The 515038-nt window shown below is 45.1% G+C and overlaps 3 protein-coding genes and 1 non-coding gene across 7 annotated transcripts; 3 read left to right on the forward strand and 1 right to left on the reverse strand.

Moving 5' to 3' along the window:
• Nucleotides 1–37025: 37025 nt before the first annotated feature.
• On the reverse strand, nt 37026–46572 carry LOC139259533 (clarin-3). The gene is made up of 3 exons (XM_070875021.1): nt 46341–46572; nt 40940–41122; nt 37026–37303 (listed from the first exon to the last, which is right to left on the reverse strand). The coding sequence occupies exons 1-3, from the start codon at nt 46570–46572 to the stop codon at nt 37026–37028; spliced, it is 693 nt and encodes a 230-aa protein (XP_070731122.1).
• A 26130-nt stretch (nt 46573–72702) lies between these two features.
• ptprea (protein tyrosine phosphatase receptor type Ea) lies at nt 72703–419195 on the forward strand. 4 transcript variants are annotated; one of them, XM_070876757.1, is made up of 22 exons: nt 72703–72823; nt 152150–152219; nt 203570–203889; nt 345302–345387; nt 355317–355389; nt 359351–359424; nt 362559–362698; nt 364952–365042; nt 371211–371287; nt 371449–371485; nt 373734–373831; nt 380120–380239; nt 381780–381940; nt 393364–393499; nt 393803–393952; nt 398692–398785; nt 400764–400840; nt 402162–402296; nt 403333–403458; nt 414280–414431; nt 417020–417155; nt 417295–419195. In XM_070876757.1, exons 4-22 carry the CDS (start codon nt 345306–345308, stop codon nt 417367–417369), a joined length of 2034 nt encoding a protein of 677 aa, XP_070732858.1. In that variant the 5' UTR covers nt 72703–72823; nt 152150–152219; nt 203570–203889; nt 345302–345305; the 3' UTR covers nt 417370–419195. The 4 variants fall into 4 exon arrangements, with proteins under 4 accessions (XP_070732858.1, XP_070732860.1, XP_070732859.1 ...); XM_070876759.1 differs by having other exon boundaries at nt 362562–362698; XM_070876758.1 differs by lacking the exon at nt 72703–72823 and adding an exon at nt 73273–73389.
• On the forward strand, nt 205486–205577 carry trnay-gua (transfer RNA tyrosine (anticodon GUA)). The gene is given in 2 exon segments: nt 205486–205522; nt 205542–205577. It is a non-coding gene; the product is annotated as a tRNA-Tyr (tRNA).
• A 66473-nt stretch (nt 419196–485668) lies between the features above and the next one.
• LOC139259535 (progonadoliberin-3-like) lies at nt 485669–497728 on the forward strand. Its single transcript, XM_070875022.1, has 3 exons — nt 485669–485809; nt 494651–494740; nt 497657–497728. Exons 1-3 carry the CDS (start codon nt 485669–485671, stop codon nt 497726–497728), a joined length of 303 nt encoding a protein of 100 aa, XP_070731123.1.
• The last annotated feature ends 17310 nt before the right edge of the window (nt 497729–515038 follow it).

The raw sequence follows: 515038 nt of genomic DNA on the forward strand, positions 1-515038 counted from the left end.
TGGAGAAAATCACCCCCTAAAAATCTCCAACAGCAATTAAGTACCTGTGGGAATGAGACTCCATTGTTCCCTTTCTGGACCGGAGAGATTGAGTGGCACTACAGGAACATAACTCTCATCATTGTGCTGTTATGTACCAGCCCTAACTTTCTGCGGTGAGTTTAATTGGCAGTTCATGTGCAGCAATTTATTGAAACTCACGGGGGAGGTCAAGGGGGAGATGTTGTTTTCACAAGGCTAACGGCAGAGTGGCTTAAATCATCCAGCAACTTGTGGTGATTCACAATTCACAGGGTATCTCTTCCTCTCCACAAGTTGCTGGACGATTTATACATTAATAAAGGAGAGTGCCATTAAACTCGTCACTATTTTGACAGCAAATTCTGGGCCCATGTCTCTCACAGATGGTCACGCTGAGATCAGGGCAAATCATACAGAATTTGTGGGTAAGGATTTGCATCCTATCATTCAGTGACTCAACACTGAAGCATTCTAAATCTCATGTTTTAATTCCTATCTGTTTCCTACTTCATTTAGCTTCATTCTTTCCTTGCTTCTCATTTACTTTCTTCATGCTTTTATTTTCCTACTATTTCTCTTTTATGTGCTTTTTCATTTCAAAGCCTTTAATTTTCAAACATATACTTACTCTTGGTTTTAATTTTTTTCTCTACCCTTCCCTTTCCTCTGTTTTGAAGAACACATAATTCTCAGACAGAAGAACTAAGAAGGTGCGATGAAAGCGTGTGATGACTTCAGAGGTAACAGTCCAGATACTGTGTGAATGATATTATTGTGAAAATGTTCCCACACGTTTTACAAGATTTGTCATCAGAAAATATGCAAAGTCGTGACTGAGCCATGATCGCATCCACTGGAAAGGTTTTCAAACTTGTGAATTTAAATTTCTATAAACAAAATGTAAAAGCCATATTGTAGCAGTTCCTACTGCAACACATAGACAGCTGAAGGTTTGAAGCAACATTTTCAGAGCAGGCTGTTCGAGAAACCTAACTTGCCCTTACATTACCCCAGCTCGACATTTTTGTTACCATCTATCTTTTCATAAGCTTATATGCTGCAGTTTAAAAGATAATGGAAATTCCTGAAATTTCTAGCTGGAGACAAAGGTTCAAGATCCCTGTCTAAAATATACCGTAGTCTGTATCGTTCAATTAGTAAATCTACAGTGGAACAGAAGGCAGAGAGATGATTATCCCAGACGGTGAATAGGATGAAATAAAACCAGAAAATACTGGCAATACTCAGCAGGTCAGGCAGCATCTGTAGAGAGAACTGAAAAATGTTAGAGATGTTACAAGTGTTTAAGCAAGTGTAGGGTCAGGGAAAGGGGGAGGGGAGAATAGAACAAAAGGGAAGGTCTGTATAAGGTGGAAGGCAGAAGAGATTAAGAGACAAAAGGATGACCATAACCCCGGCCCCTATTTTTTTTAAAAATCTGTTTTTTTCTCTCTTTCCCACGGCAGCTGTTGATGATTCTGCCATCTCCATTTACACCCTATCTAGGCTCATCTTTTGTTTCTTAACTTGTCCCATTACCATTTTCTTTTGCCTTGCACCATCATCCCTTTTGTCATTTAATCTCTCCTGCCTTCCACCTTATCACAGACCTTCCCTTTTGTTCTTTCCTCCCTTCTCCCCTTTCTCTGCCCCTACACTTGCTTAAAAACCCGTTACATCTGTAACTTTTTCCACTTCTGACGAAGGGTCAACGACCTGAAACGTTAACTCTGTTTCGCTCTCCACAGATGCTGCCTGGCCTGCTAAGTATTTCCAGCATTTTCTGTTTTTATTTCAGATTCCAGCATCTGCAGTATTTTGCTTTTGTATTGGTGAATAGGGTGAGATCTTCCCTGGAGCTTCAAGATAATCTTTTAGGCTGGCCTAAAGTACTCTCATATAAAAGAGACAAAAACAAAAGACAGAAAAGAGATGAGTAAAAGTGGAGGGCAGAGAAACCAAAGGCAAGAAACAAAAAGGGCTACTGAATATAAAAGGGCTGCAGGAGGGGTAAAAACTAAAAATCATGGTTTAAAAACTAGGATGAAAACACTCTACCTAAATGCACGCAGCATTAGAAATAAAGTAAATGAGTTGACGGCACAAATCATTACAAATGGGTATGATTTGATGGCCATTACAGAGACATGGTTGCAAGGTGGCCAGGACTGGGAATTAAACGTACAGGGGTATCTGACGATTCGGAAAGATAGACAGGAAGGGAAGGGAGGTGGGGTAGCTCTGTTAATAAGGGATGATATCAGGGCAGTTGTGAGGGATGATATTGGCTCCAATGAACAAAATGTTTAATCATTGTGGGTGGAGATTCGAGATAGTAAGGGGAAAAAGTTACTGGTCAGCGTAGTTTATAGGCCCCCAAATAATAACTTCATGGTGGGGCGGGCAATAATCAAGGGAATAATGGAGGCATGTGAAAAAGGAACGGCAGTGGTTATGGAGGATTTTAACCTACATATCGATTGGTCAAATCAAATCGCAGGGGGTAGTCTGGAGGAGGAATTCATAGAATGCATACGGGATTGTTTCTTAGAACAGTATGTAACAGAGCCTACAAGGGAGCAAGCCATTTTGGATCTGGTCCTGTGTAACGAGACAGGAAAAATAAACGATCTTCTCGTAAAAGATCCTCTCGGAATGAGTGATCACAATATGGTTGAATTTGTAATACAGATTGAGGATGAGGAAGTTGTGTCAGAAACGAGCGTACTATGCTTAAACAAAGGGGACTATAGTGGGATGAGGGCAGAGTTGGCTAAAGTAGACTGGAAACAAGGACTAAACGGTGGCACAATTGAGGAACAGTGGAGGACTTTTAAGGAGCTCCTTCATAATGCGCAACAAAAATATATTCCAGTGAAAAAGAAGGGCGGCAAGAGAAGAGATAACCAGCCGTGGATAACCAAGGAAATAAAGGAAAGTATCAAATCAAAGACCAATGCGTATAAGGTGGCCAAGGTTAATGGAAAACTAGAGGATTGGGAAGATTTTAAGCAACAGCAAAGAATGACTAAAAAAGTAATAAAGAAAGGGAAGATAGATTATGAAGGTAAACTTGCGCAAAACATAAAAACAGATAGTAAAAGCTTTTACAGATATATAAAACGGAAAAGAGTGACTAAAGTAAATGTTGGTCCCTTAGAAGATGAAAAGGGGGATTTAATAATGGGAAATGTGGAAATGACTGAGACCTTAAACAATTATTTTGCTTCCGTCTTCACAGTGGAAGACACAAAAACCATGCCAAAAATTGCTGGTCATAGGAATGTGGGAAGGGAGGACCTTGAGATGATCACTATCACTAGGGAGGTAGTGCTGGACAGACTAATGGGACTGAAGGTAGACAAGTCCCCTGGTCCTGATGAAATGCATCCCAGGGTATTAAAAGAGATGGCGGAAGTTATAGCAGATGCATTCGTTATAATCTACCAAAATTCTCTGGACTCTGGGGAGGTACCAGCGGATTGGAGAGCAGCTAATGTAACGCCTCTGTTTAAAAAAGGGGGCAGGCAAAAGGCAGGTAACTATAGGCTGGTTAGTTTAACATCTGTAGTGGGGAAATGCTTGAAACTATCATTAAGGAAGAAATAGCGGGACATCTGGATAGGAATAGTGCAATCAAGCAGACGCAGCATGGATTCATGAAAGGGAAATCATGTTTAACTAACTTACTGGAATTCTTTGAGGATATAACGAGCATGGTGGATAGAGGTGTACCGATGGATGTGGTGTATTTAGATTTCCAAAAGGCATTCGATAAGGTGCCACACAAAAGGTTACTGCAGAAGATAAAGGTACGCGGAGTCAGAGGAAATGTATTAGCATGGATAGAGAATTGGCTGGCAAACAGAAAGCAGAGAGTCGGGATAAATGGGTCCTTTTCCGGTTGGAAATCAGTGGTTAGTGGTGTGCCACAGGGAGCAGTGCTGGGACCACAACTGTTTACAATATACATAGATGACCTAGAGGAGGGGACAGAGTGTAGTGCACCAAAATTTGCAGATGACACTAAGATTAGTGGGAAAGCGGGTTGTGTAGAGGACTCAGAGAGGCTGCAAAGAGATTTGGATAGGTTAAGCGAATGGGCTAAGGTTTGGCAGATGGAATACAATGTCGGAAAGTTTGAGGTCATCCACCTTGGGAAAAAAAACAGTAAAAGGGAATATTATTTGAATGGGGAGAAATTACAACATGCTGTGGTGCAGAGGGACCTGGGGGTCCTTGTGCATGAATCCCAAAAGGTTAGCTTGCAGGTGCAGCAGGTAATCAGGAAGGCAAATGGAATGTTGGCCTTCATTGCGAAAGGGATGGAGTACAAAAGCAGGGAGGTGTTGCTGCAACTGTATAAGGTATTGGTAAGGCCGCACCTGGAGTACTGCGTGCAGTTTTGGTCACCTTACTTAAGGAAGGATATACTAGCTTTGGAAGGGGTACAGAGACGATTCACTAGGCTGATTCGAGAAATGAGAGGGTTACCTTATGATGATAGATTGAGTAGACTGGGTCTTTACTCGTTGGAGTTCAGAAGGATGAGGGGTGATCTTATAGAAACATTTAAAATCATGAAAGGGATAGACAAGATAGAGGCAGAGAGGTTGTTTCCATTGGTGGGGGAGACTAGAACTAGGGGGCATAGCCTCAAAATACGGAGGAGCCAATTTAAAACCGAGTTGAGAAAGAATTTCTTCTCCCAGAGGGTTGTGAATCTGTGGAATTCTCTGCCCAAGGAAGCAGTTGAGGCTGGCTCATTGAATGTTTTCAAGTCAAAGATAGATAGATTTTTAAGCAATAAGGTAATTAAAGGTTACGGGGAGAGGGCGGGTAAGTGGAACTGAGTCCACGACCAGATCAGCCATGATCTTATTGAATGGCGGAGCAGGCTCGAGGGGCTAGATGGCCTACTCTTGTTCCTAATTCTTACGTTCTTATGCTCTTATGTTCTTAAAAGTACAAGAGCAGAACTTAAATGGCAAATTTCGAATTAGCAAGATGGAAATGAGTGTTTGTGGGATTTTCCGATCGTCTCACTGGGAATGCACTATGCAGTCAACTCACCCATCTAAACTTTCAGAAAGTGTGATCCAGAAGCTGTTTTTTTGATTGTTGCAATCTAAATTCTGAATATAGGAATTACTACAGGCGTTTCCTTGTGGCTGTGTTTTGGTGGCAGAAGAAGACAATGAAAAGAGGGATGCAAGGCAGATACACTTGCACCAGATTTGAACGGCCCTTACCCTTACCCATGCAGCCATTTGTACAGATTAAGGCATATTTGCTTCAGAATTGAGGACAATTACCTTCACAGAACTACTTGATTTGGTAGTGACCACAGGGATGACACTGGTAATGGCATTAAAGATCGCCACAACACAAAACTTTTATGCTGCTGGATTCTTCCAAGTTAGCTCAGGGAACATCTGCACAGAGGCATCAAACAGGTTATTGAAGTGTTGTTCAGCAAGGCAAATCCTTTCCCATGGAAAACTGACAACAGAATGAGAGGCCACTACAATTTTTACAGGATGAAAGATACCCTAAAATCTAGGGCATTATTGCTGGCAAGGTTGTGGCCATCTGGGTCTCTACACACTGTGTCATGAGGTTCATAAACTGCAAGAGTTCCACCACCAAAGTCCAGATAATCAGTGACCATCATCACTCAATCATATCGGCCAATGCGTGTTTCCCAGGCAGCAGTAATGATCCCATTATTTTGAGAAAATCCTCTGTGCTGAAGGTAAAGCCAGATTTTAAGGATCTAAGGAGACCTTCTGTTACTTATGATAATTTTGCAATGGCCAGATACACCAGGTGAATACAGGTATAATGATACCCATCACAATCATTATTTGGCATACTATTGGTATCTTGAAGCAGTCCTTCAGATGCCTGGATAGATCAAGGGATTTATTACAGTACAGACCCACCAGGGTATCCAAGTCTATTGTACTCGGCGAGGTACAGAGGAGTGGGAATGTCGGGGCGGATGAGCGGCAAGTGTTTGTGGCGAGATATGGTGAATGTTTATGGCGGAGGAGCGGCGAGAGATTGTGGCTGAGGTGCGACAGATGAGGGTGTGGGGCCCAGAAGAGCCGAGAGCCCAGGGGCAGCACGGGCCAAACCACACTGTGATATGTGTATGCACCAGGTCCTTGCAGCAGAGCAGGTTTCCAGTTGTCTTGGTTAATCCTTGCCACTGGACCAAGACCTAGCTCTGTCAAGCCCGTGTGGTGGCTGGTGTGCAATGGTCACGCACAGGCATCTTCCGCCCCCTCAACTGAAGTTCAGGACTGGAACATCGGATCCTTCATCGAAACACCTGTGAACTCGTGGAAGCAAGTCATCTATGTTTGAGGGACCGCCATGATGCTGACTCTGCTGCATAATCTTTTGATTCAAAAAGCTCTAACTATGGAGAGGGAAGGAGGAAATCCATCCACAGCCAATGAGGAACAGGATACAGGCTGGGACCTTGAAAATATTGCAAATATATTTTTGCAACCAGAGTCACATGCCACCATCTCCGAGACGAGATCTGTGTGCCTAAGCCAGACAATAAATTAGCAGTCCTGTCTACATGTTCACAATGCAATGGTTCAATATACCACCAGCAACATTGTCCTCTGCACTAACTGAACTGCCGTGGATGCTACCTTATTCTACACCATTAGAAGGAATCTCTCTGAACAAAGTTGAAATAAATGTATTCCCATATAAGTGACCTTTGGAGGTATTTTTATTGTTTTATATCCCAGTGCTTCCCCTTGTTGACAATGTACATAAATGTTTTTTCCAGAACTGAACCGATTACTCTTTCTACAACAACAAACAACATAGTGAAACATCCCCAAGGCACTTCATAAGAATGCTATCAATCAAAGTTTGACACCGAGCCATAGAAGGACATATCAGGACAGATGACCAAAAGCTTGGTCCAAGAGGTAGGTTTTAAGGAGCATCATAAAGGAGAAGAGAGAGGTAGAGAGGCGGAGAGGTTTAAGGAGAGAACTCCAGAGCTTAGGGTCAAGATAGCTTAAAGAATGGCCGCCAATGGTGGAGTGATTAAAATCGGAGATGTGCAAGATGCCAGAATTGGAGGAGCACAGAGACCTCGAAGGCTTGTACGTCTCGAGGAGGTTACAGAGATAAGGAGGGATGAGGCTGTGGAGGGATTTGAAAATAAGGATGAGGATTTTAAAATTGAGGCATTGCGGGTCCGGGAGCCAATGTAGGTCAACGAGCACAGGGGTGATAGGTGAACAGAACTTGATGTGATTTAAGATACAGGCAGCAAAGTTTTGGATGAGCTTAAGTTAATGTAGGGTAGAAGATGGGAGACCAGCCAGGAGAGCATTGGAATAATCAAGTCTTAAGGTAACAAAGGCATGGATAAGGTGTTCAGCAGAAGATGAGTTGAGGCAGGGTTGGAGTCGGGCAATGTTACAGAGGTGGAAGTAGACAGTCTTGGTGCTGGAGCGGATATGTGGTCAGGGTCAAAGACAATAACAAGGTTGCGAATGGTCTGGCTCAGCTTCAGACAGTTGCCAGGGAGAGGGATGGAATCGGTGGCCAGAGAACCAAATTTGTGTTGGGAATGAAAGACAATGGCTTTGGTCTTCCCAATATGTAGATGGAAGAAACTTCTGCTCATCCAATACTGGATGTTGGACAAGCAGTGTGACAAATCAGAAACAGTAGAGAGTCAAGAAGGGTGGCGGTGAGGTAGAGCTGGGTGACATCAGCGTACATGTGGAACCTGACATAAGTTCGGATGATGTTGCCAAGGTGCAGCAAGTAGGAGAGAAATAGAAAGGGGCCAAGGATAGATCCTTGGGGAACTCCAGGAGTAATGATGTGAGAGTGGGAAGAGAAGCCAGAAGTGATTCTCCGGCTATGGTTCAATAGATAAGAATGGAGCCAGGCAAGGGCACTCCCACCCAGCTGGACGATGGAGGAGAGGCGTTGGACGAGGATGATGTAGTCAATCATGTCGAAGAATGCAGATAGGTCAAGTAGCATGAAGAGGAATAGTTTACCATGGTCACAGTCATATAGGATGTCATTATTATGGCGGGGGTGGAAAACTGATTGGAGGGAATCAAACATGGAATTGCAGGAAAGCTGGGCATGGATTTGGGAGGCAACAATATGTTCAAAGGACTTTGGAGAGGAAAGGGAAGTTGAAGATGGGGCTGTAGTTTGCAAGGATAGATGGGTCAAGGGTGGATTTTTATAGGAGAGGGCTGATGGTGGCAGAATTGAAGGAGATGAGGACAATACCTGAGGAGCAGGAACCATTAACAACATCAGCTAACATGGGGGCCAGGAAGGGAAGTTGGGTGGTCAACAATATAGTGGGAATAAGGTCGAGGGAGCAGGACGTGGGTCTCATGGACAAGCTGAGCTTGGCGAGAGCACGACGGGAGATGGGATAGTATCTAGAGAAAGATGTGAGTTCAGGGCTAAGACAGCAGGGAACATGAGGGGAAGTTTGGCCCAGTTGGCTTGGGGAAAGGAGGGAACTGGCAGAAACAGCTGAATGGATGGTCTTAATCTTTGTGACATAAAACGTCCATGAGCTCCTCGCACCTTGAAGGTGAGGGTGGAGGAGGCATGGGAGGGTGGTTTAAGAAGACGGTTTGTGGTGGAGAAGAGAAGTTGAGGATGTCTTTGCATTCCAGGGTGATCTTTGAATAATGAGCAGTTTTGGCAAAGGAGAGTCAGACCCAATAGTGCTTTATGTAGTCCAACCAGATGTGATGATGGATGGTTAAGCCAGTTGACCACCACAGACATTCAAGTCTGTGGGCTAGAACCTCCACTTTTGTGCTTATCACCCAAAAATGGGCATTATTTCAGCGTAGGCAGTAAAAAATAGTTTTCAAATCGCCGACTTTTCGCCCATTGTCAAAGCACCTAGTCTCCATTTTTGAAAATGGGTGTTACCGCAAGCAATATGAAATGGGCGGTAGTGTTAAATTCTTTTGACCTCCTGCCGTAAAGTCCTTAGCAATGGCATGGCAACGCTCGATTCCTGCAATTCAGGAGGTCAAGGGTTATCATGACATGCGCAGAAGAGGAGACAGAGAGATAGGGAGCTCAGAGGCACTGAAAGCATGTGTGGCTGTGGTGTGTGCTTGTCTGGCTGTTGTGAGAGGCACGAGGGAGATTCACCAGAAGCAAAAAGCCTACTAAGCACCAAAAACATAGTTGGCATCGAGTTTTTGTCCAACAAAAAAGATATAACATGGAAGGGATGGAGAAGGCCCTGGAGCTGGTAGCCAGGAACACTGGTGGCAGAGGGCTCCCAGTGGTCCCGGAGCATGGCACTGCACTCCAAGGTGCTGCACACCCATTGCCAACCACACATGAGAGCCAGCAGCAACATCTTGCTTCTGGCTCGGAGCACATTCCCACCTCGGGACCGTCCTCTCCCATATCTGTCCAAGCAGCGCTTCGGCTGTCACCCGCCCCCCCTCTCCCCGAATGAAGCATCGCCTAAGGAGCTCCTCAGCCAGGCAGCTTAGAGTCAGGAGGGGAAGGGGAATGGATGGAGGTGGCGGTGGGGGGTGGGTGGCGGGGGGGAAGGGTTGGTTTGCACAGCAATACTGATGATTTCAGACTAATGTTCGGTTTAAATGTTTTTATTTAACAAAACCTTGCAGCGCATTGGCTCAGATAGCTGCACCGTTACACATTAGTGATTCCTTAACATCAAAGGGTATAATTACACTTAACTTCAATCAACTTAAACTTTAACTGTCACCAGGGTGATGCCCACCATTGATGTATCACCTGCACACCCAGCAGTGTGTCAGCCTTATTCAGGCAAAGCGATCATTGATGAGCTCCTGACATAAGGCTCTTGCAGCTATCATGCCACCACTGGCCCTTTCATGTGGTCTACAGGGGGGCAGGGGTATGGCTTCAGCATCAGCCTGATTGTCTGGGCCGATGTCAGCGTCCGCCACCTCGTCCACCTCTTCTTCTCTCTGGTGAGGTGGACTGTCAGACTCATCGGGCAATTCTTGTCCCCTCCTGATAGCCAAGTTGTGCAGCATGGAGCACACCACGAATTTAGCTACCTGCTCAGGGTGATATTGGAGCTCACCTCCTGAGTGGTCCAGGCATGTAAAACGCTGCTTCAGCACTCCAATGGTTTTCTCCACGATATTGCGAGTTGCTCTGTGGCTCTCGTTGTATCGCCTCTCGGCTTCAGTGTGGGTGTCATGCAGGGGGTCATCAGCCAGGTGGCGAAGCCATATCCTTTGTCCCCAAGCATCCAGCATTGACCTTGTGGCTGGTTGTTAAACAAGTCAGATACAGTGCTCTCACGCAGGATGTGAGCATCATGGATGCTGACCGGAAATTGAGCATTTACTGCCAATATAATTTGCTGGTGCTCAACAACCAGTTGGACATTCAGGGAATGGAATCCCTTGCGGTTCGTGAAAACCTCTGCATACTAAAAAGGCGCCCGCATCGCGATGTGCGTATATTCTTGTTGTGTATGTAATAACTGTTAGACTGAGTACTGTTTAACTCCAAGACGTATGACCTTGGCTCTGCTTTATTAAGGTCCAAAGTGACTAATATACAAAATGGCTGGCCTTTTATACTTGGGCTGCACACATGTGCGTGCAACCCAATGGCCTCCAACGGTGATGCCATCTAGTGGCTAGGATCCCAAAAGTACATACATGACAATACCCCCTCTGAGATATTAACACAGTCTTTTACAAATTGAGACAATCCGATGTTTTATGCTCCCGGGTTGACCGTCTCAGTTAAACTCCAGCCTTGGGTGAGTGTTCAGTGTCTGTTGTGACTGGTGGCTGGGTGGCTGACCTGGTGGGAGTGGCAATGGCCATATCAGGGATTGAAAGTCCATTTTCATTGAACATTTCAGTGATTGAAAGTCCTGATTCACTGATGACCACTGAGTCCTCTGATGACTGGGGGTAGGTTGGTCGGTCGTCGCTTGTCTTTCTCCGACTGTTCCGGTTCATCTGTGTGCTGCAGCTTTGTCTGATCCATATGTTTTCTGCATGTTTGCCCATTTTTGAGCTTGACAATAAATACTCTGTTGCCCTCCTTGGCCATGACAGTGCCAGCGATCCACTTGGGACCCTGACCATAATTCAGAACATATACAGGATCATTTACAGAAATATCACATGACACAGCTGCGCAATCGTGATACCCTTGCTGACTTGTCTTCTATATTCAACATGATTATTCAAGTCAGGGTATAAAAGAGATAGCTTGGTCTTAAGATCTCTCTTCATCATTAGTTCAGCAGGCGAGACCCCGGTAAGCGTGTGTGGTCTTGTCCTGCAACTCAGCAGTATGCATGACAGGCGGGTCTGCAGTGACCCTTGGGTTACTCGCTTCATACTCTGCTTTATGATTTGGACAGCACATTCTGCTTGCCCATTTGATGCAAGTTTGACTGGTGCTGACCTTGCATATTTGATACCATTGAGTTTCATGAACTCTTGAAACTCTTGACTGGTGAAGCATGATCCGTTGTCGCTAACAACGATGTCAGGCAGACCATGTGTCGCGAACATGACACTGAGATTCTCAATGGTGTTTGTGGATGTGCTGGATGACATGATTATACACTCTATCCACTATCCACAACTAAAAACACCTTCCCCAGGAAGGGTCCTGCAAAGTCTATGTGGATCCTCGACCATGGTTTGGACAGCCATGACCACAGACTCAGCGGCGATTCCGTTGGTGCTTTGCTGAGCTGCAGGCAAGTGTTGCACTGATGCACACATGATTCCAGCGCAGAGTCAATTCCCGGCCACCATACATGAACCTGGCGATGGCTTTCATCATTACAATGCCGGGATGGGTGCTACGTAGCTCACGTACAAATTTCTCTCCCTTTCTTAGGCATAACAACACGATCGCCCCACAGTATACAATCTGACTGTACAGACAGTTCATCTTTGCGACGAATGTAAGGTTTAGTCTCCCCCCACATTTGCTTGGATATGGCAGACCAATCACCTTTGAGGATGCAGCTCTTCACCACCGATAAAATCGGGTCCTGACTGGTCCAGGTCTTAACTTGTTGAGCCGTGACAGGGGTTCCTTCATTCTCAAAAGCATCCATAACTAACAATAGGTCCACCGATTGTGGCGTTTCCACCTCCAGTATGGGCAACGGCAGATGGCTCAAAGCATCGGCACAATTCTCGGTGCCAGGTCTATGGCAAATGACATAATCATAAGCGGATAATGCCAGCGCCCACCTCTGGATGCGGGATGAAGCATTGGTATTGATACCTTTGTTTTCAGAGAACAGTGAAATGAGCGGCTTGTGATCAGTCTCCAGTTCAAACCGAAGACCAAACAGGTACTGATGCAACGTTTTAACACCACAGGCTAGTGCTTCTTTCTCTACCATGCTGTATGCTCTTTCCACTTTAGACAAACTTTTTGAAGCATGCGCGACTGGTTGAAGTTTACCCGACTCATTAGTTTGTTGGAGTACGCAACCAATTCCATATGACGAAGCATCACAGGCCAATACTAAACGTTTATATGGGTCATAATGTACCAGCAGCTTGATAGAGCAAAGCAGATTAGTGGCTTTCTCAAAAGCTCTGTCTTGAGATGCACCCCACACCAGTTGTCACCTTTTCTTAGCAGAATGTGTAGTGGTTCTAATAAGGTGCTCAATTTAGGAATTTACCGAAGTAGTTGAGTAGACCCAGGAACGAACGCAGCTCTGTCACATTCTGCGGCTTGGGTGCATTCTTGATGGCCTTGGTTTTCGTTCCGTGGGCCTGATGCCGTCAGCAGCAATTTTCCTCCCCAGGAATTCGACCTCTGGTGCCATGAAGACGCACTTCGAGCATTTCAGTCTGAGTTCCATTTTGTCCAGACGATATAGAACCTCTTCCAGGTTGTTCAGATGTTCCTCGAAGTCATGACCTGTGATCAGGATGTCATCTTGGAACACGATGGTTCTGGGAACAGACTTCAGTAGACTCTCCATGTTCTTCTGAAATATTGCTGCAGCCGAGCGAATTCCAAAAGGGCACCTGTGATAAATAAACAGTCCTTTAAGCGTGTGTATTGTGTAGGGTTAATCACATAGGGTTAATTCTGATATTTCGACATTTACAGTGTGTTTCTGCTACATGCCTCGTGGAATGTTGTTGATGCAGAGAGAGAGAGAGAGAGAGAACTTGAGGCGCACACTAGCTTGTTTATGGGACAGTCGGCCTCGTGGAAGAACAGCTGGGGCCTTACAGATTAGGAGTTGGCCATAAGCCACATGCACCCATATTTGTTCAATAGTATAAAAGAACGGAACTGGCCAGTAACTCTTTGAACTTCACCTTGGACAGTGATTCGCGAGTGGTGCCGGGACCCCCAAGGCTCCTGACCCGCCGTCGTTGCGGAGTTCCTGACGGGCTGAAGACCGTGAGCTTTGCTGTATCTTATCATACTTCTCTTTTCTTCGTAAACTTTATTATTATGTTTCTTTTCTCTCAGTAAAAGGTGTTTCATCTTTACTTCATTTGTCTGGTCTCTTATTTAACATTCATCCGGATCCCGAACCTGGGTCTATTATTATCGATCCAAAACATTTTGGCGTCACGAACAGCATCTGGTAAAATGTTTAAGAGAAAAGACAAGAAGCAGTCTCCTCCTGCGGGAGAGAAGTATAGAATACCAGGGTGGAGCACGAGGGATGAGGGTTTTGGCTCTCTTGCCAATGTGCTAGCCCGGTTTGGACCCCTGCCACATTGGGATATGAGCAAGGATAGAACCGTACCCCACGCGGTACTGTCTCTCCTGGAGGAAGTGGGCTTCCCACAGGAGAAAAATAGTCCCCCACAAATGGGATGGATTTTGTTGACAGCATTAAGGGCGATGTGTTTAACTTAAGGAAAGTGAGGCAGAAAACCTACAGTTAAAAACAGCTGCTAAGGTTTTGGAAAGTCAAAACTCGACCCTGACTGAAGCGGTCCGCACTGCACAAGAACGGGCGGACAAGGTCAATGTACAATCAGAAACTTTAACATGCCGTCTGGCGACAGTACAAAATTTTTTTAAAAGCCAGACGACGGAAATTACAGATAGATTGGTCAAAGGTACGTGCATTGGTAGCTGGACCCACTTGGGATCCGGCTCGTTGGGACGGAGACATCTGGTACTCCTCTGACTCAGAATATGAGTGGACAGATGGAGAGGCGGGGGGGGAACGGGAGGAAACTAAAATCCCTCCCCCATATGCTCCGAGCACAAAAGCTAGACCCCTTATGACAAATAAAACGAAACAGCAAGATGGGGAACAGCCGGCAACCACTAGAGGGGTGCGTGACTTCACCACTAGTGAATATAACATAAGAACATAAGAATTAGGAACAGGAGTAGGCCATCTAGCCCCTCGAGCTTGCTCCGCCACTCAACAAGATCATGGCTGATCTGGCCGTGGACTCAGCTCCACTTACCCGCCCGCTCCCCATAACTCTTAATTCCCTTATTGGTTAAAAATCTATCTATCTGTGATTTGAATACATTCAATGAGCTAGCCTTAACTGCTTCCCTGGGCAGAGAATTCCACAGATTCACAACCCTCTGGGAGAAGAAATTCCTTCTCGACTCGGTTTTAAATTGTCTCCCGTATTTTGAGGCTGTGCCCCCTAGTTCTAGTCTCCCCGACCAGTGGAAACAACCTCTCTGCCTGTATCTTGTCTATCCCTTTCATTATTTTAAATGTTTCTATAAGATCACCCCTCATCCTTCTGAACTCCAACGAGTAAAGACCCAGTCTACTCAATCTATCATCATAAGGTAACCCCCTCATCTCCGGAATCAGCCTAGTGAATCGTCTCTGTACCACCTCCAAAGCTAGTATATCCTTCCTTGAGTAAGGTGACCAAAACTGCACACAGGTTACAAAAAATAGGGTCTCGATTTCGCCAAAAACCCAGGGAATCGTTGTCAGAATGGCTAATCCAGATTTGGGACCAGGGAGCATCAGGCGTAATACTTAACCCCGAAGAGTTAACGAAAATGGGGACTATGACTACGGACCACCATATTACAGCAGTGCTACGGAATGTCCAGGGCACAAGTTTGCTATGGGACATGGTTACTATAGGGGTCCGGCAAAAATATCCCTCTGCCGTTGATTGGGAAGGGGAGGTAAAACCTTGGAATACTATGGCGGAGGGTGCGATACAGTTGCGCAACATGACAACACAGGGAGGAATACATCACCAACCATATGGGAGGCCAGATCAGGAGCTCTTTATGGCAGGAATGCGGAGTAGGCTGATGAAGGGTGGCCCTCCTATGATGATGGGTGCGCTACTTGCATTATTGGGACCAGCACAAGCGCAGCGGGTGGGGCACGCTTGCCTATTGTTAGGACAGTTAGAGGATGCAGAAGATAGTGTGCAAGAGTCGAGAACGGCTAATGTAGAGGGGGATCGGGACCAGCGACAAGGTTCGACCTCTGGGAAAGGTACAGGGTCAGGAAAGACAAAAAAAAGAATTACGCGGAGGGACATGTTCGCGGCTTTACTGAAGGCAGGGGTACCCAAGGAAAACATTGATGGAATCCCAACAGGGATTCTATGTGGAAGCAACACTGCGTCCCGGGAACAGGGAAGAGTGAAAGGAGGGAGATAAGGGAGACTAAGTCGGATAGCGATAAGCCTGCGGATGCGGAGAAACCACCTCCCGCTAGCCTATACCCCAACGTAGAAGAGCTGTGGAAGGCTAGTAATCCCCTTGACTAGGGGTGTGGCCGGGATCCGGGAGTACTCCCCGTTAGAACCACATCAACCCAAGCTCCCAGGGATCTGAGGCCACACATTCCGATTACAATACATTGGCGGGGGGGAACATACAAAGAGATGTTGCTTTACTAGACACAGGGGCAGAAGTTACTATTATCCATGGAAATCCAAGGAAACACACAGGGAACCGTATGATGATTAGTGGGTTCGGAGGGGCAGAAACGCCCGCTGTCCGAACAACTATCAGAATGGCGTTGGGAAATGGGCCTCCACTGGGTAATGGTCTTAATATCGGCAGTAAAGGAAAAGTAGGAATCACCCGACTACATGAGCATGTGGCTGAATATCCACAAACAGCTGAGAGTAAACTTACGCAGTCGTCTGTCAGTTTAACCAAAGAGTCACCGATCTCCTGGGGCGTGTCTTTTGAACAGCTAACACCTGAAGAACGTAGCCATGCCTGGTTCACAGATGGCTCAGCGGTCTGGCAAAACAGCCTTCGGCGATGGCGATCCTCTGCCTTCAATCCAAAAACCCAGATAATTGTGCATGATGAGGGCATGTGAGGCTCCAACCAGCTAGCAGAACTAGCAGCTGTAGTCCTTGCGTTAGAAGAGGAACAGCAACAAGTACACATATATACTGAGTCATGGGCAATAGCCAATGGCATGGTGAGCTGGATGCGAAACTGGCATGAACATAACTGGCAAATAACTGGGAAAGACTTGTGGGGAAAGCACCTATGGGAACAAATATGGTCCAAAACCCAGAAGATGAAAATAACTGTATATCATGTGGACACTCACATGAAAAACACTTCAAAGACCTCGGAATATAATAACACCGTTAATAATATAGCCCGGGTACGGGCTGTCAAAGAGGCGGAAGAGGAAGAATATGGCATAGGCAAGTGAGCCCACCACAAATCTGGACATTTGGGCATTCAGGGTACGATACAATGGGCACGAAATAGGGGGTTACATTTGACTACGGACAATGTTAAACAGATCATAAACACCTGTGAAATTTGTCAAAAGGTGAAGCATTTTCCCCTACAACGACAACCCAGTGCCCATATTAAGAGAGGGACTCAACCAGCACAAATATGGCAAGTTGATTATGTAGGACCTTTACCATTGCAACAATGGTTCCAATATTTGCTCACTGCTGTTGATACCTATTCTGGACTTTTGATAGCTTATCCAGTGACTAAAGCGAATCAACAAAGTATGACTAAAGGACTGGAGAATTTAATCACATACTACGGTGAGCCAGCAGAAGTACAGTCCAATAATGGGTCGCACTTCACAGGTCAAACAGTGCAATAGTGGGCGGTAGACAACGGGATCTATTGGATGTTTCACATACCTTACTATCCGCAAGCTGCAGGGTTAATAGAACACATGAATGGACTACTTAAGCAACAGATTAAAATATTAACTCCCACTAACACATTGCAAGGGTGGTTAAAGGTCTTACCACAAGCAGTGCGCAATCTGAATCACCGACCATTGCGGGGGGAACTCCCATAAGCCACATGTTAGGTAAAGTTAGTGTCCCTACTATTGAAAAAGGAAATCAGACTCAGGACACAGTTTATGAAGGAGGAAAAGTGTGGGTGCAGTACCCCCAGAAACCCTTACAAGCAGGGGAAATCTTAACGAAAGGAGAAGGAAACACTTATTGGGTGCTCCTGACTGGTCAAGATATTCCTCTCTGTGTTGACAAGGGTAAATTGACTAAACGGGGCTGAATTAATATACTTATGCTTCCTCCCACAGGAATTCTGCCCAAAATGGCGACTTACTAACTCGTGCTGGCAAGTCTCTGTGTCTCGTTATCTGTGACTGTGCTACTTCCATCCTCAAACACAGCATGGGATGGCTGTATAGGGTGGCGGTTAGCTAACACTGATCATACGCAAGACAATTTTACCTGTCCTTACAGTGAAGGCACCTTGGTCAAAGTTGCGATAACGGTCACTGACCTTACAGTATACCATTGGTGGGACATCTTTTACGGATGGTCCCCAAAAACATCTGCCGCTTTGAAGCTGTTAATACATCCTATCGTTGTTTTACTCGTCGCGTTATTACTGATATTACTGCTTGTATGTATTCTTTGGTGTAGATTGCGGGCGTTGCTTGCGCATACTCAACGTGTAACTGATGCATTACGCCTTCGACTCGATTATATTACTTAGAATGTCTAAATATCAAGGATGGATTGTATTCTATAGGGTTAATCACATAGGGTTAATTATGATATTTTGACATTTACAGTGTGCTTCTGCTACATGCCTCGTGGAATGTTGTTGATGCACAGAGAGAGAGAGAGAGAGAGAGACCTTGAGGCGCACACCAGCTTGTTTATATGACGGTCGGCGCCTCGAGATCTCATGCTTTGTGGAAGAACAGCTGGGGCCTTACAGATTAGGAGTTGGCCGTAAGCCACATGCACCCATGTTTGTTCAATAGTACAAAGGAACGGAACTGTCCAGTAGCTCTTTGAACTTCACCTTGGACCGTGATTCGCGAGCGGTGACGGGACCCTCAAGGCTCCTGACCAGCCGTCGCTGCGGAGTTCCCGACGGGCTGAAGGCCGTGAGCTTTGTTGTATCTTATTATACTTCTCTTTTCTTCGTAAACTGTATTATTATGTTTCTTTTCTCTCAGTAAACGGTGTTTTATCTTTACTTCATTTGTCTTGTCTCTTATTTAACATTCATCCAGGTCCTGAACCTGGGTCTATTATTATCGATCCAAAACAACGTGTTAATGCACATAAGTCTCTTCGACATCTCGACCAGCTCCTGTGTCATGTAGGCCGACATCAAGTCCAGTTTGGGGAATGACTTCCCCCCAGCTAGCATTGCAAACAAGCCATCAGCCTTCGGTAACGGGTACTGATCCTGTTTTGAAATCCTGTTGATCGTAGCCTTGCAGAAGCCACAGATTCTGACTGTGCCATCACTTTTTAGCACAGGAACAATGGGGCTGGCCCATTCATTAAATTCAACCGGTGATATGATCCCTTCATGCTGGAGTCTGTCCAGTTCGATTTCGACCTTCACCCTCATCATATACGGAACTGCCCGAGCTTTATGATGGACAGGTCTTGCATCCGATTCCACGTGGATCTGTACCTTGGCTCTCGTGAAGTTGCCGATGCCTGGTTTGAACAGCGAGGGGAACTTGCTCAGTACTTGGGCACATGTGTCTTTCTCTGACGACAACGTCACATCTGATTTTTTCAAGCCAGTTCCTGCCGAACAGCATTAGGCCATTGCTTGGGACAATCCATAGCGGTAACTCGTGAACTGCACCGTCATACGACACTTTAATTGTGGCACTGCCAATCACCGTTTATGAGTACTTTGGTGTATGTGCGCAACTTGGCATTGACTGGACTTAGCCTGGTCCTCACAGCCTTAGTATCCTACAGCTTGTCGAATGCCCTCTGGCTTAGTATTGATTGACTCGCCTCCGTGTCCAGTTCCATCGATACTGGCACCCCATTAAATTTCATGTTGATCATTATCGGTTTGTTCTGGTATCTCGGATTGCGTATCCGGATCCGCGCTAGTCTGACCATCATCCTCCACGTGGTGTGTCGCAGCACGCTTGCTCATCTGCGGACACTTGTGCTGGAGATGCCCCACTCTCAGACAGCCTTTGCAACTATATTGCTTAAATTGGCACTGCTGGTGCCAGTGATCTCCCCCACCACGCCAACATGGAGAAATCGGATGCATGCCTGTTGGCGGACTTTGGGCAGCCACAGGTTTCGCATATGCAGTCGGGTAGGCCCTGCCATGCGCCGCTCTGCCGAACGCCGAATCAATCATATTTACAGTATTTGCTGAGTTTTGATTTTTCACTGATATCTGCTTTAGACTTCTATCCGTCGTCATGCATGACTGAGCAATCGTGATGGTCTTGTTCAAGTCCAACGTCTCCACTGCCAGTAGTTTACGTAGGATCACCTCATGGTTGATGCCGATTACAAAGAAGTCCCGCAGCATGTCTGCCAACATAGCCCCGTACTTACACGGTCCCACCAGACGTCTCAGGTCAGCAACGAATTCCGCTGCATTCTGGCCCTCTGAGCGAACGTGCATGTAAAATCTGTATCTTGAGATGACGATGCCTTCGTCGGGCTTAAGATGGTCCTGTACCAGTGTACACAATTCTTCATACATCTTCTCTGTTGGATTTACAGGCAGGAGTAGATTCTTTATCAGACCATAAATTTTCGGACCGCAAACCGTGAGGAACACCACCCGGCGCTGATCTGCATCGCTGACCTCCTCCATTTTGTTGGCCACGAAGAACTGGCTCAAACAGCTCACAAAGTCTGCCCAATCTTCTCCTTCCATGAATTGCTCCAACAATCCAATTGTGCTCATTTTTGCATGCAAAGGTTTTGTTGCCTCGTCGCCAAATGTTGTGTATGCAATAACTGTTAGACTGAGTACTGTTTAACTCCAAGAGGTATGACCTTGGCTCTGCTTTATTAAAGCCCAAAGTGACTAATATACAAAATGGCTGGCCTTTTATACTGGCCTCCAACAGTGACGCCATCTAGTGGCTAGTGATCCCAAAAGTACATAAATGACAAGTCTATTGCTCCCTGCACCTTGGGGAAGTTTGCAATTCTGGAGAATCCTAGAGCCCTCTCACTCTGTGCCTCCCTGGTCATAGGGAAGCTGATCAAGTCCCTCCTGCATGCGTACAGGGCTTCAGTGACCTGTCTAATGCAGCGATGTGTGGCATGCTAAGAAAGCCCGCAAATGTCTCCAACTGTGGCCTGAAAAGTACCCAAGGAATAGAACGACAGTGCCGCGTGACTTTGACCTCGACGGACAGTGCAGTACTGATGGTGCTGGTAGGCTGCAGATCTGCCCGTATCAGCTGGCATACCTCAGTGCTAACCTCTTTATGGAAGTGCAGTTTCCGAAGGCAGGTGGTGTCAGGCAAGTCGAGGTAAGAATGCTTCTCCTTGTACTTGCGGGGAGTGTAACGTCTGGTCCTCCTCATCAGTCTGTCATGTCCTACATTGGGCACATAATGCAGTGGAGCATTCCTTCAGCAATGTCGAGTCTGCTGCGTGTAATTGGTCACCAAGAGAGGGTGAGAAAGGACAGGCTCCATTGCAGTAGCTCTCTGTTTTCCACCGCTAGGTCACAAACAAGGAATGTCCCGACGAAGACACCTATTCAATTCCAATTGGTCACAGTATGGTCAAGATGTTTTTAGAGATGTTCACATCAACTCCAACAACCTGCAGAGTACATCCGAACTCCGCCGAGGTTGAAGCACAGCAGCCTTTTAAAGGATGCGACATATGATCTCGAACATGGCATCCATAATGCTGCAATTCTTTCCGGTTAGTTCCATTTTTTCTGGGTGGTTTTTTTGGCGAGCGATATTGTGAGCGATATGTGTGCGAAGTGGCTAATGCTAGGCAATCTCATGGCCGCTAGTTTCAGTAAATATGCTCTTTACAACAAAAAAAAGTGGGCAGGCGTTAGTATTGAATCTCGGCATTAATTCCGTGCGGAAAGTTGGGCGATATTATGAGCGTTGATTTTGCCCATTCTGCTGATTCCGGCCCAAATAAATGGGCGAGCGGTAATATTTTATCCCAGCATTAAGCACATGAGGAAAGTAACGCTCGGCGGTAAGTTTCCTAAAAATGCTCGTCAGTTTCCATTTTGTGCCAAAATGGGCGATATCTGGGCGTTATACGTCACTTCAGCAGTAAAATGGCCATTAAGTGGGAGTTAAGCATGCAAAAAAAGTGAAGGTTGTAACCCCGTGTCCCTTGGACTTAAGGGAGCGTAGATGAGGGCCATATCAGGGGGCATGACTAGGGCATAAGAGAGTAATATTTTAATGAGGACAAAGGTATCAAAGGTGAAGGAGAGGATGTGATTGAACAGATCAGTAGCAGCAGAAATGTCACGATGAATGGAGGCATTTCTAGTTATTTCCTCAGTGGAGGGAATAAGTGAGGCTGGGTTCTAGGTGTAAGTTAGAGACTCTTGGGATTGAACTGGCCCTGTGACTGCTTGTGCTTTTTTACAAGATGCTTTGCAACTCATTCCACCACATTTGCTGTGATCGTTGGCTTATCCTGCCTGCTTTCTGGCACATCTTCTGTCCTTTGAGTAGAAGGCTGGATCGGTTGAATGTGGCATTACCCTGAGAAACAGCAGCCTCATCTGTGCCTTCTCCAGCCATAGCTTTATTGCTGTGAAATCTCTTACTGTTTCCAGTGATCTGCATGGGAGAAGACCTCTAGGCAGCAACGAGGTATGTGATGGCCTGCATAATGGCTTTCTTCATCTAATTTCCCATTGAGGCTGGCAAGAGAGTTTATTGTAACCAGAAGATCAACGTGGATATTAAATTAAGGTCAACCCCAGAGCTCCAGATTCCCACTTAAACAACAACAAAATCAACTTGCAATTCTATAGAAACAATGGTCCTAAGGTACTTAGGAACATCATAGAAATCAGAAAATCTTCCCCAAATATGTTGAAAGGTGAGTTCCCCATATGCCTGGAAGACTTGAGATTTTCAAGTACTGAATAATGGAAATATGTTCTTGCATTGCACTGAGTGAAGCTGTGCTATCATGATTGCTTTGATATTAAGAGCTGAAATCTGTACAAAGTACTTGAAAGATGAAAGGTTAATGCACAATGAGTCACATCAGCAGAATTTATGTGCATGCATCATTGGAAAACTTACATAAACCTTGAAAACTAACTTTTACAACTGTAGTGCTCGTATCTCATCAATGCTTTGCTCTTTCAGGGAAACAGGTTTACTAAATCGTCACTAACATGAGTTCATAAATTTGATGTGGATAAAGTGTTGAAGTTTATTTTTGTTTGGGTTTGCTGAAACCCTTTCAGCAGGGATTTGAAAATAAACTGCAAATCCAGTACTGACATAACCAATAGTCCATCTTTCATTTTGCAAATGCTGATAGGCACACTTTGAGTTTAGGTGTGGACATATTTTGCTTCATAAACTGCGGTCACAAAGTGCAATATTTCCATTAAATTAAAACCTCTGGGCTAGAAATTTGGCAGGTTTGCGCCTGTTTATCGCCATGGCGAAGCTGAAAAGTAATTTTTTGGGGGGCTAAACTAGTCGCACAAAATTTAGCGCCCGGGTGGAAAATTTGGCAGCAGTTTTGCGACGGTGCTAAAGATGATCACCCGCCGTTTTTTTAGTTGTTTTTATAAAGCCAATCGGTGTGCAACGTTGTGCTATCGCTGGGGGTGGAAAATTTGGTGATATTGCCATTTTTACGGCTCACCCCAATACACTTCCGAAAAAAATCAAGTTTTACCAGGTCGGATCCAGGGAGCACACAGTGCTAACGGCGCCATCTTAAAAAAGAAGTTCATTGCATAAAAGGATTTGGAGGGAAGGTTGCGTTTTACACAATAAGCTTTATGTGAGTTTATCATTCGTTTTTAAGGATATTTAAGAATATTTAAAAGAAAGGGGGCTTTTAATATCTCTGCCATTATTCCTGGCTGCTTTTTCTATGCAGCATCGAGCTGGAAAAAGGCTTATTCAAGAGCATTTTGAGTATAATCGAATAGCTCGCTGATGTATGGGGAGGAGGCCTTAACCCCCACCTGTTTACAGGGAACAACAGCAGCTCTCTGAGGCACAGTGCATTCGAAGGCTGTGCTTCTGAAAAGAGGTGGTCACAGAGATATGCCAGCTCATAAAGGTAGACCTACAGCCTACCAGCAACATCAGGACTGCACTGCCCATCGAGATGAAACATAGAAACATAGAAAAAACGTGCAGGAGTAGGCTATTCAGCCCTTTGATCCTGCACTGCCATTCAATAAGATCATGGCTGATCATTCACCTCAGTACCTCTTTCCTGTTTTCTCTCCATACCCCTTGATCCTTTTAGCCGTAAGGGCCATATCTAACTCCCTCTTGAATGTATCCAATGAACTGGCCTCAACAACTCCCTGCGGTAGAGAATTCCACAGGTTAACAACTCTCAGTGAAGACGTTTCTCCTCATCTCAGTCCTAAATGGCTTACCCCTTATCCTTAGACTGTATCCCCTGCTTCTGGACTTCCACAACATCGGGAACATTCTTCCTGCATCTCACCTGTCCAGTCCCATCAGAATTTTATATGTTTCTATAAGATCCCTTCTCATCCTTCTAAACTCCAGTGAATACAGGCCCAGTTGATCCAGTCTCTCCTCATATGTCAGTCCTGCCATCCAGGGAATCAGTCTGGTGAACCTTCGCTGCACTCCCTCAATAGCAAGAACGTCCTTCCTCAGATTAGGAGACCAAAACTGAACACAATATTCCAGGTGAGGCCTCACCAAGGCCCTGTACAACTGCAGTAAGACCTCCCTGCTCCTATACTCAAATCCCCTAGCTATGAAGGCCAACATACCATTTACCTTCGTCACCGCCTGCTGTTCCTGCATGCCCACTTTCAATGACTGATGATGTACCATGACACCCAGGTCTCGTTGCACCTCCCCTTTTCCTGATCTGTCGCCATTCAGATAATATTCTGCCTTTGTGTTTTTGCCACCAAAGTGGATAACCTCACATTTATCCACATTATACTGCATCTGCCATGAATTTGCCCACTAACCTAATCTGTCCAAGTCACCCTGCAGCCTCTTAGCATCCTCCTCAGAGCTCACACCGCCACCCAGCTTAGTGTCATCTGCAAACTTGGAGATATTACATTCAATTCCTTCATCTAAATCATTGATGTACATTGCAAATAGCTGGGGTCCCAGCACTGAGCCCTGTGGCACCCCACTAGTCACTGCCTGCCATTCTGAAAAGGACCCGTTTATCCTGACTCTCTGCTTCCTGTCTGCCAACCATTTCTCTATCCACATCAGTACATTACCCCAATATCATGTGCTTTAATTTTGCACACTAATCTCTTGTTGGGACCTTGTCAAAAGCCTTTTGAAAATCCAAATACACCACATCCACTGGTTCTCCCTTGTCCACTCTACTAGTTACATCCTCAAAAAATTCCAGAAGATTTGTCAAGCATGATTTCCCTTTCATAAATCCATGCTGACTTGGACCGATCCTGTCACTGCTTTCCAAATGTGCTGCTATTTCAGCTTTAATAATTGATTCCAACATTTTCCCCACTACTGATGTCAGGCTACCCGGTCTATAATTACCTGTTTTCTCTATCCCTCCTTTTTTTAAAAGTGGTGTTACATTAGCTATTTTCCAGTCCATAAGAACTGATCCAGAGTTGATAGACTGTTGGAAAATGATCACCAATGCATCCACTATTTCTAGGGCCACTTCCTTAAGTACTCTGGGATGCAGACTATCAGGCCCAGGGGATTTATCGGCCTTCAATCCCATCAATTTCCCTCACACAATTTCCTGACTAATAAGGATTTCCTTCAGTTCCTCCTTCTCACTAAACCCTCGGTCCCCTAGTATTTCCGGAAGGTTATTTGTGTCTTCCTTCGTGAAGACAGAACCAAAGTATTTGTTCAACTGGTCTGCCATTTCTTTGTTCCCCAATATAAATTCCCCTGATTCTGACTGCAAGGGACCTATATTTGTCTTCACTAATCTTTTTCTCTTCATATATCTATAGAAGCTTTTGCAGTCAGTTTTTATGCTCCCAGCAAGCTTCCTCTCATACTTTTTTTCCCCCTTCCTAATTAAACCCTTTGTCCTCCTCTGCTGAATTCTAAATTTCCCCCCAGTCCTCAAGTTTGCTGCTTTTTCAGGCCAATTTATATACCTCTTCCTTGGATTTGACACTGTCCTTAATTTCCCTTGTTAGCCACGATGGAGCCACCTTCCCCGTTTTATTTTTACTCCAGACAGGGATGTACAATTGTTGAAGTTCATCCATGTGATCTTTAAATGTTTGCCATTGCCTATCCACCGTCAACCCTTTAAGTATCATTCGCCAGTCTATTCTAGCCAATTCACGTCTCATACCATCAAAGTTACCTTTCCATAAGTTCAGGACCCTAGTCTCTGAATTAACTGTGTCACTCTCCATCTTAATGAAGAATTCTACCATATTTTGGTCACTCTTCCCCAAGGGGCCTCGCACAACAAGATTGCTAATTAGTCCTTTCTCATTACACCTCACCCAGTCTAATGGCCAGCCCTCGAGTTGGTTCCTCGACATATTGGTCTCGAAAACCATCCATAATACAATCCAGGAAATCCTCCTCCATCGTATTGCTACCAATTTGGTTAGCCCAATCTATATGTAGATTAAAGTCGCCCATGATGACTGCTGTACCTTTATTGCACGCATCCCTAATTTCTTGTTTGATACTGTCCCCAACTTCAATACTACTCTTTGGTGGTCTGTACACAGCTCCCACTAGTGTTTTCTGCCCTTTGGCAGAAGGTGACTGCGACACTTGCCTTCTCTGCCTCCAGCTCCTTTCAGGCATCAGCAGGGGACATATGCTCCATCTCGCAATGCGCTATACATCGCTGCATTTGCCAGGTGACTACTGCACTGTACGCATGCAGGATGGACTTCATAAAGTTCCCAAGGACCAAGGAGGCACAGAATGAGAGGGCTGTAGGTTTTGCACGAATTGCTGGCTTCCCCAAGCCTCAGGCACATCGCCCTGCGAACACCTTTACAGAATCTAGAGGTTTACCGAAACCAAAAGGGATTCCACTCCCTGAACGTAAGATCATCTGCTGCCATATTCAGGTCATCATGGCAGTAAATGCCCGATTTCCAGGGAGTATCCATGATGCTTTCATCTTTTGTGAGAGCACTGTGTTACACTTGTTCGAGCGTCAGCCATAAGACCAGAGCTGGATGCTGGGGGACAAAGGTTACGGCCTCGTCACCTGGCTCATGAACCCCCTCCGGAACCCTCAGACACAAGCCGAAACATCACTATAATGACAGCCGTATAGCCACACGCAACGTCGTTGAAAAGACTATTGGACTGCGCTTCCGATGCCTGGACCACTCTGGAGGCTGCCTACAATACTCCCCTCAGCAGGTCTCTGAGTTCATTGTGGTGTGCTGCATGCTACACAACTTAGTTATCATGAGGGAACAGGATTTTCCTCTGGGGATTGCAGGCCCACCTCAGGAGAGAGGGGAGGAGGATGAGGAGGAGGACAAGGAGGAGGAGAAGGATGAGGAGGAGGACGACGAGCCTGGTGATGAACCCATGCCACCAGCCGCATCACCACCACAGGGGAGCCCTCATGGAGCTTTCGCCACTGCAAAAGCCTTATGTCAGCAGCTAATCATTCATTGGTTTGCTTCAACAGTGAACAACACGTTTGACCATTGCCTGCCCACTTTATCCCACTCTGTTGACTATTCCCCCTCTTATTCTGCAAATGAGACACAGCGCAGGAATGGTTAAGGTGATCAAAATAATTTATTTAACATACAGTAACTTGATAAACATTGCAACTGGAATAAGATTTAACTTGAATAAAATTTAAACATCTCAAAAGTGGAACAAAATTTATTAAACATTATTGTGAATTGGCAAACGTTTATAAAATATCAACAACAACAAAGCAGCAATAAAACAACAACAAAAGAACAACAACCCCTGCAATAAACGTCTTTTACCTGCGGCCCCTCCTCCTCCCTCACCCCGCTACCCCCCCCCCCCCCCACAGCCTAACTCCCCTCCCTTGAGTCATGACCGTACCCAAGTTGCCACCAAGACATCATGCAGCAACACGGCCAGGAGATAGACAATGGAGACGCCATGTGTGGATCCCCTGGAGAAGCTCGGGGTATGGAAGGCCCGGCTTCTGAGTGACAAGGCTCTTGCTTGGCCTCGCCACTCACCGGTGCTGTCGGTCTGGGTGTCATGACACTGGGGACTGCAGTGCCAAAGGTCGAGACCATCAATTGCACGTGGTCATTGACAGCCTCGCGGGTCGCACCGACAATCTGCGACATGCCCTCCCTCATGTCTGTGAATAGTGCCGCAATGCTTGTGGGAAAACCACCCAGGACCTCCAGGAGCTGTTGGCTGGGCTGGATGCTCTCCCTGGACAGTCCCACCATGCCCAGGTGTGCGTCTGCCTGTCTGTCAGCAGACCGGCTTTGCCAACTCACTCTCCAGAGAGACAGCATATGGGATTCAACCCTGGGAGTGCATTGCTGCACGTCACTTGGACCCGGGGCCAAAGCCCAAGAATGTTTAGAACAGAAGAACATAAGAAATAGGAGCAGGAGTAGGCCATACGGCCCCTCGAGCCTGCTCCGCTATTTAATATGATCATGGCTGATCCGATCATGGACTCAGCTGCACTTCCCTGCCCGCTCTCCATAATGCCTTATTCCCTTATTGGTTAAGAAACTGTCTATTTCAGTCTTAAATGTATTCAATGACCCAGCTTCCACAGCTCTCTGAGGCAGCGAATTACACAGATTTGCAACCCTCTGAGAGAAGAAATTCCTCCTCAGCTCAGTTTTAAATGGATGGCCCCTTATTCTAAGATTATACCCCCTAGTTCTACTCTCCCCTAACAGTGGAAACATCCTCTCTGCATCCACCTTGTCAAGCCCCATCATAATCTTATATGTTTCGATAAGATCATCTCTCATTCTTCTGAATTCCAATGAGTAGAGGCCCAACCTACTCAATCTTTCCTCAGAAGTCAACCCCCTCATCTCCGGAATCAACCTAGTGAACCTTCTCTGAACTGCCTCCAAAGCAAGTATATCCTTTCTTAAATATGGAAACCAAAACTGTACACAGTATTCTAGGTGTGGCCTCACTAATACCTTATATATCTGTAGCAAGACTTCCCTGCTTTTATACTCCATCTCTTTTGCAATAAAGGCCAAGATTCCATTGGCCTTCCTGATCACTTGCTGTACCTGCATACTATCCTTTTGTGTTTCATGCACAAGTACCCCCAGGTCCTGCTGTACTGCAGCACTTTGCAATTTTTCTCCATTTAAATAATAACTTGCTCTTTGATTTTTTTCTTCCAAAGTGCATAACCTCACACTTGTCAACATTATATTCCATCTGCCAAATTTTTGCCCACTCACTTAGCTTGTCTATATCCCTTTGCAGATTTTTTGTGCCCTCCTCACTCATTGCTTTTCCTCCCATTTTTGTATCATCAGCAAACTTGACTATGTTACACTCAGTCCCTTCTTCCAAGTCGTTAATATAGATTGTAAATAATAGTTGGGGTCCCAGCACTAGTTACTGATTGCTAACCCGAGAATGAACCATTTATCCCGACTCTGTTTTCTGTTAGTTTTCTTCTATCCATGCTAGTATATTACCCCCAACCCCGTGAACTTTTATCTTGTGCAGTAACCTTTTATGTGGCACCTTGTCAACTGCCTCGTCAGAGCTACTGGCTGCAGATAAAAGAGGTGTCGATTACATTGGCCCCCGTCACCCCCACCCCTCCCAAATAGCCTCATGAGTTTCCTCCTCCCATGGACGTTCCTTGCCCTCGGTATCTTTGTCGTCCCCCTCCTGCACTCCCGCACGATGGGCTGAGGTGGGGACTTCCATTGGCAGATCGGGCGCCTCCTCATCTGGAAATAGAACGCAACAGATGAGTGGTTAGCAGCAGGGGAGGGCACAAGGTGACATGGGGAAGGTCACATAACACAGGCTCATTTGAAGGACCGATGCTACTCCATTATATGTAGTCCACAGACTCTGCAGCTCATTGCCCCAATCCTAGTCCACAGACACTGCATCACATTGCCCCAACCCTAGCCCACTGACACTGCATCACATTGCCCCAACCCAACCCACAGACACTACATCACATTGCCCTATCCCTAGCCCACAGACACTGCATAAAATTACCCCAACGCTAGCCCACAGACACTACATCACATTGCCCTATCCCTAGCCCACAGACACTACATCACATTGCCCTATCCCTAGCCCACAGACACTGCATCACATTGCCCCAACCCTAGCCCACAGACACGACATCACATTGCTCCAACCCTAGCCCACAGACACTGCATCACATTGCCCCAACCCTAGCCCATAGACACTGCATCACATTGCCCCAACCCTAGCCCACAGACACTGCATCACGTTACCCCAACTCAGCCTGGGTATTTTGCAGGATTTACCCTCAGTTTCGAACAAGGGTTCAGCACCTCCACCGGTAGTTGACCTCCCTGAGGATCAGAGCTGCCACTCTCTCCTCGAGGTCCGTTAATGGAAGATTCTGGGGTGGTCCAAAGACGCCAAAAAACCACTGGGAGTGTTTACTGGCACCCCTCCTATTAAAATCCCCCATGTACTTTGCCCAGCTATGATGAGGGCCTCGTTTGCCTCAAAACTAAACTTGTTGGCTCTCTGCCTGCTGAATTCTCCTTCCGTCATGGTTGCTCTGTGAAAAATAGCTGATTCAGCTCTGGATGTACTGTGTATGCGTGGTCGCACCCTGACAACTGACCAGAATCGCGGGAAGAAGAAAAAAAATCGGTGAAATAAAAAGATTTCCGCCTGCGCAGAATGTCCTTTTTTTTAGATCGTAAATTTCGGCTCCAAATTCACTCGTGCAAGGCCGAATTTACCGCTATCACTATTCACCATTTGGCGATACCCCGGTGGTAAAAAAAAATTCTGCCGCGATTATCGCCCAAAAATGGGTGAAATCGCTAAATCCCGAATTTCTAGTCCTTACACTTTAAACAAATATATTTAGCACCAACTTCAATTCTTAATTGGCATTTAAGGTTACACCCAGACCATTCTAAGTAAATGATAATATTGGAACAACAAAAGCAAACTGTAGTTGAGCAGCAATGAATGGATATCCAGTCAGGATTCATAAATATTAGCAGTTTGTAGCCAAATGCTTTTTTATAAGTATCGACAAAACATGCCTCAGAAGGTCAAATATGACGCTCGATATTTTAAAAATCTGTAATTTTTATTTAATAAATTTATTTTACATTTAAGCTTTTAGCTATTTGAAAGTGCATGCTTGGGGACATCTCAGCATTTCTGTGCTTTATCGAACAAAGATTATTCACATTAAATAATAACATTAATATGTAATTCCTCAAAAAGAAATACAAATACATCAATCTCTTACTAAATGTCAAATTGCTAGCAGATTTACATACACAGTTCTGAATATAAATGAATTTTTAGCACCGTATAGTCACACTAAATTTGTAGGAACAACATCCTACATTACATTTGGGGCTATATTTTCTTAACATTTCCCCAGCATCTAGCAGTTTATAAAACATGAAGCATTCAATAATAACTTTCAAAAGAGAACCAGATATATACTTGAAAAGGAAAAAAAATTGCAGGGCTGTGGGGAAAGAGCAGGGGAGTGGAATTATAGGATAACTCTTTCAAAGAGCCAGCAATTTTGGCATGATAGACCAAATGGCCACCTCCTGTGCTGCATGATTCTATGATCTAAGGTTTTACCCTGGTGTAAAATTATGGTGTGCCTGTAGGGAGGTTGTTGTGTTAGAGAAACTCTTAGTAATAGAATGTGGCAATAGTATTGGCCCAGCAATGGCAACAAAATCATTGTTCCTTTATAGGGCAACATCAGTGTATCTTGCCAGTCACTCAGCCATTCAGACCAGGAAAGATTCAGGTTCAAAATCCTATCTATGTTGAATTAGCTGATCTCAGTTAAGGCAGAGGGATGCTCAGCACCGATGGGTTAAAGAGAGAAAATGAGCCAGGAATCCCACTCCTGGTGAAAGTACAGCTGTTTGCATTTTGGATTAAGACAGAATTGATCTTAAGTGTGATGCCTCCTGCATAGTTTGCTGACACTCTGGAGCCCTGCATCACTAATGGCCATCTGAGTGAGGAACTGGGGAGAGACTGACACGTATTGAAACCATATCTCAGCAAGAAATGAATGCCCTCAGGAGAAGAAATGATGAGAAAAATATTAATATATAGAAATAGTTTAGTTATGTATACGTCTCTGTCATTCCTTATCAATACAGCCATCTTGAAGAGACATAAAAGAAAGAAAAACTTGCATTTATATTGCAGCTTTCAGAACCTCAGGACTTTCCAAAGGGCTTTACAGCCAATGATGTACTTTTGAAGTATAGCCACTGTTGTAATGTAGGAAATGCAGCAGCTAATTTGTGTACAGTAAGCTTCCACAAAAAGCAATGTGATAATGACATGATAATCTGTTTTAGTGATGTCCAGGACACTAAGGAAAACTTCCCTGCTCTTCTTCAAATTAGTGTTATGGGATCTTTTACATCCACCTGAGAGATCAGACAATGGTTTAACATCTTATCTGAAAGACAGCACCTGTGACGGTGCAGCACTCCCTCAGTACTGTATTGGTCAGCCTGGATTTTGAGCCCAAGTCGCAGATGTGGGACTTGAACCCACATCCTTCTGACTCAGAGTGCTATCAACTGAGCCATTGCTGACACCATAGCTGCTGGAAACTGAGGTGAAGAAAACTGTCACTTTTATGTTATATCATAAGAATTAGGAGCAGGAGTAGGCCATCTGGCCCTTCGAGCCTGCTCTGCCATTCAACAAGATCATGGCTGATCTTCTACCTCAACTCCACTATATCCCTTAATTCCCTTAGTTCCCAAAAATGTTGTGACCGCTGTCTTGAATATACTCAACGACTGAGCATCCACAGTTCTCTAGGGTAGAGAATTCACCACCCTTTGGCCCCAAGTTTCGCCATGATTTGCTCCTGATTTTTAGGAGCAACTGGTGTAGAATGGAGTATCTTAGAAATCGGAATTCTCGCCATTTAGTTTGCTCCAGTTCTAGTCAGTTAGAACAGCTTCACTTTGGAACAGAATTTTTTTTTCAAAAGGGGGCATGTCCGGCCACTTACGCCTGTTTTCAAAGTTTCGTCAGTGAAAACTTACTCTAAACTAACTTAGAATGGAGTAAGTGAAGATGTTTGTACGCTTGAAAAAACCTTGTCTACACTTTAGAAAATCAGGCGTAGGTTACAAATCAGGCGTAGGGAATGGGGTGGGGGGGGGGGTTTAAAGGGAAGTTTACAAACATTAAACACTTCAGTTTTACAAATAAAGAGCCATCATCAATAATAAATGATTAAAAACATCAATAAATCAACCAATAAATCAATCAAAAAAAATTAATAAGAAATAATTTTTTTTTTAAATCAATAAATAAAACATTTGCTACTGACCGACTGCAGCACCGGGAGCCCTCCAGCTGGGATGCCCCCACCCCAGTGTGCCTCTGTCAGTGTCTCTATCTCTCTGTCTGTCTGTCTGTGTGTGTGTGTCTCTCATTCTCTGTCTGTCAGTGTCTGTGTTTCTGACAACGAGGGGAGGGGGAGGAGGGAGGTAAAGGGAGAGAGTGGGGGAGCAGAGGGAGGGAAGGGGGAGGGATGGGGGAGAAGGGGGAGGGGGGAGGAGGAGAAGGGGGAGGGGGGAGGAGCAGAAGGGGGAGGGGGGGAGGGGGAGGAGGAGAAGGGGGAGGGGGGAGGAGGAGAAGGGGGAGGGGGGAGGAGCAGAAGGGGGAGGGGGGGAGGGGGAGGAGGAGAAGGGGGAGGGGGGAGGAGGAGAAGGGGGAGGGGGAGGAGAAGGGGGAGGGGGAGGAGGTGAAGGGGAGGGGGGAGGAGGAGAAGGGTAGGGGGGAGGAGGAGAAGGGGGAGGGGGGAGGAGGCGAAGAGGAGGAGGGAAGGAGGAGAAGGGGGAGGGGGGAAGGAGGAGAAGGGGAGGGGGAAGGAGGAGAAGGGGAAGGGGGAGGAGGAGAAGGGGGAAGGGGGGAGGAGGAGAAGGGGGAAGGGGGGAGGAGGAGAAGGCGAAAGGGGGGAGGAGGAGAAGGGGGACGGGGGGAAGGGGGAGGAGGAGAAGGGGGAGGGGGAGGAGGAGAAGGGGATGGGGAGGAGGAGAAGGGGGAAGGCAGGGAGGAGGAGGGGGAAGGGGGAAGGGGGGAGGAGGAGAAGGGGAAGGGGGAAGGGGGAGGAGGAGAAGGGGGAAGGGGGGAGGAGGAGAAGGGGGAAGAGGGGGAGGGGGAGGAGGAGAAGGGGAAGGGGGGAGGAGGAGAAGGGGGGAGGAGTAGAAGGGGGAAGGGGGGAGGAGGAGAAGGGGGAAGGGGGGAGGAGGAGAAGGGGGAAGGGGGGAGGAGGAGAAGGGGGAAGGGGGGAGGAGGAGAAGGGGGAAGGGGGGAGGAGGAGAGAAGGGAGGGAGGAGAGGAGAAGGGGGAAGGGGGAGGAGGAGAAGGGGAAGGGGGAAGGGGGGAGGAGGAGAAGGGGGAAGGGGGAGGAGGAGAAGGGGAAGGGGAAGGGAGGGAGGAGGAGAAGGGGGAAGGGGGGAGGTGGAGGAAGGGGGCAGGGGGAGGAGGAGAGGGAGGGGGGGAGGGAGAAGGGGAAGGGGGAGGAGGAGGGAGAAAGAAAAGAGAAGGGGGAAGGGAGGGGGGAGGGGGAAAGGAGTGGGGGGGGAAAGGGAAAGAGAGGCTGAACGGGCGGGCCCGGTTGGGCCGAGACTTCGGGCAGGCCCGTTCCCAGCACCAGGATTTACAGGTAGGGTGCCGTTGGGTCGGGTCGGGATCGCGGGTCGGGTCGGGGGGAGGGAGGGAGAGGGAGGTCAGGTCGGGGGGGGGGAGTCAGGTCGGGTCCAGTCGGGGGGGGTGGCGGGGGGAAGCGGGAGTCGGGTCAGGTCCAGTCCGGGGGGTCGGGTCGGGTCGGGTCCGGGGGCGGGGGGTCGGGGGGGGGGAAGCGGGAGTCGGGTCGGTGTCGGGTCCGGTCCGGAGGCGGGGGGGGGGGGGGGGGGGAAACGGGAGTCGAGTCGGGTCGGGAGGAAGCAGGAGCTGGCCGTGGGAGGAGCCTTATTCACGCAGCCCCAGTGAGGCCATTCGGCCAGGGCTAGGGGCTGCGTGCTTCGGGCCCCTCCCACGCCTTGGGCGCCTGGAGCTACTGCACATGCGCACCCACTGTAGCGCGCAAATGCAGAGGTCCCGGCACTGTTTTCAGCGCAGGGACCTGGCTCCGCCCCCTACTGCTCGTGCTGCGCTGCGCCGAGCTGCAAACGACCTGCAGGGAGCCGGAGAATCTGGAAGTTTTTTTGAGGCGCACTTTGTGGCGCGAAAAACGGGCGTCCAGGTTGGGACTGCGCCGTTCTAGGCGCGACTTGAAACTTGGGCCCTTTGAGTGAAAACAATTTCTCCTCATCTCAGTCCTAAATGGCCAACCCCTTATTCTGAGACTGTGACCCTGTGTTCTAGATTCCCCAGCAGGGGGAAACGTTTTATAGCCCTGATCCCAAGGGGCAGGGATTTATAATTACAGAAGTTTATTTCACGTCAAAGTCCAGGGAGGAACTAGCCTATTAAATGTGTAGTTCTTTTTAAAGTTTATCCTTCGAAACAGTAAAAATTCTGCGTTTCTATAAATTAATTTAAATGAAATGATTCATACTAACTTTACTCTTTTGACCCTGGACTGAGCATTTATAAATATTGTTCCACCAAAGCACTTGGAATTGGTGTTAGAGTTAATGTTATTGTTAGTGTAGACGCAAATAGCACACATTAAGCCCACTGAGTGTATCTATATATTAATATTAGAAGTACAGAACCCATTTTGAAAAATTCCACCATCATAAAGTATTGGTCATAATTCATCTTAGCTCTGATATAGACTTCATTGCATTTTTCATTTAATAATTCAGAGAAAAAGACAGTATATGCCTAAATAAATCAGTTGGATTTTATTAAAACTTTGCAGTGATTAAATAATTAAGTAACATTTTATTATCAAAATATTCCCAAAGCAAATCTGATGCCACATATCACAGGCCTATAAGTGTCTTGTTAACAGTATGCATTACGGGATTATGTCCACCCGTGCTTAACAATAATAAGTGTAAATTTAATAGTCATTATCAAAACACTGACATTTTAACATTTTAATTGATAACGAGTGACACAACTGTCTGCTGCATGGTAAGTAAATATGAGTTGCAAACCAATGGTGTTAGACCAGCATCTCTCCGTTATTGTCTATTATAATACCCGTGTGATCCTCAAAGCAAATATACATCGCTAGATTGTTTCCTCGGTTTATTTAACCGTAACAAAATTTGATAATATTTCCTATGCCATCTGAACCTTTCAATTAATCAAGTTCCTTATAATCATTCCCACTTATTCCATTATCCTCTATAATCACTTGAGTACCTGTTAGCCTTGCAAATAGTGCACATTGTGTGGGGTAGTTTGATTCAGTTTTGAAACAGCTCGTGTGCCAGCAGTAGTAGCTGTCAATAAGTAAGTCAATGCTTTCTGTTTTGTTAATGCAGGATGATGTTCACAATGCAGAATTGATAATTGTGATAAAATTACTGATGTTTAACCAAGGGAAGGTTTTCAGTTGATTATTTGGAAATTCGACTGGCAGTATATATGATAGGAGAATGATGATTATGCAGCAGTAAATACAAACCCATCAAGGAGTTCTGATGGCATTATGGGGCTGAATTTCCTGTGCTATGCAGCCAAGCATAAAGCCGAAGGAAAGGGGGAAAAATCTGTTATGTCAGGTTGTCAACCCATTGCACTTCATTTGCACTCCAGAGCTATCCCAGAGCATGGACCAAGTGCTTCAGCCTTAAATGGGCATTCATACATAAATGATGCAGGAGTGATCAGAATGTTTTCCCCCTGATTCTGTGTGCATACCCATTCCAAGGGCCTTCCTCCACCAGGAATATCATGTACTGTACTAATGACATAGAGCTGTACGAATGACTGAAACCTGTGAATACATGCTAGTTCAGACCCATTCTGGTGGAAATGGAAAAGCAGCCTCCACAAATCTTGATATTAAAGTTTGAGCAGTTTATAATCATTTCCTCAACTTCAAACACCTGGAAATTACCCCCAAGTAATAGTTACTTTTTCTTAATATAATCTGTGATGTTTTTGCAGAATGTTTCATTCCATTTTGGGTCTTTTTTGTTAGCAGTCGGTGGCAAACAGTAACACACACTGTGCTGTGTCCAGAGAATGTTGAACTGAAGGAATAATAATTTTGACATTATCTCTGCAAATTTACCTTATGATTATCACATAGTCTATATGTATTCTACCAGATTACCTAAAACTTCTATCATTTCTATCATATTCGTTTTGCATTTCTCTCCTATGCATCAGTCACTAAACGCTTGTGTATAATCTAGAACTAGTACATCAAAACATCTTTGGGTGCAACTTCAGTTGGTCTTTTCTGTTCTCTTTCTCTGGTGAAATTTGCATGTTGATAAGCATAGACAATTCCAATCGTGGTGATATTAAGAGCCAGAGACAGCAAGATAAGCCAAAATGAGTACTCATAACTATCAGTCTTATGCTTGAATGTAACCAAGGTCTCTTTAATGGAATTTCTCACCAATACTGTGGATAAATTGTTCACTGTTGTATTCACTGCAAACAAAACCATCGCCAGAAATGTCGAAACACCTAAAAGAAACAAGCGTTCTCTTAGTATTTTATATTTAAATAATTACAAATACTAAGTTTAGAAGTTGCTTAATCTTTTGTGCATTGTCAGAGTAATAATGCACATATTAACAATATGTATAATAAAAATCATAGATTGAATTTGATCCTACCAAACTTTGAAAGGAAGTGACCTTTTAAAAAGCAATTACTTAATTTTCATGTACTTTTTCTCCTTCCATTGTGCCAAGCACCACCCTTGACTGAAAGGGCAGGTTATGGTCTGCAGTAAACAAAGTACGCACACCTAATTTCATCAGTTTTATCAGAGGGAGATGCAGAGCAGAGTCTAACCATTTCTCCACAAGGAGAGGTGGAAAATTAGTAAACAAGTATTGATGTCGTACACCTACTGGTGCTTAGCTACTGCATTTCTCTCCACTACAACAGTGACAGGTAGAGTGCTAGGAATCAGTTTCTTGATCATTATTTGCTTGCCTTAGGAATGGTGCAAAGTACAATGAAAGGAAGCTTTAAAATGAGGTTTAAGAAAGAAAGCCTCCCATTTATATAGCGCCTTTCACAACCACTGGATGTCTCAAAGTGCTTTACAGTCAATGAAGTACTTTTGGAGTGTAGTCACTGTTGTAATATGGGAAACATGGCAGTCAATTTGTGCACAGCAAGCTCCCTCAAACAGCAATGTGATATTGACCAGATAATCTGTTTTTGTTATGTTGATTGAGGGATAAATATTGGCCAGGACACCGGGGATAACTCCCCTGCTCTTCTTCGAAAGACTGCCATGGGATTTTTTATGTCCACCTGAAAGGGCAGATGGTTTAATGTCAGTAATCTGTGATGTTTTTGCAGAATGTTTCATTCCATTTTGGGTCTTTTTTGTTAGCAGTAGGTGGCAGACAGTAACACACACTGTGCTGTGTCCAGAGAATGTTGAACTGAAGGAATAATAATTTTGACACTATCTCTGCAAATTTACCTTATGATTATCACATAGTCTATATGTATTCTACCAGATTACCTAAAACTTCTATCATTTCTATCATATTCGTTTTGCATTTCTCCCCTATGCACCAGTCACTAAACGCTTGAAAGACAGCACCTCAGAAAGTGGAGCACTTGAGGGAGTGCTGCACTGTCGGAGGTGCCGTCATTCAAACAAGATGTTAAATGGAGGTCCCATCTGTCTCTCAGGTGGATGGTTAAGCTCCCTTGCCATTACTCAAAGAAGAGTAGAGGGGTTTTCCTATTCTGACCAACATTTATCCCTCAACCAACACGACTAAAAAAAGTTTCATTGGTCATTTATCTCATTGCAAATTAGCTGCTGCATTTCCCTGCATTACAACAGTGACTGCACTTCAAAATAAAAGGTGCTTCATTGGCTGTGAAGCACTTTGGGACATCTTTTGGGTCATTTTCATGTTGTCAGGCTGTTACTAGTGGGGTGCCGCAAGGATTAGTGCTGGGGCCTCAGCTATTTACAATCTCGATAAAGGGACTGACTGTAATGTATCCAAGTTTGCCAACGATACAAAGTTAGGTGGGAAAGTAAGCCGTGAGGAGGACATGTCTGCAAAGGGATACAGACTGGTTAAGTGACTGGCCAAGAAGGTGGCAGCTGGAGTATAATGTGGGGAAATTTGAGATTATTCACTTTTCAGTAATATGTTTATTTGTGTGGGTAACATAATTTATAGCACAATGATGCCATTTGGATCGAAGCTCAAGTCAATCCATGGCTTGCTCTCGCTTCTGAATCAGATGGTCTCGTGTTCAAGTCCCACTCCAGAGACTTGAGAATAGAATCTCAAATGAGACTCGAGTGCAGTGCTGAGGGAGTGCTGCACTGTCTTTCGATGGAGAAAAACAGAATGGTCTGGAATTTGCTGTGGGTAATAATAGGAAAGGAACAGCTTTTCCGAGGTTAAGCATTATTAAAAAGTTAGGCCTTGTTGGATTAGGTATAACTCGAGTTTTAACAGAGTATTGACTGCTAAACAAACATTATGGCCCTGAAAAAGTAATTATAATTTTGTGGAGTGTCAATTTTCTCCATAATGGTGAAAATTACAATTTTTAAGAAACTTAAAAAAAACTATATATTTTAAAAGTTTGCTCATATTTATTACAGGTTTACCTTTTCCCCATGTGAGAGCCCCAATCTTTGTTTTGCTCTCTAACATTTTTTAAAAGTCTGAACAAAAGAAACCTATTCACTTCCTGGTTCCCTGTCTGTAAGAATTCTTCACAGCAGCTCACACTGGAGATCCCCCACTATTCTACACTAATCTGCCTTCCTCGTCGAGAAAGGCAAACACCTCGCCACAGAGATCGCGAGATCTTTGTGGGCAGCTTAATTCAGGGCCTTTGCTTCGCCGCCGCTGACTGCAAATTCTGGGCCAATGTTTTTTAAATGGTGAGAAACTATTAAATGTTGGTGTTCAGAGAGATTTGGATGTTCTTCTACACAAAACACAGAAAGTTAACTTGCAGGTTCAGCAAGCAATTAGGAAGGCAAATGCTTTGTTAGCCTTTATTGCAAGAGAGTTGGAGTACAAGAGTGAGAAAGTCTTGCTGCAATTGTACAGGGCTTTGGTGAGACCATACTTGGAGTACTGTGTATCGTTTTGGTCTCTGTTCCTAAGTAAGGATATACTTCCCTTAGAGGCGATGCATCAAAAGGTTCACTAGACTGATTTCTGAGATGAAAAGGTTGTCCTACGAGGAAAGATTGAATAGAATGGACTTATACTCTCTGAAATTTAGAAGAATGAGAAGTGATCTCATTGAAACATATAACATTTTTAGAGAGTTTGACAGGGTAGATGCTGAGAGGCTTTGTTTCCTCTGGCTAGGGAGTCGAGCACTAGGGGTCACAGTCTCAGGATAAGGGGTCGGCCATTTAGGACTGAGATCAGGAGAAATTTCTTCACTCAAAGGGTAGTGAATCTTTGGAATTCTCTACCCTAGAGGGCTGTGGATGCTCAAGCCTTCAGAATATTCAAGGCTGAGATAGATAGATTTTTGAACTCTAAGGAAATCAAGAGATATGGGGATCAAGCAGAAAAGTGGAGTTCAGGTCAAAGATCAGCCATGATCATATTAAATGGCGGCGCAGGCTCGAGGAGCCGTATGGCCTACTGTTCCTATTTCTTATGTTCTTATCCTGAGGTAGTGAAAAGTGTTACATCAATCCAAGCTCTTTCTTCCATTACCCTTCAAAAATTGTTTCATAAAAACATGTGCTGTGGCAACACAAACTTTCTGGCAGCTAAAATAGTGTTGTCCAGAAGTGTTTTCAGAGAAGTTTCCTCGATGAGCAATGTACTGAGGATGTCTGATTACTCAAAAAAAAACATTAGCCCTTTAATTATTGTTTGAAAAGAACAAGCATACCCTGTTGCAAGTTATGAAAAGCCATCCTGGTGATCATACTATTTCATTACATTTTTCAAGACAAGACAAAATGACAGAATATTAGACTGCATAACTGACTGAGTTAATCACGCAAAATAAAATATCAAAGAAAGGAGCTGTATTTAAGTTTATTTTAAGTAGCAAATAAAAACAATTCAAATACTGTGAATTACAGCTTTCATTCAAATATCAATTCATTCATTCATTCTTACTTACAGCTTATGGAGCTACATGCATAAATACTGATAGGCCCACAGATGTTCTCATATGGATTACTGACGCTATTGTACAAGGTTACGACAGCACTTAGCAGTGAAAACAGTAGTCCAAAAACAAGGAACAGGATAACCAAGATGTGGATAATTCTTGCGGTCTCTGCATTTTTGAAACATTCTAAAACTGAAAGTAAAAAAGGACACAATAAGAGTTAGGATGTTGCATTCCTTTTCATGATGTACAATACCCAAGAAATTCTACAATCACATTGTGTCTGAAAGTGCTAAAGGAGTACAACTTAGAACTTTTACCTTCTAATAATCTTTACTGAAATATTGTAAAATGAAAAGTTTGTGGCTTATTTTGCCTTCTGTTAATGAGTGGCCAAATAAGCCAAACTTTTAAACTTTTAAACTTTTAAACAACTTGGAAACCTTGGAGAAACTTTTAAATAACTTTGGAAACTTTGGAAGAAACTTCTTAAAACATTCCTCGGAACCCCAGTGGACAATTGACCTTCCTAATGCCTGATCCTAAACAAGCCTCGGACCACCCATTAAGGGCGCTACTCGGCGCCAAGCTTGCGGCCAACATCTCGCTGTAGGCAATTAGGCCCGTATAGCAGTGCCTGGTCTCCAGTCGTCTTGGACCCCCTTGCCACTGAACCAAGACTTGCTCAGCTAAGCCCGTGTGGTTACCGGTGTGCAGTGGCCACTCCACGTTAAAAGAACTCACGCACAGGCATCTTCCACTTCGTTAATATGAAGTTCGGGACCTGGAATGTCAGGACCCCCATGGACAATTCCAACAGCAACAGGCCGGAACGCCGCACTGCCATAGTTGCCTGGGAACTCAAATGTTTTGACATCGATGTCGCCGGCCTAAGCGAGACCTGGCGGGCAGGGGAAGGCCAGCTCAAGGAACAAGGTAGAGGTTACACCTTTTTCTGGAAAGGGAAACCAGAGGCAGAACGGCGCCTTCACGGAGTCGGCTTCGCCTTCAAAAACGAACTGGTCAATCTCCTCAAAGACTCCCCCTGCGGGGTTAACGAACGCCTCATGACTCTTCGCCTGATCATATCCCAGAACCAATGTGGCACAGTCATCAGTGCATAAGCCCCAACACTCGACGCAACGGATGAAACCAAAGAGGGTTTTTACTCCAACCTCAAAAAATCCCTGTCCCACATCCCCGTGAGCAACAAATTGATCCTCCTCGGTGACTTCAACGCCAGGGTCAGCAAAGACACAGCCCTCTGGGGAGGCGTGATTGGCAGAGAGGGAGTAGGGAAATTAAACTCCAATGGCACCCTACTCCTGACAAAATGTCTAGAATATGAACTCCTCATCACCAACACCTTGTTCTGCCAGAGGGAAAAATACAAGACATCATGGCAACACACTTGCTCCAAACACTGGCACCTGCTCGACTAGGTCATCGTCCGAGCCAGGGATCGCAAGGATGTGCGCATCATCCGCGCCATGACAGGAGCTGACGAATGCTGGACGGACCACCGCCTAATCCGATCCATCATCAACATTAACAGCCCCAAAGCAGAGGGGACAGCAGAAGCAGTGCTGCAAAAAAACAAATGCCGAGGCACTTAAGGACCCAGCTAAGAGAGCCCTATATAGCCAGCACCTCACAGCCAATCTGGCGTGCCTTGATGACCCTGAGATACTGAATGTCCACAGTGTTTGATCTGCGCTCCAGGCCTCTCTAACCAGTGCCTGTGAAGAGACACTTGGTCACTCAACCAGACAACACCAGGACTGGTTTGATGAAAATGATTAGGAGATCCAAGAACTAATAGATCGCCAAGCGCAGAGCATTTCTGAGCCTCGAGCAACAAACCAACTCGGGAGCTACAAAACAACGTTACAGACGGCTCAAGGCTGAGGTCCAACAAAAAGCCCGGAACCTAAAGAACAGGTGGTGGATGGAGAAAGCACAGGAGATACAACAACTGGCCGACAGCCACGATATGCGAGGATTCTTCATCGCAGTCAAGGCCACTTCTGGTCCAAACACCCAAGGCCCCACCCCACTGCTGGCCAAGAACGGGGAAACACTCATCAAGGATACTGAGGCTGTCAGGGCCCGCTGGAAGGAGCACTTCGAAGATCTCCTCAATCGAGACTCTGCCTTTGACTCGAGTGTTCTCGACTCCATCCTGCAGCATGCGACCTGCCACCACCTCAGTGAAACTCCAACGTTACACGAGGTAGGCAAAGCCATAAAACAGCTCATGAATTACAAGGCTACGGGTGCGGATGGAATCCCTGCTGAGGCGCTAAAGTATGGCGGAGAGGCGCTGTTGGTGCGGATACATGACCTCATCTCTCTCATCTGGAGGGAGGAGAGCATGCCAGGAGATCTCAGAGATGCAGTGATCGTGACCACCTTTAAAAAAGGGGACAAATCCGACTGTGGCAACTACAGGGGAATCTCCCTGCTATCAGCCACTGGGAAAGTTGTCGCTAGTGTCCTCCACAACTGTCTTCTCACTGTGGCCGAGGAGTTCCTCCCAGAATCACAGTGCGTATTTCGTCCCCTACGGACATGATGTTTGCAGCGTGACAGCTGCAGGAAAAATGTACGGAGCAGCGCCAGCCCTTATACATGGCCTTTTTCGATCTTACAAAGGCCTTTGACACAGTCAACCGTGAGGGTCTATGGAGCGTCCTCCTCCGTTTCGGATGTCCCCGAAAGTTTGTCAACATCCTTCGCCTGCTCCACGACAACATTCAGGCCGTGATCCTTACCAACGCATCCATTACAGACCCAATCCACGTCCGGACTGGGGTCAAACAGGGCTGCGTCATCGCTCCAACCCTCTTCTCATTCTTCCTCGCTGCCATGCTCCACCTCACAGTCAACAAGCTCCCCGCTGGAGTGGAACTAAACTACAGAACCAGTGGGAACCTGTTTAACCTACGTCGCCTCCAGGCTAAGTCCAAGATCACCCCAACCTCTGTCGTTGAGCTACAGTTTGCGGACGACGCCTGTGTCTGCGCACATTCTGAGGCTGAACTCCAGGATATATTCGCTGTATTCACCGAGGCATATGAAAGCATGGGCCTTACGCTTAACATCCGTAAGGCAAAGGTCCTCCACCAGCCTGTCCCCGCCGCATAGCACTGCCCCCCAGTCATTAAGATTCACAGCGCGGTCCTCGACAATGTGGACCATTTCCCATACCTCGGGAGCCTCTTATCAACAAAATCAGACATTGATGCGGAGATTCAACACTGCCTCCAGTGCGTCTGTGCAGCCTTCGGCCATCTGAGGAAAAGAGTGTTCGAAGACCAGGCCCTCAAATCTACCACCAAGCTCATGGTCTACAGGGCTGTAGTAATACCCGCCCTCCTGTATGAATCAGAGGCATGGACAATGTACAGAAGACACCTCAAGTCACTGGAGATGTATCACCAACGATGTGTCTGCAAGATCCTACAAATCCCCTGGGAGGACAGGCACACCAACATCAGTGTCCTCGTCCAGGCTAACATCCCCAGCATTGAAGCACTGACCACACTCGATCAGCTTCGCTGGGTAGGCCACATAGTTCGCATGTCAGACACGAGACTCCCTAAGCAAATGCTCTATGCGGAGCTCCTTCATAGCAAACGAGCCAAAGGTGGGCAGTGGAAACGTTACAAGGACACCCTCAAAGCCTCCCTGATAAAGTGAGACATCATCACTGACACCTGGGAGTCCTTGGCCGAAGACCGCCCTAGGTGGAGAAAGTGCATCCAGGAGGGCGTTGAACTCTTCGAATCTCAACGCTGAGAGCGTGAAGAGGTCAAGCGCAGGCAGCGGAAGGAACGTTCGACAAACCAGTCCCACCCACCCCTTCCCTCGGCGAATATCTGTGCCACCTGCGACCGAGTCTGTGGCTCTCGTAATGGATTGTTCAGCCACCAAAGAATTCACTTCAGGAGTGGAAGCAAGTCTTCCTCAATTCCGGGGGACTGCCAATAATGATGATAATGATAATGAGTCTTATTAAAATAATATAAATTAAGCCAATTAAATCTATCTGGGATTTTGAAACACTTTTTGTTACATATATTGCTGCTCTGAGATCTGTTGCATAACTAAAATCTAGTCCAAATTTTGGAAATTTAATTAATTCTTTATCACCAGAAACAAAGTTATAAAACAGAGATTTTAAATTACTAAGACGAAAAGGTAATCTTAAATGTATTTCAACTGAATGAGATGTTGAGGTGTGGTTTTTTTTTATGACTAATCCAGTAGATCATAAGGAAAGAGAAATAGAAGGTATGAGTAACACATTTGTTGCATCCTCGGCCTATGAAATCAATGATTGGGACCCAATTGATTCAACCCTTAACTGTACAATATAACATGATTAAATATAATCTTATTCCAAATTTAAGGGGATGACATCGATGATTTCGCATGGACAATTCAATTATCAAACAATCATATGTTGGAGATAATACAGGCAGATAGACTTGTACCGTCACTTAGAGATAAAGTGGTCACTATGCTTCCGCATGTAAAACCGGTATACAGTGTGAATTTTCCTTGTAATGGTGAAACAGTGGTGGGGTTTGCCACTTTCCTAGATTGGAGTCATTTGTTGTATAGCGTGGTTGGTTCCCAGCGGATCCCTACCTCCAAGCTGGAGTCTGCCGCTTGCAGGGTGCAAAATCCCAGCCTGCTGCAACACCAGAAGAGATGTCTGGGCATTTAAAGGAGCAAAAGAATCCTGAAGAGACATCGGCTGAGACCAAGTTCTAAAAAGGTATATTTATTAGGCCTACACAGAGAAAGCGCAACCCTTTCCTTCATTCCCTTTCCATGAGCAGCGGTATCTGGCCGGGCAGCAAGGAAATGGAACAGAAGGCTGGGCCTCAACCCCTTGCCGGCATTTACATGTGGGGAAGAAGTGGCCAACTGCCGTCCTGGCAGCGAGAGCGGAATCGAGGTGAAGGCGGTGTCATTTCCATCACTATAATAGTGGAGAAAAATTCAGCATAATATCTGTCTGAAAATGCACGTGGTAGAGTCAATACATAGAAAGCGCCAATGCTTGTGAACAGAAAATACATCTTATCCCTCTGTATATGCATGCCACCATTTACAGATAGAGCAATATATTCAGTGGCTCAGAGTAGATTAAATTTAAGTATTCCAAAATGGTCCAGATCACGTCACTACAGGTTTGTAATATATTTCCATCATCCTGGATAAATGCTTTGACGGGGAAAGAAATTGCAGGGGAGTGGAGCTAATTGGATAGCTCTTTCAAAGAGTTGGCCTCCTTCTGTGCTGTATGATTTTATGATCCTCTCTATCGCAGATCCTTAATGTTTAAATTCTCATGTAAATCTCAATATTGTAATGTATTAAAAAATACAACGATTACCTTTGACAGTCCCGTCATCATTGAGGATTGGACAACCAGATTTTGTACGCAAACCAGCAAACAATCCATACTTAAGGTGCATTTCTCCAAATACGGAACCAGTTTTATTCTCGCAGTCTATTACAGTATCAACCCAAGAATCCGTTGCCATTATTGCAGATATTAACATACAAGTTCCCAGAGTGACAGAAAATCCTGCCAAAAACATGCATTTTTTCTTTAGAGATGGCATTTTCTTGACTTATTCTCCTCCTCGGTTATGTACAAAATAATTTAAAAATGAAAAGTGTTTAAATTTAAATGTTTTCTATCACAATTTGTAGTAAAAAAAGTATCAACCTCCGTTTATGCTGTCCAGCTCGGCAGTAGGCTTGCCTTGTGAATGCTGAGCCTTTCCGGAAGTGGTAAAACGAAATGGACCTTGTATCAAGAGTAACAGCAATAAAGTGCTATGATGATTGGACCTTGCCCAGGAGCAAACTGTTACCATAGTTTTATTTAATAACATTAAAGCACAGAAAACAGATGCTCGGTATCGACTCATCTTTGCATGTTATGGACACTTTCTAAATCGATACTGCTCATGGACTGAAAAAATTAATTTAGATTTTGAATACTACATGCTTTTTCTACTCACGTACAATTGTTTCAATTCCGATCAATCAATAAACATCACTGAAAGTTACTAAACAAAACATTTACGGGAGAAAATTCAGTATCGCCCCGTTTGGGGGCGGTAAGAGTCGGGAGGCACGGGACTTTGCATCAGCTGCTGAAGTCTCGCCTCTCTCCAGAGATTCGGGTTACTGCCCCTGAAAGGAAGAAGAGTGCTGAATCAATGGGGCGGACACCTCAGTGGGGCTGCGTACTGGCCACGCTGCACTGCCATGTCCAGGGGCCCTTCCCTCCCTTAAAGGGAAGGACCCACGTTACAGACACTGCAAATTAAAAAGGGTGCTACCTGGACCACCAGGGAGCAGGGATGTCACGCGATCAGCCCGGCACTCGAGCAGGACCCCGTGAAGAAACCGGATCAGGAGTGGGAAAACCAAGATCAGTTTTTTTTGACTCGGCCACCTCGCCTTTGATGTTCACCCCGGTAGCAGCCAGCCGCCCGAGATGCGCCTCCTGCAGCTGTCGGTGCTATCGTACAGGGGGCGGAAGTCCGTTTAGGGGCCGAGGCACTAACGGGGCGATGCGTGCGGCGATGAAATCACAATCTCTGGGCGCAGGAGATGGGGGTGCAAAGCTGTAGCGATGCCGCTAAACCCCTACCCAATATGGCGGGAGTCGTTAACAGCATTGTGCCCGGTCACCCGGGGCCACTAACGGGAGGCACAAATAAGTTGCATTTCTAGCCCTTAGCTTCTTTAATAAATCTTTAGGGGTTGCTATGGAGACCTGACTACCCTGGTGATTGTTAGGGAAGCCTGTGTCACAGAAAACATTTGATCAGTATAGACAATGACACATAAGGGCCAGATGGGTGGTGCAATGTGTTGCCATACTGTCCTTTCATCTGGATTTAAATCTAATCTGGACTGCAGAGGTGAAAGTCTTCTTTCTCTGCTGAGTGTAATGGGTGTGGGCAGTCACAGCCCGGTTCTCAGTATGTCGATAATACCTGTAATTTGACTCGAAAGGATCAATTTTCTATTCCAAGCTAAGTCTAGGCACCTCTACCTCTTTGCTGGTGCAATTTCAGCGCAGTAAGCGGACTGCCCACATATTTCTGTGCTCAGATCATTTAAATAATTATTCATAGCTAGCTGCAGTATTTTGACTTTGTGCTAAGATCTAGCCTAATGAGAGATGTACACAACCTGGCCAGTAGCTCAAATGTAATGGTACCTTACTGCATATCGGGACACATATTGTTTTGCCCATTCTGAAACTTCACGTTGAATTTTAAATATTTGCCAGCCTTTGCCAAGGCTTGGGATGGGTGAACAAGGAGCTAAACTAAAACGTCCTGATCAAAACCTAACATGATCAAGCAGCACAGCACCCAATCCATTATTTGATGTTTGGCGAAACAGATATGCTGCTGCGTGTACTGGTTGAAAAAAGGTTTCTAGCACTCAAGGGCATCCTCCCGATAGCACAGCATTACCATACCTGGCAGCAGCTGGTGACCAGACTCAACACTGTAACACTATCTGCAAGAACTGAGAATACATGCAGAAAGCAACTCATTTTAAGGAATCTGGCAAGGTAAGGCTACCTGACAGTACCATTTATCAGGAAGACACTCCAAGATTGCATACCTCAAAATGCTGCCTATTAGCCTAGACGGTAGGTATTTCCCTTGTCAAGTTCTCACAAAAACCTGTGGGCTAGAAATTCGGTGCATTTACTGCCCGGACGTGACGCTGGCAACGACTCCCGTCATATTGGGCGGGTGTTTAGTGGCAGCGCTACGGCTTTGCGCCCCGATTTTCTGCACTCGGAGATCATGACGTCATCGCTGCGCGCATTGTCCCGAAATTCACTTTCGCCCCCTGTAGCAGCGCAGGCGAAAGCATAGACAGCTGCTGGAGGCGTAGATTGTGAGGTGGCTGTTGGAAATTTAAAGAAAAGATTTACCTTGGTTTTCCACTCCTGCTCCGTTTGCTTCGCGGGATCCTGGCCGTGATCACTCAGCACAGCACTCTGCTTGAGTGCCGGGCTGATGGAGCGGCACCCCCCGCTCCAAGGTAGATCCCTTTTTCATCCACAGCGTATGCAGCGTGAGACCTTCCCTTTAAGTGAGGGAAAGGCCCCTCGGACGCGGAGCGCTGCATGGCCCAGTGTGTGGCACTGCTGAGGCGTCCGCTCCGGTAGCGCTCCAAGAAGGAAGTGGAATGCTTGATTTGAATTTTTTAAGCGGGGCGAGACTTCAGCGCTAAGTCTCGCGCCTCCAGACTGTTATCCTCCTCCCCGCCCAAACGGGTTGATAATGAATTTCACCCCCATAGCTTTTTCCTTGCCTCTCATAGATACCCGCACCTTGGTAGGGCACGTTACTGTTAAGATGCAATGTATAATTGAAGGCCTTTGCCACACACACATCTTCCAAGGGCATGACACCTCAAATTATTGAAAGACAAGCTTGCTGCATGGTGATCAGTCACTTACTGACACCTTAGTTGGCCTACATGTTAAATGTCTGCATCTTGCTGTGCATGTGCTCCTTTAACTTTTAGCATCTCGACTATCTTTCGACTTATACAACAAGACTGCACATCGAGGGCACAATCCAAACCTGGAGGCAGCCTCCCTATTAGACACAAACTGGGGTTATGGTGGGTCTTTTCAGACTGCCTCTGGTGCAAGCAGACCTCCATCTAACTATTCTTCTGTACCTCCTCCTCATCCTCAAGCTCGCTCAGGGCAAGAGGAATTTTCAGAGGAATGTGCATCACAACAATTTAAGATATTTTAAATATATTTTAAACCCCTTGAAATATTTCAATCTGAAAAAAGCACCTAAAAAAAGTAAAGTAAAAGTAAAAAATAAAAGATTAAACAAATGCACTCAAAAATACAAAATAGGACCCAAAAACTTAAAATAAAGGCAATGATATGTGAAACAATCCTGAACCAGCACAAGTCAGCAATATGGGGAAAAAAAGGGACAGAAAAAGCCTCCGATAAAGAACAGGAAAAGCCTCCGATATAGGACAGGAAAAGTCTCCGATAAAGGACAGCAATGGCCCCCAACTGTTGCCATTTTTGGGGAGCCTATAGTGCTGCCTGTTTGTTTCCCAGACAAACCTATGGAAAATGTGAGCTAGGTAAATTTGAATACTTCTTTTTTGACTTAATGAGGTACTCACGTCACCAGTCAGCGTCTCTCGCAATCTCAGTATAACCTGGTCACAATAAACTGGCACAGAGTGGGTGCAAGGCCTACTCCTGGGATGTTTCAATCTGCTATTCTTGCACAGATTTTTAATTAGCATACCTAATTACAAAATTGCCCCTTAAATTGCCAGTCACTTTCATGGGCTAAAGGACTGATATTGGAAAGTCACACTGATGTACAGTAGTAAGGTTTCTGACCTGGGAGCGTTCAATGCTGAAACTCTATACAGGACACAGACCTGCCAAGTATTAGTTATTAGCAGGTGCAGGTACTCGTGATCTATTTTGAAGCTCATCACTCTCAAATTTAAATGCAGCTCATATATGTAGAAAACTGTCATTATTTTTTTCTAGTTTTTCCTTGGTGAATATCAGCTTAAAAATTTAAGTTCAACTGCATCATTGATAGAAACCAGAAGCATATGGAAATGGAACAAATGGCCTTAGAACATCAACTTCATTCTGCAACAATTCCTACAAAGTGAGTTTTGGAATCTATCCCAAACTGTAACTAGCAGGTTGTCCTTTCTCACCCGTTAATGGAAATCATCATAGCTTTCAAACTAATCTGGAGAAGGAAGACAATTTCAGAGAGCTCTCATTGATACAGTTGCCAATAGGATAACTAATAAAATGAGATCACTGAAAACCCATAGGGGCCGAAATTGTTCCCCGCCAAAAACACGGCGCACCTATACCGTATTTCGATTGTTTTTACCGCAGCAGTAGATGTGGTGGCCTCTTGCGTGAAATTACGCTCTGTGGCTTTATTTTTCGAACGGCCCGGAAGTTAAAAATGGGGCAGAAGTGCGATGGTGAGCAGAAGATCAGTAAGTAGAGCGGCAGAAGTGGAGGGCAGGCAGAGTATCCACCGCTATCACTCATCAGCGTAGCGCTGATTACATCATCATGCTGGGGTGTCGCCATGTCTCTCCCCTTCACTTAAAGTGGAGAGCTGCTGCGAGCTCTACGATTCTTTAAGTTAGATCCACTGGGCCACCAGGGAGGGTTTCGGCCGAGCCAATGGCCTGGCATCCAAGATGGGGTGCCAGGCTGCCTGTTGGTGGCTCAGCTGAACCCGGGGGCATAACATGGCAGTGGGTCGACAAACAAAAATAAGATGGCGGTCATGACAATAGGTCCTCCCCTTTAATGGCAGCTGCACCACCATTTTACAAGCACTGCAAGCACAGTGCGCCGACAGAAAAAGCTGTCGGTGGCACCAAGCGGCGGGAGCAAGATTTTCAGCGCAGAATTTTGCGTTCGGAGGGCACATCGGCGGTGCACGCTTTGATGACGCACTTAGGATGGATCGGCAGCAGCGGAGTGGTAGTGGGGTGAGCGGGTCACCGCCGGGATACCGCAGGAGTGGAATTTTCAAAACGGCGGCCATTCCTTGAAAAATCGACGGACATTGCACTCCGCAGCGTGGCCACCGATTTCTGGCAGTAACCGGCCTTAAGGGAAAGGGCAACTTCTGCACTTTACAATTCAAACACTATTGTATGATTGCACTTGATTAAGAACAGAGGATATTTAGGAACATACTATACATGCAATAACTTGGTAATGACTAGAACTTAAACTCCTCCTAGTGGTTCTAATAATTATTTCTAGCCCCAAACAGAAACAGCCGAAAATAAAATTGCAAATAAAAATAATTATCACAGTACAAAACCAGCACTGACAGGGGACTGGATAGCCCGATGGATCAGTACATCTGTTTTTTACCTCTGGACCCTGAATTCAAATTTTGTTCAGTCAGGTGGATGGAAGTGCTCTTCCTCTTCAGTTGTACCAATACAGTTCCTAGCGGAGCCCATTGCAAAAAACATCCATTACTTGGCACTAATTGGTATCAAATTGGCAGTTTCACTCAGGAAGGCAATAAGGATGGGCTGGTGTGGGAAATGAAAACAAATCACACTGATACAATAGGGAAGATTGTTGTATGGCTGGAGCTAAGTAAAGGGAGCTCTAAGCTAGAGGTGATTATAGCCCCCTACCTGGCCGGTGAAGGAGGCTAAAGTCGACTGTACGACTTACCTGCCAACGTCCCGCACTGATCTTGCTGCCTTCAATCTGAACCTGCTCTTCTGAAAAGGTGTCAAGGATACCTGCCTGGAGCTGGTCCTTCTTTAAATATGCAGATCAGATCCGAAAACAGGTGGCCTGAGAGGGAAAGCTGCTATGGGGAGGGGGTGAGAAGCTCCGGGCTTGGGCTACTGAAAATGGTCAGAACCTTTTCTAAAATGTTAGGGATCAGTCCCCTTATATACAGGAGCATAAGGGGACGGAATGCATGGAGTCTCCTGAGAGGATCTGGGCAGCCTCCTTACCCCTGATGGTGGCCAGGTACTGGTGGCTCCAGCAGCAAAAGTCCTGGTGCAGGCACTTACTGAGCTCATCCAAATGAGGTACTCTCCCCTGAACCCACATACTCTGGTGGGGGTCAATGCAGGAGTACACTCTTGTTCCTCCTGGCCCCATAAAAATTATTTTAGACTTACCTTTTTTGGTGTCTCTGCCTGTCGACTGCCAGGTTTTATTGAATGGAGCATCCACTGCACACATAGGCTATGTACATAGAACCTGATTTACATAGATTAATGAGTATACAACTCGACTCAGGCGGGTGCTGGGCCACCCAGTGGAAGGCCCAATTTTAAATGGTGGCGGAGGGGAATAGGCCATTATGATAACAACCTTGATTTTAACTCTGCTACTGCCTCGTTCCGCCAGGCTGAGAGAGTTAAAATTGCCCCTTTAGTGTATCATACAATTGCTTAGATAGTGTAGACCTATTGTGAGGATTAAGAAAGAGAATGAAAGTTTGAAGGACCATAAAAATTGGAGGATACTTACAGGGTGGTAGCAATTTGCTTTCACCATTCATAATTAATGAGAAGAATATCTATCTCAAGAGGTTTGGGAAGGGAAGAACAAAACAAAGCAAAACATTGGTAAATCGTATTCCAAATACTCTTTGGGCTGGATTTTACCAACCTCGGCAGGTCCATGGGGGGCGAGGTCGGTGACAGGCCCGGCCTCATTGCTGCTTCCAGCCCGTTATCCAAAATGATGTTCCTCTGATTGTTAAGCCCTTCCAGTGCGTTTGCTGGCCAATTGAAGAAAGCAGGGCTGATGACATCTTTACCTTTGGCACACTAAAAGACTTCTCAGAGCATGATGATTGGGATGCCTTCACAGAAAGGCTCAAGCAATATTTTGTAGCAAACGGCCTGGCAGGGGAGACGGGCACATTGGCGGAGAAGCGCAAGGCTATACTGCTGACCAGTTGTGAGTCCGAGGTCTACCGCCTCATCAGGGACTTGCTGGCATCCACGAAGGCCAAGGATAAGACATACGATGAGCTAACTGAACTAAGTCGCGACCAACTAAACTCAAACCGAGCATCCTCATGGCCAGGCACAGATTCTACACTCACTGCAGACCTGAGCGCCAGGAGATTGCAAAATATGCAGCTGACCTCAGGATACTTGCAGCACTGTGTGATTTCAGCACGCACCTCAACGAAGCATTGCGAGACATCTTCGTTATGGGAATTGGCCACGAGGGCCTCCTTCACAAGCTATTATCTGCCGACACCACAGTCAACCTGCAAAAAGGCCATCAGCATCAGTCAGGTGTTCATGACCTCGACCTGCAGCACCAGGCAAATCATTCATCGTGTGGACTCAAACCCGGCAAGTACTGTACACAGAATGGTGCCTTTCACAGGCAAAACTGTAGAACATGGCTCTGCCCAGGGCAGAGAGCACAGACCTCAGAGTTCCAGAACTCAGACTCCACCGAGGGGTACTAATCGAGCAGCACCATGTTGGCATTGCGGAGGAAACCATAGAGCTCACCATTGTTGGTTTGCTGAGTACGTATGCAAAGTCTGTAACACGAAGGGCCACCTCCAGCATATGTGTAAAAGAAATATGACTCACTGTCTAGCAGAGGAGTCGGTAGATGACTTTGAATCCAGCGGGGAGTATGATGATTTGGCCAATGAGGCAGCTCAGCCCCAAGATGTGTATGGAGTGTATACCTGCATCACCGATTGTCCTCCATTGAAGATGGAAGTCGAGATAAACGGCGTTCCAGTCTTCATGGAAATGGACACGGGAGCGAGTCAGTCAGTGATAAGCCAGAATGCCTTTGGCTATGGAATGAAAAATGACCCGAGTTGGTTCCAGTACAGGAAAAGTTGCGCACCAACACCAAGGAGCTGATCCCAGTCTTTGGTAGTGCAGATGTAAGTGTAATCCATAATGGTGTGATGCACAAGTTACCTCTGTGGATTGTTGCAGGTGATGGTCCAACGCTACTCTGGAGAAGATGGATGGAGAAGATCCAGTGGAAATGGGAACATCTCTTCACTCCAGCAATCGATGTCCCCCATGCTCAGAGGCAGAGCAAAACCTTACCTTCGCTTGGGCCAGGCAGCAGAGAACAGACCAGCGCAGCACCTGAGGCATCACGACTGCGTGGCAAAGATCCGACCGGAACGACCTAAAAGTACCTTCCCGGCTCCATTGGCAGGACTCCTGGGGAGGAAGATCGAATTCACAGGCACTCTTCCAGCTTTTGTGGCAGAATTGCGGGAGAAAAGGATCAAGGCAGTCGACCTCGAGGACAGAAGCAAGATGATGTCCCTGCTGCAGCGAGGCGCAGCATGGCTGAAAAAAAAGATGGCCTCGGCCATATCACGAGGTGCAAAGCTGAGGGACCAACATGTGGTATCTAACAAAGGATTTGATTGGGGGTAAAGCCAGCAGAGTTCTCTTAAAGGAGACCTGCAACCAACTAAACTTAAGGAGACATTGTATGCATGGCAATCAATGTAACAAACTGATTAAGATTGTGAACAAAATGTTGTTGCGAGATGTCAGGAATCGATTGTCCCCAAAAGTAGCAAGCGAGCGAATTCGGGAGGGTAAAGGCACTGATCCTGATGCCCTGCCCCAGGTGTCCCCACATGTTATAGGCCAGCGACCTCAGGAGGGTGAAGGCACTGATCCTGATACCCTGCCCCAGGTCTATCCCATGCTGCAGGCACCCGATGGCACTATTCACCACGGACCTGGAAACAAAAATGGTGCCAATACACACAGCCAGCCGCCGTTGCCCACCACCCGGGTGGAGACGGTGCAGCCCCCAGACCCAGTCGCTACTTCGGCCATGTCCGGGAGCGAAAGGTCAAAACCAACGAGTTCCCCAAACGGGATCTGGAACAGCCAGGTTCCCAGCACCGTTATAGAGCAGGCAGAAGATTCTGCAGCCCTCAAAGGAGGACAGGCAGGCCACACACATCTGTGGCTCTGCCCACCACTAGGCAATGGCAAAGGCCCTGAGTCCTGGCAAGGTGAGCAAACCAAGCCCACCCCGCTAGCAGGGGGTGCAGTGTCACTATCAGATGACTAGGACCCTGTCCGCTTGCTCTGGAACCTGCTTCCTTGCATACCTCTACTGCTACCTCAGTACTAACCATGACTGAACCATGAATGCAATCTACCCAAAACTGGCGCACGACCGCAAAACGTAACGAATGTAAGTCACTGAACCAAGGTGTCACGATACAAACTGCAACTTCCTTTCTTTGTAATTGCACTGTGTCTGATCCTGTATGTTAATGTAACGGGCCAGCTGCATGATCTTGCCATGGAGGGGGCGGAATGGATGTATGTAGCCATGGACACAGACATGGATCACACCCAGAACCCACTGGAACCTCCACTGCATCATCGAATCATCCAAACTGGTAACCACTACCCAACATTGTGGCAAAAGGAATTGGGGGTTAACAGGGAGAGAGCCAAGCCAAAGCACAGCCAAGGTGCAAGGGCTATTGGCACTTAAGTCTGTGGAGAGCTAAGCCATAGCACATAGTGCAAAGTTAATCGGCACAAAGGACTAGGTGGAGAGTGATGTTATATATGCTCTCTGTGTAGTCACTGGATAGTTGAATAAGGTGGAGACTTGTTACCTGATGTACTATCAATATGGTTTACACTGTGTATACACTATGCTGGTACCACTAGAGGGTGCAACTGGTGGAGTCTGGGGTTTCCTGCCCCTGTGGCAGAGGCTGTTCACCAGAGGGTACTGTGGTGGGAGACCTGCATAGATGTGCAGGGCCCAGTGTAAAAGGCTGCCCACCATGCTTGTGTCTCACTCTGGAGTTACGAATAAAGGACCAAGGTCACCACAGTTTGAGTACAACACATTGCCTTGTGGAGTCATTCATAAGTGCATTACAGACATAACACATTCTGTCTTCCTTACCCTACTCCTGCACATCCTTACTCACACCAACTTACCTTGCACCTCCACCCATCCCTCTCTGTCTACCTTATCACTTCCCTATCTCACTAGCCACCCCTCACACTCACCCTCATCCTAGTGCAATCATACCAACTAATAATACACAAGGGTAGGCACTTGGGTGTTTTATGCAATGTTCGTGTAAAGTTTTGGTTAACGTGCTGTCAAACATTGAAACCTTTATTTTGAACACTTTGTGTTCTTGAACAGATTTGTGTGTACCTTTGGAAGTGACTTAATGAGTTGCAGTTGAATGGTGAGACAATTGTGATGAGTGTGAAAGGAATGGCTTGGGCATTGTAGGGATGGTTTATGGTGTCGGCGTGGGATGGCAGCCAGGGTGTGCAGCATCAAATTAAGTAAATCTGGCCATGATGAGGCCTCCCAGGCAGCAATGTGGTCGGACGCTGATGCCCTATGTCCTGTGCAGCTTTAGTTGATTGCGGAGAAGTTTGGCGCTGTTGTTGGTGTTGCTGGTGTGCCTGATGCTGCTGGTTTTGGGGCTGATCAAGGTAGGTTCTGAGGACCAAGGTGAGAGAGTTTCAGGGTACCCATGCTGATGGAATAGATGGCAACGAAGTAGAGATGACAGAAGTGATTCATCATGTTGGGAGAGATAATGAGGTCAGACTGGATGGAGACTTGTGTAAAGACTTGGAACATTCTGAATCTGCAGTAGAAATGCAGTTTAGAGAAGTTAATGGCTAAGGGAAGATATGTGATTCAGCTGGGAGCTTTGACTTGACATTTGAAGCTGTCAACTCATTAGTTGAAACAATAGCATGTCACGTCCCACCCGACCTGCCACCGATCGTGCTCGCTGACCCACCGGAAAAAATCTGCCCTTTATCTTTCAGCTTGTATCTTTCATTACCAGTAACATGTGTAATATGTGACCTTGTACCAATTATGTGATATATTGCTTCAGTAAATTTGCCGACTTTCGACTGCCGTTAGGCTGCAGTTAACATCAGAAACTGTACTCCAGATTTCAGACTACCTGTGAACAATGGCAGATATACAAGTTTTAATAGTTTACACATCATTACCTTTTGTTTTCCAACCCCTGATAGCTGATCTCTTTTCAATGTAGGTTTTTCCTATTCTGATTAAACGTTAAATTCATAATAGATATAATGATAAATTATTCTCCAAACGTAACATTACACACTAAAATCAAACTGAATATCTTCTGACATTCCCATTGATCTATTGATTTGAAAGCATAGACATTTGAAATCTGGCCTCCAATGCAGTATTACTTAGAGATTGGGACTGAAGTAAAAGGAAAAGCAAAAACATCAAGGCAAACCAATGAAATATTCAGACAATTATTGTCTCATTATGTTACGTACAACAAACAAGTGGCAAGATTTATTTAAATGTTATTACACATATTTCCAATTGTACCTTTCAGAAGTACTGGGGGCGAATTTAACCCTACTCACTCAGCAGAAACCTGGCGGATGGGCAGATAAAATCGCCCTGGTTCTTACCTGTCCGAAAGCCGCCATGATTGCAACATCTGCCATTTTAACTTGCTCTCCTGAGCAGGCAGCAAGGAGCCAACAGGGTCCTTCTTTATATATGCATGTTGTGACCTGATGACATAATTGAGACTCAACTGTAATTTTAACTCAGGCCTCAGCGGAGAATCCACCAACCACATGGGTGTGGGGCAGTAGCTTGTGCTTCTAATTATTTACACCACCAGGCTCAGTTTGTAAAGGAATTGCTAGCTGAATCTTACACTATAAGGTCTTGTGTTTAACTCTTGGTTTATGCTGATCAGAGCAGTGGGGACACTACAATTGTCTCAATGCTGTTGAGCCAGAGATGGGAAAATCAGCCAACATCCTCATTCCTGATTACTGTTCAATGACCCTTACTGGAATGTGAACCAGAGTGGATGTCAGATGAGGACAAGATTGGGCTCATCTGACATGGTCCTCACAGTCATATAGCTTTCCAGTACTCACTGACTAGGTTTGCACTTGAAGAATGGCCACTTGGGGACTGTACCAGACGGTGCTGGCTCTCTGGAACCATATCCCAGCAACAATCATGGAAGGAGGAGAGGAGAAAATAGAAATCAGTAACTGAATAATCTTTTCTTTATATACTGCTCTGTTTCTACAAACGCTCATATGTGTTCCTGTCCTAATCCAATGTTAGCTTTTCCTATTACAGTCTCAATTGAATTTTCCTTTCAAAAAATAGTTTCAATGTGCAGCAATAAAGCTAGGTGTAACTACATATCTTTGAAAACTGCAAGAATTGCATAATTTATCATTTGTATTTCCTGTTGCTTTGGCTGCTTTAAAGCTGAAAAAGATATTAATTGGAAAAAATGGTCATAACTTTTAACAAGAAAAGTTAGCTATAAAATGTGAATGTTCAGCAATCTATTACTTGTTCTTACAAATCTTGAATGCAGAAAGCCTCACTATTAGTCCAGATGAAAGACTTGCATCAACAATTTTGCAAGGCCTAGAAATTGGCCTCTTTAGAGCCTCCCATTCTCGCCTCTGGAAGGTGATACCGGGACGCTAACCACTTTCCAACCGGGAGCGGCGAGACGATCGACTCCCGCTAAATTCGGCGATAGGACATTGTGCCCCGATCTCCTTCGCCAGTAGATCGTGACATCATTGCCGTGTGTGTCACCACAGACCTGAACTTCGATTCCACCCCCTGCCGCATCACTGGGCAAAAACACCGTCAGCTGCAGGAGGCGTTGATCGGGAGGCCGGATGCTTCGGGAGTGAAACTTAAAGGTAGCTGAGGTACGTAATAACATTTCCAAAGTGGTCTTTATCATTTTTTTGCTTCCCTTTCGGCTGCATTCGATCAGCCTGGCACTCTGCTGCAGTGCATCGGACTGATCGGGCAGGATCACGGCTGCTGTCAGAGACCAAGTAAGTCTTTCTATTGCAGAGCCTGCAGCTATGACCCTTCCCTTTAAGGGAGGGAAGGAGCCTCCGAACGGGGCAGCGCTGCACGGCCCACATCTACTGCCATGCCTGCTGGCTCTTGTGTCCTGGAAGGAAGTGAAGAGCTTGATTTAGCACTCCACTTCTTTCCTGGAGTGCAAACCCCAAATTTTTTTAAAAGTTGAAAATCATCAGTGCCTGGCACTAAATTTTTCAACTTTTAAAAGTTAGAGTCCCAAATGGGGCACTCCCGAATTTCTCCGCCCAAGTATCAGCTTGGTTCAGTCATAGCATTGAGTCAGCAGGTTGTGGGTTCAAGCCCGCTGGCTTGAGCACATTTCAGTGTGGTGCTCAGGAAGTGTGGCATTATAGGAAGGGCTGTCATTTAGATGAGATGCTATACCAAGTCTGCCTGTTCAATTTGATATGAAAGATTGAATGGCTCTTCAAAGAAAAACAGTGGAGTTTTCCCAGTGTGCTGGCAATATTTATCCCTCAATCAACACCACCAAAACAGATTAACTGGTCATTTTTCTCATCGCTGTCCTGGGACCTTGCTGTGTGGAAATCAGCTGTTGTATTTGCCTACATAACTGAACATAATGTGTTCGGTTTTGGTCTCCTAATCTGAGGAAGGACATTCTTGCTTTTGAGGGAGTGCAGCGAAGGTTCACGAGACTGATTCCCGGGATGGCTGGACTGACATATGAGGAGAGACTGGATCAACCGGGCCTTTATATACTGGAGTTTAGAAGGATGAGAGGGGATCTCATATAAACATATAAGATTCTGACGGGACTGGACAGGTTAGATGCGGGAAGAATGTTCCCGATGTTGGGGAAGTCCAGAACCAGGGGACAGTCTTAGGATAAGGGTAGGCCATTTAGGACTGAGATGAGGAGAAACTTCTTCACTCAGAGAGTTGTTAACCTGTGGAATTCCCTACCTCAGAGAGTTGTTGATGCCAGTTCATTGGATATATTCAAAAGGGAGTTAGATATGGCCCTTATGGCTAAAAGGATCAAGGGGTATGGAGAGAAAGCAGGAAAGGGGTACTGAGGGAAGGATCAGCCATGATCTTATTGAATGGCGGTGCAGGCTCGAAGGGCCGAATGGCCTACTCCTGCACCTATTTTCTATGTTTCTATATTTCTATGACATTCCTCTGGGGGTCTTCCCGCAGGCACTTGCATCCTCGCTGGATATTTTTTACAAATTTACCTGGTGGTCTAGGAGGCGCCCTGGTTTCCAATGGGGAGGCCTTCTCCTCCCATGCTGCAAAGCGCGCTCCTACCCAAAGGGTTCCGACATAGAAGATGCAGTCACATGTGACTGCTCAGCCAATCAGATAGGTAATTCACAGGTTTCCATTAATAGCACTTAGACTCATGTTAACTACGAGTTCTCAGTGCTATTAATGGGGGAAAAAAACAAACACACACTAATAAAAAAAAACAGACCTCACATAATTAAAATGAATTTAAATTAAAGTTAATAAATGCCTTAGAAATAACAATATATTTCAGATTTTTTTTAAAGTTTTGTAATATGGGTTAAAAATAAACTTACCTTAGTGGGCAGAGTTTTTAACAATACAATGTGTTTATTTTATTTTATTGTGTTAATGTGTGTTTTAAAACACTTGTGCCTGTAAAAGTAGGCTATGCACCTGCTTTTTCAGGCGCAAGATTTTTGAGGACATTTGCCAGGCAAGCTATGCATAAATCCCACAATCTTGCCCGTACAAATGTCCTCGCTCCCGATCTGTCATCCTCGCTCCTGATCTGGCTAAGATTGGAAAAGCTGGTTTTCAGCACATGCGCATTGCGTGCTGAAAACCGGCTTTAATACATTAATAAACTTGCAGGATGGACATATAATTGGCAAATTAATTTCAACATAGATAAGTGTGAGGTATTGTATTTTGGCAAGAAGGTCATATATTTCTTGGAAAATAAAAATCTAAATGGGGTGGAGGAACAAAGTGATCTGGGAGTACAAATACACAAATCACTAAAAGTTACAACGCAGGTCAATAAGGCCATGACAAAAGCAAACCAAGCACTAGTGTTTATTTCTAGAGGGATAGAATTAAAAAGTAGAGAAGTTATACTAAACTTATATCGAACCTTGGTTAGACCAAGTGGCAGAAGGTTAGACCACATTTGCAGTACTGAGAGGGTGCAATAAAGATTTACAAGGATGATACTAAAACTGTGAGGTTATACCTATCTGGAAAGGATGAACAGGCTGGGTCTCTTTTTCCTTGAAAAGAGAAGGATGAGGGGTGACCGAACAGAGGTCTTTAAAATTATGGAAGGTTTTGATAGAGTAGACACAGAGAGAGTGTTTCCACTTGTGGGGAAGAGGCCATCAATATAGTCACTAATAAATCAAATCGGAAATTCAGAAGAAACATCCTACCCAGAGAATGGTGAGAATGCGGAACACGCTACCACAGAAAGTGGTTGAGGTGAATAGTATAGATGCATTCAAGAGAAAGCAGGATAAGCATATAAGGGATAAGTGAATAGAGTTAGATGAGGAAGGGTGGGAGGAGGCTTGAGTGGAGCATAAACACCGACGTAGACTGGTTGGGCCGAATGGCCTGTTTCTGTACTGTCTATTCTATGTAATTCTATGTAATTTCTCAAATCATTGTCATACTTTCTTTGATAACACCCAGGTCCTTGAAAAAAACAAGACTTTCCCAGTTGGATAATTAATATTCTTATATTGCTCCTATCAGACGCTAAAATGATCTTGGAGCTGCGTTCGGTGCATGGGCGGGGGGGAGGAGGAGTTATGGATGTCTTTTGATTTTTTTCTCCAGGTTTCCCACCCGACAGGCTGATTGACAGGCTGACTTCCTGGTGGGAAAGCCTGCAGCAGAAGGATTCTGCAAGCAGCAGGTAGGGGGAGATCGCTGTCAGGGGCCCAATGGGGCGAGGGGGGGAGATCATGGGAGGGGAGATGGTGGTCGAGGGTTTCTGATGTCGGGAGGGGGGAGCAGATCATGGCAGGGGTGAGAGTGGGTTACAGGGAAGCTTGTTGGGCCCAGAGGAAACACTCCTGCTCCTCCTGGCCCACAAGAAGTGCTGTAAAGGCACTTGTCTTATGGATTCGACCTTTCTCGTCTCCTTTTACCTGCCAGGTATCCCGAGGCATGGGAAACTTGACCAGCTGTTAAAAAGGAGGCACACAGCCTCCTTAAAAGGATTCAACGACCAAATCCGTCTCCTGTGAGCGGATTGGTCACCCGTCCCTCGTCCAGTCTCTGCTAAAGCCAGAAGTGAGCGGGTTGGGTTCCTGTTTCAGATTTTTATTTATTTAACCTCCCACCTGAACCAAACCCACCAGTTCTGGGGGTTAAAATTACCCCCTTTAAGTTCCTGGGTGACAACTATACTCAATTGACAATACCCCTTTTTAAGTACACTGACCACCAATTTGTTTATGACTGGATTCCTTCAGGAGTATTAGAATATTGCTGATATATCTGTAGGATAAGTAAAATCATCTGAGAGTTCACCATTTTCAACCAAATCAGAAACACAATTGTGGTTTAACCTGATGAAGCAAAACAATAATGTGCCTAATCCCAACCCCCATAAAAGCACCTCCATCTCGCTTTTAAACCAATATTCACTTCTGAGTATCGGTAAGGACGATGGTGTCTCTGGGGAGTGCAGCCAGAGCCAATTCCAAGGCACTACGGGTGGCTCAGCTGCACAGAGGGGAGGGATGAAGAACAAAAGAGCCCTAGTGATAGGGGATTCCATAGTTAGGGGAACAGACAGGCATTTCTGCGGCCGTAGACGTGACTCCCAAATAATTTTGTGCCTCCCTGGTGCCAGGGTCAAGGATGTCACAGAGCGGACGCAGGGCATCCCTGGGGGGGGGGGGGGGGGTAAACAGCTAAACAGCTAGAGGCCATGGTCCATATCGGGACCAATGACATTGGTAAAATAAGGGATGAAGTCCTACAGGAAGAATTCAGGGAGCTAGGAAGAAAATTAAAGGGTAGAACCTCAAAGGTAGTAATCTCCGGGTTACTACCGGTGCCACATGCTAATGAGTATAAAAATAGAAGGATAGAGAGGATGAACATGTGGCTGGAAAGTTGGTGTAGGAGGGAGGGCTTTAAATTTTTGAGGCATTGGGATCATTTCTGGGGGAAATGGGACCTGTACAAACCAGACGGGTTGCACCTCAACAGCGCCGGAACCAATATCCTCACGGGGAGTTTTGCTAGTGCTGTTGGGGAGAGTTTAAACTAGCTTGGCAGGGGGATGGGAACCTGAGAATGAATTCAAAAGGGAAGGAAGTAAAGCTGAAATTGGATAGCAAGAATCTAGAAAGCGAATCTATAAGACAGAGGAAACAGGATTTAGTATGTAGTAAGCAAGGAGTAGGAGTAAATGGGTACTTTTCAGAATGGCAGGCAGTGACTAGTGGGGTACCGCAAGGTTCTGTGCTTGGGCCCTAGCTGTTTACATTGTACATTAATGATTTAGACGAGGGGATTAAATGTAGTATCTCCAAATTTGCGGATGACACTAAGTTGGGTGGCAGTGTGAGCTGCGAGGAGGATGCTATGAGGCTGCAGAGTGACTTGGATAGGTTGGGTGAGTGGGCAAATGCATGGTAGATGAAGTATAATGTGGATAAATGTGAGGTTATCCACTTTGGTGGTAAAAACAGAGAGACAGACGATTATCTGAATGGTGACAGATTAGGAAAAGGGGAGGGGCAACGAGACCTGGGTGTCATGGTACATCAGTCATTGAAGGTTGGCATGCAGGTACAGCAGGCGGTTAAGAAAGCAAATGGCATGTTGGCCTTCATAGTGAGGGGATTTGAGTACAGGGGCAGGGAGGTGTTACTACAGTTGTACAGGGCCTTGGTGAGGCCACACCTGGAGTATTGTGTACAGTTTTGGTCTCCTAACTTGAGGAAGGACATTCTTGCTATTGAGGGAGTGCAGCGAAGGTTCACCAGACTGATTCCCGGGATGGCGGGACTGACATATCAAGAAAGACTGGATCAACTGGGCTTGTATTCACTGGAGTTCAGAAGAATGAGAGGGGATCTCATAGAAACGTTTAAAATTCTGACGGGTTTAGACAGGGTAGATGCAGGAAGAATGTTCCCAATGTTGGGGAAGTCCAGAACCAGGGGTCACAGCCTAAGGATAAGAGGTAAGCCATTTAGGACCGAGATGAGGAGAAACTTCTTCACCCAGAGTGGTGAACCTGTGGAATTCTCTACCACAGAAAGTTGTTGAGGCCAATTCACTAAATATATTCAAAAAGGAGTTAGATGTAGTCCTTACTACTAGGGGGATCAAGGGGTATGGCGAGAAAGCAGGAATGGGGTACTGAAGTTGCATGTTCAGCCATGAACTCATTGAATGACGGTGCAGGCTCTAAGGGCCGAATGGCCTACTCCTGCACCTATTTTCTATGTTTCTATGTCATCCTGTGCTGAATGGTTTATACTTTAATGCAAGGAGTATAGCGAATAAGGCGGATGAGCTAAGAGCACAGGTAGATACTTGGGAGTATGACATTATAGCCATTACAGAAACATGGCTGAAAGAGGGGCAGGTTTGGCAGATAAATATTCCTGGCTACAGGATTTTTAGACAAGATAGAGGTGGGGGGGGGGGTAAAATGGTGGCGGGGGGGTGCGGGCGGGGGGCAGGTGGGGTTGCGGTACTGATTAAAGAAAATATTACAGCGGTGAGGAGGGATGATATGTTAGAGGGATCATTAAATGAGGCCATATGGGTTGAATTGAAAAATAAAAAAGGGGCGATCACACTGCTGGGCGTGTATTATAGACCCCCAAACAGTGGGGGGGGAGATAGAGGAGCAAAAATGTAGGCAAATTGCTGTGGTCCAAAAACCATAGGGTAGTAATAGTAGGGGACTTTAACTATCCAAATATTGATTGGGACAAATATAGTGTGAAGGGTATAGAGGGTGCAGAATTCTTGAAATGCATTCAAGAGAATTTTTTTAGTCAGTATGTAGCAAGCCCAACACGAGAGGGGGCGATCTTGGATTTAGTTTTGGGGAATGAAGCTGGGCAGGTTGAAGGGGTATTAGCGGGAGAGCACTTCAGTGCCAGTGACGATAATTCAGTCATATTCAAGTTGGTTATGGATAAGGACAAGAATAGGCCTGGAATAAAAGTTCCTAATTGGGAAAAAGCTAATTTTGCTAAGTTGAGGAGTGATTTGGCCATGATGGACTGGAAACAGCTACTTGTGGGTAAATCAGTGTTGGAACAGTGGGAGGCATTTAAGGAGGAGATTCAGGAGGCTCAAGCCAAACATGTGCCCTTTAAGAAAAAGATTGGGAAAAATAATTCTAGAGCCCCCTGGATGTCCAGGGACTTACAGGGGAGGATTAAGAAAAAAAGGGACGCTTATGTCATATATCAACGGCTAAATACTATAGAATCTTTAGAGGAATATAGAAAGTTAAGAGGCAAAATTATAAAGGATATTAGGAATGCTAAGAGAGAGCATGAGAAATTCTTGGCCAGTAAAATTAAGGAAAACCTTAAGATGTTTTATAAATATATTAAGAGTAAGAGGATAACTAAAGAAAGGGTAGGGCCTATTAGAGACCATGAGGGTAATCTTTGTATGGAGGCGGAAGATGTTGGGAGGGTTCTTAACGAATACTTTGCATCTGTTTTCACAAAAGGAAAGGGGCAATGCAGATACTGCTATCGAAGAGGAGTGTGATATTCTGGATTAAATAAATATAATAAGAGAGGAGGTATTAAGAGGTTTAGCAGCTTTGAAAGTAGATAAGTCCCCAGGCCCGGATGAAATGCATCCCAGGCTGTTGAGCAAAGTAAAAGAGGAAATAGCAAAGGCCTTGACCATCATTTTCCAGTCCTCTTTGGATCTGGGCATGGTGCCGGAGGATTAGAGGACTGCTAATGTAGTACCCTTGTTTAAGAAGGGAGAAAGGGACAGGCCGAGTAATTACATGCCTGTCAGCCTAACCTCAGTGGTGGGAAAATTATTGGAAAAAAATCCTGAAAGACAGGATAAATCTGCTTTTGGAAAGGCAAGGATTAATAAGGGACAGTCAGCACGGATTTGTTAAGGGAAGATCGTGTCTGATTAGCCTGATTGAATTTTTTGAGGAGGTAACCAAGGGGGTCGATGAGGGTAGTGCATACGATGTAGTATATATGGACTTTAACAAAGCTTTTGATAAGGTCCCCAAATGGTAGACTGCTCATGAAGGTTAAAGCCCATGGAATACAGGGCAAAGTGTCAAGTTGGATCCAAAATTGGCTTGGAGGAAGGAAGCAAAGGGTAATGATTGATGGATGTTTTTGTGACTGGAAGGGTGTTTCCAGTGGGGTTCTGCAGGGCTCAGTACTGGGAACCTTGCTTTTTGTGGTATATATCAACGATTAAGATTTGAATATAGGGAGTATGATTAAGAAGTTTGCAGATGGCACTAAAATTGGCTGTGTGGTTGATAATGAAGAGAAAAGTCATGGGCTGCAGGAGGATATCAATCTACTGGTCAGGTGGGCAGAGCAGTGGCAAATGGAATTTAATTCAGAGAAGTTTGAGGTGATGCACTTTGGGAGGGCTAATAAGGAAAGGGTATACACATTAAGCGGTAAATGAACAAAGGGACCTTGGAGTGCTTGTCCACAGATCCCTGAATGTAGCAGGTCAGGTGGATAAGGTGGTTAAGAAGGCATACGGAATGCTTGCCTTTATTGGCCAAGGCATAGAATATAAGAGCAGGGAGGTTATGTTTAAATTGTATAATACTTTGGTTAGGCCGCAGCTGGAGTATTGCGTGCAGTTCTGGTCGCCGTATTATAGGAAGGACGTGATTGCACTAGAGAGGGTGCAGAGGAGATTTACTAGGATGCTGCCTGGAATGGAGAATCTTCGTTAACCCTAACCCTAATCCTAAATGCCGAGGACAGATTGGATAGGCTGGGTTTGTTCTCATTGGAACAGAGGTGGTTGAGAGGAGACCTCATTGAGGTGTACAAAATATTGAGGAGCCTGGATATAGTGGATAGTAAGGGTCTATTTCCATTGGTGGAGGGGTCTATTATGAGGGGGCATAGTTTTAAGGTGGTTGGTGAAAGGTTTTGAGGGGATTTAACGGGGGGCCTTCTTTATGCAGAGGGTTGTGGGGATGTGGACCTCTTTGCCTGGAAGAGTGGTGGATGCAGAAACCCTCACTACTTTTAAGAGATGGTTGGATGGGCACTTGAAGTGCCGTAACCTGCAGGGTTAGGGACCTAGAGCTGGCAATTGGGATTAGACTCGACCTTTTGTTGCACGGAGACTGCAGGGAATAGAATACGGCCAGGATGATATCCTGGACTAGTTTCGATCATCTGGATGGGTCGGAGAGGAATTTTCCCAGATTTTTTCTCCCTAAATTGGCCTGGGTTTTTATCTGGTTTTTGCCTTTCCCAGGAGATCACATGGCTCAGGTTTGGGTGGAGTGCAGAATGTTTTAATATAAGGGGCGTCGCAGTTGTGGTGAGGCGGATTGGTTGGGCTGGGTACTCTTTGCCTTTCCGTCATTGTTCATAGGTTTATATGTAACCTTTAGGGCTGCTGACCAAGGGCCGAGAGGCTCTTTTGGACTTTCAAAAGGCTTTTGACAAGGTCCCGCACAAGAGATTGGTGTGCAAAATTAAAGCACATGGTATTGGGGGTAATGTACTGACGTGAATAGAGAACTGGTTGGCAGACAGGAAGCAGAGAGTCGGGATAAACGGGTCCTTTTCAGAATGGCAGGCAGTGACTAGTGGGGTGCTGCAGGGCTCAGTGCTGGGACCCCAGCTATTTACAATATACGTTAATGATTTGGATGAAGGAATTGAGTGTAATATCTCCAAGTTTGCAGATGACACTAAGCTGGGAGGTGGTGTGAGCTGTGAGGAGGACACTAAAAGGCTGCAGGGTGATTGGACAGGTTAGGTGAGTGGGAAAACGCGTGGCAGATGCAGTATAATGTGGATAAATGTGAGGTTATCCACTTTGGTGGCAAAAATACGAAGGCAGAATATTATCTGAATGGCGGCAGATAAGTCATTAATCATTAAAAGTTGGCATGCAGGTACAGCAGTTGGTGAAGAAGGCAAGCGGTATGTTGGCCTTCATAGCTAGGGGTTTTGAGTATAGGAGCAGGGAGGTCTTACTGCAGTTGTACAGGGCCTTGGTGAGGCCCCACCTGGAATATTGTGTTCAGTTTTGGTCTCCTAGTCTGAGGAAGGACGTTCTTGCAATTGAGGGAGTTCAGCGAAGGTTCACCAAACTGATTCCCGGGATGGCAGGACTGACATATGAGGAGAGACTGGATCGACTGGGCCTGTATTCACTGGAGTTTAGAAGGATGAGAGGGGATCTCATAGAAACATATAAAATTCTGATGGGACTGGACAGGTTAGATGCAGGAAGAATATTCCCGATGTTGGGGGAGTCCAGAACCAGGGGACGTAGTCTAAGATTAGGGGTAAGCCATTTAGGACTGAGATGAGGAGAAACTTCTTCATGGAGAATTGTTAACCTGTGGAATTCCCTACCGCAGAGAGTTATTGAAGCCAGTTTATTGGATATATTCAAGAGGAAGTTAGATATGACCCTTACGGCTAAAGGGATTAAGGGGTATGGAGAGAAAGTACGAAAGGGATACTGAGATGAATGATCAGCCATGATCTTATTGAATGGTGGTGCAGGCTCGAAGGGCCGAGTGGTTTACTCCTTCACCTATTTTCTATGTTTCTATGTTTCTTTGTCGATCGGCCCGAACACGATGGGCTGGAATGGCCTCCTTCTGCACTGTAAGTTTTCTTCTATGTTTCTATGTTTCTATTGCACCAGTCTGGTGTTCCCATTTGCCACACCAGTCATCCTAATGCCGTGTCTACATGAGATTGATAATTTAGTGTCAAATTTTGTCCATTGTTAATCTGTGGGCACATACCCACTGGAAACTGGGTCGAGCCTCATTAAACTCGTTTCAATAATTAAGAGCAAGAAGATAACTAGAGAAAGAGTGGGGCCTATTAGAGACCACAAAGGAAATCTGTGTGTGGAGGCAGAAGATGTGGGTATGATTCTTAATGAATACTTTGCATCTGTTTTCACAAAAGCGAGGGGCGATGCAGATTTTGCAATGAGGGAAGAGGAGTGTGAAATAATAGACGAGATAAACATAGTGAGAGAGGAAATATTAAGGGGCTGAGCAGTTTTGAAAGTGGATAAATCCCCAGGCCCGGATGAAATGTATCCCAGGCTGATAAGAGCAGCAAAAGAGGGAATAGTAGAGGCTCTGATCATCATTTTCCATTCCTCTCTGGCTACAGGTGCCAGAGCACTGGAGGAATGCTAATATTGTACCTTTGTTTAAAAAGGGAGAAAGGGATAGACCAAGTAACTACAGGCCAGTCAGCCTAACCTCAGTGGTGGGAAAATTATTGGAAAAAATCCTGAGAGACAGGATAAACCTTCATTTGGAAAGACATGGATTAATCAAAGACAGTCAGCATGGACTTATTAAGGGAATGTCGTGTCTGACTAACTTGATTGAATTTCTTGAGGAGGTAATCAGGAGGGTTGATGAGGGCAGTGCGTATGATGTAGTGTATATGGATTTTAGCAAAGCTTTTGATAAGGTCCCACATGGCAGATCGGTCACGAAAGTAAAAGCCCATGGCATCCAGAGCAAAGTGGCAAGTTGGATCCAAAATTGGCTCAGAGGCAGGAAGCAAAGGGTAATGGTCGATGGGTGTTTTTGTGACTGGAAGGATGTTTCCAGTGGGGTTCCGCAGGACTCAGTACTGGGACCCTTGCTTTTTGTGGTATATATCAATGATTTGGATGCGAATGTTGGTGGTATGATTAAGAAGTTTGCAGACTACACTAAAATAGGCTGAGTGATTGATAATGAAGAAGAAAGCTGCGGATTGCAGGAAGATATCAATGTACTGGTCAGTGGGCGGAACCGTGGCAAATGGAATTCAATCCGGATAAGTGTGAGATAATGCATTTGGGGAGGTCTAACAAGGCAAGGGAATACACATTAAATGGTACAACACTGAAAAGTATAGAGGAACAAAGGGACCTTGGATTGCAGGTCCACAGATCCCTAAAGGTAGCAGACCAGGTAGATAAGGTGGTTAAGAAGGCATATGGAATACTTGCCTTTATTAGTCGAGGCATGGAATACAAGAGCCAGGAGGTTATGCTTGAACTATATAAAACACTGGTTAGGCCGCAGCTGGAGTACTGTGTGCAGTTCTGGTCACCACATTACAGGAAAGATGTGATTGCACTGGAAAGGATGCCGAGGAGATTTCCAAGAATGTTACTGGAGAATTTTGGCTATGATGAAAGATTGGAGATGCTGGGTCTGTTTTCTTTGGAACAGAGGAGGCCGAGGGGAGACCTGATTGAGGTGTATAAAATGATGAGGGGCCTGGATAGAGTGGATAGGAAGGACCTGTTTCCCTTGACAGGGGGGTCAACAACCAAGGGACATAGATTTAAAGTAATTGGGGGGAGGTTTAGAGGAGATATGAGGGAAAATGTCTTCACCCAGAGAGTAATGGGGGTCTGGAACTCACTACCTGAAAGGTTGGTAGAGGCAGAAACCTTCACCACATTTAAAAAATACTTAGATGTGCACTTAAAGTGCTGTAACCTACAAGGTTACAGACCAAGAGCTGGAAAGTGGGATTAGGCTGCATAGCTCTTGATTGGCCAGTGCGGATATGATGAGCCGAAATGTCCTCCTTCCGTGCTGTAAATATCTATGATTCTATGAACATACAGTAGATTTCTTGTTACCATCATACTGGGCTGAATTTGCCCCTGATTCAAAGATGAAAGTTGCACAGAGTGCTTGCCTACTGGCCATCTAGTCCTCAGTATCAATCATTAAATATGCATTTTTTTCCTGAAATGCTTTTGTGAAAGATAAATTTATATTCAAAAAATAATTTTGAATATTGGCACTTCATAGATGTTTATTGCTTATTACTGCTATGTATATGAGAACATCTAATAAACACTGTTCCAGTTGTCTATTATGACAGTGTCCAACAGGCAACCCACAAGCTAAATCCAGGCAACAAGTTGCTTTCATCCAGTCCCAATTCTTCTCACAATAAACGCACAAAGCTCGTTTCAACTATAGTTAGTTTCGTTGGGAGCTAAAACTAAACATAGTTGAAGTTGACGTTATGCCAAGGCCAGATGAACGGCTCAGCTGCAATCCTTTAAAATTCCCAGGCCTAGAGAACTAGAAAGGGCTGCTCCCTGATTGTTGGATTTAGATCAGCCTTTCTTTTTACACCTCTCATGCCTTGAGGTTTAAAGAGCTGCGACTGAATTTTTACAGCTTTCAAGTTTTGGGCTTGCTTTTTTTTATACCTATGGGAGGTGTTTTTATGTGTGAGTGTGCGTACATAGCTTATGAAGTCTCACAAGTTTGGGGTTTTAATTCTTGTGTATTAGGGCTGCATTTCCATGAAACATGTGGTCCAGTCACTGGTTTTAACATGAGTATTTGCATTCCTCAGCTCCAAAAGGTTAGACTTCCTTGGCCTGGTGTGTAAATGCACCACCTGGTTTTCTACTAGGCCACGCAGATCACAAAGCTCCAGGTTTGATTCCTGAACTGAGATAGATGATTTCAACTGGATAGAGGTTGGGAGTGCTACAATTGACTTCAGCACCCATGGGCTAGGAAGGGAATAATCTGCTCCTCATTGTTGCTCAGCGACTTCTCCTGGGAAGAGTGTGTGTAGTCTTGGTGAGAAGACCATGGTGTTTGGCGGCGATGCCCACCACAGTCGAATAGCATGTCGTTGCCATAAACAATGGCTACTTGGCCGGGATGGTAAGGTGTCAGTGGGACTGGAGAGCTGCCAGCGCACAGCCTTGGGGAGAAAACTTTAAAAAAATAAGTCAATAGGATACTGGTAAAATCCAAGTGAGACCATTTCGACAATTATGCACTCGATTTTACAGAGTAAAGAGGTATCTCCAGATTGGGAAGACTAAGAGCCGGATTGCCGACATTTTCCAGGGTCAGTGTAAAGTTAGCTGCAGTCAGCTCTCAGCCAGGAGGGAGGGGAAGCCGGGTGGGTATCGCTGCCGACGCATTGTGCTGCTTGTGGTAATTCCAGCTTCCCGCAGCAGGCGGCTGTCTGAGCGGAAGAGATGGAGGTGTAGAGCCGGGATGCAAGCGAACACTTTCCCTGTTTATCAGCAGTTGTGCTCAGGGAAGGGGACCTGTTGTCGAGCTTCACTGTCAACTGCGGCCGGCGGAGAGCAGCGCCTTCCTCCCGGTGAGTTTCCCCGATCCCTTGCACGCTTCTTATTGAGAATAGAGTAACCCCGGGTCTAACCCGGCTCAGAGACAGCAGTAACTGAATCTACCCGGCTCAGTGACAGGCGAGTACCGGGGTCTACCCCGGCTCAGTGACAGCAGTAACCCGGGTCTACCCCGGCTCAGTGACAGCAGTAACCCGGGTCTACCCCGGCTCAGTGACAGCAGTAACCCGGGTCTACCCCGGCTCAGTGACAGCAGTAACCCGGGTCTACCCCGGCTCAGTGACAGCAGTAACCCGGGTTTAACCCGGCTCAGTGACTGCACTAGCTTGGGTCTACCCGGTTCACTGACCCACGAGTCTGGGTCTATCCGGTTCACTGACTGTACTCGCTTGGGTCTATCCGGTTCACTGACTGTATTAACCTGGGTCTGCCCGGTTCAGTGACTGCTCTAGCCTGGCTTTAGCTTTGTATTTGAATCCTGTTACTGGCTGTAGGCTAATTGACCGGAGTCTGACCACATTGGGACTTACACTTAGCCCGTGTGTTAACATGAAACCAAAGCGAACTCCAGTGACTGCAGGTTAGAAGTGTTGGGAGAAAGTTAACGGAGACTGACCGGGGATAACCGACCACGAGGAGGCGGACGGGTTGGGGAAACGGCGTGGTTACAAATAAAGTGCATTTGTCAGAGATGTCTGGCTGTATAATTGGGATGCTGAATGTATGAGTTGTAATATTGCGGTACAATGGATCACTTAAATATGTTGAGGGCGGGTGTAGATATAACCCCGTGCAGTACAATAGAAAGAGGAAGTTTCTTCAGTTGTTCAGTTGCACAACGGTTTTGCCCGATGAGGAAGTGCCCGTAAACTGGATGCCTTGAATCTACCACTTTTACACGAGTCTCCGTAACGTGGATCGAATTCAGTTTGTTCTTTGAAAACATGCTGCACGAATTTTGTCTTATTAGAGTTTTCAACACTGGTTATCATTATTAGTAAATCACAGTACAGAGCTATGTACATCACAGCGTTCCAGGTGAATCATACAGGATATATACACATCCCTCATTGATTTCTATTTATCCGGTGTAGACTTGTATCCTGCACACAACGGGTCGACATGATCTGTGCTGTCCTTTGCATACCGATTACTGGAATAAATATTTATACACTGCCTGTTTTATTAGCACTATATGAAGAAACAAGCTGGTCCATTTACTGTATTGTAGGCGGTGACGCACCTTTTTGGCAGTTATGTGACCCTGCATCAATAGTTGACAAGTTTCATTTGATTGTTGGGACATTTGTCGCTGTAATGAATCCTCAGGCATGTGTTTGCATGTGCAGTAGGCCGATAGACTCTGGTTATATTGGTATTCAGTTTTGTTGCATTTTGTTTAGTAGCAAGGTGTGGCTCCCCAAGACATGAGCGTGCAACAAACATCAGCACAATGACACGCATGATCAATCAATATAAAAACAGAAAATGCTGGAAACACTCAGCAGTTCAGGCAGCATCTGTGGAGAGAGAAACGGTAAATTTTTCTCGCAATTGGAAAAAGTTAGAGATGAAACAGCTTCCAAGCAAGTACAGATGCATGGAAAATGTGGGTGTGGAGAGGGAGGAGGAGGAAAGAACAAAAGGGAAGATGTGTGATGGGGTGGAAGGCAAAAGGTATTTTTTCTAATTTTATTTGTTCACGGGATGTGGGTGTCACTGGCAAGGCCAGCATTATTGCCCATCCCTAATTGCTCTTGAGAAGAGCCATCGTCTTGAACTGCTGCAGTCCTTGTGGTGATGGTACTCCCACAGTGCTGACTTTGTTGTAGCAGTTTGTTGCAAGGTTATTTCAGAGTGTAGTTAAGAGTCAACCACATTGCTGTGGGCCTGGAGTCACATATAGGCCAGACCAGGTAAGGATGGTAGATTTCATTGGATGTTAGTGAACTAGTTGGGTTCTTCTTCATGGTCACCATTATTGATACTAGCTTTTTAATTCCAAATTTATTTAATTAACTGAATTTAAATTTCCCAGCTGCAATGGTGAGATTTGAACTCATGGCCTCTGGATTACTAGTCCACTATGCTACTGTACCTCCCATTGTCGCTGTAATGAATCCTCAGACTTGTGTTTGCATGTGCAGTGGACCGGCAAACTCTGGTTATATTGGCTTTGTTGAACTTTGTTTAGTAATAAGAATGCTAGGTGTGGGTCCCCAAGACATGAGTGTACAACAAACATCAGCACGGTAATGGGACAAGTAACAAGAAACAAAAGATCATTCATGTGTGTATGCAGAAGTCATCCAAGTGTCCAGTGTAGAGTGTCCAGCTCTACACCTGGAATCCAGTAGGCCAGTGTTATACTGCAGTCTGCATTCTGGGAGGAAAAACAGGTGTGAAATGCCTGGCTGGAGGGTGTTTCATCCCTGCTTTAATGTGTTCAGAAGTCAGATTGTCAATTTGAATTTTGAGTTATGCTGCCAATTTTGCATTCCTGTAAAGTGGAATCACTTGGCCAAAGCACAAAAAGTGGTTATTTAACTGCATCTCAAGAGCCAGGAGTAGCCTGCTGTGAAAGCTGAGCAGAATGTCTTTTGTTACTGAAGCAGATTTGTACTTATGCCCGTGGATTATTTCATGTAGTTCTATAGTTGGATGTGTGTAAATGCCAGTCGTACTGCGATGGTCATTGCCCCTCGCTACAGGAAGACACCGCTAATATTTTCAGTCAACAAGTGCCTCTCCAGGAAGGCTGGAGGGAAAACTAAGCAAACTGAAATTTTAGGATTTAATAACAAAAGCTGTAACAGCTTAAATTACAGTGTTCAGGTCAAATGTAATGATGCAACCCACATCTTTTGATGCCCATCAAGGGATCTAGTGAATTGACAAACTGGAGCTCGCCACCACAGCACATAGAACAGTGCAGTACTCCAATGAGAGTACTGAGTGGTGACGGTTAGCTCCGTCAGTGCTGCAGAGTGATGGTCTAGATTTTCTGTTTTAAGTTTTAGATTGGGGATTGAGCCCATAACTTTCTGACACAACAGCTAGAGTATAACCTATTCAGCTAAGCTGATTTTGCTAGATTTTGTTAAACCCATACACAATTAAGAATAAATATAAGGGTACTTCATTAAATATCATGATTATCAACAGATTGACCTGCCATATTATGAGTGCATAGAGATTAATTAGTTTATAATCAGGGATTCACATTTTTTTCTGGAAGGCTCATTTTAAAGGAAGATCCTACTCTGTTACCCCAAAGGTGCTGACACTTGCCACAGTTTACTTCCATGAGCATTTTCAGGCCCTTTGTACCTTGCCCAGGTGGCCATTCTTCATGTGTTTATAAGCAACATCAGCATCACAGATTCGGTTGAACTTGTTTTTTTTCCAACGCCACTTCCCCTTTAATGAGCGCCCCTCAAGTGGCCTACAGTCTGGTACGCGCCCCCTGAAGCTGTCGCTGTCATCGCCCGGCGCAGCTTCCGGGGGTGCTCCGGGGCGAAAATGGGTCGCTGAGCACGGTGATGACGTCATCGCTGGCGCAGTGGAGTGGGCTGCTACCGATTACCACCACCCCTAATCTCCCGTGGAATTTAGCGGGAGTCATTGGTGCCGTTGCGCCCAGGCAAAAAGTCATTTGCGCCCCAGGGGCGCCAACGGAATGAGTACGCAACCTGAATTTCTCTGCCCCCACCACCCCCACCACCCCCCCCTCACACCCCTCACACCCCTCACACCCCTCACACCCCTCACACCCCTCACACCCCTCACACCCCTCACACCCCTCACACCCCTCACACCCCTCACACCCCCGGTCTCGGAATAAGTAAAACTGCGCTTTCAAGTGGCATACAAATAATGCACAACTACAAACTATTAAAAATTAAGATAAAACTTAGTTTACCAACATAGAACTACACTAGTGGCATTCCACCCCAATGTATTGTTATTTTGTTAACCTGGGGAGAAATAGTTCCATTTCCCTCTAATGGTCAGATAAAGTTTTGATGTGTTGATGTATAAGTGTGTATGGCATCTATAACTAAATGAGATCATGCATATTTACTCAGTGGCATGGAGCACCGCTTTGTACCATATGTTTGATCGTGTCATAATTTCTGAAAACTTAGCCCAAATAAAATGTATTGAATTACTAGCTGTGGTGTTGTCCACAGATGTCTGGAGCACAGTTGTGATGTTTAGTTGCTATGGATGGGCTAAGTTTAACATGCTTAACCTGCCTGTCACCTTACGGTTACTGTTCAGGTATGACTTGTGGGGAAATGGTGTAAATTGGCATATCGTGAAGTCAATGAGAGGGAAATTTCTGCAGATTTGGCAGTTATTGTAAATCCCGAGCTCCAGCCCATGGGGACAGACCGCGTTATCAAAGTCAGAAGAGTAAACAGCAGGCAAATACCTGGCTTTTTATTTTTTTATTTTATACTTTGAAATGTGATAGACTTATGCTAAACACACAATTTTTCTCACTTGTGGATCTCCAACGCATTGTTCACAGGTCTGGAGAATGGTTGCAATGTGTACCCTTTAACCTGGCATGTGCCTTCAAGGCCTCTGCTCTTAAGTCGGCAAAACCAAGTCATTATAGCTACTTGTAAATGCTGAGGTCAATCAGAGAGCAGTTGTAACTGCTTGTAACTTTCAGTCTGCAGGTCAATGACGTGTTTTCTTTTAAGATTCTTCTCTATTCATAAACAAAGTATGACAGACTTGCATTAGACACGAGACTTATTTATACGATATCTGAACTATGCATAATGGGTAGAGGGTCTTAACTTCCATTCACTATTGCATGAACTAATTTCAAAATGAAATGGTTGTTCTTGCTGAGGGCAAAGCTAGTGACTAGATGGAAGCTTTAGTGACAATATGCAATAGCTGATTATGATGTAATTCTGCATTGCTGATATCAGGAGGCTCCTCTAAAAATGAACCATTAACTGGTTGATTAACAAATATGTTCTAAATGTATGATTAATTAAAAATAAAGTAGCAATTTTGAACATACGAGACCACCAACATAAACAAGCACACAAGTAAAAAAAAAATCTAAAAATTACTAGATTTCAAACTGATTATGCTTCAAATAGACAATTATTTTAATGTAGAGCAGTAAATCCCATCAATGATCTGTTTAACGATCATCACACAACCATTCAGCTTCAGCTGAAGTATAAGTTTTGAAAAAATTAGAGCTCATTTTTTTAAGTAAAGCAATTTTTACAATGTCATAACTGGAACTTTGATTTATTTGCTGAATTGGGGAGTGGGTGATATAGTGGCTTAGAATAGTTTGTTTTCATCTTTTGGGACCCAAGGTTCAAAATTAGTTAAAGTCAAAGTAGTGAAAAGAGAAATGTCTGCCTTTGCTAGAATAGTCATCTTTTTTCTAAGAAATATTGCAGGAACAAGCCAATTTTGTAGTACTGTGTCATGTTCTTTAGCGAGGAGGGGGGGGGGGGATTTACATATGGGTCAGTGTCCCGTTAAGGTGTTTTGTGATATTATAGGCATCGCATGTGACTCTTCACACTTATTACATTATAATAGTGAGTACATTTCAAATGTACTTTATTGTCCATAAATTGCTTTTGAGACATCTTGAGGTTGTGAAAGGCGCTATATAAATGCAAGTTCTTTTCTTTCTCTTACTGCACTCCATAGCGGCTTTTATATTGATCTTCAGTCATATAACATGACACTCACACAGGTGATGGTTAGGGGAAGGTGAAACTGCTGCATTCTGTTATTTGGCAGCCAAGGAGATTTTTTTTTTGCTGAGTCTTAATGCCTGACACCAATCTTACTATCGCCACTATCAATACTGCATTGACAGCTGCTCATTCTGGAAGGATTTTTGGAATGTCTCCTTATGACTGTCACAATGACATTCTGACATAACTCATTTTAATAAACTGAACATTTTGTGATGTTACATGGCAATTATATTGTGCAGCTGCAATGGACAATTTGTCATGGTCACTTTGTGCATGTACAACCAATAATAGTGTGTGCAAATTGGCTAACAACTTGTAGCGAGGAAGAGATACCGTGCGAATTGCCAATCACCACAAGTTGCTGGCCAGTTTGCGCCGCTCTGCCATTAGCTTCGTGAAAATGGCATCTCACATTTAACCTACCTGTGAGTTTCCTGAAGTTGCTACATTTGCACATTAATTGCCCATTAAACTCCCCACAGAGTTAATTAAGTGTCAGTACCCTTTTAATAATGTAATCATTGTTAATGACTGTCAATCAACCTCTCGTGCCCAGAAAGTGAACAATTATACGTGTGCAGTCTCATGCCTTCCGATTGTGAATTGTTTTAGGAGATTTTAAAAATGTCTAATTTTAAAAAAAATTATTTATTTTCCTTTGTCTTTTTTTCTCTCATAATCCAATTTTTGTAGTACAGGCAACTCTCGATTATCCGCACATGGATCCAATGGGAAACCATTGTAACGGGATTTAAAATTTCGGCCCGGGAAGGCATCGGGTTTTAACTTTATAATCTCAATCGCTCCAACGGAGAAATCGTTTACCTGGCATAAGCCAATCCCCGAGGGACCTGGATAATCGAGAGTTGCCTGTACTTGCGTATGTGTACGATGTTCTCTGTCCAGCCCAATTAACATTTTTTTCTGAAGCCAAGCATCTGTGCTGATGGTCGCAGACATAGTCTATATTTTCAGTCTACATTGTAGTTATAATCAACATATTGCATAATAATATTCAAAAATATTTTTACAGGAGCATAATATATGTAAAGTACATTGTGTGACAGGGTTAATGCCAAAACACCAAATGCTCCAACTTTCTGAGCAATGTTATGTAAGATCTACTAATGTGAAATAATAAAACAGCTACATGCCCTGTGTCAAATTTCTAAGAAGGCTTAAAAGTTGACCAGGCATATTGCAGCTATTAGAATAAAGAACATTTCTCACCAATAAAGTATTTTCCAGACATTCTTTATCTGAAATGACATTCATAAAACTCACTTGCAGTTCTTCATATTTTCTATCATTAGGAAGTTACACGTTGTATTTCATTTGACTCAAATTAAAACACCCAACTCATTGCTTAACCACTGGCAGTATTTATTCCTAATGACTATCCTCTACACAAACTGTTGCAATGCAATATTAATGCAAGCAAAGCAAAACCTGTAAGCACTGGAATATATTTTGTGTGGAAATTATTTGAATCGGTATTTAAACTGTTCTACAGCTCGTGTCCGAGAATCATACTGACACAGAAAAACTTCCTTGTGTACAAACCTGTATCAGCTTTGTAGTTTTATGCTGTGACCCAGAGTTTAAAAATCTAGATGCCTGCAAACTTAACACCATGAACAATAGTGATTGGAAATATCCCTGCTATAAGAAAAAGGTTTCATTTAAAAATATTGCCAAAACATAATCAAATTATGAGCTTTGTTGATTTGTATCTACAAATAAAGATAAATAAATTGGGTTTCTGAGGTTGGAAGAAGCCAACATTTGTACTCAAATTGTTGACTAAAGGGCATCACTTCTTTGTGCACTGAATGTGTTAAATGAGAGTTATATTTTACTTCCTTTAAGTGCATTGGCAGTTCTGCTTCACTTTAGTCCTTGGAAGTTTTTGCGAGGTTGGATGCATTATAACTAATACACAACTGAGCAGCCAATTTGAGTGCACCTGCAAGCCGCGTACTATAGAGGCTCATATTATACTTCTAACTATGCACGTTTCCGGAGTTAATGGCCCAGAATTTGAGCTCAAACTTGCAAAAATTATCTAATACTCCAATGTAGTACACATACATCTAGTACTACATGTTCCAATTGGTTTAGGTACATAAGATAAAATGTATAGCACTCGGAGATCTTTTGTGGTTCACCTAGCCAGCCTCACAGTTTCAAAAATACCTTTCACTATCTCTTGTAGTTCTCAATCATTGTCTCTGCAAAATGTCTACCCAGTTCCCTCTTGACTTAAGAACATAAGAAATAGGAGCAGGAGTAGGCCATTTGGCCCCTCGAGCCTGCTCCGCCATTCAATAAGATCATGGCTGATCTGATCGTGGATTCAGCTCCATTTCCCTGCCCGCTCCCCATAATCCTTTATTCCCTTATCACTCAAAAATCTGTCTATCTCCGCCTTAAATATATTCAATGACCTAGCCTCCACAGCTTGCTGGGGCAGAGAATTCCATAGATTTACCACCCTCTGAGAGAAGAAATTTCTCCTCGTCTCAGTTGTAAATGGGCGGCCCCTTATTCTAAGATTATGTCCCCTAGTTTTAGTTTCCCCTATGAGTGGAAATATCCTCTCTGCATCCACCTTGTCGAGCCCCCTCATTATCTTGTAAGTTTCATTAAGATCATCTCTCATTCTTCTGAACTCCAATGTGTATAGGCCCAACCTACTCAACCTATCTTCATAGGTCAACCCCCTCATCTCCAGAATCAACCTAGTGAACCTTCTCTGAACAGCCTCCAATGCAAGTATATCCTTCCTTAAATACGGAGACCAAAACTGTACGCAGTACTCCAGGTGTGGCCTCACCAATACCCTGTACAGTGTAGCAGGACTTCTCTGCTTTTATACTCCATCCCCCTTGCAATAAAGGTCAACATTCCATTTGCCTTCCTGATTACTTGCTGTACCTGCATACTAACTGTTTGTGTTTAATGCACAAAAACTCCCAGGTCTCTCTCCTGCAGCATTTTGCAATTTTTCTCCATTTAAATTATAATTTGCTTTTCTATTATTTCTGATAACCTCATATTTCGGATAACCTCGCATTTTCCCACATTATACTCCATCTGCCAAATTATTTCCCATTCACTTAGCCTGTCTATATCCTTTCGCAGTTTTATTGTGTCATAGAAAAGATAGAAACATAGAAATTTACAGTGCAGAAGGAGGCCACTTCGGCCCATCATGTCCGCGCCGGCCAACAAAGAGCCGCACGGCCCTCGGTCAGCAGCCCTGAAGATTACATATAAACCTATGTACAATGAATAATGGCGGAAAGGTAAAGAACATCCAGCCCAACCAGTCTGTCCCACACAACAGCCACAACCCTTACACTGAAATATTTTACACTCCGCCCCAACCGGAGCCATGTGTCCTCCTCACAATTTGCTTTCCCACCCATTTTTGTATCATCAGCAAACTTGGCTACATTACACTCTGTCCCATCATCCAAGTCATTAATATAGATTGTAAATAGCTGAGGACCCAGCACCGATCCCTGCGGCACCCCACTAGTCACTGTTCGGCAATTCGAAAATTACCCATTTATCCCGACTCTCTGTTTTCTGTTAGTTAGCCAATCCTCTATCCATGCTAATGTATTACCCCCAACCCCGTGAGCTTTTATCTTGTGCAGTAACCTCTTATGTGGCACCTTATCGAATGCCTTCTGGAAATTCAAATACACCACATCCACTGGTTCCCCCTTATCTAGCCTGCTCGTTACATCCTCAAAGAGCTTCAGCAAATTTATCAAACATGATTTCCCTTTCATAAAACCATGCTGACTCTGCTTGATTGAATCACACTTTTCTAAATGTCCTGCTACTGCTTCCTTAATAATGGACTCCAGCATTTTCCCAACGACAGATGTTAGGCTAACTGGTCTATAGTTTCCTGCTTTTTGTCTGCCTCCTTTTTTAAATAGGGGCGTTACATTTACAGTTTTCCAATCTGCTGGGACCGCCCCAGAATCCAAGGAATTTTGGTAGATTACAACCAATGCATCCGCTATCTCTGCAGCCACTTCTCTTAAGACCCTAGGATGTAAGGCTTCAGACCCAGGGGACTTGTCCTCCTTTAGTCCCATTATTTTACCAAGTACTACTTCATTAGTGATTGTATTAAGTTCCTCCCTCCCTATAGCCCCTTGATAGCCACTAGTTTGTCTGTCTTGAGATCCGCCTCCACCTTCTCTCCATGCTATCAGTTCTAAATATTTAGCTTTTATTTTCTGAGTTGGAGTCTGTCGCCTTACTTTAAAGTTTGAGATTGTTTGTTTGGGATGATTAGGGTTTTGTTTATCTATACCCGTTGGAATCTTGAATATCTCAATAAGATTTCCCTGCGACGACTTATCTGCAATATAAACATTCCAGTTTCTGTTGCTTCTCTTTATAACTCGAGTGTCGAATCCAATATATCAATTTTGTTGCCCTTTGCTGTACCTTCACCAGTAGCAGGATGTTTGTAGTATGGCAACCAGAAGTGCACAAAGTTCTCTAGGGGTATGCTTCCACAAGCTCATTATCATTCCTTGGAACTCCTGTTCTGTCTGCCTAGCTACATACCCCGAGATTCTGTTTGCTTTATTTATTGTTACCCACATGGTAGATGGTTTTGCTGTACTATCCACGATTACCCCCAGATCCTCGTGATGTGTCTTGCATGTTAGTTTATACTCCCATTAATTATTCCCTTTCTTCAGATTCATTATTTTGCATTTGTCCAGTTACTTGTGTACTCAGCTTGTTCTTCTAGCCAAATCCTCCTGTATTCACTCTACTTGTTTCAAGTTGTTTGCAGTCCCCTAGTTTGGCATGATCTTCCTCCTATAAAGTAATGTGATTCCTTCTCATTATTTCATATTTCTCCAGTTGTAACATTAATCCCATCTTAAGGATGCCTTTTAATGTGTTACCTAATATAAATGTCAGGTTCACTGGCCTGTGGTTCCCGGAGTTAATGGCCCAGAATTTGCGGTCAGTTATGAAGTGACAGCGCAAGCCGCTAACCTCGAAAAAAAGCTGGTCACAAAGATATAGCGATCACTGACGTCAATTTCAGCTGTCCCAACCTTTCTTTGATTCTGGTACCAAATCAAACAAAGCCTAAGTGTCTAGCAATAGTGATGTCATCAAACTGGCCAAGTAGCCGATCACATTGAAGAATTCTCACTGACAGCAAACCAGGAAATAAAATGCACAGATTCTAATTTACGGTTTATAAATGTTCCAGAGAACGAAATAAAGATTGGGACATACACATATGATTAAGGTAGAAGCTGAAATTTCACAAACAAACTTAAAAAATATATAATTATATTAAACACTTATAATTCTTAATCATATGGAAAAATTCCACAAATATAAAATTAGTTTTTCAAGGCCAGAATTGTTGTTCAGCAGTCAGTATAACAACCCAGTTACAACAGGCTTAAAATGTTCATTTTTTTTTTGTTGCAGCATTATTCCATCATAAAAGGGGAAGGATTTGTCCTGATGTGTGACCTTAATTGGTTGTCAGCTCTGGGGAGTTTCACAGTGCAACCTGCGGTGAAGCATTGAATGACTGACAGCAACTTCAAGATTCCCGTGTTTATCTGCGCATGTGCTAAATCTTGAAGTGGCTGACAGTTTCGCCATCATTACCACCGCAAAATCTGAGCCGTTGTTATGTCCCTTGTTTATAAGCTGGTATTACGCTCGCCTTGCTCCATTCCTCAGGCATCTCTCCCAATTGGGTCTGGTAAAAATGTGGGTTTATATAGTCTGCAGGCTCTGCATTAGCTTGAGCTTTTTAACTTGTAAAAAATAGATACCTGTGCTGAAGTAATGAATTGCAGCAGCACTACTTGCTGATCTTTACATGTATTTTTTTGTCAGCTAAGGTAAATGTATGCATCAATTCATGAAACATGTTAAAACTGAGCGTGAAATCATGTGGCATACCTCAATAAGAGGCATGTGTTAGGAGTACCGCACATAAAATAAAATCCAATGGCATTTTTAATAGGAAACAACTGCAGGTGTTGGAAATCTGAAATAATAGCAGAGTGTCTTGCAAATCATCACCATGATTGTACCTGAAAAGATGGGTTCATGTTTCTGAACTATTGAACAGTCTCCGCCCAAAATGGTAACCTATCTTTTCTCTTTTCAGATGCTGACAGAACTTCCGTGTATTTATCAAATGTTTTACTTTTATTAACTTTGTTCTAGAATTTTTTTCGGTGTGACTCGGGATTAAATTACGATGCTTTTATGAACATTAGTCCAATCCCAAAAAGGCTTGAAATATTTCAGGCGTGTCTTCAGAGTTTCCGGAGATCCTCATGAATTGGTAAGTTCAGGTTGGCCATGGTTTCATAGAATCATAGAATGGTTACATCATAGAAGAAGGCCATTCAGCTCGTCGAGCCCATGCCGGCTCTCTGCAAGAGCACTCAACTAGTCCCACTCCCCGGCCCTTTCTCCGTAACCCTGTAATTTTTTTTCTTTCAGGTACTTATCCAACTCCCTTTTGAAAGCAATGGTTGAGTCTGCCTCCATCACCCTTTCAGGCAGTGCATTCCAGATCCTAACCATTCGCTGTGTAAAATAAGTTTTCCCTCATGTCACCTTTGCTTCTGCCAATCACCTTAAATCTGTGTCCTCTGGTTCTCGACCCTTCTGCCAATAAGAACAGTTTCTCTCTATCTACTCTGTCCAGACCCCTCATGATTTTGAACACCTCTATCAAATCTCCTCTCAATATTCTCTGCTCTAAGGAAAACAACCCCAGCTTCCCCAGTCTATCCATGGAACTGAAATCCCTCATCCCTGGAATAATTCTCATAAATCTTTTCTGCACCCTCTCTAAGGCCTTCACATCCTTCCTAAAGTGCGGTGCCAGAATTGGACACAATACTGCAGTTGAGGCTGGATCAGTGTTTGATACAGGTATATCATCATGTCCATGCTTTTGTACTCTATACATCTATTCATGAAGCCCAGAATCCTGTAAGCTTTTTTTAACCACTTTCTCAACAAGCACTGCCACCTTCAATGATTTGTGCACATATACCCCTAGGTCTCTCTGGAATGCTTTGTGAATGATTATGTATGCAAGTGCATTACATTACTAACAGAACGATCTAAATTCTTTGGGAATATTAGCATGGCATATGAAGCATACAATGCTTTTATGAGCATTAGTCTGATCCCAAAAAGGCTTGAATGATTTCAGGTGTTGTCTTCAGAGGTTTCTGGAGGATTAATGCATAGAGGAAATTAACTCCCTGGCTATCTAGGAATTATTTTATCTTTATTATATCGTAAATTCACATGTTATGCTGCATCTTTTTATTGTGAGTGAAACTGTACTAAAAGCAATGACAAAGAGTAATGGAGATGGTCATGGGCATGAGCAATGAAAATTGGGGAAATTCCAAGTTTTTCTTATCCTTGAAATGATGATTAGACAGTACTAACTTAGGGATGCCAAAGCACAACAAACAAAACAATTTGAATACTTTAAAACATCAAGCAACATCTGTCTTTGGCACTAAGCCTGTTGGTTTGTAGTTCCAATTTACTACTTTCTTTATGCTTGGAGACTTAGAAGCTAGGATTTTTTTGAGGAGATGATTTGAGTGCTGACCCCTCTATAGTTTTCATGGTTAGCACAATTTGTAGAATTTGGGAATGCTCGGGGGTGGGAAATTGTGTGCTGCTGCAGCATTTAAATGCCTGCTGCAGCATAAAGGAGCCACAGTGCAAAACTTCATTTGTATGCACCCAACAGATTTCTTTATCTAAAAGTGGTTGGAGGTGATTGCTGCAGAGCACAGAGCCCTTTTCATTGTCCTCATTCTAGTATGCTTGCTGCTACATGGGTTTTACTGCATTTGGTTGCTCATGTCAAAGTGCTTCAAAAGGTAAGGCCGAGGAGGAAGCCCCTCTTTGGAATGGACAAAAGGAAGCCGCAGGAGAGTGGCATCAGATAAGTGGAAGGAGGTGACCAAGCACTTGGTGCCAAAATCCATATTCTGTGCATGATCACTCAATGTAACAAAGGTTTAATGACCTTATCAGGCCAAGCAAGATAAGAGGAGCCAGCCACACATTACAAGAGCTACATGCAAACATCTCCCCTCACTATTTAAATGTTTGAACAATTTTCCATCAATGCCTTTTAAGTTGTACAGTCCCTTTTACATTTCCTAGTCTTTAGCTGAAAGTGTTCCTTCACTCACATCATTACATGTATTCACCCCACAAATATCTAGTGTAGAGTTATGGTCTACCGGCTATACCTGGGCTTTACTGAAACAAAAGGTAATTCACAGTTTTTGCAGGTGGACTAGTGCTGCCTGACCAGCCTGACACCTTCTGTTGCTCCTCCTCCTTCCCCATCAAAAAAACGCAAAGATACAAGGGATTTCCCACAGGAAACCTATTGTGTCCTCTGTGCAACTGGATGAGGGAAGGATAAATTGCACAGGGGTTGGTTGACGGTAGAGATGTTCTTGGCAGCAAAAGAAAAATCATCAACATTGCTTGAGAAATTCTGAGATTCCTTAGAGAGTCCATCCTGGGTTCTTTAATCCACTTCCAATTTTCCTGTAATACTGAGCACCTGTTTCATATGGGTATAATTATGATTGAGAAGATGGTTGTTAAATGGGATATGTAATGTCATTAATGTGGTCTGCTGGAAATAACAATGGAAAATGGGGTGAGAATGAAATTTGACAAGATCTGGTGTAACAGATCCCTGCCGCATTTCCTGCCCCCAATTAGGCAATGCACCATGGAAAATCCAGGCTAAAGAATCTTGCACGCCAGTCTGTGGGGATACCATTTATTTGTTGTTTGCGAATAAAGCCATCGCTTAATTAGGTTATCTATCTAACATTGCTGGTATCCTTACTTTGTTGACCAATAGTCTGATGATTTGCTTTCCATTTTTATTCTTAGAGAGAGTAACATGATATCATACATGGAGGGAGTGGCATGTGCAAGGAAGTATGCAGTGGAGAAAGTAGATGAAGGCGGCAAATTAGAGTGTGCATACTTTACAAAGGACTGAAAAGCTGTGGCTGGGTTATTGGTCCTTCCTAAACCATGGCATTTGAAACCCTGAAATACAATCACTTAAAAACAATTAAAATCAGCACTCTAATACTGCATCATAGTTATGGCTGCTTCATGCACTCCAAAAAAAGCACATTGTTTTATTATAAGTTGATTTAGTGTTGGAGCAGAGATTACTATTTGCTATTTCAAAAATGACTGTTTAAAGTGCTTGTTTGAAAAATGATTGTTTTGCAATACATATGATGGTGTTTGATTTGACTCTTTTTATAATGCTATTTGAAATTTGAAATGAATACAAATCTTCAGTTGTCTCGCACTAATGGTTCTGAACTCCAAACTGCCTAGTTTTGCTGATTTTGCTGTTCTCAGTCAGAAGAATTATGAGAACACAAATATGTAGTGCAGTCCAGATATAAAGAGTTAAAAGTTGAGTAAGCAATATACTTAATTATTTGGTGGCTTGTTCTCCATCTCTCCTCTGTCAGTGTATGATTGTAGGGTGATGTTCACATAGGTATATTCCTGTATGGTTGTTATGACCAGCTACAGCTTTTGTTAAAGGTCTTCAAAAGAGCAGCTAACTCATTAACACAAGTGACCGAATAGCTGCTATATTGTAGTTGTCAAGCATATGGAGACATTTATCACGTGTGAATGCTGACCATAACAGTACAACACTGCAACAATGTAACATTTTTAAAAATAATTGAGTATTTCAGTCATTTTGAAAACCCAAGAAAATTATTTAAAGTGGCTTTGTGACAAATGCTCTGCTACAACTGGAAATATGAATTTTATATTCAATCATATTTTACCCTAAGGAATATTATACTCATGTATATTTTTGCAGTTATGGCCATTCATAAGGGTCAATTCAGTGAGCAACACTCCCCACCCAGAGGCTTATTTAATGGGATCTGAGGATAGAAGATTCAAGTGTGGATGTCAGAGGACCTGGCAACCAGAAAATTGAGGACAGCACAATTTGTCCCTGTGCCCAATTATCTAACCCACACTCTTGTCGGGCAAAGCTGCCCAGCGGGATTGTAGTCTTGTTGAGTTGAACTTAATGTATTGTCATTTGATAAATAACTCTAATGTGAGAAGGCCTGAAAATATGTGTGTGTGTATATATATATATACAAGATATTCACTGCTTGCACACAGCAGCATGTGATAAATGCTTATTTTCTCATCAATATGAAAATGATTCCACATTTTTGAGCTAACCAGTCAGTATTTTTCCATTTGCTGCTGGAAGTTTGAAAATCAAAAGACTGCACACTCTCTACCTGTATGCAAATGCTAACTGTAACCATGGAAACTTCCTTGCAGTGTTGCCCCCTTAACATTGTAGAGTGTTACTGTAAATTGGTTGACTGATCTCCCACAAACACCGCCTAAATAGGCTTGAATTAAGGTGATATCCTAATAACCTGCTTATTATACTCAATGTGTTTTCTTCAATCATCAAACAGGAATTCTTGATTTCCAAAGTGATGCAACAACTGTCCAGGGGCATTCTGGGCTGGTAATACATAGCAGTCTGCACAGGGCAGTGAGGGAAAGGTCACTGTATTGGAGAAACTCCACTCAATGCTTTATTTTGTAACGTGTAACTTAAAGATTTTGCATATACATCCTATAAATAGAATACTATTTTGCATATATATCCTAGAAATAGAATACTATTTTGCATATACATCCTAGAAATAGCTATTGAATGATGATGTTTATTCCATTTTTGAAAGAGAGTGGTTAAATCACTTCTGACTTTGTGTAATACCTTCCTTAGTGGAATAAAGGTGTGTGTGTATTTCTGTTTCCTGATGCATGACATTGTTCCCATTCCCTGTGTGACTCTCAAAACTCAAAACAACCCATAATTTGTGAGGGTCAGAGAGACTCAGAGTAAATGTCACGGCAGTCAGACTAAAATAAAGAAACTTTTCAATGAAGGACCACCCACATTAAAAAAGGCAGCCCTGTTTATTCTTGGGTTTTTCTTATTCTGTTAGATTTTCTTAAGCTCTTCAGTTGTCAATTTTTTTATCTGATTTTTCCCATTAAACTGTTTTCTTCTCCAACCATTTCTTACTTACTGGTTATTGGCTTTGCTACTTTTTTCATTAACATTGGCTTGGTAAAACATTGGATATGAGAAGATCTTCAAGTCATATCTCCTTTAGACGGTGGGGTTTTGCCATCTGACTGTTAAATGGGAAATACTGTTGATATTTATTGTACATTTGATGTGACCAAAAAAGTCAGTAGCAACAAAAGTTGCCTTCTCTGGATTTTACAGGGAATAGCAAGCCCTGATTATAATGCAATAGACTTTTAGCACCAAACCAGCTCTTATCCACTACGTAAAACACAGTGATAATTTTATTTCTTTGCAATGATGTGATTATTCTAAAATACAAACATGATAACTGAAATAATATGCCAAAAGAAGGATATTGATATCACAGTTAGACTGGTCTCTGCTTTTCTTGTGATGCCATGCTTATGATTTTTACACTGCTTGTTGAAAGCATAGAAAGACATGGCTACATTTATAATGCAGTCTGAGACCCACAGCAGCAGTTTGGGTTCCAGGAAGACTCCCATTTAGATTGCTTGACTGGAACTTAACCTGTCCTGTTTAGAAGAGAGATTGGCACTGGCCTGGATACAAGCCTGCTCTGAAGAGTCTCTCAAAAGTTAGAAATGTTAACATTTAGAGAGTGGGAAGGGGGAATCCCTGGTCTATAAACATTTAAATTAAGATTTCAGTAGATTTAGAGTGTTCAGTGGGTCCAATGGATCCCCTGTGTACTTTGCATACCAGGTTTGACACCACATTTGAATTACATTCTGTGTACTGTCAAACAGATGCATTGTGAGATTGTCCCTCTCTGGAACCGTGATCCACTTTACGTCAGGGTCATACTGAACCTTAACTCTGAAATTGCACTGCTGGTTTATAATTGGTGCATAAATACACCCCTGCAGAATTATCCTGGGACCCTGGGACACAATGACAAGGCTTTGCCTTAATTATAAATGGTGTATCTATCTTTTTTTAGTTGGATTTTAGATAGGCGATATATCTTTCAGCAAAGGTGTAATCCTTATGACCTTGGTTCTATCATCGGCAACTTTCCACCCTCAACCTCCAACCGCCCCCCCTCACTGTCTAAACTTCCCCTAGCCCTAATAACCCTAATAGGCGGTCTAAAGCATTTAAATCTCTACTCTAAACCCAATCCTGCGAATCCCACGTTCGGGCCTACCTCAGGCTTCCCACCACACCACCCGTTGGCGACGGCGACTGGGCCTCCCGACTGGGCCTCCTGCGACGACTGGGTGACTGGGCCTCCTGCGACGACTGGGTGACTGGGCCTCCCGACTGGGCCTTCTGCGGCGACTGGGTCTCCCGACTGGGCCTCCTGTGGCGACTGGGCCTCCCGACTGGGCCTCCTGCGATGACTGGGTGACTGGGCCTCCTGCGACGACTGGGTGACTGGGCCCCTCAACTGGGCCTTCTGCGGCGACTGGGTCTCCCGACTGGGCCTCCTGCGGCGACTGGGTCTCCCGACTGGGCCTCCTGCGGCGACTGGGTCTCCCGACTGGGCCTCCTGTGGCGACTGGGTCTCCCGACTGGGCCTCCTGTGGCGACTGGGTCTCCCGACTGGGCCTCCTGTGGCGACTGGGTCTCCCGACTGGGCCTCCTGTGGCGATTGGGTCTCCCGACTGGGCCTCCTGTGGCAACTGGGTCTCCCGACTGGGCCTCCTGTGGCGACTGGGTCTCCCGACTGGGCCTCCTGCGGTGACTGGGTCTCCCGACTGGGCCTCCTGTGGCGACTGGGTCTCCCGACTGGGCCTCCTGTGGCGACTGGTTCTCCCGACTGGGCCTCCTGTGGCGACTGGGTCTCCCGACTGGGCCTCCTGCGGTGACTGGGTCTCCCGACTGGGCCTCCTGTGGCGACTGGGTCTCCCGACTGGGCCTCCTGTGGCGACTGGGTCTCCCGACTGGGCCTCCTGCGGTGACTGAGTCTCCTGACTGGGCCTCCTGTGGCGACTGGCACTCACGATTGGGCCTTCTGCGGCGACTGGGTCTCCCGACTGGGCCTCCTGTGGCGACTGGGTCTCCTGTGGCGACTGGGTCTCCCGACTGGGCCTCCTGTGGCGACTGGGTCTCCCGACTGGGCATCCAGCGGCGACTGGCACTCACGACTGGGCCTTCTGCGGCAACTGGGTCTCCTGTGGCGACTGGGCCTCCTGCGGCAATGACCTCGACCTGGCTATCGGGCCTCCACCCCCCCCCTCCAGCGGCGATCAGAACACCTGTGGCAAATGGGCCTCTCCTCCACGACGGAGTCTGGGCCTCCTCGATGATGGCTGGACCTCCTGCCGCGACAGGCGACCTTCTCCTCAATGGTGACCAAGTTTCCTCTTCTACAACAGCGGCTGGCCTCCCTTCTCCCACCCCCCACCCCCCTTCAGTGACGACTGCAACTCTCCTTCCCCACTGGAGACCTGGCCTCCTCTCCTCCTCCAGCACATGGTGACCCCCCTGACCTTCCACTCTGAACCCCAGTGGGCCACTGACCCTCCCAATGCCTGCCCCCAACCAAGCCTCGGATCACCTACCTTCAAGGGTGCTACCCAGAGCCGAGCCTGCGGCCAACACCTCACCGTAGGTAACTAAACCCATAAAGCAGTGCCTGGTCTCCAGTCGTCTTGGACCCCCTTGCCACTGGATCAAGACCTCGCTCAGCTAAGCCCGTGTGGTAGCCGGTATGCAACGATTACCCCACGTTAAAAGAACTCACGCACAGGCATCTCCTACTATGTTAACATGAAGTTCGGGACCTGGAACGTCAGGATCCTCATGGACAACTCCAACAGCGACAGCCGGAACGCCGCACCGCCGGGAACTTGGACGCTTTGATATCGACATTGTCGCCCTAAGTGAGACCCGGTGGGCAGGGGAAGGCCAGCTCAAGGAACAAGGTGGAGGTTACACCTTCTTCTGGAAAGGGAAACCAGAGGAAGAACGCCGCCTCCACAGAGTTGGCTTCGCCATCAAAAACGAGCTGGTCGACAGCCTCAAAGACTCCCCCTGCGGGGCTAACGAATGCCTCATGACTTTTCGACTCACCCTATCGTGGAACCAGTGCGCCACAGTCATCAGTGCGTACGTCCCAACACTCGATGCAACAGATGAGGCCAAAGAGGAGTTTTACTCCAAATTCGAAAAATCCCTGTCCTGTGTCCCCGCAGGTGACAAACTGATCCTCCTCGGTGACTTCAACGCCAGAGTTGGCAAGGACACAGCCCTCTGGGGAGGCGTGATTGGCAGAGAGAGGGTAGGGAAAGCCAATGCCAGTGCTACTCTACTCCTGACAAAATGTCTAGAACATGAACTTGTCATCACCAACACCTTGTTCCGCCAGAGGGACAAATACAAGGCATCGTGGCAACACCCTCGCTCCAAACACTGCCACTTGCTCGACTATGACATCATCCAAGCCAGGGATCGTAAGGATGTGCGCATCACCCGCACCATGACAGGAGCTGACAACTGCTGGACGGACCACCCCCTAATCTGATCCATCATTGACATCACCATAGCCCCAAAGCGGAAGGGGCAACAGAAGCAGTGCCGCAAAAAAGCAAATGCTGGGGCACTTAAGGAGCCAGCAAAGAGAGCCCTATACAGCCAGTGCCTCACAGCTAACCGTGCCTTGATGACCCTGAGACGCTGAATGCCCACAGCGCTTGGTCTGCCCTCCAGGCCTCCATAACCAGTGCCTGCAAAGAGACGCTCGGTCACTGAACCAGGAAGCACCAGGACTGATTTGATGAGAATGATCAGGAGATCCAAGAGTTAATAGATCGCAAGCGCAGGGCATTTCTGAGCCTTAAACAGCAACCGAACTCTGGAGCAGCAAAGCAGCATTACAGACGGTTCAAGGCTGAGATCCAACAAAAAACCTGGGACTTAAAAAAACAGGTGGTGGATGGAGAAAGCACAGGAGATACAGCAGCTGACCGACAGCCATGATGTGTGAGGATTCTTCATCGTGGTCAAGGCCATCTACGGTCCAAACACCCAAGGCCCCACCCCACAGCTGACCAAGAACGGGGAAACACTCATCAAGGACACCGAGGCAGTCAGGGCCCGCTGGAAGGAACACTTAGAAGATCTCCTCAATCAAGACTCTGCCTTTGACTCGAGTGTTCTCGACTCCATCCTGCAGCATGCTACCCGCCACCACCTCAGTAAGACCCCAACACTGCACGGAGTAGAAAAAGCCATAAGACAACTAAAAAAACAACAAGGCTACGTGTGTGGATGGAATCCCTGCTGAGGCATTGAAGTATGGTGGAGAGGCACTGTTGGCGCAAATACATGCCCTCATCTCTATCATCTGGAGGGAGGAGAGCATGCCGGGAGATCTCAGAGATGCAGTGATCGTGACCATCTTTAAAAAAGGGGACAAGTCTGACTGCGGTAACTAGAGGAATCTCCCTACTGGGAAAGTCATCGCTAGAGTCCTCCTCAACCGACTTCTCCCTGTGGCCGAGGAGCTCCTCCTGGAGTCACAGTGCGGATTTCGTCCCCTACGGGGCACAACAGACATGATTTTTGCAGTGCGACAGCTGCAGGGAGCAGCGCCAGCCCTTATACATGGCCTTCTTCGACTTTACAAAGGCCTTTGACACTGTCAACCTCGAGGGTCTATGGAGCGTCCTCCTCCGTTTCGGATGCCCCCAAAAGTATGTCACCATCCTCCGCCTGCTCCACGTTGACGTGTAGGCCGTGATCCTTACCAATGGATTATCACACACCTAATCCACCTCTGAACTGGGGTCAAACAGGGCTGCGTCATCGCCCCAACCCTCTTCTCAATCTTCCTCATTGCCATGCTCCACCTGACAGTCAACAAGCTCCCCGCTGGAGTAGAGCTAAACTACAGAACCAGTGGGAACCTGTTCAACCTTCGCCATCTCCAGGCCAGGTCCAAGACCACTCCAACCTCTGTCATTGAGCTACAGTATGCGGACTGTGGTGTATGTAGCACACAAATCACTGACTCCACACGGTCTGGTGTAAATCTAACTGCTGTGACCTTCGTCCTTTATTGTTCAGCTCCAGAGTGCCTCTCAGGTGTGGTGGTCAGCCTTATAAAGTGCCTGTTCAAGGTACTTCCAGGTTTCCCACCACAGCACCCTCTGTGGTGTGGCATAGTGCTTACATTACATTTAAGGTACTGGGATGATACACCCATCATTACATAACATCACCTTCCCCCCCCCCACCCCCCACCAGGACGCAGGACGACGATACATACATCAATACATAACATCACACTTGTCCAACGGAAGGCAGGTAGGCATGGACAGTGCGTTAGTATGGTACATATTATCTGGTACATTAACTAGTTATTGACTGGTAACGGATCCCTGATTTCCTTGTTAGCCCTTATCATTCATTGTACTTAATATCCATTATTTTACACACATTCAGCATTAAAAAATTAATTCTTATTATAAATTCGCCATCTCACATTAACATAGCTCATTTTAGACTCGCTCTTCCTTACAGAAGTCCTTTGTGGGGACCACCTCTTGGTAAGGCCCTTTTTAAGACTCCCGGGTGCATTTCCTTTTTAAGGTGCCATCTTTGATGCAGGAGGATTCCATGAGGCTTCTCCTTGGGCGCCGCCATCTTTGATGCTCTGCTGCTCTAGATGCCCTCTGCCGTCGCAGCCTCTGCTCCCCTCCGCTGCCACCCGACTTGCCGCCTCTCCTGCGCCCGTCGTCGTCATTTCTCCGTCGGCCACTGTAACCGCCTCCCCTGCGGCCATCGTGGCCTCTCCAGCGGCCGCACTTGCCGCCTCCCCCGCGGCCTCCGTAGCGGCCTCCTATGCGGCCGCTGTGGCCGCCGACCTCCAGCTGCTGCCGCCGCCCGACGCTAAAAGCTCCTCGGCGGGGCCCACCCAATGGCACCTTCCTCTGCAGGGCCCGCCCAACGGCAACTTCCTCGGCGGGGCTCTTATGATCCGCCGGCCATCCTGGATCCCCCCCCCTGCTAGGCCTCTGCAGGGCTGCTTGCCTGTGGGGGCTAAGGCTGCAGGATCTCTGTGTGAGGTCCGGGCCTGGGACTTGCCTGTGGGTGGATTGAGGCTGCAGCTCCAGCTCGGTCGGCGCTGCTCTCTGGGGACCCGGGGCACAGCAGCATCCCGGGGAACAGCAGCCTGTGGAGTGGTGAAGTCTTCCCAGCTCCCACGGACCGTCCCCATCCACCTCCGGCTGAGGAGTGTCGACCCATCGCCTGCAACGACCCACAAAGGTAAACCGTGCGTCTCGTCCCCGTGGGATACCTGCACCTCTGCTCTGCCAAGAACAGGTATCAGTTCCCTGGTGTAGGTACGCAGCTTCGCAGTGACCGGGACCAGCTTGGGTCGTGAGCTGGGTTAGTCCACAGTTTATCAAAAGTTCTCCGACTCATCAACGACGGACCCGAGCCCGTGTCCACTTCCATACTCACAGGGACTCCGTTGATTTTTACTTCCTTTATCACTGGGGGCGAATCGTCGGTATACGTGTGCAGTCCAAACACCTCATCATCTTCTACCTGCTCCTCGCTGAACAGTAGATCATCCCCCAACTCCTCAGCCACATGGTGAGTCCGATTTCTTTTACACATACGCTGAAGGTGGCCTTTCGTGTGGCAGGTATTGCACGTGTACTCCGCAAACCTGCATCGGTGAGCCCCATGGCTTCCTCCACAACGCCAGCATGGTGCTGCTTGATTGGCCCCCCTCAGCGGAGTCTGAGTTCCAGGACCCCGAGGTCCATGCTCTCTGCCCCGGGCAGAGCCACGTTCTGCAGTTTTGTCCGTGGTGGGCGCTATCCTGTGGACAGTGCCTGCTGGGTTCGAGACTGTGTGGATTATTTGCTTGGTGCTGCAAGTCGAGGTCATATGTGCCCGACTGATGGCGATGGCCTTTGTCAGAGTGACTGGGTTCCGTAGCTAACAGCTTGTGAAGGAGACCCTCATGGCCAATCCCCATAACGAAAACGTCCCGCAAAGCCTCGTCAAGGTGTGCGCCAAAATCACGTGGCGCCGCGAGTCTCCTGAGGTCCGCAGCATATTTGTGACATCCTGGCCCTCAGGTCTGCAGTGACGGTAAAATTTGTATCTGGCCGTGAGGATGCTCTCCTTCGGTTTCAACTGGTCACGAATGAGTTCAGTCAACTCCTCGTGTGACTTGTCCCTGGCGCTCCCGGGTGCCAGCAAATCCCTGACGAGACAGTAAACCTCATCTCCACAACTGGAGAGCAATATCGCCTTACGCTTATCTCTCATTGCATCCGTGTGCACCGTTGGGTCATTTGCTGTCAAGTAGTACTCGAGCCTTTCCCAATCATTGCCCACGGTAAAATCCTTTAGCGTGCTCAGAGTAGCCATGGTTGCGTGGAGTTCGTCCGCTTCCTCGTTGCCAATGTGATGTATGTAGCACACAAATCACTGACTCCACACGGTCTGGTGTAAGTCTAACTGCTGTGACCTTCGTCCTTTATTGTTCAGCTCCAGAGTGCCTCTCAGGTGTGGTGGTCAGCCTTATATAGTGCCTGTTCTAGGTACTTCCAGGTTTCCCACCACAGCGCCCTCTGTGGTGTGGCATAGTGCTTACATTACATTTAAGGTACTGGGACGATACACACATCATTACATAACACGGACAACGCCTGCATCTGCGCACATACAGAGGCTGAACTCCAGGACATAGCCGACATATTTACTGAGGCTACGAAAGCATGGGTGTTACGCTAAACATCAGTGGACAAAGGTCCTCCACCGGCCTGTCCACACCACACAGCACTGTCCCTCAGTCATGCAGATCGACGGTATCGCCCTAGACAACGTGGACCACTTCCCATATCTTCGGAGCCTCCCATCAACAAGAGCAAGCATCGACGATGAGATCCAACACCGCCTCCAGTGCGCAAGTGCAGCCTTCGGCCGCCTGAGGAAAAGAGTGTTTGAAGACCAGACCCTTAAAACTGCCATCAAGCTCATGGTCTACAGGGCTGTAGTAATAGCCACCCTCCTGTATGGCTCAGAAACATGGACCGTGTACAGTAGACACCTCAAGTCGCTGGAGAAGTACCACGAGCGATATCTCCGCAGGATCCTACAAATCCCCTGGGAGGTCAGACACACCAACGTTAGCGTCCTCGACCAGGCCAACATCCCTAGCATTGAAGTACTGACCACACTTGATCAACTCCGCTGGGCAGGCCACACAGTTTGCATGCCAGACACGAGACTCCCAAAGCAAGCGCTCTACTCAGAACTCCTTCACGGCAAACAAGTCAAAGGTGGGCAGCGGAAACTTTACAAGGACACCCTCAAAGCTTCCCTGATAAAGTGCAACATCCCCATTGACACCGGGAGTCCCTGGCCAAAGACCGCCCTAAGTGGAGGATGTGCATCCGAGAGGGCGCTGAGCACCTCGAGTCTCGTCGCCAAGAGCATGCAAAAATCAAACGCAGGTAGCGGAAGGAGCTTGCGGCAAACCAGTCCCACCCATCCCTTCCCCCAATGACTCCTTGTCCTATCTGTGACCGGTGTGGTTCTCGTATTGGACTGTACAGCCACCTAAGAACTCATGTTAAGAGTGGAAGCAAGTCTTCCTCGATTCCGAGGGAGTGCCAATGATGTTCAAAAATTGAGAGTTTACTGAAGTTTTGCATACAACGGATATGATACTGGGGTGGGGCGGGGGAAGAGTTTCACAGGCAGAAGAGTGGGTGTGCGAAAGATTGTTGCTGGTATTCTTTTAGAATTTTCGCCTAAATTTTTCAGGTTAGGGTTACTTTAATACTGGCATTAACCCATTGAAAATAAATTAGTTAACCTGCTGTTAAAATAATGCCAACTGGAAAATCTAGGCCTATGCACACTTTTGAGGTGCAGCTTCTGATCGAAACATGGAGATGCAAGTTAAGCACTATCCGCTCCTTGACTGCTTCAGTCACAGTCTTGGAGAGAACTAGCAGCCCAACCACATCGCCATGATATTATAACCTGGACTCTGATGTAGAGCAGCTCATTTTCATCACATCAACGGCTTTGGACTACACTGAGCAAAGAATGGTTCCATCTGTGCATCGGCAGCGATTATGTAGATCACGAGGGAACTGCTTTTTTGTTTGTCATCAATTGAATTAGTAACTATTACAGAAGAGAGCTGGACAACAACAACAACAACTTGTATACCGCCTTTAACGCAGTGAAATGACTCCAGGCGCTTAACTGGTGTATTATGAGGTTTTAAAATTTTGACACCGAGCCGTATAAGTAGAAATTAGTGTAGGTGACTAAAAGTTTGGTCAAAGAGATATGTTTTAAGGAGCGCCTTTAAGGAGGAAAGTGAGGTAGAGAGGCGGAGAGGTTTAGGCAGGGAATTCCAGAGCTTGGGGTCTAGGCAACAGAAGGCACGGCCACCTATGGTTGAGCGATTATAATCAGGGATACTCAAAGGGCAGAATTAGAGGAACACAGACATCTCGCGGCAGGGGGTGGGGGGGGGGGTGGTGGGGCGGGGGTTGTGGGGCTGGAGAAGATTACGGAGATAGGAGGGGCGAGGCCACGGAGGGATTTGAGAATAAGGATGAGAATTTTGAAATTAAGGCATTGCTTAACCGGGAGCCAATGTAGGTCAGCGAGCACAGGGCTGATGGTGCGAGTTAGGACACAGGTAGCTGAATTTTGGATCACCTCTAGTTTACGTAGGGTAGAATGTGGGAGGCCAGCCAGGAGTGCATTGGAATAGTCAAGACTTGAGGTAACACGGCATGGTTGAAGGCTTCAGCAGCAGATGAGCTGAGGTAAGGACAGAGACGGAGAGGTGGAAATAAGTGATCTTAGTTATGCTGCGGATATGTGGTCACAAGCTCATTTCAGGGTCAAATATGACACCAAGGTTGCGAACAGTCTGATTCAGCCTCAGGCAGAAGTTGGGGAAAGGGATGGGGTCAGTAGCTAGGGAAAGGAGTTTATGGTGGGGACTGAAAACAATAGGGCCGACATTCAGCCTCCCGATGAGGCCTATTACCGCCGGAAATCGGTGGCCACGTGGCGGTGTCGAATGGCCGCTGATTTTTTTATCGAATGGCCGCCGCTCGCGAAATTCTCCTCGGTTTTTACGGCGGTCCCCACTTCTGCCCTACTGCTGCTGAACCCTCCTAAGTGCGTCATCAAAGCGCGCACCGTCGATCTCCAGCCCCGCAAGCAAAATTCACAAAATAAAATCTTGTGGCCACCGCACGATGCCCCCAGCGGTTTTTCTATCGGTGCACAGTGTTTGCGGAATGCGATGTGGCCGCCATTAAAGGGGAGGGCCCACTGCCGCGGCCGCCATTAAAGGGGTGGGCCCACTGCCGCAGCCGCCATCTTATTTTTTTTTGTCAGCATCCTGCCAGGTCGGCCCGATAATAAGAGTCCCCTGGTTTGGCCGGGCCGCTAACAGGGCAGCCTGGCACCTCCTCTTGGGTGCCAGGCCGTTGGCTCAGCCGAAACCCTCCCTGGTGGCTCAGTGGACCGAACTAAAATAATCGCAGAGCTCGCAGCGGCCCTCCCCTTTAAGTGAAGGGGTGAGATGTGGTGACGCGCCAGCGCGATGACGTCATCAGCGAGTGACAGCGGCGGAGAGTCCATCCAGCCTCCACTTCCGTCCCTCTTATGACGGACACTCGGCTTCTGCCCCCACTATGACCGACTTCGGCCCCACTTGGAAAAAAAAGACAGAGCGGAATTTCACGCAAGAGGCCACCGCATCCACTGCACTGTTGAAAACACGGGAAAACGGTAGATGTGACCCATTTCTGGCGGGGATGAATTTCAGCCCCAATGGCTTCGGTCTTCTCTCTATTTAATTGAAGAAAATTTCTGCTCATCCAGAATCGGATGTTGGACAAGCAGTCTGACAATTTAGAGACTGTGGAGGGGTCGAGAGAAGTGGTAGTGAGTTAGAGCTGGGTGTCAACAGCGTACATGTGCACTCCCCGAAGCTGATGGGCAATTTTTGCAATAAGATCATCAAATCAATAACTTAGTCAAGAAAGATTAGTATTTAATTGCTGACTCATTTTCTACTTCTATTCAAAAGATATAGACAAATTGGACTTTAGTCAGACAATGATGATATCACCTTGATTCAGTTGCCTTGAGTCTTTCAGATATGGATTATTAAGTGATGTTTACTTTGCTAATTACATAATTTATGAGGCTATCCATCAGCATAGAAACAGAGTGGGCCAACCATACTTTCCTGAAAGATCCCAGTTACAGGTGTTATGATGACAACTTTGTCATGACCTGGTGTTTTTGTTGTATCAAAAAGTCACACTAGTTCAGCAATGTACCAGTTAGACCTGAAGAGGCCAAATTCTTGAAGAGGCTGGAATACTAGGGTGATTCATGAGCTGGCACACCCAGTGAGGAGCAGTGCAGCTTGGTAACTCACAGGAATATGCCCTGCCATTTTCTGATAACGGGCTCTGCTCCCACCGTTTCCAGTGATTCACTATCTATATGCACCACTTCCCACTGGCAGTGCTAGATCATGGAATCAGACCCATAACACCCTCTTAAAGATTCTAGAGATGTTGAGAACTGTGAATAATTGTGTGCTTACCTGAAAATCCAATTTGGGGGGATTTCAAGAGAAAAATTCTGGATATACATCTTCATGTAGCTAGTTCAAATCCTTGACTTTGGAAACTCTGTATTTATATTTTGTTAATATTTTATCAGTGCTGGCATACATCTACTGCAAACTGATGGAAATATGGATACCCTCCCTGTTTCAGTTCCTTCCTGTACTGCTGATTTGAGATTGTACTTGCGAGTCCCGAGGAGTCAGAGGTAACATTAACTAAGAATATTAACACTACCTCTGAGACAAAAGTATATGGCTTCTGGATCATTAACTGCAAACAAAAAGTATATACAATAGTGATGTTGATAGAGATGTTAAAAATATTATCTAAAAGAGTAAATTATGTGAGGTCCCGCGCTTCTGGCAGAGCTTGTGATATAACCGGTGCATATGATAATTGTGGATAAGCTGTCTGTGATTTTCTGTCTATTGATGATAATGGACAGAATATTGCGGGCAGTGTACACAGAATTATCTGAGATGTGCTGGCCGTGTATGAAGTCATACCTACACTATAGTTTTACTGTGAGGGTTTATAAGAGTGCAATAAAACATGAGCTTTTTTACGTCACTACATGTGATGTTGATTACATGTTGAACGCATTCAGCTAGACAGGTAATACATTGCCAATAAAATTTAGAATACAATTTAAATACTGCTCTCCAGGAACTGTCTTTGGCATATAAGCTATGCAATTATAAATCTGGAATCATACACACAGCATAAAGTGTAATATTATTTTTGTAAAAAGCACACTTATGCAAATAATCAAATAATCCTGCAGGATAAGAGATATAACAATCATGTTGTTTCTTCTGTGTTCTTTAGTGTGTGTGTGTGTGTGACCAGAACAGCTACATATCCAAGAGGCCTAATGCAGGAGATGTCAACTTTTGCAAAGATGTTATGCTGTAAAACTTTGTTGATTTAACTTTTATGAATATGCCCTCAAAGCTATGATGCTTCTTTCCACTCATTAAGTTGAATAACAGTAGGCCTGAGCTGGAGTGAAATACGCACAGCCCCTCCACCTTACCCCCTCCCCAGTAATTCTGGTTGAGTGTCAGCTGTTGCTCAGTGGGTTGCACATTTGCCTCTGAGTCAGAAGATTGTGGGTTCAAGTCCCACTCCAGGAACTTGAGCACATACAAAAATCTAGGCTGACACTTAAGTGCAGTGCTGAGGGAGTGCTGCACTGTCGGAGGTGCCGTCTTTCGGATGAGACATTAAACCGAAGTCCTGTTCTCTCGGCTGGACGTAAAAGATCCCATGGCACTATTCTAAAGAAGAGTAGGGGAGTTATCCTTGGTGTCCTGGCCAATATTTTTCCCTCAATCAACATAAAAGAAAAAACAGATTATCTGGTCATTATCACATTGCTGTTTATCGGAGTTTGTGCGCAAGTTGGCTGCCACATTTTCCACATTACACTCCAAAAGTACTTCATTGGCTGTAAAGTGCTTTGCGAAGACCGGTGGTCGTGAAAGGCGCTATATAAATGCAAGTCTTTTTTTTCTTTCTTTGTTTCTTTTTGATCGGCCTTTAACAAGCAAAACACAACGGCTTGGATTTTGTGGTCAGTGGTGAATGAATGGTGCTCGCCATTCATTATGCGTACAGCTCCTCACAGACTTTCCGTGGGCTTTTGAGCGGCAACTTACTGTCATCAAGAGTCCAATCTGGGACCTGTGTGAACAGGACAAGCAACAGCCTGCTTCTTTAGCCAATCAAATTGAAGAATCCTTACTGAGATATGCAGAGTCTAAACCAAGAAGTGTAAGTTAGAATAATTAATTCAATGTAAAATCATGTACAGAAGTTGAAATAGAGAGGGAAAGAAGGACGGGATTAAGAAAACGAAATAAGAGACTAAAAGAAAAAGTAAGAAAAATATATATTTAATGTGTTTTTAAAAAAAATCTCCGACATTAATTAAAATCTGAAAGAATGAGACTCCATACTTGTAAAAGTAAAGTTTCAGTGCCAGAGAGGTCGTTTGGCAGTAATTAAGACTTATTATGCCGTTAGAAATTCACTTACACTTGAATGAACAAGTCCTAACTTTTTCAGGTGTGTTTAGTGGGTAAGTACCAAAACTTCACACCCTTCATGTATTTCAATGTCGAATCTCTTGGTGAGATACCGGTGTAGTGAAGCTTGTGGAGGAGCAGTGCAAATGGGACAGCAACTTACTGATTTCTATGTTTGTTTAACTGCGCATGTGCGGACACCGAATGTTGCTGTCCAATTTACTCCATAATAACTATGTATGCTGTTTGCCTCACCATTATTCTTAATGCAAAATCCAGACCATTGTCTTGTTCTGTTAATTTTTGACCCCCTTTTTGGTGAAAGTAATACTTGGTAAAGAGGTGCAACTTTATATAGTTTTTTTTTAATAGTGTCCTAACAATCTTATACCCTGTTCTATTGATCTGGTACCCTGTGATAAGCTTAGGGTCTTGTCTTAGATATTCTCTTGGGTACAGTGGTACCAGTTAGTCCTGTAAATAGTCTGAGCATCTTATGGTTAGGTGTGTGCCCATACTCCCCATGAGCATCTATCCGATAGCCTAGTCCAGCAGTATAACAGTGGTATCCCCTTGTGACCTGAACCGGATATCTGTGCCTTTTACACGTCTGCTTCTACAATCTCTTCAAAGGTGGATCGAGGAAACATTTTTGGTGAGATGAAGCCAACTATGAATTGTTAACTTGTTTTATTTTACAGCAAGAGAACATACAGAACAATGGTTATGATCAGATTCACTTAGCTCAATCAGTACAGCATGTCTTTGCGTAATAATACAAAATAATGTATACACTTGTGCTTCCCCACATCAGTGGGTCACTTTGCTTGACTTAAAACAAAATAACTTTCACAACCATGCTGTTTCTCCATCTGAATCTGACCATAGTTTCCCTCCTAGCTTTCTGGATCCGACTGTACTTACAGCGCTCTGCTTTTTTTAAAGGAGTGACTGCCTATGGCCTCTGTTTCTATTTTCATCTCCCACTATTTACAACCATAACAACAACAACAACAACAACTTGTATTTATATAGCGCCTTTAACATAGTGAAACGTCCCAAGGCGCATCACAGGAGTATTATGAGATAAAAAATGTGACACTGAGCTGCATAAGGAGAAATTAGGGCAGGTGACCAAAAGCTTGGTAAAAAGAGGTAGGTTTTAAGGAGCATCTTCAAGAAGGAAAGAGAGGCAGAGAGGTTTAGGCAGGGAATTCCAGAGCTTAAGGCCTGGGCAACAGAAGGCAGGGCCACCAATGGTTGAGCGATTATAATCAAGGATGCTCAAGAGGGCAGAATTAGAGGAGCGTAGACATCCCGGGGGCTTGTGGGGCTGGAGGAGATTACATAAATAAGGAGGGGCGAGACCATGGAGGGATTTGAAAACAATGATGAGAATTTTGAAATCGAGGTGGTGCTTAACCGGGAGCCAATATAAGTCAGCGAGCACACGGGTGATGGGTGATGGGTGATGGGTGAGCGGGACTTGGTGCGAGTTAGGACACGAGCAGCCGAGTTTTGGATCACCTCTAGTTTACGTAAGGTACAATGTGGGAGGCCAGCCAGGAGTGCGTTGGAATAGTTATGTCTAGAGGTAACAAAGGTATGGATGAGGACTGGGGCAAGGGCGGAGACGGGCGATGTTACGGAGGTGGAAATAGGCGGTCTTAGTTACGCTGTGGATATGTGGTCGAGAGCTCATTTCAGGGTCAAATATGATCCCAACAACCATAAGTCCCTGCTGAGTGCCCAGGACCAGATATTTCCCAACACAATGGGAGTGAAGTGTTTATCAATTATCAAGACGAGCTAACAAATTGCTATTGCTTAGTCTTTAGGGGAAAAAAACTACTTAGCATATTAACCATTTATTGTGTAGATGTTTTTTTCACTAAGCTTGTGTAAATACATTTTGCGTTAAAAAGGCAACATTTAAAAAGCCAACATTTAAAAATAACACTTTTCCTCGATATGTTTTGGTGGGAAAATGGTCAAAATATCCTAAAACACGACTGACCTCTATTTACTCATTTCTATTTTCTCATAAAAACTAATGCACAAAGGAAAATATGGCCCTTCTAATATCTGAAATGATCATAATTTGTATAAGTGGTGTGGATATGAAGGAATGAAGTGGAAACTGCATATTATGGCATACTGGGATTGGGAGTTTCTCCCCCCTCTGGATGTCTGCTCTTTCAAGTGGAAATAAAGATAATTTCTATTTTGAGCAAGTAGTTTTTGCAATTGGTACATGCAATTGCACAATGCATACTTGAACACAGATTAATGGTCCCATTCCTGGCTTTGAAAATATTTAATCTTTTAAATTTACTCATTAAGATGAAGAACTAACATCTGCAGTCATTACCCACTAGAGTCTTGCTGATGTATATCTCTGACTAAATGCTTTAAATGTTTTGAATGGCTACTGTTCTAAATATAAAATAGCCATTTTCTGAAATTGCATTGATAATTCTCTCTTACTCTGATGAAGCCTCTTATAGAAAACATAATTAATGCACTAATCCATGATTTAATCAAGAATACGTCAACATTTCTCTTATTCTGTAATAAGATCATTGCAATATGCATAATTATATGGTTGCCAACGACTCTGTTCTACTTTTGTATATATACTAAATCATGCTTTGAATGTTGGTCAAACCAACATTCAAACCTGAATGTAGTATCATGAATAAATAAGTCCTCAACGATCGCTCAAAAACTAGGTTGCGGGGGATGGGAAGGAGGGGATGGAAAAAAGCACATCTGAGCAGATCTCCTAAATTAAAACCTGGGGTGACCTTGGTAGTCGATTTGTGCAAAATTCAATATTCTGTTGAGCGATAACAACACTGTAGCGTTAGGCTGAAAACATTATTGTCATACAGGAAAATCAATCACCTTTAAAAATAGAAAACTGGCTTTGAAGGCGTAATCTGCCACTCGTGTAATTTTTTTTAATGCAGTTTTAGTTCTTATTTTTTTTAACTTTTGAAATCGTACCAATATTTTTTAAACTAGGAGAAATATTACATCCAAGGGCAGGATTTTGTGTGAGGGAGGGAAGAGACTTTGCAACAACAAAAATAGCTGAAAAATAGTTTTTCAAAGAGCTGCGAAGTTCATTTATAATTGGTAAATAACACTTTTGTGCAACTTTTCTGTGTTCTGCTACTGACAATACAGATGGAACTTCATATAAAATCGGGCCGATGTTGCCTCAATGTGAGGATTATTCGGAATAAGATGGACGAATTAACTGCGCAGATAGCAGTTAACGGATATGATTAATTGGCATCACGGAGACATGGCTCCAGGGTGACCAAGGCTGGGAACTCAACATCCAGGGTTATTCAACATTCAGGAAGGATAGACAGAAAGGAAAAGGAGGCGGGGTGGAATTGCTGCTTAAAGAGGAAATTAATGCAATAATAAGAAAGGACATTAGCTTGGATGATGTGGAATCAGTATGGGTGGAGCTGCGGGATACCAAGGGGCAGAAAACGCTAGTGGGAATTGTGTACAGCCCACCAAACAGTAGTAGTAAGGTTGGGGACAGCATCAAACAAGAAATTAGAGATGCATGTAATAAAGGTACATCAGTTATCATGGGTGACTTTAATCTACATATAGATTGGGCTAACCAAACTGGTAACAATGCAGTGGAGGAGGATTTCCTGGAGTGTATTAGGGATGGTTTTCTCGACCAATATGTCGAGGAACCAACTAGAGAGCTGGCCATCCTAGACTGGGTGGCGTGTAATGAGAAAGGACTAATTAGCAATCTTGTTGTGCGAGACCCCTTGGGGAAGAGTGACCATAACATGGTAGAATTCTTTATAACATGGAGAGTGACAGTTAATTCAGAAACTAGGGTCCTGAACTTAAGGAAAGGTAACTTTGATGGTTTGAGGCATGAATTGGCTAGAATAGACTGGCAAATGATACTTAAAGGGTTGACGGTGGATAGGCAATGGCAAACATTTAACGATCACATGGATGAACTTCAGCAATTGTACATCCCTGTCTGGAGTAAAAATAAAACTGGGAAGGTGGCTCAACCGTGGCTAACAAGGGAAATTAAGGATAGTATTAAATCCAAGGAAGAGGCATATAAATTGGCCAGAAAAAGCAGCAAACCTGAGGACTGGGAGAAATTTAGAATTCAACAGAGGAGGACAAAGGGTTTAATTAAGAGGGGGAAAATAGAGTACGAGAAGAAGCTTGCCAGGAACATAAAAACTGACTGCAAAAGCTTCTATAGATATGTGAGGAGAAAAAGATTAGTGAAGACAAATGTAGGTCCCTTGCAGTCAGATTCAGGTGAATTTATAATGGGGAACAAAGATGCAAAAGCTATGAATGTTCATGCTGCATAAAGGTCATAAATTGACCTTAACAAAAGCAACAATTTCTATTGATGTAGTCATCACGTAGTCCATGCAAAGACAAAGTCTCATCTTCAGAGTGAGGATACCCTCCATACAATGTGGCACTGCTATCATGCCTGAGATAGACTAAGGACAGATCTAACTACTCAAAACCGTGCTCCATAAGATACTGTGGGCCATCAGTGGCAGAAGCAGCAACAACTCATTAAGCTTTTTTAACCACACCTCGAAGCCCCACATCCTCTACCACCAAGAAGGACACCATCACCTCCAAGTTCTTCTCCAAATTGCACACCATCCTGTCTTGCACATGCATCGTAGATCCTTCTCCACCACTGGCTCAAAATCCTAGAAATCCCTGTATAACTATCACCAGAGGCACAACAGCTTTTCAAGAAGGCAGCCCACCATCACCACCTCTGGCAACTAGGGATGGGCAATAAATGTTGCCTTCCGGTGTCGCTTAACTGATGCTAGTTGAAATTGCGCAGCTTAGAGGGTTGCAATTCTTATCTCAGCAGTTTTGGACAAATGCATGATAGAACTTCACAGAGATATTTTCTGTGATGCCTGTACGGTATTCACAAATGAGGAAAGATATCCTTGCATAGTTAGGCTGGCTCGCTCTTGAGCCATTTTTGTCACTGAACTTTTAAGTTTGTAATGATGCAAAAGAATTGCAGGACTGTCAGCTCTTTTCTTTCTTTAACTATTTCACTGGCAGCTGGTGAGCAGAGCCTTCTACATGCATCTACTTTGTTATAGAGCAATGCAAGTGAGCAGCACCATCCACCTGCAGCACTCTTTTAAAAATAGCATAGTGTCTAACCCACAACTACAGCATAGCTACGTTCTTGTGCTGTAAACACAAAAGACAAGGACTGTGGTGAAAGACAAGCCAAGCAAAAGGCCACAAGATTTTGCAAATTGTTCCATAGTCAGTGATTTTTGCAAAAGTGGAGTAGGTTTTCCAATCTGACATGAGTCAGGTAATGTACGAGACTATGTCGGACTATGTTTGGACTATGACGGAGGACAAAAATGTCAGTGGCTTCTACAAATTTTGAATGTGTATTTAAAGCTTTGTAAAAGCTGTTTAGGTAGAATAAAATAGCTGGAACAATAAATGTGGAGGTCGGAAATCAAGTCTATGGCCAACTGAGCGTCACAGCACTCGAAACCCCTGTTTGATGGCGGACAAAGAGGAAGTGGTAGTGTGGAGCCAGGCCTTGTTTAACATTCCAGGGTACTCTGCCCAGGGCACAGTACTGCAGCTTGTCTGGAGAAGGCAGACAAAGAGAATTTGCGAATGTTAGCTGACGAGTGTGAACTCTGTGCTGTGAGTTAGCTGCAGATTTCCTTGCAACAGATAGCAGTTTTACATCTGGTTCTTTGCCGTTCTGGAGCATGTTCAGCCAGTTCCTCATGTTAGTTGTCAGGTAGGTTTGTCTCTGTCGTGGGAGATTTTGTTTTTACATTAAAGGCACTATATAAATGCAAGTTGTTGGCTGTAGATGTTAGTAAGGGAAGGTGGGCAATCTGCCTCTGATGCATCTTAACCTGGCTGCCATCCCTGCATTGTTTCACCCATTTGGTAACCCATTGTTTCAATATCACGGGCACATCAAAAACGTGGCTTTGCCTCAACACTTGGCACAAAGCAATCTTTCCAACTGATAGGAAGTAGGAAAGAAATAATAAAGCTAGAAAAATTGTTCAAAAATGGCCTCAAAATGTTGCTACAGGGCTTTTTATAATTGTCTTTAAATGCACTTCTTTAAACAGCACAGTCCCTAGCAGAGCCTAAGACACCCACATATATATATTTTTTATATATAAAAATATATATACATACATACATACATATATACAAGCAGGTAGATGATCAAGTGAATTGTGTGAATGTATATATGAGGTCAGAAGGGTCCAATTTTAATATGGCTAACTGCCAGACACTTCTAATGGCAGTACAAAACCTGACCATAAACCTGCACGAGGCACTAAATGGCTGGAAGTCCAGTGTAACAAACTCCCACTTATTTCCAATGCTTTATGCCTATTTATCAGACACAACTGATTGGAATAGCTAGCCTTTCTTCAGCTCATAATCTAGGCTGACACTTCCGTGCAGTGCTGAGAGGGTGCTGCACTGTGGACCATATACAGTAGACACCTCAAATCACTGGAGAAATATCACCAACGATGTCTCCACAAGATCATGCAAATCCCCTGGGAGGACAGATGCACCAACGTTAGCGTCCTCGATCAGGCCAACATCCCCAGCATCGAAGCACTGACCACACTCGACCAGCTCCGTTGGGCAGGCCACATTGTTCACATACCTGACACAAGACTCCCAAAGCTAGCGCTCTACTCGGAACTCCTATATGGCGGGCATGCCCCAGATGGGCAGAGGAGACATTTCGGGGACACCCTTGATAAGGTGTGGCATCCACATCGGCACCTGGGAGTCCCTGGCCAAAGACAGCCCTAAGTGGAGGAAGAGCATCCAGGAGGGCATTGAGCACCTCGAGTCTTGTCGCCGAGAGCGTGCAGAAAACAAGCGCAGGCAGTGGAAGGAGCGTGCGGCAATCCAGACTCCCCACCCACCCTTTCCTCCAATGACTGTCTGTCCCACCTGTGAGAGAGACTGTAATTCCCGTATTGGACTGTTCAGTCACCTAAGAACTCACTTTTGGAATGGAAGCAACCATAACCCTCGATTTTGAGGGACTGCCTATGATGATGATGATGATGCACTGTCAGAGGTGCCTTTCTTTCGGATGAAACGTTAAACCGAGGCCCCGTCTGCTTGCTCAGGTGGACGTAAGAGATCCCACGGCACAATTTTGAAGAAGAGCAGGGGAGGTATCCTCGGTGTCCTGGACAATATCTATCCCACAATTAACATGACAAAAAAAACAGATTTTCTGGTCATTATCACATTGCTTGTTGTGTGCAAATTAGCTGCCGCGTATCTCACATTGCAACAGTGACTACACTTCAAAAATATCTAATTGTAAAGCGCAGTGTCGTGAAAGGTGCTATATAATTGCAAGTCTGTCTTTTTTCAGAACCAGCTATAGAAATTTGAGTAAATTGATCACTCAGTTAAGGCAGTGCTTCAGTAGTTTATCGCTTTCTTTATTTTGGTTTTCAAACAGTAGCCTTCGACGTTTGGTTTAAAATCCCACTATAAATTTGCTCAGGCTACAATTTGACAAATTTTAGAACATTCACATGTAACACTTTTTGTACCTAATTTCCAAATGCTGAATGTGAATACTGGATGTTCTTGATAACTATCAAATATTCACACAGTTTGTTCCATGTAACATCTACAAAACTAACTGTCAACTTTAAGAACATATCCCAGTGTTGAACAAAAAAAGCCATTAGCTCCATCAAGTTTGCCTGCTCCTTCCATATGTTCCTTATGCTCTTTTCCACGATGCATGGCTTGTATTGCCTGAGTTACCACTACTATAGAGATGGACAATTCTAGTTCGTTTTTTTTTGCAGTCTTGCTTGGGTGGCAAAATAGTGGTTTAGCCAAGAATTTCTCCACCTGACCAGTGTGGGAGATGGCATAATCTGAAGAAAAGAAAAATCGCATACTCCCTCAAACTGAATCAGCAGAAATTCTTCAAGATTTTCTCTCCACTTCTTGGCCCACTGCCAAGAACAGATAACTACTTTAGCTGCCCTTCCAACACAAGTACAAAGATTAAACTGGAATGACACATGACAACTCTTCCAACTAAAAGAAATCAGCAGGAATGATTAAACAACCCTTCCAATAATATATTTTCAACTCTCTCTGACTTCCCCCAAGCAAGCCACAGGAAATATCAGCTGTCAGGGTTGTCCACACACTACCTGTAATTATGTTCTGCTTGTCAAATTCTCTCATGTATTATAATAATGTATACAGTATTAGCAATCCAACACAGCATGTATACAATATGTACCAAATGGTAGAACATTTTCAAGCTGTGAATGCAGAGACACTTGAGCAGTTATGAAATGTTAACTCCATTTTACACCAAGCTGATCACATCTCATTCTTTGCTCCCCTGCATTAATTTTACATTTAAATTACCCAATGATCATGGACTGATTATAATCAGACTTAATCACTGAAACAAGCTGAAAGTGATTGTCATAAGGAATCCAGCAGCAACTCTGATCCTTTGTTAAAACTACTTGCAATCCAATTATTAAAGTATATATGAGGTGATGTTCAGGAAAGCCCAGATATTTTGAAATGGGTTCAGTGCTTTTAACTCTAAGGTTAAGATGGAGGATCGGTGCAGGTCATGGTACAGTCGTAAGGTACAGATGCATGTGGCAGAACATCTGGAAAGGATAACAGTAAAACCAGGAGAGTGACAGGATGAAGAAAAAAAAGAAATTGCATTTATATGGCGCCTTTCAAAACTCCAGGACATCTCAAAGCGCTTTACAGCCAATTAAGTACTTTTGAAGTGTAGTTACTGTTGTAATCTGGAAAAATGCGGCAGCCAAATTGCACACAGCAAGGTCCCATTAACAGCAATGTGATGATCAAATAATTGTTTATTAGGTGTTGGTTGTGGGATTAATATTGGCTAGGACACCAGGGAGAATTTCTCTGCTCTTCTTCGAAATAATACTATGAGATCTTTTACATCCACCAGAGAGAGCAGATGATGCCTCGGTTTAATGCCTCATCCAAAAGACGGCACCTCAAAATGCAGCACTCCCTCACTGGAGCGTAAGCCAAGATTTTGTGCTCTAGTCCCTGGAGTGGGACTTGGACCCACAACCTTCTGACACAGAGGTGAGTGTGCTACCCACTGAGCTACGACGAACACCGCTGAAGAAGAGGAGCAATGTAGGGGGTTCAGGCACCATAAGGCAGCTTCTGGAACCCACCCACACGGTTCATATTGCAACCTCAGCAATGAGTGTTGCATAAGAAGGCTGCGCTTCCCTCTGAGGCTGTACAGGAGTTGTGCCACCTGATTGCATTGGACTTGAATCCCACCTCTACCAGAGGTAACACATTGACAGCGTCCATGGAAGTCATCACAGCCCTTAACATCTATGCCAGCTGTCTCAGCAAATAGTTGCAACGTCTGCCAATCAGTTGTCCACTGATCCATTATTTTCTCAAGTTGCCCAGTTCATATATTCCTATGGATCTAATGTATCAGAGTTGAGAGGGCTGTGAAGTGGATTTCCTCAGGTGAAATCGATGGCACCAATGGGGCTTTTCCAGAATATTATCAACTTTCACAACAGGAAACGTTTTTATTCTAATTGTACAGCTGGTAAGCAATCATAACAACTTAAAAATGCATGTTTGCTATCAAAGAAACTGAACATGAGTCTTCTATTTTAAGAGTCCATGATACCACCAAAGTTCGCAGCTGAAAAGCAGGTTACCCTCTGCAGCATTGGTTGAATACCTTGGTTAGGATCTATAGCAGCTCTGCTGAGCATTGATATAACGAAGCTTATGCTGTTACCAAGATTCTAATTAAGTAAGCCATTGGTATTCTGAAGGCATGCTTCAGGAACATTGATATCTCTGCGGAAGCTCTCCAATACATTCCAGCAATGCTATCTCAAATTGCTGATGTTTTCTTTATGCCATATAATCTTTGAACTTCTAAAGGACTCCTGATAATTGCCCCAGAGAAGAAGGCAGACCACCAGGCCAGTATTGTAAGCATGCAGCTGAGGCCCTGCTTCAGGACAAGGTTGGACGAGAGAACCCTTTGCCCACTGTACAAAGTCTTCAAACAGATCTTTTCCACAAACATCAAATCGTTACTACTCAGACATTTAGCTGCCATCTACAACTACCATGGGCTTCCATTTTGGAAGCATTTTGTAACTCATTCGCAAGGCATTCCCCACAATCCATCGGCACATAAAACATCAGTGCTCACAATTCTTAATCAACAGAGTAATTACATTCAAGCTGAGGCTTTCATTACTTCAAGTTAGGCTGTGGATGAAGGTGCATGGTTACATATATGCACGCCAAATATGATTTGATGGATGATTAATGAAAAAGAATGGTTCATTTCCTGTAGCTAGGTTTAATAGTAAGTATTTTCAGATTTTGCAAGGATTGTTGATTAGAAATGATCTGCAAGTAAGCTTGTGGTTGTTAGACCAACAACTGTATGTCTCAACATTCATTCCACAAACCAATTCATCCTGTCTCTGGTTTTTCCCATTCGTCAACTGAAGAAAAGCTCAGTGGTCCAACAGATGCTTTCAAACATGTCTCACAAGTCACATCATCAGGACTTCCTGACTTCACTCTAGATAAGATCTAATAACCTGCTGGTGCTTTCTATAAATGGAATTGTGCTTGCTGTATTAAGAAAATACAGTGCAAGTATTGATTTTCATTTTTTTATTCACTAACTTGAGCATTGTAGTATTGCTACATAAATACAGTTACAATATATATTTATATTAAGCTAGCACGGATTGGGAAGGGAAAAGGAGGCAAAAGAAGCTTGTTATTTTTGTCCAAGCAACACAATAATGTGTTTCAGTTCAATTTACAACACCTTGATGTGGATTTGTAGACAAAGAATAAAGATTGCCAATGGCTCACTTTTGAATTCAGTGCTCCTTTAAAGAAGGTACAGTATATGTCTTAAATATTGCCTGATGAGGGGATCATTACTTTGCAGCAGCAATAACTTGTAGGTCCTTTAATGCAAAGAAATGTTCCAAAGCACTTTGCAAATAGTCATAAGTAATTAACCCTATAGTCTCTATAAAGAATTGGCTTAAGTGCACAATAGCTTTACCTCATTTCATGCATTTGTATGTTCTCAAGAAGCCTAAACATCCAGCAGAATGGCAGCTTATCCAATCACGGTTCCTGGAGACCTAATGATATGGACTCCCATTATGATATGTAAAGGCAGCTTTAGTTTCACAAGAAAATGTAAATTTGCAAGTTATAAAGGTCAAAAACGGGCACCCAGACAATGGACCGTTGTTCATCACAAAATTGTAGAATGTGCTTGTAAAGAGTTGTGTTGAAAGCTGTCCTCAATAGATTTTGTGGGTGGTTCAATTCAGGAGTTGCAGAGGGCAGATTTTCAATTATAAAAAAATCCTTCCAGGACCAGGAGGAGTAGGAGCGCTGCTCTAGGCCCCACAAGGAAATCTTATGCCTCCCGTGTCACGATCTCGCCTGAGGATTGGAAGCAGTTTAGAATTCAGCAAAAAAGGACCAAGAGATTGATTAAGAGGGGAAAAATAGAGTATGACAGCAAATTTGCAAGGAACATAAAAACCGACTGCAAAAGTTTCTACAAGTACGTAAAAAGAAATTGATTAATGAAGACAAATGTAGGTCCTTTACAGACAGAAATGGGAGAATTTGTAATGGGGAACAAGGAAATGGCAGAACAATTTAAATAAAAACTTCGGTTCTGTCTTCACGGAAGAGGACACACATAATGTCCCAGAAATTCTAGGGAACCAAGGGTCTAGTGAGCAAGAGGAATTAAAGGAAATGATTATTAGTAAGAAAATAGTGCTGGAGAAATTCATGAGACTGAAGACCGATAAATCCCCAGGGCCTGATGATCTGCATCCCAGAGTACTAAAAGAGGTAGCCATGGAAATAGTAGATGCATTGGTTGTCATCTTCCAAAATTCTATAGATTATGGAACAGTTCCTGCAGATTGGAGGGTAGCAAATGTAACGCCACTATTTAAAAAAGGAGGGATAGAGAAAACAGGGAACTATAGACCGGTTAGCCTAACATAAGTAGTTGGGAAAATGCTAGAGTCTGTTATAAAAGATGTGATAACGGCACACTTAGATAATATCAATAGGATTAAACAAAGTCAACATGAATTTATGAAAGATTTATGAAAGGAGAATCAAACCTACTGGAGTTTTTTGAAGATGTAACTGATAGAATAGATAAGGGAGAACCAGTGGATGTAGTGTATTTGGATTTTCAGAAGACCTTTGATAAATTCCCACATAAGAGGTTAGTGTGCAAAATTAAAGCACATAGAATGGGGGGTAATGTATTGGCATAGATTGAAAATTGGTTATCTGACAAGAAACAGAGAGCAGGAATAAATGGATCTTTTTTGGGGTGGTGGGCAGTGACTAGTGGGGTAGCATAGGGATCAGTGGTTGGGCCCCAGCTATTCACAATATATATAAATGATTTGGATGAGGGAACCAAATGTAATATTTCCAAGTTTGCTGATGACACAAAACTAGGTGGAATTGTGAGTTGTGAGGAGGATGCAAAGACACTGCAAGGCGATTTAGATAGGTTAAGTGAGGGCAAACACATGGCAGAAGCAGTATAATGTAGATAAATGTGAATTTATCCACTTTGGTAGGAAAAACATAAGGACAAAGTACTATTTAAATGGTGATGGCTTGGGAAGTGTTGATGTACAGAGGGACCTGGGTGTCCTTGTACACCAGTCATTGGGCCCAAGTTTTGAATGTTAATTAGAACAGCGCACCTCCATCGGTTAAGTCTGCTGTTTACGAGAAAAAGCGCGCCAAAATCCTACCTTGGAATTCTCGGCTCCTCCAAGACCTTGGCGTGGCGCATCAGAGGCTGAGGGGGGCGGTGCAAGTAGTATCACAGCCAGCGCGGGGTGGGGGGGGGGGGGCGCTAGGGCCCAGCGTCGTTTTCAATGTCGGCAACCTTGCCATTTAAAGGGAGAACATGGCACTCTGTTAAAGCGAGCTGTGTGATTTTTGGGTGCAGGAAAAGTCTTTAAGTGATTCTTGGAGTGCAAAGGAGTGCTGCACACGTGCTTGCAAGGAAAGGACTGTGTGCTTTTAAAAATCACTGAGTGTAAATCCAGTACAGCAATGCAAGAAAGTGCAGCGAGAACCAAGATCTTCTTACTTGAAGAAGTGGAGACACTAGTTAATGTCATTGAGAGGAGATGGCAGGAACTGGACACCAGCAACAGAGGCCGCACAAGGGTGGTACCCAAAGAAATCAAGAAACGCTGGGAGTAGTTGCAGCCAAATACTGTGGAGTGGTGAATACCAGGAGATCTGGGAGCCAGTGTAAAAAGAAATGGCAGGACCTTGGTCAAGTCGTTAGTGTAAGTAATATCTTCCTTTTCTCAATGGAATTGCAATTGTAAATGTGACCAGCTGTATATGTCCCACCCAGCAGAAAGGCACCCTCTCTTTAAAAAGTTATATTTTCATCTTTGCAGAAGAAATTGGCTCACAACGAAAGGAAAAGAACACGAACAGGAGGAGGCCCGCCAAATCTGCACCAATTACACCCTTGGAACAGAGGGTCACTGCCATGATGAGTCGTGCCTGGAGAAAAGCAATCAGTACAGCACAAGCTGGGCCCACACGCTTGGGAGAGGGTAAGTCCTGAAAATGTATCGTGACCTTCAAATCAACCTGCTGCCTCGCCTGCTATGTGCGAGACTACCCATGTCACCCATCCTGCCCACTCCTGTGCTGCTAACCATTTGACTGTTCGGTTATATTTTGCAGAACATGATGCCAATCCAGAAGATTCAGATGCGTGCGATCAAGACCAAGGCGGTGGGGGGAGGAGGAGGGCATGGATATGTGTTCAGGTGAGAATGTTGATCATAATATAGATCAGTCCATAGTGCAGGGCCTTGCACTCCCAGACGATACCCTGAGTTCTCATCCAACATTCCACTCTTTCATCCACCCCCCATCCTTGCGTAGTGCTTTAAGTTCTGATGCAGCATGCCATCGTCTCCTCATGTACCCATCCGCGCTTAGTGATGCAAGTTCTGGTCAGACATTCCATGGTTTCACATCTTCCGAGGTTGCGGGTCCCAGTGGTGGAGGTGGAATGCAGCGTGGAACACCCAGGGCCCCACTGTCAGAGGAAGCAGGTCCCAGTGTTGGTGGTGGTGGTGGAATACAGCGTGGAATGCCCAGGGTCCCACCCTGCACCTCGCAGAGCCGGGGCGAGAGGAAGGAGAATACGAAAAGGCTCTCCTGAGATGCAGCGTTCAACAGATGTGCTTGAGGTTATTGCATTGGGTGTGGAGGGCAATAACCTTACCGGTTCACTCGAGGGCACCATCAGAGGCGTTGGTGATGAGTTAACAGCACTGGCTGGACAAATAACAGTTATGCCACGTGAACTGAGTGCGGGAATCTCTGGAGCAGCGCAAACGCTGGCAGAGGCCGTCAGGCAGTTAGCTGCTGCAATAAGCGCACGCATCCCGGCCAATCAAATGCCACTCCCACTGCAATCCCAGTATCAGCCTCTGTAGAGACCCAAGCTGGGACCCCACCTCTCTCTATACCCCCGCACCCCCCGCCATGAGGCAGTGCACATTCACCGAGTTGTGGATGAAAGCTGGGTGCAGTCTTTTTTTGCTGCTGGTGTTGATGTTGTAGTTGTAACTGTTTGCAAATTGAAATTGTTTACTAACTTTTGTAACTTTACAAGTATGTAAGTGATCTTAGAGTTTTTAAGTGATCTTAAAGTGTAAATGTTCTCATATTTAATAAATTGTTTAAATTTACTGCGTTAAAAGTTATCTTAAAGTTTTTCAGTGATCTTGTTCAAAACATTTAAATTGTTTACTAAGTTTTGTAACTTTAAAACGTTATAAGTATTTGGAGTTTTTAAGTGATCGGAAAGAGTCATATCAAATTAAATTTTGATACAAGAATGATTTTATTGCACTAAAGTAAAGTACATTGTAAAGATTTCAATAAAGTTTATTACTTAACATTAAAACTGAATCATGGTCCATTATCATATCAACACACAACATTTAGGAACACCTGCAAAAGGTAGACATCCCTCACCCCTTCAGTCATGCCTGCCTCCCGCACCTAGCCATGACCGAGGGGCGTGCTGGTGTGGCGTGTCGTGGCTCGGAGATATCTCCTGCAGTGGGATGGATGTCTGTGGGCCAAGGAAGCCAGCGACTGATTGCCCTACAATATCTGAGACGCACAGATCGGTCCTGCTACTGACTGCAAGGGGTTGGGTTGGGGGTGGGGGGCGGGGGGGAGAAAAGAGTGGTGTTGGGGGTGTAGGAGTGAGGAGGGACACACGGAGCGAAAGGTTGGGGGAGGGGGTGAAGAATGATGTTGCATCCAACAAGAAATTAGGGATGTGTGCAATAAAGGTACAGCAATTATCATGGGCGACTTTCATCTACATATTGACTGGGCTAACCAAACTGATAGCAATGCGGTGGAGGAGGATTTCCTGGAGTGTATTAGGGATGGTTTACGTGAAGAGAAAAAGATTAGTGAAAACAAACGTAGGTCCCTTGCAGTCAGATTCAGGTGAATTTATAATGGGGAAAAAAGAAATGGCAGAGCAGTTAAACAAATACTTTGGCTCTGTTTTCACGAAGGAAGACACAACTAACCTTCTGGAAATACTAGGGCACGAGGGTCTAGTGAGAAGGAGGAACTGAAGGAAATCCTTATAAAGCAGGAAATTGTGTTAGGGAAATTAAGGGATTGAAGGCCGATAAATCCCTGGGGCCTGATAGTCTGCATCCCAGAGTATTTAAGGAAGTGGCCATAGAAATAGTGGATGCATTGGTGATCATTTTCCAACAGTCTGTTGACTCTGGATCAGTTTCTATGGACTGGAGGGTAGCTAATGTAACAGCACTGTTTAAAAAAGGAGGGAGAGAGAAAACGGGAAATTAGCCTGACATCAGTAATGGGGAAAATGTTGGAATCAATTACTAAAGGTGAAATAGTAGCACATTTGGAAAGCAGTGACAGGATTGGTTCAAGTCAGCATGGATTTATGAAAGGGAAATCATGCTTAACAAATCTTCTGGAATTTTTTGAGGATGTAACTAGTAGAGTGGACAAGGGAGAACCAGTGGATGTGGTGTATTTGGACTTTCAAAAGGCTTTTGACAAGGTCCCACACAAGAGATTGGTGTGCAAAATCAAAGCATATGGTATTGGGGGTAATGTACTGACGTGAATAGATAACTGGTTGGCAGACAGGAAGCAGAGAGTCAGGATAAATGGGTCCTTTTCAGAATGGCAGGCAGTGACTAATGGAGTACCGCAGGGCTCAGTGCTGGGACCCCAGCTCTTTACAATATACATTAATGATTTAGTTGAAGGAATTGAGTGTAATATCTCCAAGTTTGCCGACGACACTAATCTGGGTGGCGATGTGAGCTGTGAGGAGGATGCTCAAAGGCTGCAGGGTGACTTGGACAGGTTAGGTGAGTGGGCAAATTCATGGCAAATGCAGTATAATGTGGATAAATGTGAGGTTATCCACTTTGGGGGCAAAAACATGAAGGCAGATTATCTGAATGGCGGCAGACTAGGAAAGGGGGAGGTGCAACAAGACCTGAGTGTCATGGGTCATCAGTCGTTGAAAGTGGGCATGCAGGTACAGCAGGCGGTGAAGCAGGCAAATGGTATGTTGGCCTTCATAGCTAGGGGATTTGAGTATAGGAGCAGGGAGGTCTTACTGCAGTTGTACAGGGCCTTAGGGAGGCCTCACCTGGAATATTGTGTTCAATTTTGGTCTCCTAATCTGAGGAAGGACGTTCTTGCTATTGAGGGAGTGCAGCGAAGGTTCACCAGACTAGTTCCCGGGATGGCTGGACTGTCATGTGAGGGAAGACTGGATCAACTGGGCCTTTATTCACTGGAGTTTAGAAGGATGAGAGAGGATCTCATCGAAATGTATAAGATTCTGACGGGACTGGATAGGTTAGATGCGGGAAGAATGTTTCCGTTGTTGGGGAAGTCCAGAACCAGGGGACATAGTCTTAGGATAAGGGGTAGGCCATTTAGGACTGATTTGAGGAGAAACTTCTTCACGCAGAGAGTTGTTAACCTGTGGAATTCCCTGCCGCAGAGAGTTGTTGATGCCAGTTCATTGGTATATTCAAGAGGGAGTTAGATATGGCCCTTACGGCTAAGGGGATCAAGAGAAAGCAGGAAAGAGGTACTGAGGGAATGATCAGCCATAATCTTATTGAATGGTGGTGCAGGCTCGAAGGGCCGAATGGCCTACTCCTGCACATATTTTCTATGTTTCTATGACACACCCCCTTTTGGAAAAAAAAACTGAACTAAAACGAAATTAAGTTAACTCACTAGAACTGGCGCAAACTAAATGCCGAGAATTGCGATTTCTAATATACTCCAAACTAAACTAGTTGCAACTCTACCGAAAACTTGGGCATTGAAAGCAAATATGTAGGTGCAGCAAGCAGTTAAAAAGGCAAATGGTACGTTGGCCTTCATTGCAAGAGGATTTGAGTACAGGTGCAAGGATGGCTTACTACAGTTGTACAGGGCCTTGGTGAGACTGTACCTGGAGTACTGTGTGCAGTTTTGGTCTCCTTACCTAAGAAAGGATATACTTGCCATAGTGCAGCGATGGTTCATCAGACTGATTCCTGGGATGGCAGGACTGTCGTATGAGGAGAGATTAGGTCGACTAGGCCTATATTCACTAGAGTTTAGAAGAATGAGAGAGGATCTCATTGAAATGTATAAAATTCTGACTGGGTTGGATAGACTGGATGCGGGGAGGAAGTTTCCCCTTGCTGGGAAGTCTAGAATAAAGGGATCACAGTCTCAGGATACGGGGTAGGAAATTTAGGACCGAGATGAGGAAAAAATGTTTCACTCAGAGGGTGGTGAACCTGTGAAATTCTCTACCACAAAAGGCTGTGGAGGGCAAGTCACTGAATATATTTAAAAGGGAGTTAGATAGATTTTTAGAATCAAGGGGTATCGGAAAAAAGCGGGAATATGGTGTTGAGATAGAGGATCAGCCATGATCATATTGAATGGCCTACTACTGCTCCTATTTTCTATGTTTCACATCCAATTTGGGGTAAAACTTCATGGGATGGAGTAGCAGTCGATTCCCCAGGTTTACCTGCTCACTGGATCCGTACATTTGTACCACTTCCTGTCGAGAACAGTTGAGAAGCCATCGGTGGCATTTAATTGAAGTCTGTGGTGTTAAAATACCAAAATACACTGGCCTCTTTTATCCAGAATGAATGTGTTTTGAAAACTAGCCCCCTGTTAAAATCGGGGTCACAGAATTTTGCAGTGTGGCATCACTTTTGAATTGTAAATACGGTTTAGAAAAACAAAAAGAGCATCACCATCAATACAACCTTTGAAAAATTAATATCAAATGGTTGCAAAGAATAAATGACATTTTATACTTTTTAAGGATTGTTTTAAAGAGTGAATGCTGATGATTTCATCAATTTAATCTGCCGGGGCAATTTCTTTGTTCCCTTATGTGAAGGGGCTGAATTAAAAGTATACCTCCTTTCTTTAATAAGTGTTCATTTGGGTCTATAGCAGATTCAATGGCATCGATCACTCTCCGAATGGATCTCATGTCTTCTAGACAGCATCTTTACTGCCCATTATCTAATCTAGTGCCCAATATCTAATTAAGTGTTAGCGTGCCTCAGGGATCATAACAGTAAGAGTTCTCGGGGTAGAACTTGATAGTGTGAAACGGGTGATAGGAAGTCGGTAGCCCATTGAACATCTCGCCCGATGTTTATTTTCATTCGCTTCAACAGTACTGAATACTATCTTTCAAAAGGCAGAGTGAAATGCACTATGGTGAGACTAGGTCACTATTTTTATTTATTCTCAGCCTGTGGGACGACTGCATTTATTGCCACCCCTGATTACCCTGAGAAGGTGGAGGTGGTCTTCCTTGAACCACTCTGGTCGTTGTTCTAACGATGCTCCACAATGATGTTCTTCATGGAATTCAAGGATTTTGCTCCAGCGACGTAGTGATGGGGTAGAGTTAGGATTGCGTGCCTTTCTCCATGCCTGGATCAAGGTTGTGACAAGAGCTGGAACTGAGTGATTATGGCCGAATCCTAACAGAGTTGGCAAGCAGGTTATTGGTGATTAGTTGATTGGTATTATTGATGACTCCTTCCATCACCTTACTGATGATTAGGAGGAGGCCAGTGTGGCAGTAATTGCTCGGTTTAGATTTATTCGGCTTTTTGTGGATAGGGCACATGAGAGCAATGTTTCACATTGTCGAGTAATGCTTATGTCATTGCTGCACTGGAACAGATTGACTTGAGGGCAGCTAGTTTTGATGTGCATGTCTTCAGGGCTACAGCGTCCATAGCCTTTACTGTGCGTCTAGTGCGATCTTCTGCTTCTTAATATCACTGCACATCCATATTCATGCGAGTCCAGCATATAGACAGTGGAGTTCTTGGGGTGTAGAGAAAAAAGAATTCATTCAATTTGTGTGGATCACATAAGCAAGGAACACACACAATACATTTTTCTACCAGCATGAATCTACCATTCACAGCAAGGGTTTAATGTAGCCTAAAGGTGTGATGTCATTGGATACTGGAACATTTTGCTTGCAAGTGAGATTGGAGTTGGCTTAATGTCACCTGAAGGCAGTGCAGTGTGAGGTGACAGTGCGGGGCGAGGGCAGTGCGGGGCTGAGGGCAGTGCGGGGTCACAGTGCGGGGTGAATGCAGTGCGGGGCTGAGGGCAGTGGGGGCTGAGGGCAGTGCGGGGTGAAGGCAGTGGGGGGCTGAGGGCAGTGCGGGGTCACAGTGCGGGGTGAAGGCAGTGCGGGGCTGAGGGCAGTGCGGGGCTGAGGGCAGTGCGGGGTCACAGTGCGAGGTGAAGGCAGTGCGGGGTCACAGTGCGGGGCTGAGGACAGTGCGGGGTGAAGGCAGTGCGGGGCTGAGGGCAGTGCGGGGCTGAGGGCAGTGCGGGGTCACAGTGCGAGGTGAAGGCAGTGCGGGGTCACAGTGCGGGGCTGAGGGCAGTGCGGGGCTGAGGGCAGTGCGGGGTCACAGTGCGGGGCTGAGGGCAGTGCGGGGTGAAGGCAGTGCGGGGCTGAGGGCAGTGCGGGGTTACAGTGCGGGGCTGAGGGCAGTGCGGGGTGAAGGCAGTGCGGGGCTGAGGGCAGTGCGGGGTCACAGTGCGGGGCTGAGGGCAGTGCGGGGTGAAGGCAGTGCGGGGCTGAGGGCAGTGCGGGGTCACAGTGCGGGGCTGAGGGCAGTGCGGGGTCGCAGTGCGGGGCTGAGGGCAGTGTGGGGCTGAGGGCAGTGCGGGGTCACAGTGCGGGGTGAAGGCAGTGCGGGGCTAAGGGCAGTGCGGGGTGAAGGCATTGCGGGGCTGAGGGCAGTGCGGGGTCACAGTGCGGGGCTGAGGGCAGTGCGGGGTCGCAGTGCGGGGTGAAGGCAGTGCGGGGGTGAAGGCAGTGCAGGGTCACAGTGCGGGGTGAGGGCAGTGCGGGGTGAAGGCAGTGCAGGGTCACAGTGCGGGGTGAGGGCAGTGCGGGGTGAAGGCAGTGCGGGGTCACAGTGCGGGGTGAAGGCAGTGCGGGGCTGAGGGCAGTGCGGGGTGAAGGCAGTGCAGGGTCACAGTGCGGGGTGAGGGCAGTGTAGGGTCACAGTGCGGGGTGAAGGCAGTGCAGGGTCACAGTGCGGGGTGAAGGCAGTGCAGGGTCGCAGTGCGGGGTGAAGGCAGTGTAGGGTCGCAGTGCGGGGTGAAGGCAGTGCAGGGTCGCAGTGCGGGGTGAAGGCAGTGCAGGGTCGCAGTGCGGGGTGAAGGCAGTGCAGGGTCGCAGTGCGGGGTGAAGGCAGTGCAGGGTCACAGTGCAGGGTGAGGGCAGTGTAGGGTCACAGTGCGGGGTGAAGGCAGTGCGGGGTGAAGGCAGTGCAGGGTCGCAGTGCGGGGTGAAGGCAGTGTAGGGTCGCAGTGCGGGGTGAAGGCAGTGTAGGGTGGCAGTGCGGGGTGAAGGCAGTGCAGGGTCGCAGTGCGGGGTGAAGGCAGTGCAGGGTCGCAGTGCGGGGTGAAGGCAGTGTAGGGTCGCAGTGCGGGGTGAAGGCAGTGCAGGGTCGCAGTGCGGGGTGAAGGCAGTGCAGGGTCGCAGTGCGGGGTGAAGGCAGTGCAGGGTCGCAGTGCGGGGTGAAGGCAGTGTAGGGTCACAGTGCGGGGTGAAGGCAGTGCGGGGTGAAGGCAATGTAGGGTCGCAGTGCGGGGTGAAGGCAGTGTAGGGTCGCAGTGCGGGGTGAAGGCAGTGTAGGGTCTCAGTGCGGGGTGAAGGCAGTGTAGGGTCGCAGTGCGGGGTGAAGGCAGTGTAGGGTCACAGTGCGGGGTGAAGGCAGTGCGGGGTGAGGGCAGTGCGGGGTGAGGGCAGTGCGGGGTGAGGGCAGTGCGGGGTGAAGGCAGTGTAGGGTCACAGTGCGGGGTGAAGGCAGTGTAGGGTCACAGTGCGGGGTGAAGGCAGTGTAGGGTCGCAGTGCGGGGTGAAGGCAGTGTAGGGTCACAGTGCGGGGTGAAGGCAGTATAGGGTCGCAGTGCGGGGTGAAGGCAGTGTAGGGTCGCAGTGCGGGGTGAAGGCAATGTAGGGTCGCAGTGCGGGGTGAAGGCAGTGTAGGGTCACAGTGCGGGGTGAAGGCAGTGTAGGGTCGCAGTGCGGGGTGAAGGCAGTGTAGGGTCACAGTGCGGGGTGAGGGCAGTGCGGGGTGAAGGCAATGTAGGGTCGCAGTGCGGGGTGAAGGCAGTGTAGGGTCGCAGTGCGGGGTGAAGGCAGTGTAGGGTCACAGTGCGGGGTGAAGGCAGTGTAGGGTCACAGTGCGGGGTGAAGGCAGTGTAGGGTCACAGTGCGGGGTGAGGGCAGTGCGGGGTGAAGGCAATGTAGGGTCGCAGTGCGGGGTGAAGGCAGTGCAGGGTCGCAGTGCGGGGTGAAGGCAGTGCAGGGTCGCAGTGCGGGGTGAAGGCAGTGCAGGGTCGCAGTGCGGGGTGAAGGCAGTGTAGGGTCACAGTGCGGTGTGAAGGCAGTGCAGGGTCACAGTGCGGGGTGAGGGCAGTGTAGGGTCACAGTGCGGGGTGAAGGCAGTGCGGGGTGAAGGCAGTGCAGGGTCACAGTGCGGGGTGAAGGCAGTGCAGGGTCGCAGTGCGGGGTGAAGGCAGTGTAGGGTCGCAGTGCGGGGTGAAGGCAGTGCAGGGTCGCAGTGCGGGGTGAAGGCAGTGCAGGGTCGCAGTGCGGGGTGAAGGCAGTGTAGGGCCGCAGTGCGGGGTGAAGGCAGTGCAGGGTCGCAGTGCGGGGTGAAGGCAGTGCAGGGTCGCAGTGCGGAGTGAAGGCAGTGTAGGGTCGCAGTGCGGGGTGAAGGCAGTGTAGGGTCGCAGTGCGGGGTGAAGGCAGTGTAGGGTCGCAGTGCGGGGTGAAGGCAGTGCGGGGTGAGGGCAGTGCGGGGTGAGGGCAGTGCGGGGTGAAGGCAGTGTAGGGTCACAGTGCGGGGTGAAGGCAGTGTAGGGTCGCAGTGCGGGGTGAAGGCAGTGTAGGTTCACAGTGCGGGGTGAAGGCAGTGCGGGGTGAAGGCAATGTAGGGTCGCAGTGCGGGGTGAAGGCAGTGTAGGGTCACAGTGCGGGGTGAAGGCAGTGTAGGGTCACAGTGCGGGGTGAAGGCAGTGTAGGGTCACAGTGCGGGGTGAGGGCAGTGCGGGGTGAAGGCAATGTAGGGTCGCAGTGCGGGGTGAAGGCAGTGTAGGGTCACAGTGCGGGGTGAGGGCAGTGCGGGGTGAAGGCAATGTAGGGTCGCAGTGCGGGGTGAAGGCAGTGTAGGGTCGCAGTGCGGGGTGAAGGCAGTGCGGGGTGAGGGCAATGCGGGGTGAGGGCAGTGTAGGGTCACAGTGCGGGGTGAAGGCAATGTAGGGTCGCAGTGCGGGGTGAAGGCAGTGTAGGGTCGCAGTGCGGGGTGAAGGCAGTGTAGGGTCACAGTGCGGGGTGAAGGCAGTGCAGGGTCACAGTGCGGGGTGAAGGCAGTGCAGGGTCGCAGTGCGGGGTGAAGGCAGTGTAGGGTCACAGTGCGGGGTGAAGGCAGTGCGGGGTGAAGGCAGTGTAGGGTCGCAGTGCGGGGTGAAGGCAGTGTAGGGTCGCAGTGCGGGGTGAAGGCAGTGTAGGGTCGCAGTGCGGGGTGAAGGCAGTGTAGGGTCGCAGTGCGGGGTGAAGGCAGTGTAGGGTCGCAGTGCGGGGTGAAGGCAGTGTAGGGTCGCAGTGCGGGGTGAAGGCAGTGTAGGGTCGCAGTGCGGGGTGAGGGCAGTGCGGGGTGAGGGCAGTGCGGGGTGAGGGCAGTGCGGGATGAGGGCAGTGCGGGGTGAGGGCAGTGCGGGGTGAAGGCAATGTAGGGTCACAGTGCGGGGTGAAGGCAATGTAGGGTCACAGTGCGGGGTGAAGGCAGTGTAGGGTCACAGTGCGGGGTGAAGGCAGTGCGGGGTGAAGGCAGTGTAGGGTCACAGTGCGGGGTGAAGGCAGTGTAGGGTCACAGTGCGGGGTGAAGGCAGTGTAGGGTCACAGTGCGGGGTGAGGGCAGTGCGGGGTGAAGGCAATGTAGGGTCGCAGTGCGGGGTGAGGGCAGTGCGGGGTGAGGGCAGTGTAGGGTCACAGTGCGGGGTGAAGGCAATGTAGGGTCGCAGTGCGGGGTGAAGGCAGTGTAGGGTCACAGTGCGGGGTAAAGGCAATGTAGGGTCGCAGTGCGGGGTGAAGGCAGTGCAGGGTCGCAGTGCGGGGTGAAGGCAGTGTAGGGTCGCAGTGCGGGGTGAGGGCAGTGCGGGGTGAGGGCAGTGTAGGGTCACAGTGCGGGGTGAAGGCAATGTAGGGTCGCAGTGCGGGGTGAAGGCAGTGTAGGGTCGCAGTGCGGGGTGAAGGCAGTGTAGGGTCACAGTGCGGGGTGAAGGCAGTGCGGGGTCACAGTGCGGGGTGAAGGCAGCGCAGTGTCGCAGTGCGGGGTGAAGGCAGTGTAGGGTCACAGTGCGGGGTGAAGGCAGTGCGGGGTCACAGTGCGGGGTGAAGGCAGTGCGGGGCACAGTGCGGGGTGAGGGCAGTGCAGAGGTCACGGTGAGGGCAGTGTAGGGTCACGGTGCGGGGTGAGGGCAGTGCAGGGGTCACGGTGAGGGCAGTGTAGGGTCACAGTGCGGGTGAGGGCAGTGCGTGGTCACAGTGCGGGTGAGGGCAGTGCGGGTAAGGGCAGTGCGGGGTCACAGTGCGGGTAAGGGCAGTGCGGGGTCACAGTGCAGGTGAGGGCAGTGCGGGGTCACAGTGCGGTGAGGGCAGTGCGGGGTCACAGTGCGGGTGAGGGCAGTGCGGGGTCACAGTGTGGGTGAGGGCAGTGTGGGGTCACAGTGCGGGTGAGGGCAGTGCGGGGTCACAGTGCGGGGTCACAGTGCGGGTGAGGGCAGTGCGGGGTCACAGTGCGGGTGAGGGCAGTGCGGGGTCACAGTGCGGGTGAGGGCAGTGCGGGATCACAATGCGGGTGAGGGCAGTGCGGGGTCACAGTGCGGGTGAGGGCAGTGCGGGGTCACAGTGCGGGTGAGGGCAGTGCGGGGTCACAGTGCGGGTGAGGGCAGTGCGGGATCACAGTGCGGGTGAGGGCAATGCGGGGTCACAGTGTGGGTGAGGGCAGTGCGGGGTCACAGTGCGGGGTCACAGTGCGGGTGAGGGCAGTGCGGGGTCACAGTGCGGGTGAGGGCAGTGCGGGGTCACAGTGTGGGTGAGGGCAGTGCGGAGTCACAGTGCGGGTGAGGGCAGTGCGGGGTCACAGTGCGGCTGAGGGCAGTGCGGGGTCACAGTGCGGGTGAGGGCAGTGCGGGGTCACAGTGCGGGTGAGGGCAGTGCGGGATCACAGTGCGGGTGAGGGCAGTGCGGGGTCACAGTGTGGGTGAGGGCAGTGCGGGGTCACAGTGCTTGGTCACAGTGCGGGTGAGGGCAGTGCGGGGTCACAGTGCGGGTGAGGGCAGTGCGGGGTCACAGTGTGGGTGAGGGCAGTGCGGGGTCACAGTGCGGGGTCACAGTGCGGGTGAGGGCAGTGCTGAGTCACAGTGTGGGTGAGGGAAGTGCGGGGTCACAGTGCGGGTGAGGGCAGTGCGGGGTCACAGTGCGGGTGAGGGCAGTGCGGGGTCACAGTGTGGGTGAGGGCAGTGCGGGGTCACAGTGTGGGTGAGGGCAGTGTGGGGCCACAGTGCGGGTGAGGGCAGTGCGGGGTCACAGTGCGTGTGAGGGCAGTGCGGGGTCACAGTGCGTGTGAGGTCAGTGCGGGGTCACAGTGCGTGTGAGGGCAGTGCGGGGTCACATGCGTGTGAGGGCAGTGCGGGGTCACAGTGCGGGTGAGGGCAGTGCGGGGTCACAGTGCGGGTGAGGGCAGTGCGGGTGAGGGCAGTGCGGGGTCACAGTGCGGGTGAGGGCAGTGCAGGGTCACAGTGCGGGGTCACAGTGTGGGTGAGGGCAGTGCGGGGTCACAGTGTGGGTGAGGGCAGTGCGGGATCACAGTGTGGGTGAGGGCAGTGCGGGTGAGGGCAGTGCGGGGTCACAGTGTGGGTGAGGGCAGTGCGGGGTCACAGTGCGGGTGAGGGCAGTGCGGGTGAGGGCAGTGCGGGTGAGGGCAGTGCGGGGTCACAGTGCGGGGTCACAGTGTGGGTGAGGGCAGTGCGGGGTCACAGTGCGGGTGAGGGCAGTGCGGGGTCACAGTGCGGGTGAGGGCAGTGCGGGGTCATAGTGCGGGTGAGGGCAGTGCGGGTGAGGGCAGTGCCTGGTCACAGTGCGGGGTCACAGTGCGGGTGAGGGCAGTGCGGGGTCACAGTGTGGGTGAGGGCAGTGCGGGGTCACAGTGTGGGTGAGGGCAGTGCGGGGTCACAGTGTGGGTGAGGGCAGTGCGGGGTCACAGTGTGGGTGAGGGCAGTGCGGGGTCACTGTGGGCAAGGGCAGTGCGGTGTCACAGTGTGGGTGAGGGCAGTGCGGGGTCACAGTGCGGGTGAGGGCTGTGCGGGGTCACAGTGTGGGTGAGGGCAGTGCGAGGTCACAGTGCGGGTGAGGGCAGTGCGGGGTCACAGTGCGGGGTCACAGTGCGGGTGAGGGCAATGCGGGGTCACAGTGCGGGTGAGGGCAGCACAACTAAACTAGATTGAAATTTGGCTGCTCTTTACTTTAGAGGTCGTGCTGAATTTATTACTCATATAAGAATAATGCTCGAGCTGCACCACGTCTTTGTGGGTTTTAACAGCACAAACCCACATTCTATGCTGACTTTATAAATACTGTTGCTCCATTTGATGTCAGCGGCACCAACACCTTCGAAGACTCCCAGTACAACATTCTACGATTGATGGCAATAAGACATGCAATTAGATTAGTTCCAGTGACTAAACTAAATCTCATTTACTTCAGTGGCCAGATTATATGATCAGCTAAATGCTGGAATAGTAAATTTGCTGGTTTGTTTTTACACATGTTTCAATCTTGTTTTTGGTTTTCTCATGTATTATTCCCCGGTGTGTTTGTTTTTCCATCGACTGGTAGCTTGGAGGAATAATGCTATAGGTCAACAAGCAAGTTAGATAGTTTGTCTACATTGATTCCTGAGGTATTTTTATAGTTCAGCAGTTAAACAAATAGAATTGTGTTTGGAGGAGTTGAACTGAGGACTACAATTTTATCAAGGGCCAGCCGTGGTAGCACTCACACCTCTGAGTCAGAACACTGTGGGTTCAAGTCCCACTCCAGAAATATGAGCACGAAATCTAGGCTAACACTACAGTGCAGTGCTGAGGGAGTGCTGCACTGTCAGAGGTGCAGCACTTTTGGATGAAGCATTAATCTGCTCTCTCAGGTGGATGTAAAAGTTCCCATGATGCTATTTCGAAGAAGAGCAGGGAAGTTATCCCCCGTGTCCTGGCCAATGTTTATCCCTCAACCAACATCACTAAAAAACAGATTATCTGGTCATTATCACATTGCTGTTTGTGGGAGCTTGCTGTGCCCAAATTGGCTGCTAGGTTTCCTACATTACAACAGTGATTTCACTTCCTAAGTACTTCATTGGCTGTAAAGCACTTCGGGACGTTCTGAGGTCATGAAAGGTGCGAGAGAAATGCTAGTCTTTTTCTTTTAAACGGTGCCCCTCTAAAGTCTCATTTTTTGTTTTTCTTCTTCTTTAAAGTAACAGAATTAGCTACTTTCAGTGAGTTCAGTTCATTAAATTTAGTTCATGTGGAGCTGACCCATACAGGCCAGGCAAGTCCCAAGATAAATCTTTACTCTAATACTGAGGTATCTGATCTTAGTGAGGCCACTGGGAGAAGCACTATGTTTTATCTCAGAGCCTCTGGGTTGGGGAGGAGAAAATCAGCCAGGTCTCCATGCTTGTTTCCTATCCAGTGACTCCGGCTGAAAGTGTTTGTTTGTGTGCAGATGTTGGGTGGGGATGTGATGCCCTTTAGTCAAATAGTTTGTCAACACTCACTGTCAAGGTTCACACATGTATAATGATGACTTGGATGAAGTACCAACAGCTGAGGGGGAGAAAGCTGACAAGAGCAAATAAAAAGTTAAAAAGTCAGTAGATTTTAATTGAACGATAGAGATATCAATTTATAATTAACTATACGTTAATTACACAGCCTGAGGCCTTCAGCTACTTTGAAGCACCATTTCCCAGAATTTGGAATCAATAAATTTAGATGCAGTTCCATGTGTCACCATTTACAGCACTTTGTAAGGTAGCTCACATCATGTAAATTTACATTTTTGCAAGAATCAAGCTGCTATATTTGAGTCACAGCAAGTAGGTGATTTTTTTTTCCCCCCAAGTGTTTTTTTTAATGTTTCACTCCTGCTCTCCTGAAGTCATTGAATCCTTGTTGAGCTATGGTACTATGGATGCCAGTGCCTACCAGTACCTCACCAAAGTGCTTACTCTTTATGTGTGAGCCTTTAAGTGAATGTCATCAGGCTGATCAACTATGGAACATAGCCTTTTCCCAGTGGTAATACTCTTGCCTTTGAGTCAGAAGGTTGTGGGTTCAAGTCCCACTCCAGAGATTTGAACACATAATCTCAGCTGAGACTTCAATACAGTACCGAGGGTGTGCTGCAATACCAGAGGTGCTATCTTTCAGATGAGATGTTAAACTGAGGCCCTGTCGCCCTCTCAGATGGGTGTAAAAGATTCCATGGCACTGTTTGAACCCGCCCACATCACTAAAACCATTATCTCATTGCTGTCTGTGCGCAAAATTGGCTGCCGCGTTTACAACAGTGACTATAGTTCAAAAATGCTTATTGGCATAAAGCGCTTTGGGACATCCTGAGGTTGTGAAAGGTGTTATATAAATGCAAGGTCTTTCTTCATGGAAGTGACATAGCTAAGCCTGATCTTGAGCTAATGTTCACATGGTGGAACTTCCAGCAATTGGGACCGGAAACCCTAGCTCATTTTCTTCCTCCTATTTGCATACCCTTTGGTGCAGTCATTGGTGTAAAACCCGTATAAAGCAGGTGTAAGCCATTGAACTACATGGAAACTGTTCGCCCTGCACTCTTCAGCAGCAGACATGGGGACAACCAAGTAAGAGAACAGTCCTTGGCTCACTCACATCGTTCTCAAATACCTTCATGCCTTATCAATATTTTTATCACCCTTGTGTAGAATAATGACCACTCAAGCACCATCTGTACCCAGAGAGCAGCAGGGCAGGGTCAATTTCCCAGAAGAATGTGCAACTTTACAGATGCAAACCTCTAATTTGTCCCTTGAGTGAATTAAAGGCAGGTAGCACAGACCTCCTGAGTATGGCCGGCACCAAGCCTGATAGGAGTGTAACTCGTGTGGCTGAGTGGGAGGTGGTACTGCCTCGGGATGCCAACTCCTTCACCCCAGGACTGCAGAGCAGGCTGCAATTAGGTCTGGCCAGGTTGCACGCAGGACACTCTCCACTCTCTTCTTTTCTTCCTTCTCCATCCTGAGCACCAGCGCACTTTTTGCCCTATTAAAGCAACACTTAGACAACAAATCCTTCCGTCGGGGAACCACCGGAATTTCTGCCCCTCCTCCGCTCCCCCCCACACTCCCCCTCCCCCCAAACCCCGGTGAGCTGTTTAGCGGCTCCATTGAACAAGTCAGGCCGGGCCCTCAAACTGGCTCGATTCTTTCACCAGTGACTTTGAATAGGCAACCTGATCACGCCAGCCATGGATTGCCTGAAACATACCCACGAAAAATATGCTTCCCCCAGTCTGTACCTGCACCACTGCTACTGCTGAATGGCTGAACAGTGGCATAGGCCAATTTGCTTTTTCTTTAATTGTTCAATTTCCTTTTCAGGAGCTCTAGCTGTGAATGTGAACTCGGCCTGTAGGAAGTTAAATGGAAGAACCACAACATTTGTCATTTGGGCAGTGGTGTACCACCTGTAATTTTAGTTGTATTTATTTTGTGAGCGGCATTGTCAGATTATGGGATAGTTTTGAGACAGGTTCACCTCCCAGAAACTGTTTCACGGCATTTTATCCCACTGGCCTGTACATTCAGCCAAAACATGTTCCATTAAAAGTTTAGTAAATTACTGTACATTCCCTATAAAAATCAGACCACAGTGGTTTATTGCTAATTCATTTTTGGAAAGCGGATGCAATCAATAATTGCATTATTACACATTTCTAATTAGAAAACATGACACTCATTTTAACAAGAGAATAGTGTCCCTTTAAGGAACCTCCTGGCTAATTAGCTTGCATCACAGTGACAGTTGTGATTAAGTCGCATGACCAAGAGGAAACCGACACGAGGTTTATTTAAAGGGTGTAGTGACGATAACGTAGTACTGTATCAGGAAATGAAAAGGATAAAAATATGCAAGAATTTTTTCCTTTGCATTGTGGTACTGGAATATTTCATTAAAAAATAAAATGTGTGCCTCTTGTAGCAAACTTCGAAGTGCAGACTTCTAATAGGGAGCTGCTGATGGTTTAACTACACAGTTGGAGTACTGTTTGAGTTAGAAATTTATTTACCACAATTTCTGCACCACGTGAGCTTTTCCTAGTTGATATTATCTGGTGCAACTACTGTATACTGTTACTTTTTTACCAAATGTGTGTGTGTGTTCCCTGCAAGGTCTTAAAGCACAGTATTGTTACTTGATGCGTTACTGTAGTATGCAGCGACGTTAAACATTGGTACAATTCTTGGAACACTGAGGTCATGTCAGGAAACATAGTTTCAGTTTTTGCTTATAATGCCGTGCTGTATTCACGGGAGAAATGAATACCAGTTATGTCCGTGCGAATGGAGGCGAGTTCACTGGCATGGCCACAGGTCAACCTCAGTCAACTCATTGGAAAATGTTTCTGATTTTGAAGGTTTCAGGCACATTGCGTTACAGGGAAAGACTTTCAAATCGCAGAAAATATTACATTGTTGAGATTTTTAAACGATTTGCAGTTTAGTTTCAATGTGCGGCAATCTGGCCTCAAATAAACATATTGTACTAATACAGTGGTTTTCACACTTTTTGGCTGAAGGACCCCTTTTCAAATGGGTTAGTAATCACGGACCGTCCATCTAAATTATTGTTACCCCCTTCTACTGATACTCTACCAGGATTTTCTGACAATGAATTGCAATATAGCTATGGGTGACATTTAATAAAACAGGAATCCCTCAAGTACGTGTGTACAAAATGAGAGTGATTTTAAAGCATTGATTTTTTGAAAATTACAAATGCATTGGTTCTTCAGTGTGTTCAAGTACTCCCCAGATTATTAGGTCAGATTTGCTCCTTGGCCAGCCCTTGACCAGATCTAATGTAATGTATGTCCGACTTACGGGGCTTGTTCTCTTTGGCCGTATTCTGGACAGATAGTCGGTTCCTCTCCGAACAGCTGGCTTTGCGTTTTTCCGCCTCCAACTCCGTTGCTGCCGGTGGCATCGTGGCCACTGCTGGTCCGCAGTCTTTTTCCCTCCCTCTTTTTTTTTTACATTAAGAGGAATTTTACTGTTTTCATAAATACATAGATCGTCTAGCAGAATGGGCAGACAAGTGGCAGATGGAATTTAATACAGAGAAGTGTGAGGTGATGCATTTTGGCAGATGGGATAGGGAGAGGCAATATCGACAATGGCACAGTTCCAAAGAGTGTGCAGGGACAGAGGGACCTGGGGGTTCAAGTGCATAAATCTTTGAAGGTGGCAGGACATATTGAGAGAATAGTTAGCAAAGCATATGGGATCTTGGGCTTCATAAATAGAGGTATTGAGTACTAAAGCAGGGAAGTTATGCTGAACCTTTATAAAGCTCTGGTTAGGCCACAACTAGAGTATTGTGTCCAGTTCTGGTCACCATACTTTAGGAAGGCTGTGAAGGTCCTTGAGCGGGTGCAGAGAAGATTTACAAGAATGGTTCCAGGAATGAGGGATTTTAGCTACACGCTTGGGTTGGAGAAGTTGGGGTTGTTCTCTTTGGAGCAAAGGAGGTTGATGGGAGATTTGATAAAGATGTACAAGATTATGGCGGGTTTGGCTAAGGTAGACAGAGAAAGGCTATTCCCATTAGCTGATGGTACAAGAACTAGATTTAGATTTAAGGATTTGGGCAAGAGATACAGGGGAACTCGCTGCCGACGAAGGAGACGATCAATGATTTCAAAAGGAAATTGGATAGGCACTTGAGGGAAATAAATTTGCAAGGCTACGGGGATAGAGTGGGGGGAATGGGATTGACTGGATTGCCCTACAAAGAGCCGGTATGGACTCAGTGGGCCGAATGGCCGCCTTCTGTGCCATAATGACTCTAACTCTATGACAATGACTGTACATCATGAGCACTGAGTATTTAACGCTGCATTGTGTGTTGTTTGTCACTCCCGCCACTTTAGCCTCTTTGGAGCCAAATCTTCACAAAAAACAAGTTGTTTACAGTTACCTCATAAAGTAAGCTACAGTCTCAGAGAGATGCAGTTTTTTTTTTTACAAATGTCACCCATGGCCCCTGGTGTTAACAGAGAACATTTTGTGGCTTCAGCTCTCTGTAGGTGACTTTCTCTGCAAGTGAACTGGCAAGGCCTCGTGCCTCAGGTCCCTTTAGGCTGGATTTCATTTTTGCGTTTCTCCTTCTGACCCAGCAAGTGATAGATTTCCTTGAGAGCTTATTTTTGCCTCTTGGCATTATCCTCTTGCTGTTTGTTTCTCTGTGTGAGAAACCCGTTGCGCTGCTGATAAGAGAGGAGTGCAGGGCTGAGGACTTTCTCTTGTGTGTGCATTTTATAATGGCGACCCACTGCCTGTCCCACAGTGCACTGGCCAGCCACTGCCATGGTAACCACTCACCACCCCGGGTTGTTCAGCAGCGCCCGGCCACTCTGCACCTGCTTGGGGTTTTTCATGAATCTCCTGGGAAGACTACCGACCCCCAGGAGTCTTCGGACCGCAATTTGAGAACCACCGTACCAACAGGCATGATTTATTGTGGAAAAAGAATACATTTGTTGGCTCGCTTTTTAAAACTTTCCAACATAAATTGAAAATCTTATGCACCATAACTGTTAAATCCATGGTGTCAGATCGTGAATTACATGGGATGGTGTTTCTGCAACTTGCTTTAGACACCTACAAGAGGTCTTTAAAATTATGAAAGGTTTTGATAGAGTGGATACAGAGAGAATGTTTCCACTTGTGGGGAAGAGCATAACTAGAGGCCATCAATATAAGATAGTCACCAAGAAATCCAATGGGGAATTCAGAAGAACCTTCTTTACCCAAAGAGTGTTGAGAATGTGGCACTCGCTACCACAGGAAATGGTTGAAGCAAATAATATTAAGGGGAGGCTAGACAAGCATTTGAGGGAGAAGGGAATAGAGGGTTATGCTGATAGAGTTAGATGAGGAAAGACAAGAGGAGGCTCATATGGAGCATAAATGCCGACATGGACTGGTTGGGCCGAATGGCCTGTTTCTGTGCCGTATATCCTATGTAATAAATCCTACAAGGATTTTTAGTTGAAATTCCTCCCTTCCTTGTCTCCTCAACCATGATCTTATAGAGTGGCGGAAGAGACTCGAGGGGCTGAATGGTCTCCTGTTCCTATGTTCCTCTGTCTCACCTGTTGAACTACACCTTGAACTTTGCTTTTCTTCACCCCCAAATCTCTTAATTCCTCAGCTTTGCATCCAGTTTTCTCCACTACTCACTCTTACCTGCCTCTCCATCACCTCACAAAGTGTTGAGGGTTTCTCCGATTGTGGAGCAAGTGACAATGACTTGCATTTTATATAACAACATTAACATAGAGAAACCTCCCAAAGTGCTTCACAGAGGCATAATCAAAAGATGGATGCCAAGCCAAAGAAAGGGATATTAAATTGAGTGACAGGAAGCTTCATCAAGGAGTTGGGGTTTTAAGGAGGGGCTTAATGGAGGAAAGGGAGACCACGGGTTTAGGGAGGAAATTCCAGAGCATGGTGAATGCACGGCTTCCAGTGGTGTGAGGTGAAGAACGAGGCAGGTTCATTAGAGGCCAAAATCAGTGGAACAGAGTTCTGTGGGGGAGGGCATTTTTAGGGCTGGGGTAGGTGACAGAAATGGAGAAGGATTAGACCATGACGAGATGTAAACCAAAGCTTTAAAAAACTGTGGTGTTGGGGGACTGGGTGCCAATGTAGGTCCCAAAGACAGGAGTGATGGGAAAAACTTCACAAACTAACAGCAGATATGCTGAATATTTCTAGCATGCAAGATGTGTTTTTTTTTACAGAATTGCCTCAAAAATCAAATGTTGTTCGTAATATTATATTCTGCAAATGCTAATAACTTATTCACTCAATTGGTAGCACCTCCACCTTGGCGTTCTATTCCAGCACATAAGCTAGTCCAGTACTGAGGGAGTGGTACATTGTCAGAGATACCATCCAGTGACTCAGGTGGAAAGGTCCAATGGTTCATTTCAGAAAGGACCATTTCCTCCCAGTGTCCTGGCCAACATTCCTCCCTCAACCAACATCCTGATCAACTGGGGATTCATCTCATTGTTGTTTGTTGAGAACTTGCTGTGTACAAAACAGTGTGTTTTCATAGTTGAACAGAGGTAATTGTGTGCGTGAAGTGCTCTAAAATATTAGAGAAAAACATGGAACTATTCTATTCATTCTGTTCCTTTTTGTTCTTTCTATGAAAGCAGGTAATGCATTGCATTTTGTGGTTTTGTAGATAAGTAACATTATTAGTTACAGAGCTCTTCTTAGGATAAAGTTTTTTTAGTACAGTAAAGTTTTTTTGCCCCACGTTACAACAGTGACTACACTTCAAAAAGTACTTCATTGAGACGTCCGGTGGTCATGAAAGGCACAATATAAATGTAGTCTTTTGGGTTGGAAATTCGCCGACCATCTTTTTGGTGCTATTTCACCATATTTGGCGAAAAACCGGTCGACGGGATCCTGGTCTGCTAACTAAGTTAACTGGTCACAGCTGCAATCCCAGTAGAGATGTTACTGGGGAAGGGGGCCCTAATTATTATCTAGTGACCTGTGCAGGTTTGGGTTAGGCTGCAATACATCTCACTACTAAGTATCTTGCCAGCACTCGCTGTCTAGGCTTATGCGTGAAGTGTAGCCACTTGGGTGAGGTGTCAAAGGGCACTCAGGATCTGTATTCCACCAAGTGTCAAAGGCCTAGAAATTGGTGCATGCTCATCTGCCAGTACCAACTGGGCACAGGGAATGATTCCTGCGGCGTAACAAGTAAGCCCAAGGCCCACCCAATATTGGGTTACATGAGACCGATGAGCCGCAGAGATCTGCTGGCTGTCCCCAGGCAAAGAGGATTTAAATTTCGGGCCACTGCATCACTGGTAGCTGCGTCAGGTCAGTCCTGGGAGAGGGAAGTAAACGATCGGGAGGGGCCAAGTGGAGGCCAGCAATGGACTGGATCCTCTTTCTCCTGGTTTCACATTCAATTACGTATTGTTTTTAAAAGCTTCCCTTTTTGGCAGCCTCCAGCAGTCCCATTAAGGTCAATATGTAGACCAGCTTTAGACCAGGGCAGCCCAATTTGCAAAAGGGGCCTCAAACAGGCATTTGGCCTCCTATTAGCATATGCTAAGAGCCTAACACCTGCCCTGGACTCCTCTTTATCTGCCTTTACCAATGTGGCGGGCGACGCACGTCTGATGCATGCCCCACCCCACCTGCCACACCGGATGCTCAGGCACCCATTTCGCTCCTGAAAAATGGGAGTAAAGTGAACGTGACGAATTTCTAGAGAGAGGGGAAGTAACGTGAGGATATCTGGCAAAAAAAATATAACAATGACAGCAGAATCACTATTCCACTTGCTGCTGAGTTCAAACTAAAATTCCTGCTGCTTTAATAAATATTTTGACAGAACAATTCCCAGCAGTGAACACGCCTAAGCTGGATGGAGTCGACTTGTGGAGGAGGTTTGATCTTTTGTACCATACCAGCAGCTCACTCATTCACAAAATATGCACAAAATACAGAAGGGCATTGTGTGTTTAATTACCTCAATGACATTACCTATCGTGATAGCAGGATATTGGCACAACATTAGGTCATTTTTTAATTTTTCTTTTTGCAGTGTGGTGAAATATTTAAATGGTCTACCTCATGAACTAGGAATCCTTCAAACACAAATAATTGGTTTAACCTGCAGGAAAGGAAAATCATATCTACAGCGGAGTGCTATTTCTGTTGTTAAAAATCCGAACTAAGCTATTTTATCTCGGGCTGGGTCAAATGGATGCACACCCACATTTGAAAATGTGATAAGATATTCTTTCACTTCAGCTAAAGTTTATTATTTATATTGTTAACTTGAATGTTTGGTTGCAGCAGCAAATTCCTGCTGTTAATTGGACCCAGGCACGTTCAGACGATCACAGTTGCACTCACTGAAAGGTCAGTTTGGTGGTGGGAAGGTCTGTTCAGATACCCTGGGCTTGTGCACTGAGTACATGTAACATTACCCATCTCCCTCCATCAGATGGAAAATCCTTTTGACCCCAGTACGAGTTTAATTGCTTTGCTTTAAATCGAAGATTACCACGTTTATAAATATCTCCACCACCATCATTAGGAACACTTCAGGTCATCCATAACATTCTGAATACATTTCAGTAATTAGTACATCGAGGTGCTTATCAGAATGACAAAGAACAATCCAATTATAATTTTGCGATTTACAGAGTGTAAAGGCCCTTTTCGAGGAGACGTTAATCAAATGATTGTAATAAACAGATTACTATTCCAGGGCTATTTATCGTGAACATCTAAAAAATATAATGTTTCAGAAGCAATATTTCATCAATTTTGAGAAGAAATGACAAGTAATTGAATCTACCAGACAATTTTAAGCAGCGTGTGTACATCTCTGTGTAGCAAGCTACCTTCCACATGAAGCTATAGTTAAGGTAATTTTCCCCCCATGTTTGACACTGAGGAGGTCGTAATAACAACTTCCAGGCCCTTAATTTGATGTTGCATTGATAGCAGGATTGGCAGCATGGTTTCAGGAGCAATTTTCCATCCAATGCTGCATTAAGAGAAGCCATTTAATGCATTATTTCAATTGAATCAGATACTTTTCTTCAATTCTAAAATCATTGTATATAGTGTGTCAGTGAGTGGTATTTGTTGTGGAAATGAAGTAGGTAATTCTGGATTAAACAAATTTAAAGTGTAGCACTGGTCATGTGATGGTACTTAAGATCTTTCTTGTTTTTCATCATCCAAATATCAATAATATTTGTATAAATTAGTTAATTATTTGAGTACTGAATATCCTTTGCAGCTTTGAAAGTCCTACCATTTAATCCAACTTTCTGTTGTGTTTAAATAGTGCCAGATTAAAGACCTCAATTTCTTTTAAATCTAGTAGGCTAGAGGGCAAATAAACTCAGTAGATTCAAGTTTAAACATATAGCCAAGGAGTGGTGTTTGTTTCCCATCATCTGCAAATGTTTCTCAAATAAAGAAGAACTTTGCACTTTAGCACAAACATTTAGGAAGAACAGGAAGCGATAAATCGAAGTGCTATAAACCAGTAAGTACTCACGTTCACAAATTTATAAGTCAACTATGAATGTCAAACAACAATTAAATTATTTCACTGCTCCCCAATGATGGTATTTTATCTAGTTTTGACAAGTTACAAGTGCCCAGGCCACTGTAATTGTCTTCTGCACATTGTCTCTCACCTCTCATTCCTCACTTCTCCAGGCACCACTCTTACCATCTTGAATATTGCATAATATCTATACGATTAAAAATAAACAGACCTTTGTGTGAATGCAGAGTCAAATGTCACAGATTCCCTTCAATCCATCAATCAGATTGCAGAACCAGCAACTAAAACCAGTGAACACCTTCCCAGATCTATTGTCTTTTCAACCAGTCCCCTTAACTAGACTTTAAAAAAAATATTAATTCCGGGATGTGGGCGTCGCTGGCAGGGCGAGCATTTATTGCCCATCCCTAATTGCCCTTGAGAAGGTGATGGTGAGCTGCCTTCTTGAACTGCTGCAGTCCTTGTGGTGAAGATAATCCACAGTGCTGTTAGGGAGGGAGTTCCAGGATTTTGACTCAGCGACGATGAAGGAAAGGCGATATATTTCCAAGTCAGGATGGTGTGTAACTTGGAGAGTAACGCAAGTGATGGTGCTCCCATGCACCTGCCCCTTGTCCTTATAGGTGGTAGAAGTCATGGATTTGGAAGGTGCTGCCGAAGAAGCCATGGTGAGTTGCTGCAATGCATCTTATAGATGGTACACACTGCAGCCACGGTACACCAGTGGTGAAGGGAGTGAATGTTGAAGGTGATGGATGGGATGTCAATCAAGCGAGCTGCTTTGTCCTGGGTGGTGTCGACCTTTTTGAGTGTGGTTGGAGCTGCAAGTGCAGTGTATTCCATCATGCTCCTGACTTGTGCCTTGTAGATGGTGGAAAGGCTTTGGGGAGGCAGGAGGTGAGACACTCGCTGCAGAATATCCAGCCTCTGACCCATTCCTGTTGCTACAGTATTTATGCAGCTGGTCCAGTTACGTTTATGGTCAATGGTGACCTCTAGGATGTTGATGGTGGGGGATTCAGCGATGGTAATGCCGTTGAATATCAAGGGGAGGTGGTTTGACTCTCGCTTGTTGGCGATAATCATTGCCTGGCACTTGTGTGGCATGAATGTTACTTGCCACTATCAGCCCAAGCCTGAATGTTGTCCATGTCTTGCTGCAGGCGGGCATGGACTGCTTCATTTTCTGATTTCTGACCTTATGATGGAGGGAAGGTCATTGATGAAGTAGCTCGAGATGGCTGGGCCTAGGACACTGCCCTGAGGAACTCCTGCAGTGGTGCCCTAGTTTGGGATGATGGACCTCCAACAACCATAACCATCTTCCATTGTGCTAGGTATGACTCTCAGCTAGTGGACAATTTCCCCCCTGATTCTTATTGACTTCAGTTTTACTAGGGCTCCTTGATGCCACACTCGGTCAAATGCTGGCTTAATGTCAAGGGCAGTCACTCTCACCTCACCTCTGGAATTCAGCTCTTCTTTCCATGTTTGGACCAAGGCTGTAATGAGCTCTGGAGCCGAGTGGTCCTGGTGGAACTCAAACTGAGTATCGGTGAGCAGGTTATTGGTAAGCAAGTGCCACTTGACAGCATTGTCGATGATACCTTCCATCACTTTGCTGATGATTGAGAGTAGACTGATGGGATGGTAATTGGTCAGATTGGATTTGTCCTGCTTTTTGCGGACATGACAAACCTGGGCTGTTTTCCACATTGTCGGGTAGATGCCAGTGTTGTAGCTGTACTGGAACAGCTTGGCTAGAGGTATGGCTAGTTCTGGAGCACAAGTCTTCAGCACTCAGCCAGGATGTTTTCTGGATATTAACCTTTTCTGTATCCAGTGCGCTCAGCGGCTTCTTGATATCATGTGGAGTGAATCAAATTGGCTGAAGACTGGTTTCTGTGATGATGGGGACCTCAGGAAGATGTTGATATGGATCATCCACTCGGCACTTTTGGCTGAAGATGGTTGCAAATGCTTCAGTATTGTCTTTTGCACTTGCATACTAGGCTCCGCCATCATTGAAGATGGGGATATTCATGGAGCCTCTTCCTTCCATTAGATGTTTAATTTTCCACCACCATTCACGAGTGGATGTTGCAAGACTGCTGGGCTTTGATCTGATCCGTCGATTGTGGGATCGCTTAGCTCTGTTTATTTCATGCTGCTTCCGCTGCTTAGCATACATGTAGTCCTGTGTTGCAGCTTCCCCAGGTTGGTACCTCATTTTTAGTTACACCTGGTACTGCTCCTGGCATGCTCTTCTACACTCTTCATTGACGCAGGGTTGGTTCCCTGGTTTGATGGTAAGGGATATACCGAGCCATTGTGGTGAAATACAATTCTGCTGCTGCTGATGGCTCTCAGTGCCTCATGGATGCCCAGTTTTGGGCTGCTAGACCTGTTCTGAATCTATCCCATTTAGCACAGTGGTAGTGCCACACAACATGATGGAGGGTTGTCTCCACAATGACAGTGTGGTGTTCAATGCTCCCAATGCTGTCATTGACAGATGCATCTGCGACAGGTAGATTGATGAGGACGAGGTCAAGTAAGCACTACCAGACAGCACCAAATACTGCTTCCTTCACCATCTGCCGCAGGCCCAGTCTGACAGTTATGTCCTTCAGGACTCGGCCAGCTCGGTCAGTAGTGATGCTACTGAGTCACTCTTGGCGATGAACATTGAAGTCTACCACCGAGAGTACATTCAGTGCCCTTGCTACCCTCAGTGCTTCTTCCAAATGGTGTTCAACATGGAAGAGTACGGATTCATCAGCTGAGGGAGGGCGGTAGGTGGTAATCAGCAGGACGTTTGCTTGTGCATGCTTCACCTGAAGTCATGAGACTTCATGTGGTCTGGACTCAATTTTGAGGACTCCGAGGGCCACTCCCTCCTGACTGTATACCACTGTGCCTCCACCTCAGGTGGATCTGTCCTGCCGGTGTGACAGGATATATCCAGGGATGGTGATGGAAGATTCTGGGACATTGGCTGAAAGGTATGATTCTGTGAGTGTGACTATGTCAGGCTGCTGCTTGACTAGTCTGTGGGACAGCTCTCCCAATGTTGGCACCTGTCCACAGATGTTAGTGAGGACTTTTCAGGGTTGACTGGGCTGGGTGTGCCTTTGTCATGTCCGAAGCTGGTGCCGAGATCGATGCCGTGTGGTCCATCCAGTTTTATTCTTATTATTGTTTCTTGTAGCGGTTTGTTACAACTGAGTGGCTTGCTAGACCATTTCAGAGGGTAGGTAAGAGTCCACTACATTGCTGTGGGTTTGGAGTCACATATAAGCCAGACCCGGTAAGGACGGCAGATTTGCTTCCACAAAGGACATTAGTGAACCAGACGGGTTTTTACGACAGTCCAGTCGTTTCATGGTCACCATTACTGATACTAGTTTTTTAATTCCAGATTTATTTAATTAACTGAATGTAAATTCCACAGCTGCAGTGGTGGGATTTGAACTCGCGTCCAGACCTCTGGATTACTACCAGGATACAATGAGATCCCAAAGCAATCTCTGAAGTATCTGGCTCAGTAATAAAAATGACAAATCATATTTTACCCCCAAAATATTCTCTCGTACACAACCGCATGACAATTAAAAACAAATCGTTCTCCGACTGTGGGTATTGCTGGCAAGGTTGGTGTTGCCCTGAGAAGGTGGTGGTGGCACACCTACAACTGAGTGGCTTGCGAGTAAATCATATTGGTGTGGGACTGGAGTCACTTATAGGATAGTCCAGGTAAAGACAGCAAGTTTCTTTCCCTAAAGGACATCAGTGAACCAGTTTGTTTTTACAATTATTAGTTTGATGGTCACCTTTTTTGCTGATACCAACTTTATATTTCCAGACTTTTTTGACTGAATTGAAATTCTCAAATTGCCATGTTGTGAGTTGAACTCTCATTCTCTGGATTACTAGTCCACTAACATAACCGCCACACTACCATGCCCAGAATATGGCAATTCCATACCTTTTTCAAACAATCTAAACCTACACAATTTGGAATTGAATAAACATATAAAAAATATCACGTATAAATTTCCCATTCCACATTTAAATTGTTTTGATACCTTGTCCCTCCTGCACTACCAGACAGCACCAAAACCCATAACTCCAGTGTCCAATCCTCGGGTTGACATCCTCCGGCCCAACACGAAAAAAACATGCACAACAGGCCAAAAGCTAATGGCTCCATTAGATTTCTGCTCCATTTTGTGGCTCTCTGCTTGGTGCCCGATGCTCATGTAGCCACATCCTGCATACAGTAGGTTGTTTATGGCCTTTCATTCTGAACCCACCAACTCCCTTGTTGTACTTCGACCCAGTAGCTCCTGAGCCCTGCATCTAGCTCAGTCTGACATAGCCTATTGCCCCTTGACTCAGACTAGGATTCATTCCTGGCCCAATTCTCACTAACTGTATAATGTGCCATTGAAAATATAATGAATACTGTATGTTAACATAATTACAGAGACTCAAGTGCCAATAGAATTATTTAAATCATTTGTTGCCCTCATCAAGGTGAGGGTACAAGTCCTGGGAAATCTCTGTCAAGCACTGCTAGGTCAAGTATAGCGAGATGCAGAGTATAGCTCCCTCTGTTCTGGCCCAGCAACTTGCTTCAGCGCCAATCTCCGAAGGGAACACCACACTGCAAGTGTTACAGTTCTGCCATTACCCACACCAACGATCCTGTGCTTTCACTGAGTGTGATTTACTAATTAGTGGTGCGTTCGGGAGAGTTTTATTGCTTATAGGCTATGCCCACTAAGAACTTGATTGAGACTGCACAAACTTATTTTACCCTTATAACCAAGTGATGAGGGAAACTTTCACCCCTTCACCTAGGCCTGGATTTGAACCTCTGTTCTGGAATTGAAAGGCTAGTGTTTAACCCATTCACATTCAGGTCCTCACAATTTAAACATTTATAACCTGTTATATTGGTCAAACCTGTGGCCTATAAAATAAAACATTGTAGAGGTTATTTTGGTGAAAGGGTGAAAACAGGCGCTAAATAGGTGCTGTGCTAATAAAACACACCTGTTTGAAAGTCTGGTTTTAGCACGTAATTTTGGTCCTAATTGCTGATTACCATAATTTGAACTTGCCCAGAGATGCTAAAACAGATACTTGCAGCTTTAGCATGCGAGCGCTGATTAGACGCAATTTTCGTGGAGCAGTATATGTGGGCTCCAAGCAGCCACTTCCATTGAGGGACCAAGGGAGAGGGCGGTACTGGAGGACCTAGTGGAGGAAGTCCAGAGGAAGAGGGTAGTCCTGTACCAGCAGGGGGAAGGAGCCCACCTCGCTCTCCTGTCCCTTTCTCCTGCTACAGCTGGTGCTGCTATGTTTGGCCCCATGTCCTCCTCCCATTCCTCCTGCAGAACAAGGGAGACATCTAGCAAGATGCAGATGACCAAGCACGCCGTTTCGCCTGGTAGGTGCTGTAAGGTGGAGTAGCACAGCACACAGTCTTTTTAGATGAAGTCCTCAGATAATTTCTGGAATAAATGTTGATAGAGTGTTGGTGAAGTCTTGACAAAGTGTCCCAGAAAGTCTCCCGATGTGTTTCAAAAGTCCTATTCAAACCACCAGTAGCAAGTGAACAGTAAAAGGTAATATACCTTTGAGTAGCGCTTGAAATCCTCTGCAATGACTAGTTTACTCCCAATCAGCTGGTCGCTGTTAGGAGATGGCATTAGTTCAATTGTTAGCCACCAAAATGCCGTGCAGCCTCCTTAATGAATGCTAGCAGGCAATTTAAGTAACAATCAGCCCCTTAATGATCCCATAGGTGGCCGTTCCTAGCACAAGCTTCAACTTCTTTACCAGATGATGTCTTGTGCTAAATGCGGGCTAAACCGGTATTTCAGCTTACATAGAAACATAGAAAGTAGGTGCAGGAGTAGGCCATTCGGCCCTTTGAGCCTGCACCACCATTCAGTAAGATCATGGCTGATCATTCACCTCAGTACCCCTTTCTATTTTCTATGTTTCTATAGCAGGAAAGGGGTACTGAGGGAATGATCAGCCATGATCTTATTGAATGGTGGTGCAGGCTCGAAGGGCCAAATGGCCTACTCCTTCACCTATTTTCTATGTTTCTCCATACCCCTTGATCCCTTTAGCCGTAAGGGCCATATCTAACTCCCTCTTGAATACATCCAATGAACTGGCATCAACAACTCTGCAGCAGGGAATTCCACAGGTTAACAACTCTCTGAGTGAAGAAGTTTCTCCTCATCTCAGTCCTAAATGGCTTACCCTTTATCCTTAGACTATGACCCCTGGTTCTGGACTTCCCCAACATCGGGAACATTCTTCCTGCATCTAACCTGTCCAGTACCATCAGAATTTTATATGTTTCTATGAGATCGCCTCTCACTCTTCTAAACTCCAGTGAGTACAGGCCCAGTTGATCCAGTCTCTCCTCATATGCCAGTCCTGCCATCCCGGGAATCAGTCTTGTGAACCTTCGCTGCACTCCCTCAATAGCAAGAACTATTGAAAAACTATTTAAAAAAAAAATACAACCCCACCTTGGCCACCTCAGACGGTCTTTAGCTTCTGGGGAAAATCACCCTCTGTAAGCTTAACATGCAATTTTTATTCCGAGGATAAAAATAATACTAATAACTTATCAAATTCCAATTTTGTGATATTACTATGTTGAAGGAAACAACTAAATGACAGTGACAACGATACCGCGAAAAATCTAGAGTACAAATGTGGGCAGAAAGCCTTCATTAAGTTCCTGCCAATGCTAAGCCTGACCTGGTTGCTACGAGAGAATCATCCAAGATGGCTGCTCTGCACTCCCAACTAAAATGTGGTGTTCACTATCTTTCCCAAGCAGCATAGCCTTGACCAGGGACTCACCACTTGGGCAATTGAAGTGGCCTAAAACTCCACGGTAGAGTGAGTTGGTGACACAAAGATTAGTGGGAAAGCGGGTTGTGTAGAGGACACAGAGAGGCTGCAAAGAGATTTGGATAGGTTAAGCGAATGGGCTAAGGTTTGGCAGATGGAATACAATGTCAGAAAATGTGAGGTCATCCACCTTGGGAGAAAAAAAAAACAGTAAAAGGGAATTTGAATGGGGAGAAATTACAACATGCTGCGGTGCAGAGGGCCCAAAAAGTTAGTTTGCAGGTGCAGCAGGTAATCAGGAAGGCGAATGGAATGTTGGCCTTCATTGCGAGAGGGATGGAGTACAAAAGCAGGGAGGTCCTGCTGCAACTGTACAGGGTATTGGTGAGGCCGCACCTGGAGTACTGCGTGCAGTTTTGGTCACCTTACTTAAGGAAGGATATACTAGCTTTGGAGGGGGTACAGACACGATTCACTCGGCTGATTCCGGAGATGAGGGGGTTACCTTATGATGATAGATTGAGTAGACTGGGTCTTTACTCGTTGGAGTTCAGAAGGATGAGGGGTGATCTTATAGAAACATTTAAAATAATGAAAGGGACAGACAAGATAGAGGCAGAGAGGTTGTTTCCACTGGTCAGGGAGACTAGAACTAGGGGGCACAGCCTCAAAATATGGGGGAGCCAATTTAAAACCGAGTTGAGAAGGAATTTCTTCTCCCAGAGGGTTGTGAATCTGTGGAATTCTCTGCCCAGGGAAACAGTTGAGGCTAGCTCATTGAATGTATTTAAATCACAGATAGATAGATTTTTAACCAATAAGGGAATTAAGGGTTATGGGGAGCGGGCGGGTAAGTGGAGCTGAGTCCACGGCCAGATCAGCCATGATCTTGTTGAGTGGCGGAGCAGGCTCGAGGGGCTAGATGGCCTACTCCTGTTCCTAATTCTTATATTCTTATGTTCTTATACCAGGAAATGTTTTTATTAATGGCTGAATATTTTATTAATGTACCCATTATTTGGCAGCTGTGAGTAAACTTATTTCCTTGTTAAATAACTATAAGAAGGGTTGACATTATAAAATGTGTGAAGTGCTTTTGCAGATCTGTGTATTTGGAGTGGTTTGTAACTGGATTGGTTTGTCTCTTCTCAACCTTCCCTCTTAGCTCAGCAGAACATGCCGCTTCTTCACAAGAACTGCTTTTGCATTTCTAATGCTAGCAATAAAAAAGCATTGGAGCTAGAATTCCAACCATACCCTCATTCTCTGTAGAAGTTTTTGAACATAGTACTGCTGTTGTTAAAGGTGTAGATGCAACAGGTTTAACATAATCCGCAACAAACACCTAACAGTCTCTGTTCTGTTTGGTGTATGAAGGTGCCCCTTTCTTTCAGCTTCTGGTAAACTATAGATGAAAAGGAAGGGTGATGTCATGTTAATGAATGTCAAGCACCATCAGCTGTATTCATTGATATTGAGCTTTTCTGATCCACTTGGTGTTTTCAGTGCTGATGTATAATACTTTGGTTAGCATGATTGAAGCAGTGAATCACTTGGTGCTATTGAACACAAAAAATAGGTCTCCAATAATAAACAACCCTCATTTGATTAACATAATTTGAATATTCAGAAAAACTGATGCCCTAAAATTTTGTAACTGTTTTATGTGGTACATTGTTTCCATTTGCATAATATCCTTGAGCTCAGCTGCAACACTGTGATATGGAATGGGTCTTATGACAAATTGCAACTAGTTTGTGATAACAGAGGGCATCAGGACAGACGACAAGCAAGACACTATTGAACACTACATGACCACCTTCACTGGTTCAGTTAAATGATTAGAGACTAATTTGAGGGATTTTTGTTGTTGTTGATTTTCTCCTTTTCTCTCCTGACCATGCAGGAAAACAAGTTCTGTCATCTTGCCCAAGTGGCCATTCTCTAATAGTACAGAGGTAGCATTGTCTGGCTTTACGGATCGATATGAATTAAAAGAATTAACCTCATAATTTCTTAATTGTAGTATTTTCTTCAGGTAGAATTCTCTGTATCCCACGGCACTACTGAACAAATAAATTACCCCATTCCTGAAACAAGTGTTGGTGCCACTGCAGGCACAGCCATGGCAAGGAACTAATAAATCAACATGACCCTCCTGCAAGCATCGGGTGCAACTGTTGTGTGAAATGGCTTCACAAGAACACGTCTCTGTGTGCAAACAGTTGAAAATTCAATAAAGAGAAAAAGTGTTACCTTCTTCCATGATAAGGCAGTTTAACAGCTGACGTGCTGATTTTGACAGCCTGACCACCATCTGTTAAACTTAACACCTTTGCCAGTGATACAGTTCTTGAATCTTCCTGAACTGCATATACTGCACACACCAGCTATAGATTGCATCTGCTTGAAAACTGCACCTTAGAATCACCTTAATCCATGGTTTGCAGATCGCCAAGATCTGTGTAAAAGTTTATAATTTACATGCTGGATCTTTTTGTTTGGGTTTTAAACAGTGCTTCCCTTTCTCACTCCAAATATAGATTCCTATCTCATCGCTACGAAGCATTGAATTATTTCCACTGCATTTCCTTGTCCTCATGCAAATTAACATTGTATTTGCTGTATTAGCATTGGCAACTGTATGAGAAAGTATTTAAAAATAGAATTAAAAATAGATAGATTCCAGATGCACTGTGCCATTGGTTATCTTCCTAATTGCAAATCATTCAGAAATACTAAGAGGGCGAAATTGCCCTTTTCCTAAAGCTCCGTTAGGAGGTGCTAATGAATTATCGCTCGGGGGTGAGCAGCGGAAGCGACCCACCTGGAATTGCCCCCGGGAGGCCGAGGGTGAAAATGGATTCATCCTGGGCAGGGGCGCACACAGCAATTATGTCATCGTCGTGCGTGCCGAGCCCTTCACCCTGCGGGGAAAATTGCCCTGTGGGATGCGAGATTGGCACGGGGCAATGCCAATGACAGCTTCACGGCCGGCATAATTTTTTTTGTTGGCTTACTTTGCAGTCGGCCCAACAATGGCGGCCGCTGGCCCAGCCGAAACCCTCCCTGGTGGCCCAGTGGGTGCCAGGAAACCGACTGCAGAGTTTGCAGCGTCCCTCCCCTTTAAAAGAAGGGGAGGGAAGTTGTGATGCATCAACGCGACATGGCACGTCCGCGTCATGCTAACGTCATCAGAGCCGTGCCGTGCTTCTGTCCTGTTACTGCCCCACGTTGCAAATTAGGCCTCCAATACCACCCCGTAGATTTTTTTTGATTCAAAGACCCCAATTCCAGGACGTTTGGCTGCCCATCTCGCCGGGTGCTAAATTGTCATTTAATTCAAATTATGGGGCACAGGGTAATTTCACCTCCTCTGTGTATAACTTAGGAGCTCAAAACATCCTGTCAACTTTGGTGGCAGTGAGGCTGTAAAGTCAGTGAGGCATTGGTGCTCCTTCTGGAGGTGTTGAGACCACTTAAATAGGTACTTTTACCTTGATATAAACAGCATTGCAAATGCTGCCTCCAACAGAACTGGCTGCTTGTCTTCTAGCATCAGATAAGATGAGTGCACAAGCTATCCATACAGACAAGTGACTAGTGATGCAACTTTCCTATTGCAGGCCTGTACAAATCTCCTGCACCCATCAGGGAACATTCAGACAGAAAGTAGTGAATTCTGACTTTCAAACAGCTTATGCATACAAGTTGCTTGTCTGTTACTGTTGATGCTATGCAGCATGCCCCACAATATTAATGGGGCAGATTGCACAACAGCTGAAGCCAAGACTATTACAGAGCCACTTTGTTTGAAGCAGTTGTGTCACATAAACACAACATAAGTTATGCAAAGCCAGATTCTTGTGTTTCTTTGCATAAACCGCTGAACCCAACTTCCATTTATATAGCGCCTTTAACATAATGTTCCAAGGCTTCATCGATGTGAAGATGGAAAGTCGATGGCAAGTCAGGAAAGGTGTGATTAGGGGGGTTAAGGGGCTTTTCATAGAATCATAGAATGATACAGCACAGAAGGCCATTTGGCCCACTGTGTCTGTGCTGGCTCTTTGAAAGAGCATTCCAATTAGACCCACTATTCTGCCCTTTCCCCACAGCCCTGTAAATTGTTCCCCTTCAAGTATTTATTTTTAAAAGGGAAGAGAGATAAAGCGGTGGAGTGTTATACACATGGAATCCATTTGTGGAGCTTGTTTATATCATAAGTTACATGATTTTGGAGCTTAAACTGTGTAAAACTAAATCTATTTTCTGTCTATTTATTGTGCTATTTCAGAATTGATTTATTTACAGAGGATGGTGATTGAATGATATAATACTGGTTTGATGTTAGATGAAGTGTCCACACAATCCTTTATTGCGCCTCAAGGCTGCTAATCCGTATATACCAACACACATCAATGATGCTGGTATTTTTATTCTTAGTCAATTTCCATGCTGTCATCCAGAAAACTAATTTTACAAACATTTCTGCACATAGATTAATTAAGAAGATCATTGTTGATGTGAAAGGGAAACAAGCAGAAGAAAGAATGATGGAAACAGATGAGGTGAGTGGTGTTCAAAAACATGTGATTATGCAGGCAGTTTTGTCAAATTTAACTAGGAGGTTGAACTTCAGCATGTGAAAGGCCAAGACGTGACCGGGTGTGGGCAAAGAATGAGGAAACTCCACTACCCATTTTCTTGGAAATAGTACAGATTAAGAAATAAATGACCACTTCTGTGATCAGAGCTTTTTTTTCCAACTTTCTTACTGTTCCTGCAATTAAATGGCTTTGAGATCCCAGAGGGTGTGTGCCCCTGTTTTTTAAGGCACTAATGTACCCAGATAAGTCTCCCAGCAGCTACTGGAGTTCCATGTATCCATGCATAATGATGAGATTAGTACACTGGTTCTTTATCTTGGGATGTTTTTCTATGTTGAAGCACTACATGAATGCAAGTTGTTGTTGCTGCTGAGAGACAGGTTATTGTTAGTCAAATGACTAAACAACAAAGAGTGATTTGTGCCTCAAAATGAATGATCGTTGGAATGTTTGAACCAAGATGCTGGCTGCTTACTAACTGACCAATGTAAATGCAGAATTTAGAATTCACGATCACATTTTTGGGCAAAATGGTTATATTAAAAAAAAATCTAATTTTATGTTAGCACTGCATAAATTTTGCTTAACGGCATTCATGGGACAAATGAATGCATTCCCAGTGACGCAGGTGGCACATGAACCGCCCAGTGTGAATCTTGAGTGATAGACAGGAAGGTTCCAAGGTAGCTGATGGGAAGAGCCAGCTTGTTCCTGGTGTCTTGTGTGCAGGAGAGGACTTCAATATTAAAAGATCCCCTTCAGGAGTGCAATCCTGCACCCTGCAAATTTTAAAGTTTCTTAAATGCTAGCTCTTCGCATCAGCTACCCCAGAACCAGGCCTGCTCTGTTCGAAACGTCTGTAACCTACAAGCGGTGACTTTCCACTGCTCTCCCCGAAGTGGGAATCCCGCTGGGAGCCTGACAAAAGGATGGTGGTTATCCTGACCCCAGAAAATCTGACGGGATCAGCGTTGGCCAAGTTAGAGGGGCACACAACTTTAGCCTGCCTTTCTACGAATGTGGAAAACCCTGTTCAGTATTTACAGCAGTGTTTTAAATACAGATAAATATACCTCAGCATTTAACAGATCCAAACGCCTTGAATGATCCACGAGACAGGTCCCTAACCAAAGACAATGGCAGCAATCTCTCAAGCTCTCACCCTAAGGTGTGCATATCAGGCAGTCTTGGATGTGCATTTTGTACAGCTAGCTGCAACACATTTTAACTCTGTGTGTACTGTGGCTCACAGGAAAGAATTTGATAACATATTTCTTTATAGGCAAAAATGCTTGTCACACCTGGCTTTCCTAGGGAAAAAGAAATTTACATGGATGGTCCCGAGACTGACCTGCTATTTCCCCTTAGAGTAAAGTCTGGGATATTATGATGCTAGTAATTACATTAAGCCATAACTATAATACTCAAATGAGGCAATGCAATGGAACATGAATTGTCATTTTTGCATTCCTGATAAAGAAATGGCAATTACGTTATATAAACATTGACACAACATAAGAACATAAGAAAAAGGAGCAGGAGTAGGCCATATGGCCCCTCGAGCCTGCTCCGTCATTTAATACGATCATTGTTGATCCGATCATGGACTCAGGTCCACTTCCCTGCCCGCTCCCCATAACCCCTTAATCCCTTAATCCCTTATCGGTTAAGAAGCTGTCTGTCTCTGTCTTAAATTTATTCAATGTCCTGGCTTCCACAGCTATCTGAGGCAGCAAATTCCACAGATTTATAACCCTCTGAGAGAAGAAATTCCTCCTCAGCTCAGTTTTAAATGGGCAGCCCCTTATTCTAAGATTATGCCCCCTAGTTCTAGTCTCCCCTATCAGTGGAAACATCCTCTCTGCATCCACCTTGTCAAGCCCCCTCATAATCCTATACGTTTCAAGAAGATCACCTCTCATTCTTCTGAATTCCAGTGAGTAGAGGCCCAACCTCCTCAGCCTTTCCTCATAAGTCAATCCCCTCATCTCCGGAATCAACCTAGTGAACCTTCTCTGAACTGCCTCCAAAGCAAGTATATCCTTTCTTAAATATGGAAACCAAAACTGTACGCAGTATTCCAGGTGTGGCCTCATCAATACCTTGTATAGCTGTATCAAGACTTCCCTGCTTTTATACTCCATCCCCTTTGCAGTAAAGGCCAAGATTCCATTGGCCTTCCTGATGATCACTTGATGTACCTGCATACTAACCTTTTGTGTTTCATGCACTAGGACCCCCAGGTCCCGCTGTACTGCAGCACTTTGCAATTTTTCTTCATTTAAATAATAACTTGCTCTTTGATTTTTTCTGCTAAAGTGCATGACCTCACACTTTCCAACATTATACTCCATCTGCCAAAATTTTGCCCACTCACTTAGCCTGTCTATGTCCTTTTGCAGAATTTTTGTGTCCTCCTCACACATTGCTTTTCCTCCCATCTTTGTATCGTCAGCAAACTTGCCGATGTTACACTCGATCTCTTCTTCCAAGACGTTAATATAGATTGTTAATAGTTGGGGTCCCAGCACTGATCCCTGCGGCACCCCACTAGTTATTGATTGCCAACTCGAGAATGAACCATTTATCCCGACTCTCTGTTTTCTGTTAGTTAGCCAATCCTCTATCCATGCTAATATATTACCCCCAACCCCATGAACTTTTATCTTGTGCAGTAACCTTTTATGCAGTTAGAGAAGCAGCTCCAATACCTTGAGATACATGGCTCTGGTTTTGTGCTGTTGTGCTTTCAACTTCAGCTTTCTCCAAATAACTAAAGACAAGAACTTAAAATGGAAGTAATGTGGGGCAATGGCTTCCTCTGCAAGCACTCTGAGCTAAATGGGATTTCCAGTTGACAGCAATAGTGGATGGGTATAAGATTGAAGTATAACATCGACTTCATAACTCCCATTTATGACTTCATGTGAGACACTTATGGTCTAGCAAGCAGAAACAAAGCCACGTACTCCTCAATACTGTTCATAATGATGATTCGACAGGCTTGCTGATAAGCTCAAATTGAATGCGAAAGATTATTTAAGCAGTAGTTACGGTAATTATTTTCAGAGATTAAAATACTTCAAACATCTTTTCAAAAAATTGAAATGCAGTCATTTACTATCTGTAACTTCCTGTCATATGTAATCTCTTTTTTCTTTATATTCATTTTAAATTTATGGCCCAAGATTTGCGGTCGGAGACTTCCCGCGGGCGGATGCCTCTTGTTATGTTCAGAATAAATCCACAGGACTGTATTGCAAGCTCTCAAGCTGTTTTGTCCTTGGTTTCTTTATTCAGACTCCAGAGTGGCGAGGCAGCATGGTGAATCTCCTTTTATACCTACTTGCACAGGTGGCCCTTAGGTCTCCCACAGGTGTGCCCCCTAGTGGCAAGTCTTACATTTTGGTGAGATTTACATACATACATAACATCACTCCTCCCCCAAAGTCTTATGTGCAAGTTATTTGCAAGTTGAGGCGATCTGGCGCCCCACGTCCCCTAGTCAATCGCCTGGGTTGAAGTCCTGATGTGGTGGGTTCATCCTCGGGTTGACGGCGAGGTGGATTGTGTTAGTGGGTCGCTGGGTGCCAGGTCCAGGGAGTCTACCGTGACACAGTGGTTCCTGGTTATCTGTAGTTCGCAGTTTGGTCTAGTCCAAATGCTTTGCGCATTAGCCCAGTAGATGGTTTCACAATCAAATGCTCCGTTTTCATCACATACACTCCATTCCCTCCCCTTAGCTAATACAGTGCTAGCGGCCCAACTGGGGCCCTGAACATGGTCTACATCATTTATTCTGATGTCGCGTGGAGGGGCCATGCAATCATGGTGCATTCTCTGCTGATGACATGTGGAAGGCTCGGTTCTGAGCGATTCTGTCTGGTGACTGCGTAGTACCCGGGATAGCCGGGTCTGTAGGGAGTCTACCGTGACACGTGTGGTGCTTGGTTTAGTGATTTGGGCTGCCTGCTGTGGGCTATTGTCGCTGACCCTGAGGTCTAGCAAGCCCAAGATGGCCGCAATGGCCTTGAGACTTTTGGTAGTGATGGGAGGCCGAGTGGTCCCCGTGGACCTTGGGCCGCAGTATGGGGGCCCAGACCACTGACTGTGTGTAGCCGCCCTGCCTTACTTTGCAACGTTGGGATGGGCCTTTCGTCTCTGCGATGGATAGGTTGCCTCATCCCGTCTAGCAGTTCACCTTTGGCAGGCGGTAACGTGGGATCCTGGCTGGTCCAGGTCCTAAGCTGGGGGGCTGTTACAGTTGACCTCTCGCTTTCTAGCACTTCCATGACCGCGAGTGGGTCTGCAGGCTGCACCGTTTCCACCCCGGTGCTGGGCAACGGTGGCCAACTGAGAGCATTAGTGCCACTTTCAGTGCCTGGCCCGTGGTGGATCATGTTACAGTGCACAGACAGTGTTAGACAATCTCGAAACAACGCATCGATAATGGTGCCTTTGCTCTCCCAAACTTGTGGGATGAGCAGCTTGTCTGACTTGAGCACATATTGGGACACTCTTTGGTAAGTCTCTTTAGTCCCGTGAATACAGGCTGCTGCCTTGGTTAACTCATTGCATACATGTTCACTAGTTTGGGGCTCGCCCGCTACTTTTGCTTGCTGCACAACACTCCTGACCCCGTGCAGTAACATCTCACTTGCTACGAATACGTTGTTAGATACATATACGACCGGTTGGTGTTCACCTGCTACTTTGGCTTGTTATAAGGTCCCTCCAACCCCATATAATGGTACATCATTGGCCGCGAAAGACTGCTCACATGGGTTACATAGTGCAAACAACTTATTGGAACGTAGTGGGTTCCTGGCCTTCTCAGCAGCCGCCCCTTTACCTTTGCCCCAAACCCAGTCATCTTCCTTGCTGGGCGACGCATTCCTCCGTTCCATTGCGGCGACCTCCCGTAGTCTGGACGCTCTCTCGTCGCGTGGTCTGGACGCTCTCTCGTCGCGTGGTCTGGACGCACCTTCGTCCCAAGGTCTGGACGCACCTTCGTCACGTGGTCTGGACGCTCTCTTGTCGCGTGGCCTGGACGCTCTCTCACCCCGTGGTCTGGACGCACCTTCGTCCCGTGGTCTGGACTCGCTCTCGTCCCGTGGTCTGGACGCCCTCTCGTCCGTGTCCATGATGCCGACTGCTGCGATCTTCCTCCCCAGGGATTTGGCCTCTGGCGTTGGGGAGAAGCATTCGGATCGTTTCGGCCAGAGTCTTACTCCGCATGGTCGACCTGGAGCCTCTTCCATCATCACGAAGCGGTCGTCGGCTTCGGGTGGTGGGTATCGCGCCTGTACCGCTGCTCAGTTGAACTTTACCTCCTCATGGTCATGATGAGCAGCCTGTGCCTCGGGGATCTGCGAATGGATCTGCACTTCGATGCCTGGTTCAGTTGAAGGTGGGGGTTTGCTCAGCTTTTGAGCATGGGAGACGTCGTTTGCTGGAGAAGGTATGCAGAGGTCTTCCCAGTTCCATCGAATCGTCCCCATCCACCTCCTACCAAGCAGTTTTGGCCCATCACCTGAAACAATCCACAGTGGTAAATCATGCACTGCTCCCTCATGGAATATTCTTATGTCCACACTACCAATAACTGGTATCAGTTCCTTGGTGTAGGTGCGCAGCTTTGCCTGAATCAGGATCAGCTTGGGTCGCTGTGCTTCGTCGCTCCACAGCCTCTCAAATGCCTTCTGACTCATAACTGATCGACTCGCCCCCGTGTCTAGTTCCATGGAGACTGGAATGCCGTTAAGTTCAACTTTTAACATTATTGGAGGGCTTTTGGTGGTGAAGGTGTGTATCCCCTTCATCCTCAGGTTCAGTTGCCTCTCCTGCTCGTTCATCGTGATCCTCGCTGGATCGGTCGTCCTCTCCTGACTCTGCCACGTGGTGAGTCACAGGTTGTTTGCACATTCGCTGGAGGTGCCTCATTGTTCCACAGCCCTTGCACACATAGGGATTGAATCGACATTGATGAGCTCTATGGCTGCCCCCGCAGCGCCAACATGTTGCTAATGGATACGCATTCACGCTCCACGGCGGACTCTGAGTCACTCTAGGCCTAGGCCTGGCCTCTGCAGTTGTGTTGGCCCTGCCCTGTACCGTTCTGCCTGCTGAAAACATTATTTTATGCACAGTACTTGCCGGTGAGCTTCGATTCTGTGAAGATATCTGTTTCGTGTTATCGCTCTGGATATGAAGGCTTGAGCTATCGTGATGGCCTTGCTCAGATCGAGGGATTTGGCAGACAGCAGTTTGCAAAGTATGACCTCGTGGCCAATTCCAAGCACGAAAAAGTCCCACAACATTTCCCCCAAGGATCCTGCAAAGTCGCACTGCCCCGCAAGGCGTCTTAGGTCGGCGACAAAACTCGCCATGTTCTGGCCCTCGGGGTGATGGTGCGTGTAAAAGCGATACCTGGCCATCAAGATGCTCTCCTTTGGCTTGAGGTGTTCCCTAACCAGCGACAGAGTTCTGTGCAAGTCTTGTCCGTTGGTTTGACAGGTGCCAGCAAATTTTTGAGGAGGCCATATGTCGAAGACCCACATACGGTGAGGAGAATCGCCGTGCGCTTGATCGCCTTCTCAGCCTTGTCCAATTTGTTGGCCACGAAGTACTAGTCGAGGCACTCCAACGAAGGTTTCCCAATCATCACCCTCAACAAATCTCTCAAGAATACCAAAGGCAGCCATTACTATGTGAAAGTTCGTGATCCGTTACTTGTCGCCAATTTGTTATGTTCAGAATAAATCCACAGGACTGTATTGCAAGCTGAAACTGTTGTGACCTTGGTCTCTTTATTAAGACTCCAGAGTAGCGAGGCAGCATGGTGAATCACCTTTTATACCTGCTTGCCACAGGGTGCACAGGTGACCCTTAGGTGACCCCTAGTGGCAAGTCTTAAATTTTGGTGAGGTTTACATACATACATAACACCTCTGACTGCAAAAAATTTATGAATTGACCTGGTGGTCCGGGAGATTTGGTGACTTGCACTCCTGGGCCTCTACATGTAGGCCTGCATAGAGACCCACGTATCTTGGGGGCGCATATGGTGTGAGGAGCGCATGGACTTCTTTGTCTCAAAGATTGAGACCATCCGATCAGCTGCCTCTGCCACTTCCCTTCCTTCCCTGAGCCCACTGGGCCAAACTTCCTCTAAGGTTCCCCCCTGCCCTATCCCTGATTCACATCTTTCTCCAGTTTCTCTATGCTATCCCCTCTTGACCTCTCCATGCTCATCCTTTCCGTTTCCTGCTCCCTTGACCTATTCTAACGAAACTACTGACCACCTAATTTTCTTTTCTGGCTTCCATGTTAGCTAACATTGTTAACGAATCTCTCTCCTCAGGTACTGTCTCCTTCAAATCTTCCGTCATCACTCCTCTCCTCAAAAAAACAACCCCTGACCCCACTGGGCTTGCAAACTACCGCCCCATCTCCAACCTCCCTTTCCTCTCCAAAGTCCTTCAATGTGTTGTCACCTCCCAAATCCGTGCCCATCGTTCCTGGAACTCCCACGTTTGAATCCCTCTTTGTTTCTGCCCCTGCCACAGTACCGAAATGGCTCTCATCAAAGTCACAAATAACATCCTTTGTGACTGTGACAAAAGTTATCTATCTCTCCTCATCCTTCTCGACCTGTCTGCAGCCTTTGACACGGTTGACCACTCCATCCTCCTCCAACGCCTCTCCACTGTCGTCCAGCTGGGTGGGACTGGCCTTGCCTGGTTTCATTTTTATCTATCTAATCATAGCCAGAAAATCAGCTGCAATGGTTCTCCTCCCAGTCCTGCATCGTTCCCTCTGGTGTCTCCCAAGGATCTATCCTTAGCCCCCTCCTCTTTCTCATCGATATGCTGCCCCTTGGCGACATCATCCGAAAACATGGCATCAGTTTCCATATGTACGCTGATGACACCCAGCTCTACCTCACCACCACTTCACTCGATCCCTCCATGGTCTCTAAATTGTCAGATTACGTAAGAACATAAGAATTAGGAACAGGAGTAGGCCATCTAGCCCCTCGAGCCTGCTCCGCCATTCAACAAGATCATGGCTGATCTGGCCGTGGACTCAGCTCCACTTACCTGCCCGCTCCCCATAACCCTTAATTCCCTTATTGGTTAAAAATCTATCTATCTGTGACTTGAATGCATTCAATGAGCTAGCCTCAACTGCTTCCTTGGGCAGAGAATTCCACAGATTCACAACCCTCTGGGAGAAGAAATTCCTTCTCAACTCTGTTTTAAATTGGCTCCCCCGTATTTTGAGGCTGTGCCCCCTAGTTCTAGTCTCCCCGACCAGTGGAAACAACCTCTCTGCCTCTATCTTGTCTATCCCTTTCATTATTTTAAATGCTTCTATAAGATCGCCCCTCATCCTTCTGAACTCCAACGAGTAAAGACCCAGTCTACTCAATCTATCATCATAAGGTAACCCCCTCATCTCCAGAATCAGCCGAGTGAATCGTCTCTGTACCCACTCCAAAGCTAGTATATCCTTCCTTAAGTAAGGTGACCAAAACTGCACGCAGTACTCCAGGTGCGGCCTCACCAATACCCTATACAGTTGCAGAAGGACCTCCCTGCTTTTGTACTCCATCCCTCTCGCAATGAAGGCCAACATTCCATTCGCCTTCCTGATTACCTGTTGCACCTGCAAACTAACTTTTTGGGATTCATGCACAAGGACCCCCAGGTCCCTCTGCACCGCAGCATGTTGTAATTTCTCCCCATTCAAATAATATTCCCTTTTACTGTTTTTTTTTTCCCAAGGTGGATGACCTCACATTTTCCGACATTGTATTCCATCTGCCAAACCTTAGCCCATTTGCTTAACCTATCTAAATCTCTTTGCAGCCTCTCTGTGTCCTCTACACAACCCGCTTTCCTACTAATTTTTGTGTCATCTGCAAATTTTGTTACACTACACTCTGTCCCCTCTTCCAGGTCATCTATGTGTATTGTAAACGGTTTTGGTCCCAGCACCGATCCCTGTGGCACACCACTAACCACCGATTTCCAACCCGAAAAGGACCCATTTATCCCGACTCTCTGCTTTCTGTTCGCCAGCCAATTCTCTATCCATGCAAATACATTTCCACTCACTCCGCGTACCTTTATCTTCTGCAGTAACCTTTTGTGTGGCACCTTATCGAATGTCTTTTGGAAATCTAAATACACCACATCCATCGGTACACCTCTATCCACCATGCTCGTTATATCCTCAAAGAATTCCAGTAAATTAGTTAAACATCATTTCCCCTTCATGAATCCATGCTGCGTCTGCTTGATTGCACTATTCCTTTCTAGATGTCCCGCTATTTCTTCCTTAATGATAGTTTCAAGCATTTTCCCCACTACAGATGTTAAACTAACCGGCCTATAGTTACCTGCCTTTTGTCTGCCCCCTTTTTTAAACAGAGGCGTTACATTAGCTGCTTTCCAATCCGCTGGTACCTCCCCAGAGTCCAGAGAATTTTGGTCGATTATATTTGCTATAACTTCCACCATCTCTTTTAATACCCTGGGATGCATTTCATCAGGACCAGGGGACTTGTCTACTTTGAGTCCCATTAGCCTGTCCAGCACTACCCCCCGAGTGATAGTGATTGTCTCAAGGTCCTCCCTTCCCACATTCCTGTGACCAGCAATTTCTGGCATGGTTTCTGTGTCATTCACTGTGAAGACCGAAGCAAAATAATTGTTTAAGGTCTCAGCCATTTCCACATTTCCCATTATTAAATCCACCTTCTCATCTTCTAAGGGACCAACATTTACTTTAGTCACTCTTTTCCGTTTTATATATCTGTAAAAGCTTTTACTATCTGTTTTTATGTTTTGCGCAAGTTTACCTTCGTAATCTATCTTTCCTTTCTTTATTGCTTTCTTAGTCATTCTTTGCTGTCGTTTAAAATTTTCCCAATCTTCTAGTTTCCCACTAACCTTGGCCACTTTATACGCATTGGTTTTTAATTTGATACTCTCCTTTATTTCCTTAGTTATCCACAGCTGGTTATCCCTTCTCTTACCGCCCTTCTTTTTCACTGGAATATATTTTTGTTCAGCACTATGAAAGAGCTCCTTAAAAGTCCTCCACTGTTCCTCAATTGTGCCACCATTTAGTCTGTGTTCCCAGTCTACTTTAGCCAACTCTGCCCTCATCCCACTGTAGTCCCCTTTGTTTAAGCATAGTACGCTCATTTGAGACACTATTTCCTCACCCTCAATCTGTATTACAAATTCAGCCATACTGTGATCACTCATTCCGAGAGGATCTTTTACTCGGAGATCGTTTATTATTCCTGTCTCATTACACAGGACCAGATCTAAGATAGCTGGTCTCATACCCAGTACTGGATGAGCAGATTTTTTTCTCCAATTAAATATTGGGAAGATCGAAGCCATTGCCTTTGGTCCCCGCCGCAACTCTGTTCCCTAGCCACTGATTCCATCCCTCTCCCTAGCATCTGACTGAGGCTGTTCACAGCTTGTTGTCATATTTGTCTCTGAAATGAGTTTCTGAACACATATCTGCGGCATAACTAAAACCGCCTATTTCCACCTCCGTAACATTGGTACCCGTCTCCACCGCTGCCTCAGCTCATCTGCTGCTGAAACCCTCATCCATGCCTTTGTTACCTCTAGACTTGACTACTCCAACGCAATCCTGGCTGGCCTCCCACATTCTACCCCACATAAATTTGAGCTCATCCAGAACTTGGCAGCCCTTGTGCTAACTCGCACCAAATCCTGCTCACCCATCACCCCTGTGCTCGCTGACCTACATTCGCTCCCGATTAAACAACGCCTCGACTTCAAAATTCTCATCCTTGTTTACAAATCCCTCCATGGTCTCGCCCCTCCCTATCTCTATAATCATCTTCAGCCTCACAACCCCCCCAAGATATCTGCGCACCTCAAATTCTGCCCTCTTAAGAATTCCTAATTATAACTGCTCAAACATCAGTGGCCGTGCCTTTAGCTGCCTAGGCCCTAAGCTCTGGAACTCCCTCCCTAACCCTCTCTGCATCTCGACCTCTCATTCCTCCTTCAAGACGCTCCTTAAAACCTACTCTTTGACCATCATCTCCCGTAATTTCTTCTTATCTGGCTCAGTGTCAAATTAATTTTTTTGGTCTTATAACATTCCTGTGAAGCGCCTTGGGATGTTTTGCTATGTTAAAGGCACTATATAGATACAAGTTGTTGTTATTAGAGTGCTAAAGAGAGTGAGAGGGGTGGTAGCAGCAGAGCACTGTTCAGTGCAGCACTGCCGTCTGTACAGGCTCCTTCCCTCCCTTAAAGGGCAGGGTCAATACTGTGATGAATGAGTGTTCATGCTGTCTGTGTTGGGCCATGGCATCTCATGCTACGTGCATAGCAGCCCCAAACATTGAGAGTGCAGGACTGAGCAATCGCGGGAGCTAAGGAAATCAGGAGGTACCAGAATCGGGAGATTAATAATTTTGCCCTACCTGACTACCACTGCCTTTCATTAGCGCTCCCCAAGCGGCCAGCCGAGGTGTCAGCGCCTCCTGCAACTGCCGTTGTTGACGTCTGACGATGCTGCAGAGCGAATATTGCATCCGGGGCAGTAATGAGCGCTGCACACAGGATGATGTCACGATCTCCAGGGCGCAAGAGAGCAAGGCAGTAAGTGTTAGCGCCAGCGCCAACCCTCCAGGGAAGTTCGCAGGCGTCGGTGATTTTGCTGCACTCGGTCGGTAACCCCTTAGCGTCCCGTTACCGCCCCCCGCAGGCGCTAACAGGAGGGGCAAACCAGGCCAATTTCTCCCCCTATCTTTCTTCCTGTTTCATCACTTCTCTTAGTTTAAATTGATCTCCTGCCTTCTCATTGTTCTTCCTCCATGCTTTCTGAGAAGTACCTGCGTTTGTTATAACATACTGTTTCGGTCTCCACTCCCTGAGCTGGCTACAACCTGGCCCCATTCACAATATCTGTTTGTCCCTGCAAATTTGTGGCCCTTTTTACAGAGCTCATCTCTTTATTGCACTTCACCTACATGCTCAGCTGCCCTGGAAAAACCTCCACCATTTTCCCAATATGCCACCAGCATTGTCCCAACATGCCTCCTTTGTCACTGCTACTGTAATTACCCTTTGAGCATAATTGCAAATATATGCTCATACTACTAGGCTACTGAATTTAATCTCATTCAAATGGCCATTGATCCTCACTCTCCAAGTCCTGAATATTTCACTAAATAAATCCTGAATTAATTCAACAAATAAGCTTACATGTGCAATGAATATACAATAACATCTGACCATCTGAATGATAGTCCTTTAAAGCTAGCAATAAAATATAAATGGAACACCGCTCAAGGTTATTTATTTCCCATGCTTATTATTTGAATAGCAGACTGGGACAATATAATCATTTCTTTCCCAATTGAAAAAATTCAAGAGCACACTTCTTCTAAACACTGCACTCTGGCACTGCTTTTCCAGCATCATCTATCTTTCGAGGAAAAACAGATACCTGTACGACAATATGTGGCATTAGCCAGCTGACGATTCCAAAATATAAGACAATGCAGTGACAAAAACAAACTTTCATGAAAGCAATTCTTGTTGGAGACATTTTATTTTGCATTGATACCAAGTATTTTCAAACATAAAAGAATATTTTATGTAAAAACAATAGGTACGATTGTATCTTACTCCTAAACTGCATGTTGGCAGTTGAAGGAGGCGTCGACTTGTTGATTCCTATTGGGAAGCGTGCGTTAACAGGCTCTTAGGTCGGGGGTGGGTGAGTAGACACTAACTGCATTGTTGATAACAGAACTCCAAGAGCTATTTTTTCTCTAGCCGATCTTCACTGATATTTAATATCAAATTTCTTCAACAAGCTGTTGAAAGTGAATACATTTTCTTAAATTAAATAATATATTACATTTTGTTAATCCTACAGTATAGTAGATTGATGACTGGTGTTCTAGGCAAGCAAAGGTATCTGATCTCCATTATAGAGAGGATACCATACAGGTCCTGGTATGAAAGTGCGTTTCACCAATACGTGAACCTAGCTGCACAGTCCCTTGTAGCCAGTTGGATTCACAAATAAAAGTTGAATCTACCTATTGATGTGCACCTTACAGGAGCAATATGGCAGCTGTATGCTGTGATTATGTGAATCCCTGGCATTGTGATCTGTGAGTCATCAGATCGTAATAAAGTGCAAAAATTGGGTCTACATATCCTCAGGTTCACTGCACCGGCTCCACTGTTGATCTCCGCTTCTGACCTCACTGATGTATCTGAGGTCAGAGCAGGGTCATTTGATTTAATTATCTTCGGCGGGCATCTGTGTCAATATAGATGCATCTTGGACATTTATTGGAGCGATCTGGAAGATTTGGCCTTGGATAACTGCATGGTGGTGCCACTGACATACCGCCCCTTGACCCAACAAGTTGCAGCTCTCCAGGTCATTCAATAAGGGGCTGCCCATTTAAAACTGAGATGAGGAGCAATATCTTCTCTCAGAGGGTTGTAAATCTATGGAATTCTCTGCCCCAGAGAGCTGTGGAGGCTGGGTCATTGAATATATTTAAGGCAGAGATAGACAGAACTTTGAGCGATAAGGGAATAAAGTGTTATGGGGAGCGGGCGGGGAAGTGAAGCTGAGTCCATGATCAGATCAGCCATGATCTTATTAAATGGCGGAGCAGGCTCGAGGGGCCAAATATCCTACTCCTGTTCCTATTTCTTATGTTTCTTGTGTACTTATGTTCATCCCTTTGGTTAGAGGGCTGCTGGGGAAGACAAAATCAGGAGTTGTAATGTATTTGGTTCATGAGTTCTTGCTTAAGAATTCATAGCAACACATTGCTATTAAGAACTAGTTGGTTTATTAACAAAGGTTTAACAATCACACTACACATTACCAGTTCATCCACTAGGCTCACATCTGCATACCTCATCGTGGATGAGCTAGACCCAACTGACTGGGGTGTTATTGTGAACATCACGTGACTGATGAAACCACTCACAATGCAACAGCTCTACAACTATTTTAGATAGAACTTTAAATCAAGTACCCCCTTTTAGTAAGGGCACTAGAATCCAAATCCTTGCCAAATCAAATTAAAATTCTGTTGCCAGGAGTGATGATGCACGCCAGTCCCTTCGGTGCCCACCTCTCAGGCCGTGAGCTACATCTCCAGGGACACCCTGACATGAATGTAGCCGCGGAGGAGAGTCAGGCAGTCGGGCTGAACGACCCACTCAGCCGCCCGCTGCCTTGACCGGTTAATGGCCACCTAGGCCAGGCCCAGGAGTAGTTCTACGAGGAGGCCGTCTGACCTGCCCGCTCCCCTCCACACCGCGTGCCCAAACATCAGGAGTGTGGGACGGAAGTGGAGCCAAAAATCAAGGAGCAGCCCCTTCAATGGAAGAGGGGCTGCAACCTCACACACTGTACTCAACAGCTCTACAACTATTTCTGTAGAAAACAATAAATCAAGTGCCCCCTGATTAAAGGCGGGGGGGCGGGGGAACACTCCAATCACTTTTCATATGCTCTTTTTTTTAGGGCACTAAGAATACAAATTATAAAAAGTGCCCCTTGCTAAAAGAACATAAGAACATAAGAACATAACATAAGAACAGGAGTAGGCCATCCAGCCCCTCGAGCCTGCTCTGCCATTCAACAAGATGATGGCTGATCTGGCCGTGGACTCAGCTCCACTTACCCGCCCGCTCCCCATAACCGTTAATTTCCTTATTGGTTAAAAATCTATCTATCTGTGACTTGAATACATTCAATGAGCTAGCCTCAATTGCTTCCTTGGGCAGAGAATTCCACAGATTCACAACCCTCTGGGAGAAGAAATTCCTTCTCAACTCGGTTTTAAATTGGCTCCCCCGTATTTTGAGGCTGTGCCCCCTAGTTCTAGTCTCCCCGACCAGTGGAAACAACATCTCTGCCTCTATCTTGTCTATCCCTTTCATTATTTTAAATGTTTTATAAGATCACCCCTCATCCTTCTGAACTCCAACGAGTAAAGACCCAGTCTACTCAATCTATCATCATAAGGTAACCCCCTCATCGCCGGAATCAGCCTAGTGAATCGTCTCTGTACCCCCTCCAAAGCTAGTATTCCTATCTAGATGTCCCGCTATTTCTTCCTTAATGATAGCTTCAAGCATTTTCCCCACTACAGATGTTAAACTAACCGGCCTATAGTTACCTGCCTTTTGTCTGCCCCCTTTTTTAAACAGAGGCGTTACATTAGCTGCTTTCCAATCCGCTGGTACCTCCCCAGAGTCCAGAGAATTTTGGTAGATTATAACGAATGCATCTGCTATAACTTCCGCCATCTCTTTTAATACCATGGGATGCATTTTATCATGACCAGGGGACTTGTCTACCTTGAGTCCCATTAGCCTGTCCAGCACTACCCGCCTAGTGATAGTGATTGTTTCAAGGTCCTCCCTTCCCACATTCCCGTGACCAGCAATTTTCGGCATGGTTTTTGTGTCTTCCACTGTGAAGACCGAAGCAAAATAATTGTTTAAGGTCTCAGCCATTTCCACATTTCCCATTATTAAATCCACCTTCTCATCTTCCAAGGGACCAACATTTACTTTAGTCACTCTTTTCCGTTTTATATATCTGTAAAAGCTTTTACTATCTGTTTTTATGTTTTGTGCAAGTTTACTTTCGTAATCTATCTTTCCTTTCTTTATTGCTTTCTTAGTCATTCTTTGCTGTTGTTTAAAATTTTCCCAATCTTCTGGTTTCCCACTAACCTTGGCCACCTTATACGCATTGGTTTTTAATTTGATACTCTCTTTTATTTCCTTGATTATCCATAGCTGGTTATTACTTCTCTGACCGCCCTTCTTTTTCACTGGAATATATTTTGTTGAGCCCTATGAAAGAGCTCCTTAAAAGTCCTCCACTGTTCCTCAATTGTGCCACCATTTAGTCTGTGTTTCCAGTCTACTTTAGCCAACTCTGCCCTCATCCCACTGCAGTCCCCTTTGTTTAAGCATAGTATTCTCGTTTGAGACACTACTTCCTCACCCTCAATCTGTATTACAAATTCAACCATACTGTGATCACTCATTCCGAGAGGATCTTTTACTCAGAGATCGTTTATTATTCCTGTCTCATTACACAGGACCAGATCTAAGATAGCTTGCTCCCTTTTAGGTTCTGTAACATACTGGTCTAAGAAACAATCCCGTATGCATTCTATGAATTCCTCCTCCAGGCTACCCCATGTGATTTGATTTGACCAATCGATATGTAGGTTAAAATCCTCCATGATTACTGCCGTTCCTTTTTCACATGCCTCCATTATTCCCTTGATTATTGCCCGCCCCACCTTGAAGTTATTATTTGGGGGCCTATAAACTACGCCCACCAGTGACTTTTTCCCCTTACTGTCTCTAATCTCCACCCACAATGATTCAACATTTTGTTCATTCACGCCAATATTGTCTCTCACAACTGCCCTGATATCATCCTTTATTAACAGAGCTACCCCACCTCCTTTCACTTCTTGTCTATCTTTCCGAATTGTCAGATACCCCTGTATGTTTAATTCCCAGTCTTGGCTACCCTGCAACCACGTTTCTGTAATGGCTACCAAATCATACCCATTTGTAATGATTTGTGCCGTCAACTCATTTACTTTATTTTGAATGCTGCGTGCGTTTAGGTAAAGTGTTTTAATATTCGTTTTTAATCCATGATTTTTAGTTTTGACCCCTCCTGCAGCCCCTTTATATTCAGTGGCCATTTTTGTTTTTTGCCTTGGGTTTCTCTGCCCTCCACTTTTACTCATCCCCTTTCTGTCTTTTGCTTTTGTCTCCTTTTTGTTTTTCTCTGTCTCCCTGCATTGGTTCCCATCCCCCTGCCATATTAGTTTAACTCCTCCCCAACAGCACGAGCAAACACTCCCCCTGGGACATTGGTTCCGGTCCTGCCCAGATGCAGACCATCCGGTTTGTACTGGTCCCACCTCCCCCAGAACCGGTTCCAATGCCCCAGGAATTTGAATCCTTCCCTGCTGCACCACTGCTCAAGCCACGTATTCATCTGAGCTATCCTGCGATTCCTACTCTGACTAGCACGTGGCACTGGTAGCAATCCTGAGATTACTACTTTTGAGGTCCTACGTTTTAATTTCGCTCCCAGCTCCTTAAATTCGTCTCGTAGGACCTCATCCATTTTTTTACCTATATCGTTGGTACCAATGTGCACCATGACAACTGGCTGTTCACCCTCCCTTTTCAGAATGTCCTGCACCCGCTCCGAGACATCCTTGACCCTTGCACCAGGGAGGCAACATACCATCCTGGAGTCTCGGTTGCGGCCGCAGAAACGCCTATCTATTCCCCTTACAATCGAATCCCCTATCACTATCGCTCTCCCACTCTTTTTCCTGCCCTCCTGTGCAGCAGAGCCAGCCATGGTGCCATGAACTTGGCTGCTGCTGCCCTCCCCTGATGAGTCATCCCCCTCAACAGTACTCAAAACGGTGTATCTGTTTTGCATGGGGATGACCGCAGGGGACCCCTGCACTACCTTCCTTGCACTGCTCTTCCTGCTGGTCTTCCATTCCCTAGCTGGCTGTGTACCCTTCACCTGCGGTAAGACCAACTCACTAAACGTGCTACTCACGTCATTCTCAGCATCGTGGATGCTCCAGAGTGAATCCACCCTCAGCTCCAATTCCGCAACGCGGACCGTCAGGAGCTGGAGGCGGATACACTTCCCGTACACGTAGTCGTCAGGGACACCGGAAGTGTCCCTGAGTTCCCACATGGTACAGGAGGAGCATATCACGTGACCGAGCTCTCCTGCCATGACTTAACCCTTAGATACACTTAAATTGGCAACAACAATGCTAAAGTTTACTCACTGTTATAGAAGAGAGAAAAGAAAAACTACTCACCAATCCAGCCAATCACTTACCCCCTTGGCTGTGACGTCACCTTTCTGTTTCTTTCTATTTCTTTTTTGCCTTCTCCCTGTAGCTGCACAAGTACGCCTCTCGCCGACCCCGGACTCACGCTGCTCCTGGTCTCACTGGCCTTTTGTAGGCCTCTCCGATCCCCGGAACTCCCGCCTCTCGCCAAACTCCGAAAAGGGGGTGGGGTGGGGGGGAAGGGGGGAGGCACTAAAACTCGGCACAGTAAATAAAATAAACTTTAAAACATATAAAATCAAATTAAAATTTGGTTGCCGGGAGTGATGATGCACTCCAGTCCCTCTGGCACCTACCTCTCACGGAAGACCGCAAGCTTACCGGTGGACACCTTGTGCTCCATCTCCAGTGACACTCTGGCTTGGATGTAACCATGGAAGAGAGGCAGGCAATCGAGTTGAACGACCCCCTCGACCGCCCGCTGCCTGGACCGGCTGATGGCCCCCTTGGCCGTGCGCAGGAGCAGTCCTACGAGGAGGCCCTCAGACCTACCCGCTCCCCTCCACAAGGCTGCCCAAAGATCAGGAATGTGGAACTGAAGAGGAGCCAAAAATCAAGGAGCAGCCCCTTCAATTGAAGAGGGACTGCAACCTCACACACTGTACTCAACAGCTCTACAAATCTGTGAGCATACTCACAGGTGCATACATTACAGGAGTCATTTCTGGGGTACTTCTATCAAGATCACTGTGTGGAAAGGAGATTGGAGCCATGGGAATTCTGGTGGGAGAAACCACCCTAACATATATCCCATCCCCGTCGCACCCTTATAATGTTGGAGGACTTGTATGGGATGCATGGAACTTCTGCCCAGCCCCCGCCACCCCACCCCCCTCAACACACCGCCAAAGCTCCTCTGGGCAAGGACCTGGCATTTCCAGGGTTCTGCCTAGTTTTACTCACTTACCAGGCCTCTTGTGCCCATTTTACCCAACTCTCCCATCTCCAACCAGAACCCAAGCCCTGAGGAAATTCAGGGTCATTGTTTAAGTTCATTGTTGCTGTGCGTTTTATTTTATGATTTGTTTAGTGAATTTACTTGTCGCCTTTTTGAATTAAATTTGAACACAGAAGAGAGTTCATAGCACTGTGATATCTGGTCAGATGCTGCCCTTTGCAGTGGTTGAAAGTAATCCCATGAAAACGTATCATAGTGTTCTGAGCTCACCCCTGGAGCATACAAACTGTCTCTCATTGGATCCATAGAAAGCATTGTTATTTTAAAGGTTAACTGGTGATTTACTGGCTGTTTCCCACTGTATAATAGACCTAAAACTAGAGGGATGTGTTGTTCTCTCTGACCTTCTGCATTCTCAGAATAATGGAATGTCACAAAATCTATTGTTTATTTTGAATTTTCTATCACAAAAAAGTTTTTAATCAACTAAAATATTAATTTTAATTTCACTTTTAAAATTGAAACCAATGGTTGTGATTAAATAAAAGTAAATTTTGTCTAAAATGACTAAGTATTGATACCCTTCAAATAGAGTACTAAGCTGTTTTAAAGTAACTTTCATTTGTTCACCTGCAATTTTTTTTAAAGTTTGGAAAATGTTAAAGATTTAGGGAAATGAACCTTTAACTCCCATTGGTTCTTTCCTAAAACAAATCAAAAACTGAGATGAGATGTGGAGATGCTGAAGTCTCCCGAGCCAGATTTACGATCAAATGAGGTAATGAGTAATTTGCTGTTGTAACTGTACCTGACCCAGCAAAGTGTGGAGGGAGGTGGGACTGGTTATTTTACAGATGCACTAACATGCTATTACACCTCCTAATTGCAGTCACAGCTGATTAAGGGGATTACTACTACTCCTTTTCCATGACTATCCCAGTGTTTTGGAGAGAGCCCACATTTATCATATAGACTGTAAACTGCAAACTCGTGAGTAAACAAGCAAGCTTTGTCACTTCCAGATCCACTTCGTAATCCTGTCTAGTCCCTGTCTAGTGCAGCAACAGCAATTTCAAAGCTTGTATTTTTCTGTTGTTTGGCTGGAAATATACCCATAGTTTCCATTTAAAGAAAGAAAGACTTGAATTTATATAGCGCTTTTCACAACCACCGGACGTCTCAAAGCGCTTTACAGCCAATGAAGAACTTTTTGAGTGTAGTCACTGTTGTACTGTGGGAATACCAACCACAAAGTGACTTAACCATTGGATAACTGTAAACCAGGGAGGAGCTTCTAATAATAAAGAATGTTCATAAGCACTACATTTTACTAACTCTTCTAAGCAGCTTTTATTCTCCTTATTAGAAATGCATACATTCTTGTTCTTTCAACATTGATCCTATAGGAGCTGTTTTTATTGCATAGTGCATTCCTCGGAATGGCAGGCAGACTACAATAAAAAGAGTAGAAGAAAAAAAAGTGCCTCTTGTCTCCCCTCCTCTGCTCTTCTGAAGGCATTGAATCCTTGTTGGGATATGGTTTGATAACAGCTAGTTGCCCTCCAACACCACCTTAATGTATCCATCTATGCTTGTGATCACAAGTGCTGCCAGGATATTTGATTAAAGGGCGCTTCACAGTCTAGTCCAATCCTGTTCCCACATGAGCATTAAAATCAGTGGCCACTGGATAACAAGCAGGAGTGGGAAATCTGGCAGTATCCAGGGATACTGAGGCCAATTATAACACCCTTGCTTCGGCCCCAACTGAAATACAACAAGCTTGGCACAGACTGGAGAATGAACCTGAGATGTTTCTGGTCTGTATGACTTCAGTATTCATGGGATATATCCATTGAGCCAAAAGGGGTAAAATGCTACTTGCAATCAGCAATTTATCTCCTTATTTGTGCTCAAATCCCACTCCAGGGACTTGAGCACAAAAAAATCTAGGCTGACACTCCAGTGCAGTGCTAAAGGAGTGCTGCACTGTTGGAGGTGCCGTCTTTCGGATGAGACGTTAAACCAAGGCTCCCATCTGCTCTCTCAAGTGGACATAAAAGATCCCATGGCACTATTTTGAAGAAGAGCTGGGGAATTATCCCTGATGTCCTGGCCAATATTTATTCCTCAATCAACATAACAAAAACAGATTATCTGGTCATTATCACATTGCTGTTTGTGGGAGCTTGCTGTGCGCAAACTGGCTGCTGCGTTTCCCACATTACAACAGTGACTACACCGCAAAAGTACTTCATTAGCTGTAAAGCACTTTGAGACATTTATTTTCTTTTTATTTATCTATTATTTTTGAATAATGATACCGAGAAGGCAAATATGTAAACTAATCTCCCTCACGCTGTCAGGCTTTTTCAATCCAATACTCCCAATCATGGTCCCAGCAGCCGCTCTTTTAAACAATATAACAAATTGACAGATTAGATGGCCGTTCGAATTAGAGATACTTATCACAGTTGAATTTTAAAAGGTTTGAGATGGTTAAACTCTGTTGAATTTACAACTGGACGGCCTTATGTCACTTTCTCAAGAATCTGCACGATTGTCGGGAAAATTGGTTATATTTTTGATCCACAGCACAAGAACAAAATGAGTAATAATAGATCACAGCTAGTGTACCGTTTCCTCTTCGGTTATCTCAAAATGATTACATCATTGCTCCATTTTCAGAGCTTAGGAAACAGAAGCCTTGAGCTCTCATGAAACAGTTCTGCTTTTGTGAAGATGGTTTGGAGTTCCTCTCCCAACAGCAGAACTCAGTCAGTGAAGTCTGTAATTATGTAACCAAATGAAAAGTACAAAACGTCAGCATTCAATGGCTCCATCCATGACAACAGTTCCCTGCAAACTGTGTTAACATAGACACAAAAATAAATGAATCAATGGAATGATGATTTACCCAGAACTATGAACGTAAATATTTCACCTCTATTATATTGCTGTAGCAATAATACCCTCATGGCTCACTATACGTGTCCTAGTCCACGTCCCACAACAAAATACATTAAAAAACATATCATGCAAGTGCTATAAATCAAATATTCCCAGAAGATTTGTAATAATAGGATTTTTTTCTTCCACTTAAGAAGATACAGACTGTAACTTACTTACTTACGGTGCATAAAAAGTTCTATAAAGGCTTCCTTTATGAAAATAAAAGTCCCTAATTCAATGGGGATCTGCATGCTACCTTCAGCATCGTACACTCACTGGGAAAGATACAACCAATGGTGACATTATTTATGAGATTGAAAGGAAGTGGATGAAACAAAGTTGGAGAAGTCCATGAGAAAAAGAAGTACAAGTGTCAAAGAGTCAGCATGGTTTTATGAAAGGGAAGTCATGTTTGACAAATTTGCTAGAATTCTTTGAGGATGTAACGAACAGGGTGGATGTGGTGTATTTGGACTTCCAGAAGGCATTTGACAAGGTGCCACAGAAAAGGTTACTGCACAAGATAAAAGTTCATGGGGTTGGGGGTAATATATTAGCATGGATAGAGGATTAGTTAATTAACAGAAAGTCAGGATAAATGGTTCATTCTCGGGTTTGCAATCAGTAACTAGTGGGGTGCCGCAGGGATCAGTGCTAGGATGCCCAACTATTTACAATCTATATTAGCAACTTGGAAGAAGGGACTGAGTGTAACGTAGCCAAGTTTGCTGACGATACAAAGATGGGAGGAAAAGCAATGTGTGAGGACGACACAAAAAACATGAAAAAGGACATAGACTGGCTAAGTGATTGGGCAAAAATTTGGCAGATGGATATAATGTTGGAAAGTGTGAGGTTATGCACTTTGGCAGAAAAAATCGAAGAGCAAGTTATTATTTAAATGGAGAAAGATTGCAAAGTGCTGCAGTACAGCGGGACCTGGGGGTCCTGGTGCATGAAACACAAAAGGTTAGTATGCAGGTACATCAAGTGATCAGGAAGGCCAATGGAATCTTGGCATTTATTGCAAAAGGGATGGAGTATAAAAGCAGGGCAGTCTTGCTACAGCTATACAGGGTATTGGTGAGGCCACACCTGGAATACTACGTGCAGTTTTGTTTTCCATATTTAAGAAAGGATATACTTGCTTTGGAGGCAGTTCAGAGAAGGTTCATGAGGTTGATTCCGGGGATGAGGGGGTTGACTTATGAGGAAAGGTTGAGGAGGTTGAGCCTCTGCTCATTGGAATTCAGAAGAATGAGAGGTGATCATATCAAAATGTATAAGATTATGAGGGGGCTTGACAAGGTGGATGCAGAGAGGATGTTTCCACTGATAGGGGAGACTAGAATTAGGGGGCATGATCTTAGAATAAGGAGCCGCCCATTTAAAACTGAGATGAGAAGGGATTTCTTCTCTGAGGGTTGTAAGTCTCTGGAATTCACTGCCTCAGAGAGCTATGGAAGCTGGGTCATTGAATAAATTTAAGACAGAGATAGACAGTTTCCTAACCGGAAAGGGAATAAGGGGTTATGTGAAGCGGGCAGGGAAGTGGACGTGAGTCCATGATCGGGTCAGCCATGAAGGCAAATGTAGATCCCTTGCAGTCGGATTCAGGTGAATTTATAATGGGGAACAAAGAAATAGCAGACCAATTGAACAAATACTTCGGTTCTGTCTTCACGAAGGAAGACACAAATAACCTTCCGAATGTACTAGGGGACAGTGGATCCAGTGAGAAGGAGGAACTGAAGGATATCCTTATTAGGCGGGAAATTGTGTTCGGGAAATTGGTGGGATTGAAGGCCGATAAATCCCTGGAGCCTGATAGTCTGCATCCCAGAGTACTTAAGGAAGTGGCCCTAGAAATAGTGGATGCATTGGTGATCATTTTCCAACAGTCTATCGACTCTGGATCAGTTCCTATGGACTGGAGGGTAATTAATGTAACACCACTTTTTAAAAAAGGAGGGAGAGAGAAAAAGGGTAATTATAGACCGGGTAGCCTAACATCAGTAGTGGGGAAAATGTTGGAATCAATCATTAAGGATAAAATAGCAGCGCATTTGGAAAGCAGTGACAGGATCGGTCCAAGTCAGCATGGATTTATGAAAGGGAAATCATGCTTGACGAATCTTCTGGAATTTTTTGAGGATGTAACTAGCAGAGTGGACAAAGGCGAACCAGTGGATGTGGTGTATTTGGACTTTCAAAAGGCTTTTGACAAGGTTCCACACAAGAGATTGGTGTGCAAAATCAAAGCGCATGGTATTGGGGATAATGTTCTGACGTGGATAGAGAACTGGTTGGCAGACAGGAAGCAGAGAGTCGGGATAAACGGGTCCTTTTCAGAATGGCCGGCAGTGACTAGTGGAGTGCCGCAGGGCTCAGTGCTGGGACCCCAGCTCTTTACAATATACATTAACGATTTGGATGAAGGAATTGAGTGTAATATCTCCAAGTTTGCAGATGACACTAAACTGGGTGGTGGTGTGAGCTGTGAGGGGGACGCTAAGAGGCTGCAGGGTGACTTGGACAAGTGAGGTGAGTGGGCAAATGCATGGCAGATGCAGTATAATGTGGATAAGTGTGAGGTTATCCATTTTGGGAGCAAAAACACGAAGGCAGGATATTATCCGAATGGCGGCAGATTAGGAAAAGGGGAGGTGCAACGAGACCTGAGTGTCATGGTTCATCAGTCATTGAAGGTTGGCATGCAGGTACAACAGGCGGTGAAGAAGGCAGATGGTATGTTGGCCTTCATAGCTAGGGGATTTGAGTATAGGAGCTGGGAGATCTTACTGCAGTTGTACAGGGCCTTAGTGAGGCCTCACTTGGAATATTGTGTTCAGTTTTGGTCTCCTAATCTAAGGAAGGATGTTCTTGCTATTGAGGGAGTGCAGCGAAGGTTCACCAGACTAGTTCCAGGGATGGCTGGACTGTCATATGAGGAGAGTCTGGATCAACTGGGCCTTTATTCACTGGAGTTTAGAAGGATGAGAGGGGATCTCATAGAAATGTATAAGATTCTGATGGGACGGGACAGGTTAGATGCAGGAAGAATGTTCCCGATGTTGGGGAAGTCCAGAACCAGGGGACATAGTCTTAGGGTAAGGGGTCGGCCATTTAGGACTGAGATGAGGAGAAACTTCTTCACTCAGAGAGTTGTTAACCTGTGGAATTCCCTGCCGCAGAGAGTTGTTGATGCCAGTTCATTGGATATATTCAAGAGGGAGTTAGATATGGCCCTTACGGCTAAGGGGATCAAGGGGTATGAAGAGAAAGCAGGAAAGGGGTACTGAGGGAATGATCAGCCATGATCTTATTGAATGGTGGTGCAGGCTCGAAGGGCCGAACGGCCTACTCCTGCACCTATTTTCTATGTTTCTATGATCATATTAGATGGTGGAGCAGGCTCGAGGGGCCGTATGGCCTACTCCTGCTCTTATTTCTTATGTTTTTATGTTGTGTTTAAAGATGTGAGATACCAAAACAGAAATTGCAAGAGGACAAATTGGGTGAGATGGAAGGGAAAAAGGGATGATAGAAGAAAAAACAAAGAATAAAACATGACACAAAGGAAGAACTTGCAATTATATAGTGCCGTTCATATCCTCGGGATATTCTAAAGAGCCTCTCAACCAATGAAGTTATTTTGAAGTGCTGTCACTGTTGTAATGTAGGCAAAAAGGGGAGCCAATTTGCACACAAACGGCAATAAAATAAAACAATTTGTTTTGATGGTGATGGTTGAGGATAAATGTTGACCATGACATTGGGAGAACTGAGTGTCATGGGACCTTTTACATTCACCTGAGAGGGCAATCTAGGTCTCTGTTTAACATTTCATCTGAGAGGCAGCACCTTTAGTAGTTACTACCTCAGCATTGCACTGACATGTCCGCCCCATAACCAATGGCTCATCTGATAAAAGTGCTATCAATGAGTCAAGACTGACACATGAAGAAGAGGGACAAGTTGGCAATAGAATGGAACATAGCTCTCCTCTTTTCAAACAGTGGGCTCTGGCTCCTAGCTGGACCTGTTTAGTTCCCCAGCCCAACATTTGCCTGGTTAATTTGTGATGGATCAATCCAGGAACTGATTTCACAAAATATTCTTTGTATACCTCAGTGTTGCTACCTTAAAATGCCTTTTATTGTTTTTGGAGGAAACGATGGAATAAAATATTCTTCCCATTATTCTCGGTCAGGGTGACATCTCCCACCCGTATTCATATTGCCCTCCTTGGCTGGGAGAACAGGATACTCCAGCGAACAGATGCTGTTAATGTTTTTCTTTAGCTGTGCCTTGGTAGTGCAGGAAATGAACAATCACACCGTCAAGGATTTGCACTTCCAAACCTCTGTTTTCACACAACTGCTGATTTTGTGCAATACAAAATATCAACTTGTGAGTTCACTTCCAGTGAGGTCTTTCCAGAGAGATTGTTTACTTTGTAACTTTGATATGAACTTGGTAACTTCCAGAATTGAAGTATTGTGGGGTTGAAATTCAGTTGCTACCACCAGGCGACAATGAGGCGTAAACAGCTGGGTGCCGGCGTTAGGCGGTGGTGCCACGCTTGATGGGATATTCGGCTCTGCTTTTTCAAGGGTGCAAAGAATTGCCGCCTCTCCGACTACCGCCTTGGAAATCCTGACGTCAGTACGCGTGCAACGCCTCCTTGGCGCGGTCTTGCCAAATTCACTTTTGCCGCCTCGCTTACCGGTTGGCAGGGTACATACCACAAAATGTTGGCATTCGCAAGTCGAGGTAAAGATTCTGTGGCGGTATTTAAAGGCAGTTGCAGCCGGGCCACAGATGTTGTGGTCAGTGTTGCATTCTCTCCTCGCAGAGTGCGTAGGTGTTGGTGTGCTGCGCCTACTCACAACTAGCATTTTGCAAATATTAGTAGCTTTCAGGTTGGATTCATTGGCGACGAGCATATCGCAGCCACCTTCTGCAACTTAATGTGGGCAATGATGGCACACCACGTCTTCCTGCGGTGAAGACTTCAAAGGTGCTGGCAACAGAGACGGCGTCAGGCCATGTGGGTCCATGCCAGAGGAGTGGCCCCAGACCTCGGGGCAGGAGGCCATACAGACGCAGGGTTTATTGTGCTCACTACGCTTACCTTGATATGTCCGGGCAGCAGTACATAAGAAGGCTGCAGTTCCGCAAGGAGGTGGCCACCGAGCTCTGCCGCCTTAAGCAGACATACCTCAACGCTGTTATCGGCACCAGGACCTTGCTGACAGTGGCAGTGAGTGACAGTTGCCCTCAACTTCTGTGCTACTAGCTCCTTCCAGTCTCCTGTAGGCGATATATGCAACATCTTGCAGTTTGCAGTAAATTGCTGTATTCGCCAGGTGACTGACGCTCTCTACAGCCAATGAATGGACGACATAAAGTTCAGCATGTCCAGGGAGAGCTAGGATGAGAGCTCCCCTGACTTTGCCAGGATAGCGGGCTTCCCCATAGTTCAGGGGGCCATTGATTGTACGCATGTGGTATTGCTGGCCCCGCCCACAATGGGGAGGTGTTTCACAATCCAAAGGGCTACTACTCCCTCAACATTCAGCTGGTTGGCGATCACAGGCAGATTATCCTCGCCGTCGATGCCCGCTATCCTGGCAGCTGCCACGATGCCTTTAACCTGCGGGAGAGCGGTGTGCCACGACTGTTCTAGCCACCCCATGAAAGGCGTAGCTGGCTCATCGGTGACAAAGGATATGGTGTGGCCACCTGGATGATGCATAACGTGGCCATCATGAGGGGCCAGCCATTACCAGCAGGGATGGATGATCCACCTCAGGAGGATGGCGACGAGGACCTTCAGCCAAGGCGGAGGTAGCCTGACACTGCTGCGACTGCTCGTCAGAGACTCATCGTGCATCGATTCCAGTGAATGACACAAGATGTGCTGAATGGCCAGCCTATTCACCCGGCGATCGCGCCCCACCCTCCAAGCCTCCGTGTTTATAAATGGCAAGACAAGAATTTGACAGATTAAAATAATTTTTATTTACAATTAAAACCATATTGTGCTCTAAAGAAGCACAAAATGATGCCATCATCCACAGCAAAGAATAATGGAAACAAGATCCCTTGTAAACATTCTCACCTACATCCATGTGTAACTATTTACATGAGTTCATATTCGAGCACGGTCACCATCTCTGGCTACTATCACACACATGTTTAATGGGTCTTTGAGAGCTTTCCCACCCTTTCACTTCACCCCCCTCCCACGCCTACTGCTCCTCCTCAATGGGGTCTCAGTGCCTGCAGCAAGACTGGTAGCAGGTCGCTCTGTTGGAGCAGCTGCCACAGCTGATGGCCAGCAGGACGTTTCCCACCAGCTCAGGCCCTGGAAGGCCCGGCTGCGGACAGCATCACTTCAGCATAGGCAGTAGCACTCTGTGGTGGGTGGGTTGTAGAGAGCAGCAGGGGCAAGGGCCGAATGTTGGCGTCCTGAGAGAGGACATCACGTTCCAACAGGCCCGACACACTGCTACTCCTCCGGGGCAGAGCCTCAGCATTTGGAGCAATCTGGTGAGCACAGGTTACTGCCATGCTTCGACAATATTAGGTCTCCGGTGAACTGATGGGGCCCCAGACATGATGGCAGCGGTCAGTGCCTGTGTGGCATCAAGTTGGCTCTGCATGAGCACAGACTGCAACTGCAGCACACCACAGAGCTGATGATGCCACCACGCACTGACGACATGACAGTCTGCAGGCCTAGCATAGCATCAGCCTGGTGCTCAATGGCTACTGCCACGTCAGCCATAGCCCATGCCACCAATGTTCACTTGTCGTATCCAACATTCGTTGGTATCTGCCAAGGATGGGCTCCACGGGCTGCTGAGAAGCATGAGCAACAGTTGAGGTGGACTCCTCCATCCTCACAGCCAATAGATCGAGACTCTCGGTCATCCTTACCAATGCACTCAGCAGATAGCTGTGCATCGCAATGACTGTCTTGCGATATCTTCTAATTTGGGCTCATCGTCAGAATGTTGCTGAGCATTACTCAGGCACACACTCACCCTCCGGGGAGCCGGCCCCCTGGTTTGCCCTCCCTGTGGTGTTGCTGCAGGCTACTGGGTCCCGGAGCATCACCCACCTCCATGTCGCTGACCACGCCTTCCGCCAAAAAGCTGCTGGCCCCGTTCTCTGAGGCGGCTGGATCCTTTGTCACGTCCAAAAAGGTGTCCGCTGCCTCCTCCTCCTTCTCCTCTCCAGCGTCATCTGCAGTGGAAGGCTGAGATGCAGGCCCCTGGCTGTCTTGAGGCATTATCTGAAAGCACAAAGCCAGAGAAGAGGGGTTAACTGCTGGGAGGGGGCCAGGACTAGGAAAGGCGTTTGGAAATGCCAGTCTCATGGAAAGTGGTGAAGGATTGTGGTGGCAGGTCTAAGTGGCCTGCTAGAGACTGCAAAGGAACTCAACATACCGTCACTGTCCTGAGGGGGATCGGCCTGACCCACTGCTATCGCACCCACTGTGTGCCCATCAGGGCCGAGACGCATTCCTCTACAGCAGTTAGAGGTTGCAGCTCAGAGTCCCTTGCTCTGCATCTGCTCTCTTCGATTGTGTGCGAGCTTGGCCTGCAAGATTAAAGAGAATGTCAGAGTTAGTGCCCTTCTATCCGTCTGTCCGAAGTGCCTTACGTAGTTCAGAACATACTAGTATGAGAGACTTTAAAGGTTGATGTAACTTCGATGAGCTGCAAGTACTTGCGGAAAGGCTTAAATGAGGATGCGAGGACATAACAGTAACGGTAAGGATAGCTTCTTCCAGATGTATATGAAGACTGCGGATGTTATAAGATGAGGGGTGGGTCTCCACAACGGAGTAGGAAGGTTAACAGCGCATGTCGGCCCTTGGAGTGGGTGAGGCTGCAAATGCGAAGCATGCATCTGGCCTAACCCACGTATAGCATGGGGTCAGACACATTCACATTGAGGAGTGACAGCACATTGAGCTCAGTGCATGGCATGCTCAGGTTAATGTAAAATATTCTCACCCTCACCAACAGAGTCATGTCCGTCCACTTCTGCCGACATTGGGTCGCTGTCCTGGACACCATGTCAGTCTCTGATACTATTTCAGCGACTTCCCAACAGAGCCTTCGAGATGTTTGGGGCTGTGGCCTCCTTCCAACCTCCGGGCTGAGTCATTCTTGACACCTCTCCAGGGCATCAAGCAGAGCATCGAGAGCGGCGTCCGAGGAGCGGCGAGCACGCTGGCAAGCTACTGCTGCATCGGCCATCTTCACCCACGAGGCAGTGCCGCGCCCAGTCACCGCCTCAATTGAATCCAGGTGGCAGCAGCATGTCTGTGGCGCAGTTACAAGTGATCATTGCCGCCTCACTTGCCACCTCACTTGCCGCCCCACTTACCACCGTTTACCAGCTCCAGAGTAGCGTACAACGCCTGATTTAATGCTGCAATCCCCTCTTCAGGTGGCAAAACTGAATTTAGCATTTGGTGGCGGTAAAATTCAGACGGTGACACGGCCTCAAAAACAGCGGGACTGAATTTCGACCCTTGTATGTTCATTTATCAGACTTAAGTCACTTGATTTAAATACTTAGCAAAAGCCATTGGGATAATGGTTCATAATGTGTCATCAGCTGACCTACAGTTAAAGGATTGCCCTTACCTGTATTTAATAGCAATAAAAATATTTCTGAGAATTTGTAATCATGTAAGATTTAATAAACAAATCTAATTAAATTTCATTTGCTATAATTTTTCCCAGCGAACTGTGTAAAATTTGCACCACAGTGTATGGCAGTAAATGCGTGTAGTGTGTGCTGTGGCTTTTGTGTCCAAAAATAGCATTATTTGGGCAGATGGACGATAGCTCAGGGAGGAACTGCATGATTGCAGGAAATGATTGTACTATCTTGATCTCGAGTCCGCCTTTAACAAATATTTAGCAGTACCTATTAATGCAGTGATGTTGCCAAGCAGAATAGGTGGGTTTATGATATTTTGGAAATTGTCTATTCAGATTTATGGTTTGTTTGAGTGTTTAAAGTGTAATGTGTATGTTACAGTATAAATTACAGCTCCAACTTGCCTCGGTCACAGTGATGATGTGTAGTTTACTATAATGTAGTTCTTGAGGGAAGGGTCATACGGTGAGTTGTTTTTAGGCAATCTGCATCAATGTATTTAGTGATTAATAATTTTCCTGCTGACTAAAAGTGCTTTAAATATAGTTCATTAAATAAAGGAATGAACAGTTTCAAGGTATTGAGTAAGATATAAGTGTTAAAGTCTTGTAAACCACTGCAAAGAATCATATACAGTATAAAAATAGATGCCGTTTTATTCATAAAGTTGTTTAAACCTTTCACCTCTAAACTATTGTAAATTGCAAATAATTGCCTCCCAACAATTCACTGCGCAAGGCCAGCAGTTGATTTCAGGAAGTCTTTGAAGACGATGGTTCAAGAGACTGCCTCAGATGAATTACTGAGTCCAAAGGTGCAAAGGTCCTAAATGAAGGCACTGTAAGAGGCTAAGCAAACAAACACAGTTCAAATGGCAATAGTGAGTACAGGTCCTCCCAGCCAGTTTCCCTGATCAACATTCAATTGCTCAAACAAATAATTCTGAAATTCAAAATGATATTAGAAATACTTTTTTTCACAATTGAATTGTAAAAAGTGGTACTAATGTTGATGCTTGCTTTTTAATGTGATTTAAGTTTAGCCCAAGCCTTGGTGAGATCTAAAGATATCATCAATGAGGTCTAAGAATAATACAGTCAGCTAAGGTAGGAAATGAGCCAACGTTTTCTAAATATTGACTGCTTCGGCCTTTTCAACAATGTTTTCAACTCCAACTCATGTGCTATGGACGATCAGAAACTCTGATAATCTATGTAGGAGTTAAAAGCATACTACAAATAAGAAAAATGAGAATAGGTATGTTTATAGTTGCAGCTAATTTAATGTTAAATACATTTAGAGCTCAATCAAAACTACAATTTGATATAATCCTTTTATTATAGTCAGCCTTTTGTCTGGTTCTGCCGAGAGCTCGATGTGCTCAGCAGCTGATCTCAAATCCCAGTGAGACGCAGCACCTGATAAAATTACTTTGTCTAGTTTAGAAATCTCTTAAGTTTAGTTTGCCTTACAACACACATTTAACATTGGTGTGAAAGAAAGAAGGCATGTGAGAATCTCAGGACACTGCATGGAACGTCACTGAGTGAGGCATCACGGGGATTAGAAAGTGTCTACTGAACACTTTTTAAGGCCACCTCCAATTAATTTAAATCTTTAGACAATGCAGCCCATGCTGTCCAAGTGTTTAGAATGCTAATGCTGAGAGAAGAGTTCTGAACGTGCCTGTAAGCATGCATGGGCAAAACTGTCTCCTGCACAACATAATTCATCTTTCAGCCAAGCAATGTGATTGACTGAAATCCAAACTACAACTACCAGTCTAGCTGCAAGGGAAGTTCACCATTAGTTTCCAAAGTTTAGTAAGCTTGTACGTGATAGGCTGTTGCAAGTCAGACATTTAAAACGCTGTTCTGTGTTGAAATGGCCCATTGGCCATTTCTGTAAGTGAGCCTCATCCATTATGATCTGATATCTGTGCCTTCCACTTTCTGCCCTTTCAGAGATAATGTAGCTCATGTCTAATAATTAACCCTGCTTGCAGTAAATTGGAATTTAACCCAGCATCCTCAATGTGTTGGATGACAGAGAATATCACACACAAAACCAGATTTGTATAAGCTAAAGCAATTAATCCATTTCAGTTGCACTTAAATAAGTGAAGATATTAAACATAGGGGCCGAAATTGCCCCTTTACACAAGGCCTGTTAGCTCCCCCACCCGGCGCTAATGGAGCAGTAATGAGTTAGCGGGCGGGCGCAGTGGCCACAACGTCCCACGTGGAATTGCCCACCTCTTCGCCGACGGCGCAACAGCTTAGCGCTGTGCTCCGGCAATGCTCACGCCGCTCCTCTACGCACGCCGAAGATGACGTCATCACCATGCGCATCGCCTCGTGCCTGCTCCGGAAGTTAAATTTCCCCCGCAGCCCTCTACCTAACCCTTGCCGATGCCAACGACAGCTTTTGCTGTCGATATCAAGTCGGGAAGCTGCAGCGCTAGCGATATTTAGAGGTGCGCTGTTGGAGACCTGCACTGGGAGAAGGCCCATGGAGAGGACCATGCACCGAGGATCAGCGAGATGAACAGGGAGAGGGACAAACACAGGCAGAGGGAAAGGTAGAGGGAGAGGCAAAGGGAACAAGAGCAGCAAGCAGAGACACACCAACAGGAGGATGCCAAGGGAGAGGAACAGCAAGATGAAGATGAAGAGGTTCACGAGGATGTGAGCAGAAAAAGACGCTGACACAGACGTGACAAAGAAAGGCCCGCACCTAGGGTGTTTCACCAACTGTTCTCCTACGTGCACTTCACTAAAGAGCAGTGTGTCTGAAGGCTGCGATTTAGGAAAGGTGTGGTGACGGAGCTGTGCCATTAGCTGCTGCCAGACCTTGAGCCTCAAACAAGGGTCAGGACGGCTCTCTCAGTGGCAGTGAAGGTCACCATCGCCCTCCATTTCTATGCCACTGGATCTTTCCAGGGAGCCACAGCAGGCATCGCGAACATCTCCCAGTTTGCCACCCATTGCTCCATTGTGACATCACAGATGCTCTGTACAGAAGGAGGATGGAATACATCTCATTTCCCATGACCAGACACAAGCAGCTGCACGGTTAACTGGCTGTGTCAGGCTAGCGGGCTTCCCCATGGTGCAGGGTGCCATAGACTGCACACACGTCACCTTGAGTGCACCATATCACAATCCTGAGATCTTTCACAACTGAAAAGGATACCACTCGCTCAATGTGCAGTTGGTGTGTGCCCACACACGCATAATAATGGCCATTAATGCCCGTTATTCTGGCAGCAACCACGCTGCCTTCATCCTGTGCCAGTTCTGTTCCAGCCACCTAATGCAGCTCACGACTGGCTCCTTGGAGACAAGGGCTACCCACTATGCACCTGGCTCATGAGTCCCCTCCACAACCCAACCACTTCTGCCCAGCACTCTTACAATGATAGCCATGCCGCCACCAGGAGCATCATTGAGCAGACCATTGGAGTGCTGAAGCAACGGTTCCGCTGCCTTGACCACTCAGGAGGAGTCCCACATTACTTGCCTGACCGGGTCTCCCCATTCGTCGTCATCTGCTGCATGCTTCACAACCTGGCAATCATGAGGGCACAGCCATTGCCTGTAGACATAGCCATTGTAGCTCAGGAGGAGGAGGAGCTGCAGGACCAGGAGGAGGAGCTGCAGGACATCTCATAAGGTCTCGGTTCTAATAAGGACCTCGCCACTTACCGCTTCCTTTCTGCCTCCCCATAAACACATCAATGAGCCCTTCCTTCCATACCACATGGCCAACAATGAAATGAGAGACAAGACAAACAGTAAAGATGAGAATCAACATTTATATATAAAAAATGCAACATTCACAAACCATATATCATTCACCCTTGTGCATCTCCTTATATCCCCTTTTACGTAAACTTCTCTACTACTATGCCATAGTGTGTCCCCTGTAGCTGCAGCATGGCTGGTGGATGGCTGCTGTGTTTCTGGCCAGAGACTACCGATGGTCTTTGAGGATGCCCTTGACCAGCTCTGAACCTGGAAGGGCTGGCTGCAGACTGAAGCAGCTCAGGCTGGGCGGAGGCAGTCTGGGCTGGCTGGGTGGCAGCCATGAATAGTTGCAATGACAGAGTGGCAGTAGTGGGATCAGAAATGCTGTCGTCCTGAGAGAGGACAGCAGGTTCCTGCTCCACTGACCCAGCGCCACTCCCCCGAGGCAGCACCTCAGCCTCCACACAGATTGCTGAGTTGCTGTGGGCACCGTGTGATCCCTGGTGGACCGTGATGGACCCAGCAGCGATGGCAGCAGTCAAGGCTTGCGGACATGCAGCTGGGCCTGCATGACATCACAAAGACGTTGCGCGGCATCACACTGAGACCGCATGAGAGCAGTCTGAGCATCCATGCGAGCAACCATTGACCCTATTGCAGAACCATGATGTTGCGTTGCTTCCGCCTGTGCCCCAATGGAAGCTGCCACATCGCCCATGACATGCGATGAGGTCTGGATCCGCACGGTCTGTCTGGGAGTCCACCATCATCTGCACACTGGCAATGACGGGATCCATGGTGCACTCAGAGCTGTCTACACTGTGGGAGGTGGACTCCTCCACACTCCTTACTACTTGCGACAGGCTCTCGGACACAATTGCCATTGCCCCTATCATGTCGGAGTGCAAGGCCATCACCCTTTCTTCAAACGCCTCCCCAATGAGGTGCTTATCTGGCTCCTGTGGAGCCGAACTCGCGCGCAACCCCACCCTCCAGGGAGCTGGCTCCTGAGCTTGCCTTGCCCCTTGACCCTGCTGCAACCCACTAGGCCCCAGTGCATCACCCAGTGCAAACCACGCTCCTAAGCTCAACTGCAACCACTGCGCACTCCCAGTATCTGAGCTGGTGCGTGCGAGTGTGAGAAGCAGTGAAGGGGTGCTTGCATTGTCCTCCTCCTCCTCCCTCTCCTCCTCCTCCCCCCTTTCTTCTCCCTGCAGGTTGTGGGGGGGGGGCTCAGGCACAGGCTGGGCCCCGGGTGGGGCATTGTCTGAAAACACAAATGGCACAAGAGTTGCGTTAAGGTGAGGGAAGGGGGGCATGCAGGAAGAAAGGTGGTCAGAATGTGAAGTGGCTAAATGATAAGGCCTTCTGCTTTAAATGGAAGGTGGGATGAGAGGAAGGCTTTCACTGACCAATGTTGACCTCAGCGTACTTGGCAGTCCTCACTGCCATGGGGATGGCCACCTGCGGGCCCATAAGACGAAGTACAGGTGCAGCGTCGAAAATCTGGAATCCGGACTCAGGACCGATTGGTGGCAGGGTCGTCCGGAATCTGTAAAATGTTCCGGAATCTGGACCCGCCAACTCTGCCAACCTCGGGGCCCCGCACAGCTCCTCCGCGACGGGGCCGGCCGGCCCGAACAGCTCCTCCGCGGAGCCCCATCTGAACACCTCCCCAGCGGTGGGGCCCGCCCGAACACCACCTCCTCGGCGAGGAGTACCCCCCCGCCAGCTTTTCTGACATTCAGAAATCCAGAAATACCCGAACCTGGGCTCGGGTGTTTCCGGATTCGTGACATCAGAAAGACGATTGAAAGTCGGGAAAAGCCCGGAATGCGGAACGGCCTCGGTGCTGAGGATTACGGATTCTCACACTGCACCTGTATTCATTCTGCCAGGTCTGTGAGCTGGTGCAGTTCAGGCTCCCCCTGCAGCCTCCTCTCTGTTTCGAAGAGGATACCATTGCTCTCGAACAGAACCTTCCAAACATGGTGTCGAATCTAAACTCATTCGAGGCTCATCCTGAGGAACGTTTACCTCCACGGAATTTCCTTGATTTTCATTTGCACTCACTCTAACTTCAGGCTCTTTGTTTTCCTAACTCGGACTCAGACTTCCATTCTGATTCTCTCCTGGATTTGTTTCCAGTACATTGGATTTAGGATTTGCTCCTGGTGTATCAAAATTATCTGATGAGTCAGAAATAATTGAATCATTCCCACCTTCAACTCCTTCCATGTCTGTAGGTAAAATATGATCAATATGGACAAACCTAACCTGTCCATTATCAAACATCTTTACCAAATATGTGCGAGGACCACATATCTTCACTACTCTTCCTGGTAACCACTTTAACCATTTATGGTGATGGTTCTTCACTCTCACCTTCTGGTTTAATTTCACACTTCTCTCTTTTACACTACCTCTATCCTGAATCTCTTTCTGTCTTAATTGTGTCTCTTCTACGGACTGTGCCAAATTTGGCTTTAACAACGAGATTCTGGTTCGTGGCTGTCGTTTGAGAAACAACTCTGCTGGTGTTCTACCAGTAGTTGTATGAGGAGTATTTCGATATGTAATCAAAAAATTAGCCAATTTGTGATCCAATGACAACTGTCGTTTCCTTGGATTAGGATCTAACATTTGTTTTATGAGGACACGTTTTACAATTTGTGCAGTGTGCTCTGCTGCACCATTCGAAGCAGGATGGTATGGTGGAACCTTGGTATGTTTCACACCATTTTTGTTCGTGAATTGTGCAAATACTTCTGAACAAAATTGTGGTCCATTATCCTAAACAATTTCTTCAGGGAGGCCAAATGAAGAAAATAATTTTCGTAAAATGTCCAATGTTTTACTTGTTATTTTCCACATTGGAAGCACCTCAACCCACTTCGAATGGCTATCAATCACAATGAACAATTGTTGTCCTAACTCAGCAAAATCAATATGTAGCCTTTGCCACACCCTGGGAGGCCATTTCCATGGCTGTAATGGTACTGGTGGTGTTTGCTTGCTTACCGATTGATATGTCGTACACTGACTCACGATGTACTCTATATCTTTATCAAGACCTGGCCACCATAAATAACTGCGTGCAAAACTCTTGGTCAAGCACATTCCCAGGTGCTGGTCATGGAGGTCTCCTAATAATTTGGACCTGAATTTATTTGGTATAACCACTCTTGCACCCCATATGATACAATCTTTATCGACTGATAATTTATTCCTACGAATGAAGAATGGATGTGTATCTTTGCCTGTTACCTGGTTTGGCCATCCATTTGCAATATACTCATACACCTTTGACATCACTGGGTCACGGTTGGTTGCTCTACCAATCTCTTCAGCTGTGACTGGCAGTTCATCAATGTATGAAAAATAAAACACTTCTTCCCTATCGGGTGTAACTTGTGATGGGGAAGGCAATCTCGGCATTGCATGAGCATTACTGTGATCAGCTGATCATCTGTATTCAATATCATATGTATATGCTGACAAAATCAAAGCCCATCTCTGCATTCGGGCTGCAGCTAATGTTGGAACTGGGGACTTTGGATGGAGGATTGCTTTTAGGGGCTTATGGTCCGTAACGATGGTAAACTTATGACCATACAAGTATTTGTGAAACTTCTTGACCCCAAAAATTAATGCCAAAACTTCCCTTTCAATTTGCGCATAATTACTCTCACTGGCACTGAGAGTGCGTGAAGCAAAAGCAATTGGTCTCTCCTCCCCACTACTTAATACATGAGCGATTACTGCCCCAACTCCATATGGAGAGGCATCACATGCTGGCTTAATCTCCTTAGATATGTCATAGTGAACTAACATGGTGCTCTCTACCAATTTACTTTTACACTCCTTGAATGCTGTATCGCATTCTTTTGGCCACTTCCAATGGACCCGTTTTTTCAAAAGTTCATTCAGTGGATGTAATACTGTAACCAAATTTGGTAGGAACTTCCCATAATAGTTCAAAAGACCCAAGAATGAACGAAGTTCAGTGACATTCCTGGGAGTGGGTGCATTTCTAATTGCATCCAATTTTTCCATGGTTGAATGTAAGCCATCTTTGTCTACTCTGTACCCTAAGTACTCCACTAAGTTTTTAAATAACTCACACTTATGAGCAGACACTCGTACTCTGTGCTTCTCTAGCCGTTTGAGGACTTCATTCAATATGTTATTATGAATTTGCCTATTTGGTACTGAAATTAGTATGTCATCCAAATAACATACTACCCCTTCAATACCTTGCAAAATCTGGTTCATCACCCCTTGGAATATGGCAGGGGCGGAAGACACTCCAAACGGTAGCCTATTAAATTGATACAGGCCTAGATGAGTATTTATAGTCAAACATGACTTGGACTCCTCATCTAGTTCAAGCTGTAAGTAGGCATTCGTAAGATCCAGTTTTGAGAAGATCTGACCACCTGTCAATATTGTGAACAAATCTTCTATATTCGGCAATGTATTGGGGACATTACCCTCTAGAACCTGGTTTACGGTTACTTTATAATCACCACACAATCTTACCTTACCATCGGACTTAGGTACAACAACAATGGGTGTAGCCCAATTACATCGATTTATCTTAGAAATAATGTTCTCAGTCTCTAGTCTTTTGAGTTCTTGCTCAACTTTCTCCTTGAGTGCATATGGTACGGAATGTGGCTTGTAGTAAACCGATCTAGAGTCCTCCTGTACCCTGACACTCGCCTTGAAGCCTTGGATTGGACTGCCCGATTCACAAAACATCTTCAGATACTTCTTGATAACCTCATCCGTTGATGAAAATCTCGCTTTCACACAGAAAATCTTAGTCCAATCTAGCTTCAGTTAGCTCAACTAATTTCTTCCTAGTAAGGCAGACTTGTCTCCTTTCACTACTATTAGAGGCAAGTTCTGAAATTGACCTTTCTATTTCACCGGTACGATGATACGACCTACCACAAGAATTTTCTCTCCCGAGTAGCCTCGCAGCTCTATCTTGGATTTCTCTTAAAATCACGCAATTTGTCGCGGTATAGTGACTCCGGTACTACACTCACGGATGCACCCGTGTCAATTTCCATTGGTATCTTGAATCCCGCAACATCTATGTGGATTTTGATGCTTTCCAAATCGCTGTCCGTTAACCTCGTGCTCCTGATGACGGGTAATTCTAACATCTCCTTGTCCTGTTGTTGTTCTTCCAAGCTATGTTGTCTCTTTGGATTTCTACTTGTCATGTTTGTAACTACAATGTAACACCACTGTATTACTGTTTACACTCAACTCAGATACACACCTTGACCACAGGGGGTGAACTTGTGGGAGACACTCCTTACCTGATCACACAGGTATATAAAGGGAGGTCCCACGCAGGGTCATCACTTCTGGAGTCCTGTAATAAAGAGTTAAGAGTGGCCTTGTCCCTGGAAGGTGCGTCGTGTGGTTTCATGCTGTAGAGTAAGGACTTTACATTGGCGACGAGAAACAGGAATTCACGACCCACGAGAATTGCCACCGGTAGCACAGAGGAACGGTACTGTGTTGGGGAAGACCGGGACAATTTTGTCGCAAGGCTTCAGCAAAGCTTCGTTATTAAAGACTGGCTGGGGGATGCAGCAGCCAACAAGCGACGGGCTCATCTCCTGACCAGCTGCGGGCCAAAGACTTATAGAAACATAGAAAATAGGTGCCGAAGTAGGCCATTCGAGCCTGCACCACCATTCAATGAGTTCATGGCTGAACATGCAAATTCAGTACCCCATTCCTGCTTTCTCGCCATACCCCTTGATCCCCCTAGTAGTGCGCTCATGAAGGACTTACTCGCACCCGAAAAGACGTCGGACAAAACCTTTGAAGAGCTTAGCAAATTAATCGGAGAGTACCTCAAACCGGCGAGCAGCATACACATGGCTCGACACAGATTCTACACCCACCGATGTCATGAAGGACAGAAATATACCGGACTTTGTAGCGGACCTCCGGCATTTGGCCAGCCTTGGTCACAGACGCCTGCAGGGGGGAGATGCTAAGGGACTTCTTTATCAAAAGTATTGGTCATGCGGGAATTTTTTACAAGTTATTTGAGACCAAGGACTTGACGTTGGAAGCGGCAGCGTTGTTTGCTCAAACTTTCATGGCGGGGGAGGAAGAGATGAAAATGATTTACGCGCGCAATTCTGCCTCTAACACGGAGATGGATCTGGGAGTCAACACCATCAATGCTACTCAGAGCCCCGCAGGCAGGCAGGGGCAGTCCGACATTTACCAGGCAGCAAGAGACCCCAGAGCAGGACCTCAACAGGGACAATGGCAGGCTGAACGGATGTTCACGCCATCACAGTGGACAATGTGGCCCGGGATGGGGCCATTGACACCCATTAATAGGGTACTTAAGAGCAGTCAAAGGGACAGTCAGCGCGGAATTCCTGGCCATGGTCCCTTTGTCCCCAACAATGGAAACTTTAACTCATGCTGGAGGTGTAGGGGAAAACACTCAGCCAGATCTTGCAGATTCCAACAGTTTGTCTGCAGAAACTGCAATCTCAGTGGCCAATTAGCTCAAATGTGCAGAAAACCTGCAACCAGACTAATATATGAGGCAGATGGACCACAAGAGGGTTCTGTGAGGCAGGTTGACTTTTGGGGCAAATCGATGGACGCCGAGGTTCAGCGGGTTCATGCGGCGAATATTCACAGTTCATATACCAAAACGCCACCAATGATGATGAGGGTTTTGTTGAATGGTATCCCAGTATGCATGGAACTGGACACTGGGGCCAGTCAGTCAATCATGGGCGTTCAGCAATTTGACAAGCTATGGCCGCTCAAAGCCAGTGGACCCAAATTAGAACGTATTGAGACACAATTACGGACTTACACTAAATAAATCATTCCGGTGCTAGGCAGTGCAATGATGGCTGTCACACACAATGGGTTAGTGAACTGGCTGCCACTCTGGATTGTCCCGGGCAATGGTCCCGCACTGTTGGGGAGGAGCTGGTTAGCCGAGATGAACTGGAAATGGGGGGATGTTCACGCAATATTCTCGGTGGAGCGAAGTTCGTGCTCACAATTCCAACCGGGCATCGGGACTTTCAAAGGCACTAAAGTAGTGATACACATCACCCCGGACACCAGGCCAGTGCATCACAAAGCCAGAGCGGTGCCGTATGTAATGCGGGGAAAAAATCGAGAGCGAATTGGACCGGCTGTTGTGAGAGGGCATCAGCTCCCTGTTGAATTCAGTGACTGGGCGAGCCCCATCGTTCCCGTTCTAAAAGCGGATGGCTCTGTCAGGATCTGTGGCGACTACAAGGCCACTATCAATCGGGTGTCCCTACAAGACCAATACCCGCTCCCAAGAGCGGAGGATCTCTTCGCCACGCTGGCAGGCGGCAAGCTGTTCACCAAGTTGGACTTCACTTCAGCCTAAATGACCCAGGAACTGGCCGACGAATCCAAACTACTGACCACCATCACCACGTACAAGGGACTGTTTGCGTATAACAGGTGCCCGTTTGGCATTCAATCAGCGGCCACGATTTTTCAACGTAACATGGAAAGCCTGCTTAAATCCATTCTGGGAACGATCGTATTCCAGGATGACATCCTCATCACAGGTCGAGACACCGAGGAACACCTCCACAACCTGGAGGAGGTGCTGGGCTGACTGGACCGGGTAGGCCTGCGACTCAAGAAGTCTAAATGCATGTTCTTAGCTCCCGAGGTTGAGTTTCTGGGCAGGAGGGTTGCTGCAGATGGGATTCGGCCCACCGTATCCAAAACAGAGGCGATTCGACGAGCACCCTGGCCCTGCAACACATCGGAGCTGCGTTCATTCCTGGGACTGTTGATCTATTTCGGGAACTTTCTGCCGAACTTGAGCACGTTGTTGGAGCCGCTACACGTGCTCCTGCGTAAGGGTTGCGATTGGTTTTGGGGGGATTGTCAGGAACGGGCTTTTGATCGGGCGCAAAACCTACTTTGTTCAAACAAGTTGTTGACCTTGTACGACCCCTGTAAACATTTAGTTCTGACATGTGATGCATCGTCCTATGGGGTTGGGTGCGTGTTGCAGCAGGGTAATGCTGAGGGTCAGCTACAGCCTGTGGCTTATGCCTCCAGGTCGCTCTCTCAAGCTAATGGTCGAGAAGGAAGCGCTTGCATGTGTCTATGGTGTAAAAAAAAAATGCATCAGTTCCTCTTTGGTAGGAAGCTTGAATTAGAGATGGACCACAAGCCACTCACATCCCTGTTGTCAGACAGCAAGGCTGTCAATGTCAACGCATCAGCTTGTATACAGCAGTGGGCTCTCACGCTAGCTGCTTATGACTACTCCATCCGGACTGGCCCAGCACTGAAAACTGCGCTGACGCGCTCAGCAGGCTCCCACTGGCCACCACTGAGGGGGCAGCTGAGCAAAGCGCTGAGATGGTCATGGCTGTCGATGCCTTTGACAGTGCAGGCTCCCCCGCCAAATCAAAATCTGGACATGCAGAGATTCCCTCCTATCTTTGATTAAGAAATGTGTCCTGACTGGGGATTGGGCGCCCGCACACAGAGCATGCCCTGAGGAGATCAGACCGTTCCACAGGCGGATGGATGAGCTCTCCATCCAAGCCGACTGTCTACTATGGGGCAGCCGGGTAGTCATGCCCCAGAAGGGCAGGGAGGCATTCATCAGGGAACTCCACAGCGAGCACCCAGGCATTGTGATGATGAAGGCCATTGCCCAGTCACACGTTTGGTGGCCTGGAATTGATTCAGACCTGGAACACTGTGTTCGCAGGTGCACGACCTGTGCCCAGCTGGGTAATGCCCCCAGGGAGGCCCCACTCAGCCCGTGGCCCTGGCCTACCAAACCATGGTCACGCATTCACGTTGACTACGCATGGGGAAGATGTTCCTCATTGTAGTAAATGCGTACTCGAAATGGATCGAGTGCATCATCCTGAATTCATGCATGTCATCCACCACCGTGGAAAGCCTACATGCGATCTTTGCAACCCATGGCTTGCCAGACATCCTGGTTAGTGATAATTGCCCGTGTTTCACGAGCTATGAATTCCGGGAGTTTATGTCGGGCAATGGCATTAACCACGTCAGGACTGCGCCATTCAAGCCGGCCTCCAATGGCCAGGCAGAGCGTGCGGTCCAAATCATTAAGCAAGGTATGCTCAGAATTCAAGGCCCCTCCCTACAATGCCGCCTATCGCGCCTCCTGCTGGCCTATAGATCCTGCCCGCACTCGCTCACGGGGATCCCGTCCGCAGAGCTACTCATGAAACGGACACTCAAAACTTGGTTGTCCCTCATCTACCCAGTCCTGACCGACATAGTTGAGGGCAAGTGCAAGTCACAAAACGAGTACCATGACTGTAATTCAAGGGGGAGATGTATAGAAATAAATGATCCTGTATTCGTTCTCAATCATGTCATGGGGCCCAAATGGCTTGAGGGTACTGTAATTGACAAAGAGGGGAATAGGGTCATCGTGGTAAAACTCAACAATGGTCAGATATGCCGTAAGCATCTGGACCAAGTTTAAAAAAAAAGGTTCAGCATGGACACTGAGGAACCTGAAGAAGACCATGAGATGGAGTTCACACTACCGCCAGCGAATGTGCAACAAGAGCAATCAGAAAAATGCCCAGTCCCTGAGGTCAGCCCGGACAGGCCGGAATCACCACAGGTGACAGACACATCAGCATCCAACAACCAGAGCCTCAACTGCGGCGCTCCACGAGGGAGCGTAGACCACCTGAAAGACTAAACCTATGATCCCAGTAAGACTTTTGGGGGGGGGGGGGGTAATGTGATGTCATGTTTTTAACTACAATATAACACCACTCAACTCAGATGCACACCTTGACCACAGGGGGTGAACTTGTGGGAGACATTCCTTACCTGATCACACAGGTATATAAAGGGACGTCCCACGCAGGGTCATCACTTCTGGAGTCCTGTAATAAAGAGTTAAGGTCACAGAGTGGCCTTGTCCCTGGAATGTGCCTCGTGTGGTTTCATGCTGTAGAGTAAGGACTTTACACTACTCATAGCTTTGAACGCTGATTTACCCTTCAGTCGGCATGCCTTCGCAAGATGCCCAGTCTTTCTGCAGAAGAAACACTCTGCCTTCACATATGGACAACTTTGAGCAATGTGTTGTCCCAGGCACCTATAGCACGACTTCGACACTCTGTTAGAATTTCCAGTTTCTGAGACTTCTGGTCATGCCCGTCTTTTACTTTGAACGTGCAGGTGATTTACCTTGGTTGACTGATGACCATAATTATTATTTAATTCTCGGGAATATTGTTCGGCCATGCCCATCGACCTCGCTGTCTGACGAGCAACCTCAAAAGTCAAGTCATCCGTCGTCAATAACTTCCTTCTGATCGCATCATTTTTCACCCCACAAACAAAATGATCCCGTAATGCTCGGTATTGAAAGTTTCCAAAATTACAGTGCATCGATAGCTTTTTTTAATGCAATGATGTAATCACTGATAATTTCATCAGTCTTTCGATTCCGAATCCCGAAACGATAGCTTTCAGCAATTTCTAATGGTTTGGGGTTATAGTGCTGCTCCAGCTTGGTTAAAATCTCTTTAAGCGGCGTGTCCTTTGGCTCGTCAGGCACAAGCAGATTTACAAGGGTGTCGTATAATGCTGGACCTGCCTCCGATAAGAAGATCGCTTTCTTACCTTCCAACACAGCCCAGTTCTGGACTGCATTGTCTGGAACTTCGATTATGTTATTTGCAATGAAATACAATTCTAGCCGATCCACGTACACTTTAAAACATTTCCGGTCGTGTCTATATTCACCCAAATGTCCCAATACACCTGGTATTTTAATCTCCAGCTGTTCACACCGAGTGCTTCATTTTACCTCGGATTTTGTAGCTTTTTTCCAAAGACAGAAACTTCCAAAGTCTCTCTGTCGGCTGGCTGAATCCTTCACTAACAAAAATTCAGCTTTAAATCATCCGAAAAATCCCATTTTAATTTGTGACAACAATCAGAACTCACATTCCTATCAGACTTCAAAGCATAACTACTTATAAACAGTTGCCCTAGTTTCGCACTATATCTGGAATGCTGAATTGGGTGGAGTGCTCCACAAATTAACAGAAGGAGCAAAGCGAGCTAATCCTCTCTAAAGGAAGGAAAGGACAGTTACTTTTCTTTCCCTTCTTTGGAAAACAGCACTGGATGTACTTTTTAATAAACCATCAAATAAATCATCACAATTATAGGGAAACATCTCTATATACGTATCTGTCTATGTCGTGTTTAAGGATTCTTTGTCATTTTTCCATGGAAAGGATCCAGCTATGAGGTACGTTAAAATGTGTAATCTTGTGAGTTTAAAGGAAAAGATGTGTCCAGATGAAAGGTGGTTAATATGCTAAACAGGAAGTTTGTTTCTCCCCGAGACTGAACAATAGGCGATTCATTAGCTTCTCCAGTTATTCAGATAGACCGCAAATATAATGCTATTGGAAAACTCTCTCTTGCTCTATGAGAAAGGTTTTTAAAATCATAACACAGGCGCCAGCCTGGCCTTTGTTAACAGGATTGCACAGTCAGCCAGGTAGTAAAGTGTTGTGGCAAGGTGAAGAAGGGCAGGAGGCTGCAGAGACGGAGGTCAGTCTTGGGCTGTCGAACAGGATGCAGAGGGATTATTCTGTAAATAAGATGATCCACTGAAGTGGGATAGCATTGCATGTTCTTTATTTTGTAGCATTACATGCATATAGGTTATACTGAGTAAACTGAGTGGGGTAGAAATTCATTAGCTTCGCGCCCCTGGAAAGGGTAGAACAGGGGCACTAAAGGGGTTGGAGCCGCGTGTGCCGGCATTCATGCCGCCCGGCACATTCAGTGTGCCGGTGCTGGCGGCACTGACCAGTACCGCCCGCGAGTGTTGATGCGGTGTGCAACACCCCCGGTTTTGACAGCATGATGATTTTTGTTTTGTGCTGACCCTGCAGCACCCCGTTGTGTGCCATAGTGGGACCGCCTGGGACAGCGGGCGGTCCGAGCTGTTCCGGTGGTGGTGAGGGAAGGAATGCCTAAGTGAGGTCAGTGTGATTGATTTTTAAAAAATTTTTGCGATTTATCTTGATGTCGGGTGAGCAAGGAATTTTTGGTGATTTTTTTTCAGGGAATCCTTTCTTAGGGCACTTCGAGGCTGGCTCTTTAACAATGGATTTTCAGTTGCTCAGCCGGCCTAGCGTCCGAAGAGAGGTGTGGAAAGCCTCCCTTAGTGCTCCACTCCACACTCGGGGCCCAGTTGTTGAATTTTGCTGCTGTAGATGCAAAACATTTCCTGGTGCAAAATTTACCGTCCTGCTGCCTTTAGTGCCCTAATTTGCCTTCAACCGAATTTCCACCCCAGATTGGGCCCAAAATTGGTGGAGGTACCGCCGGTGTACCCGCCCAAAAGTCAATTTTCGTAAAAAAACATCAGCATACCGCCCGGCGGAAAATTTATCAGTGACATACCGCTGGGCGGTATGCACACCGCCTGCCCATGCAGGCCACCAACGTACCACCGGAGCTGCATACCGTCCTGGAGAAGGTGCTTTAAAGTCGATCTTAAGTGGACGGTATGTACACAGAGCTGACAGGGTTGTTTGACCTTTATAGTTCCCCACAATCGAATGTATTTTTAAATGGATAGTACAGCAATAATATAAATGTTTCAATAAAGCCTTATTTACTCGTTTAACATTTTTATTATAGTTAATTAATAGTGTCTCTCAACCCCAAGTCTCTCCCACACCCAGTCTCTCTCACCCCCACCCCCCCCCAACCAGGCTCTCTCTCTTCCCCCCCCCCCCCCCACCCCACACAGCGGTCTCTCTCCATCCCCCCCCCCCACAGCGATCTCTCCCCCCCCCCTCCCCGTAGCGATCTCTCCCCGCCCCCTTCCCACAGCGATTTCCCCCCCCCCCACAGCATTCTCTCTCCCCCGCCGCCCACAGAGATCTCTCCTTCCCCCCACAGCGATCTCTCCCTACCCCCACAGCGATCTCTCCCTACCCCCCTCCCCAAAGCAATCTATCCCCCACCTCTCCCCGCGGCGATCTCGCTCCTCCCCACACAGCGATCTCTCCTCGCTCCCCTCCACAGCGATCCCTCCCCCTCTCCCCACAGCGATCTCTTCCCCCACCCCCATAGCGATCTGGCCCCCCCCTCCCATGGCGATCTCTCTGCCCACCTCCCTGCGCCGAACTCGCACCCCACCCCACCCCCGCAGTGATCTCGTGCCCCCCCCGCACCGCAGCGATCTCTCGCGCCCTCCCCCCCCCCACCGCAGCGATCTCTCCCCTCCCCACAGCGATCTCGCTCCCCCCCCCACCCCCGCAACAATCTCTTCTCCCACCACCAATAGTGATCTCTCTTCCACCCCCCCATAATGATCTCTCCTCCCCACTGCCCATGGCGATATCTCGCCGCCCCCCGCAGCAATCTGCCCTGCACGCCCCCCCCCCCCCCCCCCACAGCGATTTTTTTTTTTTTTTTTCCCCCTCCCATAGTGATATCTCACTTCCCCCCCCCCCGCCCCGCACGGCAATCTCTCTCCCCCCAACCCCCACAGCAATTTCTCCACCCCCCCTCCCCGCAGCGATTTCTCTCTTTCCCCCCCCCCGCCCCACAGCGATCTCTCTTCCCCCCACCCCACCCCCCCCCCCCCCCCACAGCGTTCTTAATCATAATCATAATAATGTAATTTCCTGTATGACCAAGTGAATTTTGATGAGGTTACAACTGTCCGCAGGTTAGTAGTAGCAGCATCTTTTATCCCCTCCTTGGTTTCTTAAATTTTCTTATTGCAATTATTGGCATTAAGCCAACTCTATTTGCTGGCCTTGAGCAATATTTAATTACCAATGTATTTTCATAAGTGCTGTGATAGAACAGCAGTGCTGTGAGGTTTCCATCATAAATTCTCATTGCAAAGACCTCTGTTATTTATATTGTGTTGTTCTACGCCAACCAACCTAACCTGAGCTAGTCATTTAAAAAAAACATCCTTTCTTCTTCTGCTTCAATCTAATCTAATCCATCAATACCTTTCTGTAGTTTAAACAGTTCAGTGCAGGATCAATACAAAAGTACATGGTAATAGTGTTTTTTGTATATTGCTTTAATTTATACTTTCTGTATGCACATTAGTCTTTAATTTAAATACTGTTTATTAATAATAGTATTCCATTTCTTGAAACATGCCTATTCAAAATGACTGTGTTATAAAATGAGCACACAATCTAGGTTGATACACCAGTGCAGCACTGAAGGAGTGCTGTGCTTTTGGAGTGCCAACTTTTGGATGAGATGTTAAACTGAGGCCCAGTCTGCTCTCTCAAGTGGACGTAAAAGGTACCATGGCACGATTTCGAAGAAGAGTAGGGGACTTATCTGTGATGTCCTGGCCAGATTAACCGGTCATTATCACATTGCTGTTTCTGGGGCTGTGCTGTGCACAAACTGGCTGCCACGTTTCCTACAATTCAGAAGTACTTAATTAGCTGTAAAATGCTGTGGCACGTCCTGAGGTCATGAAAAGTGCCATATAAAGGCAAGATCTTCCTTCCCTTCCCTTCCTTCCCTTCCTTCCCTTCCTTCCCTTCCCCTCCTTTCCTTCCTTTCCCCCCCTCGCTCCCTTTCTCCCCTCGCTCCCTTCCTTTCCCCCCTCGCTCCCTTTCCCCCCTCGCTCCCTTCCTTTCCCCCCTTCCTCCCTTTCCCCCCCTCCCTCTCCCTTCCCCTTCCTTCCCTTCCCCTCTCTCCCTCCCTCCTTTAGAAAGTTCCTTTCTCTGTATGTTGTACCTTACCTGGGAGTATCCGATACAGACAGTTGTTGCAAAAAGTAGAATCATTCCCCTATATTGATTTTTCTCATCTTGTCTTGATCATAAAATTCTTTCAAAAAAGCTGGTTCAATTGTTCCAGCTCCTGATTGTTAACCAACTACTGAAAAGTGAAGATATCAGGACGTTGGCTGACGACTGATTCAGGGCAAGCTGTGATACACCCCCACCATGGTCGAATGCAGATATTCCCCATCCATGTGTAAACATGAAGAATGTAGGGGTCGAAATTTGTCTCAGGTATCAGATCAGCTGCCCGTTATACGCAGCGCCCTAATAGTCAGTTCCGTTGCAGTCAATGGAACTGAATATCAGGCTCTATGTATAATGGGCGGCTCGTTTGGCTCCACCGTCCGAGATGAGTTTCTATCCCGAACACGTGGTGAGGCATCACGGGGCGGCCAACATCCACAACATTGTTCCTGAGTATGAGTCACTATCTTTAAGAGGAAAGGAGAAAAAACTAGAGCAAAAAAATCCACTCTATAAGGTGTGTGTGTGTGTGTGTGTGTGGGGCGGGGGGTGGCGGGGCGGCTGGAAGGCAGTGGGTTAATGGCAAATTTAAACCACTCAACAGGTTGCAGTCTCAATTGGGAAGCCATCTTACGATTACATTTTTAAACTTACTTTTGAAACATTGGGGGTTCTATTGACTTCAATGGAAAGGAAAATCGTGCAGGTTGTATAACAGACAGCCAACCTGCTCCACCTATTTTGAAATCCTGTCAAATTTGAATTTCAACCCATTTGTAAAGTGTTTTTCATACAACTTTCAGTTTTATCTTGAAACACTCTTTTGAAACAAATTGACTTGAAGCAAAACAGGAATAGACCATTATGAGGATGTGCTTGTTTGAGGAAGGGGGAGCAATATCGATTTGCCTATTAATAATGGCAGATGAATACTTTTCACGTTTCTGGTGATCCATGCTTCTTTCATATTCTACTCTGCTTCCTCCTATTAAAATAAATTATACTGATATTTGTGAAATGTTAGATAGATTTGGTCCTTAACAGTTTGAAAATTCGAAATTGAAGAAATGATTGACCACTTTGAGTCTTGCAATCTGACTAAATGTAATGTCCTGCTGTGTTGTGTATGAGTTAAGTGAGGAAAAACGATGGTTTTGCAGCTTGAACAAGGAACAGTGGTTGATGAAGTGAATGATGGTTTTAAATCACCACTTCTCTGAAATCTCATTACCACTGTGGAGAGGACCAAAATAACAGTCACTATAGTGCAGCATCACCATGGAAACTGTTGGTAATATTTAGGTCTCAAACTGGCTATATTTCTGAATTCTCCTTGTTTGTTTTCAGCTGATTGAGGTTTACTGATTTTTCTCCATGTTGTCTAACCTTGCATAGATTCACCAACATTGATTTCTCTGTATGAGTCTATGGGATGAATTTTCAGGCCGCCCGCCTGGTGACAACATGGTGGTAGGGCCAAGTATATCCCGGCCAAAGACCTACCACTCTCTTTCCGTTGAAGGTGCCGACAGTGCTATTTTCCTGGGATCCTTAGATTAGATGGCCCTAGTGGCTGCCTGAACCCAATGGCAGCCGAATAATATTCGGTTAATCTGGGTCCTGCAACATCAATAGAACCCGGATGCTATTTTAGGAATGAACTGAGTGGATTGTGCTGTGCACGCACTTCCCAGTATCTGCTGACAGCTGGGGTGAAGAGGAGTCCTTCCCCCCCCTTCAACTCAGGGTCTACGAAACCACCTTAGGTCGCTGCCTCCCCAGATTCTCATCCCTGTCCAAATTAGAGACCCTCCACAGACCTAGCTTCTTTCAGCCTGGAGGCCGGCCGGACCGCTCAAGCAGCGGGCTGCCTTGAGGTGTTCACTTTGGGCCAGCAACCCACTGGCCTGTGCTGATGAGGCCCTCAAAATGGAGCAGGCCTTTTCTGCCGAGTCCATCAGAGAGCCGGCTGGTGTGTTCCATCAGCCACCGCCCGAAGTCTGCTCGGGGCGAAAATCTACCCCTTTGTTTCAGCAGGTGGCTTTGATTGTACGGGCAAATTAACCGTGCAGAGTGCAAAAAACAAACAGTTATAGCTAGCATTGATCGAATTGATTGGATTTATTTTCTCCCCGAATTCATTTTGATCTGATCAATCCTCACTGATTTTTATCTTTCAGGTGGAATTCAGGATCAATTAGATGCTTCCATTAATTTCAGAATCATTAGCTGCTTTGGAGTAATAAACAAAACACTGGCTTTTCCAGTATTGAACTTGGCCTGAGAGTGAGATGTGCTGATGATGCTACATTCTTCATAATGAAGATGCAAACCGGAGTATCTGTTTTAGCCGAACTTCCGTCTTCTCTCACAAAGGATTGCTGAGAATGCAAAATGCGCCTGTGTAGTGGAAAAAAAGATCTGGAAAAGAAGATTTCTTAACTATGAATTTAAAAGAAGCCTTTGTTTGAGTCTCATGATCTGCAACCCACAGCTACTTGTGAGTATTTTTAATTAAAGCCTCAATTATTTTCTATTTTGGGATGCTTAGTGATCGTTTAATTGCAACACATTTTGATGGAAATGTGGTAATACATTGGAAATATCACATGCGGTATGTGATACTGAACATTATTTAGAGTTAAGCTCTGTTTTGTATATATGCAAAACTGTATAATCCAACAGAACAGTGGTTCTTTATTTCTTGGAGCTACCTTATGAATTTTAGAAAACTGAAGGCGTTACAAATTTTGATGGTTAAATGCAACGTGTAGCGAAATGTAAATCATCCCTTATTCATGGGAAAATCGGAAGACAGAATCTGTTACTTTTATGAGATAGCGAGCTAAATGGTGAATTCAAGTGATAGTAATATGTTCATTCATCCTGCGTACTGAACTCATGTAAATTTAGAAGCCAAGACTCTTTTATTCAGATCCCTCTCTTTGATTTAAAGTATTGTAGATGTTTGAAGGGCTCTGCTCTGCTAAACACAGGCGCAGCAATAGGAAGTGTTATTTAGCTGTTAAATCAATCTGCTAGGTGAATGACGAATGCTCCCTAAGTCAAACATTATTTAATATTTACTGTACAAATCTTTTCTTCAAGATGTGTTGCTGACAAGATTCAGCAGGGGTTGAAATTTGACTTGGGCAGTAGTGCAAAAGCAGCCAATCGTGAATCGGCAGCCCATTTTAGTCCCCGCCCGACCTTCTGTTCTGTGGCAGTCGAGTGGGGTGTAAAAGAGGTTGCAATTTGCTATCGTCCATTTTGCACGACTACCCAAGTTAAATTGCACCCCCAGCCGCTTTACTGCTTTGGTTGACGATTACCAAGAATCCTAATTTTGTTATTTTTCAAAAATTATAAGTAGAACATAAGAACATAAGAGTTAGGAACAGGAGTAGGCCATCTAGCCCCTCGAGCCTGCTCCGCCACTCAACCAGATCATGGCTGATCTGGCCGTGGACTCAGCTCCACTTACCCGCCCGCTCCCCATAACCCTTAATTCCCTTATTGGTTAAAAATCTATCTATCTGTGATTTGAATACATTCAATGAGCTTAGCCTCAACTGCTTCCCTGGGCAGAGAATTCCACAGATTCACAACCCTCTGGGAGAAGAAATTCCTACTCAACTCGGTTTTAAATTGGCTCCTCCGTATTTTGAGACTGTGCCCCCTAGATCTAGTCTCCCCAACCAGTGGAAACAACCTCTCTGCCTCTATCTTGTCTGTCCCTTTCATTATTTTAAATGTTTCTATAAGATCACCCCTCATCCTTCTGAACTCCAACGAGTAAAGACCCAGTCTACTCAATCTATTATCATAAGGTAACCCCCTTATCTCCGGAATCAGCCGAGTGAATCGTCTCTGTACCCCCTCCAAAGCTAGTATATCCTTTCTTAAGTAAGATGACCAAAACTGCACGCAGTACTCCAGGTTCGGCCTCACTAATACCCTGTACAGTTGCAGCAGGACCTCCCTGCTTTTGTACTCCAGCCCTCTCGCAATGAAGGCCAACATTCCATTCGCCTTCCTGATTACCTGCTGCACCTGCAAACTAACTTTTTGGAATTCATGCACAAGGAGGCGTTTCCCTTCAATAGCTCAGTTGGTAGAGCGGAGATCTGTAGTGGAATACTCAGCAAAGTCATCCTTAGGTCGCTGGTTCAATTCCAGCTCGAAGGAGCTAGTGTACTTTTCCAAAAAGAGTTTCATGCGCAAGGACCCCCAGGTCCCTCTGCACCGCAGCATGTTGTAATTTCTCCCCATTCAAATAATATTCCCTTTTACTGTTTTTTTTTCCAAGGTGGATGACCTCACATTTTCCGACATTGTATTCCATCTGCCAAACCTTAGCCCATTCGCTTAACCTATCTAAATCTCTTTGCAGCCTCTCTGTGTCCTCTACAGAATTCGCTTTCCCACTAATCTTTGTGTCATCTGCAAATTTTGTTACACTACACTCTGTCCCCTCTTCCAGGTCATCTATGTGTATTGTAAACAGTTGTGGTTCCAGCACCGATCCCTATGGCACACCACTAACCACTGATTTCCAACCCGAAAAGGACCCATTTATCCCGACTCTCTGCTTTCTGTTCGCCAGCCAATTCTCTATCCATGCTAATACATTTCCTCTGATTCCGCGTACCTTTATCTTCTGCAGTAACCTTTTGTGTGGCACCTTATCGAATGCCTTTTGGAAATCTAAATACACCACATCCATCGGTACACCTCTATCCACCATGCTCGTTATATCCTCAAAGAAGTCCAGTAAATTAGTTAAACATGATTTCCCCTTCATGAATCCATGTTGCATCTGCTTGATTGCACTATTCCTATCTAGATGTCCCGCTATTTCTTCCTTAATGATAACTTCAAGCATTTTCCCCACTACAGATGTTAAACTAACCGGCCTATTGTCTGCCCCCTTTTTTAAACAGAGGCGTTACATTGGCTGCTTTCCAATCCGATGGTACCTCCCCAGAGTCCAGAGAATTTTGGTAGATTATAACGAATGCATCTGCCATAACTTCCGCCATCTCTTTTAATACCCTGGAATGCATTTCATCAGGACCAGGGGACTTGTCTACCTTGAGGTCCATTAGCCTGTCCATCACTATCTCCCTAGTGATAGTGATTGTCTCAAGGTCCTCCCTTCCCACATTCCCGTGACCAGCAATTTTTGGCATGGTTTTTGTGACTTCCACTGTGAAGACCGAAGCAAAATAATTGTTTACGGTCTCAGCCTTGTTCTATACATGTATCCTTCAATGACACCAGGGCAAGCTTTTTTAGTTTTTGTAGCAAGCACAATATAAGGTGCAATTTTCCTATAGCAAAGCAATTATTTTAGTGACTTTCAGATTCAGAGCTGAAACTGATATTGGAAGAATACAACAGAGCATACTTCTTACTGTGCATTGCTGTTCCATTGTCATTTATAGTTCAAAAATCAGAAGATAAACACTGTTAAGGGAGGCTGTCCTTGGCTTAGCCTTTAAGAAAGATGCATTACATTTTCCCTCCCGCCACATCGTCTAACTGTATTTTGATTTTAAGCATTTTTCCAACGCTACCTTACCTGGAAGATCATTCCAAGTCTATGAAGAAATTCGTATTGACATTGATCCTAAATTATCCTGTCGCCAGTTTTAGCTTATGTTGCTTTGTTGTCATATCTTGTCTTATCTGGAAGTAATGCTTGAACTTGCCTTTTCTCTATCAATTGACGTGCTTCCTTTCATAGAAACATAGAAAATAGGTGCAGGAGCAGGCCATTCAGCCCTTCGAGCTTGCACCACCATTCAGTATGATCATGGCTGATCGTGCAACTTCAGTACCCCACTCCTGCCTTCTCTCCATACCGCCTGATCCCTTTAGCTGTAAGGGCCACATCTAATTCCCTTTTGAATATATCCAATGAATTGGACTCAACAACTTTCTGTGGTAGAGAATTCACAGGTTCACAATTCTCTGGGTGAAAAAGTTTCTCCTCATCTCGGTCCTAGATGGTTTATCCTTAGACTGTGACTCCTGGTTCTGGACTTCCCCAACATCGGAAACATTCTTCCTGCATCTAACCTGTCCAATCCCATCAGAATGTGATATGCTTCTATGAGGTCCCCTCTCATTCTTCTAAATTCCAGTGAATATAAGCCTAGTTGATCCAGTCTTTCTTCATTTGTCAGTCCTGCCATCTCGGGAATCAGCCTGGTGAACCTTCGCTGCACCCCCTCAATAGCAAGAATGTCCTTCCTCAGATTAGGATACCAAAACTGCACGCAATACTCAAGGTGTGGTCTCGCCAAGGCCCTGTACAACTGCAGTAAGACTTCCCTGCTGCTATACTCAAATCATCTCGCTATGAAGGCCAACATGCCATTTGCTTTCTTTACTGCCTGCTTGTACCTGCATGCCTACTTTCAATGACTGATGTATCATGAATCCCAGGTCTCCTCTTTTACTAATCTGTTGCCAATCAGATAATAATCTGCCTTCCTGTTTTGCCACCAAAGTGGATAACCTCACATTTATCCACATTATACTGCATCTGCCATGCATTTGTCCACTCACCTAACCTGTCCAAATCACCCTGCAGCTTCTTTGCATCCTCCTCACAGCTCACACTGCCACCCAGCTTAGTGTCATCTGCAAACTTGGAGATATTACATTCAATTCCTTTGTCTAAATCATGAATATATATTGTAAATAGCTGGGGTCCCAGCACTGAACCTTGCAGTACCCAACTAGTCACTGCCTGCCATTCTGAAAAGGACCCGTTTATTCCCACTCTTTGCTTCCTGTCTGCCAACCAGTTCTCTATCCATGTCAATACATTACCCCCAATCCCATGTGCCTTAATTTTGATCACTAATCTCTTGTGTGGGACCTTGTCAAAGCCTTTTGAAAGTCCAAATACACCATATCCACTGGTTCTCCTTTATCCACTCTACTAGTTACATCCTCAAAAAATTCTAGAAGATTTATCAAGCATGATTTCCCTTTCATAAATCCATGCTGACTTGGACCGATCCTGTCACTGCTTTCCAAATGCGCTGCTATTACTTCTTTAACAATTGATTCCAACATTTTCCCCACTACCGATGTCAGGCTAACCGGTCTATAATTCTGTTTTCTCTCTCCCTCCTTTTTTAAAAAGTGGGGTTACATTAGCTACCCTCCAATCCATAGGAACTGATCCAGAGTCCATCCACTATTTCTAGGGCCACTTCCTTAAGTACTCTGGGATGCAGACTATCAGGCCCTGGGGATTTATCGGCCTTCAATCCCATCAATTTCCCTAGCACCATTTCCTGACTAATAAGGATTTCCCTCAGTTCCTCCTTCTCACTTGATCCTCGGTCTCCAATATTTCCGGAAGGTTATTCGTGTCTTCCTTCATGAAGACAGAACCAAAATATTTGTTCAATTGGTCTGCCATTTCCTTGTTCCCCATTATGAATTCACCTGATTCTGACTGTAAGGAACCTACATTAGTCTTCAGTAATCTTTTTATCTTCACATATCTATAGATACTGAAGAGCTCCAGTTTATCCAGTCTTTCCTCATGTGTGTTGATGCCAAGAGACAGCATCATGGCTTTTCTCTGTACTGCCTCCGTTAGATTTTTAAAAAATAAGTAAACCCACCCCCCATGAGAGAAACTCAAATGCATTCCTCACTGTTGACGTGACATCCAATGGCATTGCGGTCAATTGAATATCAGGCTCTGCATATAATTGGCTGCCAATCCAATACCCCTTGTTTTGCACAACCGCCTGAGACGAATTTCCATTAATTCTCCATTAATGTAAACAAGTAAAATTGTTTAAATGCATAAAGCTTTAAATATATATATTTGTGCAGAAGTAAGTCCAGTTCTCGACTGGTCTCATCTTTGTTATGACTGTTTCATTCAGCAAGTGAAGAAATTCCGTGTTGGAGTAAAAGCTCCCACCCTCTACACAGCTGTAACACAGCTCCTGTTGTTCAGGCTGGTAAGGATTGATGTTGCATTGTTCTGTTTTCTGTTTGCATCAGTAATAAGGAAAACATTCCTTTAATCCAACACAAACACTTGTATAACAGATTGAAATGTGGGGCCAGGGAGAGGTTTTAGCCTTGAAATTATATTGTGGTTATCAGCGTTTGAGATAGGGACATTTACTATGTTTAAACGCACGATGTACTTCACAAAGTAAAAAAGATGGAGAACAATAATGAGAGAGTTAGAAGAGATGATTAAAAGCATGATTAAAGAGATAAGTTTTGAGGAGGCTTTGAAGATGAAGAGAGAGGTAGCAAGACAGGTTTCATTTAGACAACTAGTTAATGCTTCTACTAAAAATGCTAAAGGTGAATTCCAGACAAACTCGTGAAGTGTTCGTACCCAGGTATGGCATAATTTCATACAAATTGGGGATTATTTTCTCTATTGGACAGTAAATAGAGCTATAAAGAAGTTTGTTCTTCTGGAATTTAAGGTAAAGCAAGTGCAAAGGGAGTTTCCTGTAGAGAATGTAAATGGTGTTATAGAATCCCCATGTAGCAGGGATCTGACCCAGCACCAGCAAATATTGGAAAGTTCCAATTAAATCCAAGGCTGACTAACCTCAGACAGTGCCCGAGTGCACGTTAGCAATGAGTGCGGCTCCCTGCCACGGGGAAAATAAACTCTCCACTATTATTTGAAACTAGGAATGAAGAACTGATCAGAGTGGACTGGACCATAGTTTCTGTACTGTATCTATGTTAGGTTTTATCAATGGCGGGCAAGAACATTTTGCTTTTGTGCATTTATACCACAATTCTGAAACAAATTGGCAGCAACTTATCAGATTGTTTCAAACCTAACAAGTTGAGATTTAAAAAAAATGTAATAGTCCACCAATTCCAAATAAAATCTGATGGAAATGTAATTTCTCCGGCACAGGCTTGATTCTAGAATTCTATGAAATTTTCCCTTCAGTAGACTATAACGGGTACATTTTCTGATTGGCAGAGTTCCCTTATGAATGCTTAATATGCTTGTACTACATTTCCCTGCAATATTTTTAGACTGGCATTTACCCATTTAAAATAAATGGGATTGCACCTGCTTAAAACGTGTAGAGAAACATTTAGTGTGAGTATGTGAAGCGTTAGTACATGAATGTCACCAATCAGAAAATATACCTCTTAATTTCCACGCTTCCACACATCAGAGTGCAGTGCACTATCTGCATTTCAGGAGGTAACTTTAAAAGCTCAATCCACTGGAATATGGTGGCACATATTGCTGATAAGTGGCAAGTAACATTCGTGCCACACAAGTGCCAGGCAATGACCATCTCTAACAAGCGAGAGTTTAACACTGCTCCTTGACATTCAACGGCATAACCATCACCACTATCAACATCCTGGGGGTCACCATTGACCGGAAAATTAACTGGGTTAGCCACATAAATACTGTGGCTAGAAGTGCAGGTCAGAGGCTGGGTATTATGCGGTGAGTGTCTCAACTCCTGACTCCTCAAAGCCTTTCCACCATCTACAAGACGCAAGCCAGGAGTGTGATGGAATGCTCTCCACTTACTTGGATGAGTGAAGATATCCAACAATACTCAAGAAGGTCGACATCATCCAGGACAAAGCAGCCTGCTTGATTGGCACCCCATCCACCACCTTAAACATTTACTCCCTCCACCACCGGTGCACCATGGCTGCAGTGTAAATCAGCTACAAGGTGCACTGCAGCAACTTGCCAAGGCTTCTTCGGCAGCACCTCGCAAACTTGCGACCTTCACCAACTAGAAGGACAAGGGCAACAGGCGCATGGGAACACCATCGCCTCCAATTCCCCTCCAAGTCACACACCATCCTGGCTTGACAATATATTGCTGTTCCTCCATTGTCACTGGCTCAAAATCCTGGTCTTCACTCCCTAACAGCACTGTGATGGTACCGTCAATGCACGGACTGCAATGATTCAAGAAGGTGGCTCATCACCATCTTCTCAAGGGCAATTAGCCTTTGAATAGTCAATGAAACTGTGGAATACCCTTTAAGGAAAATATTGTGGACATGATTTATATGAAGTATTTTCTTTTGGGATTTAGAATTTAATGCTTTGTTGATCTTTTGTAGAATTTAAAGTCTAGCAATATATTCTAACCAGAACTATTTACTTATTGTTTAAATGAGTCTAAGTAGAAAGCAATTGCAACAATGGTTATCAAACTGTAGTCCCTTAGGGACTGAGAAGTGTTTTGTGGGGATCAGAAAGGTCATAATGTGAAATCTGGATTTTTGCTGGTGCCTTCGTGATTTGTCAGATCGGTGTTCTGCGCATAGCCCACTTGATCCAAGAGGAACTACACAACAATAATGAAAACACAACTGTTCATTTAACTCAACAAAAATGAGTTGAAGGTGCCAGTTCACTAGTCGCATGTTGTTTCACTCTTTCAGCTTAATTGAATTTCGAACAACAATAACAACCAATAATAGCACACATAGGGCTGGAAATTCACTGGGATACCGCCCCTTACGAAGGGCGGAACAGGTGCGCTAAAGGGTTGGCAGCCACGAGTGCTGGCATTCGCGCTGCTCGGCAATTTCAGTATCCCAGTACCGGCGGCACAAAGGAGTACTGCCTGGGAGCATCGCGCCGGTGTACAACGCCCCCGGTATCGACCCGCTGTCAAAATGTGTTTCGCACTGAACCTGTAGCGCCCCATAGTGACCCCGCCAGAGAAAGCTGGCCTGATGGTGGTGAGGGAAGGAGTGATGGCATGAGGTAAGTGTGATTGTTTCTTTTTGCTTTTTGCGATTTAAGTTTATTTGGGTGCGAAATATATAGGGAATGTCTTTTGTGTTTTTTGTTCCGATTTTTTCGTTGTTGCATGGAGGCCTCTCTTAGGGCACTACGAAGCCAGCTCTTTGGCAATGGATATTCAGTTGTTCACATGGCCTAGCGCCCTAAGATATGTGTGGAACATCTCCCTTAGCGCTCCGCTCCATTGTCAGGGCGCAGCTGCTGAATTTTCTGTCTGCCAACACAAACCATTTCCCGGCGCTAAATTTATCTGTTATATATGTATACTTGTATTTACTCTGTACAGCCACCAGAGGGCTTATCCCCTGGAGTCCCAAGGGATCACATAATCCCTTGGGAGCACAGGTATTTAAGGAGGCTTAACAGGTTGGAGAGGCACTCTGGAGACCTGCAATAAAAGACAAAGGTCACACTTTACTTTGAGCTCACAGTGTTCAGTCTGACTCTTTCTCCACACACATTATCCACCACCTGACATTAACACCTCAAAACCATCAACCTAATTTCCAGCCCCTAGTTTCTTAAAATGTGTAGGTAGTGATGAACAAATAAAAAAATCATTTGTTAGGAGGGGTCGCCGCTACCGGAAAAGATCAGGCAGCAAGAGCATTACCCACACCACAGGCCTATCTGTTGACAGACTCTTTTGGAAGTTTTCAGATAATTTGTCTGCGAGTGTGTTCCCCCACACAGGAAAGTTTAGAAACCACTTAATTCGAGTATCTATGATGGAAACTGTATAAAACACTATACCGACTGATTTCATAGTATATGCTTTAGTTGGCGCTATGTTCAATCATTTTATCGTGTGAAATGTTGTCCTGGTAATAAGCTAAATCATTCACTACAGGCAGTAACTCTGTAGTGGCTATTTCATATACTTGGTGTTAGCCAGCCTCGAACATCTTTGCTTTACCCCCTCCCTGCCCCCTCCCCATTTTAAGATGACACTCTATTTATGTCATCATGCCTTCTCATTTGTGTTTTCTGAGGTTGTGTTCATTCAAATTAAGTGAAAAGTAAGTGTTGTAATAGAATAACTGCTTACTGTATCTTTAAATGCTTCTGCAGGATAATGGTAGCCTTACCGCACTATATGTTCTGAACTACGGGCTGTATTAAGAACATACAAAATATGGGCAAGAGTAGGCCATACTGCTCCGCTATTCAATAAGATCATGGCTGACCGACATCAACTCCACTTTCCCGCCCTATCCCCATATCCCTTGATTCCCTTAGTGCCAAAAATCTATTGATCTTAGTCTTGAATATGTTCAATGACTGAGCATCCAAAGTCCTCTGGGTAGAGAATTCCAAAGATTTGCTACCCTCTGAATGAAGAAATTTCTCATCATCTCAGTCCTAATCCTGAGACTGTGCCAGCTAGTTCTAGACACTCCAGCCAGAGGAAATAGGCTCTCAGCAACGATCCTGTCAAGCCCTCTCAGAATTTTATGCATTTCTTTGAGATCACTTCTCATTCTTCTCAACCCCAGAGAATATAGGCCCATTCTACTCAATCTCTCCTCATAGGACAGCCTCTCATCCCAGGAATCAATCTAGTGAACCTTTATTGCACACCCTCTAAGGCAAGTATATCCTTACTTGGGTAAGGAGACCAAAACTGTACACGGTCCTCCAGTTGTTATCTAATAATTGCAGTATGACTTCCTTACTCTTGTACTCCAAACCCTTGCAATACAAGTTAACATATCATTTACCTTCCTAATTGCTTGCTGTACCTGCATGTTAACTTTCTGTGATTCGTGTATAAGAACACCTAAATCCCACATACTTCTCACTATGTGTTACTTGGAATAAAAACAACAACAACTTGTATTTATATAGCGCCTTTAACGTAGTAAAACTAAAAACAGTAGAATTGAGGAAACAACTGCATATGACTGATCAAAAAATAACTTTTCTTTCATTTTCACTGCGACTTTGAGTATTCCTGTCATGCTAAAATGTGTTAACCAAAATTTGTCAGACGAGTTCCTTGAAAGGACTGTTAAAGCTTTATTGAAGGTCCGTTATGACTAACTTCACTGAGTCAGTCACCAAGACACAGGACTTTCATTCCATTTGTCTGAGTTCAAGTTGAACCCAGATCTCAGGGGTGTTTCAACAACATATATGAACCACATTAGAGGTTTTCAAATGTGTGTTGGAGGGACCTATTGCAAAAACTTGACACACCTGGGGGACACAATCCTAACTACTGAAAGACAATGCTACCTATCAGTGCAGAAAACATTTTTATTCGTATATAACAGAATTAATCTATAATAATAATAGTCAGGTTTTGTCTGTCCTGGGATGGGGTGGGGCCGGGGGCTGGGAGCATGTAGTCTGGACTGAGTGACAGTGGCACTGGCCAATGAGTGATCAGGGCCCGCCCGGCCTCGCAACCAATCAGGGCGGGGAGCGATGTCGTGAATTTTTAAAGCTTAATTGTCAATGGGTCTGCTCCAATGAGGAGGCAGCACTGGATGCAGCGGGGCCAATGGGCGCGGGCACGTTGGAGTGAGGCCTCCCCAGGCATTGTTGAGCTGAGAGGAGCGCGTGGAGGGATGAGGAGAGAGGGAGGGGAGGGAGGGGATAGAGATAGGAAGGGAACACATTAGCAATGATTCTATAGACGAACAGTCAAAACAAGTACTGTTTTGACTGCAAATGTTTTGCGGGTCTCTGCTAGTATATTAATAAGCCACAACTACAAAAAGAATTTGGAACATGAAATTCTGAAGATACTGCTAATGTCATGGTGGTACCTTGGGCCCCAGGCACTTGATCTCATGGGTCCATATGATCTCTGTTTGAAGAGTGCCATTACAATTTACATTAGCAAGTAGATTTTGATCAAATAGTTCTTTTCTCAAAGGCTCAGTGAATTTAGCCAATCTTACAGGGTGTAAAAAACTGTACCAATATTGCAGTTATTCCAACACTCATTTTAACAATGTTTGCTTCTCTAAATGTTATGTTTTAAAAGAAAAATATAACAATTAATTAGTAACAACATATAAACTAGTGTACAATTTTCTCTTGTATTAATGAAAAGGTCTGTATTCCTTTTAGACTTTCATTGGTTGCTGCCCACTTGAAGAGCATGACTTTGCCATTTGATTTGTATGTCTGCCTGTTTGCTATCTCCTTTGACTTTGAGGATTAAATTCTACTGGGATAGCGAAAGAAGCCTAATAGCCCATAATTAACAGCTAATTATTTTTCACATGGCATAAAAAAATTACAAGGGTCTGATTCATAGACCTGCATGTACTTTCCGTGCTTGAAATAGAAGGATTATAAATACGGATAATTCTCAGATTGCTACACAATTGTATTTCTCCACTGGAAAGATAGAAAACGCTATAACAGCATTTTCCAGCATCTTTTAGTAGACCCGTTTTCTTCTCTAAGACCCCTCCCCTCTAAGATGGCCTTTTGTTCTTCCATGTATCGACAACATTATGCTTTAGAGTTCTGAGAGGTTAATTGCTTACAATGACATTTCTGAATGTCAATGGCAGTTTTATAGGCTTTCTCATTGTCAAGTTCAGGATTTTTCTGTGGATTCTTCTCTTGTTACTAGACTTAGGTAATTGTGCTTTTTTCAGAGATTGAAAACACATTTTAAAATGAATGTATTATTAAGTACTGATCTGAATGTTTCATTAAGACATTTATATATATTAATGAAAGCAGATGCGTGTATACATAATGTATATATCCTACAGGCGCCACAGTACTTCAATCGGCCGAGATTGGCCCTCTTCTTGTTTACCTCTCGCCTCCCGGGACTTTTCTGAGGTGCTCTGGCAAGGCAAGTGGCCCAAAATTCAATCCTCCTGAAGGATGAGCTACCTGACGACAGCTTGCCCGGAGTTGTTAAGTTTTGGGCGGGCCTCAGGCTTCTTGGTTCGGGTGCACACTGCCGGCGCAATGCCGAGTCCAGGCCCGGAAATGGACCCAGCTGAATTTCTCCCTTGTTGGAGTCCTCAGACCAGCACTAAACACAAGTGAATCGTCTATTAGTTCATTCCACTGATCTTGCAGCACTTTTTACATGTCTGCTCTTTCTGTTCCGTTAGTGAAGGTAAGAATATCAGCCCCTATGTAGCTGTTGGCCCGCTCATGCACAAATAAAATACTAAAGTTAAATGCCCTACCCGTGGCATTATTCAGTGCTGATGTCTGTTATTCTCACATCCACTCAATATTCGCCCTTCTCTAAGATTAAATAAACATTGGCATTCAGTGTGAAATGTTGTTGGTTGGCAAAGGCAGATGTGCTGCAAGTTGCAATCTACATATGTGCCACTCTCCCAGTATGTAAAACCATGTGAAAATGGGACTTTGCATCTGCCTTGATATTTTACAACAAATGTCAGCCTAGTGCCATTATAACCAATGCAAATCAGAGCATTGATGTGAGACAAAACTCATTTTGCAGACTTCTGCACTGAAAGCTAATGAGCAGCATTTAATTTAATTACTTCTGCTCTCTGTCTTTATATTTCTCTGGTGTCTGAGTAGAGAGGTATAATCTAACACATGCAAGTGAGGAATACTGGTCCGGATTTAAATAACTTCTAACTTCTTTTATTAATTTCTGTGCTACACTAAAGATGCAGGCCCAGAATCTGGTGAACAAAATAAGAATGTGAACGACACAAGCCGTTACTAATGTGCGAATCTGCCAGCGGCAAGGAAGAGATACCCCACGAATTGTGAATCAGCACAAGTTGCTGAATGATTTGCGTCACTCCACCGTTAGCTTTGCAAAAATGCCATCTTGCCTTCAACCTCCCCATGATTTTCATGAAGTTTCTGCATTTGCACATTAATTGCCCATTAAACTCGCCACAGAAAGTTAAGTCTCGTACCCTTTTAACAACGTGATAATTGTTAATGACTACCAATCAACCTCTGCAATCAGCCACTCTCTGGTCCAGAAAGTGAACAATTAGAGGTGTGCAGTTTCATTTCTTCAAGTAGTGAATTGTTGTTAGTGAATTTTTAAATGTCAAATTTGAAAATGTTTTTCTTACTTTTCCATTCTGTCTCTTTCTTCTCCCTTAATCCAATCTTCATTTGCCTCTCTTTATTTCTCTTTCTGTACATGATTTGACTCTAATTCACCATCCTTCTCAGTCCCTCCTCTGTTTATTTCTCAATCCTTAAATCTCATTGCTTAATGAGATGCACTGTTGGTCCTGTCATTCACCAAGGTATCCTAGATACCCCATTATCCTTGCAGCGTCATTATCAGCTAACACTCCCAGCAACTTTATGGGCAAAAAATGTTTGAGCTGAACGGTACAGCAACAAGTCTAACTAACAGGGCATGGCGTAAGCAGCCCGCTCCTGCTGATTCTGGGCCATATTCTTTCACTTTGTCATGCACCCTGCTGTGTGATTGTTTCTTAGTGATTCTGCCGCTCACCCAACTATTGTGTCTCAATATAGGCAACTATGCAATCATGCATATTTTTCTACAGATTTGTTGTGTAGTAATGAAATAGAAAATACTCTTCTGCCCTACATGGTAAGTTGGAATATTTTCATAAGTTTTAACATAGTTGGTTCATCAGTTATTCTTTTGAAAAATTGGTAAGTTTAGTTGATTGAGTTCCAGCAAAGGCCCCTTCGAAGCAAATTTTAAATTCCAATCTTAATTTCATTAAGTAAATGCTCAGTCACATTCAAGTAGAAAAACAAAGGCCATTCCGGCACAAGTCAACCAATTAAAGTGGAATTTGATTACTTTTTTAAATGTAGAACATAAGTAGAGCTGTTGACTTAATCTCCAACATCTTTCTAGCTGAGCACAGATTTTGCTGAGAAAGTTGTCTGTTTAAAAATGCTATAAAGAGCATTTTAATATATTATAGTTGCTGTTTGACTTCAGTTATTCAGTACCATGTGCATCTGTGCATGTCCAAAGTGTACACACCCTGCTGCTCCGTCTGGTCTTACTAGTATTTCTGACTTACATGTTGTGTGTTGAATAACAGCAAGAACCCATTACATATTCATGGCAACCAGTTACACAGTTTTCTTCCATGTGGTGCTGTGGCAGACTGTTGTACAATTACAGATACAGCATATTGGAAGAAGCCCCACACTGATAAAAAAAAGATCTGCATGGTCTAGAAGTTTCATTCTATAGTAGTTGAGGCCAATATTTCAATTGCTTTATCCTGTGAATTACAAATGGGAATGTCCCTGTTCGATCTTAAAAAAAAATAAGGAGTGACATAAACAAACAGTGGTCTCTATCTAGATCCAGCTCATGTGCAGACTATGTAAACGCCAGGAAGAAAATAATTTTAACAGGAAGAACTTGATTTTTCAGATTTGGATAGGCCCAACACTCAAGTTAGTACGAGAATGGTTCTCAAACTGGTCCACCTTTTTTGAGCAACTAGCATCTGGTTCAATTCCTTTTCTGTTTCCAAAATAGGAGTAGAGTCTTCAGAAGCTCACTGTGTTTCCCTCCTGTTTACTGTCCTTCGGTTTATTAGATGTAAAGGCTGCCTTTTCCACCATCAATGTCAGCAATTGAAGTTGCTTTGCCATGACCCCCTTAATAGCAGCCATCTTGTGTTTATGTTGTACCATCTCTGCTTGTGATGTTTTTATTTTTATTGCACTTTCTCGGAGTGCTCCTGTTTTCCTACTCCCACACTCACTCTGTAGACGTTGCCAGGAGCTAAAGATTTAAATAAGATCAATAGGTCTTCTATAGCCTTGGAGAGATAGGATTGAAACATATCAATCAAATTGATCCATCACCTTGCTCAGCATCATGTAATTGTCTCCTACACTTACTGAGCAAACATTACCAGAAGCTAAACACTTAAGGCTGATGGATCTCTGTCTTGGAAAAAAGCAATATAACAGACTTGAAGAATATCAGTCAACCTGCTCCACCACATGTTGCAACTCTCGACTGTTTTAAGTTGCCAGCTACCTGGCTTGGAAATCTTGATAAGGAAAAGTACAGACATGATCTTTTAAAAAAACTATTCTTTATTTAATATAATAAAAATAACAAAGTGGATATATCAATCAGTACTGTGCAACTACATCTTCCGATGAAAATACAGAGCTGAATTTCACTATTTGGCACCATCCCATAGCTGGAGTCTATCAGGCTGAAAGTTCTTTCACTCTAGGTACATTATCAGACTCTTATGATTTGTTCTCTGGCTGAGGTTATTAAGTTGTTATACCTTGATTATGGTGAAGTTCTTAACCAGTATTATAATAAAGCTATACATTTCCAATGGTGGTTAGAATCTCATACTACATCTCAAGCTGTCGCTAGCTCGTCTGTTTTTGCTATTGCCTATCCTGCTGCAATTATTTTGCTCAATTTTTGATTTTATCCCTTGAATATTAACTGAGAAAATCTAAACTTTTGCTTTCTAATTTGGGTCCATAATATTACTCCTTCTGAAATCCAGTGCTAAATGGTTTTACTTATACAACCCATGTTAGTGGTGGTATGAAATTTGAATGTTTTATCGAGAGGAGGGTTAGAGCAGGTTAGCTTTCTTTAATGTGCACATAAAGCACTATCAACAGTGACTCTGTTTGTGTTGCCACATAGACTTTAGCTTGTCGAGTCTCATAACATCACCGACCTTATGTTCCACCAGAATTTGGGGAAAGGCATAAGCATGATTGTATCTTCCTCCACCTTGTTGAATAGGTTTCAGACTAGTTCATCTTGAGTTTTTCTTCTATTCCACGGGCAAAGTGATAAATGTGCTGCCCTTGGCAAACAACACTTCAGTTATCTGATTGATGCATCATGTGTGGACAACTGACTGATCTGACCATAAAAGTTCAATACGGTGCTGACTTTTGACTGTCACTGGCAGGGCTTTCCTTTTTGAGTATATTGTCTGAAAGTCGAACTCTCCTAGTTTTATCACCTGCTGAATCCAAAGGCAGATCTCTTCGATGTGTCCATGTAGCTGTGCCTGGGTGGTAATTCCTGGGCTGCCTGCAGGTGGGTATCAGATGCATGTTGTGCCAGTGCACCAGCCTTTCCTCTCTCTGCAGGAATTACACTGCCTCTTCCAAATGCAGCACAGCCATTGGCAGGTCCAATGGAAGGCCCCCTCTGAGCTGTTAAGCTTGCAGCTGTGGAGAGCAACTGGTGGCAGCAAGCTTGCCAAAAAAGTACTGAATTAATTTTTTTAAAGCAGCAGAAAAAAACCCATAAATGTGCTAGCTCTAATTCACCGTTCATCAAGTCCAACAGAGCAGTCCAACGGCAACTCTCTCAAATATGGCCTCATAGCTTTAAATAGTGAAGTACTGGAGAGAATAGGTTGCAGGGCTCCTGGCACCCAGTGAATTAAGAGCAGCATTGCAGAATAGCAGGGGGAATTTATTGTTGGATTAATTTATATTCTTCAAAATAATTTTGTGGGTCTATCTAGGCCTGTATGAGCACACAGCACCCTCTCAAAAATGTTGCCTCCACAAAGTCAGTTCAGTGTTGCGTGCACTGAAGCCTACCTGTGGGCCTCGCGCACTGCTGATGATGAACTACTCCCTGAGTGCAACATCAGGGAATTGGCACTGCTGCCAAGAACGGCTGTTGGAGTTTGAGAAATAAATTCTGCATGTCAGAATCAGTAGCTAAGATGCAACATTAAAAGAATTCAATATACTTTAAACGATACAGAACATTGTACACTTCTATCCCAGAGAGCACCACTACTACATTTTGTACAGTAGCTATCCTTGGATAACTGCAGGCATTTGGGATGAAAGGAGCCAATAAGCAATCTGTCAGGTGTGTACATCTGCACTAAACTATAATTTTGCATGCAAACATCTGTTATGAATACGATAATGTAAAGTTTTCCTTGTTCATCTCACGGATACAAGCTAATGTTAACCACAACAGTTCTGGTGGGGGAGGGGTGTTCTGCATCCTTTTGCTTTCCCTTACAGGAGTGACATACCCACTGTGTGGGCTTCCAGCAGTTCACACTTTGTTTTAACCTGCACTTGCAGCCTTTACCTGTGTTTTTCTCATTTGCTAGCCTGTTGCCTTGAAAAAGGCTTAGTTCACTAATTGCAGCTCTTTTGTTTTGATATCTTTCAACTGCCTCATATTTCCTGAATTTCCTTTTAGCAGCTTACAAGTCATCCAATCCATTAACTTCCTCTCTGTCATTGGAGTACAGTATCTGTTGTTTTTGTTGTTTTTTTGTTTCCCTCACCTTTTTTTCTGATTCCATTAAAATGCTTGTTTATCCTTCATTTTTCAATTCTGAAGAAGAATTCTACCCCAAATATTAACTGGTCTTTTCTCTCTATCAATGCTGACTGATCTACTGTGTATTGTCAGCACTTTTGTGTTTACTTCAGATTTCTACGATTTGAGGTTTTTACTTTTAAAAAGTATTTGTGGTTCTCTGAAGCCAAACTATATATATCATAAATATTTGACATTTAATTCCAAACCGTGACCATATCTATGCACAATTTTCCAATGCTATTGTTGATTATCAAAAAGTAATCACACAAGGACAAAAGTGATTTTATTGTATTCTAAAACAAATTTCATGGGGTCCACTCCAATGGAGCAAATGTGGCGGAGTGGAACCCACACCTGCCCTAGCCCCAAGCCAGAGTCCTTAATCCTGGGGACCGGGTCATTTGTGTGCTTGAGGTGGACACGTTGTACCAGCAAGGACACATCAGCAGCATCTGCCTTGAACTGCTGGCCACAGTGTCGACAGCGGTGAGGCAAGCTTGTTCTTTGCCTCTTCAGCTCCCAGCAGTGTTCCGCGCACATCTATGGAGACCATAAAAGGCAGAATTCCCGGTATAGCCTGGGAAATCCCCACGGAATTTATTAGAATTTAAAGGATCAGTCTAAATGGGTTGGCATTTTGGCATAACTTGGCTCCATGCCAAATTCCTGCCTTCCCACAACTATCCCGGATAGAAGTTAGGTTCACCACGCTCTCTGGCCCTGTGAATTTCAATGTTTATACTGATGCAAGAACAGTATCCCTGGGATGTCTCATCTATAACTAGACAGCTTTGTACTTGAGGCAACAACAGTGACTACTGTAATTCACCAATTCTCTTCTCTCCTTGACTGAAGGCTTTGACTTCTTGTTGAAGTAGAATTCTACAGGCACCAGTTATCCTCTGGTACTGCTCTCATATAGTCTCCATGTCTTTGTTATCTCTAGACTTAACTATTTCAATGCTCTCCTGGCTGGCCTCCCATCTTCCATCCTCCATAAACTTGAATTCATCCAAAACTGGGCTGCCTGTATTCATTCAACTATCACCCCTGTAATCACTGACCTACATTATCTCCCGGTCTGACAACGCCTTGATTTAAAAATTCTCATCCTTGTTTTCAAATCCCTCCATGGCCTTGCTCCTCCCTATCTTTGTAAGCTCTTCCAAGATCTCAGCGCTCCTCAAATTCTGGCCTCTTGCACATCACCGATTTTAATTGCTCCACCATTGGCCACTGTGCCTTCAGTTGCCTGGGCCCTAAGCTCTAGAATTATACCTAAGCCTCTCCGCCTCTCTACCTCGCTCATTTCCTTTAAGATGCTCCTTAAAACTCACTTCTTTGGCCAACCTATCCTACTATCTCCTTATGTGGCTCATTGTCAAATTTTGTTTGATAACACTCCTATGAAGCGCATTGGGACATTTTACTATGTTAAAGGCTTTATATAAATGCAAGTTGTTGTTGTTGTTTATGTGTGACGCCTTGAAGGTATCAGCAGGCTAATAGTTGAAATCCCTGCTGAAACTGCTGAAAGATAGTTTGCCAAATCCATTCTTAGTTGCACAGCTGAGAACAGAATTTTCTGATTGTTTAAACTTTGTAGACATTCAATGCCTGTGAACTCAACCACTCTCTGCTTTGACACGCATGCAGATAACTTATGCCTCTTTCCTACAAGATCAACTTAAGTCAAATGCAATTCTGGTGTAAGTGGTGGAATTGCTGAGGCAACAGATTTGGCCTTCATTATCCTGCCATTTGCACATATGCATCACTCTGGGGGAAGATGTATCTTCTGCCTGTAGCTAATGCTACTGGAATTTAGCGCAGATATAACTCTAGTGTATCTGCCTTATGCCCAATAATTCTGGTCCCATACAATAGAATCATAGCATTTTTGCACCAATAGGAATCGGAATTTTGATTATATTAATGGAAAACATTTACACGGTTTAACATTAAGCCTTTTTACGACTGTAAATGCTAAACTGTGTTTATGAATTGATAGATTTTTATTTTAAACAAAGTTCATTTAAAAAAAAATGCTTAGTTCTCATCCCATTTCTTCTTTTCTCCATTGATCTACAAAGCAAAGTGCCCTTAAAGAATATCTGAAAATGTTGATATGGATGCTATTTTTTATCAGTGAACAATATGATAAATTTGGCATGTTCCTCAAACATCGGGGGATATTTAACGGCGACCTTGCTTGGTTACATATGCTTTGCGACATTACTTCCCTGAAAAAAGTATTAGCGTTTGAGAGTGTTTTTAATAAAAGTCCATCCCAAGTGAACAGTAAAATGTAAAGGGATTGGCATTTCTGCAAGCCTTAAATCCTTTTTTAAGTTTGATTTAATTACATTTTTATCTCTTTCCCCTAAGGGGAGAGCTGGTCCTGTCAGTCACCAAATAAAAACAGCTTTATAAACCTGTTCAATTTTTTTTTTCAGTACTTGTATTATTTAGCACCTTTAACTTGATGGAATGCATTTCATAGTGTGAGGATTGAACCTGAGTGAGAGTAGGGAGAGGAATTACAGTAGGTCGATACAGGTTTAGTCAAGGAGGTAGATTTTGAGGCGGCTTTTGAGGAGAGAGGGAGAAAAACAGAGAAACATAGAAAATAGGTGCAGGAGTAGGCCATTCAGCCCTTCGAGCCTGCACCACCATTCAATACGATCATGGCTGATCATGCAACTTCAGTATCCCATTCCTGCTTTCTCTCCATACCCCTTGATCCCTTTAGCCATAAGGGCACATCTAACTCCCTTTTGAATATATCTAACAAACTGGCCTCAACAGCTTTCTGTGGTAGAGAATTCCAGAGGTTCACAATTCTCTGAGTGAAGAAGTTTCTCCTCATCTCAGTCCTAAATGGCTTATCCCTTATCCTTATTCTGTGACCCCTGGTTCTGGACTTCCCCAACATTGGGAATATTCTTCCTGCATCTAACCTGTCCAATCCCGTCAGAATTTTATATGTTTCTATGAGATCCCCTCTCATTCTTCTAACTTCCAGTGAATATAAGCCTAGTCGATCCAGTCTTTCTTCATATGTCAGTCCTGCCATCCTGGGAATCAGTCTGGTGAACCTTCGCTGCATTCCCTCAATAGCAAGAATGTCCTTCCTCAGATTAGGAGACCAAAACGGTACACAATATTCAAGGTGTGGCCTCACCAAGGCCCTGTACAACTGCAGTAAGATCTCCCTGCTCCTATACTCAAATCCTCTTGCTATGAAGGCCAATATGCCATTTGCCGCCTTCACCACCTGCTGTACCTGCATGCCAACTTTCAATGACTGATGTACCATGACACACAGGTCTTATTGCACCTGTTGTGTATGGAGAAAGAGTCAGACTGAACACTGTGAGCTCAAAGTAAAGTATGACCATAGTCTTTTATTACAGGTCCTCAGAGTGCTTCTCCAACCTGTGAAGCCTCCTTAAATACCTGTGCTCCCAAGGGATTATGGGATCCCTTGGGACTCCAGGGGATGAGTCCTCTGGTGGCTGTGCAGAGTAAATACAAGTATACATATATAGCAGCACTTCCCCTTTTCCTAATCTGTCACCATTCAGATAATATTCTACCTTCCTGTTTTTGCCACCAAAGCAGATAACCTCACATTTATCTACATTATCATGCATTTGCCTACTCACCTAATCCTGCAGCCTCTTAGCATCCTCCTCACAGCTCACACTGCCACCCAGCTTAGTGTCATCTGCAAACTTGGAGATATTATATTCAATTCCTTCATCCAAATCATTAATGTATATTGTAAGTAGCTGGGGTCCCAACACTGAGCCCTGCGGTACCCCACTAGTCACTGCCTGCCATTCTGAAAAGGACCCGTTTATTCCCCCTCTTTGCTTCCTGTCTTCCAACCAGTTCTCTATCCACGTCAATACATTACCCCCAATACCATGTGTTTTAATTTTGCACACTAGTCTCTTGTGTGGGACCTTGTCAAAAGCCTTATGAAAATCCAAATACACCGCATCCACTGGTTCTCCCTTGTCCACTCTACTAGTTACATCCTTAAAAAATTCTAGAAGATTTGTCAAGCATGATTTCCCTTTCATAAATCCATGCTGACTTGGACCGATCTGGTCACTGCTTTCCAAATGCGCTGCTATTTCACCTTTAATAATTGATTCCAACATTTTCCCGACTACCGATGTCAGGCAAGCTTTAGGAAATATTCCCAATTGTGCGGGTCAAATGGTTGAAGGCTCTGCCTCCAATAGTGGAGTGGAGGGAGGGAGCGAGGGCAAAATAGTAAACAGGAGTCAGGAAGACTGGAGGGGCATGAGTTAGGGGAGGTTGCAGAATTTGAGTGTTATCACCATTGAGAAATTCAGCATGCAGATAAGGGTTTCTAACGAGCCAGCTGCCAAAAGGCCAGGGTTTGCAGCAAGGCCCTGAGGGTGAGGGGTGGGGGCAGGGGGGGATACGGAGGAAGGAGGTTGGAAGGATGGCTGGTGTAAGCGGTGCAAGGAGAGCCAACAGGTTCACTGACATGGAGCTGGAGACACTGATGGACGGTGTGGAGGACAGAAGAAGAATACTGTTTCCTGAAGTGGGAGACCTGGCACATAATGCATGGAGGGAGATTGCAGGGGAGGAGTCAGGCACCTCCATATATGTGAGGACACACCCGCCAAAGAGGGTGCTGGCCAGTCTGCAGGGTGGTGATGGGTCGATACCACCTCGCTCAGGGGTGACGAGGATCCTCCTCCTCCTCCTCCTGCTGCGCCTCCTCCTCCTCAGGTGGTACTGCTGGCTCAGCCGCCAGCGGCTGTCCCCTCATGATGGGCAGGTTGTGCAGCATGCAGCAGACCACGACGATTATGGAGACCCGTTGAGGAGAGTACTGCAAGGTGCCACCAGAGCGGTCCAGGCACCGGAACCTCTGTTTAAGGATGCCTCTGCATTGCTCGATGATGCACCTGGTGGCACAATGAGCGTCGTTGTGTTCATGCTCTGGCGCTGTCCTGGGGTTCCGCAGTGGAGTGAGCAGCCAAGTGGACAGGGGCTATCCCTTGTCCCCAAGCAGCCAACCCCAATCCTGATTCGGGCCGGTCAAGACGGTGGGCACACCGGTCTGGCGCAGAATGAATGAATCATGGCTGCTGCCTCCCTTGCCCGCAGCGCCTCTGCATGGTGCTGATGGCAATGGCGTCTCCTGCGTGCCACCCTGCTTCTGAGCAGGTGTACCAGGTGTCGCCCTCCCAACACTCCTCCCATCCTCAGGGTGAACCCTGCCAGGCAGGTCTCTGCAGCCCACAGGCCTCTAAAGAGTCAGAGCTGAGAAAGTTGTACAAAAGTACAGGGGTATGTGCAAACCTCTGAGCAGCACTCAGCAGGTTTAATGGAGTCAAAACAATTCATAAAACTATATGAAAAGGTAAATATTGCGGATGATGGAATCTGAAATAAAAACACTAAAATTAACAAAACTATTTGCCTACCAAAGCGCCCCGATCGCGGCAAAACTCCAGCAGTGTCGTGTTTGAGCACTGACTCGACTACCTCACTGCCTGAAGAAGTCCAACCTTTTTGTGGGTGAATTTTCCTGTCCTGGCCGCTTTTCAGCAGCCCACATGCTGCAGAGCTCAATGCTGGAAACCTACCTTTACAGCGACTTCAACCTGCCGTTTCCGGCAGAAGTGCGCACCGCCAAAGTTGAATATGGCTCGGGGAAGGAAAATCACCCGACCATGATTTTTTCGATCGACCGCCCAAACCTGCGGTGAATTTTGGCCTCGGTCGGCTTCTTTCGTATGGTAGTCGCAAAGCAAATCAAATGTCAATATATAAGTTGGATATCCAAGCCAAAGCTTCCGGTATAACAGCGTGGATATCTTGTAAGCTGCTGAGAATTTCCTCAGAGGGCAGTGCTCAATGATGTGCTCCAGGGTCTGATTAGGAGCTCCACAGTCGCATGATGGGGATGCTTTAATCTTCCATTTATGGAGAAGGTGGTAGCATCTACCATGACCAGTTCTGAGGCGGTTGATGGTTGTCTACTGTTTGCGAGGAAGGTTGTTCTTTCAGGTTGTGGGGCCCTCTATAAGGAATCCATTCTGTATATCCCAGTTCTTCCAAGCATTTCGCCGTTGGTCATCAAGGCTGAAGGAGATCTCTGAAGGGTTTCGGCGACGGTCCAAAATAGCCTTCTAGGTTTCAGATGGGTTGGTGATAGGTTGTTCAAGTCGGCCTGGATCGACATGTCTTTGCTGGTGTAGCGGATGTATTCTCTGGAGACTGCATAGTCACTGTGTAGATGTGGTGGTGCGATGTTTGCAAGCACGGGCAGCCAAGGTGTTGGTGTCGATAAAAGCATATTGGTGATAATTCTCAAAGTAAAATTCAGCTGAATATCAACAGATTTGACATGCGGACTGGATAGCCATGCCACATCCACTGTAGAGTACACCAGGGCGCGTGAGTGAGGAGATCCTTACAAATTTTGAGTCTGTCATCGATACTTTCTCGCGTCCAGTAGTGTCAGTTGTTTCCGTAAGCAGATACCATGTCCTTTAAGTCCTGGAGTTTATCACACTGTACAATAGCTACTTATAAAACAAGTTAACCCAGAAGATGAAACAATTTGTTCCCCCTTGATATATGATCCAACACCATCAGCTCGCAAATGCTCCCATGCGTGCCTCTCCAATCTAGTGATAGGTGTAACAGGTGAACACTCTGTAAAACGAGGTTGGTGACAATCATGTAGTTGGTTTATTTTGTACGACCGAACAACAATAGCAATTACAGATTTTTAAAATCTTTAAAGCTGCCAAAAGGATCAGTGAAACTTGTGCCAAGTGCATTAACAGTGGATAGGGAGTGTAATGCGCTAAATGCAAGATTCCTCCATTTTTTTAGCACAATAATGGTGTAATAATAGCTTAAAGTACTGAAGATAGTGAAGAAATTCAGGGCCTATACCTCTCGAGTGCTCTGCTTCCGACTTATCTATTTCCCATGTTCCACCTTGCATTCCTGTGGGGTTTTCTTTAATTAGAAGTCTTTTGTGTGAAATTTTGACATTCTGAAAGTCTAAATATCGTAAGGAATGTCACCATCTAGTTTATGTGTCGCATCTGCAAGAGTATTATTCCGGCATCGCAGAACCCCGCAACTCACCCCACTGAAATTCGTGGGGACAGGGAGAGGAGGCTTCATGAGTGAGAGGATTTACGGCAGTGTGGAGTCCATCTGTGGTGCACCCCACCCTGCCGATGGCCTCAGAAGTTCAAAAGGAAGTTGGCTAGACTGTGGGAGGGCTGTTGGGTACCCCCCCCTCCTCCCCCCTCACCTCCCCACACCCCACCAAAGGTAAAGGATCGTGGTCTTCTGTGGGGAAGAGTTCTGCCCCAATCTTCAAGAGTCACAACCTGAATCTGCCGGCTGAGGCCCACTCGTGCCATTCAGGAAGCTGGTATATCTCACCTTGCTGGACGTACCGGCCTGGTCACATGGTTTTCTATCTCTTGAAATTTCACTGGGTTCTTGCATAAGTGTCATACCAAAGCTCAAGCTTGACAGTAGGGGAAGCTTTTGGTTTCACCTTCATTGATGTTTCTGTAATTCTGTTTGAACAGAATGCAAAACCCTTAACACATTCAGAAACACAATGGGTCTCAATGGGCCTCTGTGTTAGCCTGACTGAGATAATGCTGATTTCTACAGAAGAAACTGATAATATGGATATTACACTCAATAGACAGCAGACTCAATCAGTTTTATCATCTATACATATGGTGTGCTCCATCATGCCCAATCTATTTGTAGACTTGTTATTGGTGAGAAAGATACGTTAAAGATAATAGACACTTCAAAAGTACTACATTGACTGTAAAGCGCTTTGGTACTCCCTGAGGTCCTGAAAGGTGCTATATAAATACAAGCCTTTTTCTTTTTACATTGGAACGATAGGATAGAACAGTTCCACATTTACTTTTAAACATTTTCTGAGTTAATATATCCTCAATCCAGAGGATAGTGCTAACTGCAGCTAAAGTGAGCATCATCATAGGAAGTCCCTCGAAACGAGGATGGCTTACTTCCACACCAAAAAAGGATGAGTTCACAGGTGTTTCAATGAAGGACCTAATATTACAGGTCCTGAACTACATGTTGAAGGGTGGAAGATACCTGTGTGTGGACTTTTTTAACGTGTGGTGACCGTTGCACACCAGACAGAGCTAGGTCTTGGTCCAGTGGCAAGGGTTATCCAAGACAACTGGAGATCAGCTCTGCTGCATGCACCTAGTGTGAGGCTGGCCCGTGCTGCCCTTGGGCCCCTGGCCCTGAACTCACACTTCTCCTGGGCCCCGATCACATCCCTCCAGTCTCTCACCGCTCCTGCTGTATCTGCCCATGCTCCAATCACCGACCTGGACCTTGATGACATCACTCTTCGCTGCCATCACTCGTGCTGTTCCCTGAAGTAGTATTCCTCCACACTACTCCCAAGGCCGCTCATTGCTCCTTTTATGGCCCCGACCTGCTGCTGATATTCTCACGCAGGTCGAGGCCTCCGCATTGCTCCCAGGCCTCTGTTGTGGATACAACGTCCACTAGACTGTGCCCTGAATCTGATTATAATCCTTATTGAATGAGGTCCTCTTTTTATTCGTGGGGCTGTGCTGGATAGTCATTTATTTACAGCAGTTTTTCAAGACTCACTTGATAGTTTTTATACCCGTGTGCAAATTCAAGCAATAAGAATGGTCTCGAAATGCTTCTACAATACCCCCTACCCTGCAAGAAATTCATTCCATTCTTAGTGTCACTGCTCCTGTTGAAGATACGAAGGTTTCTGTGGTGATACTTTGAATTCTGTTTCTCAGGAAGATCAGACTCGCATCCTTCTATCGAACTGTTTACTGGGGATCATTTATCAGCTGTCCTACTACCATATACCTCATCGTCCCCAGAGTCTGCACAAGTGTAGATGAACCTCCTAGTACAGGAAATAAGGCTGAGACGAGGAAAATATAAGAGAATATATCATGTAAATGATTGCCGCAGATCATTTTAAAACTCTACATATCAATCGTGGCTGTTTTGTTGGTTTTGAACCAAATAAAATATTGTCACATGAAAGACTTGTTAATTAAATAGTTCAATAGATACTGGCCCACAACATAGACACCAATCTGCCCTCAAAATGTGAAAAGATAATGAATAAAAGTCTCTGAATCTGAATCAAAAGATTGGGAAAACAAATATAAATTTTAAACTAAGAGGTGCTTCACTGATCTCACTCAAGTTGGAATTAATGCCCCCATATCAAAAATGAATATGGCTACAATTTTAAAAAAAAATATTTGATTATATTTAATCAATTATGAAGATAAATAGAATTTAAAAAGGTGAATGTTTATCAGAAACGGTGTGTATTATTGGATCATATAACCCTAACTCTTCTTTAAAGGTTTAACCTGTAACCTTGCTCCTACATCTTCATTATGAATTTTTTTTAAAGCAGTGCGATCTCTCTTTGAACCATTAATCCTATGGCTTGTAGAAGTGACGTCTGGTGCATGGCATGTCACAAAAAGCTGGCAGGAGTTTCGAGGTGTGCATTGTAGAACCACCTCTAATCATTGTAGGAATCTGACATTCACAGCTTGTCTAAGCTCCACCTGAACCCTTTCACACAAGCTAATGTGCTTCATTTTATTTGTTTGCCTGAGCTCTTTGGGTTTAGTATTGATGTCATTAACCATGGTTACAGACATAATCCTTGTCATCCAAAAGCAATTGACTAATAAAAGGGCATCATTCATTCAATACAAAAGAAACTCATTGGCCAACTTCCTTGCAAAGCACCAAAGACAACTCTATTTAAATACCGCGATTTGCCAATTCAACCATGTGCCGCCTTGTTAAATGGGCACAACCACTCGGACCTGTAAATTAACAAAAAAACATTAAAGGAACCTTAATAAATCAAATTAAATGTTGTTCCTGGTTGTGATGATGCACTCCAGTCCCTCCGATGCCCACTGGTCGCAGAAGGCCTCAAGCGTGCCGGTGGACACCGCGTGCTCCATCTCCAGGGACACGCGGGCGTGAACATAGCCGAAGAAGAGAGGCAGGCAGTCGAGCCGAACGACCCCCTTGACTGCTCGCTGCCTGGACCTGTTCATGGCCACCTTGGCCAGGCCCAGGAGGTCCTCCACTCCCCCCCCGCACCGGGTGCCCAAAGATCAGGAGCGTGGGACTGAAGTGCAACCAAAAATCGAGGAGCAGTCCCTTCAAATAGTGGAAGAGGGACTGCAACCTCTCACACTCTACGTAAATATAGAGCACGGACTCCTCCAGGCTGCAGAAAATGAAGGCGGCCTGAGAGTCGTTGAACCGACAAAAACATATTGCACGGGACTGCCCCATACAACACCCTCCAGGCCAAGTCCCCAATAGATAAAGGGAGGTTTCCCGCATAGAGAGCCCTCCATAGGAAACCCTCCCTTCCCCTCCCCTCCCCCGGACAGCAAGATGGTAAAGCCTATTGTACCTGGTATTTGCAGGTGGTCCCCCTTCCAAGTATTAACCAGGCCTGACTCTCTGCTTTCTTTCCGAGCTCAGGCTTGCTCATAGTAGTTTGGCCGTAAACATCAGCACAAGCATCAAAGATAGAAAGATAGGCTTTAAAATAAAATTCATCAATTGTGTTCCTGATTAATCAATAACTCTGAGTGTTTCCATGATGGTGCAACATTTCATCATACATTGAAAGACTGAAGTTATTCCCCTGTTATTTAATTAACATGTTTGCCTTTGAAGGTGTGAGCACTTCAAACATGCACCCAGGACTTTAGGAAATTCAGCCGTACTATAGTCTGTGGTTACTGTTCAGTCATTTTTAGTATCCAGACAAATGAAACTGCTGTGTCCTCTGGTTCTCGAGCCTTCTGCCAACGGGAATAGTTTCTCTCTCTCTACTCTGCCTAAACCCCTCATAATTTTGAACACCTCTTTCAAGTTTCCTCTCAACCTTCACTGCTGTAAGGAGAACAACCCTAGCTTCTCCAGTCTATCCACATAACCAAAGTCCCTCATCTCTGGAACTATTCTCGAAAATATTTTCTGCGCCATCTCGAAGGCCTTCACATCCTTCCTAAAGTGTAGTGCCCAGATTTGGACACAATACTCCAGTTGAGGCCGAACCAATGTTTTATACAGGAATGGAAGTGAGAATCGTGAGAAATGTGTAACGGGCAGCTGATCCTTTCTCACTCATTTTACACTATCGCCCAAAGTCAAAATGATCCCCTTTGACTATCCCTCTGATAGCACGCTTGGGTCCAACCTTATTCAATTTTTTCCCGATTGACAAGACTTTGAGCCTGATGTTGAGCCGACCAAAGCAGATTTTAAATAGGCAGCCCTGACAACAAAAATGGGCAATTGGGTGGGTGAGGGCAAAGGAAAACAGGCTAGTAAATATAGTCAGAAAAATAAATGATAGAACATGAAGCACAAAATAAATAAATAGTCAAACAAAAACATAGAGAATAGGGAAGAAAGATCAAAAATAAGAGTAATTAATTTAGAAATATTTTTATTTAGGATTTTTTTAATGTGAAGTAATAAAGCTACTAATGTCATAGCTTTATTACAATAATATTGGCCCATAATTTGCTGTCAAAATAACGGAGAGGCTAATAGTACTCTGTTATTTAGGAGCAAATGCTACAGGAACTTCAGGTGAGGGCAGATACGTGGTTAATCGTGGAAATCCAAAAGTTGCTGTCCGAGAAGCGCCGCTCCGCAATTAACTTTGTGAAAACGACATCTCGCTATCTGGCTTACCACTGAAATGCATTGAACAGCCTGAAGTTGCTGTACTTGCATGGTAGATCTGAATTAACCCGCCACAGAAAGTTAGAGCTGGTCTGAAGTGATGCAAGGAGCCTGTTTTGGAGCCATTTAAGGTCCACGTGTATTTAATTAAACCTGGATTAGCTATCCGATTTTCTTTTAACGATGTGCTAAGTGTTAATTACTGCCAATGAACCACTCTGGCACTGCAAATTAACTATTACAAATGTGGAGTCTCATTTTAGTTTTAATAATTGGATATTTAAAAAATGTAAAAGTTAAAATGTAAACACTTTTACTTTTCCTTCTTGTCTCTTTTTTTTCTCTCTCTCAATCCAATCTTTCTTCCCCCTCTTTTTTGTATCTGATTTGGCATTGAATGCACCCACTCTAATTTCCACTTCCTTCTCAGTCCTTACACTGTTTATTTCATAATCTTACGATCTGATAAGTCGGTTGCCCTGTTCACTCAGGTCCCAGATTTTCAGCAACTTGAGGCACAAAATATTGTCGCGATTGAACGGGCAGGGCAAGTCTAACTAATAGCGGATGCTGTTCATTGTCCTGACCACAGCAAATTATGAGCCACTGTGTAATTTCTGAGCCTCACTGTGTCATGTATTCAACTATCGTTGTAACCCATGTATAAGCTGACCTAAGTTGTACACCTTGAGAACATTGACCACAAGAGGCGAACTTGTGGGAGACACTCCTAACCTGGACTTTCAGGTATAAAAGGGGAAGCTCCACCCACCTTCATCACTTGAGGTCTTGGTAATAAAGGTAACTGGTCACAGAGTGACCTTCTCTCAAGTATGGGCCTCGTGTGCATTTATACTGTATAGTAAGGACATATCATTGGCGATGAGAAGCTTGGATTTAAACCACGCGAGCACGGTCACAAGCAGCACAGATGAGAGGTACTGTGTTGGTGATGATTGGGACGATTTTATTGAGAGACTACAGCAAAGTTTTGTCACTAAGGAATGGTTGGGACAGGATTCGGCCGACAAACGCAGGGCTCATCTCCTGACGGTTTGTGGATCCAGAACGTACTCCCTGATGAAGGACCTTCTAGCGCCAGAGAAGCCGGCGGACAAGACGTTCGAAGAGCTCAGTAAGTTGATCGGGGAACACCTTAAACCAGCGAGCAGCATGCACATGGCGAGACACCGGTTTTACACGCACCGGCGGCAAGAAGGGCAAAGCGTTCCTGACTTCGTGGCAGACCTCCGGCGACTGGCGAGCCTATGTAAGTTCCCAGATGCATGCAGAGCAGAGATGCTGCGAGACTATTTTATTGAGGGCATCGGGCACGCTGGGGTTTTCAGGAAACTGATTGAGACCAAAGACATGACCTTGGAAGCGGCGGCTCTGATAGCCCAGACATTTATCTCACGGGAGGAAGAGACCAGAATGATGTATGACAAAAATCTTGGCCCAAATGTGGCAAACGACCAGGGAGTCAACATTGTTATCGTGGCACACAGTTCTCTAGGCAGACAAAGGCAATCGGACATGCCCGAGCATGTAGTCGAACCCAAAGGGGGAATTCAACAGAGACAATGGCTAGCTGAACGGCGATTCATGCCATTACAATGGACAATGCGGCCAGTAATGGGGCCATCAACACCTGTTAATGGTGCGCTTAAGGACAGTTACAGAGACAGTCAGAGATGATCAACTGGTAATGGACCTTTTGTTTCCAACAACGGGGCCTCCAGCTTATGCTGGAGGTATGGAGGCAAACACCCAGCCAGAGCTTGCAGGTATCAGCAATATACCTGCAGAAACTGCAATGTCAGCGGTCACTTGGCGCAGGAAGCCTGCAGCCAGGTTGATGTATGAGGAGGTCGGGCCCGATGTAAGCCCTACGAGTCCAAATGAAGACTGGGGGAAATCGCTGGAAGCTGAAGTTCAGCGAGTTCATGTGGAGCACATATACAGTTCATATACCAGGACGCCACCGATAATCATGGAAGTGCTCCTCAATGGCGTCCCAGTATTAATGGAGCTAGACACGGGGGCCAGCCAGTTCCTGTTGAGTATCAAACAGTTCGAAAGGTTGTGGGTGTCCAAGGCCAGGAGGTCAAAATTATTGCCGATTGATGAACAGCTACAGACATATACAAAAGAGCTCATTCCGGTGCTCGGCAGCGCCATGGTAGTCATGACCCACAAGAGTCGCAGAACAGGTTGCCACTCTGGATTGACCCGGGGGACGGTCCCGCACTACTGAGGAGGAGTTGGCTTGCTGTCATGAACTGGAAATGGGGTGATGTCAATGCAATTTCTTCTGTGGAGCGAGTATCATGCTCACAGGTCCTGGACAAATTTGACTCATTATTTCAACCCGGCATCGGCACTTTCATGGGGGCCAAGGCAGTGATTCACATAAACCCGGACGCCAGGCCAGTACACCACAAGGCCAGAGCGGTGCCGTACGTGATGCGGGAAAAGATAGAAGGCGAATTGGACCGCCTGCTGAGGGAAGGCATCATCATTCAGTGACTGGGCGAGCCCGATTGTGCCGGTGCTCAAGGCGGATGGATCTGTCAGGATATGTGGCGATTACAAGGCCACCATCAATCGGGTGTCACTCCAAGACCAGTACCCACTACCGAGAGCGGAGGACCTCTTTGCGACGCTATCCGGTGGCAAACTTTTTTCAAAATTGGATCTGAACTCAGCTTACATGACCCAGGAGCTGGCGAGTGAGTCGAAGAAGCAGACCACCATCACGACACACAAGGGGTTGTTTGAGTATAACAGATGTCCGTTCAGGATTCGTTCGGCTGCCGCGATCTTTCAGAGAAATATGGAAAGCCTCCTCAACTCGATTCCAAGGACGGTGGTTTTTCATGACGACATCCTCATCACTGGTCGCGATACTGAAGAACATTTCCACAACCTGGAGGAGGTGCTACGCAGACTGGACCGGGTAGGGCTGCAACTGAAAAAGGCGAAGTGCATCTTCTTAGCTCCAGAGGTAGAATTCCTGAGGAGGAGGGTAGCAGCAGACAGGATCAGACCTAATGTGTCCAAAACGGAGGCGATTCAGAGAGCACCCAGATCCCGTAACATGACACAGCTGCTACACGTGCTCCTATGCAAAAATCGCGATTAAATCTAAAAAAACAGCCAGGAAAGGGCTTTTGATAGAGCACGCAATTTGTTGTGCTCCAACGAACTGTTAACGTTATATGACCCGTGTAAGAAACTTGTTTTAACGTGCGATGCGTCGTCCTATGGGGTCAGGTGTGTGTTGCAGCATGTGAATGCCAATGGTCAGCTACAGCCGGTAGTTTATGCCTCCAGAAGTCTGTCCCAGGCAGAAAGGGGCTACTGGATGGTAGAAAAGGAAGTGCTAGCATCTGTATATGCAGTAAAAAAAATGCACCAGTACCTGTTTGGCAGGAAATTTGAGCTGGAGACAGATCACAAACCCCTAAGGTCCCTTTTGGCCGACAACAAGGCCATAAATGTGAATGCATCAGCCCGCATAAGTGGGCACTTACATTAGCCGCCTATGATTACACAATTCGGCACAGACCAGGCACTGAAAACTGCACTGATGCATTCAGCAGGCTCCCACTAGCCACTACTGAGGGGGCAACTGAGCATGATGCTGAGATGGTCATGGCTGTTGAAGCTTTCGAAAGCGAAGGCTCATCTGTGACAGCCCGTCAGATTAAAGTCTGGACAAATAAAGACCCGCTCCTGTTTTTAGTTAAGAAATGTGTCCTGAATGGGGACTGGGCAGCCACGTACGAGGCATGCCCTGAGGAATTTAAACCGTTTCATTGGCGCAAGGATGAACTCTCGATTCAGGCCGATTGCCTACTATGGGGAAACCGAGAAGTCATGCCGAGATGGGCAGAGAGGTGTTTATCAGAGAACTTCACAATGAGTACCCGAGCATTGTCATGATGAAGGCAATTGCCAGGTAACACTTTTGGTGGCCAGGGGTAGACATAGACCTGGAACTTTGTGTTCGCAGGTGCAACACGAGTGCTCAGCTGGGCAACGCACCCAGGGAAGCCCCCCTTAGCCCCTGGTCCTGGCCCGCCAAACCATGGTCACGCATCCTTGTGGACTACGCAGGTCCTTTCATGGGAAAAATGTTTTTGGTTGTAGTAGACGCCTACTCCAAATGGATTGAGTATGTCATTTTAAATTCAAGCACATCCTCTGCCACGGTAGAAAGTCTACGGGCAATGTTCACCGTCGATGGTCTATCAGATGTCTTGGTCAGCGACAATGGCCCGTGCTTCACAAGCACTGAATTCCAGGACTTCATGGCAGGCAATGGAATCAACCATGTCAGAATGGTACCGTTCAAGCCAGCCTCAAATGGCCAGGCGGAACGAGCAGTGCAGATAATCAAACAGTGATGCTCAGAATCCAAGGGGGTTCCCTACAAAGCCGCTTATCACGCCTCCTGTTGGCCAATAGATCCCGACCACACTCGCTCACAGGGGTTCCACCCGCAGAGCTGCTAATGAAAAGGACGCTCAAAACCAGGTTATCCCTTATACACCCTACTATGAAAGAAATTGTTGAGAGCAGGCGTCAGTCACAATGTGACTACCATGACAGGAATGCGAGGGCGCGATGTATTGATGTCAATGATCCTGTTTTTGTCCTTAATTACACTGCAGGGCCCAAATGGCTTGCAGGCACTGTGATTGCCAAAGAGGGGAATAGAGTTTTGGTAGTTAAACTTACCAATGGACAAATCTGCCACAAACACGTGGATCAAACTAAAAGGAGGTTCAGCAACCCCATAGAAGAAGCAGAGGAAGAACACGACGTAGAATTTACTCCATCACAGGTGACCGAACACCGGAACCAAGTGGAGGAGAGCCCAGTCACTGTGGGCAGTCCGAACAGGCCTGAGGCACCGCAAACAGCAGACACTCAGGCCAGCGCCCAACAACCGGAGCCCCAACTCAGGCGCTCTACAAGGGAGTGTAAATCACCGGAGAGACTTAACCTGTGATCCCAATAAGACTTTGGGGGGGGAGGTGATGTCATGTATTCAACTATCATTGTAACTCATGTATAAGCTGACCTAAGTTGTACACCTTGAGAACATTGACCACAAGGGGCGAACTTGTGGGAGACACTCCTAATGTGTACTTTCAGGTATAAAAGGGGAAGCTCCACCCACTTTCATCACTTGAGGTCTTGATAATAAAGGTAACTGGTCACAGAGTGACCTTCTCTCAAGTATGGGCCTCGTGTGCATTTATACTGTATAGTAAGGACGTATCACACTGCATGTGAGGCAAATTGTTTAAAATGACCAGCACAGATATTCCAGAAGCTTTGGAGGTGCTGGCACTGTAAGATAATATCAGGAAGAATTATTCATTTGCATCTGAAAATGGACAATAAATTTCAATGTGTGGCACAAGTATTGCTGTTTTTCACCATTTGAAATAATTATTGAGACCCAAAAAGGCATTGGTGTAAAAAGAATGTGTCATCATATGAAACTAATATTAAAGTAAGGTGTGACACGAGTATTGCAGTTAACCTGATTAGTTGCCACAAATTATGACAAAAAGATATTTATTGTTCTGGCTTAATAGCTATATAATAGGTTTAAAATGAAACTTAGTCTGGGAATGAACAGTGTCATTGAGCTCCCCTAGTCGATTACTGCTCCATCTAGTGGGCTACCGATGTACTGCATCTACTGATGTAAATAATAAAGGATCATGTGGCAAGGTCACTTTATACAGTCCTTCAGCTGCTGAAAAGAGAAAAGATGATTGGAACCTCAAACTCTTGTTCCATGTGCGATGGTGATATCCATGTACTTTCTTCAATCTAGAGTCATGTATTCATCTCTTATGGTTCTTCCGCCTCTCTAATTGGAAACCAAACACCGATTGGGTGACTGCTTTGCTGGACACCTCTTTTCTGTCCACAAGCATAACCATTACCCTGTTTGTGGCTCGCTGCATTGTCTTCATCCCCACCGCCCTCGCACCCCTCACCTCACCTCTCCTCTGCTGTTCTCTTTTAGATCTTCACTGCCAACAATGCTTTAACCAACCTTACTGGGCGTTCTCCTCTTTGTTGCCTCAGTTCTACAAAGTGACTCTAGTTTTCCTCTGCTTTCTGACAAAGAGTACCACCTGATGTTTTTATTCAGCATTTTATATTTTCAGGTTGCATTTTTTTATCACAAGATTTTAAAGCTTTCTTCTGCAAGAAATGGAATGTTTATACCAAATTCTTAAAAAAAACATTAACAGCTGATGAAATTCTCGAATATGCTCTGTGGGAGTCAGAAAGGCTGCTGCCAGTTCAGGTCACAAATAACTGGAACTGTTTTCATTCTTTCAGTTTGTTGGATGTGTTGATAGTGATCTTGATTCTTTTGTTGATTAGGGTAAAACTCCCTTTTTTATGTATTTGTCTCCTTTACAGCTGCCTCCACAACTTCCTGCTCCAGATCTTGGCCATTACCACTCACCAATTCACCACACACACACACACACGAGAGTGACCTAACAATCTGATTTCCAGGCCCTGCCCCACTCCCTTGAGACGTTGTGTCTGGTCTCTCTTGTGGTTTTTTTTCCACAGTAGTGTTGTCAAGATTGTGAGGTTGGCATGTAGGTGAAAGTAGAAGCCTGTGTCTCACCACTCCACTGTCCAGGAGACCCAAAGGGAGAGTGCCACCTTACTATCTCGATGATCTTTATTCTGCAACTCCGAAGTTAATTTTCTGCTTTATAAAAAAGTGTTGCCACCTACTATTTGGAGGGAACAGGCAGGTGTTTAGGCATTGCCAGATTTCGAGCCCATCCTTATAAACCTATGTGCTCTGCTACAAGCAACGTCTCTGCTTCCTTAAAGCCATCATCATCATCATCATCATCATCACCTTCGCCCGTCCCTCGAAACGAGGATGACTTGCTTCCACGCCAAAAAAAAGGATGCGTTCACAGGTGTTTCGAAAGAAAAACCCGAACTACATCAAGGGTGGAAGATGCCTGTGCGTGGATTTTTTTAACGTGTGGTGGCCGTTGCACACCAAGCCACCACATGGGCTTGACAGAGCTAGGTCTTGGTCCAGTGGCAAGGATTAACCAAGACAACTGGAGATCTGCTCTGCTGAACGGACCCAGTGTGCATACATATTCGCAGTGTGGGTTGGCCCGTGCTGCCCCTGGGCCCCTGGGCCCCTGGCCCCGAACTCATGCCTCCCCTGGGCCCCGATCACATCCCTCTACAGTCTCTCTCTGCTCCTTCGCCCCGACCTCGCCGCTCCTGCTGTACCTGCCTACGCTCCAATCACCGACCTGCACCTTGACGCCACTCTTCGCTGCCGTCGCCCTCCTGCACCAGCTCGTGCTGCACCTTGTAATAGCCTCCACGCTGTCCATGGCCACCGCTCGCCACTCCATTTATGGCCCCGACCTGCCGCTGATGGTCTCTCACAGGTCGGGGCCTCCACGCTGCTCCCAGGCCACCGCTCGCTGCTCCTTTTATGGCCCCGACCTGTGAGAGAAAAAGTCTAGAGAGGGTGCAAAAAAGATTTACAAGGATGATATCACAACTGCGAGGATATACCTATCAGCAAATGAACAGGCTGGATCTCTTTTCTCTTGAAAAGATAAGGCTGAGAGGTGACCTAACAGAGGTCTTTACAACTATGAAAGGTTTTGATCGAGAAGACACAGAGTGTTTCCACACTTCTGCTGTGTCCCTGCTACCATCCACAACCCTGCCCTATCAGCATAACCTTCTATTCCCTTCTCCCTCACATGCTTATCTAGCCTCCTCTTAAATGCATCTATACTATTTGCTTCAACTACTCCCTGTGGTAGCAAGTTCCACATTTTCACCACTCGCTAGGTAAAAAGGTTTCTTCTGAATTGCCTATTTGATTTCTTGGTGACTATCTTATACTGATGGCCTCTAGTTTAGCTCTCTCTCAAGTGGAACTGTTCCTTAAAGCAATGCACTTGTGATTGTCACTACTGTATTGTCCCTCTTTTCTTCATTTAAAAAGACATTCTCAATAGCATGAGTGGTTTGGCTTGAGATTTAAACATTTATATTGGAAAGCATGAGTATAGCCTAATGGGTGATTCTCACATTTGATGCATGAAATTTGACAGTTTTAGATCTTGCTGTCTCGCAAGTAGCCTGATGTATTGTGAGAGAAACATCAGCCAACATGAAGACAGATACTGGTATAATCCCTGAAGGAGAAAAGGGGCTATTGCTAATGGTGTAAGATGTATTGTGGAAGCTACTGTGGATTATAAAGGCTGCTGCAATAACAGAATCTGCTTACATCGTGACTTCTTTATTTGTTACTTTATCTTTGACTGCAGGAATCACAAAAATAACTCTTGGGTAACTGAGTATTCACAGGAATAGCAGAAGATCAGCAATTTTTCAAAGGAAGGCACAGCAGTGTAGCATGATATGGGTGATGTTGCTGCAGTCATTCAGTCTCGTATTTTCCTCTTTTGAGTAAATGGCCTGTATCTCCTATGCTTTGAACAGAAGAATTCCAAGAAAGCACAAGTACATCACTATTTGCCTCATTTCGCTCTTTTAAGCTTGGAAGGAAACAGTAAGCAATGGTTCAAAACACAAGAATGGTTCATTTGCACTGACTCCAACTTCCTTACCCGTTTACTCCTTTTGATTCTCCCTCTGTCTTTTTCCTCTCTTCTTTCAGATGGGAAGTGGTGAGAGGTATAGATCTTATGGTAGACCCATTGTTTCAGCATGTTCTTGCCTCACAGAACTTACTTCTTCCTATCCCAACTCTTTTTTTTTTCACCCCTTGTCGAGTCTCTTCCCACCAATGTCTGCGACGCTTCCGACTCCCTCCGCCACTTCTAACAGTTTCCTATCCCAAACCACGGACATCCAGTCCCTCCAAACCTCTATCCCTCACCAGGCCCGCCTGAGGGCTCTCCGCTTCTTCCTTGAACAGAGGCCCAATTGGTCTCCATCCACCCTCACCCTCCTCTGCCTTGCTAAACCTGTCCTTACTTTGAACAATTCCTTTAACTCCACTCATTTCTTCCAAATAAAAGCCTTTTCTATGGGAACCCATATGGGTCCTAGCTATGCCTGCCTTTTCGTGGGATACATAGAACATTCTTTGTTCCAGTCCTACTCAGGTCCCCTCCCTCACCTCTTTTTCCGGTAAATTGATGACTGTATCAGTGCTGTTTCCTGCTCTCGTCCTGAACTGGAAAATGTCACCAAATTTGCATCCAATTTCCACCTTCACGTGGTCCATCTCCGACTCTTCCCTTCTCTTCCTTGACTTCTCTATCTCCATTTCTGGGCTGTCGAACAATGTCCACCATAAGCTCACTGACTGCCACAGCTACCTTGATTACACTTCCTCCCTTCCCGCTTCCTGTAAGGACTCTATGCCATTCTACCAGTTTCTCTGTTCGTGTCACATCTGTTCTGACGATGCCACCTTCTATGCCAGCGCTTTCAATACGTCTTCTTTTTTCCTCAGCCGAAGATTCCCCTCCACCGTGGTTGATAGGGTCCTCAGCTGTGTCCATCCCATTTCCTGCACTTCTTCTCTTAACTCTTCCCTTCCCTCCCAGAATCACGATAGGGTTCTATTGTGTTCCTAACACAGATGAGGCTGCACACAGGGAGGTTAAAGTAACAGTGACCTCAGTCTTTAATAAGACACTCCAGAGTGAGGATTAGGCCTTAGGGGCCGGCTTATATACAGTGCTCCCAAGGGATGCTGGGATCCCTTGGGACTTCAGGAGATGAGCTCCCTGGTGGCGGAACATGGGAGTGCATGCTTTACAGATACACAACAGGTTCCCCTTGTCCTCACCTTCCCCCAGCCTCCACATTCAACAGATTATCTTCCGCCATTTCCACCATCTCCAGCGTGGTGCCACCACCAAACACGTCTTCCCTTCCCCTCTCCTTTCAGTATTTTAAAGGGACCATTCCCACTGCAACAGTTTGGTTCACTCTTTATTCAGCCCCAACACCCCCTCCCCTTCCCACAGCACCTTCCCATATAAGCGCAGGAGGTGCAACACCTGCCCTTTTACCTCCTCCCTTCTCACCATCCAGGGCCCCAAATACTTCTTCCAGCTCCAGGTGAAACAGCGATTTACTTGTACTTCCTTCAGTTTAGTATACGGTATTCGCCACTCACAATGTGGTCTCCTCTACATTGAGGAGATCAAACACCGATTGGGTGACCGTTTTGCGAAACACCTCCGTTCAGTCCGCAAGCCTGGCCCTGAGCTTCTGGTTGCTTGTCAGTTTAATTCTCTGGACCCCTCCCACCCTGAATTCTCTGCCCTCGGCTCTCTTTACTGCCAATGAAGCTGAACTGAAGCTCGAGGAACAGTACCTCATCTTCTAATTAGGCACTTTACAGCTTTCTGGACTCAACATTGAGTTCAAACATTTCAGAATATAACCACTGCTCCCATTTTTTCAGTTGCTGGTAATTAATTTGCTTTTGTCATTTTCAGCCCCTTCAAACCCATATTTTGTTTCTTCTATTGTGCCATTACCTCCCCCTTTTGCCTTGCAACATTATCCCTTTTGGCATTTAGTCTCTCCTGCCTTGCACCCTATCTGAAACCTTCCCTTTTTTTTCTTTCCTCCCCTCCCCCCTCCCCCCCCCCCATCCGCTACCCTGCCTCTGTACATGTTTAAGATCTGTTACATCTCTAACTTTTTCAGTTCTGATGAAACATCATCAACCTGAAACGTTAACTCTGTTTCTCTCACTACAGATGCTACCTGAACTGCTGAGTATTTCTAGCATTTTCTGTTGTTATTTCAGATTTCCAGCATCCGCGGTATTGTGCTTTAGTATGAGCATGTTGTAATGTAGCAAGGCCAGGAGCCAGCAGCGCTGCAGGCTGCATTGGGGGAGGGGGGGAGGGGTTGCATGGAAAATATGTCCTTCAGCTGCACACTTCCTCACCTCTTTCCCAATCACTTATACTTTCCTTACCTGCTCACCTTCTTGTTTTCCACACTAGTTTACTCATGTCTTTGCCCATGTTTTTCTCTCTCAATTTAAGTCAATGTCTCAAACATCTTAGTCTTAATTCATCCAGCCAGAGAGTTCGAAAGTTTTCCCATTGTGGCACCCAGTTGTTTCTTAAATGATTCCAAAGTTCTTGCCTCTATTTCTCTATTGGGACACATTGATTACTCTTTGTATGTCGAAGAATTTGCTGATCTCAGTCCTGAAATTATCTCTTACTATTTTGAACTCCCAGTTCTACTCCTGGAGTTTAATTTAAATTAATATTCTGGGTTCACTCATTTTCTATCTCTAAAAATCCTATATACCTCTATCAGATCACCTCACAGACACTTTCTTACCAGTCTGAAAAGTCCATACCTGTCTAGTCTTCCCTTGTAACTCAGGCCCTTGATACTGGGAATTAGCCACCTGGCTCTTTACTTCACAGCGATTTACTTGTACTCCTTTCAATTTAGTATATTGTATTCACTGCTCACGATGTGGTCTCCTCTACATTAGGGAGACCAAATGCAGATTGGGTGACCACTTTGTGGAACACCTCCGTTCAGTCCGCAAGTGTGACCCCCGAAATTCCGGTCGACACTTACTCCGTTCTAAGTTAGTTTGGAGTAACCTTTTGCTGCCTATACTTGCAAAACAGGCGTAAGCAGCTGGTAACGCCCCCTTTTGAAAAAAAAAACTGAACTAAAACGAAACAAAACTAACTCGCTAGAACAGGAGCAAACTAAATGCCGAGAATTATGATTTCTAAGATACCACAAACTAAACTAGTTGCTCCAAAAAAATAGGAGCAACTCCACCCGAAACTTGGGCCCTAAATTTTGTGAAACTCGCGTTTTTGCATCGCGAATCCTCGTGCAACGCCCCCTTACCGAGACATAAAATCCGAAAGTTCGGCCTAAAAACGGCAGCGCAGCAGAAACGTTAAGTTTCACGTATCGCTACTGTTTTCGCCGAAAAACCCCAAAAGCCGAAAATCTGGCCCTTAAGTCTTTTGGATGGGACGTTAAACTGAGGTCGTGTCTGTTCTCTCAAGTGGATGTAAAAGATCCCATGGCACTATTTCAGAGAAGAGCAGTGTGCAAATTGGCTGCTGCTTCTCCTACATTACATCAGTAGTAACTACACTCCAAAAGTACTTCATTGGCTGTAAAGTGCTTTGGGACGTCCAGTGGTCGTGAAAGGCACTATATAAATCCGAATCTTTCTTTCTTTCTAAAGTAAGATCAGATATTGTAAACCCAGTTCCTAGTAGTGGGAATGGGAGAAAAATGTTAGCTAAAGTTAGAAATCTTATTCAGAGATGCCGCAAAGATGGTTGATGTGGAAAATAGGAAAAAATATTGCACTGGTGTATTGGAAGATGGGGGTAGTCTTCTGATGTTGAGAATAGCATTACTCTGCACCTGGCAATGCTGTATTTGAAGACTGCTTTTTGCTGACACTGGTTGAATGTGCCCAAATGAGTGTTCTTTGCCATTGTACTCTCATCTTAACGACCATCAAAATGACTGTAATTAAACATAATGATGAACCAAAAATCTACAATATCCCAGAAAAAGTGAGAACGATTTAAAAATGTTCCTGTCCATCATCATAGGCAGTCCCTCGAAATCAAGGAAGACTTGCTTCCATTCTAAAAGTGAGTTCTTAGGTGATTGTACAGTCCAATACGGGAATTACAGTCTTTGTCACAGGTGGGACAGACAGTCGCTGAAGGAAAGGGTGGGTGGGGAGCTTGGTTTGCCACACGTTCCTTCCGCTGTCTGCGCTTGTTTTCTGCATGCTCTCAGCGACGAGACTCAAGGTGCTCAGCACCTTCCCGGATGCGCTTCCTCCACTTAGGGCGGTCTTTGGCCAGGGACTCCCAGGTGTCGGTGGGGATGTTGCACTTTATCAGGGAGGCTTTGAGGGTGTCCTTGAAACATTTCCTCTGCCCATCTGGGGACCGCTTGCTGTGTAGGAATTCCGAGCAGAGCACTTGCTTTGGGAATCTTGTGTCGAGCGTGCGGACGATGTGATCCACCCAACGGAGCTGGTTGCATGTGGTCAGTGCTTCAATGCTGGGGATGTTGGCCTGATCGAGAACACTGATGTTAGTGCGTTTATCCTCCCAGGGGGATTTGCAGGATTTTGCGGAGACAGCGTTGGTGGTATTTCTCCAGCGATTTGAGGTGTCTACTATATATGGTCCACGTCTCTGAGCCATATAGGACGGTGGGGGGAGGGGGGGGGGATATATTACAGCCCTGTAGACTATAAGCTTGATGCCAGATTTGAGGTCCTGGTCTTCGAACACTCTCTTCCTCAGGCGACCGAAGGCTGCGCTGGCACACTGGAAGCAGTGTTGGACCTCGTCGTCGATGTCTGCCCTTGTTGCTAGTAGGCTCCCGAGGTATGAAAAGTGGTCCACGTTGTCCAAGGCCGTGCCATGGATTTTGATGACCGAGGGGCAGTGCTGTGTGGCGGGGTCAGGTTGGTGGAGGACCTTTGTCTTACGGATGTTTAGTGTAAGGCCCATGCTTTTGTACACCTCAGAAAAATTAGAACTATTTTAAAATGTTCCTGTAGAAATGCATCAGTAATATGAACTGAACAAGTGGAATTGCTTTAGTAATTGCCTGAGTCTTGGGCTGGACAGCAAGCTGATTTATCTCTGTGTAGCTCTTGAAAGTGCATCATAGATTGATTTGCTGACAAATGCAGTGCTAAAGGTTAAAGAGGTCACAGATGATCTGTCGATCAGAGGCACACCTTCTTTTATCCTTTGTCAGCTGTGGTTTATTACTGAGTCTGCTGGGATATGTGTTGCAGTTGACTGTTAATGCGAGAGCAAGTTAAAATGAAAGTTAGGATTTCCTGCTTTTGAAGGATTCTTCCACCTGATTTCACCTGTTCAAATCAGACGCTGTAAAGAAAGAAACGCTTTTCCAAGGTGGATGCTAATACGGCATTCACATGAGAATTGCACCGTTGTTTTAAGACGTGGCAGCTTGCCAGAAAATTCTAACAAATGTCAGTTGGTTTTTACTGCATCGTGCTGGTCCAGCATGTCCATATTGAAAATCAGTCTCCTACCATTAAATCTGCTGCCTTCCTTACCCACAGGATATCTGATCTTAAAATAAGGACACACCGCAGGCAACTCACAATGTCAAACCCTCATCTTTTGAATGTTGGTAATGGTAAGCAACAGATTACAAATATAAGACTAGAATGTTGCTGATATTGGTGAGTAACTGCTTGATGTGTTTACATGGCATTCTTCTATCTGCTATTTTAGCAGAGTTGTTAACTCATTTAAACTACATGGGTTGCTGTAAGCATTAAAATAGCAGAGAAGGGAATGCCACAGAAATGCTTTAAACCGTCAACTGCTAATATTATCAAAAGTAATTACTAGCCCATAATGTTTAATTTGTCACTGGCGAGTGTTGGGCACACAGCAACAACGCCCAATGTTCCATTTTACCCACAGCAACCAGGGCAGGAAGGAAAGAAAGATTTGGATTTATATAGTGCCTTTCACGACCACCAGACATCTCAAAGCACTTTACAGCCAATGAAGTATTTTTGGAGTGTAGTCACTGTTGTAATGTAGGAAACGCGGCAGCCAATTTGTGCACAGCAAGCTCCCACAAACAGCAGTGTGATAATGACCAGATAAGGCAAGCCGCTACCATTTGCTAAAGGGCAGTGACTCATGCTGAAGTCTTCTCAGGCAGTCCCCCGGAGTGGAGGATGACTTGCTTGAGTTCTAAGGTGACTGATGAGACCAACGTGGGGTCTACAGTCTCTGTCACAGGTGGGGCAGACGGTGGCTGGAGGGACGGGTGGGTGGGGTGCTTGATTTGTCGTACGCTCCTTCCGCTGTTTGTGCTTGGCTTCCGCGTGCTCCCGGCGAAGAGACTTGAAGTGTTTGGCGCCTTCTCGGATGCTCCTCCTCCACTTTGAGCGGTCGAGGGCCAGGGATTCCCAAGAGTTGGTGGGGATGTTGCATTTTTTCAAGGAGGCTTTGAGGGTGTCCTTGTAGCGTTTTCTCTGCCCTCCTGGGCCTCGCTTGGTGTAACGTAGGTTGGAGTAGCGTGCTTGTTTCAGGAGTCTAACATCGGGCATGTGGACAATGTGGCCTGTCCACCAGAGCTGGTCGAGCGTGGTCAGTGCCTCGTTGCTGGGGATGTTGGCCTGAGAGAGATCTCTGACATTGGTGCGCCTAGCCTGCCAATGAATTTGCAGGATTTTGTGGAGGCAGCGTTAGTGGTGCTTCTCCAGTCCTTCTCCAGTGCCTGCTGTACATAGTCTATGTCTCTGAAGCATATAGGAGGGTGGGTATCACTACTGCCCTGTAGACCATGAGTTTGGTGCCAGGTTTGAGATCCTGGTCTTCGAACACTCTTTTCCTAAGGCGGCCGAAGGCTGCGTTGGCACACTGAAGGTACTGTTGGACCTCGTCATCGATGAAGTATGCATCTGTGAGTGCCCATGATCCTCTGGCACCTTACCCAAGCACCCACTCTTCACATGAGCATAGGCAGGGAGTGCTGGAAAATAATCATTAATGAAGGGTGTTGCAACTGAGTTTAATTCAATCTCACCCACTGACTAGATGCACCCACTTTCACTGGATGGCAATCAGGTGCAGGAAGCCAGCCTGATGTAGTTTTCTTTTGCCCTGTGGCCAGCTCTAGGTGTCCACTGCCAAGGTGGTCAAGTTCAGATAGCTCTGAATAGACCAAGGATTGAAGTTGGGACCGTCCTGGTTAACATAGCTCAGCATCACAGCACATAGTGCTGTTTGCCTGCTGAGGCTTCAATACAAATGAGCCAGGGTTCAATGACAGCTGACTGAGCATCACTTTGAAACATATAGTAGCACAGCCAAAAATCTTTACAATTTATGGAAATGGAGAAACATGGGACAAATACGCTGTCATCTAAGGTATCCTTTATAAAGCTATTAGTCTGACTCTTAAACTTTTTTTGTTAATTTATGTAATTCACTGGAAACCTAATCACAATCTACAGCACCCACAAAAGATACAGGCCTAGAAATGACTCTGTTTAGTGCTGGCCATTAAGCCCAGCTTTGTTGAAAAAATGGCAGCCTCCGCCCACTTCCGATACGAGATACGGCGGCCGCCATTTTAGTGAGGGCCATCATCATCATCATAGGCAGTCCCTCGGAATCGAGGAAGACTTGCTTCCACTCTTTTAAAATTAGTTCTTAGGTGGCTGAATAGTCCAATTCGAGAACCACAGTCTCTGTCACAGGTGGGACAGATAGGCGTTGAGGGAAAGGGTGGGTGGGACTGGTTTGCTGCACGCTCTTTCCGCTGCCTGCGCTTGATTTCTGCATGCTCTCGACGATGAGACTCGGAGGTGCTCAGCGCCCTCCCGGATGCACTTCCTCACTTAGGGCGGTCTTTGGCCAGGGGCTCCCAGGTGTCAGTGGGGATGTTGCACTTTATCAGGGAGGCTTTGACGGTGTCCTTGTAACGTTTCCGCTGCCCACCTTTGGCTCGTTTGCCGTGTAGGAGTTCCGAGTAGAGCGCTTGCTTTGGGAGTCTTGTGTATGGCATGCGAACAATGTGGCCTGCCCAGCAGAGCTGATCAAGTGTGGTCAGTGCTTCAATGCTGGGGATGTTGGCCTGGTCGTGGACACTAATGTTGGTGCATCTGTCCTCCCAGGGGATTTGTAAGATCTTGTGGAGACATCGTTGGTGGTATTTCTCCAGCGACTTGAGCTGTCCGCTGTAGATGGTTGACAGCGCTGGCCTCTCAAATTTAAATAAACAGATTGTGACGTCAATCGGTGTGTAATGCCTGATTTGACACCATGACAGCTAATTTGGACGTTCTCGCCTTCCATAACGCATGTCCTGAATACACACGGAAAACCGTGCATGAAGCAGGCCTGTAGAGAAACTGTCAGTGCTTCTTAAAAGGACACACACATTTTTCAGGCAAGTTTGGATTTCAGCCTATGGACTGTTTTTTAAATATTTTATTGAAGTAGTGGTTAGGTGCAATAGATTTTAAAAGTTGTTAAAGTGTGAAGTGACTGCTGCTGGACCCTAGCAAGGCTTTGGAAGGTAAAGGAAGGCCTCTGCAAAAAAAAAATGATGGAAATACTGAGCAGGTCAAGCAGCATCTGTGGAGAGAGAAAGAGTTAATGTTTCAGATTGAGATGCTACCTGACCTGCTGAGTATTTCCAGCATTTTCTGCTTTTATTTCAGATTTCCAGCATCTGCAGTATTTTGCCTTTGAGAAGACCACTTGCTCACTATCCTGGGGGGCACATGAAGATGAGGCAGAGTGCAGCAATGGGGATGAGCTACTCTCAGAGGGAAGAGGAAGGGGCAGAAGAGGAGGAAGTGGAAGGAAGGATGCAATTCAGACAGCCCCTTTCTGGCCAGGATATCTGGGATGGAATCATTGCCTGTGGTATCAGTGACCACAACACCAAATCCCTTTTCGACATTTGTCCCACACTTTACCTTCTCTCTATTACTGACCATCACAGCATCCTCTTGGCCACAATACTGAAATAAAAGCCACCACAAAGCAACCTTTCCAATCCAACTTTATCCATATATGCATCCACTACGACATCAAGAAATCAACGAATCACCCTTGTGCATTCCCTCAGTAACTACCTTGTGTGCCATTACCTATCCTAGTTACGCAGTGCTACCCCAGTGCCTGCAGCATGGCTGGTGGAAGGCTGCTGACTTTCAGTGGGGGAGACTGCAGATGGTGTTGCAGGATGACCTTGAGAAGCTGGTGACTGGGAATGTGAACTCGAGTGACAGTGTTTCTTTTACTTCTCCTTCACTGTCTTCTCCCACTTCTTGGTCAACCACTGGCTGGACAGACTGGATTTCTTCAGTGTCTGAAATCAGGAAGGCACAAAGGTAGTGTTGTGGTGAGGGGAGGGCAGGAAAGCAAGAGCTGCATGCTTACACCATTCCCATCTTGTAAATCAGAAGATATTGTGGAATGAGGGGAAGTGGGATGTGAGAAAGAGGATAGAGTATGAGGATACCAGTATCTTGCATTCTTTCAGCCCCGCTGCTGGCCTAGGGCTCAGCCATGTCCCTGCCAACACCATTTCCTCCAAGTTGGTGAGGTGATGCAAGGAATAAGAACATAAGAACATAAGAATTAGGAGCAGGAGTAGGCCATTTGGCTCCTCGAGCCTGCTCTGCCATTCAGTAAGATCATGGCTGATCATCTACCTTTCTTGCACTATCCCCATATCCCTTGATTCCCTTAATATTCAAAAATCTATCGATCTCTGTCTTGAATATACTCAACAACTGAGCCTCCACAGCCCTCTGGGATAGAGAATTGCACAGGTTCACCACCATCTGAGTGACAAAATTTCTCCTCATCTCAGTCCTAAATGGCCGACCCCTTATTTTGAGACTGTGATCCCTGGTTCTAGACTCCCCAGCCAGGGGAAACATTCTCCCTGCATCTACCCTGTCAAGCTCTAAGAATTTTGTATGTTTCAATGAGATCATCTCTCATTCTTCTAAACTCTAGAGAATATAAGCCTAGTCAATCAATCTCTCCTCATAGAACAATCCCCCATCCCAGGAATCAGTCTGCATCAACCTTTGTTGCACTCTATGACAAGTATATCCTTCCTTAGGTAAGGACACCAAAACTGTATACGATACTCCAGGTGCGGTCTCATCAGGGCCCTATATAATTGCAGAAAGATATCTTTACTCATACTCAAATTCTCGTGTAATAAAGACCAACATACCATTTTCTTTCTTAATTGCTTGCTGTACCTGCATGTTAGCTTTCAGTGATTCATGTACAAGGTCACCCAGGTCCCTCTGAACACCAACATTTCCCAATCCTCTTACCGTTTAAAAAATACTCTGCTTTTCTATTTTTCCTACCAAAATGGATAACTTTACACTTCTGCACATTATATTCCATTTGCCATGTTCTTACCCACTAACTTAGCCTGTCTATATCCCCTTGAAGCCTCTTTGCATGCATCCTCCTCACAGCTTACATTCCCACCTAGCTCTGTACCATCAGCAAACTTGGATATATTACATTTGGTCCCCTCACCCAAATCATTGATATAGATTGTGAATAGCTGAGGCCCAAGCACTGATCCTTGCGTTACCTCACTAGTTACAGCCTGCCAACCTAAAAATGACCCGTTTTTTTCCTACTCTGTTTTCTGTCCGTTAATCAATCCTCAATCCATGCTAGTATATTACCCCTAATCCCAGGAGCCCTAATTTTGTTTAATAACTTCTTGTGTGGCACCTTATCGAATGCCTTCTGAAAATCCAAATACACCACTTCCACTGGATCTCTCTTATCTATTCTGCTAGTTATTACCTCAAAAAACTCAACAAATTTGTCAAACATCATTTTCCTTTCATAAATCTGTGTTGACTCTGCCCAATCCTATTATTATTTTCTAAGTGCCCTGTTACCATGTCCTTAATAATAAATTCTAACATTTTCCCCACTACTGTGAGGTGTGCCTTGGGTTTGGTACAGATTTTTGGTAGGTGAGTGATGGGAGGGCTGGATGGTGTGGGGGGGGGGGGGGGGTGGAGTCATGCATTGAGCAGTGTGTGAGGCCAGTGGTGCAATTGGTAGTTGACAGCTTTTGAAGATGTATTCACTGACCTTGATCACTGGTCTGAAGCCATGAAGCTTCTTTGGGCACTGCAGCCAGGTCGTGGGGACAACACTGCTGGCAGTGATGACCTTGGCATTCTGGTCACACGTCCTTCTTTCTGGAGGTCCTCCTGGCCCCTGTGGGTGGAGGACCTCAATTATAATGTTGATCCCCAGCACAAAGCTGGAATGCTACGAGTGAGACCCGGGTGCCCTTTCCCTGGCTTGTTGAGCCATTTGTGCATTTTCCCATTTTTTTACGTGCAGTAGAAAGTTCAGCTTGAAGAGCTGAAGGCTCACATTTTGGAATTATTTTTTATATATTTTTTTCCAGATGGCAGTTGAGCTCTAAGGGCTAAAGAGTGCCTATTTTTATTTTGTTCATTTTAGAAGACAGAACCCCTTAAGGGCTCATGACTGCTTTCTAAAACAACAGACTAACTTTAAGACAACGCTGCCTTGCTCCAGGGACATTATGGCTAGCTTTCACAAAGTCACACTTTGTGACTTATTGTGACTGGAAACACTTCTAACCAAACATTGATATCCTAATTGAATAGGTTTTAAATCTGGAATTTAGATTTTTACTTCATATTTTCATTTTCACAATCTTCTCCTTGGTATCATGCCAAATCCTGTTACCTTCAAGTGATGTTGACAAATCTATTGCACTGTTGGTATAGATCCTGAGCTAATCATTTAATTTTGAATGATGCGTGAAACAATGAAAATCGACATTGTGTCTGAGTATTAATGTAAAGTAACTGGATGCCCGACCTAATCCCTGCATTGAGATCTCAGCATGAGATGTAAACCCTAGATTTCAGGTGGAACTGTGTCAGGCCTCCTCCGACGTGAGTTGGAGAAGATCTTCAATAATTCCGAATTCGAAACAATGAGATTGTTGCTGCATCACTGGTTGAGGAATGGAATTAAAAAACTGGAAAGGATGAAATTCTCAGGCTGCTGCTTTATACCACAGGCCATACCATTTGACAGAACTGACCCATGGCTCTGTGTAGCTGATTTTCACTGGTACCAGCAATGCTCGGACATGTGACATGCTGACATATTTCAACTGTTAGTTTGTCTATCGTGCGATGAGCTCTCTGCAGAATTTATTTTCTGCCAAGTTGTTCAGGTGAGTGCTGATTAGGAATTAGCTACAATATCATCCTCTTTGTGAAGGTGGAACGGTGCATTCCACTCCCTTCCCCCGCTCCTTACTGTCCTTTTGGGAACAGAAAGTATTTTAATATCTAGAATTTGTAGTTTTTCTATTTTTGCATAGGTGCCACTGGTTTCCATCAGGTTTACCTAAATGTATGCTGTATATGGAAACCTGATGCTAACTTAGAAAAACGTCATGCATCTAGGATAAAATTTTAGATAGAGTGATATTTGCTTTTATCCTAGAGCTGATTTTAGAGATGATCTGTTCTTTTTAAAAATGGATTCTCGGGTATGGGCATCGCTAACATGCCAGCATTTATTGCCCATCACTAGTTGCCCTTGAGAAGGTGGTGGTGAGCCGCCTTCTTGAACTGCTGCAGTTGTGTGATGAAGGTACTCCTACAGTGCTGTTGTGGAGGGAGATTCGAGGATTTTGACCCAACAACGATGAAGAAATGGCAATATATGTCCAAGTCGGGATGGCGTGTGACTTAGACAGGAATTTGGAGGCGGTGGTGTTCCCGTGTGCTTGCTGCCCTTGTCCTCCTAGATGGTGGAGTTCACGGGTTTGAGAGATGCTGTTGAAGAAGCCTTGGTGAATTGGTACAGTTCATCCTGTAGACAGTAAACACTGTGCAGTGGTAGTGGTGGATGGGCAGTGGTAGTGGTGGATGGGCAGAATGCATAGTAAAAGAAATAAATCTTTTCCCACTGCTGGGACAGAGGAAACTTTACTCTGTTGATAGCTGTGCTTTATCTAACCTGATATTGGGTGCCTGAAATGAAAAATTGTTCCAATCTTCAGCATTAATAGCACAAACTTTCACCACAAATTTGATAAGAAAGGATCTGTTTATGGGAGAAAAAGAAAGACTTGCATTTATATAATGCCTTTCATGGCCTCAGAATGTCCCAAAGCGCTTTACAGCTAATGAAGTAATTTTGACGAGTAATCACTGTTAAAATGTAGGAAAGGTGGCAGCCAATTTGTGCGTAGCAAGCTGCTACAAACAGCAATATGATAATAACCGAATACTCTGGTTTTTTTTTAATGTTGATTAAGGGATAAATATTGGCTAGAACACCAGGGATAACTCCCCTGCTCTTCTTCGAAATAGTGCTAAGGGATCTTTTATGTCCTGAGAGAGCAGACGAGGGCCTTTGTTTAACATCTCTGAAAGATGGAACCTCAGTGATGTACCCCCTCAGCACTACACTGGAACGTCAGCCTAGATTTTTGTGCTCAAGTCTTTGGAGTGAGACTATGAACCTACAACCTTCTGATTTTGAGGCATGAGTGCTACCAACTGAGCCACGGCTGATGGTGCATAATTCACCATCTGTACTTGCTCACAAAATTCCATCTGTGCCTCTTTTCTTGTGCAATTCCATTACTGTACAGTCGAAGCCACTTAATGTAACCAGGAATACTTTTCTTGATTGTACTCATGCAAGCTGTGATTTATGTGGAAGGATCAACAAAACAAAGCTTCATAATTAACAGAAAATGTCAGACAAATTTGCTTGTGATGTTTATCCTGCTTTCCCTACATTCTGCAGTCCAGATCTACAACTTATATTTACCTTTTGGAGTTTAGATGTTGATCACTTGATGAATCTATGCTGTATGCTCTCTCTGGCTTTGATGTCCTTTCTGTAAGGAGTTGTCCAAAACTGCACTGTACTTTAACTGTGGCCTAATCAATGTTTTGCACAGACTAGTTATTACTTCTTTACTCTTGTACTCTATGGGAGAGAAATTCAGTATCGCCCCATTTGGGGGCAGTAACAGTTGAGAGGCGCGAGACTTGGCGTCAGACGCTGAAGTCTTGCCCCTTCAGAAATTCGGGTTACCGGCCCCGGAAGGAAATGGAGCACTAAATTAAGCACTCCACTTCCTTCCTGGGGTAATAACGGGGAGGACTGAGCCGTGCAGCACTGCCACGTCCAAGGGGCCCTTCCCTCACTTAAAGGAAAGGTCCCACGCTGCCGACTCTTCAGAAGAAAAAGGGACCTACCTGGACCAATGGGGAGCGGGAATGCCGCATGATGTGCCCGACACTCGAGCAGAGTGCTGTGCTGAGCGACCGCGGCCAGGACCCCGCGAAGAAACCGGATCAGGAGCTGCAACAAGAAGGTATCTTTTTATTTTACTTGGCCACCTCGCCTTTAATTTTTGCCCCAGTAACGTCCGGCCGGCCAAGACGCGCCTCCTGCGGCTGTCAGTGTTAACACTCGTGCTGCTGCAGGGGGTGAAAGTCAATTTCGGGGCTGGGTTGCTAGCGTGACGATGACGCCATGACTTCCAGGCGCAGGCGATCAGGGCGCAAAGCTGCAGCACCGCCGCTAAACTCCAGCCCAATATGACGGGAGTCGTTAACAGTACCGTGCCCAGTCATTAACTCATTTGCGCCCGTTAGTGATCCCGGGGGACGGTAACCAGGTTGTGCAAATGCGTCCAATTTCTCCCCCTATGCCTCTATTTATATATCCTAAATATCAGTTAGAAATGTAAATTATTGATTTAATTAGAACTTGTTTTTGTTTCTAGTTGTGTTCGTTTTCTGCAAACTTTGTGTTTCTTTTTAGTCAAGCACTAACTTGTTCTCTGATTCGCAAAGCTGTTATTTGTTCCTGAGCTAGCTGCCATCTGTTGGGACTCTGCAACTGGCTTCAGCATCCTTGGATTAGGGAAAGAGAAAAGTGCTCCCGCTCCCGATTGCCTTCCAGTCACTCCTGTTGGAAGGTACATGTGTGTGGACTTTGACGGGGACATAATTGGGATTTGGCTGCAATTATCTCTCTCAAATAATCTGCTGATATTGTAGATACAAGCAGCCACCTGGCAGCTGTGGTATCATACCCCAGCAAGAGTCAGTGCCTGCAGGAAAGAAGGAGAGAAAATTAGCAACAAAAGCAGTTGTAAAGCGTTAAAACAGTTTTAGGCAAATTTTGTGATCCCATGCTGGCAGCAGGAAGCTGCACTCACACGAAGCCAACTCTGAGATAGGTGTTGAGATTGTGTACTAAATGAGACGCTGTAAATGATATATTATTTTGTGCTGCCAAGGGCTAATGGGATGGAACACAAAGACTGAAGTAAATGTAAATCCTAATTATGAGTTGTGCAGCCAAAATCTAAAGCATACTCAGCAGCAGTACTGAAACCAGGAATCATACAGAGATCTTACAGACAATATTCACCCGGCACTGGCACCATATAAGCTTCCTGTTGCAGAGTATAATTAAGATTCTTAAAAGCCTCCAGAGTTCAGTTTGGTATTCAGAGCGCTACTCTTAATTTGCATTTTTATTTTATTCAGTACGTGCGCTATGTCCTGTTAGTCGCCTACAAAATAATAAACACCATTCTCACTGTCACTGTACCACATCCAGCTACACCGATGGGAAAGTGTTTCCTTGGTAACAAGATGCCCAGTTAGTCCCTTATGTCATTGCTGCAAGGCTGTAATTGCCAGTGTTATTACTTCACCTGCAATTGAAAATGGTCCATTATTTGGTTTGTAAACTGAAGATAACTTAATTAGATATCGACAATTATTCACTGGTGAAACTGCAGAATGCAACAATTTATACTATTGAGGAAAAGATAAAATATTACTTGTGAATAGATTTAACACATCATTCTGAAGCATTGGTTACGTGCTTGGGTCTTTAATGAGAGATTATCGCTGCATATCACGGGACATATTTTAACAGGTCCTAGGTGTCTTTCTCCAGGGTGCACGATAGTTGAAGAGAAAACTTAATGTTAAGTGAAGCTTGATCAGGAATTTAATGCCTGAGATTAGATGTAAAAAGGATTCCACAAACAGGTCATATTTCAGTTTAAGAGAAGTGATTCATATTACAGTAGACGTGAGTATAATGGGTATCCTTGATGACTCAGCAGGTTTATTAAGTGCCCTGTGAATAGCTGAGCCATGCAGACTAAGAAGGTCTCGGGTTCCCTCTCCAGTCTGTGTTAGCTGATCTCAACCTTGGTAATCAAAGCACTGGAATTGGCCATAAAGTTCCTGAGTTAGGGAGAGGAAAATCTGCCAGGTTTTCTGCTTCTGATCACTACACAACATTTGCTGGATGTGTGCGAGTGTCAATGCTAGGATACGATCAGGCTCAGCTGCAATGTCCTGTACTTTCCAATAGCTTGCTGCCACTCACTGTCAAGGCTTACACGTGGACAATAACCAGTTGTCGTCGGCAATTAGGGAACTGTATCTGAGCAATAAGTTAATGCCTTAGGGCAGAAAATTGGCAAGAAAGAAAGGATGTAAGTACATGTATAATGAGGTAATATCAGATAGTTTGGTGAAATAATGTTTTGTGCATTAATCTTCTGGTTCAATACAACGGTAAGGTGAGGAAAGAGTGTTCAAAGATCAGGATCTCAAACCCTGCACCAAGCTCATGGCCTACAGAGCAGTAGTGATACCTGCCCTTCTGTATGCTTCAGAGACATGGACAATGTACAACAGGCATGCCAAAGTACTGGAGAAGTACCACCAATGCTGCCTCCGCAAGATCCTGCAAATCCATTGACAGAATAGGCGCACTAACATCAGTGTTCTTGCTCAGGCCAACATCCCCAGCATCGAAGCATTGACCACACTCGATCAGCTCCGATGGACGGGCCACATTGTCCGCATGCCCGATACAAGACTCCAATAACAAAGGCTCTATTGGAGCTTCGACACGGCAAGCGAGCCACAGGTGGACAGAGGAAACACTTCAAGGACACCCTCAAAGTTTCCTTGAAAAAGTGCAACATCCCCACCGCTACCTGGGAATCTCTGGCCCAAGATTGCTCAAATTGGAGGAGAAGCATCCGGGAAGATGCCGAACACCTCGAGTCTCTTCGCCGGGAGCAAGCGCAAACAGCGGAAGGAGCGCACGCCAACCCAAGCACTCTACCCACTCGTTCCTTTAACCACCGTCTAGTATAGTATTAGGCAGTCCCTCGTGTCGAGGATGACCCACTTCCATACCAAAAAAGATGAGCTCATAGGTGTCTCAATGAGCTACATCTTGAAGGGTGATAGATGCCTTTGCATGAATTCTTTTAACGTGGAGTGGCTGTTGCACACCAGCTACCACACGGGCTTGACAGAGCAAGGGTTGACCAAGATGACTGGAGACCAATCTCTGATGTGCCATCTCCTGGGCCCTGATCCCGCTATTGTTGTATGTTGCGCCCACTCCTGGGCCACGACCCCGCTGTTGTTATATGCTGCGCTGCCCCTAGGCCACAATCCTGCCGCTCCTGGGCCATGACCCCATCGATCCTCCACTGCTCACCGCCTCCGATCGCCGCTCCCCACTGGGCTTAATCTCCGCTCTGTGCTGTACTCGATCGCCGCCTCGAAGGCCACCTCCCGCTGACCTCGAAGGCCACCTCCCGCTGACCTCGAAGGCCGCCGCCTCCCGCTGACCTCGAAGGCCGCCTCCCGCTGACCTCGAAGGCCGCCTCCCACAAGACCTCGAACGCCGCCTCCCGCTGACCTCGAACGCCGCCTCCCGCTGACCTCGATCTCCAGGCCTTGCTGCTCCTCCTCCACCAGGGTCTCGACCCAGCCACTGGTCTTGTTCCACTCCAGTGGGCTGCCTGGACTCCGATGATGTTAGTCCATTCACCCTCCTCGAAGCCGTCACACTCCTGGACCAGCTGGTGCTGCTCCCTGCAGTGGCTAGCTCTGATACTTCGACCCTGCCTGCCGCCGATGATGTCTTCACACAGGTCTGCCCCACCTGTGACAGAGACTGTCGGTCCCGCATTGGACTCATCAGTCACCTGAGAACTCATTTTTAGTGTGGAAGCAAGTCATCCTCGCCTCCGAGGGACTACCTAAAAAGAAGTTAATGACCAGATAATCAGTTTTAGTGATGTTGATTGAGGGATAAATATTGGCCAGGACAATGAGGATAACTCCCCTGCTCATCTTTGAAGTAGTGCCAAAGGGATCTTTTACTTCCAGCTGAGAGGGTAGACGAGGCCTCAGTTTAACATCTCATCTGAAAGATGGCACCTCCGACAGTGCAGCACTCCCTCAGCACTGCACTTTGAGTGTCAGCTTGTTTTTTGCGTTCACGTCTCTGGAGTGGGATTGTGAATCCACAACCTTCTGACTTGGAGGCGAGCATGCTACCCACTGAGCCACCATATTGGTGCAGATGGGCCCCTCAACTCAGTGTAGTCATCACTTGCCTCTGCAAAATTGATATGAGAAAAATAAATCACACTAAGCTGGAGCAAGCCAGCCCATTGCTAGTGCAAATGTTAGAGCCTCTCATCTACATGTTTCAATCCATGATATTGTAATACTGGTGTTAATCCATCTATTTTAAATCTGGGCTTGCGGGTCCAATACACCGAGAACTTAAGGGTGCGCAAATCTGAGGAGGCTCTTTCAGACTCGCTGCCAACACACTTGCTGCTTCTATTGGAGATACACTTAGTGTAGCTTACAAGGCAGTTATATCAGAGGCATTTCATGATTCACAAGGGGACAGCACTGCAGTACATCATGAAAATCCAAATAACTATATGCATCACGACAGAAATAACATATTAACAAAGAGTAATCCTTTCCTTTATTCATAGTCATGTAGAGAGAATATAACAGTGCTATGGCAGAACAGATATTTTACATTGTGTAGAAGATACTAATCAGGTACTATGTAGAGTTGAGTACTTAATCATAGAAATTTCAGCACAGAAGGAAGCTATTCGAATCATTGTCCCCATGTAATTGCTAGTTTTACATCCAAGCTATCTAGGGACATGTATGTTTCTCAACTAAAATTGTTGCCAATTAAAGCTTCACAGACCAGCCAGCATTGTTGCACTAGGCTTCCTGCTGTTGGTGGCTCTAAGGCAGAATCCTTCTCTGCCAATGTATTCTGTCCAGCTCCTCAAAGTCTTTCAAAGTGAGACCTTTATTATGGAGAATAATGTTTCACACTATCTGGGTATAAGAAAGAAAGACATGGATTTATATAGCACCTTTTATGACCACCGGATATCTCAGGGCTTTACAGCCAATGAAGTACTTTTTGGAGTGTGGTCACTGTTGTAATGTGGGAAACACGGCAGCCAACTTGCGCACACCAAGCTCCCACAAACAGCAATGTGATAATAATCAGATAATCTGCTTATAGTGATGTTGATTGAGGGATAAATATTGGCCAGGAAACCGGGAAAAACTCCCCTGCTCTTTTAAATAGTGCCAAGGGATCTTTTATGTCCACCTGAGAAACCGAGGCCCTGTCTGCTCTAACACTTCATCCAAAAGACAGCACCTCGACAGTGCAGCACTCTCTCAGTACTGGAGTGTCTGCCTAGATCTATCTGTTCAAGTTCTTGAAGTGGGACTTGAACCCACAACCTTCTGGCTCAGAGGTGAGTGTGCTACCCACTGAGCCACAGCTGACACTGCAATGCTTGTCTCCCCAAACGAGTCTAAAGATTTGAAATGTTGTTGTCCTGTAGGTGTAGGTTTGGCACAGTAAAGTCAGAAACCATGGATGGAGGGAAAGTAATAGATCTCTCAGAAGGTAACAACCTAATATTCTTATCTCATCTTTGGACAATTGTGGAAATTCTGATTTCCTAAGCGCATCAGTATCACATGCTCCCAGTGAATCTTCCAGTAATATACATGATTTTATGGAAGTGGTCACACAGCATTAGTACACACATGGAGTAAAATCTCTTCCTGGTGATGTACATCATAAGCTAGAATCTCCCATCATTATGCCCAGTAGCACCTGAGAAACTTAGGGGCCAAAATTCACTTTATAAATCTGCCCGTTAGCACTTGTGCTAGGCGGGTAACGGGCGGCAAAGGCCTACCTTTGACGGTAAGCGGCGTCGACGCCTCGTCCTAAATTCAGTCAGCTCTTTGGCAGAGGCAACGTTGCACCAGCTAACGCATGGTGATGTCATCCCGTGTACAACGCTTCTTTGACGCCTCTGTCGCGATATTTGCTTTGTACGGCAGCCGTACAAACAGGCGACCATACAGCCTGGAAAAAGTGGTCGGAAAAGAGCGGATCTCGGGCGCAATTGCCCAGAAAGGTAGGGAAGTTTTTCTTTATATTTATTTCTGCATGTTTTCATTAGTTTTAAGAGTGGGGGGTGTGTGGATCGGAGAAGTTTTAGTTTTTTTTTCTCTTCACGGTTTTTTTCTAGCATGGCGGCAGCCTCCCGACGGGAAATTCAGTCGGCCTCCTGAGCTCCTGCCCGAGGATGAGTGCAACATCACCTTTTAGCGCTGCTCTCTCATCTTTGGGCATGAAAGCTGAATTTAGGACTTTGAAGCTGCGCCGAACGCCCGATGCTACGATCAACACTCAGTCGGTGACACCATCTCAAAAATGGCCATAACCAATTTCAACTCCTTAGCATAATAATAGCAATTTGTTTGTTTATTCTTCTGCTTACTGTGATAGAGAAAGAGGGTATGGTATGGTAAACTGGCTCATGCCAGGGATATCACCAGCAGGTGACTGGAAAGTCATACAGTTTAGTACCCTGGTCATTCTAACTGTCACTAAACGTGTAAGGCTGGTGTCAGACTATCTTAAGGTCTGATTGTCACAGACAACAGAGCTCTGTCAATACCTCCCAGCTGAAACGGAGTCTTCTAAATAATAGAAACATAGAAAATAGGTGCAGGAGTAGGCCTTTCGGCCCTTCGAGCCTGCACCACCATGCAATATGATCATGGTTGATCATGCAACTTCAGTACCCCATTCCTGCTTTCTCTCCATATCCCTTGATCCCTTTAGCCGTAAGGGCCACATCAAACTCCCTTTTGAATATATCTAATGACCTGGCCTCAATAACTTTCTGTGGCAGAGAATTCCACAAGTTCACAATTCTCTGAGTGAAGAAGTTTCTCCTCATCTCAGTCCTAAATGGCTTACCCCTTATCTTTAGACTGTGACCCCTGGTTCTGGACTTCCCCAACATCGGGAACATTCTTCCTGCACCTAACCTGTTCAATTCCGTCAAAATTTTATATGTTTCTATGAAATCCCCTCTCATTCTTCTAAATTCCAGTGAATATAAGCCTAGTCGATCCAGTCTTTCTTCATATGTCAGCCCTGCCATCCCGGGAATCAGTCTGGTGAACCTTCGCTGCACACCCTCAATAGCAAGAATGTCCTTCCTCAGATCAGGAGACCAAAACCGTACGCAATACTCAAGGTGCGGTCTCACCAAGGACCTGTACAACTGCAGCAAGACCTCCCTGCTCCTATACTCAAATCCTCTCACTATGAAGGCCAACATGCCATTTGCCGCCTTCACCTGCTGTACCTGCATGCCAACTTTCAATGACTGATGTACCATGACACCCAGGTCTCGTTGCACCTCCCCTTTTCATAATCTGTCACCATTCAGATAATAGTCTGTCTATCTGTTTTTACCACCAAAGCGGATAACCTCACATTTATCCACATTATACTGCATCTGCCGTGCATTTTCCCATTCACTTAACCTGTCCAAGTCACCCTGCAGCCTCTTAGCATCCTCCTCACAGCTCACACTGCCACCCAGCTTAGTGTCATCTGCAAACTTGGAGATATTACATTCAATTCCTTTGTCCAAATCATTAATGTATATTGTAAATATCTGGGGTCCCAGAATGTTGTATATATTGTTCAGTCCACTCCACATAGCTGTTTCTAGCATGTTACTCACGTTCCATGAGGTACCTGTTGCTTGTAACAAGTTAGTTATCGTTTTCTGAATTTAGGCCACTCCATCTTGCTGCAAAACATACAAAAACGACAGACAGGAAAAGACCAACTGGTCCATCAATCAACTTATGTATACCATGACCCCATTCTCTCTACAACCCACTTCTACTGGCCACACAAACTCCTGAAAGAAAGGAAGAAAAGTAGAAAAAGCAACATTAGGATAAATAGCAACAGCTTTAATTTTCATCTTTGTGCCAGTACCACTGATATCCCATGACCTTTGACATGATGCATGTTGAGCATGGCTTCCTCGTTAATACAGGGACTACAAATCTTCTACAGCATGCCTCTCGCTGGAGTGTACAACTCCAAAGGACAAGAAGGCATGCTGCATTTAGATATTTGCCAAAGTACTAAAAATGGGATTTAAATTTTGAGTCCAATTCATATTTTGTTCACAGCTGAAGATTTTTGTAAACTGTTTTATAATAATTGTACCTTCATCCATGTGGCAACTGAATCTAAATTGAACTTGCTTTATTGTTACACAATCTAATCTTGCGTGTGATGTTATTAGAGTGTGAACAAGATTGGAATGTGCTGTACTGACACTGTAGTATTGTGAAACAGACAAATATCAACTATTTGGGAAGATTATACTACTGGAGCAGCATTATACATTTAATGGTTGGGGCTGGATCAGCAATTCTGTGTAATGGGAGTGACTGGGAAATGATTTGAGTATGTTGGACTTCTGTGCTCGGATAAGATCTGTACTTTTATCTGGAGTCATCTGTACATGAAAACAACAAAATAGTTTAATTTTTAACACGGAGGTTTTTGCTGTCTGTGAGCTTGTGCTGCATCAAAGCTGGGATCTAAATTACATTGGTGGGGCTGGCCAGAGTAATTAGGCAGTAATTTCAGTGCAGAATGTCACAGTAGGATTAGAATGAATGTCATTGTCTTATTAGAACCTTAAATGCTAATAGTTTATTGTTCCTTTGAGCTAGCTGGCACAAATTCTGCCGCACATTAAGAGCATATATCTGGAAGCTGTCTTCTGATTATGTAACTGATGCTTTTGCTGAGTTCTGTCAATTTGTACAGTGATCAGCAGAGGATCGGAACACCACCCTAATGAGTTAAAATGTTTGTATAATGAGACAGGAGCAGTCTGGGATTTCTGTCATTATCACTGACTCACTATAATGAGCTATTTTTTTTCTCATTTCTTGCAGACTCTTAACTGAGTCCTTTATAATCGCCATCAGTAAATGCCTATAAAGGCAGAGCCTTCTGATAATCCAGCGCGTGTAACTATTCTATGTTACTTTAATAAGTTAGCTACCTGGATCGAGAACTATTTCAATAACTAACTATCACAACTCAAGTAACGTCATGTATACTTATAGTTGTGACACGAAGCTGAGTTTAGAAGGTTGAGGGCTGATCTAATCGAGGTGTTTGAAATGATAAAGAGATTCGATAGGGTAGCTACAGATAAACTATTTCCGCTAGTGAGGAATTTAGAACAAGGGGCATGATTTTAAAGTGAGAGCTCGGTCATTTGTGAAATCAGGAAGCACTATTTTCACACAAAGGGTAGTGGAAATCTGGATTACTCTTCTCCCAAAAGGCTGTGGATGCTAGGTCAGTTGAAATTTACAAGAATGAGATTGGTAAAAATTTTGTTTGGTAAGGGCATCAAGGGATATGGAACAAAAGTGGGTAAATGGAGTTGAGGTACAGATTAGCCATGATCTAATTGAATGACGGAGCAGGCTCGAGGGGCTAATTTGAATTTTTCATGTCAAGCTTACTTCCAATCCTAAAATTTTGGCTCCTGGCACCAGTCGCCCTCCACTAACTTGCGACAAAGCTGAAGTGTGAGCCCAGACATTGAGCGTTACTGAACTACTGGGTGTGGTGAATGCGGGGAAAGAGTTGTGATCACATTAAGCGCAAAGCTGCACTCACCTGTTGTCTGCAAATGTGCACTTCCAGCAGAAGTAACCGGAAAACAAGCAGGAGCATCAATCGTTCCCTAATCAATCATTCCCTAGTCGGGGAGCACTGCGGCCTATTACTGCGGCTTCTATATTGGCTAAGTCAGCACAATTCGAAGACCAAACTTGGGACTATGTGCACTCAGTTACTTTCTGGATAAATTTGCTGAGCAATCAGGGAAGCCTTCTGGTGTATCCACTGGGCATGAGCATGGTGGGCAGAGGAAATGCTTCAAGGACACCCTCAAAGTCTCCCTGAGAAACATAGAAACATAGAAAATAGGTGCAGGAGTAGGCCATTCGGCCCTTCTAGCCTGCACCGCCAGTCAATGAGTTCATGGCTGAACATGCAACTTCAGGACCCCATTCCTGCTTTCTCGCCATACCCCTTGATCCCCCTAGTAGTAAGGACTTCATCTAACTCCTTTTTGAATATATTTAGTGAATTGGCCTCAACAACTTTCTGTGGTAGAGAATTCCACAGGTTCACCACTCTCTGGGTGAAGAAGTTTCTCCTCATCTCGGTCCTAAATGGCTTAGCCCTTATCCTTCGACTGTGTCCCCTGGTTCTGGACTTCCCCAACATTGGGAACATTCTTCCTCATCTAACCTGTCTAACCCCGTCAGAATTTTAAACGTTTCTATGAGGTCCCCTCTCATTCTTCTGAACTCGTGAATACAAGCCCAGTTGATCCAGTCTTTCTTGATAGGTCAGTCCCGCCATCCCGGGAATCAGTCTGGTGAACCTTCGCTGCACTCCCTCAATAGCAAGAATGTCCTTCCTCAGGTTAGGAGACCAAAATTGTACACAATACTCCAGGTGTGGCCTCACCAAGGCCCTGTACAACTGTAGCAACACCTCCCTGCCCCTGTACTCAAATCCCCTCGCTATGAAGGCCAACATGCCATTTGCTTTCTTAACCGCCTGCTGTACCTGCATGCCAACCTTCAATGACTGATGTACCATGACACCCAGGTCTCGTTGCATCTCCCCTTTTCCTAATCTGTGACCATTCAGATAATAGTCTGTCTCTCTGTTTTTACCACCAAAGTGGATAACCTCACATTTATCCACATTATACTTCATCTGCCATGCATTTGCCCACTCACCTAACCTATCCAAGTCGCTCTGCAGCCTCAGCATCCTCCTCGCAGCTCACACTGCCACCCAACTTAGTGTCATCCGCAAATTTGGAGATACTACATTTAATCCCCTCGTATAAATCATTAATGTACAGTGTAAACAGCTGGGGCCCCAGCACAAAACCTTGCGGTACCCCACTAGTCACTGCCTGCCATTCTGAAAAGTACCCATTTACTCCTACTCTTTGCTTCCTGTCTGACAACCAGTTCTCAATCCACATCAGCACACTACCCCCAATCCCATGTGCTTTAACTTTGCACATTAATCTCTTGTGTGGGACCTTGTCGAAAGCCTTCTGAAAGTCCAAATATACCACATCAACTGGTTCTCCCTTGTCCACTCTACTGGAAACATCCTCAAAAAATTCCAGAAGATTTGTCCAGCATGATTTCCCTTTCACAAATCCATACTGACTTGGACCTATCATGTCACCTCTTTCCAAATGCACTGCTATGACATCCTTAATAATTGATTCCATCATTTTACCCACTACCGATGTCAGGCTGACCGGTCTATAATTCCCTGTTTTCTCTCTCCCTCCTTTTTTAAAAAGTGGGGTTACATTGGCTACCTTCCACTCCATAGGAACTGATCCAGAGTCAATGGAAAGTGCAACATCCCCACCGACACCTGGGAATCTCTGGCCCAAGACCGCTCAAAGTGGAGAAAAAGCATCCGGGAAGGTGCTGAACACCTTGAGTCTCGTCGCCGAGAGCAAGCTGAAGCCAAGCGTTGACAGCAGAAGGAGCACACAGCAACCCAAGCACCCCATCCACCTGTTCCTTCAACCACCGTTTGCCCTACCTCTGACGGCGACTATAGGTCCCGCATTGGACTCATCAGTCACCTGAGAACTCATTTTTAGTGTGGAAGCAAGTCATCCTCGACTCCGAGGAACTGCCCAAGAAGACTACTGCCTTAAATGTTTATGTCTCTGCCTCCTTAAACAGTGGATATCTGTCAAACAAATCAGCATGCATTGCACCACTGGATCCAACAGATTAATGAGGCATTGATTCAAAGGACAAACAAAGGAACAGCAGCAGCAGGAGAGGGCTCAGTATCTTTACAGAGTGGCTGGAATTCCACAAGTTCAAGGACTCATCAATGTTATTCATGTGGCCATCGGGTTCCTTACACCAATGCAACTGGATTCATCAAAAGGAAGGGGTTCCACTCAATAAATGTCCAGATTGTCTCCATCTATAGGCATTTCATCATGCACATAGGTGCCAGATATCCAGGCAGAAGCCAAATTACCTTTATCTTGTCCACAGCACCACCCTAGTGTCAGGAGCAGTTGTTCCTTAATAGACAGCTTCTGGGAGACCAGGGATACCTGCTGGCTACTGATACCTGTCTGCAGCCTGTGAACAGCAGCCAAAGGGAGGTACAGTGAGACCCATTCTGCCACCAGGGCCCCCCCAAAAAGCACACAATAGGGCTGCTGAAACAAAAGTTCTGTTGCCAGGATTAGTTGAAGAGAAACCTGCTATACAGCCCACAGAGGTCGACAAAATTATCACAGTCTGCTGAATGCTTCTTAATTTTACAGTTCAAGAGCATAACTCTGTAGGAGGGGGCTCAGAGCGGGACTGTAGATAAGGTAGAACAAAAGGCATCACCTGCGGATTTAACGCCATCCCTTGCACAGCAACATGGTCATGGCATGAGACAAAGATTAATCTTCAACTAGTTAAAAGGTCATAGCTTCTTGGATGAGGTTCCCCTGACCTGACACACAACCCAATACATGAGGAGCACCCACCATGAATGCACAAGCTGGTCATACACTCCTTCATAAAAGGCAAAGAAAACGCCAACAATTCTTGCAACCAGGTCCAACTAATTGTGCATCTTGTGTTGCCTACTTTTCTGTCCTGGGGGCTTCCCCTTGATGACAGTGGATATTAAGGCGTTAATGTTGATCTTGGCCGGTAGCGCACAATGGCCGATAGCTCATCAGTGGCCTATTTTACACTCCACTCGATTTTTCTCCTCCGGTGAAGTCAATGGCTGCCCATGCACTATCACCCATTTTGCCCAATTGCCCAAGGCCAATTTAACGCCCAGTGTGTCTTGTACTAAGCTCGTGCTCTTTCTAATGAGAGAAGGAAGTGAGGTTGTCACTTGCTGCCTTTCCCCAAGTAGTGTGAAGCCTCAGTCCTCTTGAGTTTTGGCCCTTCAGGCGACGCTATGGAAACACAATAGGAAAAGCATCAATTGGAATCTGCAAATACTCCTTGGAAGTACACATTCAACAGCACCCAATATGTACCTAGTAAGCTGGCTAATGGCAGACTATGTAGGTGAAAGAAACATCCCTTGGGAGAAGAAAAAGTGGGCAGAATGGCTACTAGCCTGCATTTTCAGTTCTGTCACATGGATGCCCTGTCCAGTGGGGACCACAGAGTGACAATTCACTATGTCCAGGGTGAATTCTTAGAGCCCTGTCAACATCTGGCAATCCAGTTTTCAGGTTCTTCTTCAGAAGACACGAATAAAATGCAGCCTGTGCCTGAGGCCCAGAGCTAAGCAATTGGTTTCTGTGCATCCCTAGACAGGAGCACAGAAATAAGCAGCATGCAAATGGATACTACGGGAGTCTTAAATGATGTTATTCATCATCAATAAAAACGGTTCTTGGAAAGGTGAAACATGTGTCAAGAATGAATGTGGGTTGCCTTGGGCTAAACATCGAGAGAGCCAAGGGATGTCTAAAGATAAGAAAGCATCAAATGTCATTATGCAGCTGTCTGAAAGGCAAGTGTGTGTATTTATTATGCAGCCATTGTATACGACTGGAAATTGATAACTAGAGGACTCGCTTGTTTTGGCAAATTTCTCGAGTGTGTTGAATTTCCTCCTCTTCTGGAAGGATGACCTCTTTACTGCAGACACTGCATTCACCTTCTCAGCAACCTTTTCCCAGGTCACCATCGCTACAACTTGCTGGGGAGAATGTTCCTCATTTCCTAAAATGGCACACCTTCTTGCCCAGGGCCTCCCTTGACATCACCTCCAGGGCCCTCGCTCTCGAAATGCACCCTCCCCCTTGGGAAATGTTGGACTTCTGGCTCATTTCCTGAAGAATAGCAGGAATAACAGGGTGGGATATCCTGCACTTTGAAAGCTCTGCGCAGGATATCCCACCCTCCCAACCACTGCGCTCCTCGCACATGGCATAAATCACACTGGCAATGGACCTGCAATACGTTAATAAGGAGCCTTTGAAAAACCCAGGGAGGTAGCCTCTGCTGGCAAGGGGCTGGAGTGTTATTGGAGTCCCCAGGTTCCTCAAGCCCTTTGAAATCTGCACTGCACTATAAAAGAGTCCTTGCACAAGTTAAGTATGAGTCAACTCAAGCATGAGACAATGCAAGTCATTTGAAAATTTGCTTCAAGGTCAATGGATACTTACAAAATATATTGGATTCTTACGGTGCAATTTCTTAAGAAATTAAAGTTTTTTTTGATATACTAAAAAATATTCTTAATTTAGGGAATGTAGTCCTACTTTTTAATATGTGGAACAGGCAGGAAACCTAAAAGAGCACTAATTATAAATACTGTTGGGAATGCCGTGTACAGCAGATGTGATTTTAAATAGTTTTGAAATATGGGCTATGTATTGTAGGTAAAAATAAATGAAAGTCCTGAAGCATTGACCTTTTCACCAGATGGCTGTTCTTATTGAAACTGGCAGCAAGTTCAGGGTGGTCTGCAGAGTTACCCAGAAACATAATTGATCCAGAAACTCCAGTGCTCTTACTATAATTAATGCAATTGCTGCTACGTGAAACTAGGTAAAGTTGGGATAAAAATAAATGACACCTTAAATTATGTTCCTCGGCTGTAGTGCTTGCGGTTGAATAGTCTGCCGGTAATAACTATGTAGGGTCACGAATGCAGAATGGCCCTGTAGATTAGGCATTGGAAAGCAGCCGGCAGCAAACCGAACATCTTAAACAACAACAACAACAACTTTATATAGTGCCATTAAAGTAGTGAAGCATCCCAAGGCACGTCACAGGAGCGTACTTGTGACACCAAGCCACATATGGAGATATTAGGATAGATGACCAAAAGCTTGGTCAAAGAGGTAGGTTTTAAAGAGCATCTTACAGGAGGGGAGTAAGCTGGAGAGGCAGGAGAAGTTTAGAGAGGGAATTCCAGAGCTTAGGGTCGAGGCAACTGAAGACATGGTCGCTAATAAAGGAGTGAAGGAAATCGGGGATGCTCAAGAGGCCAGAATTGGAGGAACACAGAGTTCTTGGAGGGTTGTAGGGCAGGAGGAGGTTACAGAGATAGGGAGGGGCGAGGCAATGGAGGGATTTGAATTTTATAGCTGAGGCAGTGCTGGACAGGAATTAATGTAGGTCAGCAAGCACAGGGGTGATCAGTGAACGGGACCTGACCCGAGTCAGGACATGGGCACACTGGTTTGGCTGAGCTGAAGCTTACAGAGGATGGAAAATGGGAAGCCGGCCAGGAAAGCATTGGAATAGTCAAGCCTAGAGGTAACAAAGCATGGATGAGGAGTTGCATTAAAAATCAGTGAAACCTATAGGGACATATACCAGTATTTGCATGACTATCTGGAAGGAAAGTTCATCCCGCTAATGGAGACACATTTGTTGCACATTACAGGGATCCTTTTCCCTGTTCCAGCTATAACATAGACATGGTGGGACACAAATTCAAATCAAAGTGTATTGCATGGAGAGGCTTTTGATTGCATTGCACATTCAACATAAATAGATCAATACTTATTGAGAAGGAGGATTGAGAGTTATATAGAGATATTAATATCATTGCTTGATTTTTTTTCAGGGAACTAGGACAAGGAACTTAGTGTTCTTTTCAAGTAAGGGGATCATTAGATGGTATGGGAGGGACGCCCATGATAGATTAATCAGACAAAGGTTTTAGTTGAGACGGGCTTGAAGAGCTGGGTGGCCATTTCTCACTCTGAATTTTGTATTCTTAAAATCAACTTCTTTGCACTGTTGCATACAAGTTTGCCTGTAGCATCAGCAGTTGTGCAGAAACTATTAGTAATTTTATAGACATGAACATTTTATAGACATTTTATAGAAATTGGACCCACGACCAAAATGGGTGACAATTCAGCAGAGCAGTCACTCCGCGCACCAGCCTATGCCGGAGTGAGGCCCCTGCCATTTAATTAGCAAGTTGCAGGTGCCAATAGGACATCCAAAAGCGGCTCGCTGGTACCAACGACAGCGATCGGAGCCACTGTGGGTGTCAACAGCGACCCTCGGGTATGTCCTGTGAGGGTGGGGGAGGTCGGAACAAGCTGGGGGTGGGGGGGGGGGGGGTGAGGGGGAACGTGCTGGAGCGGGGAGAGCCTAGGCCAGCAGCAAACCTCGGGTATTTCCAGTGAGGGTCGGGGAGGGGGGACGAGCTGGGGGGGAGGAGGGGGCTGAGCGGGGAGAGCCTGGGCAAGCAGCAACCCTTGGGTATGTTCAGTGAGGTTGGGGGTGGAGGGCTGAGTGGGGAGAACCTGGGTCAGCAGCGGCCCACCGCTGTTTTGTGAAGGTAGGGCGAGCATTTCTGCTCCTTCCAACTCCACAAAATAAAAAAGGGGCTGAAATTGCCTCTTTTTTAAGAGCAGTTACAGCTCAAAGAGGCGGTAACGGGGTGGAAATTTCCACCCAGTCAGGGTGGAAATCGTCTCCGACGATCGGGACATTGCTCTCTCGATTTTTTGAGGCACAGAACCTGACTGCCCCGCTCCTGTGCGGTAGTGACGTTATAAGAGCGCGCATCGCCTGGTACCCGCCCGGAAGTGACATTGCCCTCAAATAAATTGAACGACCGCTTGTCGTTGCCCCCGACAGCTTTGGCAGCAGGAACTGAAAGGGGAGGGCGCACCGCCGCAGCCGCCATTTTATTTAGATTGTCGGCTGACTCTGCGATCAGCCCGACAATGGAGGCCACAGGTTCGGCCAGGTCACCAACAGTCAGCCCGGCACCCGGGTGCCAGCCCGCTGGCCTGGCCAAAGCCCTCCCTGGTGGCCAGTGGGCACCAAGTAGGCCTCACAGCGTCGCTGATGACACCACCCGCCTACCGCCCCACTCTCGACTTGCTTCCACCCCTCTGCTGCCCCAAACACTGCTGCAATGATTTTTCCGAAGAAAAGAGGGCAATTTCCCTCTATTCCCCAATCACCATATAATTCTAATTATCTGCCCCAAATGGAGCGGAGGGCAATTTTGGACCCAAAATGTTTGAGTCTCTTTTCAGCATGACTCATCCTCTGATTCACACGTATCAACATACGTGATACGTGTGAATCAGAGGATGAGTCATGTTTATCCACTCAAAAGGGTGATGGAAATATGGGCCTAAATACAGGCTCATTCTGCCCTCATGTTAAAGTCTCTTTTTGTAGGTTCATGCTGAAGCAAGCATGAAAGAAAGTGACAGTAATGATTAACAGCATGGATGTTTGTAATAAAATCCTGCCGTCCTGGTTTTTGATTCAATAAAAGAGGCTGGATGGAATAGCTTTTGATTTTTGTCCAATTGAACATTTACACGGGATTCAATTGCCAGTCCAAATTTGCCCTTTGTGATGTAACTTCTGTGGAAGTGCATACTCGCATTGACATGCCTGTGCCTTATCTAATGAGCAGTGAATAAATGAATTACGAAGGCAGGTCACCAACCGATGTGCTCGGCCAAGAGTGGCAACATTTAAGGAGATACGCATGACATAGGGGAGCAGCAGGAAGATACTAAACCCTCGTCTGTGTTTGCATTTTGAAAACGTATCCATTGACGATTAGCCTTGCCTGGAACAAATAGTCTTGGTTTGTTTTGCATTCCGTGAAATGTTGTTTTACTTTATTCCACATGTTTGCTGTGGTAAGTACTCATTATTCTGTTTTAATTTGAAATGTTTTTTTTAAATTCAAGTAAGTGATGCTGTTTGGTTTCTGGAAACCCTTAATTATATAGTTAAAAAGCTCAAGAATTTGTAAATGAAATTTTTGGAAAACTGTCACCTGTCTAAATGACTTGTACACAGCAGAAATAGCTCCAAATTTATATGGAACATTTGTTTCGACAGGGTTTAAAATAAACCCATGTTTTACTCTTGCCATAGTAGCACCCAGCATGTAATGATAAAAAGAAAGCTGAGAGCTTCTATTGGATATTATAGATCGAGATGAACAGTTTAGTTGTGCAGGATTTTCTCTTTGTGTAATATTTTGAAAAGCTTCACTCTGAAAATGTTGACTATTAAATTGGAATGGTTTGTTCTACTCGAGATAACTCCTTGACTCTGTGTGTGATATCCCAACTATTCCTAATTATTTACAATGATTGCTCTCTTGCGGTTTATCATACAGTTTATTCAGGGCAGAAATTGAGGATTACTTTCCTTGGCAGCAAACTCAGTGAGGATATCAAAAGGTTTCCAGATATGATACGTGTATGGAAAGTGTGGACTTCGGGTGAGAAGTAATGTTCTCTTCCGTAATCTGCTGCTGCTCATTGTCTTTTTAAAAATGCATTCATGGGATGTGGGCATCACTGATAAGGCCAGCATTTATTGTCCATTCCTAACTGCCTTTGAGAAGATGGTGGTGAGCCGCCTTCTTGAACCACTGCAGTCCGTGTGGTGATGGTACTCCCACAGTGCTGTTAGGGAGGGAGTTCCAGGATTATGATGATGAAGGAATGGAGTTATACTTCCAAGTCAGGTAGGGTACTTTGCGGTAGTAGTGCTCCCATGCGCCTTTGCCTTGTCCTTCTAGGTGGTAGAGGTCGCGGGTTTAGGAGGTGCTGTCGAAGAAGCCATGGCAAGTTGCTGCAGTGCATCTTGTAAATGGTACACACTGCAGTCATGTTGCATCAGTGATGGAGGGATTGAATGGTTATGGTGGTGCATGGGGGTGTCAATCAAGCAGGCTTATTGAGTGTTGTTGGAGTTACACTCATCCAAGCAAGTGGAGAGTATTCCATTGCACTCCTGACTTGTGCCTTGTAGATGGTGGAAAGGTTTTGGGGAGTCAGGAGGCGAGACACTTGCCACAGAATACCCAGCCTCTGACCTGCTCTTGTAGTATTTATGTGGCTGGTTCAGTTAAGTTTCTAGTCAATGGGGATCCCCAGGATGTTGAAGGTGGGGGATTCGGCGATGGTACTGCAATTGAATGTAAAAAGGAAAGGGTTAGACTTTCTCTTGTTGGAGATGGTCATTGCCTGGCACTTATGTGGTGCAAATGCTACCTGCCACTCATCAGCCCAAGCCTGGATGTTATCCAGGTCTTGCTGCATGCTGGCATGGACTGCTTCATTATCTGAGCAATTGCAAATAGAACTAAACACTGTGCAATCATCAGTGAACATCCCCACTTCTGACCTTATGATGGAGAGAAGGTCATTGATGAAGCAGCTGAAGATGGTTGGGCCCAGGACACTGCCCTGAGGAACTCCTGCAGCGATGTCCTGGGATGTTTGGCCTCCAACAACCGCAACTATTTTAGTTTGTGCTAGGTTTGACTCCTGCCAGTGGAGAGTTTCTCCCCTGATTCCCATTGACTTCAATTTTACTTGGGCTCCTTGATACCACATTCGGTCAAATGCTGCCTTGATGTCAACGGCAGTCACTCTCACCTCATCTCTGAGATTCAGCTCTTTTATCTATGTTTGAACCAAGGTTGTAATGAGGTCTGGAGCCAAATGGTCCTGGTGGAAACCAAACTGAGCATCGCTGAGCAGATTATTGGTGAGTAAGTGCTGTTTGATAGCACTGCTGATGACACCTTCCATCACTTTGCTGTATTGACAGTAGGCTGATGGGGTGGTATTTGGCTGGATTGGATTCGTCCTGTTTTTTGTGGATAGGACATACCTGGACAATTTTCCACTTTGTCAGATAGATGCCAGTTATGTAGCTGTACTGGAACAGCTTGGCTAGAAGCACGGCTAGTTCTGAAGCACATGTCGTCAGCACTACAGCCGGGGTGTTGTCGGGGCCATAGCCTTTGATGTATCTAGCTAGTATGCTCATCCATTTCTTGATATCACGTGGAGTAAATCGAATTGTCGAAAGACAATCTGTGATGGTGGGGAACTTGGGAAGAGGCCGAGATGGATCATATACTTGGCACTTCTGGATCACCCGGCATCGAGTTAGGCATCGGATTCGGACACGACAAAGATACGCCCAGCCCAGTTGACCCTGCAAAGTCCTCATCACTGGGGACTTGTGCCAAAATTGGGAGAGCTGTCCCACAGACTAGTCAAGCAACAGCCTGACATAGTCATACTCACAGAACCATACCTACTTGCGAACTCGAATGCCTTGCCATTTGCACTCTAGTGCTGGGCTCCACTATCGTTATGGATGGGGATGTTCATAGAACCTCCTCCTTCCATTAGAGATGTAAGGAAAGAGCGTGTGGCAAATCAGTCCCACCCACCCTTTCCTTCAATGACTCTCTGTCCCACCTGTGACAGAGACTGTAATTCCCATATTGGACTGTTCAGCCACCTAAAGACTCATTTTTAGAGTGGAAGCAAGTCTTCCTCGATTCCGAGACTGCCTATGATGATGATGAATTGAGCATCTCTTTTCATGACTATGTGGCAGGACTGCAGAGCTTTGATTTGATCTGTTTGTTGTGGGATCACTTGGTCTCTGCTGTTTAGCATGTACCAGGTTGGCACCCAATTTTTCGGTACACCTGGTGTTGTTCCTGACATGCTCTTCTACACTCCTCATTGAATCAGGGTTGGTCCCCTGGCTTTATGGTAATGTTAGAGTGAAGGATATGCGGACCATGAGTTTACAGATTGCGGTGGAATACAATTCTGCTGCTGCTGATGGCCCACAGCGCCTCATGGATGCCCAGTTTTGAGCTGTTGGATCTGTTCTGAATCTATTCCATTTAGCACAGTGGTAGTGCCACACAATACGATGGAAGTGTGAAGATGGGACTTTGTCTCCACAAGGTCTGTGCAGTGGTCTGTGACATTGGCTGATAGGTATGATTCTGTGAGTATGACTAAGTCAGGCTGTAGTCTGTCGGACAGCTCTCCCAATTTTGGTACAAGTCCTCAGATGTTAGTGAGGAGGACTTTGCAGGGTCTACAAGGCTGGGTGTGCCTTTGTCGTGTCCAAATCCAATGTCTAAGTTGATGATGGGCGGTCTGTCCAGTTTGATACAACTGAGTGGCTTGCTAGACCATTTCCGAGAGCAATTTAGAGAGAACATTGCTGTGAGTCTGGAGTCACATATAGACCAGACAAGGATGGCAGGTATCCATCCCTAAAGGACGTTAGTGAACCAGTTGGGTTTTTAACGACAATCCGATAGCTTCATGGTCACCATTACTAATATTAGCTTTTTATTCCAAAGTTATTTAATTAACTGAATTCAAATTCACAAACTGCCATGGTGTGATATGAACTCACATCTACGGAATATTAGTCCGGTAACATAACCACTATACTACTGTACCCACTATGCTCATGTGAAATGCTCATGTCAAATTCTTATCTCATAATACTCATGTGAAGCATCTTGGGACATTTCACTACATTAAAGGCGCTGTAAAAATACAAGTTGTTGTTGTTGTTGAAGAATGGCCTTGTGGGTGCGGGTGTGGGGGACTTTAACCCAGCCAGGAGAGGAGCGGTTTGGGAGGGTGGGTTCGAATCCAATTATGTGTTACTACACCTGTAGTTATATTTTGAATACAAAACAAGGGGTCCTGAAGTTTTTCTGGAGTTCCAGTGATCTCCCATTTACTCCAGTGGGAGGCTGGCGGAACTCTCACTGAAATGGGGGAAACCCAGTTCCATCGGATCCCCACTGTTTCTGGCAGTTTCTGTATTGACTTGAAAGGTAAATGACGGGCTGGGACCGGGACCATGGACAGGGACTCCCTAACCCAGTCCTGGCCGTGGAACGGGGGGAGGGGAAGTGTAGTAGTGGCAGTCAGTTCGCCAGTTCAAGTGAGATGCACTGGCCTCCATAAAGTCTGCATGTATGCTCCACACAGGCCTGGAAACAACCTGAACCCCTGATCAGGAGAATTGTAAAAAGAAAATAATTGCTGGATCAGATTAGCAGTGGGGGGGGGGGGGGCATGGAGGGGAATGGTAATGGCACGCAACCACCTCCCCACAGCTAACGGGTGACCCAGTTTCCAGGCGTATGCGACAGGTAGGCTCAAAAGATGCACCCAAAGTGACTTTTGAGCTGACCAGCCCCATACAAATGAGGTGCACTCCCAGCAAATTCTGGCAACGGTCAATGGCAAGCTCCATCCCAGTGCAACTACCGAACTCATCGCCCATGGAATTTCAGGAACAGGCTAGTTTTTTTTACACTGCAATAAATGAACAAGTTTGGAAGTTAGCAAAAAGAAAGAAAGACTTGGCTTTATATCATGCCTTTCATGACCACCGGACATCTCAAAGCACTTTACAGCCAATGAAGTACTTTTGGAGTGCAGTCACTGTTGTAATTTGGGAAACGCGGCAGCCAATTTGCACACAACAAACTCTCACAAACTGCAATGTGTTAATAACCAGATAATCTGTTTTTCTTATGTTGATTGAGAGATAAATATTGGCCAGGTCACCGGGATAACTCCCCTGCTCTTCGAAATAGTGCCATGGGATTTTTACGTCCGCACTTAGAGAGCAGACGGGGCCTCGGTTTAATGTCTCATCTGAAAGACAGCACCTCCGACAGTGCAGCAGTTCCTTAGCACTGCGCTGCACTGTCGGGCTAGATTTATGGTGCTTAAGGGCCCAAATTTGGCCCTCCAGTTTTTTCGGCACACCTCCGAGCCCCCCGCCGACATTTTACATCAGAAGCAGCGGCAAAAAAATCTGTGCGATCATGGCCGATTCTCGGGCCGTCTGTGGAGCTGGCATGGCGCAGAGTAAAGAGGGGGGGATGGAGCTAGGTCCCAGCGCTGAAAACAGTGCCGGGACCTCTGTACATGCACGCTAGAGTCTGCGCACATGTGCAGTACTTCCTGGCAGGCCGTTTTGGCAAACGCACGCTGCAGGCAGTGTGGGAGGGGCCCGAAGCACGCCGTCCCTAGCTCTGGCCGAATGGGCTCCCTCATCGGCGGCCTGCTGTGTTCCCTAAGGTAGGACTTTTATTTTTTATTTGTTATTTACTGATTGATTTTGTTTCTTTAGGTGCAGGGAACCTTCTATTTTATTTGTTAATTAATTGCTTATTACTTTTTGTGCTTTGTTTGGTGCTTTAAACGTAGTTACTTGCGCCGATTCCTTAACTGTAAGTAAGGCCTTTCTGTCAGACAACAGTGGACACATACGCTGCCCTAAGTTAGTTTAGTACAACTTTTTTCTGGCCAAATTGGCATAAATGATGTAAGTGGCTGGGAACGCCCCTTTTGGAAAAAAAAACTGACCTAACAAAAAACCTAACTAACTCACTTACACTGGTGCAAATTAAATGGCCATATTTGCAACTAAAAAGGTACACCAGAAAAATCAAGTTACACCAAAAAAAACAGTGCAACTCATGGGGAAATTTGGGCCCTAAGCCCCTGGAGTGGGACTTGAACCCACAACCTTCTGATTCAGAGGCGTGAGTGCTACCTATTAAGCCACAGCTGACAATATGTCAGCAGGTACAGTCTGCATTTGTGTCCCTTGCACCAAATAGAATCCTGTGCAGTTTCACGTGCCATACCCTTTAATATGTGGGGCATTGATTCACTAACTAGCGCAAATTAAAAAGTGTTCACTGAGATTAATAACATGAGCCACCTTCATTCTGATTTTCCCTGTATTGAATCAAGCCTCTAATCACCAATTCAACAATGCAATCTAAATTAGCATCAGTAAATTAAAATGTTTAAATTAGTCTCACTGCCTAATTAAATCTGAAATTGCCTGAAGTCACCTTGTCTCATTGGACCTGTTTGCTCCAAGCTAATTTCCTGACACCTTCAATGGCTCAGCGAATTTATTCAGTGTGTAACTGAGCCGTACACCCCAGAAAGATCCACGGTTTGATCCCAAGGGGGTGCTGAGTCTGCTGATCCCAGCCGAACACTGGGTGAGGGTGCAACAATTGGCTTCAGTGTCCATGAGCTAAGTGAAATTCAGCCGGGCTTTGCACCCCTGAATGCTATGTGGTGACCTATGCTGGAAGTGTCTTGGTTCCCACACAATGAGTGGCCTCTGAACAAGGCACCAGAAGCTGCACAAACACTGGGGGATGATAACCCCAACAAAGAGCCAAAGCCTTCATAAAAGTGGAGGAGAAAATAATCAGAATAACTAAATAGCACACCTTTCTGATCACTCTGATCAGTCTTTACTTAAGATGTGTTGTCCTTCATCTTCCCACAAAGCCATATGCCCTCATCACATCCCCTCAACAACTTGCATTTATATAGCGTCTTTAATGTAGGGAAATGTGTCAAGGCGTTTCACAGGAGTATTACGAGATAAAGAATTTGACACCGAGCCGCATAAGTAGAAATTAGCGCAGGTGACCAAAGTCATGGTCAAAGAGGTAGGTTTTAAGGAGCTCTTGAAGGAGGAAAGAGAGGTAGAGAGGCGGAGAGGTTTAGGCAGGGAGTTCCAGATCTTGGGGCCTAGGCAACTGAAGGCGTGGCCACCAATGGTTGAGCGATTAGACTCAGGGATACTCAAGAGTGCGGAACTCGAGGAGCGCAGACATCTCGGGGGGGGGGGGTTGTGGGGCTGGAGGAGATTATAGTGATAGAGAGGGGAGAGGCCACGGAGGGATTTGAAAATGAGAGATTTAAATGACCCTGTCGGGTCCTCCAGCCTGGGCCAAATGCCTCTGTGAGCATCAGACGAGGGGGGTGGCTTTTCCCATGCCGTCGTGATTTTGTCCATAGCTAGCTGCTGGGGAATCCGTGGCAGCAGGAGCTCAATAGGGACACAGCATTTGATTTTCAGTGTCGCCTGAGCAGAGGCCTAGGGATAGATTTTGGATGTCACCAGGCATATAACTGGTGCTGTAGATCAACCGAATGATTTTCATTTCCATTGGGTTCACTGAAATTACAAACTTGGGCAGTTTCTGTCAGTTTCTAACCCTTAAAGCCAAGTTGCAATTCCATCCCCTAGCCTCTCCTTACTACTTCTATATTTCACCGCCATGAGAGGAGACTAGCTTGCAAGTCCCTCTGCTCTGCCATACTGCGCACTGGTGTTCCTTTGTAGAATATCTCCACTTTTTTTTGTCTAAAGTTATATTTGACTTGATGTCTTAAGCTGCTGTTCAAAAACTTGAACATATTTAAACAACGAACTTAAGAAATGAAAATTGATGGCACAGAAGAAGCGATTATTTTGACTATTCAAGCGCATTGGCTCAAACATACCAGCCAAACTGAGTGGTACAGTCCAGGAGAAGCTATTAATTTTCAGTCTATTTATTAATACACAAGGGAGTCTACTAAAGATATGTGTTATTCTACTGATATTGCAGTACAGTGTGGAAGTCCAAGCTTCAAAATACTGGCCGCTGAAGATATTTGATAGCAAGTACCTGTGTCTGGAACCTTCTGTCACTGGTGAGATTTTTTTTTTAAATTATAGGAATGAACGCTCACGGAAATCTTTGCATGACCTTTAAGTAAACTCTAGAGCACTGAGGTGGTTAACATCCATTAAATCATACAGCAATTCACAAATATGGTTGTGACTTTTACTTTTTAACTCATTTAAATGTCACTCTCCTGACCAATGAAAATATTTTTCAGCACCCATACAGCTGAAATTGTTAATCTGTGATGACACTATTTTGGTGTACTGATTCACGGCAGTTCAATTATAATTAAGATACCGCATTGAGTAACATTTTAATGGTCTGCATTATGCATTATGTTCTAGATTACTTTTAAAATTAACAAAATAATTGGTGGCTGTGTATTATAGGCATTATTTAACAGTTAAACAAATTTGGCATGAGTGAAATAAGTATCTTTCATGGTCGTGTAAAAGCAGTGGTGATGTCTCATTGTCAATTCAATATCCTGTGCTTGGCAGTGACCAGAAAATGAAACTTTCTATCAAGTTATGCTTATCTAAAATGTTTCTCTTCATGAAAATGTTGCCAAATATTTATGGTTCTCATAAATATTGCCCTGAATTACCTTTTTCCCCAATGGCATATTGATAAATAAACTGCATTTTAATATATCTTCATTGGGAGAGCAGTTGTTTGTGTTGCCCCACATTATGTGCCCAATTTTGGCCATGACTTGCATCAATTTTTTTGGAGTAAGTTGTTTTTTCTGGCGTAAGTTTAAAAAGTGCCATTTTCCCCCCAAAATTTGCTCCAGAGTAAGTACGATTTTTTTTTAGGTCAGTTTTTTTTTTCAAAGGGGGCGTTCCCAGACACTTATGCCAGTTTTGCCCATTTATGCCACTTTGGTCAGCAAAAACTTACTCCAAATCCACTTAGGTCAGCATATGTGGCCAGCTCTGAAAAACCTTGCGGGCAGTGAAGAAAAAACATCGCACATCCAGCAGACATTAGGGCAGGGATAGGGGAGGGAAGGGAACTGGTGAGGACCTCAACAACCAAGCACCAAACATTGCAAACAATTAAAATACTAATAAAAATGAAGTAAATCCTACCGGAGAAATGCGAGCTGCTGGCCACGATATCACGGGATGGGGGCGGGCGGGGGGGTGAGGTGGTGGGGTAGCCAGAGAGAGCGAGAGAAATGCTGGTATACAAAAGACTCTTCCTTTTCCCACACCACCCCCCCCACTGCCCAAAACTCTCATCCTCCCTCCCCCCCAAAACTCTCCTCCCTCCCCCCAAAACTCTCCTCCTCACCACCTTCCCGCCAATCAAAACTTTCAAGCACACACAACCACTAAATAAAAAATAGAACCGAAGTTCTACCTCAATTCAGCCAGCCGGCTGGCCGGCACCCGGTGCGGGAGGCCACTCGGCCGCTGATGGGGTGCGGCGAGATCGGGCGTCCCTTCGGCCGGGGATAGGGGCTGTGAGCATCGGGTCCTGCTCACAGCCCACATGACGCACTGGGAGGGCAGGAGCATGCACGCAGCCCTCACTGAGCATGCGCGCAGATGCCGGCAGTGCTTTCTGCGCTGGCCTGTTGCTCTGCACCCCCCTTCAGACTGCACGCCATGCCACGACTCCGGGGACTCCGAAGAGCGGCCAGGATGGGGCCCCTTTTTTCTGGCGCCCTTTCCAGTGCGCAAAGTCGCCGCGCTTCAGGTCAGTACGCTGAAAAAACGGCTTGGGCAATGTTGGGCCCTATATATCCAGCAGGTATTAAGCGGTACATTGCCATACTTATTCTCATAGGATTTACTACAGACCTTTTGATACCACAATATGGTAGCAGCCCATGGGAACAGGAGAACTGCACTTTGAACTGAACTAGCAGGGACTAGATGAAAAAGCAGTGGAACTGTTAACCAATTAGGCTTTAGTCTTTGACTTAGTTATCACTTCAGAGGAAATTAGATTCCTGCCATCGTACAGTGCTTGCTGAGAGACAAAGGTGGTAATTAAGTTAAAATTTAGCGTCTGAGGAGAGATATTAACTTGAGATGTATTAAATTCATAGCCAATGCCTGCAAAGGCCTGAGGGCCCAGGGCTGAGGATCTGGACAACTGAAATACATTATAGCATTATACATTAGGGTCTGTAAAAATGACACTTGTAATCGTATTTGAAACTAGCTTCACAGTGGAACTAGAAATGCAGGCATAGTTTAAACTACTGCACTTACAAATCTTCTGCAGATATTGCATTCATCATTCAGAATCTTTTAATTCATTTAAGCCTGGGAAAAGCTGTTATTGATGTTATTGTACAAGCACTTAATGCGCTGTATCAAATCCCTCTCTGTTATTTTAATGGAGGTGTTAAGCCATTTATTTTATTTTAATACGGTTGTTGGAAATTGATTGGACAAATAAAGTCTTCGCTGTCAGTGAAACATCAATTTGTTATTTCTCAACATTTATGTGACCTTGTGTTATGTGTGAGGAGTGAATCAACAGGGGTAATTTTAATACCCAAAACAGGTGGGTTTGGGTCAGTGGAATGCTAAACTTTTAATAATCTCAAACCCGAACCCAAGCCAGCTCCAACCCGTCCACTTCCGGTTTTAACGGAGGCGAGATGGGCTATGGTCAACCAACTCGCACCTAAGAGGCGGGTTGGTCATTTAAATATTATTATGAGGCTGGGTGCTTCATATTTAACCGATCTTCCAGGTTTAACCTCAGACCTCGGGAAACATGGCAGCTAAAGGGAGCTGAGGACTGCTTCGTGGAAAAGGTAAGTGTCTTTATAGCACTGTTTGTGTGCCAGGAGAAGCACAAGTGGTTTTAGCCCAGCCCGCCAAGCTTACCTGCTTCCCTCTCCGCCATCGGACCCTCTCTCCATGGGATCCAAAGAACCCCTATTCCCCCTGCGATCGAACCCTTGGGAACGAGGATTGGACCCCCAAGATTTGGAGATCAGACCCATCCCCAGGATCGGAGATTTGATGCCCCCATGATCAGATCTCCCCACCCAGGATCCATGACCACCAACACCCCCCCCACCCCCGGGATCGACAACCACCACAGCCCATCTCCCCAGATCCAGACCACCTCCCACGCTACCACTAACCCAGCTGCAGGCTCCTGGCCTGCGACCTCCTCTGGAGCCTTCCCTGCCCCACAAGGAGCCAAGCATGTCAATCAGGCTGGCTTCTGGGCAGGGAGTCTGCTGGAAAAAAAAGCCACATGCTGTGGCGCTAAACCTGCATAGTGTGGCCAGAGAAAACCCTTCTCCCCACTCACAAAATCTGGCCCATTAAATATCAGGGCCAACATTGCTGACATTTTTTAAAACAGAATTTAGAAAAAAATCCATAAAATACTAGAACAAAAATATGGAAAGCAGAAATCTATATTTTGACTAAATTTTTTTCCAACACCAAGACTAAAAATTTTTATTAAAACACAAATGGACTAAATACTATAAATAAAAAGAACAAGGTTCAGACATAAGACTAAAATTAAAATTAAAATTGATTCTCGAACTAAAACAATAGTGACTGGTAACTCTCTTTTAAATAAAAAAAATCAGATAAATATCTGGTTAAGAATGGGATTAAAAAAAACAATCAAGTACTTCAGGAGGAATGTTTCAAATATCACTGAGACCATTGGTAAGTCATTTGTGCGATGCAACTGTGTGTTGTAAGCTAAGATTGCTAGCCTGAGCTCTGTTACCTTCAGGAATTAGAGACTGATTTCACATCACGTTATCTTCTTGGAGGATTTATCCGAAGTCAGTCCATTCCTTCAGGAGATGGGCTAAATGGCCTTTTCTCACTCCATGTTTTTTATGTTCTCATCATGTTGTGCAATTCGCATAACTGCATAGAACATTACTGCTTATTAAGGCAATAATTAAAGATTTTGATGTTTACAGGTAATACTCCTGTGAAGCACTTTGGGACATTTTTACTTTATTAAAGGCGCTATATAAATGCAAATAGTTGTTGTTATGGAATGATGGGATATTTGGGGGAGAGGTTATTTGTTATGTATGACTGGAGTTGATTTGGGTGAGGGACCTGGCTGTGGAACTGGGATGAAGTGAACTCCATTGTCAGAGTTAAATGAACGAGCTTTCTTTCTACATGGCCATTTTGTAATGTTCGTGCTCCCAGGTCAGGGTTTGGTGCTCCCTCGACCATGTCCCATCAAGCACCTCCTTAACAGGAAGAATATAAAAGCATTGGAAAAGGTATAGCTTAGATTCACAAGGATGTTGCTTGGAATGAGGGCCGTAATAATGACCAGAAACTTGAGAAGTTGGGGTTTTTGTCACTGGAGCTGACCTGAAAGGTTGTGATGACATAAATAGCGATAATTCAATTGTTCAACGAGACAGCACGAAGAGGACACAACTGCAAACTAATCACAAGAAGAATTAAAGGGGAGGTTAGAAATACAAATATACAAAGGGTGGCTCGAATGTGGAATTCTCTGCCAAAATCTATTGAAACAGAATCCATAAATTATTTTAAAAAGGAGTTAGATAGTTGTTTCAAAAGGAGGAAAAGAAAGAAAGACTTGCATCTATAGCGCCTTTCACGACCACCAGACGTCTCGAAGCACTTTACAGCCAATGAAGTACTTTTGGAGTGTCGCCACTGTTGTAATGTGGGAAACGTTGGCAGCCAACTTGTGCATAGCAAGCTCCCACAAACAGCAATATGATAATGACCAGATAATCTGTTTTTTTTATGTTGATTGACAGATAAATATTGGCCAGGACACTGGGAAGAACTCCTCTGCTCTTCTTCAAAATAGTGCCATGGGATCTTTTCCATCAACCTGAGAGAGCAGATGGGACCTCAGTTTAACATCCGAAAGACGGCACCTCTGACAGTGCAGCACTCCCTCAGCACTGCACTGGAATGTCAGCCTAGATTTATGTGCTCAAGTTCCTGGAGTGGGAGTTGAATCCACAACCTTCTGACTCAGAGGTGAGGGTGCTGCCCACTGAGCCAAAATTAAAGTATATGGGAGTGAGTAAAGTTAGATTAGACTATGTGGCTCCTGTGAAGTAAAACACTGGTGCAGAATTAGTGCTGTAACATTCTACGAATCATTTTATTTCCCCCCAGCATATACTAGTTTTATATGGTGAGAACAGCAGGTGGATGAGTCCTGGAAAATAACACATAAGATTTTCTGCATCTACTGTGGCTTGCTGTCCTTGCATTTTGCATAAAAAAACCCTGAAACAGTCAAATCACAGATTCCGAGCAAATCTGAATGCTAACAAATCACTTAACGTCTGAGGTAGTAATATGGCCACAGCCGATGGGGATTCAGAGAGAACTGAAGGTAAAGTGTAGGAAGGGGAAGCTGTGTGTGTCTGTACGGATGGAATGTATATACCATTCCCAAAGCACTCTTAAAGGAGATGATGAATGGATTCCCTTCGAGAAGGTTGTGGATTGAAGCTGTTGCAGGGCAACAGTGTTGACCCACTTTTTATGGAGAACACTTCATATTATTTTCACATCCTTTTGAATAAATTAGAACGCATTATTGCATTATTACTTTGGTTGATAATATTGCTACATTTAAGTAAAATGTCAGTAAACACCAATAGTTTTGAGTGAATTGTTCCCAAAAAAGTACTTCAGGAACATAATTCCAAAAAGTTCCTCTCTTCCCAATGTGTGTTCACAAACCTGAGCACCAGCACACATTTCTTGACACCAATGTATAATGATGTGTCATTTTAAATGGCTTTCCCATTAATCCTCAGTTATTATCCTTATTAAGTCGTAAAATACATCAATCTTATATTAACTATCCACTATGAGCTTCATTGCCCACTGTGATCTCTGTTGCCTCCATCTCCCACTGCAATCTCCATCGTCTTCACCACCTACTGTGATCTCCATTGCCTACTGTGATTGCTGCAGCTTTTGCCTCTGTGATCTTCCATGCTATTGTCCGAAGAGATTTCTTTGAAAGTTGATGAGGATTGACGAAAGCTGCTTTCTGATCGGTGAATAAAAGCTGTTTCCTCATTGGCCTAAATCCACCAATCTAGGTGGAGTCTTTTCCCATGGGTTTTTCCAGGGGTTCAAAAACCTGACACGAGATGAAGAATTGTGTGCACAAACCAAATAAAAAATACAAAACTATACTGTAAGGAAGGTATCAGAAATGGAACATTTACAAGAGTGTAAAACATATTTAATAGGGAGATTTTCTCTCATATTTGCACGCTCAGACTCTAGTCAAGTTCTGAAGACGCGTCTTTCCAACTTCAGTATGTTAATGCCTGAGCTAGAGTGTTGTACGTAATTATATAACATAGATACATATGTAATCCAGGCTTTGCCGCTGGGTCTGGTTTCAAAGGCGTACTAATTTATTCACTGGTTATAGTTTAACAAATTATTTCTAAGTAAACTTTAATACATATGAACAAAAAGCAGTTAAAGATATTTACAGAGCTTCCCTCTTTGGTCTGCTAGATAAAGGTACTTCTTCTTCTAAGGCGGTCCCACGAATAGAGGATGACTTGCTTCCATGCCAAAAAGGGATGAGTTCGATGAGTTCACAGGTGTTTCAATGAAGGACCTAATATTCCAGATCCCGAACTACATATTGAAGGGTGGAAGATGCCTGTGCATGGATTTTTTTAACATGTGGCGGGCCGTTGCACACCAGCCACCACACGGGCTTGACAGAGCTAGGTCTTGGGTCCAGTGGCAAGAGTTAACCAAGACGACTGGAGACCAGCTCTGCTGCATGGACTTAGTGTGGGCTGGCCCGTGCTGCCCCTGGGCCCATGCCTCTTCTGGGCCCCAAACTGTAAAGATACTATAGCATTACTGGTACAGCATTGAACCATATAGAATAGAATGTTCCACGTTCAATTCCTGCTCTGCACTGAGTGAGCTGATCTCAGCTGCGGCAGCAGTTGAAGTGCCTAACTTGAGACGGTGCCCTTGAGAAGGGGGGGAAAAGCCAGCGTTTCCACCTGATTGCTACCCTAAGATGGCTGACCACGGCTGTGATAACCTCCACAGTCTAATAGCTTCCAATATGCATGTCTAGGCTCATAGGGGAGGAATGGCTACTTGGTGAGCTGCAAGCATTTGTGGAACTGTACCCCAGCAAGAGCCTGTATTTTCAGCAGATAGTGGGGGCGGGGGAGGGGGAAGAGATATTTCATACTGTCAAACTTAACTTTAGTTCGCTTGCAAACTTTTACATTTTAAGGTTGTTTCATAATTTGTATGTAGCCAACATCATGAATGTAAAAAGAAAGATTTGCATTTATATAGGGTTTTTATCATGTCACTCAAAAAAGTCTTAGATCACTTCAACACAATTAATTACTTTCAAATTAGTCATTGTTGCATGAATTATATTTATAGATTTATACTGCTGTTAAAGTAGACTTAATTGACTGGCAAATGTTACCAGAATGCAGTAACAAAACAAATGTATGTGTTTTAGTGAATGACAGATTGTGTGTGTGTCTCTTTCTCTCTCCTACCTATATACGTTTGCATATCTAGTTTATACAAGTTTATTAATCCATTTATAGCACAGAACTTGTACATGCCTGCAGCATGAGGTTTGTGAACTATCAATTTTGTGGAATGACAGATGAAGCATTCAGTTTGATTGTGGTCAATGTCCCTCTCATATTGTTTTGATTCTCTAGTTACCAATGTTTCATATCACTGAAACTACTGAGTGTGTCACTATTCAGTGCCTTCTGAGACTCGACTCAGACCAATGACCAGCTGCACTCATTGGTTTTTTATGCTGCAGTTTTGTATTTCCTCTCTTCCTCTTCTGTTGTTGCTGAATCATACAGTTCCACAGGCACCAGCTGCCCTTTGCTACCTCACTCACAATGTGTTTGAACAGAGATCGACTGAGCTGAGCCCCTATTTTAGTTTAGTTGTCATGGACATTTTAGTTGTCTTGGATCAAGACCATCTTCAGAACGAACACAAACTGAAGTTATTCTGAGTGCTTATACCAGGGTTTTACAATCCTGCCACTCACAGTGTTGGTATTCCTCCACAAGTGATCATCTGAACATTTTGAAAATGACTTCTCAAGCACAATATTTATTCTAAAACTTGTTACCATGCTTAAGTATTTCTATGGCCACTTGACCACCAAAAATTGACAATGCTTCTTATTTTTGTTTAATTCATTGCACATTCTTGACAACATATTTTCAATCTTATGCCTTCTAAATCAATAATTGTAAAACAGAAAGCAAATATTTATAAAAGCTGTAATAACTTTTGATGCAATTTTGGCTTCTTTCTGAATTTGAGAAAAAAGTCATTATCTTAGGTCTCTTCAACACTAATGCTGCTGTGTATCCAAACCCTAGCATGTGCTTGAGAGCCACATTGGTGAATCGTTCTTCCAATTTCCTTTCCTCCCTGATCATATAAAGATCCCACTCCTTTCCACTGTGACTGCCCAGCAAAAATCAAAATGTGCCATTGGTTCCAACCTGTGCTCCAAAATGTTGCTCATCATCTGCCATGGCATCACAAATGAACATAGGAACAGGAGTAGGCCATTCAGCCCTTCAAGCTTGCACCGCCATTCAATTAGATCATGGGTGATCTGTACCTCAACTCACAAACAAAGCATATATGTGCATTGAATTAAGAGTGTAGGAAGAAAATAATACACTTCAAGAATTTTCAAAGTTGCCCACAGTCAACCCTTAATCAATGGCCAGCTACAGAGAGAGTGCCCATCTCTCTTTCATTGCCCCAGTGTCAGGAGTTTGGAATTCCTCTGGATGGGAGAAGGGATGCAATAATTTCACACCGGACTTCTGATTTTCCAGCAATTTTGGTCCCCATATCACAGATGGAGGACTGGAGCCCACTTAAGTTGAGTCTCTTGCTCAAGTGAGTTACTTGTGGGGGCTTTCAAGCATGGAGGAAGTTTCAAAATGGAGAATACCTGACAATTGACCCACACAAACCCTTTGTATGGTAGCTGCTGGATTTACAAAATGCAATTCTCTCATAGTGAAAATAGAAATGGCAATCAGGATAGAGGACTCACTAACCTCCTATTTAAACTGTGGGTAGAGTTTTCACTTCTTTCCGTTAGTAGTACCAGCGTAATCTGGGCGGAATCATTCAAACCGGTGCAAAAGTTAGGGGAATTTATGGTTGTTTTTTCCACGATCTTTTACACTGGTTCAAGATTCAATTCGCCCTGAGCTGCCGCCGTTCACAGAACTGGCCACGTCCCCCGGTCCAGATTGGGAGATTCCGCCGATTGCGCTGGTTTGGGAAGGCTCTTCAGATTGCGTTCATTTTCTTAGATGCACAGGTAGGCACCTTTTTCATAGCAAGAAATTGTTAACGTACTAAGGAATTGATTAGTGTCCACTATTGAAACTATTAAGTGATTCAATAATTTTTGAAGTCATTTCCAGTGATTTATAATCAGGTTACTCACAGGTGGAGGACTGGACACCCTTACTAAAAAAATGGTCATTTTTGCTGATAAATCCATTTTCAGCTCTATTAATAAAACTGCACCAGGTTACCACTCTTAAATACATCAAGTAATACATTTTATTGGCAAGAATACAAAAGTAATGATTACATTCTATTATTGCTGCTGGTTTATGCAGGTTCATGGAAGATTTTAAGTTTGTGATTATACAAATGAATTTTAGTGGAAACTTGAACAATAACCTAACCAGCGCAATTTCAAGTGCATTTTTGGTGCAATTTCCCAATTGTGCCCAAAGCAGAAACTCTAACCCTGTATGTTTTGAGACCTTACACTGAAATGAGCAGTTGGAATAAGATAGCAGACTGTATACCACTTCTTATTTGTGAAGCAGTGCTCTGTTTTCTATTTGTTTCTCTGTTTTTATTGCAGTGCAGGGTTCTCACTGTTACAGCGCAGAGAGCCTTTACTACCACAGAAGCCTCTCTGTGCATTGCCAACATTGGCATACCCCCAACATCTATTAACAGCTTCCCTCCTTACTGGGCTTTTGGTTTCCTCTTCTTTGACCACTCTACTTCCCAACTTGGCACTCACCAGAAGGATCACAGCAATGCATATCCCTAATATTGCACGTTAAGAATATAATATAAAATGGATGAGGAGAGAGGGTTTATGGTAAATTAAATCACGTCAACCAGTGCAATCCACATTACTTTAACATCACCTTGTAAGTTATGTCTTTGTAAACCATAGCTATTCGTAATTCACACTCTGAAAAGAAGTGACAAGACGCCTAGGCTGGAAAACGGAAAAGGACACAAGGTGAAAAGGAAATAAAAAGGAATCATAGAATGCTGTATTAGAAAGATGACAGAAACTTACGTTTCGTTAAACTGCAGTGGGTTAAACACCAGTATCAAAAGACATGTTCCTGCCTGGAACACAACAAAAAGTGCTAACAGAATAAAATAGGGTTGTAAACAATTCTCAAGGAAGAAGTGATTTCTCACAGAGAAGGTGGGAGAGGTTGGAAGAAACAGACAAACAAAGTGCTTGTTCATTATGTTCGAGCAATCTGCTTGCTATATTTTCATCTCTTTTGGAAATAGAGGGTTCATTACCCATTTCATGTAGATGTTAACTACCCTAAGTTAAATTGACAATGAGCGATGTTATGTTCTCAAAGGCCACACTGAAATGATCTTCATGAGCTAAAGTGCAACTAGGAAATCAAACGAGGTGTTGTTAAACTCCCCCTGCCTCCTCCAAGTACAGTTAAAATAATCGCATTTCCTTCTACTGTGCAATTTGGTTAAATAAGGGTTTGTTAGAGGGCATGATCAAAAAATGAGCCAATCAAAGTTCTATTTTAATAAAACCCCTTTCATATATAAGAATAATGCAGCTGTGGGGTAGTTAGTGATGGAGACAATCTCAATTTTCCCCAAAGTCCTGTATGTAGTAGGAATCCCAGTAGAAAATTTCTGTTGGCTTGTGAAGAATTGTAAACGGAGAATAGTAAAATACAGCCACTAATATGACATGATCCCTCCACCACCATGAGAAACAATGATTGTTTTTGAAAAATGATATGCACAGATTGAGAAGAGGGTTGGGGCGATGACTCAACCCTGTTTGACCCCGGTCCAGACATGGATTGGGTCTGTGGTGGATCCGTTGGTAAGGATCACGGCCTGCATGTCGTCATGGAGCAGGTGGAGGATGGTGACGAACTTTTGGGGGCATCCGAAATGGAGGAGGACACTCCATAGACCCTCGCGGTTGACAGTGTCAAAGGCCTTTGTAATGTCGAAGAAGGCCATGTATAAGGGCTGGCACTGTTCCCTGCATTTTTCCTGTAGCTGTCGCGCTGCAAAAATCATGTCCGTTGTGCCCCGAAGGGGACAAAATCCGCACTGTGACTCCGGGAGGAGCTCCTTGACCGCGGGAAGAAGACGGTTGAGGAGGACTCTAGCGACAACTTTCCCAGTGGCTGATAGCAGGGAGATTCCTCTGTGGTTGCCGCAGTCAGACTTGTCCCCTTTTTTAAAGATGGTCACGATTACTGCATCTCTGAGATCCCCAGGCATGCTCTCCTCCCTCCAGATGAGAGAGATGAGGTTGTGCCTCTCCGCCAGCAGTGCCTCTCCGCCATACTTCAATGTCTCAGCTGGGATTCCGTCCGCACCCATAGCTTGTTGTTTTTAAGCTGTCTATGGCTTTTTCTACCTCGTGCAGCGTTGGGGTCTCACTGAGGTGTCGGCGGATAGCATGCTGCGGGATGGAGTTGAGAACACTCGAGTCAAAGGTAGAGCCTCGATTGAGGAGATCTTCGAAGTGTTCCTTTCAGTGGGCCTTGACTGCCTCGGTGTCCTTGATGAGTGTTTCCCCATTCTTGGCCAACAGTGGGGTGGGACTTTAGATGTTTGGCCCGTAGGTGGCCTTGACTGCGATGAAGAATCCTCGCACGTGATGGCCAGCTGCTGTATCTCCTGTGCTTTCTCTATCCACCATCTGTTCTTTAGGTCCAGGGTTTTTTTCGCCGCCATGCTCCACCTCACAGTCAACAAGCTCCCCGCTGGAGTGGAACTAAACTACAGAACCAGTGGGAACCTGTTCAATCTTCGTCGTCTACAGGCCAGATCCAAGACCACCCCAACCTCTGTCGTCAAGCTACAGTATGCGGACGATGCCTGCGTCTGCACACATACAGAGGCTGAACTCCAGGACATAGTCGACGTATTTACTGAGGCGTACGAAAGCACGGGCCTTATGCTAAGGATCCGTAAGACAAAGGTCCTCCACCAGCCTGTCCTCACCGCATAGCACTACCCTCCAGTCATCAAGATCCACGGCGCAGCCCTGGATACCGTGGACCACTTCCCATATCTCGGGAGCCTCCTATCAACAAGAGCAGGCATCGACGACGAGATCCAACACCGCCTCCAGTACGCCAGTGCAGCCTTCGGCCGCCTGAGGAAAAGTGTTTGAAGACCAGGCCCTCAAAACTGCCACCAAGCTCATGGTCTACAGGGCTGTAGTAATACTTGCCCTCCCGTATGGCTCACAGACATGGACCATGTACAGTAGACACCTCGTTGCTGGAGAAATATCACCAACGATGTCTCCGCAAGATCCTACAAATCCCCTGGGAGGTCAGGCGCACCAACATCAGCGTCCTCATTCAGGCTAACATCCCCAGCATTGAAGCACTGACCACACTCGATCAGCTTCGCTGGGCAGGCCACACAGTTTGCATGCCAGACACGAGACTCCCAAAACAAGCGCTCTACTCGGAGCTCCTTCACGGCAAACGAGCCAAAGGTGGGCAGCAGAAACTCTACAAGGACACCCTCAAAGCCTCTCTGAAAAAGTGCGACATCCCCACTGACACCTGGGAGTCCTTGGCCCAAGATCGCCCTAAGTAGAGGAAGTGCATCCGAGAGGGCGCTGAGCACCTCGAGTCTCAACGCCAAGAACATGCAGAAATCAAGCGCAGGCAGCGGAAAGAGCGTGCGGCAAACCTTCCCTCAATGACTATCTGTCCCACCTGTGACACAGTCTGTGGCTCTCATATTGGACTGTTCAGCCACCAAAGAACTCACTTCAGGAGTGGAAGCAAGTCTTTCTTGATTCTGAGGGACTGCCTATGATGATGATGATGATATGCACAGAGGCAAAAGATTAAACATTTCTTCCAACCATGCTGATAGTAGGTAGACAACTGAGTCCAAACCTAAAATCAACTTTAAATTCTCTAATAGTTCAATGGAATATGCCAAAAACCATGGCATTTTTCCCCTTTCTCCAATTTAGTTGACTGAAGACTCTCATCATCATCATCATAGGTGGTCCCTCGTATCAAGGATGACTTGCTTCCACGCCAAAAAGGGATGAATTTATAGGTGTTTCAATGAAGGACCTAATGTTCCAGGTCCTGAACTATATATTGAAGGGTGGAAGATGCCTGTGCATGGATTTTATTAACGTGTGGTGGCTGTTGCACACCAGCCACCACACGGGCTTAACAGAGCTAGGTCTTGTTCCAGTGGCAAGGATTAACCAAGACGACTGGAGACCAGCTCTGCTGCATGAACCTAGTGCGCACACATCGCATTGTGGAATAGCCCATGCTGTCCCTGGCCCTCGCCTCTTCTGGGCCCCGAACTCACACCTCTCCTGGGCCCCGGTCATGTCGCTCCACGATCTCTCGCTGCTCCTGCTGTACTTGCCCACGCTCCAATCAGTGACCTGGACCTTGGTGACGTCCAATCCAGTGGCCCTCTTCACAGCCGTCACCCTCCTGAACCGGCTCGCGCTGTACCTTGAAGTGGTATGCTCCACCTGGAGACACTACAGGAGACACAAAGTCTGAACTTCCAGCTGTGACCAGGGGCAATGTGAACTTGGAATACTGGGATGCTGATTAGCACTGGGATTTCCTGCTGACCCTCATGGAGAGGGCAGGTGTCAGGCACTACTGCAAGCCTTTTATTGGATGCTATGAAGATCTTTCGGGGAAGTTACTGTGCTGCATTGGCCTTAAAGGCAGTGGCAGTGTTAAAGAGGAGGTCAATGGAAGCCCCAGACAGCCTTGAAGAACCACATTTTCTTGAAGGTAATGGGGCATGATTTTTATGGTACCAGCTTTTGATGAAATGTGGTCTGTTTGTAGTTTAATTTGTGTGTGTTAAAAGCTGCGTCACTAATCTCCACGTGGAGCAGTGGGGACAGCTGTGACATAGCTAAGATAGCAGCAGCGCCACAACCAGCAGTCTGAGCAGTTCTCCAGCCTATCCCAGGGAGCTGGTACGAGGTTGGCACTATTATGCCCAGCAGGAGTTGGAGAAACAGGGTAAACAAATGTTGGTACGGCGAATAATGAAGCAGGAATCATAGGAAGGTGCTGGCTTGACAGCGAGGCTTCACATTGGATTCCAGCTGGCATGGAGCAGGTATAATGTAAAGGAGAGGTGAGGAGGATTGCTACTCTGTCATCGGGAAACAGTTGTTAGTCACTCAGGAAAGGCCCAGCAAAGTGATTTCAGCAGTTATCAAGGGGACTTGCGGTTTTTCCTCTCATCTGCCTCTAAATAAGCCATATCACAAACGGACTGTGGCCTCCATCCCTCAGTGTAAGGCACAAACAATATTCTGCAACAATACTGAAGCAGGAATAATATTTTTTATTCAAAAAGCCGAAAATAAAGACCTTTCTTGACAATACCAGCATTTCCCTTAAGACAGATATCATCAAACTAGCAGGTCCAGAATCAGTAGAGCCAGGTTTTTCCAGGAGCAGATTGCCCTGAAATGCAGCTGGCACCATTAGAGGAAATGAGAGTGCAGAGGTCTCTGATGCTCGTTTGCCCATAAATTACATTGCTGCACCCTCCTCAGTCCGGTGCAAATACCAGAAAAGCAATCGATGAAGTCCATTTGAAGGGCTCTTTGGAAGCAGAATGGGAGTAAGGCACCAAAAGAAATGACCATATAATATCTTCTGATTTTTTTCACTGTGTCTGGACCTTGGATTTTGACCTGAGTGAGGTCTGAATGGAATGACGGACAACTTCTGTTTCTATCTCCATTAGGAATTGGGTGTCCATTTCTGATGATCCAGATAATAGTGGAGTCTGCATTGGATTCTGAGCATGTTGGATGGGCAGGAAGGTTATTGAAAATATGGACTACCCCATTGAACTGCAAAACAACTAAGGAGGAAGAAAGTAGAATGAGAACAACATTGAACCCAATTATCCGGTATGGATGGAGCAAGCACTCAGGGGAGGCATGGGGAATCCAAAATCCACATTAACCTAATACATAGATTCTATCTTCCCTGACCATAATTACCTGGTCTACCTGTGACACTAGCCAAAAAGCTCAGAACAGGAAATGTTATTTTATTTTGCAGCACATTAATAGGTGGATTTTCATACAGTGAGTGTATATTACAGCCAAAAGTCTTTGTGACATTTTTGACAGCTCCAATAAAATAAATATCTTATTGTGGTGTAAATTTAGAAAGTTTTCAGATAAGGCTTGTGGAGATAACAAGTAGTAAAGTAACTTCTCACAGTGGTCGGAGAAGCAGCTAGTTCTCACTAGTTTAGCTGGTTCAATATTACTATTTTTTCATAGAAACATAGAAACATAGAAAATAGGTGCAGGAGCAGGCCATTCAGCCCTTCTAGCCTGCACCGCCATTCAATGAGTTCATGGCTGAACATGAAACTTCAGTACCCACTTCCTGCTTTCACGCCATACCCCTTGATCCCCCGAGTAGTAAGGACTTCATCTAACTCCCTTTTGAATATATTTAGTGAATTGGCCTCAACTACTTCCTGTGGTAGAGAATTCCACAGGTTCACCACTCTCTGGGTGAAGAAGTTTCTCCTTATCTCAGTCCGAAATGGCTTACCCCTTATCCTTAGACTGTGACCCCTGGTTCTGGACTTCCCCAACATTGGGAACATTCTTCCTGCATCCAACCTGTCCAAACCCGTCAGAATTTTAAACGTTTCTATGAGGTCCCCTCTCACTCTTCTGAACTCCAGTGAATACAAGCCCAGTTGATCCAGTCTTTCTTGATAGGTCAGTCCCACCATCCCGGGAATCAGTCTGGTGAATCTTCGCTGCACTCCCTCAATAGCAAGAATGTCCTTCCTCAAGTTAGGAGACCAAAACTGTACACAATACTCCAGGTGTGGCCTCACCAAGGCCCTGTACAACTGTAGCAACACCTCCCTGCCCCTGTACTCAAATCCCCTCGCTATGAAGGCCAACATGCCATTTGCTTTCTTAACCGCCTGCTGTACCTGCATGCCAACCTTCAATGACTGATGTACCATGACACCCAGGTCTCGTTGCACCTTCCCTTTTCCTAATCTGTCACCATTCAGATAATAGTCTGTCTCTCTGTTTTTACCACCAAAGTGGATAACCTCACATTTATCCACATTATACTTCATCTGCCACGCATTTGCCCACTCACCTAACCTATCCAAGTCACTCTGTAGCCTCATAGCATCCTCCTCGCAGCTCACACTGCCACCCAACTTAGTGTCATCCGCAAATTTGGAGATACTACATTTAATCCCCTCGTCTAAATCATTAATGTACAATGTAAACAGCTGGGGCCCCAGCACAGAACCCTGCGGTACCCCACTAGTCACTGCCTGCCATTCCGAAAAGTACCCATTTACTCCTACTCTTTGCTTCCTGTCTGACAACCAGTTCTCAATCCACGTCAGCACACTACCCCCAATCCCATGTGCTTTAACTTTGCACATTAATCTCCTGTGTGGGATCTTGTCGAAAGCCTTCTGAAAGTCCAAATATATCACATCAACTGGTACTCCTTTGTCCACTTTATTGGAAACATCCTCAAAAAATTCCAGAAGATTTGTCAAGCATGATCTCCCTTTCACAAATCCATGCTGACTTGGACCTATCATGTCACCATTTTCCAAATACGCTGCTATGACATCCTTAATAATTGATTCCATCATTTTACCCACTACTGAGGTCAGGCTGACCGGTCTATAATTCCCTGCTTTCTCTCTCCCTCCTTTTTTAAAAAGTGGGGTTACATTGGCTACCCTCCACTCGATAGGAACTGATCCAGAGTCAATAGAATGTTGGAAAATGACTGTCAATGCATCCGCTATTTCCAAGGCCACCTCCTTAAGTACTCTGGGATGCAGTCCATCAGGCCCTGGGGATTTATCGGCCTTCAATCCCATCAATTTCCCCAACACAATTTCATAAAAGCCAATGCAGTTTTTTTTCTTTGTTTTTTTTTAAAATTGGGGGCCAGAGGCAGAGCAGGAAAATGAATTGAGATTATTTTAACTCTGTACTTGGAGGAGAGAAGGGGAGTTCAACAACACTCATTTGATTTCCGACTTGCACTTTAGCACATGAAGATCAGTTCAGTGTGTCCTTTGAGAATCAAGCTCGACCCCGTTGTGTTTGTTCAACATTTGCTGGCAGTTGTCGAAAACAAAGAACAAGAGATGTATTTTCTGATCAGTTTTTTTTTGGTATACTGTTTAAACCTTTACTGACTTGTTATCCCCTCGACCCATGAACAAACAAGCTGCTAGATTTCCTCCAATAGCAGCCCAGTGGTATAACCAATCAGATGGCAGCAGCTGGACCCCCTCCTCCACCCCATCTCCTGGACACCTCATTCAATCAATGTTGGTTAAATCATAATAGCCCAATTTGAAAAGGAACATGTATTCATTGAGGCTGAAACAGGAAAAATTCTCAAAAATGTGCTGTCCATTTCTGGCATGCTGCCAAAGATCAACACCGCTTGCTACAGAACCAAGAAATAGTATCAATCCACTCAGCTGAAGAGAAATCTGATAAAGATATGATAATGTGGTCAAACTTCACCAAACATCACGACAGTATGAAATTGTAGCAGGTTAGCTGAAAACAAAGCATTAAAAAAATTGTATTTAGTGGCTTTAATCCCAAATAAGTCACATCCTAAATATAAGATGACCCTTGTGAAATCAGGTTACAAATAAAACATACCTATCATTTTGATATCATACCATATGTAGATCGTAAATATATTTGAAATACTGTAATGTTGAATTTCTTCATCCATTTTTCCATTTCATGAAATATTTTAGTCCCATTCTTATTCCCAATTTCAAAGTACCTACCTTCCTTCAATGTGCTGAGATAACTATTTAATTGCTTGATTAATATTTAGGAATATATGTTCACGATAAATATAGATATTGGAATGTTCATTCCTTTCTGCTTTTTAATCTTCTGTCAGTGTTAAACTGGTGCAAACCCTTTTCAGTAAACTTGAAGCAAAAGAAAAATAATGCTGCACTTGTAGTGTTGAGCTGTGTGACTCCTTTAAAATTATTCATTCCTGGATGTGGGCGTCGCTGGCAAGGCCAGCATTTATTGCCCATTCCTAATTACCTTTGAGAAGATGGCAGTGAGCCACCTTCTTGAACTGCTGCAGTCCATGTGGTGAAGGTACTCCCATAGTGCTGACAGGGAGGGAGTTCCAGGATTTTGACCCAGCGACGATGATATATTATCAGATCAGGATGATGTGTGACTTGGAGGGGAACCTGCAGGTGATGGTGTTCCTGTACACCTGCTGCCCTTGTCCTTCTAGGTTGTAGAGATTGCGGGTTTGGGAGGTGCTGCCGAAAATGCCGTGGTGAGTTGTTGCAGTGCATCTTATACATGGTACACACTACAGCTATGGTGCGCTGGTGGTTGAGGGAGTGAATGTTGAAGATGGTGGGTGAGGTGCCAATCAAGTGTGCTGCTTTGTCCTGGATGGTGACGAGCTTCCTGAGTGTTGTTGGAGCTGCACTCATCCAAGCAAGTAGAGTATTACATCACACTCCTTGCAGATGGTGGAAAAGCTTTGGAGAGTCAGGAAGTGAGACACTTGCAGCAGAATACCCAGCCTCTGACCCGCTCTTGTTGCCACAGCATTTATGAGACTGGTCTAGTTAAGTTTCTGGCAAAGTTGATGGTGAGGGATTCACCGATAGTAATGCCATTGAATATCAAGGGGAGGTGGTTGGAGATGATCATTGTCTGGCACTTGTGTGGCACGAATATTACTTGCCACTTATTAGCCCAAAGCTGACTCATCTAGGTCTTGCTGCATGCAGGCATGGACTGCTTCATTTTCTGAGGAGTTGCCAATGGAACTGTACACTATGCAACCATTAGTGAACATCCCCACTTCTGATCTTATGTTGGAGAAAAGGTCATTGATGAAGCAGCTAAAGGTGGTTGGGCCTAGGACACTGCCCCGAGGAACTCCTGCAGCGATGTTCTGGGACTGGGATGATTGACCTCCAACAACCACAACCATCTTCCTTTGTACTAGGTATGATTCCAGCCAGTGGAGAGGTTTGTCCCTGATTCCCGTTGACTTCTTGATGCCACATTCGCTCAAATGCTGCCTTGATGTCAAGGGCAGTCACTCTCACCTCACCTCTGGAATTCATGTTTGTCCATGTTTGGACCTAAGGCTGTAATGAGGTCTGGAGCCGAGTGGTCCTGGCAGAACCCAAACAGAGCATCGGTGAGCAGGTTATTGGTGAGTAAGTGCCGCTTGATAGCACTGCCGACGACACCTTCCATCAGCTTGCTGATGATTGAGAGTAGACTGATGGGGCATTAATTGGCTGGATTGGATTTGTCCTGCTTTTTGTGGACAGGATATATCTGGGCAGTTTTCCACATTGTTGGCAGATGCCAGTGTTGTACTGGAACAGCTTGGCTAGGGGCGAGGCAAGGCTAGTTCTAGAGCACAAGTCTTCAGCACAACAGCCAGGATATTGTCAGGTCCTGTAGCCTTTGCTGTATCTAGTGTACTCAGCTGTTTCTTGATATCACGTGGAGTGAATCGAGTTAGCTGAAGACTGGCTTCTGTGCTGGTGGGGACCTCAGGAGGAAGCCGATATGGATCATCCATTCGGCACTTCTGACTGAAGATTGTTGAAAACGCATCAGCCATGTGTGCTGGGCTCTGCCATCATTGAGGATGGTAATATTCATGGAGCTTCCTTCTCCTGTTAGTTGTTTAATTGTCCACCACCATTCACGACTGGATGTGGCAGGACTGCAGAACTTTGATTTGATCCAATGATTGTGGGATCGCTTAGCTCTGTTTATAGCATGCTGCTTCCACTGTTTAGCTTGCATCTAGTCCTGTGCTGCAGCTTCTCCAGGTTGGTACCTAATTTTTAGGTATGCCTGGTGCTGTTACTGGCATGTTCTTCTGCACTCCTCATTGAACCAGGGTTGGTCCCCAGGCTCGAGGGGCTAGATGGCCTACTCCTGTTCCTAATTCTTATGTAAAAATTCTTACTGGTAGAGTGAGGGATATGCCGGGCCATGAGGTTACAGATTGTGGTAGAATACAATTCTGCTGCTGATGATGGCCCACAGCGTCTCATGGATGCCCAGTTTTGAGCTGCTAGATCTGTTCTGAAGACGGGACTTCGTCTGCACAAGGACAGTGCAGTGATCACTGCTGCCAATGCTGTCATGGACAGATGCATCTGCGACATGTAGATTGGTGAGGATGCAGTCAAGTAGTTTTTTTCCCTCATGTTGGTTCTTTCACTACCTGCTGCAGGCCCAGGCTGGCAGCTATGTCCTTCAGGACTTAGCTGGCTTGATCAGTAGTGGTGCTACTGAGCCACTCTTGGTGATGAAGTCCCCCTCATTCTGTGCCCATGCTACTCTCAGTGCTTCTTCCAAATGGTGTTCAACATGGAGGAGTACTGATTCATTAGCTGAGGGAGGGCGTTAGGTGGTAATCAGCAGGATCTTTCCTTGCCCATGCTTGACCTGAAGCCATGAGACTTCATGGGATCCAGAGTCAATGTTGAGGACTCCTAGGGCCATTCCCTCCCGACTGTATACCACTGTGCCACTAGCTCGGGTATGTCTGGTCTGCTGGTGGTGCAGGACATACCCAGAGATGGTGATGGAGGAGTCTGGGATATTGGCGGAAAGGTATGATTCTGTGAGTATGAATTTGTCAGGCTGTTGGTCTGTGGGACAACTCTCCCAATTTTGGCACAAGTCGCCAGATGTTAGTGAGGAGGACTTTGCAGGGTCGACTGGGCTAGGTCTGCCGTTGTCATGTCCGAAGCCAGTGCCGACATCGATGCCGAGTGGTCCGTCCGTTTTTTTTATTCTTATTGTTTCTTGTAGCAGTTTGTTACAACTGAATTGCATGCTCGGCCATTTCAGAGGGCAGTTAAGAGTCAACCACATTGCTGTGGGTCTGGAGTCACATATAGGCCAGACCAGGTAAGGACGCAGATTTCCATCCCTAAAGAACTTTAGTGAAACAGATGGTTTTTAACGACAATAGTTTCATAGCCGCCATTTTTTTTTTAAGTTTTAATTCCAGCTTTATTTAATTAACTGAATTCAAATTCCCACAGCCACCATGGTAGGATTTGAACTCGCATCTCCAGATTATTAGTCCAGGCCTCTGGATTATTAGTCCCGTACTTTAACCACTATGGTACCATTCCTGTTATTTTAGCTTAAAGTTAATGCTGCTTCTCACAATAAGGGGTCATTGTTTGCACAATGAATCTGTGACTGGAGCAGTCTTGTAATTCTAATCTACCACACTGATAATTTAAAGAGTAAAGCTTTATACATTGTGACTGAGGATAAAGGACAATATCAACTACAGGTTGAACGTCTCTTATCCAGGACTGTCTTATCCGGCACCATCCCTCGTCCGGCACCATTCCTGGCCGCCGAATGGCGCATGTGCAGCAGATAATTTTTTTTCATACTCACCAATATTCTCTGCTCTCCTGAAGGCGGAGACTCCTTCCTCGGTCCGATTCTGAAGGCACTGATTGCCTAAGTGGCCTTGAGTCAGGGCGCGGGTTGGGGGGCGAAGGGGGGAGGTGGCGAGGGAGAGAGGTTCAACCTGTAATACTAATAATTATATTTTGAATTCAATTATAAATAAAATCTTGATAAGTTATTTTTTTTATGCACTGAGTCCCATCGACCTGCCTCCTGCGTCCTGAGCTGGCCACTCCTCCCCTCCCCGCTGCCGTCGGCGCTCCCTCTGGGGTCAGGCCGGCGGGCGGTGTCCTCGGGCTGGCCGCTCTTCCCCTCCTCTCCCCGCTGCCCTCGGCGCTCCGCAAAACAAAAAAAAAACGGTTCATTATTTTCAGTGAGTCTTGGAGAATGTGGGGCGGGGGCTGGGGGTGGGGTGGATCGCAGGGTCGGAGATATCTGTTTTGGGACTGGCTGGCTGGGGCTGGTGGCTGACAGTTGTGAAAGACGGTAGAACCCGTGACCTTCACTTGTCCGGCAAAATCTCTTATCCGGCACAGGCCTGATCCCCAGGGTGCCGGATAAGGGAATTTTAACCTGTACGACTAAGCTAATCATGTCAGTCATGTATATATCAGTGGGTCATTAGTAAAGAATATAATTACTTGCTTCAATGCATTGTAAAATGTCATTTTGGCAATGTTTCTTGCTAATTATCAATCATTTCCTGCACTGGTGAAATGCAAATTAAATGTAAACTTTTATGGAAAACTGTACTACAGTAACAGAGAGCGACACTGTTCTTGAAATATTACAGCAGCACATTAACTGATGCAGGGCTGAGAGATTGAGGAGGAACTGAGCCAGGAGATGAAACCATGAGAGAAAACATTATCTGTAGAGTCAGGCTTCATTGGACACAGGCTGGTCCAGCGTGTTGTATAGTGTTTGGTGAGGATTGACAGTGTAGAGTACTACCATTATACTGAGGTGTCTGACATTCCATAGATCAGCCTCACATTCTGTAGATAGGACTAGTTCAGCCTGAACCATAGCATTAGAAGAGCTCCCTCTGTTGAAATAAGTGAAGAGTGTCCAGACTTAAAGACACACGACAGCCTTTGCACACCCTAGATTTAAATGGATAGTATACTCCTCCCATGTTTAAACTTTCTCAATTCATTTTTTAATTTTTCAACTGCACTTGGAAAACATTTTTAAAGTGAATGATTTTTCATTAACTGAAAGTAAGTGAAAAGCATTCACTTGAAACTTAAAAAAACCTTTTAGCAGTAGACCATGATGTTACATTACTTTAATTTTTTTTAAAGTATGGCAAAGTTTTCATGCAGGGATTCCTCAGATAACTAGTCTAGTGACACTCGGACTTTGTCCTGCATCCGGTGTAATAACAGATGGCAGCTCATTGTCTCTGCCCTTGTACCACATACATTCAGGGAATCGGCTCACTCAGCAGAGGCTAGGCATGTATGACTACACAATCCTTTCTGACACTGCCCTAAAATGTGCAGTTTCGTATCTAAATTCTGGCCATCATAATTGCAAAAAACATAGTGGTTTTGGAGAAATAATTCAAAGAAAGTTAACAAATCCCAGATCAGCGCGGTATTAAGGAACTCGAGTAAGCAACACAAGAGGGACATTGTAGATGCAGCAGTATTTTGGAGTTTAAGGAACCAGTTATTTCTAATCACTTCTATTTGACAGCAGTACCCTGCCCCAAGTTAATTCTTGTTCACTGCAGCCATCCTGTTTCCCGAAGTACGTCCCCCAGATAGTACTCATGACAATTGGAGATCAGTTTTGAACTACCGTTCCCAGAACTACTAGAGTGACTAGCATTGATAATCTTACTTGTTCCTGACTGGCGACAAATTTGGAGAGGAATATAGAAAGATAGTAGGTAGCATTACACTGAGGATACAGCCTCAGTACATGGTACTGCAAGAGTGGGCCAAAGTAACAAAGCAACGAGGATCAAAGACTAGAAAAGGGGAAGTGAATAAGTAGGAATATTTATATTTCTCATTGTTGGATTAGTATCAATTCTGCTATTGTTTATCTTTTGTAGTTAGTAAAAGATACTTTCTGGGACCTCATTCCAATGTATTCCAATGGCTGTGACTGATGGCACACTAAATGCCCTGATCGATACTGTGCCAGTGATATGTTAAGTATATTTAACCTGTTGGACTGAATGGCCTGTTTCAGTGCTGTAAACTCGATGTAATTTATATATACCTACTAGCTGATCTGTGTCATTGCTTATGAGTGGTTTGTAGTCTGCAAGAATAATGGTTGTTTTATTCCTTCCTCGTGACTGGAGGAACAGTGTTGTGTACCTTGCAGCAGTCTTTAACTGAGGTTGCATATAATGATAGAAATGCTGCCTTAAGTTTTCTTCCTTCTCCTAACAGATACTTCAGGAAATATTAGGAAGTTGCGTATCCAAAGCCGTGACCTTCTGCCCACTAATTTTAATGGGTCAAGCATCACAGGCTACCGAAGGCAGATTCCCTTTCCATGCCCCAGTGCAGTGAGGACGGGAAATGTGGAAAGTTTCCTCCCAAATATCCACTGTTGTAATATTTGGTTATTCAATCACGCCCACAAAATTCTCTGAAATTTGAGTGGAGAATTATGCCTTCAATTTTCCTTCCTCTGGTATTTGTTATTTTGGTAATAAATGAAGCCTTTAAGAATTGAGTCATTAGTACTAAATGGGTAATGTCACCCTGAAGCCCAGTGTGGCTAGTGGAAATGGTGCAATAGGGAGTGCTTATTCTGAGGTTGGGAGCAGATTTCCTCTTTTTGCAGAGTTTAGGAATATTGTAAGTATGTTGTTTATAAACAGGGTTCTGATTTTGCTATATTTAGTGCACAGAGGAAATCTTCCCCCACTGTTGGGAAAGAGGGAACTTTACTCTGTTGATAGCTGTGCTTTGTCTGACCTGGCATTGCGCGCCTGAAATGAAAAATGGTTCCATTCTCCAGCATTAATACCACAAATGTTCACCACAAATTTGTTGAGAAAGAAGCCTCCCGTATGAAACCACAGAATTGCTAGAGGTGTGGAACAGATCATATATCTGTATCTTCTTACCCAGGATGCTCGGTGCTACAAGAAAACCCATGAGCGAGTACAAGGGAGAAAATTTAAAAATCCCTTTAATCTTTATGCCTTTATGGCTTTTGCCTTTTGAGGTGTTTTTTTATGAATTCACAACATAAACATTGGGCAAAAACATTGGGTAAATATGTTTCTTTTGGATTTAAAATATATTTTAAAAGTTTGTAGTTGTAAAGCTTTGACTTAGGTTGGGAGATCTCAAGTCAAAAACACTTGGGCATGAAATTCTAGGGCCAGGGAGGGGGGCTAAAGCAGCGCACTCTCAGTGAGATAGCCACAATCCACCCTGCATAATTTGCCTTGGAAATCTTGATCGGCATGGAGGGGTGATGGGCGCGATTCTCATTCCCTTTTCTCCAACGTATACCCATGCTTTGGGGTTGTCTCTCGGGGTGTTTCAAGGCTAGCCCAGACACTCCAAGCATTTATGCTTTGTTTAGGCCAAGCCACATCAGCTGAAAGTTGGTGTGGGACTGTACAGGAATTCCAAATGACTCAAAAATGCAACCTAGAATTAATTGATTGGCTTTAGACGGCAGGCCTGGTCTCCTTTTGGGCAAATAAATATTGCAAAGACCTCTTCAGACCAATCCGGGCTGCTGGCTCTGACATCCATGGAGCAGGTTTCCATCAGATTGTTAGGGTGGGAAACTCTGTTGCAATTGTAGAGACACAGGCCAACACTTCACCTCCAATAGTTAAATGATCCGAACCTTGAGAATAAGAATAGGGTACACGTAGGCTTGCCAATCCTCTAGGATTGTCCTGGGGTCTCCAATAATTGATGGTTAATCTCCAGGGCACTGCTGTGAGCAAGCCTTGGAAAAAATCATCAGGACATTGAAAAAAATTGCGTGCTTTTTAAAATGTTCTTCCCTTTCACTTACTAGTTATAAAAGATCACTGGAGATGAGAAAAAATGATGTTAGATTGAAGTTGACAATCACCCATCGGGTAATGAAGAGCGGCGAGAGATTGTAGAGCGATGTGATTGCGACCCAGGAGAGGCGTGAGTTCAGGGCCAGAAGAGGCAAGGGCCCAGGGGCATCACTGTGGCTCAACTGTGGCTTACAAGGGAAATTAGGGATAGTGTTAAATCCAAGGAAGAGGCATGTAAAATGGTCAAAAAAAGCAGCAAATCTGAGGACTGGGAGAAATTTAGAATTCAGCAGAGGAGGACAAAAGGTTTAATTAGGAGGGGGAAAATAGAATATGAGAGTAAGCTTGCAGGAAACATAAAAACTGACTGCAAAAGCTTCTGCAGATACATGAAGACAAAAAGATTAGTGAAGGCAAATGTAGGTCCCTTACAGTCAGAATCAGGTGAAGTGATAATGTGGAACAAAGAAATGGCAGGCCAATTGAACAAATACTTTGGTTCTGTCTTCACTAAGGAAGACACATAGAAACATAGAAAATAGGTGCAGGAGTAGGCCATTCGGCCCTTCGAGCCTGCACCGCCATTCAATGAGTTCATGGCTGATCATGCAACCTCAGTACCCCATTCCTGCTTTCTCGCCATACCCCTTGATCCCCCTAGTAGTAAGGACTACCTCTAACTCCTTTTTGAATATATTTAGAGAATTGGCCTCAACAACTTTCTGTGGTAGAGAATTCCACAGGTTCACCACTCTCTGGGTGAAGAATTTTCTCCTCATCTCGGTCCTAAATGGCTTACCCCTTAGACTGTGACCCCTGGTTGTGGACTTCCCCAACATTGGGAACATTCTTCCTGCATCTAACCTGTCTAAACCCGTCAGAATTTTAAATGTTTCGATGAGATCCCCTCTCATTCTTCTGAACTCCAGTAAATACAAGCCCAGTTGATCCAGTCTTTCTTGATATGTGAGTCCCGCCATCCCGGGAATCAGTCTGGTGAACCTTCGCTGCACTCCCTCAATAGCAAGAATGTCCTTCCTCAAGTTAGGAGATCAAAACTGTACACAATACTCCAGGTGTGGCCTCACCAAGGCCCTGTACAACTGTAGTAACACCTCCCTTCCCCTGTACTCAAATCCCCTCGCTATGAAGGCCAACATGTCATTTGCTTTCTTAACTGCCTGCTGTACTTGCATGCCAACCTTCAATGACTGATGTACCATGACACCCAGGTCTCATTGCACCTCTCCTTTTTCCTAATCTGTCACCATTCAGATAATAGTCTGTCTCTCTGTTTTTACAACCAAAGTGGATAACCTCACATTTATCCACATTATACTTCATCTGCCATGCATTTGCCCACTCACCTAACCTATCCAAGTCATTCTGCAGCCTCATAGCATCCTCCTCGCAACTCTCACTGCCACCCAACTTAGTGTCATCCGTAAATTTGGAGATACTACATTTAATCCCCTCGTCTAAATCATTAATGTACAATGTAAACAGCTTGGGTCCCAGCACAGAACCTTGCGGTACCCCACTAGTCACTGCCTGCCATTCTGAAAAGTACCCATTTACTCCTACTCTTTGCTTCCTGTCTGCCAACCAGTTCTCAATCCACGTCAGCACACTACCCCCAATCCCATGTGCTTTAACTTTGCACATTAATCTCTTGTGTGGGACCTTGTCGAAAGCCTTCTGAAAGTCCAAATACACCACATCAACTGGTTTCCCCTTGTCCACTCTACTGGAAACAAGCTCAAAAAATTCCAGAAGATTTGTCAAGCATGATTTCCCTTTCACAAATCCATGCTGACTTGGACCTATCATGTCACCTCTTTCCAAATGCGCTGCTATGACATCCTTAATAATTGATTCCATCATTTTACCCACTGCTGATGTCAGGCTGACCGGTCTATAATTCCCTGTTTTCTCTCTCCCTCCTTTTTTAAAAAGTGGGGTTACATTGGCTACCCTCCACTCCATAGGAACTGATCCAGAGTCTATGGAATGTTGGAAAATGACTGTCAATGCATCCGCTATTTCCAAGGCCACCTCCTTAAGTACTCTGGGATGCAGACCATCAGGTCCTAGGGATTTATCGGCCTTCAATCCCATCAATTTCCCCAACACAATTTCCCGACTAATAAGGATTTCCCTCAGTTCCTCCTTCTTACTAGACCCTCTGATCCCTTTTATATCTGAAAGGTTGTTTGTTTCCTCCTTAGTGAATACCGAACCAAAGTACTTGTTCAATTGGTCTGCCATTTCTTTGTTCCCAGTTATGACTTCCCTTGATTCTGACTGCAGGGGACCTACGTTTGTCTTTACTAACCTTTTTCTCTTTACATATCTATCGAAGCTTTTGCAGTCCATTTTAATGTTCCCTGCAAGCTTCCTCTCGTATTCTATTTTCCCTGCCCGAATCAAACCCTTTGTCCTCCTCTGCTGAGTTCTAAATTTCTCCCAGTCTCCGGGTTCGCTGCTACTTCTGGCCAATTTGTATGCCACTTCCTTGGCTTTAATACTATCCCTGATTTCCCTTGAGCCACCTTCCCTTTTTTATTTTTATGCCAGACAGGAATGTACAATTGTTGTAGTTCATCCATGCGGTCTCTAAATATTTGCCATTGCCCATCCACTGTCAACCCCTTGAGTATCATTCACCAATCTATCCTAGCCAATTCACACCTCATACCTTCAAAGTTACCCTTCTTTAAGTTCTGGGCCATGGTCTCTGAATTAACGGTTTCGTTCTCCATCCTAATGTAGAATTCCACCATATTATGGCCACTCTTCCCCAAGGGGCCTCGCACAACGAGATTGCTAATTAATCCTCTCTCATTACACAACACCCAGTCTAAGATGGCCTCCCCCCTAGTTGGTTCCTTGACATATTGGTCTAGAAAACCATCCCTTATGCACACCAGGAAATCCTCCTCCACCGTATTGTTTCCAGTTTGGTTAGCCCAATCTATATGCATATTAAAGTCACCCATTATAACTGCTGCACCTTTATTGCATGCACCCCTAATTTCCTGTTTGATGCCCTTCCCAACATCACTACTACTGTTTGGAGGTCTGTACACAACTCTCACTAGCGCTTTCTGCCCTTTGGTATTCCGTAGCTCCACCCATTCCGATTCCACATCATCCAAGCGAATGTCTTTCCTTACAATTGCATTAATTTCCTCTTTAACCAGCAATGCCACCCCACGTTTTTTCCTTTCTGTCTATCCTTCCTAAATGTTGAATACCCTTGGATGTTGAGTTCCCAGCCTTGGTCACCCTGGAGCCATGTCTCCATGATGCCAACCACATTGTATCCGTTAACTGCTATCTGCACAGTTAATTCGTCCACCTTATTCCGAATACTCCACGCACTGAGGCACAGAGCCTTCAGGCTTGCCTTTTTAACACACTTTGACCCTTTAGAATTTTGCTGGAAAGTGGCCCTTTTTGCGATTTGTCTTGGGTTTCTCAGCCCTCCACTTTTACCCATCTCCTTTCTGTCTTTTGCTTCTGTCTCCATTTTGTGACCCTCTGTCTCCCTGCATTGGTCCCCATTCCCCTGCCATATTAGTTTAGCTCCTCCCCAACAGCACGAGCAAACACTCCTCCTAGGACATTGGTTCCGGTCCTGCCTAGGTGCAGACTGTCAGGTTTGTACTGGTCCTACCTCCCCCAGAACCGGTTCCAATGCCCCAGGAATTTGAATCCCTCCCTGCTGCACCACTGCTCAAGCCATGTATTCTGAGCTATCCTGCAATTCCTACCCTGACTCGCACGTGGCACTGGTAGCAATCCCGAGATTACTACTTTTGAGGTCCTACTTTTTAATTTAGCTCCTAGCTCCTTAAATCCATCTCATAGGACCTCATCCCATTTTTTACCTGTATCGTTGGTACCAATGTGCACCACGACAACTGGCTGTTCACCCTCCCTTTTCAGAATGTCCTGTACCCGCTCCGAGACATCCTTGACCCTTGCACCAGGGAGGCAACATACCATCCTGGAGTCTCGGTTGCAGCTGCAGAAACACTTATCTATTCCCCTTACAATTGAATCCCTATCAGTATAGCTCTCCCACTCTTTTTCCTGCCCTCCTGTGCAGCAGAGCCAGCCACGGTGCCATGAACTTGGCTGCTGCTGCCCTCCCCTGATGAGTCATCCCCCTCAACAGTACTCAAAGTGGTGTATCTGTTTTTCAGGGCGATGACCGCAGGGGACCTCTGCACTACTTTCCTTGCACTGCTCTTCCTGTTGGTCTTCCATTCCCTATCTGGCTGTGGACCCTTTACCTGCGGTAAGACCAATTCGCTACACATGCTAATCACGTCATTCTCAGCATCATGGATGCTCCAGAGTGAATTCACCTTCAGCTCCAATTCTGCAACGCGGTCCATCAGGAGCTGGAGGCGGATACACTTCCCGCAGATGTAGTCGTCAGGGACATAGTACAGGAGGAGCATATCACGTGTTCGAGCTCTCGTGCCATGACTTAACCCTTAGTGTAAAGTCCTGTCCCCTCAGTACAGATTCTCACGAGGCATGTAGTGAAGTCAAGGTCACTCTGGACCTGCACCTTTATTTCACAGCTCTGGAATGCTGCACTTGCCTGAGACATGTCCTTATATACCTGTCTCTTGCAAGTGCACCCCTGGTGGTAAGGTATGCTGGTGGTTACAGGTCATATCTTATTACAGTCATGTATAGCATGTTAGGATACAGTTAAATATAATAATGTAAGATACATTACACTTAGATACACTTAATTTGGCGACAACAATGTTAACAGGTTACTTACTGGTATAAAAAGAAAAAGAAAAGCCAATCACTTACCCCTTTGGCTGTGACGTCACCTTTTGATTTCTTTCTACTTTTTTGCTTTCTCTCCCCGCTGAAGCTGCACAAGCACGCCTTTATAGGCCTCACTCACGCTGCTCCCAGCTCTTGTCAACTGCCGCCGCCTCTCGACCTCCCACTGGGCCTTTATAGGCCTCACTCACGCTGCTCCCGGCTCTCGCCGACTGCACTACACTATGTACAGTGTACAGTGGTTACATGAAGGTTACAGTTACATGAAGGTTACAGTTGTGTGATGGTTACATACATGACATCACCTCCCCCCCTCACGTCTTTTTGTGTCAAAGGTCAAGTCTCTCTCGTGGAGCGCCGCAGTTGGGGCTCTGGTGGCTGAGCCTTGGCATGCGTCTCTGTCACCTGAGGTGATTCTGGTCTGTCCGGGTTGGTCGCAGGGACTGTGCATGCTGGTGAATGTCCTTGTTGCTCGTCCACTGGCAGTGGTGTGGGTGACATCTCTTCCTCGGGTTCCTCAGTGTCTATGCTGAACCTTTTCTTTACTTGGTCCAAATGTTTGCGGCATATCTGCCCGTTGTTGAGTCTGACCACTATGACCCTATTCCCCTCTTTGCCAATTACAGTGCCCTCAAGCCACTTGGGTCCCAAAGCATGGTTAAGAACAAATACCGGGTCATCCATTTCTATGCACCTCTCCCTTGAGTTTTGATCATGGCACTCAGTTTGGGCCTGGTGCTTGCCCTCAACAATGTCTGCCAGGGCTGGGTGAATGAGGGACAGCCGCGTTTTAAGCGTGTGTTTCATGAGGAGTTCCGCTGAGCGAGTGTGGGCAGGACCTATAGGTCAGCAGGAGGCGCGATAGGCAGTACTGAAGGGAGGGTCCTTGGATACGGAGCATGCCTTGTTTTATGACTTGGACCGCACGTTCCGCCTGGCCATTGGAAGCCGGCTTGAACGGAGCTGTCCGGACATGTTTGATGCCAGTACTTGACATAAACTCCTGGAATTCATGGCTGGTGAAGCACAGGCCATTGTCGCTGACCAGAATGTCTGGCAAGCCGTGGGTTGCAAAGACCGCCGCAGACTCTCCACGGTGATGGATGTCGTGCACGAGTTTAATATGATGCACTCGATCCATTTCGAGTATGCATCGACAACAATCAGGAACATTTTTCCCATGAACGGGCCCGCGTAGTCTACGTGAATACGTGACCATGGCCTGGTGGGCCAGGGCCACGGGCTGAGTGGGGCCTCCGTGGGGGCATTGCCCAGCTGGGCACATGTCGTGCACCTGCGAACCCAGTGTTCTAGGTCTGAGTCAATTCCCGGCCACCATACATGTGACCGGGCAATGGCCTTCATTAGCACGATGCCTGGGTGCTCGCTGTGGAGTTCCCTGATGAATGCTTCCCTTCCTTTCTGGGGCATGAATACCCGGCTGCCCCAAAGCAGACAGTGGGCTTGGATGGAGAACTCATCCATCCGTCTGTGAAACGATCTGACCTCTTCGGGGCATGCCCCATGTGCTGGCGCCCAATCCCCAGTCAGGACACATTTCTTTATCATGGACAGAAGGGGGTCTCTGTTGGTCCAGATTTTGATCTGGCGGGCTGTGGTGGGGGAGCCTGTGCTGTCAAAAGGCTCAACGGCCATGACCATCTCAGGGCTTTGCTCCGGTGCCCCCTCCGTGGTGGCCAGTGGGAGCCTGCTGAGCATGTCAATGCAATTTTCGATGCCTGGCCGGTGCCGTATGGTGTAGTCATATACAGCCAGCATGAGAGCCCATCGCTGTATGCAAGCTGACGCATTGGCATTGACAGCCTTACTGTCAGACAACAGGGATGTTAACGGCTCGTGTTCCGTTTCGAACTCGAACCATCTACCGGAAAGGTACTGGTGCATCTTTTTCACCCCATAAACACAAGCGAGTGCTTCCTTTTCGACCATGCCGTATCCACACTCTGCCTGGGAGAGCGACCTGGAGGCATAAGCCACCGGTTGGAGTCGGCCTTCATCATTACCCTGCTGCAACACGCACCCAACCCCGTAGGATGATGCATCACACGTTAAAACCAGTTTTTTACAGGGGTTGCACAAGGTCAACAGCTTGTTAGAACAAAGCAGGTTCATCGCACTTTTGAAAGCCCGTTCTTGACAGTCCCCCCAAAATCATTCACAACCTTTTCGCAAGAGCACGTGTAACGGCTCCAACAATGTGCTTAAGTTCGGCAGAAAGTTCACGAAATAGTTCAAAAATCCCAGGAATGATCGCAACTCTGATGTGTTGCCGGTCCTGGCGCACGACGGATCACCTCCGTTTTAGATTCGGTGGGCTGGATCCCGTCTGCGGCAACCCTCCTGCCCAAAAACTCGACCTCTGGGGCCAAAAACAGACACTTGGCTTTTTTCAGCCGCAAGCCTACCCGGTCCAGTCGGCGTAGCACCTCCTCCAGGTTGTGGAGGTGTTCCTTGGTGTCTCGTCCCGTTATTAGAATGTCGTCTTGGAATACGATTGTTCCAGGAATGGGTTTGAGCAAGCTTTCCATGTTCCTCTGAAAGATCGCAGCCGCCGAACGAATGCCAAACAGACACCTGTTGTTGATAAATAATCCCTTGTGCATCGTGATGGTGGTCAGAAGCTTGGATTCTTCAGCCAGTTCCTGAGTCATGTAGGCCGAAGTGAGGTCCAACTTAGTGAACAGCTTGCCACCTGCCAGCATGGCAAAAAGATCCTCTGCTCTCGGGAGGGGGTATTGCTCTTGCAGCGGCACTCGGTTGATGTTGGCCTTGTAGTCGCCACAAATCCTGACCGAGCCATCCGCTTTAAGACATGAACGATGGGGTTGCCCAGTCACTGAATTCCACGGGCGAAATTATGCCCTCTCTGACCAGCCTGTCCAATTCACTTTCAATTTTCTTATGCATCACAAATGGCACCGCTTTGTCTTTGTGGTGCACTGGTCTGGCGTCCGGGGTGATGCGTATCACTACTTTGGTGCCCTTGAAAGTTCCGACAAAGGGTTGAATCAGTGACCCGAATTTTTGTAGGACCTGTGAGCATGAACTTCGCTCCACAGATGAAATGGCGTGCACATCCCCCCCATTTCCAGTTCATCTCGGCTCGCCAGCTCCTCCCCAAAAGCACGGGGCCATTTCCCGGGACAATCCAGAGTGACAGCCGGTTCTGTGATCCATTATGTGTTACCACCAATTTTCCGCTGCCCAGCACTGGGATGATCTCTTTGGTGTACGTCCGCAGCTGCGTGTCAATGCGTTCCAGTTTGGGCCTGCTAGCTCTGTGTGGCCATAGTCTCTCAAATTGTTGGGCGCTCATCAGTGACTGGCTGGCTCCTGTCCAGCTCCATGGATGCCATTTAATAAAACTTTCATCATCATGGGTGGCGTTTTGTTGTATGAGCTGTGGACATCAGCCACATGAACCCGCTGAACCTCAGCATCGATGGTTTTGCCCCAAGTATCATCCTGCATTGCAGACCCCTCGTCTGGTTCCTCTGCCTCGTAGATTAGCCTCGCTACAGCCTTTCTGCACATTCTGGCCAAATGTCCACTGACGTTACAATTCCTACAGATAAATTGCTGGAACTTGCAGCTTTTCGCAGTATGTCTACCCCCGCACCTCCAGCATGAACTGAGATTGTTGTCAACAAAAGGACTGTTACCAGACATTCCTCTCTCATTGTCCCTTTGGTTGTTTCTAAGCACTTTGGTAGTGGGTGTCAATGGTCCCATCATGGGACGCATTGTTCCTCGTGATGGAGTGAATTGCCAATCCCCTTTCCATTGTCCCTGTTGCAGGCCCACCCTAGAGCCTGTTGCTGCCTGGGCGGTTTCGAAATACCGTTGCCTGCCTGCAGGGTCCTGAGTCACGTTCACCATGTTTACTCCCTAGTCCATCGCCACGTTGGAACCAGGGCTGCGCACGTAAATTAGCTTGGTCTCCTCTTCCCTGCCATGAAGGTCTGAGCTATCAACACCGCCCTTTCTAAGTCAAGTCCTTGGTCTCTATGAATTTCCTGAAAATCCCGGCATGACTAATGCTCTCAATGAAGAAATCCCTTAACATTTCCCCGCTGCAGGCGTCTGTGAACTTACAGAGGCTGGCCAAGCGCCGCAGGTCCGCAACGAAGTCCGAGATGTTTTGTCCCTCCCGACGTCGGTGTGTATAGAACCGGTGCCGGGCCATGTGTACGCTACTCGCTGGTTTGAGATGCTCACTGATCAGCTGGCTGAGCTCTTCAAAGGACTTGTCCACCGGCTTCTGGGGTGCGAGCAGGTCTTTCATCAGCGCATACATCTTTGCTCCACAGCTAGTCAGTAGATGCGCCCTCCGCTTGTCAGCCGCTGCTGCTCCCAGCCAGTCCTTCGTGACAAAGCTCTGCTGGAGTCTCTCCATGAAATCGGCCCAGTCCTCACCCACACAGTAACGTTCCTCTGTGCTACCAGTGGCCATCCTCGTGGTTCGATGATTCCCGTTTCTCATCGCCAAATGTGGTGTCCCTGCACCTTGCTACAAAATCACACGAGGCATGTACTGCAGACACAGTCACTACGTGACCTTAACCTTTATTCCCAGGACCAAGAAGTGATGACCCTGCGTGGGACCTCCCATTAAATACCTGAATGCCCAGGTGAGGAGTGTCTCCCACAAGTTCACCTGTGGTCAATGTTTGCATTTCTAGGATATATGTACGGTGTACAGTGGTTACATGAAGGTTACAGTTGTGTGATGGTTCCATACATGACAATCACCTCAGTACCCCTTCCCTGCTTTCTCTCCATACCCCTTGATCCCTTTAGCCATAAGGGCCATATCTAACTCCCTCTTGAATATATCCAACAAACTGGCATCAACAACTCTCCCTGGCAGAGAATTCCACGGGTTAACAACTCTCTGTGTGAAGAAGTTTCTCCTCATCTTGGTCCTAAATGGCTTACCCCTTATCCTTAGACTGTGTCCCCTGGTTCTGGACTTCCCCAACATCGGGAACTTTTTCCTGCATCGAACCTGTACAGTCCCGTCAGTATTTTATATCTTTCTATGAGATCCTCTCTCATTCTTCTAAACTCCAGTGAATACAGGCCCAGTCGATCCTCTCTCTTCTCATGTGTCAGTCCTGGCATCCCGGAAATCAGTCTGGTGAACCTTTGCTGCACTGCCTCAACAGCAAGAATGTCCTTCGTCAGATTAGGAGACCAAAATTGAACACACTATTCCAGGTGAGGCCTCACCAAGGCACTGTACAACTGCAGTAAGACCTCCCTGATCCTATACTCAAACCCCCTAGCCATGAAGGCCAACATGCCATTTGCCGCCTTCACCAGCTGCTGTACCTGCATGCCAGCTTTCAATGACTGATGTACCATGACACCCAGGTCTCGTTGCACCTCCCCTTTTCCTAATCTGCCACCATTCGGAAAATATTCTGCCTTCGTGTTTTTGCCCCCAAAGTGGATAACCTCACATTTATCCACATTATACTGCATCTGCCATGCATTTTCCCATTCACCTAACCTGTCCAAGTCACCCTGCAGCCTCTTAGCATCCTCTTTGCAGCTCACACTGCCACCCAGCTTAGTGTCATCAGCAAACTTGGAGATATTACATTCAATTCCTTCACCTAAATCATTGATGTATATTGTAAATAGCTGGGCTCCCAGCACTGAGCCCTGCAGCACCCCACCAGTCACTGCCTGCCATTCTGAAAAGGACCCATTTATCCCGACTCTCTGCTTCCAGTTCTCTATCCATGTCAAAATGTTACCCCCAACACCATGTGCTTTAATTTTGCACACCAATCTCTTGTGTGGGACCTTGTCAAAAGCCTTTTGAAAGTCCAAATACACCACATCTACTGGTTCTCCCCTGTCCACTCTACTAGTTACATCCTCAAAAAAATTCTAGAAGATTTGTCAAGCATGATTTCCCTTTCATAAATCCATGCTGACTTGGACCGATCCTGTCACTGCTTTCTAAATGCGCTGTTATTTCATCTTTAATAATTGATTCCAATATTTTCTCCACTACTGATGTCTATAATTCCCTGTTTTCTCTCTCCCTCCTTTCTTAAAAAGTGGTGTTACATTAGCTACCCTCCATTCCATAGGAACTGATCCAGAGTCGATAGACTGCTGGAAAATGATCACCAATGCATCCACTATTTCTTAGTATGCATCCCAGAGTACTTATCAGGCACCAGGGATTTATCGGCCTTCAATCCCGTCAATTTCCCTAACACAATTTCCCGCCTAATAAGGATTTCTTTCCGTTCCTCCTTTTCCCTAGACCCTCTGTTCCCTAGTATTTCTGAAAGGTTATTTGTGTCTTCCTCCGTGAAGACAGAACCAAAGTATTTGTTCAATTGGTCTGCCATTTCTTTGCTCCCCATTATAAATTCACCTGATTCTGATGGCAAGGGATCTACGTTTGTCTTCATTAATCTTTTTCTCTTCACATATCTATAGAAGCTTTTGCAGTCAGTTTTTATGGTCCCAGCAAGCTTCCTCTCATACTCTATTTTCCCCCTCCTAATTAAACCTTTTGTCCTCCTCTGCTGAATTCTAAATTTCTCCCAGTCCTCAAGTTTGCTGCTTTTTCTGGCCTCTTCCTTGGAATTAACACTATCCTTAATTTCCCTTGTTAGCCACGGTTGAACCACCTTCCCCATTTTATTTTTACTCGAGACCGGGATGTACAATTGTTGAAGTAACCTTCCAGAAATACTCCGGGAACGAGGATCTAGCGAGAATGAGGAACGAAAGGAAATCCATATTAGTCAGCAAATTGTGTTAGGGAAATTGATAGGATTGAAGGCCGATAAATCCCCAGAGCTGATAGTCTGCATCCCAGAGTACTTAAGGAAGTGGCCCTAGAAATAATGGATGCATTGGTGGTCATTTTCCAACATTCTATAAACTCTGGATCAGTTCCTAAGGACCGGAGGGTAGCTAATGTAACCCCACTTTTAAAAAAAGATGGGAGAGAGAAAACAGGGAATTATAGACCGGTCAGCCTGACATCGGTAGTGGGGAAAATGTTGGAATCAATTATTAAAGATGTAATAAATCATGCCTGACAAATCTTCGACAATTTTTTGAGAATGTTACTAGTAGAGTGGACAAGGGGGAGCCAGTGGGTGTGGTCTACTAGTAACATTCTCAAAAAATTCGAGAAGATTTGTCAGGCATGATTTCCCTTTCATAAATCCATGCTGAATTGGGCCGATCCTGTTAATGCTTTCCAAATGCGCTGCTATTACATCTTTAATAATTGATTCCAACATTTTCCCCACTACCGATGTCAGGCTGACCGGTCTATAATTCCCTGTTTTCTCTCTCCCTCCTTTTTTAAAAAGTGGGGTGGTGTAACGAGACCTGGGTGTCATGGTACATCAGTCATTGAAGGTTGGCATGCAGGTGCAGCAGGTGGTGAAGAAGGCAAATGGCATGTTGACCTTCATAGTGAGAGGATTCGAGTATAGGAGCAGGGAGGTCTTGCTACAGTTGTACACCTTGAATATTGTGTGCAGTTTTGGTCTCCTAATCTGAGGAAGGACATTCTTGCTATTGAGGGAGTGCAGTGAAGGTTCACCAGACTGATTCCCGGGATGACAGGACTGACATATGAAGAAAGACTGGATCGACTAGGCTTGTATTCAATGGAATTTAGAAGAATGAGAGGGGATCTCATAGAAACATATAAAGTTCTGATGGGATTGGACAGGTTAGATGCAAGAAAGAATGTTCCCGATGTTGGGGAAGTCCAAAACCAGGAGTCACAGTCCAAGGATAAGGGGTAAGCCATTTAGGACCGAGATGAGGAGAAACTTCTTCACTCAGAGAATTGTGAACCTGTGGAATTCTCTACCACAGAAAGTTGTTGGGGCCAGTTCATTAGATATATTCAAAAGGGAGTTAGATGTGGCCTTCACAGCTAAAGGGATCAAGGGGTATGGAGAGAAAGCAGGAATGGGATACTGAAATGCATGATCAGCCATGATCATATTGAATGGTGGTGCAGGCTCGAAAGGCCGAATGGCCTATTCCTGCACCTATTTTTTATGTTTCTATGTAGCACGGGCCAGCCCACACTGCGATATGTGTGCACACTAGGTCTGTGCAGCAGAGCAGGTCTCCAGTCGTCTTGATTAACCCTAGCCATTGGACCAAGTCCTAGCTCTGTCAAGCCCATGTGGTAGCTGGTGTGTAATGGCCAACACACGTTAAAAAAATCCACGCACCAGGCATCTTCCACCCTTCAATATGTAGATCAAAACCTGGAATGTTTCGAGGGACTGCCTATGATGATGATGATGATGATGATGATGAATGAGGAGTCTGTTCACTTCCCAATAGTCTGTGGGAAGGCAGTGTGTCGCGAGAATGGACATGTTGGTAGACCAATGGTGGAGCTGGGGCAGTGGAACACAGGAGGTCTTGTGATGAAACGTCCAGGAATACATCCAACCAGAGTTGGCAACCCTAGGTACACACCCACTCCTGCAGGTAGCCTGGAATCGGTGGAGCTGGGTCACTGGAATTTCAGACCCAGTACGTTTCAGTGCGGCAGCTGATCTTGAATTGTATCAACTTTTGCAAAGGGAGAAATTTTCCAAGTGATGTGGGGTTTCATCATTCTATTCATTCATGGCATGGAGGGTGGAGTCCTTTTATTTTAAGACTTTATTGGGCTTGAGGTTTTAAGGGCAGATTTTCCTGAATCTCCCGAGACTGGATAGGAGCAATTCCCCTGGCAGGATCTCGTGCTCGTGGAAGGGCCAGGAAATCAAGGCTTGGTTGCAGGCCTCTAATTCCATCTGAAGCTCCCAAGAGATTTCTGAAATTTTAAAAATAGACCTATTAGAGAATGTTTGGCTCGCCTTCGGACTCTTGTGAACCAGCAGGACTTCAGGGATGGCCACAGTGCCATATTCTTTCGGTGCCAAAAGCCAAGCCAACATACCAGGAAATGAGACTGGAACACCCCCAGCCCCTCATGCCTCAGACAGATCTGCTTCAGGCCAAGCTCCACCCTCCCCTCCTCCCAGAAAACTCCCACAAAATCCCAAGGCAATGTAAAAGGGATAGAAACCCAGATTGCTGGATCTCCACTTCTTTTATCCTGACCTTGACACCCAGAGAAATGAGCATTCTCCAAGCTCAAAGATCAGGAAAATGCACCCTTTAAGGTTTTATCGGCTTTCACCCTAATTTTGAATTCATCTCTCACGAGATGATAATCAGAATTAAGCCTTAAAATGAGAAAGGCCCATAATTTACATAGTGATCATGGTATATATTTACTGCTTCTCTGTTTTTTCTCATTCTCTCTTTCCATTAGTGTTTCTTCTTGAGGTAAATTGGTAGGTTTTCTTATTTTATATCTTGTTTGCCTTTTCTTTAAACCTAGCCAAAAGAATAGATACATAGCCTGATCCCAGATTGCTGCAATTACTCCTTTAGTTGGCTACAAGGAGGGAGTACCTTGTCTTTGATCTTCCTCCCCTTCCTGGAATATCACACAGTTTGTGACTTACATTTCCCTGCTGGACACAGCACAGATCAGGAGCTGCACAGAGTGGCACTCTGCTCTGGCACTAACACTGCACCACTCCAATTGTTCAATCTTCCTGTTTCTGCCTTTAATTCCTGTATCTGCGCTCCACATCCTCACCCTCTCACACATCTACCTCCAGTTCCTCCCTCCCTCGAGAGATAACAACAACAACAACAACTTTATATAGCACCTTTAACATAGTAAAAATGTCCCAAGGTGCTTCACAGGAGTATTATGACAAAAATTTTTGACACCGAGCCACATAAGAAGAAATTAGGGCAGGTTGTAGGTTTTAAGGAGCGTCTTAAAGGAGGAGAGAGAGGCAGAGAGGTTTAGGCAGGAAATTCCAGAGCTTAGGATGCCTTCAGTTTCTCCCTAACCCACTGTCTGCCCCAACTCTCAATCTCCCATATGTTTGACTGCATTCCCTACCCAGCTTTGCAATGTTAATGGGTTGATGGGATTAAAAAGCAAGCCCTCAAAGGGAGTAATCTCCAGGTTACCACCGGTGCCACATGTTAGTGAGTACAGAAATAGGAGGATGGAGAAGATGAATGTGTGGCTGGAGAGATGGTGCAGCGGGAGGGCTTTAGATTCCTGAGGCATTGGGACTGTTTCTGGGGAGGTGGGACCTGTACAAGCCGGACAGGTTGCACCTCAACAGAGCCGGGACCAGTATTCTCATGGGAGGGTTCGCTAGTGCTGTTGGGGAGGGTTTAAACTAGCTTGGCAGGGGGATGGGAAGCAGAGAATAGATTCAGTGGGGAGAGAAACAAAGCTGGAATTGGGTAGCAGAAAAGTAGAAAGTGAATTTGGAAGACACAAGAAACAAGGACTGGAAAATAGACAACAGGGGAGTTTATCACCACTAAATGGTGACTGCTTCAATGCAAGGGGTATAGGGAATAAGGCAGATGAGCTGAGAGCACAGATAGACACTTGGCAGTGTGATATTATAGCCATTAGTGAGACATGGCTGAAAGAAGATAGTTATGGCAGCTCAACATTCGTGGTTACAGGGTTTTCAGACGGGATAGAGAGAGAGGTAAAAAAGGAGGGGGGGGGTCGCAGTATTAATTGAAGAAACAGTTACAGCTGTGAGAAGCTGATGAGTTAGAGGGGTCATCAAAAGAGGCCATATGGGTTGAATTGAAGAACAAAAAAGAGGCGACCCCCAAACAGTCAGAGGGAGATAGACGAACAAATATGTGGACAAATTGCTGCAAAGTAATAGTGGGGGAATTTAACTACCCTAATATTAACTGGGAAAAAGGCAGTGTGAATGATAGAGGTGCGGAATTCCTAAAATGCATTCCGGGGATCTTCTTTAGCCAGTATGTAACAAGCCCAACAAGGGAAGGGACGGTTCTGGACTTGGTTTTGGGGAATGAAGGGGGGCAGGTGGAAGAGCATGTTGGTGCTAGTGATCATAATTCAGTTAGATTTAGGGTAGTTATGGAAAAGGACAAAGGTGGACCAGGAAAAACAGTTCTCAATTGGGGTAAAGCCAATTTTGCTGAGCTGAGATGGGATTTGATGGTAAATCAGCGTCAGAGCAGTGGGAAGCATACCTGAGGGTACAAAGCAAGTATGTGCCCTTAATAAAAAGGTGGGGCTAACAAATCTAGAGCCCCCTGGATGTCAAGGGACATACAGGGTAAGATAAAGAAAAAAAGGGAAGCTTATGACAGATTCCAAGAACTCAACACTGCAGAGACTCTAGAGGAGTATAAGTAGTGCAGGTGTGCAATTAAAAAAGATATCAGGAAAGCAAAGAGAGAGCATGAAAGAATGTTGGCAAGTAAAATCAGGGAAAACCCAAAGATCTTTTATAAATACATTAAGAGCAAAAGGATAACTAGAGAAAGAGTGGCGCCTATTAGAGACCACAGCGGAAATCTGTGTGTGAAGGCAGAAGATGTGGGTATGATTCTTAATGAATACTTTGCATGTGTTTTCAAAAAGAGAGGGGCGATGCAGACTTTGCAATGAGGGAGCAGGAGTGTGAAATATTAGGCAAGATAAACATAATAAGAGAGGAAGCATTAAGGGGCTTAGCAGCTTTGAAAGTGGATAAAACCCCAGGCCCGGAAGAAATGTATCCCAGGCTGTTAAGAGAAGCAAAAGAGGAAATAGCAGAGGCTCTGACTATCATTTTCGATTCCTCTCTGGCTACAGGTGTGGTGCCAGAGGACTGGAGGACTGCTAATGTTGTACCTTTGTTTAAAAAGGGAGAAAGGGATAGACTGAGTAATTACAGGCCAGTCAGCCTAACCTCAGTGATGGGAAAATTATTGGAAAAACTCCTGAGGGACAGTATATATCTTCATTTGGAAAGACATGATTAATCATGGACAGTCAGCATGGATTTGTTAAGGGAAGGTTGTGTCTGACAACTTGATTGAATTTTTCGAGGATGTAACCAGGATGGTCGATGAGGGCAGTGCGTATATGTACTTGGATTTTAGCAAAGCTTTTGATAAGGTTCCACATGGCAGACTAGTCACGAAAGTAAAAGCCCATGGCATCCAGGGCAAAGTGGCAAATTGGATCCAAAATTGGCTCAGATGCAGGAAGCAAAGGGTAATAGTTGATGGGTGTTTTTGTGACTAGAAGGCTGTATCCAATTGGGTTCTGCAGGATTCAGTGCTGGGTCCCTTGCTTTTTGTGGTATATATCAATGACTTGGACTTGAATGTTGGGGGTATGATTAAGAAGTTTGCAGACTACACGAAAATAGGCTGCGTGATTGATAATGAAGAAGAAAGCTGCGGATTGCAGGAAGATATCAATGTACTGGTCAGGTGGGCAGAACAGTGGCAAATGGAATTCACTCCGGATAAGTGTGAGGTAATGCATTTGGGGAGGCCTAACAAGGCAAGGAAACACTCATTAAATGGTAGGACATTGAGAAGTGTAGAGGAACAAAGGGACCTTGGAGTGCAGATCCACAGATCCCTAACGGTAGCAGGCCAGGTAGATACGATGGTTAAGAAAGCATGTGGAATACTCGTCTTTATTAGTAGAGCCATGGAATACAAGAGCAAGGGAGTTATGCTTGAACTGTATAAAACACTGGTAAGGCCGCAGCTGGAGTACTGTGTGCAGTTCTGGTCACCACATTACAAGAAAAATGTGATTACACTGGAAAGGGTGCAGAGGAGATTTACAAGAATGTTGCCTGGACTGGAGAATTTTGGCTATGAGGAAAGATTGGAGATGCTGGGAAGGCTTTCTTTGGAACAGAAGAGGCTGAGGGGAGACCTGATAGAGGTGTATAAAATTATGAAAGTTATGTTGGAGTGGATAGGAAGGACCTGTTCCCCTTGGCAGAGGGGTCAACAACCAGGGTACATAGATTTAAAGTAATTGGGGGGAGGTTTAGAGGAGATATGAGGGGAAATGTTTTCAGCCAGAGGGTAGTGGGGGTCCGGAACTCATTGCCTGAGAGTGGTAGAGGCAGAAACCCTCACCACATTTATACAATACTTGAATGTGCACTTAAAGTGCCATAACCTACAGGGCAATGGACCAACTGGAAAGTCGGATGAGGCTGCATAGCTCTTGGTCGGCCGGCGCGGACACGATGGGCCGAAATGGCCTCCTTCCGTGCTGTAAATTTCTATGATTCTATTTTGCCAAACATCAGCATATTATTAATGCTCTCTTAATACTTTGATTTCCACTGGAGCAGCTGGGACAGCTTTATCTTCTTTTAATACTCTCTTGCTCCATCTCACGGTGAGAAGGAGTAATGCTGAATCCTGGAAACATCATACAGCTAAGAAACCAGGGAAGAGATCCATGGAATTTGTCAGGATGGATAAAGAAGACACAAGGTAGTAAATCCAAATCACTGCAAGCTGTGAAGGGGTGTGGTTTATCCTGATTGTGAAACATGTTTGGAGGAAAGAACCCCTATCTTGCCTAGTTTACATGATCTCAGCATTTATTTAATAAAATTACTCCCTTCCCCAATATCACAAGTATTTGGTGCTACATTACATAGAAACATAGAAAATAGGTGGAGGAGTAGGTCATTCGGCCCTTCGAGCCTGCACCACCATTCAATATGATCATGGATGATCGTGTAACTTCAGTACCCCTTTCCTGCTTTCTCTCCATACCCCTTGATCCCTTTAGCCGTAAGGGCCACATCTAACTCCCTTTTGAACATATCTAATGAAGTGGCCTCAACAACTTTCTGTGGTAGAGAATTCCACAGGTTCACAATTCTCTGAGTGAAGTTCTCCTCATCTCGGTCCTAAATGGCTTGCCCCTTATCCTTAGACTGTGACCCTTGGTCCTGGACTTCCCCAACATCGGGAACATTCTTCCTGCATCTAACCTGTTCAAAACCGTCAGAATTTTATATGTTTCTATAAGATCCCCTCTCATTCTTCTAACTTCCAGTGAATATAAGCCTAGTCGATCCAGTCTTTCTTCATATGTCAGTCCTGCCATCCCGGGAATCAGTCTGGTGAATCTTTATTCCACTTCCTCAATAGCAAGAATGTCCTTCCTCAGATTAGGAGACCAAAACTGTACACAATATTCAAGGTGTGGCCTCACCAAGGCCATGTACAACTGCAGTAAGACCTCCCTGCTCCTATACTCAAATCCTCGCTATGAAGACTATTGTGTTCCTAACACAGATGAGACTGCACACACGGAGGTTAAAGTAACAGTGACCTCAGTCTTTATTAAGACACTCAAGAGTGAGTAACAGGCCTTAGGGGCCGGCTTATACACAGTGCTCCCAAGGTATGCTGGGATCCCTTGGGACTTCAGGGGATGAGCTCCCTGGTGGTGGAACATGGGAGTGCATGCTTTACAGATACACAACATCACTCCCCCCCCCCCAAAGTCAAAGTGAAAACTATTTAAAAGTGAGGCGGTCGGGAGCCTTTCTTTCCCTGGTGGACCACCTTGGTACAAATGTCTGTTCTGGTGTGTTAGCTGTGCCCTCGCTGGGCTGACGTGTTGTTGGCCCTGCAGGGTTGCTGTGTGAGCCTGGCCTTGCTGGGCTGTTGGGTGTGATGGGTTCGATTTCCTGGTCCGGGGTGGTGTCGTTGATCCTTTGGGTGTGTGTTGTGGGCTCGAAAAAGGTGGTGTCTGCTGTGGGTTGTTCAGGGCAATCTGTGAACCGCAGCCTCGTTTGGTCCAGGTGCTTTCTGCAAATTTGTCCATTTTCTAGTTTGACTACAAACACCCTATTCCCTTCTTTAGCTATCGCCATGCCTGCGATCCACTTGGGACCATGACCATAATTTAGCACATACACAGGATCATTCAGATCAATTTCCCATGACACAGTGGCGCGATCATCGTTTACATTTTGTTGCTGCCCCCTGCTCTCTACCTGATCATGCAGGTTGGGGTGAACCAGCGAGAGTCTGGTTTTAAGTGTCCTTTTCATGAGTAGCTCAGCCGGGGGCACCCCTGTGAGCGAGTGGGGTCTCGTGCGGTAGCTGAGCAGTACTCGGGACAGGCGGATTAGGAGTGAGCCTTCTGTGACTCGTTTAAGGCTCTGTTTGATAGTTTGTACTGCCCGCTCTGCCTGCCCATTGGAGGCTGGTTTAAACGGGGCCAAGGTGACATGTTTGATTGCGGGTCATGAATTCTTTAAATTCGGCACTGGTGAAACATGGCCCGTTGTCACTGACCAGTATGTCAGGCAGGCCGTGGTTGGCAAACATGGCCCTCAGGATTTCAGTAGTGGCAGTGCTTAGCAACATTATTTCATGTTCAATCCATTTTGAAAAAGCATCCACCACCACCAGGAACATTTTACCAAGAAACGGGCCCGCATAGTAGACATGGATCCTCGACCATGGTCTGGAGGGCCAGGACCACAAACTTAGTGGTGCCTCTCTGGGCGCGTTGCTCAATTGAGCACACGCTGCATTGCCGAACACAGGACTCTAAGTCAGAGTCAATACCGGGCCACCACACGTGGGATCTGGCTATTGCTTTCATCATTACTATACCCGGGTGTGTGCTGTGGAGATCCGAAATGAACATCTCCCTGCCCTTTTGGGTAGCACTACGCAGTTACCCCACAACAGTCAGTCTGCCTGAATGGACAGCTCATCCTTTCGCCTCAGGAGCGGCTTGATTAGCTCTTGCATTTCAATGGGGATGCTGGCCCAGCTCCCATGCAGTACACAGTTTTTTACTAGGGACAGCAGAGGACCTTGTCTGGTCCAAGTTCTAATCTGGCGGGCCGTGACAGGTAATTTATCATTTTCAAACGCTTCCATGACCATCAACAAATCTGCGGGCAGCGCCACCATCAACAAGTTTGCAGGCTGCGCCATTTCCAACCCCATGATGGGCAATGGTAGCCGACTGAGAGCATCCGCACAGTTCTTGGTACCTGGCCTGTGGTGGATGGTATAGTTATACGCTGATAGCGCAAGTGCCCACCTTTGTATGCGGGCTGAGGCATTAGTATTTATCAGCGAACGGGGATATGAGGGGCTTGTGATCGGTTTCCAGCCCAAATTTGAGGCCAAACAGGTAGTGATGCATTTTCTTTACCCCGAACACACACGCTAATGCCTCTTTCTCAATCATGCTGTAGGCACTCTCGGCCTTGGACAAGCTCCTGGAAGCATAGGCGACAGGTTGCAACTTCCCCGCAATGATAGCTTGTTGTAATACACACCCGACTCCGTACGACGACGCATCACATGCTAGCATGAGTCTTTTACATGGGTTATACAATACAAGCAGCTTGTTGGAGCAGAAAATGTTTCTGGCTTTCTCAAAAGCAATTACTTGATGTTTTTCCCCATACCCAGTTCTCACCTTTATGCAATAACACATGTAGGGGCTCTAAGAGGGTGCTTAACCCCGGTAGGAAGTTACCAAAATAATTGAGGAGTCCCAGGAACGACCGCAGCTCCATGATGTTCTGTGGGCTGGGCACATTCATGATCGCCTCTGTTTTGGCGTCTGTGGGCCGAATGCCATCTGCCGCAATTTTTCTTCCCAAAAACTCCACTTCTGTTGCCATGAAGAGGCATTTCGACCTCTTCAGCCCCAGCCCTACGCAATCCAGTCGCTGGAGGACCTCCTCCAGGTTTTGTAGGTGCTCGAGGGTGTCCCGACCCATGACCAATATGTCGTCCTGAAAAATCACCATGCCTGGTACCGACTTGCGTAGGCTCTCCATGTTTCTCTGGAAGATCGCTGCAGCCGACCGAATTCCAAACGGGCATCTGTTATAGATGAACAATCCCTTGTGTGTGTTGATGCAGGTGAGGCCCTTCGAAGACTCTTCCAGCTCCTGCATCATGTAGGCCGAAGTTAGGTCGAGCTTTGTGAGCGTCTTGCCTCCTGCCTGCGCCGCAAATAGGTCGTCTGCCTTAGGTAGCGGGTATTGGTCCTGTAGCGAGAAACGACTAAGTTACTTTATAATCGCCAGAAATCCTGACCATGCCATCACTTTTGAGTACTGGAACAATCGGGCTGGCCCACTTGCTGAATTCCACTGGGGAGATGATGCCCTCGCGTTGCAGCCTGTCCAGCTTGATTTCCACTCTCTCCCTCATCATGTGAGGTACCACTCGCGCCTTATGGTGAATGGGTCATGCTTCTGGGACCAAGTGGATCCGATCCTTCGCCCCGGAAAAGTTTCCAATGCCTGGCTCAAAAAGGAAAGGAAATTTGTTAAAAACCTGGGTACATGAGACCTCATTGACATGTGATAGCGCTCGGATATCATCCCAGTTCCAGCGGATTTTGCCTAGCCAGCTCCTTCCAAGCAGTGTGGGGCCATCGCCCGGGACAATCCAGAGTGGCAGTTCGTGCACCATGCCCTCGTAGGTGACCTTGACCATGGCGCTGCCCAGGACAGTGATAAGCTCTTTGGTGTACATTCTCAGTTTCGTGTGGATGGGGCTCAGGGCTGGTCTGGATGCCTTGTTGTACCACAGTCTCTCAAACATCTTTTTACTCATGATGGATTGGCTAGCGCCAGTGTCCAGTTCCATGGCTACAGGTAAGCCATTCAATTTTACGTTTAGCATTATAGGTGGACATTTCATCGAAAATGTGTGCACCCCGTGTACTTCAGCAACTGCCTCCTCTCTCTGAGGCTCGAAATTGCTTTGATCCACCATGGACCGATCTTCCTCTGCCATGCGGTGGTTAGCAGGTTTTTCAGAGCTTGCAGCTCGTCTGCAAGCTCATTGGAGGTGCCCCATTGTTCCACAGCTCTTGCAAACATACCCTTTGAAGCGGCATCAATAGGCTGAATAGAAGCCTCCACAACACCAACAAGGTGTGAATTGCCTTGCATTCATCCTTTGTTGCGGACTCTGAGTCATCTGGGTCACCTGAGGCCTGCTGGCAGTTGCAGACTCGTGGTTTCTGCCCTGTACATTTCTGCTCATAAACACAGTTCCAGTTAATTTATGAACATTGCTAGCACTTGTGTGCTGAGAGATTTGTTTGGTGTTATCACTGGTGGACATAAATGCCTGTGCTATCGCAATGGCCTTACTGAGGGTCGGTGTCTCTACAGTTAGAAGTTTTCGTAGGGTGGTCTCGTGGCCAATGCCCAGTACAAAAAAGTCTCTGAGCATTTGCTCCAGGTAGCCATCAAACTTACATTGTCCTGCAAGTCGCCTTAGCTCGGCAACGTAGCTCACCATTTCCTGATCTTCAGATCGCTGGTACGTATAGAACCGATACCTCGCCATCAGCACGCTCTCCCTCGGGTTAAGATGCTCCCGAACCAGTGTACACAGTTCCTCATACGACTTTTCTGTAGGTTTCACTGGAGCCGGAAGATTCTTCATGAGGCTGCAGGTCGGTGCCCCGCAGACTGTGAGGAGGACCGCTCTCCTTTTAGCAGCGCTTCCTTCTCCATCCAGCTCATTGGCTACAAAGTACTGGTCTAGCCATTCAACATAGGCTTCCCAGTCCTCACCCTCCGAGAACTTCTCCAGGATGCCCGCAGTTTGCTGCATCTTTGCGTTGGATTCGTGTACTCGTCGCCAGTTATTGTGTTCCTAACACAGATGAGACTGCACACAGGGAGGTTAAAGTAACAGTGACCTCAGTCTTTATTATGACACTCCAGAGTGAGTAACAGGCCTTAGGAGCCGGCTTATATACAGTGCTCCCAAGGGATGCTGGGATACCTTGGGACTTCAGGGGATGTGCTCCCTGGTGGCAGAACATGGGAGTGCATGCTTTACAGGTGCACAACAAAGACCAAATGCCATTTGCCGCCTTCACCGCCTGCTGTACCTGTATGCCAACTTTTAATGACTGATTTACCATGACATCCAGGTCTCGTTGCACCTCCCCTTTTCCTAATCTGTCACCATTCAGATAATATTCTGTCTTCCTGTTTTTGCCACCAAAGTGGATAATCTCACATTTATCTACATTATACTGTATCTGCCATGCATTTGCCCACTCACCTAACATGTCCAAGTCACCCTGCAGCCTCCTCACAGCTCACACTGCCACCCAGCTTAGTGTGATCTGCAAACTCGGAGATATTACATTCAATTCCTTCGTCCAAATCATTAATGTATATTGTAAATAGCTAGGGTAACAGCACTGAAACTGGCTCTTCCCCACTAGTCACTGCCTGCCATTCTGAAAAGGACCTATTTGTTCCTACTCTTTGCTTCCTGTCTGCCAACCAGTTCTCTATCCACGTCAATACATTACCGCCAATACCATGTGCTTTAATTTTGCACACTAATCTCTTGTGTACAACAGTGACCACACTCCAAAAGTACTTCATTGGCTGTAATGCACTTTGAGATGTCCAGTGGCCGTGAAAGGTACTAAGTATTATCTACCTACCTACCTTTTTTCCTTTTATCCTTTTTTTTCCTTTTTCTTTCCAATCCTCTGATTAGCAATCATTTAAATCTGGTCTTTTTGTCTCCTTCTTTCCCTTACCTCCAGTTGCCCATTCCCCTCCCTCATCACTGCCAATGCTCAGAGTTGCTGTGATCAGGATGAGGATTTTCTGTTTGTTCCGGTGGTTTGGAGATTCACAGTTGCTTACTTTGCTTTTGGGAGGGTGGCAATCACCCTGTCGCCAGGGGCTCGAGGGTTGCCAGAAATGCTCAGAGTAACACAACTCTCACTGCTAGCTGAGAAAAAAAATCTAATTTGCTGCTATGGCGATGCCATATCCCATCACCACTGCCATCACAAACATGTTGATTAATTATTTGTGGGATACTTACCACTCCGAGCATTTGATATACAACCTCCACTAGACCTGGGTCAGCACTAAGCAGTTTGGACCCCCAATCCAGGAGACTCTAACAACAAAGACCCCCTATCAATCCCACTGCACATCCCCACAGAGGGAGGCACAGGCTGATGCAAACCCGAAGATAGAAGCACAGTTGCATCTGTTTCCAGATGCACAAGAGAAGTGACCCAGTCCAACAACGTCTCGAGAAGGAATAGGATAGCAGAAACCCTCTCTCTACCTGTGCCTCACACTTACCTATATGACCATGCTCCTTTCTTGTATGTTCCCTGCATACAATGAAGAAGATGGCTGGCTGGCCAATTGACTTTACCAGTTCCTGGAAACTGAATTTTGATTTAATAATATTTCTCAGGATGTCTTAACCAATTTTGTTGCAGGATTTTTATAACCCCTTATTGAATAAAGATGTGCTAAATTTGTAATTTTGAAAACTTCACAACAAAATATTCAACATTAGTTCTATTTCCTCCAGTTCACCCTGGTCTGAATCACATGATTATTGGTTGTGGTCCTCACTATCTCGGAGTTTCTCACTTGTGGTTTTCAACAGAGTCCTTCATTGAACTCAGTGGCTCTTCAGATTTGACTTTTGTTTCAGTGTTTTTCCTTTTCTGCCCATCACCAACATTGTGGGCTAGATATTTAGTTCTCAGTGAAAACAGTATTCTTTTGCCAAAATTACCGTTTTCGCTTCGCTATCGCTATCGCTATCAGGCCGGAAATTTAAACTTTAATTTGCGCAGCGGTAAAAATCGGCATTGCACGAAGATTCGCGGCGCAACTTTAGTCCGAGGCCAATACCGCTGCAAGTTGGGCCTTGGGAGGGCGGAAAAGTACCTAAAAAGTCAATTGGAAAAAAACAAACAAAAAAATTCACAAAACATTTACAAGACACTTATCTATCGAATCGCGGAAAAAGAATTAAAAAATAAAAACTTTAACTTACCTTTTTGCAGGTCTTCATACTTACTGCTGCTGGCAGGGCTGCTACAACAGGATTTTCCCTGTCGGTATTCTGAGTGCAGAATACGAGTGTGGAGAGAGCCAAATTTTTGATGAAAATGCTATTTCCGGTGTTGCACGACGCTCCTCTGCCCAGCGGTATATGGAAAGCACAGCCCCAAAAGTTACCAAATTTCCTGCCGACCGGGTTTTCGCCAAAAAGGGTGAAATAGCACCAAAAACCCGATCGCAAAATCGCCGAATTTCTATCCCTTGATGTCACTTGGCTTTGTTCCTTATACAAAAATGCCAAATGACTTAATACCTTAGGTTCTTGCTTCCTGTTTTTTTAAAATGTTACTATTCTTTGTTTGTTTTCCATTTTATCTTGGTAACAGTGTGTCGTATCTACTCAGCTTATAAGGAGGTTGCTTGTTTTCCTCCCTTCTATTTTCCAACAATCTTCTTCCTTCCCCTCCTTCTCTCCTGAAGGCATTGACGTCTTGCTGGGCAGAGTTCCATGGGTTGAGCAACACTGTCTCAGTTGGGATTCAGTGCTGCTTCCTCTCCTAATCTTGCTGTCCAGGCAAAGGAATAGATTATGGCGGTATCCTGCAGTACTATCCTAACTTCACACAGCAAATAAAAGAATTCTACTAAAACGGAGTCCTTGCCCCTATAAACTTAGACATTTGTTTGTGTTATTTTACTGCCAGCAACCACAGAATAGTTTAGTGCCAGTGTTAAAGTAATGCCAATGGGAAAATCTGGGCTTTGTTCCTGTGGGGTGATGGCTTGTCTCCATTTGGCAGCTGCCTATGGTGGCCTGGTTGGAATCAGGAGTTCACTGGGACAGTGCAGATGCAGACTTGTGTCCCATCACTCCTGAAACGCAACCTCAAGCAATACAATCGACAGGCTGACTTTCAAAAAGAAAGCTTTATTGCACTGCCCATTATCCACCATTAGATGTCATCTGTGCACTTTGTAACTTCTATACTGTACAGTGGAACACTAATCGATGGATCGGAGTCATTTGTTGTGGATCAGGGCTCTATATACATTAAAAGTGAAGAGAAATTATTCACATATTCTGTGCAGACACACACTTACCAAGTTACATCTGTACTATTTGACACCAGTAATATAGCTAGAGATCTTGTGTGGCAGTGAAGGATATTGCATGAACATGTGTGTTTTTTACACTGAATCACTGTGTAATTGAAGTCCTCAATAACTGTAGATTAAGGGCCTACTTTTTTTCTCCAGTTGGGGAATGTTATCAATTTATAATTGATTGTGCTGTTGCATTTCCCACAGGCTGAATCAGCAAAGGTCTGCAAAATGGGTGCAAAGGCTTTATGAGATACTGCAGAGAGACTGTGTGGGATAGAATTGGAATGGTGTGGTTCAGTCGGCCAGAATACTGACCTTTCACCTATCCAGTCGTGAGAGAGGATATAAATCTTTGGGATCCTCAGGCAGTGTCACTGGTGAGAGGTGATAACTTTGACTAATGTGGAAATTTAAGTTTTATAAGGAATCGTTAATGCTGACGCATCTGACACAGCGGGAAAAAGTCCTATTTCTCATTTATGTTGTCCTCGATGTTGATGCACTCTAATTTCACCCTAATCCATTCCCTGTGAAAGAGGAATACAGTGGATGGTGATTGTGTGGTGATGTGGTGTAAGGCATACGAAAGCATGGGCCTTAGGCTAAACATCCGTAAGACAAAGATCCTCCACCAGCCTCTCCTCGCCGTACAGCATTGCACCCCAGTCATCAAGGTCCATGCAACCCTGGACAACGTGGACCATTTCCCATACCTCGGGAGCCTCTTATCAACAAGAGCAGACATTGATGAGGAGATCCAACACTGCCTCCAGGGCGCCAGTGCAGCCTTCGGCAGCCTTCGGAAAAGAGTGTTTGAAGACCAGGCCCTCAAAACTGCCACCAAGCTCATGGTCTACAGGGCTGTAGTGATACCTGCCCGGCTGTAGTGATACCTGCCCTCCTGTATGGCTCAGAGACATGGACCATGTACAGTAGGCACCTCAAGTCGCTGGAGAAATACCACCAATGATGCCTCCGCAAGATCCTACAAATCCCTAGGGAAGACAGACGCACCAACATTAGCGTCCCCGACCAGGCCAACATCCCCAACTTGAAGCACTGACCACACTTGATCAGCTCCGTTAGGCAGGCCACATCGTTTGCATGCCATACACGAGACTCCCAAAGCAAGTGCTCTACTCGGAACTCCTTCACGGCAAACGATCCAAAGGTGGGCAGAGGAAACGTTACAGGGACACCCTGAAAGCCTCCCTGAAAAAGTGCAACATCCCCACTGACACCTGGGAGTCCCTGGCCAAAGGCCACCATAAGTGGAGGAAGTACATCCAGGAGGGTGCTGAGCATCTCAAGTCTCATCGCCGAGAGCGTGCAGAAATCAAGTGCAGGCAGCGGAAAGAAACATAGAAACATAGAAAATAGGCGCAGGAGTAGGCCATTCGGCCCTTCGAGCCTGCACCACCATTCAATAAGATCATGGCTGATCATTCACCTCAGCACCCCTTTCCCGCTTTCTTAGCCGTAAGGGCCATATCTAACTCCCTCTTGAATATATCCAATGAACTGGCATCAGCAACACTCTGCGGTAGGGAATTCCACAGGTTAACAACTCTCTGAGTGAAGAAGTTTCTCCTCATATCAGTCCTAAATGGCTTACCCCTTATCCTTAGACTGTGTACTCTGGTTCTGGACCTCCCCAACATTGGGAACATTCTTCCTGCATCTCACCTGTCCAGTCCCGTCAGAATTTTATATGTTTCTATGAGATCCCCTCTCATCCTTCTAAACTCCAGTGTATACAGGCCCAGTCGATCCATTCTCTCCTCACATGTCAGTCCTGGCATCCCTGGAATCAGTCTGGTGAACATTCACTGCACTCCCTCAATAGCAAAAACGTCCTTCCTCAGATTAGGAGACCAAAACTGAACACAATATTCCAGGTGAGGCCTCACCAAGGCCCTGCACAACTGCAGTAAGACCTCCCTGCTCCTATACTCAAATCCCCTAGCTATGAAGGCCAACATACCATTTGCCTTCTTCACCGCCTGCTGTACCTGTATGCCAACTTTCAATGACTGATGTACCATGACACCCAGGTCTCGTTGCACCTCCCCTTTTCCTAATCTGCCGCCATTTAGATAATATTCTGCCTTCGTGTTTTTGCTCCCAAAGTGGATAACCTCACATTTATCCACATTAAACTGCATCTGCCATGCATTTGCCCACTCACCTAATCTGTCCAAGTCACCCTGTAGCCTCTTAGCGTCCTCCTCACAGCTCACACTGCCAGCCAGCTTAGTGTCATCTGCAAACTTGGAGATATTACACTCAATTCCTTCATCTAAATCATTAATATATATTGTAAATAGCTGGGGTCCTAGCACTGAGCCCTGCGACACCCCACCAGTCACTGCCTGCCATTCTGAAAAGGACCCGTTTATCCCAACTTTCTGCTTCCTGTCTGCCAACCAGTTCTCTATCCACTTCAGTACATTACCCCCAATACTTTAATTCTGCACACCAATCTCTTATGTGGGACCTTGTCAAAAGCCTTTTGAAAGTCCAAATACACCAAATCCATTTGTCCACTCTACTAGTTACATCCTCAAAAAATTCCAGAAGATTTGTCAAGCATGATTTCCCTTTCATAAATCCATGCTGATTTGGACCGATCCTGTCACTGATTTCCAAATGTGCTGCTATTTCATCTTTAATAATTAATTCTAACATTTTCCCCACTACTAATGTCAGGCTAACCGGTCTATAATTACCCGTTTTCCCTCTCCCTCCTTTTTTAAAAAGTGGTGTTACATTAGCTACCCTCCAGTCCATAGGAACTGATCCAGAGTCGATAGTCTGTTGGAAAAAGATCACCAATGCATCCACTATTTCGAGGGCCACTTCCTTAAGCACACTGGGATGCAGACTATCAGGCCCCGGGGATTTATTGGCCTTCAATCCCATCAATTTCCCACCTAATAAGGATTCCCTTCAGTTAGAAACATAGAAACATAGAAAATAGGTGCAGGAGTAGGCCATTCGGCCCTTCTAGCCTGCACCACCATTCAATGAGTTCATGGCTGAACATGCAACTTCAGTACCCCATTTCTGCTTTCTCACCATACCCCTTGATCCCCCTAGTAGTAAGGACTTCATCTAATTCCTTTTTGAATATATTTAGTGAATTGTTCCTCCTCCTCACTAGACCCTCGGTCCCCTAGTATTTCCGGAAGGTTATTTGTGTCTTCCTTCATGAAGACAGAACCAAAGAGTGTGCGGCAAACCTGTCACACCCACCCTTTCCCTCAACGACTATCTGTCTCACCTGAGACAGGGACAGTGGTTCTCGTATTGGACTGTTCCGCCATCTAAGGACTCATTGTTAAGAGTGGAAGCAAGTCTTCCTTGATTCCGAGGGACTGCCTATGATCGACCATTTAGGACTGAGATGAGGAGAAACTTCTTTACTCAGAGAGTTGTTAACCTGTGGAATTCCCTGCCGCAGAGAGTTATTGATGCCAGTTCATTGGATATATTCAAGAGGGAGTTAGATATGGCCCTTACGGCTAAAGGGATCAAGGGGTATGGAGAGAAAGCGGGAAAGGGATACTGAGGTGATGATCAGCCATGATCTTATTGAATGGTGGTGCAGGCTCGAAGGGCCGAATAGCCTACTCCTGCCCCTATTTTCTATGTTTCTATGAAGATAATGGTGTGAATAGATTGTTGGTTTGTTATTCAACATCTCAGATTTTTTTAAATGGTGATAATGTTTTTCGTACATCAATAGCAAGTAATCTAATTAAAACAAATCCCACCGAAAATGATATCATAAACAAAGACTAAAACAGTGATATAAAGAAGTTATTGAAAGGTTATAGATCTGGCACAGGCAGACATTTTGAATTACTGTAATGTTACCTCTGTTGTTCTGGTAATTTGTGTTTTCTCACTTACTGACCTATTTTTTAATCCTGTCACCTGATTGCAAAGCATCATAGTATTTATCTTCAATTGTGTATGGCCAGAGGGAGAGTGGCTCCTAGTCTGTAATTATATTTAACTGTTTGTGTGATGGCCATAATTGAGATATGTAATTTGCCAGATATTTGGCTGCTTTGATTTCTTTAAAAGTTATTTTGCACTCTTGAGAAGGTGCTGCTATTTTTTCCTGAAATGTGTGTAGAATGTTCCCAAGTGTAATGTATGCACCTGTGAATAGGCTCACAGGTTTGTAGAGCCGTTGACCTCGTAGGACTGCTCCTGGGCACGGCCAAGGGTGCCATCAGCCGGTCCAGGCAGCGGGCGGTCGAGGGGGTCGTTCAGCCTGACTGCCTGCCTCTCTTCCGCGCCTACATCCGGACCAGGGTGTCCTTAGAGATGGAGCACGCGGTGTCCACCGGTACGCTCGCGGCCTTCCACGAGAGATGGGCGCCGGAGGGACTGGAGTGCATCATTACCCCCGGCAACCAAATTTTAATTTGATTTTATATGTTCTAAACTCTAATTTATTTCCAATGCCGGTTTTAGTGTCCCCCTCCACTTTTATAGGGGGCACTTGAAAAATTATGATTTTAGTGCCCAAAAAAACAAAAAACCCCACAAAAATCACCCAAAAAAACACCCCCCAAAAAAACCAAAAAAGGGCACGTGAAAAGTGTTTGGAGTGTCCCCCAGATTGGGGGGCACTTGATTTAATGTTTAATTTTGTTTACCCCAAAAGAGTTGTAGAGCTGTTGACCTCGTAGGACTGCTCCTGGGCACAGCCAAGGGGGCCATCTGCCGGTCCAGGCAGCGGGCGGTCGAGGGGGTTGTTCAGCCTGACTGCCTGCCTCTCTTCCACGCTTACATCCAGGCCAGGGTGTCCCTAGAGATGGAGCACACGGTGTCCACCGGTACGCTCGCGGCCTTCCGCAAGAGGTGGACGCCGGAGCGACTGGAGTGAATTGTTACCCCCGGCAACCAAATTTTAATTTGATTTTATATGTTTTAAAGTTTAATTTGTTTTAATTGCCGGTTTTAGTGTCCCCCTCCCCTTTTATAGGAGGCACTTGTAAATTTATGGTTTTAGTGCCCAAAGAAAACACAAAAAAACACAACAAAAAAAAGGGCACTTGTTTGAAAGTGTTTGGAGTGTCCCCCAGATCAGGGGGCACTTGAGTTAATGTTTATTTTTCTCCAATCAAAAGAGTTGTAGAGCTGTTGCCAACAAAAGAGTTGTAGAGCTGTTGAACTGCCTGCCTCTCTTCTGCGGTTACATCCGAGCCAGGGTATCCCTGGAGATGGAGCACGCGGTGTCCACCGGTACGTTCATGGCCTTCCGCGAGAGGTGGGCACCAGAGGGACTGGAGTACATCATCACCCCTGGCAACTAAATTTTAATTTGATCATTAATGTTTAAAGTTTAATTTGTCTATGTTTGTTGATTTTAGTTTCTTCCCCCCCCCCCCCCCCCACCTTTTAGCCAGGGGGCACTCATATAATTTGTGTTTTTAGTGCCCTCAAAAAAAAACAAGGGGGCACTTGTTTGAAAGTGTTTGGAGTGTGCCTCCCCGCCACCTTAACCAGGAGGCACTTGATTAAAGTGCACAACTAAAATAGTTGTAGAGCTGTTGAGTTGGGGGTGGTTTAGCCAGTCACATGATGTTCACAAGACTCAATAAAACCCCAGCCAGTTGGGTTCAGGGGATCCATGTGGTTGTGAGCCTGGTGAATGAACTGGTAATGTATAGTGTGATTGTTAAACCTTTGCTAATAAACCAACTAGTTCTTAATAGCAATGTGTTGCTCTGAATTCTTAAGCAAAGAACCCATGAAGCAAATACATTGCACCAAGGATCTTATAATCTAACCTAATGAGAATTAGCTGCCCATCTCTAGTCATGTACTGATGCCTTTGCATTATGACACTCAATTTGTACATAGATATTACTATTATTAGATTTGGATTGTAACTGTCTGTGGTTCAGAGAATGTCATATCATAAGGATGTTCAACATTTGGAGCTGGGTACACATGTCAAAACTAATGAGTAGGCTGCGTATGACTGTACAGAGAGATGAGCCTCAACAGAGAAAATTTCAATCCCTATATTTAAAAAAATGACCAACTAATCTGAGGATGTGAAAGGCTTTATACAAATGCACACGCTTTTTCCTTCATTTCTTTCTCGACACAAAAAAATGGAGACACCGAACATAAAGATGCTAGAACCTGCCTGCATATATAAAAAGGTGTGACTACCCATCCACCAAAAATGGAAGATCCCATACATAAAATTGTGAAAATCCCTTGTACACACAAACTCCCATTCCACTCGGTCATCCAAGCATCTGCCGTTTTTCTGATGCTATTTCTGAACTCGTGGATAAGATGGAAATGGTGATGTGGGAACAGGAGTAGGTCATTCAGCCTCTCTGCCATTCAATGAGATCATGGCTGATTTGTATCCGAACTCCATTTACCCGCCTTTGCTCCATATCCCTCAATACCTTTGACTAGCAAAATCTATCGATCTCAAATTTCAAATTATTAATTGAACTAGCATTTACTGCTTTTTGTGGGAGAGAGTTCCACACTTCTACCACCCTTTGTGTGAAGAAGTGTATCCTAACTTCTCTCCTGAATGGCCTAGCTCTGATTTTAAGGTTATGCTACCTTGTCCTGGGCTCCCACCAGTGGAACAGTTTTCTCGCAGCAAGCTGTGAGAAGGCCCAAAGCTTTGTTTGGGTGGTGGAATGTCTTTGACATAAGGAGCAAAAGTAGGCTAAGAACAGAGCCCTGGAAACTCCTGCCATTGGGCAAAACCGAGTAGCGATTGCACTGCCAACTCTAATAACAATTGTGTACCCTGCCTGAAAATTCAATGCCCTGGAATCAACTGACGGGTGATGTAAAGCTACAAGATGGCGTATGGCATCCCATTTTGTCAAATCTTGTCAAAAGCCTTTTCCACAATCAGGAACACCATCAATGTCCACTCTTCCTGTTAAAGGTTTGGTAGATGTGCACCGAACATCATAGCAAGTTGTCACTGGTACTTCCTGCCCTGAATCCTGCTTGGTCTGTCGAAGTCAATCCCCTCAAGGTGATATTGGAGATGTTATCTGATAACTTTCTCCATCAGCTTTCCCATATAGCCTAGTTTGTGGACCATTGTAACCATAGCTGATTTTCACCATCTTGGGAAGTAGCAGAGCACTAACGACTTGATGAAGATCTTGCAATGAGCATATATTTAGTGATGTCATCTTCTCATGGGGCTTTTTCTTGCATGCTTTTTAACCTCAACCAGATTTCAGCAGCAGTAATTGACAAGGCAAGGTCAGTTGTATTGTTCTTCAGTGTATGTCTTCTCTTTTACTTGCAGGGGTGGTACTGAAAGATTGAAACATTTCTGCTTCTATATGGGTATAATGGTTCATTTCCCTTTCCCAGATATTGTCGAATTCCTTGTGACTTGGTTTCGTGTGGACAGTGCAGAGATAATTATGAGAGTTGGAATAAGGAAATTGCTGGTTACATTGGAAGCTTGCTTAGAATGGCCCAGAAGTTGTAGCAATCAGTGTGTGGATTCCAGTGTCACGCAGTTGAACGCTGCCCCATAATCCTCTCTGTGACTGAATCTTGCTAAGGTCTGCCATCTGCTGCAGGCCCACAGTGTGGATTTTGTCCTTGTCCTTCTTTCAGTTGTGACAATGACAATTTAGTCTTTGCCTTGGACGAGTACATCTGCTGGAGTCTCATAAACCTTTATTCTATTGTTTAGAATCAGCTATTTAAATTCCTTGAATCTGGAGAACTGATGACGGCCAATTGCTGATTCGAGCAAAAAGACTGGTCCTTGATTAGTCTAAATCCACCAATCAACAACAACAACTTGTAATTATATAGCACCTTTAACGTAGTAAAACATCCCAAGGTGCTTCACAGGAGTATTATAAGACAAAATATTTGACACCGAGGCACATAAGGAGAAATTAGGGCAGGTGGCCAAAAGCTTGGTCATAAAGGTAGGTTTTAAGGAGCAACTTAAAGGAGGAAAGAGAGGCGGAGAGGTTTAGGTCAGCAATTCCAGTGTTTTGGGCCTAGGCAACAGAAGGCAAGGCCACCAATGGTTGCAAGATAATAATCAGAGATGCTCAAGAGGGCAGAATTAGAGGAGCGCAGATATCTCAGGGGGGGGGGGGGGGTGGGCGGGGTGAGTGTGGGTTGTGGGGCTGGAGGGGATTACAGAGATATGAAGGGGAAAGGTCCTGGAGTGATTTGAAAACAAGGATGAGACTTTTGATATTGAGATGTTCCTTAACCGGCGAGCGCAGGGCTGATGGGTTAATGGGACTTGGTGCGAGTTAGGCCACGGGCAGCTGAGTTTTGGATGACCTCAAGTTTACTTAGGGTAGAATGTGGGAGACCAGCCAGGGGTGCATTGGAATAGTCAAGTCTAGAGATAACAAAGACATGGATGTGGGTTTCAGCAGCAGATGAGCTGAGGCAAGGGTGGAGGCGGGCAATGTTTCGGAGGTGGAAATAGGCGGTCTGAGTTATGCAGTGGTTATGCGGCCAGACGCTCATTTCAGGGTCAAATATGACACCAAGGTTGCGAACAGTGTGGTTCAGCCTCAAACAGATCAGGGAGCTCCCGCTTCTCCTACTCCAAGCTTGAAATATTTATAAAGCTGAAGCTGAGCCAAGATTGAAATTAGTTTTGTGTACATGTGTGTAAAAATGAAAGAACTGGCAGAGGCTTCATAGGCCAGATTAAAAGGAGCCTATCAGCTGAATCAGTCCCACAGGCTGTGTGTTGGAAGCTCCTATTATAAAACATGTGTGACTAGTTTGCGAACTATTCCTGAATCCTGAGATTACAGAGCTGCTTGTAGCTCACTCCAACTGTTAATGCAACCACTGTAAATATTGTCATGGAATTAACCAGAGTCCATAAGTATCACTTGATTGAATTTCTTGTTATATATAAATTACCTGGTTTTGGGTATAATGAGTCAAATTTCAAAGTTTGCGAATGATACAAAACTTGGCAACGTAATAAATAGTGAGGAGGATGGTAGCTGACTTCAGGAGGGTTAAATGGGCAGACACATGGCAGGTGCAATTTAATGTGGATAAGTGTGAAGTCATGCACTTTGGGAGGAACAACATGGAGAGGCATGGAATATAATCTTAAAGCTAAAATTTTCAGGGGGTGCAAGAGCAGAGGGAACCGGGGGTGCCCATTCACAAATATTTGAACATGGCAGGGCAAGGTGAAAAGGTGGTTAAGAAAGAGTATAGGATACTTGGTTTTATAAATGCAATTAAGTCATGCTAAACCTTTACAAATCACTGGTTAGGCCTCAGGTAGAGTATTGTGTATAGGTCTGGGCACCACACTTTAAGAAGGTTGTCAAGGAGAGTGATACACTCATAATAAAGGATGAAACTGAGTATTGTGAGCAATGAGTAAGTGTGACCTTAGCTCCTTTAATAGAACTCCAGAGTGCAGGTACTGCGTGGGTGGCTTGCTTATATACAGTGCTCCCAAGGGATGCTGGGCTCCCTTGGGATTCCAACAGGTAGGCCCTCTGGTAGTGGTGTGATACAGGTTGCCAAGGGTTAAATACATAACAGAGAGGATACAGAGGCGGTTTACCAGGATGATACCAGGGATGAGGGACTTCAGTTATGTGGAGAGATTGGAGAAGCTGGGATTGTTCTCCTTAGAGCAGAGTAGGTTAAAGTGAGACCTAATATAGGTATTCAAAATTATGAGGGATGTTGATAGAGCAAGTCAGGAGAAACTGTTTCCTCTGGCAAGTGGGTTGGTAACCAGAGGTCATAGATTTAAAATAATTGGCAAAAGAACTAGAGGGCGAATCAGGAGAAATGTTTTCACACAGAGGGTTGTTAAGGTCTTGGGGCCAAAATTGCCCTTTTTTTTTTTAAGGCCCGTTACCGCCTCTAACCCCTTGTCGGCTGCACGCTGACTCTTTACTGCTCGGCGGCGACTCCTTTTCAGCCCCGCAGGGGTAATTGCCCCGCGAGGCGGGAAGCTGGCCTTGGGGGGGCGGGCGGGGGCGGCCGTGCACCACCACTGCCGCCATTTTGTTTTAATTGTCAGCCAACTCCTGAGTTGGCCCGACAATGGCGGCCGCTAGTTCGGCCGAGCCGCCAACAGGCAGCATGGCACCCGCTCTTGGCCAAATCCCTCCTTAGTACCTCAGTGGGCTCCGTGGAGGTCTCACTAGGCCTCGCAGCGTCCCTCCCCTTTAAGTGAAGGGGAGGGACGTTGCGACGCATCGTGCTGACATTACCGCCACTGCGCTAACTTGACCCCGATACCGCCTCCAACAGTGACCGAAAGCGCTGGGAGGCGGTTTCTTGAACTAACAGCCGAATTTCCCACCTCTTCACTCCGACTCCCACCGGGCACTAAATTTCCAGCTAATTCAAAGTGCTGTCCCCAATTTCTTGCTGAGGGCGATTTCAGACCCCTGGAACACACTACCTGAAAGGGTGGTGGAATCAGATTCTGTAGGAAATTTCAAAAGGCAGTTCGACATGTACTTGAAGAGAACTCATTTTCAGGGTTATGGGGAAAAAGCTGGGGTGTGGGGCTAAATTGGACAGCTCCTTCAAAGAGCCGGCACAGCCACGATGGGCTGAATGACCTTCATGCTGTAAGATTCTATGATTGCTTGAGGTAGGGTGCCTACTGTTTTCCAAGTCTAAATTCCACATAGGGCAGGGAAGGTGGTGAAATTCGGAAGAGAGTTCTCGTGTTTGCTTTGCTGATGATAAAACTTTATTAAAGACCTTAATAACTAACATGTCCTCATAAAGTACAGCAAAAAATATACTTGTGTTTTAATCTGGGCCAAGGAGGTACAGCAGTTATATCATATCAGATGATACTAACGCAGGTTTGCTGCTGTGACCTGGAAATTACATGGCCACTGTAGCTGAGCTACTCATAATTTACTCAGTTAATAAAATCATGCCCTAGTCACATAAATGTAACTCTGCATTTGTTGATCAGACAATTTCCAATGAGGTTCTCTCTATGTTGGTTAACTCTTTTCTGCTCTTGCTCTTGCAGTGCCATGATGAGTAATACATCTGAAGATATAAGTTCACATTTGTCAACACCCATAAACTCAACAAAATCACCTGCTAACTCTAACCGTAAGTAATGTGGTTCTGATGGTGTCCATGCTTACAGAAGTGACATTAATGATAGGATCATTAAAATCTGTTGTTTGAAGCCATGAGCTAGAAATTGCATAGCGCCCCATTTAAGACGATAACTTTTCAGGGAGCGCAAAAGTATCACCGGGCGGTAAAGATCTGATTCTGCCAGGAACTTCCGCTTTCCCTCCAAGAGGGAAGTGGAGCACTAAATCAAGTGCAACCACTTCCCTGAGAGCACTAAAGGGAATGACAGGGGGGGTATTGGCAGAGCGCTGAGCATAGAAACATAGAAAATAGGTGCAGGAGTAGGCCATTCGGCCCTTCGAGCCTTCACCACCATTCAATATGATCATGGCTTCAGTACCCCATTCCTGCTTTCTCTCCATACCCCTTGATCCCTTTAGCCATAAGGGCCACATCTAACTCCCTTTTGAATATATCCAATGAACTGGCCTCAACAACTTTCTGTGGTAGAGAATTCCACAGGTTCAAAATTCTCTGAGTGAAGAAGTTTCTCCTCATCTCGGTCCTAAATGGCTTACCCCTTATCCTTAGATTGTGACCCCTGGTTCTGGACTTCCCCAACATCGGGAACATTCTTCCTGCATCTAACCTGTCTGATCCCGTCAGAATTTTATATGTTTCCATGAGATCCCCTCTCATTCTTCTAAATTCTAGTGAATATAAGTCTAGTCGATCCAGTCTTTCTTCATATGTCAGTCCTGCCATCCCGGGAATCAGTCTGGTGAACCTTCGCTGCACTCCCTCAATAGCAAGAATGTTCTTCCTCAGATTAGGAGACCAAAACTGTACAACAATATTCAAGGTGTGGCCTCACCAAGGCCCTGCACAACTGTAGTAAGACCTCCCTGCTCATATACTCAAATCCTCTCGCTATGAAGACCAACATGACATTTGCCTTCTTCAATGCCTGCTGTATCTGCATGCAAACTTTCAATAACGGATGTACCATGACCCCCAGGTCTCGTTGCACCTCCCCTTTTCTTAATCTGTCACCATTCAGATAATATTCTGCATGTGCTTTAATTTTGCACTGTAATCTCTTGTGTGGGACCTTGTCAAAAGCATTTTGCAAGTCCAAATACACCACATCCACTGGTTCTCCCTTGTCCACTCTACTAGTTACATCCTCAAAAAATTCTAGAAGATTTGTCAAGCATGATTTCCCTTTCATAAATCCATGCTGACTTGGACCAATCCTGTCACTTCTTTCCAAATGCGCTGCTATTACATCTTTAATAATTGATTCCAACATTTTTCCCACTACCGATGTTAGGCTAACCGGTCTATAATTCCCTGTTTTCTCTCTCCCTCCTTTTTTAAAAAGTGGGGTTACATTAGCTACCCTCCAATCCATAGGAACTGATCCAGAGTCTATAGAATGTTGGAAAATGATCACCAATGCATCCACTATTTTTAGCGCCACTTCCTTAAGTACTCTGGTCTTCAATCCCATCAATTTCCCTAACACAATTTCCTGACTAATAAGGATTTCCTTCAGTTCCTCCTTCTCACTAGACCCTCGGTCCCCTAGTATTTCCGGAAGGTTATTTGTGTCTTCCTTAGTGATTACAGAACCAAAGTATTTGTTCAATTGGTCTGCCATTTCTTTGTTCCCCATTATATATTCACCTGATTCTGACTGCAAGGGACCTACATTTGTCTTCGCTAATCTTTTTCTCTTCACATATCTATAGAAGCTTTTGCAGTCAGTTTTTATGCTCCCTGCAAGCTTCCTCTCATACTCTATTTTCCCCCTCCTAATTAAACCCTTTGTCCTCCTCTGCTGAATTCTAAATTTCTCCCAGTCCTCGGGTTTGCTGCTCTTTCTGGCCAATTTATATGCCCCAATGGGCAACGCTGCCGTCTTTATATGTTCCATCCCTCCCTTAAAGGGAAGGGTGACAGCACCTGCACTACGTGCATTGCAACCTCAGTCTAAGTGAGTGCAGGGCTGAGCAATTGCAGGAGCAAAAAAAAGCAGGAGGCACCAGAATGGGGACATAACTGACCACCACTGCCTTTAAGTAGCGCTTCCCAAGCAGCCAGCCGAGGTGACAACGCCTCCTGTAGCTGCAGTTGTTGACGCCTGGCGATGCTGCAGGGGGGGCGGGAGCAAATATTGGATCCGAGGCGCTGCGCAACGGATGACATCACGATCTCCAGGGCACAAGAATGCAAGGCAACAAGTCTTAGTGCCAGGGTAGTTTGCGGGTGTTGGTGATTTCGCCACACCCGGTCAGTAACCCCCTTAGCATCCCATTACCGCCCCCCGCAGGCGCTAACAGGGCACACAGACCAGGTTAATTTCTCCCCCTCACTGTGCATAACAAGCCTTTTATAGGGACATAAAGAAAATGTTTGGATAAAGACAAGAGCCAGAATAGCAGTGTTATTTTAATTATAATGGCCACGTATCAGTGATATTTCAAAGTGATTTATGTTATCTGGTGTGTTTTTAAACTAATCAAAACAGGTTTTCCAAATACATCTTAATGAATACACTGGCTGTTTAACAGGAAAATTAATCCAGACTCTTTCACTGTGTTGTAAGTCTCACGATTTAATGCTCCCAGCACAGAGCTCCATGCAATGTTCACAAATGGATAGTCATGTGGGCCGTGACAACATCAGCACTTGAATTTGTGCCATGCCCTCCCACCATGGGGCTAAAATCTACCCATAACTCACCATGAACACATTATCAGATCATTTAACCCACAGGGATAGCGGAGAATAAATCAAACATATTAAAGGATAACTGACACTTCACTGCCAGTCTCTGCCTAAGGTGGAAACTTACACTTCCAATTTATTTCAATACAAATGCATTTACTTTTCACTTCCACAATTTGACGGTGTTGAATTGACAATATAGAGAACAACCAGCTGTCAAAAAAAAATTGACGTGACCCATTGTCTTAACCCACCATATTAGGTAAGGACAAACAAGAGGTGTCCTTTACCCATGCCTGATCTGGGCATTAGGCAGTTTGCATATGCAAATAAGAGGCCAAACACCTGCTCCAGGTCTCCACAGCAATACTGATTTTCCCTGACGCAGCCACCGCCAGTGCAGGCTGCATTTCGTGAAACCAACCCTAAACACTACCCAATAAAAAGTTAAGTACCTTACATGCAAAGCACCATCCCGATCACTGCCACACCCAGCCCCGAGTTCCCTGACCCACAACCTACAAGACAAGGCCCTAGTCACCAATCTCCCTCCCCACTGACCTCCCAACCTCCCTCCCTCCCCCCACCCCCGACATACGACCTCCAGGACCCAGCCGTGGCTACCGATAGCCCACCCCCGACCTCCTTCCCCCACCCCCGACATACGACCTCCAGGACCCAGCCCTAGCCACCGATATCCCTCCCCCGACCTTCAGGACCTGGCCCTGTCCACCGATCTCATTTCCGCCCCCCCGCAGACCCGATCTCCCTGACCCCTGATTGCAGCCTCCCCCGCTCCCCCCTTGCCACTGATCAGTCCCACCCCTGAGCCCCACGATCCCAACCCTGGCTACCGATCACTTACCCGTGGGCCGTTCCAGCCCTAACCTGCGGGGCCTGCTCCAACAGAGTCTTCTCTATGTCACTGAGGTTCAAGGCCCAAATCGGGGCTCCTCAAACCTCAATATTTATGCATGTTTCTGGGCTTTAGATTATACCTTAAACAATAATTAATAATTAAAAATGATAATAACTCACTCAAACTCACTCATGTTGAATGCTGCGATTACTTTCGTTTGTGTATTCTAATAACTAAAGTAAGCACATTTGGAGTTCCCGCAACTTTATGCTTTACACTGACATATTCATGTTTGAGGGCTTTTGTTACGCCACCATTTTGAATGCTTTTTGAATAAGTTCAATAACCATTGCTATTGCTTGTTTGTCTGGGGGAAAGCATCACTGTTTTGCTAGTTTAATATTTAGAGGGTACAATTTTTTTTTTTTCAAATTCATTTTGCTTGATTCTGAGCTTTATATTTTACTGGAAATAAATTATTCTAATCAACATTTTTTCAAAGCTAGCAGGAATTTTCCAAGTAAACAACATTGCTGTTGATTGAAATTGCTGTTGTGAGAATGTCATCTTTTCACTGCCGTTCTTTGAGCCCAAAGAAATAGCGAATAGAACAAGCTGCTCTTTGACCAGCCAGCCTGTTGGAGCAGCCTCTTTATCATTTGCATTTGTGGCAAGCAACACAAACTCGTGAATGGATAACAAGATACAACTTTGATTAATAAAATAAGGAGTTAATATTGTACAAAATAAACATGCCTGATCTAACAGTCCTTCAGTCTGTAAGGGACATAAAATAAGTCCATATTGGCCCTCTGAATGTAACTACTAGGTACTATACAGCGTAAGGTTCCTTATAGTAGATGCCAGTGCTTATGATTGCTCCATATTTAGTGTACAACAACAATGTGTAAACAATAGACAAAGATTCTGGGTCCTCCACAAGGGAGATTAGAAACTGAAGGTTGTGCCTGCAACTGGCCCAAGCCTGCTGTACAGCTACACTCTATGAATGCTGATCCAGCGTGTCCTGGCATGTCGTTTCATTATCTATCAAGCAGATGCTTAGTGATGGCATGTGAGCTATTTATGTCAACAATATTACTCAATACAACTGGAGGTGGCCAAAACACTCAGAAATGCTCGCGCTAAAAGAAAACGCACACAGTCAGCTGTACAAAGTTGTTTGATAACTTTATTTGGTAAATATATTATAAAACAGGAAGTTGTTGGAAACAAACATTGTTCAGGAAATAATGTTTAAAAATAATTGAATTTACAATGTACAGCAAGTTAACAAAATTATCCTTCTGGCTCTTCTTGGGTTCTTGTAATTTTGGTTTGTTAGAATTTGTGATGGAGAAATAATAAAGTCCTATTTATGCAATTTTTCATTTCAACGACTCCCATCCTGAACCAACTCTGATATTCTAATCTGAGCAATCAAGCTCACAATTCCATTTCTAAAGGATTGTGGTATACTATAACTAATTGCTCTTAGTATATGAAACATTTCCTTCTATTCTGTTTATCACTATTATATTTCCTTTTCAGTGAACATGTTGCTATATGCACTATATACATTCCACTGCATGCTTCAGTACCGCCCCCAAACCAGGATATTGTTGTTCTCCTCTGAGAATTTGTTCCTACAATATTCATTTATATTTCTTGGTGTTCATATTCAAATTGGGACATTAAGAGGGTAGAGTACTGTAGTGTTGTGCTCTCATTAATCAGCGCAAATAATTAAGTTTTGTCCTCTGTGAATGGCAGTAATATTTGTGCACTGGATACAAAGGGAGTTTGTATTGTCTTTCTTATTTTCATCAGTATATGAGGAGCATATCACATAACAGAATGCTTTACGTTTGTTTCAAAACTGCTTTCCAAAACTTGTTACAAATATATTCCTTTACAATATAAAACGCTCATAAATCAAAGGTTTGTTGACTCCAGAAATGTGGTACATAATCCATAGAAACATAGAAACATAGAAAATAGGTGCAGGAGCAGGCCATTCAGCCCTTCTAGCCTGCACCGCCATTCAATGAGTTCATGGCTGAACATGAAACTTCAGTACCCCCTTCCTGCTTTCTCGCCATAACCCTTGATCCCCCGAGTAGTAAGGACTTCATCTAACTCCCTTTTGAATATATTTAGTGAATTGGCCTCAACTACTTTCTGTGGTAGAGAATTCCACAGGTTCACCACTCTCTGGGTGAAGAAGTTTCTCCTCATCTCGGTCCTAAATGGCTTACCCCTTATCCTCAGACTGTGACCCCTGGTTCTGGACTTCCCCAACATTGGGAACATTCTTTCTGCATCTAACCTGTCTAAACCCGTCAGAATTTTAAACGTTTCTATGAGGTCCCCTCTCATTCTTCTGAACTCCAGTGAATACAATCCCAATTGATCCAATCTTTCTTGATAGGTCAGTCCCGCCATCCCGGGAATCAGTCTGGTGAACCTTCGCTGCACTCCCTCAATAGCAAGAATGTCCTTCCTCAAGTTAGGAGACCAAAACTGTACACAATACTCCAGGTGTGGCCTCACCAAGGCCCTGTACAACTGCAGCAACACCTCCCTGCCCCTGTATTCAAATCCCCTCGCTATGAAGGCCAACATGCCATTTGCTTTCTTAACCGCCTGCTGTACCTGCATGCCAACCTTCAATGACTGATGTACCATGACACCCAGGTCTCGTTGCACCTTCCCTTTTCCTAATCTGTCACCATTCAGATAATAGTCTGTCTCTCTGTTTTTACCACCAAAGTGGATAACCTCACATTTATCCACATTATACTTCATCTGCCATGCATTTGCCCACTCACCTAACCTATCCAAGTCACTCTGCAGCCTAATAGCATCCTCCTCGCAGCTCACACTGCCACCCAACTTAGTATCATCCGCAAATTTGGAGATACTGCATTTAATCCCCTCGTCTAAATCATTAATGTACAAATAAACAAAATCCACTGACTACTCTGATAGCACAGTGGGCAAATGCACCATAAAGTCATGGGGTGATTTTCGATTTGGCAGACATGAGGTGGGGCGATCACACTACCTATCTGATGTTGCCGGTGGGATAACCAATAGATTTTGGTGATTGGCTTCATTATAATAAAAACAGCAAGTTGCCAGTGTTAAACGAACGCTGATAAGCAGCTCGCCGAATGGGAGAGGGCAGGTATTCTGGAGGCCCCTTGGGAAGGAGATGGGGCACAGGCAATATCTTTTGGAGGGGCTGTGGAGGGACCAGCAGCAGACACAATGATTATTGCTCCTCCTGGATCCCCAAATTCATTCAACAGACACATGTTAAGGACTACTGGTTAGGTCGTTCTATGTTCAGTTCCACTGCGCGGAGTGTGCGCTGTGCACACGCGGCCCATTGGAAGACCAAAATTGCATTGAGGTCCTTAAAAATGTTACAGGGCCCCAGTTTAAATGTATTAATGAGACTCCCGGTGTTTTGAGTGGTCTCCTGTCTTAAGGCCCCATGGAAAACCACATCGAGTATAAAAATGACGGAAAGTTGGCAGTAAATCTTTTTGGGGGATTTTTGGCTTACTACCATCCCATTCCCACTGAAAAATGGAAATCCCCCCCACCAATGTTTCCCCTAAGGTGCGCGGCTGCAGTCGGGAGGTCCTGTAGGACCTGCTCACCTGCTGCTGCCACTGGAAGCTACCACGCATGCATGGCCGCGCAGCAAATTTAAAGGGACCGCGGAAAGAAAATTAGAGGCAACATTGAACCCCACTACCCCCGCCCAAGTTCGCCCCGCGTCTGAGCTACATTAGCTGATCTCAACCAGGGAAGGAGCAGGGATACTATAAGTGGTCTCAGTGTCCACAGACCAGGGGGGAAAAATATACGGCAGGGTTCCTGTTCCTGATTGCTATCTGATGATCTCTGCTGCAGTGCATGCATTTATGAACAGGACAAGATGAGAGCCAACTATGCTACCCTCCGCAACCAAATTAGGGATGGGCAATAAATGCTGGCCTTGCCAGCAATGCCCACATCCCTTAAATGAATTTAAAATAAACCTGCCAACACCCACCATCTGAACTCACATAGGATTACATAGGATGTATGGCACAGAAACAGGCCATTCGGCGCAACCAGTCCATGCCGGCATTTATGCTCCATTCCACCCTCCTCCTGTCTTTCCTCATCTAAATCTATCAGCACAACCCTCTATTCCCTTCTCTCTCATATGCTTGTCTAGCCTTCCCTTAAGTGCATCTATCATCATCATCATATCAGTCCCTCGTATCGAGGATGACTTGATTCCACGCCAAAAAGGGATGAGTTTACAAGTGTTTCAATGAAGGACCTAATATTCCAGGTCCCAAACTACATGTTGAAGGGTGGAAGATGCCTGTGTGTGGATTTTTTTTTAACGTGTGATGCCCGTTGCACACCAGCCACCACACGGGCTTGACAGAGCTAGGTCTTGGTCCAGTGGCAAGGATTAACCAAGGTGACTGGAGACCAGCTCTGCTGCACGGACCTAGTGCGCACACATATCGCAGTATGGGCTGGCCCGTGCTGCCTCTGAGCCCCATAACTCATGCCTCTCCTGGGCCCCGATCACGTCACTCTGCAATCTCTCGCTGCTCCTCTGCCCCTACCTCGCCGCTCCTGCTGTACCTGTCCATGCTCTAATCACCAAGCTGGGTTATGGTGACGTCCAATCCAGTTGCCCTCTTCACAGCCATCATCCTCCTGAACCGGCTCACGCTGCACAGTAAAGTGGTCTGCTCCACGCTGCTCCTTTGAAGGCCCCAACCTGCTAATGGTCCTTGCAGGCCGGGGTCGCCATGCCGAATGCCGGGTCGGGCTTCACGCTGCTCCTTTGAAGGCCTCGACCACTATACTATTCACTTCAACCACTCCCTGTGGTAGTGAGTTCCACATTCTCTCTGCTCTTTAACATAGAAACATAGAAAATAGGTGCAGGAGTAGGCCATTCGGTAAAGAAGTTTCTTCTGAATTCCCTATTGGATTTCTTGGTGACTATCTTATATTGATGGCCTCTAATTATGCTCTTTCCCACAAGTGGAAGCATTCTCTCTGTATCCACTCTATCAAAACCTTTCATAATTTTAAAGACATCTATTAGGTCACTCCCCGGCCCTTTTTCAAGAGAAAAGAGACTCAGCCTAATCATCCTTTCCTGATATGTATATCCTTGCATTTCTGATATCATCTTTGTAAATCTTCTCGGCACCGTCTCCAGTGCCTCCATATCCTTTTTATAATAGAGCGACCAGAACTGTACGCGGTACTCTCAGTGTGGTCTAACCAAGGTTCGAATAAGGTTTAGCATAACTTCCGTACTTTTCAAATCTATGTCGTGCTAACCTGTGTCGCAACTTTTAATAATTTGTGCATTTGAACTCCGAGATCCCTTTGTTCCTCAACCCCACCTAGACGCGCGCCGTCCAAGTAATAAGTGACCTCCCTATTCTTCCTACCAAAATTTAATAACTCACATTTATCTGTGTTGAATTTCATTTGCTAATTATATGCCCATTCTGCAAGTTTATTAATGTCCTCCTGTAACTTGTTAGTCTTCCTCAGTATTAGCTATCCTCCACCCCCTACCCTGTCACCCCCTACCCTGTCCCCCCCCACCCCCACCAACCCCCCCACTATGGTGTCATCAGCAAATTTAGAAATTGTGTTTTTGATTCCAAAGTCTAAATTGTTAATATAAATTGTGAACAACAGTGATCCCAGCACTGATCCTTGTGAAACACCATTAGCCACCTTCTGCCACTGTGAATACCTACCCTTTACCCCTACTCTCTGCTTTCTGTCTTGAAGCCAGCCAGCTATCCATTCTGCTACTTGTTCTCTAACCTTGTTCATCAGTCTATTATAGGGTACCTTATCGAAGGCCTTTTGAAAATCTAGATAAATACGTCTACTGCATTATCATTGTCTACTCTCTCTGTTACCTCTTCAAAAAATTCAATGAGGTTGATCAAGCAAGACTTTCCCTCTTGAAATCCATGCTGACTATTCATTTTTGGTTTATAGATGTTCTTCTATTTTCTCCTTTTGTAGGGATTCCATTATTTTTCCTACGCCCAATGTTAAGCTGACTGCTCTCTAATCCTCACACATGAGGAATAGTCAGGTGACCATGGCACCAGAGGGTTCCTGTAGTCCAGTGGCAATTGGTGTCTTTTGGAGAGGAACAAATTAGGAAAAGATAAACAAACAATCGCACTAACTTCAAACCACAAAGTCTGGACCATGTTCAAATGTCTGCAGTTATTGAAAACTCAGTGTATGGTTTTAATGAGTCTGTGCTTGTTTTCAAAATTATTTTCTCTACTTTATTCAGATCTGTATATTCCCGTATATGTAATCGTGCCACTGGTGATTGTGGTTTGTATTGCAGTTGTTGTTTATTTCAGGTAAGGCTTCAGATTTTTTTTAATGTTTTTTAAATTATAATTTCTGTAAATATGTTTCTGACAGAAAATATTTTGCATCTTACAGGCTAAGAGATTTTGTATGTAATCCAAATGTAATCACATGTAACATGACTTGTGTAATGCTCATACAAAGCATCCCATTGTAAAGCATTAATGAGTTGTTTTTGAGATTTATGAAGTATACGGTGAAGGCAATTTGCTCGCAGTCATCTGCAAATCATTTTCTAATAGCCCTGCAGTAGTGACAAAGGAGTTTAATATTTCTGTTTACATCATCTGGCATTCTCCTGTGCTTGAAGATCCAGCAAAAAAATTTAACTTTTTGTCCAAATGGACCAACATTTTAATTAAAATTCTATACTATTCTAAAGGGGGTGCATGAACAGAGAGACCTGGGGGTATATGTGTACAAATCATTGAAGGTGGCAGGGCAGGTTGAGAAAGCAGTTTTTAAAAAAGCATACAGGATCCTGGGCTTCATAAATAGAAGCATAGAGTACAAAAGCAGGGAAATTATGATAAACCTTTATAAAACATTGGTTTGGCCTCAACTGGAGTATTGTTTCCAATTGTGGGCACTGCACTTTAGGAAGGATGTGAAGGCCTTAGAGAAGGTACAGAAAAGATTTACAAGAATGGTTCCAAGGATGAAGAACTTCGGCTAAGTGAATAGACTGGAGAAGCTGGGGTTGTTTTCCTTGGAGCAGAGAAGGTTGAGAGGAGATTTGATAGAGGTGTTCAAAATCATGATGGGCCTAGACAGAGTAGATAGAGAGAAACTGTCCCCATTGGCAGAAGGATCGAGAACCAGAGGACACAGATTTAAGGTGATTGGCGGAAGAACCAAAGGCAGCCTGAGGAAAAACTATTTTACGCAGCGAGTGGTTAAGATCTGGAATGCACTGCCGGAAAGGGGTGTGGAGGCATATTCAATCGTGGCTTTCAAAGGGAATTGGATAAGTTCCTAAAGGTAAAAAAATTACAGGGCTATGGGGAAAGGGCGGAGGAGTGGAACTAGCTGAAGTGCTCTTGCAGAGAGCCGACATAGGCTCAACAGGCCGAATAGCCTCCTTCTGTGCTGTAACCATTCTATGATTCCAGGATTCTAAAATAATTATCAGAGAATGAAATCATGCCAAGTTACTCCATGGTGCTTCATGACCCACACACTAAAAGTCTCACAATTCCATGCCAGGATAATCTAGATTTATCGCAGAATTTGGAGACATGAGACAAATGTTTCTGAAGCCTTTGGAGGCTCAGAGTAACACAAAGATTTGACTCTCCAAGTTTGTCCAACAAAACAATTTTGCAGTCATTTGAAAGGGCTCTTAAAACCAATTTGTTCTGAAGTTAATTGATGGGTGTAAAATAACCATAACAAAGCAGAATCTAGTGTTCTTACACAAGGCAGGTAAAGAAGGTTGGGCAACGATTAGATGAACAACAGCAAGAATAACTGGCATTTATTTAGCACTGCCTTTAAAATAGAAAAAGGTGTTTCACACAGGCGTAAGGAAAAAATGAACGCTGATCCAAAGTAGGAGAGATAACCAACAGCTTGGTCAAAGAGGTGGGTTTTAAAAGGGCTCTTAAAGGGGGAGAAGGAGCTGGAGAGCCAGCAGGGGTTAGGGAGGGAATTCAGGTGTGGAAAGTTGTAGAGGTTACAGAGCTAGGGAGTGATAAGGCTATGAAGGGATTTAAAGACAAAGATGAGAATATTACTTTTGAGGCATTTCAGGAACGGGAGGCAATATAGGTCAGCAAGGACAGGGGAGATGGGATTTGGTGCAAATTAGGATATAAACAGAAGAGCTTTGGATGAATTTAAATGTATAGATTATGGAGGATTGAAGATCATCCAGGAGAGAACTGGAATAGTCGAACCCAGAGGTGACAAAGGCAAGGGCCAGGGTTTCAGCAACAGATGGGCTGAGGCGGGGGCAAATATTTTAGTTAACAACCCCAATCTATTTTCCTTTCTGCATATAAGTGCCACTCTCCTTGCTACCACCTCATACAGCTCTGCCTCCACTCAACAAACAAAGGGTCAGATGCTCAACTGCTCCATCACTAGTCAGAAAGCAATATTTTGGGGCCGAAATTGCCCCGTGCTGGGTTTGGGGCGGTCATTTTGCTGATGAAGATTAGTTTGCGCCAGAGCGGGATCTGGCGGCCCCGATGTTGATTTTGGCTCTTTGTGCAAAATAAATGCTGACTGCACTAACCCTGGCGTTCCCCCGGCATTTGCGGAGCACGACTCTCAGTTCCGCGCTCAGCACATCAGTGCGTCGTTAACGTGCCACGTCGCAATGTCCCTCCCCTTCTCTTAAAAGGGGAGGGATGCTGTGATCTGAGCAGCACATTCAGCGTTGCCCACTCGGCCACCAAGAGGGGGTGCCAGCCTGTCTGTTGGCGGCCCAGCCAAATCAGCGGCCGCCATTGCCGGGCTGACTGAAAAGTCGGCCGACACAAAAAAGCTGTCAGTGGCATCGTCCCGCGCAGACCTCGCTCCCGTGGGGCGTGCACAAACCACTTTTCGCCAGCGGAGCCTAGGTGGCAAATTGGCACAGGTCGATGTGGCCGCCACATCCGCGCACTAATGTATCAGCGCTCCAGTAGCGCTGGCCGATAGTGCTAACTGGCCCTGCGCAAAGAGGCAATTTTGGCCCCCTTGTGTCTTTGCTTCGACTTTCCTTTCATTTCCTACCTCTCTGCCTCTTTAGCATTAGCAAATGCTGCCAGTGGCTTGAAATGGCTTCTGAGCCTTTCCAAAGGCTGCCAGACTCCACCTCTCTTCCCCACCCCCGCCCCAGTCTACCGTTTCCCCTTAAGTGCCTTCACCTGAATGTCAATTGCCTAGTCCCCCCCCACTAGGCCACCTCTATGCACATGTACAAAGCTACATCAGGAGCTATTAATCATTTTGATACTGAGTTGGCCACAGGAAAGTTCAGCCGATCGACATTCGGCACTAAACTGCACCCAGACCAGACTAATGTCTCACTGACGGAATGCTTTTTGGGGCACGTTGAGCGAAGGGCTTTTTCATTTGCTTTGTGACAAAAACATGCTTGCACAGCTTTTCCACGGTTGCTGCAGATTCCCTGTGCACTGTAGTTTTTAAAATTCTTTTTGCCTTTCTGTGCCTAGACAAACAAAAAAAAATCCACTTGTACAGAACCTCCATCTTTAACAAGTCCACAACCAATCACAGGCATAGCAAAGGATAGATCAAAACCTCCACCAGTCAATAGGTGGAGCAGTTCTTGTCTAAAGCCACAGGAAGGTAGCTACAGAATAGGAAATGCAAGAACTCTTGCCCCACCCGCCAATTCAAATATTGATGCTGCTGATAAGGTCCCAGGAGAGTGCATTGAAACAGTCTGGAGGAATCTAGCTTTTACAACACCGAAGACAGAAATATTTTGTACGTAACATACCAGAAATCCAGGCTGGGTGCTGCTTCTGTCACGGGGGTAGCTTAAGTGTTAATGCAGCTAGTTCTAAGCTACTTGTGGTGACTTGCTTCCGATCTCAACTCAGTTACTCATTTCCTTTTCTGCAGGTTCTACCTCATATAGGCCTAACGGCCACATTTCTAACTTTCTTTCTTAAGCATGTATCTTAGAATAACCGGGTTAATTCTGTCAATCTGTTTCCATCTATCTATTTGTAAGTGTACAATTTACATTTACTAACTTCCTGATCTAACCTTGTGCTTTAAAATCATGCTGTAATAATGGATGTTCTATACCTAGTCACCACATCATACGGCTTAAGTTTAACTAGTTTAAGTGTCTGAATTTAAAGAATGTATTACAAAGTAACTTGTGTTAAACCTGGTTCAAGGCAAATGCTTTAATTGAAAGTAGGAAACCTGCCAATATCTGGGAGGTTTCTACCTGCACATATGTTTATGTTTTATGTTTTTCTTAAGATTAAGAAAAAGGAAAAAGGACGTTGTCATTGGGGGCGAGAAGAAGATTCCAAATGGTATTTTAGAAGAACAAGGTAATTTGAGTTTGTTTGTGCTGGAAATCTGAAATAAAAATAGTAAACGCTGGTAATGCACAGCATCCGAACAGAAGAAAATATAGGTTTATGTTTTAGGAAGAGGCCCTTTGCCCTTTCTGTCCTGATGAAGCATCTTCAACCAAAATGGTACCCATTTTTCATATCTATATATACACGTGTGCGAGCTGATCGCTGTGTATTTCCAGCATTTTTTGTTTTTATTTGCATTTGTTTGTATGTGTGAGTTCTGTTCTCAACATGCAATGAGGAGTTAAAAGATACAATTTGAATCGCACACAACTGGGCTTATGTAGGTTATGTTCTACATAATCCATGAGCTGTAAAGCCACAAGTGAGTGGCTTATGACCATATTCAGCAAACCTTCGTACATTTCCTGTTCTACAGGTTAATCGAATAAGCCACATGAATCAGAGGCAAATGTTGCATTTATATGCAAATGATATTGCTTTTTGAATTTCATTCTGTTTCGAAACATGCATCTGAGAAACTTAAAACGATCATGAATCTTAATTCATGAACTTTAACTGCTTCATGCAGAAAAAGACTGAATTTGTACATTGTGATCCCGACATTAACTAGGACGAACAAAGCTCTATTTTCTCCCAATGTATTTAATGTAAAATTGCTCATAGCATACTTTTTGTAATAGTTATATTTCATATAATAGATGTCAGTGAATATACTGTATACATGTGGCCAGGATCATCTTAGCACTCTATTACACACTTTATAGACTTGTGACAAAAATTAAACCTTTCAGAGAAAAAGATGATGAAATCATCATATCTATAATAATGAAATCTTTCATTTTACTTCCTTGTTCTGTCTCTTGGGGGAGATATAAAAGTCTAATTTACACTACCAAGCTCAGATTCATTCTTTATGCTCTTTTGATGGCAAAATTAACTATCTCACTAAATTAGGAATTCTGTGAAGAGCCCACTTTTACAGTTAAGGTTGTAATATTAATTAGATGTTGCTAGGGATGAGCTCTGAAATCATTTCGACCTGATTTTGACCTCTCTGATTGTCCCTGAATTTTCTATGTTTTGATCTATTCAGACAGCACATATGAAATAAATGCAGCCACAGTTTTTAAAAATGTCTTCCCTTCATGTTCAAATTTACTTGACACCCAACCCATCCAATAGTTCCCCAGCTAGACAGTCAGTGCTTCTGTCTATGGCACTCACGAGTCGATCTCTGGGAGACACGTGTAGATAGCTTGGGACTTCACCTGCTTGACTCCCTGGCCTCCGTTTTCCTCCTTCTCTGAAAGCATAGCACAACTTGGAGCTCACCACATGCAGATCTGCTTCGTGTGAACCAGTCTGTAGCACAGCGTGTTCAGGTGCCTGCACACCATGTTAGCACATCACCAGCAACAGCAGAACTCATTTCCTACAAATCCATTGGCTTAGATTCATATATTTTTTTGTTTAAATTGACTTGCTGAAGTATGTTGTAAGGATGATTCTGGCATAGAGAAATCTGTTCCTAACCTGGTCAGTTAAGCTACAACTAGTCCTGTTGTATCCAGGGATTTTGTTTTTTTGCAACTTTAGTCCATCCGAGTCTCTTGCATAGTGTAGCAGGGGGCCACTGTTCGCACTATATAAGAACATAAGAAATAGGAGCAGAAGTAGGCCATTCAGCCCCTTGAGCCTGCTCAGCCATGGCTGACCTTCTACCTCAACTCCACTTTCCTGCACTAGTCCCATATCCTTTGATTCCCTTAATATCCAAAAGTCGATCGATCTCTGTCTTGAATATACTTAACTTTCCTCTTGGGTAGAGAATCCCTAAGATTCACCACCCTCTGAGTGAAGAAATTTCTCCTCATCTCAGTCCTAAATGGCCGAGCCCTTATTCTGAAACTGTGACCCTGGTTCTAGACTCCCCAGCCAGGAGAACATCCTCCCTGCATCTAACCTGTCAAGCCCTGTAAGAATTTTGTGTGTTTCAATGAGATTACCTCTCATTCTTCTAAACTTCAGAGAATATAGGCCTAGTCTACTCAATCTCTCCTCATAGGACAATCCCCCCCATCGCAGGAATCATCTGGTGAACCTCTATTGTGTTATGGGTCAATTGATTAATTATCCAAACACAGAGCATGTTACCCTTTTTACTCTTACATTGCCACAACTTGATATGAAGTAAAAAGGGAGATTCTGTTTTCCTAATTTTCTATCGCCCTCCCCCAGCTCCTAACCTGAAGATGCTGACCCTGGTTGGGATGCGGTTGCATGGGGGCAACTCACTCTGTATACCTTTCAAAAATGGCATTCTTCCTGCATGAGATGAGATGGTGAGTTTTGGCAGACCATTTGATTGTGAAGGACTTCACTGCCGAGTCTGCTCACCCAACACCTGTGCACATGCCCTTTCTAGCAGCAATCATTGGTTAGAGATCAGGAGCAGGATTTCTTTTCCCCTTCCGTAGGCCAGAGGTACAAAGATCAATTGCAGCACCCAAGCAGGGACACACTAACTTGGCACAGAACCAGGGATCTAATCTGAGTCTCTCTGATCTGTATTGCTCAGTGCCAAACCGGGTGATGACTTCACCCACTGAGCTTATTAGGGGACCTAAAATTGAGCAATCTAACAGGTACCACTATGAATGTGAGATGCGCACCATCAAGTACATACACAATCACTAAGCATTGCACTGAGCATCACTTAATGCAATGTACAGAGATTCAGAATTCTACATATGGGAGGGAATGTGTGTGAAGTGATTGGGAATGGTCGAATTCTGGACTTGGATCAGGTAAGGATTTTTTTCTGATTTTGGACTCTGCTGGGAATCCTTGCCCATCAGCAATGCATATTGAAAGTCCGGGCATGCACTGCTCAATTTTCCAACCATTATGTTAAATGATGTGAAAATCTGATGCAGTGCACAGTCAAATTTATACTATGCACTCCTGGAGGAGCGCACAGTCAAAAATCTACCCTTAATGTGTTATTGATTCTTGTCCTCGTCATTTATTCTGTTTCTACTGGCGATAAAAATGAACTTAGATTTATACAATAATACACAAATGTCTTTCACTTGTGTTGGTTGGCTTTTATTGAACTCTTAAATCAATTTCTGGTCAAGCAGAGCAACAGACAGTGATGCTGCTCACCAGATCTCCCACAGTTTCAAAGAGGTACCCCCCCATTCAAATGGAAGCTTTGGAACATGAAGTTCAGAAACGCTCAGCTGATGAGGGCAAATTATTTCGGGAGGAGTTCAATGTGAGTTTTTAAATTTCCTTTTATGTGATTCTATGGCAATATGAAGGAACTGCAGACTCAGTGGGTCTTAGTGCTAGTCTGGAACACAATAAGCGTAAAGGTCATCTTTATCTTTGTATAACTTGTTTCCTTAGTTGGCAGTAAGCTTTGTTGCTTAAAGTTGATCTACCACCTAGAATAATAATTCGTACAAATACAATTAATTTCCAAGTGGTGAAATATGATTCTGCAACAAAATGTTTTCTTAAGAGCAAATTCTTTACTGCTGGGGTGATGACATATTGAATTGATTGCACCAAAGCTCTGTCGTGGAGAGTAGAATGTGAGTTAGTAGCCACAATTTTTCATGTGACAAGTTTCTAATCATGCTTCATTGTCAGGGTGGAAGCACAAAGTGAAGTCGAGCTATTTGTCCAAAGACAAGGAGGGAAATTCACTGAGTGAACCCTGACCATTCACACACCTCCCAGTATCCAACTGAGTAGGACTGTTTGCAGAACCTTGGGGAGCAGGCTGTCTACATAGCCTCAAAACGTAATAAAGAAAATAGTAAAAACAACAATCTAATTTAATTCATTTTTTTCTAAGAAATCATTTCCTTTTAATTAAGAATTTGTCTTCCCAAAGTTTTTGATCCACATACTGGTAGATAAGAGATAATGGCCCCAATATTACACCATGTTCCCTTTTACCCAGGCATTAGACAGGCAGAGCACACTGCAAACAGGGGTTAGAACATAGGCACAGCTGCAGGCCTCAAAGCCTTCCGACTGCTGTTGGAGAATAACAGTCAGAAATAGCCAAGGCCTGAAGATCTGCTAGGTCTCTGCAAGAAGAAGGTAAGACTTAGCGTTTTGGCCCACTTTATCTTGCTGCGGGTCACCTCAGAACCCACTGATCTGACAGGGTCCCAGACACAAGGCCCATCGCCAGCTTCTTGGGGCATCACTGAAAACGTGCGCCCTTATCTCAAGAATGGAAATTGAGGTGGGAGATTCGGGAGAGCCCCTCCCATCTCATTCCCATGGGTACCCTGAGCCTGCACCTATTGCTAGTGCACGCACAGGTCCAGCCATTTGTGGAAGCCCTGGAAATCGCGGAGCAATGTAAAAGGGACAATTACCTGATGTGACAGGTCTTCATGTGTATCCTCTTTGTAGTGCCTGGGACATGAGCGTTCCCCAGGTGCTACTGAGAGCAATATCAGGGTCCATTAAGCAAGAGGAATGCTAAGAGAGAGGAAAAAGTACTTTCTAAAATAACTTTTGTGGCAGTTTCTGTTAGTATTCATCAAAAAACTGCATTATATGGACTAATCCACATATGCCACTTAGAACATGTGATGCATGTCCTCTGCTTAGATAGGAAAAGTATCATGCTGTCTGAATCCCTTCCTAGGGGTCCACACAAGTCCCCTATCACCAACCACCACAACACACCACTGCACAGGAAACGTTGGCTGATGCCAGAGAGAAGCATCCTCCGCCAAGTACACAAGAACAGCGAGTTAGCACAACAAAGCCCCAGGATATGTAATGTGTGTACATGTATCTGATTATTTACTCCATGTTCATGGCCTTTTGATCCTGAATCATATAAAACTATTGCTTATACTTTAACTGTTAATTATTAATTTGTTTTCACTGTTAAATAATGAGTAATTGAATGAAAAAGTGGTATCAATTGATCCTGGGCTAAATTAGCTATCCTCAACCGAAATGGTGAGGGTGAGAAAATCATTAATTTACATGCCTGGCCTAGGGTGGGTAAAAAACGGCCAGGGTTTCTAGGTGTACTTGCCATAAAAGTGCCATAAGTTGGGCCAATAAAGGGAGATTGATTGTTGTTAAAAATCAGTAAAGGAAGAGATCACAAATAAAATGTGCTTCGTTGGCTGCTTTGGGCAGGCCAGACCAATCTTGGCTTCTCGAAATACCAGTGCCCCCACAAGGGGCGTACCTCAGAAGCACAGTGAATGGCACAGGAGCCTGCCCCTTTGGTTTGAAAGTGATCTGGTCTGCAGGGAGAGCCCCACCCTGCCAAACTTGCAGCAGTGCAGCTCCCATACCACAACCCTTGGTGATTTGGTCAGCTACTAAAAGTTCATCACTGTTGGTTCAAAACAAAGTACAAAGAGAATAATATTTTGCAGCATTTAAAGTGTAACTGGCTTCTTGCTTTACGATAACTTTGCAGTACAACCGATCTCGGCTCCCCACTGATCAGTTCTAATCTTTGCCCATTTTCCTACAGTCTCTGCCAATTGGAACGTCAGTAGGATGCTGTGAAGCAGCAAATAGAGAGGAGAACAAGAACAAAAACCGATATCCCAACATCCTGCCAGGTAAAGTCATCTTCATAGTTACTCTCACCGATTTCCATTTCCTCAGATTATAGTTCAGTGCCATCTTACACTCTGTCGCATACATTTGCAAACCATGTTGTGAAGGTTTGTGCTGTATAACTTTCTTCACTCAGAGGGTTGCAAACCTTTGGAATTCTCTACCCCTGTAGATGCTGAATCTTTCAGTATCTTCAAGGCTGAGATTGATAGATCTTTGGCCTCTAGGGGAATCAAGGGATATGGGGATCAGGCGGGAAAGTGGAGTTGAGGTATTAGATCAGCCATGATCTTATTGAATGGCGTGGAAAGGCTCGAGGGTCTGTATGGCCTACTCCTGCTCCTATTTCTTATGTTCTTATATGGACATGATTTATGTTGAAATGTTTTTAAGTATTTTTATGGTACGAGCAGAAATGGGAGAAGCCTGATTATTAAGTGACTCGTGTTGGTACAATTTGCATTTGTGTTTAAGGTGAAATCACAGCAATAATCATTAAGATCTAACTTAAGGGTTAAAAATATTTGAAGAGTATACCGTACGCTGTTCATGTTTATATCTGGAATCATTTTGGTAGGGCTCATTGTAGACACTGCATAATATCTGATTGTTAACATTGCTACGTGCATTAGATATGCTGAACAGCACTCCAGATACTGTCTTTCACCCATGCTGCCTTGAGATGTTTTACATCTCTGTCATCGCATACTTCAAGAGAGACTGCAGACACCGGATAGAAAACCAACAGCTCAGGAAGTTAGAATGTTTTTGTTCTGGCTCTACTCTGATGTGTGGGCTTTATTACAAGCTTCACCTGGAGTAGAACCTGCAGTGAGTTTACCCCAGGACAAAAGATGTAGGAGTAAATGCACCAACCCGCGCTCCTGGAAGGAAGCTACCATTGAAAGGAGCAAGGCTCGGAGATTTAGGGCTGCAACACTTTAACCCTATCTCCAGTCTATACTCCCTTCAAGTGCAATACCTGGTTGGAATCACAATACCGGTAGTGTAAAACTTCTGATGCAATGACAACGCTGCCAGTGGCTGCACATCAAACTCTGATGGCACGCTTGTACTGTAAATGAGAGGACGCTGCTAACAGCAGCAGCACAGAGGATGCTGGACTATTTTTGCTCTGTGGGCCTGTACGGACCTTCTCCAGATAACGGAGACAGTCTGTGGGCAGGAAATGAGTTGTGGTTTTGAACCCATTTTGTGCATTCACAGTTGCTGTCAGTGGTACTGTGGAATCCAGCTCACTGTGTAAACGGGCAGATTCCACAGCATCAACAGCCAAGTAAACAACTGTAATTAGTTCTGGATCATATCAAGGGGGCACGAGATAAGGATTTTGCATCTGCTAAAGCAATGGTAGATGGAAATCTGAAATCATGAATTTCCCCTTGTGCAATAACAATGAGGGGAAATTGTGTCAACGAGCAATGAATCATACCTTCACATATATCTGTTGCCACATTTCTATTGATTAGACAGTTGGGGTGTAGAAATGCGGTCGCCTAGTGCCCCTGGAAAGGGTCATAACAGGGGCGCGAAAGGGGTCGGAGCCACGAGCGCGGCATTCACACCGCTCGGCACATTCAGTGTGCTGGTGCCGGCGGCACTGACCAGTACCGCCCAGGAGCATCGAGCCGGTGTGCAACACCCCCAGTTCCAACAGCATTTCGATATTAGGTTGTAACAGCACCTGTAGCGTTCTGTGATGGCAGCGCCTTTGAAAGCTGGCGTGCAGAGCTGTCCCGGGGCGCTACAAGAAGGAATGATTGGAAAAGGTAAGTTAAATTAATATTTCTCTGAAGTATTTTTGTGATTCAGCTGTATTTTGGGGCAGTAATTTATCGGGAATGTAGTTTGTGTTTTTTGTCCCGATTTTTTTTTCCCCCAGGGAGGCCTCGCTTCGGGCACTATGAGGCCGGCTCTTTAGCAACGGATTTTCGGTTGCTCAACTGGCCTAGCGCCCTAACACAGGTGTGGAACGCCTCCTTTAGTGCTCCACTCCACTCTCAGGTGCAGCAACCAAATTTTTTGGCTGTCGTCGCAAACTTTTTTCCGGCACAAAATTTACCATCCCGCCGCCATTAGCACCCTAAGAAACCGGTTCAACGTTGGTGCCAGAATCCCTTCAGCCAGGTTCAACGCAGGTTCCGGAGTCCCTTCGGCCAGTTCAACATTGACCCTGGAGTCCCTTCGGCCAGTTCAACGCCGGCCCTAGAGTCTCTTTGGCCAGTTCAATGCCGGCCCCGGTGTCCCTTCGGCCGGCGGCCCAATCTGCGGAGGTGAAAGCAGCTGGAGGAGTTGCGGTGGAGCCACTGACGGACACGTGGCGCGGGTAATGGCAGCGGCCACTCTGACTCCTCTTGCGACCCCTTGAGAACCTAAAATGGAACAGGGCCCCAGAGTCCCTCATCCCCACCCCTCATCACACCTCAGATCTCCCACCACCTCTCCTTAAAGTGCTGCCCAGTACCGAGCTTACGGCTCACATGCCACCATAGGCAACTAGGCCCATAGAGCCCGGTCTCCAGCCGTCTCAGACTCCCTTGCTCTGCTAAACCCATGTGGTAGCCCCACGCACAGGTATCTTCCACCCTTCAAAATGAAGTTCTGGACCTGGAACGTCATGACCCTCATGGACAACCCCAAAAGCGACAGACCGGACGGCGCACTACTATCGTTGCCCGAGAGCTCAGATGCTTCGACATAGACATCGCTGTCCTAAGCGAGACCCGACAGGCAGATGACAGCCAGCTCAAAGAACAAGGTGGTGGTTATACCTTCTGGAAAGGCAAACCAGAAGAAGAACGGCACCTTCATGGAGTTGGCTTCGCCATCAAGATTGAGCTGGTGGGCCATCTCAGAGACTCCCTCTGTGGGATAAACGAACGCCTCATGACTCTCTGACTCACCCTATCCCGGAACCAGTGCACCACAGTCATCAACACGTACGCCCCAACACTGGACCCAACAGATGTGACTAAAGAGGAATTCCAATCCAGCCTCGAACAATCCCTGTCCCGCATCCCTACGGATGACAAGCTAATCCTCTTTGGTGATTTCAACACCAGAATCGGTAAGGACACAGACCTCTGGGAAGGCCTGATCGACAGAGAGGGGGTAGGGAAAACCAACACCAGCGGTACCCTGCTCCTGACAAAACGCCTAGAACATGACCTTGTCATCACCAATACCTTGTTCTGTCAGAGGGACAAGTACAAGGCATCATGGCAACACCCTCGCTCCAAGCACTGGTATTTGCTCGACTGCATCATCATCCGAACGAGGGACCGCAAGGATGTGCGCATCACCCGCGCCATGACAGGAGCCGATGACTGCTGGATGGAACACTGCCTAATCCGCTCTGTCATCACCATCAATATAGCCCCAAAAGAGTGACAGCAACAGAAGCAATGTCGCAGAAAAATCAATGCTGGGACACTCAAAGACCCAGGTAAGAAAGCCCTATACAGCCAGTGCCTCACTGCCAATCTGGCAACCCTCGATGACCCTGAGACACAGAGTGTCCACAGTGCCTGGGCTGCCCTCAAGGCCTCCATAACCAGCGCCAGTGAAGAGATGCTTGGTCACTCAACCAGGAAACACCAAGATGGGTTAGATCCAGGAGCTAATAAGCCATAAGCGCAAGGCATTTCTGAACATAAAGCAGCAACCCAATTCAGAGCAGCAGAGCAGCTCTACAGGCGGCTGAAGGCCGAGGTCCAACAAAAAACCGCGACCTAAAGAATAGCTAGTGGGTGAAGAAAGCACAGGAGATCCAGCAGCTGGCCGACAGCCACAATGTGCGAGGTTTCATCAACGCAGTCAAGTCCACCGATGGCCCAAGCACCCAAGGCCCCACTCCACTGCTGGCCAAGAATGGAGAGGCACTCATTAAGGTTACCAAGGCAGTCAGGGCCCGCTGGAAGGAACACTTCGAAGATCTCCTGAACCGAGACTCTAACTTTGACAAGAGTGTCCTCGACTCCATCCCGCAGCATGCTACCCGCCACCATCTCAGAAAAACCCCAGTCCTGCACGAGGTAGAAAAGGCCATCCCATCCATCAGCTCAAGAACAACAAGGTATCAGGAGCAGATGGAATCCCCACCGAGGCACTAAAATATGGCGGAGAAGCACTATTGGCACAAATGCATGATGTCATCTCTCTTATCTGGAAGGAGGAGAGCATTCCAGGAGATCTCAGAGATGTCGTAATTGTGACCATCTTCAAAAAAGGGGACAAGTCCGACTGCAGTAACTACAGAGGAATCTCCCTACTGTTGGCCACTGGGAAAGTCATTGTAAGAATCCTTCTCAATCGTCTTCTCCCCGTGGCTGAAGAGCTCCTCCCAGAGCTGCAATGTGGATTCCGTCCACTAAGAGGTACAACGGACATGATCATCACCACACGACACCTACAAGAGAAATGCAGGGAAGAACATCAACTCCTATACATGGCCTTCTTTGACCTCACAAAGGCATTTGATACTGTCAATCGTGAAGGACTATGGAGCGTCCTTCTCCGTTTCGGCTGCCCCCAAAAGTTTTTCACCAACCTCCGCCTGCTTCATGATGACATGCAAGCCGTGATCCTGACCAACAGAACACCACAGACCTAATCCACATCCGGACCGGGGTCAAGCAGGGCTGCGACATCGCACCAACGCTTTTCTCGATCTTCCTCGCTGCAATGCTCCACCTCACACTCAACAAGCTCCCCGCTGGAGTGGAACTAAACTATAGAACCAATGGGAACCTGTTCAACCTCCACCACCTTCAGGCTAAATCCAAGGTCATCCCATCCTCTGTCATCGAACTACAGTATGCGGAATACACTTGCATCTGCGCACACTCAGAGGCCGAACTCCAAGCCATCATCAACACCTTCACCGAGGCGTACGAATGCATGGGCCTTACACTAAACATCCGTAAGACAAAGGTCCTCCACCAACCTGACCCCGCCACACAACACTGCCCCCCCCCGGTCATCAAAATCCATGGTGCGGCCTTGGACAATGTGGACCATTTTCCATAGCTCGGGAGCCTACTATCAGCAAGGGCAGACATCGCCTCCAGTGTGCCAGTGCAACCTTCGGTCACCTGAGAGTGTGTTTGAAGAACAGGACCTCAAATCTGGCATCATACTTATAGTCTGCAGGGCAGTAGTGATACCCGCTCTCCTATATGGCTGAGACGTAGACCATATACAGCAGACATCTCAAAGCACTGGAGAAGTACCACCAATGCTGCCTCCACAAGATCCGACAAATCCACTGGGAGGATAGACGCACCAACGTCAGTGTTCTCGCTCAGGCAAACATCCCCAGCACAGAGCACACTCGACCAGCTCTGTTGGGCAGGCCACATCGTCTGCATGCCCGACACAAGACTCCCATAACAAGCGCTCTACTCGGAACTCCTACAAGGCAAGCGAGCCCCAGGTGGACAGAGGAAATGTTTCAAGGACACCCTCATAGCCTCCTTGATAAAGTGCAACATCCCCACCAGCATCTGGGAATCCCTGGCCCAGACCGCCCAAAATGGAGGAAGAAAATCCGGGAGGGTACTGAGCACCTCGAGTCTCGTCGCTGAGAGCATGCAGAAATCAAGCGCAGACAGCAGAAGGAGCGTGCGGCAAACCAGGCTCCCCACCCACCCTTTCCTTCAACCACTGTCTGTCCCACCTGTGACAGAGACTGGAATTCCTACATTGGACTGTACAGCCACCTGAGAACTCACTTTTAGAGTGGCAGAAAGTCTTCCTCGATAACGAGGGACTGCCTATGATGATGAAGAAGCCTCCAACCTAATTTCCACCTCTTGGCCTTTCACAGCTCATTGATTCTATTAGTGGATTTAAACACAGGCCCTCAACTTTGTATTCCCATTAGGAGCAGAAGTCGTAAGTCACATGGCTTTGCTTTCCAACCAAACCATTCCAGTATTCATTGCATTGGAATAGGAGAGATAAGTACATGCTGTAGCCCACATGTGTGTTGTAGACAGGGCATCTGAGGCACTGTTTGTTGTTGTATTTTGTAGAGAAATGGCTTTATATTAACATGTTTGGTGATTCTTTGTTTGTTGTACCATAATAATATATATTTTTTTTGTCAGTATACTATCAAATTTATTGACTTGTAAACTTTCTTTCAGATGACAATTTCAGAGTGACTTTGACAGCTATAGATGGGGTGCCAGGCTCAGATTACATTAATGCCTCATACGTTGATGTAGGTGCTCATTCATTTTATTAAACCATTTGCAATGCCTTTAGATCTAATCAGCATATTGGCCAAAAAAATTCTGTATAAAAGGTGCCGAAAAGTAACGTGATGTGTGTACATGGCAGGCTGCAGTATCTTGATCACGAATACTGCATTTTTCCCCTTAGGGTTTTAAAGTGAAGAATAAATTCATAGCAGCTCAAGGTAAGCTTCAATTATACCACCTGTCATTTCTTTTTTGTATTATTCATTGATAGAAACTGTAATCGGAGAGTAATAAATGTTAGATGATTTGCAAAAATTGCTTTCAGTAACATTGGCATGATAAGCACAATGGATTCAATGTTTGGCACTGTAATCGCTTCCATTCACGAGGAATCAGTATTTTATTTCTATTTGTATTGCATCTCAATACAAATTTCATTACAATGTGGCTTTTAATGCCATGTAATAGTGAAGTTGACATTATGATTAATGGTCAATGGGTTAATAGCTACTCACATTGGCGGTAAACCATGGGGTCAACCCCATCGCTCCTATCCATTCGTGTTCATACAAAAGAAGAAAAATCAATGATATAAATATAGATTTTTTGTACAAATGGAGGCAGAAGTGCTGCTTTCCAAAATAAAAATTATTCGAATGAACATTATTTCAAGAATTCGCTTGTAACACTGGCAAGGCCATGTCAGTCTTGGTCTAGACTAAATAGAATTCAATACCTGTGTTTTTCAGCACTGACTTGGGAAAATTTAGCCAGCCCGATATCTAACTTGGGGTACAGGACCCAGAAGCATGTATACGGGTTGCTAATTGAAGCTACTGATAAATCTGCACTCACCTGTAGGGTTTCTGTTTGCCCAGTATCGAGTGCACTCATTCTTCCCAGAGGTATTCATACACTTACTAAAGTTCAAAGCGTTTAGATGCAGAAAAGAAACATGACTTAGAGATCTCCAAAGTATTCACAGAGATACTGTTACAATTTAACCAGCTAAACTCCTGTAGTTTACCAGAGCTAGTACCATCACCCCCACCCCTGAACCCCCTCAAAGCTGCTTGTCCAGCTAGGAACACCCATTGGTTTCCAAGTTATCTGGAGCTGAGTAAAAAGAATCTCAGATCCCAGTGACGGATTCCACTAGTGAGCCAGGCTGATTGGTCCACCATTAACAGTGCCATGGAGTACTTCCGATCTTCCTCGTTCAAGTATCAGATTACCGACTCTACTACTGAGATCTGACTTGTTGATAAGCTTCCACCACCAAGGGTGTCACCTTTGACTCACCTGAATCCTAAAGAGATCTTGATTACCTACCTCTGCCCCAGGAGGATAGTCAATTGGTTGACCATCCTGACAAGCCCAGGTTTGAACCCATGCTAGGTGGGCAAAATGTGTCATGAGTTCCTCAGCAGTGGCATGGTGAGAGCACAACTCACCTTAATATGTGCAGATACATTGTCACTATTCTCCTAATCACAGAATGGACACCCACTATATCCCATTCAATGGTGGTTCCACAAGTTGGTGAAGCAGAGCTTCATCAACATCTATTTGCCTCTCAGCACCTCAATGCTGTAGGTGTAAGTCCTGGATGCATAAGCACATGATCTCATACCTGCAGTCCTAATGCCTTCCAGCAGCTGCCATTCCAAATCTCCGAATTTCCTCATCGGCTATACAGTTGACCTCTGCTTTCTGTGTGCTACACAGAGTAGTTTTCTTCATACTAGTCATCTTGATGATCTAGACAGCTAAATCTAGTGCTGCGTACCAAACTTACTGATCACCAACTGCTTATCATCATCATGGGCAGTCCCTCAAAATGAGGATGACTTGCTTCCACGCCAAAAAGGGATGAATTCACAGATGTTTCAATGAAGGACCTCATATTCCAGATCCCGAACTACATCTTGAAAGGTGGAAGATGCCTGTGCGTGGATTTTTTAACGTGTGGTGTCCGTTGCATTGCTTAATTCAGGTCCTAATGTGAGTGGCTTTGATAAAAGAGGAGTTGCCACGGTGAAGCTGTTTCACCCGCAGGTTGCTCAGTGATGAGTCGGTAAACGCATCCCAATCCCTCCCTCCCTGCAGCTGCTTCTCCTTTTGTCACAGTTCCAGCCCGCTGCTTGGTTCTGGATCTTGCACGAAGGAGAACTGTCGGCAGCTTTAGTACTTCACACTCCGGCCCGTGAACACCGCCGCAGATGTATCCCATGGGCACACTGTCTGCAGCGGTCCAAGCAAACGCAATCAAATAATTATCACAAAATATTGCACAACCACACAAACAGGTTTTAGCATTAAGTTGAATAAATACAAAGCCCATATCATTTGCAAACGAGAATAATATAAAAATAATACCATACAAGGAGTGAGGTTTTGTTCCTGTATCTTTTATTCCAAATGATTTCTGAAGCAGGCACTCACTTCTATCGCTATTCCCACAAGGTCCCAAAGAAGAGACTGTCTCAGATTACTGGCGAATGATATGGGAACAGAAATCTGCTACCATTGTTATGCTAACAAATGTAAAAGAAAAAAAGGAGGTGAGTACGTGAATATACAAAAATTATGTTTTCATCTGTAATGGGACAAATTCTATTATTTTCAATACCCTTTGCTGAAAGGAATAATCACCATAGGTTGAGATTGAGATTATTTTTTTAATATTTTCACTGATAAATTATCTTTTTTAATTATTCCTAATCAGTTTTGATTGATTTTTCTCACAAAATTGATAAGTTTCCAACTGGTCAGATTTTCTGAAATCATGGATATTTCTGAGCCCTGCAATATTCACTCTGCCCGGCAACGGTATAGCAACCAGTACATCATCAGAAATTTTGGGCCCAAATTTCCCCAACCTCTTTTTCCGGCGCACTAACCCGAGATGCGCCGACTTTGTACGTTCAAAACGGCACCAAAAAACTTACTCACGATTCTGGCTGCTCTGCTGTGTGTCCCGGGTCATGGCGCGGCGTATATAGTGCAGTGGGGGGCGGAGCTACAGCCCTGCGCCGAAAACAGTGCCGGCAACTGTCCACATGCGTGGTGGAGTCGGCGTGCATGCGTGGTGGAGTCTGCGTGCATGCGCAGTAGTTCCTCGCCCTCCCAGCACATCCTGCAGGCTGTGAGCGAGACCCGATGCTCCCCGCCCCTATCCCTGGCCGAAGGAACGACCCAATGTTCGCCGCCCCTATCCCTGGCCAAATGCTCTCCCGCACCGGCCCGCGAGCTATTGAACAGATGGAAACCTGCTGTGCTAACTTGTTTCTGGCAAAAATATGGGGAAGTTGTTTTTATTTTACATATCTTTTGGGAGTATCTCGGCATACAGCCTTTGGAGCCAATTACTTAGAGAATGGAAACATCGCTCGGCTTAATTTGTTTTAGGGAGACCCCTGTACAGGTAAAAAAATAATTGTGAAGGAGACCTGTAAAAATGTGCAAAGTAATGAGTGACATGAAAAAAGCCCTGTACATGTAAATAGCTGCTTGTGTTGTTTAAACTACTGTGATTGTGTGTTTGCAGAGTTCCTTTATTTTCTTTTCATCTTTCCTTAAAACTTCATAAGTCTTGGTGCTTTAGGTGCAGGTCTTCTCCGTTTCCTACTATTTTTTATTTGTTATTGAATGCTTTTTGTGCTTTGTTCAGTGCTTTGTAAGTCTTAGTGCTTTAGAATGTACTAACCTGCGCTGATTTCTTAATTCTCCGCAACGGTTTTCTGTGCGGCCACAAGTGGCCACATACGCTGGCCTAAGTTAGTTTGGAGCAACTATTAGCTGTCCAAACTGGTTTAAAGGGACAAAACGGCTGGTAATGCCCCCTTTTGAAAAAATCCTCACTAACTCACTTACACTGGCGCAAATTAAATGTGCAGAATGGGGATTTTTAAGATACCCCAGAGAAATCAAGTTGCTCTTTAAAAAAAAAAGGAGCAACTCCTGGGTAAATTTGGGCCCATAAAACCATTTGTATTACTTAGATAAGAAATTAAAATAAAATACCAGCAAAAGAAGCCTGTTTGTTAGGCAAGAGAATTAGGTATGACAGGCCGTAACCATGGGCTACCAAAGGGCCTAACATTTAGCAACTAGCTGTCAAAATAGGTGCAAACTAATGCATTCTGGGACCAAATGTGGCTTCACTGTGACAGCTGTGCCTGAAGGAGTTAAACAGGAAATAGATTTACAAGTAACAGCAGGCTGTTCATTAAAATCACCAACAATCTGAGGTAGCAACTAGTAATGCCTGCATAAAGTGTTCAGCCAGGTCCATAGAGGAAGTAATGATTTCACAAAAAGTTTTGTTCCGGCTTCATTTAGAATATTGTTCTTCCCTCCACTCTTCAAAAAGGGAACTTGAATGCCATGAAGGATAATGCTTAGGTTACTGTGCTAGGAGAACAGATTGAAGGAACACAGGCCATTTATTGAGAAAACAGATAATTATTCATTTCAAGTTCAAAGATCTACATGTGTGTAGGAACCTCCTCTGATAGCTGAGTAGGTAAATGTACTACATGATAAGGTACTAAAGTTCACCGGTGGTATACTGGACTCCTTTCAACGTGTTATGAAAGAACCAATCGGTCAGTCTGCTTTTTGATAAATTTCTACCTCCAAGCAGAGCTTTGTAATTCCACAGTTTGAGCTGTGCAAGTTGGACAGTATACATTTGTGCTACCAGTCCAGACTACTCTTTGAACAGATTTTGCTCTTAAACTTTACCTGCGGTAGAACTGCAGCATAATCTTGTAATGACCCCACTTTGGGGGCAAAAACGCAAAGGAGAATATTATCTGAATGGCGGCAGATTAGGAAAAGGGGAGGTGCAATGAGACCTGGGTGTCATGGTTCATCAGTCATTGAAAGTGGGCATGCAGGTACAGCAGGCGGTGAAGAAGGCAAATGGCATGTTGGCCTTCATAGCTAGGGGATTCGAGTATAGGAGCAGGGAGGTCTTACTGCAGTTGTACAAGGCCTTGGTGAGACCTCACCTGGAATATTGTGTGCAGTTTTGGTCTCCTAATCTGAGGAAGGACGTTCTTGCTATTGAGAGAGGCACTAAAGGTTCACCAGACTGATTCCCGGGATGGCAGGACTGACCTATGAAGAGAGACTGGATCAACTGGGCCTTTATACACTGGAGTTTAGAAGGATGAGAGGGGATCTCATAGAAACATATAAGATTCTGACCGGACTGGACAGGTTAGATGCGGGAAGAATGTTCCCGAATTTGGGGAAGTCCAGAACCAGGGGCCACAGTTTTAGGATAAGGGGTAGGCCATTTAGGACTGAGATGAGGAGAAACTTCTTCACTCAGAGAGTTGTTAACCTGTGGAATTCCCTACCGCAGAGAGTTATTGATGCCAGTTCATTGGATATATTCAAGAGGGAGTTAGATATGGCCTTTACGGCTAATGGGATCAAGGGGTATGGAGAGAAAGCAGGAAAGGGGTACTGAGGGAATGATCAGCCATGATCTTATTGAATGGTAGTGCAGGCTCCAAGGGCCAAATGACCTACTCCTGCACCTATTTTCTATGTTTCTATGTTTCTATCCCAGTGGATCTTCTGCAGCATTGCTCACAGTAAGTCAAAGGATAGAGTGGGGGTGGGGATGTTCCATTTTGCTTTGGGCTGCAATTTAAGGAGACAGAGCTGAGCAGAGTACACAGTGTATGGCGGGGTGCTAACACTGGGACAAGGGGAAAGAGGGGTTGGTTAGGAAGCAGATGAGGGCTTGGAACTGGGAGGGGTGTATGGGGCTAAAACTGGGGTTTGAAGGGGGGGGCCAGGATTTTAAAAATAAATTGAGGCACAATTCGGGAGCAGGAATATGTTCCAGGGGTGAGACTGGGGCTTGGACCAAGAGTGGGGTCGGTGGATTGAGGAGGGAGGAGGCTACAGGTGCTCAGGCTGCATTTTGGAATGGGAGTGGAGGAAGGCCTGGGGTTGTAAATTGTGTCAGCTACAAACAGGACGAGACTTGAAGACAAAGACCTAGAAATTGGCCTCCTTTTGCGCTTCCCATTATCGCCTCCGGGGGGGGGGTGGGGAGCGGGGGTGGGGGGGTGGGGAGCGGTGGGATAACGGGCCGCTAACGACTTACTGACCGGTCCTGGCGAGATGAATGACTCCTGCTAACTTCGGCGGGAGGTTTGCATAGGCGGTGGGATGTTGTGCCCCGATCTCCTTTGCCCAGAGATTGTGCGCCATCGCTGGGCGCATCGCCCCGGTAGCGCCCCGGACCCCGAACTTCGGCAGCATCGCCGGGCGAAAACACTGGCAGCTGCAGGAGGCGTTGATCGGGAGGCCGGGCACTTCAAGAGTGAAAGTTAAAGGGGACATGGCCAAGGTAAGTACAATATTTGAAAAATGGTGCTTTTCAATTTTGTGGATTCCTCTTCGGCCGCAATCGATCACCCCAGAACTCTGCTGGAGTGCTTGAGCTGATTGGGTCGCATCACAACTGCCGTCGGGGACCAGCTCACTGGTCCCAATGGAAGGCGCTTTGGAACACGGCAGCACTGCATGGCCCGTTATATAGCGCTGTACCACTGCCGCCCCGCCCGCGTCCTGTAGCGCTCCAGGAAGGAAGTGGAATGCTTGATTTAGCACTCCAGTTCCTGCAGGACTGCAAACAGCAAATCTTTTGAAAGCTGAAAAACACTTGCGCCTGACGTTGGGCGGTAGGGGTGCAGTGCTGTATAATGGGCAGTGCAGCGCTGCCGTGTTCCGAGGCTCCTTCCCTCTCTTAAAGGGAAGGGCCATCACTGCAGCCTCTGCATTGGGACCAGTGAGCTGCTCCACGATCCGGCCCAACCAGCCCCTTGCCCTCCAGCAGAGTGCTGGGCGGATCGACCGCGGCCAAAGGGGAATCAACAAAATTGAAAAGCACCAAACGGGGCACTCCCAAAATTCTCCCTCAAAGAGTCATGGCCAGGAAAAGGCTGAAGAATGGAAAGGGAATTGTAAGAAAAAAATGACATAGTGTGTGAAGCCTAGACTGGGAGAAGTGCCAAGAATGTAAAAAGAAATATTTGGAGAGTGGGGCCAGTCAAAAGGCTCAGGGCTGTAACTGGCTGTGGAGTAGTGCCTGAAGCCGCAGGAATGGAAAGAAGTTGAAGAGCAAGTGCGTAATTTTTTCAAAATTGCCGAGAAAGTGGGGCCAGGGAATAACAACGGGGAAGGCCAGGGTGAGTGCAGCAACACATGTCAGAAGTATAACATTAAAATTTAAGGGGCCGATATTGCCCTCCATTTGGGGCAGATAATTTGAATTAAGTGATGATTCTCCACACGAATCGATGGAGCAGAGAATCAATCGAAATTTCCCTCTTTTTAAAAAAAAAAATGATCGAGGTGGTGTTTGGGGTGGCTGAGGGGTGGAAATGCACGGGAGTGGGGCGGAAGGCAGGCGGTGTCATCAGCGCAGTTCTGAGCATGCCAGTGTGATATGGTTGCGCCGCGTTGTGCGTAGGGGAGGGTCGCTGCGAGCTCTGCAGCCACTTTAGTGGCACCCGCTGGGCCATCCGAGAAGGTTTGGCCAGACCAGCAGCCCAGGCACCCAAGAGGGGGTGGCGGGCTTCCTGTTGCCGGCCCGGCCGAACCCGTGGCCGCCATTGTCGGGCCGACTGCAGATTCGGCCGCCAATTAAAATAAAATGGCGGCCGCGGCGGTGCGCCCTCCTATTTCAGGGCGGATGCACCGCCCAGCCACTGGCAGCTTCCCGCCAGGAAAAGCTGTCGGGGGCACTGACCGGTGGCGGCTCCGCAACCGCGGGGCACTTTCCCTCGCGGAGCGGAAAGAGGTCACCTCCAGGTGGTAAGCGGTCGGCGCGTGCCCAATTGGGCAGGAACACGGGGCGCGGCAGAAAATTGTTTCCGACCCGTGGGCAATTTCGGATTGGTCGAACCATCCGTCTGCCCCTGGTCAGAAAGGGCTTACCACCCCATTACCACCTGTTAGAGGCGGTAATGGACCTTAAAGAGGGGGGGCAATTTCGGCCTCTAAATATATTAATTAAAAAGTAAAACAAATACGAAAACTTACCTTAAAAAAGATTCAGCTGCGAAAATTTGAAACGTACAGCGAGCACCATCACTGGTGGTGAAGTTGGGATATGCAGGCAGAGGCGTCATCATCATATCATCACCAGTGCTGGAGGGCTTGCTGAACATTTTGAGTGATTTGTGGTGTTCTATTATTTGAGATGATAAAGTGCAACATCCCCACCGACACCTGGGAGTCCCTGGCCAAAGACCGCCCAAAGTGGAGGAAGTGCATCTGGGAGGACGCTGAGCGCCTCGAGTCTCATTGCTGAGTGCATGCAGAAAACAAGCGCAGGCAGCGGAAAGAACGTGCGGCAAACCAGTCCCACCCACCATCTCCCTCAACGACTGTCTGTCCCGCCTGTGACAGGGACTGTGGCTCTCATATTGGACTGTTCAGCCTCCTAAGGACTCATTCTAAAAGTGGAAGCAAGTCTTCCTCGATTCCGAGGGACTGACTATGATGATGGTATTTGATATCCTATTAGAGCACCCCCACCTACTGGCATTACAGGGAAACATCACAGAAAATGTCAAGTTATTACAAACATACAGACACCAATTGGCCAATCACAAATTCACATTAAAAATGTGTAATTCTTCTTCATCAAATTATGATGTTGTCACATTGTTGCGAGCTTAGTAAGCACTTGTTCTATCTAGAAGTGGAAAACACTCTCTATAACATGCTTCTAGCTACCAAATAAAGTATTATTGAAAGGATTTGAATTTATTTTAGTATTCCAATTATCATTAAATATATACATATTCCTGTAGGAAAAGTGTTATAAGTACTGGCCTGACCAGGGATTGTGGACATATGGAGCAATTCGGGTATCAGTAGAAGATGTCACAGTGCTTGTGGACTATACCATACGCAAATTCACCATACAGAATGCAAGTATTTGCTGGTTTTACCTCTATTTTGTGAATTAAATCATTTGCTTCTTGGCACAAAAATGTGTCGATTAATTATTGAATTTTAAAAAGTAATTGATCTTTATTTTCTATGTGATAGATATTGTTACCACCTTCAGGAATGTTTGTCAGTTTTCAGTTTACTTTAATAGCCATCAATAGATTTTAGTTCTCAGAAAGAAATACCTTTGTAAATACATTTTTACTTTATTACTATATTAAAATGAAATGTAAAAATACATGTTCATTGTCAACCTGCATGATATTCTTAGAATTAGTAGGAGTATGTTTGTTTAAATTTTCCTGTGAGTATATGTTTACCACAACCTTTTTTCATAGCCCTAACATTGCTGCAAAATGATGTGCCTCAGCCTCCAACCTCATTACAGCAAGCCCCACCTCCCCGCCTCCAGTGACCAGTCCGTATGACATTTTTCACATCATCTATCTGCATGGCCTATATGAGTTTGATTACAAAATTAGTTACAGATTAAGGACAGTAGATCCACTGGGACCTGGACTGTTAAATCTCCCAACTCGCTTCAGCCAACTTTTAGCAACAATTGACTCAGATGTCCTCCTTTCTCTAGGCCTGTTCTGAAAATATTCCAATAAATGCATCACCAGACCTGCGATAGATATAAAATATGTACCTTCAAATTTAAATTGAAATGCTGTAATAAAAAAGTAAGCATAATTAAAACTCCATTATATTCTCTAGATCCTGTTTTCTCTCCCAGTGTTCCCGCACCCCCCCTCTATTGAAGGTGTTGACTCTTGTTGGAATATAGGTCATATATAGCAACAGTCTACAGTACCTAACCTAAGTGGCCATTTTTCATATGCGAGACTGAACAGTGAGTGTCAACAGGCCATTAAACCATGGAAAAGCATAACAGTCACCCCCTGGATGGCAATCTGTAGCCACAAACCTGACTGATTTTTTTCACTTTCTAGTCCAGCCACACTGAGATGAACTACAGATACCTACTGCCACCCTGGATAAGTTAAGCTAACTCAGCACACACCAGAGGTTGAACCCTTCTGGTCTGCATTCACTTTGTCACATCCTCTCCATTGAGTCAATAGGTGCCACTCAATCACTGCATGTTTAAAACAGACTTGTCAAATGTATTTTTAATTTCAATCATTGGATTTTCTGAGACCAGTTTTGGCATGCTGTTTTTCCCTGAAGGAATCGGAGGTTGAGCCACATTGTAGGATTCGATTTAATTTAGTTAACCTGCCCCAATTTTAGTAACTCATGTTTCATTTGAACGCATGACAACATCTTTTAGTGTATTTTTCAAACTAGACATGATTAACTTTATCTAATCTAAACCATAATGTCTTCCCAAAGTAAAATGTTAATATGTGTGCTGTCCCTTTGTCTTCATGTTGGCTAAGGAGAGAATGACTGGTGTTGGTTAATTGCTGGATTCATTTAGATGTTCTTGTGCCTTTCTTAATACATGAAAATGGTAAGATGATTGTCATGATTTCTTTGCATTTGTTACAGCAAACAGTTGGCAGCAAAGCTCCAAGACTAGTAACACAGCTTCACTTTACAAGCTGGCCTGATTTTGGCGTGCCGTTTGCACCCATCGGTATGCTCAAATTTCTAAAGAAGGTTAAAACGGTGAATCCTTCCTATTCAGGACCTATCGTGGTTCACTGCAGGTAATTGCAGAGTTTACTTTACATCATTCTACAGTAACAGGTGCAAAATGTTTAATTTGCGTTATAATTCCAAACAAACTATATTTAGTTTAGTTGGCTCTACCAAAAAATGTATTACTGCCTAGAAATTTTGTAAACAGAGAACTTGTCTCTACTTGATGCCTAATTCTCGTATAATAATAGCACGGTGCCACATTATGGGCCCAAGTTTCGGGACGCGCCTAAAACGGCGCAGCCCGGACCTGGACGCCCGTTTTTCACGCCAGAAAGTGCGCCTAAAAAAAAAAACTCACCTATTTTCCGGCTCCCTGCAGGTCCTCTAGAACTGGGCGCGGCGCAGCACTAGCTGTGGGGGGTGGAGCCAGGTCCCTGCGCTGAAAACAGTGCCGTGACCTCTGCACATGCGCTCTACAGTGGGTTCCAGGGGCCCAAAACTGTGGGAGGAGCCCGAAGCACGCAGCCCCTAGCCCTGGCCGAATGGCCTCACTGGGGCTGCGTGGATAAGGCTCACCTTCTACCCGACCCAACCCAACTTGACTCCCACTCCCCGGACCCGACCCCTGACCCCTGACCCCCGCTCTCCCCCCCCCCCCCCCCCTCCCCCTGCGCCGGCAACCCGACTCTCCGCTCTCCTCCCCCCCCCCCCCACCCTCACTCCGGGCGACCCGACCTCCGCTTCCCCCCCACACCCCCGCGGCGACCTGACCTCCGCTCCCCCCTCCGCGACTCTCCCCCCGGCAACCTGACATCCGCGACTCCCGACCTCTGCGACTCTCCCCCCAGCGACCCAACCTCCGTTTCCCCCCCCCCCCCCCAGCGACCCGACCTCCGCTCCATCCCCCCCGACCTCCGCGACTCCTGACCTCCGTGACCCCCCCCCGCCCCGGACCCGAGACCCGACGCCACCTACCTGTAAATCCAGCCCGAAGTCTTGGGCCCGGCCGTTCAGTCTCCTTCTCTTCTCTCCCCTCCCTCTCCCCCTCCCCTCTCCCCCTCCCCCCTTCCCCCTCTCCCTTCCCCCTCCCCTCCCCCCTCCCCCTTCTCCTCCTCCCACCCCACTCCTCCTCCCACCCCACTCCTCCTCCCACCCCCCTCTACCTCCCTCCTCCTTCTACCTCCCACCTCCTTCCCCCCCCCCTCTCCCACCCACCCCCCTCTCCCACCCCCCTTCTCCCCTTCCCTTCGCTGTCAGAAACACAGACACTGACAGACAGAGTGAGAGAGACACACACACACACACACAGAGAGATAGAGACACTGACAGAGACACACTGGGGGGATTGTCCCAGCACGCTGTTGGAGGACTCCCGGTGCTGCAGTCAGTAAGTAGAAAATGTTTTATTTATTGATTTTTAAAATTTTTTTTTTTTGATTGATTTATTGGTTGATTTATTGATGTATTTATCATTTATTATTGATGATGGCTCTTTATTTGTAAAACTAAAGTGTTTAATGTTTGTAAGCTTCCCTTTAAACTGCCCCCCCCCCCCATTCCCTATGCCTAATTTGTAACCTACGCCTGATTTTCTAGGTTGTACAAAAATCTACACTTACTCCATTCTAAGTTAGTTTGGAGTATGTTTTCACTGCCTAAAGTTTCAAAGCGGGCGTAAGTGGCCGGACACGCCCCCTTTTGAAAAAAAAAATCTGTTCCAAACTGAAACTGTTCTAACTGACTAGAACTGGAGCAAACTAAATGCCGAGAATTGCAATTTCTAAGATACTCCATTCTAAACCAGTTGCTCCAAAAAAACAGGAGCAACTCAGGCCGATGTAGTGTCTTGAACTCGAACACATTGTCTGGGGTTTTTCAGCCTACAATTTCCTGTCTATTCATGAGCTGGAAAATGCAAAAGCAGGAAACTCCCCGGCCATTATTTAGTGCATTAAACTAGAGAAAAAGTACTGGCTATTGAGAGACACAATTTAGTCAATAGTCATTTCTAGATAATACCACATATTTTCAGGATAAAGTTGCCATAGAATGTTCTGAACTCTGTCTTGTGCTCAACTGCCTCTGGTACCCCATTAGTTAATGTTTTTCTTCTAGTTAATACATATGGTATAAGTGGACTGCCTATGAGTTATCCTTGTGAATTATTCAGACCTCCTAAACTGTGACAGCAAAGCTATAATGAACCTAAGCTAATAATTTACCGACTTTGCTCACTTCCAGGCGAATTGCTCTTTTGGTACTTTGTTTCACTTCTCTCTCTCTCACTTTATGTCGCATGAGAAGCATGGGGAGAGTTGTTTGCAGGCCCAATGCCAGTCTGTGGCTGTCCACTCAATTCTTCCCCTCCCTCATGAGAAAGTACTTGCCCTCCAGGTGACTCTTCCCCAAGGTGGCACAGTTAAGAATGGGAACTCACCTTGTTTCGGAGCAAGAACACTAACTGATTTTCCCCCTAACCTATCCTGAGGAACTCAGGGTAATTGTAGCACCTCCAATTGATACCCTTGTTGAGAATAGTTAATTTTACACAATTTGGGAATAAAACTGGAGCCTTCTGCTGCTTATGATTTAGCACTATGAACATACAAAAAAGTATAGCAAAAGATCAATTGGTTTACATAGCCTGTCCCATCCCCACACACCATCACCGCAAACTCACTCCCACTGTGCAGTTATGGAATCTCCTGGGAGAGGCAAGAAAAGGCAAAAACCTTGGGCCAATTTAGGAAAAACCTTCTCTCCGACTCCCGACGGGAATCAAGCAAGCTCCAGAAAATCAGAGTGACTGGATGACCCACCTACCTTCTGTATGAAGTTATGCTGGTTACTCTTTCAGCCCTTGCCAAAGCTGAATGGTGCCCATCATGGAGCTTTCAAAGTCTTCTTAAATTAGGATATATATTTATTTAAGTACCTTTATTCTGATACATAATACTTAAGTGTCTAATTTACTTTGGTGTATTTACACTGGATCTGTGTGAGGTTGTAGTATAAATCCAGAGTCAGTGCCTAACCTGGAAAAGGGAATCTCATTTCACTTTGCTTCAGGATCAGGTTGGGGCGTGACTCCAGATTTAAACTACAATTTCTTCACATTGCTACAAAATGTAACCCATTTTGCACTGATGCCATGATTCAAGAAGCTTCTGATTCTTGGAACCAAGCATATTGTCCAGGAGCCTTCAAGTCCAATAAACTGCTGCACTTCCACAACAAACAGCAGCTCTAAAGCAGAACATCTTGAGTAGTTTGACTGGCACACACCTGCCTTTTTCTTTCTCTCCACTGATGTTTACAGTGGTCTGTGCTGCAGTAAAAGGGGAGGCAGATTTGAAGGAGAGGAGAGCACATTGGACTAACATTGACAATTAAATATATTCCTCAAAAAGGAAAAATTCAAAGCCTTTGTGTAATTCAAATAATTCACTTAGGCGACAGTTATAAACTTCAGACGTGTGGCACCACCATGAGAAAAGATACTGAGGTATTGAGATCCCACATCCAAGGAAATAACTGTAAATCATTCTGTTACACTACACAGTAATATTTCTGAGCAGGATTTGCTATCCTAATATCATCTTCAAGTCACATTTCCTTGTTAAATTGTACTGGAAGTTTTAGCAGTTCATTCTGATGAATTAATCACATTGCTGCCACTCTCTCTCTTTTCTCGTGTTCCTTCTCTGTCCTCCCTCTCGTTTACCTCCCCAGTCTCTTCGTCTATTGCTCCTCTATCTATCTCTCCGCAGTATGCCTACCTTCTTTCTCACTGATCCTTTTCCCAGCTGATTAAATCCTAACATCCGAACATCTGCATTTTGTTCACCAGCCGCATGTTCAAACCACAACAGAGGACCTGATAGTGATAAGTACATGCCGTGAGATTACAATAATACTCTCACAAGCTGTCAACATCCTAATATCACCTTCAAGTCACATTACAGACCCCTCAATACCTGAAATTTCCACCCCTCACCTTTCTCTCTCACTATGTGGGAAGTCCAGCGAGAACAACCAAAAAACCACTGGAACTGCACGTGAGCAACTATCATTGAGAAGCAGTCACGTCCTTCCTAAAAAGCGGAATGATGTGTGCAATTTTCCAATCTAAAGGAATGATTCCAGAATCGAGAGAACATTGGAAGATTATAGATAGGGATTTTCAATGTTCTCACCTACTTCCTTTAAAACCTTGGGATGGAAACATCTGGTCCTGGGGATTTGTCACTCTTTAGTGCCATTATTTTCTTCACTACTCTTATTTTGCTTGCGTTAATTTTCATGAGTCCCTGTCCCTGATTCAATATTCGTTTTCTTGCGATGTCCGGCATGCCATCCTCTTCCATCTACTGTAAATACTGATGCAAAGTAATTGTTCAACATGTCCACCATTTCTTTATTTTCATTTACAGTATCACCGTTAGCAGTTTTCAGGGGGTCCACATTGCTCTTTTCCCTAATATCATTATAAAATCTTTTTGTGTTGATTTTGATATCCCTTGCGAGTTTCTTTTCATACATCCTTTTTGTAGCTCTTACCTGTTTTGTCACCTTTTGTTGCCCTTTGCAACACTCCCAGTCGCCAGGATCTGTGCTATTTTTTTGCCTTTTTATATGCTTTTTCTTTTAGTTTTATGTTGCCCCTTACCGTGTTAGCAATTTGACTTTGGCAATTAGAGCTTTTGGCCTTTAGGGGTATAAACTGGTTCTGTATCACATTACATTATTTTTTTGCACACCTCCCACTGATCTTCTGTCTTTTTACTCATTGATAGATTTGCCCAGTTTACTGTGGACAGTCTCTGTCTCATTGTACTGAAGTCAGCCTTACCGAAATCTAGAATCCTAGCAGCTGTTTTGTGTTTTTCCCTTTCAAACACTACATTGATTTCAATCACATTATGATTGTTATTAGATAAATGTTCATGCACCGTTCAACTGTTAACTAAATATGCCTCATTACTCATTACTAAATATAATTTCGGCTGCCCCCTTGTTGGTTCTAGGACATATTGTTGCAGAAAACTATCCTGAACACACTCAAGAAATTCACTACATTTCTGACATGAGTTAGTCTGCTTATGCTAATCTATATAAAAGTTAAAATCCTCCATTAAAACCACTCTGACTTTGCTACATGCTTGTACAATCTCTGCATTTATACATTCTACCACTTCACAGCTGCTACCAGTGTGCCTATATACAACTGCCACTACAGTCTTAAATCTTTTTCTATTTCTTAATTCTATCTATAAAATCTCCAATGCCTGCTTACCTCTCGTTATATCCTCTCATCATTTAAGTGATTTCATCCTTAGTCACTAAGGCTACTCCTTCCCCCTCTACCATTTTTCATATCTTTCCGGTAGACCTTATAACCTGATATATTTAATTCCCAGTCCTGACCATCTTGCAGCCATGTCTCAGTAATAGCTACCATGTCATATCCTCCAAGTTGAATTAGTGCCTGCAATTCAAACAATTTGTTCCTTATAATTCATTTGTATATATAAAAAACACTTATTTGGGCCACACACCCTAACCTGTCCTTCTGCTCGAATATTTTACTGAGACAATTTCTTATTTCTCGCCCCTGGTTAAATTACTTTACATCTTTTAGTTGCCCCTTTACCTGTAGTGCCTAAAGCACAATTCCTGACTATTACTTTACTCTCTTCCATTTTATTTATTTATTTATATTACCTTTTCCACAGAACCCTCCCCTACTTATTAGTTTAAAGTCCTTGTGACCGCCTTATTAATCTTTTCCGCTAGGACCCTGGTCCCAGCCCAGTTCAGGTGGAGCCTGTCCCAACAGTACAGTTCCTTCCTGTCCCAATACTGGTGTCAGTGTCCCATGAAATGGAACCCCTCTTTCCCATATCACTCCTTCAGCCACATGTTCACCTCATTAAGCTGCTTATCTCTATGCTAATTTGCATGTGGCTTGGGTAATAATAGAGATTATAACCCTTGTGGTCCTGTTCTTTAATTTATCTCCTAGCTCCTGTTACTCCCCAAACAGGACCTCTTGCCTACTCTTCCCTATGTTGTTGGTCCCAACATGGACCACAACAATTGGATCCTCCCCCCTCTCCAATATCCTTTCAAACCAATTCGAGATGTTCCTCACCCTGGCACCAGATAGGCAGCATACTATGTGGGATGCTCGATCCTGCTTACAAAGGATGCTATTAGTCTCCCAAATGATTGAATCCCTTACAACCACCACATACTCTTTGGACAGCCTCCTGCTCCAAGGTGCCATGGTCAGCGATCTCGCTGTCCTTCCGATAGTCTTCATCCTTATCCTCACAGGTAGCAAGTACCTGTTGGATAGGATCGGTTTGTGCAGATCCTCTTTCTCTATCTCACTTGGGTTCCCCTTATTCTGTACACTATCAGCCACACCAACCCCATTCTGATCCTGCACATCTCTACGAGGTGTGACTGAGTTCTGGAGCAAACTGGCCAGATAATCCTTCCCCTCTCATGTGTCAGAACATCTCCAACTCGTACTCCAGCTCATTTCAAAACTAACTTCAGTATCCCCTTTTGAAAGGTGTAGAATCCAGCTCCATTAAAGTTTACAACGTAGCTATATCTGCTTTTACACATTCTCCTTGAAGGAAAATCCGCTGCTGAATATCCTTTCATCTTTACCTTCATGAGGAGAGTTTGGATATGCCGAATTTCTATGCTTCTGCTAATCCCACCATGGGTTTTGAACCTTTGTTTTACACAACCTTATATATTAATTCTGTGAACTGTTCTGCTCATGTATTATGAAGTTTCTTAGAAATCAATACTGGTTGCAGTGCTGGTATTTGTAAGCAGAGCGCATCAACTACAAGCTCTCATGGAGGCAGTTCTTTCCCCGTTGCATAATGCAAGGTTGTGCTAGCTTTAATCCAAACCCCAAATCTTTCCAATTGTTTCAGAAGACAATTCCTTAATCTCTTCATGCCCCTTACTTGTCCTTTAGAAGTGGAGCAGAGGTTTCACTGCGGAGATGTGCAATGCTCTTTATACTGCTGTACTCAGGGAACCCAGGCAATTGTGTTTTTCCCTTGAAATCTTTTCCAAAGAAAGCTACTGTCAAAGACTGGTCCAGGAGCTAGTATAATTATGTTGCATTATTACCAGCCCACAAGATAACAGTCTATCGTGAAAGGTCAGGCCACCTGTGCCGGCGGAACCTCAAAAGCTTGTTTTGAGAAAATGTCTCCAAGATATATGTAACATCTAAAGAAAATATCAGCTAAACATCAGTCATTTAATTTACCCTCAGGAAACAAACTTTTACAGCGTCCCACAAATATCACCACCAGATCAGGCACCTACTTTATTAGATTAATAATATCATAATGGATGAAAACTAAATGATTAAAATGGACAATTGTGGTAGGATCTCATTGGTTCTTCGAATAATGTTATCCTCCACATTCCTAATTCCTATCTGATCAAACTTGTAAGTTGTTTTGGGAATTAATGTTTATATAAAAGCTTTGAAACTCCATATTCTGCCTCATCTGGGCGAAATAAAAGGTTGATATATGTAGCCTAAGATAGAGCAAGGTATAGCTGTAAAGGAATAAACTTGACACAAAATGCTTCAAATGAACAGAGCCCCTGTGGTACTGGCCTGCTCCCCATGATACTACAGTAACTTTATCCTGCACATATATTTGAAGAAAGGCAGAACATCTATCTCCATAATTTTGTCCAAAGTAGATAAGTGACATCCTGCAAGCAGAATGTGGCACTTCTGTGGCTGAAATATTGCTCTTTGAGTGATATGATTAGCACACATACACTCAATCCCAATGTGAGCAGTGCAGAATAACATAAAGTATATGATAGAATCATAGAATACAGCACAGAAGAAGACCATTCGGCCCATCGAGCCTGTGTCGGCTCTCTGCAAGAGCACTTCAGCTAGTCCCATTCACCTGTCCTTTCCCCATAGCCCTGCAATTTTTTTCCTTCAGGTACTTATCCAATTCCCTTTGAAAGCCATAATTGAATCTGCCTCCACCACCCTTTCAGGCAGTGCATTCCAGATCTTAACCTCTCACTGCGTAAAAAATGTTGCCTTTGGTTCTTCTGCCAATCACCTTAAATCTGTGTCCTCTGGTTCTCACCCCTTCCATCATGGAAACAGTTTCTCTCGATCTACTCTGTCCAGACCCCTAATGATTTTGAACACCTCTATCAGATCTCCTCTCAACCTTCTCTGCTCTAAGGAGTATAACCTCAGCTTCTCCAGTCTATCCATTTGCGTAAATCTTTTCTGCGCACACTCTAAGGCCTTCACATCCTTCCTAAAGTGCCCAGAATTGGAGACAATACTCCAGTTGAAGCCGAACCAGTGTTTTCTACAGTTTCGTTATAACTTCCTTGCTTTTGTACTCTATGCCTCTATTTATGAAGGCCAGGATCCCGTTTGCTTTTTTTAACTGCTTTCTTAACCTGCCCTGCCACCTTCAATGATTTGTGCACATATACCCCCAGGTCTCTCTGTTCCTGCACCCCCTTTAGAATTGTACCCTTTAGTTTATATTGCTTCTCCTTCTTCCAACCAAAATGTATTATTTCGCACTTTTCTGCATTAAATTCCATCTGTCATGTGTCTGCACATTTCACCAGCCTGTCTATGTCCTCTTGAAGTCTATCACTATCCTCCTCACTGTTCACTATACTTCTAAGTTTTGTATCATCTGCAAATTTTGAAATAGTGTCTTGTACACTCAAGTCCAAGTCATTAATATATATCAAGAAAAGCAGTGGTCCTAGTACCAAGCCCTGGGGAACATCACTGTAGACCTTCCTCCAGTCCAAAAAAACAATTGTGCACCACTACTCTCTGTTTCCTCTCACTTAGCCAATTTTTGTATCCATGCTGCCACTGTCCCTTTTATTCTATGGGCTTCAACTTTGCTGGCATTTTATCAAATGCCTTTTGGAAGTCCATGCACAATACATCAACCGCATTTCCCTCATCAACCTCCATTACCTCATCAAAAAACATCGAGCAAGTTGTTTAAACACAATTTGCCTTTAACAAATCCGTGCTGGCTTTCCTTAATGAATCCACACTTGTCCAAGTGACTGTTAATTTTGCCCCTGATTATTGTTTCTAAAAGCTTTCCCATTGCCGAGGTTAAACTGATGGTCTGTAGTTGCTGGATTTAGCCTTGCATCCTTTTTTGAACAAGGGTGTAACATTTGCAATTCTCCAGTCCACTTGCACCACTCCCATATCTGAGGAGGATTGGAAGATTATAGACAGTACCTTCACAATTTCCACCCTTACCTCCCTCAGCATCCTAGGATGCACCCCATCCGGGCCTGGTGACTTATCTACTTTAAGTGCAGCCAGCCTTTCTAGTACCTCCTCTTTATCAATTGTTATCCTATCCAGTATCTCAATTACCTCCTCTTTCGCCCCTCTTGTTTCTGTTTTCAATTCCCCTCAGAACTTTCTATATACAGCTTGGTCAGTCACAAACAAACAGGTTTCCTCAACAAGCAAAGCAATAATTTTTGAATTAATCGCAATATGAAAAATTAATTTTAGCCTGAATGTGTTACCATTTGCAAGGATGGGGGAGCCTTCCAGAGACTCTTGGGGGCCAAAATTGCCCCCCTCCTTAAGATCCTCTAAGATACGGTAAAGAGGCGATTAGGCCTTCCGACCAGGGAAAGCAGCTGGGCTGACCCATCAGAAATTGCCCCCGGGCCGTGAGCGGCAAAAATGGGTTTCCACCCCACCCATGTTCGCACCCCGTTGGGCATGCCCGGACCCCTTTATATCCCGCGAGGGAAATTACCCCACGGGAGTGGAGCGGCTGCCGGTCGGTGCCCCCGACAGCTTTTCTTGGCGGGAAGCTGCCAGTGGCTGGGTCTCGCATCCACCTTTAAAGGAGAAGGCACTCCGCCACGGCAGCCATATTTTCAATTGTCGGCTGACTTTGAAGTCGGCCCGACAATGGCGGCCATGGGTTCGACCGGGCTGCCAACAGGAAGCCCGACACACCCTCTTGGCCGCTGACATGGCCAAAACCCTCCCTGGTGATCCAGAGAATGCCACTAAAGTGGCTGCAGAGCTCGCAGCAGCCTTCCCCTTTAGCTGAAGGGGAGGGACGTTGCTACTCGTTAGCGTGACGTGGAACGTCCGAGTTGCGCTGAAGACACTGCTCCCCTTCCGCCCCGCTCCTGACCCACTTCTGCCCATCAGTCAACCCAAACACCGCCCAGACAAATTGAAACATTTAAAGAGGCCAATTTCCCGCTTTTCTCCGCTCAGTGGATTGGGGCGGAGAATAATAATTTATTTTGAAATGTGCGCCCCGTTTGGGGCGGAGGGCAATTTCAGCCCCTTGCGCTCTGGCAAAGAAGCAAACCGGCAGTAATACTGGTGCTAGCATGTGTACAAACCTATAGCCGCCAGTAAAAATGACAGAGAGCAGGAAAGACAAAATGAAAGAGACAGGGAAAGAGGAAATCAAGAGAAAGGGAATGAGAGAAAGGAAAATAAAGATACAGTGAAAGAGAGGCAGAGAAAGAGAATGAGAGCAAGATAACGAATGATAGAAATTGGTGTTTTTAATTCCCATGTGCATCCTTATTAGTGCCACTGTTAATCCAATTGCATAATTTCAAGCCTCCACTATGTTAAAAAAGATATCAATCTGTTTAACATTGGTGGCTGTTTGTCAGTGTACAATTTGTCATTCTGGTTAGAACGGATGTGTCACGCCTGTTTAATTTGGAATTATCATTTCAAAATCCATGATTTATTCTAGTGGTAGGAAGAATTGCTCAGTACATTCTAGGTCTATTCAACTTAAAGGTGTAGTTACCTGCATGGGCTACACCTGGAATAGTTTTGTACAAAGGGAGTAAGAGTTCCTTTCATGAAATTATGTAAATGAAATTCTGAAAATCTTGAAAAGTCCACTGAACGTTTGAGTGTGTACACTTTAGCACCAGATTGAGGTAGGACATGCAGAATCACTTCTCTGGATCTAATGCGACATCAATTGTTGGAAAATAACGTAAACTTGGAGCCTGGTGGCACGTAAGTGTAGCAATGCACTGAATGAGAGAAGAATGGTACTTGGATAAACAGTTGTGATTCCACATCTGTAAGTTCCTAATCTCAGCTAGGGGATCTGAAGGGTGTGGCAATCAGAGGAGAGGTGATCTCTTCCAGAAAAGTAAGCAACATTCATTTATTGGCCTAACCTGCCCCCTTCTAAAACCTAAAAAGGACAAAAGCATGGGTTATGTCTTCTGTCTACCCATAGCCATGAAATGGTGCATGGAGCATGAAGGATTTGAAAAGAAAGGGAAACAACTGAAAATGGATTTTATTATTTCGAATGATACATGGCCAATTGCAGGATTCCTGAAGCATGCAAGACAGTGGAAAAATACCTCTACTATTCTTTTTAAATTGCAGTGCTGGTGTAGGCCGAACTGGAACATTCATAGTTATTGATGCTATGATTGATATGATGTATGCAGAGCAGAAAGTGGATGTCTTTGGTTTTGTATCAAGAATTCGCAATCAGCGCTCACAGTTAGTTCAAACTGACGTAAGTATTAATCTGTTTGTATCAGGTTTTCCAGTTAGGTTGGAGTGTTACCAATGCTTTAAAGGAAAAAAAAAGACCAGTCTTGTCTTCTATAAAGATTTTCTCTCAAGCTGTTGTTTGCCCCTGTTTATTTAATTTATTTTCATGACTGTGCATGTAGCTAGCGCGTGAACACAGCTCTGTTGGTGTCTCAGGAACTGTAGTCTGGTTCGAATGGACTTCTGTATAATTTATGAAATTGTAAAAATGTGCTACAGATCTCGGTATCAACGTGGTTTTGATTCACTTTATTGTTCCTTGCAGATGCAGTACTCCTTCATTTATCAGGCCCTGCTTGAACATTACTTGTACGGTGACACAGAGCTGGATGTGAGCTCTTTGGAGAAGCATATACAGAAGCTCCACAGTAAAGCAGGGCAATTTGACATCACCGGTTTAGAAGAAGAGTTTAATGTGAGTCAGTAAGTTAGTAACCAAAGAAGGGCTAGCCATTTAACATTAAACCAGATACAAATATTATTCTTTGGACTGTAATACAAAGTAAATTTGCCATTGATTAAAACACTACATTCCAACACTCTGGCCCCAAGTTTTGACATGATTTGCTCCTGATTTTTAGGAGCAACTGGTGTAGAACGGAGTATCTTAGAAATCGGAATTCTCGCCATTTAGTTTGCTCCAGTTCTAGTCAGTTAGAACAGTTTCACTTTGGAACAGAATTTTTTTTTCAAAAGGGGGCGTGTCCGGCCACTTACGCCTGTTTTCAAAATTTTGTCAGTGAAAACTTACTCCAAACTAACTTAGAATGGAGTAAGTGAAGATATTTGTACGCTCGAAAAAACCTTGTCTACACTTTAGAAAATCAGGCGTAGTTTACAAATCAGGCGTAGGGAATGCGGGGTGGGGGGGTGGTGGGGTTTAAAGGGAAGTTTTCAAACATTAAACACTTCAGTTTTACAAATAAAGAGCCAGCATCAATAATAAATGATAAACATCAATAAATCAACCAATAAATCAATCAAAAAAAATTAATAAGAAATATATTTTTTTTTAAATCAATAAATAAAACATTTTCTATTTACCGACTGCAGCACCGGGAGCCCTCCAACAGCGTGCTGGGATGCCCCCCCCCCCCAATGTGGGGGGGGAAGGAGATGCGGGGGGGGGAAAGAGATGCAGGGGGGGAGAAGGAGATGCGGGGGGGGTAGGAGATGCGGGGGGAGGGAAGGGAGAGAGAATGGGAAGGGAGAGGGGATGGGAAGGGAGAGGGGGTGGGAAGGGAGAGGGGCGGGGGGAAAAGAGATGGGGGGGAAGGGGGAGGGAAGCTGAACGGGCCCGGCCCGGCCGGGCCCAAGACTTCGGGCAGGGCCCGTCCCCAGCACCAGATTTACAGGTAGGTGGCGTTGGGTCGGGTCGGGGATAGCGTGGGTCGGGGGGGTGGTGGGAGGGAGGTCGGTTCGGTTCGGGGGGAGGGAGGGGGAGGGAGGTCAGGTCGGAGGGAGGTCAGGTCGGAGGGAGGTCAGGTCGGATCCAGTCCGGGGGCGGGATGGAGGGGTGGGGGGAAGCGGGAGTCGGGTCTGTGTTGGTGTCGGGTCCGGTCCAGAGGCGGGGGGGGGAATCGGGAGTCGGGTTGGTGTCGGGTCTGGTCCGGAGGCAGGGGGGCGGGGGGAAGCGGAAGTCAGGTCGGGTCCAGTCTGGGGGGGTTCGGGTCCGGTCCGGGGGCGGGGGGGGGAGGTGTGGGAGTCGGGTCGGGGTCGGATCCGGTCCGGAGGTGGGGGGGGGGAACGGGAGTTGGGTCGGGTCCAGTCCGGGGGGTCGGGTCAGGTCCAGGGGCGGGGGGGGGGTGGGGGGGAGGAGCGGGAGTTGGGTCTGGTCCGGGGGCAGGGGGGGTGGGGAGCGGGAGTCGGATCGGGTCCGGTCCGGCAGCGGGGGGCGGGGTTGGGGAGAGCGGGAAGCGGGAGTCGGGTCGGGTCCGGTCCGGAGGCGGGAAGCGGGAGTTGAGTCGGATCGGGAGGAAGCAGGAGCTGGGCGTGGGAGGAGCCTTATTCACGCAGCCCCGGTGAGGCCATTGGGCCAGGGCTAGGGGCTGCGTGCTTCGGCCCCTCCCACACAGTTTTGGGTGCCTGGAGCTACTGCACATGCGCGCCCACTGTAGCGCGCATGTGCAGAGGTCCCGGCACTGTTTTCAGTGCAGGGACCTGGCTCCGCCCCCTACTGCTTGTGCTGCGCTGCGCCGAGCTGCAAATGACCTGCAGGGAGCTGGAGAATCTGGAGGCTTTTTTTAGGCGCACTTTGTGGCGCGAAAAACAGGCGTCCAGGTTGGGACTGCGCCGTTCTAGGCGCGGCTCGAAACTTGGGCTCTCTAACTTACAGATTTATTTTTACGCATATTCAATGCCAACTGTAGAACATTGAGTGCAGTGAATAACCAAATAGATAAATAACTCATGATTCTGCTCACAAAAAACTTTAAATCCTCTTGGGTAGTAGTGACATTGTACACTATGCTTTTATAAGGCTTATTAAAATCATGGAATACTTAGGAACAGGTAAAGGCCATTTGGCTCAAGACATCTTCCCATATCGCTCAGTCCCTTCCTTCTCCAGAAACTGTTGTATTTTGAAATCATTTATGGAGTTTGCTTCAATTCCCTCCCTTGGTGACATTTTTTTTAATTGTCAGAATGTGGATGGCACTGATAAGGCTGCTTTATTGCCCATCCCTAGTTGCCCTGAGAAAGTGGTAGTGGAGTACAGATTTAAATCCACCACTCTGCTGAATTCTTGATTTCACCTATCTGGTGGTGGGGAGGGAAGGGAGAAGTGTATGCCAAGCACTTTTCCACTAGGAGTGAAAGGAAATTGGTCGCAGAATTAATCCAGATGATATTGTACTTCTAACACTGACGACTGCATAGCAACATTGGAGGAAGATTGCGAGCAGATTATGGGGCCGAAATTCACTTCCGCAAGAAAGCTGGTGCACCTACCCTTTTTTGAAAGTTTTTTCTGCTAGGATCGTCGAGGAAGCCTCTCCGTTGATTTTGAGCACTTAGGTTTTTTTTTGACGTTGGACCAGAAGTCAGTCATAGTGGGGGCGGGAGATCGACTGAAAGGTAAGTTGAGGGGCTGAATTTGGGTCGGGACCGGGACTCTGTCGCGGTCAATCACTGGTGGAGTAGTGGTGATGTCCCGGAAAAAATAATTACATGGCGGCCACGGCAGTGGACCTTCCACTTGAAGGGCCACCACACTGCCGGGCCGCACACACTCCGGGGGCACCGCGCGGCAGGGCATCGATTTTTTTTTAGCTAAATTTTGCTCTGTGTCTTTTTCAGGTGAGGGAGAGCTGTGGTGCGCATTCTGATGACACGCTTGCGGCGTCATCAGCATTGGGGCAGAATCAGGTCCAGGCCGAAAAATCCCCGACCTGAATTTGGGCGGGTCGGCCAGCTGACCACAAAACGGCGACCACGTGATTCTGCCGCATCGCCACCGCAAACAGGCAATAACGGGTCTTTCTGAGACACTGAATTTCGGTCCCTATGTTTCTGCCCTTGCCTGCAATTTGTGTATGGCTGAAGGAGAAAATTAATTAAAGTCTTTGGGGGGGTTATTTTTTTGAAATGACAAAAACAAGTGCCAACTGGGTGCTGTATTAACAAGACATACCTTTCTGAAAGTCAGATTTTAATATGCAATTTTGGGCCTATTTGCTGATTACCATAATTTGAACTTGCTTGGAGCTGCTAAAACAGACACCTGCAGGTGTGGCACTCAACTGCTGATTAGAAGCAATTTTCATGGAGCAGTATATGTGGGCTTCAATAAATTCATGGCTGATCATTCCTTCAGTACCCCTTTCCTGCTTTCTCTCCATACCCCTTGATCCCCTTAACTGTAAGAGCCATATCTAACTCCCTCTTGAATATATCCAGTGAACTGGCATCAACAACTCTCTGCGGCAGGGAATTCCACAGGTTAACAACTCTCTGAGTGAAGAAGTTTCTCCTCATCTCAGTCCTAACTGGCCTACCCCTTATCCCCTGTGTCCCCTGGTTCTGGACTTCCCCAACATCGGGAACACTCTTCCCGCATCTAACCTGTCCAGTCCCGTCTGAATCTTATATGTTTCTATGAGATCCCCTCTCATCCTTCTAAACTCCAGTGAATAAAGGCTCAGTTGATCCAGTCTCTCCTCATATGACAGCCCAGCCATCCCTGGAATCAGTCTGGTGAACCTTCGCTGCACTCCCTCAATAGCAGGTTTCAGGATGACTCAGGGACCAAGGGAGAGTGCGCACATTTTCTCCGATGTGGCACTGGAGGTCTTGGTGGAGGAGGTCCAGAGGAGGAGGGATATCCTGTACCCACAGAGAGGAAGGATGCCACGATGCCCTCCTCACTTTCCTGTCCCTCTCTCCTGCAGCAGCTGGTGCTGCTCTGCCTGGCCTCATATCTTCCTCCCATTCCTCCTGCAGACCAAGGGGAACCCCTAGCAAGATACCAATGACCAAGCATGCCCTTTCTCCTGGTGACTCCTATAAGGTATCCAATAAGGTGAAGTAGCACAATGCTTACTCTTTTTAGGTGAAGTCCTCAGAAAATTTCCAGAATAAATGTCGATATAATGCTGGTGAAGTCTTGACAAAGTGTCCCAGAAAGTTTCATGATGTGTTTCAAAAGGCCTCTTCAAGCAACCAACAGCAAGAGAATAATAAAAAGTGCATATGCATTTAAGTAGCATTCAAAATCCTCAGCAACAACTTGTTTACTCCTATTCAGCTGGTTGCTGTTCGGAGAGGGTGTTGGGTCAAGCACTATTCAATAAAATGCCGTGTAGCCCTTTTAATGAACGCTAGCAGGTAATTAAAGTGACAATCAGCCCCTTAACAATCATCTGGGTGACTTAAACTCCTTTCTCAAATGGTGCCTTGCGCTCAGTGGGGGCTAAACCGGTGTTTCTGCTCAAGACCCCATCTTGGCCACCTCGGAGGCTCTTTAGCGCCTAAAGCAACCAGCAAAAATCACCCTATTAATTTTTTTTTAATCCTTCTAGTTTTAGGTGTTTTTTATTTTGCTTCATTTTCATTTCAGTTTACAAGCTGTAGCATTAATATCATGTGTTAAAAGTTTCTATTTTTTAATTATTGTATTGTCTTGACCATTTCCATTCTATATTGTTACTACAGAAATTAACTACAGTCCGAATAAGGAAGGACAATATGAGAACAGGGAATAAGCCAGTAAACATGAAAAAAGCCAGAGTCCTTCAGATCATTCCCTGTAAGTGATTTAACATATAAAATTAATGAACTACTTTTCATCATTTATACAACAACAACAACTTGTATTTATATAGCGCCTTTAACGTAGTGAAATGTCCCAAGGCACTTCACAGGAGAATTATGAGACAAAAACATTTGACACCGAGTCATATAAGGAGAAATTAGAGCAGGTGACCAAAAGCTTGGTCAAAGAGGTAGGTTTTAAGGAGTGACTTAAAGGAGGAAAGAGAGGCAAAGAGGTTTAGGCAGGGAATTCCAGAGCTTAGGGCCTTGGCAACAGAAGGTACAGCCACCAATGGTCGAGCGATTATAATCAGGGATGCTTAAGTGGGCAGAATTAGAGGAGCGCAGACATCTTGGGGGTTGTGCGGTTGCTGGAGATTATAGAGATAGGGAGGGGCGAGGCCATGGAGGGATTTGAAAACAAGGATGCGAATTTTGAAATCGAGGCGTTGCTTAACCGGGAGCTAATGTAGGTCAGCGAGCACAGGGGTGATGGGTGAACGGGTCTTGGTGCAAGTTAGGACACGGGCAGCTGAGTTTTGGATCACCTCAAGTTTACACAGGGTGGACTGTGGGAGGCCAGCCAGGAGTGGGTTGGAATAGCCAAGTCTAGAGGTAATGAAGGCATGGATGAGAGTTTCAGCAGTGGATGGGCTGAGTCAAGGCAGAGACGGGGGTGAAAATAGGCAGTCTTAGTTATGCTGCGGATATGTGGATATTTTTTCAACTTCCACATATATTGAAATCATCGCCATTATCCATCAGGAGAAAGTCACCTAGGGACACTTTCCTTCAAAGTTACCTCATAAGTTCCCACTGTTACTTCAGTTCCCGTTTGTGACCACACTGTCAGAGGGAGGCAGCAAGCAAAGCAAGGCGCTTTCACCAAAGGGAGAGTGGGAAAGTACCAATGAATTCTACCAAGGCCGTTTGCATTGCTCATCCCAGAGAGAGTTAGAAAGTGGCATTGCTGGAGACTTTGGAACAATTTTCCTGCCTGCTGTCTCACCTAAGGACTGGCATGGGGCAAGGGAAATAAATAAAACAAGGAATATAACTCAAAGCAGTACCACCGGTTTAAACTTAAGACTTTTTGCAATTGATTGTGTTTACATTGAAATGTATTTTCCTAATATGAATGAAACGATTAAGTGCTCGAAGAGCTGCTAAACTGTGTTTCCATGCTGCTAGATACTGTGGAAGTGATCGTAGGGATTGGTTGGGTGCGAAGGGGGCCCATGCTGTTCGGCCATGCATTAAATTATCATCTGTGTAATATTGCCCTTTGAGAATATGGCTTAAGATTGTAAAAAATCAGCTCAAACTCATTTCTACTAATTTTATTTTTAAGTAGGTGAATACACAGTGGAATAGCACATTATGTACACACTTGAATAGGAGTTAGCTTTAAATTGGTGGCACTCTTTATATTAATATGGAGAAATCTGAGGTACTTATCCCTTTGCATGTACTGTCAGTGCCTTGGTACAGATTTCTCCTGCGTATTAGTACAGGTAAGTGTGTGTGTCCCTGCTGAATTAAGGAAGCATGCCTCATCAATGCAATTTTAATCGTTGATTGACGGGATCTAATTTCTAACCTATCCAGATCTAAAGTTCATACCCACCTTTATAAACCTGGTATTTCACTGTTCCACTTGGTGCATCCCTTTTATTGGATAACAGCACATACTTTTTTCTTGCATTATTCTTAGTACAGCAAATAGGATTAAAAATATAATAATTTTCTCTTCCCAAAAGAACGAGCACCATTAAAGAGCTAAGATTAGACTCCTTGCTCCTCCCCACCTGGTATGTTCCCCCCTTATAGTCGGCCAAAGAACTAGAACTATTTTCATTATATTTATTACCTTGTGGAGCACAGTCTCTCTTTGACATGTATTTCTGTCAAACTGTTAACAAGACAAACTCAATTGGTATTAGGCTGAATGTAATTTATTTTATATTTTTAAGATGATTTCAACAGAGTCGTTCTGCCCAGGAAAAGGGGGCAAGAATTCTCAGACTATATCAATGCTTCATACATAGATGTAAGTATACTTACCATGGTTTTATTTTTTGGTGTTTACATGTATTCTTATCATAAGTCCCAAAAATATGACTAGTTTGCTTGGTTCAGGAATTTCATAAACTTCAGGTAAAAATGGCCCAGGAATTTCATAAACTTCAGGTAATATGTCTTGTAGCTCAATTGCCCATCCAATTGTCAATTCAATGGACTAAAACAGAATAAAATCACATTTTAAAACATAGTGATTAAACTTGTAAAATATTCTATAGTCTCTATGTGAAACTTGGCAGCAAGCAGCTTACATTTAGTGAGCTGCGCTTTCAAAAGTGAATAGTTGTTTCACAGCTTATAGTTGCAACATGATTTTGTATACAAATGCTTGGACCAGGAATTCTACACGATGGGGGTAATGAAGAGACAGTTTACTATCTTATAATTTTGTGCTTGGCTCAGGTTTTTGTCTTTACCTCGAGTTGACTATCATGTGTATGATGTCAGCTCAGTGATTATTTTCAGAAAGAAACGGTCTCAGTCTTATTTCAGTAACATGCCGCAAAGTCTTGCTAATGGAAATGAAATAGCTGAAAATTAACCCTGTTTAGCAGCAATGCTAATGTACTAAAATGTAGCTCAGTAATCACATAAGAAATAGGAGCAGGAGTAGCCAATTCGGCCCCTTGAGCCTGCTCCGCCATTCAATAAGATCATGACTGACCTGCTACCACAACTCCACTTTCCTGCACTATCCAATTATCCCTTGATTCCCTTAATATCCAAAAATCTATCGATCTCTGCCTTGAATATAACTCAACAACTGAGCTTCCCCAGCCCTCTGGGGTGGAGAATTCCAAAGATTCACCACCCTCTGAATGAAGAAATTTCTCCTCCATCTCAGTCTTATTCTGAGACTGTGACCTCTGGTTCTAGACTCCCCAGCCAGGGGAAACATCCTCCCTGCGTCTAGCCTATCAAACCCTGTAAGAATTTTGTATATTTCAATGAGATCACCTCTCATTCTTCTAAACTCTGGAGAATATCGGCCTAGTCTGCTCAATCTCTCCTCACAGGACAATCCCTCCATCCCAAGATCAGTCGAGTGAACTTTTGTTGCACTCCCTCTATAGCAAGTATACCTATCCTTGGGTAAGGAGACCAAAACTGTACACAATACTCCAGCTGTGATCTCACCAGGGCCTATATAATTGCAGTAAGACATCTTTACTCGTATACTCAAATCCTTTTGTAATAAAGGCCACCATACCATTTACTTTCCTAATTACTTGCTGTATCGGCATAGTTGCATACGTGCCTTTGATTGTCACTGAACATCTTTATTACAGGGTTATCGGCTGAAGGATTATTTTGTTGCTACTCAAGGTCCTGTTCCTCATACAGTCGAGGATTTTTGGAGAATGGTTTGGGATTGCAAGTCCCACACCATCGTGATGCTCACGGAACTCAGAGAACGAGAGCAGGTATATCATAGAATCACACTTAACGCCTCAGGCACACGTAGATTTAAGTATTTTCAGTGCAAACAATAACAACTCATCGCCTCTGCCTCCCCAAACATTACATGTCAGAAAATGTGTCTGTCTTGATCTATCAGCACTCAAAAGATATATTAGAATAAATAGTCAGGAAGAGGCAGAACAATTTTTAAATGTTTTCAAATGTTGATTTAGTAAATAAGCCATGCAATTTAATCATTTATAATGAAAAAATATTATGGATTAATATGAAAAAATTTCCAAAACATTAATAGAAGTGGAAATACCACATTTAGCTTATTTGTATGCCAATCATGTGTTCACCAATAACTTGCATAAAAATAGGACACATTCCTGTGCTGTGTCTAAAATCAGCACTTAATAGGATGGTTCAGCACGTTACCAAGCTACAGTCATGATTGGGGGATAATAAGTCCCTCTGCCCAGTTTCCGTGAGTTAAAATTGAGCAGCTCTTGCCTGCTCCAATATCACTCCGGGGCGATTTTAACCCCGAGCAGTTGAGGCGGACGCCTCCTTAATATATGCTAATTAAAGTGGAGTGTTCAGATAGGACCCCAAGGCAATTTAAAAAACCTATTGGCCAGAGCGACTGCCAGTGACACCGACCACTGAAACCTGCCGGACACCCAGCGGAGTCCCCAAAAATAAAAACTTTTCAATGTGGGTACCAACATTCCCCGCCCAAATTGTCTGAGTGCCGATGGGCGGCTTCCGGTCTGCCTGATCCTCGCCTGCCAGCAGATGGCCAGCTACCTCTTTATGCTGCTTCGAGCAGTCAGCAGGCCGGCAGGATGTTAATGAGGCACAGCCGTTAAAATCTGCCAGGCATCCCACAGAGACTCTCGGGCACGAATTTCAGTGTCTCTCTCTGTGTACACTGTTAATAGTAGCCAAAATTTAAAATGTGCTACCGCTTCCTAACGTGATAAAGCAACTTTTTATCGAGGAGTTCTGCTATGATTTAAAAACAATGCTGTAACTTGTGCATTCTTCCTGCAGGAAAAATGTTCCCAGTATTGGCCATCAGAGGGCTCTGTGACATATGGAGCCTACACAATAGAAATGAAGAATGAACATATTTCTGATGCTTTCAGTGTCAGAGACCTCACTCTCACAAACACTGCTGTATGTATTACTTCAGATTGTATTGTAATTAGATGAATATTTCTAGAATAATAAGTTATAAATGATGGACAGTTATTTTATTTTCAAACTAATGACACATCATCCCATGGGGCCGAAATTTACCTCCATCCACTCCTGAAGTGTTTTTCTCGCCGCGTCGGATGAGGTCACCTCTTTCGGTAAATTCAGCTCTTTGTCGGTTTTTTTTAAGCGGACCGGAAGTTCGTCATAATGGGGGTGGAAGTGGGGTGGTAAGTACTCCCGAGGGGAGGAAGTGGAGGCGGATGAAGTCTCCGCCGCTGTCAGTCAACAGCAGAGAGGAGATGACGTCATTATGCGTGTGCGTCACCACGTCTCTCCCCTTCAATTAAATGACTTCGGCATTTTGAAACTTCAGTCTACTTGGGCGCCAGGGAGGGTTTCGGCCGGGTCAGCGGTCTGGCACCCAAGAGGGGGTGTCAGGCTGCCTGTTGCCGGTCTGGCCGAACCCGGAGGCATAATTGTTGGCCCGACCTGACAAAAAAAAAAACATGGCAGCCGCAGCAGTGCGCCTTCCCCTCGAAGGGCCACCCCACTGCCATGGCTCACAGATTGAAAGCAAGATGCACCAACAGAAAAAGCAGTCGGGGGCAGCGTGCGGCGGGTTAAAGATTTTTGGAGCTAAATTTCGCGGGAGGTGCGATGGAGGTGTGGGAGATCGGCAGTGCACCCTTTAATGACACACTTAGCATGGTTGGCAGCAGCGGGTCGCAAGTGGGGACCGCCAGAAAAATCCCCGAGCTAAATTTCGCTGGCAGCGGCCATTGGACTGGAAGTCGGCAGCCGCTCAACTCCGCTGCCTGGCCGCCGCTTTCTGGCGGTAAGAGGCCTTTTTGGGGAGCTGAATTTCGGCCCCCATATCTCTTGGTAATATGGTGGAGATGGGTGTTTCAGTAGTATAAACAGCAAAGTATTTCCCTCCCAGTCAGAAAGCCCAGGGTCTGCCCCAGTGATGCCTGTTACTAGGTGAGTTTTGTCAGGTTACACACAAGCTGTTTCATTTTGAGGGGACTAACATTGTTTCTTGTCCTGCTTGATTTCTGATGATCATGTAATACTGAGGATAAAACCTTTAAAATAAAGAAAGGACTTGCATTTATATAGCCCCTTACTTACCACATCTCTCAGAAAACTCTCAAAGCACTTCACTTTTGAAGTGCAGTGACTCTTATGTAGACAACAATAGAATCCATTCTGCACACATCATGTTCTCACATGCAGCAATGAGATGACTAACCAGTTGTGATATATTCACAGAGCACAGCACACACAGCTTCCGAACATGGCAGGCAGATCTCTCGCAAGTCTCCGGAAATCTGCCGAGTTCTGTTTATTATTAACCCTGCACTTGCAGTACACAATACGTCCGCATCCACAGTGTGGAGCTACAAACATTACAAGCTTACAGACATTACCCTTCTCCCTCCTTAATGAAGAAGCCATCATAACAAACATCATACATAACTTTCATGTTTATACATAACACAGGATATAAACTTTTTTTTTCCATATTTACAAATTTAACTTTACCACTTGTTTTCTGTTTCGAAGAGGATATCGTCGCTCTTGAACAGAACCTTCCAAACATGGTCTCGAATCTAAACTCATTCGAGGTTCATCCTGAGGAACATTTTCCTCCATAGAATTTCCTTGATTTTCATTTGAAGTCACTCTAACTTCAGGCTCTTTGTTTTCCTGACTCGGACTCAGACTTTCATTTTCATTCTCTCCTGGATTTGTTTGGTATAACCACTCTTGCACCCCACATGATACAATCTTTCCCGACTGATAATTCATTCCTACGAATGAAGAATGGATGTGTATCTTTGTCTGTTACCTGGCTTGGCCATCCATTTGCAATATACTCATACACCTTTAACATCACGTGGTCACGTTTGGTTGCTCTACCAATCTCTTCAGCTATGACTGGCAGTTCATCAATGCATGAAAAATAAAACACTTCTTCCCTATCGGGTGTAACTTGTGATGGGGAAGGCAATCTAGACATTGCATCAGCATTACTGTGATCAGCTGATCATCTGTATTCAATATCATATGTATATGCTGACAAAATCAAAGCCCATCTCTGCATTCGGGCTGCAGCTAATGTTGGAACTGGGGACTTTGGATGGAGGATTGCTGTTAGGGGCTTATGGTCTGTAACGATGGTAAACTTACGACCATACAAGTATTTGTGAAACTTCTTGACCCCCAAAATTAATGCCAAAGCTTCCCTTTCAATTTGCATATAATTACTCTCACTGGCACTGAGAGTGCGTGAAGCAAAAGCAATTGGTCTCTCCTCCCCACTACTTAATACATGAGAGATTACTGCCCAACTCCATACGGAGAGGCATCACATGCTAGCTTAATCTCCTTAGATATGTCACAGTGAACTAACATGGTGCTCTCTACCAATTTGCTTTTACACTCCTTGAATGCTGTATCGCATTCTTTTGACCACTTCCAATGGATCTGTTTTTTCAAAAGTTCATTCAGTGGATGTAATACTGTAGCCAAATTTGGTATAAACTTCCCATAATAGTTCAAAAGACCCAAGAATGAACGAAGTTCAGTGACATTCCTGGGAGTGGGTGCATTTCTAATTGCATCCAATTTTTCCATGGTTGGATGTAAACCATCTTTGTCTACTCTGTACCCGAAGTACTCCACTGACTTTTTAAATAACTCACACTTACGAGCAGACACTCGTACTCTGTGCTTCTCTAGCCGTTTGAGGACTTCATTGAATATGTTGTTATGAATTTGCCTATTTGGTGCTGAAATTAGTATGTCATCTAAATAACATACTACCCCTTCAATACCTTGCAAAATCTGGTTCATCACCCCTTAGAATATGGCAAAGGTGGAAGACACTCCAAACGGTAGCCTATTAAATTGATACAGGCCTAGATGAGTATTTATAGTCAAACATGACTTGGACTCCTCATCTAGTTCAAGCTGTAAGTCGGCATTCGTAAGATACAGTTTTGAGAAGATCTGACCACCTGTCAGTGTTGTGAACAAATCTTCTATATTTGACAATGTATTGGGGACACTACCCTCTAGAACCTGGTTTACGGTTACTTTATAATCACCACACAATCTTACCTTACCATCAGACTTAGGTAAAACAACAATGGGTGTAGCCCAATTACATTGATCTATCTTACATGTAATGTTCTCAGTCTCTAGTCTTTTGAGTTCTTGCTCAACTTTCTCCTTGAGTGCATATGGTACGGAACGTGGCTTGTAGTAAACCGATCTAGCGTCCTTCTGTACCCTGACACTCGCCTTGAAGCCTTGGATCGGACTGCCCATTTCGCAGAACACCTTCGGATACTTCTTGATAACCTCATCCGTTGATGAAAATCTCGCTTCCACACAGAAAATCTTACTCCAATCCAGCTTCAGTGAACTCAACCAATTTCTTCCTAGTAAAGCAGTCTTGTCTCCTTTCACTATTATTAGAGGCAAGTTCTGAAATTGATCTTTATATTTCACCGGTACGGTGATACGATCGACCACAGGAATTTTCTCTCCCGAGTAGCCTCGCAGCTCTATCTTGGATTTCTCCAGTTGGAAATCACGCAGTTTGTCCCGATATAGTGACTCCGATACTACACTCACGGATGCACCCGTGTCAATTTCCATTGGTATCTTCAATCCCGCAACATCTATGTGGATTTTGATGCTTTCCGAATCGCTGTCCGTTAACCTCGTGCTCCTGATGATGTGTAACTCTAACATCTCCTCGTCCTGTTGTTGTTCTTCCGTGCTATGTAGTCTCTTGGGATTTCTACTCATAGCTTTGAATGCTGGACTCATAACTTTGGAAGCTGGTTTACCCTTCAGTCGGCATGCCTTCGCCAGATGCCCAGTCTTTCTGCAGAAGAAACACTCTGCCTTCACGTATGGTCAACTTTGAGCAATGTGTTGTCCCAGGCACCTATAGCACGACTTTGACGCTCTGGTAGAATTTCCAGTTTCTGAGACTTTCGGCCATGGCCGTCTTTTACTTTGAACCTGCAGGTGATTTACCGCGGTTGACTGACGACCGTAATCATTATTTAAATCTCGGGAATATTGTTCGGCCATGCTCATTGACCTCGCTGTCTGACAAGCAATCTCAAAAGTCAAGTCATCCGTCGTCATTAACTTCCTTCTGATCGCATCATTTTTCACCCCACAAACAAAACGATCCCGTAATGCTCGGTTTTGAAAGTTTCCAAAATTACAGTGCATCGCTAGCTTTTTTAATGCTACAATGTAATCACTGATACTTTCATCCGCCTTTTGATTCTGAATCCCGAAACGATAGCTTTCAGCAATGTCTAACGGTTTGGGGTTATAGTGCTGCTCCAGCTTCGTTAAAATCTCTTTAAGCATTGTGTCCTTTGGCTCGTCAGGCACAAGCAAATTTACAAGGGTTTCGTACAAAGCCGGATGCACCTCCAATAAGAAGATCACTTTCTTACGTTCCAACACAGCCCGGTTCTGGACTGTATTGGCTGGAACTTCGATTATGTTATTTTCAGTGAAATACATTTCTAGCCGATCCACATACACTTTGAAACATTCCTGGTCGTGTCTATATTCTCCCAAATGTCCCAATAAACCTGCCATTTTAAACTCTAGCTGTTCACACCGCGTGCTATATTTAACCTTGGATTGTTGTAGCTTTTTTCCAAAGACAGAAACTTCCAAAGTCTCTCTGTCGGCTGGCTGAATCCTTCACCAACAAAATTTGAGCTTTATATCATCCGAAAAATCCCATCTTCTGTCGCCAAATGTGATATATTCACAGAGCACAGCACACACAGATTCCTAACATGGCAGGCAGCTCTCTCGGAAGTCTCCGGAAATCTGCCTAGTTCTGTTTACCTTCACTTGCGGTCCACAATACATCCACATCCACAGTGTGGAGCTACAAACATTACAAGCTTGCAGATATTACACCAGTTAATCTGGTTTTGGTGGCTTTATTAGAAGGAGTAATGTTGCCTTGAACACTGAATAAAAACTCCCTGCTGTTACGAACATACGATCAGGTAAAGACCCTCTGGTCCATCCAGCATGCTCCACACAATTGTGATGCCTTGTGTATCACAATATATACACACCCATCCAATCCAAAACCATGTGATCTCCAGGGAGAGGTGAAAGACCAGAATAAAACACAGGCCAATTTAGTTGGAAAAAACTGGGAAATTCCTCCCTGACCCAGCTAGGCGATCGAAACTAGTCCAGGAGATAGAAACATAGAAACATAGAAAATAGGTGCAGGAGTAGGCCATTCGGCCCTTCGAGCCTGCACCACCATTCAATAAAATCATGGCTGATCATTTACCTCAGTACCCCTTTCCTGCTTTCTCTCCATACCCCTTGATCCCTTTAGCCATAAGGGCCATATCTAACTCCCTCTTGAATATACCCAATGAACTGGCATCAACAACTCTCTGCGGTAGGGAATTCCCTGGATTAACAACTCTCTGAGTGAAGAAGTTTCTCCTCATCTCTGTCCTAAATGGCTTACCCTTTATCCTTAGACTGTCTCCCCTGGTTCTGGACTTGCCCAACATCGGGAACATTCTTCCTGCATCTAATCTGTACAGTCCCGTCAGAATTTTATATGTTTCTATGAGATCCCCTCTCATCCTTCTAAACTCCAATGTATAAAGGCCCAGTCGATCCAGTCTCTCCTCATATGTCAGTCCAGCCATCCCGGGAATCAGTCTGGTGAACCTTCACTGCTCTCTCTCAAGAGCAAGAACGTCCTTCCTCAAATTAGGAAACCAAAACTGAACACAATATTCCAGGTGAGGCCTCACCAAGGCCCTGTACAACTGCAGTAAGACCGCCCTGCTCCGATACTCAAATTCCCTCGCTATGAAGACCAACATACCATTTGCCTTCTTCACCGCTTGCTGTACCTGTATGCCAACTTTCAATGACTGATGTACCATGACACCCAGGTCTCGTTGCACCTCCCTTTTTCCTAATCTGCCTCCATTCAGATAATATTGTGCCTTCGTGTTTTTGCCCCCAAAGTGGATAACCTCACATTTATCCACATTATCTGCCATGGATTTGCCCATTCACCTAACCTGTCCAAGTCACCTGCAGCCTCTTAGCGTGCTCCTCACAGCTCACACTGCCACCCATTTTGTATCACCTGCAAACTTGGAGATATTACACTCAATTCCTTCATCTAAATCATTAATGTATATTGTAAATAGCTGGGATCCCAGTACTGAGCCCTGCGGCATCCCACTAGTCACTGCCTGCCATTCTGAAAAGGACCCGTTTATCCCGACTCTCTGCTTCCTGTCTGCCAACCAGTTCTCTATCCACGTCAGTACATTATCCCCAATACCATGTGCTTTAATTTTGCACACCAATCTCTTGTATGAGACCTTGTCAAAAGCCTTTTGAAAGTCCAAATACACCACATCCACTGGTTCTCCCTTGTCCACTCTACTAGTTACATCCTCAAAAAATTCCAGAAGATTTCTCAAGCATGATTTCACTTTCATAAATCCATGCTGACTTGGACCGATCCTGTCACTGCTTTCCAAATGCACTGTTATTTCATCTTTAATAATTGATTCCAACATTTTCCCCACTACCGATGTCAGGCTAACTGGTCTATAATTACCCGTTTTCTCTCTCCCTCCTTTCTTAAAAAGTGGTGTTACATTAGCTACCCTCCAGTCCATACGAACTGATCCAGAGTCGATAGACTGTTGGAAAATGGTCACCAATGCATCCACTATTTCTAGGGCCACTTAAGTACTCTGGGATGCAGACTATCAGGCCCCGTGGATTTATCAGCCTTCAATCCCATCAATTTCCCGCCTAATAAGGATCTCCTTCCATTCCTCCTTCTCACTAGACCCTCGGTCCTCTAGAACTACTGGAAGATTATTTGTGCCTTCCTTCGTGAAGACAGAATCAAAGTATTTGTTCAACTGGTCTGCCATTTCTTTGTTCCCATTATAAATTCATCTGAATCTGACTGTAAGTGACCTATGTTTGTCTTCACTAATCTTTTTCTCTTCACATATCTATAGAAGCTTTTGCAGTCAGTTTTTATGTTCCCGGCAAGCTTCCTCTCATACTCTATTTCCCCCCTCCTAATTAAACCCTTTGTCCTCTTCTGCTGAATTCTAAATTTCTCCCAGTCATCAGGTTTGCTGCTTTTTCTGGCCAATTTATATGCCTCTTCCTTGGATTTAACACTACCCTTAATTTTTCTTGTTAGCCACGGTTGAGCCACATTCCCCATTTTATTTTTACTCCAGACAAGGATGTACATGTGATCTTTAAATGTTTGCCATTGCCTATCCACCGTCAACCCTTTAAGTATCATTCGCCAGTCTATTCTAGCCAATTCACGTCTCATACCATCGAAGTTACCTTTCCTTAAGTTCAGGACCCTAGTTTCTGAATTAACTGTGTCACTCTCCATCTTAATAAAGGATTCTACCATATTATGGTCACTCTTCCCCAAGGGTCCTCGCACAACAAGATTGCTAATTAGTCCTTTCTCATTACACATCACCCAGTCAAGGATGGCCAGCCCGCTAGTTGGTTCCTTGACATATTGGTCCAGAAAACCATCCCTAATATGTTCCAGGAAATCCTCCTCCACTGCATTGCTACCAGTTTGGTTAGCCCAATCTATATGTAGATTAAAGTCGCCCATGATAACTGCTGTACCTTTATTGCACGCATCCCTAATTTCTTGTTTGATGCTGTCCCCAACCTCACTACTACTGTTTGGTGGTCTGTACACAACGCCCATTAGCGTTTTCTGCCCTTTGGTATTCCGCAGCTCCACCCATACAGATTCCACATCATCCAAGCTACTGTTCTTCTTTACTGTTGCGTTAATTTCCTCTTCAACCAGAAACGCTACCCCACCTCCTTTTCCTTTCTGTCTATCCTTCCTGAATGTTGAATACCCCTGGATGTTGAGTTCCAAGCCTTGGTCACCCTGGAGCCATGTCTCTGTAATGCCAATTATATCATATTCATTAATTGATGCCTGTGCAGTTAATTTGTCTATTACGAATACTCCTCATATTGAGGCATAGAGCTTTCAGGCTTGTCTTTTTAACACAATTTGCTCTTTTAGAATTTTGCTGCAATATGGCCCTTTTTGATTTTTGCCTTGGGTTTCTCTGCCCTCCACTTTTATTTTTCTTCTTTCTATCTTTTGCTTCTGCCCCTATTTTACTTCCCTTTGTCTCCCTGCATACGTTCCCATCCCCCTGCCATATTAGTTTAACCCCTCCCCAACAGCACTCGCAAACATTTGTTCCGGTCCTGCCCAGGTGCAGACCGTCTGGTTTGTACTGGTCCCGCCTCCCCCAGAACCGGTTCCACTGTCCCAGAAATTTGAATCCTTCCCTTCTGCACCACTTCTCAAGCCACATTTTCATCTGAGTTACGCTACGATTCCTACTCTGACTAGCACGTGGCACTGGTTGCAATCCTGAGATTACTACCTTTGAGGTCCTACTTTTTAATTTAACTCTTAGCTCCCTACATTCAGCTTGTAGGACCTCATCCCGTTTTTTACCTATATCGTTGGTGCCTATATGCACCACGACAACTGGCTGTTCACCTTCCCCTTTCAAAATGTCCTGCACCCACTCCGAGACATTCTTGACCCTTGCACCAGGGAGGTAACATACCGTCCTGGAGTCTCAGTTGCGGCCGCAGAAACGTCTATTTATTCCCCTTACAATAGAATCCCCTACCACTATAGCTCTCCCTCTCTTTTTCCTGCCCTCCTGTGCAGCAGAGCCACCCACGGTGCCATGAACTTGGCTGCTGCTGCTCTCCCCTGATGAGTCAGCACCTTCAACAATACCCAAAGCGCTGTATCTGTTTTGCAGGGGGATGACTGCAGGGGACCCCTGCACTACCTTCCTTCCACTACTCTTCCTGTTGGTCACCCATCCTCTATCTGGCTGTGTACCCTTTACCTACAGTGTGGCCAACTCACTAAACGTGCTATTCATGACATCCTCAGCGTCGCGGATGCTCCAGAGTAAATCCACCCGCAGCTCCAGTGCCGCAATGCGGTCTGTCAGGTGCTGCAGACACCTGTTAGGATACACTTCACTCTGGCCCTGAATTCCTCGAGGTACCTACCTTTTGTAAGAGGTGATGTCTGCCCCAACCAGAAGCAAGCTCTCACTTCACGGAATTCAGTGAGTCGGCGTCCACCGTATGAGATGGCGCCTGTTCCAGAGGCCCACTATTCTCTGGGAAAAGAACCACCTCTTGACATCTAACCTAGATCTGGCCTTACACAACTTAAAATTGTGACCCCTAGTCATCCTGAACCTATTTAATTGGAACAATCTGTCAACTGGAACACAATCTATTCCCTTCATCATTTTTAATAAGATCACCCTTAAGTATTCGCTTCCCTAAAGTGTAGAGTCCCAACTCTTTGTACTTATCTTGATGAGCAAGATGCTTTATACTGGGAATTAGTCTAGTGGCCCTGCTCTGCACCCTTTCCAAAGCCTCTATATCGCCCACCATGTGAGGAGACCAAAACTGGACACAGTTATTGTTGTTTCAATAGTGTCATGGGATTTTTAACATCTGTCTGAACGATTAGAACAAATAGATGAGCCACCTCTGACGACACAGCATACCCACAGCATTGTACAGGGGTGTCAACCTAGATTATGTTGAAGAATTGAAATCCTGCTGCTCAATATTACTAATAAGTGCGTTAACAGATTCACGTGAAAAACCTGTCTACTGTTTTAAGGAAAGTATTTGCCCTTCATTAACATAATAGACAAAGGAATTTCATACAAACACATTCATGTGTTCATTGTTTTACTGCACATCAAACCATATTGATTTGGGTGACAAAAAAGTCTTTCATTTTGGAGATATTTTTCTGGAAAATAACAGTAATTTGTTCAGTCTTCCCAGGAGCAAAATGGCCACTATATTTGTAATATACACATTTTCCAGAATGTTCATGAAATTTTGACAAGCCAAAGAGAAAGTGCACTGCAAATTGGTTTAAATAAACATGTGAATAGTTAGTGAAACTGAATTTCATAGATAAAACTATCTTGAGTGATTGAAAGAAATAGCACATTTTTATAGATGCCAGCTTTCATTTAAGACTTCCAGCTAAATTTCTTTAAAGGATGTTGAGATGTTGTAGCACTGCAACAGCTACTGCTGTCTTTGTAATCTCTTCGTGCATCTTACATTAGCACCAATTACATCAATAAATATTATGATATGATATAATAAATATAATCCACTAAACTGATGCTTTCTTTTCATTGCACAGATCCGTTATCAAACATAGAAATTAAAGCACAAACAGGCCATTCGGCCCAATAGATCTATGCTGGAGTTTATCCTCCACACGAGCCTCTTCCCACATGAGCCTCATCTCACCCTATCAGAATATCCTTCAATTCCTTTCTCCCTCATGTACTTGTCTAGCTTCCCCTTAATAATTTATAAAACAGTTTTTCTAATAGGTATATTCAACAAGTCACAAAACTATTTATTGCACAAAGTATATGAGGACCTATGTTAATATATTATTGCGTGTTACCAAACAGGAATTATATTACACGTGAGGTTGACCATAAACTTAACATACAGCACAAAGGTGTCTGCAGTGGGGTATTTTATATTTCTAGGTTTTGTTAAGATATTATGCTGATGCAATGGATGGCCAATACTTTTAATTAAAAAAATAATATTGCAATTGAAATGCAGGAAAGCAAGAGCAGAACAGTTCGACAGTTCCACTTTCATGGCTGGCCTGAAATCGGCATTCCAGTCGAAGGTAAAGGGATGATAGACCTCATCGCGGCAGTCCAGAGACAGCAACAACAGTCCGGCAATCATCCAATCATAGTGCACTGCAGGTACTTCATGATGCAATATACAACCAATGCTAGCCGATGATACCAGCCTTTCTAATGCAGTCTTGACTCAGAAGGGCCGATTTTGCGAGTTTGTGCTGCTGGCTGGAAGCATCTATCAGGAAATCAGACGAGCTTAATGGGTAGAAAATAGTGTGCTGCACTGCTGCGATTTCCTGCTATGTGTGGCTGGAGGTTGAGGCTCCCTTTGTCAGCAGCACAAAGTCGGAGGTTCCTCCCCCTCCGGACAGTGAATGCTCTGTGTGGCACGGTACCAGGCCTTGCAGCCCAGCAGGGTTCCATTTTCAATTGCTGGCCAATTGGCTGATCCGAGTTGAAGTGGAACCATAGTTGGCCTCAGCAAAACTGGGCTCGGAAGCGGAGAACTTAATTGAGGTTTCCACTTCTCACTGAATGCAGGGATCGATGCTGAAAAGTGCACATCTGCAGATGATGTAAGGATAGGATTAGGCTGAGCAGTGATGCCCCTTCCATGATTGAATAACCCGTCGGCACTCATTATCTAGGCTTAGACATGAAGAATGACCATGAGGGCAAAGTTCTGGTGGGCTGCTGCTGCCTGTATAACCGTACTCCAGTATGAATCATGCCTTCGGGAGAAGAGGCTATAATTTCGTACCTGCAGCCCTGCAGTTGATTGCAATAGATTTTTGATACTTTAATTTTAAATTCACCTCCTCCCCCCAACCAAACATAGTAACATTGAACAACAGGGATAGATGGGCATAAATTGGGTGATATATTTTCATCATTTGCATATCTTTACAATACACCCTTTACACAGAATGGAATAACAGAACACAATTTGACTTTAATTGTTGAGGGGATAAGTAGTGATGTTGCATGTAGGCAACAAGAGCTAATTCTGCAAGAAATCTAGACATCGATTTCCATTATACTGCCCCCCAAATCAGTGCCAGTATTGGAATGGAGCTAAGATTGAAGGATTGGCAGAGGGATCAAAGTTTAGGTTTGGCCAACTTGGTACAACAGTCAAGCTCCCGTCCTCCAGTGCCATGTTGCTGTTCACATCAGACTCAAAACAGCAAAGCAATCTCAATTGGGAATTTAAAGGTTAAGTGAGTAAATTATTTGCAGTCAGTTTTGGCCGAGTCTTGATAGACAAAATTAGCATACCTCAAAGTGACTGTCGGGGGCCGGAGGGGTGGGGGTGGGGGGGGGGGGGTGCGGGGGCTGATGGTCATGACTCCCACTGGCTCCACCACTGGTCAATATGAAACCTGCTCGACAGGTAAGTTTACTTGGGGCTAGAATTGATTCAAAGTGCAGAAATTGTACACTGCACAATGTGTTGGATGGATTTCAGGAGATATTGGGTCTATTCTGACCTCCAATTGACAGCACAAGTATTGGAGTAAGCCACTGTTAATTTACTGTGGAGTTGTTCCCCCACGGGATTAATTTACTAAATGCTAGGATTGAGAATCAATTAGTACAAGACAAATGTGGACTCTAATATTGTGTAAAGCATTCTTTAATCCACTAAATCCATATTTTCCACTGGGTCAGCAGCAGGAAAAAACACTGTTAACACCCATTACTTATTCATTCTAGAAAATCGAGTGGCATTTAAAGTTTTACTGAGTCAAGTGGGAATACTTCCTCTCATGTTTGCTTTAAAAGGATTTAGCTTTCTCTAAATCACTTTGGTAGATGGCGAAATATGGCTACAAGCACAATAGTGTTGTAATTTTTATATTCTCCTCATTTCTGTGTGCATGTATAATTTCCTTTTCAACTGTCATCTTTTGTAAAAAAAAAATCTTTTAAACTTTTTTTTCACTTTGCACCGCATTCAAGTCAAACTATACAATGTTAAAGCCAATGACGTTTATCTTAAAGATATAATGCACAAATTCTCTAATCTGTCAAAAACTTGAACTCATAATTTGCATTGTTTTAGCTTGAGCCAGGGGAACGGAGGCCACGACTCCTGCTCCTCATGGTCCCACAAAGGAAAGATTCCCAATTAGCTTGCGGGGTCCCTTCATCCTCCCGACCTGCCTTCATCTAGTGGAAAAACCACGGCAACTTCCCTGCTGAGGCCACAGTTAAAATTCCATCTGGGTCTCATTTTGCATGAATGAATGAGGCTCCCACTAGGTGGGGGTGGCTTCAAATCCCTCCTTTATTTTGAACTATATAATGCTGACAGCTCCATGAAAGTAGTGGAGAAAGCAATTTCAGACGTGCTCGTTTGTCATAAACTTAATTTTCAAACTCTTAAAGGTGCTCAGCCCTCCCCCTCTCCCCGCCCCACAAACTCATCGAAATCTGAAGAACTGTTGGGGTCAAAACTTTAAAAAACGCTGTTTTTCCACCAAAGGTCACTTGGGCAGTTTTCCAATTGCTCTCTGAGTTTTGAAGCTGTGGAAGTTTAGTCCTTGCTGCTTTTAACATTAATCTTCTGACATTATACAGCAAACTAGAATGTGCATTATATTCATTAGATTATTCAAAACAAGATTAAGAAAAGTTGACAAGAACGATGTAGAATCCAATCAAGGTGGTTTACTATTTAAATGAGACATGAATCTATTATTTTGCAGTGCCGGTGCTGGCAGGACAGGTACATTTATTGCATTGAGTAACATCCTGGAGCGAGTGAAAGCTGAAGGCCTTCTAGATGTGTTCCAGACTGTTAAGAGCTTACGAATGCAACGACCACATATGGTGCAGACATTGGTATGACATTTTCAGTATTGGATTTCCGGAAGCATAAAAGAATTTGAGGCAAAACATAATGCTGATCGTTTAAAAAAATATAAAGATCATCAACGATATTTTAATTTCTTTAAGAAAGTGTTTTTCTTTTTCTTTGCAGGAGCAGTACGATTTCTGCTACAAGGTGGTACAAGATTTTCTAGACATACACTCCGATTATGCCAACTTCAAATAAATATGTTTGCCTTACAGATTTTTTTTACCTTTAAAATTGTTAGCTGACAGGCCAGTAAAGCATCTTTTGTACATTAAATTATCAAGAATTTATTTTGTATTTTGCTATGCACTTATTGTCTAGAAGAATATTACTAATAATTTGAAGATCTTTCCTTTATTGTCGTGTAACTGTGCTTTTGAAGTATTTAGGTTACAGTAATTGGGGAGTCATGCTTCTGTTAGGAGTCATTCGATATTTTTAACTGAATGAGTAAACAGAGTACATTTACTGTCTCTCTCGCACTCCTAAAAGAGCATTATTTAAACAGAAATCTTTTATATGTCATTATCAGTTACATTTTATTTTGAATCTTGAATGTACAGAAGATTGAATCCGATCTACTGAAAAAAATATTTTATTTGCTTTGTGAAAATACCATCAATGTTTGACCCCCTCAAAGTGTTACATAATGTGAATTTATACTGTGCATTGGAGTTTGCATTATTTTCAAAAGGTTGGGTGTGATGCATATATAATAGATATATTTTTATATGAAAAGTTTACAGTGTTATAATGTTAGTTGCATATCATGCGTTTTGACATTGTTTTGGCTTACTTAAAAAGTCTGTTCTTAAACATGTTTACTGACGATACACTGTTGTCCAGAAGTTACTCTTTTTATATATTTATTTTTTAAATGACTCCTGCTCCTCCGTGCCCCACAGAAATAACCTGGGCCACTGCCATCCAGGACTGCCCCACCCCCTCCACCTCCTTGCTGTCAGCTGGGACAGCCTAATATTGGCCAAACTTAATCTGGCGAGCTGCATTAAGACACCTGTTTGGCATCCCACATCACGCTGGTCTGATGCTGGGGCATCAAACGGGTGGCCAATCGGCATACTCCACCGATCAACCTCCCAAAATTTGAAATCCATCCCCTGGTCGTTATGGACCATTGTCACACCACCACTACACACAGAAGTTAGGGCAAGTTTTAAATAAATATAAAACTCTCTATAACCCATAGACTTCGTCAATTCATTAAAATGGTATTGCTGTAACTTTTGTTTTGTTAAAATATGCCCATTTTATCCACAGTTCCATACTTTCTTATAGAATGATAATCCTTCCCAGTAGAAAATGTGAAAAACGCAGCAAGTTGATGAGCATCTGAAAGAGGATGATTAACACTGGGTGTGACATTTCTTCAGAAATGTTTATATCTAATAAATAAAATAACTATTATGAGCAGTTTCAGTATTAAATGGGAGTTTATTGAACAGTCACAATCATTTTCAGTGTTAGGAAGGAGTGAAAGAATAATTTGGTGATATATTTATAGTCAATGAGAGATGCCAATTTAAAGAATGAGAAGCGCAATTGCCAATTATTTTGAATCAAGTCAAACGATAACTGATATGGGTAGTGCTGGATTTCATTTAGGTCCTGTGCCAATAAACTCAGGAAATAAGATGAAGATAAAATTGAAATGAAATGAAGATAATATTGAAATTAAATGAGGTATTCTGCTTTTTGTTGGACTGCCAGAACTGTGGACAAAATTCTGAACTACAGAAACAAAGCAAAATTTTAGAAAATTGAGAGAAAAAGTGAAGTTGTTTTTCACTGGTGCATTTCATCACCAAATTCTTCAGAGTGTCACTGGATCTCTTGTTGCCATCATAGAACATTACAGTATAGAGACAGGCCATATGATCCATGAGGTCTGTGCCGATGTTTCTTCACAGGAGCTACCAAGTCTAATTCCACTCTCATGCTCCTTCTCGCTCTTAAATATTCCTCTTTGCAAACAACTTTCTAATTCCCTTCTAAAAGAACTTATGGACTCTGCTTTAGAAACACTTTGTGACAGAAAATTCCACACCATCTGTGTAATTATTTTTCTCATGTCCCTTTCATTTTCCTAATTTGTCTCTAAATTCTTTTTTATCTTTGTGATTATCTTAAATGTGTCTCCTCTTGTTATCAACCACTGCAAACAACCAATATTTAACTTATAATTATTCATGATTTTAACCTTTTCAGCTCCAGCAATAGAAAAGCCCTAACTTCTCAAGTCTGTAACTCCTCACCCCTGGTAACATCCTAGTGAATCTACCCAATCCATTGCTTTTCCATCCTTCCTGTAATGGGATTTCCAAAGCTCAATGCAATACTCCAACTGCAGTATGGTTAAAGAGGGGATTTGAACTCTACCTGCTCGATAGGAAAGGACTGGTGGAGCAGTGAAAATAGAGTGGCTGCAGTTCCCGCTCCGGTCCTGCCCATATCCGATTTTAACGCCGTTGGTTTTGGTGGCAGACAAGGTGCCCACTGGACATGGATAGGAGCTTCGTGCATAAATGCAAATCAGGGTCCTATGACATCAAGAGTCACCTGTGGCATTTTAACTGCACACTGATCTGGTCTGTAGGCAGCAGAGACCTTCCAAGAGTGCTCCTCTGTGCTCCAAGATGTAAGTCTGCATCCCTGCTTTCCTGCCAAACATCCCTCTCGTAATTTACATGTGTGCTGGAGAGCCTTCCTGTACTGCCATCAGGTGGCCTCTAGGTCACCAGAACATCCTCACCCGCATGCCCGAAAAGGGTGAAAAGCAGCAGCTAACTGGCATGCGGGTGAGGGTGTTCTGGTGATCTAGAGGCCACCTGATGGCATATAGATAAACCTGAGAGTTAAAATATCCTTTGCCTGAAATTGATGCCAGTGGGTATGTGTCGCACTCGCCCCATCCACCCGAAACCCACGTCCGGTTAAACTGCACCCCAAAGCCTTGTACGTGTTAAACATTACCTCTTTGCTTCTGTATTCTGTGCCTCTGGATGCAAAACCAAGGATTACATTTGCCTTTTTATGGCCTTACCTACTTGCACTGATACCTTTAATGACCTATGCATTTGCACGCCAAGGTTTTCTGCTTGTATACTTCATTTAAGAGCTTACAATTTAAGGTGTATTTCCTTTCCCTACCCTTACTTCCAAAATGTATTACTTCACATTTTTCTACATTGAACTGCATCTGCCACCTATCTGCTCATTCTGCTAACGTCTGTCCTCCTGTAATCTTTCACAATCCTTGTCACAATTTGCCACACAATTTAGTGTTATCTGCAAATTCCAATATTGTTCCCTCAATCACTATCCATAATATTTATGTATATTGTAAATAACAATGACTCTATTACAGAACCCCATTGACTATATCTTTTCAGTTGGGGAAGTTATTTGTTATTCCTACTCTTTGCTTTCTGCTCGCCAACCATCACTATCTACGTGGCCACATTTCCCCTTAATTCCATGTGCCATTATCTTTGTCAAGAGTCTGCTATGTGGAATCTTATCAAATACTTTTTGAAAATCCATATAAACTACATCCATTGCATTTAGTTTGCCTATCCTCTCTGTAATTTATTTAAAGCAATCGATAAGGTTAGTCAAGCATTACCTGCCTTTACAAAATCTGTGCTGCTTGGCTTTGGTTAGCACATGTTTCTCCAAATGTTAGTCTCCAATCCTTTTAGTTTGCTAAGGTGCAACCTATACATGAAAATGATCAGCAGTTCAAGCTTCTGGCTGTTTGCACTTGGAATCTTCTACAAATATAGCCAAAGCATTTCCCAATAGTACACAGGAACTGATAAATAAAAAATAGTTTCTACAATTGATATTTTGGCGGCCTAGAAGATTACATTTAAAAAATTTAAATGTTTGTTGGATAAAAATTAAGCAAATCTTTCAATATCCTTGATTTTCAAAATGGTACATAGACATTAGAAAAAGAAGAATTTTAACATCTCAATGTAAATCTATCATTAAAATACAATGTTCTGATTGTTTTTGAATAAATTAAAAGGCTATTGATTTTGTTGGGCATATTTAAGATACTACAGAATGTTCAGTTCAAATGATGTTTTACAGTACTTTAGCAACACATCCAGTTCATGGGTCTATTCAAAAACCTTATGAATTTGTTCAGAAATAGTTCTTCACGCATTATCATCTACAGATGTGGATCTTCATAAACTGTGGAGTTACAGAAAGGAACGTACCATTCATTACATTTTGCTGACTTGCAAATTCCAATCGTATCTGTAGTCGGTGTACCCCATGCTCCATTGTTACTGATTTGGTTTCTTCGGTGATTGCTTTAATTTGATTTCGAGCTTTGTTCTTATTTGCTTTAGCTCTTCCCATCACTGCTCACCAACTCTCACTGAGAAGTGGTTTGCTAAAGCCACTTGGCTTGACTCACCACCTTTCCTATCCCTTTTCTTCTTCTTTGTCCCAAAATAAGGAACTCACCAAGTCGGTAATCAAAATGTAATTCTTTCAACTATTTCTCTTTCCTCAATGTCCTTATTATAGTGAGATGAAACATGATCGTCAAGGTGAGAGATGTTCGGTCAGGGTGGGGGAGTGGGGTTGGGGGGGGGTATTGTGGGCTGAAATCCATTCACTTTCAGGCACCTAGGGTGGAAATGTTTTGGTGCCAGATTTCAGCCGTGAAGGCGGCAATGCACCACAATGCATGCCCGAACCAGGAGGCCCAGGGCCAGCCTGAAATTAGGCATCATATAATTAATGCGGGTGAGCTGCTGGTGCCTGTCATTCCTCCACAGGCAGCTCGCCATCTGCTGGTTCGAATTGCAGACTGCCTGCCGACAGCAAACCCTCAGGTGCCCGCCGGGGTGTCGGGGGGGTTGGTGGCGGAGGGTGAGAGGGGGTGTGGCAGAAGGAGAAAAGCAGGGGGGTGGATCGCATGCCGACAGCAGCCCTCAAGAGGGGTGTGGAGCTAGGAGGGGCACTCCTGCTCCATTGGAACATTTTTCAAACTCGTCTTTCTTTGATAGCTGCTGCTTAAGCCGCAGCGGCCATTGAAGTATTCTGAGCGGGGCAGGCTCGACTCTTGCCCCACTCATTGCAGAATAATTTTGGTGAGGGGACCTATTGTATACATTAGTACTCTCATTTACATATATAAGGGACCTAATAGCTGTTTAAGGCAACCTCCAGGGACGACTGAAAAATAGCCTGTCTAACTTCAGTGATGTGCGGTCCTGTAAAGGGCAAGCAGACTGGAAACTCTAGTGTAAGTCTGGAGTCCAGCAGAGTTTGCAGCCGTTCAACCAGAATGGCCAATGTATTTAGATGAGAATCTATTTAACCATAATATTAGTTTAACATGGGGTCCTGAAGACTCATTATCAAATGTACCTTTCCTTATAGTTTCTTACACTCTAATTTTAAAATACTTTGAGATAATGTAAATTTGTACTGTATTGGATAAATTCTATTTAAAAATAGACATACTAGCCTACAAAATTAATTGGCAATCTATAACCCTCATCCACAATACATGTGACTTTTTAAATTATGATCTGCAAATTACTATACTGAGGGAATTGAAAAGCCACCACCAAATTTCTTTATATGTAAATAAGCACATCTGACTCGAAAACAATCTATTTTTAAAAATATTTTCAAGAGGATAGAGAGAATCAATATTTCATATTAATACTAAAACACATACAATTCTTTCTTCTGACAATTTTAGTTTGTATGGTTTTGATACCTTAGTGTGTGCATTAGGTTTTCTCTTGCAGATCATTATATAGTGAGCAATCTCTTATAATGGGTTGGACATTTCCACCCTTTGATGTTCCCCTTTTCTGGTATCAAGCATAAAGCATCAAATTCATGCACACACAGCTATACCTATTCATTGCACTTGCTTTTCAACTAAATTGGCCACTTGAACAAAATGCCTAGGTTACTTATTTCAACTTTTGTTTTTACTTGGCATGGCTGAGAATTACTTAGTGCATTTATATCAACTTCCGCTGTGCCACAGTTGCCTAGGGAAGTAGGCATGAATTAATTAAGCATGAATGTGATTTAACAATGAAAAGTAAATGCGTTGCCATATTTTTAATAAACTGTGGGAACTGTTACACCCAACCTTTAAGAGAAGCTACAGGCAAACAAGCTTGTAAATCTGAAAGCACACGACTATGAGTATACTGCCATTTATTACTGTTCGTCTACCCAGTGAACCGCTTATCCTTCTGTGCAATATACAACTGAATAACTCGTCTGTAGGATGTATACAGTTAAATCAATGATAACAAATACAGATGTAATGTGGAATGCTTTATTGTGCTCATATTGTGTTTATAAAGTGCTAATGTATTTTTCAATTTTTTAAATACTTTTCAGATGAGTTTTCTTTGCTTTATATTAAGGTGCATAAGACAGTACCTATAAAAGGCCAAATAGCGATGAGAAGAAAGTTCTGATCATTTCATCTAGATCAGTCACTAAGTGACTAAAGCTATTTGAAAGATGCAGCTCCCCATCTGCCCCTGTTCTGCATCAACTTCTATTGCAAGCTGAATCTAGTAGTGTTTCATTGGCCACGGGTGACACCCACTGTACTTTGTGAAATTCTCAAGTGCTAATGCTGATCATCATCATAGGCAGTCCCTCGGAATCGAGGAAGACTTGCTTCCACTTTCAAAGTGAGTTCTTTGATGGCTGAACAGTCCGATACGAGAGCCACAGACCCTGTTACAGGTGGGACAGACATTCGTCGAGGGAAGGGGTCGGTGGGGCTGGTTTGCCGCGCACTCCTTCTGCTGCCTGCACTTGGCCTCTTCATGCTCTTTGCGTTGGGACTCAAAGAGCTCGACGCCCTCCCGGATGTACTTTCTCCACCTCGGGCAGTCTTTGGCCAGGGTCTCCTAGGTGTCAGTGGTGATGTCGCACTTTACCAGGGAGGCTTTGAGGGTGTCCTTATAATGTTTCCGCTGTCCTCCTTTGGCTCGTTTACCATGATACCCCAATATTTTCCTCTGTGCAAATTAGCAAGTACGTTTGTAAATATGTTTACAAATTTGTTAACATAAATGCACAGATGAAAATATTGGGGTTAGTAATGTGGTAATCAGAGTGATGAAATCAGCACAATGCAACACCTAGGTTCATTCGGACTTGGAAACCTATCCATTTTAGTCCAAAGGCAATGTAGGAAAGTCAGTACGTATGGGAAATATGGCCACCTCCTGCCCTGACTGTACCTATCCTCCAATAGCCATCGCCCCCCTGTGCAGAAGGTTATTTTTTTCCGATTACACTGACTATTATATACTGACAATCTGGAAAAAAGACATATATTACCTGATCAAGCACAGTATTTATCCTAATTATTTTTAAACACCTCTTCTGTGTTTTTCCCCTCTTAAAAATGTTCAACCCCCTCAGACAGTTTCCTGCACAGTGGCCAAAATAAATATGGGAGTTGGCTACAGGAGAGCAGGAGCAGTTGGAGAAGGTGACGACATTTTTTGGATGCGAATAATTCAGTACAGGAGCCCGTGTGTCTCTCTTCATTGTGACAAGGCCTCCAAAGCATTTCAAGCCATTAACCAAGATCTGTGGTTTGTCTCGAGCAATTCTGGAGTCCAGCCAGGCTTTCAGAATACAGCAAGTTTTAGCAGAGTTTAAAACATCTAGGGGCCGAAATTGATGGCCTTACCGCCCACTGCCAGCGACTGCCGCCGAGATCCACCGACATTCCTCTCCGGTTGCGCCCACTGCCAGTTTGCACTTGGGCTGGAGCAGGCGGGAGGGGAGAACCGCCGGGAACCGCCCGCTGACCTCAGCAGATGGCCAAGTGGTGCCAGTGACCTTCCGCCTGCCGAGATGCCAGGTTGGTGTGGGCGGGAGTCGGCATCAGCAGGGGGCAGGACCACCACGAGGAGGCTGGTCTAACCCCCAAGGTAAGTTTTAAAAAAATGAAAAAAAAGGTTAGTGAACTTTAAAAAACAATTTTTCACAGCTACTTACCTTAATGGGTTCCCCTGAAGATTTTCCAGTTAATTTTTTCCCGCCCAAAGTGCCGCCCGGTCTCTCGGCGGCCTTTTGGGCGGCACTTGAGCGGCACTTGGCCTTCACCAAGTTCGGCCCCCTAATCTTCGAAACAGATGTTGGCTTTATCAAAACTAGAATGTGAATCTGATGTCCAGCTTGGAGTATTATATCGGTATGAAGTAGCAATATTGGCATTTGTCATTCTTGATTGGCACCAGTTATTAAAGCTACAGGACAGACACAGCCTGTTATCTGTCCTCTCAGCTGTCCAACTGTGAGACTCTAATATATCTCAGTCTAAGTACCCAGAGTAAGCTCCAGTGGAGTGACTCTGCCCATTCATTTAAATTGGGTTTTACGAAAGAATATATGATATCAGGAGTATTGCACTGTTTTAACAAATGTAAATATGTAGTGGGTGAAGGTGTTTATTGCAGCAGTTTTTTTCACTATATTTTGTTGTACTGCTTTGGAAATTTCAAAACTGGCAGAACTAGACAAAACTTTTGTGTCTTTCCACAATAATGTATATCAGGTTACATTTATAGACATTTGGTCTGATGAGACCGAGTGTAAAGAAAAGGGGAAATTTCTGGTACTTAAATTACAGACTTCCTTTCGTTTGGCCTTTTATAAGTCTATATAGTACTTTTAGTCAAATAAAAGATGAGATTCTGTGGATTTCTGTTTGAAGTTATGTAATTAGGTATTTGATCCTGAGACCTTTCTCATTGCACTAATCTACTGACTGTTGTGCTTCAAAACTGCACAGAATACATAAAGATCACTGTTTTGATTTTGAATATGTGAAATTAGCCTGAAATTAAAACATATGTATGCAAAAACAGATCCTGCAGCTTTAATTTGCAAGATGTATTGCATAGGGATGCCATATTTTTTGATGGTATAACAATAATCATTTTAAAAAGTGTTCATGTACAGATGATATTTTGGAATAGCATTACTCTGGTTATTTGTCCTTGAAAATCTATTCATCTTTGTAAAAAGGCTTTGTTATGGTTATCAAAAATATTTGTTTGATATATCTTATCAAGATTATAAGAAATATAATCAAATAGGGGAAGAATAATTGTCATTTTTCAGATTACAATATATTAGCCCCAATATTATGCCATCCCTAAAATGATCCATGAATACTGTTTTAAGTGTTTCTTTTTGTTGAAATATAATTATGTATTACAACACAGTTATTAATGTATTGCAAAATCTGTGTTAAGTTGCAATTTATGCATTTTTATAAGCTAGCATGCTCATGTTTTGTTCATGGTGGCTAACTGCCATCGTAATGTTATTTATCCAGTTTTGCTAAATGATATTTTTGCAGTTCGAATCCATTAATAAATGGCAAACAAGAATCTTAATAATGTATCTGTGTGTGTGTTTATTTTACTATATTAATCTATTTTTACACATGATGTGTGCTCCATTTAAAAACTGGTATGTAAACATTTCCTTTGGGAATTTAAATGTACCAGAGTTACACTTGCCTGTTGGTCTGGAATTTCCTGCATCAGTGATTTAGGCGATGAGCGGCATAAGTTACACCGTTGTGCATCCTGATCCTCCAGAGATGAATATATGCCAAAATTTGCTGGAAAACTGATTAGAATATCCCACAGTGAGCATAGCAATGAATCAAAAGCCAGTGGCCAATGTAACAACCCATTGCAATGTATGTGATGCTACTCAGTATTTGTTAGATGAAACTCTCTGCTACGGTTCTGGACCAGTGTATCAGCTCGCAACAATGCGATGCTATTGCCAGACAGTTATCTCAGTAAATGGTAAGATGGGCATAGAATAAAGAGTATAGTTTGAACCTCTTTTCAAGTTCTCCAGATAAGGCTATTGTCCTCTGTGATGAAAATGTGTATACTTTTACGACCATAATATAAAAGTGAGTTATTAGAAAACAAAGTACAAAATAAGTTACAAAGGCAAAGTACAGCAGATGCTAGAAATCTGAAATATAAAAATAAAATGCTGGAAATACTCAGCGGGTCAGACAGCATCCGTGGAGAGAGAAACAGAGTTAACGTTTCAGGCCAATGATCTTTTGTCAGAACTGGAAAATATTACAGATGTAGCAGGTTTTAAGCAAGTCAGAGTCAGAGAAAGGATGGGGAAGGGGAGGGAAGGGATGTAATAGGGTGGTAGGCAGAAGTGATTAAATGACGAAAGGGATCATGGTACAAGGTAAAAGCAGGTTGTAATGGGACAAGTAAAATAACAAAAAATGGGGCTGAAATTCACACCCACCAGAAACGGGTGGTACCCACCGGTTCTCCTGTGTTTTCATCGCAGTGGATGTGGTGGCCTCTTGCACAAAATTCAGATCTTTGTCTTTTTTTTTTCGAGCGGAGTGGAAGTCGGTCATAATGGGGGCAGAAGTGAGGGCGGGCGGAGTGTCTGCCGCTATCAGTCATCAGCGTATCATGCTGGCGTGTCACCATGTCTCTCGCCTTCACTTAAAGGGGAGAGCCGCTGCAAGCTCTGCGATTAGTTTAGTGAGAACCAATGGGCCACCAGGAAGGGTTTTGGCCGGGCCAGCAGCCTGGCACCCAAGAGTGGGAGCAAGGCTGCCTGTTGGCGGTCCAGCCGAACCTGGGGGCATAATTGTCGGGCTGACCTGGCAGTCAGCCGACAAAAAAAATAAGATGGTGGTTGTGGCAGTGCGCCCTCCCCTTTAATGGCTGCTGCACCACCATTTTACACACACTGCAAACACAGTGCACCGACAGAAAAAACTGTCAGGGCACCGCGTGGCAGCCGCGAGATTTTTTTTTAGGTGACTTTGGCTTGCGGAGTGGGAGATCAGCGGGGATGACGCATTTAGGAGAGTTCGGCAACAGTGGGGTGGAAGTGGAGACCGCCGGAAGAACTACCGAGGAGAAGTTCACGAGCAATGGCCATTCGACTAAAAATCGGCGGCCATTCAACCCCGCAACATAGCCGCTGCTTTCCGGCAGTAACAGGCCTCATTGGAAGGCTGAATTTTGGCCCCAATGCGTCTGGAGGAGCTGTAAATGGCAACAACAGAATCATTACCAACATCTGCTGTCTGAAAAAATGGGAGCAGTCGTTATGATCTGAAATTGTTGAACTTGATGTTGAGTCCAGTAGGTTGAAAAGTGCCCAATCAAAAGATGAGGTGCTGTTCCTCAAGCTTCCACTGAGCTTCATTGGAACACTGTAGAATGCTAAGGTCAGAGGTTAGAGGCGGAGTGGAGTGGAGAATCAAAGTTACAGACAATCAGAAGCTCAAGGTCACACTTGTGGACTGAATGAAAATGTTCAGCAAAGCGTCACCCAATCTACGCTGGATCTCCCCAATGTAGAGGATATCGCATTGTGAGCAGTGAACACAGTATACTAAATTGCAAGAAGTACAAGTAAATCACTCTTTCACCTGGAAGGAGTATTTGGGGCCCTGGGCGGTAAGAAGGGAGGAGGTGAAAGGGCAGATGTTGCATCTCCTGCACTTAGATGGAAAGGTGCCGTGGTATGGGGAGGGGCTTTTGGGGGTGTTGAAGAGTGGACCAGGGTGTTGAAGAGTGGACCAGGGTGTCGTGGAAGGAATGGTCCCTTCAGAATGCTGAAATGGGAGGGGAGGGGAAGATGTGTTTGGCGGTGGCATCGTGCTGGTGGTGGTGGAAATGGCAGAGGATGATCCGTTGTATGTGGAGGCTCGTGGGGTGGGAGGTGAGGACAAGGGGAATGTTATTGTGGTTCTGGGAGGGGGGTGAAAGGGGCGAGGGCAGAAAATGGGATGGACACGTTCGAGGGCCCTGACAACCATGGTGGAGGAAAAAGGAAGACATCTTGGAAGCACTGGTGTGGAAGGTAGTATCTTCAGAACAGATGAGACAAAGAAATTGGGAAAATGGAATAGAGTATTTAAAGGAAACAAAGTTGATGACATTTTCCACTTTGAGGTGAGAGCAGGAAGTGTACAGGCAAAAGAGGTGAGTAGGACGTCAACAAAGAATGTTCCATGTTGTTATGTCTGTAATGGACTTATGAATGACTCCACGAGGCAATGTGTTGTACTCAAACTGTAGTGACCTTGGTCCTTTATTCATAACTCCAGAGTGAGGCACAAGCATGGTGGGCAGCCTTTTATACTGGGCCCTCCACACCTATGCAGTTGACCCTCAGGTCTCTCACCATCGTGTCCTCTGGTGGACAGCCTCTGCCACAGGGGCAGGAAACCCCAGTCTCTACCAGTTGCACCCTCTACTGGTGCCAGCATAGTGTATACACAGTGTAAGCTTTATTGATAGTACATCAGGTAACAAGTCTCCTTCTTATGCAACTATACAGTGACTACACAGGGTGTATATCCATAGTCTGCATATATAACGCATGTATCCCATGAATAGGCAGACAAAGCTAGGACCCATAAGGGTTCCCATAGCAACACCTTTTATTTGGAGGAAATGGGTGAAGTCAAAGGAGAAGTTGTTCAATGTAAGAACAAGTTCAGCCAAGCGGTGGATGGGGACTGGTTAGGAAGAAGCAGAGGTCCCTTAGACTGTTCTGATGGGGGATGGAGTGCAGAGGGACTGGATGTCCATAGTGAAAAGGAAGTTAGGGCCTGGAAACTGTTAGAAGTGGCATCGGAAAGGGAATCGGAAAAGTTACGGATGTAGGTTGGAAGAGACTGTACAAGGGGGGAAAAATAGAATTGAGATAGGAAGAAATAAGTTCCATGGGGCAAGAACAGGCGGAAACAATGGGTCTACCAGGGCAGTCCTGTTTGCAGATCTTTCGAAGGAAGTAGAAGCAGGCTATGCGGGGATGGGGTTGGAAGCCATGGGGCGAAGATCTCCAGAGGAGATGAGGTCAGTGATTGTCTCAGAGATTATGGCTTGATTTTCAGTGATGGGGTCATGGTTAAGGGGGAGGTAAGAGAAGGTGTCAGAGAGTTGGCATTCAGCCTCTGTAAGGTAGAGGTCTGTTCACAACAACAAAAGCACTGCCCTTGTCAGCAGGTTTAATGACAATATTAGAGTTGGAACTGAGAGAATGGAGTGCTGCATGTTTAGAGGGAGGTAGGTTGGAGTGAGTGAAGGGACTGGAGAAATTGAGACAGCTGATGTCACGCCACCAGTTTCCAATGAAAAGATCTCGAGAGGATAAGAGGCCATAGGAAGGGGTCCAAGTGGAAGGAGAATTCTGAAAACAGAAGAAAAGGTCTGCTGTGTAGGGAGGAAGTATTGTGTATGTATAATATAAATATACTCCCTGTACACTCAATGTACAGTTACATGAGACTACTGGATGTATCTTCACACTGTATACACTATGCTTGTACCACCAGAGGGTGCAACTGGTGGAGACCTAGGGGTCACCTGTACACGACAGGTAACCAGGTATAAAAGGGAGCTCACTATGCTGTACCCTCACTCAGGAGCTATAATAAATGGACTAAGGTCATCACAGTTCAAGTACAATACCTTGCCTCATGGAGTAATTACTAGAGTGCTTACAGACACAATAACTGGCGACGAGATTATGAATTTCCATGTGAAAAATGGCTAACCTTGGCACATTTCAACAAATCGCCGATGGGGAAGATTGGGATTGCGAACGACCTGGCGGAAGACACACCAACCTCACTGGCTGATAAGCGCAGAGCTATCCCGCTCAGCAGTTGTGGGCCCACCGTCTATGGCCTCGTCAGGGACTTGCTAGGCCCAGGGAAGACAACAACGAAAACATACGCAGAGCTCGTAATGATGATACAGGAACAGCTCAAACCTAAAGAGAGCATCCTCACAGCCAGACATCGGTTCTACGCCCACCGGCGGCCTGAAGGCCAAGAAATCGCAAAATATGCTGCAGACCTCAGACGATTGGCTGCACCGTGTGATTTTGACGACCACCTCACCGAAGTGCTGTGGGACATCTTCGTTATTGGAATCGGCCACGAAGGCCTCCTCCACAGGCTGCTCTGTACAGACACCACGGTCACCCTGCAGAAGGCAGTTAACGTGAACCAGTTGTTCATGGTCTCGGCCTGGGATTCCAAGCGGATGACTCACCCCCAGGACTCTAACTCGGCAAGTACAGTGAACCAACTGGTGTCTTTTAGAGGCAAGGCTGCTGAACGCAGTCTCCCTCAAGGTAGAGAGAACAGAACCCCGAGTCCCGCAACCTATGTAGCAACGATCCACAAAGGTAATTTGGGGCGAACCGACCAGCCGCATTCTGGCACTGTGGAGGAAATCACAGGGCCCCATCAGTGCCGATACAAAGACTATACTTGCAAAGGCTGTAACACGAAGGGCCACCTCCAGCGAATGTGCAAGAGAAATTGTACTCACCGAGTCGATGAAGAGTTGGCCGATCATCTGGGCTCCAGCGACGACGAAAAGAGAGTCCATAAGGCAGTTCAGCCCCATGATGAGGTGTACGGAGTGTTTACCTGCACCACCGAGAGCTCTTTGTTGAAACTGGAAGTTGAAATCAACGATGTTCCAGTCACGATGGACGTGGACACAGGGGCGAGCCAATCGCTGATGAATCAGGCGGCCTTTGAGAAACTCTGGGACAATCCAATCGAACAACATAAAATGATCCCAATCCATGTGAAGCTGCTCACCTACACAAACGACACCATCCCAGTTGACAGCGTGGATGTCCAGGTGTCCCATGGCGGCACGATGCACAAGTTACCTTTGTGGATCGTTGTTGGTGATGGTCCAACACTGCTAGGAAGAAGATGGATGAAACAAATCCATTGGAGCTGGGAAAACCTCCAGCCTCTGGCGATCGACGTCCTACGCGGCCCCGAATTTGGATCCAGCACAACACCTGAAAAACCAGCCGCTCAACTCGACTGCGTGGAGACGACACAGACCGCTCAACCCAGCGGCGAGATGATCCAGCCCAAACGACCCAACCTCACCTTACAGGCTCCAGTGGCAGGACTCCAGAGGAAGAAAATCAGCAGAAGACAACTTCCCTGCTTCCATGGCAGAACCTGAGGTCGAAAAGGATCACCGCAACCTACCTCGTGGAGAGAAAGAAGGTGGCGCCCGCACCACGAGGTGAAGCACCTGAAGTAAAAATGGCGGCGGCGGCCAGAGCACGAGGGGCAGCGTTGATGGAGCAACACGTGATGCCGAGCAGCAAACTGGATTGGAGTAAAGATTGCAAGACCCTCTTAAAGGAGACCGGCAACCCATCACAATTAAAGGGACAGTTCCACTCTTTGTACAGCGATGCCGGTAATACACATGTAAAAGATATAATTAACAAATGCAAGCATGTAAATTAACTAACTGTGTCGAGTCGGGCGATTGCGGTCGGAGCCAATGTATTATGACAGTAAATGAAGAAATCATGTGCGATGCCGGGTTCTACCTGTGCGCCGACAAAACCAAAGGCAACCTCCTGTCGGAAGCACACAGGTCCAGTGGGCTACCCGATCATGTAGCCTGTGCCTCTGGGACCAATGTGATGCTACAGGGAGCGTGGCCACACACAGAGGTAGCATACCAGCTGCAGGGCCAACGATCAGAGAACGGCAAAGGCACCGCTCTTGGTACCCTGCCCCAGATCGGCTCTACCTCTCTGGCCACCAGGGCCAGTACCGGGAGCAAGAGGCTAGCACCCTCCAGCTCTCCCAACGGGACCTGGGATGACCAGGCTCCCACTACCGCTGAAGAGCAGCAGGGAGACATTGCAGCCCTCAAAGGAGGACAGGGAGGCCACACATTCCTGTGGCTCTGCCCACCACTAGGCAACGGCAAAGGCCCTGAGGCTCAGCCAGGTGAGCGATTTGAGCCCACCTAGCTGGCAGGGGGCACAGCGCCACCATCTGACAACCTGGACACAGTCCGATCACTCTGGAACTAATGTCCTCACCCACCTGCACCTACACAACCCAGGGGCAAGACTGTGATATCACGTATGTACCTTACCTGTAAAGTGTACTTGTTCCACTACTGCAGAACCCAAACAGTGATGTAATTAATCCTATGTTTTTTTTGTTCTTTCTTCATGTACATGTATGCACATGCAGGTGTTGAGCCACAAACATGGTCTATGTTGGGGGTGGTGGGGGGGAAATGGATGTATGTAGCCATGGACACACATGGATCACACCAAGAACCTACTCAACCCCCACTGCAACCTCTAACCATCCACTGCTGACCATTTCCCAATGTTGTGGCAATAAGGATTTGGGGGTCAACAGGGAGAGAGCCAAGCCAAAGCATAGACAAGGTGCAAGGGCTTTGGGCGCTCAAGTCTAGGGCCAGAGCACACAGTGCAAAGGCCAGTGGCACAAGACGTAGGGGAGAGTGATGTTGTGCATGTATAATATAAATATACTCCCTGTACACTCAATGTACAGTTACATAAGACTAGTGAATGTATCTTCACACTGTATACACTATGCTTGTACCACTAGGGGTCACCTGTACACGACAGGTAACCAGGTATAAAAGGGAGCTCACTATGCTGTACCCTCACTCAGGAGCTGTAATAAATGAACTAAGGTCACCACAGTTCAAGTACAATACCTTGCCCCGTGGAGTCATTACGAGAGTGCTTACAGACACAATAGGAAGACTTCTGGCCAAAGAGGTGGGCATGAAGCAAATGGAAGAAGAGTTCGGCATTGTGCCGAGCTTGAAATTCATTGAGGTAGGTGTTATAATAAAGTAATGTAACTGAGTACTGTAGACATGAGTAAGTGTGACCTTAGCTCCTTTATTCAAACTCCAGAGTGCCGGTACAGCATGGGAGGCCTGCTTATATACAGTGCTCCCAAGGGATGCTGGGATCCCTTGGGACTCCAACATGTATACCCTCTGGTGGCAGTGTATGATACAGGTTACCTCGGGTTGTATACATAACATCACTCCCTCCCAAAGTCAATAGTACACTTGATTACAGGGTGAGACGATCTGGGGCTTTTCGTTCCCTTGTCGATCGTCTCGGTACAAATGCAGCTGTGGGTGAGTTGGTTGTTTCTTCACTGGCCTGCTGGGCAGCTGGCCTTGCTGGGCTGCTGGGGATGGTGAGTTCAGCTTCATGGTCAACTGTGATGTTGGTTGTCACTTGTGTATCTGTTGGAGGGTTGAAGTTGGTGGTGTCCTCTTCAGGTTGCTTGTGGCTGTTTATGAATCACAGTTTGGTTTGGTTCAAATGCTTTCTGCAAGTTAGTCCATTAGCAAATTTGACCTGAAACACCCTACTCCCTTCTTTGGCTATGACGGTGCCAGCAAGCCATTTGGGACCATGTCCATAGTTGAGTGCAAATACAGGGTCACTGACTTCAATATCGCATAACAAGTTTGCGCGATCATGGTACATGCTTTGTTGATGCCGCCTGCCCACGACGTGATCATGGAGATCAGGGTGGACAAGTGAGAGCCTCATTTTGAGTGCCCTTTTCATGAGCAGCTCGGCTGGGGAAACCCTGGTGAGTGAGTGATTTCCCTTGCGTAGCAGCACATATAGGGGTTCTAACAAGGTGCTTAACCCGGGTAGGAAATTACCAAAATAGTTGAGGAGTCCCAGGAACAACCGCAGCTCCGTCACGTTCTGTGGTCTCGGCGCATTCTTGATGGCCTCCATCTTGGCGTCGGTGGGTCTGATGTCATCTGCTGCGATTCTTCTCCCTAAGAACTCGACCTCTGGTGCCAGGAAAACACACTTCGAGTGTTTCAACCTGAGTCCCATGCGATCTAGCCAACTTAGAACCTCTTCCAGGTTCTTCAAGTATTCAATGGTGTCCCGATCTGTGACCAGTATGTTGTCCTGGAAAATCACGGTGCGCAGAACCGACTTTAGCAGGTTCTCCATGCTCCTTTGAAAAATTGCCGCGGCCGATTGAATCCCAAACGGGCATCTATTGTAGATGAACAGACCTTTGTGCGTGTTGATACAGGTGAGGCATTTCGAAGATTCCACCAGCTCCTGCGTCATGTAGGCCGAGGTCAGGTCCAACTTGGTGAAAGTCTTTCCTCCAGCCAGGGTCACAAATAGGTCATCTGCCTTGGGTAGCGGGTACTGGTCCTGCAGCGAAAAATGATTAATCGTTACTTTACAGTCCCCACAAATTCTGACCGTGCCATAGCCTTTGAGAACCGGAACGATCAGGCTGGCCCACTTGTTGAACTCCACTGGCGCGATGATGTTTTCTCGCTGCAGCCTATCCAGCTCAATTTCCACTCTCTCTCGCATCATATATGGCACCGCCCTTGCCTTGTGGTGGATGGGTCGTGTGCCGGGAACCAAGTGGATCTGCACCTTCGCCCCAGAGAAACTTCCGATGCCTGGCTCAAACAACGACTGGAACTTGCTCAGGACCTGGGCACATGAGGCATCGTCGATGGACGAAAGCGCTCGGAAGTCGTCCCAGTTCCAGCGGATTTTTCCCAGTCAACTTCTGCCGAACAGTGTGGGCCCATCTCCTGGTACAATTCATGGTGTGAGTTCGTGCACTGCTCCATCATAGACTTTTACTGCTGCGCTGCCATAACAGGGATCAGCTCTTTAGTGTAAGTTCTTAGCTTGGTATGAATGGGTGTAAGCTTGGGCCTGTGTGCCTTGTTGCACCACAGCCTGTCAAAGGCCTTTTTGCTCTTGATAGACTGACTCGCACCCTTGTCCAGTTCCATGGATACTGGAATTCCGTCCAGTTCGACTTTTAGCATGATCAGTGGACATTTCGTGGTGAAGGTGTGTACCCCATACACTTCTGCCTCCTCGGTTCGAGTCTCTAGTTCAGCTTGATCCGCCATGGATCGATCATCCCCTACAGCGTGGTGATTTACAGCTCGTCTGCACATTCGCTGGAGGTGTCCCATTGTTCCACAGCCTTTGCATGCATAGTGTTTGAAGCGGCATTGATGGGCTCGATGATCATCTCCACAGCACCAACAAGGTGTTAACTACCTTGCATTAACGTTTGATAGCGGACTCTGGGTCATCTGAGGTGCAGCTGCAGGCGTATACTTTCTGCCATATGCATTCCTGCCTGAAAATGACGTTACTTTGTGTACAGTACTTGCCGAAATCTCTTTATGCTGCGAAATTTGTTTGGTGTTATTGCTGGTGGACATAAATGCCTGGGCTATCGTTATGGCTTTGCTCAGGTTCGGAGTTTCAACAGTCAATAGTTTATGAAGGATAACCTCATGGCCAATGCCAAGCACAAAGAAGTCTCTTAGCATTTGCTCAAGGAATCCATCGAATTCACAATGTCCTGCAAGGCGCCTTAGTTCGGCAATGTAGCTCACCACTTCCTGGCCTTCAGACCGGTGAAACGTTTAAAATCGATACCTTGCCATCAGAACGCTTTCCTTCGGATTTAGTTGCTCCCGGACCAGTATACACAGTTCTTCATAAGATTTGGTTGTTGGTTTCACTGGAGCTAGACAAATCTTCATGAGGTCACAGGTAGTTGCCCCACAGACAGTGAGGAGGATCACCCTTCAGTTGGCAGCATTCTCATTCCCTTCCAGCTCGTTGGCCACAAAGGACTGGTCAAGTCACTCCACGAAGGCCTCCCAATCTTCCCCTCCGAGAATTTCTCCAGCATACTAACAGTCCTCTGCATTTTCACGTGATTGTTCGTTATCTCGTAGCCAATTGTTATGCTCACAATAAAGTAATGTAATTCAGTACTGTAGACCTGAGTATGTGTGACCTTACAGCATGGAAGGCCTGCATATATACAGTGCTCCCAAGGGTTGCTGGGATCCCTTGGGACACCAACAGGTATGTCCTCTGGTGGCAGTGTATATTACAGGTTACCTAGGGTTACATACATAAGAGGGTGCAGCTGAGGCCTTTGCTGAGGACTGATCATTCGGAATCAGAGAGGGGAAGGTCAAAGGGGATAGTGAAAACACGGCAAGAGGTGAGATTAAAAGGAGGGATGGGATCAGAGGAAAGTGAAGGGGAAGAAATTGGTATCTAAGAGTTGTTGACACTTGCGGTCCTTGATAGCTGAAAGAAGGAAAAAATGTTTTTAGTAAAGCGCCAGAAGAGGAGAAGGATGAAATGGAGCGGCAGACCAGGACAACTCTGAAAGAGATTGAGTCGGTGCTGCTGAAGAGAGATGTCAAGAGTGTGTATGTGGCGGCACATGGTGTTCTCAGGAGCCGGAGTGAACAATGGTTAAAGGAACGCTGAATATCACAGAGATATCTGTAACCATGGGTGGATCCGAAGCAAAATAAGATATTTATTTTCTGACAATGGTGTCAGAATATTTTGCTTGAATTAGATGCAACTATGTTAAAAATAAGCATCAATAACAACTGTCTTCATTTTAACAATACAGTACAATTATGCCACCAATACAAAATCTCTCGTCTGATTAATGTTTTCACTTTTGACCCGAGCTCCCAATTGTTCAACTAGCCGCTGTCTAGTTAGACAGAAAGGATAGACAGAAAGGAAAAGGAGGTGGGGTAGCGTTGCTGGTTAAAGAAGAAATTAACGCAATAGTAAGGAAGGACATTAGCCTAGATGATGTGGAATTTGTATGGGTGGAGCTGCAGAATACCAAAGGGCAGAAAACGCTAGTGGGAGTTGTGTACAGACCACCAAACAGTAGTAGTGAGGTTGGGGACAGCATCAAACAAGAAATTAGGGATGCGTGCAATAAAGGTACAGCAGTTAACATGGGTGACTTTAATCTACATATTGATTGGGCTTACCAAACTGGTAGCAATATGGTGGAGGAGGATTTCCTCGAGTGTATTAGGGATGGTTTTCTAGACCAATATGTCGAGGAACCAACTAGCGGGCTGGCCATCCTAGACTGGGTGATGTGTAATGAGAAAGGACTAATTAGCAATCTTGTTATGCGAGGCCCCTTGGGGAATAGTGACCATAATATGGTAGAATTCTTTATTAAGATGGCGAGTGACACAGTTAATTCAGAGATTAGGGTCCTGAACTTAGAGAAAGGTAACTTCGATGGCATGAGACGTGAATTGGCTAGAATAGACTGGCGAATGATACTTAAAGGGTTGACGGTGGATAGGCAATGGCAAACATTTAAAGATCACGTGGATGAACTTCAACAATTGTATATCCCTGTCTGGCGTAAAAATAAAACGGGGAATGTGGCTCAACTGTGGCTAATAAGAGAAATTAAGGATAGTGTTCAATCCAAGGAAGAGGCATATAAATTGGCCAGAAAAAGCAGCAAACCTGAGGACTGGGAGAAATTTAGAATTCAGCAGAGGAGGACAAAGGGTTTAATTAGGAGGGGGAAAATAGAGTATGAGAGGAAGCTTGCTGGGAACATAAAAACTGACTGCAAAAGCTTCTATAGATATGTGAAGAGAAAAAGATTAGTGAAGACAAACATAGGTCCCTTACAGTCAGATTAAGGTGAATTTATAATGGGGAATAAAGAAATGGCAGAACAGTTGAACATATATTTTGGTTCTGTCTTCACGAAGGAAAACATAAATAACCTTCTGGAAATACTAGCGGACCAAGGGTCGAGAGAGAAGGAGGAACTGAAGGAAATCCTTATTGGGTGGGAAATTGTGTTAGGGAAATTGATGGGACTGAAGGCCGATAAATTCCCAGGGCCTGATAGTCTGCATCCCAGAGTACTTAAGGAAGTGGCCCTAGAAATAGTGGATGCATTGGTAATCATTTTCCAACAGTCTATCGACTCTGGATCAGTTCCTATGGACTGGAGGGTAACTAATGTAACACCACTTTTTTTTAAAAAGGAGGGAGAGAGAAAACGGGGAATTATAGACCACTTAGCCTGACATCAGTAGTGGGGAAAATGTTGGAATCAATTATTAGAGATGAAATAGCAGCGCATTTGGAAAGCAGTGACAGGAGCGATCCAAGTCAGCATGGATTTATGAAAGGGAAATCATGCTTGACAAACCTCCTGGAATTTTTTGAGGATGCAACTAGTAGAATGGACAAGGGAGAACCAGTAGATGTGGTGTAATTGGACTTTCAAAAGGCTTTTGACATGGTCCAACACAAGAGATTGGTGTGCAAAATTAAAGCACAAGGTATTGGGGGTAATGTACTGATGTGATTAGAGAACTGGTTGGCAGACAGGAAGCAGAGGGTCGGGATAAACGGGTCCTTTTCAGAATGGCAGGCAGTGACTAGTGGGGTGCCACAGGGCTCAGTGCTGGGACCCCAGCTATTTACAATATATATTAATGATTTAGATGAAGGAATTGAGTGTAATATCTCCAAGTTTGCAGATGACACTAAGCTGGGTGGCAGTGTGAGCTGTGAGGAGGATGCTAAGAGGCTGCAGTGTGACTTGGACAGGTTAGGTGAGTGGGCAAATGCATGGCAGATGCAGTATAATGTGGATAAATGTGAGGTTATCCACTTTCGGGCAAAAACACGAAGGCAGAATATTATCTGAATGGCAGCAGATTAGGAAAAGGGGAGGTGCAACGAGACCTGGGTGTCATGGTACATCAGTCATTGAAAGTTGGCATGCAGGTACAGTAGGCAGTGAAGAAGGAAAATGGTATGTTGGCCTTCATAGCTATGGGATTTGAGTATAGGAGCAGGGAGGTCTTACTGCAGTTGTACAGGGCCTTGGCGAGGCCTCACCTGGAATATTGTGTTCAGTTTTGGTCTCCTAATCTGAGGAAGGGCATTCTTGCTGTTGAGGGAGTGCAACGAAGGTTCACCAGACTGATTCGCGGGATAGCAGGACTGACATATGAGGAGAGACTGGATCGTCTGGGTTCGTATTCACTGGAGTTTAGAAGGATGAGAGGCGATCTCATAGAAACATATAAAATTCTGACGGGACTGGACAGGTTAGATGCAGGAAGAATGTTCCCAATGTTGGGGAAGTCCAGAACCAGGGGTCACAGTCTAAGGATAAGGGGTAAGCCATTTAGGACTGAGATGAGGAGAAACTTCTTCACTCAGAGAGTTGTTGATCTGAGGAATTCTCTATCGCAGAGAATTATTGATGCCAGTTCATTGGATATATTCAAGCGGGAGTTAGATATGACCCTGACGGCTAAAAGGATCAAGGGGTATGGAGAGAAAGCAGGAAAGGGATACTGGGGTGAATGATCAGCCATGATCTTATTGAATGGTGGTGCAGGCTCGAAGGACCGAATGACCTACTCCTGCACCTATTTTCTATGTTTCTATGTTTCTATGTTTCTTAAAATATCATGATAGAGCAATACCACAGGAGATTTTTGTCTTCTTTAATCTAAACCATGGCCATTGATGAGAATGCTTACACTGCTGGTTAAACTATTTAATTCTGTGTAAGGATCATGGGGAATGGAGTACAAGCAATTTTAATTGAAGGTAGCTGTAGCTATTTTCCCAAAGTACAAGAAATATTTGTGCTCCTTGCAAATATGTTCTTTGTGGATAATTCAAACAAATACAGAACCGTCATGTGTCCTAAAAGTTCCATGAACAGTTTTTGAAAGCATTTTTGCCATCAAATACAGTTTAATTTATTTCAGGGCAATGTCATTAACCTGTTATGTTTAAAATTCTAGGTAAGAATCGGAAAGTATTGGATTAAAGTAACGAAAACAGTTTGCCTTAATAGTAAAACTGTTCACCATTTATATAAATGATTTAGACTGTGGAATCAGATGTACAATTTCAAAATGATCAGAACACACAAAATTGGGAATGTAGTTAATACAGTGGAGGATACCAACAAAATACAGGAAGACATTAATACACTTGCAGAATGGGTGTGTAATTAGCATGAACTTCAATATAGATAAGTATGAGGTGTTATATTTTGTTAGGAAGAATAAGGAGGCATTGGAAAATAGTATCTAAATGGAGTAGAGGGACCTAGGGGTACAGATACACAAGTCAGTAAAATTAGTGATGCAGGTTAATAGCGCCATAAAAAAGTAAACAAATTACTGGGGTTCATTTCTCGAGGAATAGAATTGAAAAGAAGATAAGTTATGTTAAACTTGTATAGAACCTTGGTTAGACCATGCTTGGAGTAATTTGAACAGTTCTGGTCTCCATATTATAAAAAGGATATGGAGGAACTGAAGAAGATGCAAAATAGATTTGTTAGAATGATACCTGAACTGAGAGGTTATACCTATCAAGAAAGATTGAACCGGCAAATTGGGCCCAAAATTCCAAATGGACATTTTTTGGCGCGGTTATAGAGGTACGTCCGATTATTTAGTGGCCCGACTGCCGCGAAAAATAATGTTCCAAGTTTCACCGGCATAACATTTCCTTTTGGAGCGGCGTAGATGTCCTTAAGTTCTGTGAGTGGAGCTTAAGGTCTGTGGCGAAAAACTGATTTTGCCAGGGTAATGAGGGACACACTGAAGGGCTGAGGCACAAATAAAGCATTTCCCCTTTGTAAAATAAATCTCTGGGACAACAGACTGAAATCTCAATATATGAAACAATATAAAATTCCTTTATTCCTTTTTAGCATTTATAGATTTTTTTCACTCTACAGTGCCGGTGCCACTGCAATCCCAGGCCGCAGCAACCAGGGAGCAGGCTAACTTAGATCTGGTAACGTGTAATGAGACAGAATTAATAAACAATCTCTTAGTAAAGGATCCTCCAGGAATGAGTGATCATAACATGGTTGAATTTCAAATTCAGTTGGAGGGTGAGAAAGTTGGATCTCAAACCAGTGTCCTAAGCTTAAATAAAAGAAACTACAAAGGTATGAAGGCAGAGTTGGCTAAAGTGGACTGGGAGAATAGATTAAAGTATGGGACAGTTGAAGAGCAGTGGCAGACATTTAAGGAGATATTTCATAACTCGCAACAAAAATATATCCCAGTGAGAAGGAAAGACTGTCAGAGAAGGGATAACCAACCGTGGCTAACTAAGGAAATAAGAGATAGTATCAAATTGAAAACAAGGGCATACAATGTGGCCAAGACTAGTGGGAGGCCAGAGGATTGGGAAACTTTTAAAAGCCAGCAAAGAATGACTAAAACAATAATAAAGAGAGGGAAGATAGATTATGAAAGTAAACTAGCACGAAATATAAAAACAGATAGTAAGAGTTTCTACAGGTACATAAAAAGGAAAAGAGTGGCTAAAGTAAATGTTGGTCCCCTAAAGGATGAGATTGGGGAATTAATAATGGGGAACAGGGAAACGGCAGAGATGTTGAACAAATATTTTGTATCGGTCTTCACGGTAGAAGACACTAAAAACATCCCACTGGTGGATAATCAAGGGATTATAGGAAGGGAGGAATTTAATACAATCACTATCACGAAAGAAGTAGTACTCTGTAAAAGAATGGGACTAAAGGCGGACTGATGGCTTACATCCCATGGTCTTAAAAAAGTGGCTGCAGAGATAGTGGATGCATTGGATGTAATCTACAAAAATTCCCTGGACTCTGGAGAGGTCCTAGCGGATTGGAAAACTGCAAATGTAACGCCCCTATTTAAAAAAGGAGGTAGACAAAAAGCAGTAAACTATAGACCAGTTAGCTTAATATCTGTTGTTGGGAAAATGCTGGAGTCCATTATTAAGGAAGCAATAGTGGGACATTTGGAAAAGCATAATTCAATCAAGCAGAGTCAGCATGGTTTTATGAAAGGGAAATCATGTTTGACAAATTTGCTGGAGTTCTTTGAGGATGTAATAAGCAGGGTGGAAAAGGGGTAACCAATGGATGTGGTGTATTTGGATATCCAAAAGGCATTTGATAAGGGGCCACATGAAAGGTTACTGCACAAGATAAAAGTTCATGGGGTTGGGAGTAATATATTAGCATGGATAGAGCATTGGCTAACTAACAGAAAAGAGAGTCGGGATAAATGGGTAATTTTCCGGTTGGAAAACAGTAACTAGTGGAGTTCCGCAGGGATTGGTGCTGGGGCCTTAACTATTTACAATCTATATTAATGACTTGGATGAAGGGACCGAGTGTAATGTAGCCAAGTTTGCTGATGATACAAACATGGGTGGGAAAGCAAATTGTGAGGAGGACACAAAAAACCTGCAAAGGGAAATAGTCAGGCTAAGTGAGTGGGCAAAGATTTGGCAGATGGAGTATAATGTGGGAAACTGTGAGGTTATCCACTTTGGCAGAAAAAATACAAAGCAAATTATAATTTAAATGGAGAAAAATTGCAAAGTGCTGCAGTACTGAGGGACCTGGAGGTCCTTGTGCATGAAACACAAAAAGTTAGTATGCAGGTACAACAAGTAATCAGGAACGCAAATGGAATGTTGTCCTTTATTGCAAGGGGGTTAGAGTATAAAAGCAGAGAAGTCCTGCTACAACTGTACAGGGTATTGGTGAGGCCTAGGGCCTGAAATTGGTCAACATACCGCCCGCGTACCGCCAACATACCGCCCAAAATCACATTTATCAAAAAACACCGACATACGCCCACATACCAGCTGGCGGAAAATTCATCAATGACATACCACTGGGCGGTATGCATACCACCTGCCCATGCAGACCGCCGACATACCGCTGAAAATTATAAAATTCGTCACTTATCACCGACATACCGCCGGAGCTGCAGACCGCCCTGGAAAAGGTGGTTTTAAATCAATCTTCAATCGGCGGTATGCATCTTTAGCTATAATAAACATTTGGTCTCTCACCCCCCCCCCCAGTCTCTCCCACCCCCTAGTCTCTTCCCCCCCCCCCCACAACAATCTCTTTCCCCCCCCCACAGCGATCTCTTCTCTCTCCCCTACCGCCGCCCCCCCCCCTTCACCGATCTCCCCCACCGCCCCACACAGCGATCTCAGGCCGGCCCACAGCGCTCTCAGGCCTGCAGTCTCTGTGGACGGTCATCGGTGGCTCTTGGGGGGGGCAGAGCTTGAGAGCCGCAACTCGGGAGCCGAAGATTCCTGAGTGAAAAGGCCTCACTGCCGCACACCGCCGGCTGCGCTGCACTCGGCTTACCACCGAGAAAAAATTGAGCAAAATCTCACATATTCGGTCCCAGCGGCACCGGGTGGTTAAAAATGACGCACCACCCATGTACCATGGAAAAACAGGTGGACCATCTGTTCCAACAATTTTGGCCCCCTAGAGTACTTCGTACAGTTTTGGTCTCCGTATTTAAGGAAGGCTGTTCAGAGAAGGTTCACTAGGGTGATTCCAGAGATGAGGGGACTGACATATGAAGATAGGTTGAGTAGGTTGGGCCTTTACTCATTGGAGTTCAGAAGAATGAGAGGTGATCTTATCGATATATATTAGATAATGAGGGTGCTCGGCAAGATGGATGCAGAGAGGATATTTCCATATATGGTAAACTTAAACTAGGGGACAATGGGCTAGAACCTCCACTTTTTTTGCATGCTTAACACCCACTTCACGTCCATTTTACCGCTGAAATGACATATGTCGCCCAGATATTGCCCATTTAGCCACAAAATGGAAACTGACGCCCATTTTTAGGAAACTTATCGGCAAGCGTTACTTTCCTCATGCTTAACACCGGGAAAAAATATTACCGCCCGCCCACTTTTTCTGGGCGGAATCATCAGAATGGGCGAAATCAACACCCATAATATCGCCCAGCGTTAATTTCTGCACAGATTTAACACCAAAATTCAATAATACCGCCTGCCCACTTTTTTTTGTCGTAAAGAGCATATTTACCGAAACTAGCGACCATGAGATCGGCCAGCGTCAATTTCACCACCTCGCACACATATCGGCCACAATTTCGCTCGCCCATTTTATATCACTCACGGTAAAGCCCATTTTCAAAAGTGGAGACTAGGTGCTTTGAGAATGGGCGAGGGGCTGGCGATCTGAAAACCCTTTTTTAATGCCCATGCCGGAAATATCGCCCAAATCACAAAAGTGGAGGTTCTAGCCCATAGTCTCAGAATAAGGGACCGCCCTTTTAAAACTGAGATGAGGAGGAATTTCTTTTCTCACAGGGTTGAAAATCTCTGGAATTCTCTGCCCCGGAGAGCTGTGGAGACTTGGTCATTGAATATATTTAAGGCGGAGATAGACAGATTTTTGAGCGATAAGGGAATAAAGTGTTATTGGGAGCGGGCAGGGAAGTGGAGCTGAGTCCATGATCAGATCAGCCATGATCTTATTAAATGGCGGAGCAGGCTCGAGGGGCCAAATGGTCTACTCCTGCTCTTATTTGTTATGTTCTTATGTTCTTATGTAACGCCGATTTCGATTGCACTACGACTTGATAAGGCAAGGTTTTAAAAAGTTGTCCTTAGCGCTGTCCTTAAAAAAAAATACTTATTGGCAAAACTCACAAAAACGGACATTATGGGTGGGTTTGATCCCGAGTGACATCAGAAAAACGGTATTTTTTAAAAATGGTCGTTATCTATTAAGGACGACGATATACCATTGGCGAAACTAGCAAAATCGCCTTAAATTAAGTTTGCTTCAAAAAACACTGTTAGCTCAAAAAAAATGGAGCTAAATGGTGGCGAATTTTGGGCACTAGCTAGAGTGATGTCTTAATTCGTGAGTATATCCATCTGTTGTTTATCTGAAATAAAGTTGGAGCATTTTGGGGAAACTAATCCATTGAATTTTCTAATTCTGTCTATACCTACCTTCCATTATTTTAGCACCTTTATTAGGAGCAGCATATTTCTGGCGCTTGTAGATCATTCATCGTTCATATTATTTAAACTTAAAAGGATGATTTGAAATGGAATTGCTTTTGAAACAGTTGATAAATTAATTTTCCATTAATGATAATTATTCACTTGTTAACTTCCATTTAGCTGTTAATGTGACTTTGAGTAATTGAATATCAATTGAATAATATGTTTAAAGGAAAGTGATCTTGGAGCAATAAATCACAGCACTGCCAGGTTACTAAGAGCTGCGCAACATCTATTTTACAGTCTAAGTGGCAGCAGCGATGAAATTGGTGTTAAATCAACTAATATGCAGTCGATGTTTGTTTTAATTGGGGGCGGAGCTATGTTCATTGACTCTTCACTATTTCAGCAAGTGAACTGGAGGAACGACGTAAAAGTCCCAGGAAATGTTAGAGTGGCATCAGTCATTTACATTATAATTAACTTGCACTTCTGTAAAACTGGCTCCACGATCTAGATGTGCCATTACAATGGTGCAGGCCTGCAAGAAATTCTAGGCAGTTATCTTTCCCTTTAATGGTGCTCTTATAGAATTTTCTATGTCAATCTTATGACTTTCCGGTCACAGCATAGTCAGAGGGATAGACACTGTTCTCTGCAGTTGTGGTTGTGAGTTCCAGAAGTTGTGTTGCCTGCCTGGTGCCAGGGTTAAAGACATCTCCTGGACAAGAACTTGGAGTGGAGGGGGAGGATCCATTTGTCATGAGCCACATAGGAACCAACAACATAGGTAAAACTAGGAATGAGGTTCTGCTGAGAGAGTTTGAGGAGTTAGAGTCCAAATTAAAAAGTAGAACCTCAAAGTTAATAATCTCTGGATGATTACCTGAGCCACGCGCCAATTGGTATAAGGATAAGCAGATTAGAAGGTTAAATGTGTGGCACAAAGAGTGGTGTGGGAGGCAGAGGTTTTGCTTCATGGGGCACTGGCACCAGTACTGGGGAAAGAGGGAGCTGTTCCGTTGGAATGGGCTCCACTAAAACTGGGCTGGAACCAGTGTCCTGGCAAATCAAATAACTAGGGCAGTAGACAGGGCTTTAAGCTAATGAAGGGAGTGGGGTGGGAAGGGGGCGAGGATGATTCAGGAAAGAGTAAATTTAAAGGAGCAAGAGAAATGTCAAGGCCCTGGAGCAGAGCAGGGTTTTGGGTAAAAATAAGCAGAGTGAGACAGGAAGGGACAGAAAGAGTAACAAAGGTAATAGAGCATCAGTGACTAAGGTGACATCAGGGAAAAATAGAAAAAAGTCAAAGCATTATATCTGGCTGCATGAAGCATTCGCAACAAAATAGGATGAATTAAAAGCACAGATAGAAATGAATACATTTGATCTCATAGCCATTATCGAGACATGGTTGCAAAGTGGCCAAGGTTGGGAACTAAATATTCCAGGATACTTAACTTTTAGAAGAGATAGGAAAAATGGAAAAGGAGGAGGGTTAGATTTGATAATAAAGTATGGGATAAGGACAGTAGAGTAAAAGGATCTTAACTCCGAAAATCAAGAAGTAGAATCAGTTTGAGTGGAGCTAAGAAACAGCAAGGGGCAGAAACAGGCCCCCAAACAGTAATTGTAATGTAGGGCAGAGTATAAATCAGGAAATTAGAGGCGCTTGTAACAAGGGTAATACATTAATCATGGAGGACTTTAATCGACATATAGACTGGGCAACCCACATTTGCAGTAATAGTGTGGAGGAATGTATACAAGATTGTTTTCTACATCAGTATGTTGAGGAACCAACTAGGGAACAGGACGTTTTAGATCTAGCATTTTGCAATGAGAAAGGGTGAATTAATAACCAGTAAAGAGGCCCTTGCAGAAAAGTGACCAGAATGATAGAATTTTCTGTTAAGTTTGAAAGTGATTCAGTTAAATCTGAAAGTAGGGTCTTAAATCTAAACAAAGCAAACTACATAGGTATTAGGGGTGAGATGGCTAAGGTAGATTGGGAAATTATATTGACATATATGATGGTAGAAAAGCAATCAGTAACATTTCAAGATTTCATAAATAATTTGCAATAAATATACATTCCTTTAAGGCACAAACACCCCACAGAAAAAGTGGTCCAACTGAGGATAACTAGAGAAATTAAAGATAGTATTAGATCAAATGAAGAGGTTTATAATGTTGCCAAAAAGGAGCAGTAAGTCTGAGGATTGGGAGGATTTCAGAATTCAGCAAAGGAGGACCAATAAATTGATAAAGAAAGGAAAAATAGAATATGAGAGTTAACTAGCGAAAGACATACAAACAGACTGTAAAAGCTTCTATAGGTATGTAAAATGGAAAAGATTAGTGAAAGTAAATGTGGGTCCCTTACAGACTGAGACAGGAGAAATTTTAAATAGGAAATAAGGAAATGGCAGAAAAATTAAACAAATACTTTGTGCCCGTCTTCACGGAAAATTACGCAAGAAAACTCCCAGAAATAGTGGAGCACCAAGGGTATAGCGAGAATGAGAAACTGAAAGAAATTATTATTAGTAAAAAAATAATACTGAAGAAATTAATGGGACTGAACGCTGATAAATCCCCTTGACCTGATGGCCTGATGGCTATAGAGATAGTGGATGAAATGGTTGTCATCTTCCAAAATTCCATAGATTCTAGAACGGTTCCCATGGATTGGAAGGTAGCAAATGTAACCCCACTATTTAAGACTGGAGGGAAAGTGAAAATGTGGAACCACAGACCAGTTAGCCTGACATCAGCAGTAGGGCAAATGCTAGAATCTATTATTAAGGATGTGGTAACAGGACACTTAGAAAATAATAATAGGATTGAGCAGATTCAACACGGATTGATGAAAGGGAAATCATGTTTGACAAATCTGTTTTGAGTTTTTGAGGTTTTAACAAGCAGAATAGATAAGGGAGAACCAGTGGATGTGGTGTGTTTTGGATTTTCTGAAGGCATTTGGTAAGTTGCCACATAAGACGTTATTAAACAAAATTAGAGCTCATGAGATTGGGGGTAATATACTAACATGGATTGAGGATTGGTTAATGGACAGAAAACAGAGAGTAGGAATAAATGGGTAATTTTCGGGTTAGCAGGTTGTAATTAGTGAGGTACCCCAAGGATCAGTGCTTGAGCCTCAACTATTCACAATCTATATCAATGATTTGGATGAGGGGACCAAATTTAATATATTCAAGATGCTGATGATACAAAGCCAGGTGGGAATGTAAGTTGTGAGGAGGATGCAAAGAGGCGTCAAGGGGATATAGACAGGCTAAGTGAATGGGCAAAAGAACATGGCAAATGGAATATAATGTGGAGAAATGTGAAGTTATTCACTTTGGTAGGAAAAATAGAGAAGCAGAGTATTTTTTAAATAGTGAGAGATTGGGGAATGTTGGTGGTCAGAGGTACCTGGGTGTCCTTGTACACAAATCATGTACATACAGCATGCAATTAAGAAAGAAAATGGTTTGTTGGCCTTTATTACAAGAGGATTTGAGTATGAGAAAATTCGTCTTACTGCAATTATATAGGGCCCTGGTGTACAGTTTGGGTCTCCTTGCCTAAGGAAAGATATACTTGCCATCGAGGGAGTGCAACATAGAAACATAGGCCCCAGGTTTCCAGCCGCGCCGAAAACGGCGAAGCCCCGAGCTGCACGCCTGTTCTTCGCGCCTAAAAGTGCGCATGAAAAAAACTGCGACATTCTCCGGCTCCTCGGAGCTCGATCTCTGCTTGGCGCGGCGCGCTCTTCACAGCGGGGGGCGGAGCCAAACACTCGCGCCGATTCTGTCAGCAGTGGGGGGGCGGGTCTAATTTAAATGAGCCAATGTCATGCCGGCAACCCTGCGCGTGCGCGTTGGAGCACGCGCAGTGTCAAACAAACATTGGCACTCGACCATTTTTAAAGGGACTGGAGAAAAAATGAAGATTTGTCTCTTGGACCCCTGGAAAGGCTTGTAATTTAATTTTTGTGATATTTTTGTGTGTGAGGGAGTGCTTTTAGCAGCACTGTTGAATAAATCACCTGCTGAAATCAGTGAGTTCAGCTTTTCACTGCTAAACTTGCAGAACCGGTGCTGCATTGGTGCATGCAAATTAAGGACTGTGTGTTTTGAGAAATAAGAGTGCCAATTCAACTTTGCAATGGATCAACATCCACCAAGAACAAAGAATTTCTTCCATGAGGAATTAGAGATATTAGTCAACGTAATTGAGCAGAGATGGCAGGAGCTAGATACCAGCAACAGAGGTCGCATAAAAGTGCCACCAAAAGAAATGAAGAAACGCTGGAACCAAGTTGCAGAAGATTACTTGACCAAGTGGTGCATACCAGGAGATCTGGAAGCCAGTGTAAAAAGAAATGGCACGACCTTGGTCAAGTAGTTAGTGTAAGTATTATTTCCTATTTTTAATTTAATCGTAATTGTAACCTGGCTATCTGTATGTCACACCTTGCAGACTGACACACTCTGTAAAAAGTTATATTTTACTCTTTGCAGAATAAATTGGCCCACAACAAAAGGGAGGCAACTCGGACAGGAGGAGGCATGCCCAATCTGCATCCACTGACACCCTTGGAACAGAGGGTAGCTGCTATGATGAGTCGTACATGGAGAAAAGCAATCAGTACAGCACAAGCTGGGCCCGCATGCGAGGAAGAGGGTAAGTCCTGAAAATGCATCGTGGCCCTTTAAATCAACCTGCTGCCTAACCTGCTATGTGTGAGAGTACTCATGCCACCCATCCAGCCCCCTCCCTTGCTGTTAAACATTTGACTGTTCTGATGTATTTTGCAGAACATGATGATGATGATGATGATGACGATGCTGCTGCTGCCAACCCTGAGGATCCTGAGGGTACAGAACAAGAACCAGTACAACCAGCTGCGGACGATCCAGACTGGATGATGGCAGCGATGACTGAAATGTCTGCAGGGGAGAGCTTCCAAATTAATATTTATGAGCCCCCATCAAGGGGCATCAGAGTTTCAACCCCGAGCATAGGTCTTGGTTCCACCTTCCATGCTTTCGCTTCCGATGTTGCGGGTCCCAGTGGTGCTGCTGGTATAATGCAGCATTCTACAGTCAGTGCACTACCGTCCCAGCCTGCGCCTCCCTCTCGCATAGGTTCTGGTTCCACCTACTATGGTTTTGATTCCAAAGCTGCAGGTCCCAGTGCTGCTGCTGATATCATGGAGCAGTTTACATCCATTCGTCCAACATCCCAGCCCACGGCTCGCACTCGAGTGCTGTCGTCTGGAACACTGAGCGCCCCACCATCCCAGCTCGAGCCTCTCTCTCTAGTACTGCCGTCTGCAACACAGAGCGTCCTACCATTCCAGCCCGAGCCTCTCCCTCTAGTTCTGCTGTCTGCAACACAGAGCATCCCACCGTTCCAGCCCGAGCCTCTCCCTCGAGTTCTGCCGTCTGCAACACAGAACATCCCACCGTTCCAGCCCGAGCCTCTCCCTCCAGTTCTGCCGTCTGGAACACAGAGCGTCCCACAGTCCCAGCCCGCGCCTCCCTGTGTAGTGGTGCCGCTTACAACACCGAGTGTCCCACCATCCGTGCCCGCGCCTCCCAGTGTAGTGGTGCCACGAGGCAGACCCAGGCAGAGGAGGAGACTGGAGACACGCTCTCCTGAGATGCAATGTGCAACAGATGCAACTCAGGTTGTGGCATTGGGTATGGAGACCAACGAGCTTACCCGATCACTCATCGGTGGCGTCAGTGCAGTGGTTGAAGAGTTGACGGTCCTGACGGGAGAAATAGCAGTAATGACACGGGAACTTAGGGAGGGAATGTCCGAGGGAGTGCAATCGACGGCACAGACCGTCAGGGAAGGCCTGGTTGAGGTAACTGCTGCAATAAGGGCACACAGCCCGGCCACTCAAATGACACCCCCATGAGGAAGTGAACATTCACTGAGATATGGATGAGACATGGTTGCAGCCTTTCTTTGCTGCTTTTGTTCTTGTTCTTGGTGTAGCTGTAGTAGCGTTTTTCATATTGAAATTGTTTTGTAAGTTTTGTAACTTTACAACTTATAAGGGATCTTATGGTTTTTAAGTGACCTTATAGTGTAAATGCTCTCACATTTTTTTGTATCTTATTTAATTTTGCATCGAAAAAGTGATCCTGAAGTTTAAGTTTTCTTCAGAGTGTAAAATTTTTCACATAAAAATTGTTTTGTAACTTTTGTAACTTTACAAGTTTATAATTGATCTTAAAGTTTTTAAGTGATCTTCAAGAGTCATATTAAAAAGTATAGTTTGATACAACAAATATTTTATTACAGTGACGTTAACTTTTCAATGAAATATTTTTTCATTAAAACTGTTTCATGTTCCATTAACACAACACAACGTAGGAACAACTGCAAAGAATAAACATGTCCATGCGCAAAAGTGGTCACAGAGCCCTCAGGCATCAGTAGTTGAAGCGTTCATAGATGAGCTGCTGGCGCAAGGCTCGAGCAATCGTTAAAGGGGCACGATGGACGGCCCTCCTCCGACCTCGTGCTTCATAGAAACATAGAAAATAGGTGCAGGAGTAGGCCATTCGGCCCTTCTAGCCTGCACCGCCATTCAATGAGTTCATGGCTGAACATTCAACTTCAGTACCCCATTCCTGCTTTCTCGCCATACCCCTTGATCCCCCTAGTAGTAAGGACCTCATCTAACTCCTTTTTCAATATATTTAGTGAATTGGCCTCAACAACTTTCTGTGGTAGAGAATTCCACAGGTTCACCACTCTCTGGGTGAAGAAGTTCCTCCGCATCTCGGTCCTAAATGGCTTACCCCTTATTCTTAGACTGTGACCTCTGGTTCTGGACTTCCCCAATATTGGGAACATTCTTCCTGCATCTAACCTGTCTAACCCCGTCAGAATTTTAAATGTTTCTATGAGGTCCCCTCTCATTCTTCTGAACTCCAGTGAATACAAGCCCAGTTGATCCAGTCTTTCTTGATAGGTCAGTCCCGCCATCCCGGGAATCAGTCTGGTGAACCTTCGCTGCACTCCCTCAATAGCAAGAATGTCCTTCCTCAGGTTAGGAGACCAAAACTGTACACAATACTCCAGGTGTGGCCTCACCAATGCCCTGTACAACTGTAGCAACACCTCCCTGCCCCTGTACTCAAATCCCCTTGCTATGAAGGCCAACATGCCATTTGCTTTCTTAACCGCCTGCTGCACCTGCATGCCAACCTTCAATGACTGATGTACCACGACACCCAGATCTCTTTGCACCTCCCCTTTTCCTAATCTGTCACCATTCAGATAATAGTCTGTCTCTCTGTTTTTACCACCAAAGTGGATAACCTCACATTTATCCACATTATACTTCATCTGCCATGCATTTGCCCACTCACCTAACCTATCCAAATCGCTCTGCGGCCTCACAGCATCCTCCTCGCAGCTCACACTGCCACCCAACTTAGTGTCATCCACAAATTTGGAGATACTACATTTAATCCCCTCATCTAAATCATTAATGTACAGTGTAAACAGCTGGAGCCCCAGCACAGAACCTTGCGGTACCCCACTAGTCACTGCCTGCCATTCTGAAAAGTACCCATTTACTCCTACTCTTTGCTTCCTGTCTGACAACCAGTTCTCAATCCATGTCAGCACACTACCCCCAATCCCATGTGCTCTAACTTTGCACATCAATCTCTTGTGTGGGACCTTGTCGAACGCCTTCTTAAAGTCCAAATATACTACATCAACTGGTTCTCCCTTGTCCACTCTACTGGAAACATCCTCAAAAAATTCCAGAAGATTTGTCAAGCATGATTTCCCTTTCACAAATCCATGCTGACTTGGACCTATCATGTCACCTCTTTCCAAATGCACTGCTATGATATCCTTAATAATTGATTCCATCATTTTACCCACTACCGATGTCAGGCTGACCGGTCTTTAATTCCCTGTTTTCTCTCTCCCTCCTTTTTTAAAAAGTGGGGTTACATTGGCTACCCTCCACTCTATAGGAACTGATCCAGAGTCAATGGAATGTTGGAAAATGACTGTCAATGCATCCACTATTTCCAAGGCCACCTCCTTAAGTACTCTGGGATGCAGTCCATCAGGCCCTGGGGATTTATCGGCCTTCAATCCCATCAATTTCCCCAACACAATTTCCCGGCTAATAAGGATTTCCCTCAGTTCCTCCTCCTTACTAGACCCCCCGACCCCTTTTATAACCGGAAGGTTGTTTGTGTCCTCCTTCGTGAATACTGAACCAAAGTACTTGTTCAATTGGTCTGCAATTTCTTTGTTCCCCGTTATGACTTCCCCTGATTCTGACTGCAGGGGACCTATGTTTGTCTTTACTAACCTTTTTCTCTTTACATATCTATAGAAACTTTTGCAATCCGTCTTAATGTTCCCTGCAAGCTTCTTCTCATACTCCATTTTCCCTGCCCTAATCAAACCCTTTGTCCTCCTTTGCTGAGTTCTAAATTTCTCCCAGTCCCCAGGTTCGCTACTATTTCTGGCCAATTTGTATGCCACTTCCTTGGCTTTAATACGATCCCTGATTTCCCTTGATAGCCACGGTTGAGCCACCTTCCCTTTTTTATTTTTATGCCAGACAGGAATGTACAATTGGTGTAGTTCATCCATGCGGTCTCTAAATGTCTGCCATTGCCCATCCACAGTCAACCCCTTAAGTATCATTCGCCAATCCATCCCAGCCAATTCACGCCTCACACCTTCAAAGTTAGCCTTCTTTAAGTTCTGGACCATGGTCTCTGAATTAACTATTTCATTCTCCATCCTAATGCAGAATTCCACCATATTATGGTCACTCTTCCCCAAGGGGCTTTGCACAACGAGATTGCTAATTAATCCTCTCTCATTACATAACACCCAGTCTAAGATGGCCTCCCCCCTAGTTGGTTCCTCGACATATTGGTCTAAAAAACCATCCCTTATGCACTCCAGGAAATCCTCCTCCACCGTATTGCTTCCAGTTTGGTTAGCCCAATCTATGTGCATATTAAAGTCACCCATTATAACTGCTGCACCTTTATTGCATGCACCCCTAATTTCCTGTTTGATGCCCTCCCGAACATCACTACTACTGTTTGGAGGTCTGTACACAACTCCCACTAACGTTTTTTGCCCTTTGGTGTTCTGTAGCTCTACCCATGTAGATTCCACATCATCCAAGCTAATGTCCTTCCTAACTATTGCCTTAATCTCCTCCTTAACCAGCAATGCTACCCCACCTCCTTTTCCCTTTATTCTATCCTTCCTGAATGTCGAATACCCCTGGATGTTGAGTTCCCAGCCCTGATCATCCTGGAGCCACGTCTCCGCAATCCCAATCACATCATATTTGTTAACATCTATTTGCACAGTTAATTCATCCACCTTATTGCGGATACTCCTTGGATTAAGACACAAAGCCTTTAGGCTTGTTTTTTTAACACCCTCTGTCCTTTTAGAATTTTGCTGTACAATGGCCCTTTTTGTTCTTTGCCTTGGGTTTCTCTGCCCTCCACTTTTCTTCATCTCCTTTCTGTCTTTTGCTTTTGCCTCCTTTTTGTTTCCCTCTATCTCCCTGCATTGGTTCCCATCCCCCTGCCATATTAGTTTAACTCCTCCCCAACAGCACTAGCAAACACTCCCCCGAGGACATTGGTTCCGATTCTGCCCAGGTGCAGACCGTCCGGATTGTACTTGTCCCACCTCCCCCAGAACCGGTTCCAATGCCCCAGGAATTTGAATCCCTCCCTGCTGCACCATTGCTCAAGCCACGTATTCATCTGAGCTATCCTGCGATTCCTACTCTGACTAGCACGTGGCACTGGTAGCAATCCCGAAATTACTACTTTTGAGGTCCTACTTTTTAATTTAGCTCCTAGCTCCTTAAATTCATTTCGTAGGACCTCATCCCTTTTTTTTACCTATGTCGTTGGTACCAACGTGCACCACGACAACTGGCTGTTCTCCCTCCCTTTTTAGAATGTCCTGCACCCGCTCCGAGACATCCTTGACCCTTGCACCAGGGAGGCAACATATCATCCTGGAGTCTCGGTTGCGGCCGCAGAAACGCCTATCTATTCCCCTTACAATTGAATCCCCTATCACTATCGCTCCCCCACTCTTTTTCCTGCCCTCCTGTGCAACAGAGCCAGCCACGGTGCCATGAACTTGGCTGCTGCTGCCCTCTCCTGATGAGTCATCCCCCTCAACAGTACTCAAAGCAGTGTATCTGTTTTGCAGTGGGATGACCACAGGGGGACCCCTGCACTACCTTCCTTGCACTACTCTTCCTGCTGGTCTTCCATTCCCTCGCTGGCTGTGGACCCTTCTCCTGCGGTAAGACCAACTCGCTCCACGTGCTACTCACGTCATTCTCAGCATCGTGGATGCTCCAGAGTGAATCCACCTTCAGCTCCAACTCCGCAACACGGACCGTCAGGAGCCGGAGGTGGATACACTTCCCGCACATGTAGTCGTCAGGGACACTGGTGTTGTCCCCGAGTTCCCACATGGTACAGGAGGAGCATATCACGTGACCGAGCTGTCCTGCCATGACTTAACCCTTAGATACACTTAAGTTGGCGACAACAATGTTAAAAGTTACTGACTAATAAAGAAAAAGAAAAACTACTCACCAATCAGCAGCCAATCACTTACCACGTTGGCTGTGACGTCACCTTTTGATTTCTTTCTACTTTTTTGCCTTCTCTCCCAGCTGGAGCTGCACCGGTACGCCTCTCTCGACTCCCGCCTCTCTCGACGCTCCCCGGACTGCTGAGCCTTTTATAGGCCGCTGCCTCTCTCGACTCCCGCCTCTCTCGACGCTCCCCGGACTGCTGAGCCTTTTATAGGCCGCTGCCTCTCTCGACTCCCGCCTTCGGCATCAGACACTTGCATGCTTTCCTGATCGTCGTTGTCACCCACGTCCTGCTCTTCCGTAATACTATCATCATGCACTGGACCCTCACGTAGATCTTCTGGTTCCACTACCAGCTCCTGCTGCCTCATGATGGCTAAGTTATGAAGCATGCAGCACACAACAGTGAAGTGACCGACAATCTGAGGAGAGTATAGCAACTGTCCTCCGGAATGGTCCAGGCATCGGAAACGCTGTTTCAATATGCCAATGGTCCTCTCAATGATGCTGCGCGTCGCAATGTGCGCCATGTTGTATTGACGGTCAGCTTCTGCCCGTGTCACGCGTAGGGGCGTCATGAGCCAGATGGTCAGGCCGTACCCTTTGTCTCCCTCTGCCCTTCTGGCTGCTGCTGAAACATGTCAGATATAACATAAGAACATAACATAAAAATTAGGAACAGGAGTAGGCCATCTAGCCCCTCGAGCCTGCTCCGCCATTCAACAAGATCATGGCTGATCTGGCCGTGGACTCAGCTCCACTTATCCGCCCGCTCCCCGTAACCCTTAATTACCTTATTGGTTAAAAATCTATCTATCTGTGACTTGAATACATTCAATGAGCTAGCCTCAACTGCTTCCTTGGGCAGAGAATTCCACAGATTCACAACCCTCTGGGAGAAGAAATTCCTTCTCGACTCGGTTTTAAATTGGCTCCCCCGTATTTTGAGGCTGTGCCCCCTAGTTCTAGTCTCCCCGACCAGTGGAAACAACCTCTCTCTGCCTCTATCTTGTCTATCCCTTTCATTATTTTAAATATTTCTATAAGATCACCCCTCATCCTTCTGAACTCCAACGAGTAAAGACCCAGTCTACTCAATCTATCATCATAAGGTAACCCCCTCATCTCCAGAATCAGCCGAGTGAATCGTCTCTGTACCCCCTCCAGAGCTAATATATCCTTCCTTAAGTAAGGTGACCAAAACTGCACGCAGTAATCCAGGTGCGGCCTCACCAATACCCTATACAGTTGCAGAAGGACCTCCCTGCTTTTGTACTCCATCCCTCTCGCAATGAAGGCCAACATTCCATTCGCCTTCCTGATTACCTGCTGCACCTGCAAACTAACATTTTGGGATTCATGCACAAGGACCCCCAGGTCCCTCTGCACCGCAGCATGTTGTAATTTCTCCCCATTCAAATAATATTCCCTTTAACTGGTTTTTTTCCCAAGGTGGATGACCTCACACTTTCCGACATTGTATTCCATCTGCCAAACCTTAGCCCATTCGCTTAACCTATCTAAATCTCTTTGCAGCCTCTCTGTGTCCTCTACACAACCCGCTTTCCCACTAATCTTTGTGTCATCTGTAAATTTTGTTACACTACACTCTATCCCCTCTTCCAGGCCATCTATGTATATTGTAAACAGTTGTGGTCCCAGCACTGATCCCTGTGGCACACCACTAAGCACCGGTTTCCAACCCGAAAAGGCCCCATTTATCCCGACTCTCTGCTTTCTGTTAGCCAGCCAATTCTCGATCCAGGCTAATACATTTCCTCTGACTCCGCGTACCTCTATCTTCTGCAGTAACCTTTTGTGTGGCACCTTATCGAATGCCTTTTGGAAATCTAAATACACCACATCCATCGGTACACCTCTATCCACCATGCTCGTTATATCCTCAAAGAATTCCAGTAAATTAGTTAAACATGATTTCCTCTTCATGAATCCATGCTGCGTCTGCTTGATTGCACTATTCCTATCTAGATGTCCCACTATTTCTTCCTTTATGATAGTTTCAAGCATTTTCCCCACTACAGATGTTAAACTAACCGGCCTATAGTTACCTGCCTTTTGTCTGCCCCCTTTTTTAAACAGAGGCATTACATTAGCTGCTTTCCAATCCGCTGGTACCTCTCCAGAGTCCAGACAATTTTGGTAGATTATAACGAATGCATCTGCTATAACTTCCGCCATCCCTTTTAATACCCTGGGATGCATTTCATCAGGACCAAGGGACTTGTCTATCTTCAGTCCCATTAGCCTGTCCAGCACTACCCCGCTAGTGATAGTGATTGTCTCAAGGTCCTCCCTTCCCACATTCCTGTGACCAACAATTTTTGGCACGGTTTTTGTGTCTTCCACTGTGAAGACCGAAGCAAAATAATTGTTTAAGGTCTCAGCCATTTCCACATTTCTCATTATTAAATCCCCCTTCTCATCTTCTAAGGGACCAACATTTACTTTAGTCACTCTTTTCCATTTTATATATCTGTAAAAGCTTTTACTATCTGTTTTTATGTTTTGCGCAAATTTACCTTCGTAATCTATCTTTCCTTTCTTTATTGCTTTCTTAGTCATTCTTTGCTGTCGTTTAAAATGTTCCCAATCTTCTAGTTTCCCACTAACCTTGGCCACCTTATACGCATTGGTTTTTAATTTATAATTTATAATTTAATAATAGAATGCTGTCGCGTAGGATGAATGCATCGTGGGTGCTGCCAGGGTATCTCGCATTGACTGACATGATGCGCTGCTTGTCGTCACACACGAGCTGCACGTTGATAGCGTGGAAACCTTTCCTATTTCGGTACTGCTCAAAATCCTCCACAGGTGCTCGCAAGGCGATGTGGGGACAATCAATGCAGCCCTGTACCTTTGGGAAGCCGGCAATCCTGAAGAAGCCCACAGCCCTCTCATGGATCGCTTGTGCGGTCATTGGGAAATTGATTACGTCATTCCTTCGCGCATACAGTGCAGCCGTGACCTGGTAAATGCACGCATGTATTGCACGTTGAGAGATGGCGCACACATCTCCAGTTGTAGCCTGAAACGATCCCGAGGCATAGAAAGAAAGTCAGCTGTTACCTTCACTGCAACAGACAGGGCAGTTGGCGTTCTGCTTCTGGGCTGCAAATCTGCTCTCACCATATCACAGATCTCAGTGACAACTTCTCTGCGAAAACAATCAGCCTCGCTCATGTCCAGATACGAGCGCCTGGCTCTATATTGTCGACGTGGGTAAGGTCTCCTGTCCATCAACCTACGGGCTACGACGTTCCTGGTACGGTGAGCTCTAATCAATTCTCTCCTATGCAGTGAATTGATGGCGACCCATTGTATAATATGTGGTGTTGACAATGCAGCACCCATTCTGCAAATTTAAGTATGAAACTGTTTATGTGGCTGCCTCTCGCTGTCCAAATGGACTCAGTCCCCCTCACAGCTCGAAGGCTGCTGCTGTATTTTCGGCTGCCGTAGAGCCACTGAGGCCGCCCCTAAAGCGTGGCCGAATGGCCTCAAGCACCTTAAAGAGCTGCGTGCGTCCGGTGTTGATTCTTCGGCTGCCTGCCGGCCAGCCACTGACACCACTGCTATCCCATGGCCGAATTATCCCACGTCGGTCCGGTGTTGATTCTTCGGCTGCCGGCCAGCCACTGACGCCGCTGCTATCCCATGGCCGAATGGCCTCACGTCGGTCCTGCGTTGATTCTTCGGCTGCCGGCCAGCCACTGACGCCGCTGCTATCCCATGGCCGAATGGCCTCACGTCGGTCCGGTGTTGGTTCTTCGGCTGCCGGCCAGCCACTGATGCCTCTGCTATCTCATGGCTGAATGGCCTCACAGCCGTCCGGTGTTGATTCTTCGCGGCCAGCCACTAAGAGAATGACGGCCTGCCTGAAGCACCGCAGCTCAGCTCGAAGGCTGCTTGCTGCCGCTGTCGGGGCTGCCGTCGAGACACTGACGCCACACCCCTGCCTGTCTCCAACATGAAAGGCCTGCCTGAAGCACTTTCACACAGGTAGGAACATGGCTTATTTAATCTTTTCTTTGCTTATAATTGTTTATTCAGGTTGGATTTATTTGTATAATATTTGTATAAGTATAACTAAGGATTGATTGTAGAATTTAATGACTTCCCTTACCGCCCCGCCCCCTCCCCACCCTTGTTCCCTACGGCTAATTTGTAACCTACGCCTGATTTTCTAAAGTGTAGACAAGGTTTTTTCGAACGTACAAAAATCTTCACTTACTCCATTCTAAGTCAGTTCGGAGTAAGTTTTCACTGCCTAAACTTTGAAAACAGGCGTAAATGGCCGGACACGCCCCCTTTTGAAAAAAAAATTCTGTTCTAAAGTGAAACTGTTCTAACTGACTAGAACTGGAGCAAACTAAATGCCGTGAATTCAAATTTCTAAGATACTCCGTTCTAAACCAGTTGCTCCAAAAAAACAGGAGCAACTCAGGCCGAAACTTAGCCCCATAGAAACATAGAAAATAGGTGCAGGAGTTGGCCATTCGGTTCTTCGAGCCTGCACTGCCATTCAATAAGGTCATGGCTGATCATTCCCTCAGTACCCCTTTCCTGCTTTCTCTCCATACCCCTTGATCCCCTTAGCCGTAATGCCATATCTAACTCCCTCTTGAATATATCCAATGAACTGGCATCAACAACTCTGCGGCAGGGAATTCCACAGGTTAACAACTCTCTGAGTGAAGAAGTTTCTCCTCATCTCAGTCCTAAATGGTCAACCCCTTATCCTAAGACTATGTCCCCTGGTTCTGGACTTCCCCAACATCGGGAACATTCTTCCCGCATCTAACCTGTCCAGTCCTGTCAGAATCTTCTACGTTTCTATGAGATCCCCTCTCATCCTTCTAAACTCCAGTGAATAACGGCCCAGTTGATCCAGTCTCTCCTCATATGACATCTAGCCATCCCTGGAATCAGTCTGATGAACCTTCGCTGCTCTCCCTCAATAGCAAGAACGTTCTTCCTCAGATTAGGAGACCAAAACTGAACACAATATTCCAGGTGAGGCCTCACCAAGGCCCTGTACAACTGCAGTAAGACCTCCTTGCTCCTTTACTCAAATCCCCTAGCTATGAAAGCCAACATACCATTTGCCTTCTTCACCGCCTGCTGTACCTGCATGCCCACTTTCAGTGACTGAAGAACCATGACACCCAGGTCTTGTTGCACCTCTCCTTTTCCTAATCTGCCTCCATTCAGATAATATTTTGCCTTTGTGTTTTTGCCCCCAAAATGGATAACCTCACATTTATCCACATTATACTGCATCTGCCATGCATTTGCCCACTCACCTAACCTGTCCAAGTCACCCTGCAGCCTCTTAGCATCCACCTCACAGCTCACACCGCCACCCAGCTTAGTGTCATCTGCAAACTTGAAGATATTACACTCAATTCCTTCATCTAAATCGTTAATGTATATTGTAAAGAGCTGGGGTCCCAGCACTGAGCCCTGCGGCACTCCACTAGTCACTGCCTGCCATTCTGAAAAGGACCCGTTTATCCTGACTCTCTGCTTCCTGTCTGCCAACTAGTTCTCTAACCACGTCAGGACATTACCCCCAATACCATGTGCTTTGATTTTGCACACCAATCTCTTGTGCGGGACCTTGTCAAAAGCCTTTTGAAAGTCCAAATACACCACATCCACTGGTTCTCCCTTGTCCACTCTGCTAGTTACATCCTCAAAAAATTCCAGAAGATTTGTCAAGCATGATTTCCCTTTGATAAATCCATGCTGACTTGTTCCGATCCTGTCACTGCTTTCCAAATGCGCTGCTATTTCATCCTTAATGATTGATTCCAATATTTTCCGCACTACTGATGTCAGGCTAACCGATCTATAATTACCCGCTTTCTCTCTCCCTCCCTTTTTAAAAAGTGCTGTTATATTAATTACCCTCCAGTCCATAGGAACTGATCCAGAGTCGATAGACTGTTGGAAAATGATCACCAATGCATCCACTATTTCTAGGGCCACTTCCTTAAGTACTCTGGGATGCAGACTATGAGGCCCTGGGGATTTATCGGCCTTCAATCCCATCAATTTTCCAAACACAATTTCCCGCCTAATAAGGATATCCTTCAGTCCCTCCTTCTCACTAGACCTACTGTCCCCTAGTACAATCGGAAGGTTATTTGTGTCTTCCTTCGTGAAGACAAAAGCAAAGTATTTGTTCAATTAGTCTGCCATTTCTTTCTTGTGGTGACTGAAGATTCATGAGACTGATTTCTGGGATGGAGGCATTATCCTACGAGGAGAGATTGAGTAAACTAGGACTATATTCTCTGGAGCTGAGAAGAATGAGAGATGATCTCATTGAAACATACAAAATTCTTACAGGGCTTGACAGGGTAGATACAGGGAGGATGTTTCTCCTGGCTGGGGATTCTAGAAACAAAATAAGGACTGAGATGAGGAGAATTTTCTTCACTCAAAGGGTGGTGAACCTTTGGAATTCTCTACCCGAGAGGGCTGTGGATGCTCAGCCATTCACGATATTAAAGGCAGAGATTGATTGAATTTTGAATATTAAGGGAGTCAAGGGATAGTGCAGGAAAGTTGAGTTGTGGTAGAAGGTCAGCCAAGATCTTATTGAATGGTGGAGCAGGCTCGAGGGGCCAAATGGCCTGCTCCTGCTCCTATATCTTATGTTCTTATGTTCCCTGCAACACCATTATGTGGTGTTGTATTATCTTTTCCCATTAGTCACTCAAAAGTTCTTCTTGTAAAAAAAACATTTATCCATCTTTTACCTCAAAATAATGAAATGGCTATGTCGCCCCAAAACAGGTTTTAAAAGAAAATTATAAATTCAAAAATGTTTATATTTTACATTAACATGATTAAATGTAATTGTTTGGGCTAGAAATTCATAGGCAGTCTCTCGAAATCGAGGAAGACTTGCTTCCACTCTAAAAATGAGTTCTTAGGTGACTGAACAGTCCAATATGGCAATTACAGTCTCTGCCACAGGTGGGACAGACAGTCGTTGAAGGAAAGGGTGGGTGGGACTAGTTTGCTGTACGCTCCTTCCGCTGCCTGCGCTTGGTTTCTGCATGCTCTTGGCGATGAGACTCAAGGTGCTCAGCGCCCTCCCAGATGCACTTCCTCCACTTGGGGCAGTCTTTGGCCAGGGACTCCCAGGTGTTGGTGGGGATGTTGCATTTTATCAAGGAGGTTTTGAGGGTGTCCTTGAAACGTTTCCTCTGCCCACCTTGGGCTCACTTGCCGTGTAGGAGTTCCGAGTAGAGTGCTTGCTTTGGGAGTCTTTTGTCAGGTATGCAAACAATGTGGCTCGCCCAGCGGAGCTGGTCGAGTGTGGTCAGTGTCTTGATGCTGGAGATGTTGGCCTGGTCGAGGTCACTAACGTTGGTGCATCTGTCCTCCCAGGGGATTTGCAGGATCTTGCGGAGACAGCGTTGGTGGTATTTCTCCAGCGATTTGAGAAGTCTACTGTATATGGTCCACGTCTCTGAGCCATACAGGGGAGCGGGTATCACAACAGTTCTGTAGGCCATGAGCTTGGTGGCAGATTTGAGGGCCTGACCTTCGAACACTCTTTTCATTAGGCGGCCGAAGGCTGCGCTGGCACACTGGAGGCGGTGTTGAATCTCGTTGTCGATGTCTGCCCTTGTTGATAATAAACTCCCAAGATATGCAAAGTGGTCCACGTTGTCCAGGGCAGCGCAGGACTGGGGGGTAGTGCTGTGTGGCGGGGTCAGGCTAGTATAGGACATTTGTCTTATGGATGTTTAGTGTAAGGCCCATGCTTTCGTACGCCTCAGTGAAGGTGTTGACTATGACTTGGAGTTCAGACTCTGAATGTGCGTAGACACATGCATTGTCCGCATACTATAGCTCGACGACAGAGGTTGGGATGGTCTTGGATCTGGCCTGGAGGTGACGAAGGTTGCACAGGTTCCCATTGGTTCTGTATTTTAGTTCCACTCCAGCGGGGAGCTTGTTGAGTGTGAGGTGGAGCATTGCAATGAGAAAGATTGAGAAGAGGGTTGGCGCGATGACATAGCCTGACTTGACCCTGGTCCGGACATGGATTGGGTCTGTATTGGATCTGTTGGTCAGGATCACAGCTTGCATGTCATCGAGGAGCAGGCAGAGAATGATGACGAACTTTTGGGGGCAGCCGAAACAGAGGAGGACGCTCCATTGCCCCTCACGGTTGACAGTGTCAAAGGCATTTGTAAGGTCAAAAAATAAATTAGCCAGCTGTTAGTAACACACGTTTTAATGCGATTTTTTTGCGTTAAAATGTTTTTTGGGCGTTAAAAGAAACCTAACAAAATTCCCCAAAGGTTTTGAAATATTACCAAAAAGCAGATCGCCATACGTAAAAAATAGGACTGCCTAAATTTAGCCGTTTGGTGAACCGGTACTCGGGTAAAAAATCAACGCATGAGAAAAGCAGGCCTCAGAAACTTCAGTAAGTAGGAAGACCTACAAAAAAGGTAAGTTGAAGTTCTTTTTTAAATTCTTTTTTGCGATTGATTGTTTAAGGGTATTGTTAATGTCTTCTGATTTTTAATTTTTTAATTTTTAAAATTTTTTTTGTGTTTTCTCCCCTGTATTTTTGGTGAAATTGGCCTCGCTGTAAAGTTAGCGAGGACAGCGGTTTCCAACACAAATCCTCCAGCAACTCCGATTTTTATCGACAGGCGTATTTTTTGGTCAAATTTACCCCGTTAAAAATGGCGACATTTTTATTGTTATTTTTTTCACAAAAATGACGTTAAAAAACAAATATCAACAGGCTGGCAAATTTCTAGCCCTTTGTATTTTAATGCCTTCAGTAACTGTACGTGAAGGACTCGGGGTCTCTCGAAAGACAAGACATACAGTTGATACTTTTGTCCAGAGCTGTAACTGTGCTAGCTGAATTCATTCTGTGTAGTCTGTACCTTTGGTGTGTCCCATTTCCCAGGATGCGTCAGTACCATTTAGTAAGCTGAACTGCTAAATATCTTTCTTCAGCTTCCAGCAGTTTCTGCTTATTTTTCTGTATAATTTGAAGAAAATCTAGAGGACATATTTCAAACATTAATTTCAGGTGAAAATTTATATTTGAGCATATTTTAAATAGAGGTTGTGTGTGTAAATGAGAGAGGAAGAAAAAAATTGACCAGCGAAGTGCCCTGGCTGTTTGGCCAGTACAGATTTCTGGCGCACTCACCAGAGGTGCACCACTTCTCTGGAACAAATAGGGTGCCAAAAATCTTCAAGCTGAGTTTGGCCGTTCCCCAGCCTCTCCTCGATGATGACGCAGTATGGCAACTGGATTCAGGGGCGGAACCAGGTCACGGCGCTGAAAACAGTGCCGGGACCTTGCACATGCGCGCTAGAGTGTGCGCGCATGTGCAGTAGCTCCTCGCAGCCCAAATCTCTGCGACGCTCTGCAGGCTGTGTGGGAGGGGCCCGAAATATAGCACCCTTATCCCGGGCCGAGTGGCCTGCCGCACAGGCCGGCCGCTGCCTTCCCGCGCTCACTTAGGCCTGCCCAGGGGAGCTGGAGCTGGAGCAGCCCGGGGGAGCAGGAGCAGGAGCTGGAGCAGCCCGGGGGAGCAGGAGCTGGAGCAGCCCGGGGGAGCTGGAGCTGGAGCTGGAGCAGCCTGGGGGAGCAGGAACAGGAGCTGGAGCAGCCCGGGGGAGCAGGAGCTGGAGCTGGAAGAGCCCAGGGGAGCAAGAGCTGGAGCTGGAAGAGCCCAGGGGAGCAAGAGCTGGAGCTGGAGGAGCCCGGGGGTAGCAGGAGCTGGAGCTGGAGGAGCCCGGGGGAGCAGGAGCGAGCCTCCCGCTGCAGTCGGCGAGGTAGGACTTTTTATTTTTTAGGAATTGATTTATTTTTCATTTATTATTGATGATGTTGTGAAGATGTTGTGATGAAGATGCTATGATGTTGTGAAAGTGATTAGTGCATTTCAGAATCCTCTCACTTCCCTCCCCCCACCTATCTCTGGCTACCTGCGCTGATTTCTTATTTCACCGCAAGGTTTTTCAGAGTGGACACAAGTGGTCTCATACGCTGGCCTCAGTTAGTTTGGAGTAACTTTTAGCTGGCCAAACTTGCTTAAATGGCCAAAACAGGCGTAAGTGCCTGGTAACGCCCCCTTTTGAAAAAAAAACTAAACTTAAAAAAAAACCTAACTAACTCACTTACACTGGAGCAGATTAAATGGGGAGAATTGCGATTTTTAAGTTACTCCAAAAAAATCTAGTTGCTCCAAAAAAAACGGAGCAACTCCTGAGGAAATTTGGGCCCTGAGCTGCATGAGCTGCATACCCCACTGGACATCCCTTTGCAGCTCACCAGCTTTGAGTGCAACACCTGGCAGCTCGGATGTAGCACTGGCTGGCAGAAAGATATGTGCAGCACACGCCTGGGTTGCCCAGCAAAGGCCCTGAGTTAAAATGGCGATGGAGCAGGAATAGGCAAGTAACACGATCATCTTGCTTTTAATTCTGCTACCACCTAGGATTGTCCTGGGGTCTCCAGGAATTAAAGATTAATTTCCCAGATAGTGCTGCAAGCAACCTTGGAGAAAAATCATAGTGGCATTAATAAAATTATGCGTTTATTAATTATAAAAATATTGGAGATGGTGGGGAGGAGGCTGTTTGACTAACAGTCAAAAATCATAGAGTCTGGTAACAAAGGCCTCAATATTTACTAGGGCAGGATTTCCAAGTGCGGGGAGGAGTTCTGAGCGGGAAAAACAGAATTTTGTGTTTCCCTGGATGCTGTGGAGTTTTTTTTAACAAGTTCCTTGCCCGGAAACCAGTCTGATTGACAGGCTCGGCTCCCTGCTGGATAGGGAATGCTCCAGAGAGGCTGCAACCCAGGAATAGGCAGGTTTCCTGCTGCTTGGGGTTGAGATCATGAGAGGAGCGGGGTTGGATACAGTGTGGTTTGGAGTGTTGGGGGATGATTGACGAGGGATCAGAAAAAGATTGGGGGCAGAGATGATGGTCAGGGGTGTTGGTGATCATTGAGGAGTGGGTCGATGCTCGTGGGGCTGGGCCAATTGGGGTGTCCAATATGGCGGAGGATAGGGGATAACGGATAATGGTAATCGGGCAGTGGGGAGGGGGAGGTCAGATCCAGGGTTGGGGCGGTCCGATCACATGGAGTGGGAAACAGGTTAGCTTGATGGGCCGGGGAAGCATTCCTGCTCCTCATGGACCACCTGCAGTGCTGGAAAAGCACTTACCTCTTCCATGCAGCATCATTGCCTCCCTTTAGCTGCCGGGTTTCCGAAGGCCCAGGAAACCCAGCCAGCCAATGTTAGAGCTGGAAGAGAAATAAAATCAGGGATATGCAACCTCATTAAAATATTTAAACGAGCGACCCGCCTCCTGGGAGCGAGTCGGTTGCCTGCCACCCCCCCCACCCCCCCCCACCCCCACCCCTGTTAAAACTGGAAGTGGGTGGGTTCGAGGCAGGTTGGGTTTGGGTTAAAGATTTTTTACATTTTAACATCCCACCCAACCCAAACTCACCCATTGTGGGAATTAAAATTACCCCCAAAAGGTCTGTTCATTTTCCAATTAATGTGGGAAGGAGGTGCGCCATCAGAAGGGACATTTGGGCGACCAATAGCAGGAGTGTGAGGCAAGGCATTTAGAGGCAGGATGTCATGTGATAAAACCTCCAGGAATATGTCCAACCAGAACTGGAAATACTATTGCCAGCCCATTTCCACCAGGCACAGGGAATTAAAATCATGCCTTCAGTGTCATTCCTCACCCTAATTTCTTTTGTCAAAAAAAATGCAAGTTGATAAAAAGCAGGAGAGGAAAAAATCAGGAGAGGAATCTCAAACAAACATATCAAGCATTCATTTTCTAGTAATGCACAGCATAACTTCAAGGCTTATATGTTTGATAGAATTAGATGTTATAACTATGTAACAAACTAAGCTGGTTGAAGAGGTTGACATAACCACACCAGACAAAACAAGATGTAAGAATTTTGTAAAATTGAAAAATCCAGCCAACAAAATGGGTTAGCACAACAACCTGACGATTAGGTGACAGAACTATGCACGAATTGTTCAACAGAACTGTCAGAATAGATAAGAGAACAAGGTGATACAATGACTTAATAACATTATTTTCTCCACTTTGTACAAAACATGCCTCATTTGATTTGATGCCAATCACTTGTCCAGTTCTGTATGGAAGTTCTGTTACAGAGTGAGCTTGTTTTCCAGCTCTGGCAGTTGTTTCCATTAAAAGTATGTTACCTATCATAATAGTTAGTCAAGTTCTATAGATTATTTCTAAAATATTAGTCTGTCAATTCGTTTTTATATTTATTTTATATTTCTGGTATTTATGCAGGGTTTTTCATAATTTCCTAATTTAATTTTTTTTAAATCTGGATAATTTTTGTCTTTGTCACTTCACTTTTCTTTGAATTTCCAAGAATTCTTTTCAACAAATTCCAGGCTAGATTGATTTTTAGTTAAATAAAATAAATGCACATGAAAAAGGACAGTATCAACTTATCCTTGAAGACCCAAATGGAAAATACTTTGTTTGATGTTCAGTGGTCTCTTCTGGTCCTGTACCTTCCTCTGGGGCAGATTTTCCATTCATAGAATAGGATCATAGTGCCCAAATTTCCCCAACCCCTTTTTCTGCCACACTAACCCGAGATGCGCCGACTTTGTGCGCTCAAAACGGCAGCTCCGCTGTGTGTCCTGGGTCCTGGCGCGGCATTTATAGTGCAGTGGGGGGGGCGGAGCTACAACCCTGCGCCAAAAAAAGTGCCGGCAGCTGTCCGCATGTGTGGTGGAGTCTGCCCGCATGCGCAGTAGCTCCTCGTCCTCTCAGCACGTCCTGCAGGCTATGAGCGGGACCCGATGCTCGCCGCCCCTATCCCTGGCCGAAGGGACGATCCGATGTTCCCGCCTCTATCCCTAGCCGAGTGGCCTGTCGCATCGGCCAGCCGCTGCCTTCCTTGGGGAGAAGTCCAGTTCCTCGGAGAGATGTCCAGTCCCTCGGAGAGATGTCCAGTCCCTCGGAGAAATGAAGTCCCTCGGAGAAGTGAAATCCCTCGGAGAGAACTCAAGTCCCTCGGAGAGAAGTCCAGTCCCTCAGAGAGAAGTCCAGTCCCTCGGAGAGAAGTCAAATTCCTCGGAGAGAAGCTAAGTCCCTCGGAGAAGTCCAGTCCCTCGGAGAAGTCCAGTCCCTCGGTGAGAAGTCAAGTCCCTAGGAGAAATCCAATCCCTCAGAGAGAAATCAAGTTGCTTGGAGAGAAGTCCAGTCCCTCAGAGAAGTCAAGTCCCTCGGTGAGATGTCCAGTCCCTCAGAGAGAAGTCCAGTCCCTCGGAGAAGTGAAGTCCCTCAGAGAAGTCCAGTCCTTCGGAGAAGTCTAATCCCCCGGAGAGAAGTCAAGTCCCTCAGAGAGAAGTCAAGTCCCTCGGAGAGAAGTCAAGTCCCTCGGAGAGAAGTCCAGTCCTTCAGAGAAGTGAAGTCCCTCGAAAAAAAAGTCCAGTCCCTCGGAGAGAAGTCCAGTCCCTCGGAGAGAAGTCAAATCTCTCGGAGAGAAGTCAAGTCCCTCGGAGAGAAGTTAAGTCCCTCGGAGAAGTCTAGTACCTCAGAGAGAAGTCAAGTCCCTCGGTTTAATGTCTGTAAGCTTGTAATGCTTGTAGCTTCACACTGTGGATGTGGACGTATTGTGTACTGCAGCTGCATAGTTAATCATTAAATAACAGGCAGCTTTCTGGAGAGTTCTGAAAGAACAGCCTGCATGTTAGGAAGCTGTGTGTGCTGTGCTCTGTGAAGATATCACATTTGGCGACCGAGGATGGGATTTTTCGGATGTTTAAAGCTTAAATTTTGTTGGTGAAGGATTCAGCCAGCCGACAGAAGACTTTGAAAGTTTCTGTCTTTGAAAAGAAAAGCTACAAAATCCGAGGTAAAAAACAGCGCACGGCGTAAACAGCTAGAGATTAAAAATGGCAGGTGTAATCGGATATTTGGGTGAATATAGACACGACCAGGAACATTTTAAAATGTATGTGGATCGGCTAGAAATGTATTTCACTGCAAATAACATAATCGAAGTTCCAGACAATGTAGTCCAGAATCAGGCTGTGTTGGAAAGTAAGAAAGCGACCTTCTTATCAGTGGCAGGTCTGGCATTATATGAAACCCTTGTAAATCTGCTTGTATCTGACGCTCCAAAGGACACAATGATTAAAGAGATTTTAATTAAGCTGGAGCAGCACTATAACCCCAAACCGTTAGAAATTGCTGAATGCTATCGTTTCGGGATTCGGAATCAAAAGGCGGGTGAAAGTATCGCTGATTACATCATAACATTAAAAAAGTTATCGATGCACAGTAATTTTGGAAACTTTCAAAACCGAGCATTACGGGATCGTTTTGTTTGTGGGGTGAAAAATGAAGCGATTAGAAGGAAGTTATTGATGACAGATAACTTAACTTTTGAGATTGCTTGTCAGATAGCGAGGTCGATGAGCATGGCTGAACAATATTCCCGAGAATTAAATAATGATTACGGTTGTCAGTCAACCGAGGTAAATCGCCTGCAGGTTCAAAGTAAAAGATGGCCATGGCCAAAAGTATCAGAAACTGCAAATTCTACCAGAGCATCGAAGTCATGCTTTGGTGCCTGGGACAACACATTGCTCAAAGTTGTCCATATGTGAAGGAAGAGTGTTTCTTCTGCAGAAAGACGGGGCATCTTGCGAAGGCATGCCAACTGAAGGGTAAGCCAGTTTTTAAAGCTATGAGTCCAGCGTTCAAAGCTATGAGTAGAAATCCAAAGAAATTTCATAGCATGGAAGAACAACAACAGGACGAGGAGATGTTAGAGTTACACATCATCAGGAGCACGAGGTTAACGGACAGCGATTCGGAAAGCATCAAAATCCACATAGATGTTGCGGGATTCAAGATACCAAAGGAAATTGACACGGGTGCCTCCGAGAGTGTAATACCGGAGTCACTGTACTGCGAAAAAATTGCGTGATTTTCAACTGGAGAAATCCAAGATAGAGCTGCGTGGCTATGCGGGAGAGAAAATTCCTGTAGTAGGCCGTATCACCGTACCGGTGAAATATAAAGATCAATTTCAGAACTTGCCTCTAATGGTAGTGAAAGGAGACAAGTCTGCCTTACTAGGAAGAAATTGGTTGAGCTCACTGAAGCTGGATTGGAGTAAGATTTTCTTTGTGGAAGTGAGATTTTCATCAACGAATGAGGATATCAAGCAGTATCCAAAGGTGTTCTGCGAAACGGGCAGTCCGATCCAAGGCTTCAAGGCGAGTGTCAGGGTACAGAAGGACGCTAGATTGGTTTACTACAAGCCACGTTCCATACCATATGCATTCAAGGGGAAAATTGAGCAAGAAATCAAAAGATTAGAGACTGAGAACATTATTTCTAAGATAGATCGATGTAATTGGGCGACACCCATTGTTGTTGTACCTAAGTCTGATGGTAAAGTAAGATTGTGTGATGGTTATAAGATAACCGTAAACCAGGTTCTAGAGGGTAATGTCCCCAATACATTGCGGAATATAGAAGATTTGTTCACAACACTGACAGGTGGTCAGATCTTCTCAAACCTGGATCTTACGAATGCCTACTTACAGCTTGAACTAAATGAGGAGTCCAAGTCATGTTTGACTATAAATACTCATCTAGGCCTATATCAATTTAATAGGCTACTGTTTGGAGTGTCTTCCTCCCCTGCCATATTCCAAGGGGTGATGAACCAGATTTTGCAAGGTATTGAAGGGGTAGTATGTTATTTGTATAACATACTAATTACAGCACCAAATAGGCAAATTCATAATAACATTTTGAATGAAGTCCTCAAACAGCTAGAGAAGCACAGAGTACGAGTATCTGCTCATAAGTGTGAATTATTTAAAAAGTCAGTGGAGTACTTCGGGTACAGAGTAGACAAAGATGGTTTACATCCAACCATGGAAAAATTGGATACAATTAGAAATGCACCCACTCCCAGGAATGTCACTGAACGTCGTTCATTCTTGGGTCTTTTGAACTATTATGGGAAGTTCCTACCAAATTTGGCAACAGTATTACATCAACTGAATGAACTTTTGAAAAAACAGGTCCAGTGGAAGTGGTCAAAAGAATGCGAAAGAAAAGAGTGTAAAAATAAATTGGTAGAGAGCAGCATGTTAGTTCACAATGACATATCTAAGGAGATTAAGCTAGCATGTAATGCCTCTCCGTATGGAGTTGGGGCAGTAATCTCTCATGTATTAAGTAGTGGGGAGGAGAGACCAATTGCTTTTGCTTCACGCACTCTCAGTGCCAGTGAGAAAAATTATGCGCAAATTGAAAGGGAAGCTTTGGCATTAATTTTTGGGGTCAAGAAGTTTCACAAATACTTGTATGGTCATAAATTTACCATCGTTACGGACCATAAGTCCCTAACAGCAATCCTCCATCCAAAGTCCGCAGTTCCAACATTAGCTGCAGCCCGAATGCAGAGATGGGCTTTGATTTTGTCAGCATATACATATGATATTGAATACAGATGATCAGCTGATCACAGTAATGTTCATGCAATGCCGAGATTGCCTTCCCCATCACAGGTTACACCCGATAGGGAAGAAGTGTTTTATTTTTCATACATTGATGAACTGCCAGTCATAGCTGAAGAGATTGGTAGAGCAACTAAACGTGACCCAGTGATGTCAAAGGTGTATGAGTATATTGCAAATGGATGGCCAAGCCAGGTAACAGACAAAGATACACATCCATTCTTCATTCGTAGGAATGAATTATTAGTCGATAAAGATTGTATCATATGGGGTGCAAGAGTGGTTATACCAAATAAATTCAGGTCCAAATTATTTGGAGACCTCCATGACCAGCACCTGGGAATGTGCTTGACCAAGAGTTTTGCACGCAGTTATTTATGGTGGCCAGGTCTTGATAAAGATATAGAGTACATCATGAGTCAATGTACGACATGTCAATCGGTAAGCAAGCAACCACCACCATTGCAGCCATGGAAATGGCCTCCCAGGGTGTGGCAAAGGCTACATATTGATGTTGCTGAGTTAGATGGACAAGAATTGTTCATTGTAATTGATAGCCATTTAAAGTGGGTTGAGGTGGTTCCAATGTGGAAAATAACAACAAGTAAAACATTGGAAATTTTACGAAAATTATTTTCTGCATTTGGCCTCCCTGAAGAAATTGTTTCGGATAATGGACCACAATTTCGTTCAAAAGAATTTGCACAATTCACAAGCAAAAATGGTGTGAAACATACCAAGGTTCCACCATACCACCCTGCTTCGAATGGTGCAGCAGAGCGTACTGTACAAATTGTCAAATGTGCCCTCATAAAACAAATGTTAGATCCAAATCCAAGGAAACGACAGTTGTCATTGGATCACAAATTGGCTAATTATTTGATTACATATTGAAATACTCCTCATACAACTACTGGTAGAACACCAGCAGAGTTGTTTCTCAAACGACAGCCACGAACCAGATTCTCATTGTTAAAGCCAAATTTGGCACAGTCTGTAGAAGAGACACAATTAAGACAAAAAGAGAATCACGATACAGGGAGAGTAAAAGAAGAGTGAAATTAAACCAGAAGGTGAGAGTGAAAACCATCACCATAAATGGTTAAAGTGGTTACCCGGAAGAGTGGTGAAGATATGTGGTCCTCGCACATATTTGGTAAAGATGTTTGATAATGGACAGGTTAGGTTTGTTCATATTGATCATATTTTACCTACAGACATGGAAGGAGTTGAAGGTGGGAATGATTCAATTATTTCTGACTTTTCAGATAGTTTTGATATACCAGTAGCAAATCCTAAATCCAATGTACTGGAAACAAATCCAGGAGAAAATCAGAATGAAAGTCTGAGTCCGAGTCAGGAAAACAAAGAGCCTGAAGTTAGAGTGAGTGCAAATAAAAATCAAGGAAATTCCATGGAGGAAAATGTTCCTCAGGATGAACCTCAAATGAGTGTGAAATCAACACCATGTTTGGAAGGTTTTGTTGGAGAGCGAAAATATCCTCTTCGGAACAGAAAACAAGTGGTCAAGTTAAATTTGTAAATAAGAGGAAAAAAAGTTTTTATCCTGTGTTATGTCTAAACATGAAATTTATTTATGATGGTTATTATGATGGTTTTTTTCATTAAGGAGAGAGAAGTGTAATGTCTGTAAACTTATAATGCTTGTAGCTCCACACTGTGGATGTGGACGTATTGTGTACTGCAGCTGCGTAGTTAATCATTCAACAACAGGCAGCTTTCCGGTGAGTTCTGAGAGAGCAGCCTGCATGTTAGGAAGCTGTGTGCTGTGCTCTGTGAAGATATCACATTCGGAGAAGTCCAATCCTTCGGAGAGAAGTCCAGTCCCTCGGAGAGAAGTCCAGTCCCTTGGAGAAGTCCAGTCCCTCGGAGAGAAGTCTAGTCCCTCGGAGAGAAGTCAAGTCCTTCGGAGAGGTCAAGTCCCTCGGAGAGAAGTCAAGTCCCTCTGAGAAGTCTAGTTCCTCGGAGAGAAGTCAAGTCCCTCGGATAAGTCAAGTCCTTGGAGAGAAGTCAAGTCCCTCGGAGAAGTCTAGTCCCTCGGAGAGAAGTCCAGTCCCTCGGAGAGAAGTCCAGTCCCTTGATGAAGTCCAGTCCCTCAGAGAGAACTCCAGTCCCTTGGAGAAGTCCAGTCCCTCGGAGAGAAGTCAAGTCCCTTGGAGAGAAGTCTAGTCCCTCTGAGAAGTCTAGTCCCTCGGAGAGAAGTCAAGTCCTTCGGAGAGGTCAAGTCCCTCGGAGAGAAGTCAAGTCCCTCTGAGAAGTCAAGTCCCTCTGAGAAGTCTAGTTCCTCGGAGAGAAGTCAAGTCCCTCGGATAAGTCAAGTCCTTGGAGAGAAGTCAAGTCCCTCGGAGAAGTCTCGTCCCTCGGAGAGAAGTCTCGTCCCTCGGAGAAGTCAAATCCCTCGGAGAGAAGTCCAGTCCCTCGGAGAGAAGTCCAGTCCCTCGGAGAGAAATCAAGTCCCTCGGAGAGAAGTCAAGTCCCTCAGAGAAGCCAAGTCCCTCGGAGAGGTCAAATCCCTCGGAGAGAAGTCAAGTCCCTCTCGGGGTCCGAGTTAGGAAGGTAGGACTTAAGTTTTATTTTTTTATTGATTTATTGATATTTTTTATTCTTCTTGAATGTTATTGTGAAGGTGTTTAGTGCTTTGCAAGGTCCTCTCCGCTTCCCTTGCCCCCACCCCCCATCTCTCGCTATCTGCGCTGATTTCTTAACTCTCCGCAAGGGTTTGTTGGGCGGCCACAAGTGGCCACATACGCTGGCCTAAGTTAGTTTGGAGCAACTATTTGCTGTCCAAACTGGCTTAAATGACCAAAATGGCTGGTATCGTCCCCTTTTGAAAAAAAAACGAAACTAAAGAAAATCCTAACTAACTCACTTACACTGGCGCAAATTAAACATGCAGAATGGGGATTTTTAAGATACTCCAGAAAAATCACGTTGCTCCAAAAAAAAAATGAAGCAACTCCTGGGCAAATTTGGGCCCTATATAGAATGGTGACAGCACAGAAGAAGGCTCGCTGAACCTGTGCTGACTCTCAGCTAGTCCCACTCCCTTGCCCTTTCCCCATAGCCCTGCAATTTTTTTTTCCTTCAGATACTTGTCCAACTCCATTTTGAAAGATAAGATTGAGTCTGCCTCCACCACCCTTTCAGGCAGTGCATTCCAGAACCCAACCACTCTCAACGTAAAAAAGATTTTTCTTACATTTCCTTTGGTCCTTTTGCCAAGCACCTTAAATCTGTGTCCTCTGGTTCTCAACCCCTTCTGCCAATGAGAGCAGTTTCTCTCTCTCTACTCTGTCCAGACCCCTCATGTATTGAACACCTCTATCAAATCTCCTCTCAATTTTCTCTGCTCCCAGCTTCTCCAGTCTATCAATGTAACTGAACTCCCTCATTCCTGGAATCATTCTCGTAAATCTTTTCTGCACATTCTCTAAGGCCTTCACATCCTACCTAAAGTGTGGCGCTCAGAATTGGACACAGTACTCCAGTTGGGGCCGAACCAGTGTTTTATACAGGCTCCTCATAATTTCCACACTTCCACACATTGTCTGGACTCCACTGGCAGGAACAATGCACAGTAGCTTTGCGCCACTCACGTTGCACACAACCATTCCTGTGCTAACTTCTGGTTTCCAGCCTCATTGAACTCTTGGCAGGGAATCTACCAATACAGGTGAACTCACTGATATGGGTGTGGAAGGGGGGTGGGGGGAGCATATCTAGCATTGCTGCAGCAATTTAAAGGGCAGTGCCTTTTCCACAAGCAACTATTTTGGAGAATCTAATGGGACACCATAAAAGCAGAGACTTCAGATTTACAAATGCCGCAATAGATATACTATTTTAAGAAGTCGTAGAAAGTAGGGCAGTTCTGTTTAGCACTCCACTGCACCCTCCACCCCCCTCTGCACACATAGGGCAGCAATTAATGGTTTCCAGTTGGAGTGGCACAACACACTACCCAGAGACACTACCATAAAGTCAAAAAACATTTCCAGACCTATAGAAATTAGACAAAGTAATGTGACCCATTTGTATCTTGTACCAAGTAGATGGGCAAAGTATGTATGTCACCAAGTGTTTCCTTGCACCCTGTTACACATTAACTGCTATACCATACAAAACACTATAGGGCCAGAAATTGTTAAGGCCCCCGCCCGACCAAGTGCTGCCCAAAGGACCGCCGATGGCCACCGAGGTAACTGACAGTTTTTTGGGTGGGATATTCATCAACAGGTCCCTCGAAGGTCAGACGGTGGCAAATGAGGGACTTACGCCGCCAATCTGAGCGGCAGCCAGCAGGAGATCCCATTCTCGGTGGCAAAGGCGCTTACCGCCCAAGTGCCACCGAGGATGGAGTCGGGCCCACGGAGGGTCGAACAGCTGAAAATAAAAATCATCAGGAAAAAATAAAGAAACTATTGGAAGACCTTCAGGGGATCCCATCCAGGTAAGTCACTGTGGGAAAAAAAAAATGTTCACTAACCTTTTTTTCAGGATCTTCAGACTTATAGTCGGGAACAGACCAGCCTCCTCGCAGCGGTCCACCCCCATTCTGGCGCCGACTCCTGACCGCACCAATCTGGCATCTCAGTGGGCGGGAGTCCACTTATGTCACTCGGCCGTCCGCTGACATCAGCAGCTGTTCCCGGCGGCTCTCCCCTCCTGCCCGCTCCAGACCAGATCGAAACTGGCACTGGGTGGAACCCGAGAAGAAATGTCGGTGGCAGTGGGCGGTGAGTGCATCAATTTCGGGCCCTATATATAGCACAGTGTGTCTCTAATTCCTTCCTATTGATCATATTGTGGCAGTTTAGTGAAAAGTTTCAAGTAAAAAACAGAAATAAGTGGTTCTAACAGCATGAATTTTTAATAAAATCCTAAGTGACTGAAGTGATGTCTCCTTGCATGGACAAGATAAAAAAGCATAACGGATTAGTCTACAAGTTTTCTTCTTTAAATTTCTGCCAAGGAAAAATAAACATTTAACATCAGGAAATAATGGGATTGCATTAGATTAATAGTTTAAAACCATGTTCCCTGGTCTCTGTGTTCATTAGCATTTGATTTCTTTGCCACTAAAGAAAACAGGGTAAGCAGACGCAAAAATCTGAACAGCAGGAGGAAGGATTAATGTCCGCTCACTGGCCAAGCTAACAGGTGTCAGAACCCTACTAGCCTGGGAATCCCTGCCTGCAGCCCCACCCCCATTCCTGTGTCCATGGCTTTGTCATCATAGGCAGTCCCTCGGAATCGAGGAAGACTTGCTTCCACTTCTAAAGTGAGTTCTTTGGTGGCTGAACAGTCCAACACGAGAACCATAGACCCTGTCACAGGTGGGACAGATATTCATCGGGGGAAGATGAGACTGATTTGATGCACTCTCCTTCCACTGCCTGCGCCTGACATCTTCACACTGGCAGCGTTGAGATTTGAAGAGCTCAACGCCCTCCCAGATGCATTTTCTCCACTTATGGCGGTCTTTGGCCAGGGTCTTCGGCCAAGGTTTTTATTCCAACCTTGAGACATCGCTGTCCCGCATCCCCAAGGGCGACAAATTGATCTTCCTAGGTGACTTTAATGCCAGGGTCGGCAAAGACACAGCCCTCTGGGGAGGCGTGATTGGCAGAGAAGGGGTAGGGAAATCCAACTCCAATGGCACCCTATTCCTGACAAAATGTCTAGAACATGAACTCCTCATCACCAACACCCTGTTCCGCCAGAGGGACAAATACAAGGCATTGTGGCAACACCCTCGCTCCAAACACTGGCACCTGCTGGACTATGTCATTGTCCAAGCGAGGGATCGCAAGGATGTGCACATCAACCGCGCCATGACAGGAGCTGACGTCTGCTGGACGGACCATCGCCTAATCCGATCCATCATCAATATTAACATAGCCCCAAAGCAGAGAGGACAGCAGAAACAGTGCCGCAAAAAAGTTAATTCTGGGGCACTTAAAGACCCAGCTAAGAGAGCCCTATATAGCCAGTGCCTTACAGCCATTCTGGCGTGCCTTGATGACCCTGAGATGCTGAATGCCCACAGAGCTTGGTCTGCCCTCCAGGCCTCTATAACCAGTGCCTGTGAAGAGACACTTGGTTACTCAACCAGAAAACATCAGGACTGGTTTGATGAAAACGATCAGGAGATCCAAGAGCTAATGGATCGTAAGCCACAGTCTAAGGATAAGGGGTAAGCCATTTAGGACTGAGATGAGGAGAAACTTCTTCACCCAGAGAGTGGTGAACCTGTGGAATTCTCTGCCACAGAAAGTTGTTGAGGCCAATTCACTAAATATATTCAAAAAGGAGTTAGATATAGTCCTTACTACTAGGGGGATCAAGGGGTATGGCGAGAAAGCAGGAATGGAGTACTGAGGTTGCATGTTCAGCCATGAACTCATTGAATGGCGGTGCAGGTTCAAAGGGCCGAATGGCCTACTCCTGCACTTATTTTCTATGTTTCTAAACGCAGAGCATTTCTGAGCCTCAAGCAACAACCCAACTTGGAAGCTACAAAGCAACGTTACATACAGCTCAATGCTGAGGTCCAACAAAAAACCCGGGACCTAAAGAACAGGTGGTGGATGGAGAAAGCGCAGGTGATACAACAACTGGCTGACAGCCATGACACACGAGGATTCTTCACTGCAGTCAAGGCCACCTACAGTCCAAACTCCCAAGGCCCCACCCCACTCCTGGCCAAGAACGGGGAAACATTCATCAAGGACACCGAGGCTGTCAGGGCCCGCTGGAAAGAGCACTTTGAAGATCTCCATGGCTTTGTATGGGGTGGGTGGAAACTCTGCCCTTGCAGAAACTCTGATGGAAGGCCAGGGTCTGGCATATTCAGTTCTTGGCCTGATTTGAGGCTCTTCTGTTGGACTCCATATGGAGGGATGGTGGGACTGCACTGGCAGGGCTATGGATTCTCGGATCCAAAAAGTAAAAACAAGTAACTCCTATTCCGGGTTGTATTACATTTTTGAAAAAGGCTGGTGGGAGAGAGGCACGTGCTTCAGGGTGATAATCATCAAGCATCCTTTGTGATTTCCTCATCAGAATGCCTGGATTGCCCATGGAATGTAGGAACTCATTGAATTTGATGCTAAGAGAATATTTTACTTAATGTGAGTAATCTTCTTATCCCTGAGGGTGCAATTATTTCTTTTATTTTTGCTGAATTCTTATAGAAGCAAAGTTTAATTAGTGTAGACTGTTGGTATGTTTGTTCTGAATGGCTGATGAAGAATTCAATATGACATTATATAATCCCCTTTTCTTTGGTGTACATTTTCTGCTTGTCTAGCCTTGGAGAATTCTGTCATATTTCTTGTTAACAATAAAGCCTTAAATCAACTAGTAATAAAAATTTACTTTTTAGCCTGAAAAATTGTAAAAGGTTTACCAGTCACTTTAGGTTTTTAATGGTAGTACTAATATATAGTGGCAGAATGTCAAAATTGAAGATTTGCTGGTTGAGGAATAAACATTGGTGAGGAGAGATCTTAGGATCCTCAAATAGTGCCATGGGATCTTTTACATTCACCTGAGAGGGTTGCACAGCCATGCAGCTGTCTGGACCTCCCATGCAGCTGTCTGGACCTCCCATGCAGCTGTCTGGACCTCCCATGCAGCTGTCTGGACCTCCCATGCAGCTGTCTGGACCTCCCATGCAGCTGGTTTGCTGACTTTTCAATGATTAAAAACCATGCATGCACAGTATTTTGAATGGGCCACACAGCCCGGTAAAGGGGCCGTGCACCCAAGAAAAAATTAACAGAAACATTGGTGACAATGACTTGGTTTAACATTGCATCTAAAAGACAGCAGCTCCAACAGTGCAGCACTCCCTCATTACTGAACTGAAGTCTCAGCCTAGATTATTGTGATATTTTCCTTACGACATCACTAAACACACACACTCAAGATGGCTTCAATCTGGAACTTCCTTTATTGTATAAACAGCTGTGGTTGCATTACCACAGTAGTCCATTAGGTGGAGCAGTAGTTCACTAGTTGGAGCTATATTACACTTCTCCCCCCTTAATGAAGAAGCAATCATAACAAAATAATCATCATACATAACTTGCATGGTTATACATACTAAAAGAAATGGATACCTTTGCTCTCGTACTTTCCAAACGATCTCAAATTTAGACTCACTCTAGGCTGAACCTGTGGAGGATTTGTCTCCAAGGGTAACCCTTGATTTACATTTTGACTCTCTACAACTTCAGACTGTTTGTCTGCCTGACTCGGACTCAAGACTTCAATCCTTGGATTTGTTTCTAGTGTATCTGATGTAGGATTTTCTACTGGTACTCTACTTGTAATAAGACTATCTGACTCATCAGAAATAATCGAATCATTCCAACTTCCAGCTCCTTCCACAACTGTAGGTAAAATATGATCAATATGAACAAACTTAACCGTTCCATGATCAAACATCTTGACCAAATATGTGCGAGGGCCACATATCTTCACTATTCTTCCTGGTAACTACTTTAACCATTAATGGTGATGGTTCTTTACTCTCACCTTCTGATTCAATTTCACACTTCTCTCTCTTATTCTACCTCTATCATGATTCTCTTAATTGTTTCTCTTCTACTGATTGTGCCAGGTTTGGCTTCAACAATGACAATCTGGTTTGTGGCTGTCGATTGAGAAACAACTCTGCTGATGTTCAACCAGTCGTTATATGAGGAGTATTACGTTAAGTAATTAGAAAATTTGCCAGTTTGTGGTCCCATGACAACTGCCATTTCTTTGGATTTGGATTCAACATTTACTTGATGAGGGCACGTTTTACAATTTGTACTGTGCACTCTGCTGCACCATTTGAAGCAGGGCGGTACGGCGGAACTTTGATATGTTTCACATTGTTTCTACTCATGAACTGTGCAAATTTCTCTGAACAAAATTGATGCCCATTATCAGACACAATTTCTTCTGGGAGGCCATATGAAGAAAACAATCTTTGCAGATTGTCTATTGTTTTAATTGTTGTTATTTTCCACATTGGAACCACCTCTACACACTTCGAATGGCTATCAATCACAATTAACAATTGTTGTCCTTCTAACTCAGCTAAATCTATATGCAACCTTTGCCACATCCTGGGAGGCCATTTCTGTAATGGTACTGATGGTGGTTTCTTGCTTACCGATTAACATATTGTACACTGACTAATGATGTACTCTGTATCTTTAGACTTGGCAATCATAAGTAACTGTGTGCAAAACTCTTGGTCAAGCACATTCCCAGGTGCTTGTCATGAAGATTTCCGAACAATTTGGACCTGAATTTATTTGAGATAACCACTCTTGCACCCCACACGATACAATCTTTATCCACAGACAATTCATTCCTACAAAGTATGGATGAATATCTTTCTCTGATACCTGGTTTGGCCAGCCATTTTCTATGTAATCATACACCTTTGACATAACTGGGTTACATTTGGTTGCTCTACCAATCTCTTCAGCTGTGACTTCTTCTCTATTGGGTGTAACATGTGATGGGGATGGCAACCTGGACATAGCATCTGCATTATCATCTGACTTAGCTAAGACATCAATGGATATAGCCCAATTAGTTTGATCTACCTTAGAGATAATGTTCTCAGTTTCTAGTCTTTTGAGTGCTTGCTCAACTTAAGTGCTTTGGGGATGGACATGGCTTGCAGTAAACTGGTTTAGTGACCTTCTGTACTCTGACACGCGCCTTGAAGCCTTGAATTGGACTGTGTTTCACAGAACACCTTCGGATACTGTTTGATGACATCATCCTTTGATGCAAATCTCGTTTCAACACAAAAAATCTCAATCCAATCCAGTTTCGGTGATCCAAAACAATTTCTACCTATTAAGGCAGGCTTGTCTCCTGCCACTACTAAGAGAGGCAAGCTCTGGAACTGATCTTTGTATATCACTGATACGGTGATACATCCTACCAGAGGGATTTGCTCTCCTGAGTAGCCTCGCAGCTCTATCTTCGATTTTTCCAGTGGAAAATCACTCAACTTGTCGAGATATTTCAATTCTGGTACTACGGATGCACCAGTCCTGGTTCCTGCAATGTTTACTTGGATGACGATACATCGCAAATCATTGTTAGGTACCCTCGTGCCCCTGATGACGTGTATCTCCAAAATCTCCTTGTACTGTTGTTTTTCATCAATGCTATGTAGTCTCTGGCTATTTCTACTTATAGCATTGAACACCGGTTTACTCTTCAGTTGGCATACCTTCGCAAGATGCCCTGTTTTCTTGCAGAAATAAATACTCTGCCTTCACATATGGACAGCTTTGAGCAATGTGTTGTCCAAGACACCGATAGCTCAACTTCAATGTGCTGTTACCATGGCCAGTTGCTGAGGCCTTGGGGCCCAACTGCCTTTTACTTTTACCCTGCAGGCAATTCACCTCGGTTGTCTGACGACTGGAAATGGCACAAAATTCTCGGTGGTATTGGTCGGCCATATCCATCGACATAGCAGTAAGACAAGCTAAATCAAAAATCAAGTTAGGGGTTGTCAACAACTTTCCTCTGATTGCTTCATTTTTCATCCCACAAATGAAACGGTCACGCAATGCTTGGTCTTCAAAGTTTCCGAAATGACAGTGAATGGGTAGCCTTTTTAAAGCTACAATGTACTCACTGATACTAATGTGAATGTTTAAAAATGTATAGAGACATTGAAGTTGAGAACGTGGGAATTGTATAGGGACAGTATAAGCTAACAAACAATTCATGGAGGAATAGCCATGACATCTCAGACTCGAGACTGCGAAATGTTACAACACTAACACATATTGAAACAAAACCACAGCTTACAGAAAAACCTCAAGGTCTTATTAAATCATGTTATTAACCTGAAACATTGACAGAAGGTCTTTGTTTAAAATCGGACCATGCTTGGGTCGGCTTATGAGTGGACGAAGGGAAGGAGGGATCAAAAGAGATGGGCTGAGCTGGGATGTCACTCTAGCCCTATCTTGTTATCTTTTGTCGAAAATGTATAACCATCGTGCCTTGACAATGTAACGTCACTTATCCGTAGGGAGTGTGTACGCTCTATCGAGAGAGTATATCTTCTGTCTGATAAGTCTTGCCGGCCGGTAAAATAAAAGCTTGCTTTGTTTAAAGCACAAACGGTATTCGTTTCAGTAATTTTGCTGAACCAGATTGAGGTAAAAGAATCCAGGAATCAACACTCTCTTCAATTAATTGATCTCGTATTCCAAAACGATAACTTTCAGCAATTTCTAGGGGCTCAGAACTGTAGTGCTGTTCTCTCCTTCAGTGGTCCGTCCTTGGACTTGACAGGAACAAGCACATTTTTCAGTGTTTCATACACCGCGGGGCCTGCTTCAGTCATGAAAATAGCCCATTTTCTTTCTAAAACCACCCGGTTATGGTTTTCATCATTGGTAATTTTGACAATACTATTCACGGTGAAAAACATTTCTAGCCGCTCCACATATGCTCCGAAAGTCTCTCGATCATGATGGAACTCACCCAAACGCCCTATTATTCCTATAGATGCAGTCAACTAGACTCTTCAGTTCAGGTTGGCTGAATCAACCACCAACAAAAATTTCAGCTTGGGAATCCGATTATCCCATCCTCGTTCGCCAATGTTATATTTTCCTTACGACATCACTAAAGCACACAGACTCAAGATGGCTTCAATCTGGAACTTCCTTTATTGTATAAACAGCAGTGGTTGCATTACCACAGTAGTCCATTAGGTGTAACTATATTACAATTATGTGCTCATGTCTCTAAAGTAGGGCTTGAACCCACATCATCTGACAGAGGTGAGAGTGCTACCACTGAGCCAATTCTGACACTTATATGTTGATTTGGATATTAAATGGTTACTAAGTGACTGACTACCACTTGTAGGCTAATATGACCAAAAGCAGACCATGAGAAAGCGCATTTAACATTTTCTTCGATAATGTAAAACATGCATATGGGAATGGTAGCAAATTTGAAGGAAACAGATTGACAAGAATGTTAGATGCCTATGCTTGGAGAGCGTTGGACAATGCTGTTATTCTGTAATAGAAGCCAAAGTTACCATATAAGATTAATTACTTTCACAGGTGATGACGTGAACAAAGCTGTAGCGCTGCCAAGTGGTTTAGTGAATTTGTAAGCTTTAAATCCCACTTAAATGTTTTAATTTAAAGTGCACTTTTGTACACCAAGGGACTTTTCTTTTAAAAGCACACATGTGTTTTCATCTTAACAGATTATATACCGGTTGTAGGCTTAGTTTTGAAAAATAATTAAATCACATAGTTGTCAATTGATGATGCGATGTAGATCTGCTATATATTAAAGTGCAACAACTGAAAATTTTACTTTCAGTGAAAAAGAGTAAGAACTCTGAGTGAGGAGGCCTTTCGACAAATAATTACCTACTAGTCACACCTAGCAGTTTTATTCTTTTGACACAAAATAAGGAAAGGATCTGTTTTCTTCAGAGCTCATTTCTATTTCTTTTCCCATTTTACAGAATTATTTCAACTTTTTCTGAAGCCTTTTCCTCTTCATTCCAATGGAAATTACCAAAATAATTTCCATTCATTTTCTGATAGCAATGGTTTTTGTTGCTCACGGTTGTATTTCTCAGCACTGGTCGCATGGTTGGCTGCCTGGAGGGAAAAGGAATGCAGTGAGTATGGATACTTATCTAGAGGTAAGACCCAGTCTTTATTTCATTATTATTTGTTATGTTACTCACAAACACAAAGTTCATTTGACCTTTCACATTGCTGTTTGCGAGAGCTTGCTTGTGTGCAAATTGGCTGCCGCATTTCCTACATTACAACAGTGACTACACTCCAAAAGTACTTCATTGGCCGTAAAGTGCTTTGAGACATCCGTTGGTCGTGAAAGGCGTTATATAAATGCAAGCCTTTCTTGCTTTCTTTCTTCCTTCCTTCCTCTGCTGAAGGCACTAAGATGTTGGACTACAGTTCACAGGTGATAACTTGCTGGTACCTCACTCATGTTCTCATTGTGTGCAACCCTAGAAAATGAATGTTTACTGGTCTGTGGACCACAGCAGGTGCCTCACCCGAGCTTGCATCACTCCTTGACTGACATCCTCATAAGCACATTTTCTAGCACCAGTCACTAAAATTAGTCACTTACAGGGATCTGAACTAATGTTCCCTACCCTATCTCAGGGCTGTCAATGCTAACTGTAAGGTAACTAAAATTTTCCGGTGGTTCAACCCAACTCTCATCATAATACTAGCAGGAATTCGGTGAGGCCCCCAGGGAAGTAGCAGAAATGGCCTTGTTCAGTGGTTTCCACCATTTCTCTGGGGTTCTGTTGGTTCTCTGCTAGAGTTACAGCAGGAGACAGGTTGAACCCCCACAGAATTTCAGTCGAAGGTTTTTACCTCCACCTTGGCTGAGGTCAGCTACTCAGTACAGGCCAGGTACTGAATACGAGACTTCTCAGGTTTGTGCTCAGGTTTGCAGAGCATGCAGAAATCAAGCGCAGGCAGCGGAAAGAGCATGCAGTAAACCGGTCCCACCCACCCCTTCCCTCACGACTATCTGTCCCACCCGTGACAGAGTCTGTGGCTCTCGTATTGGACTGTTCAGCCACCAAAGAACTCACGTCAGGAGTGGAAGCAAGTCTTCCTCGATTCCGAGGGACTGCCTATAATGATGATGATGACTCCTTAACATAATTTCTGATATAATTTTGTCCCTATTGAGGTGAGCTATTTTAACTGTTCTAATCTATTTCCAATAAGAAGGTCATAGAATCATTGGGCCCGAGTTTGGTGAAACCTAATTTCCGCCCAAGTCCTGCTAAGATCCTGACGGCACCCTTGGGTGGAAGTTTCATGAAAAAATGTGGGAAAGACCGCCCGGCGGCAAAAATGGGCCTTGCACGCCGATTCTGGGTGGCAGCAGGCATTAGCTCCCATTCTGGGCGGCAAGTGCAATCCTCAGCAAAGTACCACCGAGGATAGAGTCGGGCCCAGGGAGGGGGGAACTGATAAAATAAATTTTTTTCAAAACAATAAAAAAAAACAGAAATCCTTCAGGGGACCATAATCCACCTAAATCACTGCAAAAGAAATAAAGAAAAGTGTACTAACCTTTTTTTGCAGGTCTACATACGTATTGTTCAGGTAAAACCTGCCTCCACTCGGCAGTCTTTTACCCTGCTAGAGTGGAGGACCACCCAGACCAAACTGGGGACGCAGAGGGCGGGAGGACTCGTGTGGGCGTTGCTCGCCGGCGCATGCCGGCGGACGGTACCCACCGGTCTTCTCTCCCCATCGGCATGAGGGCCTGACCAAACTCACTCGGAGGGGAGAGCGCCCAAAAACCATCGAGACCACCGAGAAAACTCGGCGTCAGCTGACGGTAAGTCGACCAAACTCGGGCCCATAAAATCATAGAAGTTTACAGCAGGGAAGGAGGTCATTTCGGCCCATCGTGTCCGTGCCGGCCAACAAGAGGCTATCCAGCCTAATCCCACTTTCCAGCTCTAGGTCTGTAACCCTGCAGGTTACTGCACTTCAAGTGCACATCCAAGTACTTTTTAAATGTGATGATGGTTTTTGCCTTTCAGGCAGTGAGTTCCAAACCCCCTTAACCCTCTGCATCTAGAAATTTCCCCTCAAATTCCCTCTAAACCTTCTACTAATTACTTTAAATTTATGCCCCCTGGTTGTTGACCCCTCTGCTAAGGGAAATAGGCCCTTTCTATTCACTATATCTAGGCCCCTCATAATTTTAAACACCTGAATGAGGTCTCCTCTCAGCCTCCTCTGTTCCAAGGAAAACAAACCCAGCCATCCAATCTGTCTTCATAGCTAAGATTCTCCACTCCGGCAACATCCTCATAATTCTCCTCTGTACCCTCTTCAGTGCAATCACGTCCTTTCTGTAATGCAGTGACCAGAACTGCATGCAGTACTCCAGCTGTGGCCTAACTAGTGTATTATACAGTTCAAGCATAACCCCCTCTGCTCTTATATGCTCTTCCTCGCCTAATAAAGGCAAGCATTCCGTATGACTTCTTAACCACCTTATCTGGCCTGCTCCCTTCAGGGATCTGTGGACATGCACTTCCAGGTCCCTTTGCTTCTCTACACTTCTCAGTGTCCTACCATTTAATGTGTATTCCTTTTCCTTGTTAGCCCTCCCCAAATGCATTACCTCACACTTCTCTGGATTAAATTCCATTTGCCACTGTTCTGCCCACCTGACCAGTTGATTGATATCTTTCTGCAGTCCGCAGCTTTCTTTTTCCATTATCAACCACACAGCCTATTTTTGTAACATCTGTAAACTTCTTAAGCATACCCCTTATATTCAAGTCTAGATCATTGCTGTATATCACAAAAAGCAAGGGACCTAGTACTGAGTCCTGTGGAACCCCACTGGAAACATCCTTCCAGTCACAAAAACACCCATTAACCATTACCCTTTGCTTCCTGTCTCTGAGCCAATTTTGGATCCAACTTGACACTTTGGCCTGAATCCCATGGGTTTTTACTTTTGTGATCAATCTGCCATGTGAGACCTTATCAAAAGCTTTGCTAAAATCCATATACACTACATCATACGCACCTGGTTACCTCCTCGAAAAATCAATCAAGTTAGTCAGATACGATCTTCCCTTAACAAATCTATGCTGACTGTCGCTGATTAATCCGTGTCTTTCTAAATGTAGATTTATTTTATCCTTCAGGACTTTTTTCAATAATTTTCCCACTAATGAGGTTAGGCTGACTGGCCTGTAATTACTCGGTCTATCCCTTTCCCCTTTCTTAAACAAAGGTACCACATTAGCAGTTCTCCAGTCCTCTGGCACCACACCTGAAGCCAGAGAGGATTGGAAAATGATGGTGAAAGCCTTTGCTATTTCCTCTTTTGCTTCGCTTAACAGCCTGGGATACATTTCATCCGGGCCGGGGACTTATTCACTTTCAAAGTTGCTAAACCACTTAATACCTCCTCTCACACTATCTTTATTTCATTTAATATTTCACACTCCTCCTCCTCGATAGCAGTGTCTGCATCGCCCCTCTCTTTTGTGAAAATAGACGCAAAGTATTCATTAACAACCATACCCACATCTTCCGCCTCCACACAAAGATTACCTTCATGGTCTCTAATAGGCCCCACACTTTTTTTAGTTATTCTCTTGCTCTTAATATATTTATGAAACATCTTTGGGTTTTCCTTGATTTTACTTGCCAAGAATTTTTCATGCTCTCTCTTTGCTTTCCAATATCCCTTTTAGTTTCACTCTTGGACTTTCTATACTCCTGTAGAGATTCTGCCGTATTTAGCCCTTGGTATCTGTCATAAGCCTCCCTTTTTTTCTTTATCCTACCCTGTATGTCCCTAGACATCCAGGGGGCTCTAGATTTGTTAGCCCCATCCATTTTCTTAAAGGGCACATATTTGGCCTGAACCCTGCGGATCTCCTCCTTGAATGCCTCCCACTGCTCTGACACTGATTTACATTCAAGTAGCTGTTTCCAATCCAGTATGGCTAAATGACATCTCAGTTTAGCGAAGTTGGCTTTTCCCCAATTTAGAACTTTTATTCCTGGTCTATCCTTGTCCCTTCCAATAGCTACCTTAAATCTAACTGAATCATGGTCACTAGCACCTAAATGTTCTCCCACTGATACCCCTTACACCTGCCCAGCTTCATTCCCGAAAACTAAATCCAGAACCGTCCCCTCCCGTGTTGGGCTTGCTACATACTGGCTAAAAAAGTTCTCTTGAATGCATTTTAGGCATTCCGCACCCTCTATTACCCTTCACACTAATGTTGTCCCTGTTAATATTAGGATAATTTAAATCCACTACTATAACTGCCCTATAGTTTTTGCACATCTCAGAAATTTGCCATATATTTGCTCTTCTATCTGCCTCTGACTGTTTGGGGGCTTTATAGAACACGCCCAGCAGTGTGATCGCCACTTTTTTTGTTTTTCAGTTCGACCCATATGGCCTTGTTTGGTGATGCCTCTCACATATCATTCCTCCTCACAGCAGTGATAGTTTCTTTAATCAATACCATGGTCCCTCTCCCTTTTTAGCTTCCCACCATCCCATCTGAAAATCCTGTAACCAGGAATTTTGAGCTGCCATACCTGCCCCTCTTTTAGCCATGTCTCTGTAATAGCTATAATATCATACTCCCAAGTGTCTACCTGTGCTCTCAGCTCATCTGCTTTATTCGCTATACTCTTTGCATTGAAGTATCTACCATTTACTACAGTCAGACCTTCTTGTTGACTTATTTATAGCCCTTATTTTCTCTGTCCTTCAAATTTACTTCCTACATTTTTGCTTTCCAATTCCAGCTTTACTCCCTTCCTTACTGAATCTATTCTCAGGTTCCCATCCCCCTGCCAAGCTAGTTTATACCCTCCCCAACAACTCTAGCAACGCCCCCCTATGCCCCGCGAGGATATTGGTCCCAGTTCTGTTGAGGTGCAACCCGTCCAGCTTGTACAGGTTCCACCTTCCCCAGAAGTGGTCCCAATGCCTCAGGAATCTAAAGTCCTCTCTCCTGCATCATCTCTCCAGCTATGTGTTCATTTGCTCTATCCTCCTACTTCTGCTCGTGGCACTGGGAGTAATCCAGAGATTACTACCTTTGAGGTCCTGCTTTTTAATCTCTCTCCTAGCTCCCTAAACTCAGCCTGCAGGACCTCCCCCTCTTTCTACCTATGTCATTGGTCCCAATATGAACCGCGGCCTCTCGCTGTTCACCCTCTCCCCCCCCATACATTTGAGTGCCATGGCTATTAATCCCTCCGGCTTGATGGCTCAGCTTGACAAGTTTTCAGACTATCGGCTGGATGTAGGTAGTGAGAAGCAGGGGAGTGACTTCAATCAACCCAGCATAAACTGGAAATCCTCACATGTTTGCGGGGAATCTGAATCAGAATTAGTCAATATAGAGCATGATTGTTCTTGCTCAATAAATTAAGAAGCCGACTAAGGGTTAACTTACATTTGGCTTGGACCTAGCAAGCAATCAGAACAGTGTTTAGAATGTAGAAGTAGTGTAAGTCTTGGGAACTAGTGACCATAACACAATTATATTTAAGTTAATCTGGAAATCTTTACCATTGAGGACTAGGGCAAAAATACATAAATATATTGCTGGAAAGATTTTTTTAATCCAGGATTCATGATGGCCAGCCTTAGTGAATCCAGCAGGTTTCAGCTTCAGGGTGGTGGGGGTGGTAAGGGAGTAATGCAGGGGAGTGGGGGACGGGGAAGGGGAAGGCCAGCTGTGCAAGATATGTGCGCTGGAAGTCGACAGTGATAGCAAAACAGCTCATAATACCCAGAGTGCACTATGATGACTTGTGTCACAGGACAGAAAAATTACAAACTACAAAAAAAAATCAAAGTTTAAAATGTTATTTTTTTCACCATTTTATAACGTAAAGCATTCAATGCAAATTATGAGCCAGTAGTGTTGTTTAGGGTAAGGTTTCTTATATCACTGAGGAGGATTGATGTCTGCACTGGGGTGAGAGTGGAATATTTATGAAGTGCTTTGATGCTGACCTCAGACATCGGGGGCAGACCATAGTAAATAACTATTCAGGTGATAGTCACAGGAGATTCAAAAGAGGCATAAATCTCTCTGGGCAGTGCTGCACCATCAAGAATTAAAATCCATTCTGGAAAGTAAAGGGGTAGGAACAAAAATATTTTTAGAAGCATGTAAATAAATGAGGAAAGGAAGACTTTGGGGAAGGAGGGGGAAGAATAAATAAGTACATAAAATTATTGCGCTTTAAACAAATATTAAAAGTCTACCAAGAGTGGTGGAACAAAAAAGTCAATATTTTATAAAATAAATAACTGAACTCAATGGGATTTAAAACTGATAAATCCCCTGGATCTGATGACCTGCATCCTAGAGTTTTGAAAGAGGTGGCTATAGAGATAGTGGATGCATTGGTATTGGTTGTCATCTTCCAAAATTCCATAGATTCTAGAACGGTTCCCATGGATTGGAAGATAGCTAATGTAACCCCACTATTTAAGACTGGAGGGAGAGGGGTGCTCACTGTAATTAGTGGGGTGCTGCAAGTTTCGGTGCTTGGGCTCGAGCTATTCACAATCTATATCAATGATTTGGATGAGCGGACCAAATGTAATATATTCAAGTGTGCGGATGAAACAATGCTAAGTGGGAATGTAAGTTGTGAGGAGGATTCAAAGAGGCTTCAACGGTATATAGACAGGCTAAGTGAATGGGCAAGAACATGGTAAATGGAATGGAATGGAATGTGAAGAAATGTGAAGTTATCCATTTTGGTAGGGAAAATAGAAAGGAAGAGTATTTTTTAAATTGTGAAGGATTGGGAAATGTTGGTGCTCAGAGGGACCTGGGTGTCCTTGTACATGAATCACTGAAAGTTATCATGCAGGTACAGCTAGAAATTAAGAAAGCAAATGGTATGTTGGTCTTTGTTACAAGAGGATTTGAGTATAAGAGTAAATACACCTTATTGCAATTATATAGGGCCCTGGTGAGACCACATCTGGAGTATTGTGTATAGTTTTGGTCTCCTTATCTAAGGAAGGATAACTTGCCACTGAGGGGGTGCAACAAAGGTTCACCAGACTGATTCCTGGAATGGGCAGGGTTTAGATCGCCCCTATACACACACACAATTTGTCAGTACTTTGTAAAGCTTGTTGAAACAGTTGAAGGTGTTCAAGCTATGGAACTAAATCAGTAATCATTACTCCAAATCCCAAACAAAGGGCCATACTTTTTTTCGAGAAGTTTCTAATAGGCATTAAATTACTCATTTTATGGCAACATTTTTAACAGAATTGTGCATTTCTTATGTGTTTATCATGCTGTAAAAATTAGCTTTATCTGTATGGACTGACCTGAGTGAGGAAGGAAAATGCCAGCTTAAAGCAGGTTGAATACATTACTTGAACAATTAATTTAGTTGGTGTTGTGCAAGTTACTGTTCCTTGATTGATTAGTAGTTTTTGCTATCTGTCTAGTAGCATTTCCTACCTAGGTAGTAACTATTGCATACTTGAGCCAATCAGCATGGCTAATTAAACAGATTATTTAAAACAATTAAAATGTCACAGCATGCACGGTTATAGTGTGATGGATGTTACTCCCCAGGTGTGATGCCCTATGATGCATGACATATACAAGATTTTTAATTAAATAGAAAAAAGAAAAAAGAACTTGCATTTGTAAAGCATCTTTTCATGTCACAGAAACATCTCAAGGCACTTCACGCACAATTAATTATTTTAAAATGCTGTTACTGATATGTAGATAAATGTGGCTGCCATTTTGTGCACAAAAAGGTCCCACAAAGAAAATGAGATGAATAACCAGTTAATCTGTTTTAAATACAGATACATATGTTTTGAAAAACAATGTGTAGAGTATACTCCCTTTGATTTTGAAGTCAGAAACCTGTTCACCTCACCCAGAATAATTATTCCCTTCCTAATAAATGTATCATTGGAACAGTATGTACCCTTTTCCCTCAATAACTTTCTCCCTCCCTGCCTCTCCTGAAAGCATGCAAATCTTGCTGGGGTACAGTTCCACAGATCCTGATCACCCTCTGGTACCTCACCCGAAAAGATGCAGGGGCCGAAATTGCCCCTTTCTGTAAGGCCACGGGTCGGTGCAGACTGGCTGCCGAGTTGCTGCGGAGGGGTTGCCATTTTAGATATTGCTCTCCTCAGTTCTGGAGCGGTGTAGGGAACTACCCCACCCCCCCCCGCCCCACCCTACCTATTTTCCCATTGCGTCATGCATGCACTGACCCCTTACCGACCGGCGGCGACCCCTTTCCTAAGTTGCCCCACGGGGAATTGCCCCTTTCGGAAATTGCCCTGCCGGAGCGGCGCTGCTTTTTCTGCCAGTACCCTTTCTGTGGTTTGGCAGCACGGCCACCCTTAAAGAGGAGGTGGCATTGCCAACGACGTCATTTTATTTTTTATTGTCGGCCAACTGCCAGGTTGGGCCGACAATTATGCCCACGGATTCAGCTAGGCCGTCAACAGGCAGCCTGGCACAACCCCTCTTGGGTGCCAGGCCACTGGCCTGGCCGAAACTCACCCTGGTGGCCCAGTGTTTGCCACTAAAGTGGCTTCAGAGTTCGTAGCGGCCCTCCACTTTAACTGAAGGGGAGGGATGTTGTGATGCACCAGCGCAATGACGTCACTCCGACCCACCCCCACATCCGCCCCGCTAGTGGCAGCTACTCCAACCCGACTGCACTTCCGCCCCTCTCCCCACACCAAAACCACTCCGACCAGAAACAAAAGCCAAAGAGCTGAATTTCTCCGGATTGTCCGCCCCTGCATTGGGGCGGACGGAACACTTGATAGGCGGTAGGTGCGACCCGTTTCGGGCGGATGACAATTTTGGCCCCGCAGATTTTAACTGGAGTACTTTAAATAATCCAACCCCTGGAAATGGTATTGTTGGAATTTTGTAAAATTTACTTTTTCATTTCAGATGATAAATGATGAAGATGTAATAAGTGACTTTGAGATACCCAAATATCAATACTTATACCAGAAGATGAATAGTCCTCAAGCTGTTTTAGTAAGTATCATTGATTATAATTGCATGTTTAGCTCTGTTTCTGTGGTGATGCTGAAAGAAACATGTTGGCATTGTAGGTGTTATGTAATGATGTGTGTATCGTCCTGGTACCTTAAATGTAATGTAAGCACTATGCCACACCACAGAGGGCGCTGTGGTGGGAAACCTGGAAGTACCTAGAACAGGCACAATAAAAGGCTGACCACCACACCTGAGAGGCACTCTGGAGCTGAACAATAAAGGACGAAGGTCACAGCAGTTAGATTTACACCAGACTGTGTGGAGTCAGTGATTTGTGTGCTACATACACCACATTGGCAACGAGGAAGCGGACGAACTCCAAGCAACCATGGCTACTCTGGGCTCGCTAAAGGATTTTACCGTGGGCAATGATTGGGAGGCCTTCATGGAAAGGCTTGAGTACTACTTCACAGCAAATGACCTGACGGAGGACACATACGCAATGAGAGATAAGCGTAAGGCGATATTGCTCTCCAGTTGTGGAGATGAGGTTTACTGACTCGTCAGGGATTTGCTGGCACCCGGGAGCGCCAGGGACAAGTCATACGAGGAGCTGACTGAACTCATTCGTGACCAGTTGAAACTGAAGGAGAGCATCCTCACAGCCAGATACAAATTTTACCATCACTGCAGACCTGAGGGCCAGGATGTCACCAAATATGCTGCGGACCTCGGGAGACTCGCGGCGCCATGTGAGTTTGGCGCACACCTTGACGAGGCTTTACGGGACGTTTTTGTCATGGGGATTGGCCACGAGAGCCTCCTTCACAAGCTGTTAGCCACTGAACCCACAGTCACTCTGACAAAGGCCATCACCATCAGCCGGGGATATATGACCTCGACTTGCAGCACCAAGCAAATAATCCACACAGTCTCGAACCCGGCAGGCACTGTCCACAGGATAGCACTCACCACGGACAAAACTGCAGAACTTGGCTCTGCCCGGGGCAGAGAGCATGGACTTCGGGGTCCTGGAACTCAGAGTCCGCTGAGGGGGGCCAATCAAGCAGCACCATGCTGGCGCTGTGGAGGAAGCCATGGGGCTCACCGGTGCAGGTTTGCGGAGTACTCGTGCAATACCTGCCACACGAAAGGCCACCTTCAGCGTATGTGTAAAAGAAATCGGACTCACCATGTAGCTGAGGAGATGGGGGATGATCCACCATCCAGCGAGGAGCAGGCAGAAGATGATGAGGTGTTGGGACTGTACACGTGTACCGACGATTCGCCCCCAGTGATAAGGGAAGTAAAAATCAACGGAGTCCCTGTGAGTATGTAAGTGGACACGGGCTTGGGTCCGTCGTTGATGAATCGGAGAACTTATGATAAACTGTGGATTAACCCAGCTGCACGACCCAAGCTGGTCCCGGTCCTGGCGAAGCTGCGTACTTACACCAGGGAACTAATACCTGTTCTCGGCAGAGCGATGGTGCAGGTGTCCCACGGGGACGAGATGCACGGTTTACCTTTGTGGGTCGTTGCAGGCGATGGGCCGACGCTCCTCGGCCGGAGGTGGATGGGGACGGTCCGTGGGAGCTGGGAAGACTTCACCCTCCACAGGCTGCTGCTCCACGGGGTGCTGCCGTGCCCCGGGTCCCCAGGAAGCAGCGCCGACCGAGCTGGAGCTGCAGCCTCAATCCACCCACAGGCAAGTCCCAGGCCCGGACCTCACACAGCGATCCTGCAGCCTCAACCCCCACAGGCAAGCAGCCCTGCAGAGGCGGGCCTAGTGGGGGGGGGGGGGGGGGGGGGGGTGAGCCGGTGGGGCGCTGCGGGTGGGGTGCGAGGGATCCAGGATGGCCGGCGGATCGGAGGGGCCCATGCAGAGGGAGTCGGGCGGCGGCAGCAGCTGGAGGTCGGCGGCCGCAGGGGAGGCCGCGGGGGAGGCGGCAAGTGCGGCCGCTGGAGAGGCCACGACGGCCGCAGCGGAGGCGGCTATGGTGGCCGCCGGAGAAGCGGCAAGTCAGGTGGCAGCGGAGGGGAGCGGAGGCTGCAACGGCGGAGGGCATCCGGAGCGGCGGAGAGCAAGATGGCGGCGGCATTATGTCCAGAGCAGCAGAGCATCAAAGATGGCGGCGCCCAAGGAGCAGCCTCGTGGAATCCTCCTGCATCAAAGATGGCGCCTTAAAAAGGAAATGCACCCGAGAGTCTTAAAAGGGCCTTACCAAGAAGTGGTCCTCACAAAGGACATCTGTAAGGCAGAGCGAGTCTAAAATGAGCTATGTTAATGTGAGATGGCGAATTTATAATAAGAATTAATTTTTTAATGCTGACTAGCCACTGTATTTGTGTAAAATAATGGATACGAAGTACAACTAATGATAAGGGCTAACAAGGAAATCAGGGATCCGTTACCAGTCAATAACTAGTTAATGTACCATACTAATGCACTGTCTATGCCTACCTGCCTTCCGTTGGACAAGTGTGATGTTATGTATTGATGTATGTTTCGTCGGCCTGCGTCCTGGTCGGGGGGGGGGGGGGGGGGGAAGGTGATGTTATGTATTGATGTGTGTATCGTTCTGGTACCTTAAATGTAATGTAAGCACTATGCCACACCACAGAGGGCACTGTGGTGGGAAACCTGGAAGTACCTAGAACAGGCACTATAAAAGGCTGACCACCACACCTGAGAGGCACTCTGGAGCTGAACAATAAAGGACGAAGGTCACAGTAGTTAGATTTACACCAGACTGTGTGGAGTCAGTGATTTGTGTGCTACATACATCACAGTAGGATTTTATCTTATTAATAAAATCAACTATTAAAAGTAACATGTAACTAAACAAGTGGCACTGTTCTTTTGTTGTGTAGTTTATATTTTCATTACCTTCATAGAAATGTCAATTGAATTGCTTTTGTTAATAATTGTTTTATTTTTGCTTGTGTTGACAGCCAGACATCAGTGACAGAAAATTTCGGAAAAAGAGGAAGCTCCCATCAAACTTGCAGCAAAATGTTGACTGATTGTCTTTCACAGACAATTACATAGTTATATTCAAAATACTTCCTAGAAGATTTGATCAATATTTTAATGCTAAGATTTACGTAAGATGTATTGATATCTAGAAGCAAATACATATGATACTTTGAAGTAGCTAAGTTTGTATCACTATCATAAAAAAACTTCAAATACAGATAAATATTAGACTGGTTCCATTGCCTGAAAGATGGTATGTTTCTTTTACATTTTTGATAAGTGGTTACGTTTTGTAATTGTTTCTCCAAACAAACATTCTTGTAAAAGTCATGTCGGCCTTCATCAATGTATTTGAGAATGGGTCTCCTCTACACTGGGGAGACCAAATGCAGATTGGGTGACTGCTTTGTAGAACACCTCCATTCAGTCCGTAAGCGTGACCCTGAGCTTCCGGTCGCCTGTCACTTTAATTTTCCCCCCACACCACTCTGATCTCTCTGTCCTTGACCTCTGTCCTTAGCATTCTATAGTGTTCCAATGAAGCTCAACGCAAGCTCGAGGAACAGCACCTCATATTTCGTTTAGACACTTTACAGCCTTCTGGACTCAACATCGAGTTCAACAATTTCAAACCATGACCTCTGTCGCTATTTTTTTTTCTCTTTCCCATGGTAACTGTTGCTGATTCTGCTGTTTACACCCTATCTACATTCAACAGGATGGATTTTTGAGGGGTTTGCGACCGGTTTAGTGTCTGGGCAAAACGTAAAAAAAAATGTTTCTGTCATTAAATGAGGCGCACAACATTTTGCGCCTGGGTGGAACTTTCAGCAGTGGTTTTGCGGTGGAGCTAAAACTTAGCGCCCACCTGATGTTTTCACCATTTGGATGACGTCAATCGGCGTGCAATGCTGCACTAGCGCCCCGGGCAGAACTTTTGCCGATATTGCCCGATTTACCGTCCGCCCAGGAACCTGCCAGCAAAAAGCACTCGAACCCAGATCGGACCCAGGGCGAACCCGGCGCTAATGGTGCCATTTTAAAAATGGAGCAGAAGTTCAGTGCATAAAAGGATTGGGAGAAGAAGGTAGTTTTTCACAGTGAAGTTTTATGTGAGTTTATAGTTCGTTTTAAAGGAGATTTAAGGATATTTTTTAAAATGGGGGCTATACTATCTATGTCAGCCATTATTCCTGGCTGTTATATCTATATGGCATCGAGCTGCAAGAAGGCTTATTGATGAGTATTTTGAATGTAATCGAAGAGGTCACAGATGTATGGGGAGGAGGCCTTACCCCCCCACAAGTTTACAGGGATCAGCGCTCGTACCTGTAGACCTGACCTGGGTGGGAACAGAGGAGGAGCAGTAGCAGCCAGCCACCGGGGATAAAAGCCCAGTGCCCCAGGACACAGAGCAGCAGTCCCGACCCGACCTGGGTGGGAACAGAGGAGGAGCAGTAGCAGCCAGCCACCACAGGGAGCAACGCAAGCAGGTAAGAGAGGGCGACAAAGGAGAACAGGACGACTACATTCAACGTCACAGGAAGGCAGGGAAGTGATTGGTTGGTGAGTTTTTCTCTCTCTTTTCTTGCTTTAAATTAGGGGCCGGGATTAATAACTAAAAAGTAAATCTAATTAATTAAATACATTAGAGATGGCAGGGAAGATGATGTATCACTGCTGCAACATATGGAAGCTGGTGGACGCCATCGAGGTCCACGGTGACCACATCTGCAGCAACTGTCTGCAGCTTGAGGAACTTCGGCTCCATGTTAATGAGCTAAAGTCCGAGCTGAGGACACTACGACACATCATGGAGGGGGAGAGTTACCTGGACACAGTGATCCAGGAGCTAGTCAATTAGATTAATTAATTCAAATTCGATCCGTGGTCAGGGACAGGAGGGTGTGACTACGAGTGAGGAAGGTATGGGGACTCAGGATGGAGTGAAGGAGGAGCCTCAGCCCTTGCTCTTGTCCGACAGGTTCGAGGCTCTTACTCCCTGTGTGGACGAGAGCAGGGACTGCAGGGAGGATGAGCAAACTGACCACAGCATCGTGGTACAGGGGGCCATTCAAGTGGGGCAAGTTAAAAGAAACATTGTAGTGGTAGGGGACAGTATCATTAAAGGGATAGATACTGTTCTCTGCAGCCGAGAGCGTGAGTACCGAAGGCTGTGATAACTGCCCGGTGCCAGGGTTGAGGATATCTCCTCTGGGCTGAAGAGGAACTTGGAATGGGAAGGGGAAGATCCAGTTGTCATGGTCCACGTGGGAACCAATGACATAGGTAGGACAAATAAAGAGGTTCTGCCGAGGGATTATGAGCAGCTAGGGGCCAAATTAAAAAGCAGAACCACAAAGGTAATAATCTCTGGATTACTACCTGAGTCATGAGCAAATTTGCATAGGGTAATTAAGATCAGAGAGTTTAAAAAGTGGCTCAAAGACTGGTGTGGGAGAAATGGGTTTTGGTTCGTGGGACACTGGCACCAGTACTGGTCTAAGAGGGAGCTGTTCCGTTCAGACGGGCTCTACTTAGACCGTGCTGGGACTAGGGTCCTGGTGAATCGAATAATTCTGCAGAGAGATCTTTAAAAAACAGTAGCTACACTGTTAGACGGAATATAATGTGGATAAATGTGAGATTATCCACTTTGGTGGTAAAAACAGAGAGACAGACTATTATCTGAATGGTGACAGATTAGGAAAAGGGGAGGTGCAACGAGACCTGGGTGTCATGGTACATCAGTCATTGAAGGTAGGCATGCAGGTACAGCAGGCAGTTAAGAAAGCAAATGGCATGTTGGCCTTCATAGCGAGGGGATTTGAGTACAGGGGCAGGGAGGTGTTGCTACAGTTGTACAGGGCCTTGGTGAGGCCACACCTGGAGTATTGTGTACAGTTTTGGTCTCCTAACTTGAGGAAGGACATTCTTGCTATTGAGGGAGTGCAGCGAAGGTTCACCAGACTGATTCCCGGGATGGCGGGACTGACATATCAAGAAAGACTGGATCAACTGGGCTTGTATTCACTGGAGTTCTGAAGAATGAGAAGGGATCTCATAGAAACGTTTAAAATTCTGATGGGTTTAGACAGGTTAGATGCAGGAAGAATGTTCCCAATGTTGGGGAAGTCCAGAACCAGGGGTCACAGTCTAAGGATAAGGGGTAAGCCATTTAGGACCGAGATGAGGAGAAACTTCTTCACCCAGAGAGTGGTGAATCTGTGGAATTCTCTACCACAGAAAGTTGTTGAGGCCAATTCACTAAATATATTCAAAAAGGAGTTAGATGTAGTCCTTACTACTAGGGGGAGCAAGGGGTATGGCGAGAAAGCAGGAATGGGGTACTGAAGTTGCATGTTCAGCCATGAACTCATTGAATGGCGGTGCAGGCTCGAAGGGCCAAATGGCCTACTCCTGCACCTATTTTCTATGTTTCTATAAATCAAGAAGTAATGGAGGCTTGTAAAAAAGGAACAGCAATAATCATGGGCGATTTTAACTTTCATATTGATTGGACAAAGCAAATTGGCCAAGGTAGCTTTGAGGCAGAGTTCATTGAGTGTATCCAGGATAGTTTCCTTGAACAGTATGTTGCGGAAGCAACCAGGGAGCAGGCTATCTTAGATCTGGCACTCTGTAATGAGACGATTAATAAATGATCTCCTATTAAAGGATCCTCCAGGAATGAGTGACCATAACATGGTTGAATTTCAAATGCAGTTGGAGGGTGAGAAAGTTGGAGCACAAACCAGTGTTCTAGGTTATGAAGACAGAGTTGGCTACAGTGGACTGGGAAAATAGATAAAAGTATGGGACGGTTGATGAGCAGTGGCAGACATTTAAGGAGATATTTTATAACTCGCAACAAAAATATATCCCAGTGAGAAGGAAAGACTGTAAGAGAAGGGATAACCAACCGTGGCTAACTAAGGAAATAAGAGATAGTATCAAATTGAAAACAAGGGCACACAATGTGGCCAAGACTAGTGGGAAGCCAGAGGATTGAGAAACTTTTAAAAGCCAGCAAAGAACGACTAAAAAAATTATAAAGAGAGGGAAGATAGATTATGAAAGTAAACTAGCATGAAATATAAAAACAGATAGTAAGAGTTTCTACAAATACATAAAAAGGAAAAGAGTGGCTAAAGTAAATGTTGGTTCCCAGGGGATGAGATTGGGGAATTAATAATGGAGAACAGGGAAATTGCAGAGACGTTGAACAAATATTTTGTATCGGTCTTCATGGTAGAAGATACTAAAAACATCCCAATGGTGGATAATCAAGGGGCTATAGGGAGGGAGGAACTTAATTCAATCACTATCACTAAAGAAGTAGTACTCGGTAAAATAATGGGATTAAGGCGGACAAGTCACCTGGACCTGATGGCTTACATCGTAGGGTCTTAAAAAACGTGGCTGCAGATTCCCTGGATTCTGGGGCAGTCCCAGCAGATTGGAAAACCGCAAATGTAACGTTCCAATTTAAAAAAGGAGGCAGACAAAAAGCAGGAAACTATAGACCAGTTAGCTTAACATCTGTCGTTGGGAAAATGCTGGAGTCCATTATTAAGGAAGCAGTAGCGGGACATTTGGAAAAGCATAATTCAATCAAGCAGAGTCAGCATGATTTTATGAAAGGGAAATCATGTTTGACAAATTTTCTGGAGTTCTTTGAGGATGTAACGAGCAGGGTGGATAAAGGGGAACCAGTGGATGTGGTGTATTTGGATTTCCTGAAGGCATTCGATAAAGTGCCACATAAGAGGTTAGTGCACAAGATAAAAGTTCACGGGGTTGGGGGTAATATATTAGCATGGATAAAGGATTGGCTAACTAACAGAAAACAGAGAGTCGGGATAAATGGGTCATTTTCTGGTTGGCAAACAGTAACTGGTGGGGTGCCACAGGGATCGATGCTGGGGCCTCAACTATTTACAATCTATATTAATGATTTGGATGAAGGGACCAAGTGTATTGTACCCAAGTTTGCTGATGATACAAAAATGGGTGGGAAAGCAAATTGTGAGGAGGACACAAAAAATCTGCAAAGGGATATCGAAACATAGAAACACTGAAAATAGGTGCAGGAGTAGGCCATTCGGCCCTTCGAGCCTGCACCACCATTCAATAAAATCATGGCTGATCATTCCCTCAGTACCCCTTTCCTGCTTTCTCTCCATACCCCTTGATCCCCTTAGCCGTGAGGGCCATATCTAACTCCTTCTTGAATATATCCAATGAACTGGCATCAACAACTCTCTGCGGCAGGGAATTCCACAGGTTAACAACTCTCTGAGTGAAGAAGTTTCTCCTCATCTCAGTCCTAAATGGCCTACCCCTTATCCAAAGACTGTGTCCCCTGGTTCTGGACTTCCACAACATCAGGAACATTCTACCCGCCTCTAACCTGTCCCGTCCCGTCAGAATCTGATATGTTTCTATGAGATCCCCTCTCATCCTTCTAAACTCCAATGTATAAAGGCCCAGTTGATCCAGTCTCTCCTCATGTCAGTCCTGCCATCCCGGGAATCAGTCTGGTGAACCTTCGCTGCACTCTCTCAATAGCAAGAACGTCCTTCTTCAGATTAGGAGACCAAAACTGAACACAATATTCCAGGTGAGGCCTCGCCAAGGTCCTGTACAACTGTAAGACCTCCCTGCTCCTATACTCAATTCCCCTAGCTATGAAGGCCAACATGCCATTTGCCGCCTTCACCGCCTGCTGTACCTGTATGCCCACTTTCAATGACTGATGAACCATGACACCCAGGTCTCGTTGCACCTCCCCTTTTCTTAATCTGCCGCCATTCAGATAATATTCTGTCTTCGCGTTTTTTGCCCCCAAAGTGGATAACCTCACATTTATTCACATTATACTGCATCTGCCATGCATTTGCCCACTCACCTAACCTGTCCAAGTCACCATGCAGCCTCCGAGCATCCCCCTCACAGCTCACACCGCCACCCAGTTTAGTGTCATCTGCAAACTTGGAGATATTACACTCAATTCCTTCATCCAAATCATTGATGTATATTGTAAAGAGCTGGGGTCCCAGCACTGAGCCCTGTGGCACTCCACTAGTCACTGCCTGCAATTCTGAAAAGGACCTGTTTATCCCAACTCTCTGCTTACTGTCTGCCAACCAGTTCTCTATCCACGTCAGTATATTACCCCCAATACCATGTGCTTTGATTTTGCACACCAATCTCTTGTGTGGGACCTTGTCAAAAGCCTTTTGAAAGTCCAAATACACCACATTCACTGATTCTCCCTTGTCCACTCTACTAGTTACATCGTCAAAAAATTCCAGAAGATTTGTCAAGCATGATTTCCCCTTCATAAATCTATGCTGACTTGGACTGATCCTGTCACTGCTTTCCAAATGTGCTGCTATTTCATCCTTAGTGATTGATTCCAACATTTTTCCCACTACTGATGTCAGGCTAACCAGTCTATAATTACCCGCTTTTTCTCTCCCTCCTTTTTTTAAAAGTGGTGTTACATTAGCTACCCTCCAGTCCATAGGAACTGATCCAGAGTCGACAGACTGTTGGAAAATGATCATCGATGCATCCACTATTTCTAGGGCCACTTCCTTAAGTACTCTGGGATGCAGACTATCAGGCCCCGGGGATTTATCGGCCTTCAATCCCACCAATTTCCTAACACAATTTCCCACCTAATAAGGATATCCTTCAGTTCCTCCTTCTCACTAGACCCTCGGTCCCCTAGTACTTCCGGAAGGTTATTTGTGTCTTCCTTCGTGAATCGTGAAAATACCAAAGTATTTGTTCAATTGGTCTGCCATTTCTTTGTTCCCCATTATAAATTCACCTGAATCCGACTGCCACGGACCTAAGTTTGTCTTCACTAATCTTTTTCTCTTCACATATCTAGAAGCTTTTGCAGTCAGTTTTTATGTTCCCAGCAAGCTTCTTCTCGTACTTTATTTCCCCCCTCCTAATTAAACCCTTTATCCTCCTCTGCTGAATTCTAAATTTCTCCCAGTCCTCAGGTTTGTTTCTTTTTCTGGCCAATTTATATGCCTCTTCCTTGGATTGCCACTGTCCTTAATTTCCCTTATTAGCCATGGTTGAGCCACCTTCCCCGTTTTATTTTTACTTGAGACAGGGATGTACAATTGCTGAAGTTCATCCATGTGATCTTTAAATGTTTGCCATTGCCTATCCACCGTCAACCTTTTAAGTATCATTTGCCAGTCTATTCTAGCCAATTCACGCCTCAAACCATCCAAGTTACCTTTCCTTAAATTCAGGACCCTAGTTTCTGAATTAACTGTGCCACTCTCCATCTTAATAAAGGATTCTACCATATTATGGTCACTCTTCCCCAAGGGGCCTCGCACAACAAGATTGCTAATTAGTCCTTTCTCATTACACATCACCCAGTCTAGGATGGCCAGCCCTCTAGTTGGTTGTTCGACATATTGGTCCAGAAAACCATCCCGAATACACTCCAGGAAATCATCCTCCACTGCATTGCTACCAGTGTGGTTAGCCCAATCAATATGTAGATTAAAGTCACCCATAATAACTGCTGTACCTTTATTGCATGCATCCCTAATTTCTTGTTTGATGCTGTCCCCAACCTTACTACAACTTTTTGGTGGTCTGTACACAACTCCCACGAGCGTTTTCTGCCTCTTGATATTCCGTAGCTCCACCCATACCGATTCCACATCATTCAAGCTAATGTCCTTTTTACTATTGCATTAATTTCCTCTTTAACCAGCAATGCCACCCTGCCTCCTTTTCCTTTCTGTCTATCCTTCCTGAATGTTGAATACCCCTGGATGTTGAGTTCCCAGCCTTGGTCACCCTGGAGCCATTTCTCCGTGATGCCAATTACATCATACCCGTTATCTGCTATCTGCGCAGTTAATTCGTCCACCTTATTCCGAATACTCCTCGCATTGAGGCACAGAGCCTTCGAACACACTTTGCACCTTTAGAATTTTGCTGTAATGTGGCCCTTTTTGCTTTTTCCGTAATTTTCTTTGCCCTCCACTTTTACTTTTCTTCTTTCTTTCTTTTGCTTCTGCCCCCATTCTACTTCCCCCTGTTTCGCTGCATAGGTTCCCATCCTCCTGCCATATTAGTTTAACTCCTCCCCAACAGCACGAGCAAACACTTCCCCTAGAACATTAGTTCCGGGCCTGCCCAGGTGCAGACCGCCCGGTTTGTATTGGTCCCACTTCCCCCAGAACCAGTTCCAATGTCCCAGGAATTTGAATCCCTCCCTTGTGCACCACTCCTCAACCCACGTATTCATCTGAGCTATCCTGCGATTCCTATTCTGACTAGCACGTGGCACTGGTAGCAATCCTGAGATTACTACTTTTGAGGTTCTACTTTTTAATTTAGCTCCTAGCTCCCTAAATTCAACTTGTCGGACCTCATCCCATTTTTTACCTATATCGTTGGTACCGATATGCACCACAACTGGCTGTTCACCCTCCCTTTTCAGAATGCCCTGCACCCGCTCCGAGACATCCTTGACCCTTGCATCAGGTAGGCAACATACCATCCTGGAGTCATGGTTGTGGCCGCAGAAACGTCTATCTAGTCCCCTTACAATTGCATCCCCTATCACTGTAGCTCTCCCATTCTTTTTCCTGCCCTCCTGTGCAGCAGAGGCACCCACGGTGCCATGAACCTGGCTGCTGCTGCCCTCCCCTGATGAGTCACCCCCCTCAACAGTACCCAAAGCGGTGTATCTGTTTTGCAGGGGGATGACCGCAGGGGACCCCTGCACTACCTTCCTTGCACTGCTCTTCCTGTTGGTCATCCATTCCCTATCTGGCTGTGTACCCTTTACCTGTGGTAAGACCAACTCACTAAGCGTGCTATTCACATCATTCTCAGCATCGTGGATGCTCCAGAGTGAATCCACCCGCAGCTCCAGTGCCGCAATGCGGTCCATCAGGAGCTGCAGGTGGATACACTTCCCGCACACGTAGTCGTCAGGGACACCGGAAGCATCCCTGACTTTCCACATTGTATAGGAGGAGCATAACACATGTCCGAGCTCTACTGCCATGACTTAACCCTTAGATAAACTTAAATTGGCAACAACAATGCTAAAGGTTACTTACTGATATAGAAAAGAAAAATAAAAACTACTTACCAATCACCAGCCAATCACTTATCCCCTTGGCTGTGACGTCACCTTTCGATTTCTTTCGACTTTTTTTTTTGCCTTCTCACCCTGTTGCAGCTGCACCAGCTGGCCTTTATAGGCCTCCCCACGCTTGCCTCTCCGACGCTGCTCGGACTGCTGCCTCCCGCCGACGTTGGGCCTTTATAGGCCTCCCCATGATTGCCTCTCTGATGCGACACTCACTGCGACCATCACGGCGGTCGGGTCGCCGATTGTCCTTGCGAGCCGCGAAACCTGCGGGGCTGTCGATGCCCACATGCTGTTGATGGCCTCCATCAGTGACACTGAAATCGCAAGTGTCATACTGAGACTCACACCACCTGAGGTGTTGACCAATGGAAAAAGAGGTGTCGAGTGCATCAGCCCCCCCACCCCTCCTGAAGTAGGTTGCTCCGTCCACTCCTTTCCCTCAAATTCCTCAACCTCCCCCACATGACGGCCTGAGGTGGAGGTTTGCAGTTAAGGATTTGACGCCTAAGACTCCTCATTTGGAAGTAGAAAACAACAGACGAGTGGTTAGCAGCAGGGGAGGGGGCAGGGTGAGATGAGTAAGGTCACATAACACAGGCTCATTTGAAGGATCGCCGCTACTCCATTATCTGTAGTCCAGAGACACTGCATGACATTGCCCCAATACTACTCCACAGACACTACATTACATTGCCCAACCCTACTCCACAGACACTGCATGACATTGTCCCAACCCAGTCCACAGACACTGCATCACAGTGCCCCAACCCTACTCCACAGGCACTGCATGACATTGCCCCAACCCTAGTCAACAGACACTACATCACATTGCCCCATCCCAGCCCGGGATGTGTGCAGGACTTACCCTCATTATCCAATGGGGCGTCAACACCCCCACGGGCAGTTGACCTCCCTGAGGCGCCGATCAGACTGGCCACTCGCTCCTCGAGGTCTGTTAATGGCATGGTTCGGTGCGGACCGCCGCCTGTCTGCCACTGCTCATGGCGGTTGTGGGACTTCTTTGCCTGCAAAGATGACAATGGGAATGGTTACCAGAGGGTCTATCTGTTCTTGTGACACACACACATAGCCACCAAAGCACTTGTACCATACAGTGTGCATGTAATACAGTCCTCTATTTAATGGCCCTGGAAGTTGCACGTGGTTCATGAGGATGACATCGAAGTGCAGAAACATCTTTTAAGATCTCAGAAAGCAATCTTAATAATGTGTAAAGATCATTCATGGTAAATAAGATGCAACACTAAGCCTACCTATACCAACAGCATGAGAACAAATAGTGTGTCAGATTTATAATTGAAGTAATGAAGGATGCATCAATAAAAATTGTACTTACTCTAATGACCCTGCAATGATCGTTGAACCTCTTCCGGCACAGTGTGGGGGTCCTTCAGACAGTGTCGACGGAAGAGACCTTCTTAGCTATTCCGCTGCAAATTTTTCTGAAGACCATTGGGAGTGGTTTACTTCCACCCCTCCTGTTTAATTCGGCCCATCTTCATGTCACTGCACCGACAAGGGCTTCATTCGCCTCTGGGTTGCACCTACTGGCTCCCTGTCTAGTCTCCTCATCCTCCATAATGAAAATCAAATTGTAAAATGGCTGATTCAGCTCTGGGTGTACTGTGCGTGCACGGGCGCTCCCTGCCTGCATTAGTGTTTGCGATCGACAGGTGACCAGAAGCTTGGAAAGAAGAAAAAAAATACAAAAAAAAAAAAATGCGCACGTGCAGAAGGTCTGATTTTTTTCTTGGATCGCAACTTTTGGCTCCGGCGCACAATAAATTATCACTAATGCGAACGATCTTCACCATTTGCTGAAAGTTGCACACTCTGGCGGTAACGGTAACTCAGTGGTAAAAAAAAAATAATCTCCACAATTATCGCCCGAAAACTGGCAAAACCACTAAAACCTGAAAATCCAGCCCATCTTTTGTTTCTTAACTTGCCTTATTACCATCTCCTTTTGCCTTGCACCATCACCCCTTTTGTCTCTTAATCTCTTCTGCCCTCCAGCCTATCACAGACCTTCCCTTTTGCTCTTTCCTCTCCTCTCCACTTTCCCTGCCCCTACACTTGCTTAAAAACCTGTTACATCTCTAACTTTTTCCAGTTCTGACGAAGGGTCATCGACCTGAAATGTTAACTCTATTTCTCTCTCAACAGATGCTGCCGACCTGCTGAATATTTCCTGCATTTTCTGTTTTTATTTACGAATGGGATTTATCACCCTATGAATTGACCATCTAACATTTTACCATGAGAAATAATGTTTTTGATAATTACCTTTTATAATATACATCACCCAAAGAATGCCTTGGTAATCAAGTGGAAATTAGGGCTTGATAAATTTCCAGTAATGGTAAGACAATTGCTTATGTTGTGCAGTGAATCTCATTATAAATCAAGGAAATAGAAGCCACTGCTCTCAAAACCAAACTAAAATCCCCCTTCCAAAATCAGCAACATATTTGTATAATAAAATTGTATCAGATGTGCACTTAAAATATGTCATCAAGGCTGTGTGGGAATTCATTACCGCCCATTTTGAGGCGTTAATCCAGGCGGAGCTGTAAGTATAGCACCTTGAAAATGTTTGCGCCTCCCACCGAGAAATTTGTTGGAATCGAGCCAAGAGCTGACGGGTAGCTAAATCACCTGTTACACACTTGACCTGGGGGGCCGCTAACGAAAATGCTCACGTTAAATTCTGGAATCCATTGCGCATGCTTCGAAGTCTGATTTGAAATCCCGGGAAAAGCCGAGTCTTAAAGGCGCGGCATAGTAATGCAACCATTAAAGTTTTCAAAATCACTTGTTTTCAAGCTGTACTGTTATGTCTGTCTGCCACTGCCAGCTCAGAGGCTCATGCACGTGCTTTGTGCAAACGTTGCACTGACTGCGATCTTCAAAGGAAGTGCTTCCTCATCCATTTAAGTAGCCACCAGTTGATGACTGTGGAAGGCTGTACGTTTTTTCAGACGTGATTAGTGGTGGTCGCTAAATGAGGCGGCCAGTGAGTGGGGCACTAGCGCCATGATTGCACCCGACTAACAGCATGATCGGACTGATAGTCAACAGCCAAGCACTAGTGTTTCACACTCCAGTTAGCCTTCAACTGAATTTTCTGGCGGAGTAGTAAAAGCTACGCGCCTGGTCACTCCGTTATTACGCATGCTTTAACGCCATCTGGCCGTTAACTGAGGCGCTAGACAACTGAACTTCCACCCCTGTAACTATTAACCTGTCAACTTGGTCATCTATATTGGGCTGTTAGGCAATCTTTTTCTTCCTCATTTTTCTCTGTGAGTTTCTCCTTTCTAATTGGCTATTTTCAATTCGTATTCACTAATCATATTAGCCAAAACCTTTCTCCCCACTCATATTTCACCATAAAAAATTAAATGCAGCGAAAACGACTTCTGAGAAACAGCCACATTATACTGCTAAAAATAACATTTATTATGTAACAAACTTATTTAAAAACTGACCTAGTTGGCTTTTAACATCTTTTCTCCAATTTGCACAACCAAAGGGTTCATAATACAGTAGAATATAGAAAGTACAGAGGAGTTCTAAAAAAGGGAATGAGGAGCAAAGAGAGAGTATGAGAGTATATTAGAGCTGACATAAAAGGGAAGCCAAAAGTCATTTATAAACACATAAATAGTAAAAAGATAGTAAAATGAAGGGTAGAGCTAATTAGGGTGCAAAAAGGAGATCTTCTTGTGGAGGCAGAGGGCATGGCTGAGTTACAAATTGAGTACTTTGTATCTGTCTTCACTGGAGAAGAGGATGCTACCAATGTAGCAATAAAGGTCGAGAAAGTGACGATAGTGGATAGGATAAAAACAGATAAGGAGGAGGTACATAAAAGGTGGGAAGTCCTCAAAATAGGAGTCACCCGATCCGGATGGGATGTTACTGAGGGAAGTAAGAGTCAAATTTGCGCAGGCTCTGTCCACAATCTTCCAATCCGCCTTGAATATGGGGGTGATGCCAATGGACTGGTGGATTGCAAATGCTACACCCCTGGTTAAAAAAGGGAGAGGAATAAATCCGGTATCTACAGGCCAGTCAACCTAACATCGGCAGTGGGGAAACTTTTAGAGACAATAATCCAGGACAAAATTAATTGTCATTTGGAAAAGTAGGGGCTAAAAAATGAAAATCGGCATGGATTTGTTAAAGGCAAATCGAGTTTGACTAACTTGATCAAGTTATTTGATGAAGTAACGTGGAGGGTTGATGAGGGTAGTACGGTGTTTGTAGTATATATGGACTTTCAAGAGGCGTTTGACAAAGTACCACATAATAGGCTTGTTTGAAAAATTAAAGCCCACGAATTAAATGAACGGCAGCAGCATGGATATAAAATTGGTTATGGGACAGAAAGTAGAGTGGTGAACAGTTGTTTTTCAGACTGGAGGGAGAGGGTGTTCCCCAGGGGCCAGTATTAGGACCACTGCTCATTTTGATACATATTAATGATGTGGACTTGAATATACAGGGCATAATTTCAAAGTCTGCAGATGATACAAAACCCAGAAATGTAGTAATGAGGAGGATAGTTACAGACTTCAGACACATGGCAAATAAAATTTAATGCAGACAGTGGTCGGAAAAATGAGGAGAGGCAATATGAACTAAGTGGTACAATTTTAAAGGGGTTGCATGAATAGAGAGATCTGGAGGTGCATGCACACAAATGCAGGTAGCAGAACACGTTGAGAAGGCTGTTAAAAAAGCATATGGGATCCTCGACTTTATTAATACAGGAATAAAGTACAAAAGCAAGGACATTATACTAAACCTTTATAAAACACTGGTTAGGCCTCAAGTGGAGTATTGTGTTCAATTCCAGGCACCACATTCTAGGTAGTATATCAAGGAATGGTGCAAAATAAATTTACCAGAATGGCACCAGGGATGAAGGACTTCAGATTGGAAAAGCTGGGGTTGTTCTCCTTAGAGCAGAGAAGGCTAAGAGGAGATTTGATAGAGGTGTTCAAGATCATGAATGGTTTTGATAGAGTAAATAAGGAGAAACTGTTTCCAGTGGCAGAAGGGCCAGTAACCAGAGGACACAGATTGACAAAAGAACCAGAGGTGACATGAGGGAACATTTTTAAACAGCGCGTTGTTGTGTCTGAAATGCACTTCCTGAAAGGAGGAAGCAGATGCTATTGTAACATTCAAAAGAGAACTGGATGAATACATGAAGGGAAAAAATTACAGGGCTACAGGGAAGAGCAGCATAGTGGGATTAATTGGATAGCATTATCAAAGAGGCGACATGGGCACGATGGACCAAATGGCCTCCTTCTGTGTTGTATAAGTTTAGGACCGTCTATTTCCACCTTCGTAACATCGCGCGTCTCCGCCCTTGCCTCAGCTCATCCATGCCTTTGTTACCTCTAGACTTGACTATTCTAACGCACTCCTGGCTGGCCTCCCACATTCTATCGTACGTAAACTCGAGGTGATTCAAAACTCGGCTGCCCGTCATCTAACTCGCTCCAAGTCCCGCTCACCCATCACTCCTGTGCTCACTGACATACATTGGCATCCAGTTAAGCAATGCCTCGATTTCAAAATTCTCATCCTTATTTTCAAATCCCTCCATGGCCTCACCCCTCCCTATCTCTGTAATCTCCTCCAGACCCACAACCCCCCGAGATGTCTGTGTTCTTCTAATTCTGCCCTCTTTAGCATCCCTGATTATAATCGCTCAACCATTGGTGGCCGTGCCTTCTGTTACATAGAAACATAGAAAATAGGTGCAGGAGTAGGCCATTCGGCCCTTCTAGCCTGCACCGCCATTCAATGAGTTCATGGCTGAACATTCAACTTCAGTACCCCATTCCTGCTTTCTCGCCATACCCCTTGATCCCCCTAGTAGTAAGGACCTCATCTAACTCCTTTTTGAATATATTTAGTGAATTGGCCTCAACAACTTTCTGTGGTAGAGAATTCCACAGGTTCACCACTCTCTGGGTGAAGAAGTTCCTCCGCATCTCGGTCCTAAATGGCTTACCCCTTATCCTTAGACTGTGACCTCTGGTCCTGGACTTCCCCAACATTGGGAACATTCTTCCTGCATCTAACCTGTCTAACCCCGTCAGAATTTTAAATGTTTCTATGAGGTCCCCTCTCATTCTTCTGAACTCCAGTGAATACAAGCCCAGTTGATCCAGTCTTTCTTGATAGGTCAGTCCCGCCATCCCGGGAATCAGTCTGGTGAACCTTCGCTGCACTCCCTCAATAGCAAGAATGTCCTTCCTCAGGTTCGGAGACCAAAACTGTACACAATACTCCAGGTGTGGCCTCACCAATGCCCTGTACAACTGTAGCAACACCTCCCTGCCCCTGTACTCAAATCCCCTTGCTATGAAGGCCAACATGCCATTTGCTTTCTTAACCGCCTGCTGCACCTGCATGCCAACCTTCAATGACTGATGTACCATGACACCCAGGTCTCTTTGCACCTCCCCTTTTCCTAATCTGTCACCATTCAGATAATAGTCTGTCTCTCTGTTTTTACCACCAAAGTGGATAACCTCACATTTATCCACATTATACTTCATCTGCCATGCATTTGCCCACTCACCTAACCTATCCAAGTCGCTCTGCAGCCTCACAGCATCCTCCTCGCAGCTCACACTGCCACCCAACTTAGTGTCATCCGCAAATTTGGAGATACTACATTTGGAGATACTACATTTAATCCCCTCATCTAAATCATTAATGTACACTGTTGCCTAGGCCCTAAGCTCTGGAACTCCCTGCCTAAACCTCTTCATCTCTCTACCTCTCTTTACTCCTTCAAGATACTCCTTAAAACCTACCTCTTTGACCAAGCTTTTGGTCACCTGCACTAATTTCTACTTATGCGGCTCGGTGTCAAATTTTTCATCTCATAATACTCCTGTGGAGCGTCTTGGGATGTTTCACTACGTTAAAGGAGCTATATAAATACAAGTTGTTGTTGTTGTTGTTGACTCCATGATTCTATACTTCAACAGGCCTCCGATTATTCTGTTCTCTGGTTACAACCAATATACTATATATAGAGAACTGGTTGGCAGACAGGAATCAGAGTCGGGACAAACGGGTCCTTTTCAGAATGGCAGGCAGTGACTAGTGGGGTGCCGCAGGGCTCAGTGTTGGGACCCCAGCTATTTACAATATACGTTAATGATTTGGATGAGGGAATTGAGTGTAATGTCTCCAAGTTTGCAGATGACACTAAGCTGGGTGGCGGTGTGAGCTGTGAGGAGGACACTAAAAGGCTGCAGGGTGACTTGGACAGGTTAGGTGAGTGGGCAAATGCATGGCAGATGCAGTATAATGTGATTAAATGTAAGTTTATCCACTTTGGTGGCAAAAACACGAAGGCAGAATATTATCTGAATTGCGGCAGATTAGGAAAACGGGAGGTGCAACAAGACCTGGGTGTCATGGTCCATCAGTCATTGAAAGTTGGCATGCAGGTACAGCAGGCCTACTCCTGCACCTATTTTCTATGTTTCTATCTTCGTCGAACCAGCTGAACCCCCACATTCTGAGGCTGGCTGTAAGGTTCCCAGTGCAAACAATCAAATGTGCATGTGCAAGAGTCTGTCTCCAATGTAAAAGGCTACAATTGCTGGGGGTCACGCCCAAGATTTCATTATGCAATTATTACATGAAATGATCGACAGATCTGTGTACAATAATCTAGGTACAGATGGAACCTGTGAGAAAATAGAAATATATCTGGACCTGTGAGCAGCCATTTATCAGTGTCTCTATGTCAGTTGAGGTCTCAGTTCAGTCTCTCACTAAAATTATTTCTGCCTCAGTTCGTGTACCTGATCCAACACCCAGAAAAAAGTGCCAGACTTCAGGAGCAGTAAAAAACAGTGCTCAGTATTGTCTCTTCCAAAAGTGTGGCAAACATACATCAACGGCAAAGATAAATATTGAAATTGAGTTATACTGATAAAGAGAAAGAATTAGATATCATGAAAAAGACAGAAAGAAAAACTAAAGAGAAAAATACAGAGAAAGAAAAACATAATGGGGAGAAAGTACAACAAAAATTAAATTCTGTGCAACAGTCTAGATTTTTGTGCACAAGTCTTAAGGGGCGAGAAAGACTATTACAGGTACAATGTCTGAAATCCGGCATCTTCGG

Source organism: Pristiophorus japonicus, chromosome 3 (genome assembly GCF_044704955.1).
Source record: "Pristiophorus japonicus isolate sPriJap1 chromosome 3, sPriJap1.hap1, whole genome shotgun sequence".
Classification (NCBI taxonomy): domain Eukaryota; kingdom Metazoa; phylum Chordata; class Chondrichthyes; family Pristiophoridae; genus Pristiophorus; species Pristiophorus japonicus.

Bases quoted from the DNA above. Each gene is read 5' to 3' on its own strand.
- LOC139259533 (XM_070875021.1), bottom strand. From the start codon at position 46,572: ATGCCATCTCTAAAGAAAAAATGCATGTTTTTGGCAGGATTTTCTGTC. The intron at 41,123-46,340 runs GTAATCGTTGTA...TTTTACTTTCAG, and splicing joins TGATGACGGGACTGTCAAAG to TTTTAGAATGTTTCAAAAAT. The intron at 37,304-40,939 runs GTAAGTAAGAAT...TGTTTCTTTTAG, and splicing joins TGCATGTAGCTCCATAAGCT to GTGTTTCGACATTTCTGGCG.
- ptprea (XM_070876757.1), top strand. From the start codon at position 345,306: ATGATGAGTAATACATCTGAAGATATAAGTTCACATTTGTCAACACCC. The intron at 362,699-364,951 runs GTGAGTTTTTAA...ATTTTCCTACAG, and splicing joins TATTTCGGGAGGAGTTCAAT to TCTCTGCCAATTGGAACGTC. The intron at 417,156-417,294 runs GTATGACATTTT...TTTTCTTTGCAG, and splicing joins CACATATGGTGCAGACATTG to GAGCAGTACGATTTCTGCTA.
- LOC139259535 (XM_070875022.1), top strand. From the start codon at position 485,669: ATGGAAATTACCAAAATAATTTCCATTCATTTTCTGATAGCAATGGTT. The intron at 485,810-494,650 runs GTAAGACCCAGT...TTTTCATTTCAG, and splicing joins GTATGGATACTTATCTAGAG to ATGATAAATGATGAAGATGT. The intron at 494,741-497,656 runs GTAAGTATCATT...TTGTGTTGACAG, and splicing joins ATAGTCCTCAAGCTGTTTTA to CCAGACATCAGTGACAGAAA.